We start from the raw sequence: 528,172 nt of genomic DNA on the forward strand, positions 1-528,172 counted from the left end.
ATTTTTTATTCTTCCTTCTCCAAGCTGTTGACTCTTTTTTGCATCACTTTAATTTCTTTTCTCCATTTTTCCTTTGCCTCACTTTTTTATTTTTGAAACCCCTTTTGACCTCTTCTAAGGCCTGAGACCAATTCTCATTTTTCTTTGAAGTTTTTCATGTCACTGCTTTTATCTCATTGTCTCCATCTCAGTTTGTGCCTTATTCTTCCTTATCTTCATAATGGTAAATGTCTAAGGCCAGATTTTAACTCAGGTATTCCAGATTCTTGACTTAACACCTTGCTGCCCCTATTTCTACTTTCCAGAGGAATTTTGTTGCTGATTCTTTTCCTATCTTCTGATTGGTCCTCACCTTTCTGGCCACACCCATTTCTCTTCTGTCTTCCCTCCTACCCCCAACTTATTTTCTGGTTGGTTTCCCAACCCTGACAAGTGAACAATTGTCCATTTCCTTCAATTACAAAAAGTTCACTAGATTAACTCCACTGTGACCTAATAGTAACTTTAATAGTAGTTAAAAAACCCGATCTACAATACAATACAACAATTATTTTCAATATGTAAAATACAATTTATTACATTTAAGTCATCCATGAGTTTTAACACAGTGTAGATTTCAAAACAATTTTTTTCAATAAATACTAAATATCATTCATGTTAAGATTAAATACTTACAGTGTAAGCAACTCATTGCAAGACAAGTTCTCTATGATATACCATAAACTTCATCATAGTGTATCTTATTTGTTACAATTCTTCATGACATGGCAGAATGGTTGAATTGATCTGTTTGATGGGAAAGAAGTGGACTGTGGGCTGGAGGCTTATTTTATTTCTCCTTTTAGTGTACTGAAGTGACAATCTAGATTTACATAACTAGGTTAAATCATGAAAATAAAATTTTCCTATGTATTCAGCCACCCCCAAAATAGTGTCACAAAGTATTCCCATTTAATTAATTTATTTCCAACTGTCCTCCCCCCACTTATTGGAAGTGAGGAAGGTTGAATTTCCACAGTCTAGATTCAGAGAGATAATTGGAAGCCTGAGACCCATGCAGAAATCCCAAAGGAATTATCTGGACTTCTGGAAACAATTGGGCATTCTCTGAGGCATGCTTGGGAATAAAGCCCTTGCCCTGTTGTCCATGGGAATAATGACCCTAAGTACATCAAGGGCCTCTCCTGAAGAGCAAAGGAGAATGAAGGCAAATTAGCTAAGGAAAGTGGTTGAGGTGTAACCATATGGATGGAACCTATTATGATATTCACATTAGTTTAGCAGCATAGGTTAGTGCTAAGAGCACTAGATTTGGAGTCAGAGGACCTAGGTTTGAATCCTCCCTCTGCTACTTCCTAGCTTTGTGACCTGAGTCACAATGTCTGTGGGCCTCAGTTTCCTCATCTATAAAATGAGAGGATTAGACTAGATAATTTCTAAGGTCTAGAATCCTATATATATATATGCATATAATTGTGAGCATATGTGTATGTTGTGAATAAATACTTATAATTATATTTGTGTGAATATGTGTCACATCGAGAAACTGACTTGACTGAGGGTTTTGATTGTCCTGACCATTCAAACACTGAGTTATCAACTACGAGTAGTAGTTTTAGTATTAATGTTTGCTGACATATAAAGAAATTGAATGCATTTTCTTTTCTTTTTAAAATAAAATTTCTAAATATCTTTTGTTGCTATATCAACTAAATTTCTCTCAGTAAATCTCTCCAAATATGTACACACACACACACACACACACACACACACACACATTCCAGTATATCCTCCCAGAGAGCTATTTCATATGAAAAAGAATTTTTAAAGGAAAAAAAAAACCTGATCAATGCTTTAAGAAAGTCTGAAAATATATTCAATGTCCCCCCCCCCCCCCCCAGGAGACCTCTCATTTCTCTAAAGAAGTTGGGGGAAAAGTGTTTATCTCATACCTCTTCTTTGGGGCAATGCTTGTTTGTGTTTGTTTTGGTAATTCTTCCACTTCACTTTCTTTTCCTTTTTAAAAAAGGCTGCTCAAAATTTATTCATTTCTGTTGAGTACAAAGTAAACAAAGGTAGGGAGGCTGCTGGAAGTTCTTGTCTTTGTTTTTGGTGTTTTGTTTTTGTCCTTTTCCTTAAAACATACACACACACAACACAACTATTTCTACACCTAAGTAACCCGTCTAATCTAAGAGGAAGGGAGAGAGAATGGGCTTGGTTCGATTCAGAAACAGGGAACTACTCCTGCCCTACCTCTTACAGAAGGGGCCCTGCTGACGTACTTCTCCATTGACTCCTAAGCCAGGTCCCAGGTGATCACGCTATGGGCAACCTGGAAAGTTCCTGAGAACTCTGAGGGTTCCACATAAAATTAAGAATGGATGACTGGACTTCCCAAAGAAGAAGCTAGCCACCAATGCCTTGGTGTGATTTTTGAAAACCAGAATTGTGGAGGATTTTAATATCACTTTTAATATCACTTATTGGAGTACTTGGCAATTGACAGGAGCTGTTACTAGAAGTAGATCTGAGACACTTTTCGTCATAATGGGTTGCTAAAAGTTAACTGCTTAACCATATTGCTGCCATGTTGTTTATTATTAGTAGTGGTTCCTGGACAGCCCATTAAGCATGATTGACTTGGCTCAAGGAAAGGGGGCACTAGGACATGCAGCCCATTTGTAGAGGAGATCATGGGAACTTGCTCCCCTGCAATGGAACATGTGAAAGTACTTTGGGCTTCCCACTTCACATTTTCATTGCTTTGTGGTGGTAATTTTGTTTTGTTTCCTAATTTATATCGCTGTAGTCATGTATCTAGTTTTCTCGGATTTGCTTACTTCACTCTCAATCAGTTCAAATAAAATTTTCCATGCTGCTCCATAGTTATCATATTTATCATTTCTTATATCACAATTACATTCCATTGAATTCATGTACCCAAACTCTCCAATCAGTGGGCATTTGTTTCCAATTCTTTAATATCACTAAAAAGTACTAATACAAATATTCTGGTGCATATGGGGTTTTTTCTTATTATTAATGACTTCCTTGGGGAATGTAGGTCAAATGGTATAGAGATTTCAGTCACTTTATTCACATAATTCCAAATTAGTTTCCAAAAATGGTTGTACTGCTTTATTGCTTCACTAACATAGTATTAGAGCACTTTCCTCTGTACTAGCCCTCCAATATGTCTTCCTCCCATTTGTCATCTCTCACATTTTGCTGGGTATAAAGTGAAACTCCGGGGTTATTTTGATGTATATTTCTCTTATTATTAGTTATCTGCAGCATTTTTCCCTATAGTTGTCACGAGAACTGTTTGTTCAAATCCTCGGGCCACTTATCTGTTGGGGAAGGACTTTTCATTCTATACACAAACACACCTGTTAGTGGTTTATGCATCTAAAATACCAATTTTTTATTTGGGAAATCTGATACAAAGATTTTTTTCCCATGGGATTTTCCTTTCTTAATCTAGATGGATTAATTTTGTTTGCATAGAAGCTTTTAAATTTCACATAATCAAAATTATCTGTTTTTTTTTTTTTGCCTCTATCCCTTGTTTGGTTAGGAATCGATCTCTTACCCATAGCAAAGGAGAACTACGAGAAAACACTTCTTTTAGAGAAGCAGAGGTGGGAGGTCTACAGGTATGGAATATTGCATGTACTTTTCAGAATGTCTCAATATATCAATCAATTTTGCTAAATTCTCTTTTTCCCCTCTTTTTCTTTAAAAAATATTTTTTTTTGTTATGCTGATATACCCCGTCTTTGGAAGAGGGGAAGGAGAGAGATACTGGGTGAACTTTGGGCTATGTAAAAACAAAAGATAAAGGAAATAATTTCGTTTTAAAAAAGGCATATGTGAGCTTTGCTTCTGGAGTGGCCATATGATGTCAAGTCTCAGCACACTGTTGAGAGGAAGTGATACAGTAGTAAATAGTACTTTCCCAGGGCAAGACTCCAGAGTTGAGTTTCTAGAGCTACAGAACATGGCTCTAGATCTCCACAGATAATACATTTGACTTCTGAACCTAGCATGCACCTACCCAGTTAACCCATGGATCTGGGTCAGTATTTATAGGTGTAGGGAGACTGATTATATCCATGCACTTACTTATCTAGCCCAATTCCTCAAGCAAACAGTATGCCTCTAATATCTAAAAGAAGACAAATAGAAGTATTTTTTCATCTTCTTTTAAGGATTATATATATTTCAAAGAATCATTTAAAGGATTTATTATCCTGATAGAAAGTATGTTCCTTGATGAAAGGAACTGTTTTATTTTCTTTGTCTTTGAATATCCAGAGCTCAGCAATTAATAATAATTGTTGAATGGTTTAGATCTAAACACACAAGGAAGTAACTTACTCTATTTAAAAATCCTCAATTAGCTTGTGTGATTCACCTTCAATAAATTCTTCACATAAGTCTAATTTTTATAGGCAGCATAAACTTTAACAGAATTGTGTTTATACAAACATGAGCCTAGTAGTAGTTTAAGAATGTCTTTTTCTATTTCTACAGAAAAAATATTTTGATTATTGGAGGGGGAAAATAATGTCCAAACACTAATGTTTATCACTGGACATTTCCTTCAGTTGAAAACAAATGCACAAAGAAGATAAATACCTACGAAGGTAATATTGCAGCATTACCCAAGTCATGTCAAACAGTCATTGAAGTGAGGTTTGGATGGGCATCCTTCCTCAAGACTCCAGGAGTTGTGTTTCCTCCCAGCTGGAGAAGAGGAGAAGCTATCTCATGGTCAGAACTAAAGGGTAGCGCTTTTCTGATGAGGCAGTTTTAGATTGCATGAAAGAGAGATGTAGAGTTGCAGATAATCAGGAGAGAAGATAAGCAGTAGTTGTAGCAGTAACATCAATCAACAGCAACAGAAGGAGGATGCCTTCTGGGAGACTGACTCTAAGACTTATTGCTGGAGCCTCTACCTTTTCCTGGTTTGTTGATCAGATTTCCTAGGAAAGAGTGTCTGAACTACACATGGAGAAACTTCTGGAACAATTGTAGACTTATTCCACTTTGTTTCTTCCTTCACTTTTATTGTAATAGCATGATTTATTACTAAGTTTTTCTCTGTTCCACTTAGCATTTTGTTGACTAGTTATTTGTATTTTTAACAATGGATTTCTAGATGAAGATAAAATCATTTTAATTGTGTTCTGAATTGATGTTTTGTTAGAGAAAGCATGATAAAGGGTGGGAAGAAGCCTGGGGATAATTGACTATACCAAATTTAACTGGTTAGAATATTTCATTTCTAGCCTGGGGATTGCCTGGGGGCCTAGAGCTTCATGAAGTTTATAATAATATGTATTTTAAGCTTTTTAACTGTAGGGAAGAAAAAGTGAGTGGAACTAGCTCTCTTGCCCTAGACAAAAAATCCTCCCTTTATCTCCTAGCAAACAGATCCATGGGTGACTTTGAAAAAGGGGCCTTCAGATTTTCTCCAATTCCTCATAGAAGAAGGGGAAGGGAAAGTAGAGGCAGGGTCCTCAAGTGAAGGTCACATAACTCCCTATACATGTCCTTGCTTTATTTAATTCAGTTCATACTAGTGAAAGCTATTTCTTATTAAAAAAAGACAATTAGAGAGGATGAAAAGAATTCTTTGGCCATTCTAATAATAAGAAGAACCTTATCACCAAACTTTTGTCTTTAAAATTGATACTATATGGTCATTTTAGGATCAACTTCCAATAAATAGCACTGCATCACAAACCATCTATTTTCTGAAATCCATCATTTTCAGAAGAAGCTTTCAAAAGTCAAGCTATATTCAGATACAATCAGTAGTGATATTTTTAAAAATTGCTCTAAAATGGATTAAATTAGTGCAAATTATATAGAATATGCTAAATAATATATTTGGTTTTGGAATGCTTTTAAAGAAAAGCTTAATTTATAGTTCTCTCAATAATTTCCACTTACAGCTAGCTAAAATCAAGAGTAGAAAGCAGTATTCTTTAAGACAATACCATTAAAGCAGAATAGATTTATAATCTCTTTCTAGAAGACAGATTTTAAATATCAATATTGGATGGCATACAGAGACATTTAATGGGTTTTAACTACCAAGATGTTTCCTTAGCATATGAAGTTGCAGGTAAATATTTCAAATTATATTCTATAACTTATCCCATATATTAGCTTGCATTCTTAGGAGACATAGTACAGATTAAGCCCAGACCTGAAAAGAAAAAAAAATCAGTCTTTAGTTTATGGTGTTAAAGGACTTGAGTTTTTTAAAAAAAAATTTATTTAAGTGTATGATTGTTACTTTGTAAAACTCTTCTGAAGGGTTTCTTACTTGGCCAAATAAAATAAGTTATGTGTTGCTTATGTTTTCATTATTGCACACACTACATAGAATTATAGGATCTCAGAGGTAGAAGGGAGCCAACAGGCTATCTACTTCAACCCACAAATAGAACAAATATGCCTTCTCTAACAATGAACAAGTGGTCAACAACCTCTTGCTTAAATATTTCGAGAGAGGTATTCTCTGCAGCCTGTTCTGTCTTTGACTAGAAAACTTTTTCAGACATCAAACCTAAATTGTTTTCTTTGCAACTTCTACTGATGGCTCATAATTTGGCCCCTGAGACAAGTCTTCCCTCTCTCCCTTCCTTCCTTCCCTCCTTCCTTCATTAGATCTGATCTTGTTTGCCCATTTAACTGTCTTTGCAAGCATGAGTCTCATTTCACTGAAGCATAATGAAGGTCATTAAAACTGGAATAGTTGAAACTATGACCCACAACTTGAGTGTTCTAAGAAGACCAAGCATTCTTTCCCCTTCAACCAACAGGGATGCATGTCTCTCATTCCCTAAAGTAAGAAGAAAAAGAACCTTACCCTCAGGGTATGGTCCCATGATCCCGAGCAGAAAGCAGTTCCATCAGGGGAAACACGCAAGGTACTAACTCTGTTTTCATGCCCAAACAGAATGGACACTCGAGATCCTTTCAACACATCCCAGACATTGATTGTATAGTCATTGTAACCAGCAAACAGCAAGCGACCTAGAAAGATAATGACATCCACATGGAAGAATCTTTGTAAAGCTCCCGGAGACTAAGGCTCTAAACTAGGGGTCCTTAGTTTTCTGGGTCATCTAAAGTGATAGAACAACAACTTTATAGGGCCGCTAATACCTATTTATGCAAGATTGTGACCTAGCCTTTCCCCAATCATGCACAATGTGTGTATGCCAAGGTGAAATACAAGAGAATCCCTGACCTCAAAGAGTTTGGTCTCACTTACAAGGCTTTAGATGGCACTTGTTGCAAGTGCAGTGTTTCCACTAACAAAGGTTGTGTGTGTGTGTGTGGGGGGAAAGAGCAATCTCAGGAAACCACGGGGAATTCCTAGGGGCTTACGGAAATGGCTTGTTCTCAACCTGTCTTTACTAGGTTGATCCTTTTCCTTCTAGAACATTGAAGTTACTTCTGACCTACCAATTTTAATTTTCCCCTTTTAGAGTAGTAGGTAGTTAATTCTTTGCTCAGATTCCTCCCTTAAACTCAGGCTGCTTCTACTCTGACTCCAATCTTTTTTTTTTTTTTTGAATGATAGCCAGTGTGAGATGCTTAATTCTCTCCCCCCACCACCTTAATTTTTTTTGGCTGTATTTGTGGTGGAAATGGGATTTATGGAACTGTTTAAGAAGTCTTTTAGGTAGGCAAAGTTTGATACAACACTCCTTTAGTTCTGAATGGCTAAAGATAATACGGACCCTTTCTTTTCTCAAGGAAAAAAGGGGGATTCTAGTCTTTTTCAGAGAACATCTGCAGGTAGTGCTAGAAAGTAAGCTCCTTAAGGGCAAGAACTATTTTTTTCCTGTATTTCTAGCACTTAGTACAATGCCCAGCAGATAAATTCTAGATGATGGATTGAATATAATTAGTGTTGAACTAGGGGAAAAAAAGAATGAGATAGAAAATAAGAGGAAACTGTATATGGGAAAATATTTTTTCTTTATTTTATTTTATTTTATTTTTTGCCCCTGAAAATGAGAATGAGGAAGGATATGGGTCAATGTATTAGGTCATTTGGGAAGTACTCCCTTGTTCGTAAAGGAATGCAGGGTGATAAAAATCTATCTACCTTGTTTGTTCTCATTTGGTTCTACAGTTAGTTATCTGGCAAGGTGTCTGAAGTAAAACACAGCCCATTGTCCTAAGAAATCAGATCTTACCACTGAGTGAGAAATCCACACTGGATGCTCCAAATATAATACTCTCTTTGGAGTAAATTGCCACTTCCCTGTCAGCACGGAGATCATACAGGCGACACTGTAATTTAAATGCAGTTTTAAAATAGTTTTCACTTTGACTACACTCTATGAAGTAAAATGTATGGAGTGAGGTAAGTAGCTTATACAATTTTAAAGACTGGAATGGAATGTCATCTTTTTTTTTTCTTCCTCCTTCCACCCTCCTCTTCCCACCCTCCCTTAAGTATTTCAGTTGGTTTTTTCCTTTCCTATTCATTTTCATTATCAATGGGGAAAAGGCAGTAAGTTCCACAAAAGAACAAAAATCAAGGTGTTCTCAAGGTATAAATAATTTTTATTTTAACAAAACAAATGTTCCATGTGCTTTCTTATTTTAAAAAATGTTTCAAACAGTTTTTTTTTTACCCTTACCTCTGTCTTAGAATCAATATTAAGTATAGGTTCCAACTCAGAAAATTGGAAAGGGCTAGCCAACTGGGGTTAAGTGACTTGCCCAGGATCACATAGCCACGATGTTTCTGAGTCTATATTTGAACCCAGGACCTCCCATCTCTAGGCTTGGCTATCCACTGAGCCACCTAGCTGCTTTTCAATGACATATATATAACCTGTTCCCTCCCCCGAAACGCTTCCTTTCTAACAAAGAAATATAATTAAAGCAATATGAATTAACCTATTTCTTTCCAGAATAAAATCCATCTGAGGAGTTTGACAGGATATATAACAGTGATTTTTTTTTCTTGGAAAACTGCATCCACATAATTTTCTGTTAAATATTCATTAACTTGGGAACATACCGTAGCATCATCTGAACCAGAAGCAAAGGCATCTCCACTGGGATAATATCTGTAGGAGGCAAAGTCATGGTTGCAAAATCATTCTACATAGTTCTACATAAATCACTATTTATACAATGTGGCAAAACACTATATAGAATTGTTATCAAGTACTTTTGTAGCATCTTTTTGATGTGCAAAATTTTATGCTGATAACATTTCTTTTAGCATTGTAAACTGGGTCATCCCATTTTTTTACAAGTAGCTTTGAGGTTAGAGTGCTGGCCCTTGAATCTGGAAGATCTAAGTTCAAGATCTACCTCTGATACTTACTAGTAGTGTGATTCTGGGAAAGTCACTTATCTTCTAAGTACTTTAGGCAACTCTCTAAGACCAAGTTTCAGAGAAGATGCAATCTCTATTGGTAAAGAACTTATTCAGAAGTTCCCGATATCAATGAAATCTCAGGTTTAGTCCCTATGGCTATTGTATCTTTTATGTTACTCATGGTTTATGGTTATTTGGTTGCAAAATCATGAACGCCAGATCCCAGAATAGTCACAATCGCAGGGGTCCCAAAGGGCAACGGTAAGGCGTGAGGTAGATGTAGGTAGGCTGTAGTTAGGAGCATGCTGAAGCCAGCTGGAAATAGCTCATAAGAACCAATTGTCAAATTTTCAGTGTGAACATTCTGGAACTTTGGAAATCGGCAAAGGCTACAAATGGTGGCTTAATTTATTGCTCTGTTGATTCTAGACTTAAGAAAGTAATGGAGAAAATGTTTATAATGCACACTCAACTTTAAAGTTTAATGTGGGTACCTTTTTTCCTTCAGAGAAATGGTTGTTAAACATTTACTACCATACTCCTAGCTACGGCTTATTGCCAATGATGATTGGTGCATTAGAAATGATGGGAAATGTAATCATCAAAGTGTGTGTGTGTGTGTGTGTGTGTGTGTGTGTGTGTGTGTATGTGTGTGTGTATGTAAAATGAGATGAACTAAGTAATAAGAATGAGAGACAATATGTGGAATTTAATTTAATACTCATGAGATTTTCAAAGAAGCAGAGCAATCAATCAATAAACATTTGTAAAGTGCCTGCTATGTGCCAGACACTTTGCTAAGCACAAACAGGATACAAAAGGAAGCAAAAGACAGTTCCTGTTATCAAGGAATTAATAATCTAATAGGGAAGTCAACATAAAAAAATATTGGAGCCTCACTACATGTGGGATCCACTCCACCCTTTTCTTATACAGATAAAGCAAGCTATATGCTGGATAAAGAAAGGGGAGGCATTAGATTTAAGAGGGGCTAGGAAAGTAAAAGATGGGATTTTATTTTATTTACTTGAAGGAAGCCAGGTAGGTCAACAGGATGATTTGAGAAGGGAAACTGTTTATTGATCCTCTAGGAGGATTTATGAAAAGAAATGGGACATCAATAGGAAGGTCTGTAGCAGAGGCATCATTGCTCCAACAAGCTTTCCCTTGTTCCAGGCTTCCCTCTCCATCTTGTGCCACCCAGTCCCAAGTAAGTAGACACAAGGCTTGGATTCTCCCCAGGGCTCTCTTGGTAACCTCAGAACCTCCCTTGCCCCCCATACACACACATAGTAGAAAATAGAAAAAAATCCAGAACTCCAAAGAAGAGGAGGGGGAGGAGGATTAGTATAGTACAATTTCAATGATGAGAAAGCTAAAGACAAAGTTAAGAAGGCTGAAGGGAGTAGTAAAGAAAATAGAAACTCTCAAGAATGAGACTCAACGCTAGGAGAACAGCAAAGAGAAGATTGACAAAGATTCCCAGGTTACTGCTAACAAGACTGAAGACAAGGAAGCAGAGAAGACCACAGTGGCCAGCAAAGAAGAAGCTGAGAAATAAGAGTCTGAGAAACCAGAAGCTCCCCCTGATGCTGAGGCAAAGAAACCAAACGATACAGAGTTGACTGGCCAGGTTCCTGCCTCTTGTTTCTGGGGCTAGTGCTGAAGCTCCTAAGATTTCAGGGCCCAGCACTGAATGAGGCAAAGGTTTCCAATTCTCAGAAGCCACAGCAGCCAGTGAAGTGGATGAAAAGAACATAGGTGATGGGGAAGTCGGGAAGACTAAGGTTCTTATAGCTCTTATTGCACAAGAAACTAAAAAGCAAAGTGGTTCTAGCTTTTGACTCAAGTCCTAGCAGCAGCAAAGTTTCACTTTCTTCCAAGGACCCCTACCCCAGGAGTGAGAGAAGCCCCTGAGGTCCATCCCTAAGGCTAAGGCACCTATAGTTCTAGCAGAAGAGGTTAAACCTTTTGAAGCTCCAACCATTAATTTAGACCAAACCATAGTGGTAAAACAGTAAAATGGACAGCCAGTTTAAAAATAACAACCACTTAAATCAACCTGTTTCTACCCCCTCAGCTTATTTTTGTTTATATATTATTTATTTTATTATTATTAATATTAAGTAATAAAATAATATTTATTTACTTATTATTCCCTACTAATATTTCAAATCTGAAATAGCAATACATTTTGCACCCCACCAAAAATTACCAAAAGGATGTTCCATCCAGAGAGAAAGGGAATGGATGAATCCAAATAGTATTTTTGTGGGGAAATATCTAATACGCCTTCAGTCAACTTTATAAAAAAAAGTTCTAGATTTAAAGATGGATACCTAAAAGTACACAATCTTCTGCCCCTAAACTGCTTTTAGATGCACTTTACTGATATATCGAAATCTCTTTTCTTCTGTAATGGCTGTTCTTGGGGCCTGTATCCAGGTAATCAGATCTCTATAAAAGAAATATTTTTATGTTTTAAATAAAAGAGCCTTTATTATTTTGATTTTTTAATCCCATGGATGAATATTATCTTTCAGATAGTACTCACTTAACTGTCCACATTTTAAAAAATTTTAATTTTCTGTTCTTCCAACCCAGGTATTTTGGGGGGAGTAAAACAAACACTCTCATTCTATTTAGCTTCTGTAGATTGAGTTAATGCACATCTATGTTTGGGTAATAATAATAATAATAAGTAACATTTATATAGCAATTACTATGTGCCAGACACTGTGCTAAGTTCTTTTCAATTACTATCCCATTAGATCCTCAAACAACTCTTTGATATTGGTGTTACTATTAACATCCCCATTTTAGAGAGGAGGAACCTGAGGCAAACAGAGGTTCAGTGACTTGCCCAAGGTTACACACCTAGTGTGTGAAGCTGAATTTAAACTCATGTCTTCCTGACTCTTGGCCCAATGCTCTATCCATTGTACCACCTAGCTGCCCCTATAGCTGGATGCACTTATAGTTCTATTTATTGGCCAGTGGAAATGGGGGGTCTTCATTCATTGCAATTTCTTTCATTCTATGCCACAGACACTAACTTGCTAGTCAGTGGAAAATGAAACATTAAAAAAAATGAGAAAAATGTATCATGGATAGATTGAAATTGAATAAATGAAGTAGGAGTAATAAAGTTAAATAGTTAAAAAAAGATAAGGAAAGTATGCAGGGGTTGTAACCTGTATCCCATTAGAGGCAACATCCAATCCAGGGTACCCATGGATCCATCTATGTACAGTCTGTATGATATGAGTGAACAAAAGAGTCAGTAGTGTTAGCCTAGCGAGGTGCTGCCAAATCCTGGTTAGTGTCGTCACCACAAGGAACCTTATTATAGACTTAATGATAAAACTTGACTTTTATTTGAGCACTTTTAACTTTTCAAAGCACAAAGCTCCTATCAGTGTCCTCATCTGACTCTCTGAAGTATAGGCATTATAATGCCTATTTTATAGGGACATAGAGTAATTAAATGACTTGTTCAAGGTCATATAGCCAAATCAGTGATAAAGCCTGAAAGAGGCCTCAGGTCTTCACATCCTTTTATGCATATCACTCAAGTGAATACTGAGTCATTACTGGGCAGAGGTTTTCATTTCATGCTGGACTGTGTCTCTAGCATCATTTCCCCATGTGGAATTTTTGATTTCCAGGACAAACACAGAAATATGATTTGTTTTGGGTGGCCTCATTCCTGCTCAGAAAAAAAAATTGGAAATGGGAGAATATCTCAAATATTTCAATTCTCCATGACTGCTCTAGAATGGATCTAAACCTCTGATGTATCCTGGGAGCATATATAATTTCTTTTGTTATAATGAACCAGTCTGAAACCATACTCATCAGAAGGAAAGGTAACAGATGAAGTTCTGGATTTGGTCAGAACCCCTAGAGATCCTGAAGTGTTTGGGACACACCTAGGGCATTTACATCAACTAGAAGCATGTCATTGGGATAATGCCACTGAATCTGTAAAATGAGCTGGAGATTGAAATGGCAAAATACTCCACTATCCTGTCAAGAAAACCCCAGATGGGATTGCCAAGATTTGGACAAGACTGAAATGACTGAACAATAACATGAAGTCATGCCACTTCTCTAAATGCAAGTTTCTAGAGAAACTAAGATGAAAAATGATATGCATATTTTATACTTGTAATGAAGCTATTTTACAAAGGAAGAGAGTATTGGGGGAATACCAGAATTTTTTGTATCCAAATGAGTTTTGTCTTTTACAGAATGCTGGAAGGCTATATACTCACTCCAATGATATTGCCTTTGTTCAAAACATATATTTCTGGGGTCCCTTCTGTGAAATTATCTTTAAAGACAATTTATCAGTCAAAACAGATCCAATATCTTGACCAAAATTGGCATTACCCAGATTGCTCACCCATTTTATTAGGCTTGAATAACTTGTGGCTATTTTCAAAAATCCAATTTACCTGCTAAGAACTTTCCCTGAGAATATCAAGAAGAATGCAATTCTGGATACCTCCAAAGTAGAACTTCAAACATGGGAGCATTGTAGAATAAGAATATGAACATTCCTAGGGACTCCTTCGAAGGGACTATATTTCTTTAATGTATAAGTTTTGGCATGTTTGTTTTAAAAAAGTCCTATTACCCAAAGTTGGGGGGAAAGAAATATGAATTTAATACACTGGCATTCTGTGGTTGTATCACTAGTTCTTCACTATATTTCCCCTACCCACCTCCTCTCTGGCCATGTGATATGGTTCCAAATAACCAACTGAACAGTAGAAAACTGGCCCAACCAATCATCTTACCATTATAGAGTGATTAAAGCAGCCTCCCTGATCTCTTCTCCTGGAATGATCTCTCACTCAATATCCACCTTCTCTCACCTACCTACACATTGTTCACTGGCTCTAACCTATCACATCATGTTGTCGTTTTATTGTTGAGACATTTCAGTCATGTCTGACTCTTTGTGACACCGTTTTGTGTTTTCTTGGTGAAGGCACTGAATTGGCTTGCCATTTCTTTTTTCAGCTCATTTTACAGATGAGAAACTGAGACAGAGTTAAGTGACCTACCCAGGGTAACACAAGTGTTAAGTAAGTGTCTGAGGCAAGATTTGAACTTGAGAAGATGAGTCTTCCTGACTCCAGATCTAGCTTTCTATTCATTGTGTCACCTACCTGACTCATCACACCAAACCCTCTTACTAACCTATCCCCCCACTTATGCTTGATGGCATTATTATGGCAGTGGAGGGAGCACTGGGTATGAAGTCAGAAAAACCTGAGTTCAAATACAGCCTTAAATATTTATTGAGTGATCCTAGGCAAGTTGCAACCTCTATCTGCTTCCTCTGGCACAATAATGGCACCGAAAATGGGGACAATAATTTCATCTACCTCTCAGTGTTGTCACATAGATAATATTTATATTTATAAAATGTTTTGCAAACCTTATAGTGCTATGTAAATGTTATTATCCAAATCATCAGCATTATGTGTGTCTCTATCTGTCTCCTTCCCATCTATCAATGGCTTGCAAAGAACCAAAAACATTCAGATAGTTTACTGTTTTTTTTTTCATCTACTACCTACTATTCTCTGTTGTAACTTTTTTTTTACAATCTTCTATCTCTTAAATACAATTCAAAGGGCAGATTAATACCACCGAGGCTGGGTATTTTTGGGGGAAAATCTTTCCTCCTAGGTCTTGTGGAAATTTTCTTCCATGGTCCTTTAAGTTTCAATTTATCCATATTCTGAAAAAAAAAGATCAGAGTGGAGAAATGTAATACAAACATAAGACACATAATAGTTCACTAACCTGACACTGTTGATATCGGATTCGTGTGTTTCAAATGACTGAATGCATTGGCCAGAGCGCATGTCCCAAACCATGGCCTTTTTATCGCATCCCTAGAAATAAAAAAAAAAAAAGTGGTTCTGAGTTATGATGCGTAAAGGATAATAGGGGTTAGGGTGGAGAGTGGAAAAGAGATGCAGGCATGATGCAGTCAAAAGGAGAGGTGAGTTTTAAATGCCAGCTGAACCAGTTCTCATCCCCATGATCCTGGGGCTATCCTCTTGCTGAGTCTCAATCCCCTTATTGTTAAGGGAACAAAATAACTGGGGCACTTTCTACTTTACAAAACTATTGTGAGAAAGATGCTTTGGAAATTTTACCATGTGATAGAACCATGGCCTGGGACTCAGGTCCACTTCAAAAAGGCTGCTTATGCATCTCGTATTTCTTCAGTAAAATGAGTCAACATCTTGATATAGTAGGTACAGAGCTAGTCTTGGAGCTAGGAGAACCTGGCTAGAATTGAACTGCATCCCCTGCACCATCTAGGACACTTAACAGGACTAAATGGAGAAAAACAAATCCAGTCCAATCAATTGTCTTGTCTCTTGGAGACTTAATTTTTGGCTAAAGCAATGCAAGGATGATTAGTTCTAAAAGTTGCAGCTCAATCCAAGATTGGCCTCGAAGATGTACTTGCTGTGGGAACCTGGCTGAACTGCTTCACATTTCCAGGATCTAGGCAAGTTGCAGAGAAGGTGTCAACCTGAATTGATAAGAGAGCATTTCCTCATTTATACTAATGAAATAGAGAGCTATTTTTTCCCCTGTAGCTGATCTAAAGCAAATATTTTCAATTACATTTTTTTTCTTTAAAAAATGAACAAATCCTTACCTTATGTCTTAGCATTAACACTGTGTATTGGTTCCAAGGCAGAAAAGTGGCAAAGGCTAGGCAATGGGGGTCAAGTGACTGGCCCAGGGTCACATGGTGAGGTCATATTTGAACCCAGGGCCTCTTCTCTCTAGGCCTGGCTTTCAATCCACTGAGCCACCTAGCTGCCCCATGAATAAACTTATTAAAAATATTTTTCCATGTTTACATGATACATTTTCTTTCCCTTACCTTTTCTCTCCCCACTCCTGGAGCCAACAAGCAATTCCACTAGGTTACACAAATGTTATCACTTGACCCCTCCTAAATAAACTTTTGAGGGCAAAGAGTATATCTGATTTTTTCTTTTTTTTAAATTTTATTTAATTGATTAATTTAGAACATTTTTCCAGGATTACAAAAGTCATGTTCTTTCCCTCCCCTCTCCCCAGCCCCTTCCCATATCCGACACACAATTCTACTGGATTTTAAATGTGTCTTTGGTGGATTTTTTTTAAAGAGAGTAGAGCTTATGGCTGGGAGGTATAAGAGAAGTGGCATCTGGATCATTCTATTAGTGGCTTTAATTCTATTTCCCCTTTTCAGAGTGGGCAAAAACCATTGCAGAGAATCCTTCCTACCTACTTCTCCCCTCTGAATCTTTCCCTCCTTCCTCTCTCCTTCCCACAGCCCAAAAGGCAAAGACAAACAGGGGTCTAAGAACTACTCTAATCCCTCATTTCTCCCCATTTCTGGTTCTAAGACATTAAATAAGATAATGTAGGCAAAGAAATGTGTAATTCATGAAGTGCTCCATTAATGTTAGCTCTCACACAGATCTTATATTAATTATTATATTTAATTAGAATATATAAATATATTATAATTAACATAATTATGATTAATAGGTAAAAATAAAAATTAATTCATTGCACATTAATGTTAGATCTTTCTCAAAGGGACTACTTTATTTATTTTTATTTTTTTAGTTTTTAAAACCCTTACCTTCCATCTAAGAATCAATATAGTGTATTGGTTCCAAGGCAGAAGAGCAGTAAGGGCTAGGCAATGGGGGTGGGTGAAGTGATTTGCCCAGGGTAACACAGCTAGGAAATATATGAGGCCAGATTTGAACCTTTGGGTTCAAATCCTTTCCAGGCCTGGCTCTATCTACTGAGCCACCTAGCTGCCCCTTTGTCTTTATTTTAATGTCATTTTAAAAGTTTCCACAATATGAAGATGGATTTTTCAAATTAAAAGAGCTCTAGAGCAGCGGTTCTCAACCTGTGGGTCGTGACCCCAGCGGGGGTCGAACGACCAAAACACAGGGGTCGCCTAAAGTCATCGGAAAATACATATTTACGATGACTTTAGCTGCTGCAAAATCGCGCTACTTTACTGCAAGATCTTGGAAAGAATGGGGACCCTGCTGCCCATACATTGTACTAATATTAGTTACCTATCAGCAGCCCTCCCCCTATGAGGGGCGATGGATTTACCCTGTTGCCTGGAGACCAGACTCAAACAGAGACCCAGAGAGAGCACCCTGGCGCTGGCTACGGAGGGGTTAAGAACAAGTCCTGGAGCGGATAAAACTCCTGGAGCGGATAATGAGCTGAGTAACCCCAGCAAAGTGAAGCCTCAGCTCGAGCTGGAGGGAGAGGACAGGAAAAAGAAGACAGTGTCTGTGGACCCCCTCCCCAGGCAGGACTTACTTCCCACCCCAGTGCTCAGGCTGCCTCCTGCTGGATTAATATTTCTCAACATAGAATTAAATATTGTTGTTGTGATTAATCACTATGTTTAAATCATGTTTGATTTGTAGCAATGAGAATACATAATGTATATCAGGTATTTATATTCCGAATCATAACTGTAGCAAAATTACAGTTTTGAAGTAGCCACCAATATAATTTTTTGGTTTGGGGTCACTGCAACATGACAGCATTAGAAAGGTTGAAAACCACTGCTCTAGAGGCATCAGAATCAGGACTTTATAAATTTTTAATTTGTTTAAATTTTAGATGCCAAGTTTTTTACCTTGTCATACTTGCCTTAATATTTCCACAAACTGTTTTTTTCTTTTATAGGAGATGAATACAAACATAACTTATCCCTAATAATAGTTTTTATTTGCATAACAGAAAAAGTAACTCCTTCCACAAATGTAGTAAATAAATTATTCCATTTTTCTTCTATCTTTTTTTTGACAGCTTCATTTTGTAGCTGAGGAACTGAAGGGCCACAGATATTCTCTTCAAAGGGACAGTGTCTGAGCCTAGAATTTCTTTCATCTCCAAATTTCCCCTTTCTTGTACTATACCACATTGTCTCCCCAAGTTCCTCTCCTACAACTATACCCACTGTGTGTCTTATCATACTCTGACCCTCGGTGAACCCTCCAACTTCTTGGTGCTTTTGCCAGTCTTGATCATATGGGTTGATCATACCACATGTCAGTCATGAATTCTTTGTTTTTTTTGCTTCTCAGAAAGGGGATGTTGGTCTTTTAGTGACTGACAGTCCCTCGGCTGCAACTAGCTTTTTATTTAAGAAATAAAAATAGACCATTAAGATTTTTGCCTTGATTCACAGGACATACCATTGGAAGCTTTCCAGAAAATCTGTGTAATCTCAACATCTAAGAAAGAAGGGGCTGGGGTAGAAATCGGGAACCCACACTCATATCATAGCTTCTTTTTTTTTTTTTAAACCCTTACCTTCAATATAGAGTATTGGTTCCAAGGCAGAAGACTGGTAAGGGCTGGGCAATTGGGGTTAAGAGACTTGCCTAGGTCACAGAGTTACGAAATTTTTGAGACCAGATTTGAACCCGTCTTCCCAGATCCGTGCCTGGCTTTCTGTCCACTGTGCTGCTTAGCTGCCCTCGTATTAGGCATTTTTTTCATTCAGTGGATTACAGTGTTTGTTAACAAAATACTATAACAACACAAGCAGGATCTATTAACTTTGCTCTCAGCCTACTTGCCTCACCTTTTCCCCAGAATCTTTGAGTTTTTCTCTTATCTAACTCGGGTGAAGAGTCCTATATCCAGATAGCTAAGACCCAGGGACTTTTCCCCTTAGGAAAACTGTTTCCACCACCCTTCTTACATGTTCACATTTCACAGTGACAGACATACATGTTTATTTTAATGGCCTCACCCCAGATACAAAGGTGTTTCCTGTTTCTGAAGGGGCCAGATCCAGGCAGAGAACATCAGCTCCATGTCCATGAAAACTCTGTAGAAGCTGCCCACTCTCCACATCCCAGAGAGCACAGGTCCCATCCCCACTTGCAGTCAGGATCTGTCCAACAAGACAAGGACAAAAATACTGTTGTTATGACTAATGTCAAATTATTATTAGTGAAAAAACAAATAAAATGTTTGAGGTACTAACAAGAAAAGCTAATTCTCTTTTTAAAAAATAGTATGTTCCAGAGTGGGGAAAAGGGGATTTGGAGTTAGGGCACTTGGTTTCAAGTCCCATCTCTGACCCTACTTATGGGACATTAAGTCACATTAACTCTTTGGGCCTCAGTTTCTTTATCTGTATAAAGAGGGCATTGTACTAAATGACCCCTCACATGCTTTTCAGCTCTTAAATCAAGAATCCTAAAATCCTGCTCTGAAGTTTCCAAAAACCTGATTCATTTCAGATCATTTGTTGCATCAGACCACCCTGGAGGTGACTAGATCCTTCTGGTTCCTGAACTTGAACCAGAACTCATTGGCTCCTTTTCTGGGCTCCCAATCTGTACAGGGGCTGCCTATACACCCAAGTCCATTATTCCTATTAAGGATACTGCCTTTGTGAGATTAAAAAAAAGGGGGGGAGGACCTGTTTGTACAAAAATATTTATAACTGTTCTTCTCGTGGTGGCAAAGAATTGGAGATTTAGGGGATGTCCATCAATTAAAGAATGACTGATAAAATTGTGGGATATGATGGTGATGGAATACTACTGTGCTGTAAGGAATGATGAAAAGGATGGTTTCAGAAAGAACTGGAAAGACCTCCATGAACTGATGCAGAGTGAAATAAGCAGAACCAGGAAAACATTGTACACAGTAACTGCAATATTGTGGAATGATCAAATGTGATAGACTTTGCTACTAACAGCAGTATAATGACCCAGGACAATTCCAAGAGACTTATGACAAAGAATGCCCCTCCATCTCCAGAGAAAGAACTGTTAGAGTAGAAATGCACACGAAAATATATGATTTATCACATGTTTGTTTAGGTATATGTTTTGGGGTTTTGGTTTTATAATATTATTCACTTACAAAAATGAATACTATGAAACATGTTTTGCATGATAATACATGTATAATCCAGAATGAATTGCTTGTCAGCTCCAGAAAGGGGGAAGACAGCAGGGAGGGAGACCATATAGATATGAAACTTTAGAAAACATGTGGAAAGTTGTTATTAAATTTTTTTAAGGACACTGCCTTTGTCTGTTACTGCTGTGCCAACATCCTGACAGCAGCTGAGGCAGAAGTTTGACTGCTTTTACCCCAGGTGGCTGAGAAGAAGGTTAAGTTGCTCCTGGAGGATGGAGAAGGAGGTGGGACTGAATGTCTGGGAGTTTACTATTCCACATGTAGTATATCTCACACACACATACACACAGCGCTAGAATGTTAAATAAGGGATCTCATTCTTCCCTTTTGTAAAGGGGAGAGACACTATTCCCCTTCCCTTTCCTTTTCTGCCCATGCCAGAGCACTAGGCACATGAATGCACTAAATGCAACCTGAAAAGGTCAGAGAGAAGAGAAACTCCTGTTAGCAGTTACTCTGGAGCCAGTAAGAGCCAACCAAGACCCGCCGGGCATCATGCAATAGCTCATTACGTTTGGCAGTTTGAGGAAACAGGACTAGAAGTTTTCTAAATCCATGACCATATTTTCAAATCCTCAGTTGGCTCCAGAGTCCAAGAGCTACTCCAAAAACACAAGGTCTGGATTCAATTCCAGATGACTCACTCTAGTCTAGACTTGCTCCTGGAGATTTGTAAACTTCTGGTAAAATGACTTAGGATTGATGAAAGAAATAAAAAGACTTAATTAAATTGCCAAAGTTGAGATCTAGTTTCAGTTTTGGTATGACGATTTGGTTCTATGCTTTATTTTTTAAAGTCTAATTTAGGTTGATAGATGCATCTCTGTCAGGGACCTTGGGGGCAATATAGATAAATGTCCTTATTTTACAGATGAGGAAACTGAGTCCATGAGAATTTGATGTCTTCCCATTGATTAAATGTTGTGGCATTTAAGTTTTTCATCTTATTCAATACCTAGCAATATTTAGCACATATAGAGAAGCTTGCTATGTTCACAGCACAAAACATATATGTATATGTATGTAAAATGTGAGCATATCACTCTAGCTATAGTAACAGACAGATGAACACAGGAAGTCTTCAATTATCCCTACATTTTCAAAGGAGAATTCTTTTGCTCAGGTTTTACGATTCCTGTTATCAGAACCACTCCCAATCCAGGTCCTGATCCTTTTAATTGACATATTTAAACTCAATATATGGGGTGTTCTTAAAAGAGTTTTAAGCTACTGAAGCTTACAACTGTACTGTGACTTTGGAATGCCCTTTATATAGAAACCAAGATGTAAAAGTTTAAGTAACTTCATTTGACTCTAAATTTAGTAACTCTTTCCAGTTTTACCATGCTGGTTAAATTCATTGCAATAGTTCCCATTTCTGCTCCCCAGTATGTGGGAAATTGATGATTTACATAAAAGCCATTTTGGAAGGTCACCCTTTTTGGAAATTTATATAACCCCTGGGCTCCGGACTCAGCACTCCAGGTGCCCCAAAGATAAATTTCCAAAGGGAGACCTTCCTAAATGGCTTATTGACTATTCTAAGAAGTTTACTAAATTTAGAGCTTGTTTCACCATGAGTCCTCTGGAAATGGGTTACAGAAACTCCTAAAAACTATGTTGGGCATGGAAGGGTAGCAATATGTCAATATGTACAAGCAGAAAGCTGATCCTCAAGAATCTGTGAATTCACTGATTATTGAGGAAATTAAGACAATTTACGAAGAAGAACAGAAATTCCTTTAGAATGGAGGTTTTTGTATTGTGGTGAAGCCTAGGAACTGCTCTTCAGAATCATGTCTTAAATGCAAAAAACAAGATGCACAGAATTACAAAGAATACCAATTATATGAAATAGTCATGAAAATTTAAATATAAAAACAAGTTTCCAGATTTCAGGTACTAAGAATTTCTGCTTTAGGAGAAAACTTTGCCAGAATACCTAGAACCACCAAATTTGAGAGCTAGAAGGGACTGGAGCAATCATCCAGTTCAACCAAAAATGAAAAGAATCCCATTCAGTAAGGACTACCCAAGTATTCTCCTTCTCTGTATCTCCTCCGGTCCGTCCACTCCATGGGTGTGCTTATAAAGTTAAGCAATGGCAATTTTGGGGATTTGTTTACCTGCATATCCGAGTTGGTGAAGCTGCAGGCTGAAAGGTAGTTGGTATGCATTGCGACAGACTTCTTTTTGGCAGCCATGTTTTCATTTTTGTCAAAAGTCAGTGGATACACAGAACACTTATTGTCCAAGCCACTAATATGGAAAACAAAGAAATTCCACATGTTGATACTACATAGGGGAGAAGCATTGGGGAAGGTGGGGAAATTCATATGAGTCTTTGAAATCCTTTTTGTTTATTTGTTTCTGAAACACACATTGTCAACTTCATATTGTAGATGCTTGGAGAATCATGTATTTTCTGCTCTTTAAAAAAAGTATAATGGAAATGGGTTTTGAGTGATAATACATGTATAACCCAGTAGAATTGCTTGTCATCTCCAGGAGGGGGGAAGGAGGACAACATGAATCATGTAACCATGGAAAAATAATAAATAAAAATTATAAAAGACTTATAAGTTGATGCTAGTTTAGTATTTAATATGATTCTTTTGTATTTAAGATTATAAAGCATTTTGAAGTTTGCTGAATTATCAAATGACCACAGGATACATCATCACCACCACCATCCTGTCATCATAATGATAAAAGGACTCTGTAGTCCCTTAAAAAAATCTGTGACCAATCAGTCTACTCTGGAACTCTGGAGTCCTCCAACTTGGGAACTAGACTTTGTTTTGGACAAAGCCCCTACTCCTTACACACACACACACACACACACACACACACACACACACACAGCCCTCTTCCCTCCATATAGGCCAAAAATGAAGCAGAAGAAATCAGAGTTTCTTCTTTCAAACTAGTTGGAGTAGGGAAAGGAAAGGAGAGCAGTTCAGCGGGTTGTTTCAGGAGGCAGGGAATCTGTGAACTTGTTTTAAAAATACTTTGATAATTTTATTTTAATATAATTTTTTCCTTGTAATTATAAGCATTTTGTTTTAGGCATCTAAAAACATTGTTCTGGGGAAGGGTCCAGAATCACCAGACTCATAAAGGGACCTATGACGCAAAAATGGTTAAGAACCTCTGACCTAGAATATTCTGGCTGTTGTAAATGTTACACTGGAAAAACATGTGACATTATAATACTCTGCCTAGAGGTTCTTTTTTTAAATTAAAAAATCTGAAAATATGTTCAGGAAGTTTACATTTACCCAGAGTAAACAGTTACTAATGATAGTGTATATATGTGACAATGTATTAATTATATTGTTGTTCAGTTGAGTTTGACTCTTTGTGACCTCAATTTAGGGTTTTCTTGGCAGGGAAAATGGGAGTGACTTGCCACTTCCTTCCCCAGCTCGTTTTTATAGATGAGGAAACTGAGGCAAATAGGGACTTGCCCAGGGTCATGGTGTCTGAGGCTGGATTTGAACTCAAGTCTTTATGACTCCTATCCACTGTGCCATCTAGATCCCTGGGATGGATTTTACCTGCATTCAAAGTGAGAGAATGCATCCCCCCACTAACAATGTCATAGATTTTAATAAAAAGAGAACTAAAGAAGTTCATCTCATTCTTATATAGTTCTTTTCTTCTATCTTGTTTTATTTAATTCTCATTCATAATAACTTGATGCAGTAGGAAGGTGGGGCAGATGTGGGAGTTAAGGTTCAGAGAGACTTAAGAGCTGGCTCAGGTGGCTGAGTCAGATCCAGAACCTGGACCCTCCTTAGTGAAGATATTTCTAGGATACTATGCTGCAACAAATATGGCTTTATAACATTCTGGAATTGTTGCCTTAATTCCTCTTTATTGGAAGGCTCAACGAGGGATACCACAGTTTGGGAGAAGAATGTGGAAATTGGAAAGGGTCATTTGGAAACTCATAGATTGGTGATCTAAACAACTTGGAAGTTCCTTCCAAAGAAGCAGAACACAAGCTGTCCATGTCTTCTTACCCATGTGATCTTTATCCATATCCATCCTTAAATTTTCCACTTAAATTGGCAAGGGTCCACCCAACCTGCTGGAGGCAGTCCTTGCTTTCTCCTAATGTGGGAAGGCACTAATGGCTCACTCCCTTGCCCTGAGCATGTGTCCAACTCATCTTTGTCTACCATGTTTCCTTGATGACATCTTTTATTCCTATTCTTTGAGTTTCCTCATTGTTGTACTCACATATAACATGTGCCTCTCCTCTGTCCCCTGTGATATTCATTTTTAATATTTTGATGATTATTATATTTCATTTCTTGTTGCCAAATGGCAATGCTACTAGAATGTTGATATTAAAAAGATGATCTCTTTCTTTCCATGGGAAACTTGGGAGTCATTAAAGGAACTTTGCAATTTCTTGAAGGTAACCCAACTGACTTCTCTTTCTGTTTCTAAGTCCAATTTATGGTCCATCTATATTGTTTGTTCCATATATATTTTTTATATATGTATATATACACACTAATGGAAAATTTGTATAATTTGTCTATTCAAAGGCAACTCATCATCTAGGCAAGAGCTAATCTTCATCCACTTGGTATTTCCTGTGTGGATGATTATATGGAGATCTTTTGAATGGTTATAGATCTCTTTTAGAAGGTAGTGCAGTTTTATGGATTTTGATGAAAACAGGGGCATTGGAGGCCTTCATTGTCCAAATTAAAATAGTCTTTCAATTGGGCTTTGTGCTGGCATCTATTGAATCACAGTGGTCAATATTTTTTTGCAGAGCATACTCTCCATTTGATGCTTTAATTTGTATTTAAAATTAGATGGTCATTTAACAGGCTTATTTCTGTTGCTATATCTTGGAAGATTTTGATGCATGGATAGGAGATACCTTGTTGTAAAAGAGCCTTTAAGGCAGTGTTTTGCTTGGTTGCCTCAAATGCTTTTTCATAATCAACAATAAGCACAGGGCAATTTTATATTTTCTGCCTGTGGCTTACACTGCCTGTGAATGGGTTTGGTGACATACATAGACCATGTAAGCATCAGAAAACCAGATTCATAAATAAAGATTGAAGTTTTGAAGCTACTTAGTTAGCAGAGGTATTTTAAGGGAAAGACATAGTCAAGTGACTGCATGAGTTTAATAATTTCTAACTTACTTTAACCTTGGGCTACTATTTAACTTTATCTAGAGATTCTTATAAAATCCTAGCAACCAGGTGTTTTCATTCTATTCTGAAACAGAAAAAAAATAATCAAGGTTGTTGTAGAGGGGATTTCAGCTCAGATATGTGATAGAAAAGAGAGCTCTTGAGTTTCCACCCACTCTGAGACTGTACTTTCCTGAAACTAAAGCCAAAAGAAGACTTCTCAATTTGTAGGAAGAAATATTTAGGTTAAAGATTATAAATTATAAAAGATAACTTTCCCATTTGGGAGGGTTGTTAGATACTAAATTAAAAAATGAAATAAACTCTCGACATAGGCTTTGAATGTCCTTTCCCTGAAAGCTCTCAGAATGTTGTAGATAACCATCTCTCCTGAACCGAGAGAACACTTAGTCCTTTACTGCACTGTGATTTTATGAAAAAGATATTGTAATGATTCTAAACATCTTTTTATTTTTGTTTTCCCAAGCCCTTACTTTCTGTCTTAGAATCAATAATAAGTATCGGTTCCAATGCAAGAAGAGAGGTAAACGATGGGGGCAGCTGGGTAGCTCAGTGGATTGAGAACCAGTCCTAGAGACGGGAGGTCCTAGGTTCAAATCTGGCTTCAGCCACTTCCCAGCTGTGTGACCCTGGGCAAGTCACTTGACCCCCATTGCCTAGCCCTTACCACTCTTCTGCCTTGGAGCCAATACACAGTATTGACTCCAAGACTGAAGGTAAGGGTTTAAAAAAAAAAAGAGAAGAGAAGTAAACGTAGCAATTGGGGTTAAATGACTAGTCCAGGGAGATTTTGAGGTCCTATTTGAACCCAGGATCTCCTGTCTCCAAGTCTGGTTCTCTATACACTCAGCCACCTAGCTGCCTCCATTCTGAACATCTTAATGTACACTTAAAGGTTAGACTATATAGACAAAGCTGGGTAATTCCCAAGCCACCAAGTCCTTAGACATTATTTTTTGTTCTAAAAATCCTCCTGGTAGTTCTTGGTGGTCTAGAAGATAGAGCATTGACTCAGGAAAAGCTGAGTTCAAGTCAGGTCTTGGATACAAACTAGATGTGTGACCATGGGCAAGGCACTTCACCTCTGTTTGCCTCAACTGTAAAATGGGGATAATAACCTTTGTCTTCCTTCAAGGGTTGTTTTGGAGGTCAAATGTATTAGCACATAGTAATTGCATAATAAATGCTCATTTCCTTTCTTCCTCCACTACTCAGGTTAACAGGTTATCTTCTTATAGAAACAGAGCAGCAATTTTAGTTGCATGGAACAGGAGCCCTTTTCTCTTGACTTTAGAACTGACCAGAACCACATTTACATATCCCCTTTCTGAATGACCAGCCTCTACTACTGATTCCATTTCTCTGTGCAGGGGCAGTAGGGGGCTTCATCAGTACCCTTGGATTGCTTTTTTTTTTTACCACCAAGTAGAAACTCCTCTCCTTCTGAATGTTAGTTCTGATAGCCAAGGTGGGTCACCTAATGAGCTTAGGGCTTCCTTCCCCTTTCTCCCTGCCATAACGCCAGCTCCTGTTCTTGTTCTCCCCAGCTCCAATTTCCTGCCCTGACTTCCTTCTTTCTACCTCTTCATCCCTGGGAAAAGTGGCTGTTTTACTGGGAGAGGCCTGAGTCACCCTGGAATGTGCTATGTTGATCAGCAACAGCTGATTGTGCAGAAGGACTCCACTGATACTCCAGGAAAGGACCGAATCTGATGCTTACCTCTTTCCATTTATGGAGTACAGACTGTTAGCTTGTCTTCTTGTTACAACTGAGTCAAGATAAGGAAAGTGGCAGGGATCAAATGGACCAGAAGCAAGGATTAGGCTCAGACACAGACATTCACCCCAGAGTATAAGAAACATGCCAGGAGTCCTGGGTAAGCCCCAGGAATCACTTCACATAACAACCTGCACTTGAGCTCTTACAAGAAAATCCAGGATATCAAGGCTGGCTTGGAAAGTCTCTGTAGGAGGGTCAGCTTTGAGATAAAGCAAATGCTAGGCAGTCTGAATTGAGCCCCAAACAAATAACTTTCACTGAAGAGCTCTATATGACTAGTGTAGTGGATAGAGGACCAGCCAGGAGATTCAAGAAGTCCTCGGTTCAAGTCCCACATCTGACTTAAAGTCAGAGTAGCAGCTGTGATCTTGGGCAAAGGGTATTCGCACATCCCTAAACTGAACTCCCTAAACTGACAAAATCACAGGTTTTGTCCAACAACCACAAATTGCTACAAAGAGTAAAGTATGAATCTCTTAAGCTTATTTTTATCCAAATGAACATTAAGTAAAAGTGAAGAAATAAATTACAAAAAGAAAGAACACTATTGTCTTTCTCGGTCCCTTTGAGAAGGGAATTACCAACCATGTTGTGCTTACCTTCTTTGTGGGTGGCTTACACTTTCTGAATGTTTTATCTTTTGCCAAGGACAAGACAAATACTTTTTTGTTCCCATATAGTATTTTTAAAAAATTCCTACCTTTTGTCTTAGAATAGATAAATTTCATACTTGAAAAAAATTTTTTCAAGTATGAAATTTCCCAATGGTGAAATTTCCAACATTTATAAGTCTAAGAAATTTTAAGGTTTACAATACTAAGGTAATAGGGGTTAAGTGACTTGCCCAGGGTCACACAGCCAGAAAGTGTCTTGAGGCCAGTTTTGAACCCAGGACCTCCTATCTCTAGGTCTGACTCTTTATCCACTGAGCTACCTGGCTGTTCCCCTGCCACTATTATCCTGGACAGAAAAAATGTGTGGCACGATCTGCCTCCCACAGCAGCATATTTATATGTTTGATTGTTCTCCACCCCCTTTTATTTGAGCAGATTATTCAACCACCCACTGCTCAAATTTCTCCAGTTTATTAAAAAAAAACCCATTTGATTAGCATCTGCCTCTGAAGTACTTCAGGAGTCTGGATATTTTTTTTCCTATGAAAACTTTTATCTTCTGTCTTAGAATCAATACTGTGTATCAGTTCCAAGGCAGAAGAACAGTAAGGGGTTAGGCAACAGGGATTAAGGGACTGGCCCAGGGTCATACAGCTAAGAAGTGTCTGATGCCAAATTTGAACCCAGCACCTCCTGTTTCCAGGCCTGGCTCTCAATCCACTGAGCTACCCAGCTGCTCCAGGAGTTTGACTATTTTAGCTATATTTATGTGGCTGAGAGAGGGACTGCAGGAAAAAGGAACTAAGAGAAGGAGGTTAGGGAGTTTCTGGGCATAGACTTTTTCACTTTCTTTTTTTGGGGAAAGGAGGGGACAGCACATGTTTTAAACTCATAGTCTTTAATAAAAACATAGACTATTTTCCTAGGCAGGTATATGGTTCAGTGGATATAAAGCTGGACCTAAGTTAGAAAGACTTGAGTTTGAAATCTGCCTCAGACATTTACTAGCTATATGACCCTGAGTAAGTCATTAAACCTTCCTCAGCCTCAGCCTCATCAACAGTTTCCAGAGTTGTTGTGAAGATAAAATGAAATAATATTTGAAAAATTTGTAAATAATACTGTAAAGTGCTTTGCAAACCTTGAAATGCTATATAAATGCTAACTAGGTATTATGGATATAGAGGCAGCAAAGCATGGGCCATAAAAAGCTGGCCTTGGAGTCATAAAGACCTAGGTTCAAATCCTGCTTCCTGCTCATATTGGCTGAGTGACCTGGAGTAAATCACTTAATCTTTTAATCCTCTGGGGACCTAAGACAGTAAATTTCAGAAAAAGTGTTGACCTGAACTGATATAGGGAGTTTCCTCACTGTAAATTCCCTACACCAATGAATTCATATGCATAGTATAAAAATATATAGAAGAGGAAGTTCAGGTTTTACTCCTTAAAAAAATTATTGGAGGAGCAGCCAGGTGGCCCAGTGGATAGGGAGCCAGGTCTGGAGATAAGAAGTCCTGGATTCAAACCTAGCTGTGTGACCCTGGACAAGTCACTTAATCCCGATTACCTAGCCTTTACTGCTTTTCTGCCTTGGAACTGATATTTTGTATCAATTCTATAACAAAAAGTAAGGGCTTAAGAAAACTCTTACTGGCAAATCTTTTCTAAGCGACATGAATGGGGCATTTCTTGCCAAAAGACAAGGAAATGAATCTGACTGAAAGGTTGAAGCATTCTACTTACCCACAAGCAATGGCACATCCTGATGGGGCATAGGCGCACGCCATCACCCAGGTACAGGGCATAGTAACTGCATGTTCCTGAAACATACATAAATGCAGAAAGATGTTTTTTGGACAAAGTTATTTGTAAGTTTAACTGGAAGCAAATATCATGTCAGAGATAGATTTCTCATGGAAAAATATATCTGCAAGAAAATAAATTTCTTTTTTTCCCCAAAACGTTCCTCTTGTCTAATAGGTCAAAAGAAGCCAAGGGACTGGATTTGGGAGGGCTAGTGTCAATCCTAAAACCGATATACTTGGCTGTAAGGTTTATGGCTTCTGCTTTTTTTTTGCCAGCAAGTGGCAAATGCCATGCACCAGAGCACAACATTCAATAACCATTTCCCAATGTTGGCTTCATTGTGCTGCCCAAGACACGGGAGACTGCAGGATACAGGCAGGGATTCCCTGATCATGAACTTTCTGGAACCAGACATTCATACACACTAAATAAATCAGATACTTCTCTCTTTCCAATCCGAAAATTCAACTCTTCCTACAAGGGGAATTACAGATTTAAAAAAATCCTCCAATACATAAGCAGAGTCATTTTAAAAAAGTATTCAGTCAATGGAAAATACCGAAAGTGTGCAATCTGAATGCTGTAGTTCCAACTATTGTATGTTGGAATCTATATTTTACATGTTACAATCACAGAATTTATGAAGGAGAATTGGCACAAAGGATGTCATCAAATAAATGCATGAATAAAATAGTTGGGTCACATAAAAAAGCCTGGGATAACTAATGGACGATTCATATATTTCATTGGCATTCTTATGATTTCAAGGAGAAGGAAGAGCCCCGTGATCGTGAGTAGGCTCTTTATGAGATGTTGTGATTTGCATGTGAGGTTTATGGTTAAATAAATTAAATCTCTTTATTGATTAATTAATTATTAAATAAAATATCTTTAAACAAGACTGGAATCTAAGCCTTTCTTGAGCTACGGTTCCATTTCCAATTCCCTTTCTATGATGCTGCCTTCTCAATTTTCCATACTAGCTGGAGAGTCACTCATGAAAATTCTCATGATCCTTTTCCTAGCAGAAAGGGGACAACAGTTTTATATTTGTGACTGTATACCTATCAGTAGGTTCAACATACACTTATTTGGTACCCACTGTGTACAGGGACTATACGCTTCTTAATGGATGCTATTTCATAATCATGAAGACTTTGGAAAAATGCCTTACCTTATTAGTTGTGAAGGAGTCCCACACTATCACCTTCCCATCCTAAATGGAAAAAAAAAAAAAGCCAGATCTCAGTAGTATCTCCAAACTTCCAACAAATACGACCTGATCCTTTGGGACTATAAATCTACTCTCATTGGAGAAAGGATAAAACATTGAGGCATATGAATGTAATAGAATATTCTCACACTGTAAAGAATGGAGAATATGAAGAATTCTGAGAAATATGGGAAACTTTTGTTTTTGATGAGATCAAAGAAAGGACAACAAGGGACAACACACCCAATGACTGTAACAATGCAAATGAAAATAACACCCGGAAGATGGGAGAATTCAGATTAAAATAGAAAATCCAGGGTTGTTTTCGGATGATTGAGTTAAAAGCATACTCCTTTCCTGATAAAAGTGGTAAAACTGATACAGTGAAAGGCTCCCTGCATTGTCAATTGCAACTGATCTAGTTGATTTTTTTCTTAATAAAAAAACTACTAGGTTCAGGGGGAGTGACAGTGGGGAAGAAGGGTATAGAGATGTAACTGATGTGTCCAAACAAAACTCATCAATTTGAAAAAATGGAACATTACTTTAAAAAATCCAATGTGAAAGCCTCAGCTATCTGGGAAATGCAAGTCCCCAAATTCTCCTTGTCCCTATGAGTAGATATCTATTCTTATTGGAATAAATGCTTAATTTCCCACTTTACATTATTTGCATAATGCAGAAAATAATCTGCTTGATGTAGTCCACTATAAAATACAATCATATGTTTCAAACAATTATACATTTCAAACATTTCAGATTCTATTCACAATGCTCCAAACCCTTAAGCTTGCACACAAAAGATTATAAACCTGAAATTATTTTCAGGTAACAGTTGGAGAAGATCTTGGGATTTGACTGGCTTTAACTGTCACTCCTGATTCTGGCTTTCCACTGAGCTAGAAAGAGGATCTTTGCTCTGGCATTCCCCTTGGGAATCCTGATCTTGGGGAAAGATTTGGATGTTCCTGGGTGGGACGTCTGCCTTGGAGGAGACCTGCTTTTCCCTGGAGTACAGAGACCAACTTGTCTGAGAGCTACCAAAGACCACTTGGCTGAGGTAATCCCAAGGGTTTGTCACCTAGAACTCTGGGTTACCTAGGAAGCGGACCCCAGGTTTGAGAGGGAATTCAGGTTACTAGTGAGTCCTGTCTTCTTAGCTTTCTTAATGACAATCTGGGTAGTTAGGTTCGCAGATAGTCAGATAGCATTTTGGGGTTTTAGGTAAGAGCAGGGAGTGGACAGGCAGGGTCTAAAGAAGCAATAGAGTACCTCTCTTGAGGCACATAGAAGGTGGATCTGAGCTTCGTACCCTTTCCCTTTACCCCAGTTATCCAAATAAACTTGGTTTCAAAAGCCTAAGGTTTAGTGCTTTGCTGACCCTGGGAAGGTCCCTAGGTGGGCGTTTCTCATCGCCCATCCACCTAGGTCTTTCCCAAACAATCTACCTCCCTTTGGAGGAAGATTTTTATATTAGGGTAAATAATTTTGTAGTCACTCCCTCTGGATCTCCAATAGGATTCTTTGTCTATTCACTTCCATTCCCTTTTTCTCTTATATAACTGTAGGGAGTGTGTATTCCATTCTAGATCCATTTCCCCCCACAACACATTAATTCCTAAAGGTCTTTCCAGATTTCTTAATATTTTGTGCAGCTTTCAGTTTTAGTGGCACCATAGTGTTTTATTACATCAATATAAAATGTTTTTAATCATTCTCCTACTGTTGGACCTGTAGATTGTTTTCTGTCTTATGTAACTACATATAAGGCTTCTATGAAAACTTTAATCAGATCTTAAAAAACAAACAAACAAATCTTTACCTTCTTAGAATTTATACTAAATACTGGTTCCAAGGCAGAAGAATGGTAAGGGCTAGGCAATGGGGGTTAAGTGACTTGCCCAGGGTCACAAAGCTTGATATCTGAGGTTAGATTTTAACCCAGGACCTCCCATCTCCAGACCTGACTCTCTAGCCACTGAGCCACCTAGCTGCCCCTGACCTTTGGATTTTATATGATTTTTTTTCATCTAAAAATAATCAATTATGGAGGCAGCTGGGTAGCTCAGTGGATTGAGAGTCAGGCCTAGAGATGGGAAGTCCTAAGTTCAAATCTGGCCTCAGACACTTCCTAACCTGTGTGACCCCTTTGCCTAGCCTTTACTACTCTTCTGCCTTGGAACCCAAACCTAGTATTGATTCTAAGACAGAAGGGAAGTTCAGTTTAAGAAAAAAATAAAAATAGCCAAACATCTTGAGGAACCATTCTGGTGGAGGATAAAAGATTTTATCTATTTTATCACTGAGATTTTTTATGGATGGAATCCTAACATTTCAAAATGAAAAGGATATTACAGATAATTTAGTTCAACCTCCCCATTTTGCAGATGAGGCAGATAATTCATAACTGAAGTTTTGCTTCAGAGAGTACAAGGTTTATAGGACTTAGAAAAGAATTGACTGTACTGATTTGACTTCTGGGACACTGATATGGTTGAATGAAAGTTACAAGAATTGAGAAGAACTTTGAGAAAGTATATTTTAACTACTATTTCCTTTTTTTTTTTAAAAAAAAGAAAACCTTTACCTTTGGTCTTAGAATTGATACTAAATATCAGTTCTAAGACAGAAGGTCAATTAAAAGCTAGCAACTAGAATTAAGTGACTTGCCCAGGGTCACACAGCTAGGAAGAGTTTGAATCCACATATGCAGGACCTCCTATCTCCAGATCTGGTTTTCTGTCCCCTGAGCCACCTAGTTACCCCCTTTTAATTTCTTTTTACTTAAGTACATGCACCAGAAGCCATTATCACTGAACTTCATTTTGAGACTGAGCATATTTTACCTGAGAAGAGCTCACAATTCTCCTTTTATCTTTACACCAGTCCATGCAGAGGACTTTGTTCCCATGGCCCTTGAGTGTCCTTCTTGTCTTCATCACAAACTGACCCAGAGCCTCCACTCGTTCAGCTACTTGATGCACTAAAAAGAATTGGGTTAGACAAAGGTTGTGTCACATCTGTTGTGGAAAACTATGGCACGTGGAATTCATAGAGAATAGTAACTTGCACCCATATCCAATTCATTGATAAATCATTGATAAATCATTTTTATCTTCATAATATCTTTTGTTTATATTCCTTTCTCTCTGTTCACACAATCACAACCCCAGTTCAGGCTCGTATCACTTCTCACCTGGACTATTTCATTAGTCTTTTTAACCCTTATCTTCTGTCTTAGAACCAGTACTGAGTTCCAAGGCAGAAGAGTGGTAAGGGCTAGGCAGCTGGGGTTAAATGACAGTCTGAACATCATAATGCACATATTAAGTTTAGGGTTATAGACCTGCCATTTGTGTGTGTGTGTGTGTGTGTGTGTGTGTTACCATAGTTGGTCCCTAAAGAATTGGAAACCAAAGGGATGTTCCTCAATGGGGAATGGCTGATCAGATTGTGGTATAGGATGGTGTTGTAAGGAAAGCTGAACAGGATGATTTCAGAAAGAGCTGGAGAGACCTACGTGAACTGATGCAGAGTGAAACAAGCAGAACCAGAACAACATTATTCACAGTAACTGCAATATTGTGGAATGATCAAATGTGATAGACTTTGCTACTAACAGTAATGCAATGATCCAGGACAATTCTGAGGGGCTTATGACAAAGAATGCTCTCCACGTTCAGAGGAAGAACCATGGGAGCAGAAATACAGATGAAAACATGTGATTTATCACTTGTCTATTTGGGTTTATGTTTGGGGGTTTTGGTTTTTATAAGATTATTCACTTACAAAAATGAATAATATGGAAGTGTGTTTTGCATGATAATACCTGCACAACCCAGATTGAATTGTTTGTCAGTTCTGGGAGTGGGTAGGGAAGAAGGGAGGGAGACAATCTGGATCATGGAACTTTGGAAAACTTATGTGGAAATATGCTATTAAATAAAAAATAAATGAAAAATAATTTTAAAAAACAATAGTTGGGCCCTTATCAATTTTCCCCCTATGTAACATGATATCTTAAAAAGGGCAGGCAGCTTAAAAATATTTTCCATTTTAGAACCCACCTTCTATATGAAGCTTCCCTTTCTCTACCTAAGTTATCCTACATTTATCTTGTGCTTATTCTATACACACTTGTATGTATACATATTATCACTTTTGGCAGAATGCAAACTCCTTGAAGGTGGGGATTGTTTTTTTTTTGTCTTTTTCTTGTGCCTAATTCAGGTCTGGCACATAATAGGTATTTAATTAATTTAATTAATTAATGCTTACTGATTGATTGATTGATTGATTGATCTATATAGGACCATATATCTTCCAAATTGTCATCAAATGTATTCTCATTCTGAGTCTCACAACAGCCTGTGATCCTCATAGGACAGGAATGACTGGTCACTTTATAGAAGAAGACACTAGTTTGTCTGCGAGGTTCTGTGAACATCCCATGGTCACACACATGGTGCATAGGAGAGAGATTACTGAACCCAATAATTATTACATTCAGTAAATGTATTCAAAGAACTTAAATTATAAAATATAAAAGCCTTATCATTGCTATTATTGCTGCTGCTAAGTTCTAGGCACTGAAAGATAAATAAAACAGCACCTGTACTCAAGCTTCCTACAATCCAACAGCTAGGTGGTGCAGTGGATAGAGCCTTGGGAGGCAGGAAGACCTGCATTGAGATCCAGCCTCAGACAGCTGACTAGCTCTGTGACTCTGGGTAAGTCACTTAACCTCTCTCTGCTTCAGATTCGTCAACTATAAAGTGAGAATAATAACAGCACCTTCCTCCCAGCCTTGTTGGGAGAGTACAATGAGATGATATTTGTAAAGTGCTTAGCACAGTTTCTTGCACATAGTAGACCATTAATGAAATAAAATTAAATTATATTAATAAATGCTTGCTTCCTTTCTTCTCAACAGGAAAGTAAGACTGAATTTGATCTAATCCTAGATTCCAATGATATAGGAAACTTCCCACCAATGGAGATGAGCATTTTCTCAGTGACTTACAGTCCTAGAGAACTGCCTGGGGACACTGTAAGTTTGTGGCTTGCCTACAGTCACAAAGCCAGAATCTGTCAGAAGCAGGGCTTGGACCCAGGTCTTCCTGACACGGAGGTCAACTCTTTATCCACTATGCCAAACGTCCTATATGGCATACACAAATAATTATAATACAAATTAGAAAAGGGTTTTCTATTCAAAAGAAGTCAAAGTAGCAAGTCCTGAGAAATGGAGAAGAGAGGGAATTATTTCTAGCTGAGGGATCAGGGGAAGCTTCATGGTGGGGACAGTAGCAGAGCTGATTCTTGAAGGAGAGAAGGATGTCAATGGATAAAGATAAGGGATGGAGCAAGATGGTAGCTGGAGGAAGTCCAGATAGACAAGAAGGTCAAGAACAGATTTGTAGGAGGTGGAAAAAAGACTAAAAGCCAAAAGAATATAACAGAAAGATTGACCAGAAAGATAGGAATAAAACCTCTATGTTTATATAGAATGTTTCTGAATTACACCCAGCTCTCCTCCCTCAGTTGGAGGAGCTCTAGGATACAGGGAAGACCTGTCTGTCCTCAATTGGCTTGATTTGCGCCAGTTAAGAGCAAATTATACAATGAAATAAAAAATGAAGCTGCCCATGTCACATGAATTTAAAAGAACATCTCAACTGGAACATTCACTGACGTAGAAGAAGTCAACATCCCAACATTCCCAACACAAGCTCTCAATAGGAACAAGGCTGTCTTTGTAAGGCATCAGGTGGAGCGTTTGATGAGTCTATAGTGTTAGATGTAGATATTTCAAGGAGCCATGGCAGGTTTTGGTGAAAAAGTAAGAAGGTTTTGCATTGCTTCAGTCTGGCAAGATTTCCTTTCACAGGAAACGCAGAGAGTGAAGAACAGGCTAGCTCTTTCAATTAGCCAGCTCCAGTGTTTCCAGGGTAGCATAACAAACTTAAAAATGTCTCCAGTTGTCTGAAAGAAATTTCTATGTCACATCCAAGGCAAATGTTTTCCTGGGCCAAGCTGGTATTTTGACTAAATCACTCCTGGGCATGCCCAATTCCTGTTCTGTTTCTCAGGAACTTATATAATTTGGAAAGAAGGAGAGATAGGAGGTCCAAGGACTGGCATTTGCCACTTACTACCTATGAGATCTTGGGCTGGCACATGACCTCACTTCTCTCAGCCTTAGTTTTCTCATCTGTAAAATGAGAGGGTAAAGCCAAGAGTGATTAAATGATTTCCCTTCTACTATGTTTTATCTCCTCAGCACTCAGCACAGTGCCTGGCACATAGCAGGTGCTTAATTAATGTTTACTGATTGATTGATATAATGAATGCAATTAATTAATGGTTAGGTAAGAATTAGACTTTTGGTTTCCTGACTCCCAACTCAGGGTCCTTTTCTCTGTACTATTTGAACTGGACCTCAAAGGGCACAGACCAAAAAAAGGGAGGAAAAAGCCCAGTTGAGTGAGCTGGGAGATGTTCCTCACTGGTTAGTGGTCAGTCAACAAACTTTTATTTCCTTTTTTTTAAACACTTGCTATATATCAGGAAATGCTCCAGGAGATGGAGAAGCAAAGAAGGAGCCATTACATTTGTATGGGGAAGACAACATGTAAATAACAAGATCCACATAAGAGAGATAAAGAGTGGAGAAAGCTAATCTAAAAAGAGAAGGTTCTACTCACAGCTGCGGGTGGGCTACAAAGGTGGGATTTGAACTGAGTCTTGAATGGGTCTGGGGGTGCTCAAAGGGGGAGAAGAAGGAGAGGACTTTTCTCTCCCTGGAGAACCTGGGAACCAGGGATTTCTTGCTGTCAGGAGGAGGAGGTGGAGGTGCAGGAAGAGTTGTCAAAGCCCTGGAACGGTTTCATTCTCAGAAATCTTGTTGCTGTCACTGAAGTCACTGGCACTGCTGTTCAGCCATAGCATTCTCTCTCCAGGAGGATGACTAAGTTTTTTGTTTTTAAACCCTTGCCTTCTGTCTTAGAATCAATACTGTGTATTAGTTCCCAGGCAGAAGACTGGTAGGGGCTAGGCAATGGGGGCTAAGTGACTTACCCAGGGTCACACATCTAAGAAGGGTCTGAGGCCAGATTTTTCATCTTTAGTCTTATAGAACGTAGGACCTCCTATCTCTAGACCTGGCTCTCAATCCTCTGAGCCACCCAGCTGCCCCCAGGATGATTATGTTTTAATAATCTCCAATTATTTTTACCATCTCCCCAGACTCCCTCCCCCAAAGTGTGTGTGGATACACATAAATACCTACCTAGAGAGTGTCCCCAAAGTCTCAGTGCAGTGGCAAGCTTTATTAACCTTTGGGACATCCTCTCTATAGTCTTATTTCTATTTTTCCTATAAGACTTGTTATTCTGTTATAAAATGAAATCAGATGAATCTAGGAAGACTGTTTCTTTACAAATACATACTTGTTATTACTCATGATCAAACTATTAAGAAAAAAAAAACCTTACTACTAACTGCCCCCCCCCCCCCCCCATCTCAATTCTTTATCCCTAAGTGCCAGCATTTTTTTTTTGGCATGGACACTTTCCCTAGGCTATGGTGCACTGAACTCAGAAACATTCAGACTGGGTTTGAGACTCAGCTCTGCTACTTTCCCTACTAAATGCCCTTTGGCAGATTGCTTATTTTCTCAGTACCTGGTTCTCTCTTTTTCTGGGCAATGACTTGCCCCAAATTGCAAATTTGTGTTGAGCAGAATAATAATTGCATAATCTGTTCTAAAAGAGTTGACAGGAAGATTAAATGAAATAATGTATGTAAGTTACTTTGGAATTTTTTTTTAACTCTTACCTTCAGTCTTAGAATCAATACTGTGTATTGGTTCCCAGGCAGAAGAGAGGTAAGGGCTAGGCAATGGGGGTTAAATGACTTGCCCAGGGTCACACAGCTAGAAAAGTGTCTGAGGCCAAATTTGAACCCAGGACCTCCCATTTCTAGGTCTGGCTCTCTAACCACTGAGAAACATACCTGCCCCTTGCTCTGTAATTGTTAAGTGCTACACAAATGTGAACTATTAGCGACATAGATCTAGAGTTGAAAGGGGCCTTGGAGATCATCATGTCCAATTCCATCACTTAATAATAAAGGAATGGAGGACCAGGAAAGTTAAATAACTTGCCCAAGGTCACACAGGTAGTGTTAAAGGTAAAATTTGCACTTCAGCCCTCTCCCTCCAGAGACAGTGTTTTTTTTCTGCTCACTCTGATCTTCTCTAGGATGTTCTAGATTGCTCCTGCCAGTCTAAGAGAATCATGAAAACATTTTGCACTTTATAACTTGTACTCTGAAAGGGAATTTCCACACATTTAAAGGAACTTAGTTTGCTCAATGCCTTTGTTATGCTCTGTGTGTGTTTTAAAGCTTTTCAAACAGATCTAGTAACCATACCTGTTTTCTGATATGAAACTAATTTCTGGATTCTCATAGGTGAGATGTGTGTGTGTGCGTGTGTGTTCCCGAGTACTTGCATGTGCGTGTGTTTCACACTTTAATAACTACCCATCAAGATATGCCACTTGTTCAATAAGTGGACCACCCCAATTGTGTCCAAATAAGTGTCCAAGAAGTGTTCAAATCCCAAATCTCAGTTTACTCCTCTTCCCTCCCTCCCCCAAGTATACATCCACATTCTAACATTGTTTAGATTCTAAAATACACAAGGCCTGACTCACCAACTAAAACAGAAATCCTCATGTAGTTAAAGTAAGCATGTATGCAAGCCATTATTTATTTTTCCCAGGATATTTTCCTCTTCTCTTCCTTCTGACACATTCATTCTGAATTCAAATTAACCTTTTAATTTCTACCAACTTCGTGCCAAAGTTTTGTGCAAACACATTTAATTCCTTAGAATTAAAGGGTCAAAAGGATACAGAAGGGGAAAAAAACAACACGACAAACATCACATACATGATATACATGAGAATATGGTTTTTATAAAATGAATGCTTTTTTTTTTTTGGCAGTGGCCTAATGGATCACCTTTCCAGGAATCACCTTAAAAAAAAAAACCCCAAACTATGAGCACTAATGACCAGAATCTTGAAGAAATGATTTCCAACAAAGATATGCTTGGTGTTTATTTAATCTCCCTATCTTGCCATTTCCTTTCTTCTTTCATCTCAGAATGGGGTGGCCTTTCTTCTAGCCAAGTGCCCTTGGCTTGTGTCCTTGATCTTCTCTTTTCCCTTTATCTTTCCTTTGGGAACTTTTTGCACCAACCCTTCCCTTTTCTTGGTCATTTCCAATTTTTCTTTTTGTTGGGTCTTTTCCTTATGACTGTAACACTTATGAAATATCCTCTAGCCTAAAACAAAAAACTCTACCTTAAATTTTTTTCTCTTCATGAAACCATCTTCTTTATCGTCTCTCTTTCACTGTTAAATTTGGTAACGGAGTTTCTGCCCTGTCTCCTCTATTGAAACTGTTCTCCACAAAGTCACCAGTGACTCCAAATGTTTAGCAATATTTTTTTCTTGGTACTCTTCCTCATTGACCCAATTTTTTTTTGCTTCTTTATTTTTATTTATTTTTAAATTTTTATTTAGTCAATTTAGAACATTATTCCTTGGTTACAAGAATCATATTCTTTTCCTCCCTCCCTTCCACCCACTCTTCCAGTAGCCCACATGCAATTCCACTGGGTATTACATGTGTCCTTGATCAGAACCTATTTCCATGCTGTTGATGTTTGCACTAGGATGTTCATTTAGAGTCTACATCCCCAATCATATCCCCCTCGACCCATCTAGTTAAGCAGTTGCTTTTCCTCGGTGTTTTTACTCCCACAGTTTTTCCTCTGAATGTGGACAGTGTTCTGTCTCGTAGATCCCTCCCAGCTATTCAGAATCACTGCTTTGCCACTAATGGAGAAGTCCATTACATTCGATTGTACCACAGTGTATCCGTTTCTGTGTACATTGTTCTCCTGGTTCTGCTCCTTTTGCTCTGCAATACTTCCTGGAGGTTGTTCCAGTCCCCATGGAATTCCTCCACTTTATTATTCCTTTGAGCACAATAGTATTCTATCAACAACAGATACCACAATTTGCTCAGTCATTCCCCAATTGAAGGGCATCCCCTCATTTTCCAGTTTTTTGCCACCACAAAAAGTGCAGCTATGAATATTCTTGTACATGTCTTTTTCCTTATTATCTCTTTGGGGTACAAACCCAGCAGTGCTATGGCTGGATCAAAGGGCAGGCTGTCTTTTAGTGCCCTTTCAGCATAGTTCCAAATTGCCCTCCAGAATGGTTGGATCAATTCACAACTCCACCAGCAGTGCATTAATGTTCCAACTTTGCCACATTCCCTCCAGCATTCATTACTTTCCATTGCTGTCATGTTAGCCAATCTGTTAGGTGTGAGGTGGTACCTCAGAGTTGTTTTTATTTACATCTCTCTGATTATAAGAGATTTAGAACACTTTTTTATGTGCTTATTAACAGTTTTGATTTCTTTAACTGAAAATTGCCTATTCATGTCCCTTGCCCATTTATCACTTGGAGAATGACTTGATTTTTTGTACAATTGATTTAGCCCTTTATAAATATGAGTAATTAGATATTTGTCAGAGGTTTTTGTTATGAAGATTGTTTCCCAATTTGTTGCTTCCCTTCTAATTTTGGTTGCATTGGTTTTGTTTGTACAAAATCTTTTTAATTTGATGTAATCAAAATTATTTATTTTACATTTTGTGACTTTTTCTAACTCTTGCTTGGTTTTAAAATCTTTCCTTTCCCAAAGATCTGACATATACTATTCTTTCCTTCTTTATGTTCAAATCATTCACCCATTCTGAGTTTATCTAGGTGTAGGATGTGAGATGTTGATCCAAACCTAATCTCTCTCATACTATCTACCAATTTTCCAGCATTTTTTTTATCAAATAGTGGATTTTGGTCCCCAAAACTGGGATCCTTGAGCATAAAATAAATAAAAGACCAGAACTAAGTGGAAAGTTTGATATTCAAACAGAAAGATCAAGAGAAACATGAAAAGGTAAATAAGAAAGACAGGGAAATGGGGAAAATTTTTTTTATTCAAACTTTCTTATTTAAGGGCTTCAATAAGATCGAATTATTTATATTAGTATATGGGGAAAATGTTATTTGTAACTCTCAAAAATTATATTCACTGTTTTGTTGAGGTCACTTACCCCAAGTCTATTACACTGATCCTCCTTTTATCTCTTTTAGCCAGTACCATATTGTTTTGATGACCACTGCTTCATAGTATAATTTGAGATCTGGGACTGCAAGGTCTCCTTCCTTCACATTTTTTTTCATTATTTCCTTGGATATCCTTGATCTTTTGTTCTTCCAAATGAACGTTGTTATGGTTTTTTTCTAATTTAGTAAAGAAGTTTTTTGGTAGTTCGATGAGTATGGCACTAAATAAGTAAATACGATTTGGTAGGATGGTCATTTTTATGATGTTAGCTTGTCCTACCCATGAGCAGTTAATGTTTTTCCAATTGTTTAGATCTAGTTTTAATTGTGTGGAGAGTGTTTTGTAGTGGTGTTTATATCGTTCCTGTGTTTGTCTTGGCAGATAGATTCCTAAGTATTTTATATTGTCTAGGGTGATATTAAATGGAATTTCTCTTTCTAATTCTTGTTACTGAGATGTGTTGGAGCTATATAGAAATGCTGATGGCATGTGGGTTTATTTTGTTTCCTGCTACTTTGCAAAAGTTGTTGATTATTTCCACTAGCTTTTTAGTTGATTCTCTAGGATTCTTTAAGTAGGCCATCATATCATCTGCAAAGAGTGATAGCTTGGTCTCCTCATTGCCAATTTTAATACCTTCAATTTCTTTTTCTTCTCTAATTGCTACTGCTAGAGTTTCTAGTACAATGTTAAATAACAGGTGATAATGGACATCCATGTCTGAATCCTGATCTTATTGGGAATGCATCTAGTTTATCTCCATTTCAAATGATGTTGGCTGATGGTTTTAGATAAATACTGTTTATTGTTTTAAGGAAAGGCCCTTCTATTCCTATGCTTTCTAGTGTTTTCAATAGGAATGAGTGTTGTATTTTGTCAAAGGCTTTTTCTGTGTCTATTGAGATAGTCATGTGATTTTTGTTGGTTTGCTTGTTGATATGGTCAATTATGTGGATGGTTTTCCTAATATTGAACCACCCTTGTATTCCTGGTATAAATCCCACCTGATCATAATGAATAACCCTCGTAATGACTTGCTGGAGTCTTTTTGCTAGTAATCTATTTAAGATCTTTGCATCTATGTTCATTAAGGAAATTGGTCTATAGTTTTCTTTCTCTGTTTTTAACCTGCCTGGCTTTGGAATCAGTGCCATATTTGTGTCATAAAAGGAAGTTGGTAGAACTCCCTCTTGCATAATTTTGGGATTAGTTGTTCTTTGAATGTTTGGTAGAATTCACTTGTGAATCCATCAGGCCCTGGTGATTTTTTCTTAGAGAGTTCTTTGATGGCTTGTTCAATTTCTCTTTCTGATATGGGAGTATTTAAGAATTCTATTTCTTCTTCTGTTAATCTAGGCAATTTATATTTTTGTAAATATACATCCGTATCACCTAGATTGCCATATTTGTTGCCATATAATTGGGCAAAATAGCTTTTAATGATTTCCTTAGTTCCCTCTTCATTGGAGGTGAGGTCTCCCTTTTCATTTATGATACTGTTAATTTGGTTTTCTTTTTTTCCTTTTTTATTAGATTGACCAGTATTTTGTCTATTTTGTTTGATTTTTCAAAATACCAGCTTCTAGTCTTATTTATTAGTTCAATAGTTCTTTCCCTTTTGATTTTATTAATTTCTCCCTTTATTTTTAGGATCTCTAATTTAGTTTTCATCTGAGGATTTTTGATTTGTTTGCTTTCAAGTTTTTTGATTTGCATGTCCAATTCATTGACCTCTGCCCTCCCTAATTTGTTAATATATGAACTCAAGGATATAAATTCTCCCCTCCCCCCCAGTACTGCTTTGGCTGCATCCCATGGATTTTGAAAGGATGTCTCATCATTGTCATTTTCTTCAATGAAATTATTAATTGTTTCTATGATTTGTTCTCTAACTAACTGATTTTGGAGAATTGTATTATTTAATTTCCAATTAATTTTTAATTTGCCTCTCCATGTACCCTTACTGATTATTATTTTTATTGCATTTATGATCTGAAAAGGTTGCATTTATTTTTTCTGCATTTGTTTGTCATGTTTTTATGCCCCAGTACATGGTCAATCTTTGTGAATGTGCCATGTGCTTCTGAAAAGAAGGTATATTCCTTTTTGTCCCTATTTATTTTTCTCCATATATCCATTAACTCAAATTTTTCTAAGATTTCATTTACATCTGTTACCTCTTTCTTATTTACTTTTTGATTTGATTTATCTAAATTTGATAGTGGTAAGTTCAGGTCTCCCACTAGTATAGTTTTACTATCTTTTTCCTCCTTCAACTCCACTAGTTTCTCCTTTAGAAATTTGGATTCTATACCATTTGGTGCATACATTTTTAGTATGATATTTCCTCATTGTCTATACTGCCTTTTATCAGGATGTATTTACCTTCCATATCCCTTTTAATCATATCTATTCTTACTTTGGCTTTGTCAGATATGATTGTGGCTCCTGCCTTCTTTCTATCAGTTGAGGCCCAATAGGTTTTTCTCTAGCCTTGAATTCTAACCTTGTAAGTGTCTACCCACCTCATATGTGTTTCTTGCAGACAATATATGATAGGATTTTGATTGATAATCTACTCTCCTATTTTTTTCCATTTTATCAGTGAGTTCATCCCATTCACTTTCAAAGTTATGATTGCCACTTGTGTATTCTCCAGCATTTTGATATCCTCTCCTAGTTCTGTCCTTTCTTCTTTTGCTATATCCTTTTAAACCAGTGGTTTGCTTTTAATCAGACCCCCTAATCCCCACCCTTAACAAGCTTCCCTTTCTGCCCCCTCCCTTTTTGTTCCCTTCTTATTTTTTTAGGGTCTGTTAAGTTCCCTCCCCCTCTATTTCCCTGCCTTTTTGTACTCCCTGCCCCTTCCCTCCCCCCCCCTTAGTTTTCCCTTCTTACTTTCCCTGTAGGGTAAGATAGAATTCAATACCCCAATGGATCTAGATGCTCTTCCCTCTCAGAATTGATTTCACTGAGAGTAAGGTTTAAGTATTACCTATTAGCACTCTCTTCCTCTCCTTCTTATAAGAGTATTCTTCCCCTCCCCTTCCCATGTGTATCTTTGTGTGATAAAGATTATCCTATTTATTTTATTTCTTCAAGTATCTCTTGGTGCCATCTTCAATTCCCCCCTCCCTTTTTCTTTTTGCATATCATCTTATAGCACTTATTACCCCAATTTCTTCCTGTGAATGATTCTTCTAATTACTATAATAGTGAATATAATTTTTGAGAGTTACAAATAACATTTTCCCCATATACTAATATAAATAATTTGATCTTATTGAAGCCCTTAAATAAGAAAGTTTGAATAAAAAAATTTTTCCCCATTTCCCTGTCTTTCTTATTTACCTTTTCATGTTTCTCTTGATCTTTCTGTTTGAATATCAAACTTTCCACTTAGTTCTGGTCTTTTATTTACAAATACTTGAAAATCTTCTATTTTGTTGAATGCCCGTACTTTCCCCTGGAAGTATATAGTTAGTTTTGATGGATAGTCGATCCTTGGTTGAAGACCCAATTCTCTCACCTTTCTGAATATCATATTCCAAGCCTTGCGGTCCTTTAGTGTGGAAACTGTCAGATCTTGTGTAATCCTGATTGGTGCTCTTTGATATCTGAATTGTCTCTTTTTGGCTTCTTGTAAAAATTTCTCCTTAGCTTGGAAGCTCTTAAATTTGGCAGTTATATTCCTGGGAGTTGTCTTTTGAGGATTTAGTGTAGAGGGTCTTCTATGAACTCTTTCAATGTCTATTTTTCCCCCTTGTTCAAGAACATCAGGGCAGTTTTCTTGGATAATTTCTTGTAGTATGATGTCAAGATTTCTGTTTATTTCTGGATTTTCAGGAAGACCAATGATTCTCAAATTGTCTCTTCATGCTGTTTTCCCAATCCGTCATCTTTTCAGTGACATATTTTATGTTTTCTTCTATTTTTGTCAGTCTTTTGACTTTGCTTTATTAATTCTTGCTGTTTTGCAAGATCATTGGCTTCCAATTGCCTAATTCTGGTCTTTAAGGACTGGTTTTCCTTTTCGGTTTGGTCTATCCTGCTTTTCATGGCTTCCAGCTGTTTCTCCAATTGGGAGTTCTTGTTATTTTAACTGTTATTTTTTATTTTAACTGTTATTTTCTTTTTGAACTATTTCCCACTTTTCTTGCCAGAAGTCTTCCATCTTTTTGATAAGCTCCAATTTAAATTCTTCAAGAACTTGTGGACAATTTCCATTTTGGGGGGAAGTTTTGGTGCATTTATTTGTATTTCCTCTTCTATTGCCTCTGTAGCCTGGGTTTTTCCTCCATAAAAATTATCCAGGGTTAACACCTTCTTGTTTTTCTTGGTGTTGGGAAGTTGTTGTTCCTGGGGACTGTTTGCCATTACTGTGGTGGTTTTTCATTCCCTTTCCAGTTAGAAATCTGAGTGAGATGGGAAGGCTCTTTATATATGGAGGTAAGGAGAAAGGATTTTGGCTGAGGTCAGCTCTCAAGTCTCTGCAGCTTCTGCTGTTTGCTGCCCCTCTCTGTGCCATCTCCTTGCCAGCACCCACGGTCTTCACTCCTCAGCCTGCTGGGGCCTCAGGTCTAGCTGCTCTCAGGGGTAGGTCCTTAGTGGTCTCAGTCAGCTGCCAAGGACCCAGAGGTGCCCCTCGCTCACTCAAGCTGGCTCTGACTCTGGCTCCATAGGTGGGGTGGGGGAGGGTGGATCAGCTCACGTTTTGGTGGAAGCTTTTTCACCCCCTTATGGTGTGGAAATGTCCAAATCCCATGTACCTTTGGAGCTACATCCTACTGTAGAGTCTCTTGGTTCATATGAATTTGGGTTGGGTTTTTTTTTTTTTTTTTGGCTTTTTGAGGTTGTCTGTATCCATAGGTGGTGAGGAGAGGAAGAGTCCTGTGTCTAGACTGCTGACATGTTTACCTGGGACACAATTTTTAAAAAATCCTTACCTTCTGTCTTGGAATCAGTGCTGTGTATTGGTTCCAAGGCAGAAGAGTGGTAAGGGCTAGGCAATGGGGGTCAAGTGACTTGCCCAGGGTAGGCCGAATTTTAACCTAGGGTTCAAATCTCTAGGCCTGGTTCTCAATCCACTGAACCACCCAGCTTCCCCCTTTGACCTAATTTTTAAAATTTAAAAATCTTAAATTTTTAAAAAATAGCATTTAACTCTACCAAATTCCTTCTTCCTTTGGCTTCTAGAACACTTTGTCATGATTTCCCTTCCTACCATCTGAATGAAGCACAATGAATATTTGGGTGAGAATCAATCCAGAAAGAAACAGAAATTATACTAATTATCTTGGAATTACATACTATAGGTTCGATGTATCAAATATAGCAAACCAAATTAAAAATTTAATTGGGAAGTATTTAACAAAATAAGTAAAAATACAAAATGGCACAGATAATGTTAACATGTGGTTTTCTAAGTTAATAGGTAGCTGACAGGAATCCTTTTGTATGATTTAGTACCTTCTTCCACTTTTCTTTTTCAGTTTGATCCCACTTCTATAGGCCAGATGAACAGAAGAAGGAAATATAAGAGAGGCTTAGGATATATGTCACAAGCCTGGTATGGAGATATAATATAGTAGAAGAATCTTTCAACCTTAGGAGTAGGTGATGAAGGAGAGCAAATTATTTAGCCATCAACTGCTAAAAGCTGAATCACTGATGATTCTTTGACTTGCCTTAATGATAATTTTATTAAAAAGGTGGAAGAAATAATAAGGGAAACTATTAGTCTGGACCTAAATGTGACAATATGGTAAAACTGACTGTTGAACCAACCAATCAACAAGAATTTGTCAAATACTTATTTACTAGGTATGCTAAGTGCTGAAGGAGACATGAGAGGCCCTTTGGGGGTGGATAAGTAAATGCTGTTTCTCAACTGCCTATAACACCGATTTTGAATTTCAATTCTATCAGTATACACTAATGGGAACATTTTTGGAATGCTTCTTTAAACACACTTGGTTTGGTCCCTCTTAGCTGGGATTAGGTGATGGAGCTTCTTGAATATTAACAATCATATATAATTTAGATATTTGCCCCCAAAGACTAATGGGAAGATGGTCAGCAGTGCCAGGGAGATAATGTAACAAATGACTGGATAAGACAGGCTGTTCTACCTAAGGACAGTTCTTTGTGAATTGGGGGGAGAGTAGGATGGAAGATACAGGGAAGATACCTGTTTGAGTGATACATTATTTTTTCCCTCGTCTTTGGGTGATTCCCAATCTTCATGAGGTTGTTTCCAAGCATTCTCAAATGCTGAGTGTAACTAATGCCACAGCTGTTAAAAGAATAGGCACTCGGCCATTCCTGCTGTAGAAGTAGTAGGGTTAGGTGGGGTGAGCAGGACACTCAAAGCTGAACCATCTTCCTCGTAGTGACCAGACTAGGTCACTTTCAGAATGCCAGAAATGAGTCTGTAGTGGGCAGAGCATGGAACTCTTAAAGCATACCTTGTTTCATCCACTCAACCTTTCATTAAAGGTCTTTTTTGCTCCCACAATACCCTAGGAAGGAAAGTGCCAACAATAGAGTAGATAATAATTTTCTAGCCAACTAGGAAAGAAAGTTACAGGGAAGATGGTAGTGAGGCTATGTTAGAACTCATACTAGAATAGTAGAATTCAGGATAGAGTCAGGAGCCCTGCAAAGCGATGGAGCCGGAATGCCCACTGGACCAATCTAACTTGGAGCTAGTACTCATCTTTAGGGAACTCTCTCATAATTCTACATGCTATGTCACCATTGAAATGAACTGAGGCACAAATTTCTGAGTATGTTCACCTTGTTGGTAAAGCTAGCAATGAATAATAAAAAGGGTCTTTAGCTCCTGAGTGAACACAAAGACTTTGAATGAGGGAAGGCAGATCATTTTTATAGGAAAAAGGAAGAGCATCCAAGAACTAGAAAGCAGAATCATAGATGGGAAAACTATATAACTGGCTGGAAGTTTGGAATGCAGGGCTAGCAACAATTGCTCCTTCTATCTTGTCTCTCATTGGTAGTGTCCCAGCAACAACAGACTAGACTTTCTTGAAAGACATCCGTGTTGCAGAGAAAATAGACCAGACCCCCTGGCATTTCCCTGCATCCTTCATGGATAACAGATTTCCTTCAAACAAGAATAGAATAGTGATTAGCAGGAAAACTGAACTTATATGCTTTTAATTAACTCAGAGAAGAAAGCTGAGCTTAACTCAGTGACAATGAAACATGACAGACAATAAACAAAATGTCTGCAGTGTTATAGAATAGAATCAATTACAAAAATAGACACAATATCCATTTGATTTTCTTAGGTGGTGGGATATATATGCATGGGGAAAGAGAAAGGGAGGTGCTATATAAGTAGGATCCCTGATTTGGCTCTCATACAACTCTCATTTCTAATGAAAACACTAGAAAGCAGAGGAATAAAAGGGCCTTTCCTTAAAATAATAAGTAGTATTTTCTTAAAAACCATCAACAAGTATCATCTACAATGGGGACAAGTTAGAAACCTTCCCAATAAGACCAGGAGTGAAGCAAGGATGCCCATTATCACCTCTATTATTTAATATTGTACTAGAAATGCTAGTAGTAGCAATTAGAGAAGAAAAAGAAAAAGAAGAGATTAAAATAAGCAATGAGAAAACTATACTATCACCCCTTGCAGATGATTTGATGATATACTTAGATAATCCTAGAAAACCAACTAAAAAGTTAGTGGAAATAAATAATAACTTTAGCAAAGTTGCAGGATACAAAATAAATCCACATGAATCATCAACATTTTATATATTTCCAATAGAATTCAGTAGCAAGAGTTAAAAAGGGAAACTCCATTTAAAATCACCCTAGACAATATAAAATATTTGGGAATATATTTTCCAAGACAAATGCAGGAATTATATGATCACAATTACAAAACACTTCACACAAATAAAACTAAACCCTGCTTTGGCTCTCAGAAGCAGGTTATTCAATCAGCCTTTCTAGGCCTAGGAGGTTCCTTCAACCATAGGATGTAGACATAAAGTTACCAAGTGAAGTACAAAAGTTGAAAGATTTCTCAAGTTCTGGGACAACCATTTTGGCATTTCAGAAAAATCACTTCATTTCTTCATATGTAAGCAAAAGGTATTAAGTAAGATGACCTTTGTGGTACCTTCAAGTGCTGACATTTTAAGCTTCTAATTCAGAGGTCTGTCCTTTCCATTAGGATTTCGTTATCTTTATTTTTAATTTTTTTAAAAAACCCTTACCTTCTATCTTAGATCAATACTAGGTATTGGTTCTAAGGCAGAAAAGTGGTAAGGGCTAGGCAATGGGGTTCAAGTGACTTGCCCAGGGTCACATAGCTGGGAAGTGTCTGAGTCCAGATTTGAACCCAGGACCTCCCATTTCTAGCCCTGGTTCTCAATCCACTGAGCACCCGGATATCCCCAGGAGTTGTATTTTTAACCAGGGTTGGAATTAATCTGTTATTTACTGATCATTTTATAAATATGATACTCATGATTAAAAAAACTTATGGTTATGCATATAATATATATATATGTATATATATATAAAACAAATGTAAATATTGAGTCAGTACATCAGGTGAAATGTTATAAAAATACTTAACACTGCCCTACTTCTCAATCCTATAAGGTCATTGATAAACTGACCTAAAATTAAACATGCACTCAAGGTACATAATCCTTCTGAAAAGATGCATCTAATGACAATTTAAACTGTGGAGTTGATGAATTTTACATGTAAAGAGATTACACTGGGAATATTTCCTGGATAAGCCAGATATTTTAAATAGAGAAATAGAACTCCTCCTTCATATCTAGGTTTTACTACATTTTTAGAGGGTATTTTTTAAAGACTTCACATGAATAAATCCTCCAAAAGGATATTTTTTCCTGGTTGTAATACAGTTGTACAATGCTTCCAGAACAATCTTTTTATTCACATATTTGGTTAAGATGATTGCTTACATTTATATAATGCTTTAGATTTGAAAAGTATTCTGCTAAAAACATCCTCAATAGTTCTGTACTGCCCACCTTTATTAGTTTGATAACTACTTTTCTACCTTTTTGTCCCTTTCCTTTTTCCTCCAATAAAACTGGATATCTATCTATCTGCTTCCTGAACAGGCTTTTCCATACTTTATGCCCTGAGCATGGAATATCTACCTTTTCCCTTCTTTTAATATTTTATTTTAATAACAAATTTCCACATACATTTTCCAAAGTGATATATGATTCATATTGTCTCCCTTCCTTTTTCCCTCCTCTTTCCCATACCATTTCCCCTCTTCACCCATTTAATTTCTACCCATTTAAAAAGTATAAGTCAAAAATTAATTTCTGGGGCAGCTAGGTAATTCAGTGGTAGAGACCGGGGCTGGAGATGGGAGGTCCTAGGTTCAAATGTGACCTCAGACATTGGTCCTCGGTATTTAGTCACTTAACCCCAATTGCCTACCCCTGGCTGCCTTCCTGCCTAGGAACTGATACTTAATATCAATTCCAAGATGGCAGGGAAGGGTTAAAAAAAGTGGACTCCTCCAGAAAGTTTACTCTTTATCCCTCTACTCAGTAGCAACTTTACCCTCTGCTCTCACATAGCATTTTGTTTTGTGTCTCTCTCTCATATATTTATCCTATTAAACTGTATAATTATTTGGGGATACATTTTACATAGAAATCGGTTTCATGAATACCATATTGGTGGTCATGATGGTGGTTGGGGTGGATTTGGGTATAGAGTGGTTTGTCTAAAAAGATCTGGGGATTTAGATGGACTGCAAGTTCAATATGAGTCAAAAGTGTGATAAGGAACCACTCAAGATAAACATCAATGACATGATATATGTGAGAACATGGTTTTATGAAATAAACATCTGCTTTTTTTTTTTTAGAGTAGCCTCCTAATGGATTGCCCTTCTAGGAACTACCTTAAAAACAAAACAAACAAACCCTGAGCACAAATGGCCAGAATCTTGAATAAATGGTTCCAAACGAAAATATGTTTAGTGTTCACTTGAACCTCCTTTTCCATCCTTCTTTTATCTTAAGCTGGATTTCTAATCAAATGCCTTTCCTTGAGTCCTTGATCTTCTCCTTTCCCTTTCTATTTCCCGGGGCACTGAGAGGGTTAAGTGACTTTCCTGTTACCCAAGGGTGACAGAGGCTGGATTTGAACCCAGGTCTTCCTGACTCTTAAAATAGCTCTCTAACTACTATTTCACACTGCCTTTCAGTTTATACATATAATAGATGTGTATATGTGAATATATCTATCTAGACCAGAGATTTCACTATTGAGGTGAACTTCAACAGCAGAAACTCCAATATAAAACTCATAGATCTACTAAGACATTAAGTGAATTGCTCATCTCACTGAGTTGGTATATTAGAGGGAAGGCTTGAACTCAGGATTTTCCCAATTCCAAAGTTTGGCATTTTTCCATTACATCTCACTGCCTCTCAGTTATGTTGACTATTTAAGGACAATCAATATAATAACAAATGCTGGGGAATACTAATGGAAGGTCTATAAATGAACAAGTAATTTTGGTACCCTTAAGAACAGACCAATGTTTTGGTTAAAATTATATAAAGAGTTTTTTCTGCATCAAGGAGTTGTCTAATTGGAGTTGTCTCTTCCTCTCTCCCTCTCCCTCTCCCTCTCTGTCTCTGCCTCTGTCTCTGTCTCTCTCTCTCTCTTTCTCTCTCTCTCTGTGTTTCTGTCTCTGCCTCTGTTTCTCTCTCCCTCCCTCTCTCTGTCTTTCCCCCTCTCATATATGTATATATACACACACATAAAATATTACTTGTCAAACCTTTGCTCGTATATTTCTTTAAGTGTCTGATTTTCTGGGCTAGACCCAATTTTAGGAAAAGAAAGTGTAAAAAACACACCCCTCATTTTATGTCTTAGAATTGATACTCAGTAGCAGCTATATGACTTGTGTGGCATCACACAGATGGGAAGTGTCCCAGACCAAATTTAAATCCAGATACTCCTGACTCCAGGCTTGGCTATCTATCTATCGAGCCACTTATCCTATCTTTAAAGTGTACTTTTAATAAGATTTTACTAAGAGAAATATTCTTTCTTGGAACAAGCAGTGTGGTTTATAGTTTAGTAAAAATGTGGCCATAAGACCTCTGCATTCATGCATTAGATTAGAGCCTGGGGCCTAAACTGTAATTTCAGAGGGAGCTTCCCAGTGAGGAAAGTCTCCTACCAATGCAGGCTGCTACCTTCTCTGAAACTCATCAGTCACTCAGTCTGTTTGTCTAACTATAATTGGCCAAATGATAGAGGTGGGTCATTATTGCCATCTGCCAGGGTGTTACTGTGCTAATTCTACTTGGCTTCTCTCATTGCTGTCCTTACAACCCATCTTCCCAGAACTGTCACAGTTTCTCATTCATTCAACAAACACATACTGTGTTCCTGTTGAATTCAAGGTACTGTGCTATGTTCTGTGGGGAATAAAAGGAAGAATAAAACATGATCCTTTCCCTCAAAAAGTTTGCAACCTAAAAAAAAATATATATATATATATATTTACATATATATGATAATGGAAATGCATTTGTGATATGTGTCATAAGAGAAGAAAATATGCATGGGAATTCAGAGGGAGGGATTCATTTGGTAAGGGGGATTAGTTCCTGAAGGAGGAGGTATTTGAGATCGCCTTTGAAGGATGGTGAGAATTTTGACAGGGAAGATTCTAGGTATAGAGAATTAAATGTTTTCCTTCTTCTTTTTACCTTCTGTTTTGGGATTAAAATTAAGTATCAGTTCCAAAGCAGAAGAGGGGGTAAGAGCTAGGCAGTTGGGATTAAGTGACTTGCCCAAGGTCATAAAGTTAGGAAATATCTGAGACCAGATTTGAACCCAGGATTTCTTTTCTTCAGGCCTGGCTCTCTATCCATTGAGCTATCTAGCTACTCCTTGGACATAAGTTTTCTAAGAAAAGACTTGGTGGGAGCAGGATGACTATTTTAAATAGCTAAAGAGGATTTATTCTGTTTCCAAGAAAAGGGTATAAAGGGCAGAGGAAAAATTGGTCTAATCGATGCAAGGAGAAACTTCTTACCAATTAGAACTATCCAAAAACTGGGACAAACTACTTTAGCAGGTAGTGAGTTGTCTTTTATTTTCAGATACAGACTGTACAAAGATGGCCTTTGAGGTCTTTTCTAACTCTGATTGTTATTAAAATCTTGAAGATAAGAAAGTGTAGGATTTTGTTAGGGAGAAGCAAGTGATCTATTCTCAATGGAGTAGATTCAGATATTCCTAGGCTTACAATTCTAAATGTCCTTAGATTCCATTTCCCTAACCTACTGGTTTTAAATTTAAAAATGAGGAAACAGGGCACAGCTAGGTGGCTCAGTGAATTGAGAGACAGGTCTAGAGACGGGAGGTTCTAGGTTCAAATCTGGCCTCAGACACTTTTCTAGCTGTGTGACCCTGGGCAAGTCACTTAACCCCCATTGCTTAACCCTTACCACTCTTCTGCCTTGGAACCAACACACTATCGATTCTAAGACAGAATGTAAGGGTTAAAAAAAAGAAGAAAAAAAAAGATGAGGACATTGCGACCCAGACATATTAAATAACTTGCCCAAAGTCACACAGATAGTTTTTGGGGATATATATACACACAATATATGAGGGGCAGTGGTAAAAGGTAAACTAGAGCCAGATTGTTAAAGTCCTTGAATAAGGGCTGAGTGCCTTTAGGAGATCAGTTATTTGCAGATAATGTCTTTCTGAAATCATCTTTATGCAAGTCAGAGAGGTCAGATTTATAGAAGCTACTTTTGAAGTATATTATTCTTCATTTTGAAAAGTCTGTAGAAAAGAACACCTTTCTAAAGTCTGCCTAAATTAAAAACTTGCCAAAATGGAAAGAAGTCATCAAATTGCCTTAGTCATGCCAGTCTTGAATTCTGGTAGTGGTATTGGTATTTTGCTTAAAGTACTCTGCTCTCCTGCTTTATGATCTAACAAAACTACAACTTTATTACTCCAAAGAACCTAATTTAGTCCTAAATCAGGCAATTTTAACTTTTAGAAATTAGTACTTTTTTTTACAACCTTGTCCCCCCTCCCAAACAAAACAATTGCAAAAGTTTCACCAGTCTATTTTCTTTCTGATCAAAAGCAAAGGAAAAAAAAACACTGAAAGGTAAAGAGGAAAAAGGTATCAAATTCACAACTCCTGCTATGATATGCAGGATTACCAAGCAAAGATATCTGTGGGATTGCTATTTCTCCCTCAAGGAAAAGAATAATCATTGTAATTTTCATCTTTGAAGTTTGGGGATAAGCAATAATAATTACTAAGTTATCTATTTCTTGGGGGTGGAATCACCCACTGAGGAAGATCAAAGTGCTTGTCATTTTATTAGCGATTTGACCCATTGTCAAAACTGGTATGAAGTGTCCAGGAGGCTCCAAAAGAATTTAGGGTTCTCAGCTCTCTTCTACCAGCTTTGCATGGTCAGTGATTATATGGCTAGACCAGGAACAAAGGACCATGGCCACACTGGCATTTGGTGGTAAGTCCTATTTGTGGTTACTGGGTCCCACTGGAACTTTCTCCCTTCCCTCATCCCTAACTAGCTACTAACATTTTTTATGCCACACAGCTATTTATGAGGCCTCTGGTATATAAAATTTTCCACATAAATCTCTGTGGGAGGGCTATTTTAACCTCAGCAGTCACAAGCCAAATATGACTTTCATAAACATTTTGTAGGTCACAGAAAAGAATGTAAATCATAGAGGCAGTCTCAGCCCGGCATTCATTCCTGCCTCCCCGCTAACCCCAAGGGTGTATGAAGGATGTCTCTCTCTCTCCGCAGGTCTCCAATTGGGGCAAACCTCGGAAATAGGAATGGTACCCTAGGGAGCACCTGCGGGGTTCGGGGGCGGGGCGAGAAGGGAAGCTGTTTTCCGAGCATCAACAGGCTAGGCTGCAAGAGGCTGCAAAAGAGCCAGGCTTCCTTGGAGCCAGGAAAATCTCCAGGAGGATCACTGTTTCTGCCCTCCCCAACCCCCCCAAACCCGCAAAGGACAAGACGTTACGAGCGCTCGCTAGCTCATAGACTTCTCTCCGCCCCCAACTTGTCCTCTCCCCTGATTAAAGGGCACGAGCGGTTCTTGTTTACCCAGCTGAGTTCTCCACCCATGGGGGAAAAGACAACACTCTTGTCTCCTGGCAGGCAAGAGAGTCACTGTAATTCAGTAGCAGCAGGAACTGCAGCCCTCATCTCCTTTCGGTGCTACCATCCCAGATCCTGATCCCCAGACTTTACCCCCACACCGACCCCCAGGGTCCATCCCCAGCCCCTGGCGCCTCTGGCGCGCTCGACCTTCCCGGGCCCAGGCTCCGCGCACTCACGCTCCACATCATGTAGCTTGGCCCGCTCCTCCTCCAATCTGCTCTTCAGGCTCTCGGCCTCGCTCTTCAGAGATGCCAGGGTCTCGCTCTCGTGCAGCCCCTCGGCTGCCATCTTCCCGGGTTGCGGGGACAGCGAGGGTGCAGAGAGAGGAGAACAGAAGAGAGGAGAGGTGAGAGGAGAGGAGAGGAAGGACAGGAATGGGAAGAGGAGGAAGAGGAACAAGAGAAGGAGGGGCTGGCGGTGGCTGATGCTGATGCTGCTCCAGAGGCTATTGAAGCTCCAGCTGCTGTCTCCCTGAGCGACTGGCCTCTACTTCCTCCCTCTTCCCTCCTCCCTTTCCCGTCACCGTGACGCTACCGGTGGATGGGGAGTCGCTTTTCTTCCCAGCTGCTCAGGAGCCGGGGGATGGGGCCTCCCCAGCCTAGGGTTGCTGAACGAAGTAGGGGAGACTAGGTGCGGTCCCTAAGGTACTGGAGACCTTAGACAGAGGCCCTGCCTCCCAGCCACGCCCAGGGCGTGATGCTCTGGTAAGGACCAATTTGGGCCGCAGCAGATCCTTGATCTTGCTCTGCTTAGGGGATGGTTGGCTAGACAAGTAGCTGTTGTGGACATATTTGATGAGAAGTGATTCATCAGTGTCATGATACCATTAGCGGGTCTTCACTTACCTCCAAGGAATATTATGAAACGTTCAGGTTTGTCCTGGCTTTGAGTAAGAAATAAAATTCACTGGGGGCCATTGATACTTAAGGGACTCCACACTTGCCAGTCACCCCCCCTACACACATACACACCTGATTGAATAGACGTGAGAGTGATCAGTTTGCCCTAAAAAAAGACCTGAGGTCTTTTTAAGTATCAACACTCAACAACTCAAGTAATAAGCATTTATTACTCACTGTGTACCCAAGACATTGTGCTAGGTGCTAGGGTTACAAAGGAAAAGCCCAAACGGTCATTGCCTTCAAGAAGTTTACATATAAACCCATAACTCTTTCCCAAGGTAAACAAAAAAGGGTTTAAACCCTTCAACTTCTACACTGTGCTTTTTCAGCTGATACCAATGTTTGTAGTAATTGGATTTCACACTGTAAGAAAATGTTGGTGGAGTGTGACTTCCTCCAATCCTCTTGAAGTCACACATAGTCTTTAGAGGAGAATGGTAGAGATTAGATAGAACAGGATAGAGAGGAGCGAAGAAATAGGTAATGTTGCAACTCCAATTAGGCATTTTAACTCGGAATAGTGGAAAGCGCTCAAGATCTAAGATTCTTGGACTCTACAAGAATTCTAAATTTCTTGTAGAAATTGATTTAACCAGATACAATAATTACAGTTTTTCATAAGTAGAACAGGAAGCTTCCGGAGATGGTGAGTTTCCTGTCACTAGAGTTTTTCAGGTATATTCTGGCAGGGTGCCTCCTAAATATTATTGATATTTCCTTGTCTGGGCCATGAAGCTAATTTCTCTACAACTGGAGCTGTTTGTAGTGTTACAAATCCTTTTAGGGCATTGCATTCCCCACTCCCCAAACCATTTTTGCCCCCATCCACAGAAAAGATGTAGCCTGTGGGGTATAGAGTGGTGCACAGTATTAAGCAGGAAAAATCAGCCTTCATTCACTAAAAAAACTCCCTTTTAGAGTATCTAGAGTTTATTAAATGTTTGGCGGGCAGAGATGAATGATCCAATTCATGTTTTAGAAAGACTAATTTGACAACTGAGTGGAGAATAGATTGGAGCAGAGAAAGAAATATGGCAAGGAGAACAACCAACTCACTATTACATCAGTCCAGTCACAAGGTGATGAGGTCCTGTGCCAGAGTGGTTGCACAGGGTATCTCATTATCCCTGATCTTCCCAGAGAAAGAGTCTGTTGGTTGGTCTCCCTGCCATACATCTCCCTCCATTCTAACTTATTCTCCGTTCAGTTATCAAATTGGTCTTTCTAAAAATGAGCCTGACCATTCACCTTTCTCCATATAATAAACTCTGTAGGCTTCCTAATAGGGATCTTCCAGTATGAAATCTTTTGTTTGACTTTCAAAGCCTTCCATAACCTAGCCCCTGTCTTCCTTTCAGTTGCCAACCCCCATATTCTTCTGAAGCAGTGACACTGTCCTTCTGGTTCTTTCTTGAACAGGACACTCCATTATCTGTCTGGGCATGTTCATTGACTGTGCCCCATGGAATTCTTTCTCTTCTTATCTCTACTTCTTGGATTTAAGTCTCAACTCAAATCTCAGGTTCTTCAAGAAGCCCTTTACAATTCTCCATAATCTTGATGTCTCTTGGCATACTTCCTCTCTGAAAAACCAGTGTCTATAGTATCTGATAAGCACAGGTATACTAAACCAATTGTAATTCAAAATATTAGTCTGCCTAATATTTTCACATTCCAAAAGAGGACTACTGGGACAGGATCGATGTTCAACCTGAAAGAATCACTCAACAATGGCAATAATTTAGAATTTAGATGATCTGGTTGGGGACTTTTTTTCCCCCTAAATGGGGAGGCCCATCTGGTCTTGCATATTCACATAAGTGGTAATTTAGAGTAGGCCATTCTACTTGGAGGCTATCTCTTTCTTAGGAATCAGAATGACTTTCCCAGAATTGTTAGAGGAAAAAGAAGACAGGATAACAGTCTCTGTGACCCTGTGAGAAAACATTTGAATGGCTGCTAGAGATTCTTCAGTATTTTAGGATAAAGTATGTTTTAGGGGCAGAATACTATAGGGTCTTACAAGCAAACTGGGGGACCAAGCAGTTGTCAAAGGTCTATAATATAGGAAATGTTTGATAAGACTTTAAGTATAGTCATAAAATATATGTATTCTTAAAAGATCATTTTCTGTTTCTTTTTTTAAACACTTACCTTCTGTCTTAGAGTCAATATTGTATATTGGCTCCAGGGCAGAAGAGTGGTAAGGGTTAGACAATGGGGTTTAAGTGACTTGCCCAGGGTCACACAACTAAGAAGTGTCTGAGGTCAAATTTGAACCCAGGACCTCCCATCTCAGGGCCTGACTCTCAATCCACTGAGCCACCCAGATGCCCCCCATTAAATTATTTTTGACTCAAATTAGGTTTTAGAGGGACTTTTTTCAAAGCCCTATTATGGAAGCTCTGGGGAAGAAGGGCTAAGGTCTAACCAGGGTTGCTAGGCATTTTCTTTTTTTTTTTCTTTTATAATATTTTATTTGATCATTTCCAAGCATTATTCATTAAAGACAAAGATCATTTTCTTTTCCTCCCCCAACCCCCCATAGCCGACGCGTGATTCCACTGGGTATCACATGTGTTCTTGATTCGAACCCATTGCCATGTTGTTAATATTTGCATTAGAGTGTTCGTTTAGAGTCTCTCCTCTGTCATGTCCCCTCAACCGCTGTAGTCAGGCAGTTGCTTTTCCTCGGTGTTTCTACTCCCACAGTTTATCCTCTGCTTATGAATAGTGTTTTTTCTCCTAGATCCCTGCAGATTGTTCAGGGACATTACACCGCCACTAATGGAGAAGTCCATTACGTTCGATTATACCATAGTGTATCAGTCTCTGTGTACAATGTTCTCCTGGTTCTGCTTCTCTCGTTCTGCATCACTTCCTGGAGGTTGTTCCAGTTCCCATGGAATTCCTCCACTTTATTATTCCTTTTAGCACAATAGTATTCCATCACCAACATATACCACAATTTGTTCAGCCATTCCCCAATTGATGGGCATCCCCTCGTTTTCCAATTGTTGTCCACCACAAACTAGGCATTTTTTAAGATTTTAGGGCATTACTTATATGAGGTAGAGTTGAAAGTGTCTTTATTGGAATGGAAAAGGTTATGAGAAAATATATGACTGCCAAACTCAGCTTTCCTATTTTTTGAGTAGGTTGTGATGGATGATCATGGGGCTTTATTTCAAACAATCTACTATTTCTGGTCACTCAAGCCTTCTTACCTTTCTTATGCCAAAGGGCCCCTACTTCACTTATAGCCTTTAGAGGAAGTGAAAATTTGGCATGACTAGTTGGAGCTGAGCTTCAGAGTTGCCTTCCAGGGACCACAGCTAATGATGAGGCATCACTGTGGCTTGATTAAATATCAGTTCATAAAAGGAAATCTCTTTTTGAGATTGTAGCTATATAGCCTCCTAATAGTTGAGGGAAAAGAGGAAATAAGGTGAAATGCATCAGGATATATTTGTAAAATTTATATAGACATGGCCCCCAGAAAGTATACAGCCAGCAAGTACATCTCCTATCTGCCTTTAAGGACTGTGAAGGACCAAGTCTGATCTCTGCATCATATCTGTTTAAAAGCAGAGCATTCCAGGTTCCTATGTTCCTTGTATACACAGGAGAAAGCATTTAATAAACCCAATTAACAAGTAGCAAGAAGGGCAGTTAGCCTGCCAAAAAGTGGGGTTGTTTTAAGAGCTGAATGTTCCTGTTTTCACAGTAGATAGAAGTAGGACATAGCCAGTAGAGCAGAACTTTGAATAAAATGTGCTTCAAATAGAATTCCATTTTCACAATACTTAAAGAAACTTCAGAATTTCTGGGTTGCAACCAAAATTCCTTAATATGGATGCTTATTGTTTTCTTTTTAAATTTGCTCCATTAAATTATATGTCAATAAATAGGCTTAATAAATATAAGAACAGTGGCCCTCTGATTTCAAGTCTAGTTCTTTTTTCAATTATGCTGTATTACATTATGTTGGCACTTGAGAGGGTTAACTATTTTTTCTAGAGAATGTTGAGGTTGGAATGAACCTCTGAAGTCATGATAATTTAATTTCTGCAAATTGCAAACTTGATCACAGAGAAGTGTAGGAATTTGCTGAAAGATATACAGCCAGATAGTAGTAGGCTAGAATTCAGACCCTGATCTTCTTTCTCCAGATCCAGGGCATTTCTGCTATGTCAGCCTCCTGTCGTTAAAACTGCATTTGAATGACGTATAAAATATTCTTAAAAGTTGTGGTGCTTTTCAATATTGCACAGTGATTCTGTGGGATTTGCTAAAATAATTCGTTGAAAGCCAGCATAGCATAATGAGAAAAGCATGAGAGTTGGCATCAAGACCCTTGGGTTTGAATGGAAGCTCTGACAGTTAACTTACTTGTGTAATGGATCATTTAACTTTCTCAGTCTCAGTTTTCTTAACGGAGAAATGAGGAAACTAATATGATGCCTATTTTATAAGATTATTATGGTGTATGTTATATGAACCAATATCACCATTGATTTATTAAACATGTCTTAATCCTCATGGAGGCATGTAAATATGAGCCAGAACTGGACGGAGAAAAATGATGAACTGTCTTCTCTATTTTTTAATCTTTATTTTTTTTTGCACCAGATCTGCGATTTGCTGTTAGCAGCTCCTTCCATCAGTGCAGGTCAACTCTGCAACTCGAAGTCAGGTTACAGGTTTTTAATTAGGGCCTGGGCAATAAACAGAGCCATGAATGTTGATGGAGGGGGGGTGGGGTGGAATTATGTCTTTATTTTCACTAAGCTCTAATTGAAATTTAGCAGGAAATTTAGAATTTTGGCAACAAACATTATTCTAAGAAGAGGTTTTAAGGTTTTGTCAGACTTACCAAAGGGGTCTATGACATAAAAAAGTTAAGAACCCCTTTTTTTTAGAATGTTGCCATGGACACTTATATGACTTGCCTATGGTCAACCAGCTATTTTCTCTTGTCAGTGGAATTTCTTCATCCCAAGTCTTTCTGATTTCTTTCACCTGTTCTCTAGCTACTTTTAACAAGTTTTGTTGAATCATCTTCCCTAAATAAAAACATGTAACTCAGAAAATCATTCCTCCTGACTTTTCCCTTCCCCCAAGTTTCAAAATATCTTTGGGTTGTTTGTTGCTTCACAGTGGGTTATAGGAAGGAGAGTTTTTCTCCTTTGCTGGAATCCTGCAGGTGTGTGTAATAATTCCTGTTATCAGGCACATAATATTGAGAGAGATGAAGGCACTTTCCTAAGCTTCCTCGAAAAGGATCATGAAGGTCCTTTAAAGGCCTCGATTTCATTCAGCTCTCAGTTTACTGTCATTCTCAGATAGGCCAATCTTTACTCTTCAAATGAGGACAAATATTCTCTTGAAGAACAAGGAGTTAGTTATCCTAGGAATTTTTATGGAGTGGTTCTTCAAAAATCACCAGAACAGGGCTCTGTTCATGGGCATTTTTCCCCACTCAGTTTTGTTGCATATTCCATAAAGAGACAACTGAGAGAAGAAGAAAGTGTTAATAATAACAATAAATAGCTAGCATTCATATAGCTCTTGCAAAGTGCTTTGTGAATATTGTTTCATTTTATCTTTACAACAACCCTGGAAGGTAGGTATAATTATTATCATCCCAATTTCCCAGATGAGGAAATTGAAGTAGATAAAGTGACTTGCCCAGTTAGTAAGTGTCTGAGACAGAATTTGAACTCTGGTCTTCCTTATCTAGTTATCTATCTCATTTCTCTCCTGGTTACTCTAAGCAACGTAGAAAGTATATTTTTATCTATAAATCCCAACCAGTTGGCACATGAATGCTTATTAAATGCTTTTTGCATGGAATTAAATTAAATAACCATATATCGGCGAGAATACTTGTGTTGTTTAAAAATGCCATGAGTAATTGAAATTCACACCTTTATATGAAAAGTCCAAGCTACATAACAAAAATTGGTGTCTTACCAATGCTGCACATACTGAACAGTAGCTGAGTTGTTGAGATCGGATGAAAACAGGTCTCAAAGCCCTTTGCTTGAAACATTTGTCACAGGAACCAAATACATTAACCAAAAAAGTCTGATCACACATCCTTTAAGCTGGATGGTACTGAAAAAGAAAAAAGTAGAAATTCTAAATTTTTTTTTGTTTTTTATAATGGCAAAGGGGTTAAATCATATAATGTAAATAAAACACCTGCAAACATTAAAGTGATACACACACATACACGCAAGCATACACGTACATATTTGTATTAGATATATTTCTGTTCAGCCCTGAAATGAGGAGTTTTATTGGTGTAGGAAACTTCCAGCAAAGAAAGGACTGCTATTAATATATGCCAGCAGCTGTTCTGCTACTTATAGTTGCCTGGGGGCAAAGAGAGGCTAAGTGACTTGCCCATGGTCATAAAACAAGTATGTGTTAGAAATGAGATTTGAACTCAATGCCTTTAAGAACTCAATGCTGTTATCTCTTAAGTATTCAGTATACTTTCTCTTATATAAATATGTTATCAGTATCACCAGTTAAGCATTTATTAAGTACCGACCATGTGTGAGGCACAGTGCTAAGTTTGGCGTGTCTGTGAGGAAGATTTCCTTTTCTCCAAGGGATTCACTTTTCATTGGGGAGACATTATGGACATATATTGATATATTCAAAAGAGAGATGGGAAAGGGTCATTAGCAGCTGGGAGTATTAGGAAGGACTTCATTAGCAGGCTGCTCTTGAGCTGAGTCATAAAGAGACTTCTATGAGGCCATGGGTAGAAAAGTAGATTCCAGGCATGGAGAACAGAAAATGAAAAGACAGGGAGATGGAAGATGGCAAGCCATGTATGAGAAACAGTAAGACTGGTTGGGTTGAAGTATAGTATGTGTGTAAAGGGGAATAATTTTTTCTTACCCTTCTTCCTTTCCCCCTCCCAGAGCTGACAAGCAATTCAATCTGTGTTATACATGTATTATCACGCAAAACATATTTCCATATTATTTATTTTTGTAAGTGAATAATCTTTTAAAACCCAAACCCCCAAGCATATGCCTAAATAAACAAGTGATAAATCACGTTTTAATCGGCATTTCTGCTCCAACAGTTCTTTCTTGAGATGTGAATTGCATTCTTTCTCATAAATCTCTCAGAATTGTCCTAGATTATTGTATTATTAGTAGTAGCAAAGTCTATCTATCACATTTGATCATTCCACAATATTGCAGTTACTGTGTATAATGTTCTCTTGGTTCTGCTTATTTCACTCTGCATCAGTTCACACAGGTCTTTCTAGCTTTTTCTGAATCATCATTCCTTATAGCATAATAGTATTCCATCTATCACCATATGTTTAGCCATTCCCCAGTTTATAGACATCCCTTTAGTTTCCAATTCTTTGCTACTACAAAAAGAACAACTATAAATATTTTTGTACAAATAGGTCCTTTCCCATTTTAAAAATATCATTGGGATATAATTCTAGTAGTGGCATTACTGGATCAAAAGGTATGTATTCTTTTATAGCCTAAAGGGGAATAATCTAAAAAAGTAAATAATCTAGAATAAGGCTGAAAAGATAGGTTAGGTCTAGGTGGTGAAGGGTTTTAAGTAATTAACAGGAATTTCTATTTAATCCTAGAGATAATAGCAACCACTGGACTTAATTGAATAGAAGAGTGAAGGAGTGAAATCTGTGCTTTAGGAAAATCACTTTGGTAGCTCTGTAGAGGATGGATTGGAATGTGGAGAAATTTTTGTAATGGAGACCAGTTGGGAGGTTATTGCAATAGTCCAGATAAGAACTGATGAGGGCCTGTAATAGATTGGTTACTTCATAAATGGAGCGAAGGAGTTGTATGGAGTTGTATGAGGGATGTTGAGGAGATATCAGTTCTGGCAACTAGATTGATCTGTGAGATGAGTAAGAGTAAGGAATCAAGAGGATAACACTAAGGTTATGCATTTTGGTGATTGGAGGGACAAAGTGATGCCCTCACTCTATGGAAATTTGGAAGAGGGGTTGATTTTGAGAGGCAAGAGAATGAGTTCTATTATGGAATGTAGAGTTTTGGAATACCTATGGGACATCCATTTAGAAATGTCTAATAAGATGTTGATTAATGCAGGACTTGTGCTCAGGAGAAAGACTAGGGTTGGATTTAGAGATTTGGGAGTTATTTGCAGAGGGATGATATTTATATGATATTTATACTGTAGGAGCTGGGGCCACAACAAAAGAGATTAAAACAAGGTTTCTTAACCATGAATTTGTTTTTTATTTCTTTATTTTTAACATTAATTAAAACTTTTTTTGAGTTCCAAATTCCCCTCTTCCCATTCTTCTCCTATGCATCAAGAAGGGAAGCAATATAATCATTTATGAAACTTTTTAAGAATACTTTGGTAATTATATTTCAATATAATTGCTTTCCTTTATAATTTTATGTATCTTGGTTTATGCATGTAAAAAAACTTTATTCTAAGAAAGTATCCATAGATTTCACTAGACTGCCAAAGGTGTTCATGGCACCCAAAGAAATGGAGATTTCCTTGATATGGAGGGAGAAAAAAAAAGATAGGATGGCATCATCTTCATCCATCATTATGATCATGCAGATGGCTCTATACTTGACAAAATTTCAGAAATTAATTGCTTGAGATATAGTTTGTTTCTACACAACCCCAAACAATAGATGAATATAGATGAATGCATGTGGAGGGGTGAAAAACTCCACATAAGATTTCCTAAATTTTATCTTTGTAATTTTTTAGAAAAATGTATTTACATTTAGAGGTATTTATTATTTTCCCCTCCAACTTCTCACCCTGCCAGCCAAATGACTAAGAGAAAAAGAGAAAAGAAAACTCTAGTAATACATATGCAAAGATCTAAGAAAGCAAATCTCCAAAATTGGCCAGGTCCTCCAGTATGTATTTTTTTATTCATTTTAAGCCCATAAACTCAATAGAGGGAGGGAGGTAGAGGTTTCTTCTTCACTCCCTCTGGACTTGCAGTTCTAAAGTCTTTGAAAGTTGTTTTTCTTTTTTGTTTTTCAATACTCTTTTTTTTTTGTCATTGCATAAATTGCTTCCTTCTGCTTGCTACACTCTGTAACAATTCATTTAAGTTTTCCCAATTTCCTTGGAAACTGTCTATTTCATTATTTCTCGTGGCCACATAATATTCCTTTACATTAATATGCTATAATTTGTTTAGTTCAAACACTCAAATTTTTTGGCGTCAGGACCTCACCTAAGAATTTTTGAGGATTCTAAAAAAGATCCTTGGTTTATGTGCTTTATATCTATTGACATTGATTATATCTATTGATATTTATTGCATAATATTAGAAATTAGCTACCTTAATATCATTATAAAAATAGTTTTGATTTCTTAGACTCCCTGAAGGGGCCTCAGCCCATGTTTTGAGAATCACTGGTTTAGCTATTCACCAATAGATGGACACACCCTGTTTTCAGTTTTTGCTACTATGAGAAGAACTGCAATAAAATTTTATTTTATATACATATGAGTTCTTTTCTTTCTTTAATCTGTTTGAAGTATAAACCAGGTAGCAATATAACTGGGTCAAAGGATAGGAACAGTTTAGTAACTTTTGAGGCATAGTTCTAAATTGCTATTCAGAATGACTAAATCAATTTATAGCTTTACCAGCAACGTGTTAGTGTGCCTGTTTTCCAATAGCCTTTTTATTTGTCATTGCTTTTTATTTCCCTCTCCATGGATATGATGGGTGTGAGGTGAAACTTCAGGGTTGCTTTAGTTTGCATTTCTCTAGTTATTAGTGATTTGGACCATTTTTTCTATATTGTTATTAAGGGCTTGTTTTTTGTTTTTAGAGTAACTTCTTTGTGTCCCTTAAGTGAAAATGACTCTTAGTCTTATAGACTTGAATTATTTTCTTGTATATCTTGTATATGAGACTTTTACCAGACAGTTTCCCATTTATCTCTTTTTCCTCTAATTTAAACTGTATTAGATGTACTTGTGCAAAATATTTTAAATTTTAGATAATCAAAATGATTCATTTTATGTTTTGTCATTCTCTTTATCTTGTTTTGCTATTAAAGCTTCCCCTTTCCATATCTGAAAAGTACTTTCTTCCTTGCTCTTTAAATTTGCTGATTATATTACCTTTTATGTAAGTCCTGTGTTTATTTGGTATTGATATTGTTATGTTGTGTGAGATATGATCTATACCTAATCTGCTTATCTCCTTCCTAGTTTTCTAGCACTTTTTGGTCAAATACTGAGTCCTTACTATAGTAGCTGGAGTCTTGTGGTTTATCTAACATGATGCTTTTTTGTTTCTGCAAATTACATACCTAATCTATTCTATTGATCCATCTTTTTAAAAAAAACACACACAAAACACCAAATTGATATAATATTTATTGCTTTATAGTATAGCTTAAGATTTAGTACAAATAAGCCTCCTTCCTTTTCATTCTTTCATTATTATTCTTGATATTCTCAACTTTTTGTTCTCTATGGATTTTGTATTTTTTCTAGCTCCACAAAATAATCAGTTTTATACTTTTAAACTAGTTATAGCAGTCATATTTTTACGTTAGAGTTCCCAATGGAAGTTTTGGACAAATAACACATAAAACAAAAAGTCTCAGTGCAGTGCAGTCTTGTGGAGGGCTTTCCTAAATTTAACTGTGGCCAGTGAGTATAGCTATATCTGATCATATTCCCAATTTATACTGTACCCTGGCTGCCCAGGATGCAGATAGCTCTGGTGGTAGAAGACCACTGAGAGAGTAGGAGGTGCATGGTAGGTTGGAGTAGGGACTAGTTCTTTCTCAAAAAGGTATTATTTCTACGAACCAGCTGACATGAAACTAAGAGTAATCTAGTTGCATGAGGCCGCTGGAAAGAATTTTATCACTCTCCCCTGTCCCACATGTACCAGAGGCTGCATTAGGCATTAGTTTTTAGAGACTAGGCTCCCCAATATGAAAGCTAATCTATCTAATATAGTGAACCTTCCACAGTCACTCTGTATCCAAAAGTCTTGGGAACCATATTAATCAATTATTTAGCATTTTTGTTTACTACTATGCTTTTGATGATATGACTATTTTTAATATATTATACAAACATGCACACACACATATAACTAATATAATGCCTCACTTAGTGTGCATTCAATAAATATCCATTGATAGTTGTGGATGAAGGAAGGGAATCATCTGGAAATGTTACCAAAGGTGAGTCTAACCATTTTCCATAGCTAGCTCTCTAACCCATGATCTCCACTTCCCCAGAGGTGGAAAAATAAGGATAGAAATGAAAGTTCTGAATATTCTGGATGAGGCAACTGCAGAATCTGTTGAACCCGTAACCAAAATCTCAATGTCTCTCAACTAATTCCCACTTGCCAAGCAAAAATTTGTGTGGTGGGAAGATATAAAGATATATTTTAGGACAGTGATGGTGAACATTTTAGAGACCTCGTGCCATGTCCTGCTTCCCCCTCCCCCCCCACTTTATCCCACATAGGGGAGGAAGAAAGTGCTCCCATTGGGCTGCTAGGCAGAAGGGTAGGTGAAGTGGGGGAGAAGAGTGGTCTGAGTGCTCTGCTCCCCTCCAAATCTGCCACCTTTGAGCCACCCACCTTACCCTTGGTGTGCTTCCATTGGGCTTCTGGACAAAGGGGTGGGTGAATTGAAAAAATGTCATCAGGCACAGTAGAGGTGGGGAGGGGAGCAGCTCCACCCAAGTCCCTCTGCCTTTCTAGTAACAAACTTGGGTCAGGGGATGGGGGAGGGAGGGAAGTGTGTGCCCACAGAGAGCACTCTTTGTGCCATCTTTGTCATGCATGCCATAGGTTTGCCATCATGGCTTTAGGATAAAGGAATATCTTGCCATTGAAGAAACTTACATGTTGGAATATTGGCATAGCAGGATGGAGGAATACCCTAAAACTGAGGCTGACCCAAGGGTGGAAGTTCTTAATGGAAAAGATATAGTCATACCATCAGAGAATGGAGAGCACTTGGCACATAGTAACACAAAATGCTTGATGACTGATTGATATGGTTCCTAAGATAAGGACCTGATTAGGATATAGAGGGGCTGTGGTAGGATCAACCGCTGCTTTATATAGGGATGGTTTGCCTTTAAGATGGCAAGGAGGCTATCCTGGGAATTTGGTTGGTTCAAGAGTTTGGAACCTAAACCATTGGTCATGCTTCCTTCTTGCCTTAGGAATAAAAAGTCCAGCCTATTTAGAGCTGGGCATTTGAAGGTTTGATGGAATGCTTACTGCTTGGCAGTAGATTTTTCTGATCTAGCACTGTTGTTATGGTGAATACAAAAGTGGAAGGAGCAGCATCCATTTGAATGAGTAATTATATCCCTTTAAATTTCTTATAAAGATATTAAGTATCCTAATTAAATCTCTTTTTAAATCTCTTATCTCTTATGGAATCCTATTAAATCTTTTATTGAATTTTATGACCTTTTAGTTTTGTTTTTTAATTGCATTCCTGGCCTGAGCCTGAATGACTAGTTTGGTCCAGAACAGTGCCCCAAGTGGGTATTGTTTCAGGGCTATGCCCCTGGGAGAGACAAGTTGGATCAGATGGTCTTTACAGTCTGTCCAACTCTATAATTTTGTTGTTTCAACAATGTTATAAAGTGGCCAAAGGGTTAAAACAAACAAACAAACCTGGACCTGTAATTTCATCAATGTAGGGAACTCTAAGTAAAGGAATTTATTCTACCAATGCAGATAAGTAACTCTAAATAAATTCTGAAACCTGTAGTCTTAGAAAACTGGCACTGATAATTTAAGTGATTCTCAGAGTCACAGGCAGGATTTGAACCTCAGTCTTCCTATTTGCCTTTCTTTTGTTGTCATATACAAAGAGTACAATAAATATTTTGGCATAATGGGACCTCTCACCCTCCATGCTCTCCTTAGGGTATATACCCAGGAGTGATCCAGGATCATTTTTACTGATTACATCTGGAGACAGACTCCCTTCTAATCACAATTTCTTTTCTATATAGTTATCTGCATTTTCTATGATGCGCTTTTGGAAATGTGCAGTAATTTCAGAGTTCTGGGACTCTATGTACCAACAACTACCCATCCATCTGAGATGAAAAGAACTGATTTCATGCTTGGTTTCAGTTTCAAAGTTTCCAGAAATTCATTTTTTACTTCCTTTTGATTAAGCATCTATAGATTGTGGTAAATCTAAAGGATGTCAGAAAATTTGATACTCAAGAGGCAACATGTTATAATGAATGGATGGGAAAAATACTTTTTAAACATCTATGTGCCAGACAGCTAGAAGGCTAAGTGGATAAAATCTGAGCCTGGAATCAGAAAGTTTGTCATTTTTCAATTGTGTCTGACTCTTCATGACCCCATTTGGGATTTGGACATACTGGAGAAGTTTGCTATTTCCTTCTCCAGCTCATTTTACAGATGAGGAAACTGAGGCCAATAGGGTTAAGTGACACACCTAGGGTCACACAGCTAGTATCAGATTTGAACTCAGGAAGATGAGTCCTTCTGACTCTAGTACTGTGCCACCTGGCTGCCCAGGAAAGACTCAAATTTAAACCAGTCTTAGAGACTTACTAGCTATTTGACCCTGGGCAAGTCATTTAACTTTTTAAGTTAAGTCTGTTTGCCTGAATCTACCAGAGAAGGAAATGGCAAACCATTCCAATATCTTTGGCAAGAGAATCCCATGAAATTGTATTGAGATCCTGGGAAGAGTCAGACATGACTGAACAACAATGACAGCAATGTGCCAGACTCTTTACTCACTGGGTGATCTTGGGCAAGTCACAATCTCTGAGACTTGGTTTCCTCACCCATAAAATGAGGAAGTGGGACAAGATGATCTCTATGGTCCCTTCCTATTCAAAGAACTATGCTTCCAGGTTGGCACTGTTAATGGGAAACTGTTGTAGGTTCTGGAGCAGAATAATAATAATATGAGTTAGATTTTAGGAAGATTAATCTGGCATAAGTACATAGGATGGGTTGGAATGGAGAAAATAGAGAAAAGAAGGCCAAATTGAAACTTCCTTTTATATAAATATGAGGTGATACAGGCCTAGTTTAGGATGGTTTCAGTGAGAATGAAGAAGAGAGGTTGGATCACTAGGATATGGTGGCAAGGTGAAAGAAACAATGGATAAATAATAGCTAACATTTATATAGAATTTTTGCAAACTGCTTAGCTTCCATTATCTCATTTGATCCTCAATGGTGGCAAAAAAATGGAAAATGAGGGGATGCCCTTCAATTGGGGAATGGCTGAACAAATTGTGGTATATGTTGGTGATGGAATACTATTGCACTCAAAGGAATAATAAAGTGGAGGAATTCCATGTGAACTGGAATGACCTCCAGGAAATGATGCAAAGCAAAAAGAGCAGAACCAGGAGAACATTGTACACAGAGACTGATACACTGTGGTACAATCATACATAATGGACTTCTCCATTAGTGGCAATGCAATGTCCCTAAACAATCTGCAGGGATCTATAAGAAGAAACACTATCTACAGAGGACAAACTGTGGGAGTAAAAAAATCAAAGAAAAACAACTGCTTGAATACATGGGTCGAAGGGATATGGTTGGGGATGTAGACTCTAAACGAACATCCTAGTGTAAACAACAACAACATGGAAATAGGCTCTGATCAAGGACACAAGTAATACCTAATGAAATTGTGTGTGGGCTTTGGGAAAGGTGGGTGGAGGGGAGGGAGGGAAATAATGTGATTATTGTAACCAAGGAATAATGTTATAAATTGACTAAATAAACTTATTCAAATGGAAAAATAATTGGTCCTCAAACTCTTGGCGGTAAATAGAATTATTATTCCCAATTTACAGATTGACAAACCTGCTAAGAGATTAAGTGATTTGCCCAGTTTCATGCAGCTAATAAGTATTTGAGGCAGGGTTTGAGCTCAGATCTTCTGGACTTTAAGTCTGATACTCTATTCATTACATTGAACGGCCTTTCTAAATGAAAACATTAAAGATAACTCCCTGGTCTCCAGTTTAGTTGGGAACAAGGCAGGACTGGTTAAAAGAAATCAAGACTGAACCTAGCTAGGCAAGAGGTGTCAGGTAGGCATCAAAAGACAAATCCTAGAGAGGAATCAGGGCTGGAAGTATCAGGCACATAATTGATGTCTAGCACGCATGAGGGTGAGACAAAAGAAGTCAGCTTAAGGATAGAGTCGGACATCCTTGAAGATTAGTAACCCAGGTAGTCTGGCAACAGATTTTTAGGCAAAGGGAATTTAATAGGATGAAAATAAAAGCAGAGGCTATTTCATTTCTGTTTTTGTATTCCACAGTTCCTGCACCTTGTTTTGTTTATGGAATGAATGAATGAATGAAGTCTAGCAATAAAAGATCAGAACTGAGGCTAACTTGAACCACAGTTTAAGGACTTTGACATCAAGAAACATCTCTCAAAGGGTGTTTGAACCCAGCGGCCTCATATACTTTCTGTAAAAGGGGGAAGAACTGGTTTCAAGGGTGTGGTCAGGTGGAGGTGAGTCAAAATACCTATTGGAATGAAGGGGGCAGAAAGCCCGTAGTTCTTGATGCTGGGTAACAGAAAATCTGAGGAGAAAGATACAAGGTTCACGTGCTACCTGTGAAACACAGGAGGAAGTTGGGAGGGGAAGATGAGAAGCTCAGTTTTGGATGTATGAAGAGTTAGCCGTATACAAGTGGAAATGCTCAAGAAAATTAGGTAACATAGGAATAGAGGAATAAGAAAGAAAGTTTGAAGTTATATCAGGTTGACTCACAGGAGGAAGAAAGGGAAAAAGAGGATTCCAAAAGGAATTTCAGGATGTAATAAGAGGTAGGGACTTGAGCCTGGAGCTGGGGAGAGTTCCTGCTGGCATTGGAACTTTGGAGTGACAATTTCCTGGAGGAGTTAACTGACTTTCCCTGAGAGGAGCAGTTGCCCTGCCAGTTGAGCCCTTGGACCAGCTTCTGGACTTACCTTTCCATAGGTTCCTGCCTCTTTGTTCCTGTCCTGAATTTTAAGATAATCCTTGCGTTCCTGAGAAGAAAGCCAGCCTAAAGAGACTTACCTGTCTGTAATCAAGGAGACTTTGGGGCTTTTACCTGAAGGCCCTTAGGTGGCTCTGACAAGCCAGTCACCACCCTGATTCAGCAACTGAACTATACTGCCTTTTCCAAAGACTGTTTTGGAGTAGCCTTAGGCAGGATAGCTAGAATTTAGGGATTTGGGGTTACAGACAGAGAGAATAGATGATCCTTAGCATCAATTCAAAGAAGCCTCTTAGCTCAGTGGGTGGAGTAATCAAGCTAATAGTGTTAGGGAACTATCTCAGCCCTCCTTTCCATCCCATTCCTTGTTTATTTACAATATTAAACCTTTTGTTAACTTAATATAGAAGTCAGATTGCGTTCCTAAGAGATCCAGATCTAAAGGTAGCCATTTTGGTCTATCAGCCTGGTACAGACAGAGATACTGAACTTTCAACCTTACCATCTCTAGAAGCGTTAAAACCACATTAGTAATGAGAAATGATGAATCTGAAGAATTCAGAGAAACATGGGAAGGCTTGTATACATCAATATATCATGAAGAAAGTAGAATCAGGGGCAGTTGGGTGGTTCAATGGATTGAGAGCCAGGCCTAGAAATGGGAGGTCCTGGGTTCAAATTTGGCCTCAGACACTTTTCTAGCTGTGTGACCCTGGGCAAGTCATTTAACCCACATTGCCTAGCCCTTACCACTCTTAGACTGAAGGGAAGGGTTTAAAAAAAGAAAAGAAAAAATTAGAAGAAAGATACCTACCTGACTATAGTAATGTAAATAAAGAGAATACTGAAAAGGAAGCTGAATTCTAAGCAGGTATTACAAGGTATTTTCTGGAAAATGGAGAGTAAAATAGTTTTCTTGGCAGAGGTTGGCAAGAATGTTGCATATACTGTCAGAGACCATCATTGTGTCAGTTTTTTTTTTAATGTTTCTTTTTGTTTCAAGGGAATGTTCAAAGCTGGGATGGGAGTAGTGGTTAACCAGAGTGGACTGTAATATAAAAAGAAAAAGCAGCAATAATACACACCCACACACATATATGTGAATAAATTCACATTTACATGTTTACATTTATATATCATATATATTTAAAAATTTACTTTTATTTTCAGTTTCAAATTCTTTTTCGTTCTACTTCTACCACCCCACCCATTGAAAAGGCAAGAAATACAAAATTATTATTAAAATAAAAGAATTTCCAAGAAGACTATTGGAGATGGACCTGGAACTTAGATGAGAGAAAAATGTTCTGGTCCAGGTCAAGTTTGGATCAGTCCAAAGATTCATGTTAGGGGTTAAAAAACAACAAAATACCATCAAATGCAGTTAAAACAACTTGATTTATAGTAAGATCAAAAAATGCTCCAATGAGAGTTAAACAGTTTTGAACCTATATTGGAACAATTTTTATATCTAAATATTCTATTTTATAGCTCGCTAATTTATTTTTACAGTTTGGCGAGCAAAATAGGACAAAGAACCTAACACTCTGATTTTAAGGGTCCAATTGTCAACTTAGGCACTTGGAACCATTGTCTCAGCAGGGGGTCTGTGGTAGCAGCTAGAGTTGAGAGTTTCAAGGTGCCCTGTGATAATAGTGAGCTCAACTCTAGGTGGCTACAAAATCCATCTCTCTGTCAACTTGATACAAAGAATCTCTGCTTTCAGAAAACCTGGTGAATTAGCTACATGAAATCACCATGGGATTTTCTCTATTATACATGACTTCTCTCATTTTCATTATTATACCAGAATATGTACAAAATGTACTTGCCTAAACTATAAACTTGTGTTTAAACATTTAAAAGCAAGCATCAAGCAAGCTACTGCGAAGAGTGATCTAATGTTAAAAGTGAACTATCTAGAGATTAAACTATATAGAATGCAAACTCAATATGAGGCTAAAGGGACAATGGCAGAAACTAAAGAACATGAAGCAACTAAATTACAGGGTGCAACTAATTCAGATAAACCAATTAAATTAGAAATGGAAACTGAAGCATTAGACTGCAAACCAGCTCATATGTTTCCTCTAAGGGAGGTACCCATAGTGTCCCCAGAGCATGGTATAGTGAATCTCATGTGTCACAAAAAGTTTACACAGACTGATATAGACAGTTTTAAGAAAAATACTCCATCATACGAAGAAGAACCCGTGGGTGTTGTAAAGCAGGTCAAGCATTTAATTAAGCTTTACAATCCTTCTTATGTGGACTTTGACATCTTTATGGATTAATTATTAACAAAAAGGGATAAACAATACAGGATACTAATAATAGCCCCCTAATTGCCAATTGGCCAACTTGGGATCCTGGTTGGGAATGTAACTCTTTTGCAGGGTACAGAGACTTAACTACAGCCAGGGAGGCAATAATTGAAACTATGAAGCAAAATTCCAGATGCCCAGGAACCTGGTCTAATTTTGAGTGCCTACAACAGGAAGTGGGAGAGACTCCCTCCACTTTCCTCGATAGGACTATTGACTGTGCTGAAAAATGGATTGGATTGGATACTTTAACAGATGAAAACATAAATCATATTCACAGGCAATTTGTGAAAAATGCATGCCCTGTGGTCCAAAATTATTTTTGGAGTAACTGTCCAAATTGGTTTGACATGAGTCTTCATGAAATTCAGATGATTGCTAACAATGTTTTCCAAGATGAGAAAGATAGTCAATCAGAAGAGAAAAACGATATCATTGATAACTTAACCAAAGAAATTAGAGAGCTTAAACAAAAACTGCAATCTAATGAAGTGCAGGAAAAAACAGTAGCTGCACTAAGAACTTATAGATAACCCAGAAATAATTACAACCCCAGACAATACAGACAAACCCTAAGATGTTTTACTTGTAACAGACCTGGCCACCTCATGAAAGAATGCAGATTTAGGGGACAATTCTTTCAGGGGAAACCAAGGCAATAGATTTAACCGCTTTAATGGATTCAGGCAAAATGGATATAGAAATTATGGGTTTAACAATGGATTTAATAATGCATTCCAGTATGGGAGACCAAACTACCCAAATTATTTTGATACTGGATGCTACTATAATTCACAACAAGCTGGAGACCTGAATACCATGCAAGTGATATATCAAAGCAGGTGCTTGTCCAAAATATTCCCAAGTAGCTGGTGGGAATTCCCAAAAACTTGATATGCAAAAAGGTGCAACTTCATAATGAAAATGTGCCAAGGCCTGTGTAATTAAAAGTATAGTATATAGAGAAAATGGACTAGGAAGTACGGGAAATGGAATAAAAACTAATGAAAATGACAAAGAGATTTTTAAAATGTGGGAAATTAGTACAGGAGATATCAATGAAAAATTAGAGAATGAGGAACAGGAGCAAGTGCTGAGTTTTCCTAATCCTCGTGTGTTAGTTCCAGTGATACCTGTCCATTCTCCAGAAAATAGCACAGAACCCCATGTAACCCTAAAAATAGGAACACAAATGTACGATGTAAGATTGTCTCTTAGACACAGGTGCTGCCAAATCTATGTTGCAGAATTCCCTGAAGTGTGCAAAGCAGTAGGTTAAATGGAAGTTCTGGGTGTGACAGTTGTCTATTAGATTATGGATTCCATATGATAAAACCTGGGTATCTGATTTAAATAAAAAAACTTTAAGCATTAAGTATATTAAGAGTAAGAATTGTGGCTGCATTGCTTGCATATGAAAAAAGCAGCAGCAACAGAAGAAGAGATTACTTCAGACAACATGGCTGCAGTCAAAAAGATATCAGAAGAAGAAGAATGAAATGAAGACAGAGTTCAAGATCAAGACCAAGGAGACAACATAGAAGAAACATAGATGACAGCAAAAAGGCCAATTGAACTGTAATAAAGACATTGCAGAAAAAATCGGCATAGACTGATTATGGACATGAACTGTAAGATTTTTGCACCATTATAACACTGTACACTTTGACTATACTTGCAAACAAACGCTACATAGTAACAACACGAAGACAGAAGACAGTAGCAGAGGAGGTAACTTAAAAAATTTAGTAAGTATTTGCTACAAAATAACATATACATATAGCACACATTTCTCACACTCTCTGCAACATCATAACCAGGTGATGAGTATCCATAGAAATAAATAAATACAGATAAATCACCCTGGGAAAATAATAATAATTCTACACATTCAAATAATGTCTCATCTCACAGGAAGACTATGTGTTCCTTGGAGATAAAATCAAGAAAACTTATACAACTTTCTAAAGAAAATCTTTAAGGTTTTCTTAGACTACCTTAAGAGGGGAAGTTTATTTTCTTCCTGCAACATGTAAATAGTTTGTACATAACAGATATATAGATGTAGAAACTGTACCGATCTGTATATTTTTATAGATGTGTATATAGTTAAATTATTAAAAAGTTTTGATTTTATTAGTACAGTAAGTTGATTTTGAGTCTTAATGTATTTAGTTTTGGTTTTCTGTATTAGCAATAGAATAAGTTCTTAGCATAGTAAAATTTCGTTTGAATTGTTCAAATAGAATTTTTAAAATGAAGTTTGCATGAGTTTTGCATCATTATTATTTTAGATAGACTTTAGTTTTTTGTAAAACATAAGTTAGTTTGTAACTATTTTATTGTTTCAAAAGTTTTTCAAAAGTTTGCATTTTGAATTTCTGTAATTATATGTTTTGCACTTGCATTTGTACAAATATGTTTTCATTGAAATTTTCTTTCTTTCATTTATATCCCCAGTACAGGTTAGCATAGATAAAGTGCAGCAATAAGAATAGGATAAGATAAGCATAAGATTAAAACAATTTTTAGGAGTTATAATAAGAATAAGGTTAGGTATAGCTTTAGAATGACATAGAATAGCGAGCATATGGGAGAGATTTTTTTATCTCTCCATATGCTTGAAGGGGGGAAATTGTAAGGATGATATTAGAAAATGAGTATTGTTTTATTAGTTTAGAGATAAGAAGTAGAGTGGCTGGCTTGAGAAAAGAACTGGAGTTTGAAGCAGAGCTGAGAGAGTGTGTATTAATTCCAGATGTGACAGTTATAACTGTTTTTCTATGTTAATTACTCTCTCTGGCAGTTGGCAGTTGGTCTCTGGCAGTTGGCAGAGACACACACTCAGAGACTCTCTCAGGGCTGGAGGGGGTTACATCTTTGCCTCTCTCTGTCTGAGGGAAAGATCTGAAGGAGCTCAGTGTTTTCCTTTCCCAACCTGGGAAGCACTATTGTATATCTATTGCAGTTTTATAGATTGTTTAACTCTGAGAAGACCAAAGAAAAACCTGGTCTTTGGTTGGAACTCTGAGTTTGTTAAGACTTGATTCTTGTTGAGACTCAACCAGCTAGCCTTTGCTATTTTACAATTTGAAGGCGAAGTTAAGATTCATAAGGAAAATAGTGGTAGTTTTATTTAGATAGTATAAATTTGGGTTAGTCAGATCAGGGAGGATTAGTGTAGCCTGTGAAACACTGGAAAAGCAGTTCTTTACGGAACCAGGGAATTTATTTGGGTGGATTTAGAATCCTTTAGAATAAGAAATCCTTTAATTGTCCTTATATGTTTCAATAAATATTTTATGTTTATAATAAGAGTCTCTTTAGCATCCTTGCACCGACCCTGAAGGGAGGTTCACATTTGAGCTTTACTTCATCACTGAGGATACTTTTGATTATATCAAAAGTATACAAACAGTTTGAACCTGATTGGCAAGTTAAACAGCTTTGAACCTATGTTGGAACAGTTTTTTCATATAACTTTTTATTTTTATAACTCACCAACTTCATTTTTACACCAGACAGAGAGCCGATGACTGCCCTCTGTCCTTGTCTGAGTAAGGTGGAGGCACAGGTAAATGCAGAAGTCTGTACCAGTTTGGGAACACCACAGGAGTGGAGAAATGTTAGCTGGTTAGGTAATTTTGTGAAACCTAACCCCCTCTGGTATGTCCCTTCTGGTCAAACCCCTTGCTGGAGGGAAGAGCAATGGCTTCAGATTCAGGACTTGGCTTAACCTGGGATCTAATAGAGATCTCCCTCTGAATAACCTTTCTCCCACCAGTCCTCCTTCACCCTCTTGGTAACTGATCTGACTGTGAAATGTGGTTTAATAGTGTATAACAAGGAAAGGTTGGGGGAAGAGGGCTGAGGGGTCCCTAACTAGAATGAAGTTCAATCAGTTCAGCCCTTTCAAGGTCCAACTAAAGCCAGGGTTTATTTTTAGCCCTTTCTGCCTAAAGATGGAACTCTTCTAAACTATCTAAGAGAAATTGTGATAGTCTCTATATAAGCAGGCACAAGGAGAGAGAGACCAGTAGTCAGTGGTCCCAGCTCCTCTCTGGGTAAAACTCCTTGAGAAGCTGGCAGTTGTTGATTACTTCACATGGATCCCCCTTCAGTTCAAAGATGCTGGGTTCACTGAGGTATTGGATAAATGGCCAGGGAATGTCAGTTCTTCCAGGAGAATCCTCTCTGGTGACTCCTGTTCTTCCAGAAGCCAAGAACCAACTCCCAGATGGCCTTTTGGGCTCATACTACACCCCCCCCCCCCAGGATTCTAATGACCTTTGGCCTTTTACACAGTTCTCCTCCCAGGCTTCCTCCCTAGGAATTCCACTCCTTCCCTAACTGTGTGACCCTGGGCTAGTCACACAAATCCACTGAGCCATCTAACTGCTCCCCAACCCCTAATATTTCCTGAGTACCTGCTGTTCTGCAGGGTACAAATGACACATAAATAAGAGGAAAAATATTATCCCTGTCCTTGAGGACTATATATTCTAGTTTGGAAGACAAAGACACATGAAGACTAATAAACATTTTAATAAGAAAAATACAAATAAATATTATGTAGCTGAGAACATTATGCTCAGGGGAGACAATACAGGAGTCATTAGTCAAATGGAGTTAGGAGGGGCTTCTGAGAGTTAGCAGAGCATTTGTGTTGTCAGGATTGGTACATTATAGACAAAGAAAAAGTCCAGGACAGACAAGGCACCCAAATATTCGACTTCAGTGATTGCAAAAGAAGGCCACAATCAATTTTACTTGAGGTGTAGGGATGGGCGAGAATGACAAAACAGTCAGTTGACTAGAGCAAGGAGGTGATGAGAAGGCATAATTAATGAGATGGTCCAGGGATATGGAGAAGTTGGTAGGTAAAAAGGGAGGAACGACCACTGCACATATGTAGTAAAAGATTAATGAAAGGTTGCAAGTGAGAGGAGATAGAATGAATTTGTAGAGATCAAGTTAGAGTAATTCTGTAATTTTCTCCAGTAATGCTCTTTATTCCAGGAGAAGGAATAAAGGAAACTGGTTTGAGTTTGATATGTGACGGGGGGCTGTTACGATTTCTTAAAGAGGAAAGAAAGATAATTCTAACTCTGATTGGAGAGGAGTGCAATTAGAAGCAGAATATCATCTAGAATGGTAAAGTGTTCAAGAGTGAGAAGGTGAAAGACTGTCTGAATGCTATAGGAATTGAAGGGAAGAAGGACATCCTAGAATTATTGTAGAGAAAGTCAACAGGATTTGGTGATAGATGGCTAGAGCATAAAGGAGAAAAAAAAGTAAAAGAAGAACAACATTTTTGGAGCTTAGAAAGCTCAAGATTTCTAGAAATTAATTTTGTAGAATTTTTGCCTTGGTTCAGTTTGTTTCTCTTTAAAATGAAGGGGCCAGACATCTCCTGGCAGAGAGGTTATGGAGTTGGGCTTCAGGATGAGAAACAGTCAATGTGGGAATTAATGTTTGATTATCAATACTTGCTACAAAGATCTTGTTTTGATTTTTCAATGGAAGGGAGGTTAGGTAATGTATACAGGAAATAGATTCTCATTCATTATACATTTTTAAAATTAAAAATCAATTTTTTAATTGAGAGAGTGAAATGATTTGATTATTTGATTTGATTCTGTTACTATGTGCAAATATATGAAAACAAATCCACAAATCAAATTTAATTTTTAAAAGTCCTACTTTATTTGTAACTGAAAATTCATTATCTTATGATGGGAGAATTTTTGATAGCCAGAAAATATCAGATTTCAATATTTTTCATTTAGGTATTCTAATCTAGTGAAAAGTATACTAGACCTGAAGTCAAAAGACCCAGGTATGGCCACTTAAAAGTCATGTGACAGGTTAGTGCACTTTTCTAATTTTCACTGTCATCTGTAAAATAGGTATAATAATGCCTACTTCATGGGGTTGTTTTTAGGAAAGTATTTTGTAAACTATAGAACACAAGAAAAATGCCAGCTGTTATCACAGACTGGAAAAAGATTCTTCCAGTAAAATATGGGGCAGGATTAATAATATTTTGAGGAGTTTCAGTATAAAATGTATTTAAGATGTGTAACATGATTCTATTTATACCTCAGTTACCAATAAAGTCTCTAAAAACAGACATTTTGTTTTAGTTATTATAAGCCACAGGAGTAGATCGTTTTTTGTTTTTTTTTTAAATCTTACTTTCCGTTTTGGAGTCAATACTGTTTATTGGCTCCAAGGCAGAAGAGTGGTAAGGGCTAGGCAATGTGGGTTAAGAGACTTGCCCAGGGTCATACAGCTGAGAAGTGTCTGAGGTCAGATTTGAACCTAGGACTTCCTATCTCTAGGCCTGGCTCTCAATCCACTGAGCTACCCAGCTCAAAATTTTATTTTTATTTATTTATTATATTATGCATTTATTTCAAAACCTGAAAAAAAGGAAACGTGAGAGGGAAATCACCTATAAGAATATTCTAGAGAACATATAATCTTACCATATAACCTTAAAAACTACCTACATTATCCCCCTTATTTAACTCAGTATGCTTAGATCAATACATGAACTAGAATAAGTTCCTTTCGTTCCCTCTAAATGAGACTGCTAAATGCCCTAATTTGATATGAAAAGATGCCTACCTTTTTTTCCGCACCAAGATCTGTGGAAAGACAAAATCAAGTCTCCTCGTGGAGAAGGTAGTAAAGGGACTTTGACACTTCTAATCTACTTATGAAGGCATTACTGCTCAGCCTCTAGCTTCCTTCCTTCCCATCTGTCACTCTAAACAATGTTTGGGTGCTTTTAGCCTCATAGGAGTTCCAGGTATTTGTGTTTGTGACAAGTTGATACTGACTGTGTTTACAAAATAAAACTTGTTCCATTCATTATTCAGAGTGAATTCATTGGTTATTACTCCCTAGTTTGGCCTAATTGAACTAATTGTCTCCAGCCTCTGGACCTGTGTTAAAAGTTACAGATCTGTCGCTAGAGTTGGTTTTCTTTTCTATAAAAGGAAGGGATTGCACTAGATGAAGTTGAAAGTTCTTTTAACTCTAAACATTTTGTAATTTGTTTACTTTTGTAGAATAGCCTCCTTTTATTTGAAAGGATTCTCAGAATGGTTTCAGCTTTTGCTGCTACTAAGCCGCCATCTTGCCTCCAAGAGTTCAGAATAGCCAGCCTCCTATTGTTAATATTCTTTGCCCAACTTGGATTCTCTGGGCAGACTTTTCTAATAAGCCTTCACTAAACCCTAGCCTTCTTCCTCTCAGTATCCTTAGCATTTTTTCTTCTTCGGAACACTAAACATATAGAGGTTGGTTTCCCCAAACTTGGGGAGGTGGCCTGGAGAACAATCCAATGTTTCACTTAATTCTGCATCACTTCAAGGTACCCTCCCAATTCTCTCTTCTTTTTTACTACCAACTTCTTCAATCTGGGCACTTACTTGAAATCTTTTGTAGTTGTCGCAGTTAAAAACACTAAAAGCAAGAAAAACATCTCAGCTAAACAAAACTTTATCCCTGAGCACTCACAATCTAGATCACACACCATACTGTGGTCACTTTAAAGAAGTGGAAAGCCAGGGACCACATCTTACACAAACTTTGCATCTCCCTTGGTACTCTGCACATAAATAAATGTTCATTGATAAATGGTAACTGCATCTATGGCTTCATTTAAATGAAATGATATTAATGAGTATATGTATTAGTAAATGATATAATTACTTACTATATGTATTAGTCACAGTATGACTAAGCTATGTGTAGACTTATCTCCTATTACCCCATGCAAATTGGTCAGCTCATTGTCACCTAAAAGCCATTCTTTACAATACTATTTCCATATCTTTGCTTATGTTATTCTCCTCATCTGGAATATTCTTGCTTACTTGTGCCATGCCCCATTTTGAAGTTATTAACATCCTACTTATACTTTAAGGTTCAGAAAACCCCCCACTTCTACCATGAAGCCTTCCTGCTTACCCTCATTTTAAGTAATCTCTTGCTCTGATGGATTCCTGTAGTCCTTATTCTCACTATCATTTATGTGCTTATATATGAGTGGTTTTCAATGATTTTGGTTTTAGGATGCCTTATGTTCTTAAAAATTGTTGAAGACCTAAAATGTTTTTTATTTATATTGATCATATCTATGAATATCTACTTTATTAAAATTAAAACTGATAACATTTTTAAAAATCATTCATTAAAAGATTCACTACATTAACATAAAAAACAAAATTTCATGAGAAAATATATTTTCTGAAACAAAAGAATTAGCATGAAGAGTGGCATTGTTTTATACATTTGTACAAACTTCTTTAATGTCTGGCTTAATAAAAAGACAGATTCTCATGTCAGCTCCTACATTCAGGCTGTTGTGATATATTATTTTTTTTAACGTTTGGGAAGAAAATTCAGTTGCAAACTGGTACATATGATCAAAGAAGGAATACTTTAAAGGACAAATCATGATTTAATATCATTATGAAAATCATTTTGACCTTGGGGCCCCCCTGAAAGGGTCTTGCTGACCTCCACGAATCTGAAGAATACATTTTGAAAACTGCTGTCATATACTGCCTTGTATCAGTTGTGTCATTTCATTTCTTTAGTTTGTAAAGTCAGGGAGTTCACAAATTGCATCTTATTTTGGAGGGAGAGGGAAGTACCTCACACAGCACCCTACTTTGCATATTGTGAATTTTAAAAATACTCCACCTTACTCAGACCATACTTTAGAAGATTTGATTTAGCTATTTCCTGATTTGTAACAATGGAGATACTTGGTCTAACAGAATCAGGTCTTGGTAACTCTACTTTGCTCCACCCTATTTAGTTTAACAAGGTCAGGAATGTCTGCACCCATACTCAAGGATTAAGTATCTAAGAAGATGGCCTTCAACAGACATGTACAGAAACAGCTGACAGACCCCTGGGCTGTCCTAAATCAAACTAAGCTAACATTGGTTCAGATGAAATGCAGGAAAGTGATGTAAAACCGTCTATATAGGGCACATCACTTCCTCTTTTCATTTTTTTCCCTCCCAGAGAGGCAGCTCTGGCTGGCAGCATGCCAAGTGTTCCGACATCTTGGTGTGTTGGCAGCTATTTGTCTGGGTTTTGCTCTTGAGCTAATTCAGGTTCAGGCATCTTGGCTGAGCCCTCTTGGAGTACAGGCTGATTCCTTCCTCCTTTACTCTCCAACACCTTACCTTCCTAGAGCCTCTAATCTTCCCCTTGGCACAAACCAGGCAGGAGAAATCCTACACCCTTTCCTTCTTCCTTCTTCTTAATTTCTTTATACTATATTAATTAAATCACCATAAATTTCCAGTTGACTTGGGTATTTTAAAAAAAATTTATTTGGGATATCCATGGCAACCAATAATTAATATAGTTTAGGTCACAATGCTAAACTTATCCTGTACAGTTTTGGCAACTATGTTAGTTGTGACGAAATACTCTCAATCTTCTTAACTTTCCTAAACCTTTTCTCTACTGTGACTATACCTAAGTTCAGCCTTTAATAGCTTATTTTGATCAGCTGTAGAGGTAAGTAAATTTGGATTCCCCCCCTTAAATTAGATAGAATATGGCTGTTTTTCTATAATGTGTGTATGTGTATGAATGAATGAGTAAAGTCATTCAGTTAGTTGGTTTAAAAATGTATCCCAAATAGTGGAAGAGGTGTGTGTGTGTGTGTGTGTGTGTGTGTGTGTGTGTGTGTGTGTAAAAAGTAAATCCAAGTCTGAGCTCTGAAGTTAGCTCTACTGGTTGTGACCATGGGTAAGACACAACTTTTAAAAATATTTTATTTTTTCCAATTATAGGTAAAAACAATTTTAACATTCATTTAATTTTTTTTGAATTTCAAATTCTTCCCCCATTGTCTTCCTCCTTACCACCCTCATTGAGAAGGCAAGCAACTTGATATGAGTTATACATGTGTAGTCATGCAAAACCTATTTCCATAGTAATCATGTTTTGAAAGAAAACACATACTAACAATACAAACAAACCACACACAAAAAAGGTAAAAAACCAGCATGCTTTAATCTGTATTCACACTCCATCAGTTCTTCCTCTGGAGGTCGATAGCATTTTTCATCAAAAGTTCTTTGGAGCCGTCTTTGATCTTTGCATTGCTGAGAATAGCTAAGTCATTCATAGTTTATCATCATATAATATTGCTGTTGCTATGTGTGACACGATTGCTACTTCATCTTTTTTTATGTCAGCTGAAGCATAATAAATTTTGCTCCAGTCTCTTACCTTTTTTTCTGTGTCTTTCTGCTTCAGGTGTGTTTCTTGTAAATAACATGGTAGGATTCTGGTTTTTAATTCTCTCTGCTATCTGCCTTTGTTTTATGGGTGAGTTCATCCTATTCACATTCAGTTATGATTACGAGCTATGTATTTCCCTCATGTTTTTGCTTCTCCTGTTTATCCTTCTCTTTCCCTCCCTCCCCCACCTCTTTTTTCCTCCTTCCCTCTCCCCTTTCAATCTGTCCATCCTCACAAGAGTTTTGCTTCTGACCACTGCCTCCCCCAATTTGCCTTCCTTTCAATCAGGAACACTCTCTCTTATCTCCCTCCCCTCTACTTCCCTATGGGATAAGATCGATTTCTATACACAATTGAGTGTGTATATGAATTGACTATAATATTCCTGTAGATTTCATTTTGAGATCTTTTTCTAGAAGTGAACATTGGATTCCTTAAATTTCTTTTTTTACCCTTTTCTTCTAGGATATCAGGGCAGTTTTCCTTGATAACTTCTTGAAGTATGATGTCTAGGCTAAGACACAACTTCTTTGAAGATCAATGTCTTTGTAACATGTATATATTTACACTCCCTCATAAAGTTGTTGTTTAAAACTGCTTTGTAAACTTTAAATCATTATATAAATATGAAGTATTAGTAAAACCTATTTTAGACTTTCCTGTGGGTTATAATTTACATGGATTGATACATGTTCCATCTTGTCAACTCCGGTGTTTTGTTTTGCTTTTCTCATTGATCAGTTATGTGCAATTCCAATTTCTCCCCTTCCTTATTTAAAGAACGGTACAAAAGAAGGTGGTCTTTGAGAAAAAGTAACTATGCTCTGACAATGATGTTTCTTTAGGGAGAGGGATAATTTTCAGGTTCCCTGCTTCTTCCTCCAGATCTAAATTGGTAAAAACTCAGGGGCAGCAGAAGTTCATTTTTCATTTAATCCTTAAAATCCCTGGCTCCTTTCAAGGAAATTTTACATGTACATGGATTAAAATGCTAAATAGTAAAAGGGGCTAATATTTATATAATACTTTAGTATTAGTTTACTAGTATGTAATTTACAAAACATTTTCCTTACAACAACCCTGTGACGCAAGTAGCTTGAGGTTCTGTATACAGATATGTCCTTGGAGCCAGAAAGACCCAAGTTCAAGTTTCATCTCTGCATGAGTGTTGTATGACCCTGGCAAATCATTGAACATTTGTGGCCTAAGAAATTCTCTAAGCTTATACATTTCAGAGATGATAATGACCTGCATAGGTAGAGGGAGTTTCCTCAACTGGGAATTTCCTTTTGAAATGAAATTACCTTAGTATTGTTTTATTGGAGAACCAGAGGCCAATTAAGTGATCTGCCCAAAGTCAATGAAAAAATGTTGAAAGGAGATTCTAATCCTGACTCCAAAGTGAATACTTAATCCACCATTAAGCACTACCCTTATTAAATTGAGAGAAATATAGAGTTAGTGTTTGGGGGGGTGGGGTGGAGGGCCATGCCTGTGATGTTATTTGTGTCTTTGGAATACCCTCCAGTGATATAGATTGAGAGTTCACCTGTAATTTATATTTTTTGATTGTTTGGGTCATCCAGAAGTTAAGACTTGCCTAGAGTCACATAGCCAGAGGCAGAACTAGAATCCTGGACTTCCTGACTCCAAGGTTAGCTTTTATCCATTATGACATAATACCTCTCATACAAAACATATAGACTTGAATGGTTTTTAAACTTGTTTGAGTTCCTTCAGAATACAATCAGTGTATGGATTGGATGGGGATTATGTTATCCCTTCTTATCCCTTCCCCAGCTCCAACCCCAACCCCTAAGAAATGGGAAGAGGAAACCAAAAGTATTTCTAAAATATACATGAGGCACCTAGGTAGAACAATGGTTAGAGCACCAGCTTGGAGTCAGAAGGACCTAGGTTTAAATCTGGCCTCAAACACTTCCTAGCTAAATGAACCTGGGCAAGTCATTTAATCCCAATTGCCTAGCTCTTGCCACTCTTCTGTTTTAGAACTGATACTAAGAAGGTAATGGTTAAAAATAAAATATACACAAGGAATCTATAGATACATTCAATACACACATAGGTTTGGACATTCTTAGGATGACATAAGTCAGTTTTAGCCATCACACCCTCTCTCTATGAGTCATATAACTGCTTGAAGCACATGCCCAACCTACCTTACCTTGTGAATTAGTGACTGACACTTATCCCTTGTATCCATGCTAATGACAGAGATTTGTTCGAAACTTCTTTATCTCTAACTGCAAAAATAATAATAATAATTAAAAAATCAATGTCTGGATGGGAATAAACACCCCGGCACACTCCTTTTAGAAATGTTGTTTTTAAGTAATTTCCCAGCCATCTGCTCTTCTGGATATCATCCTCTTTTCTCATCCACAGGAACTTGGGACTCTACCATTTAAGCAAATTGAGTTCAGATAGAGGATTTTCATTTTGTTCACAAGCAAAACTCTACATCAATTCCCAGATATTTTTCTCCATAACTATGCTGTGCAAAAGTACTTCCATCTAGGGTGCCAAATTGTAATAAGAGACTATTTTGAATGGTAATTGATAACTACAGATCAGATCTCTTCTTCCTTCCTCCCTTCCTCCCTTCTTCTCTCCCTTCAGCCTTCCTACTTCCCACCCCCCTTCCTTCTTTTTCCCTCTTCTTCTTGTTGATTCTTCTTCTGGTTTCTCTACATCAACTCAGGGTGAGTTCTATGATGTCTCAAACAAAATACTCTTTCTCTTCTCTATCTTACGTAAGGGGTTTATTGGAAAAGACAAGGAAGTATGAGAAATTGAGGGAAAGAGTGTTTTGGCGTTTCCCTAATACTAGGATGAGTCTTAGATTGAAGGATGGTGAAATATAATTCAATTTGGGAAAATGGCTGATAAGTCTGGCAGGTCAGTCACTATCACAACAGAGTAAGTCAGAGAGAGTTGGACTTTGTCCTCCTTTCTTCTGTCTTCCAAGTCAAAAGACAACCTTCAGGCTTCAGTCTCCAAAAGCCAAGAGAACAGACTTCTTCTGTCTTTCCAAGCCAAAAGGTCGACTTCAGTTGGTCTGCTCCCTTACTCCAATTGCCTCTTCTGGTCACATTCCAAAACAGAATGTTCTCGTTTGAATGACAGGTCATCAGTCTCAGCTATTCCTATCTTGCTGCAGGTTTTCCCAATTTCTCTCTTCCACATTCCCTTTCCAGTTCCCTTTAATATGCTGTCATGAGAATGTTGGCACTCTGAGGGCAAGAACTGTTTGCTAAGATTTTTCCCCTTTACCATTTAGTACAATGGCATATAGTAAGTGCTTAATAGATGCTCTGTGTGAAGATTAAATTTAACTCTCCCCTGATTGTGAAAATGAAATTAACTTTCCCTTGATTGTGAATATTAAATTGTAACCCCTGTCAATTTTTAGATTTAATCACCAAAGGTGTAAACACCCCATTCACACTTGAGTGGGGGAGGTCTGTGCAATAGTCGGTGATAAATCAGTATTAAACTGACTTCCCCTGGGCAGTCCTAAAGCAAAGCTTCAACTGTGATTGGTAGATGTAAAATTAGGGGAAGGCACAGGAAGTGACACAAAATAAAGTGTCTTTAAAAGTGAGTGACAACTTCCTGAGTGGAGTTCAACCTGGACTTTGGCTTCTTCTGGAGTTCTGAGTTTGAGTTGGAAGCTGAAGAAGAATATGCTGACTGAACCTGAGACCCCTGTTCCTAATAAGATTGTCCTTAAATCACTCCCTTTGGATTGATATGTGGTGAGTGAAAAAGATGACTCCTTTCCCTGATTATTCTGAAGAGTCTAGCCTCTTGAGAGAGACTTCCCCAGGTCCTTGGCTACAAGAGCCAAGGCCTCTCTGGTTAAGGACTAAATTCCCTTGCCCAGGTTGAGCCAGGGGTCAGAGTAAATTACTTAATACTTAGGCTAGATATCTAACCCTATCCTCGCTGATTTTCTAACTTCACTCTTCTATATTTTATAAATAAAGTATACGTAAATATCTTTGGTACTAATATAAATTCCTGGTGATCCTATTCTTAAATAATCTAGTCCAACATTTTTATAAATAAATCCCTTTTCCCCCTTACATCTGTCTATCTTTCTGTTAGTGTACAAAAATAGTTTGTGGGGCTGGATTGATTCAGTAATTCACAAGTTTCAATTTGTACCATTTTTCAGTCACTGAAGCTTTTGAGACATGCTAAACATGATCTTATCTATGTATGTTGGCTGGTCGAATCAAGCTCCATTTAGTCACAACCTGAACCAATTTATAATAATAATAATAATAATAATAATTTTATTTTTTTATTTATACATGATTCATGCATTACAGAGGCCTATATCTTTATAGAGAGAAATATCTGCATTTTAAACACTTAGCAAATAAACCTTCCTTTAAGTTAGAGATGAACTGGCAAAGTTTATTTGACAAAAGATTTTATTGACTAAAATCTAACAATTCTAGTTCTTCATTCTTTCATATACAATGTTTAAATTAGCTGAAATAAAGCCATCATTTATAAAACAACACAAATTATTCCTTTTTAATGGAACTATACTTGTGTCAGTGAACCTATGGCACACATGCCAGAGGGGGATGCTCCCCTCCCCCTTTCTACTGCACCTGAGGACATTTCTCACATCACCTGCCCCTCTGCTCAGTGGCCCAATGGGAGCATTTCCTCCCTCTCCTATCTGGGGTAAGGAGGTGGCTCACATGAAGTGTGAGAGTTGCAGTTTGGGCACTTGGTCTCTAAAAGGTTCACCATTGCTGAGCTATACTGTGGCATAGTCACATTAGTCTAGATTCCCAAAGATAATACAGGGAAATGTAAAATGTCCATATAGGATATAAAATCGCTATTATCATCTATGAATCTATAAGAACAAGGAGCAGGGTGGGACCCAAACTTGAGTTCTCTAAGTAGTAAAGTAGAGGATTGGAGTCAGAGATCTCACAAGCTATTAGACAGTGAGTAATTCCTTATGCCGCTTTTGCTTACTATGGGAAAAGAAGGTTGGATGTGATGGGGAGAAAGTCCCAGTTCCCAACTCATGGAGAAATTTGTTACCCTTCCAATGGACAGATGAATGGAGCAGATTTCTTCTCAGCAACTCTCTTCATAAAATAATTATTTTCATTAAAAATACTTTAAATTAAATACTTTAACATACATCTAGATAACAATTTATGCTGTCTATTTTGTTCAAAACCTTGGATTTATTTAAAGGGAATCTTTTTAAAATAAAAAAAGAGGCCAAATTAAAATTGATCTAATTTTACAAAATAATACCCTACATGAGACAGTGGTAAATTGAAATTGTCTCAATTTAATGATACAAATGGAAATAGTATAAAGTAATCACTATATATGACTACTTTGTACTTGTCAAGGAAGTCTCCAAAATGTTATTTTACCTTGAAGTATTTATATTAATTGCAGATTCATTATATTTTACAAGTACAGCCAATATATTGGCAAGAACTGAGGAAAGGAAGGAGCCATAATGACAATCAAAGATCACCAACCTAAAGTTTCTAGTGTTTCTCTCTGCTCTGGAAACAACTTTTAGAACTTTAATTTTCAATTAATGAATCTGGGTAGATAGATACATAGATCTCTCTTCCTCTGTTGTAGAGCTGTATCTGTCCTAATTTTGATCCATGAGAAACATTAAATAAGCAAATGCCCTAAGAATTTCAGTAAAGGAAGGAAAGGATTCCAAATGCTTCAGGTAGAGCTGACAGGTCTTGGAGAAATGTTGTGGACGGTCAACAATTTGGTGAGGGAAGACTTTGCTAACAAAAAACATGATGAAATGGTACCAATCTGAGAAGACTTCATTCATTTTTCAAATCACATTTCAAGGCATATCATATATCAATTGATAAAGTGACCCTCAAATGTTTACACTTAAATAACTTTTTGGAAAAAAGTTCTATTTGTTTCTTTCTTCTTTTATAACCTTGTGAGAAAGCCCAGTTTGAAACTGCTGGGGATCTCTATCATTTCCAGAGCATGTGGAGAAGGAATAAAGGGAAATGTGACTTGAAAGAGATATTTGGTATCCAACATCAGCTGGCCTGTATCCTCTCGGTTATTTAGTAGAGCCTGAAATGACAACCAAAGGAAAGAGAGTAGTATCAATAAACATTTTCATTCTTCTTCACTGGATAGCTATAATTTCCAAAGAGAACACATATATTTATTTCTAGCACTTCCTGCTCAGCTTTCATTAATTCTGATCCACTGGGTACTCTGTTTCAGCTTACATGTTCACTCCTCAGGGGCCTGATTAATTATACTAGTTTCTGACTTCTCACTATTAATGACAGCTCATATTTTCTTCCAAGAAAATTTCAGATTCATTAGTTACTGCTAGAGGTTTTAATAAGCCACTTTCACAGTTTGCAAAACATTTTCTTCACAACAATTTCCCTGTAAGATTAGTAGTGTAATAATTATCTCCCTTTTATGGAGTAGAAAACTGAAAATCAGTGACTTTTTCAGGGGTTTGTGGTTCAGTCATTTTAGTCACATCGAACTCTTTGTGACTCCATTTGGGAGCATATTGTTATATATCTGTTAAATTGTAAAGTATGGCTCAAGTCTAATTGGGTCCTTTGACTCTGAGTCTTCCCACAAAACAATATTGCTCCTGGTTATAATAAATAGAAATTGTCAAAACATTACTCTAAGTCCAAATATGAAATGTTCTCAAATATTTCAAATTTTATTGAGTTAATCTCTCTAGCTATACACTTCCCCCTAGTAATTAGGGGAAGTAAGCAAAATCCTTCCCAATTCATTTAAGAAACACCATACTCACTTAAAAGAAAGATTCAACATCAGGCTCAGTAGTCACTAAATATGATGAAGACTTGAAGGGCAACCTTTTTTGTTGTTGTCACTAATATATTTAAATGCTTTTAATGAACACAGGAAGAAAGCTCCAGGTGTTTTCTTTCCCTTCTGTCCTCTCCCCATCTTCAGAGCTGAAACAGCTTCAATGTACTACGGTACTTTGAAGGCTCTTCCTGTCTTCCCCTGACAATCACTTTGGGTTTGAGGTATTTCTTACTACCTCTGATTTTGGACAAATCACTTCACCTCTTTGGGCCTTGGAATTATCCTCTGTAAAATGAGTGGATTTGGCTAAAGGATCTCCAGGGCTCCTTCTAGTGCTAATAGTCTAGAATCAATGATCTTCTTTACTCCTCTCTTTTATTTTCACATAATAATAATAACAACAATAATAACAGTGATGACATAGTGACATAGCGTTGTAGATAGAATTTTATATCAGAAGCTCACTCTCTTTCATCAAATGACAGACAACAAATCCTCATGTTGCAAATATAAACCTCAAAATATACTAGAGAACTCAACCAATAAACTGTAGTCAAACTGGGCCATTATCAAAGACTAAACGATTGCCTACAACTCTCTGCAGAGAATATAATAACATTTTAAATAGATGTCACCAAACCAAATATTCAGTCTCTGGGCTATGCTGAAATGAAAAAGTTTCAAAATAGTAAGATCTGTCAGAACAGATCAAAATTGTACAGAAGCATGTACATATCTTCCTTGTTCACTTGTCTGCTACAGGAGATGTGTTGCAGACTCTATGATTTTACATACATTTAAATGTATTTTTATATCACCAGTTTCCTCAAGTATTCCTCCTCTCCTCTTTTTCATATAATAAAAGAAAAAAAGAAGAAAAAATTAGCACAACTGATAGATACCAGAAAAAATCCAAAAACATATGCCAAATCTTCCACCTCTGAGAAGAAGTGGGTTGGTTGGAGCATCCTTTAATATCTCTTTCAAGTCATACTTGTTCTTTGTAAATTTTCAGCATTCACTTTTAACTTTTCTGGGTGTAGTTGTTCTTTATGTTTAATATATATTGTTTTCTTGGCTCTATTATTTCATTCTACACCAGTTGATGTAGATTTTTCTGTGCTTCTCTGTATTTATTACATTCATCATTTCTTTCAGTACAGTAATAATATTCCATTACATCTACATACCAAAATTTGTTTAGCCATTCTCCAACTGATGAGCATCATCTATTTTGTTTCCATTTCTTTGCTATCACAAAAAGTACTGCTCTGTAATAAGCTCTCTAATAGACTCTCAGTCAAAGGATATGGACATTCTAGTCAACTTTATTTGCATGGTTCCAAAATTTCACATTCCACCAGCAACATATCAGTAAGTCAATCTTCCCACAATTCCCTCCCTCCAAACATATTTTTGACTATTGCCATCTTTAATTATCTTTGTCAATTTATAAAGTGTGAGATGGAATGTCAGACTTGGTTTGATTTGCATTTCTCCTGTTAATAGTGATTTAGAAAATTCTTTCATGTGGTTGTGAATATTTTGCAGTTCTTTTGAGAACTATTTGAACATCTATTGGACATAGATGTTGGTTATGTTTCTGTATATATGTTAATTGTTTCTATATCTTGAATACCAAACCTTTATTAGTGAAATTTAATACAATATTTCCCCACTAAACCCACTTCATTTTTTATCCTAAATACACCAGAATTGTCTTGTAGAAGCTTTACAGTTTCATATAATCAAAGTTATATATTTTATCTTTTGCAACTGCCTTTTATCCCTTATTTGGTTAAGAATACATACTTTGAGGGGCGGCAAGTTTGCTCAGTGTTTAGAGAGCCAGCCCTAGAGATAGAAGGTCCTGGATTCAAATCTGGCCTTGGACATTTTCTAGCTATATAACCCTAGGCAAGTCACTTAACCACAATTGCCTAATCTTTACCCCTTTTCTATCTTGGAACCAATACTTAGTATTGATTCTATGACAAAAGGTAAGAGTTAAAAAAAAGAGAGAGAGAACATTGTCTACTCATTGCTGTGAGAGGTATATGATATGCTTCTCTTCTAATTTTTTTAGTATGATCTTTAATATTAAGATTACATATGCATTTAGAATGTATTATAGAATTTGGCATAAGAGATTGGTCGAACCACAATTTCTGCTAGATTATTTTCAAATTTTCTCAGTAGCTTCTATCAAATAGGGACCTTCTTTCCTAGATGATTTATGTTTTGTTGAACAGTTATTTACTTTTATTGTTTCCAAATCTTCCTTGTCTAGTTTGCTCCACTGATCTACTTTTCTATTTTTAAACTAATGATTTTGAAGACTGCTACTTTATAATATAGCTTGAGTTATAGAAACCATTCCTTTGATAATTTGGCATAGCATTAAAAGTATGAATTAATTTTGGTAGTATTACCATTTTTATTATATTGGCATGGCCCAGTCATGAGCACTAATTAAGTTGTTCTTTTTTTTTCTCAAGGAATGCTTTATAATTGATTCTATACAAGTCTTTTATGTGCTTTGGCAGATTTGCTCCTGGATAGTTTGTGCATTTTGTAGTTATTTAGAAGAAGATTTCCTTTTCTATTCCCTTTCCATTTTATAATTTTTATATGTTTGATTTATGAGGGTTTATTTTGTAGCCTGCATTTTGCTACTATCTTGATTAATATCTTTGCTGGTACCCTAGGATCACTGGCAAATAAATATAGGCTTTTTTTTTCTCCTTTAATTATCTTTATGTCTTTAAATTCTTTCTGTTGTCTTATTGCTGTCATTGACATTTACAGAAATGTGTGAAATAATAATGGGATTAGTGGGCATCCTTGCTTTAGTCTCATTAATTGGAAAAGGTTATAGTGTTAGGACCTTTGCATATGATGCCTACTATTGATATTATATAAATATTTTGATATTTAAAAAGATTCCCTATGTCTATATTTTGTAGGAGTTTTTGGCATGAGTGTTATATTTTATCAAAATCTTTCCTGCATCTATTGAAATAATCATGTAATTTTAGATGTTTTGGTTTTTAACATGACTAATTGCACTGGTTAGTTTCCTAATGATGAACCACCCTTACATTCCTCATATAAATCCAACTTGATCATAATGAATGACTTAAAGAAATAACTATAGTTTGGATGATAGGATTTTGTTAAAAAATTTTGAGTTGATAGTCTATTTAGTGATTCTGGTCTATTGCTTTTCTTTTGTGTTTTTATTTTTTCTGGTTTAGATTTTAGGACTATATTTACCTCAAAAAGATTCTGAAGGTACTTGTTTGATTTTTGAAAAAAGTGTATAGTATGGTTATTAATTTTTTTGGTATGATAATTCTTCAGGAGCAGAATGCCTTTTTATTTGGTATTTCCTTTACATCTTGTTTTCTTTTCTTTTCTAAGATTGGGTTATTTAAGATTTCATTTTGATCTTCTATTAGTTTGAATATTTCTATATTTTTAAGATATTCCTCTATTTCCTTTGTATTCTTAGTTTTGTTAGCATATATACCTGTGCACAATAGGTTCTAATTGTTATTTTTATTTCTTTTGGTTTTGTTGTGATTTCAATTTGTTCTTTTGTTGATTTGATTTTCTGTCTTTTTAATCAGATGGGCTATTGGTTTTGTTTTTTGTTTTTTAATACTCTTACCTTCCATCTTAGAATCAATACTGTGTATTAGTTCCAAGGCAGAAGATCAGTAAGGGCTAGGCAATGGGGAATAAGTGACTTGTCCAGGTTCACACAACTAGAAAGTATCTTAGGCCAGATTTGAACATTGGATTTAATGTCTTTAGGTCTGGCTCTCAATCCACCAAGCCACCCAGCTGCCCCTTTACTTTATTAATTTAATTAGTCCTTATAAAGAACTAAATTTTAGTTTTGTCACTTTTATAATTCTTTGGTTTCTGATTTATCTTTCTTTGAACTTATTTTAGTGTTATTTGTGCCCTTTCCAATTTTAAAAAATGCATATTCAGTTCATTAAGCCTCTCCTTTTCCATGCCATCCCATAATTTCATCCCACAAGAAAAAACACTGATTCATCTGTAGACAGGGTATTTTAAGGGCTAGTCTAAGATGTTTCAGGATTGTTTCTCCACCATCATTTCTGTTTTAACTTCTGCTTTCACTCTTACTTTATCAAGCACATTTAAATAGAAGTCTCTTAATAGTTTCTCTATTGCCTCACTGTTGGCCTTGTATATGTTTACCCTTTTTGTATTTCTGAGGTGTTTGAGAAACAAGTCATCTCTTCAGGTATGGTTTTATCTCTAAGGAGGTTTTGAATGTTGATTTACTGTTAAACATCCCTCCACTTATGGTTAGGTTCAGATTTGCAGAGTGGGTCACCTTAGGCTTCATCTTAAATTCTATTGCCCTTCAGAATAAATTATTCCATTCCCACCTGTGTTTTCTGGCGGGTGCAGAATAGTCTTGAGTTATGTGAATTTCCTTTCCTTTATTTCCGAAGGTCTTTCTTCTGGTTCCTTGCACAATCTGTTATTTCCCAACTAAATTGCTAAATTTAACCACTACATTTCTTGGAGTTTGCAGCCTTAGGGATTTTTCCCCCCAGAAGCAATTTGTGAATTCTTTCAATTGGTATTTTGTTTTCTGTGTTCAGAAGTTCTGGGCATTTTTTCTTATATAATAGGATTTATGCTTTATGACTTGTATTTTGGGAATAAACTTACATTCTAATGCTTTTACTTAACAACAAAAAAACCTAGTTATTTTGTCTATCTGTACAGCAGTCCATAAATGTTATATATTTGGGCAGCTAGATGGTATAGCAGATAGAATGCTAGGCTTGGAGTCAGGAAGAACTGAGTTCAAATCCAGTCTCAGCCACTAACTAGCTATTTTACCCTAGGTAAGTAATTTAACTCTACTTAACCCCTCCCCCCATTAAATATAAAAGTAAAATAGCAGAATGTCAACTTGTCTCAGGATCATTTCTAAACACATTAGAAAAGATGAGATCACTATGATAATAGCTCACATTTATACAGTGCTTTGTACTTTACATATGCTAATCTCATTCATGACAATCCTTTGTAGTTACTACTTTTGATATCCTCATTTTACAGATTGAGAAACTGAGACCTGAGATATTAAGAGATTATTTGCCCAGGGTTTTACAGTTGCTAGTTAGTATGAACACAAATCTAGGTCTTCTTGACTCCAAGTCTAGAATTCTCTTCCCTACCCTAAGGGATACAGCTTAATCCTAGACTTTCAAAATATTAAGTTAGTTTTCTTATAATCCATTTTAAGAAATAGTACTTTAAAAAACTACATCTGGAGCATACTTGTGAACCTTACCTGTACTTTGCGGACAAAGGATGGAGTCACTCTTTTCTCAAAGTCGTCTATAGGTGTGTACGAATTAAGGATCTTTATGATCTGAAAACATCACATGAAATGATAATAAACTATGAAAAGGGTACAATCCTGTCCAATAATAGTTCAGGTGTCTTAGAGTGGTTCAGGGCATGCCATGCATGGTTCATATGAGATTCTCATGACCATAGGAATGCAGGGATAGAAAGGATTAGATTAGATTCTATAGGTAAGAGATGGTAGAACCTAAGGGATTGCTAAATATTTTTAAAGGGGAGGAATGATTGTTGCCAATTATTGGTAAGTTAGAGAAGAGAAAACAGGAAAAGATTTAAGAAAATTACATATAAAAATTAAAAATGTGTAAATAGAGAAAACTTTTGATATTTTAGCTTTAAGAGTGAATAAAAGGTTGGATGGGAACTAGAGTTACCTCTCTCATTAGATTTTTTTTCCCTTGCAATACAGTTCAACAAGATGTTATTGTCTGATCCCCGCTTCAGTTTCCAAGAAGGAGAAAATAAAATTGCGGAGAGAACAAATGGAAATTCAGCCCTACGGACCTGAAAATACTTTCATCCAAAGAAATATCAGAAATATATTTATGTTCCAACATTTGGCTAATTAAGAAGAAAGAAGGTATTATCCCCAGGGACAACACAGAAACACAGTCAGCAGAGTCTAAGAAAAGGAATAAATCTATTACCTGTACAGCAGACAAAGAAGTACAGCGATCATATATTTCTTTGGCATCAGTATCTGTGATCTTTTTGACCTGAAGCAACCAGGCAGCCTGAGAAAGGGGTTCCAGAGTTTCCTTAGCTGTGCTGTTCTGCAAATTCTTATCTTTAAGCCATTCTTCTAAGTAGCTGATGTTGCATCTGGAGCAAAAGTAGAAGGGGGAACAAATTTGGTTCTGTTCTATTTTTTTATAACCCTTTTGAAGAGGCAGTCATATCTATTAGCACTTCTTAGATATGAGTCAGGGATCCTTGGGAGCATGTCATGGTTCTTATGAGATCCTCATGACTACAGGAGGGTAAGGGTGAAAAGGGTTAGATTCTAGAGGCAAGGGATGATAGATCCTAAGAAACTGGGGAATATTCTTAAGGAGAAGAAACAGTTATCAATTATTGGTAATCAGAGAAGAGAAAAAAGGAAAAGATTTAAGAAAATTACATATAAAATTAAAAGTGGGTAAATAGAGAATACTTTTGATATATTAGCTTCAAGAATGAATAAAAGGTTGAATGGGGGTTAAAGTTCCCTTCCTCAGGCATTTGTTAGATAAATGTGTGCTCCCAAGTAAGTTTTTTTAACTATTCAGAATCTTAGTTTCTTCATCTATAAAATAAGTACTTGCACATTCTTACTTCACTGAATTATGAACAAAAAACTTTGCAAATCTTAAAAATTTATAGCATAGAGAGACCATGACTCCTCCCTGACCTATTTTCCCTGCCTAAGGGTATTAATGCACTCAATTTTCAACTGTGTCCTGAGATTAGACTGTTTTGATTGATGAATGCAAACTCCTTTCCTGGTGGCTCCTGGCCACACATCATATTTATCTACAATGAACATCTTGCGCATCTACTCTTGTCTTTGTACTTTCCACTACTAAAACCAGGACTCTTATAGAATCACAGGATAGAACTGAAAAGAGTGTTAGAGATAATCTATATTAACTATCATTTTAAACCAACCACCAAGCACCACTGCTATATAGCAGGCATTATGCACACAAATAAAAGAGTGAAATAATCCCTACTCAAAAGGTGCTTACACTAATTCTCTTTGTAATTTTAAATAAATTATCCACTTTCTCTGTGCATTATTATCTCTTGCTCCCAAATAGAGATAAGAATCCCAAACCTATGTATCTTATGGGAGTGAGAATTATTGAAAGTATCTTTAAAGAGCATTTAGCTCCTTAGAGGACAGGACTACATAAATGTTTTCTCTTTGGTTCATACTTCTATTTGGATGGGGTCTTGTGACAGGTACTAGAATTAAACCTCTAGGAACAGAAGTTCTTTAACTCTTATAGCTTAAAGGCAATTATAGTAGGACCTGGAGTTGTGTGAACCTTTCTCTGCCAATATACCTCAAAATGAAGTTGGAAGGTCCATCAGTGGACTGAGAGTTTATTAAAACTATGACCCATTCAGATCTTTGGGTTCACTTAAACAAAGTTTAGATCACATCAGAGCACTAGAGGACATCTACTTAGTAGAGTTAGGGAAAATAAACAGCACTAGTCTGTCACCTGTGAAAAGTGGACACTCTGCTAGGGTTGGAACAGATGTTATCTGTAAAGACATTTCAATTTTGAGTTTAATGTTAATGATTCTAATTGGACAGCTTATAAATAAATTCAATGTCAGGGCAACTTCCATGCATCTGTAGCCCCTTGTGTCTAATAAAGCAATGAGGAAATCTTTCTTGGGCTCAAAACCAATGGTTTTCCATTATCTACAGCATAATGTTCTACTTCCTTAACTTGGTATTCAAAGTCTTCCTTAATCTGGCTCCAGCCAAGTTTCTCAGTTTTATTTCCTAATATTTCCCCCAACTCAAAACTTCTCATTATCCTGCTCTGGTCACTGTCCACTAGCACAGACCTGGGCCTTTGTTCAGCCCATTACCACACTTGGAATATGCTTTCTTCTCTTCCCTCCATTCAACTAAATTCTGTTTGGTCCAACTCAAATCCCACCCCTTCAATGAAGCCTTTCCTGACCATCCCAGTTCACAATAATTTCTTTCTCTCCTAAATGCTTCTAGAACTTAGTATCACTTACTAGTTTTTCGCCTTAGGCTTCTTTAAAAAAATTTAGTCAATTTAGAACATTATTCCTTGGTTACAATAATCATATTCTTTCCCTTCCTTCCCTACCCTTCCTATAGCTGACATGCAGTTCCACTGGGTATTACATGTGTCCTTGATCAAAACCTATTTCCATTTTGTTTCACCTTCTGCTTCTTAATCAAGATGGTAAATTTCTCAAAGGCAATGTGTCTCACACTTTTTTGTGTCTCCTTTAGTGCTATTCACAGAGAAGGTGCTAAATACTGACAATGTAAACCCCAGAAGTCAAGAATGAAAAAAGTTAGAATTCTTGGTTCTGAGGACTATAGAACCTATTAAGGCAATGTCCTTGACATGAGTGTCTGATGTCAACATGAGAAAGTTAACATCTAATATTCTATAATCATCCTTCACAGAACAAGCCCAATGGAGCTCATATCAAATATATTGGAGAAAGACTACATGTGGTTTACAGCCTGCTTTAAAAAGCTCTCCCTCTCCCCCATCCCCTTTTCTCTCTCCAGCTAGTAATAGCTTGCTAAGAGGTTTACTGGCTTTACCTTATCTGCATTCCTTTCCTACAAGAGCACATGTCCTTGCGAAGGAAGAGACTATTCAAGGTGACAGCTCCTATCAGAAAGAAAAGCTGCTTTACAGCCTGCTTTAGAAGCTCTTGGTCCAGCCCATTCTGACACATGGTAGTATAAAAATAGCTGAGCTGCTGCAGAATAGAGGTCATGGTGTAGGCATCGGTGTCGTCAATGCTGGAGGAACGCTTACGGAATCCTGTTGGTTTCAAGCCAGAAATTCCCTGAAGGCTTTCATGTTCTAGCATTCCTGGTACTGAAGAAAGACATGAAAGGAAATGTGGAAGTTATTTCTTACACCATAAGAAGATACTACAAGGTGAATTTTTTTTACTGTTGTTATTTGTGGACAACTTCATTTTTAAAAGGCTAAACAGTGTCTTGAAAATAATAGCAACAGTAAAATCTGTGTACATATAGTTTGTACCCAGTACAATCTAAACTTCTTCAGGGCAAAAGCTATTTCATTTTTGCTGGCAAATCCTAGAGCCTTTCATAATGCCTGGCACATAATTACTTATGTAGTTGGATTTAATTGAATTGCATTGTACTAGCACCATAGACAAAAGGAACTCAATGACTTATGGGTATGAGTATTGAAGAGGTGCATAATTAGATGGAAGCATATATATATTTGCAGAGACTCCAACAAAGCATCTACTAAGTCAGATAAGATGGATAAATATTGGTAAGAAGATAGTATAATCAGGAAGATTCATAATTGGTATATTTTCCAGACCCAAACTGTGGTCATTAGTAGGTCCTCATCAACATGGAGGAACATTTCTTGTGTAGTACCCCATGGCTATGTCCTCAGCCCTCTGTTGATTGATATCTTTATCAATTACTTAGATAATGGTATAGAGGACACAATGTTAAATAGGATAGTTAAAGCATTGGATGACAGTCAGGATCCAAAAAGATATGTTGAGAGCACACATATAGAAAGATAAAATTTTAAAGGGATAACTTACACTTTGATTCACAAGTATAAGATAGAGGAAGCACATCTGGATGGCAGTTTGTATGACAATGGTCTTGGAATTTTAGTGGACCACAAAGTGAACAAGTCAATATAATCATACATCAGTCTAAATAATAAAATGGTGAAAAACCTTGAGAGCATATCATCCAAGGAGTGGTTGAATAAGGAACTGGGGATGTTTAACCTAAAGAGAAGATGATTTTTTTCTTTGGGGGAAAAGTAGGCATTGAGAAGAGAAATAAAATATTCTCCAAGTTTTGGAATTATCTCATGAAGGAGATAATTTTGAAGGAGATCTGTTTGTTTTCAGACTGTAAAACTGGGAGGAATATATAGAAATTTGACTTGATGTACAAGAAACAAATCTTAAACAATTATCACTATCTCTATGTGGAGTGAGTTACTTTTGGTGGGGCCATGGTTCTCTATGGATAGCTTCGAGTAAAAGTTGGATGACCAGTTTTATCTGATCTTATAGAGAGCATTCTTGGTCAGGTATGGATTAGATTAGATAATATCTAAGAGCCCATCAAACTATGTTATAATGTTTGAGGCTTCTTTTCTTTTCATGAAACAGTCTAGTCCTGGCTTGGGACTATTAAAATAAAAAAAATAAGAATACTGAAAACTAGAGAAAGTTCATCAGGATTTTAGGATTATAGAAAAAGCCACATAAAAAGTGGAAATTCTTGTCTTAAAAGACATACATTAGCAATAGTAATGAAACCTCACTTATAGACTATGATGTCATTATAAATAAAGAATGTGTATAAACTATTTATACTATTAAATTATGTCACTTAATCATACTACTCAGTTATACCTAAATGTCATCTATGTTGCCACATTTTAGTTGATTATCCACTCCTTTCTTACCTATCATTGGTTGAATATTATTCTCCATTACAGTCATGAATTGATGATATATCCGTATTGCCAAATCACTGAGAATTTGTCTATATTCTGAAAGGTCAAAATTCGTCAAACAATTCTTATTTTGACGTGGAGTGTTATACTTCATAAATTCCTGAAAGTCAATTATGGGCATATAAACATTAGAAGACCATTTACTCTGACATCACAAGAGACATTATCAGGAACAAGCAGAAAATGAATATACTTATTCACTGACTTGATCATGAGCTTCTGTTGGAACCCTTCTTTATATCTTTAGGTACATTCTCTGGCATTCATTTATTTTAAATTCAATTTTATTTTATTTCCACTAAGATCTGCTTGATCTCCCTCTCACTTACATTCAACAAAACCCCAGATTTCTGTTTATAAAAAAGTATAGTCAAGCAAAACAAATGACTGCATCAGCCATATTTTTAAAAAGTCTCAATCTACTCTCCAAGACTATTGCAACTTTTTCAGAAAGTGGGTAGTTATTCACTTATTTATAAGAAAATAGCAAAGTAAATTAACAGATTGAATTAGCATATTCAAATAACTATAAAAATTAAAAGTACAATCTACCATTCAAGGTGTGGTAACACAACTTCTATGTCTTTTTTTTAAAAGAACTAATACATGATGTCCCTTTATAACTGTCTTATATATTTCCTGGTGAGCTTAAAGTCTCTCAATTGGGAGGATGACAACTGTGATCTTCTTGGACTGCCATGGTGATGAAGAAGAACTCCCCTTTCTTCTTTTCCTGAATACTCTGAGATAGTGACTTCAATATATTTGGCAGGTGAATAACTTAAAATATCTTTTTTTCTGAGGACTAATGATAACAAAATAGTCTAAACCAACAACAATAATGACAAACATAACACAACCCCGGGGTAGCCTGTCTATTTCTCAAGCTGGATCTATATTTATGGAAATAATGCTGATAATTAACTTAACACTATCAATCTTTGTTGGCTTAATAAGCATCTCTCACAAATGGTTAAGAACAGATCATAAATGAAATAGGCAGCAGAGACCAGTGAGTACCATTAGGGCCACTGAAGTTAAAATTAGTATCCTAAAAGGGATATGCCCTCAACTCAGTAATCAATAGATAAGCCAAAATATATTGCTTCTATGAGCTTTAGGTCATGCCATATATTAGGATTAAATAAACATGGGTGCTGCGTCAACAACTGCCACTAACTACCTATATGAACCTAGACAAATCCCTTAGCCTCTCTAAACCCCAACTGCATCATCATTCAAATTGGAATAAGAATAATCTATACTATATGCCTCATAGGACATTTATGATGATCAGTTGAGGTAAAGTATATAATAAAGGAATTTGAAAAGGATAAAGTATTATTTGAATGAAAGATGGTATTATTATAGCCATGACAACAGCAAAACTTAACTTAGCACATTCATTCTATGAGTTCCTGTTGGACTAGTTAGAAAGACCTGTAGAATAGTAGGCAGTTAATTAATGCAAAAGATGCAACAAATCCCCACCTCTTCTCCACTGTACTGTTTCAGGCAGTTAAGGAAGTGGCATGTATTGGAAAGCCAAAAGGACAGCATCTCAAAATCTTCATAATGTTCCTAGAGAAAGATGAAGATACACAAAGTTAACAATGTCTGACTAGAGGGTTTCAAAGACCTATTAACATAGGCACTTAGTTACTGGTGAGTTGAAAATCAGTGCCCTAAAGAATCATTTGATGAAAAATAGTTTGTATTCATTCATCAAACAAACATTTCCTTAATACCTACTAAACATCTATATTGTTTTTATTATGTACAGAGAAATATTGTGGGCACTGAAGAAGATACAAAAGAAATTCAGATATACTTTTTACCTTAAAGGCATTTATATGATCATTTGGAGAAAAGACAAACATATATGAAATATCTAATGGTGAAATATATCATCTAATTAAGTAATAATGGAAGGATACAAATAATAAGTATTCAATTAATGGGGAAATTATTTAGAAACAGTCTTATGAAAGAGGTGGAATCAGTCAACAAGCATTTAGAAAGTGCCTATGTGAGGGCAGCTAGATGGTGGCACAGTAGATAGAGCACTAGGCTGGAGATGGGAGATTCTGAGTTCTAATCTGGCCTCAGATACTTCCTAGCTGTGTGACCCTGGGCAAGTCACTTGACTCAGTTGCCTAGCCCTAATCTCTCTTCTGCCATGGAACCATACTAAGATTCTAAGACAGAAGGTAAGGGTTTAAAAAAAAAAACAACAGCAGTATACCCTAGCTGTAGTCTCTTTTCTTTCCAATTGGCCCTTTGTATTCCTGTCAGACTGATCTTCCCAGACATAGCTTCCTTTTTGTAATTCCCCCTTCCTTGAAAGTCCCCAATGATTACCCATTGTCTACTGGATAAAACCCAAACTTCTTTGGTGCTGAAGGCTTCTACAACTGAGGAGCAATAAGGCAGAATATATAAAGTGCAAGACTTGCAGGTCAGAAAGACCTGAGTATAAATTCCATTTCAGATATTTATTAACTTTGTAACCCTGGAAACTTCATAGCATTCTGTGAGAATTAAAAGAGACAATGTATGTAAAACACTTTTAAGTGCCATATAAATGTGAGTTATTGTTTTCAATCAGGGCAAGTAGGTGGCACATATCATCCTGAGTTCAAATCTGGCCTGAGATACTTACTAGTTGTGTGAATCTGGGCCAGTCACTTTACCCTGTCTGCTTCAGTTTCCTCATCATAAAATGAGCTGGAGATGGGAATGAATGGCAAACCACTCCAGTATCTTTGCCAAGAAAACCCCAAATGTGGTCCCCAAGAGTCAGATAATTGAAATGACTGAACAAAAATAACAAATTATTCTCTCCCACTACTTTCAAACAAAAACTCTTTGTTCTAGCCAGGCTTATCTATTTACTTTCTCACAAATACAAAATGTTATTATCTGACTTTAAGCTTCTCGCTAATTCCATTATTTACAATGGCTTCCCCATGCTATTATTAGATCAGGGCTGGAGGGACTCTGCCTCATGACATCATCATTCAAGGGAACACACTCTCTTCCTACAGTGGAGTCATGATGTCAAATACAAACAGGGGTTACTAATATTGGCTTAATTTTAAAATGTAATATCTTTGTTTTATGTATTTTTATTTATTGTGACAAATATTTTCCAATTACATTTTAACCCGGTGGATATTTGGCTCCTCTGGTCTATAGAATATTGGTCCATATCCTTTTGGGGGTTGGGAGGTAGGACCTGAGAGTCATTATTTGGTAGGGAAATGGGCTGCCCTTCTCTTAGTACACTTCACCTAGTCAAGTTGTCTTCTATGCTATAACTCTTCCCAGTTCTTATCATGGAACTTTCTAAACAGTAGAATGACATGGGAACACTATTTTAAGGAAATTAGTTGGGGGTGGGGAGCTGGAATATATACAGTAGATTGGCTGGGGAAGGGGAACTAGAAAAAAGACTGGGTAGAAAGAAAGCTTTTTTGAATGATATAGGCATCATGTAATGAAGGCCTGGACCTATAATGGGGGTAGAGCAATAATGGAATATATCACCATGAACCTGGTGATTAATTGGATATATAAATTAAAAAAAAAGTTAAGAATCACAGTTGATTCTGAGATTTTTGAACTTGGGATAGTGGAAGTTCTGACTTTGGAGTTAGCTGATCTGGGTTCAAATCCCACCTATGATGCTACTTTTATATCACTGAAAAATTCACTTAACTTCTCTAGGCATCAGTTTCTTTATAAAATAAGAGTATTAGTATAGATGGCCTCTAAGATTTCGATAAGTTCTAAATTTATGATTCCAGGATCTCATGAAATGGAGAAACGAAGTAGAAGAGTCCATTAGAGAAAGCAGAGAGGTAATGAGTTTAATTTGGTACATTTTTGAGTGTAAGGTAGCTATACACAGATGTTTCTAGGCTGTTGGAGACAGAGAACTAAAGCTTCAAAAGAGGTGAAAAATTGAATCAAGTATCACAGAATTTCAGAGTTGGAAGGGACCCTGGAACCCATTTAATTTGATTAACACAACAGAAAAAGTTGTCTCTATAACATACTTGATGAATGGACATCATCAGATTCTCCTTGTGAAAATCTCTGGTAAGGGAGAATCCACTGTTTTTAAAAACTAATCTTTCTATTTTTGAATACTTATGATTATTCAAGTGTATTTCCTTTCAATTATCTTAAGGCTATATTTTTTTATATTAGTCTTAGAAATTATAGTTAAAAGGACTAGAGAAAAAAAAAGTAAAAATGAAGAAGACCATTGAGGATGGGGAGGGATTAATGTATTAGGAAGAAAATCAGGAAATTGTGTCATGGAAGTCAAGGGTATATAGTTTCATGAAAGAAGCACAATCAGAAGTCATATACTATAGAGAGAGGTTAAATGCAATGAATTTTGTTTCATGCAGTTTCAGTACTGTGGTGGGAATGGAAGTTTTGAGGAAGTAGAGTATAGATTACTCATTCAAAAAGTCTGACAGTGAAAAAGAGAGAAACAGCTAAAAGAAGGCAAATAAAAATTTTTTCAAAATGTGAAAGCTAGAATATATGAAGGCAGAACAATGAAGATTGAGAGATTGAATATGCCAGAGAGGAAGGAATTTCTGTTCACTTCTAACCAAAGTCTTAAACTTATGATGGATGGATGTCTTCTTCTTTAAGTATATCTAGCATAGAAGATTCCAACGTGGAATCTCTGGTTTTCTGCAAAAACTTTGGGTTTTTGACACAAAGAAATATAATGATAGAACCATTTTGGTGCTAAAACAAAATAAAGGTTCACCATGAAAATCTGGATTTATTAAACAGATAATAAGAAATTATTACTCATATTATAAAAAGGAGAATTCATAATAAGGCATTCCTTCTCATAGCCATCTCCCTGAGTATATTTAATATATGATTGATACACATCTGGTTGTCCCTCATACCTGGAACTCTCTCTTTTTACTTCTAGCTCTTGGTCTCCTGCAGGTTTCAGCTCAAATCCCATCTTCTGAAAAAAGTATTTTCTGGGCACAAAGAAGTTAAACTAACTTGCTTAGGATCACACAATCCATGTGTTAAAGGTATCATTTGAACTAAAGTCTACCTTATTTACTATGCCATGCTGTTTCTGAAACATTTTCTGCTTCACAAAACAAGGTAGATCTTTAAATATTTAGTACAACCTCCCGGCCCACGAGAGGTTGCAAGGAGAGAAGATAGAAGCAGGATAGAAGTTTTAGATTCCGCGAAGGGCGTGAATGGGCCAACTTTAGAGATGTAAATAATCGAGTCAGTAAACAATTATTATTTTTTGGGAGCCATAGCCTGCTCCGACCACTGGGCATTACTATTCAGGCTATCCCACCCAATGGTCTCAATTTAACACTGCACTGGTCAGAGGATAATGCTAGCTCAGTAGGAAAGGAGATCAGAAACTAAAGGAGGTAGATAATGCTAGGTATTAGCATTAGAAGAAAGAGAGAGAGGAAGGAAGGCAGGCCTGGCCTAAAGACCAGGCCTCAGGGAGAAAGATAGAGAGGAGAGAGAGAGAGGAGAAGAGGCTCCTTTGCAAACCTGCTGGTGTCCTCCAAGTGGGCGGGCTGGCTGTGTCTCCCAAATTTATTCTCTTTGATATACAAATGAGCTCAATACATATTGATCAGTTACATGATACCTCAATACATATGGATGAGTTACCTGGGGTATTGCCATTGGATAATGCAACTTATGACTAGGTGAAGGTGGGGTTATTATCCCCGGGAGAGTGAGACAAAGGAAAGCAAGGTTTCGCGCCTAAACTTCAGCCACGCTGGAAATAGAGCTCATTGCCATGTGCAGGATGGCCATGTGCTCACTCACAATTCTTGTCTCTCCATAATACCTTTGGGCTGGACTGCTACATTTAGGCATCTTAAAGTATAAGAAATTATTTCTTATAAGTAAGAGAAAATAAGGAGTTGACTTCAGAATACATAGAGGAAGCTAATAATTTTCCTTTTTTTCTTCTTTTTTTTTTTTGCATGGCTCAATGACAGACCTAAAATAGGACTTGCATCCCTTTGCCTAGCAAAATGGCATGGTGACCAGTAAAATAATATCAGAAGATCACAAAGAAAATGTCCCATGAATTACTCTTAATGATAATAGAGCAAGCCACAGACTCCAAGAGATTTTTACTTTTTCTACCAGAGAACCAACATATGGTTGCCCAGCATCTGTTGAAAGACCTTAGATGAGAGGCAATATATTATCTCTCAAGGGGGCCTATGCTACTATTAGGATTAATTAAGCCATAGGGTTAATGAGGACCATTTGGAGTAATTGGGATCTTAGCAACTAAGGACAGGGTAAAGAATAGTGGCTAAGGTTTCTTTAAGACCAGCCAGAATCTTGGGAAGGGTGCCTGTTGGAATTCTGGGCAGTGTGAAACAGTTGGGTTTCTAACTGCCAATGGACTCCTGGAGGTTTTTTCCCTAGAAGGAGTGCTGGCATTTCTGTTCCCTAGAACACTGAAAAAACCCAGTGGCAGGTGAAGGAGGAGAACAGGTTAGAGGGGAAAGGCTGGCAGTGGTTAGGGAGAGTGAATAACCAAACTGATTTAAAGGTGAAAGAGATCTAAGGAGACAGTAAATTTACTTATATAACTAAGAGGATTAGTAATTAGCATAGTTTATTTAGCATAGAGTCCAAAAATTAGTATAGATTAAGGAGTGATAAGAAGGTTGGGGGAGGGGGAGTAACCTGAGCAAGAAGCAAGTTCTAAGGAACTAGAGGGAAGTGGGTAAAAGTTAGATCCCCTTTTCGATTAGGGGATTAATCCTAATCTTCACAACTTTGTTTACCTATCCTTATCCTTCCTTAAACCTTTTGATATTAAATAAGGTGTTGGGTTTTTTTTTTTTTTTGTACAATCTGTCCCCAAACAGCCTACTTTCTGCCATATCTGACTAGCTCCAAACCAACTACACTGAGTCTCATTAGCCACAAGCTGTTAGGCAACTGCTTGATTGACTACAAGCAATAAAAAGATACTATATCCAATTTTCCCCCCTTAACATTTATACATTAAAAGTACTGGTCATTCTTATTTGCAACATTCTTGACTGTTTCTTATTTATAACATTACTTACTTTTGGATAGCTCTAATTTTTAGGAAGCCTTCATCTGCCTTTCTGCAACCCCTATTCATTATGTCTAGATCTTCTCTGTAAGGCCAAGAAAAACAAGTCTATGCTTTCTTCTTTGAGCACAACAATCTTTAAATTGTTATCATAATCATTCTATATTTTTCCTTTAGCTAAGAGAAAACTGAGTATTCATCTAACTAAAGGTATACCTATCATAAGATCTAACTAAAGGTATATGTATCAGTTTCTTTAAATCTACTTTTCTAAGTAAAACAAGACGTTTTTCACTAGATACAATAAGACATATTCCTCTAACAGTATACTTAGGAAGGGCTTGGATGACCAACAAAGATGCAGTAGGGTGGAAATGAAAAGTCTAGGTTAGTCTTAAAAACAATTGCTAGTACTAGAAATTATCTAGGAACATGTTTGTCTTATCCAACCCACTACCCACATAATAAATCTCATCTACAGTATCCTGAGAAGGAATTATCCAGCCTACTGGTAAAGATCTCTGGAGAGGGTCAAGTTACTAGCTCCTTGAGGCAACCCATTCTATTTTTCTCTTTACATTGAGTAGAAATCTGCCCCTTTCTATTGCTGTAACATATGAAATACTGCTGACAACCCAGGAATTAATTTTTTCCCCATCTTTGACTTGCCCTCTGGGGCTATGCCAAGAAAAAAAAATCCAATCTTTGCTTCTTCCATCTCCTCACGTAAAATTATAGTGACACTAAGTTAATGTAATGTGGATCAGGTGATTCCTTGATTAAATTGAAGAGTTCTTCAATCAAATTGATGGGACACAAGAAATTCCTAATGATTGGCTGAAGGAAGAATGAGCCACTCTCTCTTGAAGCCCATAAAAAAGCTAATCTCATTGAAAACAGTTGTCTTATTTCTTCCCATTCCCCAAGCCAGTGGGAGACTTCCTTTTGTATTTTAATTCCTCTTTTATATGTTCTCTTCTCTCTTTCATCCTCCAATTTCAATTTAATGATAATAAAAACAATAATAAGCTCATTTTCTTTATAGTTTACAAGTATTTTCTTCATCACAACACCATGAAGTTGAGTGTAAGCAGATGAAAAATTAGCCCAGAGAACCTGATGACTAAATCTTAGAGATGGAATTTGATATTTGAACCCAAGTCATAAACTAGGAAAGAGTTCCCAACATTTTTGTGAGGAAATGTTATTCCTACCTTAGTGACCCGCTTGATGCCATTAATGGTGATATTCATGAAAGACTTCAGCATGTTGGCATCATTTAGGGAGTCTGCATAACGCACACACATGAAGAGGATATGAGCTGGCAGGCCTGGAATCATATTCACAACCACACCACGTGGCTTCAGATCTGGGGGACAGGGAAGGGAAGAAAAGTAACATTTTCAAAGTATGAATTCATCTATTTAGTAATCTGTTCAATAATAGTTAATTTCTTTTAATGTGACTGGCTGCAAGGGTATTTGTTGTTTTTTTTTTCATGCTCAGAGTTTTGCTTACTCCTTCCCTGTTTTGTAGACATGGGGACCACTGACTTATCATGTTCTTTTTGTACCATAAATTCCCTCAATTTAAGGCCTGAGCAGGGTCTGAAGTCTTACATCATTCCATCTCCTCTCAAAAGTGGGGAGCTGCACACAAGCAGCTATGACATCCACTATAGGGAGTCTGTGAGTCGTGAGAAACTCTTAGGTAAGATTTGTCTCTTGGACTTCGTTCCTAGTTGGCCTCAGTCCCATGGCTAAATGGATAGAAGGGAGAAAAGGCAAGGGGAAGAACAATAAAGGAAGAAGATAGGACAGAATGTGAAGCATTTCTTTGGTGATCAATCCCTGACCATGTGGGTTTTGCCCAATATTTAAATTCCCAAATTTAATGAGAAAATACCAAGTCCCCAAGAAAGGTACCAAGAATGAGATTTTGCACGAGCTTGACTTCATCTTCCTTCTTATACTCCATCATTCCTATGTACTCCTTGGGTTCCGAAGAAGTATGTACTTCATTGGCTGGAAATAGAATCCCATAGTTAGAAAGCACACAAATCTACGTAAAAATGGAGATTTTGAACCCCAGACCTCAATCCCTAGAAGTCCTTGGTGTTTCCCAGAATTTCCTATAATCTCACATGAGTCCCCAGGTTGGCGAGGTCACAATTAATATTTAACTGGCAGTAATGCCTCCCTCTCCCTCTTCCATTCCATTGCAATGATGTAGTAAGTTAAGCATGGGGATTTTGAATTGGCTAATCAGCCATGGGCACATGGTTATTATTGTATATTTTCTTTATTCCTTGATTTCTAATAATCCTTAATAAACCTCATAAATATAATATTTTTATTACTAGATTCTAAATTAATTTTTACAATATTAAAAAATGAAATGATTGGAAACTACTTCCTCTTCCCATATTGTGGTTGGCTTGGATATGGGCACTCTCCAGCTTTCAGAGAGTCAAGGGCAAAGGCTTGGGAGAAGATTATAATTAAGGGGGTGAGAATCACAGATTTAGAGTTAATGGCACCAAAAGGCTCCTTTAATTCAAAACTGAACAAAAAGGAACAGAAGAGCCAGCAAATGTTGGGGAGAAGAGGGGGAGGGAGAATTCAGAAAAAGTCAGAGAAGCCATAGAAGGGGAAAAAAATCCATTCTGGGTTGTCAGCAGTGTCTCATGCAGTGAAAGAGTCAAGAAGAATGAAGGACAAGAGAAGGTCACTGAATCAATACTTCTTTCCACACTGTGCACACATGAGGAGGAAAACCTAATTATGTTGGGCAGCCAATATTCAGGACAAAATATCTATTTCTTTGATTTCTCCACCTCCTTCTAATTACATTTTTTGGAGGGTGTTCTCTGTGAATATGTATGTGTGTATAAGAGATTAAAGATGAAATGCAAAACAATTAATTTTAGTCCTTGTTTATTCCTCTGGTTTAAAAAATGTTTTGATAGAGGAAGAGGTTAAAATTATTATGTGGTTGTTCTTATGAACTGGTCAATTGGGTATCTACAGATATAGTAGGTTCTGAAGAGTGCTGGGTAGGATTTCCTTCCTTAGATATTTCCCTTCCAACCTATCAGAGCATCTGAAAGTCTATCATTAAGAATTTATTCCTTTTTAGTTATGAAGACTTTAAGAGTTATATACTAAAATGCAAATACAAAGAAAGGGCATCATCCTTAGCAGGCACTATTAGGGAATTTACTGAGAGCTAGCTGGGAACAAGGTCAACTGAAAATAGGAAAATAAATCCCTCTCCTTCCCTTCTCTCTCTCTTTTTTCTCTTTTCTCTCCCCCTCCCTCTCCCTCTATCTCTCCTTCCCACTCTTACCTTTCTCCATTGTTTTGGTTAGAGTTTTGATCTGGTCTTGCAGTTTTTTAATTATTCTATCCTTCATATCTAACTCTTCCTCAAGATCCTACAACAATAAAAAACATTTAATTATAAGCATTATATTTTTTAAGAATATGATTTCATTTGACCAAAAATGTTACATACCAAGGCCTGCTAAGCTCAGGCAGAAGGACTTAGAAAGTCAGCTCTTTGATGAATTTGAAATACAGATTGATCATTATTTATTCTACAAGATTTGGTTATACATAAATTCAAGAGCAGCACAAGCCTTCACAAGGTTATGATAAAAACATTTGTGAAGATTCTCCCCAACCCCATGAAAAATGAGGGGAGAAGACCAAGGACCAAATATTGTATAAACTCTGGCTGTACTTCTCAATACCTTTCTTTCCATCTGCATTCACAATACTCACTCTTATCCTACCCTGAGCTCACCATAATGGATAGGCTGACCAGATCAATGCAACCCCATCTTCACTATATGGTTCCCCTAAATGCTTCAGCGCAATTGCTGATATTGTCAAACTCCTTTTGATTCAACAGCCTCTTGCAGCCTTCATACCATATATATCATATATCTACATATGTGTGTTTATATATATACATGTATATATATGTATATATATATATATATATGTATGTATAATATGTGAGATAGTGTTGGCTTGACCCAGGGAGAAAGAAGCACCGAAGTAAGGCCGAATCTGTTTAACATAAGCAACAGATGGATGTCTGGAATTTCTCAAGGCCCTGGAAATGTTTGGGTTTTTGGTACTGCATTTTCATAAACAATGTTCTGTGGGAAAGAAATGCCTCCTAAATAAAAAAAAAGTGTAATGACTTAGCACTCTATCCTCTATTTCAATCAAAATCTATGGATAATAAAGTAAAGCTGTATGTAACTTCCTCCTGGCCCCACCTTAGTTCACTTCAGGGATGCAGACCCTGATGGTAAGTCCCAGAGCTGCGATATACCAGCTCTGGCACTTGTTATCAGGACTTCTTATCAGTATATCCCAATGCATCTATCTCTCAATAGATAGATAGATAGATAGATAGATAGATAGATAGATAGATAGATAGATAGATAGATGGATAGATAGATAGATACCTCCCAATATATCCCAGGGAAGAATTCCTTCGGGAAAGGAAAAAGTACTTAGGAAACTCAAAAGGAAGCATTTATCATTAACTCAATTCAAATCTCTCTAGTGATTCCACAGCTTTGGGAACATGATTATATTGAGCTTGAACCTCCCTCATGCAGAGATGGCAATGGGGGGAACCTGTATCTATCACTACCTATATAACAAGTCATTTAAATTCTCTGGCTCTCAAGATTGCTTATCTATAAAATGAAGAGGTTGGCAGCAGATGACTTCCATGATCCCTTCCAGTTCTGGATTTATGTCCTCTGTTGTGCAATAAGATATCTATATTCTCTGCCATCTCCATACCACCTAAATACTCCATTTCCTATACCATACTGATTTAAAAAAGTCAAGACTAAGTAGTAGCAATAACATCTTATATGTTTTCTGTTGGTGAAATATAGAATTTGTTTCCATTGGTCTAGGAGCAATTTGTGAGCCAGTTTCCCTGGTCCAGTGACTGCTTCCTGGACAGTGTTTGTTACCAATTTTTTAGAAGGATTAGGGCTAAAAAAAACCTTTCCAGATTTGGCTATCTTATTCAGAGCCCATGCCAGAGAAATGAAGGCACCTTGAAGGACAGAAAGATACAGAGATTATGGAGGCTCTCAGAACATTCTGAGAATCACTGACAAAGGGACACACTATATGAACTCACAGAAATATAGAGGCAAAAATACATTACCAAAAAAAGGTACAAATAGGAAAATCCATACTCCCTATCAAGTACACTCTGATATTGTCACAGACATATAGAGAACCATTGATTTATACATACATAAATACAAAAAACTCCCAACATACCCAACAGTGTGATATAGAAGTAAGAGCTTTAGATATGTAATTGAGTCCTAGAGTCAAATTTAAATTTCAGTGTTATATATATATATGTGTGTATGTATAGATAGATAGATAGATAGATAGATAGATAGATAGATAGATAGATAGATAGATAGATTCTTCTGAGAACTTGGAAAAATCACTACCATTTTCCCCTCAGGCTTCATTGTTTTTTTTTCATTTATAAAATGAGAGGATTGGACTAAATGATCTCTTGAGTCCCTTTTGATTCCAGATCTAAAGCTATATCAATAGAAAGTGATTAAGTTGTTACCCAAATATTCTCTTCCCTCTTAAAAAAACATTAAGATAAGGAAGCAGGTAGGTGGCTCAGTGGATAGAGAGCCAGGCTTAGAGATGGGAGGTTCTAAGTTCAAATCTGGTCTCAGATACTTATTAGCTGAGTGACTCTGGGCAATTCACTTAACCTCCATTGCCTAGTTCTTAGCACTCTTCTTCTGCATTGGAACCAAAACATGGTATTGATTCTAAGACAGAAGTCTCAAGGGTTTTAAAAAACATATTAAGATATACAGCCATACCCATGGAAGTCACCTTAAAATGTTTATGGATGAACACTCTTCACAGATTTCTAGGTGTCCCCTAAAGGGAATTCAGTAAGCAGCTTCATTTATGTGGAGAACTAGCCCACTGACTAGCTGCTAATGAGATTCTACCCCTATCTCAGGATCATCTATGGAAAAGGCTGTGGCTGACTCAATGTGTGCATTTAGAGTTTGGTAATTGACACACTATAGATCAGGTCTTGATTTCTTGTTTTGTTGATTATCTCTACTTTAGGAAGTGATGGAGAAAATTGTAATAATGCAGATTAAACTTAAAATGGTGTCATGTGCACCTCCCCCCCAATAGAAATAGAATTGATTATGAAACATTTACCAGCACTCCTCTTACTTATGGGCTTACCTACCTGATACCTACAGACCCCAGAATGGCTCTGAGACCAGAATCTATGAATATCTATGTAAGAAGGGAAAGAAGTATTTTAGGGACTTGCTGCCATAAAAGGTGTTTGCTTCTTTGGTGAATCAGGGATGATGTTTTGGGACATCTTGTTTTTAAGACAGCACTAAGAATCATAGAATGGTAGATCTGCAGTAGACCTTGGAGATTAATTCATCTGCTCCCCCCATTTTATAGATGAAGACACTGAGGACCAGTGAGGGGAGGAGTCTTGTTCATAGTCACAAAGTTAACTGGTGGTAGAATTAGGAATAGAAAAACAATTATCTTTCAAGTCCATTGTCCTCTACTCTACATCACACTACCTTCCTTCACTCCCATCAAGCCACCTCTTCACTTCAAGCAGGAGTTATTAACCTCTTTTGTATCATGGAGCCCTTTGGCAATCTGTTGAAGCCTATGAATATGTTTTTAGGCTCATAAAAATCATGTTTTTAAATGCATAAAATAAAATACACAGGTCTGCAGAGGAAGCCAATGATTAGTGGGAATAAAGATGTAATTATTTCCCTACCTAGCTCAAGGACTGACTGACTTCTACCTATATCCCTCCACCAGTTAAGAATCACAGAAATTACACAGAATTCTTATCCTCCACCTCAGCATTCCAAGGCATTCTCATCTTTGGACTGAGGTATACAAATTTTAAGTCTCACAATGAACAAATGCTAAAATTCTTACCTTGTTTTCCATATTGAGTCGAGAGGCTTCCTGTTTGAAACTGCTCTTTACTTCACTTTCTGTTTCAAATTTTTTCTTCAAGTGATCACTGGTTTCTTGCATTTCCCTAATGGTGCCGATTAATTTCTCTTTTTCTTTGGTGTATATTTCATTCTGGACTTCCATGGTTCTAAAGAAAAGGGAATTTGTACTGTTAGACCATCATAGTGAGCCCACTTATTAGGTCCAGAACGCATATTTACTTTGATGGAAAAGTCCTTCTGATGTTCCACTCAAAAAAAGCAGAACTATAGCTTGAAACTGGGTTTAGGAAAAGAAACTGAGAGAGTTTGGGCAAAAATGTATTTATTTCCTTGCACCTTTCTTATAACTCTCTGTTACAAGAATCCCTCAGTCTTCCACTGTCCCCCCTCCTAATTGTTTGTGTTATAATAATTATACATAATTATTATCACTATAATCAGTTAGTCAATGAGAATTGGTCAAGTTCCAGGGATGGTGCTAACCTCCTGGGATACAAAGAAAAACAAAAAAATAGTTTCTGCTCTGGAGAGGCTCACAGTATAATGCATAAGATAACAAGCAAATAACTACATAGAAATAAGATGTTAAGGATAAGTTTAAGACAGTCTCAGAGAGAAGGCACTAAGATTAAGGATGACCAGGAAGGCTTACTGTGGAGGTAGGACTTCAGCTGAGTCTTAAAGGAAATCAGAGAAGCTAGGAGGGAGAGTATTATTCTAGGAATGGGGGACAGGCAGTGAAAACATATAGAGTTGGGAGGTGGAATATCGTTGGGGAGTAAGATTTAAAGTGAACTAGAACATCAGAAGGGACCAGATCATGAAGGGCTTTAAAAGTTCAATGGAACATATTATATATTTTTAAAACTGCCATTCCTTTCCCTCCCTAGGAGTAATTCAATTAGCTACCTCAACAAACATTTATTAAGGACCTTCTGTGTACAAGGCAAAGAATTCAGAATGGAAGATAAAGAAAACAAAAGCAAGTGAAGAAGATAAGGGGGAAAATATCTTAGTATGGTACTCTGACAGCTAAAAAGAGGTGGGTACCATGTAGCTCCTTGGAGAGAGAGAGGACCAGAATGTCACTTAACTCTTTCCCATGTTAATTCAAGTCCTGGTTTGTCTATAATCCTACTAATGGAGTCATATGTGAAAAAAACCTCTTTCCTGGAAATAATTCACATCATTTTGTTTTGCTGGGGAAATTATTGACTCCTATATTGAGCAACCAATACCAAGTGTTGTACACATTGGATTCCACCAGAGGGCCACTTCGCTTCTTCATAGGAATGTATCCCTCTTCTGGTGTAGCCTAAAACCACAATTTATATAATGCCACAGTCCTCAATTCCTTGAAAATTTTGCTTTTCTTCATCTATTTAAGGGAGGAAAAACTACACAATCACAGAACTTACCTCCTTTGTATGCCTTCTTCTTCCAGGTTACGATGTAACTGACTAGATAGTTCTTCTATTTTTCCTATAATGAGAAGAATTTTAGTTCTTTCATTTGGGCACTGGTGACTAATACTATTTTTTATTTTTATTTATTTAATTTTATTTTTAAACCCATACCTTCCAACTTACAATCAATACTGTGTATTGGTTCTAAAGCAGAAGAGTGGTAAGAGCTAGACTGTGGGAATGAAGGGACTTGCCCAGGGTTACACAGCTAGGAAGTATCTGAAGCTAGATTTGAACAATGGATCTCTCTGCTCTAGGTCTGATTCTCTATCCACTGAGTCACCTGACTGTGCTTGGGAGTAATATTTTTTAAAACTTTTAATTAGATTCCCATGTATTATAACTGAAAAACTGTTTACATAACAATATTCACCAAGCATTTCCATTTCTTATATATTTAGTATTTATAAAATAACCAGTAAATAATTATAAATTCTACAAATGATGACTGTTCAAGTAAGACTTATGTGTCTATCATAAGGAAAGAAATCTTGATTTGACTCATTTTAAAATCATGGATGCACACATGAAGCTGTTTTTCATAGCTTCAAACCTTAAAGACAAAAACATCCATAATGATTTAAACAAATCCTATGTCTGGTAAATATTATCTTAGCTAAATAGGAATTTCTCCCATGTCTCTCTTCCTTGTGAAGTTTCCCCTGATTTATGTATCTAGAGGTGAGTCTTTCTTCCCTAAATGTTTATATTTCTATGTTGGACTTCTACCCATTTATCACATTATGTCTTAAATTATGATATTTTGTGAACATGCTTTATCTTTTTGCTAAACTGCAAGCTCTATAAAGCACAGGACATATTTTGGCTCATTTTTGTGTTTTATATGTTTTTAGTACCTTTATCAGCACTAAGTACTTAATGAATATCTGTTTAATTTAATATTAGCAAAATACAATAAATTTTACAAAGAAGAAACAAGAAGGAACTGCTGTTCTGGATCTGATTTTGACCAATAAAATGGAGCTGACTTCTTAAGAAGAAATGTTGGAAAGCTGCTAAAGAAGTGACCAAGTGACCATATCCTAGAATACAGGAAATTAAGAAGAGATACATTAGGCATATTTTGACACCAGTTTTGATACTAGAAAAGAGAATTTTAAAGAGATCAGAGAAAGCATACATGGGACCTTATGGTCTAAAATTCTAAAGGGGAAGTCTTTCCATAAGAAGGATGATGTGCAGTTAAGAATGAAATTCTAAAGACACAAACACAAACTAATTCATTGAGGAAGAAAAGTAGATGTCCAAGAAGATTAATGGAGTCGCACAGAGAACTCATCAATGAACTAAGATTTTTAGAGGCTTGTTAAGAAGGGAAAAGAGCAATTAACTGAAGGAAGATACAAAAGAATAACAGGACCTCTAAGAATGTTAAGAATTTCTAAAGCCCAGAACAAGCTGAGCCCTGTCTTTAATGACAAAGACAACAAAAAATACCTCTTATTTAAAAGCTTTTTAGGGGGCAAGGAGAAGATCAAAGAAGGAATAGGGCTGTTACATAGAATAGAATTATGTTAATGACAAAGAAGAGAAAGAAAGCAGTTCTTAATTTGCTTCTCTTTTCCCTGTGAAGAAGAACTCTCAGACTGGGAAACAAAAAATTTAGCAGATACTTGGAACCCAATAAAATTGTGGAGATGGTTATGGGGAGAAATAGGAGAATGTAGGGGAGAGAATAAACATTTATGTCACACCTACTATGACAACCCTGAGAGGTAAGTGCTCTTATTCCCATTTTACAGTTGAGAAACCTGAGACCAGGAGAGGTTAAGTAAATTGCCCAAGGTTACATAGTGTTTAAATCTAGATTTGATTACAGGTCTTCACTCCAGGCCCAATCTATTGTACCATCTACCTTCTATATAAATACATAAATTTGTTGTCATTTTAGTTGTATCCGGCTCTGTTGGGAGTTTTCTTGGCAAAGATACTGGAATAGTTTGCCATTTCCTTTTCCAACTCATTTTAGAGATGAGGAAGTGGAGGCAAACAGGGTTAAATGACCTACCCTGAATCACACAGGTAATAAATGTCTAAGACCAGGTATGAACTCAGGAAGATGAGTCTTTCTGACTCCAGGTCTAGCATTCTATTCATTGTGCCACCCACCTACCCCTAAAATACACAAAACAGCCATAAATAAGCCCTGAGTACTGAAAAAAATTAGATGAGACTTCTAGATCATAGTCAGTTGATTTCTGAAAGGCCATAGAGAAGGGGCAAGATAATGCAGGCAAAATAAGCAATAAAAATAAGCAAGAGATATTAGGGCTTTAATCTTTGTGATTTCTGTATGCTGTTAGGGTTCTCTAGTCTGTAATGCCAGGTCTATTTATTTAAAATTCAGGGTTCTTTCCCTTGTATTACAGTTGTGTCCCTGCCTTCATGGTTTTGTGACATCTGTGAGAGGAAAGTAGTGAGTGGCACCAAGCTAAAGTCCCGATGTGGAGGACCCCAAGGTCAGTGGCAGGCTTCACTGCTCAACAACTTAACTACACACATGTGGGATAAAGAGGCACTCCAAGGGCCTGGGGGTTTTAGCAGATGCCAGCTCAATAGGAATCTCACCTCTGTGACATGGAAGCCAAAGAAGTTAATAATTCTCATGCTTCACAGAACCTGGATGGATGGAGGAAGGAAGAAAGGAAGGATGGAAAGAAGGCAGGAAACAGGAAGTAAGTAAAAAAGGAAAGATGGAATGAAAGAAGGAAGGAAGGAATGGGGGGATCTTAGTCCAGAGAGGAAAGACTTGGTAGGGGACATTTGAGGGGGAAAGCTAGGGATATCAACTTCAAATATGTGAAAGGCAATCAAGGAATAGAGAGATTAGTCTAATTTTGCTTGGTCCTAGAGAGCAGAACAAGAAATGATGGTTATCTTTGGCTTAATATAAGGAAAAACAAATAAAGTGTCCAAGTGTGGACTGGGCTGCCTCAAGTAGGAGGGTTCTTTTCATACAGTTTTCAAACGAATGCAGAAGTTTTCCAAGACTATTCATTACTTCTCTGTTTAATTTGGGCCCAACTCATTGTTCATTTGCAATGTCTGTCCAACACACACACACAGACACGGATATACACATTTGCATACACTTAGATAAATTAGTCAACTTGGACTAAGCTGGATTTCCTTCATGAGAGAAGCCATTACATTTGATCTTTAGAGAACAAATGCCTTCTTTATATCAGTTTCTATCATCTTAGCATTAGATTATAAATTCCTCAAGAGCAATTCAACCTAGGACCATGGGAAATAATAAAGCATTATAGGGCAACAATTCTCATATTTTCTTCATCTCTCTCATACCCTTGATGGTTTCCTTGGTGTACAGTGCTCCAGTGTCTCCATGGATGGGAGGAGGACACGGCTGGGGTTAGAAACTGATATCAGGGAGAAAGGGACTTATAGATTTGTTCTCATATTATGTTCAAGGAGAAGGGACTGAAGTAAAAAAGTTGTTTTATTAGGAACAAGAAAAAACTTGAGTTGAGGAAATAAAGCAGAGGCACCCTCCCCTCCTTCCTATCACCCCCAAAGCATGAGCATAATCTATGAAGTTCCCTAGAAATTCACCAATGAACTCCAAAAACTTTCTGAAGGAAGTTTTAGGGAGAGTATCTTAGACATAAAGCAGATGGGCCAGAGAATATAATTCATGTTCAGAACAAAGTGGTCCAGTTTTGTTAGAGTATTACTATATGCAAGGTCTGGTACTTTTACTCATGTTAACAGTGAGGCAGCTTGAAGTAGTAAAAGGATCACTAAACTTGGGAGGGTCAGAAGACCAAGGGTCTTTAGTCTGCTAGATATATGACCTTAAACAAGGCACTTCATCTCTGCTATCCTCAGTGTACATACATACATATGTACATATATATATATTAATAGGAACAATACCTTATGTATAAATATATAAAAATTAAAAATATACAAATAGGAATAATACCTTATATATAAAATAGGGATAATAAACTAGTATTACATATTTTACATGATTATTTTAAGGATCAAATGAGAGAATATACATAAAACATATTGTAACTGTGAAGCACTATGTAAATGTAAGCTATTTATTACCAATCAATTATCCTCAACATTTTCCAATATGTTTTTCCTTTGTAAAGAAAGAATTCTTTATATGTAACTTTGCAGTGCCCAGATGATTTTTCCTAAAAGGGTTGTTTAGGATATGGGAGCAAAAAGAGTTTTCCTAGTTTAGCTGCTATACAGAAAATAAATAAAACTATGATTTCTTTATAGTAAAGGTTTCAGAAGATTAAAAGCTATGACATTCAGAGTTACAATTTTCATATTGCATAGCAGGAGCCATAATTTGGAACTCTTAAGAATTTTTCCTTCTTTTAGAACCTTACTAATGCATACACTTTAAGTTTTGTTTCCATTTGTTTTTCTTTGGTTTCAAATTAGGTTATCTCCTCTCCTCCCCACTTCCCTCTGTCATTTCCCTGTGGTAGAAAAGCATGTTTATTTTTTAAAAACATAACATCAAAGTTACCTCTCATTTTTTCACTCTGTTCAGTTAGACGGATTTCAAGATCCTGTTTCTGCTTCTCAAGTTCTGAAATCTGTTGTTTAAAATCTGGAATCATCTTCACAGAAGATTAAGGAAGGAACATTAGAATATTAACACAATTAAATAGGGACTAAAAGCATAAATAAATACCTGAGTTATTCTGCAAGAAAACTCGGGAAAATTTAAAGTTCTTTATGCAACTCAATATAAATTATTCTATTTGGCCAGTCATTTATATTTTCACCCTGCTCTGGACAATTTTTTTAAAACCCTTACCTTCTTTCTGTCTTGGAATCAATACTATGTATTGGTTCCAAGGCAAAAGAGTGGCAAGGGCCAGGCAATGGGGGTTAAGTGACTTGCCCAGGGTCACATAGCTAGGAAGTGTCTGAGGCCAGATTTGAACCTAGGACCTCTCGTCTCTAGGCCTGGCTCTCAATCCACTGAGTTACCCAGCTGCCCCCTCTGGATAATTTTTTTAAAAAGCCATAGGAAATAATAACATACTGTAGGATAGTAGTTCTCAATTTTTTTCCATCTCCATCACACTCTTAGTGGTTTCTTTGATATACTGTATCCCACACATCACTAAGGAAGGAAGGAGGCCAGAACTGAAGGAGGAAAATTTATATATCAAGAGGAAAGTGGCTTATGAGATTCCCATACAGTGTTCAAGAAGGGATTGAAGTAACACTACTCTACTAGGAATGAGAAGCATCTTAAAGTTGAGGGAATAAAGCAGAATTACCTTCTTCTTCTGTCCATCTCCCCAAAAACATGAGAACTAGTCTATGAAATGCCCTAGAAATTCACCAATGAATGCTTTTTTGAGAACCAGATGGAAGATCAGGAAGCTTTCTAGAGGGAGCTTTAAGGAGAGTATACTAGATATAGGATACAGCCTGAGCAAAGGTACAAAGGCCAGAGAACACAGAACATATTCAGAGGGCAGAGCGGTCTAGTTTGGTTGGAGTATCTATGTGTAAGGCATTGTAATTTTAGCAAAGATTTTTGCTTTAATGACATTGTTCTTACCCTCAAGAGTTTATGATCTATTACAGTTATCTTCTGAATTTAACGAAATGTTTCTCAATTTGAGAATCCTTCATTAGCAAAGAGGGCATGCTGTCCTACATCTGGCAATGAAGAGCGCCATACTACTACTATCCACACCTACATCTGGGGGATTTCAATTCATGACAACTTTCTGCCAAAGTGGGATAAGTGAAAATATTTCTCCCCTTTGCTCTATTGCCAATATATGCACTGACATCATACCCACTATTGGGCAGCCTTCCTGGACAAGTCTGGCTATGCCAATGATTTGTGAGAACAGGTATTTGGGTCTTGTTGTGTATATCTCCTCACATCACCTGGGTAAACCAAGCACTTCAGGTTTGTGTCTACATTTACAGAATCATATTACCAGAGAGTTACCTGTTCATGGACAGGAATCCATCTAAAACATCTATTTACCCAGGAGTTGCAAGATGCCTTGAAATAGTACCCACTTGGGGTCACTTTCCTTAGCTTGGAAATCCTATCCACCCACATTGCTAGTGACATAACCTTTTCTCCTTTAACTTAAACTCCTACTCCTGGGATGTTTTTTTCCCCTTTTTAATTTTTTTATAGAGTGCCCCTTTATATTCTGCTACACCAAGACTTCAAATGGGTACTTTTCTCCTCTGATGAAACAGTCTTAAACCCTTCCTGCCCAGGAAGAGTAATTTTGTGAGTATCAGCTGATAGACCTAGAATAGAAGACTTTTTGCCTCTTCTTGTACACCTCATGCTTAGCACAGTGCCAGATATATAGCAGAGACATAATAAATGTTTATTAACAGATAGCCTCTGCAGCTACATCTTCCTTAACACCAAAAAGGAAATTGCCTTTATTGCTTTAATATTGTTTAATAATTTAATATCTCTCTAGAGATTTTCTATTCTTTTACTGATTAAAAGTAACTAACAAACAAAAAAAATATTGTTGATCCTAAACCAAGTGATCACATGTAGTCTTTTAGATAGGTAACTACAACCATGATTTTTAGAAAAAGTTAGACCCAGATAGTAAACTGTATAAGATATCAATTACAATAATAGAATATTAACCATCATATTAGAAAGGATATAGTTTGGTCTATTAGAATATCATAGCAACTAACTAGATTAAGAACTTGTATTGGAGGAAGAAAAACTTTAGATCTCTGTAATTATCTAGGGAAGTTGAAACTCAAGCAGCAGGAAATAAGCTGTGCTCATCTGGAATGGTGAGTGCACAGCTAGCCTTATGAGATGATAGGAAAACAGTCTTGGTATATCTAGGTGTTATTTGGTCTTGTGAAGATTTATACCCAGTATAGGTTCCTCAGAGTCCTATGATCTAAGAGGCTTCTCTGACTTAACTTCCCCCAGAGTTAGTATGATGTCACTCAACTGCTATCTATAAGATTAAGTTTCTTTAACAATATCTTATCTTAACTCTGTACTAGAATTTATTAATTCTTATCAAATGTTATCAAATTGTTACCAAAATGTTATAACATGTTTTTAACATACTCTGAACATTTTGTTTTGTTAATCACTTATAATAATTAGCTGTCAAAAGTCTATAAAATGAACTGTTGAATATCTAAACAAGGTCTGTTGCTACAAACTGGGAGTGGTGAGACCTCCAACTCTAATTTGCTGTAATTAAAAATGAATCTTCAGCTCATAATGATGGCCCAGATATTTCTTTATTTCTAACAATACCCAAGACTTTTTATCCCCAGCTGCCTTTTTGTAGGCAAACATAGTGTAGTGGAGGTTACAGTGGATTAGAGACACATGGGCACCAAAATTAGAATATTTGGGGTGTATTCAAGACTTCATTGTACACAAGTCATCTAACTGCTCAGGTTCCATTCCCTAATTTGTAAAAATCAGGAAAATAATGATGGCATAGCATTGTAGGCTTTACCACTTACTAGCTTGCACTGTGTGCAAATCATTTAACCTTTCCAAGATTCACTTTCTTTATCTCGGGATTAAACAGGATAACAACAGCTGCATGGCTCATGCCATAGGTTGTTGGAAGGAAAGGGCTTTGCAAACTATAAAGTATATATAATTATTGTATATGTTATAAGTATCTATAATTATAGTATGCATTATATATAATTACTATATACATTGTAAATATGCAGATACTATTATATATGTACATACATTATATGTATAATTGTGTATATTGTAAATATATATAATTATTGTACATTTTAAGTATGCATAATTATCATATATGTTGTAAGGATGCACAATTATTGTATATATTGTAAATATGTATGATTACCATACACATTGCTAGTATGTATAATTATTATACACACTGGAAGCATGTATAATTATTGTATGCATTGTACATAATTGTTATATATATAAGTATGTATAATTATTGCACATATTTTATGTATGTATAATTATTGTGCCTCATATAAGTATGTATAACTATTACACTAAATATAAGTATGTTTAATTATTGTACATAGTGTAACATGCATAATCATTGCATGTTATAGGTATAATTATTATGCATATTTTAAGTATGTATAATTATTGTATATGTTGTATGTATAATTGTTGTATATATTGTACATGTGTATAATTATTGTCCATATTATAAATGTGCATGATTATTGTACATAGTGTCAGCATGCATAATTAGTGTATCATAAGGATAATTATTGTACACATAAGAGTTGTCATAGATATGTGCCAAACCTGAAATTTAACTTATACAACCATATCTTTACTTTTCAAACATCTATCCCCAGAATGCCATATGTGCTTTGCCTTCAAAATATTCACATCAGAATATTTTCTGTGACCTTAGGACATGCTGTTCCATTAGACACTGCCCACTCCAATCAGTCTTCCCCTCATTTCCCTGCTACATTTCATCCTGTTTATCTTCCTGATATTTTGTCAATTTTTGTGGGGGTTATGACAAATTAAACCTATGAAAGAAGAAAGCCTCCTATACTTTGTTTCCCCTCCATCACTACCCTGCCCCCTCCCATTTATTGTTTTTTTTTCCTTACAGTGGAATAAGGTCTTTGGGAACTGAAGTGCTCACCAACCAAAGGTTAATTACTTTTTCTCACCCAATTATTTAGTTTATTGAAAAGGTAATTTATGTCAAGTGCTTTATTTCTGAGTGTCTGGGGCCACAATGACATGAACGCAGCTGAGCAAGTAGGGATCATAGCCCATAACACAGTGATGCAACCAAATAACACTGTATGAGGCAGAGAAGTTGTATGACACAACCTGCAATTTTCTGATGCCTTAGCATCTTTCTGATGCCTTACCTACTTACTTTTGGACAGTCTCCACCATTTCTGACTTAGGCTAATGCTGATAGCCATTTTGTGACTTGCCTAGAGACTGCATCTGTTATCGCTCAGAGACAATCACTCTTGCTTTATCCCAGCATGGAATTCTGGATACCATTTCGGATCACAGCTTGGACCATATTTTTTTCCCTCTACCTGTAAGTCAGCCTCTTTCCTACAGGCTTATTAATTATGCTCGGTCACTGACATGTCTTTGCCCTATTCCTGTGGGGAGCAGAACCCAACACCAAGGGACTATTTTATTTCACCCTAGAACAGGAAGAAATGGTGGCCTGGATGCTCAATGATGACATTACTAGACTGCAAATACTATACCATGTTTTCAGAGGTCAGTCTGGTAACTTCATGACGGATGCTCTCATTGATGTCATTTTCTTCCCTAAATAATTTTTGCAAGTGGTTAATTTCTTGACTGAGGTGCTCTACTTTAAAGTTCAGCGCTTCAATCTCTTTTTCATAGTTCTCCTTCTGAGACTGGAAATGGCTCTCCAACACTCTGTCAAAGAAAGGGGCAAATATTTAAGCCCTCGCGGTGTGTCAGGCATTGTGCTAAGTTCCAGGGGCCCCCAAGACAAAAATGGAATAATCCAGTGATCAACAATGAAATGATATTCTATCCAGGGAAGTAACCGAGATATGAAATAATTACTGGGGAAGGAAGCATCTATGGACAGGAAGATCAGAAAAGCTTCATGAAAGAGGTTTCACAAGATGAATTCTAAAGGAAAACTAGGAATCTTAAGAGTGAGGAGGGAGTCAATTCTAGGAAAGGGGAAGTGGCCCATACAAAGGCACAGAGATGGGAATGAGAATGTGGACCACAGATTATATTAAGGGTAGTAATGAGCCTAGAAAGGTATAAGGCTGGAACAAAAATGTGAGGGCTTTCAATGCCAGACAGAGGAGCTTCTTTTTATCAGAGAGGCAATTAAGAAGCCAATGTAGCTTTTTGCCTAGGGGAGTGACATGGCCAGACATGTATGTGCTTTAGGAAGAATATACCTGGGGGCAGCTGGGTGGCTCAGTGGATTGAGAGCCAGATCTAGAGACAGGAGGTCTTGGGTTCAAATCTGGCCTCAGACATTGCCTAGTTGTGTGACCCTGGGCAAGTCACTTGATTCCCATTGCCTAGCCCTTGCCACTCTTCTGCCTTGGAACCAATACATGTTTCCAAGACAGAAGGTAAGGGTTTAAAAAAAAAGAATATATCTTTTGGTAGCTATGAAGAGCATAGACTGGAGAGGGGTAGTACATTGTTTAGTCTTCAGTGTTCATGCTTTTGCTCCTGAGCATATTGTAAGGAAAACTAAACTCAGAGTCAAGAGACCTGGGTTGGAATCTCAGCTTTACCACTAACTAGCTGTGTGATACGAGGTAAGTCGCTTTACCTAGAATTTGTAAAAATGGAGATGGAGAGACAGTGCTGTATAATGGATAGAGTTCTGGGCTTGGAGTCAGGGAGATCTGGGTTCAGATCTTGCCTCTGACACCAATTGTGTGGATGTGGATAGGTTTGGCCAAATTTGGTGAAAGGAGTTTTCCCACATTGGGAATGCCCACATAGAGAGAATCACAACTTAACGATATTTTAAATGGAGATGCTAAAACCTGTACTATCTACCTCAGGACGGCATGAGAATTAAATGAAAAAATATGTGTATTTTGTAAATATAAAATACTATCTCTTTAGGCTTTAATTAATAGTGTTAGGGACTATGATTTCATTGTAGGGATTTCCTAGATGAGGAAATTGCTTCCACCAATGCAATTTCAGTGTCCTACAGTCTTAGAGCCAGGACTGTAATCCAGATCTTTCATGACTTAGATGCCACCTCTCTATCCACTATGCCAAACTACCTTCCATTATTACTACTAATTATGTAAATTCAGTGAGATTATGTCAGAATCAAAGGCCACAGCATGGATCATGCCTCAGAGGGCACTGATTTGGGCCATTAACTAGCATTCTTCAGTAACAGGCTCAGAATCATTCACTGTAAGATTACAGGTTACTTTTTTAGAATTTTAAGAATCATGTGATCTTCATCAGTGTGAGCAAAGTCCCCTCAGGGTTAATGAGATACTTTTATACCTTAGGAGACAACTTTTCATGAATTGGTGAGGCCAAAAAAAAAAAAGCATCATCACCATTTGGGTGATAAGCCTTTACAAACTCTTTACTTTTTGTTAAATGCTTTGTTTGGCCACACCAATGTTTTTCTTTAGTCTTTACTTCCTGACTTAGTGTCAATCCTTTTTTTAAAAACTCTTACCTACTAAATATTGTTTCCAAGGTAGAAGGCTAAGGCAATTGTAGTTAAGTGACTTGCCCAGGATCACACAGCTAGAAGGTGATAAGGCCAAATCTAAATCCAGGTCCTTCTGTTTTCAGATCTGGTGCTCTATCCACTGTGCTTCCTAGCTGCCCCCACAGCAATTTATGAAGACTATCTACTGTTATTGTTTTCTTTTTCCTTGGTTCCTCCCCTTTCTGTATTAGTTACAATTCTAAGACAGAAAGGCAAGGGCTAAGCAAGTAGGATTAAGTGACTTGCTCAGGATCACACGCTACACAGCTAGAAAGTGTCTGAGACCAGATGTGAACCCAGGACCTCCAGGCCCCTGGTACTCTATCTACTGTGCTATCTAGTTAGCTCTGAAAAATATTTGTTAATTCAAAGAGAAGTTGGCTGTCTGTATAAGTGGAGAGAATGTTCACACCAATGAAATGAGGTTCTTGAACTACTGTAATAGATTTTGAATACATTAAATCTTCTGTTTATATGTAAGATTTTTATTTCCTGACGTATAAGGAAGATAAGGGAGGAATAGAGGAGGAGAAAAAGAAAGAGGAGAAAGAAAAGAAAGATGAGAAAGAAGAAAAAGGAGGATTTAGAGGGGGAGACAGGTGGAAGAAGAGTAAGACAAGGATGAGGAAGAAGAAAAGAAAGAGTAGGAAGAGAAAAAGGAAAATGAAAAGAAAAAGAAAAAGAGGAAAAAAGAGGGAAGATTAGCAGGAGGAAGTCATAGAAAGAAGATGAGGGCAGTCTAATTGGTCTTCCTGACCTTGTTGCTTTCTTTAGGCCTTCATATGCGAACCAAAGTTCTCCATCTTCATTTAAATGTTCCAAATCTTCCACAGAAAGTCTGGAAAATAGAACAAAAAAGGAAATTAATGACTTACCCCCTTTATATTTTCTTCTTTCATCATTTTTAAATGTCTTAGAAATGTTAAGTGGTGTTAGTTTACCTGCTTCTTACATCTTCAATGTCATAGCTTTCCAGAAGTTGCCTGGTAATTTCTGACATTTTTTCTGAAAGGAAAATCAAAGTATAAATAGCTGGGAGACACAAGGGACCTGGAGTTAGAAAGACTTGAATTCAATTCCAGACTCAGATACTTAACTAGCTGTGACCCTAAGCAAGTCACTTAATTTCTGTCTGCCTCAGTTTCTTCATTAGGAAAATAGGGATAATAATAACAAAAATACCCATTTCCTATGGTGATTGTAAGGCTTAAATGATATATTATTTTTATTATTTTTTTAATTTGGAATTTTAAAAAATTGATTAATTTACAATATTTTCCCATGATTCATGTTCTTTCCCTCTCTCCCCCCATACCCCTCCCATAGCCAATGCACAATTCACATGTGAATTTTCACATGTGAATGATATAATATTTTAAAAGAGCTTTGCAACCTTTAAAGTGCTAATGGTAATGCAGGCTTGCGAGTTTTTCCTATCCTTTCCTGTCCCAGCTCTCTATCCTCATATAGACAAACTATTCATTAAACAATAACATGGTTCAATGCTCATGAAGTATCTAATTTCCACAACTCCACAGTAAACTAATTTCCTTGCAAACAAACTAAGTGACTGGCGTTGCCATTACCTCTCATTTCTCGTTTTTGTGACTGGACATGTTTCTCCACATTTATCTTCTGTGTTTGAAGTAGTTCTATCTCTTTCTGGAATTCACCAATCATCTGGATTATAACAATGACCAAAATTTTTTTTAAATTAGATTTGTTAAGGTCCTGGAGACATAAGATGCAAATACATCTTAAAGGAGTGTTAAAAACCTACTGCTTATAAAGTTCAACATGAAGCACTCTGGCAATATAATCCCTAGGCCAGTGCAGATAAAATTGTTTAATTATTCAAACTGTGTTTTGTAAATATAAATCTGGTTTGGTCGTGAAGAATAAATAACAAAAGGTTTTGCCCAAATAAAGTCAGTTTCACTAACAATTATTAAACATTATTTAACAACTGAAGAATAGACAGAGAAGGGAGAAAAAGTCACAAGGGACATCCCATGTGGAACACATAAATGTACACTTCTACATCCTAACCAAATACTCTTTCAGGGATCAGGAGGTGTCATAGGAACAAAGACATGGGGAATGCTATTATCTTCTTAATGGCAACTTTGAATTTCAGTCAGCACCATGTGCAACCACTATCCTTACAACATGTAGTATACCAATTATGCATACTTACAGTATGTACAGTAATTATATATACTTTACAGTTTACAAATCACTTTCCTTCTAACAACTGTAAGAAGGTGGAGGCAGACCTCTATAAAGTGAGAGCCCTATATACCTGCTAGTTTTTCGTATTTAAATGTTTCTGTTGGTTTTTGTTTAGTAGCTAGGAATGCTAACATGAACAAGGTAGGCTAGGCTTCAGTTCAAGCTAAGACATTCAGAAACAGTGACATATAAGGACCACTGTAAAAAGCAAAAGAAATCACAGGCTTGTAGACTCAGTATCTTTGCGAAGGAAATCCCAAATGGAGTCATGAAGAATCAGATATGATTGAAAAATGCCAGAACAGAGACCTTGTGCTGGAAGAGACCTCTGAGGCACTCCAAGAGGACTCCTGACCACAAGAAATTCTAGTCTCCATGATTAGGGTGGAGGGTTGGGTGAGCATCAGTGGGGTAGGTCTAGCTAGAAGAAATAAGGGCTGGGAATCTAGCTAGGGAAGAGGAATTTGGCAGAAAGGGGAAGCCGAAAAAGATGAGTTCCATATGAGTATCAGGGCAAAAAAGATCTAGAAAGTTACCTTAGGTATAGGCAGGTAAAAGATTGAATCCAAGAAAGTTAGGTAGGGCAGGAAGAATCAAGCAGGTAGCATAAGTGTAGCCAGGCAGGGTCTAGAATCAGAGACTAGAGAGTTAGTAAAAATAGGGCGAGTCAGCAGGAAATAATAAAAGCAAACTTTCATAACAGAGTAGACAGAGGTTTTCTTTACTCTGCCCTCTTTCTTCCTCCCTACTATGTGTGGAGTCTTTTCAGAACAATGGAGGTACAAACTGATGTCAGAGAGAGACAGACCTGAAGGTACAACTTACTCCTGAATAAGGAAGGAAAGTAAGAGCCTCTGTTGAAGTACTTAGACTATATTTAAGAGAATATGGAGGCAGCTAGGTGGTATAGTGGATAGAGGGTCAGGCCTAAAATCAGGAAGATCCAAATTAAAATTTGGCCTTAGAAACTTACTAGCTATGTGACCCTGGGCAAGTCATTTAACCCTCTTAGTCTCAGTTCCCTCATCTTTAAAATGAACTGGAGAAGGAAATGGCAGATCACTTCCATATCTTTGCAAAAAACAAAGCAAAACAAAAGAACTCATGGAGTCAGGACTGAAAATGACTAAACAATATAAGAAACCATCAAGGTACTTTTGATTCCAAGTCCAGAATGCTATTTATTATGCTACTCTCAAACTATCTGTAGGGTATAAACCTTTGATTGTTTTTCAAATAACTTGAAAAACTAACTTTTTTTTTAAAGTCCTTAATTTCTGTCTAAGAATCAATAGAACAGCAATTCTAAGGCAGAAGAGCTGTAAGGGATACTAGTCTGAATTAGGTGACTTTCTCAGGGTCACACAGCTATTAAGTGTCTGAAGCCATATTTGAACCCAGGCCTTCCCTTCTCCAGGCCTGGCATTCGATCCATGAGCCATCTACCTGCCTCCCCCACTCCCAATCAACTTTTTACAACACAAGAAAACACCTAACGACAAAATGCTAGCTTTAAGTCAACTTTAAGGTGTTATACTTTGTGTTAATCAACAAAGGAAAGCATTTTCTCCTTTGGCTTTATAAAGGATTCCATTTTATATGTTTCTATGAATTAACTATGAAATCAATAATGGCACATTTACTATTTATACTTTCATCTATAGTGCAGATGTGAGATCTCCATTTCTACCTTTGTCTGCTTGGTCAGGTGGGCCACTTCTCCCTTCAAGCCACTGGAAATGTTTTGTTCTTCTTCCATTTGATGCTGGAGTTGCATTTTCTCTTCTTTTAGAGTCTTAATTTCTCCCTTCAAAGAGTGAATCTGTTTGTCATAGTCTTGTTCTTTTAGCTCAAAACTTTTCTCAAGAATTCTGTGTTGTAAGAGAGAAAGATAAAATATTTAGGGTTTCTGTTAGCTCCGGACCAAAACAATAGGTCATTTGGTAAACCCAGAAGAAGACAGGGTTGGGGCAGCTAGGTGGTTCAGTGGATTGAGAACCAGACCCTGAGATGGGAGGTCCTGAGTTCAAATCTAACTGGAGACACTTACTAGTTGTGTAAACCTGTGCAACTCACTTAGCCCCTATTGCCTGACCCTTGCCCCTGTCTGTCTTGGAATCAATACAATACAATACAAAACAATACAATCAATACAATTCATTTCAAGACAGAAGGTAAGGGTTTTTTTTTTTTTTAAAGAAGAAGGCATGGCAAAGAATAGTGTAGCTAGAACCTGCTGTGATATTCTGAATATGCATATTCACAAGGTGTATTCTCTCCCTCCCTCCCTAAAGTTCTCTCTTTCTCTTTCTCTCTCTCTCTCTGGTTGTCTCTCACCTTATCCTTATATCTTCTGATCCTAGCAAATCTAAGACAAAATTGCAGAGAAGGTGCCATATTGGTTAGGAAGGAAGAGTTTCTTCACTTTACAGTTCCCCCATACCAGTGAAATGACAAGTTTAGTCATTATCCCTAACCCATTTAGGAGAAACAATTTTTTGAAGGTCAGACATGCTGAGTGACTAGAACAAAACAATCAGAGGTCTTGCAGCTTAGTCTCCTAGCCAGAAGGACAAATGACTCAGTCAGGATTTTTTTTTTAGTGCCTCAAATGGCCTGTCATTCCATTTCCCACAAACATACTGCCTGAAAAAACACTTCTAAATGGCCTGAGATCTTCATGAAATGTCAAGATCTTAATGTTTCTTTCATGAGATCCCCAAACAATGATTTGAAAATGTATTATTCAAGATAAATGAATTAAATATAAATGTCATAGCTCTTTTACTACAATAAAATAAGTTTCTATATTCATTGTCACTTTCTTATCTCTTCTGTGATACTGGCCCTAACTGAGAATTTCCTTTCCTATCCATCATTTGCCTTCCTTCAAACTTGCATTCTAGGAACAAGATATTTCCTTCTCAAGGTTGACTTTAGAAATTAGCCAAATAAAACATTCAACTGTGTAGAGAGATTATAGAATCTTTTCTTCTTTCTTTTCTTTTTTTTTCAGTTACATGTAGAAATAATTTCCCATCTGATTCTAGTTAATCATCTTAACTCTAAGTAGAGTTAGTAGACTGATGACTTTCTGGGAAAACCCTACCTTTGCCCAGACCTTCCACCTCCATCCCTTTCCTTGGCAAATCTTTTATGAGTTCAAGTGCCCAGAGGGCAAATTCAGTGTTGAGGGAGAAAGTGCTTGCTTTGGGAGGCTGGACAGAGGAGTAGAGCATAAAAAATATATCTTTGGGAGCTGGGAAGAGGGGGAATAGAGCAGTTCCCTGAGTGTTGGCTCTACACATGTGCCACATCTTCACCAATGCTGCCCTATGCCATAGCTTTTGAAAAAAAATTAGTCTGACTTCTGAAAAGGGCCCAAGTGGATGGCTTTGAAGGCAATGCATATTGGCAAAGAGATACATACTAAGATGGGTCTAGATGGGGCTGAAGTCTCTAGGGACAGTACACATTAGCAGGGTAACTGCATCTAAAAGGACTGTTGAGTTTTCTGAGAGTGTCTTCTCTTTCTGAGGTGGGTAATCACTGAAGGAAAGAGAATACCTTCAGGAGGCAGATAGCAATGGCGCTCTCACTCTGAGGCACTGAGATTATCATTGCCCAAGAGTCTGATGGTGTTTGACACACAGGGGTTTCCAAGTAATTCATCAACATGAACAATGGCATGCACGTTTCCTCCATGGGAAAATACAGGAGATGTGTCCTTCCTGATTGTCCTCTCCAAATGTAAGGTATACCAGCAGAGTGCAAAGGTACACACAGAATGGAAGTGCAGGAGTCAATTTAAGTAAAAATAACATTACAATGAAATTAAATCGTAAGCTTTGTGAGAGCAGTGCTTTTTGCCTTTTTGTATCCTTGGTGCTTAGTACAGTGCCTAGCATATAGCAGTACTTAGTAAATGCTTATTGATTGATCTTTACAGCTTAAGCATACTAACTCCAGGGACCTCCTTACGCACAGCCTAGCATAACAATCATGTCTGTTATTTAGGGTCAATGATATTTGCTAAAATATTTGAACTAAAATTTTGCCCTTTCTAGAAACATCATCGGGAACAAAGCATAGGAAGGGTATAGAAATTGTTTCCAAACAAATAAGCTAAATTTTGCAATTCTCTATGAGTTGGAAGATCTGAAACTTCCTACAGAAAGGTGTGAGGAAATGATAACATCAAGGAGAGAACCAGAGGTTTCTACTTTGTCTCTGTGACATGAGTCATTTTTTCACAGCTTCAGCAAGAGAAATTGACTCCATAGGAGTACAGTCTTACTGGTAGATTTTTTTCAATCGCCACATGAACCTTGGATTCTAAAACAGATAAGCCCTATACTGCAAATAACTTCCAAACCTTCTGTGTCTGGGTAACTTACAATCTTCATGACATGTGTGGTGCAGTGGAAAGAGATTTGGAGTCAAAGGGCCTGGGTTTGAATTTCAGCTCTATTTTCTAACTGGGTGACTTTGTGTGAGTCTCTTAAGTTCTCTTACCCTCTGTTAAAAAAAAAAGGCAAAAAATTGAGGGGGTTGAGGCGGGACCAGATGATATATAAGGTCCTTTTCTGGATCTAAATTTAAAAACCTATATAATGGCTATATGCAGGATAGAAACAGTATGGAGTAAGGCAGAGAAAGTAAGAAGTGGATAGTTTCAGAACAAATTCATACATTCTTTGTCTTTCTTCTTTTTGTACATCATCAAAAAGCTGCTTTGTGAGGGCTTCCATTTTATCTGTAAAGAGAAATAATGTTCAAAATAAATCTACCAAATGCCTAATAATTATGCAATAACACATCAGCGATCTGCAATTTCCCTAGTATGATAATCTCTCCACTGAAAAGATTACACCACATTTAGAATATATTTATAGGGCACCTATGTGGCACAATAGATAAGAGTACTAGACCTCAAGTCAGAAAGATTCCTATTCCTGAGTTTAAATCTGGCCTGAGTTACTTATTAGCTATGTGACCCTGGGTATGTCGCTTAACCCTGCTTATCTCAGTTTTCACATCTGTAAAATGAGCTGGAGGAAAAAAATGGCAAACCACTCCAGTTATTTTTGCCAAGAAAACCCCAAAATGGATAGCTCTTGATCAATGACACATGTAAAACCCAGTGGAATTGCACATCGAGTATGGGAGCAGGGTGGGAAAAGGAGAAGGAAATGACATGAATTTTGTAACCATAGAAAAATATTCTAAATTAATTAAATAAAAATTTTCAAAAGTAAAAAAAAAAACAAAAACAAAAAAACAATAACCCCAAACCCAAAATGGGATCACGGAGAGCTGGAAGTGACTGAAAAACTACTGAATAATAACATAACTTATACTCTTAGAGATGGCACTAAATGTTTAGAGAAGTTTAATTGATTTGCCCATAGTCACACAGTCAATAAGTAGTACAAGAGAGATTTGACCCCAGATCTTCCTGATTCCAAATCCAGGATTTTATTTACTATGTTGCTCTAACTCTTTGATAATTGTATAAACTTCCAAATTGTTTTCTAGCTGATCCATAAACTGAATGTTTAAGATCAGCTCTTTGAATGGAAAAACCACAATATTTAGGATCATGTGTTGTTCAACTGAGGGAAAGAAGGATGAAAAAAAAGTAGGTTCTTCTAAAGCACAAGGTCTATGAGGTTGCTAGAACATATTACATGGAGAAACCTTCTTCCTCTTGTGCCAGACATTTTTTTTAACCCTTACCTTTTATCTTAGTATAAACTCTATGACAGAAGAGAGGTAAGGGTTAGGCAATTGGGGTTAAGTGATTTACCCAGGGTCACAAAACTAAGAAGTACCTGAGACCAGATTTGAACCCAAGTCTTCCTGACTCCTCCTGGTACTCTATCCACTGTGATACCTGCTTGCCTCCCCTCTTTTGCTTTACTAGACATATTACACCAGGGACAGCATCTGCCATGCAACCATGTTAGACCAACGTCCACCGGTGGCCAGGTATCCTTCTGAAAATGGGATGAGATACTTGAACATTAATTTTGCATCAGTGCATTTAATGTCTTCATGTGACTCTTTTCCTCCATAATACTGGCTAAAGTAATAGAATTTGTGGTCACTTGTAAACTGTTTTTTTTAACCCTTACCTTCCATCTTGAAATCAATATTGTGTATTGGTTCCAAGGCAGAAGAACAGTAAGGGCTAGGCAATGGGGATTAAGTGACTTGCCCAGGGTCACACAGCTGGGAAGTGTCTGAAGCCAAATTTGAACCTAGGACCTCCCATCTCTAGGCCTAGCTCTCAATCATTGAGCCATCCAGCTGCCCCCTCACTTATAAATTGTAATCTCAATTTATATACTGTTGGTATCGATTAAATTTTATTAAAAAATAAAAATGAAATAAATATGATAAAATTATCAATTTAATACTTTATAGTATATTACTTATATTATTTTTATTCTTGTCCCAGCCTCATTCAGGAGGCCTCGGACCACAATCAATATTTGGAGTAACCACAGTAGCAGAGCTCAGGGCTCAGACAGAACTGGGGTTTATGGCAGAAATAAACCTGGTACAACCTTCCTATATGTCTGTTTACTTGACTACATTCAGTTGACTAATAGGGGATGATTTGTGTTTTTTCCTCACTGTGAAAAACCATATTTACAGCCCAATAGCTGCACCTTCTCTTTTATTCTCTGCTTACATGAAGCACCCTCAACAAATTATATGAAAATGGACAGAGAATGGAAACCTCTGCTCTAGGATCAACAGCTATGTGCTCTCTTGACTTTCTTTGTTTAGCTGCCATTTATTTTTTCTATCCTGTCTTTGCCCATCTTCCTGTTTCTCCTTATTGTTGGAGAAACTCCTTTCATTGTTGGACCTAATTTGTTCCTCCCTATATTAACTGATCACCAGACTTTTACCTACTTGATTGCTCAGTGCTATAGTATTTTCCATATCTCTTGCCCAGTTTAGCTAGACCCTTAGCTATAAGTTCTCTTGGTCTGCCTGGACACATCCCAAGTTCTAGAATAACCAAAAAACATTTAGCCTGAGACAAGGTCAGTGATTCAGAAGAGCTGACCAGTCCTATCTAGGCTATATTCTATTTGCCAGGTCTATGGCTTAGAAAGTGCTTCCAATTTCAATAAATTGAGAACTAGGATGTGACTAGGCTAATGGATAATACAGTTGGTATTCAATAAATGCCTGCTGAATTTAATTTATCCCCAAATTGTATGACAAAGAGTCCCCAGGGAATATGGCTTGGCACCTTAGGGATGTGCAAGTGATCATGAAGTGGGCGAGAAAATTCTAAGATCCTACCTTTCCCATGATAGACCATAATGCAGCTTGTCTATCCCAACCCCCAAACACTTCTCCCACGTGTGTTCTGTAAATTCTCCACCTTTCTCCTTCTGAGCTGATGTTATAATCTAATCACTACCCAGTGGCTTCACCAGTGTTATTCTCTCTCCTTTCCCTATACTCATTCTACTGTCTCTTCAACTTATGGTTTAAACAGGCGGCTTAGGCTCTATGCCACAGGGCAGTTACTAGTGAATGAAAGAGCCAACGTGCCCTCTGCTCTTTTCCTTTTGGGAGTCAGAATGAGTTTCAAAATAAGAGTTGGCAAGGATGATGGTGTGTGGTATGCAGTTATCATTACATTATCTCTTTCACCAATTCTATCCTTCTTCCAAACTTTCTTCTTTCTGGCAAGAGCACCATCAGCTTTCTAGTAACCAAGTTCAGGCTTGGTGTCACCCCTCACCTTACATATCCAATCTGTTTTCTAATCAAATTCAGGACGTCTCTCAAATCTTTCCCTTTCTCTTTGCTCAAGCAGCCACTAGTCTATTTCTATCTCTTATTCCCTCTCAACAATAGCTTCTTCATTGGTCTCCCTGATTAGAGTCTCTACCCACTTTCTTCCATCCTCCACAATGCTGTCAAACTGAATTTCGCAAAGTGAAGGTTGGGCTGTGCTGCTCTTCTACTCAGCAGACTCTAACGACCTCTTACTGACTGTGAGATCAAACAGTATTTTATCTTTCTCTTATCCTTGTTTTCAGTTCCTATTTTCTATGTAGGTTTGTAATGATTCACATTATTAGTATAATAGTACTCATATATAATTTATAAAATACTAAGTATATACACATTGGGAATACATGCTTGAAATTTTTTTTAGCGATAGGGATTTATGATGAAAAAACTTGGAGATCAATGCCATAAGCATTCTGTTTTGGATGCAGTTCCTCAATAACAAAGGGCAGTGAGGCACTGCAATAGACAGAGCCTGGGGTGTCCAGTCAGGAAGAACTGAATTCAAGTCTGGCCTCAGACACTTCCTAGTTGTGTGATCATGGGCAAGCCACTTAACCCTGTTTGCCATAATTTCCTCATCTTTAAAATAAGTTCGAGATGGAAAAGGCAAACTACTTCAGTATCTTTGCCAAGGAAGCTTCAAATGGGGTCACGAAGAGTCAGAAATGACTGAAACAACTGAACAATAGCAGCCACAATCATGATAGTAAGAAATTAAGTAAGGCTGAGGTCTGACTGCTTGAAACATGAGCTCTTCCTTAAACTGAAAATGAAATATAAGCAGGAAACCAAATAGAAGTATCTAGAGGGTGCAACTAGCTTATAAATATAGTTCTTCACAGTACATTTACACATGCGTGTGAACACATACATACACACATTTTCTTTCTGATCAGCTGAACATAGTCCAGTAAGCTAAAGTACTTAGAAAGGTTGCACAAGGTTCATCTCTTTTATAAAACCCCAATTATTTTCCAGACCTAAGCTTTTTTTAAATCAAATGATTTCACATACCAGGATTTTACATTACCTTTCATTTCCTCAGTCTTTTCTTGAAGCTTCTTTTCTATCTTCACATTTTGTATTTCCAACTCTTTGTTATATGTCTGAAGAGTAGTCAATTTCTAAAAAAAAAAAAAGGAAAAGAATAGTTCTGTGATTTACTCATATCATTACATTAAAAAAAAAAAGATAGAGGGGGCAGCTAGATAACTCTGTGGATTGAGAGTCAGGTTCAGAGATGAGAGATCCTGGGTTCAAATCTGGCCATAGATACTTCCTAGCTGTGTGACCCTGGACAAGTCACTTAACCCCCATTGCCCAGCCCTTACCAGGTTTCTGCCTTGGAATCAATAGCCAGTATTGGTTCCAAGACGGAAGGTAAGGGTTTAAAAAGAAAGGTAGTTAAAATTGACATTTTCAGCTCTGTATTATCTCCTTTTCAATAATTATACATCCTTTCATCCCCAAAAATTAATGTTACCATCTACTTTAGGACCATAAACCTAAAGCTAGGAGGAACCTCAGAGGCCATCATTTTATAAATGAGAAAACTGAGGCTGACAGATGCTCAGTGACTTGCTTATGGGCATACAGGTAGTAAATATGAGAAGTGGGATTTTATCCTGGGTCTTCTGACAACAGTGTTCTTTCCTTTTTTACTGTGGTTATAGGTCACTACTACCTGGCCTAGCTTTGAGTAAGACCTAATGAAGGACGGGAGCAGAAATTTCAGGACTCCTTGGGACTAAGTCAGACTTTTGTTGGTGGTACTTTAAAAATTATATATGAGAAAATTTGTTATAATAATAAATATAAATATGCATATTTTAATATACTAATATTATAACAAGTATAATAATATAAATATATATTTAAGCCCTTCCCTTTTCTCTTAGAATCAATACAGCATATTGGTTCCAAGGCAGAGAGTGGTAAGGACTAGGCAATGGGGGTTAAGTGACTTGCACAGGGTCACACAGCTAGAAAGTATCTGAGTTCACATTTGAACCCAGAACCCCTCCTCTCTAGGCCTGGCCCTCAATCCACTGAGCCACCTAGGTGCTCTAGATATATTTTGCATGAGTTTCTCTATGGCTAGACCAAAATCCTCAGTGGACTTATTTACTAGGTTGCAAATGAACTACAACTCAGGATATAAAATGAATAATCGTTGAGAGGCTTACAGTTAAATGAGGAATGATAAGCCTATGAAGGAATTTCTGTTGCTGTCTGTTCTCTCACCTCCAGGGGCCATTGTTTATTGTTGCTCCCAATTTTGATGGCTGATGGCTCTCAGGATGTAATTAAAATTAGTTAGAATTCCAGAAGAAAATAAACTAAAATTGGTACAACCATTTTATAGCTAAAATGTTCACTCCCTCAGACCTAGAGATTCCATTATTGGACTTATGCCCAAAGGACTAGCCCCACTGAAAAAGAATAAATTGTGTTTTAAAAAATGATGAATTTAAGCTAATTTAAACAACATCCACAGTGATTATGGCAATGCCAATGGAAATGACAACCACACACACACACACACACACACACACACACACACACACCAATTGAAAGTGAATATTGTGAAATTATAAAGAACAAGCATGGCTTGAAAGAAGAGAAAGGAGATATGCTCCCACCCCACCTCTTTGCAATATTGAGATGTCCTTAAGGTACTGTTGGTGCTGATCACTGACCAGGGTTCTGAGAAGCACAGACAATTCAAATAATGTGAGAAGCATTTAATGCTTCTGCTATAAATCCCAAAGTTTGAAAGAGGCTCTCAGGGATCTAAGTTTATATAGCACTATAGTATAGTTGACTCCCCTTGCTTAGTCTGATAGACATGGAAATAATAGATTACATCTAAAAGTGAACTTTGGAGGCAATTCATAGGATTCAAAGGAATTTTGAGAGACATAAAGGACTTTCCTGAGTACTTCTCCAGCCAGAGCTCTCTTCTTTCTGACCCCGGTCTTCCTCTCCTTGACCCGAATATCCCTACGAACCATCTTCCATTGCATCAGGGAAGGTAATGGCAAAAATAAGATTTGCTTTACAGAAACATGCTTTAGAAGAAAATGGTCAGGAACTCATTTCTCTCCCAAATGGTGGCACAACTGAATTCTTAAGTAGAAAAAAAGGTTCTAAACTTAACCTCTTCCATAACTTCCTTATGTTTCTTTCCTTTCTCTTCAGATGTTCGCTTTTGAATGATTAATTTTTCAAGATCTGATTCAAGTTTCTGAATCTTTTCCATATCGTTGGCATGAGTGCTTGCCAGGCTGGTTAATTTTTCCACTAATCCATGATTTTCTTTGTTCTAAAGAGAGGAAAAAAATAATTATTTGAAAGCTTTGTGTTTGTGGGATGGAGAAGTTTCTAGGACATAGGTGGCTTCTTTAATTCTATAACCAACATTCTAAATTTATTGGGCTTTACATTTCCTAATATTATTCCACCAGAAAAATTGTTATGGAAAGGGGGACTCACCTGATCTTCTAGCTTTTTCTGCAAGCGTTGTACCCTATAAGAAAGTTGGATATTTAGAACAAATCGTCGAATATTCTGGAATCTGCGTCTTGCCAGCCAGGCCCGGGCATATTTCTGAAGGATTACAGCCTTGTGTTCTTCCAACATCTTGAAAAATAAAATGTTAAAAAATTTCACAACAGTTGGTCCACTGACTCGCTCCTTAATAACGTCAGTAGAACTTAAACTTGAGAAAAGAAATGATTTCATTTTTATCTTTGTTTTCTTAGTACCTATCACAATACCTGATACATGATAGATTCTTAATAAATGCTTGCTGACTGGTTGATTTATGATTTTATAGAGAGAAAGAAGTAACGACTAGTATATTTATATGATGAAATTACAAAATGTAATCTTCAAATGGAGTCCTCTCAACCTCAAAACTACTTGACTAGTTACACAGAAGATTAATCTTTATCCTTCTGAAATATTTATTGTGCATATCTGAAATTTGTAGCAAGACTCTAAAAATAAATCTTTTACTATCCAAGCCCCAAGAATACATTGAATCCTGGTTGTACCTTTCGATACTTCTTCCTTGCTAGGAATCCTCGAGAATAAGCCTGTATCGTTATAGTGGCTACACGAATGAGATAGTAAAGGTTACGGACAAGATAACCACGACAGTGTTTCTGAATGATGATGGCTGCCCATGCTTCTTTCAAGGCTATGGCAGAGATAGGTTTCCTAGATGAAAAAGAATAAGTTAATTTGTTTCCCATATAATATCTGCAGCTAGATGGCTCTGTGGATAGAGAGCCAGGCTTAGAGAGGGGAGGTTTTAGGTTCAAATCAAGTCTCAGATACTTCCTAGCTATGTGACCCTGTTACTATTAAATAAGTCACTTAACTTCAATTGCCTACCCTTTGTTGCTTTTCTGCCTTGGAACTGATACTGAGTACTGATTCTAAGACAGAAGGTAACAGTTTGGAAAAAAAGAATCTCAAAAACGTTGCCTGGGGCACTAAGAAGTTAAATTACTTGCCCAGAATCTCAAGCCAATCTATGCCACAGGGAAGATTTGAACGGCAGTCTTCCTAACTCTGAGGCTTGCTCTCTGTTCACTATGCCTAGCTCTGGAGTTTTAACCTGTAATAAAGAAAAACCCGGGGGCAGCTAGGTAACTCCATGGATTGAGAGCCAGGGCCAGAGATGGGAAGTCCTGGGTTCAAATGTGGCCTCAGCCACTTCCTAGCTGTGTGACCCTGGGAAAGTCACTTCACCCCCATTGTCTAGTCCTTACCACTCTTCTGCCTTGGAACCAATACACAGTACTGATTCCAAAATGGAAGGTAAGGATTAAAAAAAAAAGAAAAAGCCAAGTAAAATTAACCAACACAATAACTATATGTATATAGATATATATACATATATAAATATACATGTATATGAATACACACATATACATTTTATATAATATTCCAAACTATAGTCCTGCAACTGAAAAGAGAGGTACAACATTTTAATTGTGCGTGTTTAAAGAGAATATATTTATACTATATATATATCACAATAACTGATGTTCATGATCATAGACTTGCGGCATCTAAATGATGCTTAGGTTGGGAAGTGTTTAATACACTTTTAAAGGTTTCCATCAAAAATGGAATTGCCATTGTTGAGACCAGTAACCTTCACTTATGTGGATCAGAGTATTTCCTGATTAAGTGTGTATGTAGCATACACACACACACACACACACACACACACTCACTCATGATATATATATATATATATATATATATATATATAGAGAGAGAGAGAGAGAGAGAGAGAGAGGGAGGGAGAAAAGGGGGGAGAGAGAGAGAGAGAGAGAGAGAGAGAGAGAGAGAGAGAGAGGGAGGGAGAAAAGGGGGGAGAGAGAGAGAGAGAGAGAGAGAGAGAGAGAGAGAGAGAGAGAGAGAGAGAGAGAGAGAGAGAGAGAGAGAGAGAGAGAGAGAGAGAGAAGTATAGCTTTGTAAGGGCTTTTTTGATTCACACTCCTCAGTAGAGGGGACATTTACATTGTCCTTTTCACCCTAATTCCAAGCTTATTTCTAATGACTCAATCAGAAACAACCAGCACAGAATAAATACACATGTACCCATAAATGCTGAAGCTAACAGCTTTCCTGGCACATGTGCTCACACAGTGAAGACAATATTTTTTTCAGCCAATCAGTCAGCAACCATTTATTAAGTGAGCTAAATGCCAGTGATAAAAAGAAAGGCAAATGACCATCTCTCAAGAAGCTCAAAGTTGAATGTAACAAGATGTAAATAACTTGGTATATACAATATACAAATATTGTGTGTACACACACAAATATACACACTTTATATGTATATATAGTCATGTATGTATACGGGCATATATATACAAACACATGTACACATATAACATGCACATGCAATGCATAAAGGATACATGTTATCTTATCTATGCCCCCATGTATGTATATGTGTATGTAGTTATACACACAGATATATTTTATACACTAAACATAAACTCAAAGGTAGAGGCAACTAGCAGCTGAAGACTGGGAAATACCTTTTTCAGAAAGTGGGATTTAAGATAAATCTTGAAGCAAATCAGAAATTTGAGGAGATGGAGGTGAGTAGAGAACATTATATGCATGGGCTGATTCCATTTCAATTTCAGGGTGATGAGAGATCAAGGGTTATACCCAAGGGACAGCAAGTAGAGCAAGGTAGCTGGATTGCAAAGCATATGGATGGAAATATTAGAACTAGACTAAAATCCCAAAATACTTCTTCACTGATTTAGAAAAAACCATAACAAAGTTCATTTGGAAGAACAAAAGATCAAGGATATCCAGGGAAATAATGAAAAAAACACATATGATGGGGGCCTTGCAGTCCCTGACCTTAAACTATATTACAAAGCAGCAGTCATCAAAACAATTTGGTACTGGCTAAGAAACAGAAAGGAAGATCAGTGGAATAGACTGGGGGAAAGCGACCTCAGCAAGACAGTATACGATAAACCCAAAGATCCCAGCTTTTGGGACAAAAATCCACTATTCAATAAAAACTGCTGGGAAAATTGGAAGACAGTGTGGGAGAGACTAGGAATAGACCAACACCTCACACCCTACACCAAGATAAATTCAAAATGGGTGAGTGACTTAAACATAAAGAAGGAAACCATAAGTAAATTGGGTAAACACAGAATAGTATACATGTCAGACCTTTGGGAGGGGAAAGGCTTTAAAACCAAGCAAGACATAGAAAGAATCACAAAATGTAAAATAAATAATTTTGACTACATCAAACTAAAAAGCTTTTGTACAAACAAAACCAATGTAACTAAAATCAGAAGGGAAACAACAAATTGGGAAAAAATCTTTATAGAAACCTCTGACAAAGGTTTAATTACTCATATTTATAAAGAGCTAAATCAATTGTACAAAAAATCAAACCATTCTCCAATTGATAAATGGGCAAGGGACATGGATAGGCAGTTCTCAGATAAAGAAATCAAAACTATTAATAAGCACATGAAGAAGTGTTCTAAATCTCTTATAATCAGAGAGATGCAAATCAAAACAACTCTGAGGTATCACCTCACACCTAGCAGATTGGCTAACATGACAGCAAAGGAAAGTAATGAATGCTGGAGGGGATGTGGCAAAGTAGGGACATTAATTCATTGCTGGTGGAGTTGTGAACTGATCCAACCATTCTGGAGGGCAATTTGGAACTATGCCCAAAGGGTGACAAAAGAATATCTACCCTTTGATCCAGCCATAGCACTGCTGGGTCTGTACCCCAAAGAGATAATGGACAAAAAGACTTATACAAAAATATTCATAGCTGCGCTCTTTGTGGTGGCCAAAAACTGGAAAACGAGGGGATGCCCATCAATTGGGGAATGGCTGAACAAAATGTGGTATATGTTGGTGATGGAATACTATTGTGCTAAAAGGAATAATAAAGTGGAGGAATTCCATGGAGACTGGAACAACCTCCAGGCAGTGATGCAGAGCGAGAGGAGCAGAACCAGGAGAACATTGTACACAGAGACTAATACACTGTGGTATAATCGAACGTAATGGACTTCTCCATTAGTGGCGGTGTAATGTCCCTGAACAATTTGCAGGGATCTAGGAGAAAAAAACACTATTCATAAGCAAAGGATAAACTATGGGAGTGGAAACACCGAGGAAAAGCAACTGCCTGAATACAGCGGTTGAGGGGACATGACAGAGGAGAGACTCTAAATGAACACTCTAATGCAAATATTATCAACATAGCAATGGGTTCAAATCAAGAAAACATGTAATGCCCAGTGGATTTACACGTCGGCTATGGGGGGTGGGGGGAGGAAAAGAAAATTATCTATGTCTTTAATGAATAATGCTTGGAAATGATCAAATAAAATATAATTAAAAAAAAGAACTAGACTAAAAATGTAGGATGGGACCTTGATTATAAGAATATCATATGCCAAACACAGGGCTTTGGATTTGATCCTGGAGGTAGTAGGGAGCCATTGGACTTCACTGAGGAAGGGAGAGGATGACATGGACAAATGTATACTTCAGAAAAATCCCCTTAGCAGCTGAGTTGAAGATGGTTGGAGTAGGGAGAGATTAAAGGCAGGGAGACCTATTAGAAAGTTATAGCATACCCTACTGGGTCTGTATCCCAAAGAGATAATAAAAAAGGGGAAAGGAACACTTATACAAAACTATTTCTTTCTGTTCTTTTTGTGGTGGCAAAGAACTAGAAACTGAGGATGGCCATCAATTGGGGAATGGCTGAACAAGTTGTGGTACATGCTGGGGATGGAATACTATTGTATTATAAGAAATAATAAGCAAGATGACTTCAGAAAAAACTGGAAAGACCTACATGAATTGATGCAGTACAAAATAAGCAGAACAGGGAGAACATATTGCGTAGTAACAGCTATACTGTACAACGATCAACGATGAAAGCATGGCTACTCTCAGCAATGTAATGATCTGGGATAATTCTGAGTGACTAATGATGGGGAATGCTATTCACCTCTAGTGAAAACTTTTGGAGTCAGATGGATGCAGATACTATCTTTCACATCAGTGTATTTGTGGTTTTATTTTGAGGTTTTGGTTTTGTATGAGTGTGTTCTTATAACAATGACCAATATGGAAGTGTGTTTCACATGATAATACATGTATGGTCCAGATCAAATTCCTTATGATATCTGAGTAGGGGGAGGGAAGGGAGGGAAAGAGACAGTCTGGATCCTGTAATTTTGGAAAAGATATGTTGAAAATTACATTAACAGGGAAAATAAAATATTTTTGAATTTTATAAAATTATAATGGCACAGGAAAGATGTAATAAGGGCTTGAATTGGGGTGATGACTGTGAGAAAGGTTATATATAAAAGATGATATAAAGGTAGATACACTGAGGTTTAGCAATGGGTTGGATATGGAGAGTGAGTGAGCATGAGGAGTTGATGATGATGACGATACCAGGAATGTGAGCATCATGACGCCTAGGAAGAAGGTCTGGGAATCAGCTTTGTTGAGTTTGAGATACCTATGGGACATCTCATTTGATATGTTGAAAATGTGATTGGTGATGTAGGACTTTAACTCAGGAGTGAGACTAAGACTAGATATATGATAGTTCTGGGAATCAGCTTATATAGATGGTAATTGAATCTGTGGGAACTGATGAGATCACCAGATGAGATCACTATTTGAGACTGCACAGAGCAAAAAGAAAAGAGGACTTTTGATAATGTTCTGCTCTTTTTCAGTTATGAATTATACCACTAAACCCTTCAGCGCTTACTCAGGGGTGTGTATTTGTCTTCCATTTATCCTTCCAAAATCTCTAAGAGGCAACTAGGAAAGGTTAAAATATTAACTATGTGCCCATAAGCAAATTACTTAACCTCTCTAAGTCTTAGTTTTCTCACCTGTAAAATGGGCATTGTAAAAATTAGTAAAAAACACTTTATGAATCTTTAAGTATGATAGAAATGAAAACTATTATTCATAAGATAATTCCTCATTATTTTGGTATCATCTGGAAAAATGTTTTCCACATCAGTGAAGATTGCTGACCTTAGCCCTGACCATTTATTTAAATCATCTTTGATGGAAACCTTTAAAAAGTATCACATACTTCCCAAACTAAGCACTGTTTAAAACTTTTCTCAATGACACAGGACCATGATCATTAACATTAATTACTATGCTATACCATAATACTATGTATCATGTTCCTTAGGGGTTATTGAAATATTCAATTTGCCCTCAGTGAATTCCCCCAGGATGCTACAGTTTTCCTATGAAAATGATCATAGCAACCTGAGTCTAATAGACTGACTTCAGAAGTCATCAAATGCTCATTTTATGGATGAGGAAATAAAGATCTAGAGAAATTAAATGAGGGGTAACAGCTAGCTGGCTCAGTGGATTGAAAGCCTGGCCTACAGATGGGAGGTCCTGAGTTCAAATTTTGCCTCAGACACTTCTGAGCTGTGTAACCCTGGGCAAGTAAATCATTTAGCCTTTGTTGCCTAAGCTTTACCACTTTTCTGCCTTGCAATCAATATAGAATTGATTCTAAGAGAGAAGGTAAGGGTTTTTAAAAAAAGAAATTAAATGACCTTCCCAAAATCTTAGGATCGTAGGTCTAGACCTAGAAAGGCTATTAATAATTATCTATTACAGACCTCCTCATCTTAGAGATGGGGAAACTAAAGATCAAGAAGTTTAATTGACTTGCTCAAGGTCACACAAGTGTCAGAGCCAGATTTTGATTTTGGTCCCTTGAGTCCAAATCCAGTATTCCTTTTACTGTAAGATTCTTACTCAACTTTTTAACCTATTTATTTTTATCTTATCCCTTAATGCCAAGAGTAACTTCTCAGGGCAATGGCTACCAAGCCTCTCTCTCACTGTTCCCTACTTCAAGTCCGCTTGACTATAATCTTGATTATATGTTAAATGAATGTTGATGGAAAACTAAAATACAAAAAGCCTTTTAAATCAACAGCTTGAATTTTATGCAATTTACAATTTTGGGAAATATGGTCTGATGTTAACGCCTTAAGAATGGCTTCATGCCTGCAGAGTAAGTGTCTGAACAGCTGAAACCTGGGACCACTACTGGCTTTCGTACCAGGGAGCAGATCTTCCCCAATCCCAAACTATTGCCCTGTTGACCAGTTCCCACTCTCAGTCTCCTATCCCTTTCCTTGTCTCTTTATTTCCATTCCATCATTTTCCTTCCTGCTCAAAGGTCTTTGTTCTTTCTTTATAGGTTTGTGATGGGGTTTTCTTCCTCTCTCAACTAACTTCTCCTTTTCTTCTGGCAAACATGCTCAGGTTTCCCTTATCCTTAAAAAAAAAAATCCCTTTCTTGAGTCTGCTGTCCTCTCAAATAATTCTCCTAAGCCTTTCTTCTTCACTGCTAGACTTCTAGAAAAGACACTCTTCATTTGTTACCTCCACTTTCTTACCTCCTGCTTCATCCTCAACTTGCTGTAATTTGGCATCAGTCTCTTCTACCCCACAGAAATTGTGGCCCATAAGGAACTTGTTAATTACCATATCCAATGACCTTTTTGTTGTTGTTTTCATCTACTTTGAACTGTCTGAAGCTTTTGAAAATTGACCAAACCCTTTTTTATATTTTATTGTCTTTTGGCTTCTATGATATTTTTCTCTCTTGGTTCTTCTCCTGCTTGTCTGACTGATCCTTAGTATGCCATAAGGATTCATCTCCTATTGGTATCTTAAGTGTGATGTTTTACTAACCTCTTCTCAACCCTTTTCTCTTCTTTTCTTAAATTCTCTACCTTATTAGCCTCAGCTACTCACATGGTTTTAATCATCATCTTTATGAAAATAGTTCCTGCATCTTGATATCCAGACTCATTTTTTCCCTGATCTTCATTCAGCTTTTCATTTCCAGCTGACTGCTATGTCAGCAGCAACTCTAGCTCAACATGTCCAAACCTGAATTCATTATCACTTTTCACCCCACTTTTACCTTTTTCCTTGATTTCCCTTTTTCTGGCACCATTCTCCCTCAAAAAAACTTTGGAATAATACTTTTCTCTTCTGTCTCCATTACCCCATTACATTCTGTCAGCTGCTAGGTCCATTAGTTTTATCTCCATCATCTCTCTCATATCTGTCCATTCTCTCCTCTCCACTCAGATTGCCACTACCCTCATTCAGACTCTCATTACTTCTTACTTTAAATACTGTAAAAGATTCTAAAAAGGTCTCTGGGTTTAGGGTCCCTCCCCTGTCAAGTCCATCCATTTCATTCAAATGTCAAAAATCTAGCTACTGCTCAGGCCTTCTTATACTGACAAACCCTCAGTGATTTCCCCATTATGCACAGATTAAAATTAAACTCTTCAGTCTGAATAACAATTTACTTTTCCAACCCAATTTTATTACTATTTCCTTCTTTCACTCAATATTCTAGTCAAACCCAAGTACAACTAGCTAGTCCCGCTTTTCACACATTGCAACTTTCATGCTTGGGCTGCCATTTCTAGATCTCATTCCATTGAAATTCTTTCCTTCCTTTAAGGCCTGATGAATGTGTAACACCTTCCATAAGGCTTTTCTTGTACTCCCTTGCTAAAAGTGATCTTTCTTATTCATTTTTCTAGATGTCTCCTTTTATCTTGTATCTTATTCATTTGTATAAATGCCTTTCCCTCTTCCCCATTAGACTGTGAATTCCATGGGAGCAAGGACTGGTGTGTGTGTGTGTGTGTGTGTGTGTGTGTGTGTATCATTTTTACATCACTAACTCAGGACCTTATATAGTTAATAAACATTCACTAAATTGAAATGTTTGTTGTTAAATCCAGTAAAAAAGGTCTCAGATGAAACTCTAATCCCTGTTGTGATAAATCAAGTAATCCTACTAAGAGCTTGAAATAATCCCATTGCTACAGACTCTATCATCTTCCTTAGGAATTCATTCCAGGTTTAACAAATCTCCATCTACACTCCAGACAGGCAAGGAAGAGCTCTCACAATATCAGAGAATATTTTTATTATTGATGATTAATATGTAGTAGAGATACCTAAATATTTATTTAGGATTTAGGATCTCTGGAGACTTGTAGGCAGAGACTGTCTTCCTGCTTTTCTGACAATTTCTTCTCAGTCTCCTGGATGATGCATACCCTGCATCCTAACAGTGAGTATATTCCAAAGGTTCTGTCATATGCTTTGTTCTCTCTAGGCACTTTAACTTTTATATGACCTCATCAGCTTTTATGAGTTTCATTATCAGCATATACTTCTAGATCAACATATCTAATATAATTCTATCTCCTTCAACACCTAGCTGGACATTTTGAACTGGATGTCCAATAAACAACTCAAATATAACATGGCCAAAACAGAACTCCTTATCTTTTCTCCCCAAACCCAATTTCCTTCCAAATTTCTCTGCTTCTAGTGAGGTTACCAGGATCATTTTAGTGACCTGTTCTACAGCTACATAGTCATCCTAAATTCCTCTCCCTTCTTCCTCACACATATGCAATCAGTTGGCAAGACTTATAATTTCTATATTTGCAATATCTCTTATATCCACTCCTTTTCTTTGTTCATATGGCCAGTTCCCATAGTTCAGACCCTCATCACCTTGATTACTGCAATTTCTAATGGGTGTCCCTGCCTCAAGTCTTTCCCTTCTTTAATTCATCCTCTACACTCAGTTGCCAAAATGATTTCTCCCAAAGCACATATCTAGCCATGTCCCCATACTCAATAAACACCTATGGTTTCCTTTTAGGTTTTATGGAGGGTCAAGTACAGATGTCTCTATTGGTATTTAAAATGCTTCTCAACCTAGATGCAACTGACTTTCTCAGGTTTATTATACATCACTTCCTTTCATGTACTCTATCATTCAGACAAAATAGCCTGACTTTTCGGCATACCTGACCCCTCATTTCCCATCTCTGTGCCTTTGCACAAGCTATTTCCCATGCTTATAATGCACTCCCTTCTCACCACCTTTTAGAATTCTTAGTTTCCTTCAAAGTTCAGATGCCACTTTTTAAATGGCACTGTTTCAACCTTCCCCCCAATTCCCTTGTATTTTTGTATTCGCCATATATACTTCTATGTGTACATGTTATTTCTGCCAACAGAATGCAGGCTATTTGAGGTCAGGTGCTGCTTCATTTTTGTCTTTATATTCATAGCACTTAGAAGAGTGTCTGGCACATGACAATTACTTAATAAATATTGACTGTATAATTGTTGGTTTTTTCTTTGTATCCTCAAGGTCTAGGACAATACTTTGCATGCAGTTAACACTTAATAACTGTTTTTTTGATTGAATTGAATGCCAAGTAACAGATGCAAATTTCTTGGGCTTATGAACACATTATTATTCATAATTGCAGTACCCTATCAACTCACTGTCACTTAAAAATATCATTCACTATGTTATTTAGGAGGTAGAGGAAACATCAATGCCACCAGAGAAAAACTAACTTTAAGAGCATATGACAATTTCTCTAGGATCATATGTTAAAACAGTGGCCATACCAGAATCAGAACCCAGAAACTCAGACTTCTCCATCCTCAACTTAGCTCTAACAATTCTTAATTTCTTCTCTACTTGTGTATGCACGTGCCCATACTTATACTACTTCCCCTTCATCAATGTAATACCTTACAGTTTGCTGTCCACGAAAGTATTGCTGTATTGTCACGGCAGCTTTTCTCACTCGGAGGAATTTCTTTCTCTGGAGCCAGCCTCGGATGTGCTTTTGTATCATAATACACCCTTGCCTCAGTTTATCCAACCGGAGTTTTTCTAAATAGGCCACCTGTCCTGCTCTGAAGAAAATTTTTGTTTTACCAAACTGATACTGGTTAGAGTCCTAGAAGAGAAAACAGTATGTCTGATCAGCCATGATCTTTCTCAAAATTTAATATATGCAGATTTTCCACAATATAGGTAAGATATCTGAAGTCTTAGGGGAGAGGTTAGGGGAGTACAATAAGGATAACCAGCATTGGCTGAAAGTGTGCTAAAAGAAATAAGCATATTTAGCCAGGAGAAGGGCAACTTCAGGAGACATGTTAGATGAATTCAAGTGTCTAAAATGTAGTAATATAGAAGAGGGATTCAACCCCAAAAAATGGTTCTTGAACCAAACAAGAGTCAGAGACAAAGACCAAGAATGATAAAAAGCAGAATTGAAAGGAAAATTTAAATCTTTCCCGTCATCCATATCATGAATTATGTGGACTGTACAGATTTAAGGGGAAAACCCCAGAATTCTATGGAGACTTTAAATACTTTTCCCTTGGAGGGACTGACCAATCCCAGAATGGAACTTTAAGAATGGGAAAATATATAGGTCTTTGGGAAGGTAAAACGCTTCAAAAAGGGCATTGCTTGATTTTTTTTTCTCTCCTGAATGCTTTTTCCATGCTGAGGGACTTCAGTCTCATGATTGTACTCTAATTCTGGAGGACAGTATAGGTCTCTGGAGAAGTGACTCAGGACAGGAGAGCTCCTTTAACTTTAGAGGGGAGTGGGAAGACTTTAATGTCAAAGTTGTCCTATAAAACCAGAGGAATTTATAGTTCTATAAGGAAGGCAGAGACCCAGTAAAGAGAGGGATGGATATCTGAGCCATTTATGGATGGACATGAATCTTTTACATTTTTTTTTGGTCAGGCTGAGATAAAGCCTGTTATCTATTGGGTGGCTTGAGTACTTGATTTACAGCTAAAGCCAGCATCTTTCCTTTTTGTTGCAGAGATCTAGAACCAGGTCTGATTTTGATCCTCTCAGCACAAATCAAAGAGTGCCATTAAAGAGAAATCCTCATAATTTTATAAATTATATATAAACCCAGAGCTTTGGGTCTGGATCACAGCTAGTACTCCTTTGCCCAGCATTCAATGCCTTCCATGATCTATCTCCTCCTCCTACTTTTCTATACACTTTACTCTTCTGCTAAAACATGACTTGCTGGTTCCTTCCTTTGTTCTTTTACTCATGCTATTCCCAATGCTTGGTATGCCCTCCCTTCATTCTATCCATTAATTTAATTTCTACACAAGATTCTTCTTTTTATGTTCATCTCACACATTACCAAATCTTCCTTTCTCTCCTTGGACTATTGTACTTTGCTTGTCACTTGCTTATGGGAGACTTATAGTCAAGAAGATCAGAGTTTAAACCTTGCCTCATGCTCTTACTAAGTTCATCACTAAGTGACTCACTTAACCTCTCTCAGCCTCAGTTTATTCATCTGTAAACTGGGAATAATAGCACCTACTCATGGGGTTGGTGGATCAAATGAGATTACATGTCTAGAGTTTTGTGAACCTTAAAACACTATATCAATGCTAGCCATTACAATTATGCTGTTATATACTGTTTCATATCACTTACTGCATGTGTTATAGCCTTCTACTGATCCGAGAGTTCCATGAGAGCAGAGACCCTGTGTATTAGTGAACATTTGCATCATGGGGTCCCAATCACCTTATTCAAACCACTCATTTTAAAGACAACCAGTTTCTCAGTGCTTTGTGCCCAGCAAGTGATTAATATGTATTTGTTAAATTGAATTACTTAAGAGAAAAAAAGTGATCCAGAGGGGAAGGGGCACAGACTAACCTGGATTAGTCTGTGTAAAACCACTTTGCAAACCTCTCTCTTATCACTGAAGGCAAGTTCCTGCTGAGTCATGAGAACTCCATAACGACTATAAAACTCTATGTATGTCCACCTGGGGAAAAAAGAAATATTCACACTTAGCACATGACATGAAAGCAGTGTCAAGAGCTTTGTGACTAGGGGTCTCAGATCTAAAATACTTCCTGTAACTGCCACTGTTCATGATGTTCTGGAACCTAGGGGTTCTGAGTGGTAGTAGTAGTGAGAAGGTCTAAAGGTTTATCTTGGGGCAGGCGCCATTAACCCAGGTAACACCAGTCCATTCCATTATCCTGGCTTCACCCTAACCATCCTTCTCACCAGCTGCCAAGAGTCCTCCTAGTTTGCCATCACCAAATCCTACCTCCCATGGACATTTGTTTCCTGCCACTTCCATATATATTTCTCTCTCATTGCAGTCATGGAGTTTGGGGTTAGTAGCTGCTGAGTATCATCAGTAAGTGGGAAGTAGGTACTAATGGTGATGATGATCTATTTCCCTTGAAGCCCAATTTTATACTAAGCCCTTTAACATCTTTTCCATAGGACAAGGAGAAGGTCTTGGGAAATTTTGAACTGCACTTTCAGAGGATGTGTACTCAGGACAAATGCTACCCCCTCAAGACAGAACAAGCATGTGTTTCCAAAAAATGTCTGTCAACATACCTGGAAGGATAGCTCTGAGCACTGATGCGAATTGTTTCTAAAACTCCACAGGCTCGTAGCTGTTGCACAATTCTTTTGGAGTCAAACCTAAGAGAACAGAAAGTTTATAATTATGTCTCATCATCTTTTATATGAGATTGTTGTTGATTGGTCATTTCAGTCATATCTGACTCTTAATGAACCCATTTGGGGTTTTCTTGGCAAAGATTCTAGAGTGGTTTGCCATTTCCTCCCTCATTTTATTTTAGAGATAAGGAAATGGAGGCAAAGAAGGTTAAGTGAGTTGCCTGAGGTTACATAGCTAGTGTGTGAGGCTAGATTTGAACTCAGGAAGACAAATCTTCCTGACTTCAGGCCTGACATTCTATCCATTACCACCTAGCTATCCTTTATGTGGTATTAAATTGTTACAATGATTAAATGTACATAAAGAGGTAACAGACTTTTGCCATTTCTACAATAAAGGAGTTTTCCATTTCTTAGAGGCTCTCAAACCAAGGCTGGATACCCATTGGTTTTAGGGTCAAAAGATTAGTATTTGAATCTAAGAGATGGGCACAGATAATTATGACATTGAAGGTAGAAAGTGATAAAGATAATATTGCCACCTAAAAAAAAAGGTAAATCATGTCTAGTACCCTTTAAGTGGAATTAAAAGAGTATAATAGGTTAATATAATAAAAGTATAATAAATTAAAGAGTACAATTCATGAAGACTTTCATAAAAAATGAATCTATCTACTGAATTTGGCACCTGAAGAGTAAACTTGGGTTATGGAAAATTCATTTATGTGAAACATTTCTGTTACTATTTGAAATATTTCCTATGCTTTAAAAGTATTATGTACATGCAACTCATGATGAATGAAAACCATTTCTATTGCTTCATTAAACAAGTATCCTATGGGCTGCTGTTAGGCAAAATCTTGTCAATCTAATCCAATAATTACTAGATATCTTTTTAATTATTATCTTTGAATAGATTGAAAAGATATTTCTTATTATTCTGAATTTGATAAACACCAGTAAGAACAAGCATTTTTGCTTTTGAAGAGCCAAAAAGAGGACTATACATATAACTGCAAATCTCTTTTGCACAGCTCAGATTAAAAAAGGATGTGTTAACTTTCAACACCCTAGTTTCATATCTGTTCTACTTATTTGTCTCCTTCCGAACAACCTTCTATTTTCTTCTGTATATAAGGAGGAAGGAATTACCACACCCATCCACCTTAATTAACACAACCAACAAGATGATCTATAGCCTGATACTTTTATCAGGTGATAATACCCCTTAGAGTCATAGAATCAATCAAAGGTATAAATTAAGTGTGCCTAAGTCCCAGACACCACTACCGAATCCATCAATCACAGGTGTAATTTAGGTGTACACAAGTCCTCCATCAATTTGGAGGAATCATTGAATGAAATTAGATGAAGCTGCAAAGGAAATGAATTGGGATAGTTCAAAAGAGTCAGACACACCTCTGAGCTGATGTTTATCACAGAAAGGATTTTAGCTGTGACAGATAAGTGTTGAGAGCACTTTGAGGAGCCAGACCCTGGTTCCTATAACCAAAGTGTAGCAAAGTGGTGGGGGTGGGGTTGGTGGGCAAAACTGAGTCTCTTTTCTTCCCTGCTTTTGACCAGAAGACATTCTTACAAGCTTTGAAAGGTTGGAAGACCTGGGCTTCTGATCAGAGCTGGAAGCAAAAACTCAGGGTAATGGTATCTCAGGTCAGAATGCTATAGACTTCCAGCCTTGCTGGGCTGTTCAGGTTGTCCTCCTTTCCCTTTGCCTACAGGATTCTGATTTTTTTTTTTTTGTATAGTCCTTGGCTAGATAAAGGGCTGTTCTATGAATGTCTTGATCATATCTAATCTGGTACCCTTTTGAGATCTTTGCTGGAACATATATAGTTCCTCCTATAATCTCTTCTATTACCATTTTACCCTAATTACTATAGATATTAGTAATATAATTACAAGTAAACTAACTTTTATTTAAATGTCTTATAATTAATATTTTCTACTAATTATTAAGATTTTACCCTATTGGCAAAGTATGTCTAAAGATATTTCGATGTTTTGACCAAATTAAGTTATTCTAACTCATCTTTTTTTTTCTCACATTTTTCCTATCTCTTCCATTGTATGCTCCTTGAGAAGCAGAGTTGTATATAGCTATATTAGTATTCCTAGTGTTAAGAACAGTAATATTAAGAAAATGCTTATTCACAATTGTTGAATAAATGAATTTTATTTCAAAGCATGGATTTTAAAATAAATTCTTCTTTACACTTAAAAATTAATTTTTCCTGGGTAAAAATAGTTGATCTTTTCAATTTCTAAATCATTCATGTCAGCCATCAAAGAACAGAAAATATTTAATTAAAAAAAAAACCTTTTCCTTAATCTTCTGCCTCTAAGAGTAGCATTAAAATGACACATGTAAAAATCCAGTGGAATTGCTTGTTGGCTACAGGAGGGGGGGGGAGGAAAGAAAATGATTTATGTAACTATAGGACAATATTCTAAATCAATTAATTAAATAAATAAACTTTTAAAAAAAGAATAGCATTAAAAAAAAGTAGCCATGATACTGAATAATATTTGCATCTCCAGAAGTCCTGGAGTACTTACTCAAAGGGTAATTTCTCATCATTTGGCTTTATGCATCTTACATAATGAGGCGTAGTTGCATTGAGTGTCTCCATCAGCAAATACAAAGAGCTTCGAAACTAGAAAATCATACATTTTCAGGTCACATTGGCTATATTAAAGGTCATAAATCAAGGTCACATTTAAGATAAAAAATCAAGGTCATATTGAGCCTAATTTAACCCTTAGTTTTGGGCAATCAACACATTCTTAGCTGTTGTGCTCTATTATTAAAAAACTGAAAAGGGGGAAAATAATCAGAATGCCTAACAATTAAATTAGGGGAATTTGTAGGCAGTCTCTGTACCACACATGACACTTGTTTCATTTGTTAGATATAATGAAAATTTCTCAAATTTTCAAGGTAAGTTATCAGGGTGTGTCAAATATTCCTTCTCATGTGTGACATCATAGTGATTGCAGCAAGACCTGGAACACTATAAAACCTCCCCAATGAAATCCATAATCTTTCAAAGGAGTTTAGCTTAACTATGCATATAGGGGGAAACAAATAGATATAGAATGTCTGTTGTTTAGAACGTGATATTTATAGAGCTCAACCATTAGTGTGTGCATATAGGTATACATATTTACACATAAAATATACATATATATGCATACATATGACTAGAATTACACATGAACAATGAATGTGGCCTAGAAATTTAAAAGTGAGAGGAGACTCCCTGTATACCAATGAAATCATGTACCTGAATTAAAAAACAAATAACCTTGAAAACTCAGGGCAGTATTTGACTTAATGAACTATGCTGATACCTTGAGTGAGTCGATACAAATCTGCAAAGTGTTACATAAATGTAAGCTATTATTTTTATCATTATTCCTTCCCAAAGGTTCCTGAAAACAGCAGTCAATAAAAGGTAATATTTGGACAGACTTGTCTTTTTGCCCTAAAAAACATCTCTTTTATGAATAGCATTTTCTTCTATGTTTATACTTTTACATTTGAAAAATGATGCATTTTCCACATCTGCCTTAGAATATGGATTATGAAGATACCTGGCTCTCCTAGAAAAACAATAGAACTCACACCCACAAATTTCCATTCTCTTTATTATCCCCCAAGATATCCTTAGTACCTTGTTGCCAACCGTTGTCCGGAAATGTTTGTTATTTGGCTTGACCACTTGCTTGGCAGATTTGACTGTGATAGCTGAATTGAAGGGGGCAGGAGGACTTGGGTTTTCTTGAAAAAAGCTAGCACAAAGAGGAAACTAAAAATGACAAAGAACATCACATTTAACATGGATAATAATAATAATAACTAACAATTATATAGCACTGTAAAATTTACAAAGTACTTCACAAATAGTAGCCCATTTAATCTTCACAATCGCTCTGGAAGGTACTATTATTATTCCCATTTTATAGATGAGGAACATGAGGTAGACAGAGGTTAAGTGACTTGCTTAGGTCACATAGCTAGTGTCTGAAGTTGGATCTGAACTGAGGTCTTCTGGATTCCAGGAGCATTGTACCATCTTCATAGAGCCTTTGAAATAGGTCATCTAGTCCAACCCTCCCTCATTTGACAGATGCTGAAAATGAAGACCAGAAATAGGAAGTGACTTACCCAAATTCATCTGATAAATTAATGTTTGGACTAGAATCCAAGTCTCTTGACTTTCAGTCCAACACTCTCTTCATTACACATCTCTAATCATAAGTCATAATTTGAATATACAAAGTATCTCTGATTTCATTACCTTGGAGAGCTCACACTGTAGGAACCCCTCTATCAATGCAAATAGATACTCCTTTGTTAGTAGCCTAGGGTATAATTCAAGATTCATAGCAATTAAATGATTTGCCTAGAAATATATTGCTAGGGACTGTCAGAGACACTGATCCTTCCTAATTGTGTCCTTGGATCAGTCATTTCATATTTCTCTATAAGCTTTAGCTCCATCAATTATGGGGATAATAATGCTCCTACTACCTACTTGCTGTGTGAAAAGTACTTTGTGAATTTTAAAGCACTATAGTTATAGAATTAACTATAATAATCACATAGGATGATTATATTGGCAGTTTTTTAAGGCAGCAGGCTTTTAAACATCAATGATGATCTTCAAATTTTAAAAAATGTACAGTATCTCTACCTTTGTGTCTGATTTTCTGAACTTAAATGCAGGGATTCAACTCATATTTTATTTTCTTCACTTCAGTCCTATGTTTCAGCCTCCTGAGAAATTTTTCAATATGGTTTTCATTGTCTTATCACATTAGCTATTTCACTTAGTTTTGTGTCATCTGTAAATCATTGCAGATTATGTCTTCATGAATATTAAGACAGACTCAAAAAGAATATAATCATCACCATATTTAAATACTTAGAATGAATATAACAAATCTTCATCACTGCAGAACCCATTCCTGGCGCAGCTGACTCCTTCTCTTATTCCTGTCTTGTGGAGATCTCACCCAAAGCATTCTGAATAAAACAGCCAACTTGTGGTGGTGGTGGTGGGGTGTATATGGGAAGGAAAAGGAATCAGAGTTTTAAAGGAAATACTTTTCACCTCTAAAACTCCATGGGGAGATGGCTGCTGATGTGAAGGGAAGACATACTCCTTAGGCACTTGAGAAGAGAGGAAGCAAATAAGATACTGACTTACCATGTAAAGCTGATGATATGTGTCATTTCTGTGACCATTCATTTGAAAATGCAACTTTACTGTTTTGAACCTTACTTACAAGCATGAATGCACTATTGGCTCACCTTTGGATAGTGATAGATAATGGCACTTCCAGGTTCTACCTGGGTAGGGGTAATGATCCAGAATAGAGAGGTCCCCAAAATATATGTAGATCCTTCATTTCAGGAAGAAACGTCTGATACAAACATTGTACATACATCATACAACATGCACATTCATCATAAAGAAGTTTATTTTTTATTGATATACTAGATTGTACAGTAAATAATTATTAAATTATTTTATTGAAATATCAATTTACAAACCTTGCTTGTTCTCAGGATTTCAACCAATACTTCATATACTGTATCTCTGTTCTTCTCCAAGAATCCTTCACATTTATACTCTACCTATGCAAAGAGCTTAAATTAGGAATACAAGCAGACTAATTTCAGAGACAGAGTAGGCACATTTTCAATCTCTGAATCACTGTTTTGTGGGTGACAGTAGTTTTAAGCTTTTAAAACAGCCTAACAAAGTGCTAGAAATGTTAGGTTGGAAAAAGGTGGGTTTGGTTTCTTTGTTTTTATTCCTTTAGCTTTACTACAATCATGAAATATTAACAATATGGCCCCTAAGATACCACACCGCCTAATGATAATGTCTATCTGACTTTCTAATTGTAAGATGCTTTAAAACTGAAATAACTTTCAGGTTACTGCTGGGTAAAGGTAAATCTTGCTTTCTGATTTCTACTTAATAAATTCAGGAAGCTGTCCCTATTTTATCATCTTATTCTATCTTTGTGCCCATCAGGAGAAAAAAGGTTCAGTGATGTCCTTTTGTTTTATATCAAACCATTACTTAATTAGATACTAATGTGGTAGCAAGAAATGACCATACCAAGGAAAATCCTGATAACTGAAAATCCAGAGGGTCTTTAAAAACAACAACAAAAACCATGATGGGATTCTAAAAAGACACAGTGAACTTTTATAGTTGGAGTAGAAATCACTAACTGTTTGTAATGACTGAGCTCTGTCAAAGATTGAGAAATCTTCAAGTGTCTCTTTCTAGGTAATTAATTCCTTTTCCTTGGTACCTGAATCAATGGCATTGATAGAGAGGTTGCTTAAACCTCTGTTTCCCCCAAAATCATTGGGAATTTCCAATGAAACAGAAATTTGCTTATTATATCATATATTATAATATGTGTTTGTTTTCATGAGAGCACAAAGATGATGTGAACAAATTTTTCACATGAGTTAGTCATGTGGGAGGAATGAATTTGCATAGACATTGTAAATCCAAGGCAGAATGCTCCCTGAAATGAATGAGGATTCTGTGTGGTTTTTGTACATTTTGTACATTTAGATGTTTTTCTGTGAAAATTTCTGTGAAAATTTATTTCTGAAATTGTAAATGAAGTTAATTGGAAATTTATCTTAATATGCAAACTTTCATCTTGTGTGCAATGTTATAGGGTCCCCTCTAATACATAAAGTAATGTACACTTTTACAGAATATAGAAGCACCAACTTACTGACCGATACTCAGTGAGATTGACAAGGTTAATGTAACTCCCAGAAGAACCTAATTCACAAGCAGGGAGTCAGACTTGGATATCTTCAGTAGAATTTGGACTAATGCCAATCCCAGAATACCTTGTTTACTTAAATCATTGATCATTTACAGATGTTCCAGATAGAGACATTGTACTAATGCCTAACCAGAACCACACCCTGCTTTCACCACAAAAGGTGGAATCCATTCTGAAATTCTATTTTATAGACAGGAAAATAAAACAAAACCAAGGTAAATTAATTCTCTATTAGTTAGAATTTATGGCAGAACCAAGAGAAAAAACTGACTGTTCTCTACCAAACTTTTATACTGACCCATATGCTTAAAGGCTACTTATTTTGTCATTTCAGTGGACTGCATGTGACTCAAAAATTATTTCATCAATGCAAACTTGGTGAACACATGCTTCAAATATAACTGAAAAATCAGATCTCCACTTTGCTGCTACATGTCTTTCTGAAAGATGCTCATTGAATATGAGCATGCAAATAATTGTGTAAGATCTTTATCATACCTTATCAGCAAAATGTTGGATGATGAAGGATGTATTTGACATTCTAGGCTTTTCAAACAAAGCATTCTTGTTGACAAAATTATTATAGAGTTTTTGGAGCCAATTTTCATCTGTTCCATGTGGTAACTAAAAGTAAGAAAATAAACTGTCTTAAAACAATAGAAGCAACAAAAGGTGCTAAATATAGTAAAACCTACACTAGCTGGAACAAAAAAAACACAGCAAAAAGCAAACAGTTGTTCAGACATGTTAGTTGCGTCCAACTCTTAGTGACTCTATTTAGGGTTTTCTTAGTAAAGAATATAGAGTGGTTTGCCATTTCCTTCTCTAGCTCATTTTAGAGATGGGGAAACTGAAGCAAATGGAATTCAATGGCTTGCCTATCACAAGGCTAGTAAAGTGTCTGAAGCTAGATTTGAATTCAAGACTTCTGACTCCTGACCTAACACTGTATCCACTGTCATCTAGTTGCCCAGATCTGCAACAAACTGTGAAGTCAATTAACAGCAGAAGAGTTGCTATGTGATTTCTGCCTATGGTTACAAGAATATAACCTAAAGAGTTTTTGGTGCTAATACTGTAAAGATTAAAAAATGTAAATATTTTTCCCATTAAAGCAAATTTGGTTTAAAATGGGAGGAGAATATTAAACTGATTGATGATGATTAAGTAAGAGAATATTTGTCAGGTTGAGTTAGGGTAGCAAGAGGACAAAGGATTGGGATCTGGCAACAGAATTTACATAAAAGAGAAGCAGGCTAAGTTACAAGCAAGAAAAAGAATAAAGAAAGAAAGAAACAGAGCATAGATATCAGAGTATAAAGAGAGGCAGAAGATCTAATCAAATGGGCAGGCGGATATACTTTCAGAAGAGCAAGAATCCCCAGCTGTGTGACCCTGGGCAAGTCACTTGGCCCCCATTGCCTAGCCCTTACCACTCTTCTGCCTTGGAGCCAATACACTCCTTAGAGTAGCCAATACTTAAAGTATTGACTCTAAGACAGAAGGTAAGGGTTTAAAAAAAAAAAAAGAAGAGCAAAAATCCTAAACAGTGTGTAATTAGTATTTGCTCCCCAGAACTCTAAATCCCAGATTCCCATGTTCCCTCTCACGTTATGTGCTAATATAGGAAGAATATAAGTTTTGTGCAGCTCCAGCCTCTTGCTTTCTTTTCCTCTGATTGCATTTTGTGGAGGTGGGGTGAGTCCAAGGCAGAATTTTTTTCACATGCCTTTACTCAGGCTTTTTAATTTTTGTTCTTGTATTTTTCCTACTTCAAGTGATTATTAATAAATCTTATAAAATATAATATTTGGAGTTATTGCATATTAATTTAATCTTACATTAGCAAAGAAAATACAATTGAAGGAAGGACAGGATGAATGATTTTATTTTTTGCCATGGAGATATACCTTTCCATTTTCATTTATTTTCTCACAAGCTCTAAAGATTCAGCAAATATTTGTGGTTCTGCAAAGTGACTATTTCATTTTCAGATAGAAGTAAAAAAGAATGCTGGCTACAGCCACCATTAGGAAATCTCTTATTAGAAAACAGTTCCCTTTTCATACTCTCACTGTGGGGGGTGGCAAGGATAACATCTTGTGGTCACTTTTGGCTTAACTACTTGCAAAACCAGTTCTTGACACTGTTGATTTTAGAATATAAAATTTTATTTGCCATGATACTCCCTGAACACAATACTCCATTTTGTCATTGTAATCCTTTGAGCAAGGATTCTTAACTTCTCAACCAATGTTTACCTCAATGGCTGGCATGTAGAGGGCACTTAAGTATATAGTGGCTTCTGTTTTATGAACTCCTCTGACAGACTGGTGAAACCTATGGACCTGATCGCAATACTGTTTGTTGCCTAAGAATATAAGTAAAGGAAATGCTAAGTTTTAGTAACACAATGGTTACTGTTACTATAAAATAAAACATAAAATGTAATTTTTTGCCATTCAGGTTCAAGGAACCCCTGGAATCTATCCATAGACCTGGAGAATTCAAGTTAATAACCTGGGTCTGAAAGGAATCTCTGCAGATAACCTCTTTTAAACCTTGGCACCAAGGACCTTCTTATACAGAGAGAATAAAAAATATTCCATAGAGATTATCCAATTCAATGGAAGAGGTTTTATCGAGGGCCTACTAAGTACTAGGCATTATGCTAGGTGTTGGGGAAACAAAAATAAGAGTCCCTAACCTCAAGGATAGACATTAAAATCTACAGATTATCCCATGTCCAGAGCTCAAACCCTCTCTTGGTTTTTCTAGCATCAGATCCTCTTGCCTGATCTCTAGACTTCTTTGATTTGTCCACAAACTCTTCAAATCCTGGTACCAACATGGGAATTCTGGTCTGGGCTTCCTTCCTGATTCCTTAATTTAGCACCTCATGCCTCCAGGTATTGATTCTTGATTTATGATGTTTCTGGCCTTTCTTTAAGTACTACTTTTTTTTCCAGAGTGCCAACTCTGAAAGTTACACTCAGTTATGAAATATACTTGTTCACATCCCACTTTGCCTGTGGCACAGGTCTCATTCTTTGACTTCCTTCAACATGGCCAGGAAGAAGAGTACAAAAATCAGGGTATGATCCATGATTGGATATGTGCCTCAAGGAGAACAAAGACAGAAAATGAAGGTTTAATGTAAATCCAAAATATTAGTAGCATGACTCTTTATGGTAGCCAAAAAAATATGGAAACAGAGGGTTTCTAACAATTGAAAAATGGTTTAAAAAACTATGGTGTATGAATATAATGAAATATAATTATTCAATAAGAAATGGTGAATATAAAGATTTAGAGGAACACTGGAAAATTTGTATGTATGATGAGATAAACAGAATGATGATGAAATAGCCAAAGAAACATGGGAAATTTTTTATGAAGTGATGAATCAGAAGCAGAATTATATGAACAATATACATAACTAAAACATTATAAATGAAAAGATGATTAAAGAGAAAATCAGACTAAGTGAAAAATCAGTTGCAGTCTGATAGAACAAATAATGAAATATACTCCTTCCGCAAGGCAGAATGTTGTACAAATTGCCAGAAAATGTCACTAAAACAGAGATTTTTCTTGTTTTTCCTTTTTTCCCCACCAAAGGGGATTCAACTGGAGTAATGGTGGGTAGAGAGGTAAAGGGGTGTATTTTCATAAATGACTGCTAATTTAAAAATAGGAGGTATTGATATTTTTAAATTAAGTATAAGGAATTTCAAATTTCTTATTTTTGAGAAATCAATTTAGAAAATTACTTGACCTAAATAAATGAGATGGTATTGGAAGAAATGCATAAATTTCAATGTTTAGGAAAATGCCAGCCCTTCCCTTGAAGTCAAATCCATGTTCGGGCAATAGACATAAAATACTGATAGTTTGAAAGGAAGGAAAAGACAGCATGATGTAGTTCAAAGAATACTGGGGTTGTGATTCCATAACCTGAGTTCAAATGCTGCTCTGCTACTTATTACCTCAGTGACCACAGGCAAGTTACCCATTTTCAGCTTCAATTTCCTCATCTCTAAAATGAGTCCCCACACATTTTTGTTAGCAAGTTCTTCTCTATGACTTTCTTAATTATTGATTTACATTGTTTTTAATCTGATTTTTTTTTCATATAAAAGTCCACTATTCATTTTGAAAGAAAAATTTATATGAGTGAATGATCTCTATGGCCCCTTCCACTAAAGGTCATGACTATTTTCTCCCTGTCCCTTCCTTCTACTCCTCCTCTCTCTGTCTCCCCTCCTTCCCCCCCAAGATTCCAAGATATGTGTTCCAAATTCCTGTTTCAAAGATCTGTTACTGTCTGGAAGTCAAAGGATGAATTAAGAATGATTACCAAGCACTCTTCATCTAGTAACTCCAAAATGCCCATTTTGGTTTCAATCAGATCAATAACTGGCTGATTATCATAAAAGTCTATTAAAGTCCAAGGAATGTCTTCCTTCATGTATTCTTCTTGCTCAAGTTTGAAGACATGCTAACAATCCACACATTGAAGAAGGGGGAAAAAAAACACCACAGAGGTTAAATAAATTTTCAGGGAGGAAAGCAATAAACATAAAGGAAAAAGACAAAAATCACTGATTTTACTTAAAAAGAAAAGTTTCTATATAATACAAACAAATCTCTCTACATGATTAACCATTTTACAGATGGTCCAATGTATGTCTCATAGTTAGTCTCCCTCATGCTCTGAGTGGTTTTCCAACTCCTGTCTAGGTCAGAGGTATTGTCCCAGGTGACTTCGAGGATTCTACAGGGTAAACTGTCATCCAATTTCGTCCCAGGATTTCCTATTCAATGTGTTTCCTGGTTGGCATCAAGTACCAAAAAAGAGCCCTTGTTTTGGGGCTATTTGTGGGCATGTACCTTCTTCCTTTCCCTCTTCTTCAATTAGAATACATAATAAAGAATAAAAACAAGGAAAAAATTATTTGGGCAACAGAAATAATATAGGCATAAAATTCAGCTATGCAAACTGAACTTTCCCCCTTCTGGCTTAAGACAAGTACAACAAAGGGCATCTCTCATAACTGAACCTAGCTAGCTCTTCTTTCTCTTCTCAATACCCTGCCAATAGAGTACAGTCTCCTTTCCAAGAGGCCACTTGCACTGTGTGTGTGTGTGTGTGTGTGTGTGTGTGTGTGTGTGTGTGTGTGTTAGGGTGGTCATCAGTACATACACCCCCTTCACTCCTGGTTGCTGACTGTAGGTGGGAACACTGCCTAAATTCTCCAGGGTAAGATTTTTATCATGCTTTCTTCCAAAACAATGGGATGCAGGGAAGACTCAGTTCCCAGACATGGCCATAAGATGGCATGATATCTCAGCACATAGTAACCCAATAGAAGAAAAATAAATTATCCTGGGAGGGGAAATTTGTTGGAACAGTTCAAAAGATTCCTGGGGAATCTTGGGCAATTTGTGAGCCTTACCTTTCTGCTGTACATACTTTTCCCCTTCCAAGCACATGCACAGCACTGAGACTCAATTTTAGAAAGATAAAAAAGTTACGTACCAGGTTAAATTGTTGCTGTAGTTTCTCATTAGCATAATTGATGCAAAACTGTTCAAAGCTGTTCACATCAAAGGTTTCAAAGCTGAAACATATTTTAAATAGCAGGATATATAATGTATAATTATATAGAAATATATAGAAATTCATAATTCATCTTTTTCCATTGAGGAAAGCAAGGAAAAAGACTGGTGTCTCAACCATATGCTCTTAACTTAAATATTTAAAAATCTTATTGTCCTCTATAGGCTGCCATACATGATGACTTCCTCAACTGGTTAGTGACCACTTGACTGGTTTTGAATCTTTCTGTACTTAATTGTACTTGGGCAATAGTCACAGCCTACCACTGAGACTGTATGTGCAAAATGTTCAGCACAGAACATGCTAGAGACTATGATGTGCTATCATAGACTTTAAGAACCCAGGATCATCTTCATTTTATGTTGATGATAATGATGGTAAGGATGATAATGGCAAACATTTTGCAATCCTTTACCTAAATTATCTCATTTGGTCCTCACACCAGCCCTGTGAAGTAGATTCTATTACTATTCCCATTTTACAGATGAGGAAACTGAGGCTAATAGATAACTTGTCCAGAGTTATATAACTCATATATATATATATAAAGTAGGATTTGAGCTCATTTATTGGACTCCAAGTTCAGAACTCTCTTCACCAAACCCCCTATTATATTTATTGTGCCACCTAGCTGCATGTTTTTGGAGCATAAAAGTGAGATGTAGAGGATTAAAATATGGCCCAAAATTTCTATTTTTAAATGTACTTCCCCACCCCTCCAGAAATTGAAACAAATGAAATTTTAAATAACTCTATGACAGATTTAAATGGTAACACAGGAAAAGAAAAACAAGACAGCTCCATATCTGCTCAAATTCATTTAAAAATCAGATCCCAAAAAAAATCAGATCTGACAGATGGACCAAGTTTGACACATGCCAATCAGGGGGAAGCTTGAAATTGCCTTAGGCGACATAAGTCTAGATGATCCAATCTGGTTTGGAACTGTTTTTAGGGGCCTAAATCAAGCCCAGTTCAGCCAAAAATACAGAGATTTCTAGGAGAGCTGAGTTGATTTCATGGTGTCCCGTTGATGTTCTGAACCACTTTATGAAGGAGAACAGGATGTGGTAGTTTGGGCTGTCCCTAGTCTCAGTGTGAGATCACAGTTAGTTTAACCCAAATTATATAGGATATCCCAAAAGTCTTAAGGTAGTTTTAAAATATGATGACTTCCTCAACTGGTTAGTGACCACTTGACTGGTTTTGAATCTTTCTGTACTTAATTGTACTTGGGCAGATAGATAAGAAAGCTTCATTAAGGTTTAAAACCTTAATAGTCTAAAAATTCCCCAAGACTTTTGGAACACCCTGTATATATATAGTAAAATATTTCAATTATATAGAAACAATTATATAATATATATGTGTGTGTGTGTATGCATATATATGCACAAACATACATACTATTTAATAAGATTTATATTACACTTATTGGTTGTAAAGATGTTTCCATATCCATTATTCTTTATTAAAAGGTCTTGATGGTCTTCAATCGCAAGTTCAATTGGTCCTAATTTTAACTCATAGAACTTAATGATTTGAAGGGATTATATAATGGTCATTTAGTAGAACTTGCCAATTTCCAAAAAAAATGCTGAAGCTCAGAGAGTAGGAATGAAATTCTAACAGTCACACAACTACATAATAAAAATTTTTTATTTAAAACACCCTTGCTTTAAAGGCTGAGTTCAAGCCTTCCATCTTTAGAAGAGCACGTATAGCTAGGTAGGTAGTTGTGTTATATGAGGTCAATGATTAAACTAAAATATGAGAATAATTTATACAAACTTAGCATCATAGGAACATATTCTGGTAATCTCATTTAGTGCAATTTGTATAACTGAAGTACAAAACTGTTCATCTCATTTTTTAAAAAAGTTAGACATTTTATTCTTAAAAATGTCCATTTCTATTGAGAATATCTTCCTCATCAGCAAGATTCTATTTTTTTTTTAAACCCTTAATTCCATCTTGGAATCAATATTGTGTACTGGTTCCAAGGCAGAAGAATGGAAAGGGCTAGGCAATGGAGGTTAAGTGATTTGCCCACTGTCACACAATTGGGAAGTGTCTGAGGCCAGATTTGAAGCAAGGACCTCCTGTATCTCTCCTGTCTCTTAACCTATTGAGCTACCCAGCTCCTGTCTCTCAATCCACTGAGCTACCCAGCTGTCCTCATCACTAAGATTCTTAATGGAGTTTTGTTACCTCGGAGCTCACCATACTAAAGAAATCATAGGTCCAGTCTGTATACATTCTGTCTCTTTGGTGAATGTTATTACTTTGGCAAATAAAATGTAAGCTCCTTGGGAACAGCACCCATTCTGTTTGTGTCTCTGCAATCTTAGCACCAAGCACAGTACCTGGCACATAACAAACTTTTATTGCCTAAATAATTTATTTAAATTGTTGAACTGTTTATGTTGAACTAACACTGAGTTCTTTATTTTGAAGATGAATCAACATTAATTCAAAACTTAGAAACTTACCTTAAAGCATCATTTTGAATTAATTAGCATCTAAACAAGCACATGGGAAAAGCTGGTTATGGAAATGGGTATAGGATTGAATATATGATCAACAGAACTTCCACAGCAATTTTACCTTTGGCTGGCTCCTTCCTTGACCCTTCCCCACTCAATAGGTTTACTCTGAAGAAAATATAAGACTCTATAAGAGCTAACTCATTCTATGTATGTAAGGTGGAAAAAGATGAGGAGATGGGGAACATCTTTTGGGGAATTTTTTACAGTTAATTTTTTGCCCATTAAGGCAGAGATGCCAGGGCAGTAATCTTAAATAACCTTAATGGAATACAATCTATGCCATCATTCATTTAAAAAAAAAAACAACAACAGAATTTGTTCTGGGAAGAGAATGGACAGGCATGGCTGGGTTAAAAAATGTGATTGTAGTCTGACTTTAAATCCCAAAGAGAACGGGATTTTGCAAATACAAAGAACAGAAAAAAGTGGTTTGTACCTGACACTGTAGGTGTCCAGTATAGACAATTTTCAAAGCTATCCTGCTGTACTGGCCTTTCTTCTTTTCTCTCCAGTAGGGGAAAAAAAGTTGCCTCAAAGATCCTCCCTCCTTTACTTTCTTTCTTTTTTGTTTCTGCTATAATGTCTCTAACTCCTCTCTCCCCTTCACTCTCTCCCCATTAGGGAAAGAGAAAAAGAAAAACAAAGCCAATAGGTCTAGATTTTCAAAAGTTCAAGTATAAATAACATGGTAGAAGAAACACATTCCTGTACTCTCTCTGCCTTGTTTTTGTTCTTGTCCACAATTAAGCTAACATGCTTTGGCCACAAATCAGACATGTGATTTGCAAAACTGGGTTGAGAGGGAGAGGGAGAAAAAACACAACCCAAACACATGATCTCCTGTCTTTGAAAGATTTAATTGTCTGCCTTGGCAACAGCCCAAATGTCTGTCCTAGAGAAAGCCAACAATGAAGAATACTTTTCTTTAAACAACTGAGCAGTATCCAGGCATGAGAAAGCTTTCTCTTACTACATTGTGCAAACACACATGTAATAAACAAGCAGCATGCTATGGTGGAAAGAACACTGGGATTAGAGTCAGAGGACCTGGGCTCGGAAGACGCCTCTTACTATGTGAATGTGTTGCAAGTAAATCACTCTGTAACTCAGTTTCCTCATCCATAAAATAGATGTAGACTAGATTAGTGGATCCCAAAGTATGATCTAAGGATCCCTGGTAGCACCACAGACCTTTCCGTGGAATCTGCAAGGTTGAAATTACCTGTATAATATTACGAAGATGTTTAATTTCTAATATTGCAAATATCAGGAGATATAACTGTAATAAACAAAAGCTCTTTGGGGATCTTAACTACTTTTTGAAGGGTTTAAGGGAGTCCTGAGATCAAATAGTTTGAGAACCACAAACTAGATTAAACTTTTAGTACTAGTCCTATGATCTTATATTCTTTATTCTAATGAAGAGAAAACAAAGAAGAGTTCTCTTAAATAAATACAGCACCCAGTTCCTTAAGCCAGGAAGATTTGGATCACTAGGAATTTTCTTACCCATAAATGTCCAAAACCCCAATGAAAGTGTGTTTCTTGCCCGAAAACTGCAACGCTCTGTTAATCCTTTCCACAATGAAGTCAAACAAGTGAGCATAGATCTTTTTGGCCAGAGCATCCCTGGCATTTAGAGATTGAAGTCTGGTCATGGGTTTTATCACAGTCTCTGAGGTGGTGATAATTTTGCGGTTACATAGCCACTGAGCCATACTGCTACTGTCCACATCTAGGAGTTCACAAAATATATTCAGATGGCTGTCATCCTCCTTTAAAAGGAAAAACAGAATCATATGAGCCAGCTTGAAAATGAAAATAGTTCCTTGACTTGGCTACCTGTCCCACTGCTCTCTCAACACACAGGGAGTTGCAGTTAGAAGGACCCTCAGAGGACTTCTGGTCCAACACATATCTGGACCCATTCTCTAAACCTTTTCTCTTTCCCTTTAACAAGTTAGTTCCTCTTCTCTCATTTCCTTCTTCCCCTAATTATTTTTCTACTAATCCGCAAAGGAAAGAAGGGGTAGGATTGACAAAAGGTACATAGGGAAAACAAAGGACTTCAGGCTATGATGTTATGGGGGAGGTTCTGGCATGAAAAGGAGGAATGTGAAGTTGAAATGCTGCTTTCAGAGCACTTCATGTACTATTGCAGTGGACAAAAGTGGAAAAAAATTAAGTAATCTGGAAGAATGGCATTCTGGGTTCTAACCTCTCTAGTATGTGAACTGTTTTGTTTAGAGCCAAATAATTTAACCAGTGGGTGAAGACACAGAAATATTTTTAGCACATCATTTCCCTAAAGTTCTTGAAAATAATGATAGCCACCTTGGTCCAGACACACTAGCTAATGAACAGTTTCCAACCATAGGAGCATTCTTTTTCTGATGTAGAATTCCCCTTACACCAGACCTTCCCCCACAACAGCCTCCTGTTTCCCCTGACTTTTGAGATGTTTGAGATGTTTGCTCATGCCTAGTTAGTTGGAGACTTATTTGGCATGGCCATTCAGTCAACAAAGAGTACTGAGCAACAATTAAGTGCAAGGCATGATAGAGTATACAAATTGTAAAATCATAGAATTTAGAGCTGAAAGGGGCCTCTATGCTTATTTAGTCACGGGACCCAAGAGGCCATTTAGTCCCAATTCAGAGTTGAACAAGAAATCTCTATATCACATTTCCAAAAGGTGGTCATCCAATCATTGCTTGAAGATCTCTAGAGGTCACTAGGAGATAACTAGACTCAACTCAGGAAGACTTGCCCTTGAACATTTATTCACTGTATGACCCTCAGCAAGAGAGAAATTCTCTCTCAACCAGCATGGTGAAGAGTCTTGAGATTTTGTTATATATAGCATGAGAGGAAGGAACTTAGGGAAACTTTTCATGAAGAAAAGGAAGAAAACAAAATTTTTCTAAGTATCTGACAGGCTATTATGTTGATTAGATGAGGGATCAGACACACTGACCTCAGAAGAACTAGGAATAAGTAAGTAAACAGAAGTTGAAAAGAGGCACTTCTAGCTGTGCTGAAAGGAAAAACTCAACAAATTCTGCTAACCCTGGCCTCAGGGTAGTAAGTTCTTCATCATCTTCATCATCATTAACTGAAGGCATTTGTATAGTACCTTTAAGGTTGCAAAGAATTTTACAGCTAACTCATTTATCCTCAGAACAACGCTGAAGGGGAAGCATAGGAGCTATTGTTATCCTCCTTTTACAAATGAAGAAATCGAAACAGACTGAAGTTAAATGACTTGCCCAGGGTTCCACAACTAGAGTCTGGGGCTGGATTTGAACTTGTCTTCCTTACTCCAGGCCCAGCAACCTATCAATTACATGATCTATCTGCCCTGTGCTTTGGAACTGAAAAAGGTACCCCCCCCCAAAATATATATATATATTTTCATTATATATATATATATATATAAGTATAACAGAATAACTGACATTGAAAGATGTACAAAAACAAATAGATCCACCTTCAGTTCAATATAATTCAGCTTGACAAGCATTTAAGCCCTTAATATGAGCAAGGCAATGTGCCAAGTGATAGGGGGACAAAGACAAAAGAGAACAGTTCCTGGTCTCAATATGTTGACTGGGTTTTATGTTTCCAGAGACATCATTATACCTATCTAAGAGATTTATGCATTAATTTGTTTAGTTAAGAAAAAAAAAAAGCTTCTAATGCTCCCTAAATGTGAATAGTTGATGGGTAACAGACTGTGCAAATAACTAATTCTTTCAATATTTGCTGGGTTAAATGGCAAAGTAACATTGGTGGGTTTAGCCAATCCTATAGAAATAACTTTTCCCTCTATTGTTATCACCACCAATCCAGCTAAGTAATATATGAAGAATATTAGCAAACAGTATTCTTGATCTTTTCCACTGTCTAATTCCTGTTAAACCACTCTCTTAAACAGGTTCAACTTCTGATTTCTTTAAAGGAGCATAGAAATGCCTGCAGGGAGCCAACATAAAGCAGTTTTCTAATGGGGCTCAGCAGTAGAAAGGCTAATAAGGAGCTCTTTAACAAATAAATTTCTTACTCTCACTGAGGACCTCTCATTGCTCACTGCTGTGACCTGCACATTGCCAAGATGAAGGATAGCAGCAAGGATCTTAAACACATCCATCTGAAAATCCTCCTTCAGACCTGGAAAAAGAAATGAATCACAAAATTAAAAAAAAAATGAAAAAATGATTGGTTCTCTTTGCTTCAGTACCTAAGTCATTGCCTAGGAGTAAGGTAGACACAAATGGTTGGATTTGAGAGGGAGGGAAAGAAAGGAGGAAGGAATTAACTCTTTTAGGATACTCCAACAACATGAGGGACAGATAGATGGTACAATGAATAGCATGTTGGACCAGGAGTCAAGAAGATCTGAGTTCAAAACTAGCTTCACACTTTCTAGCTCTGTGACTGGGCAAATCATTAAATCCTGTATGCCTCAGTTTCCTCATCTGTAAGATGAGTTGGAGAAGACAAACCAGTGAGGTATCTTTGCCAAGAAAACCTCAAGTCGGGTCATAATGAACTGAATGTGACTGAAAAATAACTGAATAGCAACATCAGAGTGATGGAGTATTACTGAACCTAATAGAATTCTCAAAAAGTAACTTGGGTCCAGAAAACAAATCTATTTCACTATTTTCTCTATTTAGGTTTCCATAAGTCAAATCAGTTGTGCAGAAGTGTGGCACATTACAGAGCTAAAAAAGAACTAAAGCTGTCTCAATTTTTCTCTGCCTGATAGCATGTGACAAATAAGTGAAGCTAGAACAGTTGGAAATAAGTTAACATGTCAAGATCTTATTCTCAGTTCACTGGATAATCATCAGTGCAGGATTACTGGCTTCAGAGAGAGGTTAGACATTCCCAGGGGCAGAAGAGTCATTCCTTGCTTAAGCAGCACAGATTACAACAGCTAAGCTCAATCAGATCATTGTCTATATTTCCAGGGGCATCCACAGAAGTAAACTCCAACAAATAGTAGCACATTTTAAATAAAATTATATATATTTTTAAATCAGCAAAAATTTATCTCTTTATTTCTCCCTCCCAATTAAGAATGAAAGGAAAAATAAAACTGTCATTAAAAATATCACATAGAACTTTTAACAAACAGCTGGGACTAGTGAACTACATTGAAATGGAGGATAATTTCCCTCAAGCATAACCTAAAAAAGGGGAGAGACTTTGGGCCTGATGCTATATCCACTGAGACATCTTGCTGCCCCAATCAAAGGCATTTTTAAAATCCAGTTTTTTTTCTTCTGATGTGAATTATTAGGACAATTTCTTAAGCCACAATAGGGTGCCCCAAATGACAATGGCAAGAAGAATATAGAGGGCTTAAGTGGGAAGCAACATTTTACCAATGCCTTAGAACCAAGAACTGGTTTAAGGGATGCTGTACAATAAATGTAAATTAGAAAAGGAGGTGAATTAATCATGTAATAACAGCAATAAACCAATTTGCTCTGCTGAGGGTAATCATGAAATAACAGAAGTCATAGAGGAAGGTCTCCAAAACACTGGATAGATCCTCTCAGGAATACACAAGAAGACAGATAAGACATATGTGGGTTATGATTTACATTACCAAAGAGAATACCTGCATCAATGAGATGAGGGAATCTAATGAAAGTGTGACTTTGTTTTTAATGAAAGCCAGCCAATTACTCTTCTAGAAGCAGCTAAGTGTGGCAATGGCTAGAGTCTTGGAATAATGAAGAATTAAGTTCAATTCTGGTCTCAGACACTTACCTTCATGATCCTAGTCTGTCTCCATTTTCTCAGCTGTAAAATGTAAGAGCACCTACCTCCCAAGGTTATTGTGAGGATAGAATGGTAAAATATTTGTAAATCACTTAGCATGGTATCTGGCATAAAGTAGTTGCTTAATAAATGCTTATTTCATTCCTTTGTTCCTTTTTAGTGGAGTGCTAGTTCTTCATAAGAACAATTGACACTGGTGACTAACATAAAACCCAGATCTGTTAATAAAATGAAAAGCAGGCAGGCAGTATGACTTAAGTGATGGACAATAAGCTGGAAATTCAAGGCTGAGAACTCTTCTTCCTGCTCTACCACTAACAAGAAGTCTGACTCATGTATAAATGGAGATTTTGAGCCTTTGGACTTCATCCCACAGAAGTCCCTTAGTATTTCCCAAAATTCCAGTTTCCTGTGTCCCCACATTTTGTGTGATTGTATTTAAGTAACTGTAACTCCTCCATCTTCCTCTTTTGGACCTGTGACCAGGCTGAAGTCAGGCAGTTCTTTTGCTTTAGTTATTATTAACAAAACTTTATAAAATATAATATTTAGTTATTGATTATTAATTTAAAAACCTACATTTTGGCAACCACGAAGGGATTACAAATTCTCAAAAACTTTTGAGCAGATAGCCTTACAGTAAAGATAGGAAGTTTGCCCAGTCACTGCCCACCACGAGGTCCCCTTGTGGAGTGGGCCTGCATTCTAGCCCCACCCTGTCACCTGCTACTGCCTGCTATTTCTCCTATCCAGCTGCTTGGCCAGGATTTCTCACCACTTTCCACCCAGATTGGAGCCTCCTCTTGCCAACACCAGACCCACCATAAGAGCCTGCCAATCACAGACATTTTTTTCCACAGAGGGTGACATATAAAAATATTTCCACCCTAATCCCTTTCCACACTCCATGTGTGTGTTTCTAGCCTGACATAGCTATTTTTCAGCATGGAAAAAAGAACTCCACACTTTCTAATTTTCAAGCAGATTTTTTAAAGCTGATCCTGAACTCCTAGTTTAAAAGGTTGTTATTAAAGATTTTTCACAGGGAAGGCAGTTAGTTCCAAATCTGTAGATTTAAAGTCAGTTTGGGGGAACAAGCCTGATTTTTTTCCCTTCTTTCTCTTTACCCAAAACATCAAGGAGAAGTATTTTTTCTCTCATATGCAAATATGCTATTGTTTTCCCTCAAAGTTTTGCTTCTTTCTGTTTACTCTTTAAACAAACCCCATTCAGTGTCTTTCAGGAAAAATGCTATTGCAAAGCATGCTTGAAACTCTGAAACAACTGTTTGAGTTGGTAGAACTAAAAAGTGCAATTTGGTTCTGCTTAATTCTTATCCTGGGACTTTTTATTTTCATTGGAGATTTCCCATTTTATTTCTCTCTCCTCAAGAATATGCCACAAGCTAGTCTCCTTATGCTACAAAACAATCTGAAATATTTTGACAAAGTTCTAAACATCCTACCTGCTCTCAACATGCAGAGTGCCCTGTGCTTCTTCAGACCTCTGATAAATGAAATCTAAATGGATAATAAATACTGGGAGAGGGGAAGGAAACTTTAAAAGAGATCTGGAAGTTTCTTGCTAACTGTTTTTAGTTTATTCTCCTCCTATAATAATGAACAAGCCTATTGGGATTGGTGAAAAGGATTTTGACTGCACTGCTTGCCTGCATCTTTGTTTATATTATTGTATTTACTAATTGCTTTAAGCTTTAAGGTTTAAATTTTTTTAAAGTTTATCTGTTTTAATTTAATCAAAATCTTTCTGTTATACCGAATCATTTTAAGCCATGTTTTGCCCATATTGATCTTTAATTTGTACCTTTACCTCTGCTGAAGAACAAAATATCACTGTATAAGCCCATGAACATCTTGCCCAAAACCCTTGTCACTAGATCCATCGAAGATCACATGTTGCCTTTGTTAATTTTCACATAGATGATGATGGATGGATTTCAACAAAGCTGGTCAAATTATATATAAAAGTCAAACCATTAGAGAATTTAATAAGCTAAGAATTTAATTGTAATTGTAAGGGGTCTTCAGAAATAATTTCACATAACTAGTGGTTTCTGAATGGATAACATTTTATATTTATATATATATATATACATATATTATAAAGAATGTTGTATTAAAGGTAGAAAAACAAAGAAATGTTCCTACCAAGGTGTTTATATGTATCAGGAAGCTGGAAAAAAGAGCTCCTGCAAAACTCTTCATTTTAATTTACTTCCAAGCAGAACAATCTAGATTTCTTGATGATGTTCTAGACCCAAATAAGTTTTATTTTGTTTAAATATGTTCACCAAGGTTGAAAGAATTGCTACATCTGTAAAAAATTGTGACAAATATCGATCACTTCATAGGTTTTTTGTGTCATATAGCAACTTACATGAAATATGACTGGGTTTGTTTGCTATTGCAATTAACTGGGCTATTGTGAATTTTGGGGACTTTCGTTCTTTGCATGTGCATTATCTACTGTTACTGTTTTATTCTGAAAATCATTTTGTAATCACACATGGTTGACACAGTGTGTCACTGATTTTAAGCTATATATTTTTTATTTTTAAAACTTTTAAAAAAAACTTTGATTTTTTCCTTTCATGTGCAATATAGTATCTGAGTTTTATTCCCCCCCTTTTTGTATTTGAAGCACATGTCAACAGTATTGAGATTTTTCTTTAATTTTTATTTTGCAGTAATATAAGTTTTAAGTACATTTTTCTAATATTAATGCATGCCCAAAAAGCTTTAGACTATAAAAATAATGCCAATTATTGTTTAAAAAAAATTCATGGGACTTTGCTTAATGATTCTGTCTGATTCCAGGACAAGAGAATACAAAAAGAGCCATTACACAGTGCCAAAGAAGCACAAAGCTAAACTGCATAATGCCAATCAAGCACAAGGTCAAAGAGACCAGATCCCAGTGGGATTGATGTAATTTTGAGCCAAGACAAGAGGACTTGAGCTTGTCTGGGGCTCAAGGTTGAGGCTGTTTAACATGCGTTAAAGGCAGGTCTTCCTTTTCCCACATTCTACCAAGTATCTCAAATTTGGTTCCTACCTGGCTCCTATAATCTAGTCCCTTTTTGTCTTTCATGGTGTGGCAAACTTTCTGTAGTCTTGGCTACTGATTGGGTAAATGCATAATTGCTTAAATCATTTTAATTGGGCCCTGATTCAAGGACCTGTTATAGGTTTGTTTTTCCTTTACTTTATTTTTTTAGACATAAAACTTGTACATTTTGTATTATTTTTGTATTATACCACAAGTATATTTTTCTCTTTTATTTGGATTTTTTCATGTTTTTGATTTTCTTTTGCAAACTGAATCATATACCTCATAACTCAGCCATGCATCCCTGAGTAATTCCCGTAGTTGTTATTATTCACCTCAGGGGGGCCAAGTTATTATTGTGAACTTTGATTTAAATTTGAGCAATTTTAGGATAAGAAACTTGCTACCTTCCAGAATCCAGAATGTTCCATGAAGATAGATGCCTGCAGAGACCACAAGCTGCACCAGAAGATCCAGAGTGAACTTTGGGATGTGAATTGAACTATGGGGGATTGAAATGCCTTTGTTTTGAATGTATACTCTTATGCTTTAGGGGACTGTCCCCAAATTGGCTTTTTGTCAACCTAGTAAACATTGGTTTTGTTCTTTTTTTCCTTTTACTCACAAATTATTGCAATTTTTAAGTTGATTATGTTTCCATGATCCTTTTGGGGAAACTGGTTTCCCAATAGGATCACAGGGGCATATGTATAAATGGAGATTTTGAACCTTTGGACTTCATCCCACAGAAGTCCCTTATTATTTCCCAAAATTCCATTTTCCTGTGTCCCCACATTTTGCATGATTGTATGTAAGTGGCTGTAAGTCCTCCCTCTTCCTCTTTTGGACTTGTGACCAGGCTGAAGTCAGGCAGTTCTTTTGCTTTAGTTGTTATTAAAAAACTTTATAAAATATAATATTTAATTATTGATTATTAATTTTAAAGCCCACACTAATGGACCAAATAAATCTTTTGTGCCCCTCCATTTCCTCAGCTTTACAAATCCAACCTATTCCCTCTGCCCCATCAACCAGGGTTGTTATAAAGAAGCATAGACAAAATGCTGGTTTATGATGGGCAGTTTTGTTTGTAAGAACAAAACAAAACAAAGACCCTCTAAGACCAACAAATTCAGAATGATGCAGCTGTAGGATAAAAAAAAAAAGTGCTCAAATCCTCAGTTAGTTGTCATTAGCTTGGAAAAGAGTTTGTTGAAAGCAATATTAGCTTGACCTAAGTCCAAGCCATCCTGAGAACCAAGGAATCACATTATAATAGAGTAACTTAAACCCTAAATTTCAAAGTCTTCTTCCTCAAGAGCAAGGGATGTTATCAGTGACAATTATCAATGAAGGGATAAAAAGAAATGTGAAGCCAGCTAGACCACAGCACTCCAAAGAGCAATAGATTTTTATCAGAGTCCTGCTCACACAGCTTTCTCTGGGTTGATTACAATGTGAATGAAAGGGAACATCCCTGGAGCAGAATAGAAAGCTAAAGAAAAGGAAGATTTTAACCAGTAGGTAGAATTAAGCCCAGAGATAGATGACATCAATCACATCAAGAAGCAAACCCATTTACTATCAACTTGCAGCAATCAGTGAAAGAACAAAGCAATCATTGTGAAATAATGTTATTCTCAAAATCTGTTCTTCTGATTTAAGTGGTATACACCAATAGTTCTCAATGTAAGGGCTGCAGACCCCTGGCAGTCCCTAAAACTCTTTGAGGTGGTCCATGAGGTCAAAACTATATTAAGACATTTACCCTATTAATATACTCCCTTTCCCCACTACATTATCTGTATGAGGCCAGCTTTTTTTCTTCATATACTTCAACTAATACTATATATCACAACAGATTGAATGCAGAAACAAGTATGAAAATTCAGCTGTCTTATTTTAAGCAAAACAGACATTAAAGAGATTTGCAAAAAAAAAAAGTAAAATAATGCCACTCTTCTCACTAATTATTTTTGTTTTGGAAAATACAGTTATTTCCCCATTAAAATGCTATTCATATTAACATGAAATGGATCTACTGTTATCTTTGATAAATTAATATATTTTAAAATTGTATCACTTTTATTTTCTAATACATCAAATATTAATAGATAGATTTCACATCAATAGAAGCTCCTATTAATTTTTAAGACTGAAAAAGAGTCCTGAGATCCAAAAATTCTGATGTAGACCAAATTCTTTGCTAATACAGATCAAGAATAGTTCCGCAACATACCATCTTCAAGATTTCTTGGGAAACTGATAGGATAAGTAGATGTAAATATAAGTGAGGAGCCAAGGGATTACACACTGGCTGTGAGTCTGGGAAATTGGGAAGATGGTAGTCCTTCAAAAGTAACAAAAAAGCTGTGAAGAGGGGAAAATTTGGAGGGGCTGAAGAAAGGATAATAAATTGTTTTGGACATGGTCAGTGTGAGATGTCTACAGGACATCTCCCCTTAAGAAATTTCTTATGGCACAGTTTAGTTGTCCAGTAGGATAGAGAACTCCAGGTCTGGAGCCTGGAGATTCTGGGTTCAAATCTAACCTTAGACCCTTCCTAACTGTGTGACCCTAGGCAAGTCACTTACCCCCAGTTGCCTAGTTCTCACCTTTCTTCTGCCTTAGAACTCATACTTATTATCAATTCAAAAATGTAATGTAAGCCAGAAATCATATGGGAAAAGACTTGTACAAAAATATTTATAGCCATGCTCTTTGTGGTGGTAAAAAATTAGAAAATGAGAGGGTGTTCATTGATTGGGGAATGGTTGAACAAATTGTGGTATCTATTGGTGATGGAATACAATTGTGCTAAAAGGAATAATGAACTGGAGGAATTCCATGTGAACTGGAAAAACCTCCAGGAACTGATGCAGAGTAAAAGGAGCAGAACCAGGAGAACATTGTACACAGAGACTGATACACTGTGGTACAATTGAATGGAATGGACTTCTCTACTAGCAGCAATGCAATGATCCAGGACAATTCTGAGGAACTTATGAGAAAGAACGTTATCCACATCCTGAGAAAGAACTGTGGGAGTAGAAACACAAAAGAAAGACAACTGCTTGATCATGTGGTTTGATGGGGATATGATTGGAGATATAGACTCTAAATGTCACCCTAGTGCAAATATGAATAATATGGAAATAGGTCTTGATCAATGACATATGTAAAACCCAGTGGAACTGCGCGTTGGCTACTGGAGTGGTTAGTGGGAGAGAAGGGAAACAACATGAATCCTGTAACCATGGAAAAATATTCTAAATTAATTAAATACAATATTCCAAATTTTAAAAAATGTAAGGTAAGCAAGAGTTTTTTGTTGTTGATGTTGTTGTTTTAAGTTTGCTTTCTATGACAGATAAGAGGGATGGAAAACAGCAACTCAGGAAATAGATCTAGGTTTTTCCTGTTTCCCAAGAGGACAGTGCAGAATTTCCCTGTGCTTTGCGCATGCCTCAAAGCTGAAATTCCCTGTGTTGCACCTCACCTCTCATGTTCCCATTCCTCCAGCTAGCCTCTATTCTTTGCCTGATGCTCTGGATACCTAAGGAGTTTAAGCAACACAAATTCTAGGCAGCAATATTTTGCCTTGGAGAAAAAAAACCTAATTACCATATTAAGACTGAAGGCAACCTAGGCTAGATGTGGTAGCTCAGGTGAGAAGAAAAGGCATAATAAGGCTTGATTTTGGAACACTAACATCTAGGAGTTTTAACATAAGCCTATCAGAAGGGATGAATATATATATATATATATATATATATATATATATATATATATATATATATATATAATTTCTGCTATCAAAGAAACTGAAGCTAGGAAATTGCTTAAACTTGGGAATTCTGAGTTACAGTGAAGTAGTTGAATCAAAAGTCTATAATAAGTTTGGAAAAATATGGTGAGTCCTCAGAGCAGGGAGTTACCAGGTGGCCTAAGAAGGGGTGAATCAGCCCAGATCAGAAATGAGAGCCCAGGGGGCAGCTGGGTAGCTCAGTGGATTGAGAACCAGGCCTAGAGACGGGGGTCTTAGGTTCAAATTTGGCCTCAGCCACTTCCTAGCTGTGTGACCCTGGGCAAGTCACTTGACCCCCATTGCCTAGCCCTTACCACTCTTCTGCCTTGGAGCCAATACACAGTATTGACTCCAAGATGGAAGGTAAGGGTTTAAAAAAAAAAAAAGAAATGAGAGCCCACCAAAACTCCCATAATTATCAGTACTGGGACAGGACATGTGAGTAGCCACTGGCCTGGATGAGATTGGAAGATAGAAGGAAGGGAGAGTGGAAAGAAGCGAAAGAAGGGGGAGAGAGAAGAGAAAAAAAGTAATAAAGAAGGAAGGAAGGAAGGAAGGAAGGAAGGAAGGAAGGAAGGAAGGAAGGAAGGAAGGAAGGAAGGAAGGAAGGGAGGAAGGAAGGGAGGGAGGGAGGGAGGGAGGGAGGGAGAAAGGGAGGAACAAACGAATGAAGGAGAAAGAATGGAAGAAAAGAAAAATTTATAAGGAAAAGTGGGAAGGAAATTAATATGTTTTTGTTTAAATCATCCTTATTTTGAATTTATAATAGGGTATCTCACTTGATATCTTAGAGATAAACTACTGTAGGATTTGTATGAGGAAGGCAAATGGAACAGACACAACAATTTTTGTGTTATACCCTATTCTTTAAGCAAACTTAATATATGAAAATCTAACACAGGAAAAAGGCAAATAATTTTTTTAAACCAAAGTCACAAAGCTAGGAAGTGTCTGAGGCTAGATCTGAACCCATGACCTTCATTCTCCAGGCCTGGATCTCTAATCCCCAAGCTCTTCTAATTCACTTTTAAAGCTCTCCATAAGCTGTCTTTCTAAGTCTTCTTACACCGTAGTGTGCCATGGACACGTCCTTTTGGCTACAGAGACATTCGCCTCCTTGCTGTTTCTCATACACAACACTCCATCTCCCAACTTTGAGCATTGCCACTGGTTGTCCCCCATGTCTGGAACTCTCTCCCTCCTCATCCTCATGTTCTGCTTTCCCGGCTTCATTCAAGTCTCAGCAAAGGCTCTCACCTTTTACAAGAAGCCTTTCTCAATTTCTCAGTACTTGAATCTTAGTATCTTCCCTCTGAGATTATCTCCAGTTTATATAAAGTTTGTTCTCTGCCCTTAGACTGTCATTTCTTAGAGGGTAGGTACTATCTTTTACCTTTCTTTGCATCTCTGGCACTTAATATTGTGCCTAGTATATAGTTTTTGTTCAGTCTTTTCACTCATGTCTGACTCTTTGTGACCCCATTTGGGGGTTTTCTTTGCACAGATACTGGAATGTTTTGTCATTTGCTTCTACAGGTGAGATAATTGAGGCTAACAGGGTTAAGTGACTTGCCCAGGGTCACACAGCTGGTAAGTGTCTGAAACTGGATTTGAATTCAGGGAGATGTTTTCCTAACTCCAGACCCAGTACTCTATCCAATGTGCTACATAGCTGCTCCCTTAGCATGTAGATAGGCATTAATAAATAGTTGGATTTCTTTAAACATGGCGAGTTCTACCCTAGGGATGTGAATATATTATTAAATTTATAGAAATGAGATTTACATGTATCCTTTCAGCAATGTGTCCAATGTATTATAGTTGGCACACATGAATAAGGTGCAGAGCTAAGAACAAGGTCCTAGGAGCCTTTATTGCTAGGAAGTTGATGAGAAGTCTCCATGGGAGATACCTGAGGAATGTGCTAAGAGGCTTGTCAGGCAAGAGTTATATCCTGGAATTCTAGGATGTCGGGAATAACTGTAATCCATCACAATAAAACTTAAGTAGAGGATAAAGAAGCTCAGTATGAAGTCATAGTACTCTTTAATTTTTCACAAGAAATAAGTCATTTAGCAGGATTTTTCATGGTAGCAATGAACTGAAAATAAAGCAAGTGTCTGTCAACCAGGGAATGACTGATCAAAATGTGGCACACCAATGTGATGGACTATTATTTTTTGATTAAGAAAAAAACAGATAGATGGAATTCAGAAAAATGTGTTAAGATTTATTTGAACCAATACAGAGATCAATAAGCAAAACCAGAAGGAAAACATTCATATTAATATGGCAGTGTAAATGAAAAGGTCATTAAAGGGAAGCCAAACCCCAAGTTAACTAAAAATTACTAAACTGCTAGAAATCAGATAATGAAAAAGATCTTCCCTCTCTTAGTGGAAAGGCGAGTGATCACCAGGACAGAATGTTGAATGCAGTGACAGAGGTTAATTAGATGTTTTTATTTACTTATTTTGGTCATGAAGGAAGGCTCGATTTGTGGAGGTGGGGACAGAATGGAAGTATTTCCACAAATGACTATCATGTAAAAACAAAAGGCATAATTATAAAGTTGTTTTTTTTTTCAAGAAGTCAGAAAGGATCTGTATATAGAAAGATATTTATGGCAGCTCATTTTGCAGTGGCAAAAACATGGAAATTAAAGAGTCATCTAACAGATGATGAATGCTAGACAGACACAGCATATTAACATTATAGAATATAATTGAGCTGTAAATGACAAAAGGGATGATTTCAGACAAGCTGGGGAAGACATATAAACTCATACAGAGTGAAGAGAACCAGGAGAACAATTTCTATAATAATATCAAACAATATAGAAAACAACTTTGAAAAACTTAAGCACTCTGACAATATTATGAGCAAGCAAGATTCCAAAAAATCACTGATGAAGCATGCTACCTGCCTCCTGATGAATTGAAAGTACAGAATAAGATGTACATTTTTGGAAATAGTTGACATGGGGATTTGTTTTGCTTGACTGTGCATATTTATTTTTCTTTCTTTCAATTGGTTGGGGAGAGACATGCAATGGGATTAGCAAAATGAAAAAAAAAAGTAAGAAGTCTGAAGCATTTAAAAATATAGTGAAAATTGAACAGAACAAAGGTCAGTAAGGAACACAAACAAGCAGGACAACCTTAAAAATAACAGGTTAAATTTATTATATGCTTAAAAAGAAAAGTATGCTATTCATAATATAGATTTGCAGCTTCACACAAAAATCCTGTTTCTGTTATATTCTCTATTGGAAATGTTCATCTTATTTGGTGATGATTAAATATAGAATTTTAAAAAAAATTATTAAGTTCCATATGCAAATAAAGAAGTTGCTATTAACAACCTAAACAAGTATAGTTAGTTTCTGTGGAATCATAAGGATAGTTGTGAAATTGGAGAACATTCAGAAAAGTATTGCTGATGAGTTTTACATAGTGGAATGTATATGGTATATTCTAACATATGAGACAACAGAGAAGAACATGTTAAAAATATAGGAATAAAATCATAGAACTTTAGTGTCCAAAGGGACCCAGCAGCCTCTAGTCCAACACATATATAAAAAAATTTCTACTAAGAATTCACATTTCAACAAAAAATTAAAATAATTTGCTATAATCTCCCATTTCTTTCTTCCTCATCTCATCATTCAGATGTCTTCCTCTACTGTCTCTTCTTTCACTCTAGGCTCAGATGAAGAGAAAGCCTTTCTCCTTGCCAAAGAAAATCTCATTTAAAAGCACCCCTGATCCCATAATTTTCCAGTTTCTACAGTAAATTGCTACCAACATTCCCCCTACTCTCTGATCTTCAATCTTTCTGTATTTGTTAACTCCTTCTGTGTTTCCTATTAATAATCCCATGTTTCTCTCACCTTTAAAAAAAATCCTTACTTGCTCTTACCATCCTTCTAGGTATTGTCCTAAAGCTCTCCAATCAGTTCCTCCATTTTTTCTCCTCTCCCTGAATTCTAAACTCTGCAATCTGGCTTCTGACTTTATCTTTCAACTGAATTTGTTCTCTCCAAAGTTATCAGTGATTGACTTCCAGCCAAGATGGCTGCTTAGAGGGAGACCATTTAGTTTTCATATATGTACTATAGGAAAACTCTAAAAATTGCATGAGATAAAATAATAATCAAGAAGTTCAATGAGAAAGCTTAAATCCATTCAGTGATGTTATCATCTGATTTTTTTCTGCCTTTTCCATAAGAATGATATATGATAGCTTATCAAATATTTTGCTAAAATCTTATGTTATATATACAGAATTAACATTATCTACTGGCTTAATAATCCTATGAAAAAAAGAAAAAAGATTAATATGGCATGACATGTTTAGAGGAAACTATATTCTTTGTAATCATTGCTTTCTTTTCTATATATTCAATAATCACTTTTTAAATGATTTCTTCTTGAATTCAAGTCAACCTTACCAACCTATATAATGTATAATCTGTTCACACCTTCCCTTAAAAAATATATATGTAGATATATGTGTATACACACAAATATAAATGTATATATACATGTATGTAAACATGCATGCGTATGTATAGGGCACACATGTGTGTTCATGTCTGTGCACACACTTATTTGTCTGATTCTACTCCTGAAGGATCTTTTCCAATTTCCTCAGTCTTTCAAATATTACCAACAGTAGCCTGGCAATCATATCTGTGACATGTTTATTCAACTGAATTTACTTCTTATCAAGATTACTGTAGCTAATTCCTAATTCCTGCCTCCAATCTATTTTTTCCCTCACCCATCCTCCATACTGCTACTCAAATGATCATAATGCTCCATGATGATCATACTACTCCTTTACTCCAAATTCACCATTTAAATATAAATTCCTGATTCTGACATTCAAGGTCCTCCTTAATTTGACTTCTACTTGTCCATCCTCATCTTACATCTTCCAGATCCTAGCCCGAATGAAACTATTCTGTCCCTTTTCCTTTCCTTGAACCACCTGCATGACTATGTTCAAATATCTTTGAATGAATTTTGATCTCCATTTCTATAAAATGAAGTCACTGATTCCCTCAAGACTCAACTCAGACTCTTCCATAGACAACTTCCATAGATTCTGACTTGAACCATCCACCTCCTCCTAAGTGAAAATGCCTTCTCCTTCCTTAAATTCCTCACTGTGTGTGGCTTGGATCTTTTCTTTGTACTTATCTCACTTCTCTCTTGTACCACAGGTATTTCCACTTGTCATTCCCCATTGCATAATATTGTAAGATTATTGAAATCAAAGGCTATCTTTGTATCCATTGTACCTAGCACAATACTTTTGCACAGGAAAGGTATAGTCATCTCTCTCATTCACTTATGATGGGTTTAAAATATATATATATATATATGTATTAAAAATATATAATTCTGTCTTGTAGAGTTACAATTATTGAGGCACACTATTGGCTGATGAAATGAAAGGCCACCAACCATAGCGCTGTGTTCTGTATCCTGGGCGCTGATTGGTTCAGTGACTGTAGGTTAATAAGAATGTGGAAAAGGTTTATAGGAAAGTGGGAAGGGTTTATAAAGACTTAAAATATATAAAATGAAATATAATTATATACAACAATATGATAGAATTCAATAATATATAATGTATGATATAGAAATAACATAATAACATAATAATTAACATAGTATTAAAAAAGAAATATAAACAATAAGATACACTGCTACTTCTCTGAACGTAACTCCCACGATAGACAAGGGATCGCTGTACTTTAAAATGTTTTAATTGTATGACTCACCTAGGCAAAAACTGAGTCTCTAAAACTTTTGAGTTGAGACAAATGATGAAAAAGCCAAATGAAAGGGAATTTTAAAAGAGGGCTTGGATTCAGTGTGTATGAGAGAAAGACTTGGGAAAACAGCGTCCAGGGAAACCATTGCGTTAATCTCCTCTAGCAGCCTGTATGCAATGGAGAGATTTAGCCCATTTATGTGCTGATGAAATGCCCTCTCTACATCATTTCTGGCATAAATGAAGGCAGAGAAGTTATTAAATACACAATTAAATATGCAAGAAGAGACGGGGATTATATGAAGGAATCAGTGCTCAGTTGATGAGGACCAAGCCCAAGTTGTCTAGAGAAACACAAACAGAAAATTCTCAAATTCTGGTCATTTCATTCTGGTCATAGTTGTGCTTCAAAAGATTGTATTATGAATAGGGAAACTCCAGTTTGTATACTTTACTAATTTTCTGTAGGAGTGACTGGGTGGAGGAACTAAAACTCCTGGGTTTGGGCTAGCTTGATGACAGAGTTGAGCTTTAATCTTGAGGGATTGTGGAGATTGAGAGAAGATGCTTGCTATAGATAAACAGATGTATCTTTTTTCTCTTCACTGCTTTTTCTTTTTCTTTTTTAACCCTTCAGTCTTAGTATCAATTCTGAGACAGAAGAGTGGCAAGGGCTAGGCAATCACAGTTAAATGACTTGCCCAAGGTCACACAGCTAGAATATGTCAGAGGTCAGATTTGAACCCAGGTCCTCCCAACTCCAGGCTTGACCCTTTATCCACTATGCTACCCAACTGCCCATCTTCACTTCTAATTGTACAATTAAGGGCCTGAATGAATGAATGACTATCATTTGTGGCAGGAAAGGGACATTAAGAAAAGCATAGATAAAATATGAGCCATAATCTGATTGGAAAAATATATACCCAAACCCTAAACTAACAAAATGAATGCTGCCCCAGGCAGCATTGCCAGGTAAGATGTTAAAGGCAAGAGTCAGCCAGCTCTAGAAGAGTCAGGGAGACCTTTAGTGGTTCTCTCTGATTCTCTGGTATTGAGTGATATGAATTACATATAACTGGGCAATCATTATTTCACTGAAAGCCTGAGAATAGGTTCAGGCATTATTCCACCAAAGCCCCTCACTAGTTAAATTAAATTAAAGAAAGGAAGACATGGAGGGGGGGAAATGTAATAGAAGGTATTAGAAAATATGGATCAATCTCTACTTTGGTTCAATTGTGATAGGATATCTCAAGAATAATTAAATAAAATCAGTATTTATTCACATTTATCAGCAGACATGAAATTTCTACACTTGTTCACTGAGAAAATAACCAGATGTATAGAATCTCTTCACTTACCTAGCATTGTGAAAGTCTTCTGTGTCTCTATCATGTCTGCTCTGTCATTCACTCCTTCAATTATGGTATTCCCTCCCATTTTTGTATAATTAAATTCTTCTGCACTCACTAAGAGAAGAAAACAAAATTTTAATATATTCATGAATTTGAGGTTAGTTCATTTATTCAATATTTTTTACTGAATTTCAAATGTTTGGTACTGTGCTAGAAGGTCAACTCCAGCCTCATTAATTCTCTGAGGTCCTGAAAATTATTGCCAGATCATGAATACATAATTAGATGGCATACTGGAAATAACAGCTATTTGACACAAGTCTAAGAACCCAGAGCTAGATTTGAAAGGCCTTTTAGTGGGATGAAAACTTTTGTGATGTGCCATAGAGGCACACTAAAATCTAATTACATAACTATTTAAATATACACACATACACTCAGAAAGGCCAGCAAACTGCAAACTTCTTAAAAGAAGGGACAACTTTTTGGATTCTTTTAGCCCCATCATAGTGTCTTGCACATGGGAGGTACTTAAATTTTTTTAATTGAACTGAATTATGTATAACGTGTCATAGATGATATATAATACTTTCACTTTTTCTAACTTCCCACAACTTTCAATTCTTCCAAATAAAACTAGTTAAGAAATATGGAAGGGGTAGGGGAGTCAGGTAATATCAGGGAGGACAGAAGGAGAATAAAAGTCCAAAATCTCAGGCCATTTTATGTAGTGGTTGACATTCCTACACATCTCAAGTCCCTTGAGTTATGTCATAATAGTATGACAATAGATGATCAGAATAATAACTCTGACTCATCAAGGAAAATTTGAGAAGGTATGTAACATTTTAGAAAGGCTCAGTTAAAAAAACAAACTTTGTTTAAAAGAAATTTTGATGGTTAAAGGGATAAATTTTAGTTATAAAGAAAACCTACTTCGATGGGATACTTCATAAAGAAGGCATTACTTTCAGGTTCATAGTTGACCACTCTTGAATACCAGTGGTGCCAATCAATAGACTAGCAGATACTGCCCTGTTTCTATCTTCTATACCTTCCTAGTAATCACCAAGCCCTTTCCACTGGCCCAGAGACTTCAGTGTCAACTCTACTCCTCACCCCTCCAAATCTGAAGAGCCTTAAAATTCAGAAAATGAAAGGTAGAACCTCTTCTTTAAAAAAGTTTGGGGAGGGACAGCTGGGTGGTTCAATATAGCGAGCTTGGAAACAGGGGGTCCTGGGTCCAAATCTGGCTTTGGATACTTTCTTGCTGTGTGACCCTGGGCAAGTCACTTAACCCCAATTGCCTAGCCCTTACCTCTCTTCTGCCTTGGAATTGATACTTAGTATTACTCTAAGACAGGAAAAAAAAGTTTAGGGAATTCTTGTGTTACTCTCATACCAAGGAAGATAACTTAAAATTTAAAGAACACCCCTCAAATTGCAGAGCTCCTCCCATCTACTATGACATACCTAATTTAAGGTGTTTAAATTCAGGCTGTAGCGCTGAAGCACAAAGTTGGTAAAAAATGTGGTAATTGCGTTCATTCTCTGACTGTGGAAAGAAGGTGGGGGGGGGGGAACAGAAAACCATATCAGTATTTTACACATGAAGAATGTTAGGAATTTGATTCTTAACTAGAGAGTCCTTTATATCTCAAATGGATTTGGGCACTCTAGGATCAGTCAAATATTCCTATTTGCTGTGCTGAGAGGCTATTAAGTTATGAACCATTTGTCTCTGTTAAGACAGTTTCCCAGCAGTCCCCTTTTTAAAATAACTTCTTTCTCCAACAGACACAGCTACATAACAACCAAAGATAGAGGACTTTTTTTTTAAACCCTTACCTTCTGTCTTGGAACCAACAGAATGTATTGGTTGCAAGACAGAAGAGCACAAAGAGCTTAAGTGACTTGCCCAGAGTCACACAGCTAGAGTCTGAAGTCATATTTGAACCCCAGACCTCCTGTCTCTAGCCCTGGCAGAGCCACCAGCTGCCCTTTAAAGGACTTTTTTAAGTTCATATTTTGAAAGGAAAGGACTGTGTGAAATGGAAATAGCATGACCTACACTTGTTGAGACTTGATTGATTTCTTATTACCTTCCCAAACCATGACTAAAAGATTTGTCTATTAAAAAAATTACCCAATCCTCAGTGTCAAATATAAATCTTATTCCTATCATCAGTATTGCAATGAAAATCATAATGATAATTGTGCCTGCTTTAATCAGGTTTCCCCCACCTCCCACATAATAAAAATCTCATTTTAAAACTATGTAGGAATATAGAAATGAGGAAGTTAGGGAGTAATAACATTTTAAGGGTCTATATCCACTGAACTTCTACCCATTTGCCATCCAATATTAAAAAACTTTTACTATAGATAATAAGCTGCAAAGCTATATTCTACCTACCAGCGAATGATGCAAGTCTCCTCCTAATCATTAAGTAAATATGAACAATTGAAAAGAATTAAAATTTAACAGAAGTTCTTTTCCTTACTTGGAAGACAACTCTGGATTTCTCCAGAAGATAGGTTCTCATGTTGGCTCCTATAATCTGATTCCTTTTATCAAAGCTGATTTCTGTATATTTTCCAAACCGACTGCTGTTATCATTTCGGGTGGTCTTGGCATTTCCAACAGCCTACAAAATACAGTTTTAAGATAACAGAAAATTTTTGGATCAGGATCATTAGCATGGTTCTGGGTAAAACACAAGCCCTGGGTAAAGGGATCAGGTTTACCAACAAAACAAAAAAGTAATTCTGATGATAAATTCTTAGTTCCTTAGACTGTTATTCAAAGCCTTTTGGGACCTGGCTCCAACTTCCCACTCAAACCTCAGAGAATCCATCTATTTCCTCACATAAACCCTATACTCTGCCCAAACTAGCCAACTCATATTGCCTAAATGCCCCAAGTTTTTCTGCCTAAGCACTCACAATCCAGAACATCCCTTTCCTTCCCCTGACCCTATCCAAATCTCACATTTTCTGAGTTCTCACTAATCATTCAACTTGAAGCAATTCTTTCTTCCTCTGAACTCCTATGACATTTTTATTGCCTTGTGATATTTGTTCTATTATTAACTTAAATTTAATGGTTATAATTGTTACTTAGCCTTGTTCACACAACTTTTATTTATGTAATATTTTATGTATTAAGCAAAATTTATTAAGCTCCTTATGTACTCGTGGACCTCATAACCACCCTGTGTGGTAGTGAGTGCAATTAGAATTATCTTCAAATTATGAAAAAAAAAAACTCATGGGAGCTGGGAGGTGTAAGGGGGGGAGGGTGTCACACAAATAGTAAGTCCCAGAAGCTGAATTCAAGTCCAGGTCTTCTGACTCCAGGTATCTAAAGGTCACTCCTCTTTACCTTGCTTTCTCTAAGAACTGACCCATTATTGTGTTTACTGCAAATCCTCGGTTTCAGTTATATCATAGTCACTCTTAGGGTAGTTGCTTTTAATGACTAGAGAGGACCTGCTGTTGCCCTCCAACCCTCACTGATATTTTCATCTCAATCAGGAATTTCTTAAACCTGAAAAGCTTTTACTAGTGGTAAAATTTCAACATACTATTATGCCTACAGAAGAGAATTGGGAACTTTGCCCTAGGCTCTTCAAATGATCTCAGCTAGCCATCTTCCTATTTAATCTATGGATGAGACTGGACACACACTCATCTTTCTAACTTAAAAAAAAAAGAACAATGATAGCTTATATTTATATAGTGCTTACTATGTGTCAAGCACTGTACTAAGTGCTTTATAATTTAAGCCTCACAACAACCCTGGAAGAAAGGCACTATTATAACATTCATTTTACAGATGAAGAAACTGAGCAAATAGAAGTTGTTATCTATGCCCTGGTTATCTAGCTAGTTAGTATCTGAGGTCAAATTTGAACTCGGGTCTTCCTGACTCCAGTTCCACTGCTCTATCCATTGGACCACCTACCTGCTTTAGTTCTGAGAGGGTGAGAGCTTGGGGTTCATGCTGAACTACAATGCAAACTCATTGATTTTGTTCAGATGTCATTGATGACATTATCAACCTTGGCTCTAGTTAAGAATCAGATCTCTGACATTATTAATTTATAATGTATTGATATGGCTTTGTGAGTTTTTTTCTTGCTGTAGTCAGAGAGCAAACAAAATTACCCAATTTTCTACATTACAGTGAGAATTTAATTATCTTAAGTTTGGTAAATCAAGATATATTTGGGTTGGGAAGATTTTCCCAATTCAAAGATATGCTTCAACTCCTAAGTTAACATCATTACTATTAAAGTAGCCCCAAAGTTCCCAGTACTTTTTTATTTTCAAGAGGAGGATTTGTTTTTATTTTCCATGACCCTGATTCTTAAAATTCCCAGAGTTTCAGGGGTGGGGAGGACTTGGACAATGAAGCCACTGAGGCAGTGGGGAAGTGGGAATGGGGTTGCTTATTACTAGCAAGGTATGGCTGGTGGGGGGCACAACAGTGATTGGCAGTTCGCTGACTGTCCAGGTTGGGATGTAACTGGAATTGTCATCAACCTCATCTATAAAGAACCAACTTTTTCCCAGCACTCATACCTGCTTACCTCCATTATAGGATTGGAAGCCAGCACTTTATCTTCTACATGGGCATTACTGCTTGATTTGCTGACTGTAGCGAAGTATCTCATAGCATAGCGAGCTGACACCGTCTTACCAGCCCCTGACTCTCCACTCACAATTATTGACTGATTCTTGTTGTTTCTAGAGCAAAATGACAAAAGAACAGTATTACTTTGGATCAACCTGCTTTCAGATAGTTCCTGGATAAGAATATCATTCCTGGCACATTAAGAAGTTAATTACTCTAATTGAGAAAAAAAAGAGTCAAGTTTTTCAGACCATTAGAAGTCTATGCTGAAGCCTCATTAACACTGGGCTTGGGAACCGTGCCTCATAGGACCACTTAGGGATTTCATCAGTTCCCATGGATTCAATGGTCATCTATATGCAGATGATTCTCAGATCCAGCCCTAAACTCTCTCTTGACCTTGTCTGGCATATCTAACTTCCTATTGGGTAGCTTGAATTAGTTGTCTCATAGACATCTTGGACTTATTATTTCCAAAAATGACATTTACCCCCAAATGCTCCCTTCTTCTGAATTTTTTCCATTACTATTGATGTCATGGACAGCATGTGAATCTATTTTCCTTGACTAGAATGATTTGTTATAAGACAGGACTTTTATTTAGTAGGGAGCCAAGGAACAAGTTGGTGGGTAATGATAACAATATTTTAAAAAATGAAGGGAATATCAATATAATAAACAGTATCAACAAAACATCAAAAAAGTTACAAAGGAGACAAAAACAAGCGGTGCAGTTTTGTTATATTGTATTAAATCTTACATAGGCATGGAGACTGGATTTGTGGTTGAATTAGTACTGGGAACTCTGAAGAGGGTAAATTAGTTTCCCCAGGTCACACTGACAACATGTGCTTGCCAGCATTATTGCTTTTAAGGTCTGCTGTCTGTCATGCTGCTCCTTATAAATTAAACAATTAGTTTCTACCTAAAAAAATCACAGTTTCATATGCAATCTAATTTTATGTTCTATGTATATTAAAATGTTCATGTTCATTGGTGCTTGTTAAGTTTATAATATAAAATAAAAAGTCATGTCAGAACAACCACATTTGATTTGGGGGCAGCCAGGGAAAAATAAGAAAACATTTTAAGTTATGAATTGGACTTGAAAAATCTGTAAGATTCCTTTCATCTACAAACTAGGTGGCATAGTGTACTGGGTCTGGAGTCAAGAGGACCTGAGTTAAAATTTGGCCTCAGATGCTTAATAGTGTGATCTTGGCAAGTCACTTAACCATTGTTTATCTCAGTTTCCTCATCTGTAAAATGAGAGTAATAATAGCACTTACTAAAATAAGCAAGGAGAAGACCAAGTTATCACTCTTTGCAGATGACATGATGGTCTATTTAAAGAATCCTAGGGATTGAATCCAAAAAGCTAATCGAAATAATCAACAACTTTAGCAAAGTTGCAGGACACAAAATAAACCCACATAAGTCATCAGCATTTCTATATATTTCCAACACAGCTCAGCAGCAAAAACTAGAAAGGGAAAAATCCCATTCAAAATCACCTTAGACAATATAAAATACTTAGGAATCTATCTCCCGAGACAAACACAGGAACTATATGAACACAACTACAAAACACTTTCCACACAACTAAAATTATACTTGAGCAATTTGAAAAACATTAACTGCTCATGGGTAGGACAAGCCAATATAATAAAAATGAACATCCTACCCAAACTTATTTATCTATTTAGTGCCATACCCATTGAACTTCCAAAAAAATTTATTTATTGATTTAGAAAAAAACATAACAAAGTTCATTTGGAAGAACAAAGGATCAAGGATATCCAGGGAAATAATGGGAAAAAAAATACAAAGGAAGGTGGCCTTGCAGTCCCAGATCTCAAACTATATTACAAAGCAGTGGTCATCAAAACAATTTGGTACTGGCTAAGAGACAGGAAGGAGGATCAGTGGAATAGACTTGGGGCAAATGACCTCAGTAAGACAGTATATGATAAACCCAAAGATCCCAGCTTTTGGGACAAAAATCCACTATTTCATAAAAACTGCTGGGAAAATTGGAAGACAGTGTGGGAGAGATTAAGTTTGGATCAACACCTCACACCCTACACCAAGATAAATTCAAAATGGGTGAATGACTTGAACATAAAAAGGAAACTATAAGTAAATTAGGCAAACACAGAATAGTATACATGTCAGACCTTTGGGAGGGGAAAGGCTTTAAAACCAAGCAAGACATAGAAAGAATCACAAAATGTAAAATAAATAATTTTGACTACATCAAATTAAAAAGCTTTTGTACAAACAAAACCAATGTAACTAAAATCAGAAGGGAAGCAACAAATTGGGCAACAATCTTCATAAAAACCTCTGACAAAGGTTTAATTACTCAAATTTACAAAGAGCTAAATCAATTGTACAAAAAATCAAGCCACTCTCCAATTGATAAATGGGCAAGGGACATGAATAGGCAGTTTTCAGATAAAGAAATCAAAACTATTAATAAGCACATGAAGAAGTGTTCTAAATCTCTTATAACCAGAGAGATGCAAATCAAAACAACTCTGAGGTATCACCTCACACCTAGCAGATTGGCTAACATAACAGCTATGGAAAGTAATGAATGCTGGAGGGATGTGGCAAAGTAGGGACAGGAATGCATTGCTGGTGGAGTTGTGAACTGATCCAACCATTCTGGAGGGCAATTTGGAACTATGCCCAAAGGGTGATAAAAGACTGTCTGCCCTTTGATCCAGCCATAGCACAGCTGGGTTTGTACCGCAAAGAGATAATAAGGAAAAAGACTTGTTCAAGAATATTCATAGCAGTGCTCTTTGTGGTGGCCAAAAATTGGAAAATGAGGGGATGCCCTTCATTTGGGGAATGGATGAACAAATTGTGGTATATGTTGGTGATAGAATATTATTGTGCTCAAAGGAATAATAAAGTGGAGGAATTCCATGGAGACTGGAACAACCTCCAGGAAGTGATGCAGAGCAAAAGGAGCAGAACCAGGAGAACATTGTACACAGAGACTGATACACAGAGACTGATACATTGTGGTACAATCGAAGGTAATGAACTTCTCCATTAGTGGTAATGCAGTGTCCCTGAACAATCTGCAGGGATCTAAAAAACACTATCCACAAGCAGAGGACAAACTGTGGGAGTAAAAACACCGAGGAAAAGCAACTGCTTGACTACAGGGGTTGAGGGGACATGTCTGAGGAGAGACTCTAAATGAACACTCTAATGCAAATATCAACAACATGGAAATGGGTTCGAATCAAGAACACATATGATACCCAGTGGAATTGCGCGCTGGCTATGGGAGAGGTGGGGGGGAGGAAAAGAAAATTATCTTTGTCTCTAATGAATAATGTTTGGAAATGATCAAATAAAATATTGTTATTAAAAAATTGATAGGAAAAAAATAATAGCACTTACTTCCTAGGGTTGTTGTGAGGAACAAAGGAGATAATTATAAGACCCTTAGCACAGTGCCTGACATGTAGTTAATGTTAGCTGTTATTATTACTATATTCTGGGTATTTTAGCAAATCCTAGTCCTATATCCACTCTCAATGTGATTAAGGATTCTTTTGCTTTACTGTTCATTTCTGCATAGAAATAGAAGAGATAGATAACCGATATTTCTAAATTTAAAATAAATGTTTTAAGGTATGAAGGACACAAGCATCCAAGGGTCTTTTATTCTTGGACCCTGGTTGCTAAGAGGAAAAAAGATTTCTCTTAAACATTTGACCAGTGGGAAATCACCATATAATACTCTGACTAGATGCAGTATTTCTGAGATAGGAATGTGTTTGTGAATAATTAGAGGGGCCATGGTTTATTTAGAAATATCAGGGTGTTCTCTGCAATAGAGAGAGTGTGATGTTCTGGGATGAGCATCAGACTAAGAATGGAGGGACCTAAAAGCGGCTCAGCTAACTAGCTGTATAACCTTGGTAATTATTTCACCTCTCTGGGTCTCAGTTTACTCATCTGTAAAATAAGCAGGTTGGAATAAATTAGGACTTCTTCATTTGGGGCCTATTAACTTAAATTTCTTTTCATAAATTTATTTCAGTATAGTTTTCTTTGAAATCTTATATATTTAATTTGCTGCATTTAAAAGCATTCATCCAAGTCCAGGAGGGTGTCCACAGAATGTCAATGGAGTACAACACAAAAAAGGCTAAGAATACTTGGACTAGATAATTTCTAAGATCCTTTCTAGCTCTAACACTCTATTCCACTACAAACCTAGATGTCCCCTCTTGGCTATGATGATCTTGAAGTAATGACTGTCAAAATTAATAAAAGATAATCCTATGTTCCAGCATGGTGCCTAGCATCTAGTATGCATACTTGTTAGGTTACTGATTGATAAGCATGCCCTCAAAACCTTCTCCTCCCAGATAAGTCTTCAACTTTTGCCGTTGAAAAATAGCCTGTACCCAAGTGCACAACTATGGCAGTATTTGCCAGATAAATTAAATAATCCAATTTTTTAAAAGAAAGAAGACTAAAAAGCATATTCATTATTAGTGAATTAGAGAATTTTTGTTTGTGTTGGTTTATTGATTAATGATAAATATTATAATACATTTAAAGTATGATAGCTGTCATACATGAGATCAAAATATTAGGGAAGGGAGGAGTAAAAAAGTTGTGGGGCACAAGGAAATGAGAGAAGGAATAAAAAAATAGCAATCCAGTTGGGAAATCTGGTTGAGTGATCTAGGCTGTGAATAAACAACTTTCCCCAAAACAGATCATAATTATATGGTTGGGCCAGGGCATTCTGATAATATGTTCAAAAAATCAGAATGCCCTAAAAATGTCACCATGTGACTTGGCATTCTAAAAATGTGTCAGGCTTGTTCTTTTAACAGGTCAGTACAGAATTTCTGTCCTAAACTGTGAGTCATTTGGGAAAAACAGAGAGTCAGGATAAGCTATGAAAGCACAAAATTCAAGATGAAAATACCTGGCCATTTGCTTATATGCTTCTTCTGCCACAGCAAATATATGTGGGTCCATATCTCCCATGTTCTGCCCACTATAAGCATGAATAATAGCATTTCCATAGATTGGCAACTCTTTGTAAGGGTTCATGGCAACCAAAATAATTCCTGCAGAAAGAAATTCAAGATGCATATAAGAGTCTAAGAACAATGTCTCAATGAGAAATCCAAAGAGATAGTTAGGGGGGCATTGAAGTACCATGCCAAAACAAATCAACAAGCACAACAAGTGGTTATATATACAAGGTGTTATGCTAAGCACAAGGACACCAAGAAAGGTGAAAGTAGGTCTTGCCTTCAAGTAGCTCACAATCTAATAGAGGAGAAAATACATAAAGCAAGATATTGGCATCTTTTAACCTGCCAGGTCTTTGAATAGTTGTGGGCTTTGGAACTCGGACCAATACTAGATTTTAGATGTAAACAAAGAGTCATTTATCAAACTGTACTACAAAGTTGTAATCACTAATGTATTTATTAACTGGTTAAAAAAAGAGTGAGAATGACAGATTAGGTACAAACAAACCAAAACAGAATATTATTTACTATCCTTTAAGAAATACTGAATATAAAAATTGATAAAAAGCAAAGGAAAATTTATGTGAACTGATGCAGAGTGAAGAACCAGGGGGAAAATTCAGATAATGGCTATAAAAGTAGAAAGGGAAAATGGAAAGGATGAAAAAATGAAACTGGACTCTATAATTAAAAGTGATCAGAAATGGTCCTGGAAAAGAGAATAGCACTTTACTCCTCCTATTCTTTGCAGGGATGAAGGTCTACTGGTAGATGCCACTGAATATGCTATCAGAAATAAATGATGCATTGCTTTGTTTTGCTAAATTTCTTTGCCTCTTCTCTTTCTCTTGTATATTTTATCACAAAGGACAGTAGGCAAATGAGGAGGAATATTTTGGGAAATTAAGGTAACATAAAAACAAAAGATACCAATAAAATAAAAAGATATTCTGATCATGCTATAGTCAGCAATGACTATGTTCTGAACTTCCATTTTTATTTATACATATCTTTTAACTTACCACTGTAGGTATAAATAAGTTTGGATTCAGCAAAACGAATTTTGAGATTGTGGAGGACAGCAGGTTCGTGAAGATAACTAAGTGCTGTGAGGTCATTCTCTCCCACAAGTATATCAGGATTTCGTAATGGTGGAAGAGTTTCTGGATCAACAGAATAATTCTGTTCCTAGCAACAAAGGCAAAAAAAAAATTGAATGACAAGGTTCTCGATTTCTATCTGAACCATAATCCCTCAGGTTCAAAGATGCTATTCTTGATAGTGAATCTGAAGAGACCAGAACACAAAGAGAGAGCATTGCATATGTTCTTCCTCTTTCCTTTTGAAAAGGAACAATGATGCCGAGTTGTGATATCTTGACTTGCTCCTGAATTGGATTTAAGTGAAGCAGAGTTGCACAAAGTCATCAGCTTCACTGCCTCTTCCAAAGTCATTGGAGTCCAGTGGCAGAACAAAATCCAGGATGACTAAGTGATAGCTTGGATGAAGTGGGTAAGATAACTTTGGCATTTTAGATGTTTGACCAAACTGGGCACTCTACAAGACCTGTTTCAGCTACCTTCATAGCAGTTGGAACAAATTGTTCTTATCCACCCTTTCTAGTAGGGAAAGTTTTCACAAGCTTGGGGACATCCACCTAATTCACTGATGGGTTTGAGGACTGTCAGTTACCCTCAAGCTGGTTTAAAGAAAGTTTACTGGGGTGTGGCTGATGGACATGCCATATCTTCTAAGAACCACAGGTGAAAGTTGGGTAGGCACCAAAGTTGGATGAGTGGCCCTGAAAAAGGCTCAGCAAACCCTCATAATGGAGGTGCTGGGCCTCCCTGAATGCCCTATACACCCCAATCAATATCCAGCTATAGACAGTTCTGCTATAATGTTTGTTTGGATACTGCAAATTTGTTCCAACATGATATATTAGGAAACAATTTGGTCATAACTCAAAAGGTTGCAAATGCCATGCTTGCTCATGCTTGACTTCATCCATGAGAATCAGGGAGAGTGCAGAAAACTGCTCTACTTCACAATTATTCAAAAGTTGCACTTTTCTAATTCCCATTTCTACAAACAAACTTCAGGGTTGTTTTTTTTTTTCCAAAGTAAAGCATCATATTTATCATATCTTCTGGTATAGGAGAGCTAGGAGCAGAAGACTGGCCCACACTTAAGATTTTCATCTATGCCTCCTCCACTCAAAGAGTAATCTGAGCCCTTGGACACTGCCACTGTTTATTAATTTATCATTCAATATGCATAAAACTGGGGCAATATTTTTGTTAAGTTCCTATCTCTTTCCACATACCATTGACAAAGTTTTTTGATTTGTGTCCTTAACCTTATTTTTCTCATAAATCCTGTTGTTTTTATTGCATGATTTTTTACATAGCAGATGCCCCCCTTAATTCTGGAATATTTTATTTTTTCACCAGTCACATTAATGTTCATTTTCTCACATTATGAGTTTCAAATTCTCTCCCTCACTTTCCTACCTCTCTCCCTGAGAAGGTAAACAATTTGAAATGTTATCCATTTGCTATCATGTGATACATACTTCCATATTCATCATGTAATGGAAGACAATATATCACTAAAAAATTTTATAAAAAAATAAAGTGAAAAATGGTAATTTTTGACCTGCATCCAGACTCCATCAGTTCTTTCTCCTAGAGGTAGATAGCATTTTCCATCATGAGTCCTTTGGGGTTGTTATAGGTTATTTTATTACTGGAGAATAGCTAAGTTATTACAACTGATCATTGTATAATATTGCTATTACTATGTGCAGTGTGTTCTATTGGTTCTTCTCGCTTCACTTTGCATCAGTTCATATAATCTTTACAGGTTTTTCTAGCGATGCTTTTTAAGAACACATATATTGATTTATAGCAAAACTTACTGTAAGTGTATATGTATATATGAAACTTTTCTTTCATTGATTCAACCAAAATTTATTAAGCATCTATCATGTATGGAATACCAAGTTAGATGGTAGGAAGACACATCCTAAATCCTGCGTTACTGGGTATGAATATTGCTTATACTTGTTGGGCACAGTCATGGTGGTCTTTAGTTTTGATGAGCTATTTTCCTTTTTTATTCCTTTAAAATATTTGTTATGAGAGATGGCTTGCAAAAGGAAGAGACATTAAAATGAATATAAAATAGAAAAATGAAAATATATAATATATAATGAATATAAAAACAAAAGGTATAAGTCTAAATAATATAAAATGTTTTAAAAGGCCATAATCCCTGTGCCACATGCCTCACAAATATTATTTCCTTTGATCTTCACAAAAACCCTGTAAGATAGGTGTTATGATCTCCATTACATAATTGAATCTAAATTGAGGTTAAATAACTTGCTCAAGATCACACAGCAAGCTTCAGGCTACATTGGAACTCTGTCCACTTCATTACCTAGTTGCCCCCAGTAATGAGATAAAGTGAATGTACAGTTAACTACATTGCATAGTAATACAGGATAAATACAGGAAAATAGCCAGGCATCTTGTAGGAAGACTGATCTAGACTCAGATATAACTAGTTTTAAGTTCTGCCTCTGATATATATTGGCTGCATGATTATGTGTAACATATCATTGCCCTCCTGAAACTCTTTAAGGTTGTACATTGTAATACAGATAGGCAGTTCAGTGGATGAAGCACCAGACCTGGAATTAGGATTCAGGCAAGTCACTTAACCCCAGTTGCCTAATCTTTACCATTCTTCTGCCTTGAAACCAAAATTAAGTCTAAGATTGAACATAACAGTGTGTTTTGTTTTGATTTTTTTTTTAGACTATAAGTTGCAGATCTGCATCAGTGTAGGGAATTTTCACACCAGGAGTTTCTCTATCATCAAAAAAAAAAATAGTATAGAGACAAAGCAAGGTTCCATAGGAGGTCTGAGATGGAACATCAGTGTACAAGTCCATATCCCGATGGGTACAGTTTAATCTAGAGAGCCCATAGCAGGCTCTATGTGTACTGAAAAATCAACATGGGAAAGGGGATAGAAGCAGCTGGCACAGAAGAATTAAGGATTTGGGGACACAGATTGAGTTAGACAAATGGTTACCTCTCCATCATTCTCTATAGTTTGCATCCTGACCTAATAATATGGACTTCTGGGCTGAATCTGTTTTGATAATCAAATAAGTTTTCATATTTATCAGTGTAGCACCCAGAACTTCCAATAAAGAATATGAGGCCATTTCCCTGAGAATAACATCATTTATTAATATAGTCTATTAATAAGAGGTTGCTCAATCAGGTGTAGCCTTTGTGCAGAAAGACCAGAAACAGAAAGCTGCAAAACCTTTTAACAGTTATATCTTCATTCTGATTGGCCTAATAGTATAGTACATGGACCTCCTCTGGCAAACCCAATTGGTGGATATTTTGAAAAAGGAGGTGGACTTAAGAGATCTCAACTCCTCCCTTCATCTACTTCATAGGGGATTGGGCAGGTAGAGGCTACTCTTCAGGTAGATGGATTCTGCCTGCTGCTAGGGAAATGTGACCTACCTGCCTTTTTGTGGTATGTTAAGAAATTAAATGTCTGAGAGCTTATGAAGTCCAACTTCTTCTAGCAAACTGTGGCCAGAAAAATATAAGCTGTCTCAATTTTGTTTTGAGAGGTTTTTTCTCCTATTGTGGACCTGGCACCCCAAAACTACATGATATATTTGGCAAAGATAAATCAGGCTTTCAAATGCCTTAGGGAGAGTCTTTTTGTTTATAGATAAAGAAGGTGGTCTTCATTTTACTTTAAACAAAAGACAGAAGGTCCCAGGCCAGTTAGATACCTTGAGGCTTAGGAGTAATTACATAAACTGGAGAGCCACCTGACACTGGGAGTTTAGAAGTCTGGGGAAAAAAATGGTTTCACATAGAAATTTGCTAATACAAATCAATATTAATTTTCACTCATGAGGCTCTTGGCCACCCAAACTTTCTGGTTTTTCACTTTCAACTCACTTCTTCCACCCTCCTTCCTCTGCCACAGGCAATAACTGGCCTTCACCACTCCCAAGTGTTTTCCTAATTACTCTCACCTGTGACCTTCCCACAATGCCTCTGGTGGGTATTAATTAATCATTACTCACAGGGGATATTCAAGGAAGGCTTAATAGAGAATGTGGTGTTTGGATTGTGCTCTGACTCTAAGTAAAGAATTCAATTGACAATAAGGAAAAGGAGACAATTTAGGATTAAGGGCAAAGGCAAGACAATTCAGATCCTAAAAGAAATGAAAGAAAAGAATGGAAACAGAGTGGTTCCAAATTGTGGAGGTTCTTGAAGAGGATTTCTACTTCTCATAGCCAAGATGGCTGAGTAAGTAACACGACAGGCTTGCCCAAACCCACTTCCAAACAAACACAAACACACACACCACACCAAAACAAATTTTGGAGTGTCAGAACCAGCAGTGTTTCAGTCAAAGAAAACATAGGCGGCCTTGAAATATATTTGGTGATCAAGAGAAAGCCATGAGGACTTTTGAGAGGTAGGAAAGTGAGGGAGAGAATTTGAAACTCATAATGTGAGAAAATGAACATTAATGAAGTTCTGAGTGCTACACTGATAAAACCCAACCAGTTCTGGATCACAGATGACAGTAATGAAAATCCTTCAAAAGGCATAGCATCACAGAGAAGGAAACTCGGACTTTGCTAGACCAAGGAACCTTGCCAAAGTCACAGAGGTAGGAAGAAGCAGAGCCAAGATTCAAAGCCAAGTGCTCTGACTCCAAATTCAATTATTTTGCCACTAAACCATCATTGGAGAAATTTATGGCAGTTCCCCAGTCAAATAAAAGATTAGGAATTACTAACCTCCAGCTCATTAATAGGATCATAGATCTAGAGATTAAAAAAAAAAAAAAGACCTCAGAGACCATGTATCTACTCCAAGCCCTTCGTTTTACATGAAATAACTGAGGTCCAGGTAGGTTAAGAGGTTTGCTCAGGGTCTCATAGGCAGGAGGCACCAGAAACAGGGTTTGAATCCTAATCCACTGACTCCAGGGATCATTCTACTGTGCCACGCTGATGACCTGAGCTTGGTATTATCCTGGAATCTTAACACAGGCTGGTGTGACAATCTTCTTGGCTCCAGCACTTAGAGACCACTGGACAGCGCACCATCTCTATGAAGGGGGAAGGCTTTAGGATTAGCATTGCCACTAGAAGTCTTTAGCTACCTGTATATGATTTTTCTAGAGTAGGCAAGTAGATGAACTCAGTCTTCATTAATTACTCTTGATTACACTTATTATTCATTAATTACTCTTGTCCACAGCAGAAGAGGGGAGGATGCTGAGGGCAAAGTAGAGGGGTATAAAGGAAACAGTAATTGAGTGGTAGAAGACTTGGGATTCGATCTTGGCCCTTCTATTTATTCATAGTCTGGACTCAGGCATGACATTTTAGTTTTTTTCATTCCTCAGTTTCCTTACCTGTAAAATGAGGGCATTGGACTGGATAATCACCAAGCTTCTTTTCTGGCTCTGATATTCTGGGAGTCTGAGCCTGAGTCTAATGTAGAAGCAGTGAGAGTCCTGGTTCACTGAGCTGGGTCAGGTCCAGCCCAAAGTAGACAGAGAACAGGAACAGGAATGTGGGAAGCAAGCATTTATATAGTACCTACGATGTGTCAGGCACTGTGCTAAGTGATTTGCAAGTATCTCATTTGATCCTCACAACAACCTAGGGAGCCAGGTACTATTCTTTTTAATATATAATACATGTAATTTTAAAAAATATATAATATATAATTTTAATATATAATTTGTTTTTATTGATAATATAGTCTTTTAAATTTTTATTTATTATTTTTAAAAATATTTTTCCATGTTTATGTGATACATTTTCTTTCCCTCCCCTTTTCCCTTCCCCATCCTGGAGGTGACAAGCAATTCTACTGGGTTATACCAATGTTATAACCTGATACCTATTTCCATAGTATTCATTTTTTTATTATTAAAACCCTTACCTTCTGTCTTAGAATCAATACTGTGCATTGGTTCCAAGGCAGAAGAGAGGTAAGGGCTAGGCAATGAGGGTTAAGTGACTTGCCCAGAGTCACATACCTAGGAAGAGTCTGAGGTCATATTTGAACCTAGGACCTCCCGTCTCTAGGCTTGGGTCTCAATCCACTGCCCCCCATGGTATTCATTTTTTGCAATAGAGCAATCTTTAGAAACCAAAACCCCGAATCATGTTAGGTATTATTATTATTGCCATTTGATCACTGAATAAAATGAGGCAGACAGAAGTTAAGTGACTTGCTCAGGGTCACACAGCTAGGAAGTATCTGAAGCTAGGTTGGACCCTGGGTGCTCCTGATTCCAGGCCCAGAACTCTGCTGTGCTTCATAGCTGCCTAATGGGGAGATGGATTTACGTACTTCCTCCCTATATATGCCACCAACTGCTATTCTTTACAGTAGTATTGCCCCTTTCCAAGCTTGTGTGGCAGGTTCTATGGCAGGGGTCCAGATTCTGACTCACTAAAGTCATCCATCAAAATCACACGTCTCGGGGCATTTATGTGGCCCTCCGGATAGAGCACCAGGACTAGAGTCGGGAGGTCCTGGGTTCAAATCTGACCTCAGATACTCTCAAGCAGTATGACCCAACAAGTTACTTAACTCCATCTTCCCAGCCTTGTCCTTTTGTTTCAGAAGGGTAACTAAGCCAGAAAACAAAAGTTAAAAAAAAATAAATAAAAAAAAATTTAAACGTGTTTAGCACACGCTTTGGCAGAACACCTCATGGATGCTTTTCTTGTGGCATTTCAGCAAGGATGAGACTCAGAAAGCCTGGAAGTGGATCGGCTTCCGGTGCCTTTGTTCATCCTTGGATTGGGGCTACGCGAGCCTGGGCTGCCCACCGGTGCTAGCAGAGGCATCTTTTCCTCTTCCTCTTTCCTTTCTACCCAATATTCTCTATCTCCTACAAGGACGTTCTGAGAAAATGATACGTTTCCTTATGCCATGCCCTCCCCCACTGAAGCAGCAACCCCTGGCAGCCCAGGCAAACAGCCTGAGAAGTTTCTGAGTAGCAGCTAAGCCTCAGGGATAGAGGCATGAGCAATGCTTCTCACTGAAAGGGGAGCTTGTTCCTGATGGCGATTGTTGTCCCATTGCCTCTGGCTCTTCATGACCCTGTGGACTACGGCAGACCAGACCGTCTGTGGAGTTTTCTTGGCAAAGATCCTGGGATACCTGGCTATTCCCTTCTCCAAGAGATGAAGGCAAACAAGAGGTTAAATGACTTGTCCAAGGTCACACAGCTAATAAGCATCCAAGGTGAGATTTAAGCTCAAGTCTTCCTGAGTCCAGGCTGGTGCTCTAATCTACTGAGTCACAACTGCTAGCTGATAGAGCAGTCAAAGAGTTAAGTGAAAGAAGCAGCTTGGCTGCTTGCCATTGGCTGAGGAGGAAGGGAAGAACTCCCAGCTGTTTCTTTTCCTATTTCTTATCTGCCTGTTTTCTCATCACCTCAAGGCTACTGTAGTACTAAATTGTGCCAGGGACCCGTCTAACTGGAAACAAGTTGAAAAAACCCTGGGGCGGTTTCATATGGTTACAGTAGCTGCTGAATTCTTCTAAACCAAAGATACTTAACCTCACAACCCGAAATGACAAACTGCTGGGGTTTTCTTGGCAAAGATACTAGTTTGCCATTTCCTTCTCCAGCTCATTTTACAGATGAGGAAACTGAGGCAAACAGGATCAAATGACTTACCCAGGGTCACAGAGCTGGATTTGAACTCAGGAAGATGAGTCTTCCTGATTCCAAGCCCAGTGTTCTATTCATTGCACCACCTAGCTGCCCCATAACGTACACAGTAAGGCTTCACAAAAGAAGTTCATTGGGTGACTAAATGTGTAACAGTTCTTCTGGGAGAGCTTGGATTATCTGCCTTGTGATGAGGACCCTAAGTCATTAAGGACCCTTAGAGTTGTTTTTCTTCTTAGATCAGGAACAACAGAAGCTATTATGGGATTAGTTCTACAAGACAAGAGTTTTCTTCTAGAGTTTTTTTGTTTTGTTTTTTAAAGCTATTGAGAGAAAACACAGGAAAAGATTAGACAGTGGAATTTCTCTCTAGCTACAAGAAGCAGCAGTATGGTGGCAACATCAGATTATCTTTATTTCCTCCATTAGTCAAATCCTTGGATATTTGGAGATGTTTGGAGATAATATTGTCAGCCCTCCTCAAACCTATGTCTTAGAAAAGTGACAGCTAAAAGGGCAAAAAGAAGCAAGGCATAAGACTGTTTTTTTTGTTATTTTATTTGACCGGGAATGTAATCAAAAGCTGTCCATTTTTCATGACTACACTCACCCCCAAGGACAAAATTACAACCCACCTAGGAATTCCAGTCTGCCCCCATTCAACATAGGGCTATGGAGAGAAGGGGAAGGATAAGACAGAGGAGAAAAGGAGGGGAAGAAAAAAGGAGAGGGAAGGAAAAGCGGCATTAGTTCCTTGCTTGAGCTTTTACAATGCACCTTACTCTCTGTCCCTCTGGCTAAAAAATGTTCTGAGATATGATGAAGGCCTTTTTGACCTTTGGTGATACTGTAGGAAGACCAGGATATCTATCAGGCGCATTTATGCAATTTTCCTTATTTTAGAATTGGGGTATAACAGGTGCAAGGGAGAAGGGAGTAAGCAGCTTACAATAATTCATTACTATGGAGATAGTCATAAACCATGCTGACTCAACTGGAGAATTATAAGGGAATAAGTTTTATTTATTGTGAGTAAGGAGATGAATAGTTTTCTTTATAATTTCATTGTGGGTAGTAAACATAAGACCTCTGGACCAAATGCAATAATCCTTAGAAGTTTGATTTAGATAGCAGTAAGATCTAGATAGGCTTTTCACCACTGCAAGTGGCCTCATTTAAGCATCATATTTAGTATACTATGGATAATGACTGTTAGAATTAAAGACCTTGGTATTTGCCTGAAATAGCCACATTGCTCCTGAGACACTGGGGCTCCCTTCCAAAAGGAGGCTCAAAATTGGCATTTGCTTGATTAGTCTCAGATTTGGCATCTGCTTTGCATCATTTCTACCTTTTTCCACCCACCATAACCTTCATCATTCAAATTCTCACTTATTTTATTCTCCTTTCCTATCCCCATCTCTCCTATATTTTTCTCCTTATTTCAAACTTTAACCCTTCTGCTCACACCAGTCTTTTTCCTCACCTTAAACTTCTCCCTCAGTTTCTTTTCCCTCAACCTATCAGTTGAGGACTAGCAATATTATATGCATTTAACCAAAGTATATGCTCATTCTAAGAGTGTCCTCCAAACATCTTTGAATGTCCAAGAGTTGTCTAATGAAGGGAATAAGGATGAACTGTTGTAACTCTAATCCCATTATTCATGGCTCTTGGCACACTGGATACTTCATCATTTCAGTCAGACAGGTAAAGGACAAATAATGTTTTTCAGACTACCTAGAAGTAGGAAGTAGGTTGAGTAGTACTGATGATACTACTTCCAAGGGATATCATTTGACCATGTTTTTGATAGTAATATTGGCATCCACCCACCTGTACCCTCACCTTTCCACACTCTTGAACATTCCCAAGGGTTGCTCACAATGTCTGGTTCCTGGTCTTTTACTCCCATGCCCCTACTTAAGGTGAAAGGTACACAGGTATACTTACAGATCCATCTTCTAGTAAAAGATGAAGAACTTTATCTCCAATTTTATAGTCCTTTGCTATTTCAGCTGATTTCCAAACTTCTTCAGCATCAGGTATCCAAACCCTATTGTACTGGACCAAGAGAATGAAATAAGGCTTAATTATAATACTTTGTAAATTCAAAGATGAGTTGTAAAAAGAGAAGAGAGAAAGATTTTTCTTCCTACCAGATGAGATCCTTTGTTGGGAATCCATTCAACCAACTTCTCAAAAAATCACAGGCCTAGATTGTTTTATTGATATTTTTCACCCATAAGAGTATTCCTAGAGCCTTCCTAATTCAACCCAGGAAAATAACAAGTACAGCAAAATATTAGTGTTCTCTCTTTCACCATCTCTCATCCCTCTCCATCCTTCTCCTTTTCTCTTTCTCTATGTATATGTGTGTGTCTCTCCCTCACCCCCAATTCCAATTGATTGGGCTTTTTTCCTTAAGGTCCTTGCAGATCTGAAATCTGTCTCTCTGCAGCTTCTATCCAATGGTTCTTATTCTGCCCATTGGGGCAAAGCTGTGCCACGGTGTAATTCTTTCTTTCCCAAAAACCTATCTTTAAATATTAGAAGATAACTTTCTTGGGGGCAGCTGGATGGTTCAGTGGCTTGAGAGCCAGGCCTAAAGATGGGAGGCCCTAGGTTCAAATCTGGCCTCAGACACTTCCCAGCTGTGTGACCCTGGGCAAGTCACTTGACCCCCACTGCCTAGCCCTTACCACTCTTCTGCCTTGGAGCCAATACACAATATTGCCTCCAAGATGGAAGGTAAGGGTTTATAAAAAAAAGAAATAAGATAACTTTCATGTCTTCTCCAGACTATAATTTCCAATCTCAGTATCATTGTGGACAACCTCCTATGAGTTGTTCCAGATCTCCAATGCCCTTCCTAAAACATGATGCTCAAGCAAAACAAAATGTTCTAGATGCTGTCTGACCAGGACTGAGTCTACCTAATACATACTTGAACTGAACTGCTCTCTGATGTTAATATCTTCCATTTTCTAAATCCACTGACCATTTCTTAGGACACATCTTTCTTTTTTAAAGGGTATTACTTATTTCTAACATTCATTTTTTAAAAATTGGGTTCTTAATTCTTTCACACCCGTTGTGAAGGTGTTCAACAGAAATAGGAAAGTGTGAAAGAAGAATTGATTTGCAAAGGAAGTAGATAAGTTCTGGTTTGGATATGTTAAGTTTGAAATGTTACAAGGAAAACAAATTCATTTGTGACTTGGTGATTTGGAATTAGTGCTCAGGAAAGGGACTAGGATTAGATGTATAGATCTTGGGGTCACCTGTCTTGAGATGATAATTAACTCTCTCCACTTTTTTAAAAAGTGAGAAAATTATACTTCAATTTGATCTCAAATTTCATTAGTTCTCTCTTTAAAGAAAGATAGCATTAGAGATGATAATTAAGCCCTTGATAGCCAATAAGTCACCCTATGAGAGAGGACAGAGAAAAAGAGAGCCCAAGATAGCCTTAGGATACTCTCCCAGTACAAGGCATGAAGCCAATGATGAGCCAGAAAAGTGGATTCATAAAAAGTAATCAGGCAAGTAGAAGGAGAACTAGGAAAAATGAGGAAGTAGAAAGATGAGGCTTACGCAAATGGAAGCAAGCCATTGATCTGTCTTTTATTAATAGATTGCATGCCTCTATCAATAAATGATATACTCAGAGAAATGGCCTCATTTTATTGCTTAAAATTCTGGGTGCTACACCTTCAGATACTCATTCTCATGAGAATATGAGATTCTCATATTTGGTATCTTATAATGATAAAATTCTTATCATTATAAAATAATAATGTATTAAAATATATAAATAAAAGTAATAATTAAATCAACATGACTCTAAGAAAATGTATAGTTCCTAACTAAAGAATATTGAATAAATTTTCTACATATCTCTCAGTTAAGCTTAGAGCCCCAACTTAGTTCATCAAGTATTATTTAGTAATCTTGAGAAGCCATATTTCTATATGAAGTCTTTTAATCTCCTAAGGTTAAAAATATTAAACTTACTGAATATATAATTCAATTTATTAACAATGAAATCAATAATAACAACAAAGACAGTTTTTACAATAATTTTGTTAAAAAATGATCAGCCAGTCACCTCATTACAAATGCAGATGACTTCACTTCTGAGAAAAGTCCCTCACCATTTAGCTCATTCAGGATAATAAATCAAGTCTCTTCACAAGAATCCTCTTCTATCCTCTCTATGAGATAGAGGTTACAATAGTTTCCTATGAAGTCTTCTTCATCCTCTTTCTCTGTACCTTGCTCAGTCTCTCTCTAGTCATAACAGGAAAACTGATTCTTCTTCAAATGACTCCTCACAGAATAGTTAAAGTATTACTTGGAGATTCTATAGCTTCTCTAAAAGATGCCACTAACATCAACAACATCTCTGTGGGACAATCTATTGAAAATGGAGTTACATTTCTCCCGTGGTTAAAAAATGTTGGATCCTCCTGGAAATCATTTAAAATTACTAATCCACATAATTTTTTATAAAATATATATAGGATAGTGCAGAGTACCATTTGGTAAATTTCTTTAAAAAGGGAAACTGCTATCATGATTAACAATAAATAGTTAGATTTAATTAAATAACAAAACACTAGTACTGTAATAGTAATCCATTAAATTGAATAATAAAAAAGCACAGTAAAGCATTACATATAAAAGTAATCCAGTTTCTGGCATCATATACTAGCTAGTCTAGTCAGAGGTCAAATGGTTCTGGTACCTTTGTGGTCTACTGACATTTCTATATGTATATTCCCTTTACTTATTAATAAGTGTGGATTGATGATCACATCTAAGTTATATAAATCATCTTTCTTCCATATAAGTCTATAAAAATGAAATTTTAGCCCCACTAATGGATTCAAAACTTTTCTCATGTTTATACTCAATAAACTTTAGTGGCTTCCTATTACCCCCAGGAACAGATACAAAATCCTCTATTTCACTTTTAAATCTCTTCCCTAGTGTCTCCTCCTTACCTTTACAGTCTTATAACTCTTTAATCCTCTACATGTATTCTATGATTCAGCAATATGCACCATGTTGCTGTCCCTCACATGCAACAAACACTTTCTTTAATTTCTGACCCTCATGCCTGAAGTGCATTCTCCCATCTTATGTGTTCCTTCAAGACAGATCAAATCACATTTGCCCACAAAGGCAAGGGATCTTTCCTCCCCCCCAGCTCCATTTGCTGGTGCATCTCCTCTGAGATTAACTCTCATTTGCATGCTATATGTCTATAGAATAAATGAGAGGTAATCAACAGGGGAAGGCATAAGTAGTAAAGAAATTTGTAAAGTTTTCTTAGAAAAGGTGGGATTTTAGCTGGGGTTTGAAGTTAGAGAAACTAGGAGGAGGAGACAAATAGGACTATTAATAATGATAAAACTAAAAACTACTTGAATTTGAATTTTGCTATTGAGATGCAGAGTCCTCAACTCTAGATGTTCAATCAGCTGCTTAGGAGAAAGTTCAGGGCTCTTTAGCTTTAGGAAAAAAATGGAATTATACAGTCAAAAATTTAGATTATTTGCCCCATCGTCAGTGAAATAGTACTTTAGAAATGACATAGACAAGGAAAAAAACAGTGAGTGTGAAAATAGGTATAAGAAAAATTAGAAATTTAGTAAATGGAAAATATACAAATGTTCTTAGAAAAATTCCTAGAATGTTTAATCATCGTTTCAGAAAAAAATAATTGCTAAATGCTTCTGATTATATTTAATTATTCCTTTCTATCCAGAAATATGATGATTTCATCTTTGATGTTTACAAAATGTATGCTTCTAATGTTAGCACATGAGTCATTACTTACCTATTTTTATATAAATGAACAGACTTCTGAAAACTGAGATGGAAGCTTTATCATTGAATAAATATTTACTGAACACCTCCTATGTGGAAGACCTTTGGTTAAGCATTATAGGGGTTCCATAGGGAAGTAAAGACACAGGTCCTGCCCCATAGGAGTTTACAATCTAGTTTATAAATAAAAAGCTTAGCTGTCACTACCTTGAACTGCTGAGACTGACCTGACAGTTTAAAAAATGGAATCTTGGGAATACTTATCCTCAGATCTGTATTTTTGTTGGTGAAGATCAGAAGAGTAAAAAAAAATCAGAAGAGTACACCTGTTGGTGTACAACACTAGCATATATAAATATAGACATTGTAGTTTTCTAAGTCATTTTGTGACCCAGAGAGATCCTAATGCCTCCCCACTCCCACCTTTTCTAATTGAATTAGACACCAATGGTATAGGAAAGTCCTAGTTAAAAATTCTATCAATACTTAATAAATTTCCCCTCAATTTACTCTTAGAAAGGATAAGAAATTAAGCAGTTAGGTATATAGCTAGCATAAGTCAAACGTATATAAGGACATATCAGTATATATGTTAGAGGACGAATTGAACTCAGGTTTTCCAGGGTTATCTGGTGGACTCACAATTCAATATCACCCAATGCTACTTTCTAGCCTTTATAATCCATAAAAAAGGGTCCTGGTGTCTGTCAGTGCCACTGTCCCTTCTCCTTTCTCACAGCTCCCCAGAACAAATTAACTCAGAGAACAAGGCAAGAGAATTCTCTCTTCTATCACTTCAAAAAAGCCAGCTGAGGTGAAAGCAGACCATATTGAATGTTAGACAAGCCACCAGTTCTCCTCAATAAATTCAAGTGGTTCCCTACTGCCTCTCCATTCAAAAACAAAATGCTCTTTTTAGCCTTTTATGACCTAACTCCCCTTCTACTTTCCCAGTTTTCTTACACTTATTCCCTGAAATGAACTCTTTGATCCAGTGACACTGGCCTCCTGTCTGTTTCATGAACAAGATACTTCATCCCTCAGTCCTGGGCATTTTCTCTGGCTGTCCATGCCTTGAACATTCTGACCTCCTGGCTTCCTTTAAGTCCCAATCAAAATCCCACCTGTTCCAGGAAACGTCCTCCAAACCCTCTTAATTCTAGAGCCTTCCCTCTATTTCCTTTTATTCTATTTATAGAATGCTTACACATATTTGTTTGCACATTGTCTCCACCATTAGATTGAAAGCTCCTTGATGACAGGGACTAACTCTTTGCTTGTTTTTGTCTTGGATTCAAATCTGGTCTCAGATACTTCCTAGTTGTGTGACTCTGGACAAATCACTTAACTGCATTTGCCTACCCCTTGCCCTTTAGTCTTAGAGTCATTACTAAGGCAGAAAGTAAGAGATTTTTTTTAAAAAAGGATTCAATTAGAAAATAGCAAAATAAAACCACAGCATTTATTCAGGACAGTAGTGAAATAATTAATTTGATCAGAACCATCTTTAAAGAATTTTCCCCTCTAAAACATTGATTAAACATTTCTCCTAGTAAAAAAAAAATTATTCACATTTCATGGACATGAAAGGATGAAGTTGAACTAAATGGTCTTTATGCTTCCTTCTAGCTTTACAATTCTGATTCTTTATGGAACAGGATATTTTTGCTTACACACCTGAATGGATTTATTTCAGTTCATGATGTGTGGGTTGCTTGCTTACTTATGATTGAAAAGTTCTCTGAAAACAAGGCTTAACATAGAAAAGTTGGTATAAGGCAATGTTAGTTTCCCAAGTGATTAAATATTGTTCTATTACATCAGAGTAATCAGTCTAGTCATACTAACAACCAACTACAGTAGTACAATCCTTATGGAAGAATACTTGGGACAGGGAAATTTTTAATCCTTTAATCCCCTTCCCTTGGCTCTTTTAACAGGTGTCCATTATGATTACTTCTTTGTTATATCTTTTGTTTTATTATCTTGAAACTATTTTCTCTTCACATAAAACATCTGTGTTCAACCCAGATATACTGTAATATATGGTCACTAAGGGGGGGTCACACCCACCTACACTGGGGAATTAGAGAGAGAGAAAGAAAGAGTTGAAAGAATTGGAGAGAGGAAAGGGATGGGTTTCCCCTCACTTCACTTTGGGAAAGGTCTCCTTTGGGTTAGGTCTCCTTGAGGGACTGAATATTTCTCCTCAGAGAGTGGGTCTAGAAAGTGGAGGTTAGCTTATAGGCAAAAGCTTTAGTGAAGTGATTCACTGCCTTCCTTCTTGACCTCAGCTATTGTGGAGAGGCAGGATAGACTTTCCTGCCTCTGAGTCCTTCCAGTACCCCAACTGCCACTTCTTCCCTTTAAGACCTGGGTTTACTCCTGAGCTCAAGGGAGAAGATTGCTCTTTGGATATAGTTGTTGGTTCCCCCAGAGTCTTGAGCTAATCCTCCTCTTTGAGGAGAGGTATGGTTCTCCCCAAATCTTCAGTCCCCTTCTTTAGTGTTGGAAAGCAGACAGACCTGATCTAAGTAGTAACACTTTTAATTGGGATCACTCAGGGAAGGGAGGAATGAAGGTATTGGGTGAGGAGAGTGGATAGCAGGAATACCTATTTATGGGCAGACTGATCCCCCCCAAATCTCAGGTCAGCTGCTGGGTTTGATCCCTATTCCTGAACTAATCTGGTTAGGATGATGGAGCTAAGGACAAATTGGGGATAGAGAGGTGGAAAATAATCCTTGGAGAGGATTTCCTCAGTAGGTGGCTTCTTTCAAAGTCCAGTCTACAATATTTGAGCTGAATAAGAGATTCAGGGGTTCACTAGGAAGCAGTTGATGTCCAGGGGGATCCCCATCCTCAGAGGTCCTTTTCTCAGGCTCTCAGCTGGAGGAGTGGAGTTGAGCTGGCAGTTTTGAGTTCTCACAGCTTCTGTTCTCTCCCTAGAATCTTGAATTTTTTTTCCTTTCTGCCCCTCCACTGCGTGAGCTGTTCCTTTTCCACTGGATCTGATTTCTCACTTTTGCTTTTTCCTCTCTTACAATACACATTTCTTTATATATGTTCTGGTAATAGTGTGCAACTGGAATAAAGCTTTGGGCATTTCAATTACACAGAAGTAAATTGGCTATGAGGTTTCCTTCCAAGTTTAGTTTAGAGATCATAGACTCTAACAAATGGTAAAACCTAACCTGGAGGTGGAAAAATGAATTCATATTATTATGCATCTTATTATCAGTTCTATGAACACCCCCCCCCAAAGAATGGAGAAGTGCTTTTACATGGATCTGGGGTCATCCCTTCTGGACATAACCAAGTCTATTAACTATTGGGACTGGGAATGGCTGATAAAATATCCAATCAAGAGGGGAGGTAAACTAAACCTAAGGCAATAGATCTCCACATCTCTAATATGGGTCCCCAAGAGGATGGAGGAATAGATTTAAAACAGAGGAGCTAGGAGGTTGGTGGTCTTATAGAGGAAGCAATATGAAGACCTGGGATGGAGGAGAAGTAAAAGGAAACTAGAAAGGTAAGTCACAGAAAAAAAAAAGAATTCATCCACTTTTTCATTTTACTTGATCCTATGAGCAATTATTTTTTTTATTTTTAATTTTATTTTAAAACTTCTTCCATGGTTACATGATTCATGTTCTCTCCCTTCCCTCTTCCCTCCTCCCTCTAGGAGTTGATAAGCAATATCACACAAAACCTATTTCCTTATTATTCACTTTTGTAAAAGAGCAATCTTTTAAAACCAAACCTCCAAGTCATATACCCATATAAACAAATGATAAATATGTTTTCTTCTGGATTTCTATTCCCACATTTCTTTCTCTAGATGTGGATAGCATTCTTTCTTATATAAGTTCCTCAGAATTGTCCTGGATCATTACGTTGCTATTAGTGGCAAAGTAAATTACATTTTGATCAATTATTTTAGGTTGGGTGTTGTTTGTCCTTCATTTTGAAGAGGATCAATAACATTATATGGTAATATCTTGACTTCTCCCTTAGTTGGATTTAAGTGACACAAGAGTTACATAAAGTCATCAACCTCACTCTTCCTGAATCATCAAAATCTAGTTACAAGACAAAAGTCATGATGACTGGCAATAGCCTGAGATGCAGTGAAAGTGCATCATGGATCAGTGTGGCCAAAATCCTACATATAAGAATTCAGAGACTACATTAATCACAGAATTCCTTCAATTAGAGACTCTTCTGCTCAATACTACACTCACCATATGCTTTTTCAAGTCAAAATATGGGCAGAGAGAGGAGCAAGGTCTTCAACCTGGTTCCTGGACAGTGAGCTCAGAATAGGTAGGCAAGTTACAACATTTTTTCTATTTATATTTGAGTGCCTACTTTCCTAGGATATAGGGAATTTGAAAAATCTTAAAATATAGAATGAAGTCATACTATAAAGCGATTTAACTTCCTCAACCTGACTCCCTGCTCCTTATTCCATGGCCAAGACTTGTCAAACTAATCTTAAGAAACTGACAGGCATTCTTGAAAAGGAGTCCATGCATAGATTTCAAAGTGTCTGTGAACTTGGATGGGAGAAAAATATATCTGTTTTTACTAACATCTAATTGAAATTTAGTCTTTCCCTCAAGTATTTTAAAAAACTATTATGACAAAGGGGCCAAAGGTTTTGCCAGAATCCAGATGAGTCAATGGCAAAGAAAAAAGGCAAAGATCCTTGCTCTGTGAAGATGCCTGTTCACACTGTACATGTAGGAGATAATAAAATATTTTGGGTTATTATACCTAAAGCACAATACTAAACACCAAGAGAAATATGAAGGTAAACAGAAAACAGATCTCTCTCTAGATACCTATGATCCAGCTAGGGAGATGAGATGTGCACAAAACAGAGTATATAAAGCCTTTCTCAATGTTGTTCTTGTCCAACTTTCCCACCTTTCCAGATGTATTTCAAATTATTTCCTGTCACATACTCTATGTTCCAGCCAAATGGACCTCTTACTATTTCATCACACATCTCCAGAAGTGCCTTGAAGCTTTCTTACAAGTTAGGAATGTTCTTCCTCCTCACCTCCCTTTCTCCTGGAATCCATGATTCCATTCAAGGCTCAGCTCAAGTGCCACTTCCCTAATCATCAGCTTTCCCTTACTACATCATGAAATTGTTTCATAGATACTCTGTATTTGGAGTTTTACTATCTAGCTACCTTATGTACATATCTACCTTTCCAGGCTTCCTACACATTATTCCACATGTATTCATTAATTCAGTGACACTGGTCCCTCCAGTATTCCACAAACAAGCCACTGCATCTCTTGATTCTGAGCATTCTCCAGTAGCCGTCTTCCATTCCTAAAATATTCTCTTCCTCCACTCCAATGACCTCCCTGGCTTCCTTTCAGTCTTCACTAAAATCCTGTTGCCTTTCCTAACCCTTCTTAATTCATGTGCCTTTCTTCTTAAATTATTTCCTATTCCTATATATAGTTTATTTTTACATATTTGTTTGCATGTTATATCCACTATTAGATTGAAAGCTCCTTGAGGTCAGAGAATGTCTTTAGCCTCTTTTTGTATTCCCAGTGATTAGTACAGTACCTGACATGTAATAATTGTTGTTCAGTCTCATGTGATTTTTTGTGATCCCATGAACAATAGCACATCAATACTGTCCATGAGATTTTCTTGGCAAAGATAATTGAGTGGTTTGTCATTTCTTTCTCCAGTGGATTAATTCAAAGAGAGGTTAAATGACTTGCCATGGGTCACAAAGCACAAATCTGAGGCCAGATTTGAACTTAAGTTTTCCTGACTCCAGGCCCAGCACTCCATCCCAGTTCATATTAGGCCCTTGATCAATATTTATTCCTTGACATGGGAATTTCACTCCCAGTAAAACATAAGGTCTTTGAGGATAGAGATCATCTTAAGTTTGGTTTTTGTCTTCAGTGCCTATTATTTAGTTATTATTATTTAGTAGGTGATAAATAATTCTTGTTGAATTGAATACAAATCCAAAAGGGAAAAATGTAGCAGAGAGGTACATAGTAGGCCAATGAATAATTTAATTTAAACAGAATAAGAACAAGGTAAATGAGTAATTACAAAGAAAACTTTGCCAGGGCTAAAGTTAAATTTGGAAAATTTACTATTCATTACTCAAAAAGATCAAAGAAAGTGCAAAAAACCCCCCCGAACATAGAGAAATATTTACGACAAAGAACTGGAAACTAATTAGTTAAGGAATGGCTGAACAAACGTAACAGAATACTATTATGTCATAAGAAATAAAAGGGATGATTTTGGAAAAACTAGGAAGACTTGCACGAACTATTGCAGAGGGAAGTGGACAGAACCAAGAGAGTAATTTATATAACAATATAGGAAAGACAAATGATCAAATGACCTAATTAAGAGCACTTAGAAACATCAATGCAAAGACTAACTACAATTCCAGAGGATCTAAAAGGATGCATTCTACTGACTTCCCAGCAGAGAAATGATGCTATCAAGATGCAGAATAGTGACATGATTTTTGGACATGGAAAATACAGATATTTGTCTTGCTTAACTATACATATTTATTATAAAGGTTTGGGCTTTTTTCCTAATAGGGGAATATAGAAGGAAGAGAAAATTAATGCTTCTTAATTTAAAAAGGTAAAATAAATGAATAGACAGTTTGGGGATGAAGAAATCAAAGCTATAAATAGATATATGAAAAAATGCTCTAAATTGCTGATTAGAAAAATGAAAATCAAAACATTTCGGAGATATTTCACACCCATAAGATTGGCTAAAATGATGAAGGGACAAAATGACAATTGTTGGAGGGGATATGGACAAAAGGGGACTTTGACACATTGTTGGCAGAAATGTGAACCATTCTGGAGAACAATTTGGACTCATACCCAAAGAGTTATAAAACTGTGTATTTCCTTAGATCGAGAAATACCATTTCTGGGTTTATTTCTCAAGGAGATCAGAGAAAAAGGCAAAGTATCTATATGTACCAAAATATTTATAGCAATTCTCTTTGTGGTGGCAAAGAACTGGAAACTGAAGGAATGTCCATCAATTATGGAATGGCTGAACTATTGTATATGATTGTGATGGAATACTACTGCATGGCAAGAAATGTAATGATGGGGAGTAGAACAAAAGAATCATGGGGGAAATGGATTGTGGAGAGCTCTACAGTGCATGAGGCAGGAATGGCAGTTGGGAACTGAATAAGGACTTCTGGGAAATTCTCCTGAGGAGGGGGGTCTTGGGTGATAAGACACAGAAGGGAGTGGAAGGAGGAGCTGCTTCTCTGGGTCATTCAAGTCACCTTTGGGGATTTCTGACACTGTCAGAAATCTTAACATCCTGGGTTCCTGTTTAAAACATTGCTGGTTCCTGTCAAGAAACCTAATTTCTTCAAAGACTTTCATTCCATAAACTATTGAGATCCTGGACTCAAAGTGGTGAACAGTGCTCTCCCCTTTTTCTACCTCTCCCCTACCTACAAGAAAATCTTTTACTTCACTAATTATATTATTTAGAAAAAGATTTAGGGCAACCTACAATCCCTCTAACCTCTTCCCCTTTACCCCAATCAACAATTAAATCAAATAAGCAGTCAGATATCAAATTCAATCTAGTTTATTTACATCTAGAAAGTAAGCCCATTAACAGATTCCATCTTGTTGCCAGTTTTAAAGAAGACAGGAGGGGAAGGCTTGTAAGAGCCCCAAACCAGCGCTTATCTGAATTGAGGTCCCTTATACCTCTCCTTGAAGAGAAGACTTCCTAACAGCCCTTCACTACCTGTATGGCCACCAAGGGGCAAGCCTTCATTGAGGGGAGATCTCCCTTTTGTCTCCCTCAAGTAATTCAGGGACTCCAGGAGGGAATAGTGAAGGAAGCCATTTTCATCAACCCTTTCTTCACTGCCTTCAACCCTCATTTCTCCATCTTAAGGAGTGATAGTCCCCCCAAAATTACAGAAACAATGGGCAGATTAATTTTAAAAACTTGAAAAGACATACACAAAATAATGGTGAATGAAATGAGTAGAACCAAGAGAGCATTGTATACAGTTACAGAATATCTGAAAAACAAATTGTGAATGTCCACCTTGAGAGAAGGAACTGACAAACAGAAACACAAAAGACATCATATATACATATCTTTTTGTTGGGTGAAGTCTTCTGTGGTTCAGGGAGGACTCAAGATACTTGGAAATAAATTTTATTTAAAAAATAGTAAAATATACTAGGTAGAAAATATTTCCACAAGAAGAATACCCAATTGTCCTATATTTACTCCTAATTAAGAGATGCCTCAATCATTTGGACTTAAATCTCCCACAATACTGGAAGTCTCATGTTTATCCCAATGAATAATTCATACCAATAAATTCTGGATGAAATCAAGTGTGTAATATTAATAAAAATTAATTCCCTATTATAAAAAAGTAAAATAAAAAAGTTTTAAATGATCTGTCATTCATTCAGACATATACAGATATGGTACAAAGATACATAATATAGGTAAATATGGTAGACAAATAAAAATGCAGATAGAGAATACCTTTTCTTCTCTCCTTTGAGATAAACATCCATCTTGTCTTAGATAACAAATTCCCTTCCCTAATTAAGTCAATCATTGTAATTTCACCATCTTTTCAGAGTTAGCTTATGAACCTTAAGGTATTGGGTTTTTTTAAATGCCTGAATGAAAAACACCACAGAATATTATCCACAATTATTGATTTGGTGGAGAGCCACTCTGACCCTGTAATTTTCAGTTTAGGGATCCCCTTTTATTCCACTTCAAGGTCATCAGTTCCATGGAATTCCATTTACACTCCAGTCATTATTGTTTCCTTCTCTCTACCTTCCCCCAGTAATCACCAAGCCACAGTGGATTCTGATAGGTGGCTTTTCACCTTATCTTTTTTTTTAACTTTTATCTTTTGTCTTGGAATTGATTCTAAGTATAGATTCCAAGGCAAAAGAGGAGGAAGGGCTAGACATTTGGGATTAAGTGACTTGGTCAGGATCACATAGTTAGGAAGTGTCTGAATGCAGATTTGAACCCAGGTCCTCCCACCTCCAGGCCTGGTACTTGATCCACTGAGACACTTAGCTACCCACCCCCATCTTATCAATCTTGGAACTAGAACTTTACTGTACTCCCTGGCCACCATTTTCAAACCATGCCACTACTATTCATATGTGATCCTCCATTTCAACTCCTTTTTATGTGCTATTTTGCCTATTAGACATCCTTAAGGGCATGGGCTATCTTGCTTTTTGTATTTGTATCCCCAGCATTTAGCATGTTGCCTGGCACAGATGCTGTAACATCAATCTCACTATCTAGTTATCTATAAGATTGGCCCCCATCACCCTAAGCCAGAGATGGATCTGAGTACAGATCACAAATGTAACAGGGGAACTGGCCAATGAGCCCAAGCTTGAGAAGTGAAGTGCTTGGCCAATGGATTTCTCACATGGATTTTGGAGAATTTGTAGACATTCTTCTAATTGGTTATGGTCCGCTAACCCCATCCTGAACAGGAGTCTCTTTGGTCAGCTACAGTTGTGTAACCAGAACTGGGCAACAGTCCACCTAAAAGGCACTAGTCACCAAAGCCTATCACTTCTGTTCAGCTGACTCCTTCCTCCTGGATCACATTCCAGCAAGAGATGAGAGGCAATGCCACAAGGGAAGAGATCTTGGCCCCTCTTCAACTGAAGCCAACACATGGCCTCAGTTCTCTGCCTCAGGGCTTGTCCATTCATTTTAGTTGAAGGAGGTTGGAGGCCATGACCTTGTGAGTTTCAAAAGTCCAGGAAAACAAGCCAAAGGGGGGAGGGGTTCAGAATGTTATGCCAGGGGTTTGCAGCTGGTGGGGTATAAGCTTTGAGGTCTTGAGGAACAAGAAGCAACCTCCAAGATGCAGCCCAGCTGTAGATGATATAAGATTTCCTCCACCAGTGAAATGGATATGGGCATAAACTTGAGGAGATCAAATGCTCTATAGGAACTGAATTAAGCCCGAATCAAGCTATTTCCACAGTTGGCTAATTTTCTAGTCTTCAAGCATTCCTTCAAACCCAGTAAACGGGAACAATTTAATCAAAGTGGAAAAATAAATACAGAATTATTGCCTGGAATACAGGCACATCATGATAGCATTTAGGTTTTTGACTGAACAGCTGTAATTTAGACAAGCTACATTCAATGATCATATAGTTTGAGAATAGTGACAAATATTTGTATTTTAAAATGGAGACAATGAGGCCAAATTGGGGATGTTTTAAAGTTTCCTCCTGTTCGAAGGTTCTCCTCAGCACAAAATAAATTAATATTTTCATGGACCCCACATTAAGAACCATCAGGTTAAATGGAACTGGGACAACTAGTCACTGGCAACTAACAGTAAGGGGAACATTCCAGAATTTGAGATTGAGCCAATAACATTAAAGAATGGCACCCCAATTTCTCAACAGTACTTACAGAATTCTGAGGTGGTGTATGGAGTGTTCAGGAGGACTAGTACCCCTGGGGTGAGGGTTTGCTGAGCCCTTATCAGGGCTGTTCATTTATCTTTGGTGTCTGCCTTTCACCTAACTGGCACCTGTGGCTCCAAGAAGTTGCAGTATAAGCATCGGCCACACTTCAGTAAAACTTGCTCAGTAGACAGAGTAAATCAGATTGAGGGTAACTGATGGGCCTCAGAATCCTCTATGGGGTAGGTGAATATCCACCCCAAGCATATGAAGACTTTCCTCCAAAGGAATGGGTAGATGAGAGCAATTTTTTCCAACAGCCATGAAGGCAGCTAAAGTGGGCTCCATGGAGTGTCTAGAACTTGGTCAGATATCTAAGAAGGCAAAGTCATCTAGTACATCCTGAGCCATCACCAGTTGTCTTGATTATTGTCTTGTCATTGGACTTTGATGACTCTGGAAGAGAGAGTGAGTATGATGACCTTACGTAATTGACTCACTTAAATCCAGTTCATGAGCTAGTCAAGATATCACTCTTGTGGTGCCATTGGTTCACTTCAAAAATTAAGGACAAACAACAGAACTCTGGGACAGTGATGCTGCCAAACTTGTTCTGGGAAACTGGGGCTAGAGTACTTGCTATGTGTACATTTATCTATCTCCTCAGTGAGGAAACTCCTACCAAAGCAGATCAATAACTATTGTGCAACTTGTAGCCTTTGGGACAGCAGTCTGTGCTGCCAAGAAGTTAACTGGGTGACAATCCTTTTTAAAAGTGTCTACTGTGTTCCAGGTTTTGTGATAAGCATTGGAGGTACAAAGAAAAGCAAAAGCAGGCTCTGCACTCAAAAAGGACACTTTAATAGAGGAGATGACATGTAAATTAATAGGAATATATAAGATACATATAGAGTTAATGGAACATCATCTTATTTTTTTAAACTCTTACCTTCTATCTTAGAACTGATAATTGTGTATTGGTTCCAAAGCAGAAGAAAAGGTAAGGGCTAGGCAATGAATTAAGTGACTTGCCCAGGGTCACACAGTTAGGAAGTGTGTGAGAATAGATTTGAACCCAGGACCTCCCATCTCTAGGTCTGGCTCTCAATCCACTGAATCATTTAGCTGCCCCTGATGAAATGTCATCTTAATGGTGAAGACTAGTTAAGTTACTTGCTCAAAGACAGCTAGGTGATATAGTGGATAGAGTGTTGGACCTGGAGTCAGTAGTAATCTGAATTTAAATTAATTTAATATTATAATTTATATTATCTATTAGATAGATAATATAAATATTAGTATTATAATAATAAAATAAATTTAAATTAAATCAGGCCTCTAGACAAGTCAATTATTCCTGTTTGTCTCAGTTCCTCGCCTATAATATGAGTTGGAGAAGGAAATAGCAAACCATTCTAGTATCCTTTCCAAGAAACCCCCAAATGGAATCACAATAAGTTGTATATCACTAAAAATGACTGAACAAAAACAAAAAGGTTCATGTGGCCAATTTTTGTCACAGGTGGACCTTGAACCTCAGAGGCCAGTTTTCTACCTATTTCACTATAATGACTTTCTATTTTTCTAACATATTATATAGCAAATAAGCCCTATAATAATATTTAGTCACCACCAAAATTCTGACCCAGAAGATCACTGGTGAGATCAATAGTTGTCTTTTTATGTTTTAATGGAGCTAATTTTGTACAGATAATGATGTTTGATTACAACTTGGAAATATCTATTTATTTCAAGCTCAGGAAGGAGAACCTTCAAACTGGGAGAAACTTTGAAACATCTTCCTTTGTCAATATTCACTTCTTAAATTGAATGACCTTTGAATGGAAACCAAGTCTAAATTCCAAATGTTTAGTTGAAAAGCTAAATGTTGGGGTGGTGTGGCAATACTCCAAGCAATAATTCTGTATTTACATTCTCCACTTGGATTAAATCATTTTTGTGGACATAGTCTGAAGGAGTGCCTGAAGGCTATCAATATTCCAAGGAACACTAGCATGATTTTCTGAATTGGGAAAACAACCTCTTCACTCTAGATTCTCCCCGAAAGTCTGACTCTATGTCCTTGTTTCTGGTGCCTCCATTGGCAAATGCAACTAGTCAATTTAGATCAAGCTGACTGAAACCCTGCCTTATAAGTAAACACAAGGCATGGTTTACTCAATCCCACATCAAGTTACACCCGTCCATCTCCCTCCCTCCATTACATTACATTCTCCTGCCCAGAAGGAAATGATTCATTCTTTTGCACATATGGAGAAGTGATGATGCATACTTGATGCACACTGATGAGATGGGTCCATACACACTTGAGATAGCCCATGCAAAGAGCATGATCAACTCTTTAAACATCATTTCTTCATGATTCCTTCATCAAATGAAACCACAGAAAAAAGGCTTGCCCACAAAACACAGGACTCAGTGATAGAGATGGGGACTGGACCTATGATGATTTCACTTATAGAGGAGATCCCTAGAGAAAAGTTTCCTCTCTCAGGGCACGGTGGCAGCTTTTCTGCTACCCATTGTTTTAAGAAAGTTGCCCAGACCTGAGAAGAGATTTGCCTAGGCTCAAACAGCCAGTGTGTTTCAGAGCTGGATCTGAACCCAAGTCTTTCTAGTTTCAAGGTCAGCTCTCTGTCCACTCTGACCAAGCCTTTCTACAGATTTCAAGTGGGGTCTTAAATGAGATAATATGAAGAAGAGACTTACAGAGAAGAAGAAAAAAGAACTCTTTTTGACCTTCCCTAGAATATTCTCATGAAGAATTAATATAGTTTATCTAAGCTAAAAAAGTCTTTATTCTTCCCTCACTATATAGCATACATACACACTCATAGGCACATACCCACATCTGCTTTTACAGAAATTGTTTCTCCTTTTGTCTTTACTCTCAAAATAATCATTTGACATAAGTGTGAAAACAGCTCATCTAGAATTGCCTAAACTAACATCCCAGAGATGGACTTAATGAATCAATCTTCCAAATTTGAATAATCTCAAATGTGCTATAGTTTATTTACAATAATAGACCTGAAAATGTTTATTATAGTAAGAACAAAACATATTTATATTTTGTGTTTTTCTTTCTTTTTTAAAAACCCTTACCTTCTGTCTTTGAATCAATACTGAGTTCCAAGGCAGAAGAGTGGTAAGAGCTAGGCAATGGAGGTGAAGTGACTTGCCCAGATCTGGTCAGGCTGCTAGGAAGTGACTGAGGACAGATTTGAACCCAGGAAGATGAGTCTTTCTTACTCTAGGCTTAGCATTCTATCAACTACTACATCACCTCGCTGCCCCAAAAGATGAGTAGTTGGGAGGACTCCTTAAACTTAGTGCATCTGAATTTCTAGGAAGACCTAGGACAGTATCTCTCATAACATCATTGTATACTATTTTGGGGCTCCTTGATAAATCATTTAGGCATCTGGAAATACCATTCCCCCAAAATGCTAATTAATGGATTGATGTCAACTGTCAAGAGCTATGTTTGTCTCTCTTTTCTGACATTTCTACAGATTGTTTGAAGGAGTAGGTGGTGGGTATTTCTGAACATTTGGACTCTGACTTATTTCAGACAAAAATCTGTTTTGTTCCTGCAAGGCTGAGGTACATCTTAGCTGATGGTCATTCCCATTAAGTAGTCATTTTACTTTACCTAAAATGATCTTCAAGGCTGGAATATATTGGACTGTCCTTATTCAGTGGGAAAACAGTGTCTCTCCAACCAACAAGGGGATATAATTCCATCATATGCAAATTTCAGAACATATATGAAGCAATGGAACCAGTCATAGGGACATATTTTAAGGGATGACATTGACAAATTGAATGTTTTCAGAGAAGGATAGCTGAGATGGTGAGTGGTTTGGAAATTATGCAATAAGAGGAAGCACTGAAGGAACTGAGGATGTTAGCCTAGGGAAAAACATTAGGTAAGCCCTATTTGATCTTTCAAAAAATCCATTCTGGATCATCACCCATGTCCTGTCCCTTAACTGGGAGTATTTCTCAAGGTTCTATCCTGGGCCCTCTTTACTCTCTCTTGCTTTCTCTTCAGCAGGATCAAATCAGCTCCCTTTGGTTCAGTTAGCATGTCTAGTTAGGTGATTTACTAAAGTATACATCCAGCCTTACCCTCTCTCCTGAATTCTCATCTCTCATTACCATCTGACTATTAGTTATTTCAAAAATTTGGATATTCCAAAGGATCTCCAACTCAACACTGTGAAAATAGAACTGCAGGTATCCCTTTCATACCAAGGGGGTTAGGGATGTGGTGAGTTTGCAATCAGAAAAATCCACAAAATATTTTTTGGCTTTCACATTTTTTGTAAACTTTAACTTTTTACTTATTTTAAATCTAAAAAATAAATTGTATCTATTTATTGTATTAAAAGATAAAATATATTGATTTTATGTGATACTATAAACAGAACATATTTTATATAGTTCTGAGTTTCTAAACTTTTTCTGTGTTGTCTGATAGCCTTTGTGTGTCATCTGTGGCTTCCACAAAACTCCCCCAAAATTCCCTTCTAATTTTTTATGCCCCATTTCATATATTGAAACTGTGATGGGAAAAGTTGCAATGTGGAAAGGATACCTGTAATATTTCCCCACTTAAACTCAATCTTCCTCTAAAGATTCCTATTTCTGTTGAATGTACCTCCATTCTTCTAGTCACCTAGATTTGCAACCTCAAAATCAATCTGTGCTATAATTTATCAATTGCGCTCCTTCATTATAATCTCTATCCATGCTTTCCTGGTTGCCAAAATTATTTAAAAGCACAGGTAGACCCAGGTTACTTCCCTGTTCAAGAATTTTCAATGGATCTCTATTGGCTCTAGGATAAAAAACAAATTTCTCAGCCTGGCCATTTAAAGCCCTTAACAATCTGAAACTTACCTTCTGAGGTTTGTCATTACTTTCACATTCTGTTTTGGCCAAATGTCCTAATTATCTCTCTTCTGAACTTGGCCTTCTACCTCTCACTTCCATGCCTTCGGGAAGGCCTGGAATACATTTCTGTCTTTTAAAATACCTAGACTTATTTAGGTACCACTTCAAACATGGAGCTTTTTCTGATCCTCTCCACTTTGTTAGATTATCTAATATCTACTTAACATAGGCTCATAAATTTAGAGCTAAAATGTATCTTAGAATTCACTGAGTCCAGCTCCTTCATTTTACAAATGATGAATCTGAACCCTTAGTACTGTCACTTGCTCAGTCATACAGAAAATGTCTGAGGCAAGATTTGAATCCAGCCCTTCCTGATTTCAAATCTAGAGATCAACCCAATATACTTGCCTTTTGGACAACTGTTAGCTTATTTAGGGTAAGGTCTATTTTCTTCTGTCTTTGTATACCTAGGTCCTTTTCCCTTGTACTTAGTACTGATTCTAAGACAGAAGGTAAGCATTTAAAAAAATTAAAAGTAAAAAAAAGGAATATATTTGTATAGATAGCATGTAGCACACTGGCACATAATGAATGGGTGCTTGATAAATACTTGTTAAGTGATCCAATAAAATAGAACACAAAGGGACAATAGGGTAGCAAAAAATCCATATAAGAGAGAGTAAACAGTATAAAATGTTGAAGAAATGTTGATAAGGAAAAGGATTAAGAAAATTCTATTGGATTGGACAATTAAGAAATCACTGGTAATTTTGGATCATGCATTTTCTGTTAAGTGATGAGACTGGACATCAGACTGCAAAGTGTCCACAAGTGATTCAGAGAAGAATAAGTGGAGACAATGAGAGTAGATAGCTTTATTTAAGATTTTGGGTTGAAAGAGGAAGATTTATGACAATAGTTAAAGGTGATATAAGTCAATAGATAATCACAATTATATCAGTAAATATAATTTTAAATTAACCAATTGGTGAGATACCAAATCTTGGTGATTCTCTTTCTGCAACATCTCTCACAGGCATCCCAAACACTATCCACAAGCAGAAGATAAACTGTGGGAGTAAAAACACCGATGAAAAGCAACTATTTGACTACAGGGGTGGAGGGGATATGACTGAGGAGAGACTCTAAATGAACACTCTAATGCAAATACCAACAACATGGAAATGGGTTCGAATCAAGAACATATGTGATACCCAGTGGAATTGCGCGTGGGTTATGGGAGAGGTGGTGGGAGGGGGAGGAGGGAAGAAAGGAAAATGATCTTTGTTTCCAATGAATAATGTTTGGAAATGACTAAATAAAAATTAAAAAAGAAAAAGAAAAAAAAAGAAACAGGCATCCCCTTCTTTCCTTGACATGGCCACCACTGGGTCAGACCCTAATCAATGTTGGCCTGAACTATGGAAATAGACTAATGATAGATAGCCCTGCTTAGAGGAGCTATCCCCATTTTCTAGTTCATCCTCCACATAGTTGCCAAAATGACATTTCTAAAATATAGGATTACTATAAAGCAGCGGTCCTCAAAACATTATGGTACTGGGGATCAGTGGAATAGACTTGGGGTAAATTACCTCAGCAAGACAGTGTATGGTAAACCAATTTGGGGGGCAAAAATCCACTATTTGACAAAAACTGCTGGGAAATTGGAAAACAGTATGGGAGAGATTAGTTATAGACCAATATCTCACAACCTATGCCAAGATAAATTCTGAATGGGTGAATGGCTTGAATATAACGAAGGAAACTATAAGTAAATTAGGTGACCACAGAATAGTATACCTGTCAGATCTTTGAGAAAGGAAAGATTTCAAGACCAAGCAAGAGCTAGAAAAAATTACAAAATGTAAAATAAATAATTTTGACTACATCAAATTAAAAAAAATTGTACAAACAAAATTAATGCAACTAGAAATAGAAGGGAAACAACAAATTGGGGAAAAAATCTTTATAACAAAAACCTCTAAAAAAGGTCTAATTACTCAAATCTATAAGGAGCTAAATCAATTGTATAAAAAACTAGGCCATTCCCCAAATGATAAATGGGCATAAATAAATGAATGTGTTTTTCAGATAAAGAAATTAAAACTTTCAATAAGCACATGAAAAAGTGTTCTAAATCTCTTATACTTAGAGAAATGCAGATCAAAACATCTCTGAGGTACCACTTCACACCTAGCAAATTGGCTAGCATGACAGCAAAGGAAAGTAATAAATGTTGGAGGGGATGTGGCAAAATAGGGACAGGAACGCATTGCTGGTGGAGTTGTAAATGGATTTAACCATTCTGTATGGCAATTTGGAACTATGCCCAAAGGGCGCTAAAAGACTGCCTGCTGGGGCAGCTGGGTGGCTCAGTGGATTGAGAATCAGTCCTAGAGATGAGAGGTCCTAGGTTCTAATCTGGCCTCAGACACTTCCTAGCTGTGTGACCCTGGGCAAGTCACTTGACCCCTATTGCCTAGCCCTTACTTTTTCCTCTTCTGCCTTGGAACCAATACACAGCATTGATTCCAAGATAGAAGGTAAGGGTTTAAAAAAAAAAAAGACTTCCTGCCCTTTGATTCAGCCATACCACTGCTGGGTTTATACCCCAAAGAGATCATAAGGAAAAAGATTTGTACAAAAATATTTATAGCCACACTCTTTATGGTGGCAATTGGGGAATGGCTAAACAAATTGTGGTATCTGTTGGTGATAGAATACTATTGAGCTCAAAGGAATAATGAACTGGAGGAATTCCATGTGAACTGAAATAGGAACTGATACAGAGTGAAAGGAGCAGAATCAGGAGAACATTGTACACAGAGATGGATACACTGTGGTACAATCAATTGTAATGGACTTCTCTACTAGCCGTAATGCAATGATCCAGGACAATTCTGAGGGACTTATGAGAAAGAGCACTATCCACATCCAGAGAAAGAACCATGGGAGTAGAAACACAGAAGAAAAACAACTGATTGATCACATGGATTAATGGGGATATGACTGGGGATATAGACTCTAGACCCTAGTGCAAATATCAATAATATGGAAATCGGGCTTGATCAATGACACATGTAAAACCCAGTGGCAATGTGTGTTGGCTACAGGAGGGGTGTGGGAGGAGGGGAGGGAAAGAGCATGAATCATGTAACAATGAAAAAATTCTCAATCAATTAAATTAAATTATAAAAAAGAAGGAAAGTATTAAATTGGGGAAAATTTTTACTGTTTCTCAAATAGAGATTTCAGATCTAAAATATATGGAGAACTTTGTCAAATATGTAAAAATGAGTCATTCTCTAATTGATAAAGTGATATGAATAGTTTTTGGATGAAGAAATCAAAACTATATGGAAATGTTCTAAATAATTACTGATTATAAAAATTCAAATCAAAACAACTCTGAGATATTATCTCATACCTATCAGCTTGGCTAAAATGATAAAAGGACAAAATGACAAATGTTGGAGGGGTGTGGAAAAATGGGGACACTAATACATTATTGGTTGGAACTGTGAACTGATCCAGTCTTTTGGAAAGCTATCTGGAATTATGCTCAAGGAGTTATAAAACTTTGTATACATTTGATGCAGCATGATAAGGTATACAAAGTTTTATTTGGTTTATTGTGTTTATTTTCCAAGATGATAATGGAAAATGGAAAAGAAATCATATTTTTAAACATATTTATAACAGTTCTCTGTGTAGTGACAAAGAACTGGAAATTAAAGGGATACACATCAGTTGGGGGGATGACAACAATTTGAGGCATCTGATTGTGAATAAATACTACTGTGTCATAAGAAATGATGAATAAGTCAATTTTAGAAAAACACAGAAAGATCTTTATGAAATTATGAAGATCAAAATGAGCAGAACCAAGAGAACAATATATACAGCAACAAAAATATCATTTGCAAAATGACTTGAATATATACCTCCAGAGAAAGAACTGATAAGTAGAAATGATATAGTTTTATATATACATATATCTTTTTGTCAAATAATGCCTTCCTTAAAGGGGGAGGAAAGGGAGGGAAGGAATTAGCTGAGTATTTAAATGTAACAAATTAATTTTTAAAATCACTCAAAAAATAAATTTAAATTTAAATTAATTTAAAACCATGCTTAACAACCTGCTCTCCAAAAAATACAGGCTACACTTAAGAACTTCACTTTCTGGCCTCACTCTCCTTTTACAGATTTGTTATACATTACTCCCCTTCAGACATACTGTACTCCACTCAAACTGGCTTACCTATTTTCCCTCATATAAGACATTCTATCCCCCATCTCTGTGGCTTTGCTTTGGAGACTGTGCCAGATTCCCTGAAACTCGGAGTTCCCCATCCAGAAGAATCCCCTTCTGTAACCACTCCTAGGGTCATTCAAGTTCTTGCTGACTTTCTTGGGTCTGCTGTCCAGTTCAATAAAACTTTTAAAGCCCTACTACCTGCAAGGCTTGTGATAGTCCGGTTATTTCCTCCTGTACCTGGAATATACTCCCTCCTCACTCCTGCCCCTTCGAATCTCCAGATGGCTTTCTAGTTCAGCTCAAGCACTACTTCATATGAGACCTTTTCTAATCCCCTTTCCTGTCATTAATGCTCCCCCAAATTAGTCATGTGTTTACTTTGGATCTCCTTATATAAAATATAATTGTCTTCTCAGATATAATGTATTCCTTTAGGAAAGGGACTTATTCCTTTTATCTTTGTTTTACCAGAACCTATCCCTAAAGCATTTAACAAATGCTTGTTTGATTGACAGCTCCTTTTTCTTTTCTTAATATTATCTTCAGGTTTTTAGATCTTTTAGATGGAGACAGCATTAACATTTTATTCTGCTCACTAACATAATCTCTGAAGCAGTCAGTCCCTCTTTTGTTAATAATAAAGAGGGTGTGGGCAGCTCTATGGGATTCCAGAACTTTAAATGAAAAATTTTTAAGTACCTCCTTTTCCTCTGACCCTGAATATGTTATTGCCCAGCAGCTGTGTTGCCTGTATTTCTTCATCATAGTACAATCAGGGACCTAAATTGAGACTTTGAATGAAGTTGAATTTGTTACATGGTACATGTTTAACACCCTGCTCTCCAAAAGCATAGGACACACTTAAGTTATTCTGCTTTAATATTTTGTTGCTTTCTCAAGTCTAAATAAGCAATAAAGCAGTACACCAAACCTTGTTTTTTCTGTTTCCTTTTCTCTAAAAAAAAAAAAAGCTCAGAAATTTTAGCAATCAGTCCTAGTATAAGCTGGTTCCAGTGTGCATAAAGGTGTGTATCTGTAGTTGTATCATATATGGAAGATACTTAAATCCCTGGGTGCTGAGCAGAGGGAGTCTATAGAGACTGCACACGAGAAAGGAGTTTCCCTTATGAAATGTAAGCTTTCTGAGGGCAGCTATTCATTTCTATTTCATTGACTGTATCCCCAGCCTTTACACAACACCTTGCGCACTTTAGGGCTTTAAAAGATTTATCCGACTGGACAGCATATCATGAGAAAGGGTCAGGAAGAACTTGACTGAGTCCAGGAGTGGTTACAGAAGGGGATTCTCTTGGATGGGAGAACTCCGAGTCTCTGGGAGTCAGGTGCAGTCCCATGAGTCTTCTTAGTTCGACTTCACCAGCTGGGCAGCCAAGCCTCACCTCGCCCCAGCAGTTTCCAGCTGACTTGCCCAACTCCTGCCAACCCCTTTCCTTCTTGGGCCTGGGCCTCCGGGGAAGTCCAGACCCCAGAGTTAACCCCACGAACCCACAGATTCAGATTCAGACTCAGATTCTAGTGAAGGAGGGGAAAGGGCTTGGAGGGGCAGATGCTTCCAGGACACCTGGGTTCCAGCTCAACGGCTACATCTGGTCCCCTGGCCTGGCCCTGCTCCGCCTCTCCTGGCAGGTGCCCTAGGTACAGTCAGCATTCACGGTGGCTCTGAGCACAACCTGGGTTAAGGGCTCCCCCACTCCCCCATCACATGCACTTCATTCCTTCATCCTACCTGCGTGTACAGCTCAGCCACTGCCATGGGGTCGGCAGCCGAGTCCCGAGGGACAGGGAGAGGGATAGGGAAGGAGGAGGCCGAGGAGTTAGGAATCCGGTGTCTAGGGCAGCTGGAGGGTGGGAAGTCCAGGAGGTACTGGCGAGGTCCCAGCAACAGAGCAAACCGGGGTGGAGCTCCTGGAGGACGGCTCCAGGGGCGGGGGCGACGTGAGGGGTATAGAGAGGCGGGGCTTGAGCTTCAGGTGCTCCGATTTGTAGGGCCTCAGCCTGAAGGTGGAACTCTGAACCAAAAGTCTGGACGAAGCATCAGTCTCAGTCAGTACGCCCCGGCCAGTACTAAGACACTTCTGGAATTCCTGCGCCTCAAAGTGGGAAAGTTTGCAACTAGGTGTTCTAAGACGCTTCACGGAGTAATAATAACGAAGGGCTGGCGGGAAGAGGAGGAAAAGAATCAAGACTAGGAAGAACTTTTATTCACTGGGATTGGTCCACGAGGGCCTGGGGGCTGGGAAATTCTTCTTGCCTATTGGCTGTGTGGATAATACAGGCTTAAAGAAGCAGGGCAGCTAGCCACAGGTGGTGGGCAACCTTGAACCCACAAAACTGCAGAGCCAAAACCTGCCCCAGCCCTCATTATAAAGGTGGAGAAAACATCCCATTAGGTATTATGTTTAAATTCAGTCCTTTATCCTGTCAACTCCTTATATTTCATTCCACTTTGCAAGTTGGTTACTTGAAGGGAGAATATGGGCAAATAACAAAGACTGCAGAGTTGTGGAGGTAATTTCTCCCCCTGAATATCATTCTAAAATGTTTAAGTACTCCAAATGCACCTGGGATTTTCTGATGGTTCACTAAAAAGATTTTGATACAATTACAGTTGCTGCCCTCCATCTAAAACAAAGAATGAATGTAGGTGATACATCAAACAAACACTCAAAAATGCAAGTGTGGAAGCATTTAATAAATGCAGTCATTTTGTAAGCCTTAGAAAATTTTATCTCTAAGTTTCTCCTGGTTGCAAATTGAGTGCCTTTGAAGCCCATTATCAGCTTGTGTGCAGGACATTAAAAAAAATTTTTTTAAAACTTCATCTGTAGTCTTGATTGCTTTTCTAACTGAAGCCAAAGTGAAGCAGAAAAGCAATGATCTTTGGTATAAAGAAGATACTAGGGAGTACCGCCAGCAGTGAGTGGACAAGTAAAGTCAGAATTGGGTAATGGAAAAAACTTTGGGTTGGGTTTAGAAGACCTAGCTTGGGGCAGCTGGGTGCTCAGTGGATTGAGAGCCAAGCCTAGAGATGGGAGGTCCTAGGTTCAAATCTTGCCTCAGACACTTCCCAGCTGTGTGACCCTGGGCAAGTCACTTGACCCCCATTGCCTAGCCCTTGCCTTCTGCCTTGGAGCCAATACACAGTATTGACTTCAAGACGGAAGGTAAGGGTTTAAATTAAAAAAAAAAATAGAAGACCTAGCTCCACATTTTGGGCTCTTTTTACCTAAGTGAACCTTGGACAAATCATTTCACTGACTTCTTCTTTGTTACCTCATTTGTTTGGGAGGAAGCTGGACCAAACATCCCTTTTGCCTTAAAATCTAGGTTCTTTAAAATTATTGGGGACTGTTCAGAAAACAAAATGAAGCTTTCTCTTTGATATGTTATTAACTGGTAATTATTTGTTTACAATTTACTATGTGATGACAGTAGAGTGAAACCTGGAGACATTTGGAGGGAGGGCAATTTCACCCATTTTATTTATCTCTTTTCAGTGTTGCTTCTGGATAAACAATGGCCCCCAAAGGTTATGTAAGGATATGAGATATTAGGATGAAGGAAGAGTATTCTCATCCCAACTCCATCCATTATTTTTTTTCCCTAAATAGTCTCCCAAATAATTTCAAAGGGACCAAGGCTGGTTAAAGAGGCATACTGCAGGAATTTAAAAGTTTCAGGCTTTTTTTCAGATAAAAGGTCAAAGCAAAAGTATAAAAGAGCAGTTTTGAGAGAAATGTCTCAAGACTTCTCTATGCTAACTGGCTGGATATCTTGTAGGAGCTATGAGTCTATGAGCTAAAGCTATAGAAGATTTGCAGGTGCTCTATATGTCCTGCTATCAGAGAGCAGCAGGAATAGTAGCTTAGTGGAGAAGAAACTGGAAGCTTAGCTAAGAGGGGAAACTTGGGGAAAGAGGAAATATAGTCTCTAAGGTAGAATAGCACCTTAGAATAGCAAATTGATACAAGATAGAACAGTGAGAAGAGTTCCAGCTGGGTGGTGGGAAATTGAAAGACCAATCTTTTGCTGTATAGAGATTTTTCCTTCTTTTTTGGTACTTTGATACTAACTAAACACTTAACTAATTTATGTTTTAGGTGCTTATCTATTAATAATTACTGATTGGGGGGGCCTAGTAATTGCATTTCTATGATTATTCAAAATCTCACCCTAAAACTGAAGGATGGTGATCCATGCCTACCACCATCCACATTTTTGCCTGTTCAGACTAATGAGTTCATGATGTAATCTATTAGCACTGTTCAGAATTTTTCTTCTCTGGTGATTGTGTCGTCTACAGATTTGCAGTGTTCCCAGTGAATTCTCTTCTCAATCATTTATTTTTTAACTTAAAATTTTTAAAAATAAAATTATTTAAACTTTCACTAAATTTTTTGGAATTCTGAATTCTTTCCCTCCTTTCTGCCCTTTGTCATCCATTGAGAAAGCAAGAAATGTGATTCCAATTATACATGTGAAATCATGCAAAATACATTTTGATATTAGTCATTTGGGGGGAGTGAGAAAAAGGCAAAAAAGTGTGCTTCCATCTGCACTCAGACTCCCCTCTCTCTGGAGGTGAATAGCATTTTTTAAATCATCTTTTGGAAGTCTTGGATTATTTCATTAATCAGAACAGCCAAGTCACTCATTGTTAATAATTGTACAAAATTGCTGTTACAATGTATAATGTTCTTTTGGTTCTGCTCACCTCACTCTGCAATAGATCATATGAACCTTCCCAGGTTGGTCTGAAATCATCCTTTGCTATTGTGCAAATACTGTATATTCCATCACAACCACATATCACTTCTTGGTTCAGTCATTCCCCAAATAATAAACCTCCTCTCAATTTCCAATTCTTTGCCACCACAAAAAAAGCTATTGATATTTTGGTCAAATAGGTCCTTTACATTTTTCTTTGATACCTTTGGGATACATGATAGTGTTACTGTAGGGTCAAAGGGTATTCGGAGTTATATATCTCTTTGAACATAGTTCCAAATTGTTCTCCAGAATGGTTGGGCTAGTTCACAACTCCACCAACAATACATAAGTGTCTCAGATTTTTCACATCCCCTCTAATATGTTTTCCTTTTTTGTCATAGGTAACCTGATACATGTGAAATGGTATTTGAGGGGTTTTATTTGCATTTCTCCCATCGAGTAATTTGAGATTATTTCATGACTATAGATTTGATTTCTTCTAAAAATTGCCTTTCCATATCCTTTAACCATTTATCAATTGGAGAACAGCTCTTTTTTTTGGCTCAGTTCCATATGTGGGCTTGTATGAGATATGAGGTATTTATCAGAGAAATTTGCTACAATAATATTTTCCCAGTTTCCTGCTTTCCTTCTAATCTTGGCTGTAAAGTTTTTGCACAAACAAGACCAATGAAGCCAAGATCAGAAGGAAAGCAGAAAACTGGGAAATCTTTTAAAGGAAATTTCTCTGATAAAGGCCTCATTTCCCAAGTATTTAAGGAATCAAGTCAAATTTGTAAAAATAGGAGTTAATTGGCAAAGAACCAGAAATTGAGGGAATGTCCATCGATTGGGTTATTGAAAAACAAGTTGTGGTATATGATTGTGATAGAATACCACAGCACCATAAGAAATGATAAGATTCATTTTTTAAAAACCTGGAAAAAACTACATGAGATAATGAAGAGTGAAATGAGTAGAACCAAGAGAACATTATATACAGCTCCAGATTTAATATTTCAAGAATAACTTGTGAACCTCAGAGAATGAAATGAGAAGTGGAAACATGAAAGACATAATCTATATATACACATGTTTGCTGGATGATGCCTTTTATGGTGTTGAAGAGATGGAAGGGGCTGAGATATGTGGAAGTAAATTCTATTAAAGAAAATTAAAAAGATTCAATCATTTATTAAATGCCCTAGCAACTAGTTCTGAGCAAGCCCATGCAAATTCCAGAAAAGTATTGATTTCTTGCTCTGCTTAGATTCCCATTTTTCGGTTATCTCATAGTAAAAATTGGTCCTTCCCTTCTTCACTCTCAATTCTAGTCAATTTTTTCACTGCCTTTGCTGTTATCAAAGGTTTTTTTTCAAAAGCCTAACTAGATATCCATCTCTTTATCATTCAAAGAACTCCAAAAAATTAAACAGGTTTCCGGTGGGAATTATGTTGTTCTTCCATTCAGAGGATATTTTTTGTGAAAATATTTATCTTTTTTATTCTTTATTCACAATACACACCCTTCTCCAAATTCCTTCTCCAATGACAGATATTATTCTCCAATGATTGTGACAGGGAAGTGACTCTAGGCTCTAATGTGCATTTCACAAGTTTACATAAAGCTTTGAATGGTAGGAGTATGGTCCTGTAAGTTAACTGTTTTCTGAATATCAATGTAGCTAAGCATAGAGAGTGCTTATCACCAACGAGTTGGCCTCCAGGTGATAAATTCTTTGGCTATAATCCCTCCCACTGGTGAAATTCACTGGTAGAATCCCACATTTGAACACTTCCATAAATAAAAGTAACATTTGTAATTGGCTACATATATTTACCATAGGGATTATATAATTGCCATAAAGTTAAAAAAAAAAACTTTTGAGAAAGGTTTCAGGAAAGAGAGCTCAATAACTCTTTGAATCTAGAAGATGAATTATTTGAAAGGACCATTTAGATGCCCTAAGAAAACCTCCACAGCATCAGAAGATGAACTTTGGGGGGTTGAACACAAGTATTTTGAAAGTAAGCTTGTATGCCACAGGGGATTGCCCCCCCAATTGACTTATTGTCAATGCACCTAGCAAACAGTGGTTTGCTCCCTCACAAGCCTGCTCTCTCTCTTTCTCTTTTATTTTCCTCAACTCTAACTATTGAATATTATATGCACCTTTAGCTAGATCTTTAGAGTTACAAAATAGTTATGTAAAATGATTTATTGAGGAGACTAATCTCCCAAAGAATCACAGGGAGGATTGTGAAAGGAAATTCTTGGTTCTCTGTCTATTCTGAGTTTACACTTGTGAAAAGGGAATCTTTTATTCTCTTTGCCTAGTTGGAGTTAAAACTTTGGTTAACAATAATTTAAGTATCCCTATTTAGTACCTCACTAGATTGTGAGGACAGGATTAACTCTCCTTTGTCTACTTTTGAATTAATCAACAAAAGCAAATACACCCATACTTAACCCTAAAGTAAGGGAAGTCCACAATCTCTTACTATAGGAGTTTACACTTCCAAGAGGAAGACACCCCTACTTAACCTTAAGTGGGGAAAGGTCTGCAACCCACTTGCTAAACTGGGTGATAACTCAGAAATGTGTGAATCCAAACTGGGTGACAACTCAGAAACGTGTAAATCCTAGGAGGAGATCTCGTTATCACCTTTAGAGGTGAGAGTCAATCCCAAAGACACTGCCCCTGGGCTGTGCTAGACAATTTGGAAACTGTGATTGGCCCCTGTGAAGAGGGGCAGGGACAGGAAACCACCCTAAAAGCCAGGAAATCCTTCAGTTAGGAAAGTCTTGTGAAGTTGAGTCTCCTGGAGAGTGTCTCCTGGAGATAGTCTTCCAGGGAACTTCACTGGAGACTGTGGCTGGAATTGTGGCTTCAACTTAGACTCTGACCCCTGGACTACTTCATTGGGCAAGTGAAAAGGCTAACTCCCTTCCAAGTTTCCTAAGAGACTAGCTTCCATGTTGGAGGAGGCCATGTGGTTACTCACTACTGGCCCTCCTGGCTGAGGACTAGTATAGGTATTTTTTCTAACTTCTTTCACATTTCTCTACTTTGTTTCCTCTCTATTTTGGTAAACTTCTGACTTGAGATATAATAATTTCAGTGACCACATTATTTCATATAATTTAAGTACAACCATTAAATTTAACTTTTACACTAAAGCAAGTTTAAAAAATTTCCTGTTTATGTACTCATAGAAAGACAAACAAACATATCTGTATCTTTATTTGAACAATTTTCTTCTATGGTAACTAGGAATACAGTGTTTTTTGATGCACACATTGACTAAGTACAACATCAGACAACTACAATAGCTTAGAGCATATATGTCATATTGATAGTTTTGGTTTTCCTCTAAGTTCATAGTGATATCGAGTAAAAACCCATTTTTCAAAGGCCCTTGGTTGAGATGAGGTGAATTATCAACTTTCCTTTAAAAAAACTAATTCTTATGTAATATGCTGAAATTTCTTCAGTTTCGAATTGGAATTAAATGATAATGACCATCAGCTTCTCAGCACTTCTATTTTCTCTTTAATGGAATGAATGTTTCAAAGATGAACTCTATTACATCTCACATATAACACAAATTAGGCCATCCCTTTAAATTCAATAGGGTAGACTCTTTGATGAAACACAGAACAATGTCTGCAAAAACACTTATTAAAAGATGCACAATTCTAAGAATCTCAGTAAAACAGCAACTGGAGCATGAGTTAAATTCAGTCAGCTAGTTTTTGTGCAACACATTTTGAGCCATTATAAATTTTAAGAAAGAAAGCCACAATTAAATATTCTAACAAAAAAACAACTTTACCAGGAACCATACATTATTAACATCTGATAACATTTCTACATAATGAGGGACCATTTATCTTTCAAGAAAAAAATGTAAATATTTTGGATGTTCACATTAAACAGATAGCTTAAATTTAGCACTAAAGTTACACATACATGGTCATTTCTAATTCATTTTTAGAAACTCTTGCCTCTGAAAAATGCATGTAAAAATATTGACCTGCCATGCATTATGTAAATTATAAAATACACAAATTCTAACTTAAAAAACATTGTCCTTCAAAATACATCCAGCAACACAATGTGATATAAAAGAAATGACAATTAATCTTGGAGTCCAACAATGACACCTACAAAGTTAAACCACAATTTTCATATACATGAAAATTATAAAACAAACACTTAAAAATCACAAAAATATTTTCATTCAGCATTTCTCAGTTCTTGACCTATAAGAAACAGATGTTATAATTTCAAGTTAAAATTTTTTTACTATCCTAATAATGGGTAAAATATACCATATACAACATTATTACCTGATTTTAGCCAAACTTTCTTTCGAAAATATAATACACACTGAAGGGTTAAAAACATTATATTCTTGACCTTTAAGACATGATACTTTTTGGAAGATGAGAAACAAAACTACAATCAAAAGTCTTTGTCCTATCTCTGTATTTCTTGAATGTGTTCATAAACTAGTTCAGGTACCATCATTGACCTCAGACTTCCCTTGGCTCATAGATTGCTTTTCTACTATGACTGATGCTCTTGTTCATAGTCTACAGATGATGTCAGTAAGGATAAAGGTGGGGGAAAGAAAGAAAAAAGAAGAAAGGAAGGATACTAGGAAGCCACACTGGCTTCCTCAAATATGGAACACACACACACAAATACACACACAAACAAATGAGAAAAAGGCCTCAACAACTTCCCTTGACAGGTCCATCTTCATAGAGAAACAGTAAAAGAGAATTTAAGGAAGCTCTGTAAGGGAAAATAGCAGAAGTGGGGTCGCTGGCCCCCCTAATAAATTATGCTTATCCATAAATCTCCATAAATATGTAGCCAGCTAGATACATGAACTTCTCTTATGCACTTTCATGCTTAGACATACTTTTCACTCCCCAAAGAAACTACTACCCAAAGAAATGCAGTATTGACTGGCTAGGAGCTCTTACCCCTAATTATATGCACATTGGTAGTCTGACCATTGGCTGTTCTTCAAATGCTGTCCTGGTGCCCTACCACTTTTCTCTAGGTCCCAAAGCTACAGCGGATGCCTGCTATTGTAGGAGCCTAACTGGACAATATCCAAGATCCAGCATCGTTCTAAGACCACTGCAAATGTAGACTAGAAGGCTTTGAATTGGTATTAGTGAAATGGACCATTTTCCTGCCAGTCAGCCTTCAGCCCAAGGGCATTTTTGATGCCAATCCTCTCTATGGCTAATTACTGCTTGAAACGTAATTGTTCTGCACATGATGAGGCTGAGTGGTTACAGGGATCATTAACTTATCATACAAGTCAAATTCTCTATATATATATATCCTTATAATAGCTGTGACTCTTCACAAAAATATAACTATCCAAGACTTGAGTAATAGTACTTGGAGCTCATTCTAATGAATCGTTCATATAAAGCATATAGCACATGCTTGCTTTCTCCCAGTTTTTATGACCATGATAGGAAAAAACAATCTAATAGCTGACTGTGTAACCCAGCAGCCAGCTTTGGCACAGGGTGTTCCTCTTCCCTTCCACATCCTATGGCTTGAAATGCTCTCTCCTCACCTCTTGAAATTCTAGCCCCACTCAAGCGCTGTCTCCTAGAGGAAGCTTTTCTTGGTTTTCCTCCACCCTCTAGTTCCAAGTGGACTCCATTCTCCTACCAATGACCTTGTATTTGCTTATCTACATCTGGTAAATATTTTATCATGGTAAAATAGAAGCTCCTTAATAACAGGGATGGTAGCGTGGCATCCCCAGCATTTAGCATAGTTCCTAGTTCATGGTTGGGACTTAATAAATGCTTATTGAATTAAGAAACATCATCATAGAAACCAATTCAAAATCATCACTACATAATGTCCTCACTTTCCTCTTCCCACTTCCTGCTTATGTAGTGTAAAACAAATTGGAATAGGATTCCAAAGACCTGGGTTCTTAATATTGGTTCTGTCCTTGACTGTATGAGACTTTCACTAGTAAGTCACTCTTCTGCCTTTCCTCAGCTCATTGACAAGCCCATGGTAAAGTTCAGATTTGACATGAACAAAACGTTTTGAACACTATAAAGCATTTTACAAATATCAACCTTATTTTGCTATTTCTCTCACCTTGGAGGTTTTTAGAGGAATCACTCTAATATTTGCTGATCCCTACAGCAATGAGAAACTGGGCAACACTGAACCCAAAGAAGGTGGTCCTGGGCACTGAAGATGAAATTTCTAGCTCTAATGATAGCAACAAAATTCCAAGACAACAAAGCATTTTAATGCCCCATTCCTCAGAATTTGTTGTAAAACAATAACCTACAGCTCAAATATTCTCTAGGAAGTAAAGAATCTCCAAACTGCAAATAATTTGTGAATCATTTAAACTTAAGTCTGTATCGTGGGTATTTTAGTGTTTTTAGAATTAAAAATAAAAGACAAAATAACTAATAACTATAAGACCTTATGCAAGAAGAGTTGGGAAATTTGCTAAGCATTCCTAGCATAGCCCCATGTTTCCTGGTGTGTGCTGGGTAAAGGATAGCATCTCCTCTAGGATTGATATGAAAGACTAGTTTCATGCACATATTTGTTTCTCTAATCTTCCAGCATTGAAGTACACATCATACTTGGGATAGGGGAGAGAATTAATTTTTTTTTTTAGTTTAAAAAGTCTTTCCCTCTAGTTCCTATTGAACTAACAGGTTTAATACAGGAGTAACAATACAGAAAGAGATAGTACCTGAGCATTTAATTAAGTAGTGATACACAGGAATTTAAATAGAGATTTGCTTGAAGATATGTCACGCAGTTTTCAAAGATAAATCAATAATCAAGGAGTGAAAATCTAGGTGAAGTAGTATGTTACATTTGTTTTTCATTTAAGAACACTCAAAGTGAAGAAAATTGATATTTCTATAAAGTACCCAAATTAAGTTAGCCAAGAATATAAAGTCAGATCATGTGCCGGACAAAAATATTCCTTTTCAAATGTACAGATGATTCCTGATTTATTGCAAGCCACCTCGAAGCACTGGGCCAGAGAATCACACAGTCTTGGTGTAGATATGCCATATGTCTATATATTTATGTTAATCATCTTGGGGGTTGTCTTTAAGAAGATTCTTTCTACGTCATAGCATGTCTTCAAGCAAATGTTCATCCAAATTCTTGTTGACATCCACTTCCTGACATTCTTTCTATTCTTATTCTTGGTGAAGCCAATAGCTTTAGTTTTGAAGTTTTCGAAGTTAAGAACTGATGCATTCTAGTCTGTCCAGCAGATGGCAAACTGGCTTCATAAATTAGATTTCAAGCTTCCATTATAAAAATACTAGAGTCGCATCCAGAGAAAGAACTGTGGAAATGGAAATGCGTTAGAAAAATATGTGATCGATCACATAACATGACAGGGATATGACTGGGGTTTTGATGTTAAAGGATCTCACTATTGCAGATATGAATAACACAGAAATAGTTTTGAACAATGATACACGTATAATCCAGTGGAACTGCTTGTCAGATTTGGGAGGGGGGGAGGAAAAAGCAGGGGGAGGGAGGATCTGAAGCTGAGATATCCAACTAATGGCCAGTCTGAACCCATTCCAGGGGTCTAGCTAAGATTTTTTAACTCCAAATGTTTTTGTTTTCTTGACTTATGAAAAGAGTAGGCTGGAAGGTATGAATCACCTGTCTGCTCACACCCTGGTGGAGCTGACTGCTGCCATGTATCATGCCAGAAGGATGGGATCAACTGGCAATTTTAATTGTAGGATTTCATGTGGTTCACACTCCCAAGGGTTTCTCATCTCATCAGTCTACCATTGAAAAAATATGTAGGCCCTTTATCTACAGCAGTTCCCTTAGTTTATCAATGAGGAAGCTAAGGCCTAGTCGATGAAGTGACAACAATACAGTATTTTTCTTTTCATAATAAGCTTTGTCATTAAATTGAAAATATTCATTTTCTCATCACAATATTTCACAGTATACTTCAATAAGGTAATCTTACAAAAGTATCTAACAGTTATGTCCTCTGATCACAAAACACTACTTGAGACTAGAGCTTGTGGTGAAAACCTGAAGATTTGTTTTTGTATATCTCAAAATGAGAGTTTAATTTTACTACGTGATCTGAGGAAAAAAAATATTCTGGAGAGGATGTAAATTAGAAGTACAGCATTCAACTTTTCCTTACAGATTTTGGTACTTGAGAACAAAATCCTTTGCAGAACTGAATAACATCCAACTTCCAAGCATGATGCCTTCTTAAAGTCTAGGGATATCTGAGAGCAGATGCAGTAATTGTAAAGGTAGAGTGTAAGTATTTATTGTTTTTCTTTTCTTATTTTTCTTATTTTCTTATTTTTAATTTATAGACTAATCTGTCTCACGACAATCATGCAAATCTGGATCATGATTACATTCCAACCTTCTTTTCTACATACCTGACTGAGATTACATTTTGAAGAAATAAACCAAAGAAAATGAAATCGAAAGTTAAAAACATGCACTGTAGGCATCTCAATCAACATTTAAAACCAGACACTTGACAGAAGACTTAAGTGATATCAACCCAGCAAAAACATTATATGGAGGTGTGTGTGTGTATGCACACACACACACACACACATATTCACACACATCTCTGTTAACATAATTTTGAATAAATAAGAAAAAGCATTTTGTTAATTCTATCTCTTACATATCAAATATTTGAATAAGACTCCTTAAACAAAAACTAGCCTGTTACTTCCAGTGTGCTACTTGTGCTTGGTTACCATTTTCTTATGTAGCTGATATTTGCTGACAATTGCATATGATCCAGTTAGAATAATGGACTGTATTGGATTGTAAACAAAGTTGATAAAAGAGAATATTATTACTGTAGTGCCTAAGAAGAATACTGTGTACATTAAAAAGAACACTATAAGCAGCAACAATTTAAAATGCCTGGTAAAACTAGAGTACCAACCAAAGAAGACCTACGCTACACAGTAAGTCAAGAAATCTCTTGATATCTCACACTTTATATTATAGTGACATAATCACAAATAAGGAAGTTATTTGAAAAATTACTTCATAGTTTGCCAGTTTATTTCTCCATTCCAGTTTGACAAGTTATAAACATAATTGATGCCTTAATTACTACGTATTTAACTACAGTTTCTCTTTCTTTCAGATCTTTCATTTAGCCTGGTGGTGGTCCTCTTTGCTCCCTGTCTATCAATAACTCACAGATGGATTATGTATTAATTTATGCTATTTAAAGGAGGTGCTAAGGATTTAAAATGGAGTCTGGCAGTTGATGACTGTTTCTTTCTCACCATTCATCTGAATTCCAACTCTGGATGCCTAAAGGTTGGATATGGAAATGTCACTCTGAAAGCGATGTGTCATACAAGAGCATGCTTTTCTATCCAGGGCAGTCCAGGTATTCTAAGGAGATTTCCAGTTATCCACCTATAGTTGGGGAAATATGCAGTTTTTTTTTTCCTTTAAAAAAAATGTGTTTTCAGTAGCTCACTGGAAATAATGGGTTCTTATTTCAAGCAAGAAACTATTGTCAGCAGCATCTGCCTGTGTTTGGGTCCTGGTTCAGACTCTCGCAATGAACCCCAAACCCAGGCTGGTGGGGATCTGAATCGTTTCTAGCGCAAGGGAGGATGGGTTAAAAGGAAAGGTAACAGGGAAAATATGTTTCGCATCCATGAGCAGCTGAGGAGAGTCTTTCCTGTCTCGTAAACGCATCTAGAAAAATGAAAAGATAAGAAACATGTCATCAAAACTATAAAAGCTTATTTTATTAAAAGGTTAACAAATTGACTTACAAAAGGGCAAACTTGTATTTTATTATGCAGTTGTCTCAAGCTTTCAAAATCATTTTATTTCCTTAGACAGCTGATTTTTTTTTAAAAAGCATCCAACAAATGGTGATATGCAAAATTTAACAAGAATCAAAACTAAAGAATAGAGGGAAATGAAATTCTTTTCAATTAAAATGTCAAATATCCACTAGAAAAACATTTAAAACAATTAATCAGCAAGCCAAACAAACAATGGAGCAAATGAAAGCCAGCATCTCACCTGTATAGTACGTATAAATGATACGGAGACTCTTTCCTCAAATTCATTAACTGGAGTATACAAATTCAAAACTTTTACAATCTAGGAGAAAAGAGTCGTGTTTTCAGCTTATTGTTAAATAAATAATAGCATATCTACACTCTAGACATAGTATAGTGGTTGTTCCAATAAAAATACACATATACCAGCAAATATGGTGACAGTTCTTTAGTCACAGTTTTAAAATAAAATTATTATAAAGTTACTGTATATGACGAATGTGAAAAACTGCAATGTGCTATAGAGAAAATAATAGAAATTACATACTTCTAATAAGTAGTTAGGAGGTCTATAGACTTTAAAAACTGAAGAAAAGAAAATTATAAATATGGAAGGCTTAAATTTATATTAAGAAATATATGTATATGTTTTTATAAGAAATCTATATATGAGAAAAATATGTAGGTTAAAAATATATTAAGAAAAATAAATCCTTACTTTCCATCTTAGCAACAACTTTAAGACAGAAGGGCAAGGACTAGGCAGTCAGAATTAAGTAACTTGTCCAGGGCCACACAGCTAGGAAGTGTGTAAGGCCACATATGAACCCAGGTCCTCCCAACTCCAGGCCTGGTGCTCTATTCATGGTACTCCCCAGCTTCCCCAATTGCTTTTTATTAGAAAACGGGTTTAATGGCTTTTCCTATGGAAATTACAGAAATAATTTTACAGAATGGTTGGATCTGTATGAGGCAGTATGGTATAATACTTAGAAGATCTGGGTTTGAATTCCAGCCCTGCTATTGCATGATTTTTTTTAAACCCTTACTTTCCATCTTAGAATCAGTACTGTGTATTAGTTCTAAGGCAGAAGAGTGGTAAGGGAAAGGCAATGGGGGAGTTAAGTGACTTGCCCAGGGTCACACAGCTAGGAAGTATCTGAGGTCAAATCTGAACCCAGGACCTCCTGTCTCTAGGCCTGGCTCTCAATCTACTGAGCCACCCAGCTATGTGTCCCTCCTCACTGCCCTGCCATTTATATGATCTTTGGCAAATCAGGGTCCTCATCTATAAAACGGGCTACTATATATGCAGATTTTTCATTTCATTTTTTCAACAACCATTTCTCTGAAAGCATGTATTGAAAATGTAAAGTGATATATATATATATAGATATAGATATAGATATAGATAGATAGATAGATATATAAATCATGAAAACAATGAATGGTCCAGGACAATTCTAAGGGACTTATGACAAGGAATGCTATCCATCTCCAGAGAAAGAACTGTTGGAGTTGGAATGCAGATGAAAGCATACAATTTTTCACTTATTTGGTTTACATTTTGGGGTTTTAGTTTTATAACATTACTAACAAAAATGTACAATGTGGAAATATGTTTTGCATGATAATATATATAGAACCCATATTGAATTGCCTGCAAGGCATGGAGAAGGGGAGGAAGGGTGGGATGAAAGTTTGATTATGTAAGTTAGGAAAACTTGCATGTAAATTTATTACATATAATTGGTTTAAAAATATATTTTTATATGTATAAAAAATTTTTAAGGTATTTAAAATGGAGGCCTAATTTGAGTTCAGTTGTCAAGTAGGATTTCTCTCAGGAAAACTGGAATCTGTGACTTTTATATTTGAATATACGGTGTGTAAGTTTCAAGTTAAATGATTTTGGTATGAAAATTGAAAGATCTCTCAACATCATTTTTATTGGCAAATATGACACACTAATTTATCCTGGAATTGCAGCTTTTAAAAAAGTGAAATTAATAAAGAAATATTAGGATTTTTACCAATTTTAAAAAGTTCACCATAAAACACATTTCTAAAAATTCAATCAGATTTTCCATAGGCTTCTAAGCAAAAGCAGAAACAAAACATATTAAATAAGAGCTTAGCATGGGGATCATAATAACTAGCACTATACCTACCTCACAGGGTTTTTGTGAGAATCAAATGAGATACTATGTGTGAAAGTCCTTTGTAATCATTAAGTAAAAATTATGTAACTATAAATGCTATATAAAAATTTTAATTGTAATTCAGGAAAGGCTAGGGGATTCATGGCTAGAGGTCTGTGTATTAAAGAATATTTTCACAACTGTATTTCAATATAGTTTTCTCCATAATTTGTATATATTTTGTTTTGTGCTTTTAAAGATATTATTCTGAGGAGGCTTTGCCTGATTGACAGAAGGGTCCACCATTCACAGATACACACGTACATACACATACAGTTTAAGAACCCTTGCTACAGAGAGAAGGATTAACTGTTTGACCTTCTTAGGTTTCTTCCAGTCCTATAATACCTGCTCAGGATCAAAGGATACTGTAAAATTCTAAATAACATTTTCATTTAAAAAAGAGAAAAGAGGTGGCAGCTACATGGTTCAATAAATTGAGGGTCAGGTCCCAGAGATGGGAGGTTCTGGGTTCAAATCTGGCCTCAGATATTTCCCAACTGTGTAACTGGGCAAATCACTTAACTCCCAGTTCCTAGCCCTTACTGTTCTTCTGCCTTGGAATCAAGATACAGTAGTGATTCTAAGATGGAAAATAAGGGTTTAAAAATATACATGTATAATAATAATAATATGTATATATATTTAAATTTTTAGAAAGAAAAAAAAAAGCTATTATACCTGTGCAGTAGTTAAAGCATTACACATGGAACAAATGGCTTCAGCATCTTCATCTGTTTTCTTTTTCACTTGCAAAAGCTGGGCAGCTTGAATGAGGGGCTCTAAGGTTTCTTTGGCCCCACTATTCATCAGATTCTTGTCACGGAGCCATTCTTCTAATTGACTGACATTGTACCTGCGAGGAGAGGTTTGAGAAGGCACGTCTCATCACTGTCATGAATATCTGATAACTTTCAGCAACCATGACAAAACTTTCAAATAGGATATGACAGGCAGCATTTTTATTCCATTATCTTTTATAATCATCTGTCCCTGAAAATAAAATTATCATCAACTGCTTGTGAACTCCTGATAGTTATCCTAAAAAGTTAAATGATTAGTAGACTTTGTTATATTTAATTGAATATAGAAACTGAGCCACTCTATCAAAAATTAAGTGGAATAGAACAGTATAAAAAGAAAATGGAACACAAGGTCTACAAGTGACTCCTTGTTTTATGGAATCAAGGCATTCTAAAAGACTAATTATAAGTCATATTTCTATAAAATGAATCCTTTCCACTGGCTCTCAGAACCTCCCCCCCTCCCACTGCAATTTCAGAAATGCTTCTTCTTCCATAACAGCATAGCATAGTTGGACGTGGAGAAAGGATCAGAGGAAATTTTGAAGGAAAATATTTCTTCTAGACACAGAGGTATCCAAAGCAGATCCCTTGGGGGGGTGAGCTTTTCCTTTCACTGCCCTACCCCGATTCTGTGTTCAGGAAGAATGTGGAATATAGGACACCATGCTTAATGAAAGCATAAAAGGAAAAAGTCAGAACCTCCATAAAGAGGCAGAGCTGGCCAAGGGTTAGGGGTTTCAGGAGGAAGCCAATAAAATTAACATTCAAGATTAATATTAAGATATATGAATATGTCACTGAATTTTGTAATTACCCACCGAACAGGAAATATAATTTTTATTATAAATCCCTCCACAGGAAGTAGCTGGATGGCTCAGTGAGTTGAGAGCTGGGCCTGGTGACAGGAAGTCCTGGGTTCAAGTCTAATCTCAAAACACTTCCTAGCTATGTGACCCTGGGCAAGTACAGCGTCCAGGCCTCCTCATCCTGAGCCATTCTTGTCTAAGCCCTCCCATACCTCTGCCACAGAGGGTCCATTTAAGGTGTTAGGAGCCTTCTTTCACCTGCCATTATGCTAGATCTAATGGACTACATAGGCTAAGACCAAGTTATTTCCTTTTCTTACTCTTCACCAGCTCACAGTTTTTCTTCTTGAAAATATATAATGTTGAAATTTGACCACAAAACTTTCAATATCTTAGGTGGATTAAAAAAAAAAAAGCCGTGCTTTCATCTTTTAACACTTCATGCCCCTGCAAATGCTGCTCCTTTCCTAATGGAGCAGGTCTTTCTACTAAGGAGACTGCCAAAGTACAGTTGGATGCTTTTAATCAATGAGATTCTGTGAAATCCAATAATGGGTAAAAGAAAATCGGTTAGAGGTGACAAGGAACGTAAAGAGGCTTAATCTCCATTCCTTCCTTGTTTTCTGGCCTCGGCACTAAATTTCAGAATTTCTTCTGAAAAATTATAAAGTATTTGAAGTTTAAAGTTCTGAACATGTTAGTAGTTGTCTACCGATCAAGGCATGTCAGTTAAATGTCCAAAAGAATGTGCCCCCTAGTTTCCTGGGGGTTGGATTTCAGATGAAGCGAGGCCTGGCATTGGCTCACCTGATCTGCATGCCCTTGCTCCAAGAGCACATATCCTTTCGCAGGAGAAGATTATTCAAAGTAATGGCACCCACAATGTAGAACATCTGCTTGACCACTTGCTTGATCAGTTCTGGGTCCATGCCATGCTGACACATGACGGAATGGAAGGAGTTCAGCTGCCGAAGGATAGAGTCCAACGTATAGGTGCCTTCGTCTGCAATGCTGGAGGTCCTCTTGCGGAGCCCCGTGGGCTTCACTCCTGACACTCCCTGGATGGTTTCATGCTCCAGCATGCCAGAAACTGGTTTGGGATAAGAATAGAGTCAAAACAGCTAGAAAGCTACACACTGTGAAGCTTAAGTGTAAGAATGAAAGACAAGGAAAGAAAACAATCTAAGCATTAAGATGTTACATGGGAGGGCTTATATGTAGGGGAAAAAATGCTTTATAGACTGAGTCTTCTGGACTGGAAAATGAAATAAAGTAACAATAAGAATCACCTTCATATCTTCAAAGTAACTAGAAGTTGTTAGGAAATGCTGTACAAATATCATTTCACTTGCTCTTCCCAACAGCCTTGGGGCAGACAGCTAACCAAGGGTCCCAGCTAGTAAAGGCGGGAAATATCTGAATTTGGGTCTTTCTGACTAAAGGTCCAGCGCTCTACCCACTTCACCTTAGAAGGATGATTGCTAAGGCACATTCCGAGTCCAAGATGATCTAATTCTATGGCTATTCCAACTGTTCTAATGAATTTTCTCTGCCAGCTGCCGCCTCTGTTTCTCTTTCCAATTTTCTGTCCTTTTGCAGGGCAGCCTGTAGATCTCTACTTCTCCTGAGTCTTGGTCCTGTTCCCTTTCCTTCAGCTTTATCACGGTGTCTGCAAATTGCTCTCAGTAATTATTACTCCTTCATTCTTTTAGAAAGTAATTATCTGGTTGAGACAAGTTGACATTTTGGTGGGAAATGATTTGTTTCTTTATCTGACTACTCTGTAATTTACTTTGGAAAAATTTTTTTAATTTATCTATCTACAGTATGCTTGTTTTCTTACAGCAGGTGTTTGCAGGACAAGGCCTATTTTCATTTTTATCTTTGTATCTCTTATATATTTTAAAATGTTTTAATATTTTATCTTTTTCCTAATACAGAGTAATCACTTAATAAATAATTACATAGAAGAATTTGACCTAAAATTTCCCTTTGTGATCATCTCTAGTACAGAGTGAAGAAGTATTGTTTCCTGACCTTCTAAACATATAGACCCAAAGGATAGGTGCCTTTGTCTGCAGGCGTCCCCAAACTTTTTACACAGGGGGTTAGTTCACTGTCCATCAGACCGTGGGAGGGCTGGACTATAAAAACCAAAAGCCTAACCCTATCCCTAATGCTAACCCTAACCCAGCAGCAGTATACACAATGTGGAATCCCCTCCCCCAAATCGCCATCACCATTCTATTGTGCAGCCACATAATCCTTGGCATGGCGCCTCATTCTAAGGTGCTGAACAAAGGATTATGTCACCGGAAGCAGTACTGTATGTGAGCCACCTACAGTGCTCCTCTCACTAACCACCAATGAAAGAGGTGCCCCTTCCGGAAGTGCGGTGGGGGCTGGAAAAATGACCTCCGGGGGCCTCATGTGGCTCTAGTTTGGGGACCTCTATATTATAGAGAGTCACCAAGCCTGGCAACCAAGGTGTCTTCCCTGCCTCCTCACTCTCCACCACCCTTATCCAACCTACTGAGAAAGCCTGTCATTTCTGCCCTCATCCTATCTCCCACAGAGGGCCCCTGCTGCCTGGCACAGGCCTCTCCTCCCACTTCTGGACCACTGCAATAGTCTGTGGGGAACCCTGGTGGACCTGCTAGCCTCACTTCAGCCCAGCCTCCAGAGTGCTGCCAAAGGGATTCTCCATAAATGCAGAGCATTAAAGGATTCCAGATTTAGAGATGGAAGAACCTTCAATGAGACGACCAAGTCTAACTCCATCTTACAACTGAGGAAACTAAAACTCAGGAAAGTCGAATGCCTTGGTCAGGCTCACACTACTACTGAATAGCAGGATCTGAACCTGATTCCAAGTTCAGCACGATGACCGACATGCCAAAAACAACAAAGGCAAAACAACCCATCCATTTCCCCCTCTCTATCTGCTCTCTCTCTTCCAATCTCTTCCTACTTCGTTTTGCCTACCTTCAGTCACACCAAAAGGAACTCTTCTCCTTGCTTCTAGTGGTCACTGGGGGGGTTCTTTGTATGTGTTTGTTTTGATTGTTCTCTTCTATTCCCACTCACCTTAGAGTCATTACCTCAGTCTTTCATTCTAAGGTGTGATGGGCTAAGTTGTGAAAATGGTACTATTACCTATGGCATCTCTTCATTTTCCCCATACACTTCATAAAAACTTTAGCCTCTTTGGCTGTGTCTCTGTAGAGTTATATCAACCCTGGCTTATTTTTCAAAGAGAGATGCAATTAACTGAAAATCGGATATGATCCTATGTATTAAATAATATTATTTTAATCATGTAATAAATATAAATGAAAGAAGGAAAAAAGATAGTTTCACTGTTTATTTCTTACTGTCTGCTTTCTGTTACTGTATCTCATCCAATTGTTTTTAATATTTTAAACAAGGTTACTACTTATTGAATTCTTGGCTTTCAATATTGTAGACTTAATTTGTATTTTCTTAATTTCATCATTTCACTCTGCTTAATAATGAATCATCATTCACAAGAGACAGTATTGAACCTTTTACAGACGGACTGATATTTATATCCACCTTTTTTCTCATTATCTCTGTATACATAATTAAATTTACATGTGTGGCAAATTATCCCTCTAATATGGCAGCATGAAATATCTTAAACATTACAATTGTGGAATCAATAATTAAAGTATTATTATTTCATTATATATTTAATGACAGACTTTCTGTATTCACATTTACTTTAACATATTTCATCCTCTTCTAGATATTTAACTTGTGGACCAAATTACAACTGTAGCTATATATATAAATATTTATATATTATATATTATATTATATATATTATATATATTATATATAATTTTTATTTAAACATATAAATATAATATACAAATATAATCTAAATATAAATAAAGTTCTAGCTTTTATATTTTTCCATCAGTGGCTTTCTAAGCCATTTCCATTGCTTTATTTAGAAGACCAATTTAATTATAACAGATCTGTATTCCAGTTGTATGTATTAACTGAAATTGTTCTTTATGAACTTAATAAACTTTCATCTGCATGAATGAGAAAAAAAAACCTCAATAAATTTCACTAGCTTCCTAAATCTCTTTAAGATAGTTAAGATCAATTTTAAACTCCTCTGTTTAGTTTTAAAAGTCCTTCACAACCTGCTTCCGACCTTTCTAGTCATACTCTACATTCTTCTCCTTCCTATACTCTGAAATCTAATCATACTGGCCTGCTTTCTTCATTCCTTGCAGACAACTCTCCATCCTCTGTCTTGGTACCTTTGTTCTGGTTGTCCCACATGGCTAGAATGTGCTCCCTTCCCACTTTTGCCTCATAAAATCTCCCTCTTCCTTAAAGATGCAGTTCAAGCACTAATGTTATATGAAACATCTCCTGACTTCCCTAAAGCTCTGTGTCCAAATTTTCTCTGTATTTAATTATTTTGTATTTATTTTCATCATATTTTCTCTGTTATATTAGTTAAGTATCTAAGGCTGGTTTTGAACCCAGGTCTTCCTGATTTCAGGCCCCGCATTCTACTAAGTCACCTAGCAACCTCCTAGGCAAAGGTGAAGTGACTTGTCCTAGGTCACATAGCTAGCAAGTATCTGTATAATTCACTAGACCAAATTTACAAATGCTTGTGGCAAATGAGCAAGTCCAACCTCCATCATTTCTATAAAGTACATCTTAATCTTAGGTTGGATTGATTTAAAATTAATTTGAAAGTATGTAAATTTTATTATTCATCAGACAAGGAAACCTGGTAATATTATACATCAGACAAGTATAATGGGAAGAATGCTGGATTTGGAATTAGGGCACCTGGGTTCAAATCTTGACCCTGATTGGTAAGTGAGAGGGATTTAGCCTCTCTGTGTTTTGATTTATCAGTAAAATGAAGGGGTTGGTCTTGGTGATTATAGCTCCTTCCAGCTCTAAATCTATGATTCTCTGTTCTATGATAACTTATAACATAGATGACTCTAAGACCCCCCACTCAGACATGGCTATGATAACCACAGACACCCACCTTAATTTCAGAACTCAAGTCATCTAGGTTAGAGGCGTCAAACTTACTGCCTGCAGGTGGCAAGAAGCCCTGAGGGCTTTTGAACTAGATTAAAATGTTAATTTAGAAATATCCAACAAAACAAAAATACAAAAGACAAGAATGATGTTCATTTGTAGGTTTCTAAGTCCATATGCAGTGGCATGGATCCATTTCTGTTCAAGTTGGGCACCACTGACCTAGGCCATCCTAAATAGTCTTCTGATTGGATTTCACATCCAGAAATGCTTGTCAGTATTAAAATTTAGTTACAAAACCCCTTACCTGATCTCTGTGAAGAGTCTAATAACAATTCTAGGAAGCTCATCTTTGCAAAGAACTTTTGGACTCCCTGGTGAATACTCAGGTCACCAAGGGCTGACCCATTTTATTTTAATGACAGTAAGAGGCTGTCTCAGAAAGTGATCTACTCTTAGGGAAGCATGTGTGGAGCTGGGGTGGTGGTAAGGGAGGGGTCATTCTGTGTTACCTCATTACTGTTGAATGCTACAGAAGATGGAGCCTGCTTTCAAACAGCACTTCCCCAAACAGTATCATACTGATGATATTCTTAGTCCCAACAATATTTCATTACCCTTTTAGTCTTACCAATCATTGGCTGCAGGATGTTTTCTAAGACTCGGACAAGCTGCTGGTAGATCTGAATTGCCAAGTCACTCAGCACCTGTCGGTACTCAGCCAGGTCAAAGTTGGTGAGGCAGTGTTCATTCTGGCGAGGAGTATTATGCTTCATAAAGCCCTAAATTGTAAAAAAAAAAATATTAATTTTTAAGAAGCAAAACATAACTTTTATCTTCCTAATTTTAGCATAATTCTCCAATTCCCTTTTCCTTACGTAAAAGGAATTTTTTCCTCCTTTATTTCCTTTTCATTTCTGTATCTGCCACAGTGGTATAAGGGCTTTCAATGCACAGCTGGATGATTACAACAGCATTTTAGTTAGTCTTCCTGCACAGGGACTGTCTCTACTTCAATCTTTCCCATTTGTGTTTGTTAGAATAATCTCTCCCAAAAATTATCTTTAGTATGTCACTTTTCTACTTCTTACTATATACTGGATCAAATCTAAATTTGTTAGTCTACCAGTAAGGGCTCTTTACCAGTCACCTTTTCCCACCTAGCAAAAAAAAAACAAAAAAAAAAACAGTTTCATATATATCTTGAGTGGGAGAGATGTGTGAAAAATCCAAAGATTACCAACCAGGGAATATGGAAATATGTGTTGCATGAAAGCACTGGTATAACTTATATAAGACTATCCCCTCAGGGAAGGGAGAGAGAATCTGAATCACAAAATATCAAAAAACAATTGTCAAAAAAAATATTATGTGGAATTTTAAAAAATAAAGCAAAGCTTTAAAAATAAGTCAAATTTGTTGCATTTGTAGATTTCTAAGGTTTAGATGCTCACACTGAAAAATTAACAATTGGTTTTCATGGACAAGTTCAAACTGACTCCAACAATAGTCCTAAGCAGCATCTACTTTTTTTGCCACTTCATGGTATTGGCGATCTAGATTTTATTTCTTCTCACCTTTAATTATTCACTTAATAATTTCAACTGCATGTCTAAATCAATGAAGAAATGACATATGTCAGGATTTTGCCTTACTGTAATTTCTTTATGACTCCAGGAAGAGACTGTATCTAAAAATCACAGAGCCCTAGTTCATCTGTTATAGTCACTTTTGTATACTGTATTTCCTTTTGGTACAACTTCCTACAAAAATCTATGAGCTTTTTCAAGAGCAGGAATGGTCTTTGAGACTCCCCCCTTCTCCCTCCCTGTGTAAGAACTCTCTCATCTAACTAAACTTTGAATCTCTGCCAACTGACAAGTATAAAGGACGGCACACAATAGGTTCCTGAGAAGCACTGGTTGAATGTGAATGTTCTTTGACTTATGCTCTTCTGCAAATTCTAGTATTGTCTACACTGGGCACTCCATTCTGAATCATCTTGTCCCTTAAAGGGGCAAGTTCCAAGCTTTAGAAAGTCTGATCTATACTTCCTTGAAGGCCAAATACTTTTATTCTTGCCTTTGTCCTTCTAGTATCTTGGAAACAGTAGTTACTTAATGTCTGTTGAATTGAATTCTCTTGAGAAAAACCAAATAAATGATGAATTCATCTAACTGCAAGTTGGTTCAATACAAATATTACATCAAGTCAATAGACTAAAAAGGTATTCTTCTTATCTTTGGTCCTCCTTAATATAGTGTGGTGCTTAAAGACTGTTCCATTGTCTTCTTTCAGATTTCAGTTATGTGATGGGGAGTTCATGTCATTTGTTATGCTGCTTCTGAATATAAACTATGGAAATGAGTAGGTTACCAGGTCCAACCTTATTGTACATGTGTAATGAATATTAAACAATAATCTCATACTTTGAAACTCTGCCAAATCTGGCCTTCTAAAAGTGAACCAGTAAAGCATAACTTATTTCTTTATAAACCCTAAAGAAAGTTATTCTCACCTCTTCTCCACTGTATTGCTTCAAACAGTGCAGAAATCGGCAGGTATTCGAAAGCCAGAAGGAAACGGTTTCAAAATCATCACCTCTTTTCTGAAATAGAGGAAAAAATATAACTCTTAAGTCTGATTTTTCCTTGGGAACATAGCAACCTGAAAGAATTGAAAGAGATCCCATAGCTTATTTTGTATAAGTCACTGTGCAGGTAATTATAGCATTTATTTTGCAGACAGAAATATATGTTGGTCATTTGCTAGCAGAATATGAATAGTTTCCAATAATAGATTTCTAGGCAAGTTTCATGTGGAACTTGTTACTTTATTTTACTTCCATTTTTTCTTCCTTAGGTAAGTTGCCCTTACCACTCAAGTTGTTGAAATTTAGCTTTTTCTTTAATTAGAGAAAAAAATTATAGGCAATCCCCTTACTTATATCCTTTATATTATAATAATCAAGTGGCTGGGTGCACCCTGACTGTTTTCACTACTTATAAGTAGAGTCCTCACGGACTGGCCACTGGTAAGATGGGAAAAAAGAAAATAGAAAGGAAGGGAAACCTTCTAGAACTGTCAAATATCTCTCCCCTCACAACAGTGGCTATTCTCTCCAGTCTCAGAATTTAACTCATTTTGGTAGCATCCTTAGGCCCCAGTCTATTTCGATATCCCTACATCTCTCATGGACCACATTCTACATTTCAACTAAAACTCTTATATTTTGTTCCTGCTTTAGTGCCTAAATGGCCAAGTTAGCCTGAATCCAATTTGCCTCTAACTATAAATGAATCTTCAGCCTTTTGGAAAACAAAGACCCCATTAACACTTTCTCTATAAAACCTGTAAGAATAAAGAAAAAATGGAAAAAAGAAAGAAAGAATGAATGTATAAAAGCAGCAGTCTTGAAAAAGTCTGCTTCTAGCAATTAGAGAAGAAAAAGAAATTGAAGGCATCAAAATAGGCAAGGAGGAGACCAAGTTATCACTCTTTGCAGATGACATGATGGTCTACTTAAAGAATCCTAGAGATTCAACCAAAAAGCTAATTGAAATAATCAACAACTTTAGCAAAGTTGCAGGATACAAAATAAACCCACATAAATCATCAGCTTTTCTATATATCTCCAAAACAGCTCAGCAGCAAGAACTAGAAAGAGAAATCCCATTCAAAATCACCTTAGACAAAATAAAATACCTAAGAATCTACCTCCCGAGACAAACACAGGAACTATATGAACACAACTACAAAACACTCTCCACACAACTAAAACTAGACTTGAGCAATTGGAAAAACATTAACTGCTCATGGATAGGGCAAGCCAATATAATAAAAATTACCATCCTACCCAAACTTATCTATCTATTTAGTGCCATACCCATTGAACTCCCAAAATATTTCTTTACTGATTTAGAAAAAACCATAACAAAGTTCATTTGGAAGAACAAAAGATCAAGGATATCCAAGGAAATAATGAAAAAAAAACACATATGATGGGGGCCTTGCAGTCCCTGACCTTAAACTATATTACAAAGCAGCAGTCATCAAAACAATTTGGTACTGGCTAAGAAACAGAAAGGAAGATCAGTGGAATAGACTGGGGGAAAGCGACCTCAGCAAGACAGTATATGAAAAACCCAAAGATCCCAGCTTTTGGGACAAAAATCCACTATTCGATAAAAACTGCTGGGAAAATTGGAAGACAGTGTGGGAGAGACTAGGAATAGATCAACACCTCACACCCTACACCAAGATAAATTCAAAATGTGTGAGTGACTTAAACATAAAGAAGGAAACCATAAGTAAATTGGGTAAACACAGAAGAGTATACATGTCAGACCTTTGGGAGGGGAAAGGCTTTAAAACCAAGCAAGACATAGAAAGAGTCACAAAATGTAAAATAAATAATTTTGACTACATCAAATTAAAAAGCTTTTGCACAAACAAAACCAATGTAACTAAAATCAGAAGGGAAAAAACAAACCGGGAAAAAATCTTCATAGAAACCTCTGACAAAGGTTTCATTACTCAAATTTATAAAGAGCTAAATCAACTGTACAAAAAATCAAGCCATTCTCCAATTGATAAATGGGCAAGGGACATGGACAGGCAGTTCTCAGATAAAGAAATCAAAACTATTAATAAGCACATGAAGAAGTGTTCTAAATCTCTTATAATCAGAGAGATGCAAATCAAAACAACTCTGAGGTATCACCTCACACCTAGCAGATTGGCTAACATAACAGCAAAGGAAAGTAATGAATGCTGGAGGGGATGTGGCAAAGTAGGGACATTAACTCATTGCTGGTGGAGTTGTGAACTGATCCAACCATTCTGGAGGGCAATTTGGAACTATGCCCAAAGGGCGACAAAAGAATATCTACCCTTTGATCCAGCCATAGCACTGCTGGGTCTGTACCCCAAAGAGATAATGGACAAAAAGACTTGTACAAAAATATTCATAGCTGCGCTCTTTGAGGTGGCCAAAAACTGGAAAACGAGGGGATGCCCATCAATTGGGGAATGGCTGAGCAAATTGTGGTATATGTTGGTGATGGAATACTATTGTGCTAAAAGGAATAATAAAGTGGAGGAGTTCCATGGAGACTGGAACAACCTCCAGGAAGTGATGCAGAGCGAGAGGAGCAGAACCAGGAGAACATTGTACACAGAGACTAATACACTATGGTATAATCGAACGTAATGGACTTCTCCATTAGTGGCAGTGTAATGTCCCTGAACAATTTGCAGGGATCTAGGAGAAAAAAACACTATTCATAAGCAAAGGATAAACTATGGGAGTAGAAACACCGAGGAAAAGCAACTGCCTGACTACAGCGGTTGAGGGGACATGACAGAGGAGAGACTCTAAATAAACACCCTAATGCAAATATTATTAGCATAGCAATGGGTTCAAATCAAGAAAACATGTAATGCCCAGTGGATTTACGCGTCGGTTATGGGGGTGGGGGGGAGGAAAAGAAAATGATCTATGTCTTTAATGAATAATGCTTGGAAATTATCAAATAAAATATTTTTAAAAAAAGAAAGAAAAAGTCTGCTTCTAGAAAGGCATGATGATATGTAATGGAAGTATCCCATTCTCTTTTTTGGAGCATGTACAAACATTTTTCCTATATATTTTAGAACAGAAAAACTTGCTGTAAAGTCTTCCCCTTATCCCATTTACCAGCTTCTCCTTCGGGTTTTCCTTGTACAAAATTGTAAACATTTTATGTAATTGTCAATTTTTCCTCCTTTGAACCTCCCTCTCTTGTTGCTCATGAACTCTTCACTTATCCATAGATCTGATATATTCCTTTTTCATACTCCTCTAATTTGTTTATGATATCCCATCATATCTAAATCATGTAACCATTTGTAGCTTGTCTTGGTATTGTGAATTTTAAAACTATTCCACCCTAATCAGACCATTCTTTAGAAGATTTGATTTAGCTATTTCCTGATCAATAACAATAGGGATACTTGGAATAACAGAATCAGGTCTTGGGAAGTCCACATTTTCCCCACCCTCCTTAGTTTAACAAGATTAGGAAGGTCTGCACCAAACTCAAAGATTAAATATCAGGGAAAAAAGACATGTGCAGAAAAAAGGACAGACCCCTGGGCTGTCCTAAGTCAAGCTACGCCATCATTGGTACAGATGAGACACAGGAAAGTGATTTTAAAACTGTCTATATAAGGCACATCACTTCCTATCTCCTCCTCTTTTCCCGGAGAGAGGACTCTGGCTGGCAGCGTGCTAAGCATTCCGACATCTTGGTGTGGTGGCAGCTATTGTCTGGGTTTAGTGGTGAGTTTTACCCTGGAGTTGATTTCAGATTCGGGCATCTTGGCTTAGCCCTTTCCCTTCTGGAGTTCAAACCTGACTCCTTCCTCCTTCATACTCTAAAACCTTATCTCCTAATTTCCCTGCTTGGTACCAGCCAGGTGGGGGGGGGGGGGATAAAAACCTACTCCTTTCCTTCTTCCTTCTCCTTAATCTCCTCCACTATCAACTAAATCAACATAAAATTTCCAGCTGACTTGGGTGTTCATTAGGATTTTGTAAATAAAATCCTTGGTGACCAAAAAATATTATTACATTCAGTCTCAGCCATAATTTTAACCCTTACAGTTTATGGTGTGAGGTGTTGGTCTGTACCTAGTTTCTGCCAGAATACTTTCTAACTTTCTCAAAAGTTCATGTTGAATAAGTGAGTTCTTGACACAATAGCTTGAATCTTTGGCTTTTCAAATATTAGGTTACTGAGCTCATTTGCTTTTAACCACTGTGAACCTAGTCTTACTCAGTGCCAACTTGTCTTGATAATTATGGTTTTGTTTTATAATTTGAGATCTGGTATTGCTAGGTACCTTTCCTTTTCACTTTTTTCATTAATTCCCTGTATATTCTTGACTATTTGTTCCTCTAGATGAGTTTTGTTATTAATTTTTTTCTAAATTTACAAAATAATCCTTTGGTAGTTTGATTGTTATGACAATGAACCTGAACAGATATTATATAACTGGGTTTGGTCAGCTTCACCACATGAAGAGATGGATTGTTAATTGGCTGTAGAGTCTCAAACAGTATATGAATTCAAAAGGTACTAAGTAGCCAAAGTAAACCTGTACTTCACTTCTGTCTAGTTTTCAAGTTCTAAGGTTCAAGTAAGGAGGCAAAGATTAATCTCTGAGTGAGGAAAGACTTTAGGCTCTTATCTCTCAAATGGGGTCACACAGCCCATGAGTACATGGCCTTGCTGTTCCTTCTGTCTCTGTTTTATCTTGTTCTTGCTTGCTTTTAGGTGAAGGACACTAGAGATGGGCAGTGACCTTATGAACATCCCTCTAAAGGTCAGAAGAATGAGAGACTAGAAATCCAGCAGCTAGAATCCATACTAGCTCCTAGAAGCAAGACCATAAGAAATGGAGTCCCAAAGCACCTGCTTGACCTAGCCTTGCAGTAGCTGAGATTCAGACTCAGCCATGCTGCATTTGGAAGAGAACTTGGTAGGATGAATAGGACATAGAAAGTGAACTACATATCAGCCCACTCTCTCCAGGTGCTTAGGTGGGGGACAGCCAGTGAAAATGCTGTTGAGAGATAAAAGTGTCTTGTGCAAGGAATAGTAAGGAAGCCAATCCCACTAGATAGCAGAGTACATGAAGGGGAATAACTAGAAAGGTGGAGGGAAACAGGTATAGAGCTTTGAACATCAGAGAATCTTTTATTGGTCCTGGAGATGAAAGCAAGCTACTGGAGTTCACTGAGGGTTTGGGGGGTCAGGGTCAAGCTATTTAGGAAGACCACTTTGGCCACTGAGTGGAGAATAGACTGTAGTGAGCAGAAACTTGCGTCAGAGACACTAACCAGCAGGACATTGTCATAGCCCAGGTGTGAGGTGATAAGGGCCTGCACCAGAGTGCAGTGTCAGAGGACAGAAAGGTGCATATACAAGGAATGGAATAATTTCACATCAATAGGCTTTAGAAACAGATCAGAAATTTGGGGCAGAGACAGTGAGATGAAGATGACACCTAGACTGGGAGGTAGGAGATGTGTTCTTGTTGTTTTAAATTGGAATTCCAAATGTATTTTCTTCTAGAAACAAAATTATACCTGATGGGTAGGATTCAGAGCACTATTAATGCAATATTAAACTTGTGGTACTTTATGGTTTAAATAAATCTGGGTCATTTGACCTGAGAATCTATCACAATTTTTTAAAGGGGCATTTCTAAGTTCCATATAACTGACAGAAATGGATTTTAAGAACATTAATCATTTGTTCAGACCCTTTCAGCCTTTGCCACCAGCTCTTGTCTCACTTTGGGTCGATGGCTTGGCATAGCTACTCTGGCTTGTCAAGAGATAGCTGAATGCGGTGAAAGTTGAAGGGAAGACATTGGAGTTATATGCCTATTCTGATCAAGTTCTTTAAGAACACTTCCAGTGCAACAGATGCATTGAAGGCACAGTTATAGCCTTGTAACTAATAGGAATTTGTCTTCATGGAGAACCATCTTTGGTGTAAACTGGAAATAGCTTGTCTTTAGATTCCATTTCTTAGCTTTCTGTTTTGTTAGCAGTATAGAGAATTGCCAAGAAATCATGAATGTCTTTAAAAACAACAAGTTTGACTTCAATTTTCTTGATAAAGGATTTACTGCTAAGGATATACCATTATTGATTAAATTGCCATAGAACTGAACAGTATTGCCAATGAATTCCTTTATTTCCTTTGATTAGATATGCATTTTTTTTATATTGGCAATTTGTTTTTCTTCTCTTTCCCTAAAATGTCTCTAAAGTGTCCCTAATGGCTTGTTTTTTAAAAACAGCTTCTAGTTTTATTATAAACTTAATTTTTCATTTGCTTTATTATCCTCTTTAATTTTTCATAATTTTTAATTTGTCTTTAGTTAGAATTTTTTTTGGTTGGTATTCTCTCTCCTTCCTTTTTTCTTCCATACTCAATTAATTGATCTGTTCTTTCTTGTTGATGAAAGTACTTAGAGATATAAATTTTCCTCTAGGGACTACTTTGACTACTCCCCAAAAGTTTTGCTTTGTGGTTTTATTGTTGTTATTTTCCTCTATGATGAAATTATTTATTGATCTTATGATTTATTCTTCAACCTTCAACCATTCTTGACCATTAAATTATTTAGTATCCATTAACCTTAATTTGTTTCTTTAAGGGCTCTTTATTGATTAGAACTTTTATTGCATTATGGTCATTAAGGATGAATTTAATATTCTGCATTTGTTTATGAGGTTTTTATGCACAGCAAATGGTCAATTTTTGTAAAGGTGCCAGAAACAACTTTTCATTCCACAATTGCTAGACATCTATAACAAAGCATTCTAAAACTGTATTCTGGTCCCTAAGTTCAAACTTGTTTATTTTTTAAAGGGTTATAATTATAGTTTTATGTCTATTTTTCCATGTAATTTAAGTTCCTCTTTAAGTACTTAGATACTGACATCAAGTGCAGACATAGGTTGTCTCTAATCCCCAATTATTTAGAATTGATATTACTCTACAGTGTCTTTAAGCATGATAAAGTTTCCCTGTTTTTTAAAAACTTTTCACTGTTTCTTTTCTGAGATCATGATTGCCACCCATGCTTTTTGTTTTAATTTGTATTAATTTGTATTAATTTAAATTGTATTAATTTGAAGCATAATATAATTCTATTCCAGATTTTTATTTATTCACATATAATATTGTGTGAATGTTTTTGTTTCAAGTGTACTTCACTTGAAAGTGAACTCTGCTTTCTACTCTTATTTTATCTTCTTCCACTTCATGGGCGAGTTCATCCTTTTTACATTCAAGGTTAGGATTGTTGTTTATTTCCCTCCATCATAATTCACCTATACTTTCCCAGTCCTGTCCCTTATTTATAAGAAGGTGGTGAAAGGATGAGAATTTCATTAACACTATTCACAATTCAAGTGATCACCTTCCCCTCAAATGCTCTTTTCTTTACCTCATTCAGATCTTTATCATTACTTCTTACATTTTATTTCTTTCCTCTCTAATGACTATCAAAAAAGAACAAAAACAGCCTCCCCAGTCTCCTCATTTATCTTATTTAATGCTCTCTGTAATCTTTGAAGGCACCAGGATTCTGAAGGGACACTTGTTTCTTTTTCACTTCTTAAAACATAAGCCTATCATCAAACTTAAACCTCTTCCTTATATTTCTATTGACTCTTGTTTTTACTTTTAAAAGTATCTTCTTAACTCTGATCTTATCAGGAATTTGTGGAAGATATATTCCATTCAAGGTTCATTCCTACCCACCCTGGATTAAAATAAATTGTATTCTTGATTATAAGCCTTTATCTTTTGTTTTTTGGAATGTTATGCTCCAAGCTTTTCTCCTCTTTATAAATTGTGATCAAGTATTTTTGGATCCTCACTATATTTTCTTGGTACTTAAAATGTCTTTCTAGTTATTTGTAGTTGTCTTTAATATGGAAGCTCTGGATTTTGACTATGAAATTCCAGGAATTTTAAATTTAGGGGTATTTTTTGGTTTTATGTTTAGGAGGTGACCAGTGAATTCTTTTTATTTTCATTTTACCAAATGTTTCTAATAGATCTGTGCAGTTTTCATTTGTGATTTCTTGAAATATGGCATTTTAAGTTTTATGTTCAGTCATGTTTCCAGGGAGTTTGATGATTCTTAATTTATCATTCCTTAACCTGTTTTCCAGATCAGTTGTTTTTGACAGCAGAAACTTAACAATCATCTATTTTTTAATCCTTTTATTTCCTTCTAAAACTCCTTTTCATCTCATAGAGTCATTCATTTTTTGATTGCTCCATTCTATTTTTAAAGGATTCAGTTATTTGAGTAAGGGTTCCAACCTTCTGTTGTAAGCTGCTTCTATCCCTTATAATTCTTTCCTTAAGAAATTTTATACACATGTAATTTTACTTTTAGTCTCTTAATTTCTTCTAGTCATTCTTATTATCCTTGTGGTCAAGTATTTTTCTCCTTTTCTCTGACTGTCCTTATTGTCAGAACATTCTCACATTAAGAGTTTATCTCTTAGGTATCTCTTGGTGTTTCTTCACTGTATTTGGCTTCTTCTTCTGTTTACTCATATCTCCAGATTCAGTTCCCAGTTTGGGGACTTAGTGTCATGGACAGTCTCTACCCCCTCCAACACTCCCAAATAGTGCCTTTTGGCTCTGCTTGGTCCTAATTGTGGTCTTCTGGGCTCCTACTTCCAGCTCTAGCTACTCTAGTATGCTTGTAATCATAGCACTATCCAGTTTCAGTCACCCCTGGATAATATGAAGTGAAATACCAGAATATTCAGGCTCCTATAGATTATATATAGTCAGAGCATATAGTATTCAAGATCCCCAAAACATCCTATAAGAATGTTGCAGACTTGATCTCCCAGTATCTTCCCTACAAGACTGTTGCCAGTTTCCAGTACCCATGCAGATTCTCCATAAGAGCACTGAAGGCTTCGGGTACTTTGAAATATACTTAACCAGAGTGCTTACAAGCTTTAGGCCTATTTACTATGTTCAAGCCAAGAATATCTGAAGATATTTGTTTTTGTGGAGTACTACACTGGATGAGTGAATTTATTAATTCCCATCCTCTCCCCCAGGTTATTTTGATTATTATTAAATCTGCTACTCCTTCTAGATCTTTGCTGACCTATATCTAGAATATTTTTACATCGCTATTATAACTAGAAATTCTAAAATAGATGACTTTGATACTTTTAGAGTTTCTTCCCATATTGTTAATGATACACTATAGTACATATGTGTTTCCCTTTAGTAGGTATTTCATATTCTAGGGGCAAATTCAGTGAGAGGATAAAGGGAAAGAAAAATAATCATTCAGGAATTTCTTATTTACTTAAATACTCTTATTTACTTAAAATTACTTAAAGTCTTTTATTTTAATTATCATAAGTTATTCTCTATAGACTGATTCCATTAAATAACCTTGAATTACATTCCACATAGAACTGGGAAGTAAAGATAACTCTCATTTATATAATGATTTAAGATATTCCAAGAGCTATCCTTATAACAACAGTATGCAACATTTAGTGCAATGATTATTACCTCTCATTTTATAGATGGGGAAATGAGGTGCAGAGATATGAAGTTCCTTGTTCTTGTTCACAGAGCTGGCATCAGAGCCCAGATTCAAATCCAGGTCTCCATACTCCTAGGTCAGTGATTTTTGCATCAAACCCTATAAGCATTTTCCCATAAAACTAAAGATAGTAAATCTCCAACTGGTTCTATCATTTAACTCAAATCTTGCTTTTAAAGTAAACAAATGGATAATCTTCAAGGAAGAAATTTTCCCCATAGTTGAAGTTATTATCCACTAGTTATAACTAAATAAGCTTCACTAAGCAATGACTCATTTCTTACACTGAAGGAGGATTCATTTCAAAAACACAGAAAATAACTGCAATGTAGATTTTTTCATCAATAACAGTCATCCGACAGTGGTTTTCATGAATCAAAGAATGAACTGACCTTCAAAACTTTTTTAATGCTGTTAATTGTTGATGTCAGCAATGACCTCACTTTCTGATCATCATTCAGGTAGTCAGCATGTCGGACACACATAAATAGAATGTAGGCTGGCAACCCAGGGATCAAATTGACAGCTACTCCACGTGGTTTCAAGTCTAGAAGAAAAACAATAAAACAATTTTTCACATGATGTTCAAAACCAATGAGGATGGTTTTATGGATGACTTATGTGATTAGTTATCACATAAACAAAAGTATTTTTAGGAAAAAAAAGGTAACAGTAGAAAGGATCTTTTAAGGCATGAAGTTGCAACTTCTAAAATAATGTTATTGTTGAAGTAATTAGTAAAGTGCTATTAATCTTATCAGTCTGCAATAAGTGCATCCTGTTAATGGTGATCACTTTTTAGAATGCCAGAACATAAAGGGAAGCCAAATTAAAAGTTAGCATTAAGTTCGCATTGAAGGTATGACACTGAATCATAATCTTAATTCTTTCATTAATAAGCTCATAGATATACATAAGACCTTTTATTATTCTTCTAAGGATCTCATACTCTTCATAGCCCCTTGCTCAATGTCCTTCAAGAGTCTCCTGTTCCCCACAAATCTTTTATTAATGTAAAAATATTTCTTCCATTGGCATCTTGTTTACACCATTGTTTTCCTGCCATTGTGGAATTTTCTCTCTTATAATTTTACTCTAGCCCTATGCAGTAAAAAAGTCTGAAGAAAAATGAAACAATGCTGAGAAACAGGAAAAAGTGAAATCTTATGTTCAATTCTAATCATTATGTAATGAAATTAACATATAGGTGTTTGGATGCAAGAAGAACATTTTCAAAAACTTTATGTTTTGGCCTAGATGCTATACAGCTATGTCAAAGGTACAGAAACATTAATCCTGGTTGATCGATTAAGCTGCTGTTTCATACAAAATATACTTGCCCAGGATGAGATTCTTGACAAGTTTTTGCTCATCATCCTTCTTATATTCCAACATTCCTTGGAAATCCTTCTCTTTCCTGGGAATGTTCACTGGACGGATAGGTTCATCAATGATCTGCCCAGGGGATATGTTCTCCATCTGTCCCACTTCAGGAGTAAAACAAGAAAAATGAAAATATATTTCAGCAAAGAAACATGAAATAGACATAAACATCTATATTTAAGAGTTCAAAACAGTATTTCTTAAAATAACCTTAGAAAATATGAAGTGGAAAAATACTGCACTCCCTCATTTCTCTAATTAGAGAAATATATGTCCCATTCCACTTCCCTGGCTTTGCTTCTATTACTCCCACACACTTCAAGCAATGAAAGGGTGAACTTGAGGTTGAACTGAAATTGCTGTCATGCAGATTCCTTATACAGAAAGATGCTAAAAGAAATCATTGTGTAGTATTTTTTTAAAGTATCAAATTAGAAGTTGGAAGACCTAGACATGACACAAACATGACCACTAATAATCTGTGTTGCCTTGGATAAGTAATTTTACCTTTTTCAGCTTCATTTTCCTCATCCAGTTTGATTCATTTATTTAAATTATAAGGGGAAAAATACTTTTAAAAATCATAAGCCTGAGGGTAGCTGGGTGGCTCAGTGAATTGAGAGCCAGCCCCAGAGATGGGAAGTCCTGGGTTCGAATCAGACCTCAGATACTTCCTAGCTGTATGATGCTGGGTAAGTCACTTAACCCTCATTGTCTAGCCTTTATCAAGCTTTAGAACCAACACACAGTATTGATTCTAGACAGAAGGTAAGGGTTTAAAAAAAAGTTGTTAAAAAATCATAAACCTATTTCCAGATTGAAAAATGAAACAAAATGAAATAAAAATTGGAAACATCTACCACTATGCTCTGTAACTTTTTTTTTAAGTGCAGTAGAAAGAGGCCTTGGGGTTAAATTCCTCCCTGCTAACACTTACGGTGTGTGATGATGCCCTGGTTGCTACTCCTCTTTGGGCCTCAGTACCTTTATGTATAAAATGAAGTGAATTGGCTGTTCTCAATGAATGGGAATCTCATTAGCATCTCATTTTTTTTTTTTACCACAAAGCTGTTATAAATATTTTTGTACAGAAAGGACCTTTTCCTCTTTCTTTGATCATTTTTTGGGCATAGGCTTAACAGAATTATAGCTGGATCAAAGGGAAAATACAGAGCAGAAACTTTTTGTGTAAAATTACAAATTGCAAATAAATTAATTAAAAATTCTGCATTTCTCTCCAGCATGTGCAATGTTGCAAGCACTTCCAGGTGAGGACCCTGTATTATTAGTTTTACTTTGTTACAAGAAGCTTCTCATAAAGAGGGAATGAGTTGTAAGTGTTCATGATGCAAAAACAGAACACATCAGTAAAACTTTAATAGTAGGATAGGAAAAAAAATGAAGTTTTTTCTCACTACCATTTTTACAAGGCTTGTGGACTCCTCTTTTGCAGCAGCACTTAATAAACAACATTCTACATGAGATGAGGCAAGTACCAAAATAAGTTAATGTGTTGCTCTCACCTCTAAACATATTTCCCCCATGTATTTTCAGGAAAGAAAAAAATTTTTTTTTCAAATCTGCAAGGCTATTTGACCAAAAAAAGAAAAATTTTTTTTAAATTCTAACTCTAGGAGCCATTGATAGAATCACTTGCAAGCCTCTTTTTTCCCCCTGTCCTCAATGAACAAATAATTAGGGTTGAAGAAATGAAGAGGGTGGGATTACATAATCTCTAAAATCACTTTAAGCTCTAAATCTATGTATAGCCAAAAGAACACAAGTTTACTTGTGTTAACATCTAGTCTTCTTTAATATCTTAATTGTGAGACAGTTTCTATTTTAGATCATTGTCCCTGAAATAGGAAAGGGAAAATTTTGGTTACCTTAAGGTTCTGGGTTTTAAAAGATTCCAGTGAGACTGAGAAATTCATTTGCCAGAATTTTCTACATTTCTTATTTTTTAGCAAAAGTAAAAGAGTGACAGAGACAACTTATTTTATTGCCATATTTTTCCTTCCACTTTTCTGAAAAAAGCAATTTATTGAGTACATGTCCAAATCTCATTAGATAATGGTCAAAACAATGACACATTTAAACCATTCTTTAAAATTTAAAAATCAGGCCTCATCACTACTCTCTGAAGGGTACAAATACTATCACCCCTGTTTTATTGTTAAAGAAACTGAGGATAAGAAATACTGTGACATGGACAGTTACTCGTTGTTCAATGTTAACGCTGGGATTAGAACTTGGTTCTATGATTCTTCTAAGAGCAGCCTTCTTGGCAGTTCATCAGAGATAACTGTCTAGTAGCAAATCTCTCCTCTTTATTTTGCCCTGCTGGAACATGTGATCTGACACATTTCTCAAAAGCAGTTATAAATAACTTTTTATTTGAAATCTGTGCTCTGCCTAATTGAGTGCCATGTGTATACCTGTGTTCAGAGATGGAAATCAGATTGATGGCTGATACTACTTAACAGAATTTTAAAATGATTTGTATTTCATAAGATTTAGAAATTCTGTTCTCCCCTGTCTCTTCACTTCTGAAAAAAGGGCATATCAAATTCATGCTGAAAATAGTTGGGCTTTTGGATAATATTATAAGGACTTTTTAGTTTTATGGATTTTTACAGGTGTGTTTAAGTATATCATTAATGGTTACTAAAAGCCTAACTTGATTCATCAGAACTAGAGTCCATTTTCTTTTGGTTTATATTGCTTCAAAAAATGATTCATATGGATTTTGGCAAATGCTGAATGTTATTTGTAGCTTTTAAATTTCCCTACTGCAAAAAAAAAAAACAAACATCATATGAATAAAGTCCTAGTTTTAGGGCTTAGCAATGCAACATGATACCAAGCAAGAATGAGGAAAGCTGGGTTCAAGGCCAGGCTTCATCCTAGCTGTGTGACCATGGGGAAGTTATTTTAACTCTTTCAGACTAGTTTTCTCATCTCTAAAACAGGCACAATGCATATACTATCTAATTCACAGCTATTGTGAGAAAAGATCTTAAGATGTTATGTAAAGATGAGGCTATAATAACATAAGCTATTTGCTTATTGTGGTCTATTGCATAGTGGTCTTATGTCTTTTAGGAGTGATGTACATTGTGTGAAACATAATGTTTCCATAAGATTACACAAAAAGTGGCTATACCATAGAGATTTGGCATATTAGGAATATAGAAATAAATACCAATAATTTTTTTAAATCCTAAAGGATGATAAAACTTTTTCTTTGAAGTAGATAAAATTTTTGCAACCTTTTGCAAAGGCATTCAGAATAAAGTAGATGTATTTCATGTTTTTTTCCTAAAAGAAAAGAAAAATAACTCAACTAATGTAGTTGCTTTTCTTGTGTGGCTTGAAGGCACTCCTGAAGATACCTTCAGAAGAGATCCCCATAGGAGTTTTAATCACTAGGAGCCAAGGATAGCCACCCAAAGTGACCATTTTGAAGGCCAGCAATCACTTTGTGGGATAAACCATCTATCTCATTACTTCTTTTTTTTTTTAACCCTTAATATCAATTCTAAAGCAGAAGAGTGATAAGGGGTTAGACAACTGGGTGTTAAGTAACTTGCCCATGGTCATAGAACTAGGAAGTGTCTGAGGCCAGATTTGAACCCAGCTCCTCCTGACTCCAGACCTGGTGTTCTATCTACTGTGCTACCTAGTTCTCCCTTTGTCTGGTAACTTTCTAGTCTCGCCTGGACTTGTAATGAGGAGCCCAAGGTCCAAATACCAATTCTTACACTAAGTTTTGTGACCATAGACAAACCATTTCATTCTGTGCTTTTATTTCCATATTGGAAAAATTGGAATAATTGCTTTCTCGGTTAAAAACACTATACAAATAGGAGTTATTTTTAGCAATATTATTTTGGGAACTAATTAGCAGCTGATATAAATTACCATAAGATTAAAGGACATCCACAACTTTATCACAGAGCAGCTGATATTCACTCACCTCATGCAAAAGGATTGTTTTGTTGCTACATTAAATACATGGAATTCTATATCTTACCATAAACTGCAAGGGGGAACAAAAACAATCCAGAGATGAATAATATTCACAAAAGCAAGAGTTTTGCTTTGTGGCAAAGATTCATAAAAGCAATACCTTCCAGTTCTCCAATTTTCTTAGCAAATACTTTCAGCTGTTTCTTCAGTTTCCGGACAGTCTTATCCTGTTTTTCAAGTTGTTCCATCAAATCCTAATGATCAAAATGAAAGACAAGCAATGAGGAAAAAATAAACTCCATTCATATGCACTAAGGGGGAAGACACAAGTCACAGAAAGATCAATTGTTAGTTATACAAAAAGTTACTGGGGTGGTGCACCTGAAAAGTTGTATGGTGGAGACCCCACCTAGTTCACATTGGCAAGCCTATAAAATTCTTAGACAATAAAAGCCAAACTTCATAAATACTCTGGGCAGCATGATGGAGACAAGGTCTGAAATTATAGCATTTTAAGGAGGTCCCATAAATGGAACAGTAGCATGACAACAAAAAGATGTACTGCTATTACATCTGAACACGTTCTAAAGGAAAGTGTGTGTCTGTGTGGGGGGAGGTGAGTATCAATTTCTCTAATAGTACAAAGAAGAATCTGTCGAGAAGTTTTAAACAAATATTGAGCTTCTTAGATATGTTTTCACTCATCACATGAAGAAAGGAAACACTCTGAAAATATCAGGAATTATTTGAAAGTTAAAACTTAAAAGAAAGAAATAAGCATCAGATTGAATTCAGAAGTGTTCAAAGTGGTTAATTCTAGGTAAAAGAAAAGGTATTACAGTCAATTGGCTGGATGACCCTGGACAAATCACTTAGCCTTTTAGTGCTTTCCTCAACTCTCTAATACTCTAAATGGCAGAGAAGGTGCCAACCTACATTGATAGAAAGTTTCTTATGCTGGTGAAATCATAAGTCTAGTCCCTCTCCTATCACATTCCTAACATTTACTATAATATAAACTCATATTGCAATAGATAAAGTAGGAGTCAAAGCTACTTGTAGATGACTACCAAGTGGGTTTTTTTCTTCTTCTTAGATTTGGACCTTAAGTGGACTAATGGGTAAGAAAAATCAAAGAAAGTGAGAAATAGAAAAGCAAGAAGGACAAAAAACTGTGCTCTGGAAGATAAGTTGAAATTGAAGTAGCACCCCAGCTTGGGTCCCTATGCTGGATTTCTGCCACTGTGGGTTGAGTTGAGGGCCATCAGGTATTACCATTTCTCAGAGAGAGAGAAGCAAACACTGAGGATCCAAGAATAGTATCTCAGAGCTGACTAGTAACCATCTGAGATGCAGGAACAGAATTATTTGGGGGTTTGCAGTGGCTTTACCCCACCACCAACCCCATGTTTTTCTAGGAATACAGGGAGACCACACCTGTCATCCATTCTCCTCCTTGCTTGACTATATGTCTTTCCCTTGCTTAACTTTTTCCTATCCACAAATTGTTTCAAAGTCAAAGAAAGAAAGAAAGAAAGAAAGAAAGAAAGAAAGAAAGAAAGAAAGAAAGAAAGAAAGAAAGAAAGAAAGAAAGAAAGAAAGAAAGAAAGAAAGAAAGAAAGAAAGAAAGAAAGAAAGAAAGAAAGAAAGACAGACAGACAGACAGGAAGGAAGGAAGGAAGGAAGAAAGACAGACAGACAGACAGGAAGGAAGGAAGGAAGGAAGGAAGGAAGGAAGGAAGGAAGGAAGGAAGGAAGGAAGGAAGGAAGGAAGGAAGGAAGGAAGGAAGGAAGGAAGGAAAAAGTACCAGGGGTAATTGATCTTTAAGCAAAATTAGAAGTAAAGCCACCTCAAAGGCAGCTGTGGCTCAGTGGTTAAAAGCATGGGGCCTGAAATCAAGTAGATCTGAATTCAAATGCAGCCTCATAAACTTCCTACTCTGTGACTTTGGGCAAGTCACTTAACCTTAGATTGCTTGACAAAAGGTCTCACTGGAGAAGAAAATGGCAAATTACTCCAGTATCCTTGACAAGAAAATCCCACAGACGGCTGTGATCTATGCAATCATGAAGAGTTGAGCATGCCCAAATGACTGAACAACAAAAAAGTTAGAAACCTCATGGAGCTTGGAGAGCACACGTCAAGTTCTTTAGGAAGAGTTTTGAAAGATGAACTATATACACAACGAAAGAAAACCAGTATTATATTCAAGAGAAAAAAGATCTGAAAATAATAGACAAAGAATCAAAGACCTTAATTCTAATTATAACTAAGTTACACACAAGTCAACAGAAATGCTATTTTCCACTTAGATAAGAAAATGAAAAAGATCTTTGGAAAAATCCAAAAGAAAGACTGTCAAGAGTGTATGGAATAAAATGAGAGCTACAGCCCAAATTATTGGCCAAAAGTGAATTTAGACATTAGATTCATATCTCAAAATAAATATTCTCTATAATTTGTAATAGTTCAGATGTATATTTTGAATTTTCTTTTCCTTTTTAAGACAAACATTGCTTCCATCACATTGTAAAGAGTAGTGTTAATAACAAACACTAAAAATGACACATAACAGTGATAGCTGTGAGGCCATTTGCTAAGAAAAAAGCTGTGGGGCGGAAATAGGTTTGTGAGATAGTCTGAAAAAGATTTCCTTGGAAAGGATGGGTAGCCAGCCTGCTCCTCTGTTAGCAATCCAGAAGTAGCAACAATACAACAGAAAAGCACAATCTGTGGGATTTACATACAATGATCCGTTTGTAAAGTGATATCCGATATGATTGATAATCCTTAGGGTCAGCTGCATATAATTCCTCAAAATACTGAAAAAATAGGCACAATTGATGTTTGCTTTTTTCTTTGGGGGATGTTAATATCTAACCAAAAGCAATTAAAAATGATTTAAAACAAACATACTGAAATCTCACATTCTCAAACGATGTTATTTGCTATTAGCCCCTGGTCCTCTTAATAATTATGGTTATTGTGATTAGTAAGATTCATCAAATGTACTAAACGTATTAACTTATATATGTATATACTTATGTATATACATATACACATACACATACATATAAATGGGAGGTTAGGAGAGAGAACATTAAAGCATACAGATAAAAAGAGACTAGGGCCAGGATTATATTTTCCAATCATAGCTGGGACCAGTAAGTCTCTTGTCTTCCTTCTCCCAGCCACAGTAACTGCAGACCTGGCCACAGCCTTCACCTACTAGGGAAGGGAAGATAAATGCAAATAATGTTGCTTCTGATCCAAGTTAGACAAGGAGGCAAGGAGCAGTGGTGATGCTCCCTTTCATAGTTCTCTTTTGGGAAAAAGTAATGTGGGAGTATTATGAGGGCTATGATTATCGAAGCAGGAAGACAGACCCAGATGTACATGGAGGAGCTTCTGGGAGACAACAAAGCTCAAGAACCACCAATGGAGAATACTGCTCTGGTGGGGAGAATAATAATTTTGAACATTATAATTTGTTTATATTCTGATCTATTTTATCTAATAAGCTTCATAAAGAACATAGTTGACCTAGAGATCAAGCCCCCCCCCACCAAAAGTAAAATCATAATAATTTAGAATTTGTGATTTAAACGTCAAATAACTGTTTCCTTCTGAAAAAGTTGCTCGCTATTAATCCAAGAAATACTTGAGGAACAAATAAATAAATAAACAAAGAATATTTATGAAATAATGATATTGTTTCCATACTTTACTCATCACTTCATTACTTTATGGTAATATACTTTAAAACACACACACACACACACACACACACACACATTGTACAAACTTGTGCCAAAGGCATTTTAACATAACACTGAGAAAAATAATAATTACCAGCGGCAAGAATTTAGGCCCCATTATACTGCTCAGAACCTGGCAAAGGGGAACTTTACTGATATATTGGCTTTAAGATATTTCTCAAGAATGTGAGAAATTCATGAACTTTTTAATGATTTAAAATTTCTTCAGGAGATTTACTTAAGTAAGTTGTAATTAACCTTTCTGTATGTTATGGAGTGACTCCTTTGACAGGCTAGTGAAACCCATGAACCACTTTTCAGAATATGCCAACATTGCAAAAGAAACCAATTATTTTGCTTACCAAAATGTTAAGGAAAAATAAATTCACAGACTCCACGTTAAGAACATATGACTGAAGTGCTTGTACCATGGGCCATAATGGAGATTTACACTCCCTAGCTGAATGAAAAATGAATATTATCAATCTCTTTCTTTGTTCAGCTGATCTTAATTCTTACTTCATCTTATTGCTAGAGGTGGTGACAGGTGGCTTCTCCATCGGAATTATAAGTCTGTCACACTATCTCTGTCAAGTGATAGTAGTCATACAACACAGTACAGAATTGTTTTTGATGGGATGACCAATAAGATCCCCGCCAGCTCTAAATCTATTTTCCTCATACGTTTTTCAGTTAAATAGAAAAAGCTGAATATTAATTATGTCAACAATGCCTTGTCCAGTGTGGCCAATTTCCTGCCTCTCAGAACCATTACTAAAATTTCAAGTATCACTGAGTTGCCAGATACCTACAACCATTGAACAAGCATATGTCACTCCTAATGCTTCAATTTAGCAGTATCTTACCATTATTATTATTTTTTTAAATAAAAACCCTCTCCTTCCATCTTGGAGTCAATACTATGTATTGGCTCAAAGGCAGAAGAGAGGTAAGGGCTAGACAATGGGGGTTAAGTGACTTTCCCAAGGTCACACAGCTGAGAAGTGTCTGGAGCCAGATTTGAACCCAGGACCTCCCATCTCTAGGCCTGGCTCTCAATCCACTGAGCTACCCAGCTTCCCCCTACTATCTCACCATTATATCTACACTGTGACAAATAAAGTTACAGAGTAACAGTTTGTAGTCAAATAATCTTCAAAGCAAGGTAAAGCATTATCTAATCTAAAGAATTTAAGTGGCCCCAGAAGCACTAACAAGTTACAGACAAGAGGGAGTGAAACTGCCAGCATTTCCTTACCAAATTTTCATTTGTCAGCCGGGTAATCTCATGCTGAAGGCTGGCTTCGATCCGGGCCTCAGGTGGTAATTGTAGGTTCTGAGCCAATAGCTGCTGCTGGCGATTATTTTCCTCCTTTAGACTCTGAATCTCTCCCCGTAATGCCTCCGTTTCATTGTCGTGGCTCTTTTTCTGGGACTGGAGTTGAGATTCCAAGAGTCTAGGTAGACAATAAAGGGGAGAAGCTTATTCTTCTTCTTCATTGCTTAGTTGATGCTCGGGAAAATATTTAACTGTTGATTTGGGAAAGAGGAAAGTGGAAGGGGAGAACCAATACTCTAAGGGCCTCAGTGTGACTAGGCAGGTCACTCAAACAATATTCAGAAAGAAGATTGATGTTTCGATGGTCATCACACTGAAACTATGTATGGTTTTCCATGCTGCAAATACTACGTAAAAAAGTCTGAAAACTACATATTTTAGTATTTTTAAGTCTTTAGTATATTAGAAGATGAGGACTAAGAACTGTGAAAAGTCAATGAAACAGCCCAGCTTTGACTTAAGAACTAGCTTTTATATTAGCAAATTAAAGACTCTTGGAAAAATAAAATACAATTTTGAAGTCCAACTTTACCCCAATAGAGAAAAAAAACCCTGTAAACCCTTAAATGCTACTTGTGGGGCAGGGGCATCTGGATGATTAAATTATGCATTTAACTATTTCATAAACAATCATTCAAAAAGAAGCTTGGGTTTGGGGGTTCCATTTTACTTTTTTGTTTCCTATTATCACTTTTCTGCAATAAAATCATTTCTCATTTCCAAAGGATGGTAAAGCCAGGAAAGGGACTTTTAATCTCAAGAAAATTTACACAAATCCAGGTAGGTACTTCTGAAACACATCCTCATTTTTAGATTTGTTCATCAAATGCAGACAGAGCCATACATGTCAATTACATTCCCTACCCCTACCTAGACACAGTGTGGAGGTTTAAATATTAGAATTTTCAGTAAATGTTTCATATAGTAAACAGATGTAGAGTTGTATAGATGACCAAATTATTATCTTTGTTTAAACTCCTGTCGTTAGAACATTAAAGTAGAAAAAAAAAAGAGAGGAAATACTGCCTTTACCATTTCCCCCTCAACCCCTATTATTATATCTGTTTTTGCAAACATTAAGAAACAAATATAAAGTTAGGAACTTATTAACAAAATGAAAGAAAAGACATTATTAGGTTAAAAGCATCCCCTACAGTCTCAGTAGTTATTAAGGTCTGATTAATAATAACATTAAAATATTTTATATTTTTAATGACTACAAAATTTGAATGAGGATTTTAAGCCCTCACATTTTGTAGTTATAAACTGTTTCATTATTAGAATAAAACAAAATTGAAGTCACTTACACAGTAGTATTAAGAAATAAATCACATATTTTCACAAATTTTCTTACAAATGTCACTACCATGATAAAAATTTGTGCTTTTTTTTTGAATGTTAATTGTTTTCTTTTCAAATCTACATAGGCTCAGTATGTCATCTTTGAAGGGTTGTTTCTATCTGATGAATATTTTAGACTTCATGACTAGAAAGCCTCCCGATTCATAATTTCCCAATTTGTCGTTTCGAATACTAAAAACTAAAAACATGTTACAGGTAACTAGACAATAAGTACGATAAACACAACAGTTTAGGCCTATCTTGACAACACCGTACTGTTTGTTTATTGATTAAATCAATCAGTAATAGTGTAATTTGGTCTTATCCTCAAGGATGGGAAATGACTTCTATATTCGTGTCTCCTTCTTTAATGGCACCATATGACAAAGTTATATTTATATATTGGATGCTTGGTTATATGTCCACAGTTTTAGTAAAGCTACTTTGCCTATGAACATAGTTAGTGCATGAAAGAGCCAGAGCAGTTAAAGAGGACACTGCTTGTTAGTAAGAAAATAGGAAGTTATGAACATTCCATAGGGAGGTGTCATATATAACCTGTTGGCTTGTTTTAACCCTTCATAAACCAGCCACAGCTCTTCATCCTCATTCAGCTCATGGCAATCCATAGGGAATGATCTTCCAAGCCAAATGAAAAAATGAAAAACAAAAGGGATACATGATGGTGATGAGATGACAGCATATGAAGGACAAGAACAGTAAGTATTGTTTAACATTCATTATTGAGATTGACAGCTTTTCTTGACCATACATGACAAAGTTACTACACATATTAGCTTGGTTATTTAAACTGTTTTTAAAAAGAAAATGCAAATTACGTGGTTAACAGGGAAAATTAAATCACATACAACATAGGTAAAATACAAAGAAATTATATAAAGAGTTCTTTATAATCACTCTATGAATAAGAAACAACTGAGAATATAAGAAAAAGGGTCTGACTTTGAGTATCTAAACACAACAGAGAAATTACATGCAGCACACAATATTAGAAAGAATGACTGCAAAAGAACAAGGGCTTTAGGAGGGGTGATAGATGGTGCCTATAGCATGAATTCCTAAGATGAGTGAATTGCCATCATTTCCTCAGAAGGAACTGTAATCATGAGAAATTGTCTCAGAGTTTGAGCAGTGATGGGATGGGGAAAGCATGCTGGTTGTATATGCAAGTATACAAATATGCATGGATTAGCCATAAATTTTAGTCACAACAATTAAATTATGAGGCTCAAAGAATGGATAAAAGTACAAAAGGACTTATGCAAAGTCCTCTTCTGGTCTTTGGAATATGTACCGCCTATATACCTCCTGATTCCTGTATAGTCTCCTAGGAGTTCTAAAAATGACAGATTATAACATTCTAGAAGCATAAATTTATAACACAGTCTCTTTCTAGTTAAAGAGCTGACTATAACTGTCACTGTCCTTTCAAAATGGTGCATTATGTAATCTAGGGAACCTTATAACTGTGGAAAGTGTTTGGCATATGATAAGCTCATAGTCCTTTAGTTCAAGATTTATGAGGTTGTGTGGGAATCCTGGCATCTTGTGATCTTATGAGCTACACAGACACTGATGAAAGTAAGTAAAGTATTATTAACTCTCTATGTGTGTATGTATTTGTGTTTTTGTTTGTTGTTTCCAAAGACTGAAAGGCAGCTAGATATTCTTTGAATGCTTTTTTTGCATATTCAGAGGGCAGAATAAAACTGGTGCCAGGATTTTCTCAGGCTTGTTCAGACCAATAGGAAAAAAAAGGGGGGAGGGGGGTTTGACCTTGATCATGATTACTCCTTCTAAACAGTCAGGTTAAGGTCATTTAAATATAAGTCAGGAAGGGATATGGGAAAAAGGCCTTTACTCCTCCCATTCATCTTATTCAAAATTTTGGTTGTTAATTACTTGAAGGTACTTATAGCTTTAGCTCCTCAAATTTTAAAAATAGCAAATATAAACAATAAAAACATAAAAATTAGTCTGCTTCTGTGATTTCAAATACAAATACTATTTAAGAATCTATGCTGTTCTTCAGGCAAAGATTATCCTAAGAGGTCTTATTAGCAAGTATTTGAAATTGTAGCCTTAGTACCTAGCACAGTGCTTGGCACATAGCATATTTTTAATAAATGCTTGCTGACTGAATGATGATGCTGTCAAATGTTTCAAATGAAATTTTAAATGGAAATAACTTAAGAAATGTTAGGTCTAGTCTGAAATTAATCGATTACTAACATATTGCTATATGAAAAAATATTGGACATGGTGATTCAATAAGTCAAAATACATAAAAGAACCAAACCAACCTGTTTGTTTCCTTCAGTCCAATGTATGCCTGTGCAATTTCTCCTTTGTCTTTCATTTTCTGTACATCTTCTAAAAGGATTGTGGAATCTGTCATTGTATTCTGAAGTAGAAAAAAGATATTTCCATCATGAGAAAGAAATAGTTTGGGATTCTTATGTGAGAGAATTACTTAGTTAGCTAGTTAGAGATGTACACTCAAGAACTGGCTCTTAATCCACAACCTCTAAAATCTCTGATGCCAAGCTCTCTCCAGTGTTACTTCTCTGCCAGCGGTGCTTCACCTTTTGTGTGTCATGGACCCCAATGATATACTGGTGAATAATGTTTGTAAGTATATGAAGTTAAACTACATAGAATTACAAAGAAATTAAATTTTTGAAAATACTGTTATTAAAATTTCTAAACAAGTTTATGATCCCCAGGTTGAGCCATTGCTTCACAGCCAATCCAGAATCTAGATATAGAACATTTCTATATCTATTTCTCTACACATCTACCCATTTATCTATGGATCTACTGAGAAGGAGAGACAAACAAGACACTCCGCAAGATCTATGGATCTATATTTATCATACTGTTCAATAGCAAGCCAAGTTTGTTACTGGTTCCACTATGACCCTGTAGTTCTGAGTCTAGTAACTAGATCCCTGTTTTGCTCCTGTGACCAAGCCTCTGTCTCATGTCCCATTCCAGTAATTCTATCCCTATTTTGGCACTCTGGTTAGACTCACAGTTCCTCTGGGGCTGTGGTTCTATTTTTTTCTTCATCATCTTCCCCAAAACCAAAGACTTATTCCTGAACCCCACTACCTGCTGCCAGACTTCTCTGGTATCTTGTTAATTGTCTCTCACTAGACTTATACTATCTCTTCTTTGCCATTCACTGTCTATTAGCAAGGTCAGTTACTATCTATTGTAGGACATCCTTAACATCAATCTGCCTGCCTAGACATTTGCCTGTTATCTGCTGCCAAGTTCCCTTGATATTCCACCCACCGGTCTAGACTTTATTCCATAATCCATGACTAACACTTAATGGATCCCTGTTCCACTTGGCCTTTACCATTGCTATTCAAAGCTCAATAATGATAGTGAAATACAAGTCTCGAATACCTAAAAAATATTAGAGCAGTCACTATCCCTATAGGGACAATTATTGGCTTGCCTCTCCAAAATACATATGCACTTTATTTTACTCTTTTAAAACCCTTACCTTCCATCTTAGAATCAATACTGTGTATTGGATCCAAGGCAGAGTGGAGGTGGTGGTGGTGGGGGTCATTAAGTGACTTGCCCAGGATCACATAGCTTCTAAATATCAGAGGCCACATTTGAACCCAGGACCTCCCATCTCTAGACCTAGCTCTTACTCCATTGAGTCACCTAGCTGTACCATGAATATGCATTTTAAATCAAAAGTATACTTCTGAAAAGTGACCTGGCATAAAGAGGAATTAAACCATTTAACTGAATCTACAAAATAAATGCTCCATCATTATTTATTTTTCTTCCTATTATGTTCCAATCTCTTGGAATGAGTTAAAAAGCCTTACAGAAATGTCTAATCTAAAATGAAAGCACATTACCCATTTTATATAGTTTTAGAAGCTCCTCCCTGGCAGACTGTGATATCAGAGTTGACCTACATAGTTTACTTTTAAAAAAGCAGAATGTAGAGGGGAAAAGTTGTAAAAGTAAAAGCCACTTAGCATTGGAACAGTCTTGACTATATAATCACCATCAGGAAGAGCTTCTAGTGGTGGTCATTAGGCTGAGGAGAATGGCAGTGTCAGTAATGTAAAATGACCTTAGCTTGGCAGGCTGGGGTCTGTTTCTAACCAATACAGAGTTGATGAAATTCAACATTTAGAAAAGCATACCTCAGATTAGAAGCCTGTATGCAGCCCTGTGACATCCCTATTAGCATTCAATTTACTGAAACATTTATTATGTACTATGTATTATGCACTAAAAATTGTTAGAAAGTATTCTGTGACAGTGCTGTGGTAGAGAAAACAATCTATATCTGACCTGGAATCCCCTCTTGCCCATAGTTTTCCAAACTCTTATGGAATAGGAGTTGATTAGAAAATAATTTTTAATTTATAAAGATCTTTTTTGATAAATTTAGCTAGGAAGCATCTATTTCACATGTAAAAAAATATTTGTGAACTGAAATGAAGACTGAAGAGAGAGATTTTTTAAAAGTATTTTTAACCCTTAATGATTACCTTGTCCTCCTGGAGATCACAAATTGGCAAGCATAAAAGAAGAAAATAAAATCTTACTCCTACAGATAAACACCACCAGTGACTCCCAGTTTAGAAAAGACAAAAGTAACAACAAAAAGACAATGAATGAATTTCAATTAAGGACCCAGTGAAGAGCACAAAGTAGAACCCAAAATATGCTTATTTTATACCCAAGCAAGATAAGATTGAGAAACAAATATTTGATTTTTTTTAAACCTGAGTTTGGTCTCTTTATCTTTTGAGATTTTTTTCAAAATTGTATACTCAGAATTCTGAGTTTTAGTATTGGATCAAAGCTGATCATTGGTGCCAGATACCAGTCATTAGATAGGATATATCATGTATTCTGACAAACATGTTAGAATATTCTCTCTATCAAAATCTGCAGCAATAATGACTAAGCACATAGGTCATTTTAGATTTTAAATAGATCTCTCAGAGTCAGGAACTATGTTTATTTTACTTTATATAATGCTTCAGTAAAATATACAGAAAGGCTTCTTAAATGCTTTGGATAATGATTCTTCTACCATAGTTTCAAATTAGCAGTACTGTCAATACCCTTGTTAAAAGTATATACACTAATTCACTTTCAAACATTACTTTTAAAAGCAAAACAATGAAAAGGTTCATGGAGAATTCCATTATCATATCCAAGTGGCAGATTTTAAAATTCATTTTTGATACCTCCCACAGAAAGTCATGAGTCATTTTACTGATGTCAACATTTTTAACATGAAAATTTCCTCAAGTGAGAATGCTACAGAAGGCTTCACTTTAAAAGGACTTTTCTTTTAAGTGTGCTCTCTGGAACTTTCCATAGAATTTAGGATTTCACATGTCTCCTAACCAGCTTAAAATTTTAAAAAAATTGTTTTCTTCACATTCTCTCTTTTGACTTCAAAAGTTCTATCCAAGAATAAATCTATTAAAATTCATCTTCTGAGGGGACTGGAGGTAGGAGAATTGGCATGACAGTTACTTTTTCTTTGTGATTTGGTAAGCAAGCTGACCGGGGATAATTCCTTTATTTGCTAGTACTTACCTTGGGCTGAATGGCCTCTTTCTGGCTCACCAGCTGAGACCTCAGGATGAGGACTTCTTCTTTCCTAACATCCAGCTCTTCACTGACCGAAGTCAGCTGCTCCATGAGGACTCTGTAGGCAGGAGCACCTGGAGCAGTCACTTCTGGAGCACCTTTTTCACTGAGGGCTTTACGTAACTCATTCAGCTCATTCTTTAGTTTCTTATTTTCTGATTCCAGTTCTTGACGCTACAGAAAATAAAGTCATCCCATTTAGATCTGCATGTTGTTTGTATGCTGCCTTCAAGCTGGTACATTAGAATCATGTTGTGAAAGAGCAACATAGTAATTCTTAAATGGTTAAGGAGAAAATTCCTCCCTCTAGTCTATCTGGGACTCTGTATGGTGGAACTGAAGGTGTTGTACATTAAGTAGAATTGAGCAAAACGAACAGTAGTTTGCTTCACAGTCCAAATGCCAGTAGAAACTACATTCCAGGTCTGCCTGCCTGCCCTGGGTGTGGTTGGAACACAGACCTGAAAAGCCTGCTCTGTTCTATAGCGACCCTTAGGTATTCAGTTTAGTCCTGAGTTGTACCCATTCTAAAGAACTCTAGAGACACTGACTAGTTCTTGGGACTAGACAAAGACAAGGAGCTGGGTTGAATAAATTATTTCCAGCTAACAACAAGTTCAAAATGGTTAGCTCCTTGAAATGTTTACCATTGTTCTCTTAATGACTTTGGCAAAATGATGTGGGAAAACATCACACTTAAAAATTTAGCTTCTATTTATATTTAATGTCTTGTAAAAAGTATTTTCAATTAAACTGATAGGTACTTCTAAGGGAGTTTCAGGAGAAAAAAACAAGGATCCACTCTAAAAAGAGAAAAAGTGTGAGGTTCATTTTGAGGGATTTGAATTTGTACAGAAGGTAGGAGAATTGAATTTTGGGAGGTGATATTTAGGATCACTGAAGAATACACTAGAGAGCAACTTGAACTAAAGGAGAAAAGAGATAGATCACTCAGAAAGAGGGCAAAATCTGAAAGAAAAAAAAGCATTAAGAAATAAAGGCCTGAAGAGAAATTCAGAAGACAAAGGAAAAAAAAAAAGGAAAAGGAACCTCAGGTCAAGTTAGTGTTGACAGAAAGGAAAGAAAGTTGTTAAGAGATGGTAAATGGCTATAAATGTTTTAATAAGGTACTTTGGAGAGGAGAAATTTATGAACTCACTGAATGGTTTGAATGACCAGACTCAAAGAGTAACCATTAATGGTTTAATGTTAATTTGGCAGGTCTCCACTAGAGGACCATAGAGATGTGGGCCTAGCTTGAAGCTATTTAATATTGTCAGTGCTTCTGATAAGGCAAAGATGGCATGCTTATCAAATGTGCAGAGGATACAAAGCCAGGAAGGTTAGCTAATGTACTGGATGATAGAATTTTAAAAATGATTATAGACTAGAGCCAGGCTCCACAGCCTTAATCTAATAGGATGAAATTCAATAGGGATAATATGAAACCTTACATTTCAGTTAAAAAATCTTTATAAGGAAAGTGTGAGAGACTGGCAGCCATTTGTCTAAAGATGATCTGGGTGTTTTGTGGACTATAAAACTCAATGAGTCAGCGATGTGATACAGGAGCCCAAAGTGCTATTGTGAACAAGGGAATAGCGTCCCAGTATAAGAGGGAGATAGTACCACTGTACACTGACCTATTGTATTCACTTCTGGTGTAATATTTTAAGGACATAGATAAGACTGAGAACATCCAGAGGAGGGCAACGTGGAAGGTAGAGGATCTGTGGATGCTTAGAGCAGAAGCATGATAACAGGGTCTAAGCATCTCATGTGGAAATGTAGAATCATTATTCTGTCTCAAAGAACAAAACCACAACAATGAGAAGATGCAAAGACGTAAATTTAGGCTCAATATCTGGAAAAACTTCTTAACATCTGGGACTCTCCATAAGTAAATTGTACTGCCATGGGAAGTGATGTTTTCCCTCTCATTGGAGGTTTGCAAGTAAAGGCTAAAAGACCTCTTGTTAGATGTGCTATACCAAGGACTCCTTTTACATGTTGGGATGATTCATGTTGCTAGGGTCCCTCGAATTTTTAAATTACACAAAGTCTTCACAGACTAGTTTTTCCTCAAACCTTTTCTCTACAGCATTACAGCAAAATACCCCAGGCATATCTATGATGTTATTGGGATATAACATGATATGCTGGGGATGTGGGAGGGAAAATAGCACCGCATCATCAGGCATCTATGAGTTATTCTCATCCCTCATTTCCCTTCTGTACTAAATTTAAACTTGCACAAACACACACAGACATTCTCACTCGAGCAGAACAACCACCATCCTTTTCTTCTCCCATGATTTTCTCACTCAAAAACTGGCAGAAGAATGGAGAAGTTCAGCCCAAAGTGACACATCAAAAACATCTTTGAAAGGGCAGCTGGGTGGCTCAGTATGTAGGAGAGCCAAGCCTGCAGATGGGAAGTCCTAGATTCAAATTGGACCTCAGACACTTCCTGGCTGTGTGACCCTGGATGAGCTATTTAACCCCTATTACCTAGGCTATACTGACCTTTTGTCTTGAAACTAATACTTAGTATCTATTCTAAGACAGAAGGTAAGGGTTTAAAAAAAATCTTTATGAACATCATATACCAACCACAGAATGTTTGGAAACCCTGAGATAAACAAGCATCTAAAAATGAACTAGCTTTATAGTGTTTTGTTTAGCACATGTCATAAAAAAGATTTCTTTACAAAGTTTAAATATTTGAGTTTAGAGAAGCCATCTTAAGCTCACAGATATTCTAATAAGTTATATTAAGATTATTCCAATTTTAAGAAAATATAGCCTTTGTACTTTATTTGTTAGTCATAACAATGGATTCATTAACTTTAGGTTATTTTTATACACTCCCAGAGTGTGTCAATTTGAAATCCAATGGCAGATGTTCCAAAGTTAAGTTCAAATATGCTAACAAAGGCTTTATTAAGAATTTCTTTATTTGCCTTATTTACATATGTCTGTATACATACATATACATGATATGTATTTGCCTGTCTCTGATCATACACACATGTTTATGTGTGTGTCTATCAGACATGAAGATGACAATTAGGGCTAGAATGACATAGTTCTGCTGTTCTCTGTTCTCTCTTCTGGCCTGTTCAAGCTCATCTCGCCAAATTCAAATGTGCAGTAGAATCATGAATGAATTAGCATGCACATTGGTTTATCCAGCCAAACTTAATTTTAGGGGTGATAATCTAGTAGACATGATAGGGGTATATTTGTGTTTACCTGTATATATTAAAGGATGGTTGGCTTTAGGTAAAACTAAATGGTCAATGAAATTTGCCATCTTGGCTATCATTCCATTAGAACCTTTCCCTGTCTCTTCAGGCTTACATAGCCCTCAGGCCCACCCAGGGTTTGATGCCTCCCTAAAACTTGCTGGGACTTGAATTATTTCCCTTTAGAGGCAGATTTTCTTTGTGTTCCAAAATAATAATTGCCTAATCTAATAAATGAAAAAACACACAAATGAAAGGTTAAAAAGATCCACTAAACTTTCTATTTCCTCAGGATAGAGATAATAAGTACATCCTAAAAGCAGACTTCTTCAAATGATGTCCTCACTTTTTTCTGACTTACAGGAATGGATCCAGTGGTAGGAATTTTAGATAAGACAGACAGGGAGAATGATGCCAACTCTTTGTGACAAGACCACAATATTCTCTGGCAAGTGGGTCTGTGCAGTGACAGATCTGTAACACCATATGTAGCCAGTGCATATACTAATACATAAAAAAGATTCCACAGAAATTATGGCAAATGCAGATTTTACTAGCACAGCTGCAAATGGGTGCATGAAAAGGGAGAATAAAGTTATTTCATTCATTTGAGCAGGGATACTTAAGAACATTCTTGATGTGCAGGCTCATAGGCATAGCAGCTGCAAAATTTGGGGACCTAAAGGATGAAAAGTCCTCTGAGGTAAAGCTAGAGGGAATACAATTTAAATGGGACTATAAGGGAATACAGAAAATTAATTTTATATATTCTTTTATTCAGGGTTAAGTTGAAATGGGTTTTGTTATAACTTTATTGAAGGAAATAAAAATTCAAAAATTAAAATAGTCAATATGTCAAATGAATCATATGACCAAATTAAAATGTCAACATTTTCACTCTTTGCTTTAATTCTTATGTATTTTATGTGGTTCCATTTATGTAGGCCAGACATCTCACTTGTGTAAAGGAATATTTATAAGGAACAAGTCTCTATAAAGTATCCACCCCAACCTTACCCTGCCAACGTCTGATTTCATGTTCGCCTACCCTTCTACTGTGCCCTCTGGAATGCCTCCTTCATAATTTACAAACATCTTAAATGTCTTCTCTCCTCAACCCATCCATCTTCAAGAACTCACAGACCCCGTTCCCTTCTGACAATACTGATTCTGTGGCCACCCTTTCCAGTACTGATTATACTTTCCCTCACAGACCCAGGCTCATTAGTCTTGATGAGAAAACACCTTGCTCCCTATTGCCATTCTAGACTCTTTCTACCACCATTACTCAGCAAACACTACTCCTTTAAGTTCATGCAGCTCAAATTAATTACCTACCTGGAGTATAAAACTCCAGAATATTCCTTCAATGATTTCACAGTCTTTCTCTTCCACCCCAAATCCTGCCCTCATAATTAGGAAACTTCCAAATATCCATTATGCTCTCTCAACTACTCTAGATTCCAAATCTACTACATATATCTCCATTACCTATTTCTCCAAATCATTTCAGCTACACAAAAAGTTGGTCATACCCTTGATCTTGCTTCCATCCACAAATGTTCTACTTTCACATTCATTAACTCTAAAATTCCTTTATCTTATCAAAATCTTATGATTTCATCTTTCCCTGTGTCTTATGACCCCTAACCCTACTGTTTTTCTTTTTTAAAACCCTTTCCTTCCATCTTGGAATCAATACTGTGTATTGGTTTGAGGCAGAAAAGCAGTAAGGGCTAGACAATGGGAGTTTGGTGATTTGCCCTGGGTCACACAACTGGGAGGTCAGAAAACCCAGGACCTCCCATTTCTAGACCTGGCTCTCAAACCACTAAGCTACCTAGCTGCCCCAACACTACTGTTTTTCATCCTCCCTATGACCTCCAATCCCTCTTCACCTCAGTTTTTTTCTCAGGCAATGACCCCTACGAGTGGCTTTGTTATCTTCCCTCCCCATAATTTCTCCCTGGAAGTCATTTTAACTCTCTCTATATAAATTCTCTACTCTCAAATCCCTTGCCCCACTGCCTATAGCTGATCATACCTCAACAAACTTCAACTTCCGATTATTCAACCCATCTTCTTTGTTCCTATTCACATGTTGTTAGAAAACTTGGAGGAAGTCATAAACTATGTCAACTGGACCCACTATGGATTTGTCATTCAATCTCAGGCAGGATTTTATTGGAGCCAGGCAATCCTTTTACTTCTCCATAATTGATTACTATTCTACTTCCCACAGCAGCTTCTATACCTCATTTCTCATCAGTCTTTCAGAGTAGCCCTTTTCCCCTACCTTCAGCTAAGGAGGTGACCTTGTATTTCACACACAAAGAACTCCATCTTCTTGCCATCTCCTCATCTCATATTACTTATTCTCCCCAGCTACCTTTCCCTTCACTCTAGTCAAATGAAGAAGTGAAGAGTTGGTACTTCTTGCAAAGGGCAAACCCATGCAATCTTGTTCCCAAACCCTCTTGTCTTTGTCAAGATTGCCTGCACTATTTATTATCCTCACTCTCTCTATAATCCTAAATATCTCCCTATTTCCCTCCTTCCCTACTGCCTACAGCCCCTCACATGATTTCCTTTTCCTTCAAAATAAAACAAACAAAAAATCCTGTTGTTTGATCCAGCTATAGCTACTTTCATTGTATATCTTTTCTCCCTTTCTTGGTTAAGTCCTTGAGAAATCTGTCCCCTCTAGGTATCTCTATTTCTACCCTCTCACACCTAAAGTCATTTCAATATGTCTTCTGATCTCATCATTCAAATGAAACTTCTTTCTACAAAGTTACTAAGGATCTCTTAATTGCCAAATTTAATGGCCTTTTCTCAGTCTTCACTCTTCTTGACCTTCTTAAGGATGTGACACTGTGAATCACTGGATTAACACTCAATTGTGGATATTCTCTTCCTCTATAAGTTTTGTTTCTTCTCTCTGTTGAACCAATCCTTCTCAATCTCTTTTGCTTGATCTTCATCCAGTGCATGCCCATTAACTGTAAATTCTCCATAAAAATGTACTAAGCCTTCTTATTCTCTTTCTATATTATCTTATGTAATGATCTTATCAACTCCCATAGGTTCAATTATCATCTCGACACAAATGAATTCCTAGGTTCACAACCTTGGTTACACCATCTAATGTCACAGAACCTTCATAATGAATGCTCTTCATTTCTAGAATATGCTGCCTCCTCAAAGTCACCTCTTAAAAATGACCATCAACTTCAAGACTCAGCTCAAATGCCATCTTTTAGAGTCAGCCTTTTCTGCCCCACTAAGGTTATTTTTCTTTATCTCTGCAAGTATCTTATATGTACCTCTTTCTCCATTAGAATATAAGCTCCTTGACAATCATAGTTTCTTTCTACCTCTGCCATTTAGCATAGCTCCTGGTTCATAGTAAGCATACTAAATGCTTATGAACTAATTAGAAAGTTAAGACCTTTATGAATACCTCTATGACCTTCTTGCTATGAAAGCTGTCAAAATTACCTTGAGTGATTCATATTCCAGTTCAGCACCTCTAATCTGAGGTCTTTCTTCTTCCTAGGAGAAAATGAAATAAAACAATGTTTCCTTTAATCTTTAATCATAATTCTTGGTATGTTTACTTATCTTGAAGAACGTAGCTTGGCATTTATCAAAAATTCTATACCAATAGATAAACTAGTGTCTGGTGACTAATTATTTTTTTTTTTAGAACTGCATTCTTTTGAAATCTTTCTCTAAAGAGGGATGACGGACATCCAAGTAAGAGTCCAAAGGTATTAAGTATACTCTGATTGTGTGGATGGGCAATGTTGACATTGTTCAACTGATGGTGGATACCTTAGCCTTGCTTCGGAGCAACTGCTCCTCCTTTCGGTCCAGTTCATCTTGCATGGATTGCTTTTCCAGTTCTAATTCAGTTACCCTCTTCTGGAGCTTAAGGAACAAGGACATGTCCAGAGGTGCCTTCTTTTCACTTGGCTCCTGTATTATAAAACATGTCATCATCAACGAAGATCAAATGAAAGGAAAAAAGGAAACTAGAAATTCTATCAGCCAAAATATATCCTTCATTATGCCTGAGATAAACTGCTTTCTCAGCTCAGGCATACACAATGGAAATCAATGGGGGTGATAAAGGTGTACAATTCAGTAGCATTTCTTAAGTGCCTACAATGCACTAGGCTAGCACAGTGGTGGAGACACAGTTTAGATAAGAGAGTCTCTCTGCACTTCCAGGAAATTTTAATCTACTGGAGGAATAAAAGAACAATAAAGGTCAAGAATACAAGTCCTTCTTTGGAAAGGAGTAGCTTTTGAAGTGAGTTTTAAAGTATGAATAAAATGAAGATAAGAAAAAGAAAAAACTAAAAAGAAACACTGTATCTTGGAGTGATCAAATATTTTCTATTCTTGGTTTTTAATTTTTAAAAGATTTTTTTCCCTTAGTATAGAGAAAAATAATTTAATGGGAGTGAGGAGAAAGATGTATACAAAACTGAGCCTTTCTTTAAAATTTTTATAAAAAGGGGACAGTTGGGTAGCTCAATGGATTGAGAGCCAAGCCTAGAGATGGGAGGTCCTAGTTTCAGATCTGGCCTCAGACACTTCCCAGCTGTGTGACCCTGGGCAAGTCACTTGACCCCCAATGCCTAGCCCTTACCACTCTTCTGCCTTGGAACCAATATACAGTATTGATTCCAAGATGGAAGGTAAGGGTTTAAAAAAATTCTTACAAAAAATTCCTTTTCTATTAAAAACAAAACTAGAAATACCCATAAATAACTATTTATATCAAATGTCCAAAGTTATCTAGCAAGTCCCATGTTGAATAAATCAACTTAAAAATTTTTAAATAAATTAAAGAATTAAAAAAAGAATTCAACTTGAGGGTCACCCAAAGAGTAATGGAAAGACATATAGTGAATATGAGTCAGCTATAACATGCTATCAATTAAGAAATATTATTCTTGGGGCAGCTAGTGGCATAGTGGATTGAATACCAGGCCTCCAGCTTTTCCTAAGTCCTTCTTACTCCGTCCAAATTGAACAAGTAAGAGAGGCAAGGTTTGGAGTTGTGAAAGGTAGAACTATGCACAAATCCCTGGTATTTGTTAACCTCAAAAAGTCTTTTCACAATACAAACAATTCTTTTGAAATGAAAATAATTAATCTTGATTCATGAGTTTGGGTCATCATTTACTATTCTAGGTTTTATTTCTATCCATCCACATTGAGTCTGTTCAACTATAAACTCCACATAGTCCTTAATGTTCCCTCCTTGAGGGCTGGGACCATAGCTTACTCTTAACAATCTTTAGGCAGATAGATACAACTTTAAGCAAGCTAAGAAGATTTGTCTTTCAAATTAAGTATATATAGATATAGATACATATTACTTCTGGTATAGGGGAAAGAATTTTAAACTTGTGATCAGAAGAGTGAAGTTCAGGATTAATGCTAATCTTTATTGTCTATAAAATCCTTTAGCTTTTCTGGGTCTTAGTTTTTTCTTTTGCAAAATGAGGACAATAACACTTGTATTCCCTACTTCATAGGATTCTTCTAAGGAACGTAATTTGTAAATCTTATAGCGTTATTTACATAAGTTTGCACTACTATTATTAAAGTGTCAATACACCAATTTATTATTGAGTGATGCAGAAAGTATAGGTTACTGTGTCTACAAATAATCTTAGTTCAACAATAAAAATTGTCATGGGGAAGACAACAGTGGTCACCTGTTACACTTTATTGGAAAAGTAGGAGCAATGCTATAAAACTTACTTCCATCCTAAATGGAATGTCTTCAGTCTCTGTAATTTCAGAGCTAAATGTATATTCAGATTCATTGCTGCTGTGGGTAGAGTCAGTTCTTCTGTGTCCTGGCTTAGGTACATGCTGAAATGCAATGTAAATAATATATGAGTGATAGAGATGATTTCCATGTTTATTTTATGACAATCCCACCCAGACTTCTTTTTATACTGGTGCTGGAGTCGCTAGATGGTGCTGTGAACAGAATCCTGGGTCTGGAATCATCCTGAAATCAGATTTGTCCTCACATACTTACTAGCTGTGTGATCCTAGATGAGTCACTTAACCTCTATTTCCCTTAATTTTCTTATTTCGAGACACTAATAGCAACTACTTCTCAGGTTTCTTATAAGGATCAAATGATAATATCTGTAAAAGTGCTTAGCACATAATAGGCTCTTTATTGATGTCAGATAGATTATTATTAATAATATTATTACACAACTGATTTGCTGTAGGATTTATTTTTTCAGACATAGTGATCTCTGTCAATCTCCTGAAGAAGTCACCTTTCCTTCTGCTATACTGAATACTCCTCAAAAAATAAACCAACAAAACCACAATGGTGAACCAGGAACAGAGTGAAAAGTGATTGTACTTATTGCTCCATTCTCTAAACTTATAAAAAGTAGTTAGTGGATGACAATGTTGCATGAGTAACACAGTATAAAGTTTCAGGGTACAGGAGTTTGGTGATGTAAAAAAATGAGATTTATAGGCAGTGAATATGACACATCTAATTTTATATGATTGTTGCTTCACTTTATGGTGGACTAGTCCTAAAGAGTAAATGGCTCCTATAAATGAATTTAACTTGTATTACAACTAAGCAGGTCCAGTGTCAGCAAGGGGAAAGAAGGAGAAAAGAAGCTGCTCTGAGGTTCTTCAGCTGTTCCTGTCTGGAAATCTCTGACTCTGGATTATCCTTACTATTTGCTGTTTCTGCTTCTAGTCCTGGGCACTGCCCAAGACAGTTACAAAACATGCTGACTGTTACAAGCTTTACCTGGGTCCCCACCCTCTACAAAGGAATCTTTCTGATGAATTTTCTACTATATTCTCCAGAGTAGTTGTGACAGACCTCTTCTCAAACCCAACACCCCTCTCATCTTCTTTTTCAGCAGATAATCTTGTATCTTGAAATTATCCATTGGGAACACCCTCATATCACAGTTTACAAACTTTAAAACTATTCAATGGCCTCACTCATCTTCTCCTCTGTTCCAGTCTTATTTAAGGCAGCCCTCCTCTAGTACAAGAGAAAACCTTCTACTGTGTTTCAGAGCACCATTCATCAAATTCCCAGTAAAAGTTTGATCCTTACTCTCACACCTTACTTTGCTTTACTTACTCCCCTATCCTAAAAAATAAACCCAAAAAAGAAAGAAACAAACAAACCAAAAAAAGATCCCTTTATGACTCTTCCTCTCCCACTACCAGTTATCAACCAGTATCTTTATTTCCTTTCTCTGCTAAATTTCTAAAAATAAGTCTATACTTGATGCCTCCATTTCACTGATCCATTCTTATTCTTCAATTTCATGCCATATTAGTTCTAACCCACTACCCTACTGAATCATATCTTTCCAAAGTTACAAATGATCTCTTAATTACTAAATCCAGTCACTTTTCAGTCATTATCTCCATTGACCTTTCTGCATCATTTGACTGCTTTCTTTTTTTTTAAATACTATAAATCCTTCCTTTGACTTCAATAACACTAGATTCTTTTGTCTAATTAGGCATTCCTCTGTCTCTACTTAAAAAATCACTTAAGTGCTCACTACATGTCAGGTGCAGTGCTAATCACTAGGGATACAAATAAGAAAAGGAAAGACAGTTCTTCCTCTCAAGAAATTTACAATCTAATGGAGGATAACAACACACAAAAGGAAGCTGGGAAGTGGGGCTTGAGGGCGGACACCAGGGCTACCCAGTGGGGGAACATCTTGTTCTGTTGTGAGGATTGAATGAAATAATGTATATAAAGTGCTTTGAAAACTATTGAAAATTATTATATAGATGCTAGCTATTATTATTATTGCCTATGGGAAAAAATACAAATGCAGAAACTTTAACCTGCTATTTAAAGTTCCTAGACAACCTGGTTCCAACTTGTCTTTTCAGTCTCCTTTCATACTAATTGCCGTCCTGCAGTTTATATTCTAGCCAGACTAGACTACTAGCAGTTGGCCCACCTTTTTTCTGCATGGTCCTATCTCCATGTTCTCATATTGGCTATCACCTGTATTATCACTATGTGTTGACATTTTTCTATTCCTGGATCTTTCCTTTGTTCCCATCAGACTTGACCTTGTGTCATACATATTTATAGAATGTCATATTATCCCCACCTCCATTAGATTTCTTAAGTTCTTTGAAGACTTTTTGTCACTTTTCATTTTTGTATAACTGGTGATAAATACTGGGTGTTATACAAGAGTAAGACTTTAGCAGTTTACAGAATTGAAGTGAATGCATGGAAATTCTACCAAGAAGGAACAGTGTGGGATGGTAACTCTGCATACTACTTAAAAGAGCCTATTAGAAAGGATGGAGCATTAAAATGTGAACCAAGCAAAATCACATTAATTTCAACTTTGCAAACCTCAAAGTGCTATATTGTAATATTATTATTAATAAAAGAAAATGTGATTAATGTTTTAATAGCAACAAATCATACAATATCAACTTTCCAAAAAAGTTTTTTTGTATATAGAAGGAAGTGATTTTTATAAGGAAAAGGGCATTTTGGTTTTTCCTCTATGCACTGCCTCTAGGCTAGGTGTGTATGAAAATAGGATGACCTTATTGGTAGGGAAGGCACAAAAAGTTAATCATGAGCTCTTTGAATGGCAATTACTGATTGTCAATCTGATTTCCCTCAGAGCCATTATCTAAGTGGCAGCTTCTTTGCAGCCTATGCTTGGTGACTGGTGTGTGGGGATGCTCCCTGGATCCATGTGAGAGACTCTTCTTGCCTCTCTTTTTCTTCACTTTTACCACAGTGTGATCCTTTTATCTCTCCCACATGTTTTAAAAACCTTGATTCAGAGGCACATGAAGATACAAATGTTAAACATCTATCTTCCTCCCTGGTGTAGGAAGCATTACAGGCAATCCCATCTTCTGACATTCATTGTATATGAATGTAAATCCTTCAGGCAGCAAGAGTTGGGACATTCTGTTCCCTCTGACAGAGTTCAGGATATGATATATTCCCAATTCTTTCTTCCCTATTATATTCTAGCTTTCCACTCCTTTTAGTAACCTGGATAATTAATAGAGCTTTTAAAATAACCAATTCCATGGAATGAGAAAGAACATGAGGCCATAGGCATTATCTACAAAGTACCCTTTAACACCTGAGCATAATAAATATGCAAAAAACAGGTAAAAAATTTTTTTTGAAACTGAAAATATAATCAGATTGTCTTATAGAGACTGATTTGAAGAATTAAATTTATAAAATGTGCACTGGAATAAATGGAAGTGAACCCACAAAAAAAAAGTCAATCTTTATTCAATTCTGCTCAATTTAGCATAATGTCCCACCTTCTCCAAGTAACTTACCACCATGAGGGTCATCTCTTCCTTGAGATCATCATACCGCTCCTCTAGACGACTAAATTCATTCAGAAGGTTCTGGTACCTCAACCTTTCATCATTTAGATCAAGTTCTAACTGTTTTGTTTCTTCTATTAACTTCTTCTCCATGGTCTCTGACAAATACAATATAGGGAAAAGCTTAGAAAAGACACCATTAGCATATACCAAAGAATCCAATCTAATGGGAAAAAAGCATTTATAAATCTGGAGCTTCAACAACATAACAAAAAATAGCTCCTGTCCTCCATGTAAGTACATTCTACTTGAGGGTTAGATGGAAAGGATATCACATGCAAAAATAGTTGAGTATGTGTATAGGTCTGAAGAGAACACTAAAAACTCAGAGGCTTCCTATATGAAGGAAGAACACTGATCTGAGCCTTGAAGGAAGCTAGGGCTTCTTAGAGGTAGGAAAGGGTAATGACAGTTACATGCTAAAACATGTTGATGGGAGCTAGAGTGTTGAGTTTAGGGAAAAAGCAAGTAGGTCGAGTTTGCCTGTAATGGGAATTAAATGAGATAATGCTGGGAAAGAAGCCTTGGAGCCAGATTGCAGTAGGCTTTACATTCTAAACCAAGGTGCCTGTAATTTTTTTTCCTTAAGGGAAGAGGGAACCACTAAAGGTTCTTTAACAGAAGAATGACATAACCAGAGTTGTATTTTAGGGAAATTATTCTGGTAGCTGTATAAAGGATAAATTAGAAAAGAGGAAGAACTAAAAACAAGAATTAAATTAGGAAGCTGCTGTAGAGATCTAGGCAGTAGCTGATGAGGATCTGAAACAAAGTAGTTGTGGTATGAGCAGAAGTAAGGAGAAAGGTACTACAGAAGTATTATTAGAAGAGGTATTATAGAAGTAAAATGTTTTGGCAACTCAGAGGTGTATATATACAAAAATACTTCTTATTTCTTCACTTCTAAAAGAGAAAAGCAATTTCAATATTAAAGATATTTGTTAAATCCAAAAGACAAAATTATCTTTGTTATAGGAATATCCTAACAAACTTAGGTTTTTAAAAATCTCACTGGTAAAAGGGAAATGAAATAATTTCATTTTGTAAATAGAAAGATATGGATTATTTTACATTGCAGTGTGGAGTATGGTGAATATGAAATCCTGATAAACTTTTCTTTTCTCACTGTTTTTATGTAATGCCTAAAGACTAATTCTCTCATTATGGCATTTGTCTTTCTAAAACTCTATTCTAATAATGGTTATTGTATCCTCAAAAAAACAGAATGTTTCTCAGATCTCAGCTTGAGGTTTTATGATAGCACTAAAATGCAGCAGAGTTAATTTAACCTCAACTTAGTCTTTATCTCTAACAATATCATCTTCTATACTTTCCTATCCCTGACTCCTGAATAACCCCTTAATGCTCACCTCTTAAATTCCTATTTCTGAATTGCTCAATGTATGGAAGAAAATTGCAATACCAAGAAGTTCTGGTTGGAGGAAAGGAAAAGCCTGATTCCTTCATTCAAACCTCAAATTAACCATTTGATACTTTCATCTCTCTAAACTTCTGTTTTCCTCTCCAACCACCAGGCTATTCTACAACTTGGTCACTTTTTGGCAGCTTGATCATAGCTGAGACCACACTTGAGAGAGGGTGATGTGCCCCACTTCCAGATTGCCTTCATGTGGGCCACAATTTTAGTCAGGCTTTAAGCACTGCTTCTCTTCACTCTCTGGTCTTTGGCAATCTTTACAACCATCCAGGCACCATGCCCTCTTATAGTTCTCCCACTCCCCACTTCATATCCCACTTCACCTTTCCTATTCTGGAACCAAGATCTTCATCACCATCATTCCCCAATGTAAGTTTTCTCCCATTTAGAATGTAAACAACTTGAGGACAGAACCAAGTTTTGTATTTGTATCACTTGGGCTTGGCACATGTGCCCTAAAAAATTGCTTTTTCATTCATTCATTAAAAACCAACAACTTTGTGTCATACTTTATGCACTGAATAGATATCAGGAATACATTTCCTAAACTCTTATTCCCATTTCACATCTGTCTGCAGTTATCCTTTCCTCCTTTACACTCCCAGAGATATTCTTCCTTATGTAGCTCTTTTGCTTATGGTCTTGATTATATCTCTAAATGGTTCATAAAGAATAGTTCTTTTGCGTTCATCTCCACTCTTTCTAGCATCTTTAATTTCTTCCCTCCATTGCCTCCTTCTTCTTATTCCTGGATACTAAAAGTATTATTGCTGAAAAGAATGTTACCCTTCCTAGTCAAAGACAATACTAATGAACTGCAGTCTGTAGTCATAGATAAAGCCAAGGGAAATTTATCTAGGTTATGAATCCTCACTTCTGGCTACATTAACATAATTCTCTAATCAAATAGTCGAACCAGCTAACCCCTGCCTGTACTGCCTCTCCCAAACAGGTGGTTAGAAGATAGGTTCTATTTCATTTCTAGCTTTCATAGTTAAATTCCTCAATAGGCAGTTTTTGCTCACTACATCTACTTTCTCCTTTTCCCAATGAAATTAGGTTTCCAGCCTCATCACCCCACTAACACAGTTAAGTGAGGTATTGAGTTTAATCTCTATTCTCATCTGTCTTCATATTCTATTACATATTACTCACTTTACCAATTCTTTTTAGAACTCTTTTTCCTTGACATCTTTCTCTGTTCTTCTTCCCCCCCCCAAGTTTCAGTTCAAGCTCCTTCCTCTACTTATACCCCATTAGAGAGCAGTTATATCCCTCTAACCACAACTTGAATTCTGATGATCTTCAAACCTATATCTTCAGCCTTAATTTCTTACCTTTTCACCAATCTCTTACCTCACATTTACTTGTCAACTAAAATATACTTGCAATATTCTCTTAAAAGCTGAAGTGTAACATAATAAAAAAAATTGTCTTATACTTCCTGAAAATTAGTACTTTTTCTTAATTCCCTTATCATTAATGGAACCATTATTTTCTAGATACTTGAAATCAAAATTTTACATTGATATTTTATTCTCTATTCTCTTCCATCAAATTCTATGAATTATCAAGTTTTGGTGATTTTTTTTCCACATCTCTTCTACAATTGCAACTTTCTTGCAAAGTTTGCATATCCCCCTATCTAAATTATGTTAAGCTTCTAATAGCAATACTAATGAAAGGCCTATGAAGCCATAATATTTACTTACCTTCTATGTCTTTTGGGGCTTATCTAGAAATTAAAATGGTTTCACAATGGTATATAGGAGCAGGTGGGAAGGATTGGAGAAGTGATCTTCTGGAGGAGATAGTTAAATGTCTCTGAAGACCTCTTTTTTTTCCTCTTTGCATAAGGAAAACCCTACTTGACAGATCATAGCTCTGATGAATAAACCCCCTGGGCAACATGAAGTTACACCATGAATTGACACTTCTGGGACTAAACTTTATTCCTGATCAGAGTACAATAAAAAGAAATTGTCATGCAAAATTATACAAGATCAGACTACAGATCTCAGGCTAAAATCTAGAAGAACACAGTCCAGAGAGAACCTCCCCAGAATGTCCTTCACTCCCTTCAAAAGTAAGGCTTTCTGGTCATTTAAGATGATATTAAACTGCTACATAAAGACTTTTGTGCAGCTAGATAACCTATTTACATAAAAAAGAAACAAATGTTTACCAGCCAAGGAGAGAAAGAGAGAGGGAGATGCCAGAAGAAAAAACTTTAAATAAATCCCTTATCATAGGAAAGTATGGAATGCCAGAGAGTTGTAACATAGTTTTGGGGGGGAAATAAAATGAATAGATGAAAAATAAAATAAATAAAAACTTTTAGTCTTCTGGAGGACTTGAAGAGTTCCTACCTACTTTTCCCTGTCACTTCCTCTTTGCCTAACCAGAAATTCCAATGTATCCTTGCAAGAACAGTAGAAAGGTATCTTTACTATGTTGTCCAAATCTTTTGGAAGTAGTTTCACATTAAGTCCTGAGCACATACATCGAAAATGGGGCAGAAGTGTCAAATTCATATTTTCCCTCCTCTCATGAACCTTCTCCTTATCTACTTCCATTTTTTAAGGGTTATGTCTACTTGAGCATGGTGTGTAAACATGTTAGAAGCTATTAGTTCCTCATGCAAAATACTTTAATTATTGAATGAATTCCCATTCTGATGGATGATAATTTGCATTTCTCTTTGTTCCATACAACATTCCTTTGTCACCTCAGCCTCTATGAATTTTTAACTTCTTTCAAGGTTCAGCTCAGGTGCCAACTCTCAAGAAAGCCCTCCTGATTCTTCTGACTGTTGATATTTTCTCACTTTTCTCAGAAAAAGTATACTGAAAACATAGACTTTTTTTTTTGTTTTTGCATCTGGTACACAGCACAATATCTTCCACATTGTAGACACAATGTTAGTTGCTAGTGGTAAACTAGAATTTTCCCCAAATTTTTTATATTTTCATTTTTTATGCTTAATAAATAGATGAGTCAGCATTGTATAATACATAGAAAGATAGGAATTCTTTTAGCCAAAGGTGAAGAAAGCATATTCCAGATAAAGGAGATAATTTGCACAAAAGAAGCTATTGTTTCACCAGAACCAGCAAATTTTCAGGAATGCCACAAGGCACAGTAGATTGAGATTTGGCCTCAGAGGCAAGAAGACCTAGATTCAAATCTTGCCTGTATCCTGGCCAAGTTACTTACCCTCTTAATGCTTTAGGCAATTCTCTAAGACTCTAAGTTTCAGAGGTGATGAAATGGAAGGAGTTTCCTTACTGGGGAGTTTCCTACATCATTAAAATTACAGATTCAATCCCTATCCTTAATAAATGTACATTCTTGGTAGTGGTGGTGGTGGTAGTTTACTCTTCTGTTTTCAATGAAAGACCTCTGAAAATGTAAGCTGTTCATTAACATCTGCCAAGATAAACAAGTGCCCAAGCTAAAAGAACTTTTGACAAGACTTTTGAAACGTGTCAAAGAAACATTTCCATGGAAAAAGTATCACTCAGTTCTGGAAGAGATTTTTTTAAAAAGTAGCCTTGCTACCAATTTGCCACATTTTCCTCAATTGATTACCTTGCCTTCAATTTCTCCTTTATTCTAACTCATCCTACAAATATCGACTATATTATCTTCTTTATTAAGTGAAAACTCATAATGGCTTCCAACTGAGAATAAAAAGGTTAAATAATTTGGTGCTTGGCTGATTCTAAAGCTTCTTCATAGGGTGCATGTCACATAGAAGCTTCTAAATATAAGTTTAGCAAGTGAATGAAATATTCATTTCAATGAACACTTTTAAGTAACTATTATATATAACTTGTATTCTATATAACTTGTATTCTCTACAAGGCTTATACTATGCTCTGGTGTTACAAAGACAAAAATGAAATGGCTCCTATCATCAAGAACAGACAACCATGGGGGCAGCTGGGTAGCTCAGTGGATTGAGAGCCAGGCCTAGAGACAGGAGGTCCTAGGTTCAAATCTGGCCTTAGGCACTTCCCAGCTGTGTGACCCTGGACAAGTCACTTGACCCCCATTACCTAGCCAATACACAATATTGACTCCAAGATGGAAGGTGAGGGTTTAAAAAAAAGAGAACAGACAACCATAAGCCTTTTTCCTTCTCTGTTAATTAGACTTCTTTTATATTAATTACATTGATTTGTATTGGTTAAAATTATATATTTATATGTCATATATAATTATATTGATATTGAGTCTATATAAAGTAGAAAGTGAGCTTCTTTTTAGCATCATTTCATGGAGAGTTTTCTTTTTCCTTTTCCATTTTAATGGAATCAATGGCTATTTTCTCTTTTTTCCTTATTATTATTGATAGATTATGCTGACTTCTCCCCTCTGTCAATTTTTGGAGTGTAAGAGAAATGCAACAATCATGGTGCTGGGAATAAACTCTGAAAAAGTGAAGTGTTGACTTAAGCATAAATAACCATGTTAAGAAAATAAAATACAGATAACTTCTACATGACTTAACTCCATAGTAATATAAAGAGCTGATAAAAAAAAAAATTGATATGGCACCTCCCAGGTTAGGAATGAGCAAGGTTGGGACATGGGGGATTATTTTAAAGAGAAGAACTACAAACTCCAGAATCAACTAACCTGTTATTTCCTTTGCCTGCTCAGAAATAAGATGGTTGAGTGTCTCTTTTTCCTTTTTCAGCAATGTATTTTCTTCTTTTAGATTTGACACCAGCTGAAAAATAAGCCATTAATATTAATGGTTTAAAATTCCTATATCATCATGAGAAATAAAAATATACTGGAAACAAAATTCAACAGGTGTATCTCTCAAGTAAGAGTAGATTTTTTTATCTTAATCCTTCCTCCAAAGGGAGGAATTCCTAGATTAAAAATTTTATTTTTAATGAATGGACAGAGGATCCTAATAAGATCTTAGAGGGAGTGAATACAAACTGTCATATACTGAAATCAACTAATTTAGATATGGTTATAAAGTTTCACTGAAAACTGAAACTCACGGTTAATTTTTTAACAAAATTTTTGAAAAAAGATTCTCACTTTGTATAATTGAGCCAAGTACAAAGAGACCAGGGATGACTGGCACTGTTACTAAAGGCCACTATGATCAGGAAAGTTAATATTTTGAAATAATACTTGAGCCATATCAAAATCTGGAAGCATTTTACAAAGAAGTTCCTTTTGAGGCAAAGAGAAATCCTTTTTGATAGTCTACAGTACTACTCAACTTTTTACAATGATACACAAGTCTCTCTCTTCTTAAGAAATAAAAACCTGAGAGAGCTTACAATTCCCACTCATTATCATCCTTTATTTCTCCCAAGGTAAATTGCTTTACCAAGTCAACTACAATCTGTGCCTCCACTTCTTCATCTCTCTTTTAAACAGTTAACAACCTATTTTCTCTACCTTCTACTCGACTGAAGCTGTCTTCTCCAAAATTAATGATGATCTCTAAATTTCTAGTTCTAATGGTCTCTTCTCAAGCCTCACTCTTCATGAATTCCCTATAGCACTTGACACTGTTGATCATTTCCTTACTTTGTTTTCTCTGACTAATCAACTAACTGATCTTTCAGTTTTCTTTGCAGATTCATCAACCTTAACCTCAAGTGTCAGTATACTCTATCTTTACCTCTTCTCTCTCTGTATTTTCTTTTGATGATCTGATCAGTTCCTCCAGATATAATCATTATCTCTGTACAAATGACACCTAAATAGACATATCAAACCATGCTCTTTCTCTTGAGCCTAGTCTCATACTTGCAACTATATTCCGAAAATCTCTACTTGGAGATTCTCAAATTCAATATGTGCAAACAACACTCTTCCTCTTTTCCCTTATATTATTTCTCTCTCTCTCTCCCTCTCCTCTCTCTCTCTCTCTGTGTCTCTCTCTGTCTCTCTGTCTCTCTGTCTCTCTCTCTCTCCCCCTCTCTCTCTCCTACATATGTGTGTGTATATGTTCCCTCTATTCCCTTTTCCTTCCTTTTCCTCCCATTTCCTCTCCTCTTAGTCTCCCTATTTCTGTCCAGAACATCACCATCTTTCCAGGACATAGGTTGGAGGTTGCAAACTATATACAATCAATTGCCAAGGCTTATTGATTCTACTTCTTCAACAGGTTTTGAATCAGTTCCTTTCCCAACTTACACCATAATCTCCTTAATATATGTCCTTCTTATCACTTCTTATCTGGACAAATGCAATAGCATCCTAATTAGTCTCCCTTCCTTTGATCCTCTTGCTTCTCCAATTCAGCCTCCAAAGATACAAAATTGATATTCCTATAACACAGGTATAACCATATTATTCCTCTGCTCAAAAAGTTTGTGACTCCCTATTATCTCTAGTATAAAATATATAAACTCCTGTGTTTGGCATTCAAAACCTCTCAATATCAAGACTACTTCTTCAGACTTACAGAACATTATCCCACATATGTGCCAATTAAATTTCCTATGACTTGTCACTGCATCTCCCATTTCAATATCTTTGCACAAGCTGTCCCTCATGCCTCACTTCTGGTTCTTAGAATGCCTATGAACCTATGGCACATATGCCAAAAAGGGCACACTGAGCCCTATCTGTGGGCATACCTGAAGTTTCCCAGCAGAGTCCATTAGTAGAAAGCCTGAAGGACTCAGGGTGAAGCTGTTCCCTACCCACTCTCCATGTGCCTGAGGATATTTTTTCATATCACCCACCCCTCTGCCTAGCAGCCCAATGGGAGCACTTCCTTCCACCCCAGTCTGGGGTAAGGTGCTGGGGAGCGGAGGGGAAAGGAGGAGAGAAAAGGTTCACATTCTGTGTGAGGGTGTGGTACAGATGGCAGGCTATTGAATTTGTGTTGAAGTTAGAGGAACTAGGTTTGAGGGGAGTATAGCTCACAATATGGTACATAGTTGGAGGACACCAGAGCTGGAGGGGAGAAGAACCCTGGGGCCACTCTCCTCGCTATCTCAACACATACTTTTTAGACTCTCATCACCTGCCCCTATGCCCAGTAGCCCAATGGGAGTGCTTCCTGTCTGGGGTAAGGGGAAAGTGAAGTTTGGGAGGGGAAGAGGCACAGCACTCAATTTCTAAAAGGTTCACCATCACTGCCCTAGTTGTTGATGCCTGCTCTCCCCAAATTATTTTGTATGTATAAATATATGTATTACACATTTATTTTATGTTTATATATTCTGTTACATCCCCCTAGTAAAACATATGCTCCTCAAGGGCAGGTATTATGTCACTTTTGTATCTGTATTCCCACTCCCTTGTGAAGTCCTTGGCATATATATAAATGCAGTTGCATTTAATAAATGCTTATTGATTGCTAACAAATGAGAAGGGTGCTATAACTAGAAAGGAAGACTTTAGTTTTATATTATTCAAATTATTTACTTAAAAACATGTGCACATTAAAGAGGTAAGATGCTAAAAAAAAACCCTCCATTTCTTTTAGAAAGACTCCTACTGATAACTTTTTAAATTGATTAATTAGAATGATTTTTACATTTCTATCAAATAAAATAGATATTACACATCTATAAGGGTCTACAAGTTGAAAGACTGAATTGCATAAGACACATGAATCATATGGGGGATTTACATCTACAGGAAACATATTTTTTCAAAGAATGGAAGTCAGAAAGGAGATGAAATTCTGGATATTAATATATGGTTATCCTTCAAATGATAAATATAAATAAATCCCCTTTAATGAACTGGCTGATGAATATTAGCTGATAGTGCTTACTTTTACTAGGCATGTACAAAAAAGACTAAAAAATGTGTGGTCTTTCTCATACTACAGATATGAAGAGCTCTGGTCTATATATTTAAAATTACTGTTGGTAAAGGCTTCCTAATTCCTAAAGGTTAAATTTTGTACTAGTGGTTCCATTATAGTCTTACAAGCAAAGAAATATATTGTTCCTTAGTACCAAATGCCAAACTGTTGCGTTTAGCTGTCCATAGCTAGCTTTGTCCCACTGTTTCAGTATACCCTCAAACTATTTCATCTCTCTCCATGCCTGCCTGAAGCTATCCTATCTCATCTGTCCAAACAGAATCTTCTTGGAGAATCAATTGTTACTCTTTCTAAACACATACCTCAACAAATACCTGGTGCAATGAGCATTACTTCAATACTAGAGAATATGAATGTTTCAGGAACTCACTATGTTATTCCATCAAATTAGGATTAAAGGATAACAACAGAACTGTTCAAGCTGCTGGTATCATGTAGCATTAGCAACATGCTACTCTTCTGAGTCACTTAAGAGCTTAGGATATATTACTTAAGTTTGGCCTGGAATCTAATGCTGCACTTGTACTGTACTCTTTGTATAACTGCCCTTAGGCCATGGTGGATAGTTGTATATAACTGATTTGAGTTTTAACTATAGAAGGAAATGTCTTATTCTGACTTACTGATTATAATGCCTGTAGACTGTTATGCTGTAGGAGTTTTCTGAAAGTGAAGTTTTACATGTGATTCCTAGGTCCTCTATTGTATACTTGAACATAAATTACTGGATTTCTCTCCTTTTGCAAAGGGACGTAAGTTAGAAATCATCTACTCTGATGAAGGCAAGGCTCTCTTGTCACCAATAAAGCTGATTAATTTTGCCTATTATGATGACAAATTTTTCTTTGAAGCTTCCCGACTCTAGGTCTATTGAATACTTCTGTTAGGTCCATGAGTGCCATGGAAGTCTTGATTTTATGTGCTCAACTTTTCCTGTATCTAAAATACAACAGATACCTGTGTTGACTTTGAGGTCAACTGCCATGATTCTGAGTACATATAATTAATGATATTCAATAGTCAATATAAGAGGACTCTAATCAAGATCTTGCCAGCAACAGGGAACAAGAAGATATCATGTAAAAGGTGTCTATTTTGACTTTCTCCTTTTTTACTTTAAAATAGTAGTTGTTCTATTTTTCTTTGAAGAGGACCAAAATGGCATCATGACATTGGGGTGAATATATAGGCTCTGCCATGGGTAGGGCAAAAGTAGTCCATATGCTCATTTGGGATGAATATTTCTCTAAATTTATGCATCTAGCCTTTAGCTACTGAAATTCTGCTTTGCTCATAGAGTACAGCTCTACTACTTTAAAACAGTAAAACTCATTGGACATCTGAAATATCATGCCATTTCCTTAGTATTCTAAAGAAAGAGCCTTTATAGGCATCTGAACACTTCTCACATCCTACTTGAAAATCTTATAAGATACACTATCAATCTGTAGAGTTTTACCATTCATCAGTGCTTACAACAGCAATGGTAGCATTTTAAAAGTTGAAATCAAAAGCATGCCAGGGCAGGTTCTAGTTTCATAGAGCTGTACTCTGAATGATGAAAGAGAACTGTTACATCCTCTTTTTCATATTCCCTCTTCCCATGGGGTAGAGTAATTTCCTCTCTCTCTCGGCTCTCACTGCCTTTCTCCCCTCAGTTGTTCTAAAAGGTATTGTTGAGTCTACAAACACTCCTCAGTGGTACCCAGGGTTTCTTGACAACAGTCCTCATACTCTTTTATGCTTGGCTTTGGACTCTTAGTATGGGTGATGCCTACTTTTCAACTCAATCTGCATTTCTTAGGGCAAGATTCTATTAGCATACTTCCTATATGGGTCATGAGCATACGTTTCAGCCTGCTTTGCTGAAAATAATTTCTTAAGCATCACTATTCAGTTTTACTAAATTCTAATCAGACTAGAACATTTAAAGAGAAATAAGACCCACTACTTAGTTGATAATTTTCTTCTAGAGATGCCCATACATGTCTCTACTATCATTACTCAAAAAGTTCTACTAAAATGTTCTACCAAAATTAGGGAATACTCATGAAGGGCATTGAGCCAATTAAGATTTTTATGTATCCCTGGATAACAATGATTAAGGTAGAACAAATTGAAAGGTCAACAAATGCCCTTAGTAGGGAGCAGTAATAGAAAGGAAAGTTACTTCTTACCAGCTCTGTTTCTTGTTTGTACTTGTCCGCCTTCTCCTCAATAGTTTTTTTCTCTGACCGAGTTCGATCTAAGTCTTTCCGGAGCTTCGTGATCTCTTCTTGGAGACTGAGGACCTTACTTGTGGCAATCTTGGCCTCCTCCTCACTGAGGTGAAGGCGGTCCAGGTCATTGCGTAGTTTTTCAGTTTCTGAGTTATATGTCCCTTCCAAGGTGGTGAGCTTCTCCAGCAGGCATTTGTAATCTTTGTTCTTTCCATTAGCAGGAGCAAAAACAAACAAACAAACAAAAAAAAAAAAACACAGGATAAGTGCATAGAAAAAAATGAAAGGGTAAAGGCAGGAAATAAAAGGGAAAAGAAAATGAGAAACTGCATCAATTATATGATCAGAAAGCCAGGGCTCACAATTATTCAAGAAAGTAGTCAGCTTGTTTTATCCTAACTGAACAGCAGCACAAGAATGTCATTTAAATAAAGTACTTTCTTATTACTGCTTTACCTCACTCCCCTCAGTCTTTATGTATTCCATTAATAAAATTGAGCTTTAAACTTGCTAATATGTTGCGCTGTAATTGTTCTCAAGTAGTTTGAAACATTTTCCCCCTTGTTAAAACTTGGGTTTCTCTGATTTTGCTTATGTATTCTCTTATAATAAGAGACATAATGATTGGCACAGAGATTGTGCAGTAATTCATTTGTTCTTTGATGTACATTTTCTAGGTAAATTTTTTTTAAGCCCTTACCTTCTCTCTGACAATCAATACTGGATATAAATTGCAAGGAAGAAGTATAATCAAGGCTAGGCAATTGGGCTTAAGTGACTTGGCCACAGTCTCTCAACTAGGAAATGTCTGCGGTCACATTTGAACCCAGGACCTCCCATTTCCAGACCTGGTTATCTGTCCAATGAGTCACATAGCTAACCCTTCTATGTAATGTTTTAAATGGTATTAACCTTTTTCAAATCTCTTTAGGGAAATAAATCCATTTCTTTTGTTACCATTTTTAAATCTTTGAAGGTATACTAACCAAATACAAACAAACCTTCAATTTCATTTTTAAAAGCATTTATCTATATTGGTTTTCTATAGATAGACACTCCTTGAGGCTCCAGCAATAACTTTGTGATTAAAATATACTAATTTAAAGAATTTCAATAGTAATAATTTTGACTCTTTGTATTTAAGAAATATAAGGAGGGAGATTTAAAATGATACAGTATTAGCCTTTACTTATAGCTTAACCTACTTCTTCCTCTAAGGAAAATACATTTTCTTTCATTACTCATGTAGACCACTGAGTACAGAGCCCTCAGGAACCCAAAAAATATTTGGTGGGTAGATGACTAAGAGAAAAAATGTACATAATTTAGATTGATGGAAGAATATGAAAAAAGAAACTACTTCTAAAGTATAATGAAAAAGTTTATATAGATCCAAGAATGACATTTTTTCACTTTATTTCCTTCATGAGTTTTTTAGTATCCATGTGATGTATCTTCATTCACAGCATGAGGAAGATGGAAATATGTTTTGTATGAAAGCACTGGTAAAACCTATATCAGGCTAATTACCACCTTGGGGAGGTAGGATGGAAGGGAGAGAAACTGAATCCTAAAATGTCAGATAACAATTGTCAAAAATTCTTTCTACATGTAACTGAAAAAAAGTTAAGTTTTTTTTTTTAAGTTTGTAGTATGAATGAAGAGATAAGGAAGCAGGGACAGGTAGATGGTTCAGTGGATAGAGAGACAGGCCTAGAGACAGGAGTCTTCAGTTCAAATCTGGGCTTAGATACTTCCCTAGCTGTGTGATCTTGGGCAAGTAACAACCCCAATTGCCTAACTCTCACTATTCTTCTGCCTTGGCACTGATAATTAGTATTGATTCTAAGAGAGAAGGTAAGGATTTAAGAAAAAAAAAGATAAGGAAGCATTGATCTTCTAAAAGGTAAAGCCCAATCAAGATATCTAAATGTGGTTATAGGGTCCCTGGTAAATTCACATATTTTTCTCTGCCTGCTTGACACAAGACTAAAAAGAGGAAGGAAGATAAAATATACTTGATTGATATGGCAAATTATTTATAAAAGGATGATAGACACCTAAAGTTACCATAGCAACCATCAACTTCTGGGATGAGTGCTACTAGTGGTACTTGCATTGATGACTATGTCAATGTCCCACAAGTGGCACCTCTCATTTGCCTCCTTTATCTTCTTATGCTATTTCTTTTTATTCTCCTTTTCATTCCCTTGTTTCAGTGTGATGTTTTTGCCCTGCCAACAATGCCCAAGAGCACTGCTCTTCACTTCTAATGGCTCTTGGGCCCAAAAAGGCCTCCTGGGGGTTGCCAAAGCTCTCAGCATGGCAAAGGACTGCTGCTACTTCTGCTAGTCCTGAGATGCCCCACCAGGACTGTTAACAAAGTCCAGTGGTAGGAGGTGAGCAATGAGTCACAAAAGGGGAATAAGATGAGAGATTGTGGCAAAGAAAGTAGTCAGTGTGGGACAGATTGAGGGAGAAAAGAGTTGAGCCTTCTCTACTTTGAATGCAACCATATCCCAGGTTTCCAAATCTAACACCCAAGGGAGCCATAGAAACTTTCATTCCATGAGGCATGCCCAGTATGGTGAGGAGAGCCTGAAGGGCTTTATTAACTTCTGGTTTCTGGATTGACTGGAAGGAAGCAAGAAAGTATTAACAGCATAGTGACTTTTACTGTATCTGGACAGAGAGACAGTCAGACAGACAGGCAAAGATAAAGAGAGACAGAGACAGAGAGAGGAGAACCTTTGACCAAATATTTCATGTGCTGTGCAAAACCCAAAAACCTCTGAGAAATAGAGTGAGGAATGTTTCTGAACCCAGATGTATTCATGGTCTGTATTTCTGTAGAAAGACATTATTGAAGGGGAACAAATCAATACCAGATCAAATAGTACTAAAGTGGTAAGAGTAGTAGTAACTTAAAAAGGAAAAAAACCTTGAAGCAGATTAAATTTTTCCCCTTCATAATGGTTTTCTGTTGCTGAATATTTCCTCCCAATGTAGGAGCAGTAATTATAACTTTGTGAAGCCTGGAGAAAGATCTAGACCCAGAGCTGTCTCCCAGTATCTCTAGACATATTCTGACTCAGTGACACTCGGTCCTACCCCTTCTCCCTGTGTTCTCCAATTCCATGAACTATAGAAAATCAGTAGTTAGTAGCAACATCAAATTGGGGAAATGAGTTACAACTGTAATAGATATGGATCTGAGTGGGTAAGAGACAGTAAAAGAAAATGCACAAGAGCAAAGACTGTGCATGATAACAGTACTGAGGTTATTGACTCAGAATTCTAAAACCTAATAAGAGATATGGAGCAAGAAGTAACCTTAGAAGATAGCTAGTCTAACCCAACTCAGTTTATAGATGAGAAAGCCAAGAACTATACTCATCAAGATCACACAGGCAGCAAACAGCAGGGTTGAGATTTAAAACTATATCCTCTGGGGGGGCAGCTGGGTAGTTCAGTGGATAGAGACAGGAGGTCCTAGGTTCCAATTTGGCCCCAGACACTTCCTAGCTGTGTGATCCTGGGCAAGTCACTTAACCCCCATTGCCTAGTCCTTACTTCTGCCTTGGAAACAATTCACATTACTGATTCCAAGACAGAAGGTAAGGATTAAAAAAAAAAAAAAACTATATCCTCTTACAACAAATCCAAAATTCTTTCTTCTGCACAAGAGAAGGAAATTAAATCTGAATCTTTATTGAGATTTAGCAGAAGTTGGAATGGCAATCGCCTCCCCAGTAGGAGAAAGCCTTGCTTGGGGTTTCCCTTCATCCTAGTTTCCTTTATCTAGGATTTCAGGAGGAAGGGGCGACATTTGCTTAGATTTTCATCAGGGCCTGCCACTATCTTCTCAAAAATATTCAAACTTTGACAATCCAAATCCAGTTTAATTTCTTGTCTCTGTCACTAATTAGCTGTGTGATCTTTGGCAAGCCAAAAGTTCTTCTGTCTCTCCAATTTTTCTCATCTGGAAAATGAGGATAATACCTGGCTTACCTACGTCACAGATGTTAAGACAACAGTACCCATATGTTTAAAACAGGTCCAAAAGTCAGGCATGCCAATACCAACAAATTTGACCATTCTTTGATGTATTTCCTATCTTACTTCTAGTAAGTCTCCAGGAAATAATTTCCTGCTTCATTACAATAAAAAACTTTTTTTACCCATTAACTTCTCATAATTTGTAGTTTCTAGTTGTTAGAAAAAAGAGATAAAATCAAATCATAGTATTAGAATTACAGTTGAAAGTGATATTTTTACCCTTAGTTGATCACCTAAACAGGGTAACTCATATCTTTTTCTTCACTCCCAAGATCAGGTTGAAGTGGCTTGTACCTACCTGTTCATCAACTTTGCGTTGTAGCTGCATAATCTTATTTTCCATACCAATATGTAGCTTCTTGTAGCGCTCAACAGAGCGAGCCTCAATCTTTAACTTCTTCAACTCTCTCTTGGCCATCATTCGTCGGAAACAGCACTGGAGGTAGACGATGGCCTTTAGGCACCTTTTGTAGTGCAGCCGAGCCAGCCAGCTACGCACATGCTTCTGGATGATGATGGCCTTATGTTCACGAAGGATCTGTAAAACAAGATAAATGTAAAGCAACACCATACCCAAACTCTACCTGGCTCACAGCTTGATAAATCCATTCGCAGGAGATAAACAAACCTTGATTATTATATGCTGATAAGACATTCAAGCATGAAAACATTTTAAAAAGCCACTTTGAGTGTTTAAATATAGATATGTATTCCATTTCTGCAAATATGGTCTATGTACATAACAAAGCAATGACATTTACATGTTATCTTTAAAGGTAAAAGCAAGGGATAATTTGATTGGGGAATAAAGCTAAAATAGAAAGGAATAACAATCTTGACATCTGTTTCTTATTGATGGATGACTCTTTATAGATTCCTATTATTGGCTGGTACCCAAATGAACAAAACTAGCATCCAAAGAACGATCTGCTCTGCAGATAAAAAATTTCCCACCATTAATATTACCATTATTTGACAATGCTTTAAGATAATAACTAGCAATGTTATTGTGCTTTAAGGTTTGCAAAGCACTTTAGAAATATTATCTAATTTCATCCTTAAAGCAATCATGAGGGTTAAGTTTTATTCTCAGCCCTTTCATGTAAATAAGGGCTGATACTAATGGGCTTGTTTCTAAAGTCTACTGGGGGGCCTTTTTTAGTCATAAAACAGGCACTTTTATTGATCATCCTTGAGAAAAATCTCCCTAAACAGGATTTTACCAGTACTATATCAAATGGACCTGAAATCAGTTTGTGACATTCAAAAGTAGTAGAAACAAAGAAATTTTATAAACCAAAAAACTGTCCACCAAAAAAAATGGACAAATTAATAGGAAAACGAGGTATAAAATTAAATCTTTAAAGTTTATAACATAAACTCTTTTCTGATGTCACCTTATATTCTTAAAAATCCATCATGATGTTCAATCAAACTTTCCAACAATTAAAGTTTGTCTAATAACCAAATTTCCCATTATTAGAGAAATTCAAGCAAAATCTAGATGACCTCTGTCAAGGTAGCTATAAGGTTTATACATTGTGCGTTTATACAGCAGCTCTGCAGCCTGTGAACTGCTCAGTGCTTGGGCCACTCCCCTCTTCCCTTCTACACTCGCTTAAGACATTCCTCACTTCACCTGCTCTTCTGCCCAGCACTCCATCTCTAAAAGGTTCGCCATCACTGGTCTAGCTAAGTGTTCTCTAAAATCCCTAAACAATCTAAGATTCTATGAAATCCCTTTCTCAACATACAAGCTTTTCAAATGAATTTTTGATCATTTGACCTTAAGTATTATTTTTCCTCCTCCTATTCTGAGCCTAGAAAATTCTATGGTTCCCTAATAAATGGTATTACTAGATACCTATGATGTGATAATGTCAAAATGTATGAAATCTCTTAAATCAGCTTCAAATATTTTGATTTTTTAATTTAGAGGTTTAGAGTTTAGAGGTCTAAAGGAAGCAATATATGCCTGTACATATAACAATAATATAATACAATGAAAGAATTGGTCAATAGCCAAAATTCAGGGGGAGCAATTCTCCTAACATTCCTCTTCAAGTTACTTTTAAAAAACTCCTCAAATCTAATTTTGAAGTAGCAGAGCCAATGAAAAGTGAGACATTTTCAATCTAAATCAGCGTAAGAGATCACTAGGAGAAATCTGTAATACTGGGGCAGGAGTCAGCCAAGAATGCATGTGGAGACAGAACCAATGGCAAGCCTTGGAGGCCATGTGGGACAGTGACTGGCAGCAGAAGCAGCTTTGGGAGCTGTCAGCCCAGAGTCAGTAAGGGGGTTGGACAACTGATAAGAAAGAGAACTCTGGTAACTCTATTGCCCATAAACTGTTCTGGGCCAGTTTCAGGGTGGGGAGGAGCACTAGTACTTGTGGTTGCAGGAGATCTGGTCAGAGTTCCAGGGCCAAAAGGAGCACGAGAACTTGGAGCTGCAGAGGAGCAGGCTCTCTTCCCAAGTAAACACGAGAGCATAGACCAGGATAGCAATAATCATACTGTTCCCTAAATCACACCACCTTGGAAGCACCTAAAAGTTGCAGACTTCCAGCATCAAGAAAAAGCCTGAAGCTTGGGTTAATGCCTCCCTACCCCTAACTGACTAGAGCCGAATCATAATATATTTCAAAGTCAAAAGAAATAAGTTGGAAAAATGAATCAATAACAATATTTTTTTTTAAAGCATTACTTCTGGGGACAGCTGGGTGGCTCAGTGGATTGAGAGCCAGGCCTAGAGACGGGAGGTCCTAGGTTCAAATCTGGCCTCAAACACTTCCCAGCTGTGTGACCTTGGGCAAGTCACTTGACCCCCATTACCTAGCCCTTATCACTCTTCTGCCTTGGAACCAATACACGGTATTGATTCCAAGATGGAAGGTAAGGGTTTAAAAAAAAAAAAAGCATTACTTTTCTAAGGAGAGGTTCTTTTTTTTTTTTTTAAGGCAAAATGATGTCTAAGTAGCTTTCTAAGGCAGGCCTAAAAAATACATGGAAAGTGTTCCAAAGAAACCAAAGGAGCTTTAGGAGGAAAGGGAAACAACCCAAGAATGCCTTGTTAAATTCCTTTAGACACAGATATATATATATATATATACATATATATATATGTTTCTATATATCTTAGGAGGTAAAGAAGCTTGACTTCTTAGGAGGCCTAAAAAAACACAGTGGAAGGAGGGCTTTGCAGGAGCTCCCTATCAGGGTCACAATATAAGGGAACCTCCTGGAGTGTGGCTATGAAACATGGAATTAAATCCCCAAAATCATCTCTGACATGCATAAACTTGGGTAAAGAAAAATGGAGGAGAGTTACTTAGCTTTACCATTGCTCTCAGTTTAACTATTTCATACTTCTTTGAATTTCCTCTAATTTCACCACTTTCTCCTTCTCTTAGTCCTTAAGGTAAAACCAAGATATACTCTGGGTATAATCAATATTGAGTGATTATAATTAGAATACTATTTTTTATTTTTTTTTACTGTATTCCTATCTAAGAATCCATTTCTGTTCATAAAATTCAGTAACATACTGCTTTTTGTTCAGTTTATGATCCATTATCACAGTTACACACATAGCGAGTTGTTTCCTAGTCTACATTTGTGAACTCCCCCCCCCACTTAAGTAAACCTTGTACTTTAATCCTGTTAGCCTTGACTATTTGATTCAAATTACCAAGACCACTTTAACTGTGATCTTCTTTTCTGAGCCTGCTTTTATTATCTACCAACTAAATGATATAATTTCATTCTATTTATTATTATTATTAATGATGATGTTACTTAAGATGAAAGCCAGTTTCCACACCTGAGTTCCACCATATGGCTTTGTCTCTAAGCCTCAAAAATCTCTATGAATGATTCTTTAAATAGTTATACATATATTGTTCTGTTTTATACCACAATTTTCCAGCTTGTAATGAATATGGCCAATGGGGAAGATTCAAAAGCCTTTCTGATAAAGTCACAGAATGAATTCATCTATCACTTCTTTTCTGATCAACCAGGTTCATCATTCTGATAGAGAGGGAGATTAAGATATATTCAATTTTACGTTACTTATATTTATTCTCACTCAATATTCTTTTAAATTATTCAATCAATATTGTTCAAGGTATAGAAGGTTAATTTGTCAGATTTCTAGAGTCATCTGTTTGTTTGCCAGCAAAACACTATGATATACTTGTTTATCTGGGTATAAGATGTGGGGTTTCTGGTTTTTAAAAGATTACTCCATTACAAACATGAATAATATGGAAATATGTATTGAGTGATAATACATGTATAGTATAACTCAATGGAATTGCTTGTCCACTCTAGAAGAGGGGAGAGAAAGAACATGAATCATGTAGCCATAAAAAAAATACTTAAATTTTTAAAAATTGAGAGATTGACTGGAAAAAAAACACTATGATATGAACTGATTATTAACATTTGAATCATATTCATCTTCCAATTTATCAAGTGTCTTTTGCATTCTGTTATAACAACCTTGCTCATACTTGGGAACAGGATTTTTTTTTTAATCCATCTGCCAGACTATATCCCTCTTATGCAAAAAATACTTCTGGATGCATTATCTAGACCAGGGAAGACAGATGTAAAATTTTTACTATCTACTTTTTTTTAATACATATGCTAAGTTTATATGACTAGATACCTAAGTTTTAAAATTGATGATCATGTCTAAAAGTATGCTTTCTATGAGTAGAGATAATGTTTTTAATATCCCCTCTGGCATTTTGAATGGTGCATATAATTCTGTGGATACTCAATAAATATTCATTACGAGAATGAACAAAGGGTTTGAGCAGAGTGGCTTACCTTACGAAATCTATTTCTAGCCATATAGCCTCGTAAGTGAGACTGGAGAATGATGGTGGCTGCTCGTCTGGTTTGGTACCTTTTTCGGACCACATACATTCGCCAGTACTTCTGAATGACAGTGGCTGCATTGGTTCTGCGCAAAAACTTGGCATAGCTGTTCAAAGCAACAATAGAGTATATCAGTCATTAGACAGTCATTCATCCATTTCATGTAGCCTTTTCAGAGAGGTAACATTTTCTAAGGACTATATATATATATAATTCTAAAAATATTGGATCAGAGATTCAGAAGGATAGCTTGCCATCGAGTCTAACTCATTTGTTTAATAGATGAGAAAACTAAGACCCAGAGAAGTGTCTTGCCCAAGAGAAGTAGTATAGTCAAGAGATTAAATCAGGGTTCTCTGAATCCAAATTCAGTGCTTCTTCCTCTGTACCATGAATAATATCCAAGTTAGACAAACATAATAAATTCAGTCCTTAATATACATAATATGCCATTCTATTTTATTAAGTTTGTTTATCACTCATATATAATCTCAGAAAAAAAGGTTTACTAATTATCTGGTTGCTAAATAAATTTCTTTTTAAAGAAATGTCTCCACTAGAATTTGATGGACTTTTATAATTCTTTTTTATGATTATCTCACCTCCCTTCTCCTGAAGACATTTCAATAGGATTTTTACTAACTTGACCATGATAATACATATGTAACTTTTTTCACCCACAGTTGTTTTCTTTGCTTTCTTCAAACCCTTAAGAAAAGATGGGAGATAAGCTGTTCTGAGGCATTCTAGTCCAGGGGTTGAAAATCCACACAGCACCTGTTTGAGATGTGGCCTTACAGTTTTAGAAAGAAGTCTACACTCTCAATTTACTTTGAACTAAAAAATTTTCACACTCTTGTATGAAAATATTCCAAGGCATGAGGACTATTTTTCATAATCTGCTCACATGAAAACAAGATATTAGAAGCAGTATCTTTTCGATTATATTTAGGTCCAAAAGGATATACTGTGGGTGCTCTCCATATTTGATTTTTATGAAATAAAGTGCTCTATGAAAGCAAATGATCACTGTGTGACCATCACTGATTTTAATACTAATAAGAATGAGAATTAGTAGTTTGCTTTAAAAGTAGTGCCCTCTAAAAATCCTTGATTTATGCATATTCTCACATTCACTACATTCATACAACAGACATGTACTGAGTACCTACTATGTGCAAAATACTAAGTTAGCTTGTATGGGTATGTTTTTTAAGATATGAAAAACTAACAGATGGTGGAGTCAGACAAATGATAAAATTTTCATAACTTTCTGCTTTATTCATTGGTTTATATGGTTTCTTGGGAAATTTCATTTGAAGAGAGACAAGCTAGTATGCACAAAGGACATGATATTCTAATTACTCTCCTGGAAAATAAATACCCTAGCACCTGGCACAGGAAAGAGAAAGAGGCCAGCAGCCTCCTCTGACTGCCCTGCTTAGGAGATGCTAAAATAAGAGGATGTAGTTTTCTGCTTACCATCGCGCCTGGTAGCCTCGAACATATCTCTGAATAGTAATTGCCGCCTTCTTCATACGGAGGTACTTCTTCCGCAACAACCAGCCCCGAATTGTCTTCTGAATGCGGATGCAGGCAGCCCTCAACTTATCTGCCCTTATTTTTTCCAAATAAGCCACTTGCCCCGCTCGGAAAAATATCTTGGTCTTACCAAACTGGTATTTATCTTTATCCTGTTGTCAGAGAAAATATATACATATATATATATTCAGAAGCAGGATTAATGGTCATATAATGAAAGTTCATAACAGAAAGGGAAACAAAGATTGTCTAAAAGCAGAATCAGTGAAGAGGTAAAACTACATCTAACATTTTTTGCTAAATCAGCAATCAACTAATGGAGCCAAATTTTGATCCTAGGCACTTCTGTACACAATTTCTAGGATTAGTGAAGTTGAGGAAGTAGAAGGGATTTTAAGGGAGGCTCTAATGACAAATACTTTCCATAATTCTTCTACCTGGGAATATTATTTGAGGCCAAAACTTGATTGTGGGATTTGGGGTAGTTTTTTGTTAGCCTGGTTGTATTTTAAACATCTCAAGGAAATGGAGATGTTGATTTTCCCTTTGACTGATTCATGCTGTAAAGGTCTGTATTCCAGGTGAAAGCTGAAGGGATAAAAACACCAAGAATAAGATAAGTCTAAAAGCATACAAAATGAAAGAAAAAATTAAAGCTGATATTAATTATATTGAATTGGTTTCCCATTAAAGTCATCACTGTTTCAACTATTGTGTTATTGAAGCTTTTAAAAAATCTTAACTATGTATGAAAATATAGAGGAAGTTAAAGACCTTCTAACAAGCTCAAAGCTATTTTTAGAAAATGAAGGTCTATATGGTATTTAGACTTTTAGAATTAAAAGAGGTCTAAGTAGTCATCTTGGCAACACTCCTGATTTCAGAGGTAAGGAAACTAACAGCTCTGAACAACAGCTTGCTCAACATCACACAGATAGGACATAGAGGAGGCAGGACTTGAATACAAATCTTTGGGTTTGCTCTTTCCACTGTACTATGTGGCCTCTTCTACTATGAACCATAGGCATGATGTAGTAGATATTTCTGGGCCATAACCCAGTGGTATACTTTGGAGTAAAGGTTAACCATTCATCAAAACAGCAGTCTGAAAGGTACCCACATGATCCAAAATTCTCAGGGCTATATAGAAAAGATAGCCACTGCATTCACGGATATGAGGAGAAGAGCTTACAGAGGAAGAAATCAGAAAGCTTTATCTGAATCAAGACCCTATGGATTCTACCTTTTGTTAATCCCAGTTCTCCCTTCCCCCCCAAAATAATTATTTTGCATTAACTTCTTATGTATTTTTACATATAGTTTACATTAACCCCTGAGTTTGCATGGTTTCTCCAGGGTACAATGTAAGCTCCTGTGGGCAGGGACTGTTTCATTCTTGTCTTTGCAATATAGCACATTGCATAGTACTTGGCATGCATTAGGTGCTTAATGAATGCTTGGAGATTTTAATTTCTACAGAAATACATAAAGACCATACAGAACTGACCCCCAGGGCTTAGAATTGAATACAAATAATACAAATTAATTGTCTTGAGGACAAGGATTTATTTTTGGTTTGTCTCTGCTTCCCTTGCACCGAGAAAATACAGTACCTGGTGCATATTAAGTAAATGCTTAATAAATACATGTTGATTTAAAACAAAAAAAAGAAACTAGAATGATTCTCCTTTCTTCTCCTCTCCTCTGCCTATCACCCTAGACCAGTGTTAGTGAATGTTTTCAAGATCTCGTGCCCAAGCTGCACTTTCAAGCCACCTGTGAGCCCTCTGCATTACCCAAGACAGTAGAAGGAGGAAGTGCTCACATTGGACCATTGGGCAGAGGGGTGGGACATGTGAAAAATGTCCTCTGGCACTGTGGTGAGGGGGAGGGGAGCAGCCCCCTCCAGGTCCGCCTGGACACCAGTGCCAAGCCTTTGCCAACACGGCCCTAGACTTATTCCTACTTTTTTGTGCTCTCATGGATTCCACACGCTAAAATTAAACTAGAACTCAAGATGCCTTCCATCTGCCTCAGCTAATGCTTATGCATGAATTATGAGAGGAAACATGGAATCAGGAATAAAGGGTTGAACTTGGAGTAGAGAAGTCCTAGGTTCAAATTCTGATTCTGAAACTAGCTATAAGAACCTAAGTCCTGTGACCTTTCTGAGCCTCAGTTTCCTCAGGTACTGAACTACCCGAACTACCTGTACTACCTGAATAATACCTGTACTACCACTGAATAGCTTAAGGCTGATATTTAGACTTTAAAGTACCATAAAATACCTACTGTTACTACTCCTATTACTACCATCTTTATCCCCAGAGCCAAGACTCTTACAGCAAGTAGAATACAAATAGAATACTGAACAAGGAGTAGACATAAGACATTGTTTCATAGTTTGGAAAAACTATTTTCATTTTCCCTACATGCTCAATTCATAATATTTCCTGTCCAAGTTTCTGTGAGAAACAGAAGGCATGAACCTTATCCTTACCTATGGTCAAGTATGTATTCAGTCAAAACCAATAACTGCAATGAGCACAAAAAAGAAAAGAAACAAAACAAAATATTGGGCAGATCAAAATGAGCTTAAAAAGAAATGAAATCAGAATGAAAATGGAATGAAGCTTAAAAAGTAAAAATTATCTAATTCCTCTTTTAGACTTATGTCATAAAAAGCTGCTTCCATTGTGACCCTCTCAATTAAATTCAACAAGTATTCATTATGTATTTACTATGTGCTAAGCATTGTGCTGGTTGCTGAGATATAAAAACAAAAAGAAAACAATTGCTTGACCTCAAGGAGCTTATATTTTACTGAAGAGGAAACTATACATTGTTGTTGTTATTGTTGTTTAGAAGGGAGAGGGAGGGAAAACTAATAACAATTGGGAATCATGAAAAATCTTCTGCAGAAGTGGCCCTTGAGCCATCCTTTAATAGGACCTGGAGATTATATGTAGTAGAGTTGAGAAGGGAAAACATTCCAAGCCTGGAAGGTCATTTGTAAAAAGGAATGGTGTAAAGAAAAGGAATGTCACTTACAGGGAACAACAGCAAATAGACCAGTCTGGCTGGGACATAGAATGTAAATGAGGCTTGATTACTTCCCTAGGAGTTAATAGACAAGTTCTTAATTCTGGATTTCAAGACCTTGGCTGGTCCCATCTCTCAGTATATTTTATAATCTTATTTTTCCTCCATATAAATCCTCAGTTTCAGTCAAGCTGGGCCAAGAACATGCCTTGTCTTTACATACTTGGACACTTTTCCATGTGGACATATCTCCAGTCAGTCTCAGCCTTACAACACAGATCTTGTAATGTATGTCTCTTTTTTTTTTTGTCTAAATTATATCCAAAATTTAAGGTAACCCTTTTTATCTGAAACCTTCCCTGATAACTTCGATGAGAAGTTGGTCTTATATTGTTATTTATCCCATTGGTATATGTTATGCCTCCAGTCTTATACTGTTATTTCTCCCACGTATTATTATCATAACTGGCTTGTAAACTCCTAGAAGAGGCTTAAGCCCCACTAAGTGAAAGATGTGCTTTTAATTCCTTGTATCTTCCAACCATGGTGAAGAAATTATTATCCTTTTTTATCCTATTTTTATCCTTTGTTATCCAATAAAGGATAAGAAGAAAATCATTTGGCCAAAAGGTATTCACTAATTGCTAAATGACGTCTTTTTCACCTCCAGGCCTCATCTGACTGTCTCAGAGTGTGGTCAATCTTTCTGTACCCCAAAAACCTATCTGTTCAGCCTGAATCCTCAAGCAACCACCTCACTCTGCTGTCATACATTAATCCTGATTTTACATTAACTAAGCTAAGTCTTCTTTTTCCCATCAGAAGATCTGAAATGGAAGCTCCAATGGCCTTATGCAATCAAAACCATATCAATTCTTTTTTTTAAACCCTTACCCTCTGTTTTAGAATCATTACTATGTATTGGTTACAAAGCAGAAGAGTGGTAAAGGCTAGGCAATGGGGGTTAAGTGACTTGCCCAGGGTCACACAGCTAGGAAGTATTTAAGGTCATATTAGAACCTAGAACCTGGCTCTCAATCCACTGAGCCACCCAGCTACCCCTGATACCAATTCTTAAGACAAAAAAAAAATCTGTCAATCAAAAGGTCAATAAAAATGGGTCCTACCAGTATCAGTTTCTCTAATACATTTTTGCACGTCTGCTTCCTATCACTAAGTACATCTCTTTGCTTCATCAAGACACGATAGCGACTAAAAAATTCTTGATATGTCCACCTGCCAAAAGAAATAGGCATAAGCTTAGGTAAATATTTGGTAATGTCTCCCACTAAAAAAAAACCCTTCATTCAAGAACCACTTGACCTACCTGGAGGGAAAGCCTGCTGCACTAATTCGGATGGTTTCCAAGACGCCGCATGCCCTCAACTGCTGTACCGCCCGCTTTTCATCAAACCTACAGGTGAGAATGCAAAAGTGTTCATATACAGCAAGCAGCAGCATAGCAAAGCACAAGTGTGACTAGAGCCATAATTTGTTTCCCATTATTTTGCTCTAAGAAGTAACTGATAAAAATATGATAATATGAAAGGAAAAGTAAAGAACTGACTGTTCAAAAGGTACGCCAACAGTAGTGAAGAAAAACTAGTCATGAAGGCAAGTTGGTGATTAAGAATGAGAACAGGAGCATACAAAGGCTTCAGTAAGGTTTGTGCCAAAATACACCTGACCATGAGTCAGGATAATATCTCTACAGTCTACTTCCTATAGTACTTAAAGTGGGCTTGGGAAGAACATCCTCTCAAATGTTTTAATGCTGTCAAAGACCTTTGCACACAATCACAGCTATTGGCTATAATAACCACACCCATGACTTGGCTCAGCTTCAGATTTTCTGATTTCTTAAGGTTAGTACCTGCCATTTTCCCCACCTCTTTCACTTTACTTAAATGTCTTTTAATAATAAAAACAGTAATAATAATAGTTACCCTTATCATAGTACTTTAAGACAGACAAAGCACATATTATTTCATCTGGTGGTCCTGACAATAATCTTGGGAAGTAAGTGCTCGAATTATCTTCATTTTATAAATAAGGAAATTGAAGCTGACAGAGGTCCACTGCCTTGTCCAGGGTCCATAATGTCCAGGGTCAAATATGAATGCAAGAGTGCTACCCACCATGCTACCTAGCTGCCTCAAGGGAACATATTTTCCAAGTGACTTACTACCCAGTGACATTTTTCCTAGGGTCAGTAAGATTACTTTTTTTAATTGAGAAATTATCAATAAACTTACGTAAATGGAAACTTGAAGTCATTTGGTTTAATACAGCGCACATAATGGGGAGTTGTAGCATTGAGGGTCTCCATCAGCAGATGTAGAGAGTTTCTGAACTATATAAAAAATGAGAGAAAAGGGGAACCAAAGATATAAGCAAGAGTCATATTATCCTTAAAATATCATCTTTTTTACATTTTATGCTATATAAAAAATCATCAGAAAATGAAACCAGTGAATGAAAACTAGATTTCAATAGCGCATCTCATTTTCAAAATGCATGCTTTCCACCACAGTAGAAATCATTCCCTAAATAGAGCTTTATAATTTATGAATGTAACAAACGTGTGAGACAGGCAGAACAACAATTGTTATGGCATTTATAGACAAAAAAAAAAACCCAAGGCTTAGAAAGTTTAAGGAATATATCCAAAGTCACCCTTACTAGGATTCAAACCCCAAATATTCTATTTTCAAGTATGGAACTCCTTCCATGACTACAAAGTGCAACTTTTAAACATTCTGCCCATGACAGTAATGTAAAACATTGGCACCTTATCATATTGACTTCTTAAATACATAAAAGCAATGTCTAAAAAGTCTTCTAGAAATGAAAAGTAGTAAGCAATTTAAATTTCAGCAAATCTAGGTTTAATTTCAAAAATTTTATCTTCAGTCAATATAATTTGATTCAGAGTGATACTTAAGTATTATGGACATAAAATCTTGACTGAATTAGAGCTCAATTTTGAGACTTGCCTAAAAATGAAAAAAAAATTGGGGGAGGGGGCTAAAAAAAGTATTGAACAGAGGAAGATAGGTGTCTCAATGGATAATGTCAGGCCTGGAGATGGGAAGTCCTGGGTTCAAATCTAGCTCCCTAACTGTGTAACCTTGAGTAAGTCACTTAACCCCAATTGCCTTGCCCTCACTCTTAGAATATTTATAAGGCAGAAGGTAGGTGTTTTCAAAAGTGTTGAAAAAAGTCGTTCAGTTGATAAAGCACTGGACCTTGAGTCAGGAAGATCTGAATTCAAATCCAGCCTCAGATACTTTCTAGCTATGTGACCTGGGGAAAGTCACTTAACTCCTATTTGCCTCAGTCCCTCATCTATAAAATGAGGATACACTGGAAAAGGAAATGGCCAATCAGTCCTGTATCTTTGCGAATAAAACCCTATGGATTTTGTCACAAAGAGTCAGACATGACTGAACAAAAACAAGCTAGGAGGCAGTGTGGTATGATGGAAGGAGTAATGACTCTAAAGGCAGAAAAATGAGTTCAAACATTGCCTCTGACTAGTATTGCCTGGATGAGCCTAGATAAGACATTCCTAAGCATCAGTTCAGGTTCCTCATCTGTAAAATGAAAGGATTGGACTAGATGGTCAATGAGATCCCTTTAAATTCCATGTCTGGTATGAAATTGGGTGGGGGAGGAGAGAGAGAGAGAGAGAGAGAGAGAGAGAGAGAGAGAGAGAGAGAGAGAGAGAGAGAGAGAGAGAGAGAGAGAGAGAGAGAGAGAGAGAGAGAGAGAGAGAGAGAGAATTAGTTTAGGATGGGGGAAACAACCTGGAACTGATTTTTTTACATGTGGGAAACTCCAGGTAAATATGCTCCCTCTGTTCTCCATAGATTGATAAATTGGTGGTTTTTCTGTAATCTGAGACAACTGCTTGGGGCACTAAGAGGCTGAGAAGCTTGTGGTCACAAAGCTGTACTATTTAAAAAACAATACACCAAATATCAGTATCAATAAGCAATACCTTCTTTTTAGGAAAAGAGAATCTTGGGATGTTTCTTTGATTGACTGCCACACTGCCCTTGCCACACCAGGGATGCCTTAAAACAGGTCTTTCTAACTCTAAGGTGGCTGACCTTTATCAGTTTCATAAAGACCCAGTTTACTAGGCTTAAGAGCAGAGGACCAGATGTTAATTTATTATTAAACTGGACATCCCTGGGGTGGGGGTGGGGGGGTAGGAGAGGTGTGGCAGGAAGTCAGAGGAACATCCCAAGATTCTTCTTCTTCTAAAAAGAAGTTATTGCTTATTGAAAATGATATTTTGTGTGCTATTTTTAAAATAGTGTTTTTAGCTCATTCTTCAGGCACTGAGGCAAAATGATTATAAAGGGGAAAATTCCTATAAAAACAAAAAGTCAACCACTCCCTTAACATATCCTAGTTGGAAGGGAGACCTAATGAAGAGGATATTAAGGGAATCATTAAAAACTATTATACCCAATTATATGGCAATAAATATGACAATCTAGATGATATTGGATGAACATTTACAAAAATATAAATTGACTAAACTAAGAGAGGAAGAAATAAACTACCTAAACAATCCCATATCAGAAAAAGAAACTGAACAAGCCATCAAAGAATTCCCAAAGAAAAAATCCCCAGGTCCAGGTGGATTCGCAAATGAATTATATCAAACATTCAAATAACAATTAATCCCAATATTATACAAACTACTTGACAGAATAAGCAAAGAAAAAGAGTTCTGTGCCATTTTATGACACAAATATGGTACTGATCCCAAAACCAGGTAGATCAAAAACAGAGAAAGAAAACTACAGAACAATCTCTCTAATGAATATAGATGCAAAAATCTTAAATAGGATACAAGCAAAAAGACTACAGCAAGTCATCACAAGAGTTATTCACTGTGACCAGGTAGGATTCATACTAGGAATGCAAGGATGGTTCAATATTAGGAAAACCATCCACATAATTGACCATATTAACAAGCAAACCGACAAAAATCACATGATTATCTCGATAGATGCAGAAAAAGTCTTTGACAAAATACAACACTCATTCCTATTGAAAACACTAGAAAGCATAGGAATAGAAGGGCCTTTCCTAAAAATAATAAACAGTATATATCTAAAACCATCAGCAACCATCATCTACAATGGGGATAAACTAGAAGCCTTCCTAATAAGATTAGGAATTAAACAAGGATGCCTAATATCACCTTTATTATTTAACATTGTACTAGAAATGCTAGCAGTAGCAATTAGAGAAGAAGAAGAAATTGAAGGTATTAAAATAGGAAATGAGGAGACCAAGCTATCACTCTTTGCAGATATGATGGTCTACTTAAAGAATCCTAGAGAATCAACTAAAAATCTAGTCAAAATAATCAACAACTTTAGCAAAGTTGCAGGATAAAAAATAAACCTGAATAAGTCATCAGAACTTCTACATATTTCCAACACATCTCAGCAGCAAGAATTAGAAAGAGAAATTCCATTTTAAATCACCCTAGACAATATAAAATACTTAGGAATCTATCTGCCAAGACAAACACAGGAACTATATGAACACAACTACAAAACACTCTCCACACAATTAAAACTAGATCTAAAAAATTGGAAAAACATCGATTGCTCATGGGTAGGATGAGCTAACATATTAAAAATGACAATCCTGCCCAAATTAATTTACTTATTTAGTGCCATACCCATTGAACTACCAAAAAACTTTTTTACTGAATTAGAAAAAAACATAACAAAGTACATTTGGAAGAACAAAAGATCAAGGATTTCCAGGGAAATCAAGAAAAAAAAATGCAAAGGAAAGAGAACTTGTAGTCCCAGATCTCAAACTATACTATAAAGCAGTGGTCATCACAACAATTTGGTACTGGCTAAGAGACAGAAAGAAGGATCAGTGGAACAGACTTGGAGTAAGTGACCTCAGCAAGACTGTCTATGATAAGCCCAAAGATACCAGTTTTTGAGACCAAAACCCACTATTTGATTTAAAAAAAAAAACTGCTGGGAAAATTGGAAGACAGTAGTATGGGAGAGATTAGGTTTGGATCAAAATCTCACACCCTAAACCAAGATAAATTCAGAATGGGTGAATGACCTGAATGAATATAAAGAAGGAAACTATAAGCAAATTAGGCAAACAAAGAATAGTATGCTTGTCAGATATTTGGGAAAGGAAAGACTTTAAAACCAAACAAGAGCTAGAAAAAATCACAAAATGTAAAATCAATAATTTTTAGTACATCAAATTAAAAAGGTTTTGTACAAACAAAACTAATGCATCCAAAATTAGAAGGGAAGCAACAAACTGGGAAACAATCTACATTACAAAAACCTCTGACAAAGATCTAATTACTCAAATTTATAAAGAGCTAAACCACTATACAAAAAATCAAGCCATTATCCAATTGATAAATGGGCAAGGGACATGAATAGGCAATTTTCAGTTAAAGAAATCAAAACTATTAATAAGCACATGAAAAAGTGTTCTAAATCTCTTATAATCAGAGAGATGCAAATCAAAACAACTCTGAGGTATCACCTCACACCTAGCAGATTGGCTAACATGACCACAAAGGAAAGTAATGAATGCTGGAGGGGGTGTGGCAAAGTTGGGACATTAATATATTGCTGGTGGAGTTGTGAATTGATCCAACCATTCTGGAGGACAATATAGAACTATGCCCAAAAGGCTATAAAAGACTGTCTGCCCTTTGATCCAGCCAGAGAACTGCTGGGTTTATACCCCAAAGAGATAATAAGGAAAAAGACTTGTACAAGAATATTCATATCTGTGCTCTTTGTGGTGGCAAATAATTGGAAAATGAGGGGATGCCCTTCAATTGGGGAATGGCTGAACAAATTGTAGTATATGTTGGTGATGGAATACTATTGTGCTAAAAGGAATAATAAAGTGGAGGAATTCCATGGAGACTGGAACAACCTCCAGGAAATGATGCAGAGCAAAAGGAGCAGAACCAGGAGAACATTGTACACAGAGACTGATACACTGTGGTACAACCGAATGTAATGGACTTCTTCATTAGTGGCAATGCAGTGATCCTGAACAACTCAGAGAGATCTGTGAGAAAAACCACTATCCACATCCAGAGGAAAAACTGTGGGAGTAGGAACACAGAAGAAAAACAACTGCTTGATCACATGGGTTGAGGGGATATGGTTGGGGATGTAGACTCTAAATGAACATCCTAGTGCAAACACCAACAACATGGAAATAGGTTTTGATCAAGGACACATGTAATACCCAGTGAAAATGCACATCAGCTACAGGAAGGGGAGAGGAGGAAGGGAGGGAAAGAATATGATTCTTTTAACCAAGGAATAATGTTCTAAATTGACTAAATAAATTAATTTTAAAAATAAAATAAAATAAAAAATAAAAGCATATCCTAGGTGGAGTTGCAGAGGGCTTGAAGCTGTTATACCCGTAGAAGCTTATCCTGGTGGCTATTGGGTAATAGGTAAAGCCATGACCAAAAAAGTGGTTTCATATTTTGGGTGAAGGTCAACTATGACTCCTTTGTACCTACTAACAATCAAGTCTCAGCAAATGCAGCAGTAGAAGCAGCAGCTAGTTATAGCTTGGTTTTGAGATTCTTGCATAATTCAAGTCAAAGGGAAACAAAGACAAGTAATGCTTTGTTTTCTCTGAGGTCTTCAGGGTTAGGAACTGGGAAACCTGCCTCCTATATTCATTCATTCAACAACTAGTTATTTTGTGTCGGCAATACTGACTAAAGGGTTGGATGCTATAATAAAAATAGGAAACATAATTTTTGACCTTCAGTAACTTAGACTCTACATAAGAAAAGTGTATATGAAACAGAGAAAAAAGTCAAGACTGGTCTAGTACAGACCTGAATGTATGTGAGAATTGAGAATGGATAAAATAATGTTGGATTGAGCTTAATCAGAGAAGGATTGATTTAAAAATAGGGTGGAGGGAACAGCTAGAGGTGGGCCTTTAAGAATGTGTAGGATTAAGATTGGTAGAACATATATGAGGGGGGAGAATGGACATTATTAAATCCTATTTAATTCAACAAGCATTTCTAAGTATTTACTATGTATTTCTACAGTATGTTAGATGCTGAGGATAAAATATTAAAAAAACAATTTGCCCCTGTACTCAATGAGCTTACATTCTAATGGTTTCCAGTGCCAGTGGCTTCTTAATGATGAAGAAGAATTAAATATTTGGTTTCACTGAGAAAGAGCAAGGAAAAGCTGAGTCATTAGTGTTGTCAGAAAAAAGAAGAGGGGTAGCTGGGTGGTCCAGTGGATTGAGAGCCAGGCCCAGAGACAGAAGGTCCTTGGTTCAAAGCTGGCCTCAGAAACTTACTTCCTACCTGTGTGACCCTGGGCAAGTCCCTTGCTCTATTGCTCTTTTGCAGAGAGGAAAGAGGAAGAAAGGAAGAAAGGAAGAAAGGAAGAAAGGAAGAAAGGAAGAAAGGAAGAAAGGAAGAAAGGAAGAAAGAAAGGAAGGAAGGAAGGAAGGAAGGAAGGAAGGAAGGAAGGAAGGAAGGAAGGAAGGAAGGAAGGAAGGAAGGAAGGAAGGAAGGAAGGAAGGAAAGAAAAGAAAAGAAAAGAAAAGAAAAGAAAAGAAAAGAAAAGAAAAGAAAAGAAAAGAAAAGAAAAGAAGAAAGGAAAGAAGCAAAGAAACAAAGAAACAAAGAGAAATAGAAGATAGCTATGTACCACTCACCTGATGTCCCACAGTTTTCTTATGCTCTTTGGTTGATTGGCCTGGTTTGACCTTGGTTGGCTTTATTGGAGTCCTGGAAAGGGGAGTACGTCCAGAAGGGGTAGCTGAAGAGGGACTAATGACTTTTTCATCATCTTGAAATAATTCTGGGAGCATTTTAAACTGTGCCACAAAGAGAAAAAAAAATTAAAACTAGAATAAAAATGTAAACAAAGGGAAAAAATTAATGTGATAATCTCCAACTATAGTGGATCATTTGAAGTAACCTTAGAAAAATTCTTTCAGACTCACACTCCATGAATATAATATGATGTAATGGCAAAGAAACAGGAGAGGACTTGTAGATAGATTCTAAAAACAATACTGATGGAAGAAAAGTTGTTGCTCTATAATGCACCCGGATTTGATAAATGAATCTTTTTCTTTTTTAAACTATCTTTTCTCTTTTATTGCCTAAATTTTTTATATACCTTTTCTTCTTATCCTACATAGGTAACTACCCCTTGTAAGAGAGAAAAAAGAAAGAGAAAAAAATTAGATCAGCAAAATCAACACATCAACTAGGTGACTTCAAACATGATATTCTGCATCCATAAATCTAACATCATCTTGGCAAAGAAGGGAAGGGGAGGTACATTTTATCAAATCTTCTCCAGGACAAATATTTTTGGCCTTTACAATTATAGTGTTATGCTTTCAAGATTTCTTTGTTCTTTCTGTTTACATTGGTATTGACATGTGGACTGATTTCCTGATTCTGCTTAATTCATTCTGAACTAGTTCACATAAAACTTCCCATGAGAAATTTTTAATGTGACTATAGTATTGCTGCCCTAGAACTTCATTATAAAATACAAGTTCTCATCTTAATACTGCAGTTTAATGTGACAATTGATTCCTGCAGTTTCTGCATTTCCAAAGGCACTAAAATAATTCAATTTAACAACAAACTTTAATTGATGTCTACTAGGTGCATTGTACTGCCGGGAACATAAAGTATAGACAAGACATAGTACCAACTCCTTCAAGAATAGGACAGAGTAGGATACATGAAATTCAGAGTCAAATAAATAAATAAATAACCACTATTTATAGAACTCTCTAAAGCTAGTAAAGTACTTTGTGTTCATAATCTTATTTGATTCCCAAAATAACCCTATGAGGTAAGTACTATGGTTCTTTTGATCTCTCAAGGCTCAGTTTAAGATGTGAAAACAAAATGGCAGAGTATCAGGAAACAGAAAAGCATCCTCTTCCCCAATACCACCCCCTCAAAAAAAAACAAACTCCTCCAAACTGACATAGAAAATGCAATAGACTCATTCTTACTGAGTAAATCTAATAAAACATAACAGTGAGCCACTTTTCCAGCCCAGATTGGCACAGGACACAGAAATGTCTATGGACATTGGGGTCTGGCCAAGAAATCAGGCTGTAAGAAAGACTCCATTATAGGGAGAGGCTGGGTACAGGGCCAAGAGGAGTTCCCAGACCCATACCAGGACACTGTATGCAGGGTGTGGCAATAGGTGCCAAATACCTAGTTCATACATTATTGGAGTTCTCCTATCACCTTTTGCTATTTAAAAAAAAAAAGGCTGAGATTCATTTTGTGACTTTGGTATCTTCCATTTTTTCAGACACTTTGAGAATATCTCAATGTTCTTAAAAATTATGCTGCCTCAGGGGCAGCTGGGTAGCTCAATGGATTGAGAGCCAGGCCTAGAGATGGGAGGTCCTGGGTTCAAATCTGGTCTCAGACACTTCCCAGCTGTGTGACCCTGAGCAAGTCACTTAACCCCCATTGCCTAACCCTTACCATTCTTCTGCCTTGGAACCAATATACAGTATTGATTCCAAAACGGAAAGTAAGGGTTTAAAAAAAAAATTATGCTGCCTTCAGCCCAGACCCTTTTTTTAAAAAAAAAACAACAAACCAACCATACATAGCTATGTTAAACTTATTTCCCATCTTTGTTTTCTTTAGCGCCATGATCACTTTCTCAGGGAGCACATCTGCAACTATGGTGTTCAAATGTGATGGTTTCACTCTCCTAACTGGTGAAAAGTTTGTTATAAAATCTTGACAGATCCCTAATTTTTTAGTTTATTTATTATTCTCCTATAAGTTTCATATTCTTACATGTTATTGAGCTGAGATGGTTCACCAAACTTCCTTAAAACATGTTTTACTCTCCACAATTTCTCATTTTTTTATTAGGTTACACTACTTATATTCTTCTGTCATCAATTTTGGGAAACAAGGTTATGTTCTAAATTAGTGTTGCCCTTGGCTGCCATCTCTTTCTCCATAGTAAGATCAGCTGGTGGCTGGCTGAGACTACGATGTTCATTACTAAATCAAAGTACTGAATACTAAAAACTCTAGCTAGGATTTTAAGATGTACAAAACACTTTCCTCACAGGAACCCTATGACGTGGACACCTTTTTGCTTAAATCCAAAGACAAGACAAATTTACTTTAAAAATTCCACAACCATGTTTTACATAATTGCACAATTTAAAATCTCTATCAGAGAGGGAAGAAGAGGGGGAGAGAGGGAAAGAATTTGGAATGCAAAAATTTGTTTAACTAAATATTAAAATTGTCTTCCATATAATTGGAAAATAATACAATATTTTTTAAATTTCCACAACCAATTTATTAAACACTAATATATAAAGCAGTAATATAATCACAGTAATAACCTAATGTGTTATTAAATATATATATTTTACATATACATAGGAATATTAACAAATACACATAAATCTGCCTTTAAGGAACTTACCTTCTACTTGGAGGAGGGAGAGTAGGTGGAGGTAAAAACAATCCAGACAAGAAAGTCAATATAAAGTAATTTAAAGAGAGAGGTACTGCTATCACTTGGGGAGCCCCATAGAAGCCTTATATAGAGGTAGCAGATGTGTAGGGCTTTGAAGGAAGTGAAGGATTCCATAGACAACAGATAAAGAAGGGAGTACATGCCAGACATAAGTGATTGTTTATACAGAAGAAGCTACTGTCTCACTTAGAAGCAGATTTTCAGAGGCAACAAGGTATAGTGGACTGAAAACTGGGTTCAAGCCCTGCCTTTGATACATTCTAACCATGTAGTACTTAGCAAGTCATTTAACTCCTTATCTTCTTATTGGCCCTAAACTCTAAAACTACATGTAAGTAGGTACCTATATATGTACGTATATATGCTGCAGCATAGGTAGCTATCTGTTAGAGGAATAGGGATAATTAGAGGAATTTTCTCATCAGAAGGTATCAGTATCTATGAAATCACAGTTCTGATTTAAAAAGAAAGGAACTAGCAGTTTTTTAATTCTTCCAAACAAAACCCAGGTTGCTTCTAAATTATGTTAATTCATTAAAATAATACTATTCGCAAAGCTAATCAACAATATATCAGAAAGGTAGAGTCAGGATGGTGGAATGAAAGGGTCAGCATTTTGTCCAGCTCACCTAATATACCTCTTCTACAATCTAGAAAACATGCCAGACCAACTTCTGATCAGCAACGTTTTAAAAAAAAAATGGTCATAATCATTTTTCTAGCCCAGGAGAGCTTAGTGAGATAGATAAAAAGGTCTGTAGACATAGGTAGGAGTTGTTTTTATAAAGACTTAAAATGTGCTGAGCCTCAAAAGCTTTGCATGAAATAAACTTTCATTGGAAGCAAAGCACACCATGGGTATAAGAGTAAAACAACTTGAAATGTAAGGTTCTTTTTCAGGTTGACTGACAGAAGAGATGACTAATCATTATAAATGATTCATTAGCATTCATGATTACCTTCTGATGAATAAGCTCATCAAGAAACTCAGAAAGAGGACAATCATCTGTGCCCAGGGGATTAAGAGTTTGGAAATGCTCTACCTAAGTTAAATTACCTTAAAAAGTATCATTTGCATCAGCATTTTATTAAACAAGCTGTAATCTATTATAAATTTAAAGTTTCATCACTATTCCCAAAAAATTACATATTTCCAATTTTAAACCTAAATAACATTCAAAGATATAACAACAAATTCTGTGCATTGTTTTCTTTTTTAAAAATTAAGCTTTTTAATTATGTTGCCTAGAAATTATAAGGTTAGGAAAAAGGTTTAATTTTCCCCATAAAATACCCTTGCAATCACAATCACAATTTTCACTGTGACTGAATGCAAAATTTGGCATTTGTATTTAAATGACCCAGCATGAGAATAAAATCAATTTTAAAACTATTGAAAATAAAAGTTTTTGTTCCAAAAGCAATATCTAAATATGCATGACACTCTATGGAAGTCAATTTCCTAAATGGCAATCTAAGAAAAAGAAAATGATCATGGAATATTGAAGGCAAGCTCACAATGAAGATTTCCATTTAATAACTGGTAATCTACAAGATATTCAACAAAATAAATTTTACATATTTGAAATTCCCTCTTAGTTATATACTCTTTTGAACTTCTCCATCACACCACCTGGAACCTCATCATCTTGCAAAATTCCATCAGCCTGGGTACTTGCATCTCATCAGTAGTGTCTTTTGCCCTGGGACCTCTGACTAGAGAATAAAGGAGCATTTCCAAAACCTTTATTTAAGAAGGTGACCTAAGGACAGCCATCTCTTCATTCATTACTTGGCTGTGCTCCTTTGGATTATTTTTTATTTTTTATTTTTTCAGGGTAACTTCCCTACATTCACCTTCACTCCTTTTCAGCTTTCTTTTGTTGTATTGTCTTCTCCCATTCGATTGCAATCACCTTGAAAGGAGTTAGTGGCTTTCTTTCTTATATCTGCATCCCCAGTGCTTAGTGCAGTGCCTAGCACATAATAATCTGATTATGTTGACTACTTTATAACTACAGGAAAAAATTCTCCAGTTACCTTGCTTGATTTAAGAACTTTAATTTGGTCTTCAAAAACTGTATCTTTATTCTTCTCCAAAAAGCCTTCGCATTGGTATTCAACCTGCAGACATATGGGAAAATTTTAATATTTAACTAAACTCTTTATGAGTTAGTTATCAATTGCAACAAACTTGCTTAAGTACCTTTTTCTGTAGAGTATTATGTTAGGAATGTTTCATTTAATCAAAACCATTTCTATTATTAAGGTGAAATTAAAATATGCAAATATATTAAAACCATAGTAAAACTTGTCAGATATTGTTAACAGAATCAGTGGGATCTCTGATAATATTTGTTACACTCAACATTCTTTAGGGACATACCAGCTCCCTACCCCCTTCACAGCCAGGCTGATCACAAGGCCTCAAGCTTATCATCTGTCCCACTAAAGACTATTTCTTCCCCTTCTTCCCACACAATAGTCATGTATCCTTGCAGCTCAGCCCAAAAAAATCTGGCAGAAATGAATTTCCTCTTGGGAAAGAGAATGCTAGTGGAAAAATGTGAAAATAAATGGTTGGTCGGTGGGAGAAACCAGAAGAGTTTACACAGGTTATAGGTAGAGATTGAGGAGATAAGTAACATGGGGAAATTCCAACATGCCATTTCACAAAGGTAAAGTTAATTTCAGTTGTCAAATGTCATAGGCTCTATTCTCCAAAATTTATAATCCACATTAGCCCACTCCCTTAATCAAAATATTACTTTTTAGGAAATCCTTACTTTGTCTTAAAATCAATACTGGTTATTGGTTTCAAGGTAAAAGAGGGGCAAGGGCTAAGAAACTGGAGTTAAATAACCTGCCCAGACGCACACAGTTAGGAAATATGTCTGAGGACAGCCTCCCAGCTCCAGGCCTAGCTCTCTATCCACTTAGCTGCCCTCAAAATATCACTCCAAAGCTTTTGTGTCTCTGAGGGATATCTCAGTCAAGATTATGGCAGTCCTGGAAAGAAGACAGTACCCCACAAGTAACCTTTGCAAAGGCAGTTAAGTACCCCAGGGCCACTTATCATCTCTAACTCGACTCCCCTCTGCAGTTTGAAGATACCTTATGACTTTCCTAAAATGTGTGAAATCTAGTGATGGCAGTCACATTAGAACAATATCATTATTAACTCAATTATTTAACATCAAAATTAAAATAGGATAAAAATTTGACATAAAAATTAAAATTAAAGTTTAAAAAACCCAATACTGGTTAATCATCCCATAAAGCCATGAACAGAGAGAGAATGCTGCATACTAGATAGAAATATGGCCTTAAAGCCAGGAAGCTAAACTTAGGTTCAGGTCTTGTCTTGGACACACACTAGCAGTAAGACCCCGGGCTTACATTTTCAATGTCCTAGGTAACTCTCCAAAACTAAAACTTGTAGAGAACTCACAAACTTGTATACTGGTAGAGGAATTTTCCTCACTAGAGAATTCCCTATAGAAATGAAATCACAGGTCCAGTTCCTACTCCTGTCCCTAAGGTCATAAAGAATATAACATTTATCAAAGGAGAAAGATATTTGTTAATATTTTTTTCCTTTTTAAATTTGAGGCTTCTAAAGTTTAAAAAAATATATATATATATATATAAACAACCCATAGTAAAGCATTCTTACTTTGTCAGCAAAGTGCTGAATGATAAAAGCTTTGTTGGACATACGGGGTTTTTCAAAGAGTGCACATTTGTTCAAATGTGTGTTGTATAACTTCTGGGCCCATGTGTCATCTGAACCTTTAGGCATCTGGAAAAGAAAAACAGAAGAATAGTTTGAACATAGCTATGATGCTCATCTGTAACAATTCAAGTGGCAAGATGCATTGTTCATTACTACATGGTACCTTTTACATTTACTTATAGAACTCTTCTATCTTCCTCCTGTTTCTGAGGATTCATTTTGATGGTTTGAAGATAACAAACCAATTACTAATAAATAGTATAATTGAGCATTTTCCAAGGCATAATTAAAGTTTTCATTTAAATTTTTTATTTAAACAATTCATCAACTTGCAAATGAACAATTGTGGGCTTTTATACTAAAATGCAAGCTAACCAAAAAGAAAATTTTATAACAATATACATTCTTGACATGTAAGAATTGAGAACAAGCTTATGAGAAGACAAAATTTATCATATATTTAGAAAACATTCAGAAATTAACAAAATATTTCTATTAGATACAAGATGGGAAAGCTGTGGCTAGATAGCAAATATCAGGGAATTTTAGTGATACAAGTTCAATATGAACAAACAATATGATAACTTGGTTAAAAAATTTAAAGAATTTTCATCTATAAATAGTTTATGTTATACCAACTATATTATATATTATACTTTTGTTGAATAATATCTGCAGAACTGTTCAGTTACATGTGTCATTTCTTTTAAGGACACTGATAAACTGGAAAATATCCAAAGGAGAGCAACTAGGACCATACATTTGGAGCTAGAAAGGACCTCAGAGTTCAACAAATCCAACTACCTTTTATGAATGAGCAAACAGAAGCCCAGAAAGGTTTAAATAACTTGCCCAAGATCATACATGCACTAATAGAAGTAGGATTTGAACCAAGGTCTTCTGATTTCAGGTCTAGTGTTCTCTACTTGACCATGCTATTGTGTTCATGCACCTCTGAAGTTAGAAGCATACAGGAAAGTAGCTAAAATTCCATAGGCAGACCTTAAACCAGAAAAAAAAAAACACCCTGAAATTTTGAACTATTGGGGAATTTACATCTATCATCCAATTTTTTTTTGTTACACTTGAAATTTCATCAATGTAAGGAATTCCCACTATAGAAACATCCTCCATCCATGCAGATTAATAAGTGCCCAAATCACTAAGGTATTAAGTTATTTTTTCCTCATGTCTTTCTGACTCAAAGGTCTGATCTATATCTACTATTCCAGGCTGTCCCATTTATCATTGAATGACCAAAATGAAGTCCAAAAGGATAGATGATATTAGAGGATTTTAAGAGTATGTTAACTGAAACTCAATTGAAGGAAATGGGACATCTTGGGTTGGAGAAAATACCTGAGGATATAGCAGTCCTTTTCTAGAAAATGAAAAAGGATCATAATGAAAGTTAAGATTAGTCTTGTGCCACTTGGCCCAAGAATAAAGAATGAGGACTAATGGGTGGGAGCTACAGAGAATTGGGTTTAGATTTACTCTAAGGAAAAATGTTCTAATAATTAGAACTACCCAAAATTGTACTTGCTCTCTTGAGAAGTAGTGGATTTCTGTTCATCAGAGATTTTCAAGGAAGGGCTAGATGATATAGAGGTTTTTTGTTCAGCTAAGAATCAGTTAGAGAAGATGGCCTCCAAGGTCTCTTCCAACTCTGTAATTCTATATTCAATTATAGTTTAAATTAGCTGGTAGCAAGGAAATTACCTACCAATATATTTAAAACATGATAGTCACTAAATGTTTTTAATAATATTTTACTTTTCCACAATTACATGTAAAAGAAATTTTTAACATTCATGTTTTAAAATTTGGATTTCCAAATTCTCTCCCTTCCTTCCACCTAGTCTCTTCCACCCTTCCCTCCTTCCCTGAGATAGCAAGCAATCTTTATAACACAAGCAATGGTGAACCGATGGCATAGATGCCTAAGATGGCATGCAGAGTGCTTTCTGTGGAAGTGTGGCCCCTCTCCCTCCAGAGTTAATTACTAGAAAGGCAAAGGGACTTGGGCAGAGCTGCTCCCTTTCCCCTCTCCACCACTCCTGAAGATATTTTTCCACATCCCCCACTCCTCTGCCCAGCAGCCCAATGGGAATGCACAGGGGTTAATGTGGGTGGCTCATTGGAGGCAGAGCTAGAGTGGGAGAAAAGAGAACTTGAGCCACTCTCCCCTCCCCCCTCTACACTCACTGAGCATATTCCTCACTTCACTTGCCCCTCTGCTCAGCAGCCCAATGTAAATGCTTCCTTCCTTCCCTGTGTTGGGTAAAGGAAGGAAGCATACTGTGAATCTTAAAAATTCTCAGACCCTACTTCATAAGATTTGGTTAAGACCATTCCCCATTTAAACAATGAAGTTCAATCAAGTGATCAGGAATGTGGGAACTCTACTTCGCCCATACTTAAGCATACTTTAGGGGAAGATAAAGTTGTAAACTCCTTACTGAACAATGAAAAGTACTTAACTCATACTTATAGTGAGGCAAAATCCCTTAAGCTAAGTCTATTTTTAGATCTAATACAAAAAGGTGCTAAGTACCTGTGAAGGTCAGGCAACTTGCAAACTTGCAAGTAGCAAAGAGGTGTGAACTCACTCAGAAGTTTTAGTCTAGTCAGAGAAGTTGAGAACTAAAGAAGGTGTGAATTAAGAATGGTCAGTCCTTTGGGAAAATGTCTACTGTGATTGCCAAAGCTGAACTAGTGGGTCTCTCTGAACACTAGAATCTTGCTTGGGACAAATCTTGTGGTGAGTTGATAAAAGACTGACTGATCTCTCTCTTAAGGCTTGAGCCTTAAGGTTGGCCTAAGCTGGTCTAGCCCTTTTCCTACTATTCCCTCTTACAATGTTTCTCTCCCTTTCTTTAATTCCTTCATTTGTATTAATTAAAATCTCCATAAAAACCAGCTGACTTGGGTATATTTCATATTTGGGAATTTTCCCCTGGCGACCACTTTATATTTGATTTAGCTCAAGACAATGTCTTGAAACCATATTTCTGCGGTCACAGTTTAGGCAACCACTCTTTTAAATGTTATAATACCCAGCACTTGGTGGCTGGGGGGTGAGGGGGCAGGTGGGTTCAGGTGGGGTCTAGCACTCCATCTCTAAAAGGTTCACCATCACTGTGATATGGATTTTACATATGCAACCATTCTATATGTTTCTTGAGGATAGGAAGACCATGCTTTAAAAACTAAAGCATCTCTAAATTTATACAGGTAGCACAGCAGAAAAAAAGGCTAGCTCTGAAATCATAGGATATAAGGTCAAATTCTGCTTCCAATTCTTACCAATTAGACAAATTTGGGCAAGTTACCACATCCACGTCTCTGGGCCTATATTTCTTCATCTCTAAGTCAAGGAGGTTGGCTAGATGGTTTCTGGGTTCTCTTCCAACTCTACATCTATGACTCCAAGTCAATAATAAGGTAAGGATATTTTCAAAATATTTTCATTTTAGAAACAAACAAAATGTTACCAATTTTTTTATTACAAAAACTTTATTATGTATTTAGATATTATTCCAAGGGAATGTAGTAGTATCCAATATATGTTATCCATAATCAATGTCAACACAGCAGGATGTAGTAGATTTTTATTTATCTACTTACTTTGACTTTGGACTAAAGTAGTCTCTCTGGGTATATGTTTCCTAATCTGCCAAATGAGAGAAGTGGGAACTTCTAAGGTTCCTTCCAGTTTTAGAGCTATGGTTTTACAGAAGATGAAAATGTATCTTACTTATTGACTCCCTCTCACATATAGAGCCATAAAATATTAATGCAGCAAGAGAAATTACAGATAGTTGTCTGGCTTTTTTATTTTATAAAGAGGATAAATTCCAGATAATATAAATGACTTTTTTAGATCACAAAGCTGTCATCAACCACAAAAGAATGCTATCTTTTCAAATGTTAAAGACATCTCATTTATCTATGCTGGTACCACAGAGAAAAATGAGCCAATAATCATTTAAGTTTCTGTTTGTTCATCCAATGACAATGGTGATCACTGGTTAATTTTTAAAATGCCTTATTATATTATTTTATATATTATATTATACCATAAAAATATAACACTTAGCTTAGATTTCTAAAATAAACTGTTAAAGACTTACAAAATTCAAGAATATGACAAAAACCATATTAACTTATACTTTTATATTTTTTATACTTTTTAAATTTTATATTTTTACTTGAGAATTGATAACTTTTACAGGGATCATACTGAATTTTATGGTCACATGATTAATAAAAAATATGCTGAATAATTTTTGTAAACATAACTACAGGGTAGATATTTAAACTGTTATAAAACTTTTATGAAAACCATTAGTAAATACTATGAAGTAATCTCTTGCTTACAAAGAACTGATATGCTAATTACAAATCACTGTAATTTATTAATTAAAGCAGGTTTTCTGAAGATATCTACTCTGTCCACTTACATTCATAGAATATCAGATGCACCTTTGCAAATAATCTAGTCTCTCTCCTTGATTTTAAAGATGTAGGAAAATAATAAAAACTTAATTTCTTTTTCAAGTGTTTACTAATTCACATAGCTTACCTCTAGCCTCTCTAAAATTGGCAAGTGAGATAGTATGTGGATTGATTAGCCTGGAATCAATAAGACTTGAATCTTGACTCATACATTTACTAGCTGCATGACTCTAAGCAAGAGACTTAATTTCTGTCTGCCTTTGTTTACTCATCTGTAAAATGGGAACCAAAATAGTTCCTACCTTACAAGATTATTATGAAGATAAAAAGAGGTAATATTAGTAAAGTGTTTGGCATATAGTAGGTGCTTAATAAATGCTCTTTATTTCCCTGATTTCTTTGAAATAGGAATTATTAGTTGTACTTTCTAAACATATTACATATTATAGAAACTTTACATATTACATATTTAGTCATTTTCCAAAGGGAATGTAATAGTATCTAATATATGTTATACATAAACAATGTTGACGATGCATGGCATAGTGGATAACTTAGCCATTTACTATAACTTTGCATTAATTAACAATCTTCAGCAAGACAGACTTCATAACTCAAAACAAGTAACCAGCTTTGACAATTTAAGTCATTTTATTATGAACTTCAATTCATGATTTGCTAATTATTCTGTCCTGCTATGGATACTTCCCACTCCTTCAACCATAATCATGACACACATATAATCAAATCTTAATTATCTTTGACAATGAACAGTTGTAACAGCAAGGACAAAAGAATAGATGATCTCAAAACAGCTTTTGAGACATTTTTCTCCCACCTTCTTTGAACGAGATGCTAACAATTAATGAAATGCCTAAAAAGAGTGCTAGAAAAAGAAAGGAGAAATGGAATATATGGAAAAATCTACCAGGTAGGCAATCAGCCTCTTGAATAATTGAGAGTCAGTTGAAAAAATACCTTTTTATGGGAAAACACAATCTGTATTAAAATGTGATTTATATTCAATGTGGGTGTGAATTATTTAAAATTTCTTACAAAGACAATTTACCACTAAGATTTTTTAAAAATAGTTTTAAAAAGAGTTAATCGTTTCCTAAAACATCTTCTATTGTTGAACAAAAAGTAGTATGCATACACTAAAAGGCCTAATGCATGACCAACATTTCCAGAATAGGAAAACTGAAAATATTTTCTCACATTTTTTAGAATGAGGTTAAAAAAAAAAAACACATTCCTTACCCAGGATTATCAAAATGGAACTTATGGGAGTTAGCAACCTTACACAGCTAAGAAACAAAATTGGAATAGGAATTGGCATGTACAAGTGAGAAAAGAGGAATGTTGAGATACCAAGGAGTAAGAAAGGCACTCTAAAGTAAATCATATTTGGCTTATGAATCACTATTTGATCAAATCTGACCCTTCTAAATTTATTGCACCCATTAAAATAGACCTTAAGTGCTCAGCTTGAAATATTTTATCTACCTTGCATTCTTCATCCAACAAATCCAGAATACCCAGTTTTGCTTCTATAAGGTTAATACAGGGTTGATTGTCATAAAAATCTATGAGAGTCCATGGAATTTGTTCCTTCATATATTCTTCTTGTTCTAACTTAAAGACATGCTATAAAGAGAGAAAAAAAAAACATTCTTATAACCATCAACATCAAAATACATGTATTAAGTAAACTAACCACACTTATTGAGGATCTGTGTTTAATTAAGAAAATTATAAAAGTTCTGCTTGTTTCCAGACACTACAATCTAGTCAGTGAAACAGAATGTAGACATATGACATAGTATAAGAAAACTAAACAAACATTAGCTATTCATTATCCCCAGAAAATGAATAATTGTGGGTGTTGTTGATCCAGATAGGAGCAGAGGGTTTAAATGTTAACATTTTAAAACAATTTTTTTCCTGGAAATCTTTCTAAAATACATTTCCCTGACTTCTTTAATTGCTGAACTATGTTATGGATATAGATATGGAAATAGATGATGTGATGCATAGAGCTGAAAGGCTTAGCTTCATTTTAGTAATATTTATCCAAATGAATGTGATACCAATAGAAAGCAAATTCCTACTGCACTCAATTCCAATGTAAAATCTGAGTGCTGTGTATTAGAAGCATACTTATAACTGTTGGTTACCACTGTCTGCAAGCAAAATGGTATGTCTTTTTTCATATTGTTAATTAATAAGCAGATTCAATTTAAAAGAACAAAAGAGTCTGATTGGAACTATAATATTATTCAGCTTTCCTTTTAGCTTGATTTTTCTGTCAAAGCTAATGTGAATCTTTAGGTACCCAAAATACTGCTGAGTTGTCAAAATGTTTGACAGTAAATGTTCATGTGGAATACTATGTCCCAAGCAATCCTAGATTGAAGAATAGTGCATTTAAAAAAACCCAAATCAATAAGTCCAACTTAGTTATATCCAAACATCAAAATTTTATTGAATGAATATTGAGAGATATGACACTAAGAATTAAGCAACTATATAAATATCTTGATAAATTATACATAGCTCAATTAAGCTGGTGAATGCAAGTTGTTGTTGTTTTTTTAATAGCCTTTAGTTCTTGACACTGACATAGGGGGGAAATTCTATTTTGATTTTTGTGGAAGTTTGATAGGTTCATATTTTTATTCACTTTAGAAATTATATTGTACTAAAGACCTTAAAGGTACTACAATATTATTTTAACATTTGTATTTATACCTGAATCCCTTTTTCCTAAATAAAAGTCCTCCTTCAAACATCTCTAAATCACCAAATACCATTAACAATTCAGTGGCATATTTTTATGTGCTTGTTATATGGGGATAAAAAACAAAGCTAAAAAAACTTTTACATTGGCTCACAAGAGTGGTGAAGGTAACAAAGGGAATTATAATTTCTAATTTTAATCATATACCATTGCAAAAAGAGTTAAGATAGAATCTTAACATTACAAAAAATCACCTCAAACACCCAATGAAGAATTGTCTGTATTAGCCAAGTTACTTCCTGTCATGCTAATATAAGCACTTAGTTTGAGGGTACTAGATTTGCAGTGTAACTTCAATGAGCAGTCTAGAGACACAATAGACTTGGAGTCCACATGGACCATAACATACTCTAGATAATATTAACTATTAAACATTTCCTAAACTGTTCTAAATCTCAGAAAATAAACATAATTTGGGAATTCATTTCAGGAATCAGGTTTCAAATACAAATCAAACATCTTAAAGAAATCAGTTTCAGAAGCAGGGAATGAATGCAAGGAAAAAAATTCTTACCATGTTGAATTGTTGCTGTAGTTTCTCATTAGCATAATTAATGCAAAATTGTTCAAAGCTATTTATCTCAAATGTTTCAAACCTGTAAAACAAAAACAACTTACTGTACAAAGAGACAAACATAAAAATAGTGCCCAATAGAAACAATCAGAAAAACTCTAAATCATCTGAAATTCTCTTTCCAAAGTAATGAAGTTGAATAATTTCTTGAAAAAGGATCCTAAGTCAACAATACTAACCATGAACCTAAAAGCCCTACCAACTGAAGAAGGATAACAAAAAAGAATTAACAAATTGCAGTGTCAGAAGAATGAGCTTTGGAAGTCTCATTCTGAAGTGGAAGATAATTATCATAACACTAATAAAGGCATAGAGTATATAGTGTTTGGAGTTTCTCCATGGCCAAATTACAAAATCACTATTACTCCAATGCTCTCTTGATACAAATGGAATAGGAACAAAAAAAATAACTTTCTAAAAAGCATAGTAAAAAGTGTAATATATTGAAGGCAAGAGTTAGAATACAACTGGATTTAAAATTCAATTCAACTCAACACAATATACACTTATTAAGTGACTACTATGTCCAATGTACTATGCTGGGTGCTATAGACAAAAAAGACAAAGCTAAGACTTAGAAATAGTTCCTAAAAAATTCATGCTATAGTAGGGAAATAAGGCATATACATAAATATAATACATTCAAATCTAACAGGAACATAGAAGAGATCCAAAGAAGAAAGGATGTTAGATTGAGGAGGAAAAGATCACTTCTAGATCCAGGAATCAGAAGAGGAATGGGACTATTCAGAGACTTCTCTGACTTCTTCATCAGGCCCACACATCAGGTAGTTTCCTTTATATCCTTTTGTATAGTACCATCCCCCATTAGAATGTGAACTCTTTGAGGATGGGGACTACTTTTTCCTTTTTTGGATTTGTATCCCAGGGTTTAGCACAATGCCAGACACATAGTAGCTTCTTAATAAAAGTTGATTGACTATTAAGGTGGCATTTTAGCTGGGTCTTACAGAAATTAGATAATTTAAACACAAAGAGAAGGCAGGAGATATTAATGATAATTTATCACATGAGGAAGTGAAGCAAAACCTTTTTATCAAAGTAAGTTAGAGTTGGATCCCAGTTTAATTTTAAGTAATGTAGGAAAATTACATTTCTATGACTAAGAAATTCTTTAATCCAAATGAGCAAACACCAGAATATCAAATAACATCTTGAATCTATTTGATAATTTCTTGTTAGTATTAAATTTTCAACTTTACAAATGAATTAATCTGTTGTAAGCATTGTGGAAGGCCACTAAAAATTAACCAACATCATATACTTACCCGTAGATATCCAATACTCCAATAAAAGAGTGTTGCTTTACAGCAGAATGGAGAGCTTGATTGACATGATCTACAATCCAGTTAAAGAGCTTAGCATAAATATGTTTGGCCAAGGCATCCCGAGCATTAGTGGCCTGCAACTTAGAAATTGGTTTGATGTAGGTCTCAGTTGCAGTAGCCAGCTTCCTATGGCAAAGCCAATGAGACATTTCTTCATATTCAACTCCCATAAGTTCACAGAAAATGCTAAGAGGTTCATGTTTTGGCTGCCAAAAGAGAATGGCTCATTTTGATATGTTGAATAATGAGAATTTTCAAGAAAAACATTCATAAAGGTTGAAAGTACAAAATGAAAAATTTCCTCACATTAAAAAATTCACTAGGATTATCAAATTATTTTATTTTCTATACCTCAAATTCATATAGTGCTATATATTTCCCAAAAGCATTTTACACAAATTACCTCATTTAATTCTTTAAAAATTATTTTTATTCCATATTTAAACACCAAATAAGATGAACACTTCCATATATACACAGAACAGAAAAAGATTCTATGATCCCATCTGATTCTTATAAGATCTTCATCAGGTTTATTATTAGACCTACTTCATAAATGAGGAAACCAAAGCATAAAGAACTGGTCAGTGACAGAGATCAAGGTCACAAAGCTGATTGACAGAGCTGGGCTACAGTCCAGGCCTCCTAACTCCTGGTTCAGTACTCTTATCACTGCACTATACCTCTCCATTCTTTCCCTTTTTTTCCTGATTAACCAAGTCATTTTAAACAGAAATATATTAAGCATTTATTAGCAAACAGTATTACTGAAATCATGGCACTATTTCCTAAAAATAAGCATCTTAAATGTACGTATATGAACACTACGTCATTTGAAAGTAGGTCAGTACATTCTATACTTATTCTCTCTGAATAGAGTCATCACTTCCTGAGCTAAAATTCCCAGTTTTGCTAGGTAGAAACAACTTATTTTAAATAGCATGGGAACATTTACATATATTAAGTAAAAACACACTTGGGGCCTAACAACTGTTTTTAACCATAAAACAAGAAATAGAAACTATCCTATCCAGAGTGATATGAAAAACTGAAATGGATTAGAATTAAATCCAAATGTACTCGTTTTATATTAACATCAGATTAATTAAATCCTAAGAAAATTTGCTAATATAAAGGAGAAAAGGAGTCAATAAATGAAGGACATTCTCTGATAGTATACCTTCAATATTGTTTCCTATTATGACCCTAGAAGATAAAGAAGAAGATAGGAAGAAAGCAGGAAATCATATTTTAAGAAAATTTTAAAGTAAAATATATCTAATAATGTTAACAATGACCATCAACAATAAATCAAAATTTTATCCATTATTTATTTAGTGTAGTGAAATGGATAATGAAGTCTATTTAGTATTGACAGGCCTTGACACAATTTGGACAGAGGTTTCTATAGAGATTAACTTTTGAAAATGGGTTTTCCTCTTTCTGTCATCTGTTTTCATTATGTCAATGTATGTTTTAGTGCCAGCAGAGTTAAATTCTTTAACTAAATCCTGAATCAGCATCATCAAAATCACAGTTCCCCTAAACCAGAAGACTAACATTCCCCAAAGAACTTTTAATGGATTAGAAAAATCCATCAATAAAGCAAACAAAGCATGAAAACACTAATGTATTAAGAAATAGAAACTCTGATAAGGATACCCAAGCTATCCAGATAAAGTTGTCTTGCTCAGTCTTTAAAGAATCTGGGATACACATAGTTGATTATGTTCCATTTTGGAGAGAACTTGTAAACAGGGGGCCCCAAAACACTTCTATCATTATAAAAGATATGTAATACAACCAAGCAACGGAGGTCACCAATCTCTGTCAAACTAGTTAAACTAACATGTATTGCTTAGATTTAGAAAAAAATTACAAACTGCCTTGGTAACTATGTAGTTGGGTTTTTTAAAAGCCCTTACTTTCTGGGGGCAGCTGGGTGGCTCAGTGGATTGAGAGCCAGGCCTAGAGACTTCCCAGCTGTGTGACCCTGGACAAGTCACTTAACCCCCATTGCCTAACCCTTACCACTCTTCTGTCTTGGAACCAATACATAGTATTGATTCCAAGATGGAAGGTGAGGGTTTAAAAAATAAAAATAAACACACAACCCTTACTTTCTGTCTTAGTATCAATTCTAAGACAGAAAAATGGCAAGGACTAGGCAATCAAGGTTAAATGACTTGCCCACGGTCACAAAGCTAGAAGTATCTGAGGCCAAATTTGAACCTAGGTCCTCCAGATTCTAGGTTTGATGCTCTATCCACTGTGCTACTAAGCTGGCCTGGTAACTTTTTAGTTTTAAGGCATACTTTAACCTGATTATGCACATTTCTTATAATTATTGAAATATGACAGGATTATGTTTCTTAAACATCAACTCAACTCTCTCAATCATTTTTCTCCTACAAGGGTCAGGAAGCTTCTACTTGACTTTTATAGTAGTTCCAATTACTGTCAAATTCACAAAGTTATCACTAAAAATAAAAGAAGGAAATTTAAGAAAGTAGAGAGGAATGAGGATGACAGTAATTCCTGGGGAAATCCTCTAACCCTATTGTATAATTGTTCTTCTCTCAGAACCATATTTCTTCCATATCTTAAGGTAATAGGAAGCACATTAATGCTTTAAGAAAGACATACAGTGATGTGATGTTTTCTAAATGACACTCTTTAGTTCAGTGGAAAGATAAATGGATTGATTTGGATAGTCAAATCTTGGCTTTGACACTTCCTAGGTGACCCATAGCAAATCCCTCTAGTTTTCAGTTTTCCTTTTCTATAAAATGAGGAGATTGAACTAGATGACCTCTCAGGACTCTTCCAACTCTAAATCCTTGATCCTTTAATACTGAAGGAAGACAAAAACATGAAAGTCAAAGACAGATAGAGATATCTACAAAAAAAAAAAAGATACAGTAACTCAGAGAAAAGGTCTCATAACATGAATAATTCCAGACTGTACATGAACATAAAGACATAAAAATAAAAAAAAAGAAACTTCCAAGAGGAAAATCCTTTAACTTCTCTACATATCAGGCTCTTTATCTTCAATAATAATGATAATAATAATAGCTAACATTTATCTAGTTTTTCCTCTGTGCCAGTCACTGTGCTAAGTGATTTACAAAATAAAGGTACTGGAAAAGATAGGTGGTATAGGAGATAAGAGTACTGGGCTTGGAATCAGGAAGACTCATCTTTTTTAGTTCAAATCTGGTCTCAGTCATTTACCTGCTCTGTGACCCTGGGTAAGACACTTAACTCTGTTTGCCGAGGGGGAGGGGGGGAAGTAAATACCAGACGGTGGGGTTCTTAACCTGAGACCCACTGAACTTTGCTTTTATAAAAAATATTTTGCTGGGGGCAGCTGGGTAGCTCAGTGGATTGAGAGCCAAGCCCAGAGATGAGAGGTCCTGGGTTCAAAGCTGAACTCTGTAAGGATGATATTAGAAAATAAGTATTGTTTTATTAGTTTAAGGATAAGAAGTAAAGTGGCTGTTTTGAGAAAAGAACTGGAGTTTGAAGCAGAGATGAGAGAGTGTGTTAATTTCAGATGTGACAGTTATATAACCATTTTTCTATGTCAATTACTCTCTCTCTGGCAGTTGGGAGTTTCTCTCTGGCAGTTGGCAGAGACACACCCTCAGAGACTCTCTCTCAGGGCTGGAGAAGGTAACATCTTTGCCTCTCTCTCTGTGTGAGGGAAAGATCTGAAGGAGCTCAGTGTTTTCCTTTCCCAATTTGGGAAACACTATTGACCATCTATTGTGGTTTTATAGGTTGTTTAACTCTGAGAAGACGAAAGAAAAACCTCATCTTTGGTTGGGATTTTGAGTCTGTTAAGACTCAGAGTCCTAACTGGATTCGTGTTGAGATTCAACCAGCCAGCTATTTTATAATTTGAAGGTGAAGTTAAGATTTATAAGGAGATATATATCCACATATATATATATATATATATATGGATAATAGCGATAGTTTTTATTTAGATAGTATAAATTTGTGTTAGTCAGATCAGGGAGGATTTGTGTAGACTGTGAAACACAGGAGAAGTGGTTCCTTGCAGAACCTGGGAGTTTATTTGAATGGATTTAGAATCCCTTAGAATTAGAAATCCTTTATGTATCCTTATATATTTCAATAAACATCTTATTTTCATAAGAAGAGTCTCTTTAGCATCCTTGCGCCTGGTCCTGAAGGTTCACATTTGAATTTCACTTTGTCACTGAGGATACTTTTGATTACATCTATCAAAAGTATCCAAACAGTTTTGAAACTATATTGGAACAGTTTTTCCATATAAATATTTTATTTTTATAACTCACAAATTTACAACTCAGATACTCCCTAGCTGTATGACCCTGAACAAGTCACTTGACCCCCCACTGCCTAGCCTTTACCACTCTTCTGTCTGGGAACCAATACACAATATTGATTTCAATATTGAAGGTAAGGATTTAAATACATACATACATACATATATATATATATATGTGTGTGTGTGTGTGTGTATATATACATATATATGCTTCATTGCCATTGGTTTCCTCTGCCTTTTGTATTTTATCTTGTGAATTTTTAAAGAATCATTTGAAAAAAAGGTCTGTAGGCTTTACCCCAAGGGTCCATGACACACAAAAGGTTACAAACCCCATGGTAGACAGTCTCTAAGGTTCTATGATCTTTTGTGAGCATTCTACAAAGAAGGTCACAAGTAACTTAAATTTCTAATGTATTTTCAAAACTATAGGCATAAATTGAGATATTATCTTTTGCTAATGGTACTTAGATCAATGGTACTCTGTCCCATCAACGAAAAGAAATTAAGTTAAAGGGCAATCCACTGGTAGGCTGAAGGTTTCCTACCATTATTCTAATGATTAAAAGGTTTTCATAAAGTCACAAAATAAGTTAAGGAAGCACAAGATATTTCTAGGTTAGTATTCAACTCACTGTATAGAACTGTTTATCTGAAATATTCTTAAAGAGATATTAAGTATGTTTGTTTTCATTAAAAAACCAAAGCAAACAAAAAACATTATTAATCCTAAAATACAATCACAATCACTTTAAACATGTGTGACAGAGGCCTCTGTTACACATATTTTAGACTTACAGGTACTGAGCAGCTATCTGAGTCCCGGGAAGTAAACCCAACATTGCCTAGGTGAAGGATGCCAGCAAGTATTCGGAAAATTCCCATCTGATAGGACTCATTAATTCCTAAAATAATATTAGAACGTTATAATAAATAAGTAGCAAATTTCACAAAAGGGACTTTAGGCACTAAGCCAAATACTGATTATTCATACAAATTACATATATCACTCGTTAATAAATGGTACATCAGACTTTCATTGTTGATGTTATCCTACACTGATCATAAACCTTTTGCTGACTTTAGCACCATCTCTGTTTATTATTACTCAGACTGTAGCCTGAAACCCAACAGGTACCAATTTATTTAAGCTCCTAAGAATGGTATAAATCATAGAGTACAAGATTAGAGAATGAGTGAAGTTAAATGGTCAAGATAATGTTGTTTAACAAACTGACAAATGATGCTGTCCATTCCTAATGTGAGGGAGAACATAAAGGAGTTATGGAAGTAAGAAAGCTGAAGACAGCTTTTCAGCTTTTTAAAAATCTAATCTCATGTTGTGGCTTCATTATCTTTCAAAAAGTGCCATGACTTTCCAGAAATTAGGCATAACTATGTGTAAATGAAAATATTTAAAAGCATTGTAGTTAAACCAAGTATTTTAAATTAAATAATCTATTTCTCCTTCAGAATCCTCTAAGGCTAATTAAGAATTAAATCTAATGTAAGTAGTTTTTCTATCTTTTAGATGTTATAAATATTTTCATATTTTCTTTGTTCTCCCCTAGTTTTACATTAATTATTTAAAATTCACTATCTATTAATCTTCAGTAGAATTCTTCTACTCTTCACTTGGAAAGTAAATTAAATTGGGGTTACTTTTTTGGATACTATAGTACTTATAAGCTAATTGTATTCTAATGCACTAAAATAATTAGTTCATCTTAAAAGCTATGCATTTTTTAAAACTAGAGTATACATTGTTAACCTGAGACCCAATATTTTCAAACAACAACACAGACAAACGCTATTTTTGCTGTTTCAGAAAGACTAGGAGAAAAAGACTGGATAGTGTAGTACCCTGTCAGGATAGGAGCTATGTAACAATTGTTAGCCCCTTCTTCAAAACATGTCAGAAATTAAACCTGAGACTTCGTTTGATTTAGATTGTATTTACTTGAATTTTTACAAATCCTGAACAAGCTGTAGTAAGGGAAAAAAAAGTTGTTTTATAAGCAATTATGACTTCCAATGGTATTCACCAGCTGACCTAAACCAAGCTAACATTCTCAATGAGATCTACATGAATCATGTAATGCATATATAAATAGAATTACCTAGTAAAGTACAGGCCTGCCTTGTATGCATCATTTCCTTAGCATCATCGATCCCTTCAATTATGGGGCTGCCTCCTTGCTTTGTGTAGTGGAAGAAATCAGCATTGCCTGAAATTGAGGGAGGAAAGAATTTTTCATTTTGTAAGTGCTTAGAAAAATGTTTCTTAAATAATTGCATCCCCACAATTCTCTATCTATACTCCCAAAAATGAGTGTTGGGAAGAAAATTTTCTATCAAAAACAGTTCCTTTGCATCAGCAATGTAATTAATTACTAATTCTTCTTCCTGATTTCTCTATTTTCCCAGGCTCAAAACTCTGAGACACCTTTGACTCTTCTCTCTTCTTTAGCCCCCAAACCAATCCATCACTTCTGAATTTCTTCCTTCTTTTCCATTTCCAGTAGCACCACCCCAGGTCAGGCTCTTATCTTTCCACATCTATATAAGTATGCAATAACCTGAGTAGTATACCACTACTTTTACCCTGTGTTCACTGGTACCCTGCCTTCAGTGATTCCCAATTACTATTTCTCTGCAGGCTTCCATGACGACTCATCTCTACAGGATTTTCCCTACCATGCCAGAGAAACCTAGAAGCTCATTCCACAGCTACACTATCTCTCACATTGGAATTACCCCCACCCCTGCTGCCTTTCCTTTGATTGGCTGATTCTTTCCAGAACTTCCATTTAAAGAGGAAGCCCAGCTCCAACCTGTCTTCATTCCTCCAAGGCTGTGCTGTTGATTCATCTCCACAGGACTTTCTCTACCAAGTCCTGGGTATCTTCAATTCCCTCTCATTCCCCCTTGTTCACAATGAGGTCTTTCTTCATTATAATTTAAGTTCTTTGAGAGCAGGGACAGTCTTCCCTTCTGCTTGCATTTGTATTCTCAGCCATTAGCACAGTAGTAAACCACACTTAGCTACAGTTTGGCACATAATAAATGCTTATTAACTTGACTTATGGCCATTTTTTGTAAGAAAGAAGCTAATATAATTTAATATAAAGTATTAGAGTTATTTTATAGGTGTCATATCCTCCTACATGGCTCCAAGTCTCATGAGGGGATTGCATCTTTCCGTTAGCACTTTGCACATAGTGGGCAATTAATATACTATTTGCCGAATTAAGTTCCTTTCCCTGCAGCCTCATACTTATGCAATGAAGGGACATGAGAAATAAAAGCAAAGCCTCTAAGTAAAGCAGAGGGCAGAGGTTAGATTCTCTCCCCACAGATATCCTGAAAACTACAGTACATAAGAGTCTGGGAGTGCCAATCACCTTAGAGAGATATCAGGTAAAGCTTCAAAAACTGTCAGTAGAGCCCAGTGTACTAATTAGGGATGTCTAATCTATAGGATCAAGTATAATTCCAGGCCTTTTATAATCTGGTGCTAATATACTTTCCAGGTTTGCCTCTCACTTACCTGGCAAACTAGTTTACTCCTATATTTTGTGTGTTTTGGCTGCACCTCGCCCTGCCACTTCTTCTCTACTAATTTAAATCCTACCTGTCTTCTAAGATTTAACTCTGATCCCACCTGTTCCAGAGACTGCCCTGGGATTAGTCCAAGGGTAAAGTGATCACATCCTCATAAAGTATCTCTCTGTGCCATCCATTTGGCCACTACTTATATGAAATCCCCTCAAGCGAGAGACATCTTGATGGGTCTGCTAAATTTTTTTGTTGCCCCTTGCCCAATCCCTGGCATAAGAACCAAAAAGTTTCTCACCAAATATTTATGAAATTGATTTTTATCTTACAAATCAGGATCCAAGAAAAATATAAATACAAGTAAAGTAATATCAATGCTGTGTTTTTTTAAAAAAAGTAAAAACCTAATCAACAAGTTGAATAATTCTAACTAGCTATGAAATCTCCACTAACATTTAACTACATATTATCTACAGGATCAAATATATAGTCCTCTGGCTTGTGAAGCTATCTCTAACTTGTCTCTCATTTCTAATCTTTTCATACCTCATATCCCCTTTCTTCTCACATACTTGACAATCCAGTGAAACTAGCTACCTTACTGTTCCTCATATAGTACACTCTGTCTCCCAGTTCAGAGCATTGTTACTGGCTATCCCCTGTGCTTGAACTTCTCTCCCTCCTCATCTCCTCACTTTCTTCATGTCTCAGCTAAAGTTCCTTCTTCTATTAGAAACCTTTCCTTCTCCCCCTTGATTTTAGTGTCTTCCCTCTCATCACTATCTCCAATTTATCCTGCATATATCTTGTTTGTAGATATTTGTTTGCCTCTTGTCTTCCCTATTAAACTTTGAGCTCCCTGAGAACAGGAACTGACTGTCTTTTTGCTTTCTTTGGGATGCTTAGCATAGTACCTTGTGTTGAATAAATGGTAACTGACTGACTACTCACATCTCTGAATTGTTTTTAAGCCCAAAATGTAAATAGTGGAAAAAATTCCAATGAATTTCTAGTACAAGTTTGCAAATTATTTTGATAGTGTAAAAAGAGTCACTCCAAATCCTGACAGTTCCTGATATTCTCTCACCCTTGCCACCCATATATATAAAAGCCTGCTTTATAATACTTCTCCTAGTTCAGACTACTCTATGCTCTACCCATTTTATCTTGACCTCCTCCTAAGTCTATATGTCCTTCAAGAAGAGAATAACAGCTGAATGACCATTTGCCAGGCACGTCACAAGAAGAATTCTTCTTCAATTATTTATTACACTAGATGGCCCCTGAGGCTTCTTCTGACTCTGAAGTTCTACAATTTTAGTTCATTCTGTGTTTCTCTGACTCTAAGGAACTAACCCATTTTATCCTTACCTCTGCCTAAGTCTAGTGAGTTCTATATGTTTATTATGTATCTTTTCTCTGAAGGCCTCTACTGAGAAAGAAGTCACTACCACTACTTATCAAGGAAGCCCATTCTATTTTGCTATAGTTCTCAACCATCAAGTTTAAATCTTCCTCTTTGCAACTTGTACCCTTATTTCTACTTCTAAGTCTGGAACCATGCAGAATAATTTTTCTTTCCCATGACAATTCTTCAACCGTATGGACATTATATATCTCTTAATGTAACTTAAGGTTCTGTTGGTTTTCTTGGCTATCACACTTGCCTATATCACCCTCACAGTGGGTCTATAGTCCACTAAAACTCCAAGATCAGTTTTGGAAGAAGTGTCTAGTCACACTTCTCTCATGCCAACTTCTTATACCTGTGAAATGGACTTTTTGAACCCAAATGTAGGATTTTACATTGATCCCAATTTAACTTATTAGACTTAGCCCAACACTTTCGCCTTTTAAAATCATTTAGATCCTGCCTCTAAACCACTGTATTAACTAAGCCTTCCAGTTATGGCACCTGATGACTTTATAAGCATACCTCTAAATTATTGATAATAATGTTAGCCAGCACACGACCAAACCCAGATTCTTGAGGATTTTCACTAAAGATTTTCCAAGGTGACATCAAATCACTAATGATTATTATGGGGTCCAAAGAGCTCCTGAATCTACCACCTAACTGTACCACTGTCAAGGCACATCTTTCCATGAGAATAACATGAGAAATTTACCAAATACTTTTTTTTAAAGCTAGGCAAATTGTATCTATAGCACTCCTCTGTCATAAAAAGGAGACAATGTCAATTTACCATGAGTTTTCTTTTTTATTGTGTCCTTTAACTTTTTTTCATTTTGAGCTCTAAATTCTCTCCCTCCTGCCCCTCACTTACTAATTGCAAGAATAAGCAATTGATATCAACTGTATATGTGAAGTCATGTAAAACATATTTCCATATTAGCTATGTTGCAAAAAAATGAAAGAGCAAGAAATACCCAAAAAATGAAAAAAAAGTATGTTTTGATCTGTTCTCAGAGTTCATTATTCCTCTCTCTACAAGTAGATAGTATTTTTCATTATAAGTTCTTTGGAACTGTCTTGGATAGTTATGATCAGAGTAGCTAAGCATCACATATTCTTAATGAAGTCATGCAGTTTCTTTTTCTATTTTTTTAAAATTTTATTTAATTAATAAATTTAGAACATTTTTCCTTGGTTGAAAGAATCGTATTCTTTCCTTCCTTCCCCTCCCCTCACCCCTTCTCCGTAGCTGACACGCAATTCCACTAGGTTTTACATGTGTCCTTGATCAAAACCTATTTCCATGTTGTTGATGTTTGCACTAGGAGGATCATATCCCTATCAAGCAGTAATCATGTGATCAAGAAGTTGTTTTTCTTCTGTGTTTCTACTCCCACAGTTTTTCCTCTGAATGTGAATAGTGTTCCTTCTCATAAATCCCTCTGAGTTGTTCTGGATCACTGCATTGCCACTAATGGAGAAGTCCATCACATTCAACTGTACCACAGTGTATCAGTCTCTCTGTATAATGTTCTCTGTTTCCTTTTCTAAATGTTTACTAAACATCCTTTTAATAAACATTTAAAGAATTTCCCAGGAATCAGAATTAAGTTTATTAGCTTATATTTGCCAGACACTACACTCTGCCATTTTCTAAAAATTGGAACAACACTTGCTCTTTTCCAAACCTGTGGTAACTAGACCTTTCAAAGATCATTAAAGGGGACTCAGCAATCACACCTGCCAGTCCTTATAGAACCTTAAATAATATAACTAGAATATGGCAAAAATGGAACTAGAACTGAATATCTCAGTCTCTAGGTGGATCCTAAGGGATCTATTTTTTTCTCATGGGCTTGAGTCCTTCACCAAACCCTGCTAATTATTTTTCCCTGACACCTCTTAGATCAGCCCTTTCTTTCCATTTCTACAGCTATTACCCTAGTACAGTTCCTTTCTTTTCATCTCCTACCTAGAATTTTACAATAGTTTCCTAATTGGTTTCCATGCCTTTATTTTCTCTTCACTTTAATCTGTCTCATAAGATGGTGCTAGGATAATTTTCTTCAAGTACTGCTTCAAAAATGCATTTCTTCTAGTCCAAAAAAACTTTGTTTCTTCCCAATAGCCTGTTGCCTATATAGCTTCCTGTTTGAAAAGTCAATTAATTATCACAGATAAAAATGAAAAATAATATCAAAAGCCAAATGTCATTTTCATACCTAATCGTAGCATTTTAAATTCAGGTAACTTTGCTGAGGCACACAGCTGGTAGAAAATATGATAGTTTCTCTCCTCTTCTGCCTTTGAAAAAAGAAAAGATCTTTCAATTACAATAATCAAACTCATAAAAAAGAATGATGAAGTGTTTTTTCATTTCATAATTTGGTAAAATGAACATAGTCCCATTTCCTAACCTCTAAATACATTTGCATCATAAAATTTCAATCTCTCCATTTTGAATTGAAGTATCATTGCCCTTCATGTACAAATGTCATATTTTGACTGTGGTATTTTGTTTGTACTGACTGAAGAAAAGCTCAATACATGATCAGCAATTTTAAAAAAAAGTAAAGACTATGTTTTAGCTTAATGCCACAGTTATTTATAGATTCAAGATTAATGTTTAACAGCATGGACTTCAATAAATGACAAGGTGAAGGGGCAGATAAAAGTTTAGCTAAGACATGATTTCTGCCCTCGTAGAGTTTTACAGTATGACAATTCACAAACATAAACTGTGTTAGTTATAAAACTCCTCTTGTCTTTTGAAGGAAATGTTCACTACCAACTGAGAAAAGATGAAAGAACTTAGGACTGAAGAGAGTTTTATGGAAGAACTGGCATTTGACTAAACCTAAAAGGACAGATTGGAATTCAACAGACAAAAAAAAATAGAAAAGAAGGCATTCAAAGCATAAGGAACAATTTGATCAAAAACAGAGAGGCTAAACATCATGCAGTACAATTGGGGTACTAACCAACTAGAATAGCTTTGGCTGAAGCATGGCAAGAATGGAGGATAATAATATGAGATAATGCTGAAAAAGCACAGTAGTACCCCCTGATGAAGGCCTTGGAAAACCAGGCAAAGTCTGAACACCATTTAGAATGCTATAGGAAGATACTGAAGATGTCTGAGCAAAAGAACGGCAAGAAAAAGATGAAACATTATTGAAGGAGACTAAGAAATGGTGGTTGGAGAAGTATAAGAAGAAAACAGATTATGAGGTGTTTCTAAAGTAAAAAAAAATGAAATATCCAAGAGCATTGAGTGGTCAACTATGCCAAAAGCAATAGAGTTTGAGGACTGAAAAAGCTAACTAGATTTGGGGCCATTAATTATTTTTGAGGAGTAGTTTCAATGGAGTAGTGGGGACAAAAAACAAATTGTAAGAAATTAAGAAGATAGTGGATAAAGAGGAAGTAGAAACATTAGGTAAAGACACTTTTTCCCCTAAGAGGTTTAGCAGTAAAGATGAGAAGAGAGATGGGATAGTAGGTTATATAGAACAGAAGGGTCAAGAGAAGACTTTTTAAAGGATAAGAGAAACAATAATAAGGGGCAAAGGAAAAATCAAGGATATATGAGAGAGATAGCATGAGTGATGGAGAAAAGGCCTGGAGAAAGAAAGAAATAAGATCAAAGGTACATGAATTAACCATAAGGATGAATAAGGCTATCTCTTCTATTATCAAAGAGAAGGAATTAGTGATAATATTCAGAAGTTTTGAAGAACAGTGAAAGAAGGTTAAGCAAATTTCTGTTCCTAAGTGTCATTTTCTCAGGAAAGTAAGACACCAGACCATCTACTTTAAGTGTGTGGGGAGTGTGGAGGGGAAAGGAATTGAGAAGGAGAAAAAATTTGCAAAATATGCTTTAGAATTCATTAATAATGAAATAAACTGGGGATAGCTGGGGATAGTGGATTGAGAGCCAGGCCTAGAGATGGGGGGTCCTAGGTTCAAATCTGGCCTCAGACACTTCCCAGTATTGGTTCCAAGATGGAAGGTAAGGGTTTAAACTTAAATAAGTACATTAATTAATTAATTAATTAATAAGAATGAACTAAGCTTAGGTCAACATCTAATGCCATATTCTAGAATACATTCTAAATGGATACTAGAAATTAATATTAAAGAAACATAATAAAACAATGGAGGGAGGCAGATTATATCCCTCTCATAGTTATTGGTAGGACATGTATTCTTTGTTTTCTATTTTATTTTTTTCTTAATTACATGTAAAAACCATTTTAAACGTTTTAAAAACTTTTGAGTCCTAAATTCTCTCAGTCCCTCCTTTGGTTCCCTCCCTTCCTCACTTGAATAGGACATGTATTTTTTTTTAAACTGTCACCTTCCATCTTAGCTTCAGTATTGTGTATTGGTTCCAAGACAGAAAAACAGTAAAGCCTAAGCAATAGGGGTTAATGACTTTCCTGGAGTTGCACAGGTAGGAAATGTTTGAGGTCAGATTTTAATTCAGGACCTCCTGCCTCTAGCCCTGGCTGTCAATACACTGAGCCACCTATGTGACCTTAGAATGGATATTCTTAACCACATGAGAGAGAGAGGGGTAATTATAAATGATAAAATAGATAAATGATAACAAGAAACTGTAAAGCTCCTGCACAGACACATTTAATTCACAGAGGATAAGAATTCTTGGATAATGATACAAAATAATTCCAAAGGACTATGATAAGAAATGCTATCCACTTCTAGTAAAAAAAAAAACCGATGAGAGTCTGACTACGATTCAAAGATACTTTTAAAAACTTTCTTTATTTTTCTTGGGCCAGGGGAAGGGGAGAGTTTTCTTTCACAACATGGCTAATATGGAAATGTTTTGAATGATTGTACATGTACAATCTATATTAAATGGTTTGCCTTCTCAAAGAAGGGAAAGAGAAAGGGTTAATTTGGAACTCAAAATCTTTTAAAAAATGAATCAATTGTCTTTACATGTACTTGGGGGGAATATATTAATTTTTTTAAATGAATGTTCCAAATCACTAATATTGAGATTCAAATGAACAAAACCCTAAGTTTTCACTTTACACTCTGAAAATTTGCAAAAATGCAAAAAATGGCAGGACTATTAGAAAGGTGGAATGATAGAAGGAAAGAATTTGTGAAAATATAAGCACATTAATACATTGTTGATAGAGTTAAGATGGTAAAATCAATTTGGAAAATAAATTAGAATTCTGCAAGTAAATTGATTTAGATATCATAATCCTTTAAACAAAAAATTTCACCACTGGCCTTATGCTCCAAGGAAGCTATTGGTAAGAAAAAAGTCCTCATATACTACAAAATATTTATAGCAGCACTTTTTGTAATAGTTAAGAATGAAGAGATATGAGAAGCCACCCCCAACTCACCCCTTCATGGAGTTGAGGATACATGTGTTTAACACTATACATGTTTTCAAACTTTTACAGTGTATTGATCAGTTGTGCTAATTTTTCTTTTCCTCTTTAAAAATTACTATTTGTTACATGGGATGGTTCTCCTGTCCAATAGCTATTGCCTAGCTTTTTTGTCTTGAAACTAATATATAGTATTGATTCTAAGACAGAAATTAAGGGTTAAAAAAAAAAGAATACAAGTCCCATTCCATGAGGAGGGGAGAGTAAGGAAGGAGAGAGATAGAATGAATTTGGAACTCAAAAGTTAAAGATGGTTTTTATGTGTAATTGGGGAAAAAAGATCAAACAAAAAACAAAGAACACCTATCCTACCTATAACAATGAGAGGGGATATAATCTGCCTCACTCCATTAATTTTTTTCATAGTATGTTCTTTAATATTAAATTCACATATCCATGTTACATGGGAAGGGGAGGGAGAGACATTCTGGGGACCAAAGATATAAAAGAAATGGAAGACATCTATTAAAAACTTATTTTTTAAAAAGTGAAGTGAGTAGAACCAGGAGGACAATTGAGACAACAAGAACATTATAAAGACAAACAGTAGGGCTGATGATCAATCAGGTTACCTATCTACCTCCTGAAAGAGAATTTATAAATTTAAAATACAGAATATTTGGACATGATCAATATAGAAATTTATTCACCATTTTCCTCCCTTGCCTCCCACTTCCCAATGGGGTGGAGAGAAAAAGAAAATAAATACTTCCTAATTAAAAAAAATTTTTTTAAGATGCTTTGGACTACCAAGCAATAATAATAGGTCTATGTAATCACACATGAGATTATGTGACATAAATATATTTTAATGGGTGAACACAAATTTGTAGTAAATTATTATTATATACAAAACCTCGTCCTATTTATGACTTTGCCTCTCTAAATCTATGTAATGCTTCAATTTAAAAAGAGGCACCCTACATCTAGGTTTCTGTAATACTACTTTCCTCTTTCTCTTCTTGTTTCTGACCAATTTTTCTTACATTTTCTTGCTTTGACTATAGGACATTTATGTACAGCGTTAATAGTATTATAGCTATGGAACTGGTTTATCTATATAAAAATGACCTTCACATTTAGGAAGTAAATTATGACCTTGGTCAATGCCATATTTTAACTATCTAAGGAAATTTCTAAAGAAAACACCAGGGCACTAATACAACATAACTGTGTACTTAGAAACAATAACAAATACCATAGAATCACAATCCATATCCCAGAAACACTACCAAAGAATTCCATCTGAATGGCTTTCATAATTAATACTAGTCTTGGATTAAGGGCAACTTGAGTGTAAATCCTACCTCTGACACCTACTAGTTATGGAATAGCTTTTGGTCTGTACACGTGGAAAAAACATCCATTCCAAATTCTCTATAATGATCAAATCAAAGGTTAAAAATGCACACACATATACCTATCCATACGTGCATGGATAGAAGCATTCATGTGTGTACATGTACAAATATAGGAGGCAAGTTTACTTTACTACCTTCAGCAGACATAATCTTTCTTAGCTTCAGTTTGCTCATGTACAAAATAGGGATTATAATAGCATTTACTTGACAGGGTTGTTATGATGAACCAATGAAATAATATTATATAGTGTACTTAAACATTAAATTGTTATTTAAATGCTATCTATCACTAATATAAAAACTCACAAGCACATGCAAATATATACATATATACATACTCATATACATTTTATATTTATTTATATTTGTTTTTACTGGGAGATATGCAATTTTTAATTTCACTAATATAGGGAACTTCCACTGAGAAAATTCTCCTCACCATCAGATGATACATCATTGTCTGCTCTGTAAATTAGGATCTTAGATTCTTAGACACATAGAAGTTAAATGGCTTATCAAAGTTCTTTATGTGTCAGAGACGGGCCTTCAACCCTGATTTTCCTAACTCCAAGGCAAGCTCTACCTATTATACCACATAGTCTCTTATAATATGTCAATAGCACATAAAAATTAATTATAATTTTTTGTCCCAACATACTACATTAATATCAGCCATCAATCCATCTTACCTGGAACACCACTCTGGATTTTTCCAATAGATAAGTTCTCATGTTGGCACCAATAATTCGATATCTCTTATCAAAACCAATTTCAATATATTTTCCAAAACGGCTGCTATTATCATTCCTCGTTGTCTTAGCATTTCCAATTGACTAGAAGGTAAAGGAAAAAATAAGAATTTAATAGTTTGATATCTCGAGAATTTGGGGCATTTACAGAATTCATGGGGGGAAAGTCTAGTATTTGGAAGCCATCTCCTTTTGAAGAGAATTCTGGAAGAGAAGAAAACTCAGCTTCTGAAAAAGCACATTTACCTTTTAAAAGAGGCATCATTTTTGTACCTCCAATTACCATTGCCTATAGCTTCCCAATTTCACTCACCGTACAAGACTATACTGAACAGATTATTTCTCAGTGAAGAACTTGTGGATAACAACTGAATAACTGTCAAGGGATAATTAACCATGAAGTCTATAAAACAATAAGCTTTTCTACATAAAAGCAGGTTGGGGGCTGGTGGCTGGGTGCAAAACAAAAGCCACCCGAGTATCTAGGCTGTTGGATTTCAGTCTTCTTGACCCATATAACAGGTTTCTCTCTGTTATAAATGTTGAAGAACCTAATATATCTTATCCAAATATCCTATTTTAAATAAGTGCACATTTTTTGGAACAAAAGCTTTCTTGTGAACTACCATTATTAATTCCTAAGAGCCTATAAACTCCTTTCATGTAGTTATTTGCAAATAATCACTCACCAGTAAATAAACTTTGTATAAAATTTGGCTTGAAGTTTTGTCTTTAAGCATGATAATTTGTATCTAACATGAAAAGCATCATATTTCTACTAGGGAGTTGAAAAGAATGTCATGTTCTTCCAAATGAAAATTTAGAAATTAGTTTATTATATATATTTTTCCCTTGGTCAAGACAACATATATTTATAATTTTTTATTTTAAAACAAATCGAAAAATAGTGAAGAAACAGTATAAAGTACACCCATATAAATTAATTACTCAGAAATTTTCACAGGTTAGTCTGTAAATTCAACAAAACTTATTGCACATAATGTTCCACATTGAGGAATTAGATCCTCAGACCTTTGAGGTTTGCATCTAATGTGTAGAACATAAATGAACAGAGAGACTTTAGTACATCTAGAACTTTTTCTGCTGGGAGAAGGTACTTTCAGAATTTTGGCTGATGGACAGCGAAGGACAGTAATTGGGAATAAGCAGCTTCAAATCATGATTCTAGCTCTGGCTAGAATCTGATTGTAAGAACTCCAACAAATTTATTCTTACCAATTTATGGCTTTTTGTACTTCAATTTCCTTATTTTTAAAATAACAAATCTGAAGTCAATGATTTTTAAAATTCCTTCAAGTTACAGGATTCTATGATTTTAAATCCCAAACCTAAACACTGTAAATGTAAATGTAAACATCATCTTTCAATCACTCCTTATAAATATATACCAGTATTGGAATCGTTTATTCCAACCAACAAAAAATTACTTTAAATAAGAGAAATTTTAGGACTTCTAGACTTAAATTAAATTTGTATCTGCCTTCAGAGAAATTCTGAATGAGTCACTGTTCTACATAAATCCATCAAGAGAAATTTATTAGGAATATTGGGAGGAGCGGGATAGCCCAGTAGCTCAGTGAATTGAGAGTTAGGTCTAGAGAGAGGACGCCCTGGGTTCAAGTTAGGCCTCAGACACTTCCTAGCTCTGTGACCTTAGGCAAATCTATTAACTCCTCTGGCCCCCATTGCCTATCCTCTACTGCTTTTCTGCCTTGTAACCAATACACAATACTGATTCTAAGACAGAAGGTGATGGCTTAAAAAAAAAAAACTTATTAAAGGGCAAGTAGATGACACAGAGTTAAAGAGCCAGGCCTGAGATGAGCAATCCTGGCTTCCAGTCTTGTCTCAGACACTTCCTAGCGATGTGACCCTAAGCAACTCACTTAACCCTAACTTCCTAGCTCTTGCCCACTCTTCTATCTTAGAACTGATACTAAAACAGGAGGAAAAGGCTATAAAAGAGAGACAGAGAGAGAGAACTTATTAGGCGACAGGCACTGAGCTCAGGGTTGGGAATGCAAAGAAAAAGTATTAACAATTCTCATCCTCCAGGAGTTTACATTCTAATGCAATGTTCTATAGTAAATGAAAATTAAAATCTCTAAAATTAATGTCTCAGATCAATCAATCCTGATGAAATGATGGGAAACTAGAATTCAAAAATTTCCATGATTTTCTACTACATCTATTTCTGGGTGGGGAAAAAAAATCAAGGGTTAAAGAAAAGGGAAAAATAATGTGAGAAAATAGGGTCATCAAAGATTTCTTTATTAATAATTTTATTATTATAATTATGTATTATAATAATATTGTATAAGTAAATAATGTACAGACAAAAGCAGGGTGAAGATGGATTAAATGCCAGGCTTGGAGTCAGGAAGACATGATTCCAGATACTTAATAGCTATGTGACTCTAGGAAGTTACTTTCAGACTTTTTCCTCATCTATAAAACAAAGAGTTTCAACTAGGTGACTTTTAAAGATTCTGCCAACTCTACATCTATAATGCATATGAATGTGAGTGGCAGAATAAATTCCTTCAGTAACTTGTCTATTGGATAGTTATTATCCCAACTAAGGAACTATAGAGCACTGCAACTCACATTTCTTCCTATCATAGAGCTGGTTCACAGACATGAGGTTTTGATGCACTGTCTAATCTTTCTCTTCTTCTGCATTCTTTGATAACTATTTCACATTTCAAATGGAAAAGTCCCAAATCTGTTCTTGATAAAAATTATTTTTCTTCACCCTTATCCCACCCTATTGTCTTCTAAAGCCACATTCCTTTTGTTGGTGTCAGCAGTGGGTTTAAAGGAACTAACCTGTTAATCAGTTGTTTGATTCTTCCATCCCTTCCCTCTTCAATCACTTCTCCTTTCTAAGCAATCCCTGTGGCCATCCTAAAACTTTATATTATCTCTACCAACAGGAAAACAATTGAGGGGAGAGGAAAATGAACATGGTTTCTGAAGGGAGCTTCAAGATATTCCAGCACAGTCTGTTAGACCCTATAATAATAACAAGAGTCACTGAAATGTCAGGGAGCCTTGACAGGAGCTCTTGTCTAATTCTCACTCAACATAACCCAAGAAATTCAATTGGTATACAACCCTGAACAATGTTTCATGGTGTAGTTAAGAGATGCCACTTCCCAGGATCATCTCACATTAGGAACAGCAGCCTGACCAATATACAAACCCAGTCATAGCAAACCATTCTTGGTGCCAAGATAACATTTTTTTTAATTGGGATAAAAATAGACATGACAATGAGAGGAAGCAAAATATAGCTTTGTTTTTTCTTTCCCCAAACCAAGAACTAGTTACTTCTATAGTTTATATTTCAATGCTATTAAAGATAGGTTCTCCAGCATTTGTCCAAAATTTGAAATAGACCCTCTGAGAAAAAATGCTTCAAAAATGAAGATAATTAAGATTCTTGATCATTCTCTTTCAACAAACGCTTTTTTTGCTTTCTTTCATTTGCATACTATTTTTAACCATATTTCCATTTCTCACAGGAAGCTGTTAAACTTTCCCCACCAATCTACTTCTTTATAGTACAACAAAAACAGAAATCAGGTTGTGCCAAGGGACAATATTAAGGGTGACTACAGCATACCATCATTTTCAAACTCCACACAACACTGCAAACCAGGCACAATTACCTTTGGAAAGACTACTGCAAAAACCCCTTGTGCCCCAGTTGTGTGAGACCAGTTTTAACTCCCATCTGTGCTTTGGGTGACAAGAAAGGCTTGATGAAGAAGAAAGGGATAAAAAAAAATATTGGTATGAAATCCTAATTGGAAGCATTAACTTCTCTGTACCCTAATTAATACTATTTTCTCATTTGATTATGCTTCTTCCAAAATAGCCATTTTCCTTATAAGCACATCAGTAAACTAATATTCCTAGTCCCTAATGTTGATATATTCAAATTATCTTACCTACAATATAAGTACCACTTTCTCTAGTACATATATTTCTACTTCATGCAAGTATTTCTTATTTAAAAGGTCCTTTTTCCTTTTTCATAAGTCTTATAATTTAAAACTTTTAAGAATAATATTTTAAAAGAATATTGTCTGATTTTCTTCTCTAGGCTAAAATCAAATGATCTTTGTCAAGGAAACAACTACTTTAGCTTAAGAGTTAGAAAAATGTAGAGGAAAAAAATTTTAATTACTACACTACAATAATCATGACAGCAAAACTTGGGTTCAGGATTTATTGTGAGAAATAATATTTTTAGGGGGAAGAAGGCAGGAATGATTCTAAGTACAGCAAAAGCATTAATGTATAAAAAGTAGTGAATCCAAGATACTGGCAAAGAGATAAATAAGAATAGGTGATACCACAAAATAATTCAAAGCACATTTCATTAATTAACCTTGGGCTGAGGAAAACTTCAGTGAATTCCAAAGACATACTCCCAGGATACTGTAAACTAAATGTGGTACTATTTGTTTGGAAAAATAAAAGCTTTAACAAGATGAGTTATCACTCTCTTCTACTTACAGAAAATGAGTGGTGACATTTGGGATGAAAATTCGGGGGCATAAAGAGTAAGGTATATGTTCCTAATATAACTTCAGGTACAACTTACCTAAGATTTTGGGCAAAATAGAAATGGTTTAAGAGTAGACATGTAAGCAAATGGGCCATTAGGGTATTATCATGTACCTGATTCTACTCCATGTAAGTGACTGCCATTAGTTGTCACATTAGTATACTCAGATCAAATATTAATTGAAATTACAGTTGAGCACAACTAATTTTGTAATTAAAAACATGTGCCCTAAATACATATTAATTTCTAATCTTATGGCCCAATAGTGAAAATTTTGGACATCTCTAACCTAAAGCATATATGTACCTTTCTTGAGCTCATTCTAGCTGTTTTCATTTTACTGCCTATATCTGCCAATAAGAATTTTCACTGATTTCCTATATCATTCCCTAAGTAGGTAATTTCATTTTCCAGATAATAAGACAGACCCCAGATTTTATTACTGATTTTATCCTGAAGTGACACATTATTTTCTCTTTGCATTTCTCTTAGACTTGGTTAACAAGAGCCACACGACGTTCAACAGTGAAGGGTGAGGATGCTGATCTCTTACCTCCATAATGGGGTTAGAAGCTAGGACTTTCTCTTCAACATTGGCTTCACTGGCAGAACCACTCACAGTTGCAAAGTATCTCATGGCATACTTAGCAGAGACTGTCTTTCCTGCACCAGACTCTCCACTTACAATGATAGACTGATTCCGTTCATCCCTGAAATACAAAGACTGTTAATCGCCAGCTGCTTCTCAAGTCTGATTATAGTCAGTATTATTTTCTGGCCAAGTGAAAACACCACACTTCTACAAGTTTATTCATGTTGAGGTACATGAGAATGAATGAGGCCAGTCTATTCCTTAATAACAACCAGCAGCACTGTGTTGAAATGAATAAACATCTGTCATGGCCTCCCATGAGTGAATGGGTCTAGACAGAGGCTCTTTGAATGGATTCACACATGCCTCAAAGTATGTGAATACTATTCTGTGCCAAAAGAATAACATGGCCGCGAATCCAAAAAAGGTAGGAATTATTGCTTTGGTTCCTTAGCACAGAAATTGATAGGAAAAACCTATTCTGTTGAAAATCTTTGAGTCTTTACTTGTACACAGGGAGGGGGCTGTTGAAGAATTAGTCTACATTTCAAACTCTCTTTTAGCTATATAGTCAGGGGGGAAATGGTTAAGATACAGTATAGATTTACTCAAAAACAATAAAATATTATATACTATTACCATAGTGTTAACCACAGTACAGTACTATCCTATCTTCCCTTCATTCACACAATGATTTAATTCAGCACTTGTTTCAATGAACAGTCTTGACACATAAGAGGCTTTCCTTTCTGACTTTAGTTGATCCCCCCCCCCCAAAAAAAGGCAAACTTCGCCCAGACCATGGGGCAATAAGAAATGGTATCACTTATATTTTATAGTTACAAAAATGTAATTTGCTTTCGAAAAAAAGCTGGTAGTGGTAATATTCTAAAAGGCCAGCAGTTAGATTTTTTCCATGAAAATGAATGACCTCTTTTTCTTTGAAATGAAAGGAAGCATTCCTCAATTTTCATATTAGTAAATTAGTGTTTTTCTGTGTTGGGGATAAGGAAATAAAAGGATTCAAGATCTTTGCTCAAAAAATTTAGGTTGTTACTGAAATGCAATGAATTCTAGTCTTGCTGACCTATTTTTCTTAAAATGTAAAGAAGTTCTCCCCACTCTTCCTAATAAAGCAATATTAGTAAATTAGCTATTATATCAAGGGCAACTAGGTGGCTCAGTGGACAGAAGCTGGGCCTGGAATCAGGAAGAACTGAATTCAAATCTGACCTCAATCAAATAATTTCTGTCACAGTTTCCTCATCTGTAAAATGAGTATAATAATAATATCTACCTCCCAGTCTTGTTGTGAAGATCAAATGGGTTATAATTATAAAGCGTTTAGCATAATGCCTGGCATATAGTAAGCATTACATAAAAGTTAGCTATTATTATCATCATCATCATCATCAGCTTTGGCTATTAGATATTGAGAACAGTTTCATAATTAAAAGCACAATGAATCTGGCCTCAGCCACTTCCCAGCTGTGTGACCCTGGGCAAGTCACTTGACCCCCATTGGCTAGCCCTTAACCACTCTTCTGCCTTGGAGCCAATACACAGTATTGATTCCAAGATGGAAGGTAAGGGTTTAAAAAAAAAGTGCAATGAATTGTATATGCCCATGAATGTGAGGTACAATTATTTAAAAGTCAAATGGAAAGCCTTCCCAATAAGTTCAGGAGTGAAGTAAGGACACCCATTAACACCACCATTATTTAATATTGTATTAGAAATGCTTGCTTTAACAATAAAGAGAATGAAGAAATTAAAGGAATTAAAGCAGGCAATGAGGAAACTAAACTATCACTCTTTGCTGATGATACAATAGTATATTTAAGAGAATCCTAAAGAATCAACTAAAATACTAGTTGAAATAATTAATAACTTTATTAAAGTTGCAGAATACGAAATAAATCCACATAAATCTTCAGCATTTCTATCAACAAAGTCTGATAGAAACAGTTAAAAAGAGAAAGCTCATTTTAAATTACTTTAAACAATATAAAAAAACTGGGAATATGCTTACCAAGGCAAAAACAGGAATTATTTGAGCACAATTACAAAATACTTTTCACACAAATAAAGTCAGATCTAAACAACTGAAAAAATATTAATTCTTAAAGGGTCAGTTGAGCTAATATTATAAAAATGAGTGCCATACCAATCAAACTATCAAAATAATTACATGATAGAACTAGAAAAAATAAACACAGAATTCATCTGGAACAACAAAAGGTCAAGAATATCAAGAGAACTAATAAAAAACAAAACAAAACATGAAGGAAGGTGGCCTAGCGGTACCAGATCTCAAACTGTACTACAAAGCAGCAATCTTTAAAAGTCAAATGGTACTTATTTGGGAAGAATGCTATGAAGTTGTTTTTGGTATCTCAAAATCAAATTGCAACAAAGGGTGTGAGGGAGTTGCTTTTTCTTCTCTTGCTACAATACATTGTTTTAATTCTTTAGATTGTAAGAGAGAGTACATTCAAAGATACTTATAGCTAGCTTTCAAAACTTTCCTGAGTAAACAGGTTGTTGTTTTTTTTTTCCCCACAGCCTCCTTCCACCTTCTGTCCCAGGGTTCTGCTAGCAACACATATCAATCAACAACTATCTACTAAAAAGCTAGTTCCCTTTGGGCATTGCAATACTCCCTTAATATTGAGGAACATAAAAAGAACAAGAAATAATCCCTGCCTTCAAAGTGGCTTATCACCTGAGGTAGAATGAAGATAAACACTAATAAATAAATCAGTAGAACTTTGTAGTTGTCAATGGATTCATGCGTGAATTTATTCATTCAACATGCATTTATTAAGCCCCTGCTTGGTGGAAGAAATTTTAACTAGGTATTCTGGATAGAGGCAAAAACAAAAGTCCTTGTCTTAGAAATCTGACATTTTATTGAGGGAAAATAACATGTACACATAAGTACAAACAAAAGTATATACAAAATAAACCCAAAGTCAGAGGGATAGTGCTTGCAACTGAAGGTGATCTGGAAAAGAGGTATGAGGAACTGCCACTTAAGCATAACTTTGAATGAATCAGGATTTTACCATGGGGATGTGAGGAAGGAGGGGATTCCAGGCCTGGGGGACAGACTATCAAAAGACATGGAGAATGGATAAGGAATTTTGAGTGTAAAGAACAGCTACAAAATCTGTCTGGTTAAAATGCTGGGGGGTGGGGGGTGAAGGGAAGGAATGAATAATAAGGTTGTAAAGGGAGGCATGGGCTACATGGTAATAGGCTTTAAATACCAATCAAAGGAGTTTGTATTTTGTCCTAGAAGCAATAGGAATCAAGAGTTCTTTAAGTAAGGCAATGACATGTCCATACATGAGCTTTAGGAATTTCAACTGAAAATTAAAAGATGTGTGCCAAAGGAAAGAGGTGCATGGGGAGGAAGGGAACTAGGCTTGTGATTTTCTTAAGTAATTCTCTTTCCTCTCTTTTAATTTGATGTAGTAGAAATTATTGATTTTACATTTTGTGACTCTTTCTATGTCTTGCTTGGTTTTAAAATCTTTCCCTTCCCAAAGGTTTGACATGTATACTATTCTGTGTTTACCCAATTTACTTATGGTTTCCTACTTTATGTTCAAGTCATTCTCCCATTTTGAATTTATCTTGGTGTAGGGTGTAGGGTGTTGATCCAGACCTAATCTCTCCCACACTGTCTTCCAATTTTCCCAGCAGTTTTTATCAAATAGTGGATTTTTGTCCCAAAAGCTGGGATCTTTGGGTTTATCGTATACTGTCTGGCTGAGGTCACTTGCCCCCAGTCTACTCCACTGATCCTCCTTTCTGTCTCTTAGCCAGTACCAAATTGTTTTGATGACTGCTGCTTTGTAATATAGTTTGAGGTCTGGGACTGCTAGGCCCCCCTCATTTGTGTTTTTTTTTCATTATTTCCCTGGATACCCTTGATCTTTTGTTATTTCAAATGAACTTTGTTATGGTTTTTTACAAATCAGTAAAGAAATTTTTTGGGAGTTCCATGGGTATGGCACTAAATAGATAAATAAGTTTGGGTAGGATGGTCATTTTTATTATATTGGCTCGTCCTACCCATGAGCAGTTAATGTTTTTCCAATTGCTCAAGTCTAGTTTTAGTTGTGTGGTGAGTGTTTTGTAGTTATGTTCATATAGTTCCTGTGTTTGTCTTGGGAGGTAGATTCCTAGGTATTTTATTTTGTCTAAGGTGATTTTGAATGGGATTTCTCTTTCTAGTTTTTGCTGCTGAGCTGTGTTGGAGATATATAGAAAAGCTGATGACTTATGTGGGTTTATTTTGTATCCTGCAACTTTGCTAAAGTTGTTGATTATTTCAATTAGCTTTTTGGTTGAATCTCTAGGATTCTTTAAGTAGAACATCATGTCATCTGCAAAGAGTGATAACTTGGTCTCCTCCTTGCCTATTTTGATGCCTTCAGTTTCTTTTTCTTCTCTAATTACTACTGCTAGTGTTTCTAGTACAATGTCAAATAGTAGAGGTGATAATGGGCATCCTTGTTTCACTCCTGATCTTATTGGGAATGCATCTAGTTTATCCCCATTGCAGATGATATTAGCTGATGGTTTTAGATATATACTGTTTATCATTTTTAGGAAAGATCCTTCTATTCCTATGCTTTCTAGTGTTTTTAGTAGGAATGGGTGTTGTATTTTATCAAAGGCTTTTTCTGCATCTATTGAGATAATCATGTGATTTTTATCAGTTTGCTTGTTAATATGGTCAATTATGTGGATGGTTTTCCTAATATTGAACCATCCTTGATTTCCTGGTATGAATCCTGCCTGGTCATAATGGATGACCCTTGTGATGACTTGCTGGAGAAAGGTAAGGATTTAAAAAAAAACTAGAGAAGTTTAGAAAAGGGTGGATTTGGGTGGGAAAAAATATATTTTTAGACATGTTGAAGTAGTATGTTTCTGGAACATATAGTTTTAAATGTCCAATAAGCAAATTATGATGAAGAATTGGAGCTCAAGGAGGAAATATTGGCTCATATTCATATCCAATATATGACAAATGTGTGCAATATGTAAATATGTGCACACAAGTATACATAGGTGTGTGTATATATATGTGCATATATATATATATACACATATTCACCAACTTTGACATAAGATGACAGTTCACTCCTATGATATGCTTGAACTTATTAAGAATAGGTAGATGGTGCTTATATCCTCACTTAGGTTGTCTTTCTATTCTCAGTAATCATTTCTGTTCAAACCTTCTCTTTCAAAAAGTTAAAATGAATTAAGAATTGAGAAATTCATCCTTCTCACCATCAGCCAATATCAGCATTCCATACAATCTGAGTAGGAATCTTATCTCTTCTTTAATCCTTCTCTTATTGCCCATTTAACTAAAAATACAACCTTTGGGCTGTCTTTAGCACTCATTGCCAACACTAGTCAATTCTAGGTTTGTGCTCCTGACCGCTCTGAGAGGATTGTGCTAATCTTTGTATTTATCCTCAGTTCCTTGCCCTAGCTATTAATGAGTTGTCTGTGCATTCATATTGGTCTCTTTAAGCAGCTCCTTTCTCTCTGACTGTAATCAGTTGAGCATCTCCCATCTCTAGACCTTTCTTCCTACAAAATATTATATCACTAGATCCCCCTATAATTTCACTGGACATTTTTAAATCTGATGTCCCAAATCCTAATGGCATTGTCTAAATAGTCTGCCACATCATATCTGTATAATTCAGACCATAGCTAATTTTCATTTTCTCTCTCAAACACACTGATAAGAGTAGTGACTTGTCCCCAAGATTCCTGGCATTCTGACCTTAGGAACCAGTCTTTCTTCCTGGTGAGAATGAAGTATAGAAAAACATTTCCCCTTCTACTTTTTGACAGATGAAATCATTAAACAAAAGAAAAATTATCTCCAAAATTTATGTTATTAATCAACATGCATGTAAATATCTGTTATATGACAGATGCTATGTCCATTATTTCTTCTCTGTGGACAACCATACTTGTATGAATAGTACAATATTCCCAGAAGATAGGGACTTTTTTGTCTCTTGTGTACTTAATACATACTTTTGGCTAACTAGCATTTTCTATGAGTACCGAGTTTGACAAAAATTGTTAACCAAAAGGCAGCTAGATGGCATAGTAGAGAGACTGCCAGGCCTGGAGACAGAAGACTCAAGTTCAAATTTGACCTTAATTACTTACTAGCTGCATGATTCTGAGCAAATCACTTAACCAGTTTGCCTCAGTTTCCTCATTTGAAAAATGGGAACAATAATAGTAACACCTCCTCCCATGATGACTAAATGAGAAAATAATTATAAAGTGCTTAAGGGGGCAGCTGGGTAGCTCAGTAGATTGAGAACCAGGCTTAGAGACAGGAGGTCCTAGGTTCAAATCTGGCCTCAGACACTTCCTAGCTGTGTAACCCTGGGCAAGTCACTTGACCCCCATTGCCTAGCCCTTACCACTCTTCTGCCTTATAGCCAATACACAGTATTGACTCTAAGACAGAAGGTATGGGTTTAAAAAAATAAAATAAAAATAAAGTGCTTAGCACAGTGCCTGGCACATAATAAGTACTATAAAAATATTACTTGCTATTATATTATTTATATATTGCTATTTTTAATATATTATATTAATTATTTATTTTAATTATTAAGCTAAATGAATATTAAAATATTCATTTGTGTTGAATATAGAAATATTATCAATATTAAAATATATTAATAAATTATTTTTTAATCTTCCACCTAGAATTAATATGGTGGAAACCTGAGCCTAGGCTATATATATATATATATATATATATATATATATATATATATATATATATATATATATATATATATAGTAGTTCTTTGCTATGTTAAATATAGAGAAATGTCATTCTCCAATATAATAGGAAGTTTATATTAGTCATCTTGTTAGGAATCAAAACTATATTTAGAATATGAACTACTGAGTTGCCTTGAATTGTAGAAAAAAATTACTGCTAACCAAGAATTAAAAGATAAGCTTAAAAAAGACCTACTTACTTTTCACTATAAAAGTACATCTAAAAGTGTTTGCTTTGCTTACACATTTCAATGCTTTAGCAGGTTTCATGATGTTAATATAAAATAATTTTATTGATCCAAATGAATTTCTGCTAGTGTTGAGGAAATCTGATTTGGTACATCCTTCTTTCAAAATTGTGAATAATGAGTAATGACAACTGCCAGTGTAATGCATTAATATTGGGTCCTTTTAGGGGATGAGTTTTGTTATTCTAAACTCTCCGACTGTAGGGGCATTAGGTTTCCCTACAATTATATTGACTAAGATGCTCAATCAAGTCCAAGAAACAAAATGAACTCTCACAATTATGCTGGACAAAAAATCTACATATATGCCATTTGGGGGGGGTTGTCTTTTTGTGGGCATCAAATGAATATACAATATAAATAGAAAATATCATAGTTGATACAGATTGTTAATTGTGACAGATTGTGCTCTAGAGAGTCATGAAGAATAGTAAGTGGAAACAAAAGTTCTCTAGAGATTAAAGATTAGGTCATTGCTTAACTACAAGGAAACTCACTGCTTAGCTATAATATCAACATCTGAATATGAACACTAATTTTCTATGTCATTATTTAATCTTTTCACAGTCAGAAGACTGGCATATGCCACATAGTTTCTAGTGACAAATCTACTACATTCTCATTGTCATATATTTGCAATTAAGTGCCTGCTTGTATAAACATGGCAATGGATCTGGTTTTTATCAGAGGATGAAAACCATAGTCCTTCCCCCAAAGAGTTATAATGTGTAATTAATAGTATTAGTACAAAGAACCAAGTAGAAGTACATGAGAATACAGAGGAACTATATCACAAAACAAAATATGACACACAGGTCCACAAATCAATTGCATTAAATAAATAAAAGTCAACAGCAATAAGCTAAATGAAAAAGGACAATGGAACACAGGTAATAGAAAGGAGATTCAATAACAATATTAGAACCACTTTAGACTTTTCAAAGTGCTTTCATTTCTATGATCTCATTGATCTTCCCAATAATCTTGAGAGGTAGAGAGGGCAGTTGCCATTATCCTATTTCACGGATGAGAAAATTGTGACAAAAAGATCAAGTATCTTGTTGAGCATCTTATAGCTCTTCAGTGGCAGGTCTGGGACTAGTCTCCTACCCCAAAGTTTTTCTCACTAGACTACAATTTCTCTTACTATATGAGAAAATGTTAGTTCAATTATTTGCATGATCTAAGAAGGAAACACATATAGATCAAAGATTGATATTAACTTTCTGCCAAATCTGCAAGTTACAGTCACAAGTTATCAAGACATGGAGTACTTATTCAAGTTACACAACTATTCCACAGATGTGTCTTTCAATTGTATATCCAATAGTATCAGATTGGCAAAGAGCTTTGTGAATGTTAAGGTGTTGGGGGGCAGCTAGGTGGCTCAGGGATTGAGAGCCAGGCCTAGAGACAGGAGGCCCAGAGTTCAAATCTGACCTCAGATATTTCCTATGTAACACTGAGCAAGTCACTTAAGCCCTGTCGCCTAGCATTTATTGCTCTTCTGCCTTGCAACCAATACACAGTGTCAATTCTAAGATTGGAGGTAAGGGTTTAAAAAAAATGTTAAGGTACTATATAAACATTAGTTGTTAATATTATAATTAGTAGTAATAGTTAAAAGATCTGAATTTGAGACCTGGTTCTGACACTTACTTTGTGACTGGAGACAAACAAATAAGCTTCAGTTTCCTCACTTATTTAATAGAAATAATAGTAGTTGTGTATATTTGCCAATTTGACTTGAAGGACTCTAAACCCTTAAAGAGAGAGGGAAATTCTCTAACCCACTGCTAACCCATTTGAAAGCTCAGATTTGAGGGGTATAGAACAGAATTTCACATGCAAAAATTGATCATTCTTGGGGGAAGACACAGGGGAAGATCAGAATTTATGGGGTTTTTTTGGTTCAAGGAAATGTCAATGTGGAAACTTCCCCCTGTCAATGCAAATTAGCATCATATCTGTAACTTGTAACTTTACAGTTAGCTGGGGCACTGAGAAAGGGAAATCATTCATCAATGGTCCTATGGTTGATATGGGTCAGAGGCAGTACTTGGAGCCAGAACTTCCTGAATCTGAACCTGGCAATCTACTTCTACACTACTCTGCTCTTTCTTTGATCATTCATTATTGTATCCTTTATAATGGGCATAATTTAGTCTCATAAATAGTCTTAACTTTCCATTTTTTATACCCTACCCAAAATTTTTATTGAAATATTTGGGTTTTTTTTTAAGATATTGTGGGCTCTTGCATTGATAGCTAAAAGAGGCGTAATATCATTATTAACATTCTTATATATCTTCAACACAGCCAAATTCTGCTCAGGACCCCTCAGGACTCAACTTGTATGTTTGATTCCATCCCACTGACATCACAGTGTCTAGCACATAGTTGATGCTTAATAAACACTTTTTTGCATTAGTCCATATGATAATTTGGCACAGATTTATTAAAGCATAATGTCTAAACTTTTAGATAATGAGTTCATTCCTTTCATGGCTAAAAAACCCAACTGAGTCCTAAAGTTCACACTGCCAAATTCAATCCAAAGTACAACAAAGGAGCTATGTGACAATCCAACATAGACACAGAGAGTTGATATTGACATGCAAGTATTTATTAAAGCAGATCTAATTATGAAAAAATAGAAGCTCCTTGAGAACTGCTAGGAACTGTTTTGGGATTTGTCTTTGTATCGCTGATGCCTAGTGTCTAGTATTTGACAATAGGCACTTGAGAAATAAATATTTTTTGAATGCAAAAATTCAATTGACAGTCTAGTGCTTTTATTAAGCCCTTTATAGATCTAAAGGATGGAGCAGAAAAAATTGCCACTGTTTTCATGTTCTATGGATTAGGTACTCACTTTTGGACACTTAAAATTCAAACATAATACAGACTCAGTCACATGTTACAGGTTTCCAACCACTGAATGTTTCATGAAACATCCAGATAAAAAAATCTAGGAGATAATTTGAAAATGTTTGGACCTAATCAAAGAATTTTAGAGCTATCATGGCTCACTTATTTAGAGCTACATGGAACATTGTGTTTCTCTCATTTTGTATATGAGGCTCTTCAAGCCTCAATTTCCTAATTTGCAAAGTAAGGGTCTAGGTTGAGTGACCTCTTAATAGCTTCTTAACCTAAAACTCTCTGATTTAGTCCAGACATTTTCAAATCCCGGTCTGGTGCTCTTTGCTTTACACTTCATTGCCTTCTTGGCATGAAGGAAATGATTAGGACGAGTGAAAAATGAATCAAGGATAAATTCATTTCCCTCACCTGGCCATCTGCTTATAAGCCTCTTCTGCCACAGCAAAGATGTGAGGATCCATATCTCCCATGTTCTGGCCACTATATGCATTAATGATATCTTCGCCATAGATAGGCAGCTGTTCATAGGGATTTATAGCTACTAAAACAATACCTGCAAAAGAAAATAAAACAAATAGCACTGGATAATACTGGTAGATTCTGAGGAAGGTAGGTAGAAGAACTATCAGCAATAAACATCAATTACTTCCTGAGCTATACTATTTGTACAAAGATCACAATTGAATTTCATGATAGTTGGCAGCCAAAGGTATCTTAATGAGCCCTCCAAGATTGAAGATAATTTCTCAAATATGATCAATCATGCAACTAAGAAATACAGTGAGAATTGCAAATGATCCAAAGTCTTATCTAAATTTCAACCAATACAGGTTTTAAAAACTAACGGGCCAACTACAAAAGGTTTTATATTCTGTCTTATATTTTGATAGCTGTCCCTGTTGCCAACCAACCCACATTTCCTCCACATAGGTGAATCTGTTTCATGACTTTCTCTATCCTACCTAGTTTACTGCACTCCTTACAAGGATCAAACATATCCTGACAAATCTATGGTCATATAAACTAAATGAGAAAATTAAATGCAAAAATAGAGCAAAAAAGAGAAAGACGGAGTCATGTAACTTAATTGGAGAGGAGAAATACACATTTAAAACCTAGAAAGAGAAAGAATGAACTAATAGAAAGCCCAATACGTAAGGATTTTTTGACTCCTAAATAAATCCTTAAATCATACAGTTTATGACAAAACGCTCTATTCCTATGTAGTTTATCTACTCAGAATTGGAATATTCCTTGCTCTCTAATGTCACTTTCATATTTTCCTTTACCATCACCACTCAGCAACTTTCCTCCTTTGAGGTTTAATCAATTAAAATTTTCTAACCAATCCAGATCATGGTCACTGTTATAAACCAACTCAAGAGTCTACAACTCTTCCTTACTCAAGGAGTTCAGTACCTACTTTACCGCCTTCCTTTATTCCCCAAAGTCTGCATTGACACTAGAGCATTTTAGCATTTATACTGATGGTCTCACAAAAATCTCCTAATTCTGCAGTCTTCTCAAATGCCATGATCTATTTCTTCATTCCACTTCAGTAATATATAAGCAGCATCACATGCTGAATCTCATCATTCTTCCAAGTATTCTACTTTATTGATTAAAAACTTTGATGTGGTTCTGATCATAAACTCCTATCATTCCATTTTTCCTTATATGTCTCACTCCTCTTAAACCTATTCTTTGTTCTAAGATCTGCAGTCAATTTCTTGCACTTTCAATACTTTCTCAGGCCATAAGCCTTGCTCTAATTTCACTTTCTTTTCCAATCATTTTGTTTGTTCAATTCAACTCTACAGTGTCCTCTACTATTGAACCCCTTGTCCCCCATGTCCTACTACCAACCATCTCTTTCCAAACTGCAGCTCTTAATTACTTTAGCCATTTTCTTCTTCCTTTACTACTCATGAGTTGTTGAATGGAGTGTAACTGTGCTGACTAGGTAAATTATAGCTTTATGCTATCGAACTTTAATTAGGTTCCAACTGTAGTAAAGCAATATTTTTATTCCTTTCTAATTGATTCCTTATTTCACTCCATGGAGAAGCTATTTCAAACCTTCCTTTCTTTCTTCGAGTCTTCCATACCTCCCCCACCCCCAGCCCTGTTCTCTCGGCTAAGATTCTCTAACTTTTACTTTACTAAGAAAACTGAGGCTATTCAATGTGAATTGTATTTCTCCCTTTCTCTTCAACTCAAAACCCTAACATCATCTCCTACTCTCTCCTCCTTTGCTCCAGTAATTGATAATGAGCTATTCTTTTCTCCATGACAAGGTGAACTCCTCTAAATGAACTCTACAGATTATATCTTCAATCATCTCTGCTTTCCTCTTTTCTCTTCTCCTCTTGTCTCTTCTCTTCTCACACTCTTTCTCCTTTTTCATCTCTCTCATCTTCAACATCTTCCTATATACTGGTTCCTTACCTAATACCTTTAAACTTGCCCAAGTCTCATATATCCTCAAAAAACAAACTGCATTACTATTTCCTCAAGCTATGATCCTTTATCTCTCCTTTCTTTCACAAACAAAAGCTAGAAAAGATTGCCTGCATCTTGGCCTCAATTTCATCTCCTCTCATTTCTTAACCCTTTGCAATGTAACTTCTGGTTTTATCACTCAACTAACATTGCTCTTTCCAAAGTCTCCTAACTTATAAATCTGATGGTCTCTTCTCATGCTAGATCTCTCAGCTGCATTTGACAGCTAATTATCTTCTCCTCCTGAATATTCTCTTTTCCCTAGTTTTTCCTGATTCTACTCTCCACATTATCCTACAATCTGTCTGAATATTCTTTCTGAGACTCTTTTGCTAGTTTGTCAGTTAAATTATGATATCTGTGATTTTATCCCCAAAGTTCTATTCTGTCTTGGGCCCTCTATCTTTCTTCCTGTATATTCTCTCTTTTGGTGACCTTATCAGCCACTATAGGTTCAATTATTGACTTGCAGCTATATCCAGTTCTATTCGTTCTATTGAGTTCCAATTCTATTTCATAAATTAACTGGACATTTCAAACTGGGTGTCCTATAGACATCCCAAATTCAGCATATTCTACTGACAACAAAATTCATTATCTTCCTCCCCATCCAAAAAAAGAAGAAGAAAAAAAGAAAGAAAGGGAATTGTCTTCCAAAGTTCTCTATTTCTGTTGAAGATACCACCATTCTTCCACTCTCCCAAGTTCAAAACGTTGGTGTCACTCTTGACTCCTTACTCTCTCACGCACATAACTAGTTTGCAGAATCTCATTTTCTACCTTATACCCTGATAGATTCTGGTTTTACATATAACTCCCAAAGTGATGTTACTCAAGTCCAGATCTAACAATACCACTCCTCATTCATTAAATTCCACTGACTCCCTATTGTCCCTAGGAAAACAAAATATGAGCTCCTCTAGATTCCATCTCCTCCTATATTCTCCAGCAGATTGCCTCACTATCTTCTCCAATTTCTCTCTAATTTTCACTATCTTCCTCAATTGGCTCATTCCCTGCTGCCCCATTCTTAAAATAAAACCTCATTTGATCTGACCACCCCTACTAGATACTATCCTGTATCTCTTCTCAAAGATATTGAAATTCTTGAGAAAGTTTTCTACACTGGGTGCCTAACATTTACTCCCTCCTCACTTCTAAACTCTGTAACACACCTTCTGAACTCACCATCCAATTGAAACAGCTCTTTCCAAAGTTAACATTGATTTCTTAATTACCAGAATACAGTAGACTGTTCTAGGTACTCATAATTCTTGACCTATCCAAAGCAATAGGCAATATTAATCTCTCTATGCTCCTAAATAATCTCTCCTCTCTAGGTTTTCTTATTATTGTTCTGATTCTCCTCCTACTTGTCCTCCGTTTTTGTTAAGATCTTCATCTGTGACATTTCTACTAACCATTAGTTCTTCCAAGAATCTATACCAGGCCCTTCATTCCTTTACCTTTTAGATATCTTAAGCTAGATATCCCAAAAGCAACTCAACATGTCCAAGACAGAACTCCTTATATTTTTGCCTGGCCTAAAACTTTCTCTCTTCCCAACTTTCCTATTTATGTTGAGAATATCACCATTTTCCCCAATTACCCAAGTTTATGGTCATCCTTTACACTGATTCCATATATCCAATATGTTGTCAAGTCTTGGCATTTACAACACATATAACTTCTCCTTCTCACCCCTCACCACTCATAAAGCCTCTCTCTCTGATTGTTTCATTAAATTTCTCTCTCTCTCTCCCTCTCTGTCTCTGTCTCTGTCTCTCTGTGTGTGTCTCTCTCTGTCTCTGTTTCTCTCTCTCTGTCTCTGTCTCTGTCTCTCTCTCTCTCTCTCTCTTCCTCCCACCCCCTCCTCTGGAACAGCTTAATGCTCTGCCTGAATCTCAGCTGGGAACTACATCCAGGGAAGCATGGAAGCATTGTTTGTTTTTTAGATAAAGCAACCTGGTGGGGTTTTTTTTTAATCTCTCACTTTTACTAATATATAATTATAATTTAATATATACTCTCCAAGATTAATTTTATCAATTACAAGTTTCCAAAGTGCTTTAAAGTGTAGATCTGGCTATAGCATTGTCATATCACTCCCTATGTCATTATTCAATCAACCCTAGTAGTTCCCAATTATGTTTAAGATGCAATATAAAGTCTTCTCTTTGGCATTTAAAGTCCTTCACAATTTGGCCCCTTCCTACATTTCCAGGTTTTATTATATCTTACACTCTTCCAGTACCCTACAATCTTTCTACACTGGCCTACTTGTTATTGCTCACACATCACTTTTTCTCCCAATGCTGTCTTTTCACTAACTGTTTCTCTCTTACCTATAACTTCCTCCTTCACCTCCAACTTCTGGCTTCCCTAATCTTCAGGATTCAGCTCAAATTCTGTGTCTATAAGAAGCTATTCTTGGTGTCACACACACACACACACACACACACACACACACACACACCTTCCTTCTGTTGTTATTTACCATGTATATACTGTATACATATGTAGGTGTATATACCTATATAATATAGTATATATATATATATATAGTGGGTGTGTATATACTCACAAAAAGTTATTTGCATCTTGTATCACCCATTGAAATGTAAGAATGAGAACAAGAACCATGTTTTCCCTTTCTTTGTATCTGCAGTGTTCACTATACCTGGGAACCTAGGTTAAATGCTTCATGAATGCTTATTGGCTACTTGAGCTCATATCCTGTGCTCTGATTTATTCAAACTGACTTTCTATCTTCCTCACACACATAACACTCAACTCTTGTCTCTGGGCCTTTATAATGTCTCTCTTATATGTCACTCTGTGTCTGAAGTATACTCCCTCCTCACTTCTGCCTTAGAGAATCCCTCTGACTTCAAGATATAGCTCAAGCACAACTTTCCACACACAGTCATTTCTGTTCTTCCCAACTACTTGTGCCCTTCTTTTAAAACTACTTTATATTTAATAGTAATTTGAATTTGTTCTCTCTGTGGAGATATGCACATATATACTTATATATGTTATATAATATATATATTATATATAATGTGTGTATACTTGTAAGGCTTCTCCTTTAGACTGTGAGAGTAGTAGTTATTTTATTCTTTGTATTTACATACCTAATGTTTAAAACAGTACCTGACCCATAGTAAGAACTTAAATGCTAGTAGTTTGTTTGGTGGCATTTGTATCAGAGTGAAAAAGAAGTGTCCAGCAGTATGATCAAGGTTCTTAGGGATTCGCAATACTGGGGCAGCATTTACTCTGAGAACACTTAAAAAGCTTCCTTCCTTCTTTTAGAGACTAGTATTTTACAAACACCTGGGGTAGAAATAATCTCCAGGAGTTCTACCACTGACCATTTTTCCTTATTATATTCTTATACAAATTTTCCTTAGTTTCAAAGGCACTAATAAATATATAATATAATATTATATATATATATATATATTCATATGTATTATCACTCTTCTTCCTTGGAACTAATTCATTATTAATTCTAAGACAGAGTGAAGGATAAAAAAAATAAAAGAGGAGGCAATGTGGTATAATAGAAATGATGCTCAGGTTGGGGTGAGGAGTAGCCCAAGTTTGAATTATATCTCTGACTTTTACTAGTTATGTGACCATAGACAAGTCCCTTAACCTCTCTGAGCCCTAATTTCCTTATCTATGTAATCAAGTTAGTAATACCTGTAGTACTTAACTCATAAGTTGTCAAAAGGGTCAAATAAATATATATATAGTTATATAGTTATATAGTTATATAGTTATGGTCACATATATAGTAACTCTGATTATCTTCAAATCTCTCTTCACCTTCTCAGACCACTTAAGTTGACAGCTTTTTCCTTCCCATGAATTTTCATAGAGCTAATAAAAATCAGCTGGCAATTAATCATATAATACTACTTGTTGAAGTCACTTTTACTGTTAGTTATTTTTTCAAGTGTTTATATTTTATTTCCCCAGGGAGATTATCTGTTCTTTGAATGTAGTGATCATGACATTAAATGTTTTAGATTTTCCACCTTTCACATAGCAAATCCTCAATATATATTTGCTAACTTTTTGTCTACTACTTTCTAAGGGCCTATCCTCCATTAATCTTTTTAGAACCTTAAAATATAGTCCTAGGACTTCCATTTTCTTCTCTCTGTCCACTGCCTTAGTGAACTTTTTAAAGCTTTTATCTTTATTGGTCTCCCACAATCTTAGGTGCAAATGTTCATGCCACGGACAAGCAGCATGAAAGGTGCCCTTCAGCGAAGTTTTTGGGACTCAATTCTGTGAAAATAATACAGACAAATTCGATTGTATATTAGGGGAGATTAGTTATTATTGTGGATGGCTATTATTAATATAATCTATCTAGTTTCTTCTTGCTAATTAAGTGTTAACTTTGTTTTTTTCCTAGATGTTGGAGGAGTACAGGATACATTTTGATGGTCAGCATCTAAATCTTAGTTATTCCATTCTATTTATGGCTCTAGGTAAGAAGAGTAATATGCATTCAACTTTGAAAGATGGGCTGAGGCTAGGTTGTAGAAGACTTTAAATGCCACAAAGAGGAGTTTGTGTTTTGACCCAAAGGAAATGGACATTCACTGAAGCTTTTTAAGCAGAGCTTTTTTTTCATAGTTGCACTGAAGTAATGTCAATTTAGTGGCTTTATGGAAGACAGATCAGTAAAGAAAAAGTCTGTATAATTGGAGACCAATTAAGGAACCACTGCAATTGTCTAGATTAGAGGTGATAAGTACATGAACTAGGGTAGTTGTGGTATGAGGAGAGAAAAGGTGATGCATATGAAGGGTGGAAAGGAGGTGGAATGTTCAATAGGATATGGCAACAAATTGGATATGGGACACAAGTGAAAGTGAAGAGTCAAGGCTGACTGTTAGATTGTAAACCTCAATGACTTGAAGAATGGCGATACCCTTGATTTAGAAATAAGGAAGTTAGGAAGAGAAGTAGCAGCCCATTTTACTTTTGGATAGTGCTAGTTATTAGGAAATTTCATCTTATATACTAATGCTAATAAACTCTATTTCTCTCCTTTTTCTACCCATTGCTCCTAGTTCTGTCTTTTGGTACCATGCAGCTTACCTGATTCTTCCTCTGTTTCATAGGCCTTCAAATACTTAAAGATAGCTAGCTTGTCTTCCTCTAAGTCTTCTCTTTTCCTAGATAAACATCCCTGTCCCTTCAAGCAATTTACATGACATATTTTTTCAGTTCTTTATCTTTTTCTGGACATCCCTGAGTTTATCAGAAGACATAATAAATAGACATATTTCCTAGAACTAGACAAAAAACTTCAGCTGTGGTCTGACCAGGGAGTTTACAATGACACTGTAACTTCCTTTGTTTTCTACATGGCTTCTCATTGCTTTGGGTCATAACATTTTGGCCACAATGTCACTTAATTGTCTCATATTAAGTATTTAGCACATGCAATGCCCTAGTATTTTTTTATGTGAAGTCTTATCTTGCAGGGCTCTCTCTCATATTGTACAAATACTGTCTTTTCTCCTTTTTTGTCTATTCTCTATCACACAATCAGTCCTCTATTACAGTAATACATAATGATATCTTTGTCTTTATTTTTTTATTTGTATAAGATTTATTTTTTCACCAGAGTATATTATAAATTCCTTGGGACCAAGGGTAATGTTTTATCCTTTTTCTTTTTTAGAGGAGGCATAGATACTTCCTAACTCTGTGACCCTGGGCAAGTCACTTAACTCCCATTGCCTAACCCTTATGTTATGGATTAGAATGACAAAGCAGCAAGTAGATGTTCATGCTCATAGTAAAGGAAGAGAATGAAAAGAGTCACAGTGGAAATAAAGATCTGATCAAATTAAGGAATTTGGTAAACATTTAGCCCTACAATTGTTTCAATTATGATTAAAAACCATTGAGAAAAAGCACACTAATACTATTAAGAAGGTTAGAGACTAGAATCTTTAGTAAACATATAGATGACAGTGTCTTATGCTAGAGATGTTCCTTTCAATAGAGGGTTGGCATTCACTTGATCTATGACTTCTTCAAAGACAAGGTCAGATTTCCCCAATTATTTATCATGTAGCATACATGGTATACAGAGTATTCCAAGTTTTAATGTAGTTTTAAGTTCTTAAAACTTAACTTAAGCTTTAGGTTTTAATAGTTTATTTAGGTTATTCCATGATGCCATTTCCCTCATCTATCAATAGTTTATTTGAACTACTAATGCTCCAAACTGCACCAAGACTTTTGGGAAACCTTTGTATAATTCTGTACAAATTACATAACTGCAAGAAGTTATTCCCAATAAGATTCAATATGCCTGAAGAGAACCATTCCTGATAATGTTGTTTGTCATTTTATTTCCTTGCCCCTAAAACCAGTCTTTAGTATACATTCTCATGCATAATGTGTTCATGGTCTTATGACAACAAAGGAAATAACTGACTATAAAACATTATGGGATAAGCACTTACCACAATAGGTATAAATAAGTTTGGAATCAATAAAACGGACTCTGAGATTATGGAGCACAGCTGGTTCATGAAGATAACTGAGAGCTGTAAGGTCATTTTCACCCACAAGAATATCAGGGTTCCGCAAGTGAGGTAATTCTTTTGTCTTTGAATCTAGGCGATATTCCAAGTCCTGAAAATTAAAAAGGCAATATCTATCTGTATTATTTCAATAAAAACAACACATGTTCTTATTTATAACTCATTGTTGATGGATCTCTGTTTCCAATTTTAATTTATTTCTAAAATAGAATTGCCAATTTCTGACGCCTTCTGACATGACAGAAAGTTGTTAGAATTGGGAAACCACAAAGCCAACTACATCTTGTGGTTTCCTAACTTCCATGTATTTGTTCAAACCATTCTATCTGACAAGATCATCACCCTCTTTATAAGAATGTTATCCAATCTTGAAGGGTTAAATCTTCTCAGACCACTTAAGTCCACAGCTTTTTCCTCTGTATGAATTTTCTTTGTATTAATTAGCTATATAAAAAAATCCATTGGCAGTTAACCATATAATACTACTTTTTGAAATCTATTATGCTATTAGTTATTTTTTCATGTGTTTCTCTTTTATTCCCCCCAGGAGGCTGATTACATGTTCATTGAATACAAGCATCATGACATTAAATGTTCATAATTTTCCATAACTTTCACATAGAAAATCCTCAATAAATATTGATAGATTGTGCTTCAGCTAAATATGTAAACCTAGGATACCTTCTTCCATCTACCCAGATTTAGATAATATGTTTTCTATATGTTGATTTTAACATCAGCTTAAGCAAAAACCAAAAAGACAAATTTGAGAAGAGAGATGGTAAAAATCATACAAAGACAATCCATGTAGTGCTTTTGATTTCCTGCTATTTTGTATTATTCATGCTGCATATGCACTTCATTTGCATTGATAGTTACATTAATTATACATCAATCTAGAAGGCAAAAAAAATTACATTGGACAAAAAAGTAAAACTCCAAAATCTGGCTGTATTCTCTCCAAGGATAATGGCAATTTTTGGTTTCTGCAATGTCTTCTCTTTAATATAATATCTTGACATTTACAGCTAAAAGGTTGTTTAAAGATCATTAGCAGTTGTCTAATCCATTCATTTTACAAGTAAGGAGGAAGGATGATGCAGAGAAAGTGACCTTTCCAATGTCACACACATAATAAACATCAGAGCACCCAAAACCTAGTGACTGAATAAAGACAGAAAACATTACCTTGCCTCCCTCAAGGCGTAGCTGAAGCACTTTATCTCCTGGTTTATAATCTTTGAGCAGCTCTGCTGATTTCCAGACTTCTTCAGGATCAGGTATCCAAACCCTGGCAAACTATAAGACAAAACAATAATTGAGCCAACTGCTCAGAAAAAGAACTATAATTTATTTACAATTACCATTTGAAATCAAGACAATATAAACTTTAATTTTTCAAGTATTGGAATTAATATTTTTACTCCCAATAGTGATATCATCCTCCACAAATGTTATTGCATATCAGGGACATTTAATATTATATAGTTTGGTCTTAGTTTAACCAGTAATTTTGCTAGGTCTAAAATTAAATAGTTTCACTTTATTTTGTCCATTACACGTATTGCTAAAATGCAGCATGTAAAGTAAAAATTGGCACATTAACTCATAATGTCTAATATGATTAGGCTAAAAACTTCTGTGCTTTATTAATAGATGCCTCATGATAAAAATCCATCTAAATATTTCTTAAGTTTGAAGGTACAAGTTCTGCAAAATGGTTATAATTACACAAATTCAAGAACCATAAAATGAATTTATATTAAAAAAAAAATAACCAAGACTTGGGGGCAACTAGGTAGCTTAGTGGATTGAGAGCCAGGCCTAGAGACAGGAGGTCCTAGGTTCAAATCTGGTCTCAGATACTTCCTAGCTGTGTGACCCTGGGCAAGTCACTTCACTCTCATTCTCTAGCCCTTACTGTTCTTATGCTTTGGAACAAATACACAGTATTGATTCTAAAATGGAAGGTAAGGGTTTTAAAATAATAATAATAACCAAGACAGAATTTAACAAAAGAAAGACTAATTTTAAAAGTTCTCTGAGTGGAGATGTATAGCATTTTTTATTACATTCTAGACTAGGGTTCTAAATCATTTTGTAACGCAGGTCCTTTTAACAAGTATAATTTGTAGCTGCCTTCTCAGAATGTTTTAAAATGCATAAAATCAAATACATTGAATTACAAAAGGAAGTCAGTTTGATTGAAATACAATTATTGAAATTTTTTTAAAGTTCATAGACTTCAAGTTAAGAAACCTAGGGCCAAAAATCTAGATGACTACAATCAAGATTGAAATTACAAAGCAACAGGGGGCAACTAGGTGGCTGAATGGACAGAGAACTAGGCCTGGAGATGGGAGGTCTTGGGTTCAAATCTGGTCTCAGACACTTCCCAGCTATGTGACCCTGGGCAAGTCATTTAACCCCTATTGCCTAGCCCTTACCATTCTTTTGCCTTAGAACTAATATGCTGTAGTAATTCTAAAATGTAAGGTAAGGTTTAAAAATAAAATAAAATAAAAATAAATTACAAAGCACCAAAATAGATCATTATACATACTGCTTTAAAGTTTGCAAAGAGCTTTACATATATTATCTCATTTGATACTACCCTGCTAACCCAACCCTACAACACAAATATAGCTGCCTTCAATGTCTTGCTAGCCTAGTACCAAGACAAGCTTAAAGTACAAAATTTCTATCTCTTCTATTCGTGTCCAGCAATAGGACTTTGTGAAAGAAATTATCAAAACAATTCTCTAAGATAGCCAAACAGAAATCAAGACAGAGTTTTGATCCTGAGGATGGAAGTTGGCAATATAAGATGAGTAAACATGGCACATGCCCCTGTGCTAATTCAGGTGCATTGACAGCAAGCCAGATTCAGCTGGCAAGATGAGACCTGAAAAAAGTGGTCCAAGCCAAAGACAGCAATTAGGAAGTTAGGACAAAAATATTATACTGATATAGATATGAATATGGCTAAATTGCAGAGATTAGATTAAGCATAGACAAGGTAGAGAGACACACAGAATAAAACATGCAATGCTGTGATGAAGGGGCACTTTAAGATTCCTTTTCATGAATGAATTTCTATTGGCTTTTCTATTTTGCTTTTCATGCTATTTATTTATTTTGTACTATCAAAATGCATGTGTTAGTCTCAAAGCCTCCCAAATTATAAGGGAGAGGTAGAATTTTCAAATTCTCTGTGGTATCATGTCTTGTCACAGATCTGCTGTGTTGAAATTATCCAAGTAAAAGGACAAAGAATTTTTGTTTTGTCTTTTTCCCCCACTTCCAACGCTGTCTTCTTGGCACGTTGCAACAATGATTTTTTAGCAACGTAATTACAAATAAACAAAAATTTAGTTATAACAAAATTCTGTAGGAATTGCCTAGATTTGAAATCAAGAACTCCAGCTCTGACATGTGCTATTTATGTAACTCTAGACAAATAATAACATTTCTGAGTTTGTTGCCTCATCAATGTTTTACGTAGTTCAAACACTCTCTACATCTGCTTAGGGAAACCCTCACTGTGACAACTCCCCATTACTATGCTCTATATTAAACGAAATTTCTTCAAAGTTTTATTTATTCAACTTCATTTATAACTTCTCGGTTAAAAAAAGGAATCTTAATGATTTGAACTCAAATCTTCCCCACTCTGAGTCTAGAGCTCTACATACTATACCACCTAACTGCCCTGAAGATAGTATTACTGCCTGTATAACGTTTAGCAAATTACTTAAACTTTCTTTTCATTTCTAAAATGACTGCTGTGAGGCCAAGTTGGAACAGATGATTTCTAACATTTCTACTTCTAAATTGTGTTATTTAACGTGTTCAACACAAAGTTACTCAAAGGTAACTTTGAGACTGGTTCTATGATTCATGTCCAGTCGGGTCACTCAGAGTCTTCCAGACATTTATTCTCTGATTCTTATAGACTCTTACCCACAATATTATTTACTGAACATCTTGAACCTAAGATAGTTAAAAATTTGGGAATCACAGTGGAAATAGGAGGGGTCACAGAGCGGAGAATCATGCAACATAGGACCACTTAGCACCAAAACTCATTTATCAGTCAATCAATAAATATAAATTACTCATATTGATAATTTCATGTTTTACTTGAGATGAGAGATATAGGACAAGAGGATTTCGCATTTGGGGGACTAGGAATGGTAACTAGTGAAGAAAAAACACACAAAAAACACAAATTATAAAAATTTCAATCATTTCATTTCTGTGAGAACCACTAGAAGTAGAAATAATTTTGTCTTGCTCTTACATGAATCTTAACAAGAAAAATGCCTTTGAACTCTACAATTCAGGCAAATTTTGTTTCATATATTTTGTGATTTTTAATGAGAAAAAAATATACTAATTTTGTCATGAAGATTTAGTCTGAGGACACATTAATCATGGCATTGCTTAAAAACAAAGCAGATATTAAGTTATTTAAGAGTCTAAATGCATCTCTTCTAGAGAAGCTGAATATGTCTCACCTGATTATATGCATCAAAATCTTATCAATAAACATTTAATAAGAACTTGTTATATGCCAAAAGTTGTGATAGTCCTTTCACAAAGCAAGTTGTTCAGAATGAGGATCTGCTTCCAAAGACCTTTAGGAAGAGAATGATGAAAAAACTTTCCAAATAATATGAAAAATTATATGTCCAGTCTCTGCCTTGGGAATTATGTGAAATTTGCCCACAAGCAGAGGAAAAAGTTGAAGGGATAAGTTGTTAGGAACTGAAAATTTTAAAATTAAATAGTTCAAATTTCTAATCTGATACTGTAGTTATTTTTAATTTATGAAAAAAAAAACAGACTGCAAATTAACTGAAAGAAGTGTTATATCACCATAAAGTAACAGTAACTATTTCTTTTTCAAGAGTTTTATGTGAGGCAGCAGAGCTTTGAAATGAATATTTTTAGGTACTGTGGTTCCTTAATATTCCTATAAAGACTATTTTTGGAACTAGGTCTTACTCACTAAGCACAAAGTTTCAACCTGAACATGGGTAAAAAGAACTATTTCCATTGAAGGTTCCTTTTAAAACATTTCCTAAATATGGCTGGAAAAGCAGTTGGGGATTGATACCTTTCCTGCCAAAATGACGTACCAAGGTTCAAATCAATTCATCAAACATTAAGTAAACATTTGCTAGGTGCCAGCTACTGTGCTATGTCAGGAATATGAAGACCAAAACAATAAATAATCCCTACCTTCAAGACACTTCCAGTCTATTGAGGGAAAACAGCATGTGTACAGATAAATATAGGTACTCATCACTTGTCTTACTGTTAAGATATACAAATGACCCAACACTTCCTAGACTGGGCATTCATTTGCTAAAAGTGCTGATTATATATGTGCCTTACTGCCCAGCTTTTTACAAGGAAGATTTTATGTCACAGAAGGATCATAACATTAAATGGTTTTAAACCTAGAAGATGCTTTATCAACCATATATTTAAACCTGAAGAGGGACCTTGGAAATCATCAAGCTTAACCTTCATTTTACAGATGAAGAAACTAAGGCCCATACAGGTTAAGTGAGTTGCCCAAGTCACACAGTGACAAATTAACAGAGCTGTGATCTAAAATTCAATGCCTCTGATTTCAAATCCAGTGTTCCATATACCATATATGTAAATGTCTCCAGTTGTATAGTTTCGTGTTGCAGCTTGTTTTTGAGACATCTTGCCCCTATGGAATATTATTGGTCATAGGAAATGACAATCAGAATGAGTTCATAAAAACCTGGAAAGGCTTGTATGAACTGATGTAAAATAAAGTGAGCAGAACCAGGAGAGTAGTGTATACAGTAACAGAAATAGTGAAGGACTAAACTATTATCAGCAAAACAATGTTCCAAGATAATCCCAAGGGAGTCATAATGAAAAATGGAATCCATAGGCAAAGAAGGAACCATTAATAATGTGACTGCAGATCAAAGCATGGCATCATCCACTTTACTCCTTTCATGAGTATTTTATTGGCCATGTGATATAACTGCTTTCATGGCAAAAGGAATATGGAAATATATACATTGCATGAAAGCACTGGTATAACATAGCTCAAACTAGTTACTACTTTTGTGTATATGGAGAATATGAATCACAAAATGTCAATGAACAATTATCAAAAAATTGTTTCTACATGCATTTGAGAAAAATTGTTAAAAGTTAAATTTTTTTAAATGGAAAAGAAGAATGAAGCCTAACCCCTATATAACTCAGGGTTTTATTATCTAATCTAACCCTTAATTACCATTTTCCTACAATTTATTTTTTTACCCAGACATACTACATTTCCCAAGTTGCATATACTCAATTCTAACAAATTTTCATGAATTAAGACTAAATAAAAATTTTCTATTTAAAGCTAAATTAAATTTTATTAATTTTTCAGTAATTCTTAATAACTATCACCATTGTTTCCTATGAAATTTGCTCTATAAAGGAAATTATCATTGAGATTAAATATCTACAGAGAGAAGTACATAAGTTTTTTTTCTAGTGCCACTGACAGGGTATTAATAAGTGCTTAACACCTTTGCAGACATCTTCACAACTGCCAAAGCTGGCATTAAAGAAAGGAGCTAAAATAATCTTCCTCCAGAAATTTCCTTTGAGTGACTAGAAGAAAGTTCAATTTTTCTTTACATAATGCTTATAATATCCCTTGTTGCTAATAGCCCCCAATGTTCACAAAGCTAAGTGTGAGTTTAGATTTGCAAGGAATGCTAAGAATAAGAAAAAAGCTTTTTCTTTCTGGCCATGTTGGGAGTCAAAAGAAAGTAAAGGAAAGAACAAGGCCTCTTCTCAGGTTGAATGAGATGGCTAAATGAGCATATAAGAAAAAAAAACTCTTATTTTGCTTTTGATTTTCTATCAGAGATAATGACCTTCACACTAGGAGGGACAGAAAGAAAGTGGCCCCCAGGAAACTGAAATCCTAAATATGTCAGATTATGGTAAAATATTACCTAACTACACTGAACGAATTTAGGTCATCCAGTCCAGTGAACTAGATGTCAGGGTCTGAAATGAAAATTCGTGGTCATGATTATTCAACAACTGTCAATAATATTTGAAGAATTTTTTCTAAATCAGAGAGGTATAAAGCAGTTAGCAATCTTACCTCAATTTTCAAAAAGGGCAAGGTGGACGCTTACATTTTCATTAATGAGCTTATTATTAACTGAGAGGAGGCATGATATGGTAAAAAGAACTCTGCCTTTGGAGCAAAAAAATCAAATCCATTCTCTGCCAATTAACTCCCTATATAATCCTTGGAAAGTTACTTCATTTCTATGAAACCCAGAATTGGCAGAAATGGAAAAAGGCAAAAAAAAATTTCACTGAAAAGAAGAACTATTTAAAAGGCAGCTATACAGAAAGAGAGAGACAAAAATTCACTGAGGAAAAGAACTCTTTAAAAAGTAGAATTGACCAAATGGAAAAGGAGGCACAAAATCTCACTCAAGAAAATCAGACCATAAAAATTAGAATTGACCAAGTGGAAACTACTATAAATCAAGAAACACTCAAAGTCAAAAGAATGAAAAAATAGAAGAAAAAATGAAATTCTCATTGGAAAAAAAGCCTGGAAAACAAATCCAGGAGAGATAATCTAAGAATTATTGAACTACCTTGAAAGCCATGATTGAAAAAAAGAGCTTAATATTATCTTTCAGTAAGTCATAAACCATGGGAAAATACCCTAAATTAATTAATTAATTAAATTTATTTTAAAAAAAGGAAAAAAGACATTATCAAGGAAAACTGTCCTAATATTCTAGAACCAGAAGGTAAAAATAGAAATTAAAAGAATCCACCTATCACCTCCTGAAAGAGATCCCAAAAAGGTAACTCTGGAGAATATTATAGCCAAATTCCAGAACTCCCAGGTCAAGGAAAAAATGTTGTAAGTAGTCAAAAAGAAACAATTCAAATATCATGGAGCCACAATCAGGATAACACAAAATTTAGCAACTTCTACATCAGAGGTACTGGAATATGATATTCCAGAGGGCAAAGGAGCTAGAACTTGAACCAAAAATCCCTTATCCAGCAAAGCTGAGCATAACCCTTCAGGGGGAAAAGTGGGTATTCAATGAAATAAAGGGCTTTCAAACATTCCTAATTAAAAGACCAGAACTGGATGGAAAATTTTACTCTGAAACACAAGCCTCAAGAAGTATATAAAGGTCAAAAGGAAAGAGAAATCAAAAGGTATTCAATAAAATTGAATTGTTTACATACTGACTTAGGAAGATGGTTCTTGTAACTCCTTAGAACTTTGTTATAATTAGGGCAGTTAGGAGTATACTGATAAAGGACAAGGATATGAATAGAATATGATGTGAAAATATCTAAAAAAAATCAAATTAAGGAATAAGAAAGAGGAATGCATTGAGAGAAAGGGGGTGGGAAAAATAAAATGGAATAAATTATTTCACATAAAAGAGGCATAAGAGTTTTTACAATGGAGGGAAAGATGGGAAAAGTGGGAAGGAGAGCTCATGAAACTTACTTTCATCAGAATAGGTTCAATGAGAGACACACACAATCATTTGGGTATACAAATCTATATTACCCTAAGGAAAGTAGGATGGGAAGTGGATAAGAGAATGTGGGTGGGACTGACAGAAAAGAAGGGGGTGAATAGGATGGACAGTAATTATAATGGTGCAAAAAAAATTTAATAATAATAACAGCCTCATTTCCCAAATACATAGAGAAATTAATCAAATCTATAAGAATACAAGTCATTTCCCAAAAGATAAATAGTCAAAAGATATGAAGAGGCAGTTCTCAGACAAGTAATTAAAGCTCTCTATAGTCATGTAAAAAAAAATGCTCTAAATCACTACTAATTAAAGAAATACAAATTGAAACAACTCTGAGGTATCAACCCACACATATTAAATTGGTTATTATGACAGAAAAGAAAAATGGCAGAACCTGGGGTGATGTGGGAAAATTGAGAAATTAATGGACTATGAGGGATTGCTGAACATATTCAAAAATTCTGGAGAGCAATCTGAATCTATGCCCAAAGAGCTAGAAAACAGTATATACCCTTTAATCCATTACTAGGTTTGTATCTCAAAGATATAAGATATTTGTATAAAAATATTAAGGCAGCTCTTCCTGTGGGGGCAAAGAATTAAAAAATGAGGGAATATCCATCAATTAGGAAATGACTAAGTTATAGTATATGATTATAATGGACTACTACTATATTATAAGAAATGTGCAGGAGGAGTTCAGAAAAAAAACTGGAAAGATTTATACAAAATAAAGTAGAATTAAGTAAGTAGTACCAGGAGAACATTGTACACAGTGACAGAAACACTGTACACTGAATAACTGATAACATAGCTATTCTCAGTAATACAATGATCCAAAACAATCCCAAAGGACTCATGATAAAATAAAAAAAAAATCATCTGCTTTCAGAGAAAGAATTAAGAGTCTGAATCTAGACCAAAGCAAACTTTTTTCACTTTCTTTATTAATTTTTTTTGTTTGAGTTTCCTTCCAAGAAAAGATTACCAGGGAAAAATATTTTCCATGATTGCACATGCAAAATCTATTTAAGATTGCTTACAATTTCAGTGGGGTTGAAAAGGAAGAAAGGAGAGAATTTGAGACTCAAAAAAAAATTTTTTTAAAGATTGGAAACTTTTTACATATAATGGGATAGATAAAAGAAAACTTAAAAATATTAAAATATGATGTTCATTATCAAATATAATATTTAATGACATATCTGTCATGAGAAAATATTGTATCAATAAATACTTGTTAAACATCTGCTATGGACCAGACAAAGTACTAATCTCTGAAGATACATAAAGAGGCAAAAGACAGCCCTTGCCCTTAAGGAACATAGAATCTAATGGATAGAGTAATCAAGAAGGAAAAAATGAGTTTTCCAAGTATATCATCAAAATATCATTCTTCCCATGATTGACAAAGACCAAGAGTAATAATTTCCTCACATAGTCTTTTCTATTTCTCCTTATCTTTTTCTGTATTAAAATAGTCTATCCACACCACAAAAACTAAGTGGATATAGTCCAAAGTGTATTTCACTGGAGGCAGGGAGAACTGGATTGCTTTTTTTTTTTTTAACCTTCCATCTTAGAACCAATACTGTGTAGTTGTCAAGACAGAAGAGTGGTAAGAGCTAGGCAATGGGGGTCATCACTTACCCAAAGGCACAAAGTTACAAAGTATCTAAGGCTAAATTTGAACCCAGGACATTTAGGCCTGGCTCTTGATCCACTGAGCTACTTAGCTGCCGCTGGATTGCTTGTTTATGGGCTACTGTGAGTCATATGTTTCCTATAGGCTAAATAAAACTTGTCTTGACACTAGTACTATGCACTTGTATGGAATTTGGGGCTTCCACCAAAATTGAGCTCAATTTATATAATCCTAGAGCATGAATTGCTTGGCTTTAAATTACAATATTGTGATATAAAAAAAAAATGGAAGTGATATAGGCTGAAGTGTCCCACTAACCCTGCCAAGTAGCTGTAAACAATCAAAAAATACGATAAAAATAACTAATTCATTAACATGGGGTCACCTTTCAGATAAGGCAGATGGGTTGCTTAGATTTATAAGAAAACACATCAATCTTCAGACATAACCTAAGTCATTGGTTAAGGGAGTTCCGTTTCCCAGTCACACAAAACTAGGTCTAAACAATGCCCAATTTCCACAATCACTGGCTTCCTTAGAGCCTGCGCAGAAAGAGCAAAATTTGACCAAAAATTATCCTGGGGTATTCAACATATCATTAGTATTCCATTTATACTTAGGTTTTTGTACTACCTCTGCTACCAGTGGGCAGATCAAAGGAAACCATGGATAAAGTAACATCAGTTCCTTGGGAACAACAGCCTAACAAATGACTCATTCCTTAGTAACTAATCAAGATAAAAAGCATTTCTGAAAATCCCTCAGGCCCTTGCCTTTCTTATTTACTTACTCACCTTCCTCATACTCACCACCAGCTAATTTTCTATCTCTACACTATTGCTGTATTATCTTATAATAAAGCTTGTTCCATCATCAGAGAGTCTGCCTGAGCTGTCAAATCCTTTAGATGAGACTCTAATCTCACTGTGCCCACATCAGAATGACTGACGCTGTAACTATTTATGGGGAGACTGGGAAACATTTCATTTTCTCCCATCAAAGAGGCCCTTCCAATTCTATAAGTAAAGAGGAGCTGGCTAGACAATACAAATCAGGTGTATTCACAATTGCTTAAATGACCGACCTACCCAAAGTGCAGTAACTAATTGATCTAGGTCCACTCATTAGTCTGAACCAATTCACGAATGAACAAATGTTTTCTTTAAGTTAAATACAAAGATTACAAAACACCTTGCTTTTATCAAAAAAATGAAGCTATTATTTTTTTAGTTTTTTTCTGTAATGATTCATTTTATAAATCATGTTATCCAAGAAGGCCACAAGCAAGAAAACTAATGGGTCAAAAAGCTATATGAATTCTTATTTCTCAACTTAGTCATTTGTATTTAACATAATTCAAAGTAAAGATATCATCTGCCAGGGGGGAAAATTTCTATGGCATACTAACAAAATACTGGTGAAATGGTTTTTACTTAGAAACGCACTTACAATTTGAACATAGTAGTGATAAACAGCTCAGTTCATTATAGTCTCTGTACACACACACACACACACACACACACACCTTGCACATCACAGGGGTTAGGGGTGCAGCACCCCTGTTTTCTAGAAAACCTTCGTAATATTATTTTTTGGCCTTTTCTTCTAACCAGAGATGTCTGGTTTTTTTCTTTTTCTTTTATGAGGTTTTTACAGTACCTTAGTATAGAATTTAGGTTTAGTATTTGGTCACAGACTATACATAGTTTAAGTAAAATCAAGTTCCTAAACTTTTTCTATAGCATCTGCTGGCTTTCACATGATATCTGCAGCTTTTGAAAAACTCAAAAAATTCCATTTTAACTGTGGGAGCAGAAACACTGAAGAAAAACAACTGCTTGATTACATGGGTACATTGGGGATGTAGACTCTAAATGATCATCCTAGTGCAAACATCTGCAACATGGAAATAGGTTCTGATCAAGAACACATGTAATACCCAGTGGAATTGCATGTTGAGTATGGAAAGGGGTTGGGGGAAGGGAGGGAGGGAAAGAACATGATTCTTGTAACCAAGGAATAATCTTCTCATTTGACTAAATAAATTTTTCACAAAAAAAAAAAAAATCCATTTAATTTTCTTATGCCAACCCACAAAACCACAATGGGGACAGTCATGATGTTAATATATATCACAATTAGCAATCCCCCTTTGAAACTTTACTGTACTTCTATCAATCACATTTCAACAATTATCTCTCTCTAGAACTTTCTTAATTTTGAACTAGGTTTTTTTACAAAGAAAAAAATTGGATTTTAGTAGAAAAATAAATTAAATACCATTTACCTAGGATTTATATCCAAAGGGGCTTACCGACCATAAGAAAAGATTCATATGCTTTTCAAAAATCAAAGTAGCATTATTTGTGCTAACAAAATTCTAAAAATAAAATACATGTGAAATGACTAGCATATGGCTATATAAATTAAACTATATTATTGTAATAGAAAATTGTAGCATGAGGAATGAAACATAAGATTTACACTAAGTGATACAGAGTAAAGAAAGGAGAGTCAAGACAACAACATACACATAGGATACAACAATATAACTAGAAACAACATTAAGAGGCCACAAAACTCAGGTCATTAATGATAGACAATGCTAGTTCATAATAATGAAGTTAAACAATATCCTTTCTGTAAAAAATTAATAAACTACTAAAGTGGAAATGGACAGGTGATTTTGCTAAACTGTTTTGGATACATATACTTTGTAGGGAGGATTATTTGAGTGTTTATTGGAAAGTGAATTATGTCTAATAATGCATGAATACATTTAATTTCTTTAGTAGGCTTTGGGGTATATAGAATTGCCTTATAAACATAAAATTTATTTCATGTAAGCATTTTTTCTGAGGTAAGAAAGGAAGGTCCAGGTACAAAGTTTGATTTTTATTCAACCTTGTAAAATGCCTGGGAAATGAAAGTGAATCAAAGATTTTAAGCCTATAAACCAGGGAGTATGCCTCCTGTTTAAAAGAGAACAATTGGTTAGGGATGCTCTCTGACAGGATAATTTTGTTCAATACCTAAGATTTATTCCAAATACCTGCCAGAAAAAGCCGGCTATTGATGAATTGAATCAAACAAGAATTTAGCAAGATTTAAGTATAAATCAAGATTCATTACATTAAGCTGTGTACTTACAAAACAGTTCATACAGGCAAATTCTTCAAGTAATGGCTAGAATGACTTACTAAGAGAAAGGAACAGGAAGCAAGCTTTCAATTCAAAGACCAAAGTTTAAAGGAGAGACTTCTCTTTAATGCCCTGGGTAGTACCTTTTATATTATAATCAATCAAATATTTTTTATTTGAAAAATGACTGGTTATGGACTCTAGGATACTTTAATTGAACAAACATTAATTCTTCTGCATAAGACTACATATAGCATTTTGCCACAGCAATACATGGTATATATATGTACACATTTGTGTGACAAATTCTATAATAAAGCATACTAACTTTAAAATGTATTGAATGTGCATTATTCAGCATTAATATATCAATCACAGAGCTGCTGTCAAAAATGAGCAATGGTTCTGAAAAAGATACGAAATTGTTACCTTTAATATTCTGCATCGTTTCTAGTTAAATTTTCATATTCCATCCTTCACACATGAAAATCAAATTCTAATCACTATGGAAACCTGGAGAGCATATAACATAGTCTCTGGATAAAATAGTTTTAGTGATCTCATTTATAATTGTATCTCTTTATATTTTTAAATTTCACTCACAGTGAAATCAAGAAAAATTGTAACTACATTGCACGTCATAGATAACTGAATATCATGTAATCATAAAATTTTAAGAGTTAGAAAAGGCTTTAGGAATCATCCTTGTTCAACTAGGCCTAGGAGTCAGAGAGACACACACAAATAGAGAAAGTGCATTTATTATGTGCCATGCACTATGCTAAATCCTGGAGAAAACAAACAAACAAACAAAAAATAAGCAGTCCCCTCCTTTTAAGAAGCTTTATGTTAATGGTAGAAAACAAGATGTAAAAGGAGAAGTTTAAAGCAGTGAGGGAAGAGGGCAGAGTAAGCATAATAGTTGGAACTTATGATGATGTGGCATTTCTAGAAACCAACTAAGCAATCAAGTCAATTCCAGGGTAGCCTTATCCTCATGGTGGCAAGACAGCTGAAGCGTTTGTTTGTAGGACAGATCAGGGAAGTGAAGCAGTGTGGCTGGGACTTCTGATGATTTGGCAGTTCCTACCAAAGACACTCATTTCCTTTAGCCTCTATTTCCCGGTTTCAGTACATAATGGTACCCCTGAGCAAGTCTTCTGTTTAACCCTGGGTCAAATATGTTTAGCTCAGTTCAATTTCTTCACCTGTAAAATGTGATTATAATAGCCCCTACCTCCTAGAGTTGTTGAAAATATAATGAGATACTATTGTAAAACATTTTTCAAACCTTAAAGCATTATAGAAATGATAGCTAGCTAGGAAAAAGAAGAGACAGATTAGTAGTGGTGGTAGTAATAATAGCAGTGGTGGTGGTGATGGGTGGTAATAGTAATAGTCAAAGTGGTAATAGATTACCAGTCAGCATTTGCGCAGATCATGAAATCAACTAGGACTAGCCCATCCATCACTACAGATCACATAAAGAATCAATTAATTTAGCAAAATAGCATTGCTTCTGTAAATTTTCTTGTATACCATTAATAACTCACATTTTAAAGTACTTTAAGAGTTTTTAATATTTTTATTTATATTATTAAATATTTCCCAATTACATTAAAAAAACTTTTAACATTCTTTTTGGAATTTTGACGGTTCTAAAATTTTAAGGTTTTCTAATACTATTATTGCAGGGGTTCAGCAGAGATTAGCTGATTTGGCACTTTTCTTCCATATCTTGAAATCTTCCTTGTTGGAATTACTAAATTATAGATTATATCTCAAAGCACTTAGAGCTTTTCCTTTGTTTCTATAGTAACCAATGTTCTTTTCATTTTTCCTTCCTCAAATCACTAAATGCTGCCTTCATAGTTCAGCATTAGCCATGGTCCTACACCTGCTGTACTTAATTGAATAACAGAGGAACCAATAAGCATGAGGGAGAAAAGAGCATAGGTCAATTAGGAAAGAGAGATATGAAAAGGGTTTCATATTTTAGTTTTTTTTAATGATGCATAATTAAAAGAAAAATAGCAAGCAATACCAAGAGGCCCAAGCAAGGTAGTAGGAATACAGAGGTAGCTAATGAGATGGTTTCCAAAATCATTAGTCAAAAATTCAAAGGCTTTACAATAAATATATCCTGAATCAGAGGGGAAAAAGAATATTAAAAAATGTATCCTTTTCATGTCCCTTAGTTTTAATATTTTGAAACCTAAGACCCAAGAATTTTATAAGCTAGACAAGATGGTAGAATATAGTCCTTTGAAAAGTAAATGAACTGATTCTGAAAGTACTTAATAAGTGCTTTTTACACTATATGCAAAGTATGAATGGCAGTGAAGAAATTCGAGGGAAGGGGCTTGTCCAAAGATACAAAAAACAATAGTCATGAAGGTGGCAAAAACTAGACTAGTACCCAGGTCTCCTAATTACCTACTTAAAGCTCTTTCCAATATATACTACTGCTCCTTTTGGGTACTCGAATTCCTCCTGAATATAAAGGAAAACATATATAATATATAATATTATAAAATATTAAACATGGCATGGTAACAATGAAAAGAAAGATGGTCTAGGCACATGGTGAGAGCAAGGGATAACCAAACCAGGTGATCTATTGATATCTTTGTAGTATTTAGATAAATCAAAGGTCTCCTGAATGTTGTGCATATAAAAGGCCAAGGACAAGATTCACAAAGGATGAACAGATATGCACAGGCTCGCAGTCTAGATCATTGGAGGGAATATTCATGTGAGATCCAAGATCCCTTTTACCTGCATATTAAAAGATACAGAACACCTGGATTTCATTTTGACTAGAACTAGAGCACTGGACCTAAATTATTGCCTAGGAAAGAAAATGCTTGTTTCAGTCTTATCCACCAATTTCCCTAGCTGTCAATTCCGAAGACTTCCAGACATATTCATAAGTAATCAATGTCATCCTTGACTCATCATTCTCAAATCTATTCTCACATGTTCTATCAGTTAGTTGCCAGAACTTGTCATTTCTCTCTCCATTCTCTCTCCTTTCTACCTACACATCCCCTCATCCCAGTGTATGCCCATCTCTCAATTGGATTACTATAATAATAGTCCTTTTGATCTTTTGCCTCAAGCCTCTCCGCACTCAATTTGATCCTCCACAGAGCAGCCAAAATGATTTTTCTAAAATGGAAGTTTGATCACATTACTTCTCCATACATACATTACATAAACTCCAATGGCTCCCTACTGTCCCTTGGATCAAATATTTATCTCATCTGTTGGGCAGTTAAAGCTCATCACAATCTTTCCTCTCCCTTTCTTTTCAGCCTTCTTATCTTTATTGCTCTCTTCATATATACATGATATGTTATCCACTGCCAACTATCTTTTGGGACCTGTCTTCCATGCTTAAAATATGCACTTTACTCACCTAATGGAATTCTTGATTTCCTTCAAAAGTCACTCCAAGTGTCCCCTTCTTTGTAAAATCTTTCTTGGTCAAACCTGCACCAGCTACTCTGCCTCTCTACCCAAACTATCTTATATATATTGACCCTTACCTTCTGTTTTAGAATCAACACTAAGTATGGGTTCTAAGGAAGAAGAGCAATAAGGGTTAAGCATTTGGGGTTAAGTGACTTGTACAGGGTCACACAACTAGGAGGTGTCTGAGGTTGGATTTGAACCCAGAATCTCCTGTCTCCAGGTCTGGCTCTCATGTCTGTGGTAAATACCTCCCTAAATCACCAAAAGTTTTGAGACCTGTCAGTTACCCTCAACCTGATTTAGACTGCCAGCCAAGACCATTTACTTAGGTGTGGTCACTGCATTCAACATTTTAAGTTTCTAGTCTGAGAAAACATTGTCCTAGGCGCTAAAATTTTCTTTGCACAAAGCTACATTAAACACACTATCTTTTCCTAAAAATTAAGACTATAGGGGCAGCAGGGTGGCTCAGTGGATTGAGAGCCAGGCCTAGAGACTGGAGATCCTGGGTTCAAATTTGGCCTCAGACTTCCTAGCTGTGTGACTCGGGGCAAGTCACTTAACTCCCATTGCCTAGCCCTTACCACTCTTCTGCCTTGGAACCAATACACAATATTGATTGATTCTAAGACAGAAGGTAAGAGGAAAGACAGAAAGAAAGAAAGTCTAGTCTATTCTGCATGACTTCTCTTTAGCAATATTAGCTTCTTTCTAGTACTGTTGGCAGGTATGCATGCCTAATAGGAATCATCCAAACCCTTTGGTAGGATATCAGGGGTCAGTGTTAGGGTAAAGTACATCATGTTTTCCAGTTGCTACACTGAGCTTAAAGACAATAGATGCCAGGAAAATATGAAAGACCTTAGAGATGAAAAGATAATGTATGTGTTGGGGGAAATAAAGCTTTCAAGTAGTAAGCAGCAATGAAAAATGAAAAGGGTTACTTCACTAAAATGACTCCAAGTCGAGTAAACAGAATTTCAGAACTCTTTAATTACAAGGGGGAGAAATACACAGCATCTCTTCCTGAAAAGTTGTATCAAGGATAACAGAAACAGGTGAGGAAAGTGCTTTGTAAGCCTTGAAAAGTTTTCATAACTTCAATATTTATAGAAATTTTATCTCCAGATGTCAATTTTTAAAATCTCTCATGTTTTCTCACTTGATCTTCAATAAAGCTTAGCTTATAAAGCTTGAGTTTTAAGCTTTTCTTCTCTATTTTTATAAGTAATTACTATATTCCAAGGCTTCAGGAACTGGTCATTTCATTAATTTGGAATGCTCTTCCCAGTTCTTTTTTTTCCCATGATTTAGAATTAGGTGATTGTATTCATGAGTTTCTATAGCCTAAAAAAATTCATCACCTGTGATGAACCTTTCTGAATATAGTTAGGCTATTCTTCAGAAAATAGATACAATTCATTGTAGGCCCTTTCAGTTTGGGAAGATTTACCAGTTTCACTTCCACTGCCTAACCTTTGAGAATAAGGATGGCTTCCATCCATGAAGAAATTATTTCAGTGGAGGTTTAAAGAGTTAGTGATTTGTCACTTAAAGGTGCATGATTTCTTTCTCCGACTTCTCTAGTGATTTTGTTGCTATGAGTTGTGTTTAGGGAGGAACTCCCTCTATCAAAACAGGTCAGCCCTTTAGCGACCTGTTTTTGTTTTTTTTGCTGGAGATATTGAAAAGGTAAATTGCCTGACCAACTAACTCAGTCCTAATAGGGAGGTGTAGTACTAAATGAATCCAGATCTTCCAGACTGAAACCAGCTATCCACTATGTCACATTTCTCCTCAAAGAGAATGGATACTTCTCCATTCTCCATAAACAAGAGGAACTTTCTATTTGAAAAACTATGTTGGAGAAGTTCTCTATCTGAAAAGAATCATTTACAAAATAAAGAACAAGATTTTTTTTTTACAATTTGAGTTATCACTCCAAATGTACATGTTTTGTAATTCACATTTTTGTATACTAGATTTTTTTAAAAGAGAATACAATTAAACATTACTTAGCATAATGGGGATAGTTGGCAGTTAGAAACTAAAACCTACTAAAGATTTCTATCATATGAGCTAAGTAGTTTATGTAGGAAAGAGGTCTGCTGATCACTACATGTGACTGCTAATTAGATCATAAGATACTAGATTTTAAAAGACTAATAAGGTTTCTGTTTATAAATTCTTACCCCAGGTGGTACTAAAAGGGGAGGCTTTTTTGTTTTCTTTTTAAATCCCAGATATCTTGACTTTCTAGTTTTTGCAGATTTTGTACCTCTTTATTCCTTCCATAAATATTATTATTAACACTCTACAATTTTTGACAACACATAGCTGGGGGGTAGGTAGGGAGGATTAGATTTTAGGCAAATCATGCAGATTTCATAAAACACTTCATTACAGAAACAATACAACAATCACTGTAGAAAAGCTATGCTTAGATACAGAACAGAAGAAATGTGAGAAGAGTGATTTCTAACAAATTACAAAGATGAAAATATTTCATAATTTAAGTGCTAATAGGTTGGTATCCTTGTGGTGATTTACTTATAAGAGCTTGCAATTCTAATGGGTCTCTATTGCCCCTCTCTTACAACAACATTTTGAAGGAAAGAATGCAAATACTATTATCCTCATTTTACAGATGGGAAATCTGAGATTTAGAGAAGTACCAGGACATGCCAATGGTCACAGTTACTGGGACATGTCTCAGGTATGATGATTGGATCTTCCAAGAGCCATTTCCTAAGTATCACATTACAAGTTCAATATCGGGAATATAAGTTTGTTTGCTGTTGTCATTTTAAAGGTGAATAGGACTATCATCTAAGATTGCCACCACATATAGAAAAGATAAATGAAGCCAAATTTTAAAACTTGTCAGTTTTTTAGAATTAACTTGTCAGTTAATTCTAAACTATCAGGACAACACTGTCTTTACAAATAGTAATGGTCATTTCTTAGCATCCAAAAGTTCAATGTTTTATAATTCTGATAGATCTATTCATGTTAAATACTGAAATGGCATAATCCAAAATGGTAATCATGATAACAGAATTTCAATTTGTTATAATTAAATTCTGTTCCTAGGGAAAACAAGAAGTAGAACTTGAAAGATATCTACTACAGAATAAAGAGAGAAAAAAGAACTTTCATATCAGTCTACTTCTATTTTTCTAAGATTTCTGATAATACAAAAAAAGTTCACTTCCATCTCTAAGTGAAACACTGAGTAAGAAGAAAAAAAAAGAGAAGGCACTAACCATTTAAGGAAGGAGTGTTGTCTAGTATAATGAATTCAAGACAGAAATAATTGGCTTCAGTATTTTATTGGAAGGGAGGATTTCTGGATTTTGATTTCTCAAAGACAAAATTAAGTATAAAGAAAACTTACAGATTCATTAAAATAACATGACACAGTGGGGAAAGTACTAGATTTAATGAGACCTAGATTCAATACTAACTTTTTCACTTAGTTCTTTTGTGACTTTGGACCTCAGTCTCCTCATAATTAAAATGAGTTGGTGGGATTAGGTGATCCCTGAGGCTCCTTCCAACTCTAACTCCTATGGTCCCATTATATATATTTATTATTAAATGATAACTGAATAATAGGGAGGAGGTAAAGGAAGGAAGATATCATTAATGAAACAACAACTTAAAGCATCCACTTCTTAAATAGGGTGGACTGGGCACCATCCAATTGGGAACCTGAATTCTAGTCACTCTATAAACAGGACCCAGGTTGAATTAGATTACTCCCCAGGGAGATAAGCTTCTGGAGTAATTTTGGATTATGAAGGAAAAATCTAACCAGAACAAAATAGTTTTCCTTGCCCAGATTGTTGGAGGCTGCTGAAATGTCAGGACCAGCCCACATTCTCATCTGACCTTCTCCCCTTAAGTATATGGTCATTGGGAAGGGCTGAGAGCTCTCAGCTCACTTCCTCATTAAGTGCCCACCAATTAAAGAGCTTTTTTTCTCTTCAGACGGGCCAATATGTCTAGTAAGGAAGACAAGGGAACATTTAAGATACGCCAAAATCTTTCACTTTTGTTTTTGGCCAAATCAGATTTCTGACCACTGAATTAGTGATCATTTTAGCCTGATTAATAAATTTATTTTTCATACTCAGAAAAAAAGTAAACAAACCAAGGATGGCATCAGAAAACAGGTTGAAATTTGGTATTAAGCTAATATTGCTTTAGCCCTTCTCTCATTTTATAAAGATTGCCAGGTATGAGAAGTTCTGGTCCCATCAGTGAGAGATCATAGCTAAAAAGGCAGAATCCTTTAGATGAATTATTTATAAGATTCGAATTATTTTGTAATAACCTAAAGATAAACCTTTTTTAAATCAAATAATTGTTCTTATATTTAATACCAGGGATTTATGCAAATTACATGGATATTGATTTATATGTTTTTATTTAAAGAAGTTAATACAACAGAAAGACCAAATAATTCATGATTTCCTATAACTGTGAACATTATCACTGAAGTTTAATAAGTAAATATAAATATATGCTATTCTTGTCCATGCTTTTCTGAGATGATCAAAGTTATGTGAATATACTAATTTTGATTCTCAAGTATGACTTAAGGCTTGTACCTCTCTGTTGGCTACTCAATTTGCTCTTTATAAAATTCATGTTAAAAAAAAAAACAACAACTTGCTCAACACAGTTCACTGAACCAAAAATTAGGAAGTTTTAATTGTCTAATTTTTAATTCACTGTAGATTAGGTGTGGTTATATATATATATATATATATATATATATATATATATATATATATATACATATACATATATATATATATACACATATAACCCTTCCCTTCTGTCTTACTAAGTATAGATTCTAAGGCAAAAGAGCAATAAGGGACAGGCAATTGGGGTTAAATGACTTGCTGAGGATCACATAACTAGGAAGTGTTTGGGGCCAAATTTAAACCTTTATTCTCCCAACTCTAGGCCTTGCACTCTATCCACTGGGCTACCTTGACTCTCCTGATTATAGCTTTCTCATAGATAAGTCCTGGCATCTAATTTGGTCTTTTTTTTTGCAAATTATGGAATATTTATCTTGCAGTATGCATGTCTTCCTTTCAGATTCTCAAATGAATTAACTATTTCTAAGTTTTCAATTCTACAAATCTTTACTTTTTAAATACTATGTCTCAAGTTTAAATGGGGTTTTATTTTAGTAAACATGTACATGTAAGTATTTCCTAAATGTTTGTATCAAAGGGTTTAATCAAAAATGTTAAGGTTATATTTGTCCTTTCTTAACAGAATTTTTCAACAAATGATGCCTGTATCAAAATGCTGTTACAAAGAATCAGAAATCAGTGGCACCATAATTTAATTGTTATTATTGCCTCAAGGTCTGAAAATGCATCAATGTTCCTTTCTCAGTGTTTCTTAAAAAGTAAGAAGGCTTTTGTTCAAATGAAAATACTTCCAAAAGCAAGATTGCTGCATTTTCCTTTCTTCTTAGCTTCCAATTTAGCAAATTTAAATGAGAAGTCACATCCTATGTGAAACAGAATTTCTATAAGCATTGATAACCTATTAGCTCTGCACAATTTTTCTACCAGGAATACTTTGACTTCTTTAAGATTAGGAGAAAATTGTTTCAGCATGCCACCTCTGGCAAGCTAACTTACTTTATATTGGAGAAAATTTCCCAAAGAAATTGGTGAATCTGCCATGACTAACAGCTTTTATCATTACAGTCTTCCAAACAAAATTCATTACTCCTTAGGCAGTATTGGTGTACATAGTACCTCTTAGTGGATTATGCAGTGAAGTAAAAAGATTGTGTACTCTATTTTATAAAAATAGAGTCAAAATCTTTATTACTCCCTTTATACCACAAGGATATTTGACATAAATTAGCTTTTTACTGTCAAATTATTCTTGTTCCATTAATTCCACAATAATACATAACTTCTATACACATTTAACCTCTGAATGCTGTTCATTCTTCTTACAGTTTTTAACATATCACCTTGTGTCAAAACTTTAAGTACCATCCCCATAACTCATTAGGTGAAAAAATTAATGCTTGTGATTTCATCAAAATATTCTAACTAGTTACATATATGGGCATTTTAATGATTTTTTCTCATGCTTTTCATAGATCGCATTTTTTAAAACTATTTGTTTTCTTAAATCACTGAAATATTCATCATGTATGAATGAGTCACCTGTTTTAATAACCTCTGGCCTATCCTAAAGCAGCTGAAATAGTATTATTTGATTTTATCCAATTAGCAAATAGAGATTTTGTTTCTTATACTTTGTACTATACTTTCCTTTATTACCTTTTTTCTGCCACCATTATTTTTATTAATAATATACCAAATTTATTTAATTGCTTCAGTTTACAAAGGACTTTCCTTACAAAAACATCATGAGTCAGGTGATAAAGTCACATTTAATTTTATAGATGAGAAATTTTCACTTGATTGTTTCTTATTATTAGTGAGAAGACAACTGAAGCCTGGATGAATTTATAATAGGATCACAGATTTGGAATTCTGAGAAATTACCTTAGAAAATACATATCATCTAATCTAGTCTTCCAGATAAAAAAAACTAAAGACTCAGGGAAGTTAAGAATCTAAGATCACACAAGGTTGTCAGTGACAGAACCAGGATCTGAAACCTCTATGTCTGACTACAAATCCAGCAACTTTCGTGTCAACTGTTTTCATACTGATTCAAAAAATTTTTTCCAATCCTTTTTACTCTTGGTTTAAAGGGTGATAGAAAATGTTGCTTTATGAAATACATCCTCCCTGAAAGATGATGTGTAAATACAAGATGTGAAGGCCTGAAATACAGAAGTCCTAAATTATTGAGAGATCTATACAGTCTTAGTTTGCTGGTCCCCCAAAATGGTCTTCTTGGGTATGCTATCTACCTCCTGAAACTCTAACCTTAAAGACATCTCAAAAAATTTTAATTCCTAAGTAGAAAATGGATTATGCTATAAAACAATTCAATTGTTTCTCTGAATTCCTTATATTTATCATTTCTAATATTCCATTATTTTCATATACCACAATTTTAGTTACTCTCCAATTAATGGGCACCTACTTTGTTTCTAGTTCTTTGCTCACTTAAGAATGTAAAAAAGAATTCTTTAATTTCTTTAATTTAACAGAGGACCTGGAGGTCCTCTTAACATAGAGATGAGTAAGGATTAACCAGCCCACAGTGACAGGTAGTAGGAACAAGGGAGCCCCCTGCTAAACCAATGTCAGTTGCTGACTGTCAGTTGCTTATAGTTAGAAGTCAGTTGCTGACAGTTAGGGCTGGCAGTTGTGGAGAAATTGGCTGCTGGGCAGAAGTTGGTTATTAGGGGGTTGGCTGCTAGTAGTGTGGTTGGCATTTAGTTGCTGGAATATCTTTATAGGCCTGAGCTTACTGAGAGGGCTTTTGGCTTTAGCCTTTAAAGGGTTTTTTGCCTCTAGGATCTCTAGAGAGCAGGAAGTCTGTCTCTGAGGCAAGGATCTGCTGGCAGTTGGCTACTGATAATTGGGCTGCTATTGAAAAACTGATTGAAGGAGTGAATGAGTGGTGGCTATCCATTATTTTAGGGAGTCAGTTAGTAAATCATTTCTAAATAAGAGTCAGTTAGATTAAGCCTAGGTTGTACCAACCAGAAGAAACTGTCCTCATAAGACAGAGGTAGTACTAGGAATTTTAGGTATATTTATAGGGTATAAGATTAGTAATCTTTCTTTTCTATCTTTCCCCCCTTTACTATATTCTTTTACTATTTCTATTAAATCTCTATTAAACTAAATTGTTAATTGTTAAAAGTTGCTAGAAGTTTTCTCTTCTCTGGCTTAAAGGGATAATATTAACTTACAACTCTACTATATTCTCATTAAAACTTAAATTATTAAAAGCTTCACTCTTATTTTGTCAAAACTCCTACTTTTAACCCTTACATTTAATTGGCGAGCCAGGTAGAAGTCGAACCCACAACCTTCTGATCATTTTCCTTACTTTTTACTGAAACTATCCCTAAGTCAAGTTCCTAGCAGTTAATTCTGTTACAGCTGTTGATCCTTTTTTTAAACAGCACCCTCCACTGACAGAAAGTAGAAATGGAAACATAATTTACAAATAGATTAACTATGATTCTGGGTATTCTAGATCAAATTGTAATGCTGTTTCTTGTCTACCTAAAATGCCTTCTTATCCAACAGAATATTTCACAGTGGCTTTATATTGCACTGTTCCTAACTATACTTATAGTGATAGGAGGCTTGGCATTTTGACTATTCCTCCTCAGGAAGAAACAGAATAATCGTTTTACTGAACTAAAAGGCTTACCTTGAAGAAAATCTTGAAAATAACTTGAGTGATCTTAAGAAGCTGGAGTAGAGTTTGGGAGATCTCAAGACTTATATAAAAAAGCATTGACAAAAGCTTGAGAAATTCCCAGAATAAGAAGAGAGATTTATCTCTTTACACTCCCTCATCATTCGAGTCAACTCAGTCTCTGTCCAGTCCTGCTCCACACAATTCTGCTCATACTCAAAACACCTCAACTCCTTCTCGTCCTGTTCTATCTCTAAATCTACCCAAACTCTTCCCACTCTACCGATTTCCCCACCTATATCCATTACATTTTCTATGACAATTCAAATAAAAAAAAAACAAGAGGCAGAAACCAAAAATAATTCAGTTATATTCCTATTCCCCTTAAAAGAAGTACCCACCTTTGATAAGAATGGAGATATAATTTTGCTAAGGCATCATACACAATTCACTCCCCAAGATATTGAGAGATTCAAGCAAAATATTCCTTCTTTTGAGGATGAACCAATTGTGACTATTAAAAAGCTAGAGAGCGTTTTTTGCACATATTATCCCAGATGAACTGATATTGAAAATTTGCTCCAAGCTTTTTGACAGAAAGAGAGAAAAATAAAATAGTTTTATGTGTATTTGGTTATATTCAGGATCTTTCTGCCTTTGACCAGCTTTGGGATATCCATTAGGAACTTAGTGTGGTATATAAATCTATTTTTTCTTTAACTAACTACTTTCCAGTTTTTCAAGGAATTTTTTATCATATAGGGAAATTAGGGAAATCTTAGGGAATATATAGGGAATTCATTCAAGTACTTTATGTCCTTGAATTATTTGGACACTGGATTTTCTTACTTTGTTTCTGATTCTTGCTTATTTAATCTGTTTCACTGATTTTACTTTCTATTCTTTTATCAGAACCAAATAATTTCAATAATTACTGTTTTATATAATAATTTGAGATCTGGAACCATTATTCCCTTTTCATTACTACTTTTCCCACCTCACATTCCCACCTCACAAACTTCTTATTCCTCCAAATGAAATTTGCTATTATTTTGTCTAAATTATAGTTTACCAAAATACCAAACTTGGTAGATTGGTATAACAGAATCTTCAAATTTATTTAGGCAATATTTTCATTTTTATTTTATTATTATGGCCCAACCATGAGCAATGAATATTTCTAACATTTGAACTTTCTTCTTGTCTGAGCCATTCCATTAGTGTGACTGGAACACTCCAAATAGAGGTCATAGGTTAAGAGTCCTAGGAACATGACCCAGAATTAAGGGACACAGGTCCAAGGCAGAGAGACTTTGATGGGTTCCTGAGATGTACTAGACCAGCTTAGAGAGACAAGAAGTAACGTGGAGAAGAGGGCTAGAAAAGAATGGATCATAGAGGAGAGCAGGTCTTTGGCATAAGTTTTCTGGGATTGATTCTTCTATACCATTCAGAGGTAGTGGCTCATGTGGAAGACACCCTCGTGGACTGCTAAGACTCTTGCTCTGAAGAGACTACCAGGCTTCCAAGTGGAGACTGGAACCTTGCCATGGAGCGAGCTGAAATTCTACAGATCAGACTTTAGGGTGGTAGGGTAGGAAATAATTTTCTACTTCCTTCCATCCTTATTTCTTTCTTATACTATATATTGAATTAAATTGTTAAAAGCTACTATCATCCTTGTGACTTACAAGTTAATTTTTAAAATGGCAACCACAACACTTTTTTTTACTAATATTATTTAACAAAACCAGAGTCTAAATATTACATGTAGCATTTTAATTATTACATATTACATTTATTTTCATTATTACATTTGTTATTCTTTATTTCTTCAAGAAATGTTTTGCAATTATATTTACAATTATATTTACAAGTCTTAGGTGTGTAATCTTGATAATTACAACCAGATTTTTTTTTGTATTTTGTAGTTGACTTGAATGGGATTCTCTATTATTTCTTCCTACTTTTTGTCATTACTAATAAAAAATGATTGCTGGTTTTTGTGGATTTACTTTGTATCTTGCTTCTTTCCTTTTTTTTTTTAAACCCTTATCTTCTGTCTTAGAATTGTGTAAAGATAATTTTAGGGTTGTGACTTAAATCTAGATTTAATTGGTTGCCAAGGGAAATCTCCAATAAAATACCCAAGTCAATCTGGAAATTTATGGTAATTTAATTAATATAGAAGGAAGGAATTTAAGGAGAAGGAGGGAAGAGGATATAGGATTTCTCCTGCCTGGACTGTGCCAGAGGGAGTTTAAAATCCCCATCTCTAGGTCTCTGAAGAAGATTAGAGGCTTCTAAGAGGATAAAGTTGGAAAGTAAAGGAGGAAAACAGCCAGAAACTCACCACCAAACCAGACAATAGTTTGTAGCCACACTAAGATGCTGAAAGGCCCAGCACACTGCTATCAGTCAATTCTCCGCCTCAAAAAGTCCCAGAGAGAGGAAGTGATCCAAATACATAGATCTTTCAACCTTGTGTCTCCTCTAAATTTTCAGGAATACCACTCACATCAAAGGCTTTTCTCCAGGACTGCCCATACTTTTAGTTCTCATCTTCTTTTGATTAGATTATATCTTTAGAGTTACTTAACACTTCTTTGTTAAGTTCACCCTTTGTTAGTTACTTGACCTTTTTGTGATTAATTTAACCTTTATAGTTACTTAACACCTTTTTGTATTAAGATCTTAAAATAGACTTAGCTTAAAGTTCTAGCTTCACTATAAGGTAAGAGTTAAGTACCTTCATTGTTCAATCAGGAGATTACAACTTTATCTTCCCCTAAAGTAGGGTCTAAGTGGAGTAATTTAAAGTTCCCAATACATTCCTGATTTTGTTAAACTAAGTATCTTCATTGTTACAGTCAGGAAAAAGATAAATCCAATCTTCACAACTGATATCAAGAATTGTTTCCAAGGCAGAAGAGCAGTAAGGCCTAGGCATCTGGGGTTAAGTGACTTTCCTAGACTCAGAGTTAGGAAATGTTGGAGGCCAAATCTAAACCCAAGATCTCTCATCTCTAGGCCTGGATCTCTATCCAATGAGCCATCTAGCTTCCCCTGAAGCTGCTGTTTCAATAAATTTTCTTTCTTTATTTCTGCAAAGAAAATTTTGAATTTTTAGACATATAATTCCTAAATATGTGTTGGTAGGTTGACTCCAAATATTTTATGTTTTGTAGTTATTCTTATGGATTTAATTTTTTTGTTTTGCATACTTTTTAAAAGTACAATTAAGAAAGGGTAATGATTTTTGTGTTTATCATGCTACTTAACTTAAAATTATTGTTTCAATTAATTTTTTCACTGAATATCTACAGTTCTCTCTCAAGATTCTTAACTTAGAACTCATGAACTTTGTTATATGTATTGAAAACTATATTTTAATATATGTGGTTTCCTTTGTAATTCTATTTATTATATTTCATGCATATTTCACTCCAATAGACAGCTAGGTAGAATAATAGACAAAGTATAGGACTTAGAGTCAGGAAGAACTAAGTTCAAATCCTGTCTCAGACATTTAGTAACTGTGTGACCTTTGGCAAGTGACTTTGCCTTTTTCTTACTCAGTTTCTTTATCTGCAAAAATAGGTATAATAGCATGTACCTCACAGAATTATAGGGAACCAAATAAGTTAATATGTATAACACTTTGCAAATTTTAAAGTACTATATAAACACTAGTTGTTATTGTTATACATTTTTAAACATTCTGAGAACAGGTTCATAGGTTTCACCAGACTACTGAAGTGGTCCATGTTCTCTTAGAATAAGAATTCCTGATCTAGGCAATCAATCAGATCATCTACAAAAAGATAACTTCATGTCTGTTTTGCCTATGCTTATTCTCTCAATTTTTTTCTTATTTTTCTATAACAATCATTTTGGAACTATATAAAAATACCAGGATCAGTAAACATCCTTGCTTTACCTCTGATCTTACTGGAAGGCTTGTAGTGGTTCTAAGTTTTAAATAATATTGTCTCCTGGTTCTAAATATATAGCACTTATATTAAGAAAAAAGTCCATTTATTCTTAAATTTTTTTAATATTTTCAATATAAATAAGTGCTACATTTTGTCAAATACTATTTCTGAGTCCATTGACATAATATAATTTTGTTTTTTTACATAAATAGGGTCTATTTTGTTTAAAGTTTTCCTAATATTCTTAATCTACCAAACTTTCCTAATATAAGTCCAACCTAATACTGGTAAACATATTGCAGTATCCTCTGATGATTACTTACTAAGTATTTTAGAGTTAATATATTTGTCCATAACTTTCTTTCTCCCTGGTTTGGGATCATATTTATCTTATAGAAAGAATTTGATAAGATGTCTTCTAGTGAATTCCTTTTCAAAAGAAACAAAATAACATATTAAATTTTATCTTGCAGTTTACAGTTGGTAATCTTGGTCACAGACAGCTAATTATAAGCTAATTTTAGCCTGTGGAGCTTTACCAGTGCTACCATACCTGAAATACAGGTAATAAAAACTACACGTTATCCTTTGATTAGGCTTCCTAAGGCATGTTGAGTCAGAATTTTCAATTTCATGATAGTGAAAACAAGTATATTTTGTACTTCTAGAGCACCTTTCATCCAAGTATCTCCAAGTACTCTGCAAATATTGATTAGATGAAAATAAATACATCATCATATGAGTTTTTACATATTGAAGGGCTGATTCATAGTGATATGAATGAGAAAAATATGAGAAAAATAATTAGCGCTTTTGTCAATCAGTATTGTAGGATAGTAGAGCTAAGCAGGCAAAGTTCCTGGCTCAGTAAGGGATTGCTGTGAAGGCTGAGTTAAAGCTACAAGTTGTCTGGAGCTCCTATAGTCTTTTATTCCTGTTTTTTTTTTTCATTCCCATCGCTTCAGCAAATTAAAGGATGAGGACAAGGCTATAATGGAACTGGGGGAAAAAACAAGAAAATTAAATGTTAGAGAAAAGCATAAGGCCACAGTTTAAAAGCATTTGATTAAAACAACAGATTAAGTGGCTAGCAAATGCTCTTAAAGTATCTGTGTAGTGTTTCACAAAATTGATTTATTGTCCTCTTAGGCAATAATTGTTGAGTTACAAAATAACATATTTAGTAACTTCATTGCTACAGATCATATCATATTTAATAGGGAATACATCAAAGTTCTTTAAATTTTTTAAAAAATACTACCAAACACTGCCCACATAAATTTTTTTTCCTAAAAAAAAACCCAATATAACCCCAGAGTAATGACTTCCACATTATCTGGGGATATTTTCTCCAACAATGTAGAGAGAAACTCATCCATATTATCTCATCTATAAAACTCTGGTATTCCTTTAAAGTCCTCCAAAAGAGATCCACCAAATGTGCTTAAAGCCTTCTGTTAGATTTCCTGACATTTCATGGATACCAATGAAGCACACAGGCAGTCACTGCATAATCTGCCCACTGCCTTTTCAGAGCACCTACTGATGACATCTTTTGCTCTGATTTAACACTACACAACTAGTTGTTGTTAATATGTCACAATTTACTCATGCCATCATAAGTCTTTCCATTGCCTTTTGGATGGCTCACCATTTAATTTTTCAGAAACTCTGATATTCAGAGACTCACAAAAATTGGCATCAGTGATTAATATTTTTATTGTTTTTAAAAGATGAGCCTTTTTTCAAGGAGGGTAGGGCTACTAAATAGGTAACTCACTAATCCTCACCCATATAATAATAACCACAATAATAATATTAACAGCAGCAGCAACTAACACTTACATAGTGCTTTAAAGTTAGCAATGAACTTCTACAAATATCTCATTTGATCATTACAACAACCCTGAAATGGGTAAAATTAAAAATCGATTTTAATTCTATATTCATGTTTATGTTTATGTTATGTTTAATACTTCCCACACCATGTGATATAAATTCCTAACCCAAAAGACTCCATACCTTACCAACAAGCTGGAGAAAATTGCCTAAAGGTCAAGCTTTTGTCTTGTAATTACCTCTACCCTTTACTAAAGTAGCCTCCAGGCCTAGAAGTCTCAATTCTATTATTTTAATTTGTTATCTCCCCTTTGGTGTGGTCCACCTTTATAACTTGACTTACTACCCTCTTAAGTTGATTTAATTAAAGCTAGTGGCAGACTATTTCAGACTAATACCATCACTTGCTGATTACTACCATCTCTCAAGAAAGTAATGAAGGAACCAAAGTAACTCAACCCATTTCCTCATTAAAATGTCTACCAATCAGGATTGTCATACCATTGCAAGGGGAGGTCCAAATTATGTGCCATCAGGACAATCAGAAGAAAGGTAGGTGTAGATTTAAAAGTCCTAGTCAGTCTTCACTTGGGGTCTTTGGTCACTGACTCAATTTATTGGTTACTATTAGCTTAGATAATAAATTACTCATGCTCAGACCACTGACCTTCAGCTTATGTGAATTTTCAAACATAACAGAAGTGCTATTATTATCCTCATTTTACAGTTAAAGAAACTGAGGCTGACAAAAGTTTGTCCAGGGTCACTAGTGTCTGGGGCCATATTTGAAGTTAGTTCTTCTTGATAACAATTCCAGCACTCTTTCCCCTGAACCCCCTCATTGCCTACTCATTTTTATAAGTTACCTTGTAACAGACTTTAACCCTTTGGCTTTAACCCTTTCCTCTCCACAATCTCTCATCTGGGGCCCCATTGTCTTACGTGGTCACTATTCCTACCTGGCCTACTCTCTCCAGTAGTAACAGTAACTCCAGTAACAAGCTATGCTTGTTATTCTGAGTAATTGCCTAACCAAGAAACACATCCTTCCTACCTTCTATCTCTACTCTCTAGTCCTAGAACCATATTCAAATCAACTCTCCCATTCACTCCATCCCTTTAACTTCAGCCTAAAGTTTAATTCTCTGGTTACAATTGTCCAAAGTATACTGTGTCTTCCAATTTAAGCAGGCATTTTGAGAGCAAGAACTTTGGGTTTTGTATTTGTATTCCTAGAGCTTAATTAACCCAATGGTTGGCATGCAGTAGGAATTAATACTTTTTCATTCACTCATTAAAAGCTCAAAGGCAATCTAACCCACTGTATTCATTCAGTCCTTTGGCAAAATCTAAGGTATATGTACTCACAGACCAGAGCATTTACAGTCTTGATAACAAAGCCCAAACAGTAACAAACCATAAGGTCTGAGTGATTCAGCAACTCAAGCTTCATGCCATCTTCCTATCTACACTATTCAGTTATAAATATATACAAAAAGAGGATTAAAAATGTAGAATGGAACATTTTTTCTCTGATCCTTCCAGGCAAGTAAAATTTCATAATAAGTTATCTGAAATATATTGAAACCTGGCTTCAATTATATTATACAAGAGGTCAACAAAAGACAGCGCAATAAGTGATATTGCATCTGGTCCCAATATACCACTAAATAGCATTTTACTCATGACTGGTATTAACTATTGGTATAGAAAGGACCAAGTTGCTAGCCAAATTAAAAAAAAAAAGAAGCAACTGCCTACCATTGGGTTATACTATCCTTTGTTTACAAAAGAGGGCATTATTTACACATCATATTTTATATCATGAGTTCTGAATTCTTTTTGCAGTAGTAAGAATAGATTTTTTCACTGACCAGACAGAAATTCTTCCCCTTTGCTCACAATAACTAAAAAACAGAGATATAGTCTGTAAAACTGGTTTAGAGTGGAATAAGACCTATAATTTTAACTCATTGCTGTTCTTTGACACACAAAGATAATTAACCAGAGACTCTGGATTATAAACCTGAGGAAAGCCTATCAACCCATTTCTTACAAATATTACAAGTATTTATTTGTAGGCTGTAAAATATTTAAAACTCTTTAGTCAAGGAATTCATTACTTCACAACAAAATTCTAGCTAACTAAGGTCCCAGAATGTTAGAGGGAAGGAACTTTAGAAGTTACCTAGAAGTTGCCTCCAAGTTACTGACAGTATTTATCCTCCTCCAACAAGCATAAACAAGTAGTAAGTCAAGTGCACAACCAACATTGTGAGGGACTTGATCCCTTCTTCCAGCAGGCCTCATAGCTCTGCTGTATTTTGATATTGCCATACCCATTTACTTGCCTGGGCCTCTTGTTGTTCGGTCATATCAATATGGCCCCATGAACTCTGTCAATGAGATTTCCTTGACAAAGATACTAGAGTAGTTTGCCATTTCTTTCTCCAATGTGTCTCCATTTTACAGATGAAGAACTGAAGCAAATAGAGCTTAAGTGGCCTGCCCAGGCCAGGTCACATAGGGAGTAAGTATTTGAGGACGTATTTGATGTCTTCCTGACTCTATCCACTAGACTAACTGGCTGCCCCAGCCTTGCCCGTATTCCCCACCCCAAATTGTGTAGTTTTATAGTTCTTTTCTGAGGCGAGTCGCCCATGGGCTATATCTGGCATAACTGAGCTAAATCCCTGTGTTAAATGAGACTACTGTCATCATGTCACCATACTTTTTCCCCCTGCTCAGTCCCCTGTTGCGTGGTCTCTTAGAGGTTTAAAGTGCTACTGGCTGCACTCCAAGGAAACCAGCCGCCCCCCCCTTAATGCAACTGCCCTTGACTATGCAGATCATTCTTAGTATTTCCCCTTTCTGTGAAATAATAGTAATGAAAGCAAAGGTAACTGGAGTCACCTAGAGTGAACAGTGATGTCACCTACCCAATTAACCCCTGAAACACAAACCCAGGAGTCTACATTAAAATAAGGGCTCTTCCATAGCATATGTGATCAGACCAGGGTTCACATTATCCTGCAACAGGGATTTATTTTCCCTAAAAGGCAACATGAGGACCTGATTGGTCTCTGCTTCCCTTGCAGCAGCTTCCTCCGGCACTGAAAGGCATAAAAATCCTATTCACATGGAGTCAGGTTCCCTCCAGCATGATAATTTCTGAAAACCACTTGAGTCTCCATACTTTGTCCTACTAAGCAGATGTGGTTTGAACACATGGAGGACTCTATCTAGAGAAATGAAGAGTCCTCGGTACATATCCTTGTAGCATTAACGCAAATTAAGCCTCCTGTTAGCTGTAAGTATTCTTTTTGCAACAGTAAGAATAGATTTTTTCAATTACCTCCGAGTGCCTCATTTCACCCCAACATCAAACCTGAACTAACAGGGTTAATAACAAACAGCAGAACAAGGGTGAAGGCCCCTGTAGACCAGCTCAGCTAGGATCCCAAGACCTTCCAACTTCCCAGCTATACTCTTCACTGGCTTGGCCCCACCCTGTTGGTCCCTCCCCTGACTGGCTGCTTCCTTCCTCTTAATCCAGGAGATCTTAGCTTCTAACATCTCATTTCTTTTCCTAGTTCTCTTTCTCCAAAAAGTTTCTCTAAAACTCCCTTTTAAAAGTTGATTTAAGAGTATCTGTTGTACTTTTCCTCCACACAGAATTGTTAGGTATATGTCTGACAGAGAATTATCATCTATAGGGGGCAGCTAGGTAGTTCAATGGATTGAGAGCCAGGTCTAGAGGCAGGAGGTCCTGGGTTCAAATATGACCTCAGACACTTCCCAGCTGTGTGACCCTAGGCAAGTCACTTGACTCCCATTGCCTAGCTCTTACCACTCTTCTGCCTTAGAACAATATACAACATTGTTTCCAAGAGGGTTTAAAAAAAAAAGTGGAGGGGCAGCTGGGTAGTTCAGTGGATTGAAAGGCAGGCCTAGAGACAGGAGGTCCTAGGTTCAAATCTGACCTCAGACACTTCCCAAATGTGTGACCCTGGACAAGTCACTGTAAACCCCATTGCCTAGCCCTTACCACTCTTCTGCCTTGGAGCCAATAACAGTTTTGACTCCAAGATGGGAGGTAAGGGTTTTTATTTAAAAAATGAAAAAGAATTATCATCTATTACATAGATAGCAAGCCTCAAGTACCAAACTCTCAGGAAAGTATTAATGTTTCTAATGAACTAATCTGTCTGGGATTTAAAAGAATCATCAATTAGTAATAAAATTAACTAGAACAGAGGCAATAATATAAATAAGAAAAAACGGCAATGGCCTAGTCCACAAAAATTTTGCTATTCGCTAATTATTCTTTTGGTAATATTGATGCTGATACTTTACCAGATCCTTCTGACAACACCAGAAGAATGGAAGCTTGTGTTCAATTATAAACCATAGTATGTCTATCTCAATCAATTTTACATTTAAAACTAAAATTGCTAAGAAATTAACTCAACGGGTCCATCTTGAGGGTAGTTAGGGATAGATTCTCAAAATATCTTTAAAAAAAGGAGATAATGAAAGAGAAAAATAATGTTGACAGACCTGCTATTTTTAAAAAGAACATCAACAACTATCAACCCATAAGCCTATTTATGGCTAGAAAATTTTTATAATTACCTTAATATATATTGAAAACATTCTTGATACAAGTCTGAAACTGGTGCTTTCATAAACAACAACCATCAGCAGACTACATTTTTACATTAGCCTAATTGATATGAGATCCCATTGGGATTACTGACTATAAAAGCGTGGAGCAAGATGAAACCTTAAAGGTTTCTCTACCAAGATGCTTTCTATGCATATGTTTAAGATCCTACAAGATCTTCTGATATCAATCAAGACATAAAACAAGAAGCCATGCTAGCCAAAGATGTTCACCGACACCACTGAAGATGTCTAGCACAGAGTCCAAATAAAAACGGGAATCCCTGAAGATTTGGTAAGGTCCTTCAAATGCTTCTGATTACAAAGTAACAATATATATTGATCTCATCAAACCTTGGGATTGTGAATGTCTAATAGAGAAGTCTGGCTGGATATATAGATCTGAATGCCATCTACACAGAATGATAATTAAACCCTTGGGAGCTAATGAGATTACCAAGAGAAAGTTTAAAAAAAATAAAGAAGGTCCAGAATTTTAGACTGTTCCCATGCAGCAATTCCTCCTTTCAATTTACTCCATTATGGCTCTGCTAACTAACCAGGAAAACTTTCAAAACAAAATATCCTTCCCTAGCCACTACTCTCACCTATAATTATTGTCTCCCCATTAGAATATAAATTCCTTGAGGGTAGAGCTCATTTTGCTCTTGCATTCATATGCCCTCCACTTAGCACTGAACATGGCACATGGTAAATACTTAATAAATACTTTTTCATTCAGATACTGTAGAGATCAAGAAGGAGAAGGACTGGGGAAAATGATCAAGTTAAACCACTGATGGTGAACCTTTTAGAGACTGAGTGCCCAAACTACAACCCTCATTCCACATGTGAGCCGCCTGTCTTACCCCAGGCAGGAGAGGGAGGAAGTGCTCCCACATTGGGCTGCTGGGCAGAGGGGCAGGTCATGTGATAAATGCCCTCAGGAGCTTTGGAGAGAAGAAGGGAGCAGCCCCCTCCCACACACTCCAGCACATGTGCCACATTTTCACCAACACAGAATTAGACAATGAAGAGATCACTGATAACTTTGGAGAGACAATTGTCTCAGTTGAGGGATACAGTCAGAAGCCTGACTAGAAAGAGGTGAAAACTGAGAATATGGGCAGGCCTTGTGACACACTACATAATTTCCACAGAAGGAAGAAGTTGTTCATGCTTCTGAGTTCCAGTAGAACAGATATTCCCTATTCTGTTCTGTGAAGAGAGTCAGATCAACACATGTTCTGAGTGTAAGAAGGGTATCTTTGAAAAATATGCCCCATGTATCAATATGTAAACTAGGGGAAAAAAATTTTACTTAACTAAAAAAAGAGAAAGAAAATATGCCCCAAACGGAAAGGATTCAATATGCTAAGAAAGATATCTCCAAGAGTATTTGTTTTTTGTTTCTTACAAATTAATTTCCCTTAATTCTTAAAAGACCAATCAAATATTATGATTTTCTCAACTCAAAGATATTTTTATCAAATAAAGATTTTCCTAATATCTAAAACTACTAGCATCTTCCCTCCAAAATTATCTTATAACTACTTTGTATATGTTTATTTGTGTATATGTAAAATGTATTTCTAGTTATTCTCTTTATATTTTTATGTGCACTTGTCTTCCTGTAAGAATGTTAGTGCTTGGGGGCAGCTTGGTGGCTCAGTGGACTGAGATCCAGGCCTAGAGATGGGAGATCCTAGATTCAAATCTGGCCTCAGACACTTCCCAGCTGTGTGGCCCTGGGCAAGTCACTTAACCCCATTGCCTAGCCCTTACCACTCTTCTGCCTTGGAGCCAATATACTGTATTGACTCCAAGATGGAAGGTAAGGATTTTTTTTAAAAAAGTTACCTCTTCTGTGAATATTGTTTCATTAACTTTACTTGTATTTCCAAGGTCTAAAAAAGTGCACAGCACATATTATACCCTTAAATATTTGTTGATTAATTAAAATAGGTGCTAGTAACATATCATTAGCTACTTATTGGACATCTCAATCTGAATGCTCAGTAGAAATATCAAACTCAGTATTTTTTACCAATCCTACAATCCACCCTTCTTCCAAAGTTCTGTTGATGGTACCTCCATTCTTCTAATCTTTTCATGATTCAACTGCTTTGCTATATTCAGATATATACTACCATAGTTCAGTTCTTTATCATTTGTTGCCTAAACTGTTTTAATAACCTCCTAATTGGCCTCTCTGCTTCTGTTTCTTACCTCTCCAATCCATCCTCTACAGGGCAGCCAAATTGTCATTACTAAAGCAGAAGTCTGACCATGTTACTCTATACCAAGTTCTGAGACTACTGGAACCATGGGACCTTTTATTAGCGTCCAGCATGAGAGGGATATGGAAGGAAGAAGTTTTAAGAAGTTTCAGGGATTCCCTGTTGCCTCTAAAATCAAACAAAAATTCCTCTGTTGGACATTTAAAGCCCTTCATAATCTGGCTTGTAAAATAGAGAAATTGAACCCTAGGCTTCAATTCCCAGAAGTCCTTGGTACTTCCCAGAATTCCCTATACTCTCACCTGAGTCTCCACCTGGGCAAGATCACAAGGAGTATTTAAACTGGCAGCAATGCCTACCTCACCCTCTTCTATGCTCTCGTGCTTACACGTGGTTTTCTTATTTTGTATTTTCTTATTCCTTGATTTCTAATAACCTTTAATAAACCTCAAATATAATACTTTTATTACTAGAGACTAATTTAATTATTACAGGCTACAGACTTATTACATATTATTCCCCTTCATGCGCTCTGTTGTCTGGCCAAATTAGTATATTTACTATTTCCTTTGCACAATATTCTTTCTCCCACTTCCTTGATTTTACACAGGCTACCCTCCCCATGCCTATATAACACACTCCCCTCCTTACCTCTACCTCTAAAAATCCCTAAATTCCTTTTCCCTCTTAATTATAGGTATGACTTCTACAGTGTCACACAGTGCCCCTATGATCTGGAAAATATGAGTAAAAATTTTTAGTCCTCAGTTCAAACCAGAGAAGAAAACTGATTTTTTTTCCTTTTATGGGTTGTTTGCAGTACCTATTGTAAAGTTTGGGTTAAGTATTTGGTCATAAGCAAAAAAAGGTCAAAGATAAGATATCTCTACATTTCTACCCTTTGTGGGTTGTCTGCTGGCTTTTCCATTCTTTTTATAAATGTTACCTTTTTACTTTTTTTAATTTAAAAAAAGAAATTGTGTATATTTATGGTATTAAAAGATAAAATATAGCATTCAATACTATTCATGCATTTTATAACATATATACATATATAAATATTAATTTCTGAGTTTCTAAATTTTGGGACATCTGTAACTTCCACAAAACTAACCCAAATTTCCATTTAATCTCTTCTATGATATATCAAAATGAAGATGGAGAAAGTCGAGATGTGGAAAGGAACTGTACTTTTTATTTACTGTGTCTTCATGTGTATGTGCTTATTGTTTTTCCCCAATATAAGTTACATTAAAACAAAAATCGTTTCATTTTATCTTTGAATCCCAACCCCTAAGAGTGCCTTGCATATTGTGAAGTATATAAAAAATGTTTGTTGAATGAATCAAGTAATCTTTACTTTAACATGGAAACTCAATGAGATTATCATAACCATATTTGATATATCCCACGTGGTTAATTATAAAGATACAGTTTTGCACAGAAAGCAAAAGCATGCATGAGTTGTGATCTGTCCCACTTGAAGGAGTAATGAAAATAAAATCCAAGATTCAATGAAGTATTCAAGGCAGCAAATTTGTCATTGACTAGTTAATTTTTTCTTTGAAAATATATATTAACAGAAATCACCTTACTTTCAATATTATGCTAAAATTATATTGCAAAGGACATTACTTTCTGCTTCTCTTTGACAAAGATTCAACAATCCAATCTCATTTTAAAATCAGAAAAATTTTAAATTTTCTACTTGTTCCCCTTAAATTCTCTCTACTATGTATCTAAAACACCTCACTATGCATTTGCTTTTAACAATCCACATGTAATATAAAGTGAGTAGCTATGAGATTTTCAACAGTAGGATTATTTGCCATGAAAGCCTGATACAAAATAAAAAGGAGGCAAGTTTGTCTTTGATACTTTCCTATTTCCTTTTATGTGGCCCATACCCTCCTTCTGGAAATTCTCTGGTCAGCCTGGAGCCTGATGTTACCCTTTGCCTGCCTAAAGGTCCCCTGTGGTACTTCACCTAGATCTGCTCTTCACAGAATGCTAAACTCTAAAATTACCTCTCTGTCCTGAAATAAAAATTTCCATTCCTTCAGTAAATCTGCTTTCAAATAGAAGCCAGGGGGAAGCAATAGCATTAAAGTTATTCACACTGAAGTGTGAACAACTAATAAATAGGCCAACCTTCTCAGGGGGAGTTCAAATTTAAAAGAACAACTTATTAACCCAAATAATTTCTATGTGGTAGAATGTGTTCACGGGATATTTTTGAGCAAAGACACTTAATAGTTTTTATTCCAATTTGTCCATGGCACCAACTCCATATACAAATAAATGAACAGAGGTTAAAGCCCTGGCTCTCCACTTGTGAAAGTACCAATCCGTGCTTAGTGGAAGGGAGGCCAAAGTTGAATGGCTTGATGAATTGAAAGCAAGGCCCAGAGATAAGAAGTCCTGGGTTCAAATCTGACCTTAGACATTTCCTAGCTGTGTGACCCTGGGCAAGTCAATTAAGCCCCATTGCCTAGCCCTTACTATCTATTCTTCTGCCTTAGAACCAAATCATGGGGGGGTGGGGGGGGCATGGTATTAAAGTTTCATTTTGAAATAACTTTTGTATATTTACATCAATTACTAGGTAGTAAGCTGAAACTAAACTTTTGAAAAAGAAATTGGCTAAACACAAAAATGCATCTCAATCATTAAAATTACCTCAGTATCTAATAGTAAACATCAATAGCTGGGAAAGAGGTGGAATATGTATTTGATGGACCTAAATGTTCAACAGGTATTTCTGCTTCTTCTAATAGTATTGGGCCTGCAGAGGTCGTGGGATTTTTTTTTAACGGACAGTTGCTATATCTCTCTCACCAAACTAACTTCTGGGCATAATTTACATCCTAGAAATGCTTCATTTACAATAATATCTATATAATATTAAAAGCCATTTCCAGAAGAGCAAAAGGGTCACCTTCTTAGTCAAAAGGAAGAGTATATGAACATTTAGAGATTTACATGTGACAACCTCCTTTAAAGTTCTCAATTCTCTCGTGGTGTCATCTGATAAGTAATATTTTAATGTATTCCTTCAGTCACACAAAGGGTTTTAGTGTTTTTTATAACATTAAAAAAGACAAGCTGCAATGCCTTGTGATTCTCATCAAATGATCGATTCAAATAAGAATAATGTCTCAGTAGGAATTATTACTGTCTTGTTTAAACTTGTGATATATAAAAATATCTTTCTTTCAAAAGGTGCTTATGTATGGCCACCTCTCTCTATCCTTGATCAAAGATATTTAATTTATTTTTGTTTGTTTTAAAAGCCCTTACCTTCCATCTTAGAATCAATACTGGGTATTGGTTCTAAGGCAGAAGAGTCATTAGGGCTAGGCAGTGGGGGTCAAGTTACTTGCCCAGGATCACACAGCTGGGAAGTGTCTGAGGTGAGATTTGAACCCAGGACTTTCCATCTCTGGGTCTGACTCTCAATCCACTGAGCCACCCAGCTGCTCCCGATCAAAAATATTTTAAACATCAATATAATAAGCAAATTTATTGAACATTCCGGTACCAATAATCTTCAAGTGTGGGCATCATAAAAAGATTTGTACAGAAAGTGTGGCCAAGACAATGGACTAAATTCAAAGGTAAAAGATGTGATTTAAAAAATGGGCTTAAAGTTTTTTTAAAGTTTTTCCATTAATTATTTAAGACTCAATTATTTGATTTTTAAATTCATCATCTTCCTCTTTTCTGCCCTTCCCTTACCCCAACTAGAATTTTTATGAGAAATCCAAACCCACACAAACATGACCATGACTAGAAGATTTAACCTTTGAATATGCCTTTTTTTAAAAATTGCTGTCCCTCACTCATTCACTCCGTTTCCTAACTTCCTATCACTTAACTTCCTGGTATTGCTGAGTAATGAAACCATTATACTCCTTAGGCTTCTAGGATCAATAATGGCAAGGACCTGGAGGAGCCAAGAGAAAGATTAGAAAAGAAGCCAAGAGAAACTAGAAAGCAGTGCTGAGGCAAACTGTAAAATACTTCCAGGAATACCAAAGTTTAAAAAAAAAAATCGAATCTGAGCAGTGTGCCTTGTGGTCTACTAAAGCTAACTACTCCCATATTCTCTGCTTCCCCTTTTTATGAAGAAAGCAGCGTACAACTGTTAAAAAACCAAAACCGTGTTTAATTTTTTGATTTGACAATTGTTAAGTGACTGGATCATGCTTAAAATGTTAAGCTACATGTAAAAACTAGTTTAAGTGGGTATAAGGCCTAATAAGAGATTTAGCAGGAAGTAGCCTAGTATATGGGCAAAACCTTTGAATTGGGTTTTACAAAATTTGTGGCTCAGACCCAGAACTGGGGCTCAGAAAAACCTAAGTTTCAAGTTCCAACTCTAGTGATCAGAGTAAGCCTGTTCATATTTTTAAAAAAAAGGGAAATGTGAAGATTCAACTAAACATTAATTAAGTGCCTAAAGAGACACCGTTCTCTGACCTCAATTTACTTATAAAGTTCTAAGAGAAATAAAATATTAAATAACAATAGGAAGTAAATTTTAAACTCCTTTGTCTCTTCTCTTAGTGGCAGGGGATAGGTTTGATGACTAGGGACAAATTTAGGGTACAAGAATAATGGAAACATGGACTGAGGGGTAGGAGGGACCTTGAAAGGTCATCTAGGACAATGCCTTCATTTAACCAAAGGGGAAAAGGCCCAGAGAAGATATGGTCATATATGCACAAGATCACATAACTAGTATATGGTAAAGTCAGAATTTGAATTCAGGTGTTCTAACCCCAGATTCATCATTCATCAAGGCTACTGCTAAAGAAAAATGTTAAGTTCCAACTCTCCATATTCTGAACCAAACAAAATTACTGGAACTCCACCTGAACTAAAACTAAAGCCAAAACTAAAGCAAGGAGGGTTGTAGGTAAGTCAAGTCATATGAAAATGTCATATATCAATTGCTGTCAGACTATTCCACAGTAGACAAGTGGGCAGCTTCAGGATGAAAGAAATCACATCTGCTGAGTGAGTCATTCTACAAACAGGTCCATCTAAACAGGAAGGTAAAATGGATGAATAGCTCGAAGGGTCTCAAGTGAACAATCTGTGCCATTTTATTCTTCTAGTCTCTTAAAAAATTCAAATTCTCTTCAGAAAAACAATTATTCCATTAATTATTTGGGGCAGTTTTTGTATCACTGGAATTAATTGACATAGCATTTTACTTCAAGCTCCAGCTGCAGCTGATGTCATTTTACTATAGCAATGAAGAAGAGAAACAAAAGGACAACTAGCAATTTAAGGAAATAAACTAGCTAAAAGGGAAAAATGCCCATTGACTATGCTGGTACTGAGACATCAGATTATTTATGTTCTAAGCAAACTCAAAATATAGTTTCAAATTTACAAATCAGATAAAGGAGAGAACTAATTGGAGCCTAAAGCTTCATCCTAAAGCAAGTTTAAACTGGAGTATATATATAATAGAAGTACTGTAAATACACTGAAACTCATTAATTTGAACTTCACTCATTGATAATCTGTAATATTCTAATATTGCCAACACTCAAATTCATTTCTCTGCTTTCAACAAATAAAAAAGATTAAGCAGAATAACAGCATGGGACAAGGAGGTTTAGGAGGGGAATGCTTTACCTGAGAACAAATTGAAGTAAGAGTTCTCTATAGATAAATGAAATGATTCAGTTTTGGGGACAAAAACTCATTATTTGGCAAAAACTGCTGGGATAATTAGAAAGTAGTTTGGCAGAAACTAGGTATAAACCAATATTCATACAATATACCAAGATAAGGTCAAAATAGATACATAATTTAGATATAATAGGTGACATTACAAGCAAATTAAGGGAGCATGGAATATTTTACTTATCAGCTCTTTGGGATAACGAAAGAATTTATAACCAGATAAGAGACAGTGAGCATTACAGGATGAAAAATGAATAATTTTGTTTGCATTAAAAAGGTTTTACAAAAAACAAAACCAATGCAGCCAAAATTAGAAGGAAAACAGAAAACTGGGGGGGGGGGGATACAGCAAGTATCTCTGATAAAGACCTCATTTCTCAGATATATAGAGAACTGAGGCAAATTTTTAAGAATATGGATCATTCCCCAACTGATAAATGGTCAAAGGATTTTAACAAAGGATATTTCAGGTGAAGAAATCAAAGCTATCTATAATAAGAAAAAATTCTCAATCACTAATAGTTAGAGAAATGGAAATTATAACAACTCTGAGGTACTACCTCACATCCTATCAAACTGGCTAATATGGCAGAAAAGAAAACTGATAAATGTTGGAGGGGATGTGGGAAAATTGGAACATTAATGAATTGTTAGTGGAGTTGTGAAGTGATCCAATGATTCTAGAGAACAATTTAGAACTGTAAATAGATCACCAAAAAGGGGTGGGGGGTGACCTATATGTAAAAAAAATATTGATAGCAGCTCTTTTTGTAGTGGCAAAGAATTAAAAATTGATCAGATGCCTACCATTGGGGAAATGCTGAACAAGTTATAGTATGTGATTGTAATGGAATACTATTGTGCTATAAGAAACGATGAGCAGGATGCTTTCAGAATACCTGAAAAGGGATAATCCCAAGGGATTTATGAAAAAGAATGCTATTCACCTTCAGAGAAAGAAATGTGGGAGTAGAAATGCAAAAGAAAAACATATGATTGGGTATATGATTGGGGTTTTGGCATTAAAAGATCACTCTATTGCAAATAGTAATATGGAAATGGGTTTTGAACAATGATACATATATAACCCAGTGGAGTTGCTCATCAACTCTGGAATGGGGGAGGGAAGAGAGGAGGGAAAGAACATGAATCATGTAACCATGGGAAAATATTCTAAATTAGTTAATTAAATTTTTAAAAGAAAAGAAAGCCTAGAAAGACTTACATAAACTGATGCTGTGAAGTGAACAGAACCAGGACATCATTGTACACAACAGCAATATTGTAAGATGATTAACTATTAATGACTTAGCTATTTTCAGCAATTAAAGATCCAAAACAATTCAGAAGGACTTAGGATGAAAAATGTTATCTACTTCCAGAAAAAGAATTGATGGAGTCTGAATGCAGATAGAAGCATACTTTTTTTAACTTTATTTTCTTCATGGTTTTTTTTTTGGTCTGAATTTTCTTTCACAACATGACTAATATGGAACTATTATTTGCATGACTATACGAATATAATCTATATCAAATTGCTTGCTATTTCAGGGAATGGGAAGAGGAAAGAGGAAGGGAAAGAATTTGGAACTCAAAAATTTAAAAAATAAATGTTAAGTTGTTTTTATATGTAACTATAAAAAAATTTTAACTCTCTATATGGCCACATATGTAAATATATGCTACCCACAAAAGTTCTACGCATTTGTTCAATCAGCATCTTGTAGAAAGTAGTGAAAATGGTAAAAAAAAAAAACCTACACTTTTTCTAAAGATACTTCCTCACAATTCATCCAAAATATTAGTTTTGTTGTACATATGTACAATTTCATACATACATACTTCATTAGTCAGAAACTTACCCAGGCAAAAATGAAACAGTACCAACCCAACAGGGACTAATATTTTGTCTGGGGAAACAACATATGCATAAAGAAGTATATACAAAACTGCAAATAAGAACTTAATCTTGAGTGAATTTTGTCATTGCCAAACATTCTACTTCTCTGAGGACTTAAGATACAGATACAGACATAAACAGATATAAACACATAATCACTTCAGTGAATCAGTGATCTCATCTATGTGGATCCTCCTTCTGACAGAGAAGAATGGAATCCATCCAAAGTTTCTTATAATATAGAATTCTAATCTTCCTCCTCCATAAATTCCCCATAAAGAAATGACCCAATATTCCAGAGAACTTCCTATAGATCTTTTAACATTCTGAGTTCTCTCACTATATTTCTTGCCCATTTCCTTTCCCAATTGTACATTTCCTGAATGCCTAATGCTCCTTACCTTAAATATAGCCATATAAAAGAAAAGTCTTATCTATTGGCATATCTCCCTATTAAAACAACACAGAGGTGATCCTAGGTTCTCAAATGCTATGCCAGTAGAGCAAAAGCTCTGGCAGGCCTTAACAAGCTGAAAAAGAGTTGCAGGTGGGACTTCAGCTGTCCAGGGCCTGATCTAGCTAAATTTGGAAAAGCTCATCTGGTTATCCACCAGGTAATTAATTTTTCTGGTCACGGTAGTTCATTAAGCCACATCTACTAAGGTGAAACAGGGTGATTATTCATATAGCTATTAGGAACACCCACACCAATGCAATTATGGATATTTAAGATTAATAAGAATAAATGTAAAGTTACTTAACCCCACTCCCCCAGCTCCACCACACCTGATTCCAAGAGACAGTAAACAGGAACAAATTCAATTGTTATAAACCAATAAGCAACAATAATCCCACTTTAGGCATTTACTGGCTATGTAACTCTGGCAAGGTACCTAATATTTTAGACCTTCAATTTCTTCAACCAAGAAATGGAGAGAATATCACCTAACTCCTAAATAATGTTAAAAAAAATCTTTCCTTTTGTCTTAGAATCAATACTGAGTACTGATTCCAAGGCAGAAGATTGGTAAGGTCTAGGTAATAGGGATTAAGTGTCTTATCCCCAAGTCCTATAGCTAGGAAGTATCTGAGGTTAAATTTGAACTCAGGACTGGCTTTCTATTCACTGAGTCACCTAACTGCCTGTAAATAATGTTTTGAGGATCATAGGAACATGTTTGTAAAGCACTTTGCCAACCTTAAAGCATTCTAGAAATATGAGCTATTATCATTATAGTATCATAATTATTTACTCCTAACAGTTATATTCTACATATGTATAGACTCACAACCCAGATTTTCATCAGTACTGTGTAAAAAAAAACTTCCCATACAGACATCACAATAACCATCCAAGAAGGAAAGACCTGAGGTCAAGAAAACATGGCACTATTCCATCCCACACTCAGTCTCTACTTATCTTGATCTCTCATCATCAAGTGCTCTTCTCATGACTTTCTCATGCCAAGTAATTCAATGTTTACCACGTGTCCACTAACTTTCCCATGGTGTTCACACTCTACTTTCTCACTGTTAAAGTCAATTTTATTCACATCATTTTGTAGGGCTTTCTATAGTAAGAATTTCTTTCATTAATGGGTTGGATTATATGTCCAGTGACTAGGTCCCTTCCAACTCTCAAATACTATGACTCTGTGATTTATCTATTGCCTTTGTTCAAATATCAGAAATCTGCCTGTTTCATGGCATTCCTCAAATACTCAGGATTCTAGACAGAATTTTCTAATTTCCTAATAACATGTATAAATAAAGTATTGTAATATTTTATACTCAATAAATATAATAAAAGTAAGCTAATAAGAATGAATGCTGTCCCCCCTCCAAAAGAAGCTATGTTATTGAAGTAAGAGTGTTTTGAATTATGACAAGTAAAAAGCTACCAAAAATTTGATTAAAATGATAAAGGTTATTTTCTAAAAATATATAATTTGGGGAAACCTGTTTCAGCTTTATAAGGCAGTAATTAAATTAGAAATAGGGAGTCACACATCTATAAAGCCTAAAATCTTATGAAGAACCAAAACAGAAGTAACTTTAGAAGAAAAGAAGCATTTATTAAGCACTTACTATGTGCTAGGTGTTACAAATATTACCTCAATTGATCCTCACAACAACCTATGGAAGTAGGTACTACCATTTTCCTCATTTTATAGTTGGGGACACTGAGGTAAATGGAGACTAAGTGACTTGTCCCGGGTCATAAAATTAGTTACATCTATGAAACTGCATATGAACTCAGATCTTCTTGACCCTCAGGCTCAATGATTTATGCATTGTACCACCCAAGTTTTTCACCTAAGAGATTCAATCTTTTTATAGATTTTACAGATTTAATCCAAGCTGTATCTACAGTACTGCAAAATCCATCAGTCAATAAATATTGATAGAGTACATACTAATTCAATCATTCTGAAGAATAATTTGGAACTATGCCCAAAAGGCTATAAAACTGTGCAAACCCTTTGACTCAGCAATAATCCTACTAGGTCAAAGAGATCACATTCACACACACACACACACACACACACACACACACACACACACACAGGAAAATAGCTTATATGTAAAAAAAATTATCGATAGTTCTTTTTGTGGTGACAAAGAATTGGAAACTGTGAGAATATCCATCAATTGGAGAACTGCTGAACAAGTTGTGGTTCATGATTATGATGAAATATTACTATGTTATAAGAAATGAACAGGATGATTTGAGAAAAATCTGGGAAGACATAAACTGATACAATGTGAAGTGAGCAGAACCAGGAGACTACTGAACAAAGTAACAGTAATATTGTAAAATGATCCTCTATGAAGTTCTATAAGGCTATAATTGACTAAAAATAAGGGCACTCTTATAATCATTCAACCAAGATTTTGTTCCATATGTGCTACCCACTAGATGATGGGTTGTTATTGGGATATAACAACTAATGAAAAGAATCCCCATCACAAAGGAGCTTACATTCTGCTTGAAAGGTAACAGACACATTAGAGGAGATACAAAATATACAAAAAGTAGAGCTTCTGGTGTAAGGTAGGAGAGTTTTTGTACAGGTGACTGTATTCAAGCTACATCTGAAAGGAGACTGAAGAGAGGATTTCAAGGAGAATGAAGAGGGAGGAATGTCAGTCTCTCTCCAGATTCCAAAACAGGGATGGCATAATCTAGGTGAGTAAGCACAAGAAGGCTAGTTTGGTCAGAACTTAGAGTGGTTCAGGGACTATAATGTGAATTAAGTCTAGAAACACAGATAGATCTTTAAATGTCAGTCACAGTATTATATTTCATCTTTGAGGAAACAGGGAGCCACTGAAGCTGCTAGAGCAAGGAAGTGACAATATGAGAGCTGTGCTTCAGTAATTTCAGTTTAGTAGCTGTTCAGATAGCAGAACAATAAAGAGGCTATTCTCATAGCCCAAGTGAAAATAGTGAAGGGCTGAACTAGCATGGTGGCTCTGTGAGTGGAAAGAAAGGAAGTTGAAATGAGAAATGTCAGAGGTAGAATCAACAAAATGTGGTCATTAATTGAATTAATTAGAGGAGAATCTGGGAAGATTCAGGTTAACTGAAGTTATAAACCTTGGTGCCTGGGAGTATGAGCATATTCTACCAAAATATAGTTATAGGAGTTAGTGTGGTGCAAAGGCTCAGAGAACTCAGGTTCCAACCATACCCATGATGATAGGTAAATCCCTTAATTTTTCTCTTTTGCCTCAGTTTCTTCTTCTCTAAAATGAAGAGACTCCATAGCCTCTACAGTCACTTATAATTCTAGATGTATGATCATATGAAATACTTTATCTTTATTAATTTTTTATATTTTTAAAGCCTTCCCCTCTCTTTTAGGATAAATATTATGTATTGGTTCCAAGGCAGAAGAGCTGTAGGAGCTAGGCAAATGGGATTAAGTGTCTTGACCAAGGTCACATAGCTAGGAAGTGTCTGAGGCCAAATTTGAACCCAGGACCTCCCATCTCTAGATCTGGCTTTCAATGCACTGAGCCACCTCACTGTCCACAGAAATAGAGAATATAGAAATAAAAAAGCATTGGCAGGGAAAGATTAGAGGAAATTATTAGGGTTGATTTTAGACTAATTCAATTCCAGATGTCTCTGGGTCATCCACGTACAGAGATCCAGCCAGTAGTTACTGATGCAGGCCTGGAATTCAGGAGGAAGATTAGGACTGGAAATATCTTCTTTATTTGAAAGTCATATGTACAAAGATGATAATTGAACCCATGGGAATTGAGATCATTAAGACAGTTGAAGTTAAAAAAGAGAGAGAAATTAAAAGGGAAGGAGCTCAGAACAGAGCTCTGAGGTCATCATACTTATAGAGAACAGAGCAAAAGAGATTGAAAAGGAACAGACATGGGCAACTAGGTAGCTCAGTGTTTAGAGAGCCAGGCCTGAAGTCAAGAGGTCCTGGGTTCAAATCTGACTTCTGATGTTTCCTAGCTATGTGACCTTGGACAAGTCACTTAATCCCAATTGCCTGACTCCTACAGCTTTTCTGCCTTGATATTTCTTCTGATGCTTATATCAATTCCAAGGCAGAGGGTAAGGTTTATTTAAAAAAAAAAAGAAGAAGAAGAACAAACAGACAGTAAGTAGAACCATACTATAAAAATTCAGATTGATAAGAGATCAGACTACTCACTTGGGCAGGAGAGGATCTAGATTTCCTAACCATTCTGGATAAATAGCACCTAATTCAAACTAGAAGGCTATAAAAATATTTGTATATAATTGCAGTGTTCTTAGAAATAATTTATTCTCAGACAATTTCCAATTAAAATTTAATGTTTATATTTGAGAAGTTAGTTTCATGAATTGTTTCACCTTTTTATTACTCACCATTCACTCATTAAGACTGTCACAGATTCTCTCACATCTAAGTGAGGGGGAAAGGTGGAAAGCAATGACCATTATATCACCACTTGGAAAACATTATCCTAAAAAGGACTAGAAAATGCTTCACATTTTCAAAATATGAAAAGGAAGCATATTGGAGAATGTTGGAAGAGGATTTAAATATCAGAAATATCTGAAAAACAATATCAGAATAGTTCCTGAGCAGTAGGCATAATCTCAGAAAAGCATCATATTAGCACTGACAGAGTACACAAAGAGTATAATTTTGTTGTTGTTGTTGTTGTTGTTTAAAGAATAGACTAAATGCCAATACTCTTTAGCACTCACAAATCCCAAACCTGCCAAGGGGTTTTTTGATATAAAAGAGGGACTATACCTAAGAAACCACACACACACACACACACACACACACACACACACACACACACACACACACACGATGGAAGAAAAGATTATGAGTAGGTAAAAACTGGAATATGAAATCCAGTGGGCTCTGTTTTCATGTTTAAAAGACAGTATAAGAAGAGAGATGCAATTTCATGCTGAGAAAATTACATTCAAATTTGTACTCAAAGTTGTCATGATAGAATTCCTGATCTTGTAGGTCTACTAAGAAGTTCTGCTCTAATCCTGAGAACTGTTCCAGCCAAATGAATAAATATATCCTAGGCCTAGGAAAGAAGACTGTTTGCTCTCAGGAACACTTGAGCTATTGGAACAAAAGGGAAAACATAGCCTAAAAAAGGAAGGACTGACCAACTGAAATTTTGTCAAGCTACAATTTTTTAACTTGTCTGATTGCTTGACCAAATCCTGAGTAATGTGCTGTATCATGCAATGTTTCTTCCTGTTATGAGTGTCAGATCCAGGGAGTGGTTGAATACCAGCAGCTAAAGCAACTGTTCATGGATGTTGGGAAATGTATTTTCCCTTCTCTCACATGAATCAGCTTATTAAATGCATTCACATATTAGTTGATATTTCCAAGAAAAATTAATGACAAATCAAAATTCAAATTGAAAGAATATCCTCTATGTCTATTTTGCCCTCTTTTTAACCATAAAGTTTCTTTACTTAAAAATGCTACTATATGGAGGCAGCTGGGTAGCTCAGTGGATTGAGAGTCAGGCCTAGAGACAGGAGGTCCCAGGTTCAAATCTGGCCTCAGACACTTCCCAGCTGTGTGATCCTGGGCAAGTCACTTGACCCCCATTGCCTAGCCCTTACCACTCTTCTGCCTTGGAGTAAGCCAATACACAGCATTGGCTCCAAGACAGAAGGTAAGGGTTTAAAAAAAAATGCTACTATATCAGTGCATTTTCTTGACTATAGTAGTTACATTAGTCATAATTTAATTTTAGTTGTGTTTTTCCCCCCAGTAGTTTATGTTTGGTTATGGAGAGAAACACCAAAACAAATAGCAATGAGTCAAGGAAAGATGGGACTTGGGAGTTGAATGTGGACAGAATGGGAAGGTAAAGGAAAGAAAATAAGGGCGGATACAGCAAAGTGGGTGGCCTAAGGGACAGTAGATAGGCTAAAGGTGAAGTTTATAGAATGTGAGATGGATGAGGAGCAACATATTGGACTGTGTATTTGCAATACCCTTTAAAGTCTGAGTAGGTATTATATTGTTATCTTCCTCAGAAAATAAGAAAAAATTTGGTTTGTGAGCACTGTTTTATAAGCAAAACAGAATTATATTACATACAATTATAGAATTTTAAATCTTTCACTGGAAGGGATCTCAGAGTCTATCTAACCTGATCTCTTCCCATTTTACAAAAAGAGTAAAATGGGGGGCAGCTGGGTAGCTCAGTGGATTGAGAACCAAGTCTAGAGATGGGAGGTCCTAGGTTCAAATCTGGCCTTAGCCACTTCCTAGCTGTGTGACCCTGGGCAAGTCACTTGACCCCCATTGCCTAGCCCTTACCACTCTTCTGCCTTGGAGCCAATACACAGTATTGACTCCAAGACGGAAGGTAAGGGTTTAAAAAAAAAAAAGAGTAAAATGAGTCCCAAGGAAATTAAGTGACTTGCCCAGGGTTACAAAGGTGGTGTCAGAGGCTGGATTTGAACCCAGATCTTCTAAATGCAATGAGTATTCTTTCCAATTGCTAAAAATAAGAAAAAACAAAGGAACGGGGAAATGACTGTTTTATACACTCATCAACAAGGATTTATTAAGGGGGCAACTGGGTAGCTCAGTGGATTGAGAGCCAGGCCTAGAGATGGGAGGTCCTAGGTTCAAATCTGGCTTCCAACACTTCTCAACCCTGGGCAAGTCACTTAACCCCCAATGCCTAGCCCTTACCACTCTTCTGCCTTGGAACCAATACGCAATATTGATCCCAAGACAGAAGGTAAGGGTTTTATTTTAAAAAACAATAACAACAACAAAAAAACAAGGATTTATTAAGCAACTTTATACTTAAGCATGTTACAATAGGCCCCACGGTTTTAACAATTAAAAAGTTAAATAGTCCCTACTCTCAAGGAGTTTATATTCTATAGGGAGAGACAACATGTATACATATAAGGAGATACATAATATATATATAAGGTAATGGGAGGATACTAATAATGGAGGAGGGGGTCAGAGATCAGAAAAGCTCCCAAGAAGATGGTGATATGTGAACTGAGCTTTGAAGGAAACCAGGAGTTCTGAAGAAGCAGAGGTGAGGAGGTGGTGCCTTTCTAGATGAAAAGAGGAAGGGGCAAAAAAGAGACAGGAGAAGGAAGTCATGTGTGAGAAACAGAAGGAAGGACAGTTTGCAATGACTGAAGAGTGCTTAATTTATAAGGAGAAGTTTAATGCTAATGACTGCGCCTTACAAATTACAAGGAGAAAGGTTTGGAAGATGGAGTAAAGACTGCCAGAGGCATAGAAACACCTGGGATGAGTTTCTGCAAAGTTTAACCTGTCTCAGCACAAACTGAGGCTGGGTTCTCAGTAGCTCTGAGACTGACATCATACACAATGCAGATGGGGGAAGATAATGGTAAATAGTCAAATGGATCACAGAGCAACTTTAGTTCTACAAGGAGCTAAGGAAATGAGATTCACAAGCTTTATGATCATAAACTAAGAATATCAACAAAGTGGATGAAATAACAATAACTGTCCAGAGGCTTTATTCAACCCACTCAATGAATCTGTCTAGTTAGCAGCCCAGATATTCCCATTGCTCAATCCTCTTCAAAGAAAGGCAAGTCCAATTTTAATAAGAGATTTCATGCTCATTCCTTCTACTATATGCCATAAGCAACCATTACATTGAATGGAACAAAATCCAATATTCAGACCCATTTTCAGAGGCAATTCTTTCATCTGTATCCAGTTGTTACTACAAGAAGCCACTTACCACTCTAATAAGTTTTTGGATTGACCAGAAGAGGCTAAGTAAGGGCAAGTTCCTGGATGAGAGATGAGCAAGATGGAGCATCTCCTAGGGGATAAATCTGTCCAACAGCAGTTGCTTCAAGAAAAATGGTATTACTCCTAGCAGCAATAATTTTTATTCCTATTCCATCTACTTCCTTATTTTTGGTCATATAATAATAATCTACATTATATAATATTCTATATATATAAATTATACTATATAATAATGATACTTATTATAATAATAATAATATTGGCCTTAAATATCTGGCCCACCTCTTCTACTATGTGGTCCTGGACAAACATCAAATTTCCTGAATATCAGTTTCTTTATCTATAAAATGAGGGTAACACACAATTAAGGATAAAATAAGCTAATATATGTAATACATTTTATAATCAAATAAATGTGAATCACTTATTTAATACTTAAATCAGGAGCTGGCTGAAAAAGAGAAAAGTAAATTCAAGAATTCTCTTAATGGAACCCATGTGTTCCCAAAAATAGCATAAGCAAGATTAAGGAGGGAAAACAACTTGAATAACAATAAAAGAGAAAAGTCTCTTCTTTCTTTCTCCTCTATAATAACACTCAATTACAAAATCCAGAGTGAATTTGTAAGTTTTGAAGTTGGAATAAATAGTTGATCCCAAGAGTTGATTAGGACCTCCATCAATCAGTCATAAGGGCAGGAAGTATCACACTTAAAGAAGATAGGAATAGCATTCAGAATATAAACCAAGCACCCTCTGCTTTGTTTAAGAAGTCTGAAAGATTATTTTATTGTTCCCCTTCCAGCTCCAAAATTACTAAAGCAATAGCATAACCAACCATATCTGTTTAAATTTCCAAGCCTGAAGAATCAGCAGAAGTTCCCAATGAAAGGGGACTTAAATTCCAGTTTCCCAGATCAGAAACCCTGGAGTCATCCTACAATACTTGGACTCTTCTTCTGCATTGCCACTGTTATTACATTAGACCAGATCTTCCTGACTCCGCATCTGTGTTAATGTGATCTCTCAGAAATCCTGCCTCAACCCTTTTTTGCTCTGGATTGCAAAGTCAGTCTTACTCAAACATTATTTTCATCCTATCATCCTAATACTGATGAATCTGCACAGACTCATAACTGACTACAGTAATCTCAATCCTTCTTTCAAGACCTTTCATATCTAATTCCATTCTTTTTACTCAGACCTTATTTCCACTACTTCTAAACATATAACTGCTTCAATCAGGTCAAGCTTTTCAATGACTCTTCACATATAATATTCATTCCCCTGTCATATATAGCTTTAGTAAAGCAATCACCTAAGTAAGGTCTCCTTATTTTCCCCTTATCCTTCATTAAACTCATCATTATTCCAGACCACACTGATTTCTTGATTTTCTAAATTTATTTTACATTCACAATCAGTACCATAATGTACAGAATCACAAAATTTTGGTGTTGGAAGGAACCTCAGAGGCTATCTAGGACAACCAATACCTGAACATGAATTCCCTCTACAACATACCTGGGCACTTCTGTCCAATATGGCTGCCTGAACAGAGGCCAGCCAATCAGCTTCCACATACTACCTACTCTAAAAAATCCTGAAGTTTACACCAGCCCAAATAATGATCACAAAATCTAATGTGAGATTGAAGTAAATAATTTCTTCTACCCCTTAATTAACAAAATGTCAGCCAAGAATTTATGGACAACCAGGAAGAGGGCCCTCTAGGAAAACCAGCAGAAATAGTGTGAGGCCTCTTAGACTGAACAGAGATAGGCCAGAAACAAGCATAGCCTACAAGGGTCTATGACAAATGTCCAGAGAAAGCATGAGAATAGAGTGCTCCTAAGAATGCACTAGGGTGGTCAGAAAGTCCTAGGTTGGGACCCTGAAAGATCCCCAAAACAACAAATAGAAAGCAATTAGAGTAGTACTATAGCACTAAAGTTGTAGGAATGAATAAATAAAAGTCTAGTATTTTTTTTTAATTGCAAATCTAGAGACCTCCAAAAAGGAGCAACTCTGTAACAAATGCAAGCTGACTCAAAGAAAAAAGATAGCTTTTCTACAAGGGCATGAACTCCTATAAGAAACAAATCAAGAGATTAAGGGGGGAAAGAATGAAAAGCTTGGGGAAAGAATCTGAAGAAGTAAAAGTAGATTAGAAGAGAAAGTAATAAACTTTATTTAAGAAATGGAATCCCTGAAAACTAGAATTAATCAAAGAAAAATCAAAGACTCCATAAGAATGCAAAGAATTTTAGAGCAAGAGCAAAAGATTGGAGAAAAATAGAAGAAAATGCAAGCTAGTTACTATAAAAAACAGCTGATCTGAAAAAAATAGGTCAAGGAAGAATGATTCAAGAATCTTTAGACTCCTTAAAAACCATGATTTTTAAAGAAAAAAGGAAAAGAAAAAAATCCTGTTCAATATACTTCAAAAAAAATCATAAATGAAAACTATCCATAACTATTAGAACTAGAAAAAAAGTAGAAACAGAAAGAATCCACTGATCACCACCAAAAAGGAATAAAAAAAAAAGAGTAAGGTCCAGGAACACCAGAGCTAAAATCTCGAGATTCTATGTCAAAGAAAAAATGCTGTAATCATCCAGAAAAAAAGGTAGTTTAAGTAACAAAGAACTATTGTTGGGATCATACAAGATATGGCTGTTACCACTAAAGACGAAAGAAGATCTTAGAATCCAATATTCCAAATGGCAAAAAGCCAGGTTTATAATCAAGAATAATTTACCTGCCTTCAGTATAATTATAGGGGGAGGGGGGAAGAGAAAGGCGGAAGGAGGAGGACTTGTGAGTGGAGTAGATTAGACCTTTTGTGAAATAAAGAATAAATTTTTATTGATATCTTTTGTTGTTGCTTTATCAAAATTTCTAACACCAAAGTTCCTTCCCTTTATCTTTCTCATTTCCAGAAAGACATCCCATAGAAAAAGAATTTTTCAAGCCAAAAAAGAAGAGAAAAAAACAGTACAAAACCAATAATATATTGAAAAGGAAATTATAGCATATGCAACATTCCAGAGTCATGGATCCACAACTATGCAAAAAGTAGGAGAGCTGTCATCTCATAACTGTTCTTTAATGTTTGTTCTTTATACTTTTGCAACATTCATTTTTTACTATCTTGTGGTCATTCTTTGCATTTACACTATTGTCATTATATATATTGTTTTCTTGGTTCAATTCACTTTGTATCAGTTAATTTAAGTCTTTCAATGCTTCTCTGTATCATTAGATTCACTATTTCTTACAACATGGTAATATTATATTATCTTATATATCATAATTTATTTGGTCAGTCTCTGACTAATGAACATCTGTTTGGTTTCTAATTCTTTGCTAAAATAAAAGATATTGTTATAAATATTTTGGTGCATATGGTATATATTCTTTTTATCAATGACTTTTTGAGGTATGTGCTTAGCAATGGGTCAAAAGCTATAGACATTTTTCCTCAATTCCAAATTCTTTCCTAAAGTGGTTTTGCCATTCCACAGTTGCACCCACAATGAATTAGTATACCTACTTTTCCAAAACCCTTCCAATCTTGACTTCTCACCTTTTTGTTACCTATGTCAATTTGCTGACTATGAGGTCAAACCTCAGAATTGTTCTGATTTACATTTCTCTTATTAGTGTTTTGGAGCATTCTTTTACATGGTTGTTAATGTTCCTCTTTTGAAGATCATTTCTTCATATCCTTTAACCACTTATCTACTAAGGAATGACTTTTGATCTTACATATTTCTATTAGGTGTCTACTTATCTTAGATATCAAACTTTTTTTTTTTAAACCCTTACCTTCTGTCTTGGAATCAATACTGTGTATTGGATCCAAGGCAGAAGAGTGGTATGGGTTAGGCAATGGGGGTTAAGTGACTTGCCCAGGGTCACACAGCTGGGAAGTGTCTAAGGCCAGATTTGAACCTAGGACCTCCCATCTCTAGGCCTGGCTCTCAATCCACTGAGCCACCCAGCGCCCTCCCCCCCCCCCCAATCAAACTTTTATCTGAAAAAATAGTGAGGAAAAACAACCTTCCTAACTGATGGGGAGAGTGAAGGAGGAAGAAGTTTAGGGGAAGAAGAATCTAGAATCAAGATTGTCTCTTTAAAAAAACAAACAAACAAACAAACAAAAACCCATACCTTCTGTCTTAGAATTGACTAGTTCCAAGGCAGAAAAATGATAAGGACTAGGCAACTGGGGTTAAATGATTCGCCCAGGGTCTCAAAGCTAGGAATTATCTAAGGCCAAATTTGAACCTAAGACCTATCTGCAGGACTGGCTCTCTATATGCAAACCATCTAAATATCCCTTCAGATTGCCTCTTAGACAAATGGGGAATGGCTAAATAAATTGTGGCATATGAATTTAATGGAATATCATTGTGCCATAAGAAATGATAAAGAGATAATTCAGAGAATCCTGGGCAGCATGAACTGCCACAGAATAAATAAGAACCAGTTAAACAATTTATGCAAAGATAGTAACATTGTAAAGAAAAATAACTTTGAAATAATTAAGAACTTTGATCACTGCAATGGCCAACCAAATTTCCAGCAGACTAACGAAGAATGTTATTCACCTTCTCATAAAGATGTGGTAGACAGAGTGAATTAAGAGACATACATTTCTGGATGTGGCCAGTGTAGATTTGTGTTTACTTGACTATACACCTATTTGTTACAAGGACTTATTTTCTTCTTTCTTTCTCTTGGTTTTTAATGGGAAAGGGATGTGTTGTATGAGAATGAGGTTAGAGTTAAAGTTAGCAACATCTCTCTTTTGTTCTAATCATCATTTCCACTGCAATCTACCCTAGAACCCTTATTCAAATCTTCATTAATTCTTGCCTTAAATTGCTACAGCAATCTTCTAATGAGCATTCTTGTATCCAGTCTCTTCCCACTCTTTTCTATGCATTGCCACGAGGTTAGTCTTCCTAAACTATAGATCTAATTATATCACTTTATTATTAAGGGGGGAGGGGGAAGAGGGATATCATGGGCAACTCTCATCACCCAAGTACAAAATCCTTAATATCACAGTTATGGTCCTCTACAATCCAATTTGAACATACCATTTCAAATATATCATACTACTTTCACAATATACAATCCTAGCGTGGCAGTCAAAGTGGAATACTTGCTGTTCAGGAATAGATCCCACCACCTTTGTCTTTGTACTATTCATATGCCTAAACTGGCCTCCATCTCTAGCTGACATCCTACTTATCTTCAAGGATTATTTCAAATGCTACTGCCTCTAGGAAGCCCATCCCAATCACCCTGAACTAAAATGACCTCTCATTCATCTGAGTTCAGAGCACATCATACTGACTTTTTGCCTTCATTTTGGTCTAATTTATTTTATATCTCTATATATGTCTCATCTCACTTAAGGTCCATGAGGATAGGGGACATATTTTATTAATCTTTGTATCTTTCTAGCGTACTGCATTGCTTCCAGTAGGAAGCAGCTCAATGAATGAACCTGACTAAACTTTTGAAAGTTATGCTGGAGAATCAAGTGCAAATATTAGGCAAAATTAGAAGTTTCTTTAGTTCTTAAAGATTCTTAAATGTAATTTTATATATATATGAGTCAGAACATATATGAAATTATAATTAAAGTCAACACAAAATAATACTTTAAAATATTCGATTTGAAAAACTATTCAGGAACTCATAATTTTAGTTCTTCTTAGTCTCTTTCTTGAATCATTCATTGGCCATATCCCATCCCCAGACTATGGGTATAAACCAAGGTTCTGTCCTGAAACTTCTCTTCTATTTCTATATATACTCTCTCCCTTGGTGACTTTATCAGTCTCCATAGGTTTAATTATTATCATCCATGCAGATGACTCCCATATCTATAGGTCCCACTCCATCCAGTTTCTCCTTCACTCCAGTCATGCAGCATCCACTATTTTCTGGACATTTCAAATTGGATGCCCCCTAGGCATCTCAGACTCAATGTGTCCAAAACAAAACTCATTATCTTCACACACACCCAATCCATGCCTCTTACAATTTTCCTGTTTCTATCAAGTGCACCATTATCCTTATAGCTATCCAGTTTCATAATCTATGAAACAGCACATCCAACTAGTTGCCACATTTTGTAAATTCTACCTCACAGCTACTTTTGCACATGTCCTCTTAGCTCACACAGTTACCAAGCTAGTTCAGGCCCTTATCCCCTCTTACTTGGATTAATAAAAGAGCCTCAAAATGGGTCTCCTTGTCCTAAGTCTCTCCCCTCTCCAATCCAACTTCCATATCACTTGCAAAAGAGATTTTTCTAAAATTCAGATCTGATTACATTACTCCCCTGCTGGAACTTTTAAGAATCTCTATTATTTCTAGGGTCAAATACAAACTCCCCTGTTTTAACTTTTAAGTCCCTTCACCACCCAGCTCTATCCTTTCATAGCTTTATTATGCATTACTCTCCTTTATGTACTCTATGGTTCAGTTAAATGGACCACAACCCCCCTTTCTGGTTCTTCACTCTTCTGGTTGATTTTCCCTCCCCCATCTCTGTGCCTTAGCATTGTCTATCTCTCATGCCTGGAATATACTCCCTCTCCACATCTCAGAATCAATAGTTTTCAGCCCAACTGCTACTTCCTACACAAAGCCTTTCTCGATCCTCAAGCTGTTAGTGTCTTCCTACTCCCTCCACATTACCCTATATTTCTAATGTATATTTACATACATACAAATACATATATATGAACGCAAGCATACATACATCTCTCCTAACATAATGTCAGTTCCTTAAGGGCAAAGACTGTTTAATTTTTGTCTTTGTAGTCCTATTGCTTTGCACACTACAGGCACTTAATAAATGCTTCAATATAATGACAATCTTTTTCAAATGTGACTAGAGGAGACGACAAAAGAAAGGAACTTGTAGTGAGAGGTTACAATCAAAAGAACACTGAACTCTACTCACATAAGTTATTTAACCACTGTGTTGCAACTTTTTCATCTATAAAATGGGAATAATACTTGTCCTTTCTACCTCAAGGAGTTATTGTAATAACCAAGTGTGATAATATATGTAAAAGGTCTTTGTAAATAAACTATCAAGAAAAGTTTATTATAAAATTGAAAGGAATGAAATCAAATGCAAAAGTAGACAGGGTCAGTATTTGAGGAAAAGGTGAGAAATTCTCCAACATGAAAGTCTATGCTGGAAAACATTTTTTTCCAAATAAAACATGTTAGAAGTTTTGTGTGCATACAACCAACCAAAATATTCATTTCATCTGTTACTTTTCTTTGTTCCTAGAAGAGGTAGAGGAGAAAAAGATTTCAAAACAAAAAAAATTTTGTTCTATTCTTTTTTTTTAAACCCTTACCTTCTGTTTTAGAATGAATATTGTACATTGGTTCCAAGGTAGAAGTAAGGGCTAGGTAATGGGAGTTAAGTGACTTGCTCAAGGTCACACAGCTAAGAAGTGTCTGAGGCCACATTTGAACCCAGTGCTTCCCATCTCTAAGCTATTCCAGCTTCCCTTGAGTCCTGGGACTTTTAAAATCTAAATTTCCAGTTGCACTCATTCACACAATTAGGTGAAGATAATGTCAAGTTTTGTGAAATCTCCCTTACTTAGCTCTACACCAATATTCTATAATAGCAGAAAAATGACAATGGATTCTCAGAGGCTATACTAGTAATGAATGGGTGATTCTGACCCAAGCTGGAAAACTTTGTGTCAAGGCCATGTCAATAGATTGGAGGTCTGCTGTCTGAGGACCAGCCTAGCTGAGTGAGGAAAGGCTTGTCACCAGAAGATTGGTCACAAATCAATCCATTTATTTTGACCAGAGCAACAAATGAAGACAGAATGATTGTGATCTTCAGCAGTGGAGGAATATACCCCTACAGATGAAATCACAAAAGCTTTTTTTAATTTTATTTATCTTATTTATTTTTTTATTTTATTTACTAAAGTAAAGAAGAAAGATATGAACTTATAGTCATAAAAGCATTGAACTCTATTGGCTATGTCAAGGTTATAGAACCAGATAATAGTAAAGGCAGGACTATAACCTACTTTTCTATTCAAATTAGTCAACTTTTCATTTCACCTTTCTAGAAGTTGGCCTGAGTATCCCTACACCTACAGATTTGTTTGAATTGACTTCCAACACAAATTCTGTTGTAAACAAACTTATAGAGGACCTGGGTTCAAATTAGACCTCAGACACTTCCCAACTATGTGGATCTAGGCATGTCTTAGATCTGAGAAGGAAGGAAGGAAGGAAGGAAGGAAGGAAGGAAGGAAGGAAGGAAGGAAGGAAGGAAGGAAGGAAGGAAGGAAGGAAGGAAGGAAGGAAGGAAGGAAGGAAGGAAGGAAGGAAGGAAGGAAGGAAGGAAAAGAATATAACTAGTAGGTAGGAAGACAACATGAAAAGCAGCAACCAAGTGCAATTAAGAATGACAACAAATAAAGCAACTCAAGTTTCAGAATAGTCTTCAAGAAGATAATGTAACATTCTGAAAAACCAAAGGTAACAAAACTGAAATGTCTGTTACAGAAAAAAAGACTAAACATTTACACACTTAACTAAACTCAAAAACAAAAGATTTTTCATGGATAGCCATGAAACCACACATAACTAGGAGTCAAATATGTATCTATGTGCAAACTTCAGTAGCAAAAAAGACCCTTAAGAATACAAGTGACAATTACCACAGACAGGAAGCATAGAATCTTAAGAATCAGGAAAATCCTTAAAGAATATACAGTTCAACTTCCCACCCAGTGCAAGAGCCTGAATATAATTTCCCTGACAAGTGATTATCCTGATATATGAAATGAGCATAAACTAAAATTTAATGTCCAAATCTAACCCGGTCTAGTACTAGTAGGACAAAAGATGAAGTCTGGGAAACACTTAATCTCAAGTGTCTAATAAAAACAAAACAAACAAAAAACATGAATTAAAAAATGAAGTAGGAGAAAAAAATATTTAAAGGAATTATTTAGCAAATCCTCTCCATCCTCCCCTTCAAAAAGGATAAGTACCATCATTCATCCTGATCAACTCTTATTATGGATTTTTTCTCAGAGAATATGCAGACTCTTCTTCCCAAGCCAATGGGGTTGCTGCGGCCAAAACACTCCCCAATGAAAAACAGACATCCCAGTCTCCATCATCATCTTGCTGTGTATATGTTTGCATGCTGCCTCCATCATTAGATTATAAGCTTCTTGAGGACAGGAGCTATCTTTTGCTTCTTTCCTGTGTCCCCAGCGCTTAGTACAGTGCCTGGCACACACTCGGTGCTTAATACATGTTGATCGAATTGAATTAAATTGAAAAAATTCATCCCTAAAGGGAAAGGTTTCTTGCAAGGTAGGGACGAACGGAGGTCCTGACCTCCGGGAAAAAGGATGCTCTGGGCCCCCTCAGAAGAAGGCTAGGCCCTGGGTACCGGAAGGGTGGTGCTTCTCTGTCGTCCCCCCACCCCACCCCCACCCTCCACCTCCAAGCCTTGACAGCCCATTCAATCCAGCGGACAGAAAGACAGATAGACAGGCAGGCAGGCAGACAGGCAGGCAGGCAGGTAGGCAAGCAGCCCTGGCATCTCGCTCCGATGGGAGAAGAGGCTGACAGCTGGACAGAGGGAGGGAGAGGAGAAGGTGGCATCAGCTGGTCCGTGCCGGCCGGGCCCATCTCACACACACACACACACACACACACACACACACACACACACACACACACACACACACACACACACACAAACACACACACACACTGTGTCCTTCAGCCCCGCGCCCCTCCCAGGATGCTACCTCCCGGGCCGGGCCGTTACCTTTGTGTAGAGCTCGGACGCGGCCATGGTGCTGGCGGCGCCCGCTCGGGCCTCGTCCCCAAGCCGATGCTCCTAACGCTCCTCCGACCACCAGCGCCTCTATGTCTTCTGCTGAGGCCGAATCCCGCATGAGCCGCCGCCACTCCCCGCAGCCAAAGAAGCTTGGGCAGCCTCCCGGCAGGGCGAGGATTATTTAGGCAGCCGACCTTAGGCGCTGGCCATCTCTCGTGAACTAGAGCCCTGGAGCTGTCCCCACGCCTCGGGCAAAGCTACTGCTGCCACTGCCACTGCCGCTGCCGCTGCCTCTGCTGCTCCTGCTCTTGCTGCTGCTGTTCTTGCTGCTGCTGCTGCTTGCTGCTGCTTGCTGCTTGCTGCTTGCTGCTTGCTGCCGCTGCCGCTGCCGCTGCTGCTGCTCTAGCCGCCCCGGCTACCTCCCTAGCAGTCGCCGCCGCCGCCGCCGCCGCCGCCGCCCTGTGCATTGTGGGAGCGGGAGGAGGCAGCTCTGAAGTGCTGCTTCAGTGGCAGCTCCAGGAACTCTTGGGTGCACGCTGCCGCCCATAGGCTGCGTGTGCGGCCAAAGCATCCTCCTAGGGCCAGAGAGTCCGAGGCTGAGGCGGGGGACAGGGCTACAGGGACCCCGGCCCACATCCCTACCTTCCAGAGGACTTCCCGCGCGCCGGCGTGCCTGTTCTTACCTGCACCTGGCAAAATATATGAGCCCTTATTTAAGGTCACTTTTTTTTTTTTTGGGTAAGCCAACAGTGTGGCAGGCCCTGGGTAATGCAAGATGAACCTAGTCTCCCAGGGAGTTACAGTAGCAGCTATTTGCAACCTTGGTACCCTAGGACGTGGGAAAATAAAGCTGCAATCTCCCATCCTTTTTCACCTTATTGGATGGGAAGTATCTTATTAAGACTAAGAAAGCAAGAAATCTCTAAAAAGGGAGATCATAGAGGAGCTTCTTGAGGGCAGACACTGGCCCCTTTGGTCTGTATCTCCAGCTTCTAGCCATAGTGCCTGATGCTTGTTAAATGAATGGATGAATAAGGAACAGAGGAGTAGTAAAAGAATTTTGAAAATCAAGTAAGATAAGGGTTTCACTAGCTACTCTAAACAAGAGCTTTAACTTTAGCAAATCAGGCAGGGTACGGGCTTCAAAAATTCAGTTTTCAACAAAATTCTTTTATAATCCTGGGCACACAACTGTTTCCTGTCAATCCATGCAATCTTCTTGAAATATTTCTGTCTATATTTAACTTTCAAGGGTCAAAAACTGAAGGAAAACCACCTGAAATGTCCATCCTTTTCAACTTGATGGTTTATATATTGTGCACATTAGTGACGTTTCTCTAAAAACCTGGAGTATTCCATAAGTGGATACACTTTTCCACTTACTCATGGCTATCATTTATTCTAAAATTTAACCCTATTTACTTCAGTTTCCTCATTTTTAGTATTTTCATCTTTACTTCTCATTTTTAAACTTGTGTGTTTATTTTTCATAGGATCATATTTATAGATCATCTTGTCCGACTTCTACATTTGACACATGAGAAAATAAGGCCCTGAAGGTGAAACACTTGCCCAAAGTTACTGTGTATGGTAGGGAATGTTGCTAACAGGTTCACAAAGGAACTCAGCTTGACTGTGGGAGATAAGGGAGAAGGGGCACAAGTGACTGACTGGTAACAGGAACTCAGAGACTTTCAAATTTGTACTCTAAACTGTGAGTGCAATCAGTGTTTTTAAGAATGGTGAGGAAGGTAGTGTGTGTGGAAGATAGTTAGGGACTAGACTATGTGAGAGAAGCTTCCTCTACCAGTTTAGATCAGCACCTTCTTTACAATTCATCTTCATAGAGAACTGCCTAACAAATAATGACTTACCCAAGTTCACAGTCAGTAAGTTTCAAAGGTAAAAATTGAACTCAGATCTTCCCTAATTAAAGACCAATTCTCTATGCACTAAAATATTCTACTCTTCTCCTTAGGAGATTTCAGAATCATCTTGGTTCTGCCATTATTTAGAAAGTGTGACCTTGGCCAAGTCATTTCAGTTCTCTGTGACTCATTCTCCATAATTGTAAAATGAGTTTAGATTAGATGATGTCAGGCAGGGACTCTTTACTCTGAAATTTTGTGATTCCACTTTTGTTCACTGATTAATTATAAACCTGGTGGCAGTAAAGACTATTTCTTTCCAAAGTTCTGCAAGACCCACCGTGGTCTAAAATTTTCTAAAACTTATAGGTGTAAAGAATAGTTTTAGCATTGTGACTTAAATCTAAATTAATTTGGTCGCCAGGGAAAATCCCAAATAATAAAATATCCAAGTCAGCTGGAAATTACAGTGATTTTAATTAATAGAGAGAAGGAATTAAGGAGAAGAGAGAGAGAGAGGAAAGAGTTAATTTAAACTGCTCTGGCTCAGGCTGAGCCAGGCAGGAGTTAAAGGCCTTGGCCAAAGTGGCCTCCCTGAGCCCAAGGAAAAGGAAGTCAGTCTTACCCAAGTCACCATGAGACTGTCTCAAGGAAGCTGTCTGAGGGAGCTCCTCCAGGCTGAGTTCCTCACCTGAACTCAACCGTATGTCCAAATGTCCGAATCTCAACTTTTCATCCTCTTTTAGAGACCTTTCACTCTTGTGTCTCCTCCTCTAAATTTTCACGTCTACCAATCACAGCAGACACTTTTCTCTAGAACTCCTCATTCTTTAGTTCTCACCTTCTTTGGTTAGATTTTCTCCAGGACTGTCTACTCTCTAGTTCTCACCTTCTCTGGTTAGATTATATCTTTTGAGCTACTTCACACTTCTTTGTTAAGTTCACCTTGTGTTAGTTACTTGACCTTTTTGTGATTAATTTAATCTTAATAGGTACTTAACACCTTTTTGTATTAGATCTAAAAATAGACTTAGCTTAACAGTTCTAGCTTTACTATAAGGTGAGAACTAAGTACCTTCATTGTTCAATCAGGAGATTATAACTTTATCTTCCCCTAAAGTATGTCTAAGTAGGGTGGAGTAATGTAAAGTACTACAAGACATTCCTGATTCTGTTAAAGAGAGTGTCTTCATTGTTATAATCAGGAAATAGCTAAATCAGATCTTCTAAAGTATAGTCTGAGTAGGGTGGAGTAGTTTTAAAATTCACATAGGTGAAATGTTTATTCAAGGTCACATAATCAATAAATGATAAAACTGATGTTTCAACTCCAAGTCCTTGAAGATACAAGTGCTCTTCTCATTATACATCACAGCTTCCCAATCCTTTCTCATCATGAAAAACTTAATTCTAGATTCTATTCTCCCACCTTCCTTTGTAGGGAAGGAAGGATTAGAAAAAAAAATCTAATACATAGTCAAATTGACTAGGGAAATGGACTATATCTTTTGCTAGTCATAGATTATTAAAGTTACCAGGGAAGGTATTAGATACATTATATAAAACAAGAATTGGTTGACTACTTGCTGAGACTGTTTTAGAAAGGATTCATGTCTGGGTTTGAATTAAACTGGAAAACTTATGAAGTCCTTTCTAACTCTTAAATTCTTTAATCTTAGAGCTATCTAGTCCAACACCTGGGCAGCTGGATGGCCACGTGCTAAGTCTGACATCAGGAAGACTCATCTTCCTGAGTTCAAATCTGGCCTCAGACACTTATTAGCTGTGTCACCCTGAGCAAGTCACTTATAACCCTGTTTCCCTTAGTTTCCTCATCTAAAAACAAGCTAGAAAAGGAAATGGCAAACCACTCCAGTATATTTGCCAAGAAAACTCCAAATGGGTTCATGATGAATCAAATAGGACTGAAATAACTGAATAATAGTCCAACACATGCATTTTATAAACAAGGAAACTAAATTCCACCAAGGTTTTGACTTGCACAAATTCACACAACTAGCTGGTAGAAAACATGGAAAGAGGAGTGTTTTTTCTCTATACCTTTTGTCAACATGAATTCTGGAAGCCCAAAGTTTGCCCATTTCCCTTGGGAACTTACTTTAAGAGAAGTCCCAAAGTAAATTTGTCTTAGACTGAATAAGGGATCTCCCAGCACCCATCAAGTGTCCTGAATAGGCATAATAGAAATAGTCAAATGCTCTATCACCCTTTTAGTCTTAGAAGTTTCCTTCATTGTATCAGAGATCCATTTTCAAGAATACCAACACCTTTGTAGGAACCATCCTTTTAGTATCCATTGTAGTAGACCATTCCCTGATACTCCAGCCTCTGGCTACAGACTCTTTCCCAAGCCTGCTGACAACCTGTCAATGTGTATTTGATGTGTTTAATTCCCCAAAAAGTATATAAGATCCCTATGTTCTATTATTCTTTGGAGAATCATCTAGCTTGTTGATCCTCTCAGAGACACTGTCCCCAGAGCCCCAGGGTTTGACTCTGCGTGGCATTCAGTGCTTATCTCTATGTGGAGGTGGATTATGAGGGACCTGTCTCTTTCCTGATTAAAGATTTGGTTTTGCTGACTACTTCAGTGGTTCTGTGTTTTCCAAGTTGACACTTTTAACCTCAACTTAACCCACTCAGTAATTTATTTTCCTAATCTGTCAAATCATATCTACCTTCTAGGAATTTTTTTGGGTTCAAATAAAACCATGTGAATTCACTTTGAAAAAGTTTTAAGTCGTAGATGGATATGAGATATTTGTTTCATACTATAAAGATATTTTATTTTACCAATTACATGTAATAACAAATTTCCACATAAGTTTTCTGAAATTATATGATCCCAATTACCTCCTTCCTTTCCTTTCATCTCCACTCCCAGAGCTGGTAAGCAATTCAATCTGGGTTATGCATTATACATATATTATCATGCAAAACATTCCCATACTATTCATTTTGTAAAAGAATAGTCATATAAAACAGAAACAAAAAAAAAACTGAATTGAAAAATCATATGCTTTGATCTGCATTCTGATTCCAACAGTTTTTTCTCTGGAGGTAAAAAATATCATTCTTTGTCATATGTCCCTCATGATTATCCTAGATCATTTTATTGCTGAGAGTTACTAAGTCTATCATAGTTGATCAGTCCATAATATTGCTGTTACTGTGTACAATGTTCTCCCGGTTCTACGTTATCTCACTCTTTACCAGTCCATGAAGGTTTTTCCAGTTCTTTCTGAAATATCCTGTTCATTATTTCTTATAGCACAATAGTGTTCCATCACCATCATATACCACAATTTGTTTAGCCATTTCCCAATTGATGGACATCCCTTTAGTTTCCAATTCTTTGCCACTACAAGAAAGAGCTGCTATAAATATTTTGGTACAAATAAGTCCTTTACCTTATAAGGGATATTTTAAAAGGGGAATGAACTGCACAGTATCTTTTCTAACCAATCCTAAACATACCCCCAAATACTAAGCAAGTGTTTTGAGGTTTCAGTAAAAGGAAGAACATGGGAATGGAAAGAGAAAAAAGAGAGGGATAGGTTAAAAAAAAAACAGAAGGGAAAACAAAGAACACTGCATCTGTTCACAAATAGGACATCATAATTAAAGGCTCCAACATGACTAGAACAGTTTTTCTCCCTACTTAATAAACTTCATGAGTATCCAGAAAGATATATTTATATGCATTTGTAAATGACCATCACTTAATCACATTAAAACTAGTATAAGCAGTTATTTTCAGCTCCAGTGTTTGAGGCTCCTTTCTCCTCCACCAAAGAAAGGCTAAAATGGATTGGCAATATTATTCATTTTAATGTACTTCCCAACCCTAATTCCTGATGGACTTCCAAAGGATGTTATCTCAACCTGAAATTTCCCTCAGAGCCTAGGGTCACCTTACTCAAACATCCAACTAGCCCAGGGCTTTTTTTCAACCTGGAAAATCCCTTAGGGAGATCCATTGATGAGATTGGCAATGTGGTTTAATTTATGTCCCTCTAGGCCTGGTTCCTGACTTTTGGTCTCAAAGTCATCTTCTCTCCTCCTCTCCCCACCTTTAACTTTTCATCTCCCTTTTGTATATGGTCTTTCTTCGTTAAAATGTAAGCTCCTGGAGGGAAGTCCTTCTACTTGTATTTGCATTAGCTTCATTTTGGACATACTTAATAGCATATGTATGCTCAGGTCCACTGAATCTCCTAATGTGGGTTTCTGATTCCCACCTCTCAACTTCCCTGGGCTTTGGATCTCTTCTGGTTTCTTCCTGCCTTAGCTGACTTCCCTGGACTTTGGTGCTCTTCTCTCCTGTACCCACAGTATTTCCTTGTTCTTTACTGATTCAGCTGATTTTGTGATGCTTATCTAAGCCTTACCCCATCTTACCTCCTACCAGCCTTCTCGTCAAGTTAAATTTCTGATTTGCCCATGAGTTCCAGATCTGCCACACCAACAAGGTAACAAACAGGATAGGAGAACAGACTCCATAAGAGAGTAGAGAAGGAAGGAGACTATTTTAGAGAAATGTATTCCTAATGCCTCTTAGAAGTTGACTAGTGTGGAGGAGAGAATTTACAAGGCATGCATGCAAAGGTCAAAAAGCTGGAGATGGATCAAAATATCATCTATTACACTAGGAAGAATAAAGTATTGAGGCATTGGAAAAAGTGGGAAGTGATAAAGTTATACATTTCCTGATATATTCAAGTTCTTCTTTGCTTTTGAAAAGACTTCTGTTCTGCTCTGTTATGTCATTCTTTCAGTGTGGATAGGAATAGACAGATTTGTGAGCCCAGGAAAATTTGGTGGGGCAGACAGACCAAACTCCTTCCTGATTTTGACACCCCATCAACAATCTGCTGCAGTTTTAGCCCAACCTAGATACTCTGTTGTTAATCTGAGACATATCCTAGAAAAATATTGTACTCATAGTGGAGAACCAGAATGGATAGGACCACTCAGTACTGAGAATGTGAAACAGATCAGCAATATGAGATCAGATTGGTCAAGACTGGGACTAACAGTTATTGTAAAACACCCCCAGCTAGAACTATACCAGGTGGGAATTAATTCCTAAACACTACCCTCATTTAAAAAAAGTTTTATGAATCAGTCTGAGCAAATTCCAAACATGCAGTGATTTCCTCCTAATCCTTCCTCTTATGCACTGAGCAGAAGTCAGAATCATCAAAGGGAAAGATGATGGGGAGAAGCAACTCTTATATTTTACCATGTGCCAGCCCCTTTAATCCAGCCTTTGCCCTGGGAACCCAGTCAGCCAGATTCTTACTGTGGGTCTCAGCACAGTAGGTGGGAGAGGGGTTTGGAGATTGAATTTTTCTGCCTTCTGGAGGCTTCTTTTCTGCACTATTGATAGACTAGATTAAGCCAGTTAAACTGATCTGCAGAGCTGGATGTGCCCTGAGGCCAAAACTTCCAGAGGCAGAGGCTCAAGATGGAGGAGTGGTGGCTGAAGGCTTGGACCAGGCTGGTCTCTCTGCCCCTCTCCTCCAGCTGCCTCCCTGCCAGCTGTGGTCAGAGCCCTGAGCCTCAAGTAGCTGTGGTAGCAAGGCACTCCCTCCACAGCCCCCTTAATTCAGATACTTAACTATATTTGGAAAAATCATGTGGCCTTTTAAAAAAGAAATCATTTGAGTATATGAATTAAACTGGTCATTTGAAAGCTTGGTTTACAAATTCAGCCTGGGAGTTCAAGAGCTGAGATGAGAGATTTCCTAACTTAGTCACTTCTGAGTTTATGGATATGTGAAGGTGATAATTGTTTCTAATGGCTTTATATTGTTTAGAATTGCCTTGGTTTTTAGATCTTGATGAATAACGTCATTAACCTGATAAAACAGCACATGCCCTGGAAGTAAGCCTGTAAATGTTCTTATATAAGAATAGTTCAATCCATTCCTGAAGAGGGTGAGAAATAATTTGACCCCTACTCTATTTTAGTAGACCCTTGCCCATCTTAAATCAACAATTTTATCCCTATTAGTTCTATTTAGTATTATCTAATTTAATATAATTCCATAAGAATAGTGATTAGTTACTTATTAAGAAACAATAAGAAGTAACAAGCTATAGTTCATAATTGAATAGTTTCTAGGAATAAGAGTCTTTCCTCTAGAAATTCTATGTTGGATTTTAACCATGTCAATTTGGAAAAACATAGAACCACTAAAGTCAGAAAAAACAAGCCTTTAAACAGGACAAGAGACAGTGCTCAAGATTCGGCAGTCACGCAGAGTCGAGAGCTTAATTCCACACAGAGCCAAAGCCCTAGGACTCTGGGAACAGTGTCTCTGGGAAAACACACCGCCAAAGATGATTTTCTAGGGAGCAATAGAACTTGAGGTCTTTTATACCTTTTGGGGAATTAAAAACAAAATAACATACACTGACTAGTTACAAGCAGGTTTTGGAAGGAGACTGTAGCCAGAGGTTGGGGTACCAGAGAGTGACCTAAGATACAGTGGGAGAAACTTCAAAGACAAAAGGGTATTTAAGATTTGATTACTCTAATTCGATAAGCAGAGATCATTAGGTACTTTAAGGCAATTTCCCCAGGGACAAAACACAACTGACATTTGTCAGCACAGCTTGAAGGGGACCCCCACCACCAAGATGTCACAAGCTTCAGAGGAAAGTCCCATGATACATTAAAAAGTCCCTCCACTCACTATTATTTCCTTCAAGACCCCCGCTGGGCAGGCTGAGCCAACTAGACAAGAGGCTCGATACAATACCAAATAATTAGGCCACCTGTTGTTAAACTGGGTGGCATAAAAGTGGGGCAGAGGAGATAACTGTATCTGTCCACCTACTGTTTGGTAGCAACATGACCAGGGTGGTGTACCAAGAGTTGAAGGTCCACCAATGAGACAACATGCCAGTGTCTGGACTCACCAAGCACATAAAGATGGGGCTGAGCACTGAAGGGAATAAAAGTTGTACTCAGGAGAAGGTATGGGTCTTAGACCAGAAGTAAATTCTGAGATCCTATTTATTGGAGGAGAACGGGATCCTCTAATAAATAGTTATTGATTTAGAGCTTTGCCTCAGTTGTTTTATTGCAGATTGGACAATTTTTGTTGCTACAGGGACTATCTTCTTATATATAATGCCAAGGCTATCTTCTTATATATTATCAAAGTTATGTCCTTGCCTATATTCCAAGTTTCTGACAAATATCTCTTGTTAGGCAGGAGTTTCTTCCCTGTTGCCCAATCCCAGAGATTCCATCCCCTCTTTCTTAGAATATTATAAAACCTGTAATCTCCTTCTCCCTGGAGAAGAAATAAAGTTACTGAGCACACTGTGGCTCTCTTTTTTTTAGGGCTAATAGGTAAAATGTCTTGATGCTTTGATTTTTAGGGGAAAAGGATAACTATTACTCTGGTTTTTAAGAGTTAATAGGGGGGCTACTGGGTAGCTCAGCAAATTAAGAGCCAGGCCTAGAGATGGAAAGTCCTAAGTTCAAGTCTGGCCTCAGACACTTTCCAGTTGTGTGACCCTGGGCAAGTAACTTGACCCCCATTGCTTAACCTTTACCACTCTTCTGCCTTGGAACCAAGACACAATATTGATTCCAAGACAGAAGGTAAGGGTTAAAAAAAGAGTTAATAGATATCATACTCCTACATCTGTTTTTAACCTGGGGCTGGCATCCCAGGCACTATAAACTCAAAAAGGTCAGTTATACTGGGGAAGATACAAAGTAGTTTAAACTAGTGAGCTAAACACTCCATGGTAAACTATAGGGATCCTGACCCCTTTGGGAAAGGCAGCAAATAAGCATTAAATATACCCTAAGGAAGCCACTAGTATGGCTTTGGATAAAAAAATCTTCAAGGAACCTCTAGATTGGCACATTCCCAGACTCTTTCCAGAGTGTTAAAACAAAGGAACTAAAAAGATAGACAATGATTGAATTAACTAAGAATTTGTTTTGTCACTTTCTCAGGACTGAGTTTAAAAAAATAATCAAACCATAGGACTCAGCTAAAGACAATAAAACCTTAAGTACCTCTCAATCAACCTAGTCTCTGGCTTTTGTATGTTTCCCAAGCTTCTGTGACTCTGGCTTTTTTCATTTTCCCCAAATTTCATTGAATTCAAGTAACTTAGCTATTGAACCTTCTTCCTTTTCAAAAATCTTTTTAAGCAACCCAAGATTATAATCCCAATGTAATCACTCTATGTGATTTTTCTTAACTATAATTTCCTTGCCCTAATCAAAGACCTGCTATCATAACTATTTTGGTAGCTCTATATTTTTTTGATTGACAAGCTAAAATATATGCTACATGTCAAAGCCCTACTGATTTTATATAGATATCAGGAAGCAGGAAAATGAGCCAGGTATCTTTTATACTCACCATCCAGGTGACACCTAACTGACACTAAGCTGTCACAATAGGAATGGAGGATCAAGAGAAGTTATTACTACACACAATTAAAACTAGATCTAAACAACTGGAAAAACATTAACTGCTCATGGGTAGGACGAGCTAACATAATAAAAATGATCATCCTACCCAAACTTATTTACTTATTTAGTTCCATTCCCATCAAACTACCAAAACACTTTTTTTCTAAATTAGAAAAAAAAACATAACAAGGTTCATTTGGAAGAACAAAAGATCAAGAATATCCAGGGAAATCATGAAAAAAATTCGAAGGAAGGTGGCCTTGCAGTACCAGATCTCAAACTATACTATAAAGTAGTGGTCATCAAAACAATATTGTACTGGCTAAGAGAAAGAAAGGAGGATCAGTGGAATAGACTAGGAAGTAAATTACCTCAGCAAGACAGTCTATGATAAGCCTAAAGATCCCATCTTTTGGGACCAAAACCCACTATTTGATAAAAACTGCTGGAAAAATTGGAAGACAATATGGGAGAGATTAGGTTTGGATCAACATCTCACACCCTACACCAAGATAAATTCAGAATGGGTGAATGACCTGAATATAAAGAAGGAAACTATAAGTAAATTAGGTGAATATAGAATAGTATACAGGTCAGATCTTTGGGAAAGGAAAGATTTTAAGACCAAGCAAATCACAAAATGTAAAATCAATAATTTTGATTACATTAAATTAAAAAGGTTTTGTACAAACAAAACCAATGGAACCAAAATTAGAAGGGAAACAACAAATTGGGGAAAATCTTCATGACAAAAACTCTGACAAAGGTCTAATTACTCAGATTTATAAAGAACTAAATCAATTATACAAAAAAAAATCAAGCCATTCAACAATTGATAAATGGGCAAGGAATATGAATAGACAATTTTCAGATAAAGAAATCAAAACCATTAATAAATACATGAAAAAGTGTTCTAAACCCCTTATAATCAGAGAGATGCAAATCAAAACAATTCTGAGGTATCACCTCACACCTAGCAGAATGGCTAACATGTCAGCAAAGGAAAGTAATGAATGTTGGAGGGGATGTGGCAAAGTTGGGACATTAATTCATTGCTGGTGGAGTTGTGAATTGATCCAAACATTCTGGAGGGCAATCTGGAACCACACCCAAAAGACACTAAAAGACTGCCTGCCTTTTGATCCAGTCATAGCACTGCTCAGTTTATACCCCCAAAGAGATAATAAGGAAAAAGACTTGTACAAGAATATTCATAGCTGCTCTCTTTGTGGTGGCCAAAAATTGGAAAATGAAGGGATGCCCTTCATTTGGGGAACAGCTGAACAAATTGTGAGATATGTTGGTGATGGAATACTATCGAGCTCAAAGGAATAATAAAGTGGAGGAATTCCATGTGAACTGGAATGACCTCTAGGAATGGATGCAGAGTGAAAGGAGCAGAACCAGGAGAACAATGTACACAGAGACCGATACACTGTGGTACAATCAAATGTAATGGACTTCTCCATTAGTGGCAATGCAATGATGCAGGACAACTCTGAAGGACTTATGAGAAAGAATGCTATCGAAGTTCAGAGGAAGATCTGTGGGAGTAGAAACACAGAAGAAAAACAACTGTTTGACTACATGGGTCAAGGGGGATATGGCTGGGGATGTAGACTCTAAATGAACATCCTAGTGCAAACATCAACAACATGGAAATAGGTTCTGATCAAGGACATGTGTAAAACCCAGTGGAATTGCCCATCAGCTACAGGAAGGGTTTGGGAGAGGGAGGGGAGGAAAAGAATATGATTCTTGTAACCAAGGAATAATGTTCTAAATTGATTAATTAAAGAAAATGTTGGGGGCAGAGTCAAGATGGCAGCATAGAGACAGCAAATGTTCAGACCTCTGAAAACCCTTCCTTACCAATTACAAACTAAATGCTCACAGGGGACTGAAAATCAAACCTAACAACAAGACAGAACCAAGGAACCCTCCTGCTGGACTCAACTTAAAAGGCACGCCCCCAAAAGCCAGAATTTGAGAATACTCAGGTTTAAGGGGAAAGAAGGAAGGTTCTAGGACCCCTCTCCCACCTAGAGTGCTAAGCCTCCAGCAGCAGCTGGAACCTCTGGGTGGGCAAAGGTGCTGGTCTGGAGGGAGTATCTTGCGGGCAAAAATGTGCCAGACTCAGAGCATGCAACACAGGCAGTGGGGAAGCATATAGAGAAGAAACACAGAGCTCAAAGTGGGCAGCAGTTGCAGCAGTAGACACACTCCATATTCCCCCCCCCCCTTTCCCAAGGTGTTGGCCTCAGGGCACATCCAGAAACGCAGCTGGATTTAATCCTATCAAAGCTTTCAGAGGGCAGGGAAGTTCAAGCTCCCAAACCCCTTCCCCACAGACTGCTGGACTTAATCCCATCAAAGCCTCAAGAGGGCAGAGAAGCTCAAGCTCAAACACCCCTAGCCCACAGACTGCACTGAGAGATTTACTGACAAAACTCCAAGGGTGAAGGCAGAAGGAAAAGCCCAAAACCACCAAAAAAAAAAAAATTGAGAGAAGCAAGAGTTCAGGCAACTGCAGGGAGTAAAGAAGGGGTAAATATGATCAAACAACAGAAAAAGAAAAAAGAAATTACAATTGACAGCTTCTATATAGGCAATGAACAAAAAGCAAATGGAACAGAGAAAGATGAGGGAACACCAAGCAAAAAACCAGAAACCCCAGCAAATTGGATACAGGCTCTGGAAGAACTCAAAATAGAATTCAAAACACAATTAAGAGAGGCTGAAGACAACTGGGAAGAGAACTTAAGAACTAAGATAAGTCATCTGGAAACAAAGGCACTTGAACTAAAACAAGAAAATAGTGTCTTGAAAGCCAAAATCAACCAACTTGAAAATGAGGCAAAGGAGATGAAAGATGAGGCAAAGAAGATGAAAGATGAGGTATAAAGATTAAAATTTAGGAAAACTGAAGGAGGTAGAAATTAGTTTCTCTCTGCAAGGAGTATTATTTTTATGACGTTTATTGAAGATTAAAATATAAAGAAAACACAAGTAAGAAAAACACGTGTCTAGGCACAGAGAGACTATTCACAACCACTTACATCTTGCCTGCTAGGTGGAGAGCCACATGTGCTCTGAAGCAGAAGTAGAAAAAAGGGCAGAGGCTATTCATAACCAGGTTAAATACCCCATCTCCCTCTCAGCCCAGGTGAGGTTACAAGGAGATTACAAAGAATTCTGGGGAAATGGAGCAAGGACTTCTGGGGATTGAAGTCCTGGATTCAAGTCTCCATTTTTACAGAGGCAAAGGAGATGAAAAATGAGGCAAAGAGGATGAAGGATGACCTCCAAAGAAAATCAGACCAGAAGGAGAAGGATGACCAAAAAGCCAGGGATAAAATCCGGTCTTTAAAAACCAGAATACAACAACTAGAATTAAGTGACCTCACAAGGCAGCAGGACACTATAAAACAAAATCAAAAGAATAAAAAAATTGAGGAAAATATGAATCACCTCATTCACAAAACAGAAGATTTAGAAAATTGTTCCAGGAGAGACAATTTAAGAATCATTGGTCTACCAGAAGACCATGACAAAAGAAAAATTATGGACATCATACTACAGGAAATTATCCAAGAAAACTGCCCCGATATTCTAGGACAAGAGGGAAAAGTGGAGATTGAAAGAATCCACAGATCACCTCCTGTACTTAATCCCCGACTGACAACACCCAGGAATGTTATAGCTAAATTCAAGAACTATCAGACCAAGGAAAAAATATTACAAGCTGCTATGAAGAAGTCATTCAGATACCATGGAACCACAGTGAGGATAACACAGGATCTGGCTGCATCTACACTGAAGGACTGAAAGGCACGGAATATGCTACTCCGGAAAGCAAGGGAACAACCAAGAATCAACTACTCAACAAAAATGATTATAAGAAAAGACCAGACCTGAAAAGAAAATTTGATGCCCAATCACAGAACTCAAGAGAATCATCAAAAAGTAATTAAAAAATAGGGAAAAAAAGAAAAACAAAACAAAAAACACACTTTTTTAAGAGACCCAATAAGATAAAATGATATGTATCCCTATAAGAAAAGAGGACATTGGTAACTCTTAAAAATTATTATTATCACCTGAGCAGTTAGAAGAATTACACTTAGAGGGAACAGTGACAAACTGTATAGGATGAAATGCCAAGACATATATATATATATATATATATATATATATATATATATAAAACTAGAGCTAAAAAAAAGGTTAATACTAAAAGAAATGGGAAAAGAAACAAAAGGGGGTAAATTTATGTCACAAAGAAACTCATGGTGGGAGGGGGGGAAATATCAATACACCAGAAAAAGTAAAAAGGTTGGAGATGGGAAATACTCCTCTTACGTGCATTGAAATTGACTCAAAGAGGGAAGAACAATCCAATCCATTGGGATAGAGAATTGATTTGTCCCCTATAGTGAAGTAGAAGGGTAACAAACAGACTGGTAGGGAGGGAAGCAGTACAGGGCAGAAGGGGGGGGGGGTATTTTAAAAAGACTGTAAAGAAAATAAGGGGGAAATAAGAAGGGGGGGTAGAAAGGGAAGTAAAATAAGGGTGGGAATTAGGGGAACTGATTTAAAAAAATGAACAACAATAACACCCACTGTCCCTTATCTTTATTATTAAATGAAAGGCAGCTTTACCTAATGGATAAATACCAAGCCTCAGAGTCAGAAAAACTTGGGCTAAAAGCCCAACTATGACACTTACTTTCCATGTGACCCTAGATAAGTTGCAGACAAGCAATTCTCTAAGATCTTTTGTCTGGGGTATCAAAAATGGCAGAGGGTTCACTTCATTTTATTTTCTTAAACTCTTACCTTCCATCTTAGAATGAATATTACATATTGGTTCCAAGGTAGAAGAGCCATAAGGGCTAGGCAATGGGAGTTAAGTGACTTACCCAGAGTCACAATAACTGGACAGTGTCTGAGGCTACATTAAAGGCTCACTTTAGTAGTACAAATATTAAAATTAGAAAAGTAATAGAGTAGATTATTAAAATTCTCAATCCAGAAGTCAAAGAGTTTTACCCCAAGCCATCTCCAGAGAACAATTCTATTCAAACAATGCCACAACTGCAAGCTTATGATCTTTCAGGGAAGTTTCCAACTAAAAGTAACTCCACTTGCTTAACTGTCAATCAAACTAAGGAATTAATCCAAAATCATATACACACGAGAAAGCAGAGAAAAGAAGGGAAACAAAGAACAAACAGGGGAAATAGACACAAAGTCAAACAATACCAGAACTTTGTAGCCTATACATTCAAGCCAGAACAAAATGTTACCTTCCCAATCCCTGACTCTCTATAATCTACAAACTACATCATCTATAACAGAAGCACCTAAGGGGAAGGGAAGCTTAAATCAATCATGCATTCTCAGCACAGATGTATGCATTCCTCAAATGCAAGCTTTCCCTGGATCTAACTTTGTACAGCCTTTGCAAAGCATGTTCAGGAAAACAGAAGAATCTTTACCTTTACCATGGACACAAACAAATCCCATACAAGATCTTAACATAGTTCCCAACAATACATATATAGTAGCAGTCTCTCGGTGACCGAGAATGACAATTGTCTTTTTGTATATATGTCTTCAGGAATCAAGAGAAAAGTATGATCGATGGTGAGAGGACCACATTTTACATATATACATATATACAAAAGTAAATCAAACAACATTTTGCAACTAAGTGAAGTGAATAGTCATAATAGCAACATAGAAATACCAACCAGCACAAACGAAGAAATGAACCCATTTCAAACTCAAAAGACATTGCAAGTTGATATTCTAGAGCCAGAACAAACACAAGCCAATTCAAACCAAGAATGGGACATAGGAAAAATTGAGTTACAAGCACCTATGGTTCAAGTCAATCAAGATACAGAAAATGGGGAACCACAAGTAATGATTACAGTAGGAAAATGAGATATACAGAACTTTGATAGATACAGGTGCCACAAGATCAGTTCTCAAAACATCACCAGAAAACAGTTCCATTGTGGGGTCTGTCCAAGTCAAAGGTGCCACAGGAGAAACTCAAAGGGTTCCTAAATTAAAATCAAAGATGGTAAAATTTGGTCCTCTCACCATCGATCATACTTTTCTCTTGATTCCTGAATGTCCTTCTAACTTGCTACTTAGAGATCTCCTATGCAAGATAGGGGCAACAATTCAATGTGATCAAAGTGGACAAATCTTCCTATATCTTCCCAAACAATCCTTAAAACACCATCCATTGTTATTCCTAGGACAGTTAGAAGAGGATGAAAAACAGCTAAGTGAAGGAACTATTTTTTAAATACCTAAAGATATTCCAGAGGAAGTTTGGTCAAAACATTCTAATGATGTAGGGCTTTTAAAATCAGCAGTCCCAGGGGGCAGCTGGGTAGCTCAGTGTGTTGAGAGCTGGCCTAGAGACGGGAGGTCCTAGGTTCAAATCTGACCTCAGACACTTCCCAGTTGTGTGACCCTGGGCAAGTCACTTTACCCCCATTGCCTAGCCCTTACCACTCTTCTGCCTTGGAGCCAATACACAGAATTGACTCCAAGACGGAAGGTAAGGGTTTAAAAAAAAAATAAGCAGTCCCAGTAAAGATAGAGATCAAAGAAGGAACTCCAACACGAATCCTACAATACAGGTTGAGCAAAGAAGCCATTGCTGACATAACTCCAATAATCAATAGCATCTTAGCACAGAAAATTTTAGTTCCAACAGTCTCACCATACAATACCCCAATCATGCCCATCAAGAAACAAAATCCAGGCTCTCAAGGGAGGATGCAATGGATATTCATTCAGGATGTAAGATCACTAAATAATTTTGTAAAGAAATGTCACATAGTCATCCCAAATCCAGCTGCCATAATCTCTGAAATTCCAAGCAATGCAAAATTCTTTACCATCATGGACTTATGCAGTGCATACTTTACAATCCCCCTGGATAAATCTTCCCAAAATATCTTTGCTTTTACCTGAGAAAATTCCCAACTCACCTGGCAAAGACTCCCACAAGTGTTCTGTGATTCTGGCTCTCTGTTTTACCAAATTTTGAAAAGGGACTTTGAAACAATAAAATTCACAGAGAGCAAGCTGTTAAATTACATTGATGACATAATTTTGGCCTCACCAAATGCAAAAGTGTGTCAGTGGAACAGTAAAACTCTTTTGATAGAGCTATACAAAAGAGGGCACAAAGTGTCAAAAGCAAAACTTCAGTGGGTAATGCCAAAAGTAGAATATCTCAGGTTTATTTTGAAAGCAAATACCAGAAAATTTTCCATGAAAAGAGTAGCAAACATACAAAAGCTGTGCATGCCTTCAACCAAAAAACAGCTTCGTGCCATCTTAGGAGTAACAGGGTTTTGCAGACAATGGATTCTGGGATATAGTCTTATAACCAAATGTCTCACAGACTTAACCAAGAAGACAGTCTCAGAACTTCTGAAACTCACTAAGGAACACAGACATGCCATAGAAAAACTAAAAGCTGCTATAATATCTGCCCCAGCCTTAGGAATTCCAGACTATTCAAAAGAATTCTATCTCTTTGTCCATGAGGACAAAGGAGTAGCATCTGGAGTGTTAATGCAAACCCTAAGAGATAAATATAGATATACCCATGGTTTATTACAGCGCCCAATTAGATGTAGTTGCCCAAGGAATGAGCCATTGTCTCTGTTCAATAGCAACTGTAGCTCTCATGATTGATCAAGAAGTCATCTGATCTGGTTCTGGGATGGAAATTGACTGTATATTCACCACATCAAATAGAAACTATGCTAAAAAACAAAAATCTGCAAGCCTTCACTTCACAAAGGCTATCCCAAAATATGAAATTGTACTACTGAGCAACAAGAACATCACCTTAAAGTGTTGCCAAATTCTTAATCCAGCTACTTTACTCTCAGATCTACCAATGTCAGGAGAACATGCACACAATTGCCAGGATACATTAGATCTAGTACAAAAGATAAGAGAAGATTTGAAAGACACCCCATTGCCTGAAGCAGATCTATAACTCTATACCAATGGATCTTCTTATATACATAATGGAGAAAGGTTCACAGGAGCAGCTGTAGTGACACAAAATGACACATTGTGGTATGCATCCTTGCCAAAAAACATCAGTGTCCAAGGAGCAGAATTGCTTGACCTGACAAAAATCTCTACAGATGGGTAAAGACAAAAGAATCAATGTTTATACCAATTCAAAATATGCATTCAATATTCTACATGCTACAGGACAGATCTGGAAGCATAGAGGATTTTAAAAATCAGCAGGGAAAGAGATTGCTTATGGAAACACCATTTTACAGCTTTTGGAAGCAGTGAAATTACCTAGAGAAGTTTCGGTTATGCATTGCAAGGGTCATTCGATGGGGAAAGATCACATCTCCTTAGGAAATTGTAGAGCAGACATAATAGCAAAATATGGAGCTTGGTTTGGTCCAATCCATGTTCTGAATTTCTCCCTAGTTGATGATGATTTAAAACAAGCCTATGATGAAAGAGAAATTCAGGACTGGAAAGAAAAACTTGTAGCAAAACAACTAAGGAGCATATGGTTCTCTGAGATAGGTAGTCCAATCTTACCAAAAGCCTTGTATTACCATGTGTGCAATGCTATTCATGAACAAAAGCATTATGGCACCCAAGCAATCATGAATTCTGTAAAACAATTTTGGACAGCTCCTGGAATTTCCTCTTATGCTATTAGAGTTTGTCAGAAATACAAGATCTGTTTGCAGTTCAACCAAGAAGTGTTCAGAACCAAGGGTTTGGGAGGTCAACCATTGGCATATAGTCCTTTTGAGAGCTTACAACTTGATTACATATGCATGCCAAATGACAAAGAGTTTAAGTATGCTCTTGTCATAACAGATAGTTTGACAAGATGGCCAGAAGTTTTTCCATCTAAGAACACTGCAGCTTTCGTGATAAAAATCCTTTTGAAAGAGATCATTTCCAGGTTTGGGATCCCTCAATCTTTATATCAGACAAGGGAAATCACTTTATATATCATATACTAAAAGAAATGTATAAAAACCTAGGGATAAAAGGAAATTATCACACTGTATACCATCCTGAAAGCCCAGGCCAAATTGAGAGATTCAACAGAGATGTAAAAATGCTTTTTGGCAGTCTGTACAGAAACACATCTATCCTGGACAGACGCTCTGCCAATAGTAATGTTTCATCTCAGGACAAAGCCAAGTGGAGACTTATACTTATCTCCATTCAAGATGTTATATGGTCATGAAAACTGGAATGGGAGAACACAAAAACCTGCATATGTATCAATGTTAGAAGGAGATTGCCAACTACATAAATATATTCAGGCTATTCAACAGAAACCCAAAGAATTTCATGAAATGGGCATATTACAACAGAGAGAGTTTCACTAGACTATTCATTATACAATATAAAACCTGAAGATACAGTATATATAAAGAACTTCAAGGGAAAATCAGTAACAGATCCAAAATGGTTGGGTCCACATGAGGTTCTGTTTGTTTCTCCGTCGGCTATAAAAGTTGCAAAGATTCATGTTTCCACTGTTCCCACGTAAAATTGCAAAAACCAAACATAGACACAGAACAATCAGAACACTCACAAACTACTCAAAACTTAGAATCAAATCAAAACCCAGAGAATTAATGAAGAAAATACAAGATACCACTGAAAATTCCAATAACTAAAACCAATAAACATCACATCACACTCATATTAAGTTCCAGTGCAAGAGAAAAGATCCCATCAGTCATCATGTAGATGTGTAAACCTCAAAATTTCCTTAGACTTATAAATGTTGGAAATTTCACCATTGGGATATTTCATACTTGGAAAATTTCTTACTGATAGTCTATTGGAATGGGAACTCCATTGGCATGGGAGGTTCCTTCTCTTCCCTTCTTAAGATTACTTTAGGACAGAAACCCTTTGCTGAACAATGGAAAGGACTTTGACCTATGCTTGAGCATAGAACAGGAATTTCTTTGAGTCTTGATTGATTTTAGAATTGATACAATGGAGATACTCCACCCTATTCAGTCCTAATAGGATTGAGTAAGGGCTGCAGCCTAGATCAAAATTTAATTATTCCAATCTCTACCATACTCAAGTTAACAGGATTTAGAAAGGGCTGTAACAAAAGAGTAAAGATTTAATCATTTGAAAAATATGACCTTCAACAGACATGTGCAAAAGCCAGAAACCTCTGGGTGGTCCTGGGTTAAGCGAGAGCCTCCATTGACAGGGAAATTGATGAAGAGTGATTGGTAGATGTGAGGACTGAGGGGAGGCAACTTGGATGGTTTCCTTAAAGATAGGAGGGTCTGGAGACTCGAGGAGAGGATTGAGTTTTTGGTCGGTGTGGTTCCTGGGCTCTGAGGAAGCTTGCTCTGAAGGAAGCTGAAGGTGGGGGCCTCTGAGACTGTTTCTCCATTTTGGACACGTGAGTGAAAGGGACTGATCTCTTTTCTTTGCCCCAGCTATCTAAGGGCTTGGGCCTTTTGGCCCAGCCTAAACAGAAGGGGTATTTAAGCCCTATTCCCTTCTCTCCCCTTTCTCTCTCTATATATATCTCTAATTCCTTTCTTGCTCCTATTGTAATTAAACTCCAAAAAAAGGCTGACGGCTGACTTGAGTTTTTCATTTAGGAATTACATAGCTGATTCCTTGGCGACCTTAAATTAATATATATCAGTCTTTTAAAGTGATTCCCTTGTAACAGATGACAGACAAAAATCCGACTACCACAGCTGAAGAAAAAGAACAAAATATAAAAGCAAAGAAGAAATGAATCAACTTGCAACAAAAATGGACAATTAGAACTTTAAAACTAAAAAAGAAAAGGACAGTCCAAGGAGAAAGACAAAAAGGAAATCATATATGTAAGACTGAGTGCAGCAAAAGCATAAACAAAATTTATTTCACATATAAGGAAATAGCATGCAACACTACATAACTTGAAAGAAAGAAGAGAGTCATCAATCAGCATGAGAAGTGGAAATATGAAGAAACTTGAGAAGTATTCATTCAATACAACACTTTTAGGCACAAAACACAAAATCACAAACTGATTTCTAGACATGAACCTTGTGTAAATAAACGAGTGTCTGAAGATTGCATATGTACAAAATGTATATATGTATATATTGTATAAATGTATATACTTCCTAAGTCTATAGAGTTTTTTTAACTTGACAAGGACATGTTTCATTTCCTTGTAGGGCTAAAATCTCTATGCAAGACTGAAAAAACTTGTAAAAATGTATCATATGTAAATATGTACCTAAAAGTAGATAAAACTTATAAAAATTCTAACCTATAGAAAAGTATAGCAACTAACCACATTAAAATAATAGCATAGGGGAAAAATCATATAGAAACTAGGAAAAAAGTTGTGTTTTTTAGCTAGACAGCTTAGGGACAGCATAAGAAGACTACTTTAGTATATTGTTATATTTTGGATACTGATACTAACAAAAATAAGATAGATAACTGAATAAAATAATAGCATAACAACATTATTTTGTAAACATAAGTGGGTTAACATTTAGAATAGAAAATTATATAGTTTAGCATAAGATAATGAATGATTAATAAGAAAACTGTTGTATTGTTACATTGAATTTACTCTTTGGGATGTGAGAAAGACCTGTTTGCTATTACAAAAATTGTTCACTCATTGCAACATTGTAATGCAATTTGTATTATCCTTTCCTACCCAAAGCTTTCCTATATACCTTTCTTAGCATAGGTAGATAGAATCCTAGATAGAATAAGATAGCAAAATAGGAATTTATTATTTTGGTGGGATAGGACATAGGATAAGAATAGGAAAAGACAGTGCACAAGCAGCATGCGTTTTTAACAAAAGGCTCATGAAAATCAAAACCAGGGTATTGTAATGTGGGGAGCAGGACAAAAGAACCATTAGGGGAAATGGAAGTTGAGAGCTCTACAATACATTAAGCAGGAACAGTAGTGGGGAACTAAACAAGGGCTTCTGGGAAATTCTCCTGAGGAACAGGGCCTTGAGCTGTTTCTCTGGGCCATTTTCAAGATACCTGTGGAGATTTCTGACACTGACAGAAATCTTAACATCATGGGTTCCTGTTTAAAACATTGCTGGTTCCTGTCAAGAAAAATTAATTTCTCCAAAGACTTTCATTCCATGAACTATTGAGACATTGGATTCAAATTGGTGAGCAGTGCTCTCCCCTTTTCTACCTCTTCCCTGCTACGAGAAAACCTTTTACTTCAGTAATTAGATTATTTAGAAAAGGATTTTGGGCAACCTACAATCCTGCTAACCTCTTCCCCTTTACAATCAACAATTAAATCAAACAAGCAGTCAGATAGTGAATTCAATCTCATTTATTTACATCTAGAGAGTAAGTCCATTAACAGACTCCATCTTGTTGCCAGTTTTCAAGAAGACAGGAAGGGGAGGCTTGTGAGCTGCCCAAAGCAGTGCATATCCAGATTGAGGTCCCTCATACCTCTCCTTGTAGAGAAGAATTCCCTGTCACCCTTGAGGGCTGGCACAGTCACCAAGGGGCAAGCCTTCCCCGAGCGGAGATCTCCCTTTTGTCTCCCTCAAGTAATTCAGAGACTCAGGGAGGGAGTAGTGAGGGAAGCCATTTTCATCAACCCTTTCCTCACTGCCTTCAACCTTCATTTCTCCATCTAAGGAGTGTGAGTTCCCGAAAATTACAGTGATAATAGTTAAATCATTCATAGTTGATCATTATATAATATCAATGTTATTATGTATAATGTTCTCTTCACTGATTCTGCTCTCTTTATATTACTTTACAGAAGTCTTTCTAGGTTTTTCTGAAATCCTCTTGTGTGTTATTTCTTAAAGCACAATAATATTCCAATTATATACCACAACTTGTTTAACCATTCCTCAATTTAAGGGCATTCTCTTAGTTTCCAGTTCTTTGCCTCCACAAAAAGGCCCATTATAAATATTTTTGTACAAGGAGGTCCTTTTCCCCCTTCTTTGATCTCTTTGGAATAAAGATCTAGTAGTGGTGTTGCTGGGTTGAAGGGTATGCCCATTTTTATGGTCCTTTGGATTAGATTTCAAATTGTTCTCTTAGAATGGTTGTATTAGTTCTCTGTGATCTATTTCAAAGTCTATCCTATATCTCTCTTTTCCATCAGGGCTAAACACCCTGCAAAAGCTGTTTACCTTCAGGGCTTCACTAACTCTCCTCTTATTCTCTTCTAAACGCTGCAATCTGGCTTCAACCTCATTATTCAACAGAAATTACCCATTCCAAAATTACCAATGATCTCTTCATTTAAAACTCTAATAACTTTTTTTAAACTTTATCTTGCTTGACCTATCTGAATCATTTTACACTTAGGATTACCTTCTCCTCCTGGATTCTTGATCCTCTCTAAGTTTTATAATGCATGTCTTCTCCTTTTTTCTATTTCTATGTCACCTTTGCTGGTTTTTCATTCATTTCATACTCATTAAGTGTTTCAAATCTATACTGAGCTTTTCTATCTTTTTGCTTTGTACATTTTCACTTGGTGATCTCATTAAGCACTTAAAGGTTAAATTATCTCTATGCAGAGAATTCCCAGATCTATATATACAGCCCTACACTCTTTACTAAATTAAAATCATATATCTTTAGCTACTTTTTGGACATCTCAAATTCAATGTCCCATAAGCATCACAAACTCAACATATCCAAAAAGAACACATTATCTTTCTTTCCAATTCCTTCTTTCTTCCAAACTTCCCTATAATTATCAAGGGCAAGAAGATAAGAAGGTGGAACAGAAGTAGGGAATCTCTAAACCACCATGAGAATCCTCTCCAACCAATTTTAAAATAATGCCACAAAATGAATACTGGAGTGAAAGAACTAACAAGGAGATGGAGTAAAGCAACTTTCATGCAGAGAATGATTTGAAAGGCAGGTAGAGAGCATATGTATCACTGATCTAAGAGGGGAGCACAGCTAACAGGATGCTACAATAAGGAGTAAGGAGCAAGTCAACAGCAACCCCACCCCACATATGCTGTTCTAGGTTCTGAACCTGGGTCCAAGTCAACCTCCAGATCCTGCCTAAGCCATCAGCACTACAACCCAATGCATACCCCCTAAAGTTCCAAGCAAACTTCCAGTAAGGTTCAGAATTCCAACTCAAAGAAGGCTGTGCTGCCCACATGATCTGTGTAAGCCCAGAGAGAGGCTAGGAGCCCTAGCCCGAGTTTGTAGACCTTTAGCTTGGGACCTGAATCCCAGTTTGAATCAGTATGTGCAGTACTCCAAGTTAGTGTAAAAACCCAGAGCTAGGCTCCTGGGATCCCAGAGAAGACAGTCCCCAGGGTGCTAGCCTGTGGGGAATCCAGACCTAGCTAGTTTTCACCAATGCCCAAGACAGAGCTCTAGGGCAAGGTGATCCAAAGTGTGCCTGACCTGATCAAGCCCAGAATGAGACCAAAAGCTCCTGCCCAAGTCTGAGGCTAGAATTTGAGCCATCAGTAGTCTCGGGGGTGGGAGGTGGGGTGATTGAATCAGCAAGAAGAGGAGGCTTTCAGAATTCCCAGTCTATCATCCATCATACCATCATGGAAGAACTGAAACTTGTAGAAACCCAGAATAAGGGTAAGGGTAGCATCAAGGAAGAACTAAAGTTTAACATAGCCCTATCCTCCCTGAGAATAAATAAACAAATGTGAAAGTCCAGAAAAAGACTGAGGAAATGAGTAAATGTTTTAAAAAAAAAACTTTAACCATAAAAAATTTTTATAAAGACAGAGCAAGGCAGACCTAGAAGGGAAGAGTGAAAGCAAAGTAAGTACATGCAAAACTTCAATGAAAAATATTAATTGGATTTGGATTCCAGAAAAGCCCAAAAAGGATTTCAAAAATCAGTTAAGAGAGGCAGAGGGAAAATGGGGAAGAAAAATAAAAGTCACGCAAGAAGAAATGGGCCAAATGAAAAAAGAGGCTTAAAAGTTCATGGAAGAAAATATTCTCTAAAAAATTATAATTCAGCAACTAGAACCTAGTGACTTCATGAGACATTGAGAAACAATGAAGCAAAACCAAAAGAATGAAAAACAGAAGAAAATGTGAAATATCTCATTGAAAAACAACTGATCTGGAAAATAGATCCAGGAGAGACAATTTCAAAATTATTGGACTACCTGAAAGTCATGATTAAAAAAAGTCTGGACATCATAATAGAAAAAATTATCAAAGAAAACTGCCCTGATATTCTTGAACAAGAGAGTAAAATAGAAATGGAAAGAATCCACAGATCATCTTCAGAAAGAAAGTCCCAAATGACAACTCCTAGGAATATAATAGCTAAATTCAAGAGTCCCCAAGCTAGTCAAGCCCCTGCAAATAGTCAAGGGCACCATTATTCTCCCAGTTACCCAAGCTCACAAAATTGTTGTCATTTCAACTCCTCACTAACCCTAATCCCAACCCTGAAAATCCTTTCACTCATTCTATGTATCCAAAATCCTCAACAAATCTTATCAATTCTATCTTCATCTTCTTTAAAAACACATCTCCTTCTTTCCAACCACATACATTCCCATTCTGCTAGTTCAGACTCTCATCTAGACTATTAAAATAACTTTCTCTTTTAGAGTCAATTTAATTATTATCAAATAAAAAGCACTTATTTTATCTTCCTCCCTCCATCTCCAAGTAGAACAAAAAGAAAATCCCTCTAACAAATATGGTCGAGAAAAACAAATTCCTATATTGGCCATGTCCAAAAATGTATGCCTCATTCTGAATCTTGACTCCAACAATTTTTGGAAAGGAGAGGGTAATGAATATAGCTTACTTCATTGTGGGTTCTCTGTAATCTTGGTTTATGGAATCTTGTCACCTTCCCTTGTCCCCTCAATGAGCCCCAGTGCTTCTCTATTACTTACATGATTGGCATTTTAAGCCCTTTATAACCTGGCCTCTTACTATCTTTCCAATTTTACACAATTTTCAACAAAGTTCTTATCTAATTTTCCCTCCCACTATAAATATTCATATATACTTACTTGTTCTTCCTTGAATATGACCCATCCCTCATCTCTGTTCCTTGAACATTCTGTCCCTTCACCTCTATTTCTTAGTTGCTTTAGCTTTAAGACAACTCAGATCTTACCTTGTGCAAAAGGCCCTTGCCACCCCCTACCTGCTAGGACCTTGCCCTTTGTCAAATTATTTTTCCAATTACTTTATGGCATATCCTATACATATCTACTTAGTTTCCCATTAGGATGTAAAGGTTTTGGATGAAAGGAACTATTTTTGCTTTTCATTTTATCCCTAAGGCTTAGCAAAGTGTGGAGATAGAACTCTTATTCATTGGTCATTGCCCCAAAAGATGATCTAAGGGTATTATAAAATTGGGATTTTTCCCAAAGGCACCTGCCCAGGAACTATGGGTGGCAGTTCATTTAGTCAATTGCTCTAAGGGAAGACATTCAGTTCAATAGTTAGGGAAGAGAGGGAACTTGTCTACCAGAGAGAGTGGGCTGAGCAAGGGAGTATTGAGGAATAAAGAGAGATGTTGTTGTGTTGAAGATAAGCTTCTTGACAGGCTCAGTGAAATATTTTCTTACCCTATGATTGCTTGAGGGGAAACCCACCAGCCCATTTCACTTTTGGATAGTTCTAATACTAGGATACTTGGATAGTTCTAGACTAGGATTTTGTTTTTTTTTCTGTATCAAAACAAAATTTGCCCAGTTCTACCCATTGTTCTTACTTTAGCCCTGTGAGGCCAGTCAAAACAAATTTAATCTCTTCCATAAAACAATCTATTAAATACTTGAAGACAATGATCTCCCCACATCTTCTCTTCTATAGTATAAACATTTCCAGTTCCTTCAATTACTAACATAGCATAAACTCAAGGCCTTTTACCACTGTAGATACCCTCCTAGATATGTACATAGAACTAAATACATGACATATGGTTTGAATAGGGTAGAATATAACAGAACTGACATCTCTCTAGTCCTAGACAGCATGCCTTCTTTTCTAATATAAGCAACTTTCATTAGTTTATTTAGGTTCTATATCCCACTATCAACTCATATTGAATTAGCAATCCATTAAAATTCCCAAATATTTTTTAGAGAAATTGCCTTCTAGTCATATATCCTTCTTCTTATACTTGCAAAATTCTTCTAAGTATGTAACTTTTACATTTATCTTCTTACATTTTGTTTTGTTAAATTTAGCTCAATGTTCTAGCCTGCTGAGATATTTTGGAATTTTGAATGTCAATTAGTGATGTCTCTTCTAGCTTTGTATAATCTGCAAATTTAATAAGCATGCTATCTACCACTTCATCCAACTTCAATATAAATCTAACATTTTCTTCATTTTAACTGTACTGGACAGTAAACCTCAACTGTCAACATACCAATACAACCTTGAAATTATCCACACTTTCTGTCTATGTTTTAATTCTCTCTTTCAGTTTCTCTCAGCTGTTCCAAACCTTTTCCAAGTTCCTCAAATACTTTATTTAGCCTTTACCTTCACTACTATAGAGGCCCCCTTCATTAGATTGTGGGTCCTCAAAGGCAGGGATTGTCTTTTACCTTTCTTTATATTCCCAATTCTGACTCTACATTTTCTTCTTACCTCACCACCTAACTTTGCATCATTCTCTTTTCCTTATCCAAATTACTCATTTTCCAAGAATCTCGGTACTATTGATTCCATCCCTATCCCTTCTCCTTTGGTATTTTGCTCTAATAACTATCCTTTCTCATTCCATTAATTTCTTTCTCTGTGTGTGCCCTTGCTTGCTCTCAGTCATCTTAAAAGCTCCACTCATTCTGCTACTTCAAGGTAGTGTCCTTTCTCATTCTTCCTGTTGCAATTTCTCACAATATTGGTCTAAGTTCTACTACTTCTTTTTCTTCACCACTCATTTAATCTAATCGTTTTTAACCATACACCATTCTACTAAAATAGTTTTCAAAGATATTATTTGCCAAATAACTGGTCGGTCAACATTGACATTTTTTTTCCATGGTTGAGAACTACATCTCATTATGTGTATCCTCCAAAGTGTTTAGAAGTGACACAGAGGAACTTTGCATTGGCTATGGAAGGGGGGTGGGAGGAAGGGAGGGAAAGAACATGAATCATGGAATCATGGAAAATTTTCTTTAAAAATAGGAAAAAAAAGAAGTGACAGACATTGTGCTTATTATTCACATGTGTTGATCATTTATGTTCCTGCCTTTAGGACTAGAAATAATTTAATACATAGAAACATCTTCGCAAAAGTTAGATGAAACTTGCTTGTTACAACAGTTGATTATTAGTGAAATTCAGAGTAAGAACTCTAAACTGGTACATAATACTACTGCAAATCTGTTTTAATAGTTTGAAGACTTTGCAGTCAAATAATTGGGTCAATAAGGAAGGCTTCTTCCTTATAGTCTCTGTAGACTATTGCTAAAATTTCTACCTCAATATCCAATATGCAGTAAGCTCTGCCAAAATGGTTTGTTGTTCCTTAGCATTCCATCTTTGCCTTTGCACAGGAATGTCTCCAAATCTAGAATGCATTCCCCATATCGCAAGCACAATGTCTGGCTGCAAGAATCACCATCCTTCCCATTGCTAGGGTCCTGTCCGTCCTTCCGCCCTACCAAAATACTTTCCATATATTTTCTATTTACTTGGTTTAAATACCTACAGTTTCTTTCCCCTCTCCCTGATCCAGAAGACATAGCCTTTTGGAGTCAGGATCTGCTTTTTGTCTTACACCAGCACCTGACACATTTATATACTTAATGAACATTTCCTGGAAGACTGAATCGTGAAGAAGGGAAAATTAAACATTGTTTGCATGGTAGCTTATTTAGACGTCAAACACTATTCATTTTTAGCTGATTGCAGTTGGATCTCAATTATCCATACTGTCAATTACCCATGCACTTTGGCTGCTGTCCAGTTGACAAGCTACCCAAACTGTTGGTGATTATGGATCAGCTCAGCATCACCTGCTGGAAAACTTGTAACAAGATGTAAGTTAAGGCACCAAAATAATAAGTTCCTGGGTCTCTTGAAAGTTTCTTGACAACTAGTTATTATGTCATTGTAGGATCACACAGCTGCTAGAGGAGAGTGCTCCATTGACAGTTTTGTGTTCCCTTCCACCTAATCTACCGAAGTCAAGTGATTTTTTTTCTGCTTCCTGTGAGCTTCTTTATCACTCACTGATCAGCCAGGAAAACTCTGGATTTTGACCAAATGTGCAAATATTTCTATCCTGACATATAAAATAGAATGAATTTGTTGTATTTATACAATTTTATATTTTATTTTTATTTCCTCCCCAATTACATGTAAAAAGCTTCCAACATTTTAAAAAGAATTGCTTCCCCCTGGCCCACTCCCTGATAAAATGTTAAGCAATCTGAGTTAGATTTTGTATGTGCAATCATATAAAACATTTTTCTATATTAATCCTTTTGTGAAAGGAAACTCAAACAAAAAAATTAAGAAAGTGAAAAAAGTTTACTTTGATATGGATTCAGATTCCATCCCTGAAAGCAGATGGCATTTTTTATCATAAGTCTTTTGGGAGTTTTGGATTCTTATATTGTTGAGAATAGCCAAGTTATTCACAGTTGTTCAATTGTACCAGTATTGCTGTCACTGTGTACAATGTTCTCCTGGTTCTTCTTACTTTTACTCTGTTTCAGCTGGGTGTCTTTTCGGGTTTTTCTGAGTTCCTCCTGCACATTTCTTACAGCACAATAGTATTCCATTACAATCATATACTATGACTTACTCAGCCATATCCCAATTGATGGGCTATCACCTCACTTTCCAATTCTTTGCCACCACAAAAAGAGCTTTTGAGTATTTTTATACATGTAGGTCCTTCCCCTTTTGGTTTTCTCTTTGGGAAACATACCCCAGTAATAGTATTGCTGGATCAAAGGGTATTCATATAGTTTTATAGCTCTTTGGGCATAGGTCCAAATTGCTCTCCAAAATGTTTGAATTTAGCCACAACACCCCAACAGTGCACTAGTGTCACAATTTTCCCATATCCCCTCAAATTTTGTCATTTTCCTTTTCTGTCATAATAGCCAGTCTCATAGGTGTGGGGTGGTACCTCAGAGCTGTTCTAACTTGCATTTGTCAAATAGTGATTTAGAGAATTTTCACATGCCTATAGAGCTTTAATCACTTTTGTCTGAGAACTGCCTGTTCGTATCCTTTGAACATTTTACCAGTTGCAGAATGACTTGTATTCTTATACCTGAAAGTCATTTCTCTATGTATGAGAAGTGAGACCTTTATTAGATGTCTTGTGTAACTTTATTTTTAAGATTACAGTGTATCACTCTCCATCTTATTTTCGTCTATCCTTTTCTCTCCTTTGTTCTGTCCATCCTCGAGTGCTTCTGACTACATCATCTCCCAATTTGCCCTCTTTATCAGCCTCCCATGCCCCCTTCTTGTTCCCTTCCTTCCCTTTTCCCGTAGGACATACTTCTATACCCAATTCACTGTATATGTTCTTCCCTCTTTGAGCCAATTCCAATGAGATTAAGGTTCAAATGTTCCCCTCCTCACTTCCTCCAACTTCTCCACTATAAAAGCTCTTTCATATGAAATATTTTACCCCATTCTATTTCTCCCTTCCTCCTTCTAATGCATTCCTTTCTCACCTTTTTAGATATCCCACCATATTCAACTCACACTCTTGCCTATTATGTATACTTCTGCCCTGATAGTAATGATAAAGTTCTTAAAAGTTATGAGAATCAACTTCCCATGAAGAATATAGTTTAACCTAATTGAAAATGAAAATTGAATAATTTAACCTAATTAAACCTTGGTTTCTTTTTCCTGTTTACCTTTTTATGCTTGTCTTATATTAAAAGCCGTCTATTTCATTGAATTACACCCCACCCCACCCCCATTTTATGCTTAGTTTGCTGGGCAAGTGGTTTTTGGTTGAAGTTCTAGTTCTTCTGCCCTCTGGAATATCATATTCTAGGCCCTCTGACTCTTTAATGTAGAAGCTGCTAAATCTTGTGTTATTCTAGTTGTGGCTCCACATTTGAATCGTTTCTTTTGGGCTGCTTTCAAAATTTTCTCCTTGTCCTGGGAATCCTGGAATTTGGTTATAAAATACTGGGGGTTATCCTTTTGGGATCTCCTTCAGGAGATACTCCACTTTTAACTCTGGTGCAAAGATCTTTCATGCTGGCCTTTCAAGTTTTGAGCCAAAAAATTATTTCACCCCATCTTTTGGTGAGTTATGCTACTTCAGAATTCATTTTTTGAGGCTTATGTCATAGTTGGTTAGAGATCATGTGTGTCTGTGTACCTTCTCCACCATCTTGGCTCTGTCCCTGAGAATGAATTCTTTATAGACATTGATCACTTAATTTTTATGTCCAATTGATCTTTTCCTACCATAAAAAAACTATTAATATTCAAAATTGAACTGAAAGGAGGGTCATCACATAGCACACTACAGACTACAATCCAAAGGGCATTCATTATATACTTTATGAAGAGTTAATATCCTTGAACACAATCTGAAAACTAAGAACAAAATGAAATTTAAAAAAAAGACAAATTGCAGGTTCCATCAATAAAAATTGGGTAGAACAGTTTATTTTCCTATATCTCTTACAAGTATAATTTTAGAAGGGATTGGCAATTGACAAATTTAATTATTAGTTCCCAACTCATGTTAAACAGAAATGGTATTAGTCTGGTTCTTTCATACATGCTAGGTGTTCTATTGCATCAATGATAGAGATGCAAAACAGGTTTTGAGGGCAAAGCGCTTGAAGGAATTAACTGTTTACTTTGAACTTCTAGCTAGTTGATAAATGACATTGTATAAACATATTACATTAATGACTAACACGGCTTACCCAGAAAGCTACAAAATGAAAAGAATTTCCAGGAGGGAAAAGATCCAGAGACTTAATACCTATTTAAGAGGCCAACTTATAAAAGAAATATATAAAGTATTTATACATCATTGGGGTTATCTATTCTAGAATAAGGTTTCAGTTAGAAATTTTCAATTTGATGCTTTATTTATAAAGTTAGGAAAAGAAAATTTCTAATATAAAAAAACAAAGGTCTTAATGACAAGTGTAATTTGGTTGGCAGTGCATGTTGAGGTGTAAAATGGTCAGAGACTTCCCAAATATTAAAGATGTTAATATATACTTTTAGCAAATTTTGGGGTAGATGGAGGAATTTAAAGAGATCAACAAACCACCTCTTCAGCCCTGAGAAACATAAGAGCTAAGGAAGGTGACTGGTGCCATTCTGAGACTTTTAAGGTTTAAAAAAGGCAAAAGGGAAAATAGATAGAAGGGAAAAAAATTAAAAAGGGAGAAAATAAATATATGAATATAACTAGAAATATAAGAATGTTGAACTCAGTAGAGCCCTTACAACAGGCTACTTACCCTTAAGAGTAGTTTAAACCTGAGTTTGCTGCAGAAAACTCTCTAATTTAGTCTAAATCAAATACTATTGGTTTTTAGTGAAAAGTCACCATCATATAATATTCAGTAGCTTTATTAAAGTACACATAACTTTAATTCCAATTGTTTAGAAAAAAATAACGTCCAAGTAGAAGCCCTCCTGTGAGTCTGCTTTAATAAAAAGACAACTCATTTAAAAATAAGCAGCACCATAGAATGTAGTGAACAAGCCTTTTACAATGCTGTTTACACTAAATAGCTTTGGACATACAAAGTACTAAGGTAAATTTTAGCCCAGATTCTTATTCTGCATTAAGAACTCAGCTGTACTATGCATATTTACCTCAAAATAACTTAAGTAACCTAAGTAATACCACTTGCCTAAATCTTTAATTATTTAAACAGCTAAATATATTTTCAAATGCCAATTTTTTTTTCATGACTGGACCAAATTTAGTTATTGGTATATTTCCTTCAACATTTTGCAGTTTTCCTAAATTTTACTGTTACTTGAATTTTCTATTCATTAAAATATTGCAATAAGATAGGTAAAAAAACTAAAATTAATCATCTTCTAAGCCCACAAACCCCAAACTTGAATTTAGAATTGGAAACGGCTTGAGATACAATATAGTGAAATTTCATTTTTTTTATAAATAAATGGAAGCTTTGGGGAAGGATTGACTAGAGCAGGGGGACAGCAACCAGCTCTGAGAGCACCACTGATGGGGTTATGGAACGAACATTAACAAATCATTAACAGGTCATTTCCTTATGGAAAAACCTGAGATCTGAAGCGCTATGACTTTATAGAAGGCAGGGTGGTTTTATGAGGAAATTTTATCTTCAAATAGACAACCACAACTGTTTTAAATTGGGCACTTATACAGCATTTCACAGATCCTCAACATGTTTTGAGGTAGATTAAGTATTAGCATCCTGTGTTAAAAAACTGAAATTGAGGCAGCACTTAAGTTATCTGCCAGAAGCCACAGTAACATTGCTCTTTCATGGTCAGGTTTAGTACTATATTCTTAATCTTTCAGTACAGTGTTTATTAGATCATTCCTCATGAATAGGAATTTCAATGCCATAACAATTAAGTTTTTCTGAACATATACAAGAATTGAAAAAAAAAACACCATAAAATTCCATTTTGGGCTATTTTTGCAATGTCGAAGTCAATCTTACAACAACTATTTTATAGGTGAGGATTTTGCTTGAACAAATCTGGCATCCTTTTGCAAATATATTTGATTTTTACTTAATACTTTTTAAATTTTGTTTTTCTATCTTTTTTGGAGGACATAAAGGTAGCAATAAACTTTTCCTTAAAATGGTAACTTGCTGAAAATTTCTGCCAATCGAGAGGATTAAAATCTAATTATGGTCACTTTTGATATTTTTGTTTGTATGAATGCAACAATGAAAATTTCCATGTGTTCAGGGCCCAAAATTAGCCTGTTCCCTTTCCCCTCTCTCTTCTTTCTCTGTATACCAAAAGGGAATTATAAACAAAGAAAACATTAGTGGCATATTTCAGGCTAATATTGTCATAGCATATCATTGCATAAAATCAGGAAAAGCTTGCAAAACTACAAATGGTAAATTAGTCACAAAGATAAGATTGCCTTCCTTAACATGTTCTTCTTTATGAATGAGCTAAGAAAACAATGCTACAGGGAAAATTTTTTTTTTAATGCACATCACTTCAAATCTTAAAATAAATGATATTTATACAAACAAGCAAAATATCTAAGGCTTAATTATTAGCCTAGGATGTTTCATCTCTATTTAAATGAGATGGTTTAATTGTAGTAGCAAGGGTCAATTCACTTAGTTTCTTGGTTCTAATTTAATATTGAAAATGTTTATTATGTATTACAGGTTGACTTATGTCTTTGGGATGTCAGTCTTCAAGTATTTATTTGTTCAAAATTCCCTTTATTTGTATATTAGAATTGCCAAATATTAGTTATGTAAGATGAAGATTTAATAGTTACTAAGTATTAAAATATCTTGGTGTCTTAAATACAGAATTCAGCATGTAAATAAGCATGCTTCTACTTCCAAATGCACAAAATGGCCTTGAATCCTGTTCTTAAAGTGTCAAATTAACAGGAAGAAATGGGATTAAAAGAAGCCCTGAAGGTTTTTTATTCTAGAGCGTTGGAGAAAGTTGAATGTGAAAGTAAAAATATTCTCCATTAAAAAAAAAATTATACGACTTGTGATTTCATAAAGTCATAATGAAATGTTCTGCATAGGACAAAAGATATGCCTAAACAACATATCACATATGCACAAGGCCACTGAATGTCATGGGCATTAGTAACAGATGAAAATGTATAAATCTGTGGCTGAGTTAAAATATCCAGTTTGGTATTCTCTAAGTCCACGATGGCAAACTACTCTTTCCTACACAAAAGTTCTAACTCTAGAGCTTGAAGTGCGAACTCTTGTGCTTCTGGTTGGCACATCATCTGCTGTTTAAAAGTGTGAAATTAATACAGACATTTGCGAGAGGTTGTGCAAAACTATTATATTTACAAAAATGGCACAAAAGTGAATTCAACAGTCTATGCACATGCACACGTCATTCACATCTTCAAAAGAAAATATATTCTAACACTACAGAACTGAAGGAAAAAAAAAACAGTTTCAATGGGCAGCTGTTAATAAGCACTAAATTCACAAAAGGTTACATCAGTATGGGCAAATATTGCCCAAGTAAAATTCTATTGTTAAAGCTGAAACAGGTTTAAGGCCATTCAAGTTTAAGAGCAGAGATAGAAATCTTTTAGAATCCCACCTAGTGTGTGTATGTATATGTGTGTGTACGAGTGTGTGCACGTGTGTGTGTGTGTGTGTGTGTGTGTGTGTATTTGTGTGTTTTTCATTTTAAATACATGATCTAACAACTTGTGGTCTTAAAACTCTGTTTTACAAAACCAAACAGAACAATACAGAAAAAAGAAACACAATAGATTATATTAAATAACACAAACATATGAAGCTGTAATTAAGATGAATAAAGAAAGCCAAAACAATGAAACTGTAAAACTTGCTCGTTACTTGCTGGAACCAGTCCTACACTAAGGAACAGGCAATATATACATTTATTTTCAAGTAGATTACTTTACATTGCTCTAACATGTGTCCTTTTCATCAGTGCATTGTTCAACTAGTCCAAAGTACTACAGTTTATTCTTAAAAGTTTACTCCCTTAACAATAGCAGCACACACTACCGCTACCTGCAAAGCTGTCAGTCTCAATGACTTAGTGTATGGAAGGAAAAAAAAGCCGAGAAGTAACATGTTTGAGAGAAATAACAGGAATGAGGAGATTCATGCAGTTCAGCTCTTTTAATCAGCCAGCCAGCTTGCTAGCAACAAGGGATGGTTTCCGCTGTGGAAGATCCTGCGGAGTAGGAATGTGGTCACCAGTGACCTCTGTTTTATCAGGGGCTGCTGCAGTAGGAAGCTGCTTGTTCTTCATCTTTGCTTTAGCCATGTTGTAATCCCCAGAGTCAAAATACTTTTGCTATAACAGAATAAGAAAAAACAAACTTCAGTATAATAAGCATCTATGCAGACGACAAAACGTAAAGATTCCAAGTCTGATGGTTAGGCAAAAACTGACCCTGTAACTCTTGGACTGTAGGGAAAACTGAAAGTTGACTTTTTCTCACTAAGCTTGCTCTTTCTTTCTGAGCCCAGTCCAGAAGCCAACCATGAGTATAAATAACACATCCAAGTGCCAGGTGATGATCAAGCTGCTTGGACTTAACTCATACTATAGGGTCTCAAGAAATTATTTGACTGGTTAGAAGCACTGTCCTCTTATCAACTCTTGGTTAGACAGTAACAGCTAGCCAGGAGCTACCTAACAGGAAACAGCATTTGGGAGGAAATGGAAGAGGGAGAAAGAGACAGTACAGGAAAGATGATGTTGATATATATATTCCTCTGGCATTCTCTTAGGAAAGTATAAGATGGTGCTAGTATGTAATCTTTTTACTGGGAGCTCTCCTACCAAGGTTGCAGACTATATAAAACGAATAGTTTATCAAACTTTTACAGTGTCTGTACTGTGCTGATGGTCCTATTGCCTGTGTTCATCCAAAAGCTGCACTCTCACCTCAACTCTGCCTCAGAAAATCCCTCATTTTCTTTAGATGCAGCCGGTACCATCTTCTATAGGAAGTCTTTCCTGATAATCCCAACTAACAATGCCCTCCTTTCCTATCATGAATTTATCAAATAGTTAAATACATATACATATTGTCTCCCTCAACAGAATTCAAATGGATTTTTGGGGGGGGGGTCTTTTCATACCCAGCAGCTAGCACACTGCCTTGGCTGAGAGTAAGCAATAACATTTTTGTTGACTAATTTAAAACTTGCAGCAATAAAAAATAAACAGCTTGAGATAACGTAATGTCTTCTATTTTATAAATATTCAGAAGATCCTTGAGACAATCTGCTGTCTTCTAGTCTGTAATATCACCAGACCAGGGTGTTTAACCAAAAATATAGAGCTTTTTTCAGCTTGTCTGTCTCTCAGGGTTCTTGAGATTACAATGGACTAAAAATTCACTGCAAACAACTTGTAAAAAATTAAAGTGAATATGTGACTTGTTTCTTTGACAAGATATCATTCAAATTTATTGCAATGATGCTTTAGTTCATCAAAAATGCAGAAAATTGTTTCTGGATTACATGAAATAAAATCAGGTAAGATTTAGGTTTTCTTTTTTGAGGGGGAGGGAAGTGACAGGTGAACTGCCCCCCCCCACCCCGCTATAGCTTTATCATTTAATTGTTTATAAACATAGAGGGAATAATAGGCCCTACCTGATATCTGGCACTCTTCCTTCTTGAATCAAGTAGAATAATGCTAGAAAAAGCAACCGCAACCCCACCCCCATCCCAATTTCTGCCCTGGCAAATCAGTCATCAAACAATAAACATTCAATGTTAACAGCAACAATTAAATGCCCGTCAGCTCAATACTGATGATTTTCAAATATAGGGGTAGGAGCTGAACTTGTGATTTCATGGGTGTAGGGAGATCTTGGTGAACAATCTCTTCGGCCTATTTAGGCTAGTCTCATCTCTGCAACTTAAAGAGTCTTTAAGAGTTTTCCAAAGCACTAAGAGGGTTAAATGACTTGCTCAGGGTCACAGAGTCAGCATGTGAGAGGTCAATTTGAAAGATTAAAATTAAATTTACAGGAAAAAAAAAAACCTCTCCAGAGTCCTAAGATCTTTTCCAAGACTAACAATAAGACCAGTTAGTTTAAAAGCAAAAAAAAAAATTAAAATAGAGACAATTTCAAGAAGGCCAAAATAAGTTTGAATATTTCAAGATGAACCACAAACCAGAAAGTAAAATTCGTGATACAAAGGAAAATATGCTGGCTCTGGTGTCAGAAAGCCTAGGTTATATAATAACTCTGGGTGCCTGGGTGGCAAAAGCAACTTAAATTCAAGGCCAAAGTAAAATGAGGGGGTTGGACTAGCCACAATTTTGGAGGCTTTTGCAAGCTCTAGATATATGACAGAAGACATTTTGCCAAATTCATTTATATGAAAGGCTTAATCTATCATGTACATACGAAGACATGTTAATTAAATGAATCAATAAATGTTATCACTGTTATCCAATGGTAGCAGTAATGAGGGTTTAATTTTAATATAAGAAATCTTATAATTAATTAGATTATCTTTATATAACTATTAAAAAACAATGGAATAGAGCTCAATCGTGTAATACACATGCAGTAACACACATGCTACCATCAACATAAATGCATGTATAAAAGAGCAGGAGGCTCATTTCTCAAACTTAGAAGAGTATGGACTGATATCCATTCAATTGAAGGTCACTTATTAAGCATAGAGCATATACCAGGCACTATGCTAAGTGGCAGTGATACAAAGAAAGACAAAACCAATCCTAGGCCTTACATTCTAATGGTGAAATTTAAATTTAAATCTCTATGTAGATAGGAGATACATACAGTATAAATAGAAGGTAATCTCAGAGATTGCATAGAGAGAGGGAAAACACTAAAAAGAACTTCCTACAGACAGTAAATTTAAACTTGAATCCTAAAGGGAGTCAACTGAAGAGAAAAAACATTCCAGTCATTGGTTATAGGCAATGAGAAGGCAGGGAGATGGGCTGTGAAACATTGTAGGTCAAGAATAGCAAGCTGACTGGTATGACTGGGTGGCAAGAGTACATGGAAGGGACTATGTGAGAGTGGGTCAGTCTTACCTCTGCAGTAAACTCACTTTGGCAGATGTGTGGGGTAGGGATTGGAATGGGGAAAGACTTGAGACAGGGACAACTAACAGAAGGCTGTTACAAAAGTCAAGGCACACAGTGGCCTCAGCCTTCACCAGGGTGGTGACTGTGTGAATGGATAGAAGGAGAAATACAAAGGGAATGTAGTGAGGTAGAAATGACAAGACTTTATAACTTCACAACAAAACTGGATAGTTAGGATTATTTATGAGGAGTCATGGATGACATTAACATTGTAATGGTGGGAACCTCCACTGTAATAAGAAAGTATGGAAGATGAGAGGGTTTAGATTAGGAAGAAAAAATAAATTCCTTTTTGGATATTTGGAGTGTGAGATGCCTGTTAAGATATCCAATTCAAAATGCCTAAAAAACCAGGACAGTCAAAGTTTCATTATCTAAAATACTTATTGTAGGATGTAGAAAGTAATTTTAGATAATTCTTAGATCAGCTCTACCATTAAGAAAGGGAAAATGGTAAACAGTTTAAAATGAAAAGAAATTTAAATAGTACCTCTTCAAATTGAAATAAATCCCCAGAGTATAAATTAAATATATTCATGTTAAGATCACCAGTTTGTTTCTTCAACAGACCACACTAAACCCCTGACCTTCACATGATCTTACAAAAGATTAGGAGATGGTAATTATAATTAATATTGGTGGCTAATAAGGTTGGATCAGAATGCAGGGTCAATTGAAAGTCAGGATTTACATTCCCCTCAATTGAGGACAAATGTACAGAATGGAAAAAGTAGCCAGGACACTTGTTAAAAATGGTTTCTCTATATGTAAATTATAATGCCTATTTAGTCTATACAAAGAATGTCTGTGTAGCAGACTCAACATTACTCATTTTCAATTTCCCACTATTTTGTTGTTCAGTTGTGTCTGACTCTTTTGGATACCATGGATCATAGCACACCAATATTGTCTAAGGGGGTTTCTTGGCAAAGATGCAAGAATGGTTTGTCATTTCCTTCTCTACTATATTCAGGCAGAATCAAATGGCTATTAAATGTCTGATTCTGGATTTGAATTTGGGTCTTCCTGACTCCAAGCCCAGCACTCTCCTGTGAGTCACCTAGCTACACTTCTGGCTTTATAAATTGAATACTTCAGTTTGATATTATTCTCAAAAAAATATATGGTCTCACATGACAACCTACTTTTCCCTAACTTTATCCAATCATTAGTCAGATTAGGAGATTCTAAAATAAGGATTCTTAAACTAGGACCTATTGGGTTTTTTAAAATATATTCATAATTGCATTTTAATCACACTTCTTTTGCAATCCTATTTTATTCATTTTAAACACACTATCATCACTTTCCTTGTCTATACATATTCATAATAGGTTTTGTTTTTCTTCTCAATGGAAACAGAGGTGAGAAGAAAATTTGGAACCTAAAATTGAATTTTTAAAAATATATATATTCTCTGAAGAGGTCCATAGGCTTCAGCTGTGGAATCCCATTTAGTTTGTCATGGGATCCCTGAAACAAAAAGGATTAAGAACCCCTAACTCTAAAGGAAAATTAGCTTAGAGGTAACCAGTATTTCAAAAACTACAACAGGTTATTTTCTGATAAAGATACTACAGAGACTGTAACAAATCCGCTAAACCTTTAAAATTATCCCTTGTTTAGTAATAATGCCTTTTGTCATCAAGAAATAATGTTTTCCCTTTTTATTACCAAGGCTACAGGTTGAAAAAAAGAGCTTACAGAACCACATTGATAAAAAATAGTGGATAAAAATGGAGCTCTTAGCATTGTGAGAAACCAGGTTTATAAGAATGCTCTGTAAATTTCCATCACAAACCCTCAAATATACTCTGTATGTAACCAAAAACTCATTTTGAACCTTTAATCCTACCAAGAAAAGACTAATAAGCAGGAAAAAGTCAACTGATTTTAATTTATTTCTCTACCTAATAAACCAAGCCTCAAAAAAACAGCAAATATATCCTCAAGTAGCTTAGATTATTTAATTACAAGTTCTGAATTATTTTTTACTCTATTTAGATAAAATATACTTTGATAAACTTAAAAATAAAATATGTTTAAAGTTGGCAATTACATCCAAATAAACAATTTTTTATTTTGTATTTTACAAAATAGAAAAGTCTTATATTTTTAGATAATTATGCCAAGCAAAGAAATGTTAACTTGCTTAAAATCACAGTGGTTTTATATATATATGCATGCATATGCTACAAGCAACAAATTCACATAGCATAAAGAAGTCATACTTAAAAAGAACTTACTCCTTTTTGCAGTCGCTTCCTCAAGAAATCTGAACCCCCAGGCTTTTGTCCCAGATGAGGATACCTTGCTTTTAATTTTGCTTCTTCTGCTTTCTCTGGACTAGTTACTTTATCTTCCATTTCCTGAAATTATTTAAAATCAATTAGTTATTTTTTAAAATTTCACCTATGGTTTTTATTTTAAAACCAAAATACTTTTCTTATTTTAAATGTAATATGGTTCCTGAATTTAGCTGTCCAATGCCAAAGAACTCTCAGTATCTAGCTAACATCTTACTGAAAAGCAAGTACAGGAGGAGCTCTAAAGACAGAACCTCTAGTTCTCTAGTTACTGTATTTTTAAAAAAATGATCCAAGTGATGGCTCTATTATAGCTGTGATGCATGTGTACCACCCTACACACTGGATAAAAATATCAAGATAGCTCAGCTCTGAAGTCTTTACTGCTATTATTTTCTAGTCACGTAGGATACATTTATAGTTACCTACCTTTTAAGGAACTTTTCAGCTCACATTTACCTATAATTAGATGTGCACTTGAATACATTTTTATGATTTTAGTTTCCCAACTATAGTGAGACCTTCCAAAGTTGATGTTTACTCAGAATCATGCCTAATTTGAAACACTGCTATTCCCCAGAGTTTTATTCAGTCATTTATCTTTTGAGACTCCTTGAGTTTGGAATTTGAGGTAATATTGTACATATTCTGCAGATAAATTAATATATGTATAATAAATGTCTCATTTATCAACTTAGGAATCTAAAAGGCAGCTTCATGGCCTACTATTTTCTTAAAATAAATATTATATATTTACACATATATGGCCTTACAATTATGTAAGTCAAATGTCTTCAGGATTTCTGTCACCATATTAAGCTATACAAGGCTATTTTGAACTTACAACTATCTATCTATACATAATTATGGAAAATGCCAATTTGCAAATATTTTTTGGTTGGTTCCTGTGATCTTATTGTATAGGGAAATGGAACTCCCAGTGAGGAAACTACCTCTACTAATGCACATAAAGTATCTGTTATGGAACTTATAGCCTCAGAGTTAGTTGACTAGTGATAGAGAGGTTAAGTGACTTCCCTATAGTCATATAGCTAATTTACTTGTCAAAAAGAAGCAGTACTTAAAAACATAAGTGTCTTCTTTACTTGACATTATTGTTTACAAGATACTAGCCAGAATCCTTCTGAGTTATGAAATAACGATCATCAGTGCCCCAAACTGAAAAATAATTTAGATTACAAACATACACTAACTATACAACAGATACAAAGAGATGTAATGAAAATTATTCAAGCCTTCTATACAATTTTCATGTCACCTTTGCAGCTACTGAGCAAGAATGAGCAAAGTGGTAAGAGATTAATCAATAAACAGCTGCTTAGTGATAATGGTACCACACCTGGGCCAAAGGAGCAAAAGATAATTGTGTTTTATCAAATCGTAAGCAATTTATTTATTGGACAAATTTCTGCCTAGGCTATGTTATAAATCCCAAATGATCCTAAAGCTGGTTTTACCACTACATTTTGGATATCTAGTGAACACTTCTCCAACCCTAACCCTACTACTCTTCAGTAAGTCAATAAACATTTATTAAGAACCTAGTGTGTGCCAGCCACTATGCTAAGCACCTGCGCTTTTTAGTCTGTCACCAAGGTAAACACAGGGAAAGGAAATTAGCTTCAATAACAAAGTAGCAAATCAATATCCGACATATTATCAGATTCTTGCTAAAAACAATATATAATTGCTTACTTCCCCCCTTTCTCATTTTGATCATCATTTCTGGGAGTTGGCAAACAATGTATGCTACACTAGTTTTATAGACAGAAAACAAATGATTTACTTTCCTGGGATCACAAGATTTAAAGGTGCAAGAGAGAGAAGTTCATTTAATCACAGTGCTAAAATGAGGAAAGAGACTCGAGACTAGCAATGAGTAATGAATAAAGCTTAGATTCTAACTCAGGTTGACTCCAAATCTGGACAGTAGCAAATATACTGAATGATTTGTATACAGACTGTGCTTTATTAGGATTATGCTCGTACTATATATACACACACACACACATTAAACTTACCAACAGAGTCAGATTTGGGAGACTATTTAGGGGCAAAAGGAAAGGAAAAAATGATTTTGTTTTTGGATCTCAGAAATTTTTATGATAGGTAATGAGAAAAGTGACTTGAATCTCTTCATAATTCAGCTTACTGGAATGAAAGATGAAGAAATGCTTCTGCCAACTGACTATCCAGAAGGGGATAATCAGAAATAGGCACATATAGTACTTTGACTTATTTTAGTTAATTAAGGTCAATGAGATGGGATTTTTACAAATTAAATGGAAGGATACCCTCTCTGTCATTTTCAAAATTGTTTTGGCAGAATTTTAATTTGGAATAAGCACCTGATAATATGATAATCCAACAAAATAATCTGTGAACAATTCAAAAAAGACTTTCAATGAACCTGTCCTAAACTATGCTGGTTATTCTTTTCAAGCTTTCAGGCCATCAGTTTTTATCTGGGTAATAGCTGCAGTTGGAAAGCATCCATGAATAACAGTAAATAATGATGACTCACATTCATATGGCATTCTAAGAACTTGCTCACAACAAGCAAAACTCTTAAAAGCTTATTTCTAAGTTTTATTTTCTAAGCATTTGGTATGGCTATTGCTGACTTTTTTTTTTTTTAACATTTCAGATATTCACTAAAAAGCAGGACAGTTCAACAGAAAGAAAAATGAAATTTGGAATAAGAATACTTTATGGGCCCTTGAGCAAGTCAATTAACTCGGCTGGACATCATTTTCCTCATGTGTAAAACTGAGTTGGACAAGATGGTCACTAAGGTTCCTTCCAGCTCTATGATATCTATGATTCACTAAACCTGACCCATTTACATAGATGATCCTTCAAAGAAAAAAGCTCCAGGCTGCTAAGCAATCACTAGGAGCAGAGGAAAACCAAGACGTTTTCAAGTAGCACTGAATTTTTCTATGTTGATTAGGAAAAAATGGCTAATAGCTCTCAAACTTTTTGGTTTCAGAATTCCTTTACTCTCTTAAAAACTGAGAACCTTTCCCCCACGAGCAGAATGGAACACATAAGTATAATTATTGTACAAAACAGATACTAAAAGCTTGTTGAAGTAAATTGACATATAGATTACAGGATTACACACACACACACACACACACACACACACACACACACACACACAAGATCACACAGGTAATAAGTACGAAAACCAGAAAATATTGACTTCAGAACATTCAGTGATCATTCTCAAAGCATTTAGAGCTGGAAGAAAACAGAAATTAAATATTCCAACCATATAATTGCATAGATGAAGAAATTGAGACACAAAGAGATAAAATTGAGTTGCCAATAGTCACAGAGGTAGTAAATAGGATGGCCATAATTCCAATCTAGGTACTATCATGGACCACTCTGTGTAATAGGTTATAGACCCTATCTAGAAAAATGATTTCACATATCAGCAGGTACTGAATATGGAATCAGAAAAACTGGATTCAAATTCTGATTCTGCTCCTTACTACCTATGTAGCTACTAAAAGCAAGTCACTTAAGTTCTTTGACCTCTGTTTCCCTCATCAGTAAAATGAAGGTATTAAAATTAGAGATCTGTAAACTATAGCACAGGCATGATTCAGTGCCCTATGAGTTCTTTTAAGGCCCACTTGGTTAAGAATGGTTTTTAGATATATAAAACTTTCCAAATGATTTTTCCCCTTATACAACATTAGCACCAAATGCTACCTACTATTACTGATTCACTGATTCTTATGGGAATAGATAGCCATCCTACCCATTCTATCTAGGGCTATCAGCAGACTGAACTGTACACTTTCATTTTTCCCTTAAAAAACAAAAAACCCTGTATCTTCTATCTTAGAATCAATACCAAATATTGGCTCCAAGGCAAAAGAACAGTAAGGGCTATGCAACTGGAATTAAATGAATTGTTTAGAATCACACAATTAGGAGGCCAGGTTTGATTCCATGATCTCCCATCTCCAGACCTGGTTCTCTATCCACTGAGCTACATAGCTGTCCCTGTGAAACTTTCACAATACCAAACTCCAAACCAAAATGAAACTACAGTATAAACCTGTTTCCTAAAATTGTTTCCTCAGCCTGTGTAGGAAGAGCTTATAAACCAGGTTTTGGAATGTAGCCAATTTGTGAGCATTAAAAAGTGCTTGCTGAGTTGGACACATGAAGAGAGATAGGAGGCTATTCAAATAGTAGATATAACTGCTAGTCACATAAAGCTAATTAGAGAAAATAAAACAAAACAACAACCCAGTCTCTCAAGGATGTCATGTTCTTTTTTAGTCACCCTAACACATGAAGATGATAATCATTATCCCTAATAATCAATAATTATTATATAAAACTATTTCAATTTCTTCCCCAAACTCAACAAAATAGAAGGGCAATCCTTCTAAATTATAATGAATGCTTAACCAAAAATTTAAAGAATGACTTGGTTCAATGTGTTGGTTTTTTAAAAATAATATCAGTATGTACTGTTTTGTCAACTTTTCATTTCTTTCAGACTTCTTACACTCAAGTTATGCTTAAATGCAACCATAAATACCCTCATCTGAACTATATACTTTCTGCCCCTGAAAAGTGTCACTTTTCTTGGCAAGTCCAAGAGCAAAGCAAAGAATAAGATGTCATTACATTACATGACAAAGCACATTAAGATGTCATTTGTGTGTATATGTGCACATAGGCAATCAGACTGCCTAATTGGCAATCTCCAGAAAATGTCTAATACCTCAGGGTACAGTTCTTATTATAGAGATCAGAGGATTTCGACTTGCAAAGGATACCTTACAAAGTCCAAACATACAGTCTACAGATAAAGAAACAGGCCCACAATCCAGTGGCAAAGAAAAATTCTTTATGTGAATTTATGGCAAGAAATTAGACCTTTGGGGAATATAAAGACAATTGAAAAGAAGTATTTTTTACAGATTAAACAAAAATAGGAGAATTTCAGTTTAGTTACATTCCCAAAAGATTTAGGTACTAGATTAAAGATCAATCAAGTTACATTTACTAAGTTAGTATTTATTAACCAAATCTTTTGGGACATCCAGCCAATCTGGCCATGGTACCAATAGAAAGTGATGCTGCAATTTTTTTCCCAATAGTAAAGATAACAAGCTACTAAAGCTTAAGATCTGCCAAAAATCCTGGGCTCACAAAAGTAATTTATGTAAATACCAATATATGGCTAATAAGTTTAATTGTACCAAATTTTATGCAAAAAGTCTTAAAAGCCTACTTTTCTATTGAATCCAACATCAATCACGAAAAAAGGCCATTTGTTCCTTCTGGTTCCTAGGCCAGTGAAACAATTTTGCTTTTATTAACATTATTTATCAAAAAAGTATCTTTGCAGTTGTATATTTAACTTCCACTTTTAAAAAGTGCAAAAATGGAAATAGCCTATTGTTCCCGGAAATTCCACAATACAGTCTAATTAGTAATTTCACCGCCACCCAGATTTCCTTCTCATATTCTTGTTGCATTAAATAACCAGACCTGGCAAAAAGTGTGAATTCTGGAGTTATTCTATTCAGTAAACATTTAAATTAACCAACAGCCTCATATGATTATTAAACCGGACAAAATAAACTAGGATATAGCAAAGCAATAAACTGATTAATAATGCTGAACAGCAATGGATTTATTTTTCTGTACTCTATGCCGGAAATCTTTAAAATGTCTTACTTCCAAGACAATTGAGCTAAGAAGATGCATACCCAACATAGCTCCTGGAGATAAGAGCAAATGGGAATGTTGATTTATGGACAATGAAGAACAAAGTGAAGGATAGAAGTTATATATGTTAAACATCTCGTGTGAAAGAGCTAGAGAAAAACTGCCAGAATTCCAGCCTAAATTGAACGGCTCAATTCAAAAGTAACAAATCTATTTTAAATGCCCTCTGAAGATCTCCCTGCAGCTTTTTGTGCACAAAGTAGGAGAAAAAGTAAAAACGATCATTTGTATTCCTCAAGTTCTCAAGCTTTACAAAGTGTGCCCTCCATCCAATATAATCAACAGCATGCACCAAGCTTGGTAGTTAAGAGCATCTTGCAAGAAAAAAACCTATACCTAACTTAAAATCAAGCCTCAGGTGTCAACAGTGCGTTTAAACTGGCAAGAAAATGAAAGTAGAAACTTTAACTGAACCCTAGCAAGAAACATTCGGGAATAGTAGGGCAGCGAGGGCTCGAAATCCCCTAGAAGGCAGGAAAGGCCATCGGGTCACACCCACACCTCTGTGGCCTCCTTCCTTCCCTCCCCCGCCCCCCCCCCACCCCCCCGCACTCCGTTCCACGCTTTTTTCAAAGTAGGCCACAAGCATTTCCAAAAGAATCCAACAAAAGACCCAGAGGGATCCGACCCGGCCTCCGGCAAATGTGCAATGCACAGGCCTGCTATCGTGAAACTGGCAGCGAGCTGCGGCAGTACGGGAGGGATGAGAAGAGGGGCCCTCTGAGATCGGGTTGCCCGCCATGGATAGAGGAGGAGCCTCGGCGAGCGGGAAGCGCCTCCAGCGGTCGGGGCGGACGCACAGGCTGAATCCCAGACAGACTCCAACAGGCCTGGGAGAGGGGGTGGGGAAGGGGGAGTGGTCGGATGTCTTCCAGCAGGAATGGAAACGGGGAGTCCAGACTCCCCTCTTCTGCACCCCCCCCCATCGGCACCCTCCAGTCCAATCCCAGAAAGGGACCTCTCTAGCCAATGTCAGGGCACTCCCCGAACAGCAGATCGAAAGGCCGGGAAGATGAGCTCCGTGCCTTCCTCTGATCCAGGTGCCAGCCTGACAATCTCCAGCCCAGATGGATCCTTACCTTTTGCTCCTCAACCGAGGCCGCCTCGGGGATCTCCGCGGACATTGCGCCCCTTCAGTCAACTGGGAGGACACTGGGGGAAAGGAGACGCAAAAGAGCAGGGAAGAGGAAGCCCTTACAGCAGCCAACAACGTTCCCCAGCAGCCACCGCCCGAGCCGCGCTCAGTCCCCACCGCCTCCTGCTCCCGCCCTCCAGCCCGCTCTCTCTGAGCACCCACTGCCGTCGCGGTAGTCTCCTCCCTCCGAAAATGGCCGCCGCCTTATGACGGCATAGCGTCTCGCCGTGTACGGCTAGTCGCAGGGGCCTTATTTCCTGACTCTTCGGCTCCACCCCTCTCCTTTGACCGTTTGCCCTATAAATTTTCCCAGCTCCTTCCTAGACCCCACCTTAAAAACGGTTCTTTTCCTCGGCATTTCTAGGTCGCCCCGACTGTAAACGTCATCTCCGAGTTCGGTTGCTTTCGATGCTTTGTGGGAATTGTAGTTTTAGGTGTATCCTTTCCTCTCTTTTGGTTCATTCTCTTTCAGAATCTCGGAATGCTAAAGTCGCAAAGGTTCTTCCTTAGAGATTTTAGTCCAACCTCATTCTATGTCAGAGAAAACCTTGGCCCAGGGGAAGGGAAGGGGCCTATTCATGGTCACCTAGGTGGCAAATAGCAGAACTTGTGCTGAAACCCATATACGGGATTGTAAGGAAAAAAAACACTTGTCTAGTTCCTAGTGTCAGAATCGCTTTTCTGTCGTTTCCCCACCGCATTTGGGGGTTTTTTCTTATAATAAAGATACTGGAGTGGTTTGCCATTTCGTTTTCCAACTCATTTTACAGTTGAGGAAACTGAGGCAACTGGGGTTCAGTGACTTATCCAGGGTCACACAGCTATTAAGTGTCTGAGGTTGTATTTGAACTCGATCTTGCCCAGCGATGTATCTACTGTGTCTGCTGCGTGAAAAATATCATCTTAGAACTAAAGATGAAAGGGAAGTTTGATCATCTGGTCCCAGTCATTCATTTTATAGATAAGAAAACTGAGGATCCAGAGAAGTCAAACATTTTGTCTAAGGTCACAGGGCTAATATGTGGCTGAGCCTAGATTCAGACCTAAATCTTTTAGTTCCAGAACCAGAAGTCTTTCCATTTTGCAATAAGGCAAGAGCACTCAGGAAGACAAACCTATGGAGATATTTATTTAGTCTTTGGGCAAAGCATGTTTGTCTTTGTGGGTCTCCCTTTCTTCCTGTCTCTTGTGCTTTCGATCTGATGTAGGGCTCTGGGCCTCAGATTTCTTAGATCTAGGGAAATCTTAGTAGGGAAACTCCACATATGCAGATTGTCAATTCACTATAATTCATATTCTTAGACAATTGCAGATTGCATGGAGAAGTTGTTTTCTCTACAGGCAATAGGGGACACAAAACTAGAATTTGTGTCAAAAGGCAGGATTTTAATATAGGTTATTCAAGAAAAAATATATCTATTGTCTCCACTTCCTTATTTCCTATTCACTTGCAATCTGATTCCATATCAGAGCACTGACTCTCTACAAAGTCACCAATGATACTTTTAATGATAAATCCAATGGTCTTTTTCAATAGCTTTTATCAAAAATGCTACAAATTACTAATAGTTAGAGAAATGCAAATAAAAACTACCCTGAGGTCCTACTTCACACTCATTAGACTGCAGAAGTAGACAGAAAAAGAAAAATGCAAATGTTGGAGGGCTGCTGGAAAACAGGCACATTAAGTAGCTGTAAGTTGGCCCAGCCATTCTGATTAGCAGTTTAGGACTATACTCCAAAAGTCACCAACTTGTGCAAATCTTTTGACCCAGCAATACCATTGCTAAGTTTATGCCCCAAAGAAATCAAAGAGGAAAAGGATCTTAATAGGAAGCTCTCAGTGCAGTTTTAAATTTTAACAACTAAAAATAAGCTAAAAAAATTTTTTAAGCTATTAAAGCTCAAAGCTTGGAAAACTATATGTACAAAAAACATAGTAATTTTTGTAGTAACATCTGGAAATTAAGGGGATAATTTGGGAATGACTAAACAAATTATGGTCAAAGGAATGCTTCTGCACCATAAGAAATTACAAAAGGGTTATGAATGAAATCATGAGAACAATTCATACTATAACAACACTGTAAAAAGAAGCCACTTTGAAAGAGTTAAGAATTCTAATCAATATAATAACTAGCCAACATTCCACAGGACAGATGGTGAAGCAGGCTCCCCACCTCCTGACAGTGACAAACACAAGGTTTAGTAAGAAGCTTTTTTTTTATAGTATCAGTAGAGAAATAGATTTTACTTTGATATGTATACTTTTTTTTTAACATGGGGATGGAAGAAAATATTTATTTTTGTTCATTGAAAAAGCATTTAATTAAAAAATAAATAAGACTTTCCCTTATTTTTATCTTTGTTGTTGTTCACTTGTGTCTGATTCTTCATGACCCCATTTGGGGTTTTCTTGGCAAAGATACTAGAATGGTCTGTCATTTTTATTTTCCAGATGAGGAAACTGAGGCAAACAGATTAGGTGACTTGCCCAAGATCATACAGCCAGTAAGTATCATTAGGTCAGATTTTAACCAAGTTCAACACTCTATCCACTGTGCCACCTAACAGCCTTTATTACCAGAAGCAATAGGGAGGCATTGAAGATTTTTAAGTAGGTGAGTGATAGTTGTGTTTTTAAGAATAAAAATTTGACAGCCATTTGAAAGGTTGAATGGAGAAGGGAGAGACCCCATGCTGCATGTCTAATTAGGAAGCTATTACAATAGTACATGTGAGAGAGGTGAGAAAATTTTGAATTAAAGATTGTGTGAATAAAGAGAGGACAGTTGTGAAATATGTCAAGGAGTTAGAATCAATAAAGTTGGGAAACTTATAGAATAATGGTGATATTGGTGATTGATTTTTGTTGGATTTAGCCAAGGGCATTCAGGGGGTGTACTGATAAATTTTTAGTGTGAGCATTTACACCTTGGAAATTGGCTCATTTCCCCATATCCCATTAGTTACCAAGTTTTGACTCTTCTACTTCCTCAAAATCTCTCCTATCTCACTCCCTTCTCTTTATACCACATCCACCATAGTTCAAGCCCTCAGAACCTCTTTCCTGGACTATTACAATATGCTTCTGATGGATTATCTTGTCTTCAATCTCTCTACTTTCCAATACATTCTCAACACAATTGCCAAAAGAGATTCCTAAAGCAGAAATCTGAGTATGTCACTACTCCATTTAAGAAGTTCCAGTGATTCCATAAATGGCTCAGTGATAAAGCACTGGGTCAGGAGTCAGGAAGACCTGAGTTCAAATTTGGCCTCAGAAACTTACTTAGCTGTACATCCCTGGACAAATTATTTAACCTTCATTTGCCTGTATCCACTGAGGAATAAACTAGCAAACAATTCCAATATCTTTGCCAAGAAAAAACTCCATGGGTTGAATGGTCCATGAGGTCACAAGAGTCAGATATGACTGAACACCAACCATGGCTCCCTTTTGCCTTAGGGTTAAGTTATAAACTTTTATCTGGAATTGAAAACCCTTCACAAACTGACTCCAACTTATCTTTCCAGACTAAATAGATGTAGCCCAGGTGTGACACCAACCCAACTCTTTCTCCACCCTATTCTTGGACTACAACTAACTTAATCACTCCACTTAAAACAACGTTGTGAAGTTAGGTTTGTTCCCAAGAGGGCCAGCCATTACACCAAAGTCTCTAGATCCTAGATAATCATAGTATAGGAAGAAAACAGTCTTACTTCTTACCCCTAAAGCTACTGAGCTCCCACTGGTGTTTCTCATTTACAAAATATTCAGATTCACTAATACCTCTTCGACTCTCAAATATGAAACATGGCAAAGCAAGAATAATCATAACATTTACTCACTATGTAGCAGTCCAAGCATATCTTAATCTTGATAATATTTTAAGGATGCTCAAAAAGCTGACTCATGATATTTCTTATGATTGGTTTCTGTAACCTTGAGTTAAATTGAACCTTAACCATGTCAAATTACACTTTGGAAATCTGGCCAGTTATCTAGGTCTACCTGTTTTGCCAATAACAATCAATTAACATCTGTAATCAAATAAGCTTAGATGCCTTAGGCCATATGTACTCTTGATTTTGGGGTTAACTGCATCTATTGCCTTAGGACCTTGTGATGATTACCTCATAATGTTAATGTATCAGACCACCTTTGTCCTTTCCCCCCTTCCTTTTTGTAACCCCAATAAAAATAAATATGGCTGACGCAAAAAAGCTCACTCCACCAAGTTCTTGACAACACGCTGTCAGAGCTCTGTTTCATCTAGAGCCTACTCTTTTGCTATTATTTTCTTGTGTCTGAGTCTTTATTATGTTCCTCTCTTCCACCATCAGAGGAGCACACACACTGGAGCCCATGTTACTGAGTTTTTTCTCTCTGAGTCTTTCTTCCTTTATTGTGTTCCCTCTCTCTCTCTCTGTCCCCTTCACCAATTTTCTACAGGCAGCCATGACGTAAGAGAAAACAAAAGTATAGTTAAAACAATCTACCCATAAATCTGGATCACCACCATTGATGCACATGGTGTCCATATATAGAGAGGAGTGGAGACATATAGAATATTAACAGTAAGTAGAGAAACCCTTATGCCTAGGGCAATTCACAACTCCGGGCTACAAGCCTGAATGTTAGTGCCATGGACATTATACCCCTAAAAACTCAGGCAAACTATTATCAGGGAAATTCCTTTGCTCCCTTACATGCTCTGACTCCCAACCCAAAACATCTGGCCCTGAGAGGATTATCCTCCTTTGATTGTCCCATTGATGTGAGATGGATGAAGAGACACCTCATCCTTCTGTCCTCCAAATCAAGAGAACCACCCTTAGGCCTTCGGACAAACCTCCTCTCCAACCCCTTGCTGCAGAGTCACATTCTCACTGCTGTAAAACAATATAAAAACCCCAGAATCAAGACATTCTGGGAGCAACCCTCCAGGTTGCTCCACTCATGCTGTTTTGCTATCCTCCTGAGGAGCAACTCTTTCGACCGTGCTGTTCCACCTATGCTGCCTCCTGGTCAGATTCAACATTACTTTCCAAATTAATAAATGTCTATTTTTAAGCCAAGTTTTGGAGTCTTGCAAAAGGTATTCTTCCCAAACCCCAGGGGTTCACCTCTGAACCCCACAACATTTAGTAACCCTCTTTTAAAAACACTTACCTTCCATTTTGGAATCAATACTGTATATTGGATATAAGGCAGAAGAGTGGTAAGGTCTGGGCAATGGGGGTTAAGTGACTTGCCCAGGGTCACACAGCTGGGAAATGTCTGAGGGCAGATTTGAACCTAGGCCCTCCCATCTGTAGAACTGGCTGTCTGAACCACCCACCTGCCCCTTAGTAGTCTTTTAAAGGCACTAATTTATAATACATATTACCTGCTATTCTTCTAGGCCTCTTTTCTCTCCCATTAGACAAAGCTGCTTATCTGCTACTCTCAGACCACTTAGAACAGTATTAAACTTTTAAAAATTAAAAACCAGCATAATAATCTTTCAGTGAAACAAGCAGTCCTAAGCTTGAGGTCTCTAGCTTTCTAGGTCGCTCCCAAGGCTGTATGCTTAGTGTTGCTAAGTAGTTTCCTAAGCTCAGAGAAATGCAAAGCCCCTTATATCTGCCCACTAAGCTTGAAGGAATTTCTCCTCAAAAGAAAAAAAAAGGTCAAGAAAGGACTAGAGTCAAACCCTTGAGACTTTTCCCTTCTGTTAAGCTTTAGAAGGAAATAAAGGGCTAAAAGCTCAGCCAGCTCTTGAGCAGGAGAATTTTGCTTCTCCCAATCATCTTCCAGCGACTATAGAAGTAATGGTGAACCTAAGGCATGAATGCCAAAGAAGGCACACAGAGTACTCTCTGAGGGCGCACAGCTTCCCTACCCCCCATCCCAACCCACCCCCTGCCCTCCAGAGTTCCTTACTGGAAAGGCAGAGAGACACAGGTGGAGCTGCTTCCCTCCCCCTCTCCACTGTGCCTGATGACTTTTTTCACATCCTCCGCCCCTCTGCCTAGCAGACCAATGGGAGCACTTTCTCCTGCCCCTATGTGGGATTAGTGGTGGGGGCAGGGCACCCTTGGCATTCAGTGGGGGGATGGGAGGCCCAGAAATCCTTCTCTAAAAGGTTCACCATCACTGACCAATCAAACAGTTCCTCACTTCAGTAAGCTATGTTCAACTTCAGTATTCTGCTTCTGGAAACAAGTTTTCTCCTTGGCTTCTCTCTGTCTTTTCCTGTTGGCTTCTTATGGTTCTGATCTTCTTACCCCTTATAACTTCTCTTTCAGGGGTATGTTGGTAAATATTTAATTAGCTCTCTTACAAAAAATGTATACATGACACTTTAAAGTTTAATCTGTATTACCATTTTCTTCCTCACTTTTTAAAATTTAGACAATAAACAAAATAATAAATCAAGCCCTTATTTGTAGCATTTGCTGATTTTTGAGATGTAAATATTCACACTGAAAATCTAACATACAAAGGCAAATTCAAACAGACCCTGGTACTCTCCTGTTTTTTTCTCTCCTGTACTTTCTGACTTTTCTGACTGAAAGGAGGGCCTTATTTTTAGTAACTCGTTTCTAACTTATGAGATACTAAAAAACCAATGTTTATGACAGAACTCAATAATCCTTTAGACCTGACCTATAATCTACAAATAGTTCTTTGATTTATATTTTCCCAGTTTTATAATTTTTAAACCCGAAAAGCTGTCTTATATACATAAATTCTGACCAACAGTACCTTGTGGCCATCACCTATATTTAGTCTTTCTATTATTTTGAGTAAAATATTTTTCACTGTCGTTTTCTACCAGTTTTTGTTAGTAGTATATAGAAAGTATATAGAAAGACTAAACATTTTTGAGGAGTTATGTTCTATTCTACTGTGCTAAATCTTGATTCACTGATTCTGGAGAATTTTCTCAATAAAACTCACGTAATGAGCAAATTGATAATTTTGTCTCCTTTTTTACTGTTTATATCTTTAATTTATTTTTCTCATTTATATATAACTTTTTCAAGTCTAAGTTGGTCAGTACGGTTCCCTGAACATTCACACCAATCCCTTAAGACAACTTTCCCCTTGGTTTTCTGAATTTCATTCTTGAGAGTACTCCTCATTCCTCTATAGAATTTTAGTTCATGGGATCCAACCTATCCTTTCTCTGAATATTTTGAAATATATTCTATACAAATATAGTACTTGACAGACTATTGCTAGCTTTCTAAATTCTAAGACAGAGTTGTCACTTGTTGTTACAAGGTTCTCATCATCTCTCCTCTTCCCTACCCTTCAGTAACCAGTTCCTCATTGCTGTACTAGTAATAAGTAGTAAGTAGGTTCAAAAAAGAAATTTTTCTTATTTACTCTATTTTACATTTTGTCCAAAGCTGCATTTATAATTTAAAGAATTGAAGCAATTGCTATGTGGAACATTTCCCAAGACACCTTTCTACCTGGTACAAGTCCTCAGAGATCAGGTAGGCTAGTAGTTCCTTTAATATTTTATTCATTTATTTATTTGTTGCTATATTGCGGTTCACTTATTATAGCTTCACTGTATCACAGGTTTTTTAAAAATACATATCTAATTGTGTATCACAGAGTTTTCACTATATTGCCAGATTTTGAGGATGAATACCATACTGTACACAATGGAAATGCAGTGCCACTATGGCTTGTGCCAGTTTGCCAATGTGAGATTGTATGCGGCACACTATTGGCTGATGAAATGAAAGGCAACCAACCACAGCTCTGTATTCTGAATCCTGGGCACTGATTGGCTCAATGAGTGTTTGCACTATGCCCATATGTTCAGCATCTCTCCTTGTCCACTTTGTATCAACATCTGGTGGCTGCTCTGCACTGTTGTGTTTTTGTGAAGTTTTCATAAAAGTTTGAATTTATTTCAAGCCCTATGCCACCCAAACGTTCTGCACCTTCTAAGGCTTCTAGCTGTGAACCTGAGCACCAAAGAAAGATGCTTACTGTCAAAGGATAATAAGATAAATATAATGCCGATACTTCAGATTTTCACCTATTGTGGGGGTCTATGGAACGTAACTTCCATGATAGGTGAGGGATCACTGAATTACTTTTTTTTTTAATCTTCTACCTTGGAATCAATTCTGAGTATTGGTTCTGAGGCAGAAGAGTGGGAAGGGATAGGCAATGGAGGTTAAGTGACTTACCCAGGGTCACAAAGCTAGGGAGTGTCTGAGGCCGGATTTGAACCTAGGGCTTCTTGTCTCAATCCACTGAGTTACCTAGCTTCCCTCCAAAAAGTATTACTTTTATACAAACAAGACAAGATCTTAATTTTTTTCTCTTCTTTGGTTTTCTAGTGTAATACTCAATCCAATCCACTTGCTATAACTCTAGTGGATTCTCCTTGGGAGCAAAGAACAGCAAAGTTCAGTCTTCAAATGGAAGCAGTTAAGTGGGAAGAACTGTGACAAGGGAATCACTTTAAAAGACTGATATATATTAATTTAAGGTCGCCAAGGAATTCAGCTATGTAATTCCTAAATGAAAACTCAAGTCAGCAGTAAATCTTTTATGGAGTTTAATTACAATAGGAGTAAGAAAGGAATTAGAGATAGAGAGAGAGAAAAAGGGAGAGAAGGGAATAGGGCTTAAATACCCTTTCTGTTTAGGCTGGGCCAAAAGGCCCAAGCCCTTAGATAGCTGGGGCAAAGAAAAGGGATCAGTCCCTATTACTCACGTGACCAAAATGGAGAAACAGTCTCAGAGGCCCCCACCTTCAGCTTCCTTCAGAGCAAGCTTCTCAGAGCATACCACAACCACTCCGGCCAACTCCTCCACCACCCCGAGTCTTCAGACCCCCCTGATCTTTAAGGAAACCATCCAAGTTGCCTCCCCTCAGTTCTCACATCTACCAATCACTGTCCATCAATTTCCCTGTGCCAATGGAGGCTCTAGCTTAACCCAGGACCGCCCAGAGGTCTCTGGCTTTGCACATGTCTGTTGAAGGTCATATTTTCAAATAATTAAATCTTTGATCCTTTGCTACAGCCCTTTCTAAATCCTGTTAACCTGAGTAGGGTAGAGATTGGAATAATTAAATTTTGATCTAGGCTGCAGCCCTTACTCAATCCTGTTAGGACTGAATAGGGTGGAGATTGATTCCAAGTATCTCCATTGTATCAATTCTAAAATCAATCATGACTCAAAGAAATTCCTGTTCTATGCTTAAGCATAGGTCAAAGTCCTTTCCATTGTTCAGCAAAGGGTTTCTGTCCTAAAGTAATCTTAAGAAGGGAAGGAGAAGGAACCTCCCATGCCAATGGGATTCACATTCCAATAGTCAAGACCCACTATCAATAGGAAATTTTTCAAGTATGAAATTTCCCAATGGTGAAATTTCCAACATTTATAAGTCTAAGAAATTTTGAGGTTTACAGAACCAACTCTTACCACTATTTAAATTGGATATAAGGAAAGATAGAGAACATGAACGTTAAAGAGGGATAAAAAGGCACAATAGTGATCAGGACAGAATTAATCAATCAATAAGCATTTTATTAAGTTTTTTGCTATATGCCAGGCACTGTACTAGGTGCCTGGGATATAAATACCTAATTATACTCCATGTCTGACCTGCCAGGGGCCACATGTACCACTCTGTTATAGAAGAATAAGATAAAAAGAGCAGTTGAAGTCCTGTAAAGATCATCCAAATGAATACAGTGTCAGGAATCAGCTAGAGAGATGATTACAGTTTGCGTCAATAGAACTGTGAGTAGAGGCCATGAGCCCTATTAGCCTGTGAGCTTGCAAAGGGAGATAGTGACTACTGGCTTCTGAGGTCCTTCCCTTCCACTTCTAAATCTATTACCTTATTATCCAGAGGTTGTGACAATTTCTTTTTTTAGGGAAGAGGTAGAAGCTGGGCATTATTTGCATTATTGGGGTAGAAGGAGATGTGAAAAACTAAAAGGAATTTGAAGCAGCCTCATGAGGTTGAGTAAGGGGAAAAGAACCCATGAATGGAGGGCTTGGGGTAATAAACTCACTAAAATAATTGAAAACCAAGTCAGGATAAAGAAGACAGAAGGAACCCATGATATGCTAACTAAATAACCAAGAGAAAAGATAAAAGTTTTATGAGGAAAGCCCATAGAACAAATGACTTGTCCTGTCTGGGTGGCTGTCAGATGAGCAGTTTTGGTTTTAGGAAGAGTAGAAATGAAGAAAATTTTCCATCTTTAGGGACATAATGAACTAGTGCCAGAGCTAGTAAGAAGAGTGAAAGTAAAGAGCACTTGGAAGAGATTGTTCATGCTTTTTTCATCTAGGCCAAACAAAGCAAACAACCTAAAATTATGTACCTGTAAATTATGTCAATTATGTATCACTTTTACTCCAAGATTGTTTCATTACATAGCAAAACCAGATTCACATTTTAAATATATATTTTTAAAAATATACTTTTATTTATTTATTTTTAAAAATATTTTTCCATGGTTACATGATTCATATTCTTCCCTCTCATCTTCCATCCTCCCTCCTGGAGCTGACAAGCAATTCCACTAGGTTATACATGTATTATTCTTCAAAACATATTTCCATATTATTCATTTTTGTAATAATCTTTTAAAAACCAAAATCCCAATCATATACCCAAATAAATGTGATAAATCATGTTTTTCTTCTGCATTTTTACTGTAAAAATGGAGACTTGAACCTGGGACTCCATTTCCCAGAAGTCCTTGCTCACTTCCCAAAATGCCTTGTAACCTCACCTGGGCTGAGAGTGAGATGGGGTATTTAAACTGACAGTATCCACCTAGGTGGGTTTTCCTGTTTCTGCTTGCAAGCAGAGGGCTCTCTCATGATGTAGGTAAGGATTGAATGGGCCTCTCAGCCCTCCTAGCATGTGCCTTTCTTACTTGTATTTTCCTAAATTCCTTATCTTAAATAAACTTCTAAAAATATAATACTTCTAGAGAGAAACTAATTTCTACCTGCCTCAGTTTCCCCCCAAATTTTAACTGTTATATTACTCCTACAGTTCTTTGTCTACATGCAGTTAGCATTCTTTCCCAGATTCACATTTAAATGAATTTAATGTGTTCTGTGCTGAATTGGAAATGATGAAAGAATATATTTTGGAGAGGGTGGAGAGAACGTCAAGGAGGTATCCCAGAGGAAGAATTTTCAGAAAATAAATTTCTTCTTTTTTTCCCATGGAGTGCTGGTGTAAAGTTAGGGAAGAAAAGCAGCAATAGAAACCTGGATTCTCAGAGGATTTTAATGAGCTGGGTTAATCTAGATGACCTGTCACCGGACCCATGACCCTAAAATATATTGGAAATTGCTCTTGCTGACATGTGAGAGCTAATTGTTAAATGTTCAGTATGAGGATTTCTGCCTCAGAAATCACCAAACATGAAGAGGAAATTAAGGCAATCATTAAAAACTATTTTGCCCAATTATATGGCAATAAATATGCCAATCTAGGTGATATGGATATTTACAAAAATATAAATTGCCTAGATTAACAGAAGAAGAATTAGAATTCTTAAATAATCCTGTATCAGAAAAAAGAAATTGAACAAGCCATCAAAGAAATCCCTAAGTAAAAATCCCCAGGACCTGATGGATTTGAAAGTGAATTCTATCAAACATTCAAAGGAAAGCTAATGCCAATACTATACAAACTATTTGACATAATAAGCAGAGAGGGAGTTCTACCAAATTCCTTTTATGATACAAATATGGTACTGATTCCAAAGCCAGGTAGGTCAAAAATGGAGAAAGAAAACTACAGACCAATGTCCCTAATGAACATAGATGCAAAAATCTTAAGTAGGATACTAGCAAAAAGACTCCAGCAAGTCATCACAAGGGCTATTCAATATGATCAGGTGAGATTTATACCAGGAATGCAAGGATGGTTCAATATTAGAAAAACCATCCACATAATTGGCCATATTAACAAGCAAATAGACAAAAATCACATGATTATCTCAATAGATGCAGAAAAAGCCTTTGACAAAATACAACACTCATTCCTATTGAAAACACTAGAAAGTAGAGGAATAGAAGAGTCTTTCCTAAAAATAATAAACAGCATTTATCTAAAACCATCAGCCAACATCATCGGCAATGGGGATAAACTAGAAGCCTTCCCAATAAAATCAGGAGTGAAACAAGGATGCTCATTGTCACCACTATTATTTAACATTGTACTAGAAACATTAGTTATAGCAATTAGAGAAGAAAAAGAAGTGGAAGGTATTAAAATTGGCAATGAAGAGACCAAGCTATCACTCTTTGCAGATGATATGATGGTCTACTTAAAGAATCCTAGTGAATCAACTAAAAAGCTTGTGGAAATAATCAACAACTTTAGCAAAGTTGCAGGATACAAAATAAACCCACATAAGTCATCAACATTTCTATATATTTCCAACACATCTCAGCAGCAAGAATTAGAAAGAGAAATTCCATTTAAAGTCACCGTAGACTTTATATATATATACTTAGGAATCTATCTGCCGAGACAAACACAGGAACTATATGAACACAACTACAAAACACTCTCCACACAATTAAAACTAGATCAAAACAATTGGAAAAACATTAACTGCTCATGGGTAGGACGAGCTAACATGATAAAAATGACCATCCTACCCAAACTGATTTACTTATTTAATGCTATACCCATTGAACTACCAAAAAACTTTTTTACTGAATTAGAAAAAACCATAACAAAGTTCATTTGGAAGAACAAAAGATCAATGATATACAGAGAAATAATGAAAAAAAAAAGCAAAGGAAGGTGGCCTTGCAGTCCCAGATCTCAAACTATACTATAAAGCAGTGATCATCAAAACAATATGGTACTGGCTAAGAGACAGAAAGGAGGATCAGTGGAATAGACTTGGGTAAGTGACCTCAGCAAGACATTCTATGATAAGCCCAAAGATTCCAGCTTTGGGGACCAAAACCCACTATTTGATTAAAAAAAAAAACTGCTGGGAAAATTGGAAGACAGTGTGGGAGAGATTAGGTTTGGATCAACACCTCACATCCTACACCAAGATAAACTCAGAATAGGTGAATGACTTGAATATAAAGAAGGAAACTAAGCAAATTAGGTGAACACAAAATAGTATACATCTAAGACCTTTGGGAAAGGAAAGATTTTAAAACCAAGCAATACTTAGAGTCACAAAATGTAAAATAAATAATTTTGATTACATCAAATTAAAAAGGTTTTGTACAAACAAAACTAATGCATCCAAAATTAGAAGGGAAGCAACAAATTGGGAAACAATCTTCATAACAAAAACATCTGACAAAGGTCTAATTACTCAAATTTATAAAGAACTAAACCAATTGTACAAAAAGAAAACCAATTGATAAATTGATAAATGGGCAAGGGAGATGAATAGGCAATTTACAGTCAAAGAAATCAAAACTATTGATAAGCACATGAAAAAGTGTTCTAAATCTCTTATAATCAGAGAAATGCAAATCAAAACAACTCTGAGGTATCACCTCACACCTAGCAGATTGGCTAACATGACAGCAAAGGAAAGTAATGAATGCTGGAGGGGATGTGGCAAAGTTGGGACATTAATTCATTGCTGGTGGAGTTGTGAACTGATCCAACCATTCTGGAGGGCAATTTGGAACTATGCCCAAAGGGCGATAAAAGACTGTCTGCCCTTTGATCCAGCCATAGCACTGCTGGGTCTGTACCCCAAAGAGATAATGGACAAAAAGACTTGTACAAAAATATTCATAGCTGCGCTCTTTGTGGTGGCCAAAAATTGGAAAATGAGGGGATGCCCTTCAATTGGGGAATGGCTGAACAAATTATGGTATATGTTGGTGATGGAATACTATTGTGCTAAAAGGAATAATGAACTGGAGGAATTCCATGGAGACTGTAACGACCTCCAGGAAGTGATGCAGAGTGAGAGGAGAACATTGTACACAGAGACTAATACACTGTGGTACAATTGAATGTAATAGACTTCTCCATTAGTGGCAATTCAATGATCCAGAACATTTCAGAGGGATTTATGAGAAAGAACACTATCCACATTCAGAGGAAAACGTATGGGAGTAGAAACACAGAAGAAAAAAAAAACTGCTTGATTATATGGGACCAGGAGATATGGCTGGGGATGTAGACTCTAAATGAACATCCTAATGCAAACACCAACAACATGGAAATAGGTTCTGATCAAGGACACATATAATACCCAGTGGAATTGCGCATGGACTAAGGGAAGGGTGGGGTGGGGAGGGAGGAATAGAATATGATCCTTGTAACCAAGGAATAATACAATTTAAAAAAGAAAAAAGAAAAAAAGAAAAGAAAATATTAAAAAAAAAAGAAATCACCAAATACTACAAAACAGGGCTTGATTGATTATTTTGTTAGTTGTCCAGACTTAAGGAAGTTATAGAAAAAATGCTTGTTTTTAACATTTAATTAATTAGTTCATTTTTAATGTTCATTTTAATAATACAGATTAAACTTAAAAGTGTACTGTGTGTACATTTGCCACCCCCCACCCCCATGTTGGCTGTTTGATTTTTACCGACATACCCATGCCAATTGCTGTTGTTCATTCTTTGTTTTCAAAGAGGACCAATGACATCCCTGAGTGATATCTTGACTTACGAATAAATTGGATTTAAGTGAGGCAGAGTTGCACAAAGTCCTCAGTCTTACTCTCTCTTCCAGAATCATAGAAGTCCAGTGTGTGTAAAGGGAGCCCCCTCCCAGAATCACGTACTGGGGTCCTACCTGTGTACTGCATGCACTATATCACGTTAACGCGCTCTAGCATGGGTCATGGAATAGTGACCTAGGCACATGACCTGGAAAGGATCAGGTTAGGATCCAGGGTAAAGGAAAAGGTATAAAAGAGGGGGTTCTGGGAAGTGGGCTCACTCTAGTCGCTTGGGCATGGTGAAAGAAAGGTGGCTGAGAGAAAGAGCCATGTGGATAAGCGTTCACATGATTAGTTAGAAATAGGCTTTTCTCTCTGTCTGCCTTCTCATATTCAAGTAAATATTAATAAAGTCTATGGAAATTAAGGACTTGAGTTTAATTCAGTCTTAACAAGTAGCAAGACAAAAGTCAGGATGACCCAGAAATAGCCCAGGATGCAGTAGATGACTTTGGTGTCTTCAATGTCTAACCAAGTTCTAAGTAGTCTACAGAGTCTATTTCAGCCACCTTCCTGGCTGTTGAAACAAATTGTGTTCAGTCACATGAAAAAAGTGTTCCAAATAATTATTAATTAGAGAAATGCAAATTAAAAAACTCTGAGGTACCATCTCATATCTATCGGATTGGCTAATATGACAAAAAAAGGAAAATGATAAACATTAGAAAGTGTGTGGGAAAATTGGGACAATAATACACTGTTGGTGGAGCTGTGATATAATCATTCTGGAGAGATTTTTGGAACCATGCCAAAGGGTTGTAAAACTGTACATACCCTTTGTTGTAGCCATATCACTACTACTTCTGTATCTCAAAGAGATTAAAGATATGAGAAAAGTACCTATGTGTACAAAAATATAACAGTTCTTTTTGTGGTAGCAAAGAATTGGAAACCTAAAGGCGAGGGTATATGATTGTACCAGAAAAAATGATAAACAGGACAATCACAAAAAAAAATATCTGCAAAGATTTATATGAAGTGATACAAAGTGAAGTGAGTAGAACCAGGAAAACATTGTATGTAGTAACTGTGAATGACAACTAATATCAGGAATGCAAAGATCCATGCCTGCCTAAAGGACTCATGATGAGAAAGACCATCCATTGCCTTGGAAGGAACTGATGGATTTTGAAAGCAGGCTGAAGCATACAATTTTTTACTTTATTTCTTTCATGATTTTTTCTCTCATATAAGTGATATGTGTCTTCTTTCACAGCATGACCAATGTGGAAATATGATCTTACATAACACATGGACAACCTATAGTATGTGACTAGCTATCTCAGAGAGGGGAAAAAGAGATAAAGGGAGAGAGTATGGGATGCAAAATGTCAGAAAACTCTTATTAAAATTGTATCTACATTGGATAGCTAGGTATCTCAGTGGATAGAGAGCTAGATTTAGAGATGAGAAGTCCTGAGTTGAAATCCGGCCTCAGATTGCTAGCTATGTGACCCTGGGGAAGTCAGTTAAGCCCAGTCGCCTAGCCCTCACTCCTCTTCTGCCTTGTTTGAGGCCCACTGAGGAAAGCAGTCATGCTTGCCGGAGATTGCTGGCAAGGTCCCAATCTCTCACATAAAGGCACAATTTGTTTACGTCTGTAATAGCAACCCTGATAAACAAATTGAGAAATAATGATTGCATGATTTATGTGTGAAGTCATTTTCATAAACATTACCCTGTAGGAAAGTAACACCCCCCCATGAATATTGTAATGCTTAAGATTTTACTCTGTATAAAAGTCTTTCTCTTTGTCACAATAAATGAAGATCATAGCCCCAGTCATGGTGCCATGATTCTTCCAATCAGTCCTTCTCAGGCAAGCTGGCTTCAACCTTTCCTGTCCTTCCTTTTTATCTCACTCTCTCTCTCTCTCTAGCTGCTAGTCTCCCTATGTGACAAGGAAATCACTTTAAAAGACTGATATATATTAATTTAAGGTCGCCAAGGAATTCAGCTATGTAATTCCTTAATGAAAACTCAAGTCAGCAGTCAATCTTTTATGGAGTTTAATTACAATAGGAGGAAGAAAGGAATTAGAGATAGAGAGAGAGAAAAAGGGAGAGAAGGGAATAGGGCTTAAATACCCCTTCTGTTTAGGCTGGGCCAAAAGCCCAAGCCCTTAGATAGCTGGGGCAAAGAAAAGAGATCAGTCCCTATTACTCACGTGACCAAAATGGAGAAACAGTCTCAGAGGCCCCCACCTTCAGCTTCCTTCAGAGCAAGCTTCTCAGAGCACACTCCCACCACTCAGACAAACTCCTCAACCCCCTCCAGTCTTCAGACCCCCCTATCCTTCAGCAAACCATCCAAGTCCCCTCCCCTCAGTCCTCACATCTACCAATCACCTTCCATCAATTTCCCTGTGTCAATGGAGGCTCTAGCTTAACCCAGGACCGCCCAGAGGTCTCTGGCTTTGCACATGTCTGTTGAAGGTCATATTTTCAAATAATTAAATCTTTGATCCTTTGCTACAGCCCTTTCTAAATCCTGTTAACCTGAGTAGGGTAGAGATTGGAATAATTAAATTTTGATCTAGGCTGCAGCCCTTACTCAATCCTGTTAGGACTGAATAGGGTGGAGATTGATTCCAAGTATCTCCATTGTATCAATTCTAAAATCAATCATGACTCAAAGAAATTCCTGTTCTATGCTTAAGCATAGGTCAAAGTCCTTTCCATTGTTCAGCAAAGGGTTTCTGTCCTAAAGTAATCTTAAGAAGGGAAGAGGAGGAAACTCTCATGCCAATGGGGTTCACATTCCAATAGCCAAAACCCACTATCAATAGGGAATTTTTCAAGTATGAAATTTCCCAATGGTGAAATTTCCAACATTTATAAGTCTAAGAAATTTTGAGGTTTACACCTAGCAGGCTAACTCTCTCTCTTCACAGCTACAATGGCCCTCAGATCCAATCACTCATCACCAGACTCCCACACATGACCACGACAGCCTTGAAACCAATATTTGTTATCAATTCTAAGACAGAAGATAAGGGTTTTAATTTTTTTTTTAATTAGATCTATATGTAAACTGTAAAAACTACAAAAAGAAATTTGAAATTAAAAAAAATTGTTCTCATTAGTCATTCTGCCGCGGGATAGACTAGATGCTTGTAGATACTATAAGGGGTAGATACTATAAGGATAATATTAGAAATTGTCTTGTTATATTAGTTTAGAGATAAGAAGTGAAGAAGCTGGCTTGAGAAAGAATTGGAGTTTGAAACAGAGTTGAGAGTGTCAGTTTCAAATGTTGAGTGAAGGGGGGAGGTTTAATGGTTTTTCTGTGGCATTTGTTCTCTGGGAGTGGCAGTTACTCTCTGGGAGGTGGTGGCCAGTTACACTCTTGGAGTGGTGGGAGCAGGTGACATCTTCTTTTCTCTCTCTCCTCACTGTCTGAAGTAAAAGGAAAGAGGGGAAAAACCTGAAGTAGCTAAGTGATTTTCCTTATCCAACTTGGGAAACATATTATTTTTATATCTGAGAAGACCAAGAAAGACCTGGTCTTTGGTTTGAACTCTGAATCTGCTAAAGCTCAGAGTCCTAATTTGGTTCTTGCTGAGGCTCAGTCAGCTGGCCTTTGTTATTTATATCACATAAAAATATTATAACAAAAATATAATTTTATAAAGTTAAGAAGTATAAGGATAATGGTATTTAGTTTATTGTAGAATAGGGAAAATTTGGATTAGTCAGATCAGGAAGGATTAGTGTAGCCTGTGGAAACAGGAGAAGCGGTTCCTTGTGGAACCAGGGAGCTTTATTTGGTGGAGTTAGCAATCCTTTTTTTATCCTTATATGCTCAATAAATAGTTTATTTTTATATAACAAGAGTTTCTTTAGCGTCCTTGTGCCTGGCCGGCCATGAAGAGAAGTTTACTAATGAGCTTCACTTCACTGATATAAACTTAAGATGCTTTGTAGGTACAGCAAGCAGAATATAAAATCAGTTTATAATCAATAATCAATTCATTGCTTATTATTTTTACAATCCCCCCAATTCACCAATGGATTTGAAACTGTCAGTTACCTACAACTGACAGGGAATTCCTCTCCTAACCCCCAGTTCCCTCAATCCCAGCTTTTGGGGGGAGCAAAGGTCATACAACCCTCTTTCTGGTACAAATGTTCCCATAGTCTGACTGCTCTTATATGTAAAATTGAGATTTGAACTCTGGACTTCAATCCCCAGAAGTCCTTGCTCCACTTCCCCAGAATGCTTTGAATTCTCATGTGGGCTGAGATCAAGAAGGTATTTAACCTGATTGCAAGAGCTTTTGGCTCTTTTGGACTTCCGTTTTTGTGGCAGACGTGGCTCTTTCCATAATGTAGGTGAGGTCTTGTCTAGGCCTCCCTGGCCTAGGCACATTTTCCTTATCCTGTATTTTCTTTTAATCTTTAACTTTTAATAAACCTCTAAAAATATAATACCCCTTGTAGAGAGAAACTAATTTCTACCTGCCTCAGTCTCCCCTAAATTTTAATCTTTACATATATCAACATTTTCCCTATCTTTCAAATGTTTTTGACCTAGGTAAACTATTTCTAATTATGGTTCTTCTTCTGAGATCCCTTCCAACTGAGATATTGTTTGCAGCTGTACTGAGTATTCCTTACTTTTGTTTTTCGCCTCTACTTTGTGACACGATATCATTCCTAGAACACATTCAGTGGTTCTAGGTAAAAAGATGCTATGCCACAAAGTCACTTCTGTAGGGATAATGTTAATAAATGATTGACTTGATGGGGTTAATAGTTACAGTTTCTCTACTTTGCAGTGGGATTTATTTATGATGATTAAAGACATTAGAGGCACCTTTAAACATTATATTCTAATGTTTTAAACAGTAAGAATATTATTATCCTTTCACATGGTAGAAGAGCTTGCCTTGGTCTCTATCAACCATCTGGAGAGCTAATTAACAATAAGGAAGTTGTGAAGATCATTGATTTAAAGCCTGACAGGACCTTAGAGGTAGTCTAGTTCAATCCCCTAATTTTATAGATGAAAAAACTGAATTCTTGAGAAGGTAAGGGATTTGCTCAAAGTCAAAGAGTAAGTAGTAGAACTTGAATTTGAATTCATTTTCTTTGATTCCAAAAGCCTTTATTTTTCACAGTATGGTACAGGGAGGTAAAGTACAGTAGAGCCATTGAGGGCTCTCTATACATCTTCTGTGGCATTGTTGGCTCAGGATCTTTTTGAAAGGGAGTCATGTCTGTGTAAGTTAAATTACTACCTCCACATTACTAATTTTAAATACCATGCTAAATGAACATGCATTAAGTGAGGTTCATGTGCCATGTAAATATTTGAAGTTTACTAGTCATGCTAGTCATGGTAGCAATAGGCACCTATCTATACTTCAACACAATGAAGTCATTCCTATTAATAACATCTTTTAATATAAAAAGCAATATATTATATAGTACGTATCCATATAAAGTTGACAAAAAAAGGAACATTTTGGATCCAAAGGAACTGGGCAATGCAAACCTTGATGGCTTTTTACGAATTATGAGAATGCCTGATAAACCAAAACCAACAAACTAAACTTTGAACATCTTTCCCTGGAATATAAGTGATGCTTAAATTTTTTGGTCTTCAAACTACTTTTGAGAAACAAAATGTTCACAATATTCTTTCGTTGTTAGTACCACCACAAAAAAAAAATTGTGATTTTTTTTACTAGGAAGATAACTATTATCATTTAAAAATTATTCCATTTAAAAACATTTGTATATGAAAATATTTATAGCAACTCTTTTTGCAGAGGCAAAAAACCAGAAAATAAAGGAGATGCTCATCAAATCAGGGATGACTGAATAAAGTGTGATATATAAACATGATGCAGAAATAGATGATTTTGAAAAGATGTGGAAAATATTTATAATGATTGACCAAGAGCAAAGTGAGCAGAACCAGAACAATTCATAACTACACTTTTAGAAAAACGAATAATTTTGGAGAGGTCCTGGGTTCAAATATGACTTCAGACAATTCCCAGCTGTGTGACCCTGGGCAAGTCTAGCCCTTACCACTCTTCTGCCTTGAAGCCAATACATAGTATTGACTCCACGACGGAAGGTAAGGAGCTGGAGAGAGACAGAGAAGTGGACTTAGGGGACAGGGACTGGGCAGAGACATGCTGAGCAGAGCATGGGTGGCAGAGGCCATGCACCAGGATAAGAACTTGAATCCCAGATCCAGAACAGAGGGATTTAATCCTGTGCATCGTGCAGGAATCCCTATTCCTGCCAGTCAACAGTTCTTTCTGTTGCTCACTTGCTTCTTCTGATTCCCAGACCCAAGGCCCCCGGAGGAGGTAATTTGAGCTGGGGTAGTATTCCAGGTTAAGGACTGTTTGTGGGCCCTATGCTGTGTCCGGAGAGAGAAAAAAGTTCAGGAGAAGTAAGCAGCCCCGTGGCTTGGCCCCAGAAGAGCAAAACTCTGTTTCAATTCCTAGACTAGTCTGAAGCCTGCAGTGTACTAAGCAGGCCAGGAATTCCACACTAAATGGGGGTCTGTTTCTGTCACTCTGAAACAGCAGCGTTTTCCAGTTGGCTGATAGGGACTGAGCCTGGCATCAGTCTATTTTAACTTCCAATGAGGCAAATTCATGGCATATTGCTCAGATCTAAAACCACAGAAGATGGAATGGGAGAGTAATCAGACTTAGCTTTGGATCGAACCACTGTGGCAACATTAAAAGCTTCTAGGTCCCCAGCCTGAGCTGTTCCTGAGGTCCAAGAATAATACAACATATCCCAAGAAAGCAACAGCAGGACCAGTCCAGACTTCTCCAGAAGTGGGCAGAGTCAGGAAGTAGGCTGGAAGAGTGAGTAAAAAACCCTACCATAAAAATCCATTATGGTGACAAGGATACTTAAGACAAATTCAGAAGAAGAGAATGACTCCAAAATAGGTACAAGCCCAAAGACAAACACCTTCGTTCCTTTAAAAGATGGAACAAGAGTTTGAAAAAGAGAGTTAAAATGTTTGTTTGTTTGTTTTACAAATAAAATTAGGGGACACTCTATAGGGAAACAATTGGAAAAGAAATGAAAGCTATGGAAGAAAGAATTAGTTAGTTATTAGTAGCTTGGTATAAAAGGCACAAACTTTACCAAGCAACAGATGCCCTGAAAATTTAAAACAAGTAGAAACTAATGACTTCAAGAGGAAAAATAAAAAAAGTGAAATGACTAAAAAAATAGAATTGTAAAGTATCTTGTAACAAAAGCAACTGACCTGGAAAATGGATCAAGTAGAGATGATCTAAGAATATTAAACTACCTGGAAGCCATAACCAAAACATCATAGTTCAAGAAATCTTAAAAAAAAAAGCTACCTAGATCTCTTAGAATCAGAGGGTAAAGAGGAAATTGAACCCACCAATCACCTCCTAAATCTCAAAATGAAAAGTGCCAGAAATGCAAAACCAAAATCTAGAGCTTCTAGGTCAATTAAAAATGTTCCTAGGAGTCAGAAAGCAAGAATTCAAGTACCAAGGAATCATAGTCAGAATCTCCTACAATTTAGCAGCCACCACTATAAAGAAACAGGGAGCTTGGGATAATTTCCCAGGAAGAATAGGCCTATAGGCTTATAACTAAGAATAACACCAGAAAAACTGAAAATAATCTGACAGGGGGGAAGAACGGATTTTTAATGAAATAGAGAATTTACACAAACTACTGATTAAAAGATTAGTGCAGCATAGAAATAAACGCAAACACAAGCGTCAAGAGAAACATAGGAACAACCATAAGGGACTAATGAATAAACTACTTATATCCTAACTATTATCAGGGGCCATAAAAGGAGTCTAATTCAACAGAAGGCTTGGTAGTGGTTCTGTTATGTCATGACAATCTTAAAAGAGGAATGGAAAGTGAGAGGAAGAAGAATATAGTAGTGTAGGTAAGTGAGAGAAAGATTAGAAAAAGTTATCTCATAATCAAAGTGTTTAAGATTAAACAAAGAAGAAGGGATGGGTGGTAGGGAGGATCCACTGACACTTGAATAACACTCTTCCTTGAATTCGGTAAAGCAAGGAAGAACTCACAAACACAATTAGGTACTGAAATACATTTCCCTCAACAGGAAAATATGAGGGAAGGGGGAGAAGATGGATGGGTTAACTAGATCCCTGATAGCGATCACTAAAGGATGGAAGCTGCATAATTATGAGAATTAGAATTTCCAAGTATTCTTTAGCACAAGCATTTTAAGTCTGTAATGGTATGATACCATTTACAATTTTCTAGTATGACATATACATAAGGTGAACAAATGTCCTAAATTTGATGATAATTCTAGATTTCAAAATTCTGGTATCACTTCAAATTTCCCTCCCTGGTCACTGTTTTCTTTTTTCCCCCTATATCATGATGTCCCTTTCTTCTTCCTTAGTAAGTATAATATGTATAAGCTTTACTATATAACCTTCTTCCTTCTTTCCTCTACAACTACAATCCTGTTCTTTCCATAGCAATTTTCTCCTAAGATCATGAAAATAGAATAAAGTCACCTCTAAAACTTTTGTCATTTTAACC

The 528,172-nt window shown here is 36.4% G+C and overlaps 4 protein-coding genes across 9 annotated transcripts; all 4 read right to left on the reverse strand.

Moving 5' to 3' along the window:
* Nucleotides 1-488: 488 nt before the first annotated feature.
* GNB5 (G protein subunit beta 5) lies at nucleotides 489-57,289 on the reverse strand. The gene is made up of 11 exons (XM_007479968.3): nucleotides 56,652-57,289; nucleotides 33,853-33,989; nucleotides 30,968-31,009; nucleotides 29,731-29,807; nucleotides 22,528-22,660; nucleotides 19,215-19,358; nucleotides 15,197-15,288; nucleotides 9,068-9,116; nucleotides 8,232-8,328; nucleotides 6,890-7,056; nucleotides 489-6,223 (listed from the first exon to the last, which is right to left on the reverse strand). The coding sequence occupies exons 1-11, from the start codon at nucleotides 56,761-56,763 to the stop codon at nucleotides 6,212-6,214; spliced, it is 1,062 nt and encodes a 353-aa protein (XP_007480030.2). The 5' UTR covers nucleotides 56,764-57,289; the 3' UTR covers nucleotides 489-6,211.
* A 33,061-nt stretch (nucleotides 57,290-90,350) lies between these two features.
* Nucleotides 90,351-238,243, reverse strand: MYO5C (myosin VC). 3 transcript variants are annotated; one of them, XM_007479964.3, is made up of 42 exons: nucleotides 238,070-238,243; nucleotides 212,742-212,852; nucleotides 203,039-203,204; nucleotides 201,962-202,106; nucleotides 196,946-197,102; nucleotides 194,855-194,998; nucleotides 193,824-193,905; nucleotides 192,357-192,464; nucleotides 176,593-176,699; nucleotides 174,039-174,304; nucleotides 169,900-169,981; nucleotides 168,718-168,858; nucleotides 164,856-164,981; nucleotides 163,084-163,167; nucleotides 161,198-161,332; nucleotides 160,080-160,177; nucleotides 157,437-157,523; nucleotides 156,732-156,843; nucleotides 154,763-154,974; nucleotides 144,610-144,775; nucleotides 144,047-144,193; nucleotides 143,712-143,876; nucleotides 141,582-141,675; nucleotides 137,414-137,477; nucleotides 134,412-134,592; nucleotides 132,076-132,169; nucleotides 131,431-131,494; nucleotides 131,247-131,327; nucleotides 128,496-128,676; nucleotides 123,763-123,856; nucleotides 119,178-119,241; nucleotides 117,737-117,905; nucleotides 114,057-114,144; nucleotides 112,634-112,732; nucleotides 111,923-112,077; nucleotides 105,080-105,169; nucleotides 103,538-103,688; nucleotides 101,870-101,932; nucleotides 101,650-101,719; nucleotides 98,984-99,158; nucleotides 98,260-98,340; nucleotides 90,351-92,171 (listed from the first exon to the last, which is right to left on the reverse strand). In XM_007479964.3, exons 1-42 carry the CDS (start codon nucleotides 238,094-238,096, stop codon nucleotides 92,019-92,021), a joined length of 5,079 nt encoding a protein of 1,692 aa, XP_007480026.1. In that variant the 5' UTR covers nucleotides 238,097-238,243; the 3' UTR covers nucleotides 90,351-92,018. The 3 variants fall into 3 exon arrangements, with proteins under 3 accessions (XP_007480026.1, XP_007480025.1, XP_007480029.1); XM_007479963.3 differs by having other exon boundaries at nucleotides 101,650-101,932; XM_007479967.2 differs by lacking the exons at nucleotides 193,824-193,905; nucleotides 196,946-197,102; nucleotides 201,962-202,106; ... (1 more) ...; nucleotides 212,742-212,852; nucleotides 238,070-238,243 and having other exon boundaries at nucleotides 101,650-101,932; nucleotides 194,855-194,992.
* A 6,038-nt stretch (nucleotides 238,244-244,281) lies between these two features.
* On the reverse strand, nucleotides 244,282-456,896 carry MYO5A (myosin VA). Of its 4 annotated transcripts, XM_016427868.2 has the most exons (41): nucleotides 456,415-456,896; nucleotides 393,959-394,069; nucleotides 392,690-392,861; nucleotides 384,087-384,231; nucleotides 373,651-373,807; nucleotides 368,438-368,581; nucleotides 363,172-363,253; nucleotides 358,095-358,202; nucleotides 356,773-356,879; nucleotides 351,591-351,856; nucleotides 350,242-350,323; nucleotides 348,434-348,574; nucleotides 342,407-342,532; nucleotides 340,771-340,854; nucleotides 335,885-336,046; nucleotides 329,389-329,486; nucleotides 328,461-328,547; nucleotides 328,261-328,369; nucleotides 324,032-324,243; nucleotides 322,499-322,655; nucleotides 317,956-318,195; nucleotides 313,557-313,805; nucleotides 308,196-308,289; nucleotides 302,063-302,211; nucleotides 298,460-298,573; nucleotides 296,513-296,656; nucleotides 296,177-296,230; nucleotides 289,374-289,601; nucleotides 286,076-286,176; nucleotides 284,310-284,390; nucleotides 282,330-282,528; nucleotides 280,061-280,135; nucleotides 277,473-277,566; nucleotides 273,298-273,444; nucleotides 272,350-272,504; nucleotides 262,314-262,403; nucleotides 260,427-260,577; nucleotides 255,554-255,836; nucleotides 253,816-253,990; nucleotides 251,175-251,255; nucleotides 244,282-250,838 (listed from the first exon to the last, which is right to left on the reverse strand). In XM_016427868.2, exons 1-41 carry the CDS (start codon nucleotides 456,439-456,441, stop codon nucleotides 250,686-250,688), a joined length of 5,634 nt encoding a protein of 1,877 aa, XP_016283354.1. In that variant the 5' UTR covers nucleotides 456,442-456,896; the 3' UTR covers nucleotides 244,282-250,685. The 4 variants fall into 4 exon arrangements, with proteins under 4 accessions (XP_016283354.1, XP_056666187.1, XP_007480034.1 ...); XM_056810209.1 differs by lacking the exon at nucleotides 284,310-284,390; XM_007479972.2 differs by lacking the exon at nucleotides 280,061-280,135 and having other exon boundaries at nucleotides 456,415-456,865.
* Nucleotides 456,897-491,831: 34,935 nt separating this feature from the next.
* Nucleotides 491,832-505,229, reverse strand: ARPP19 (cAMP regulated phosphoprotein 19). The gene is made up of 3 exons (XM_001370157.5): nucleotides 504,820-505,229; nucleotides 497,891-498,013; nucleotides 491,832-492,848 (listed from the first exon to the last, which is right to left on the reverse strand). The coding sequence occupies exons 1-3, from the start codon at nucleotides 504,862-504,864 to the stop codon at nucleotides 492,675-492,677; spliced, it is 342 nt and encodes a 113-aa protein (XP_001370194.1). The 5' UTR covers nucleotides 504,865-505,229; the 3' UTR covers nucleotides 491,832-492,674.
* Between the last annotated feature and the right edge of the window lie 22,943 nt (nucleotides 505,230-528,172).

Source organism: Monodelphis domestica, chromosome 1 (genome assembly GCF_027887165.1).
Source record: "Monodelphis domestica isolate mMonDom1 chromosome 1, mMonDom1.pri, whole genome shotgun sequence".
Lineage (NCBI taxonomy): Eukaryota > Metazoa > Chordata > Mammalia > Didelphimorphia > Didelphidae > Monodelphis > Monodelphis domestica.

Bases quoted from the DNA above. Each gene is read 5' to 3' on its own strand.
- GNB5 (XM_007479968.3), bottom strand. From the start codon at position 56,763: ATGGCAGCCGAGGGGCTGCACGAGAGCGAGACCCTGGCATCTCTGAAG. The intron at 9,117-15,196 runs GTTAGTGAACTA...TGCCTCCTACAG, and splicing joins TCCGATATCAACAGTGTCAG to ATATTATCCCAGTGGAGATG. The intron at 8,329-9,067 runs GTATGTTCCCAA...TTTAAATTACAG, and splicing joins CTGGTTCAGATGATGCTACG to TGTCGCCTGTATGATCTCCG.
- MYO5C (XM_007479963.3), bottom strand. From the start codon at position 238,096: ATGGCAGTGGCTGAGCTGTACACGCAG. The intron at 203,205-212,741 runs GTAAGTATACCT...CTTTGTTGCTAG, and splicing joins TTTTACTAGAAGATGGATCT to GAACAGAATTATTCTGTTGA. The intron at 101,933-103,537 runs GTAAGAAAGGAG...GTCTTTCTTCAG, and splicing joins TAATATTCAACCAATGATAG to TACCAGGAATGCTAGAACAT.
- MYO5A (XM_016427868.2), bottom strand. From the start codon at position 456,441: ATGGCCGCGTCCGAGCTCTACACAAAG. The intron at 308,290-313,556 runs GTAAGAAGTAAC...CTTATTTTTCAG, and splicing joins ACAAACAAGAAACAGAGCTG to CTGGTGTCAAATCTAAAAGA. The intron at 296,657-298,459 runs GTAAGTTTTATA...TTTATAATACAG, and splicing joins ACATTCCATTTAGGATGGAA to GAGCCAAGTGAAAAGAAGGC.
- ARPP19 (XM_001370157.5), bottom strand. From the start codon at position 504,864: ATGTCCGCGGAGATCCCCGAGGCGGCCTCGGTTGAGGAGCAAAAG. The intron at 498,014-504,819 runs GTAAGGATCCAT...AAATAATTTCAG, and splicing joins CCTCGGTTGAGGAGCAAAAG to GAAATGGAAGATAAAGTAAC. The intron at 492,849-497,890 runs GTAAGTTCTTTT...ATTCTGTTATAG, and splicing joins GGAAGCGACTGCAAAAAGGA to CAAAAGTATTTTGACTCTGG.